Source organism: Larus michahellis, chromosome 18 (genome assembly GCF_964199755.1).
Source record: "Larus michahellis chromosome 18, bLarMic1.1, whole genome shotgun sequence".
In the NCBI taxonomy this organism is placed as follows: domain Eukaryota; kingdom Metazoa; phylum Chordata; class Aves; order Charadriiformes; family Laridae; genus Larus; species Larus michahellis.
The window spans coordinates 687,874-1,192,500 of NC_133913.1; the positions used below are offsets into that span (position 1 = coordinate 687,874).

Here is a 504,627-nt window from a genome sequence, read left to right on the forward strand (position 1 = left end):
TTGCATCAATGTACAGTATATGACGTATATGTACCCGTAGGCACACATTTATGAAGGCATGATCTACGTTTTTTTGCGCGGTTATATATAAAATATACATAATGTATGCACACGCACATATTTAGCAGTACGCATTATTTTACCTTTTCTCATATACGATGTTTGTGTTCGTGTCTTTATATATACCCAGCTGCCCAAACGTATGCAATATAGTACTGGATGTGTGGCTATAAATATATACTCGATAAAGGTGTATATACACGTGTTTGTATACGTACATATAAACATACTTATATGTACGTTCATGCCTATATTTTGATACAGGTAAATGCAATTCGTATAACTCCATAGGCGCGCTTTCGTTTGTGCTAACATATGTGTATTTGTACACGCATTTTCCTTCTACTAATACAGAATTATAGCGATACGTTTCGTAGCATGTGCTGAGATAATCCCCGTATAATACTAAAGGATCCTGGTTAATATTAAGAAACGTCGTCATCCTTTTCAGCAGAATAAATCGGGTGAAAGTAAACATACTTGAGCACGCGCTTTTCTCTGTCCTTCTCGGGTTATTCACAGCTCCAGGGAAGCGCAAACTCCGCGTACACAATTTCTTTGTTTAATATCTCGGCGTCTCAAGGCAGCGGCGTGTCGGCGTGTCCCGCAGCAGCGCCGCGTTTAAACCTGCCTGTAAACCCCCCAAAACCTCTCAAACGGTGAATAAACTCAAAAACACCGTTACCGCAAACAATAATTTGCCTTTTTTTCCTGCCTTTTATTTCTTTTATAAATTTGAAACACTAAACCGCAGTGCGCCGTAAATAATGAACGTTTTAAATAGCGATTTTGTTCGTGTTTAATAACGTATTTATTCAACATTTTAGGCTTGGCCTGGCTCTGGCTTCCAGCAGGTTCCCGGCGCGCTCTCCCCGGGTTTTTCCCCGTTTTTTCCTCGTTTTCCCCAAATATTCCGTCCCCGCGCTTTGCAGGAGGTGCGGGCGGCACCCCGGGGTGCAGCCTGACCCCGCCTGGGCGGGCGGCACTCTCCCGTGACGTCACGCCTGACGCCAGAAACTCCGGGAGGCGGACAGCCAATGGCGCTCGGGCTGAGCGTTCCGAGCGGTGACGTAAGCGGGGGCCGTGGGGCAGACGCAATAAATCCCGCCCCGCGCGACTCCGGTCCCCCCCCCAAAAAAGGATCCCCCAAAAGGAAGAAACGGGGCGATATGGTCAGCGTGAGCGCAGAAACGCGTAGGAAACCGCGCGGCCCCAGCGCGGGCTATAGGTCCCTGTGCTCGCCTATAACGCTCGCCTATAGGGCCCCGCGCTCGCCTATAACGCTCCTCCGGCCCCCGGCATCCCTGCCCTGTGTGAGCAGTGACCGGTCCCCCGGCAGCCGGAGCCCCGGCGGCAGCTCTGTCCGGAGGGACCGGTTACACTTTGCTCTGCCCCATCCGGACCCTGCTCTGAATTAACTCGGCTTTGAGCCAATTCGGGTTTATTTTCTTAATTTTTGGGCCGGAGGGGGGATCCCGGCCCCGAGTCCTGGGGCACCGGCCGGACCCGCCGTTCCTCCCCCGCTAGAAAGCGGCTGGGAATGTTCCTCTGCCTTCCCCGATGGATGCAAAACTCAAAATCTGCTTTTCTTTCCCCCTCTGTTACCAAGAATGAACATTCTCGCCCTGATTTCTGTGTGCCTGTAGGGGCTGGAGAACAGAAGCCCGAGAGAAGGAAACCTCTCGGATGTCCCCCAAAGAAAAGAAAATAATGCAAGAAAAGAAACCAAATCTGACCCGTATCTGAGCGCAACTTCAAAATAAACACGGTGTGTTTACAGGTTTGGGAAGGGATGCTCCTCTTAGAGCTCCCCTCTACGGCACGTTAAGGGTTAATCCCTTTAGTGAGATGCTTCTTTCTTCCATCCTTATTTCCCCACCACCACCACCATATAGGGATCTCTCACCATGTCCCAAACCCGCTCTGGAACGGCTGGAATCCCCCAGACACCTCCAGCTCAGTTAGCACCCCCCTCCCCAGTGAGAAACTGGGCTGAAACTGGGAGAGGTGTCCCCTCCCGCCCCCAATCCCTGTCCTCAGCTCCAGCCCCGAACCCGAGGCGGAAAATGCGGATGGGAAGGGGAGGAGGAGAGTCTCGGGACGAGCTGTAAAACCTTTACACGGCGGCCTCAGCAAAGGGCGAGAAAGGCCCGACATCCTCGTAAAACGCGGGCAAGGAGCCGCTGCGGGGGGGCGCCGGGCCAGGTGAAGGCTCCCGCCCCCTCCCTTTGCCGTTGAACTTGAAATTCAGAAAACCTGGGGCAGAACAGCCCAAAACCTGGGGCAGAACAGCCCAAAATGTGGGGCAGAGCAGCCCAAACCTGGGGCAGAACAACCCAAAAACCTGGGGCAGAGCAGCCCTGGGAGGTCCCGGGTGGGCAGCGGGGTGGGGTGGGGGCTCTGGTATGGGTTTAGTAAGAAAATTGCTTTTAAAACAGCCACTGGAGAGGCACCATCTGCCGGCTGCCCTGTCCTGAGGTCCTCTCCTCTCCCTCCTTTATTTTTCCCCTAACTCAGACGAAAAGGCACCAAAGACCCACCTAGGAGCATAAGGGGGGCAGAAAGAGGCGCAGTGGGGACACCTCTCCGAGCCCTTCCTTCACGCCTCCCCCCCTTCCCCAGCCTTTGACTCCTTTCTTTTGTTCAAGTTCATGCCCACTGCACAAAGTGTCTGAGCTGCTCTTTTTTTTCCCTTCCCTTTCCCCCTTCAAAGGATTTTGTCATTGAACTTGAGCCCACGTTGTAAACATTCTTGGGTCTTACAAGCATTTTGACGGGATGTCATTAACAGGGACCCCAGACTGCTCTGTCGTTCCCTGCTTCTCCTTCAACTGAATCAAAGGTACAGTTTTTACATCCTCACTCCATTTGTTTCCTAATCTGAGTCCAAAAAATAAAATAGAATACAAAAGGGAGCTCTGCCTCTCTCCCTCTCTTTCTTTTTTTAAAATTTCTTTTAAAACGTATTATTTTTTCAAACATAAGACGACGCGATCTCTTTGTGTGTGTGCTGCTGTACATCACCGTGTAATTTTAGACCTGTAAACAAAACAGGAAAACTCCTCATTGTGGTTACATCCAATAAATTTAAAATGAAATTCCTTACTCTAAAGCACTGCCAGGGAAATGGCTTTTCGATGTATTATAGTGTTACACTCTGTACAAAGGCGAAATATAACTAATATTCCACGGGAATCCACATTATCTTTCTCTGCTAGATGACTTAATTGCTTTTTATAAAATTAAAAAAAAAAATAAAAAAATTAAAAAAGATGAAACAGGTTTATTGTTTGCCAGCAGACTCGCCGTTGATGGGTCTCACGCCACTGTGGAAGTGCCACAGGGATGGAATATTCCCTAAACAGCAACTAAAGCCCTCTTTTCGTTGGGTTTTTTTTGCTCTGATCTACAGAAGTAAGCGTCCAAGTGAGAAATATTTCAATTTTCCGAGCTGAAATTTAATACAGTCATGGTTTTCTAATGGGTTTTTGTTCATTCACGCTCAAACCCATTTCAGTCCCACCGCAGAGAACCGTGTGCTGAATGTTAATGGCCACTGTAAGACTGTGAAATACCCGCATTATACATCCGTGTGCGATTTTCTGTCGCAACCAAAAGACGGAGAAAAGGGGGCTCTTTTCAATTCCTTTTCAAGCACCGTTTTGTCTTTATTGTGACGCTAAACACTTATTTTTTTCTTTCTTTTTCGCCCCTTAAAGATCGCTGACGAACGCCCAGAAACGCGAGGCTGCCTATTTGCATTTCCCCGCATCCCGCAGCCTCCGTCGCCCTCTTCGCCATCAATTTGCGTGCAAAAAAGTGCAAGAAAGGGGCGATTCCTCCCGCTCTCGGCCGGGCAGGAGGAAAAACCAGAACCCGGCCGAGAAATGAGGGGGAAAAGCCCGATTTACCCGGTCCCACCGCCGTTCGCTTCTCCTGAGGCTGCACCGGGGCCGCCGGACCCGAGCGGGGCAGCGGCTGCGGCCCCGAGGACGGGCTACGGGAGGAGGAAAAAAAACACTTTTAAAGCACAATTTTACCTAGAGAGAGGCCCTGACTGCACCCGAGCTCACCTTGCAAGTGTCTCCTGTCCCCTTCAGCAATTTGCAGCCCGACAGATTTTTTTGCAGTACCTGTAAGGTTGTTCTTTTCCCTGAACACCCGAGGCTAAAAGAGGTTTGTTTTTTTTTTCATTTGGAGGATACACCCACTTGCTTTTAATTTTTATAAGTAAGTAAGAAAGCCTGTCTGTATGGCCACAGGAAGGGTACTAGCTAATGAAGAAAAATACGTGGAAATTAGCGTGTTGGTTATTATGAGACTACGGGGGTTTTGCCAGAGAAGGGAAAGAAAATCCCGGTGCATAAAGCAACATGGGGAATCGAATTAAACTATCTGTTGTTTTTTTCATGCCACTGATTCCCGTCCATTGTATAGGTATAAGACTAGCAAGGGGGCTTGGGGCCACCTGAGGGACAGGACACTTGGTGTGTGCAATGTCCAGAAGAAACCCAGGTCCCACCGGGGTCACCTTCCAGGGACCATTTATCAGAGTCTTGGTAAGATTTGATTTACTAAAATTCACCTCCAACTCCAACTCGCCCTCGCACATCGCTGAAACCCTCAGGGGCCCACCCTGGGTCTGTGACCCCGAAAGCGGGTCCTGGCAAGAATATCAAAAGCAGAAGGGAATGAGGTGTGGAAATGCCAGGGACAGACCCAAACCCGGACAAAGGGAGCCGATACAGAGCCGACGGCAACGCTAAGCTGCCAAAACCAGAAAGCGAGCGCATGGGCTTTCATATCTCATCCCCACTGAAATGCACTGAAACGCTGGAGAGAGATGGAAACGGGAGGGGTGGAAGCAGAGAGAGGTCTGCGTTTGCACACGTATATTTCAGCAGGACTCAACAATTTATTACTAAAAAAGTAACCTGGACTCACGGCTTCATTTCCTCATCGAAGTCTCAGTTTCACAGGACACTTCAGTGACTGCTTTAAGCAGGTGAATGAGACACAGGAGCTTCATCTGGCTTAAAACCAGGCAGCTTTCGAGCACCTTGTGGGACACGGGGCTTCTAAGGTTGTCCTCGAGCACCGCACGCAGCCGCAAGGGTCACGGTACCCGCGGGTGTAAATAACCAAGGTTGCTGGGACGGTCGTTGCTCAACTGAAGGGCTGTTACTGGATGAGGGAAAGGAGGAAAACCATTCTGGCTTGGAAAATCCCATGAGGAAAAGGCTAGTTGGAAGAAATACCTTCCTGAAAAAAATTGTCTTTATTAAAATGGCTATATGCCTTCATCTTGCCTCCCCCCTCAAATTAATGAAGCGATGTAAAAGAAATTTCCTTTGTTTATCCTAAAATTTATCCTAAAGTTTATCTGAAACATAAATATTACATTGGCCTTCCTGAAAAAAAAAAAAAACAAACCGACAACAAACCGCACCATATTCTTTTCTCACATATTTGAGTTTTAGCAGTTTACCACATGAAACAGGAGAGGCGGGACACGGAACACAACTAAATTATGTTAAATGCCTTTTTTCCTGCACGGTGAAATGCTTGGAATCATGGGGGCTCTGTCAGTGTCGTGAGCTCGGGGGGCAACAGCTTCCAGCTTTTGTCCATGTGCACCGGAAAGCCGGGAGCCGTGTCGAGGCGCGGTTCATCCGTCCCCGCCGAGCACTCGCGGCCCTGAGGGTGAGGGTGAGGGTGAGCGTCTCCTCCTGGGGGGGTTCCGAACCAGCACCTCTCCCCATCGCCCCCTTCAGCCCCTGGGCTGGTGTTGATATAAATCAAACAATTCCCCTCAAGTGCAGCGGCAAAATTGTGCCGTCCCTTGCTTTGGTTACAGCTGAACGGAATCTCCTCGAGTTCAGCGCGGAGGAGACCAGGACCGTCGTTTCGTGCACGTTTGCGAGGCACGAAGCAGAGCCTTTTTACAGCATGAGCCATTGTTTTCTGTCACCTTATTATGGCTTCTCCTATTTGTCCCCCCACAATATCCCTCAGTCGACACTGCTGGAACACCGACCCGATGCTGCAGATCCACTGGGGACAGAGCTGTTGCTTGCTCCCACGGGAACTGAGATTCCTCCTCCGACAGCAGGTTTCTCAGCGTCTTCTCTCCACCCACCCCGTGCAAGCGGTGGCCTATTGAGACAATGTCTTTCAGATGGACAAGAGACTTGTGAGCTGCAATAGCAGAAGTAGCACGTGCTCTTGTGTCCCTTCCTATGTGCACCCAGAAACGGTCCCCGTGGGCCTGTGAGAAGAGGCTGAGCCAGACGGTTGAGAAAGAAATGGGAATTCACGGCTTCACAACTTGTTCTCTTTATCCACCAAGAAATTTTCCCTTGATGGCAGAAGAGGAATTTGGTCATGGGTTTTGGACATCCAGAAATACAGAACAAAGGAAAGTGGGAATAGATTAACTCCGTGGAGGGCTGTGTCTGGTGCAGTCGGGACATGCTGGGACCTACAACACGAGCAGGTAGATGCGGAGTACACAGGCAGCGACTCCAGCATCCTCAGATGTGCTGCGCGGCCCGTGACCTCCTCTTTATGCCCAGGATTTCCACACTGTGACCCTTCCTTGCCCTCCTCTCTCCAACACTAAGTTCCTTATGTTTTTGGGATGCTCGTTTTTTAACCCTGGAGAATGTTTGTTGGCGCCAAATGTTTCCTCACGGCTGAATCTGAAATGCATGGTGGCAAACACGCTGCAGTCCGCTGCGTACTGGCCCTCCAGCCGCGCGAGCGGCTGAGCTGGGCTACCCCTGGGGACCATTTGCTGGGCTAATGCTTCTACCGGTGTCACACAGACACAAAGCGCAGGTCGGTTGTTAACTCAAATGCCTTTACCGTCTCATCATTTCTCGCCTATGATATTCCTCAGGAGTCTGCGTGAGCTCCTGGACGCTGGTGCCGAGAATATCCAAGTTCCCGCTTCAGGGCGCAGCACGCAAACAGTCTGCACGGTTTTGGCTGATTTTTTTTTTTTTTGGAAATCTTTAATACACCTTACTACCTTCACCTATATGTAAAAAAATAGCCATAGAGAGTTTAATCATTAGAAACAATATGTAAACTGATGTGCTTGATTAAATTTAACAATGTGTGTAAAGCCATAAAGGCCGGTGCTGAGCTGGAAGAGACAGGCAGGTGCTTCTTGTTAAAATTCCTCTGCTGAATTACATGGCAGGTTGGGGTGAACTTCCTGTCATTTGAAGGCTCACCCTTTTTGCAACAACCATCCATCTCCCCCAGGATTATAAAATAACGCTTAACATTTCTGTATTTCCTGAGTGTACTTTTGAATAATGACATTTTTCTTCTTTTTAAATAAATCAGCCTATCCCAGATCCCAGATTATTTTCCTGAAAAGGTCTGATCCTTATGTAGAGGGCTCTAAACAATGATTTTGTTCCTGTTTCTCCCTCTGAGAAGTCAAGCACCGGCATTTAGCACTGAGATAGCTTCAGCATATTTTTCCAGAACCAACAGGAGCGATTTTCCCAGCTCCAGCCCGTCACAGCGGCGTGTTTGCCCAGCCCTGGGACCTTCCCTGCCCACCCTGGGACCTTCCCTGCCCAGTCTGGGACCTTGCTCCCCACCGACACTAAAAGAGAAAGTGCTTTTGCGTAGACGGGGAAACAAGCGCCGTGGTGTCGCAGCTCCTCAGACATAAGGTTTTCACAAGCAAAGGAAGGTCAGTGGTATTTTTATGGGAATCCCTGGTTAATGTATGTTGCCGTCTCTGATGAAGACTCTTGTTCTTCTATTCCTACTTTCATGAACTCCCTCACTCCTTAGACCCAAGTGCCCCATAACTTCGGAGGGTTTGCAAAGAAACACAAAGGCTCGTATGCAGCGGCAAACGTGCCCCAGGTACAGAGTCTCCTGAGCAGTCCAAAGAACCGTCATCTGAATAAATGTTGACATAAAAATCACACACCTTGAGCTTTATGGCACCGTACGGCTCCGTCTGCGGTCTGGGCGGGCGGTGCAAGGCAGGGGGTGTCGATGCGCACCCCGCACAGCCCTGCGCAGCCCATTGCGGTGCCAGGGGACGCGTAAGAGGCCCAGGCACTTGTCTTGCTGCCCAGACGGGCCGGGCACGGCTGGAGCCCAGCGGGCTGCTGCCCTCCCCTCCACCGGCGGGCGAGGAGGGGGCTGCTGGGCCCCCCGGGGCTGGGAATCTCAGCTGAGGCTTTTAGAGGAGCCTCAGGGAAATCGGCGTGCATCTTTAACGGGCAGCCAGAGAGATTCTGGTCTCAACCTTATCACTTTGTTCTCATTAACAAATGGGCTTTTCCTCCACAGTGACTCAGCTCAGCCCAAATGAAAAAAAAAAAAAGGACAAAGCTCACTCCTGCAGCCACGCACGGTCCCGGTTCTGAGAGGAAAGGGAGAGTCAGGCGTAACAAGCCCTCCCATGTGCTCTGTTAGTCCCTGAGGCTGGAGAGCTTATGGTACAGGGGGAGAGCACTTTTCCTTACGCTTCTGCGTATTCTGCTTTACGCCTGCAGTCTGCATTTGGCTGCATCGCGAACTGGCACCTGGGAATTGCAGTTCTCCTACCCCATCTGCACGGTGCTTTCCGTGCCCTGGGCCAAGCCCCCATCACCGTAAATCAGCAGAGATAGTATTTTTCAACATAAATCATTGAACCACCCTTAATTTTTTTAACTCTGATTTCCCACTTGCCCTTTTTTTTGTTGCTAAATCTAATGCTGAGCCTATGCCTGAGCCGCCGGCGTTGGGACACCAGCCACCCAGTTTCCTGTCCCTCTCCCAAGTTCCCCATCATCATCAGTCCGTAGAGGATGTGAAATCTGGAATGAGATTCCAGGGCTCAGAGCCTCCATTCCTGCTGATGCAGCTCCATTTATTGCCAGTCCCATGTCCTTTCTTGGAGCGCTTTTGGCAGTCTTTTCCTACATCTGTGCTCAACCATCATTCAGGCACATTCCTCTAAGCCTAGGGTTACACAAACGCATGAAACAATGCGATACGTGTGGAGCAGAACTGGAAACGCACTGAAGGCTTTCGGTATTTGCCACATCCCACCACTGCCGCTACCTTCCTCTGTGCTCCACATCTTAAAATTCCACAGAGAGGTAAAATTAAGGAAATCGCCTCAATAAAATAACTGGAGGTTTTGAATTTGACTGCAGCTATTCTTTATCAAAATACTTCCCAGAATCAAGCCAGTTCTTCCCCTTCCCCACCCAAGTTTTAGAAGAAAAGGGGAACGGTCAGGACTAGGATTTCTCAAAGACAAAAATAAATGTTGGCTTGTCTCTGTTCTCAGCGTGAATTCAAAGCCCAAGACTGAGTACTTTAAATAAAAATCACAAGATTTGGTTTGCATTTGGTTTACGGTTTCTGCTGTAAAGGAATTAATGTATTTCAGAAGACCCAAGAGCCCGGTGGTTGAGGTGCTACCCTGGGACTTGAGAGGTTTGAGTTGTGCTTCTGGCTTTACCATTATCTCTAATTTTATTTCCACCTCTTACAGCCATTGTAAACTACACAGAGATCTCTGTGGGACTTTGCTATATAAGGGCCGATGTCATTTATAGTCTAAGTTGCAAAGAAATCCTCCCAAATCTGCCCAGCATCTAGCTCATCTGCCAGCAGCAGGCCAGAATCACTGAGAAATACAGCAAACCTGTGGGGTCCTGCAGCCCGGCCGACTGCAGACTTGGGAAAAAGGCTGGAGAGACGCTGTGTGAGCAGGAGGCATCTCAGTCACACTGGCTGGAGCACCAAGAATGGCTGCACGATCCACCGGGCCACCGAGAACCTCGAGGACCATGCACCTTGGAGGGCTCCTCTCTCCCTAAAAGTAAATCTCTTTTAGTTGTTACCTTTAACCAGTCTCCGAAATCCAGCTTTCTCAAACCTTTTTCTCTCAGACTTGAAGAGGAAAAGGACGATTTGACGGTGGCTCTTCTTGGCTCACCAGACTGACATGGGGCAAGGTCATGAATGCCTGAGCAGCAGACACAGACCTCAGCAAAACCCCGCAGGAGAACAGGACCGATTTAATAAGTGGAGTTTCTAGACGTAGCCTCTATGAGAAAAGCGCTTTATTCCCACCTCTGCTGCAGGGATTAGGGCAGGAGTGTCTCTGGCTTTGCTCCCTGAGCAGAGCTGCGTCGCTGGTGCTGGGCAGCGCAGAGGGGCTGGGTACGGGTCTGCCAGCCCCAACCTCCAGCTCCCTGGGGGCTTCAGGTGTCCCCTCCTACATCTGGCTACCTCCAAGAATAGCTCTGCATGGAAGGAAGGAGAAATTAATTAGGAATTAGGGATCTCTGCTCAACAGGATCTGTTGGAGTTTTTTTCTCCTTTCTCCCTGTTTGGTCTTAAAAGACAGAAGAACACACCACAATCAGTGGGAGTTACCACTTTTCCTCCTAAATTTTTTTTTTTTTTTACTTTTCCTTTTGCTGCAAATGCCAGTGTGACGAGAAGTGAGATACCGGAATTCTTCAAGGGAGTTAGTGGACACCAGGTTCTCTGCTCTCTCCCCTCCTGCTCTTGCGAATCTCTACCATGCCGGGACATTTCTCACCCTTGTCACTTCACCGTCAAGCCCTCCTCTCAGAGCAGAAGGCTCCAGGCTCCTCTATATGATGGAGCCCCAGGATGATGCGTGGGGCCGAGTCCACCCAAGCCCACCCCAAAGACCCATGCCCCCTCCCAGGCTCTGGCCAGGGGTGCTCGCGTGTGTCTGGCCCTTTTCACCTCTCAGGAAGCGTAATTCAATCCAATGGTGCTTTGGGTATAAATCAGGATCCCTTCCCCGTCAGAGAGCCTGTGTGTGCTGGGACTGACAAAACTCGGGGGGGGAGGACACAACAGTGGGGCAACGATATTGTCGGGAAAGGTGGTCGAGGGGGGGGAGGTTTGGATCTGACCCACAGGGATAAAGATGCTGAGAAATAAGGGGCTGGAGCAGCGACCCCCTCCCCGCCCGGCCAGGGAGCGCCCCCCCCGGCTCCCCCCCGTCGCGGTTCAATTTGCTCCGTGCCAGAGGGGAAATTTATCGCCGCCCGAACAAGAGCACGGTATTTTGGCGACAAACTCTGGTTAAGTGACATTCTCAGACTTTCTCGTCTCAAGTCCCCATCCGGGAAAGGCCGCCGCGACGTTTTACAGTAAATCCCGGTGCTGCGGTTTCCAACGGGCCGGATCGTAAAACCAACCCCCCCGCGGCTCCGCGCAGGGAAAACGCGGAAAGGAAAAACCGGGGGGGACCTTTTCCGTGACAGAAGGCAGGGAGAGGGAAAGGGCTTGGGGGTGATCGGTTGATAAATGAAATAATGCCACCCCCCTGCCCCCGAGGGACGTGGGTGCAGCCCGCCTTGCCGCTGGGTGCCCCGGTCCGGGATTCATGTTGAAGTGGGGTTTGCTATATTAAAGCTGCAATAAAGAATATCTGCTTAATCGTCACCCAGGCTATTGAGTCTTAACTTCGGCATTTCACTGCATCCATGTCCCGGGTAATCCCGGCAAATCCCGGCCCCGGCTCTCGTCCCCCGACCGAGAGGGTCCGACGACAATGCCACATCCCCGCACCGATGGGCAGGGGGACGGCGGGGACCCCGTCCGGGCTCCGCACCCACCTTGTGCGAGTAAAACCACCTGAAAAAAAATATAAAATAAAAGCTTCAGGGAAGCGGTTGAGGGGCTCATCCGGCCAGAAAGGACGGGGAAAGGGCTCTGGGTGCAGCCCCGGCGGGGCCGGGGCCGGAGGGGGGCGAGGGGCCGTTTTCCTGCCGTACGGAGCAGAGTTTTGAGGTGGCTGTCGCAGGGGGAGGGTGGCGGCCACCCCGAGCCTTCTCCCACAGCCGAAACAGCCCGGGGAATCGTTGTTGTGGACGGTTAGAAGCGCCGGTTTTACCCGCTTAAATTTGCTTTTCGAATAAATTAATAAAGGCAGAGAGGAAAAAAAGAAAAAAGTAAGGAAAAAAAAAACCCAAAACACAAAAACCAGCCTAATTTTTTACAACAGTGAAACTCGCAAATTAATCAGATTTAAAATTATTTTGGACATCCGCAACTCCATAATATATAAACCCCGTCGCCAAAAAAACCTTAATCCAAAGCCCCACCTGCCTGTTCGGTCGCAGCCCCCCCAAGCCCGTGTCCCAGCGCTGGCTGCGGGCTGAACCGGGCACCGCCGCCTGGGTCCTTGTCGCTTCTGGCCCTGCCGCCACCGCACGTTTGCAAAAGTTCTGTAAAAGCCTCTCAGTTTTTGTTGTTCCCGTTTTCTTTGGGTAATTTTTTACGTGCACGCACAGCAAATAACGAGGAGGCATTTTTAAAATAAGACCGGAGACATACCATTCTCGCGGGGGTAACGATATCACTAAATGCGAGTTTCAACCTTGAAACTATTTCTGTAAAACTCTTCGTGTCATATTAACAATTTACGCTGTAGAAAACTCACAGCCACTATTATTCTCCCAGAATCAGAAATAAACCTTTCACTCGCCCTAGACGCCAAGTTTTTAGGGTACAAATTATTATTTGGCTCTATTTGCAGTTACACTTCCCCCAGGGTTAATTAAATTATCCGTACCGGTTTCTCTGGGTGTGTAAGTTTTTTCTTTGCTCGCTGCCTGACTGGAGAAAAGGAAAAGCGAATCGGATACACTCAGTTAAATAACAATAGAAAGTTATCACTGAAGATAAGAAGGTTCCTGCAGCTCCAAGTTTCTCAAAGAAAAGCGAAGAGAAAATCACTTTCGCCGATGGTGAGTGAAAAGTAAAGAAGATTTAAATTCTCCTTATGCTGTAATATCTCATGCTGCCACTTTGCGTCATCCTCAGTTTCTGTTTTGCAGAAAGTTGTGATTACAGCTATGGAAAACTAAATATCAAGAAAAAAACCCGTCGTTTCTTCCCTGCACGAAACCACTGCTTATTTGGTAATTTTCCTCGCGCATCTGTTTGGCTTGCAGAGACACTTGCAATCTTGCAGATCTTGGCTGCAAGAAAAGATGTCCCAAACACAGCCCAGGGCAGCGGAGCCGCTTGCGCTGCACACGCAGGGGCTCCCCAGGCAACAGTCCCCTCGTTCTGCCCATCTGAGACGCACCTCATCAGCTCGTAGAAAGCACAAATACATTGCAGCACTCTGATACCTATATTTTACCACTTAGCTTCTAGATTTTTCCTCCTCTGCGGGAAGAAGTTATTCTTTCTGTCCCTCTGTGTTAAATATCGCTTAAGGAGTGTTATTGTTGCTGCTGCTGCTGCTATTGTTGTTATTATTATTATTATAATTTTGTAATTCAAGGTGGTGGTGTTATTTTACTCTTGCAATTTAAGGTGGTGGTATTTTTGTCTTGTTGCACAGTGCTTTCATGCAGCTGCGTGCACAACTACAAACCGATAAATGCAGGGAAGAAAAACCAGGTACCAGCCCAAGTAACTGGGTTTACTCAACGTCTCTGTTGCTTCAGGAGATCGTGGCCATACCCAGAGCAGGGAGGATCTTCCCCATATCTGGACTGATGAGGACTCACAACCAGTACAGCTCTTGCTGGTCATGCCCATCATTAGCGTTCGCTGCCAGTCGCAGGGAGGAGGAGCAGACCCTCACTGTGGGCTCCTTTCAGAGGGTGGGTTTGGAAAAGAAGAACCCCAAACCTCGTAGGAAAGGGGGAATACACGCCACGCCTGGTGGGACAGATGGAGCTTTGCCATGAGCCAGTGCAGCCGTGTCCAGACCCTCGGTCGGAAAACCTGTGGATGTCAATGCCCAGACGGAATGATGCTTCCATATAGATATACGACAATATAAATATACAAATACGCGTACCTAGGGGTATATAGCTGTGCCCATACGTTGAGCCCCGCGTGTTCCTCGGCCCGCCCCGCCGGGGGGCGCGGAGCTCTCCGCGGTGCTGCCGGCCCCGGGTTCAAGCGCGGCCCCGGCGGCGCGGCGGGCTGCAGAGACAGAGCCCGGGGCGTGCTGGGGAGGGGTCCCCGGGCCCGCAGTCCCCCCTGACACCCCGCGGGGGGGTTGCTTCGTGCCTGCCCAGCGGTGCAGCGGGGGTTCCGAGCCGCATCTGGGCCGGGGCGTTGCTGCAGGACGGGTAATAAATGCTGACAGCTTCTGATCATTGCGCAGTGGTTCCCTGTCCCGTGTTGAGACTGCGTATTGTCTGAGCGTTTTCTCGGTAATTAAGTGAAAAGTAACATATATTATATATGTTCTGTCACTGTGGGTATGGAGTTGGACATGATTTGTTTATCATTTTCTCTGTGATCTCTTTCATCAAAGGCACAAGACCCATCTGTTGGGCAGAGCAAAGCTGCTCGACTTTAATCCATAAATGTTACCATTTAAGGGGTGCAACCTTTGACAGAACATAGTACAAGTCTTTGAACAAGACAGTTGTGCAACTGGCATCAAATAACCTAATCGAATCTTTCACTAACCACACACGCTTTCTTTGGGCAAAGGTTTTCTTTGTGCAAATATGATCTTGTCCATTTGCTATGAAATTTATTACCTTCCCAATCATGTGAGTTCCATGCTATCTGCAGACTTAAAAGCTTAAACATCATGGATTCATCCTCTGCATGTCCGCATGTTTCATTAAGGTGCCTCATAAATTCATTCTGACTTTCATTAGTTTGCCTTTGCTTCCGTATTACACTTGTTTCTGTCTTTTCAAAGCATCTCAGTTTGATTGTCCCTTTATGCTCTGCCCCTCTGAGCTGGAGACACGATATTTGTTCTGGTGTGTGTTAAACTGGAGTAATTTCTTCTGGCTGAGCACCTGCCATTCGAGGGGAGCACCCAAAATCTTTTGAAAATGTTGGCCATATGCTTTCTTCTTCCTCCCAAAATGCCTCTGAACAGCTGTGATCCAAACAGGACTGAATTACTAACAACTCTCAAGTCAGCGTTTCATGATCTCCTAGACCCTGCTTCTTCTCTCATCCTGCCTTTTTCGTGCGGATGAGCCAAAGCCGGGCACGGAGGGCAGGACTTGCAGCTGGGTTTCATCGCACTCGTGGAGAGCAGGGTCAGGGTCCAAAGGCCAGAAGCAGAAGGGGAAGCGGGGACGGGTCGGGACTGGTCTGTAATCTACTAATCAGCTGCTCCTGGCAGGGAAAGCAGGAGGCGAGAGCTGTAAGAATGAGGCCCGTACCCTCTGCGAAAGGCTGGAATGCCAGTCTCAGCTTGCCACATGATCTGGGACAGTTTTATCTTGTTATCTCTGTGACACGTATCCACCCAGCGTCAGGGATCTGCCACCACTTTCGGACTCCAAATTCATCCTTTCTGTTCCTTGCAAATAGAAAATCTTTGAAAATGTGTAACATAAATCCACCTAGCTGCAATCTAAGCCCATCGTTTCTTGTCCTGTCCACCATGAAAGTGAAGAACATGACACACTCCAGTCTTGCCCCCGCTTTCACATATTATTTAACCAATGCTCTGAAATTTCTCTTCAGACTCTACTTCTTTAGACTAATAAGTATTCAAACACCTGCCAAGGCTCATTGCATTTATACAGAAGAGGAGAAATGGCTGTGTAACTTGCAGAGATTCACTGCTCAGCACTTGCAAAGGGTTTGAATAGGGAAAAAAAAATTAAAAACCATTGGAATTTCTTTTTTTCCTACTTTGAAATCAGTTTGCAAGTCTCCAGTAGGGTTTGGCCTCACAGAGCTACTGCAGTGCAATAATTTTTATTAATAATGATGGTAAAATTAGATGCATATGGATTATATTGTTATAATATAGCTGGATTATATTGTCATGATTCTCTCTTATTTTTGAAAGAATCATTATAAATGGCTATGAAGGGGGAGTTTAAATTAGAGAGTTGCTCTGGACACTGGATTTATTGCATTGCATAAAACACTCATCAACCTGCTCGATCTGCTTTTTTCCTCTTTATAGCTTTCTGGGTGACGGCTAAGGTGGGACTTTGCCCAGAGTCTGCACTTCGCAGAAAGAAAGTCACTCCTGATGGTTATCACTGCTTTGTAGACTTTAAGGAGTTAACTCCAGACCTTGCTCTGGCTCCATTTCTGGTGAGTGGATTTTATGGGCTCCTTTTAACTCCCAGCACAGATTTGACACTCTGGCCTTTCGTAATAATCCTCTCACTCATGTTGTTTCTTCTGGAAACTTCTCCTGCTCAGCTTGTGCCAAAAAGCTCCACATTCCAGTTCTCCCAGGCTTGAGTCTTGTTTCTCATTCCTGCTTTCTTTCTGTAGTTAACAGTTAGCAAGAGACAGGATGCTCCAAGGACTATTTTAACAAGGTTTTGTTCATTTAGTTTCCAGATATTCTTTCTCTGAGCCACACACCCTCACCAGGATGAAGTGGCCCGGTGGGATGCCCAGTTCCCTTCCAATAGTTGTATATTGGGTTTTCCAAACCTTCTCCCTGGAAGTAATTGGGAAATCTCTGAGGTGTCGAGCAGCCCTCCTCAATGGGTGGTTTCTTTACTCAGAAGAATTTTGACCCCCTTTCCCCTCCCCACCTCCCCCCCGCCCCCAGCCCCTGGACACATTCAAGTGCAAAGTTAAGGCCATGCTTGGAAGTAACTTCACTGAAACCCATGGGACACCTCTCACACTTAGAATACAACACTCTTGAAATACTGGCGTAGCTCTTCACCGCCCTCTTAGGAAAAAGGACATCTGAAGAAAATTATGTTTAATTCATGGCTTCTGCAATGTGGCATCTTGCAAAATGTTACAGTTCCGTGATTCTTATTTTGCAGATGGGGAAAGTGAGACAGAGAAGAGGAGGAGCTGTTGGATCTGTGACCCAATGGTATAGAATAAAACTCGGAATAAACTTTTGCCAGGGTCTTGCTCACCAGCCTGTCTCCACCGGGCAGGTGAAGAGTGTACTTGCTGGTGTGAGAGTGTATTGCGTAAATAAGACAGTGTGTGAGCTGGAAATCAAGTATCTGGAGGAGGTTGAGAGAGGGGCTACGTATAGATCTGCTTGTTTTACCCAACGTACACCTGCATCTTCTGTCTGGGTTTTAAAAAGAAAGAAGATGAAAGAAGATAAATTCAACCCAAGCCTAACAAAAATAAATGGCTGGACAAGCTTATGATTGCATCACCCAGCAAAAAGTTCTGACTGATTCAAAAGAAACTCTGCTTTATATTTAACTCTGCTTTTTCCTTTTCACAGAACTAATTTGTATTAACGAATCCCGCTGTGTAAAGAAACACAGGCTACCCCGAACTCCCACTCCCCGCAAGTTCCCCCATCTGTGTTTTCCATTTTACAGCCTTCCTCCATCACAGTAATTTGAGCTTTTGCTTGGAAGGAGCGGCGAAAGAGGAAAATCCTCCCAAGCATCTCTTTTTAAGCAGCGTTTCTCAGTTCAGCTCCAGCCGGGGATTGCCCTCTCCTGGAGGACAGGAGAAAGTCGCATCCCAGGACCTTGCAATCCTTCCTCCCGGGCTGTAATCCCTGCACCTGCCAGACCCCAGGGACAGTTTGGCTCTCTTGAGGCAGAGTGCCCTGTAATAAGATATTTTCTCCACCAAAGCTTGGGGTAACTGCACCAACCATTGCTGGCTAAGCTGCCAGGAACAGAGGGAAGGTTGAGATGGAGGATGGCAGAGGTCTGTCCCAGCCTGGAAGGCAAAGGGAAGGGTCCAGGGGAATATTTATCCTCTGTTTCAGAGCATGGACAGGTTGTTTCTCACAAAATGTGCACTTACACTTTGGAACTCACTGCTACTGGAGGTTTAGGAACCAGAATTGTAAAAGAGGGTCAAAAAGGGATCCAAGAGTTACTGAGGGACAATCCAACTTTGGCCGTCAATCATGATGGTCCAGGCAGAGCCACCAGGTCAGAAAGTTTCTTGCTCTGCTGCTTGCCCGAAGCTGGGACATTACCCTCCGCAAAGATGTGCTGTGTGCATGTCCCTTTTCCCCTGTATATCTGCTCCTGGGCCCCACTGGAACCTGGGGTTGGTGTTGGAAGTGGGGCTGGATGGTTCTCGGGGCTGATGCTGTGACAGACCTTACTGCACCCAGCAGCACTGAAAATTCTAGGTCTTGCAGCTACTTTCTTGCTAATGCCCAGCCACATTCCCGCTAAGGACAGATACCATGGTGGCTTTTGTTCACCCCCATCACCCACTCGTAGGATGCCAGACAGGCGCATAGCTATGACCACGGCCTACCACAAAACACGTAGGGCGTCCCAGCACCTTATTTTCCACACTTCCTTGGCGTCCTGCTGTAAAAAAACCACCCCAGTGGCAAGCCACCATGTAGGCAGCCTGGGTTACGTGGACACTTCTCTTTCCCGGGCTGTGTCCCCAGCTCTGTCTCTGTCCCCGTTTCCAGCAGCTGCTGCCACACGTCCTGCATGCTACGAGGCAGGAGGTTTCCAAGGTGCTTGGAGACCTCCACGGGGCAGTGATACAGAAATGCAAAGCATAAATCCTTTATGTATTTAAGTCTCATAAAAAGGAAGCCCATGTCTCCTTCAGCTGCTCTCTGGAGCCCCAGAGACTTGGCCTGATATGAAACAGATTTTTTTCTTTTGTAACGTTGCTATTTGGATAAGGGTACCAGCAGGAGAGAAGGTCCATTTCTCTGCCTAATGGTGCTTCAAACACTCTTGTGAAGTTGAATTAACACCACTAAAGGGAAAGATTAAAAGTCACTTTAAAGTGGCTCTGGGGGAAGTTTTCAACCCAATCTATTTGCACCCGTGACACTGTATAAAGACAGAGCTAATGGGAGTGCAGTGAAGTCGTAAAGACAGGCAGCCTTGGTTTTAAATTAACGGGAGCATTATTTACACCTAGGACATGGGATACAGTAAACCCTTTGCATAATCTCTGCTCTTTTCCTCCTCCCACGTACTTAGGCAATATTAGAGTAGTTAATTAAAAAGACAATATAAAACTTAAGAAAGGTTTGATTCCCCTTTTTTCTTTATCGAGCGATTCATTTTTATTAAGGTTGGTTGGTTTCTGTCAAGATAAATACACAATATCAGTGTTTTATTCTCCAAAGAGCCACTGAATGGGATGCTAATAAGATTAAAATGATAATAAATAAGACCAACAGCAGCTTTTATGACCTCGTTTCTGTTGAGCTCCCTTTTGGTTCAGTTTTGCTCAGACTCGAGCCTGAGCTCATCCACCACACAGCTCCAGCCCATCCACCACGTCACAGAGACATGTTTTGGCGCTGCTTTCCCCTTTCCCTACCCGCAGGAGCTCCGCTTAAGTCTGCTGCAACCTCTGAAAACCCCCAGTTGCCTTCAGGAGGCTTCGGACCTCCAACAGAGCTCTGCACCATGCAGGAAGGACTGCAGAGGGAGGAAGGCGAGGGTTGTTGGGGCTCAGGATGGGTCTGCAGACCCTTCTGTGTGAAGACAGCACCACACAAGCACCCCAAAAAACAAGAGTCACTGCTGCAGCTGCTTAACTGGTCCCCAAGGGTGCCCGTGGCCCCTGCGACCCTCTCCTGTGGCCTCTTGGCTGTGGTCCCACTGCGTTCGGCAGGCTCTGGATCAGGCCTGGGGACCTGCTTGGAGCAGCTCTGCTCTGGCCTCCCTGGCCATGAGCTTACGGCTGGGCCAGGCTGGGAAGCGTTGAGCCCCTTAACATTTATTCTTTACATTTCCCCTTCCTCCAGAGGCACTTCAAAAATCAATAAGGGCATAAAAAAGGCATTTTGGAGACAGATTGATGCCTTCTGCTTTCCCTGGAATGCCTCAAAGTGAAGAATAAACACCTAGGCAGAGGGGAAAGCGGGTTTGACAGCCATTTAAATCAATTAGAACACAAATTGCCCCGAATCAGATCACAAACGCACAAAGCCATTTCCTTTTCTGCATTTTGGGTTAGTGTCATCTCGCTGCTACGCATATAGAGGTTTTTTTTAAATATAAATCAGCATAAATGCAGCTTGAAACGCCGGTAATAGCACGGGTAAACTAATTCTCACTTTCTTTCCCAGCGCCGATGTTTTTCTCAGTTGGCTGATTCTCGCTCGTTAATTAGTCGAGCCCGGGGCTCCCTCTAGCGTCGCTCGGGGCCGCTCCCGGGGCCGGGGGCTGCTCTCGCCCTGAACCTTTGCCTTCCCCTCCCGACCACCGGCCCCGAAGAGGGAAAGGAAAAGGCCTTAAGGATGGGCTCAAGCATCGCAGCAAGACCTGGCCTGTGGAGTTTTACTGCAGATCTTTCCGTGCGTGGGTCGCAGGGATGGTACAATGCGGTCCTCATCGCTCTCTTCAAAAAAATGTTGAAATAGGATCAGGGCTTTTCATCCTTGAGGTCATTTAGAACATATTGACATCATCAGAGGGTCTGGAGCTGAGACTCTCGGGGCTGGGGCTTCAGGGAGGTGGGCTGAGGTCCCGTTGAAAGTCATGGATGTTCAAACACTTTCTGATGTGCTCCTTCCTCTTGGCCCAGGGGTCTGAAGGGGGCGCATATTCGAACATGGACTTTAATGCCACGTTGACTAGCCAAAGGGATCTGTTTCCAGCAGTGAATGGTATGTGGTTTTGGTGGGATGTGCAAGCCTTCAGCAGGGGACATCACACCACCCACTTAACCTCATGCCCAGGACAGAGCAGGGGCCCAGCAGCAGACATGCACAAACCTCCATCTGCGGGGTCCATGGGCACAAGACAGATGTCTCTGGACCACTAAATATGTTGCTTTCCTTATTTGGATGGAGATCCCAGCAGAGAAACAAGGTTTCTGTAGTCTATTCTACCCTTGCTGCCCTTAAACAAGTCCTCTTTGCTCCTCTGACTGGTATCCCTGTGGGGAAACTGAGGCGCAGAGCTGCGAGCTACTCCCCAGAGCACTGCAGGATCTCCCAGAGGGAAGACTTTCGCAGTCGTTGTGTTGGACACAGATTTGAGACTCAGACTCGTGCTGTGCCTCTGTGTTACTTCCCTGCCCTCGGGGGAAGCTCTTCCTTTCTTCCCTTCCTGCAAAGATGCTGCTGGGCAGCCATCCCTGCCCCAACAGTGGGATGCTCTTTCTATCGCTCTCCACAGCACCTATCTCCATAAAACCGCCAGCGTCGGGGCCTCTGGGCCTGCCCAGAATGCAAATAGTAATAAATAATGGGACCTTCTGGCTCCAGCCATCCTGCCCCTCCTTTCTCCCCTCCTTTCTCTCCTCCCTCAGCCACGGCGCATCCTTTGGGGGGGTCTGCAGGTATGCAACCATCCGGAAGGAGCCCATAATTCTTGGGGAAGTTGTCCTTTCTCACCCTGATCGAGGCATTCCTCTTTGTTTGGAAGACTTTTCCTGTGATCTCCAGCAGACACACCTCAAGTTTCAATCCCAACCTCGCACTCCTGCTCCTTATTCAAGACCATGACCTGTGACCTTCAAGGTCAGACATCTCTAATCCCAAGAACAACATCTCTCCAGTCAACAGGGGGATCTCTCTCTCTCTCTCTAAATTCCTTGGATCTGGCTACACAAATCCCTCCTCCTCCAAGAAAGGAAAAAAAAATCCCACCACATTAGTAAAAATAATATATGAGGGGTAGAGGCTCTGGGGGTGGGGAAGGGAGAAGAGACCTTAAAAGGCCCCCATCTCCCATGGACGCGAACTAAATAGTTTCAGGATGGTGCCACAACTTGCCTTTGCTCTGTCGGAGGGGAGAGACGCCGAGCTCTGCTGCTGGGATACAGTCTCCTTTTACTCTTGTGACTTGCCTTTTCATTTTGGGGTCTTTTAATTTTATTTTATTTCTTTATCTAAAGAATAATGGGCAGAGTAGTGGGCAGACCCGCACCAGCTCCCAAGCACCAGGAACAATCACAGAGCTGGAGAAGCCTTTTTTTGGCTCTATTTGGGATCCAAATCTTCAGAGGGACTGGAGAAGTGGAGGCTGTGTCACCAAGGGCGTGAAACGCTGACATACACAGAGGAGAACCATAAACCCGAGAGGCGAAGGTCCCCGGACAAGGGCTGGGGGGGCAAAGGGGAGAGGAGGGCTCATATCCATCCAGTTCCAAGGGGAGTTAAGCCATGGATTTGCTCTTGTGCTTTTTCCCTGACTGGATTTCCAGTGCCGCTTTCCCCTTCTTTCCCCTCCTTCTCTCCCCACCAACCTCCTGCTTCGAACCACAAAATGCACAACTAATTAGAAGGAAAACCAGCAAGAACAGCAAAGCAACGCATCTGAGGAGCTTCTCCAACTGCTTCAGGCTGGGATTGGGTTGGGATTTTTCTGTGTGGATGACTGGGCCTACAAGGGAACAGAATGGCCCTTGGGATGTCCCAGGGCCAGGAAACCCTCAGGACAAACCAGTCCCAGCACCTTCCTGCAGATACTGGAGCTACTGCTGGTGGAGGGGCTCTAACCCCCATCATGGGGATTCCAATGACCTTTAAAAAGCCGAAAATCCCCCAGCTGGAATCAGAGTTCAACTCCAGCCGACACGAAAATCCTGCGGTTTAAGGCCAGGTCGTGAATCAGCTCTCCTTGCAAGGTTTGAGTGTTTAAATTCATGCTAAACCCGGAGGGATCTCTTACTGGGAAACACAGCCAGGAGAGAAAGGGATGGAGAGTTGAGTTAAGGCATGAAATGAAACCGTGTCCTGGGAGTCGGGTCGTAAAAAGTTGTTACCTGGTAATTTTCAGGCTCGGGAGATGTAAAGTGACTTTTACAAGGAAGGTTTCTTTAAGAACCGGAGCCATCAGGGCTGTGGCCGGGGGTGTCCCGTGCTCCGCCGGACCGGACCGGAGCGGGACTGGGATCTCGGCCCGTGGTCGGTCGCCTCCAGCACCGGTGGTGGAGCACGAATTTGGGGATGCAGCGGTTTGGGGTTGTTTCTCATGTGATTTGCACCGTGTGGCAAAATTCACTGTGTGTCCCCTGCCCTCGGCACCCGCCGCCCCGTGGCCCCGCACGATCGTAGCCGAGGGGCTTCAGCGTGAAAACCCCAAGGTGAAGTAAATTTTGTAAAACCCGTCGGGGTGGGGAGGGGACAGAGCCCCCCGGCTGAAATCAAGTCGAGAAGCGATTGTCAGGATTTGGCGCGGAGAAAAAGGGAGGAAAGTCCCCACCCCACCCGCCTTCACGGTGTGCATTTAGTGCGGGCCCTTCGGCGGCTTCCCCCGGGCGGGGATAACGCCTGAGCCCTCTCCAGCCATCCCTGCGGACGTACATTTGTCATCCTTCAAGTACTTCCACAAAAAAAAACCTCTCGAGAGGGCCGAGGGTCCTTTCCAAGGGCTGATCACATCCCCTGCCCTCTTCCCATCTTTCCAGTGGAATTCAGCTGCCTTTTCCTTCATGCTTTTCCGACAAACCACGGATTTTTTTGCCTAAAAAAAAAAAATAAATCGCAAATCTTCACCCCTTTTAGCCGACACACCCGAAACCTCAATCCTGAACTTTTCCTTTAAAAGTCCTGCCCCCGTTTATCTGTCCCGTTCCTCCTCCCTAGTTCCCCGACGGCTCCCGGTGATGGGGAGACGGTCACGACCAGGGAGCAAGTACAGGGAGCGGGGCCGGGGCTGCAGCGGGCCCGGCGGTCGGGGGGGGGACAGTCACGGCCGGTCCCCCTCGGGCACACTCTGGTTTTGCCCCCCGACTCCCCGGAAGCACCCACGGGTGACCCCTTGGACCGCAGGATCAATGTGCAAAGCGGGGCTGGACTTTGGGCCCTGGAGGAAGAGGAGGGGGAGAGGCTGAAGGGAAAAGTCCCCCCCGAGGGAGCGCAGTGCAGGATCAGACGCTGGCGGAGAAAGGCCTTTTTTTTATTTTTTTTAAATTAAGAACTTTGTGTAAAGACTCGTTGCCAGGGCAAGTGGGGAACCGGTTGCAATAGAAGACGGGAGGCAAAAAAAGAGCTGAAATGGGGAAAAACACGCCAATTTCACAGCTCCCGGCTGCGGCTCGGAGAAGTGCGGGGCGCGGGTCCTGGTCAGTCCCAGCCGGGGGGGAGCGTCGGGGCTGGAGGCGGCTGGGAGGGGGCAAATACCCGCCGGGGCTCAGAGCCCTCGGAAATGTGTCCCCTCTCCTCCTCCCTCGGGTGTTTTATAGCAGAGGTTTGGTTGCGTTTGGTTTGGGGTCTTTTTTTTTTTTTTTTCTATGTGAAGTTTTGGTTTATACTCATGGTTTCCAAAATCTGTAAAATTCTACTCCTCCTTACTGTTTCCTTTTTTTTTTTTTCATTATTGCCCATTGTTAGCCATTTAAACCAGCGTATTTTTATATTTTTGAGGACGTGTCACCAATACAGAACGAGATGCAACTGCAGAGTATTTCCTACTGGCATAAGCTTGAATAGGTTTCCAATAACAGCCCGTCCCCGCAGGCTCATTTCCAGAAGGGAAGGTGAATTAAAGCGAGGAAACTGGATAAATAGATTCGACCGAAGAACCAAATTTCCCCTTTTTTCCATGCTCTCAGGCCGAGACGGTTTGGAAAAGGTGCATCCAACCATCGGAAACCCGCCGGTGCTGTTGGGGTTTGATTTCTTTTCTTCTTTGCACTGACAGCCCTGCAGAGGATTGTACCACAAACCATCATTTTTCTTAGAGACGGAGTCAGAATTAATTCACGCTGATTGTTAAATTGTCCTGTGCGGCTGGGCATTTAATCCTGCGTATAAATCCTTTCTGAAGAGAGAACAATCGGGCTGGGCGCCGTCCTCCGCGGAAACCCGGCTTTCCTCGGCCATGCCCCCAAGCAACCCCCAAACTGGGGAGACCCCCCCGCAGCCCCGGCTTTGCCACCCCAAGAGGAAGGTCCCCATCCAGCCACCGGCCAAGAACTTGAATTCCTGCGGGAGGGGGTGGGAAAAAGAAGTTGGCTGAGGATGGGGGATATACCCGGGGGGGAGGGGAACTGCTCTGCTTGCTAATCCCCCAACTCTTCCCCACCAGACCCACGCGTGTGCAGCGCCGCAGCCCGCGGGGCGCGGGTTTTCCGCGGGAGCGGCCCGACCCCGTCCCCAGTCTGTCCCCGGGAAGGGCGAGGAGGAGCCGAGAGAGGAAAGAGAGGATCCCCCGACTTTTGGGGTGCTCCAAGTGTCACCTCCCGGCTCTTCCCTCCTTCCGTGGGTCCCGGCGTTACAGCAAGAAACCCCAGCCGGGAGGTCTTTCCTTCCTTAAAAATGCCACGGCCTTGTTGCATTTAATATTTAATATATAATATTTATTATGTAATATCAAATATACAATATTTAATATATAATATTATAATTTTTCCCCTCTCTGCACGCAGCTGGGTGCAGCCTGCAGGTAAGGTGCACTGAGAGGAGGCAAAGGTCTGGAGCCCGGCTTGCAAACGCCGGGTTCGGTGGGGAGAGCTGGGCATCAGCTCTCGGCAGGACTCTTTCTCCTCCCTAGTTTTTTATTTTTGGGGATGGGCTTTCACGCCTTGGCACAGCCACAGGCTCCCGCTTCACCTCCGCAAAGGGCTCTCCCAAAATAATCCCCACTCCAAAAACGGGGAGGCTGGAAATAGAGGTGTGAGCAAACTGTTTGGGGCCGAGCGGGCGGGGAGGGGCGAGAGGAAAAGCCGGCGGTAGCTGCAGGCCTTTATATTAAAAAATACATCCCCCCCATCCCCTACTCTGCAAAGCGGTGAAGTTTCCCATTAAAACTGACACCAGGGGATGGTCTCAGCATCCTCGGCCGCCGCGGATTGGTGGGCTCGCCTGCAGACGCGCTTTCTAACAGATAAGTCAATCGGCAGAGACCTCCCCCCCCTCCCCGCTTATCCCCAAAATATCTTTTTTTGTGAAGCCCCAGCCCTCTCCTTCCCCTGGCAGCGGCGGGCAGCGCCCCGCTCCCCCCGCCGCCTCCCCTCCCTCCCTGCCCCCCATCCTACTGCAAATTGGGGTGGAAGAGAAGTTCCCCCCCCCGCACCTCCTTTGGGGATGGAGATGAGCGGGCAGCAGCCAGGACTGGGGGTCTTGCCCCCTCCCCTTCACCCCGTCTGGGCTGCCTCCCCCCCGGAGAGGCCAGAGGACCCCTGCCCACCCCCGTCCCCCCCTCTGCATGGGCACAGATGAGGAGTCCTGCTTGGGCAGGGAGGTTGGAAAACCCCCTGCCATCCCCCCGGGGGGCTCGGGGGGGGGCCCATGCCGCAGAGCGGCTCCCCGCTTTACCCACCGACCCCGCAGGTTGTGGGGTGCCTCTCCAGTCCGTCCCCCCGTCCCCCCCCCCGCGCTGCGGCGGCCTCTCCCCGGGACTGGGACTCCGCACCGGCGGGGGCAGACGCTGCCGAGGGGGGTTTTGAGGTGCCCGTTGTGCTGGAGCCTGCCCATGGACCAGGGGGGAGTAACAGAGAAGATAAAGTCCTTTTTTCATTTTTCTTTTTTTTTTTTTTTTCTTTTGCGTCAGGAAGCTCCATCTTTAGACAGGTCTAAAGATGCTAAAACAGCACGAGAAGCCGAAGGTGGGTAAAACAAATCAATAAAAATTAAACTCCCCTCCCCTGCTTTATAGCAGAAAAAGGCAAACAAGCAGGAATTAGCGAGGAGCGGGGAAAGCTGCGGTTTGCCGTCAAAACAGAGTGATTTTGTCTAGACAGGGGGAGGGAAGGTGGGTTTTTTTTCCCCTTTGCTAACACAATGGCCCTTTGGTTAAAAATTAATTTACAGCACCCTCGCTCTCAAGCCAGACTAACGTTCAACCAGGAGTCCGTAGGATTAAAGAAAAAACCAACCCAAACCTTAAATAAAATAAAATCAGCCGGAGCTGGGGGAGGTTTGCTCGGCTGTAACAAGTGGTGGAAGGATGCCTCTGCGAAGAAGAGGGGCTGCCGGTATTTATTTATTTCCCTGGTATTTTTAAGGGGGAGGGGAAGCATTTGCTTTTTAAAAAAAAAAAAAAAAGACAGAAAGGAAAGGAAAGGCTCGGACAGGTAAGTGAGGGCTGGATTCGGCCTCGCCAGGAGACTGCAGGGGGAGGCGGTTTTCGTAACGTCTTGGGTTTTTATAATTTCCCACGTGTAGCTTCCTGAGAATACTTTATCCTCCTCATCAGCTGCAGACGTGTGGCTAGAAAACTGCTAGCCAGCTCTCTGGACGGGCGAGCCGACTTGCTTATCTTCCCTCGTCTTTATTTTTTAATGACCGTTTCATGCTCCGTCTTCTAAAAAAACCCTCAAGCTCTCTTCTAAAACAGAGATGGGAGGCAAAACCGCGTTGCTCGTATCCCCCTTCTCCACCCGCCTGTTTCTCTGCCGGGGGTTTTGACTACTTTTCTTTTTTAGTCATTGGTCCGACTCTTCATCATTCGCATCACTTATTTATTCACCTATTTGCCTAAACCCACTAACCTGCGCCACGGACCCGGGAATTAGAAGCGGCCGCGTCGCAGCTCCAGCTCACCGCAGAGAAATCCTGCTTGGCTCAAAGGCTGGGAAAACCTTTGGAATAAATCCACCTCATTTCAGCCTCTCCCAGCGCATACGTAGTTTAAAAAAAAAAAAAAATAATAACAACCCAACCCACGCTTTCTACTTACGTGGCTCTACCATTCGCACGATTTTCTTTTCTCCCTCTTTATTTTTTTCCTTCTTTTCCCCTCTCTGCTGACTCTCCGAGCCCGCCGGTGGGATGGGAAGGAAAGCTTCTTGCTAGACTTGAAACTAAAAGGTCATTTCGACAGGACTGCCAAGTCCACTCGCTGAGGGGACTCAACCTTCTCATGTCGCCATGTGTTTCTCTCCGTCTGCATAAACTTGCGTCCGTCCGCAGCGATGCAGAGCTAGGAAAGCAGTTGTGCCATAATGAGGTACCTTTAAATTTAATTTCCTGTCCCCTCCCCTGCTTTATGGATTTCTAATAACAATGTCGAAAACCAGAGAAGAAACCTATTAAAGTCTCCGGGACAGAGGGCTTATGTAAATAATTGAAGGTAGCCAGGCTTAATTGAATTTCCCAACAAATGGATGGCGTAGGAACAAATGGAGTATTTTGTTCAAGGGACCGCCCGGTGCTGGATAGATTTCTGTTGCTCATTTCCAGAGAATTTTTATCAATATTGTTCCCTTTTTTTTTTTCTTTTTTTCCCAACTGAGAACTCTTGCAAAGATTCAAGTGTAGTTCAAAATACCCCGAAATACAGCAACTGAAAGAATTCCTGAAAAGAAACAAAAACTCTCCTGAAAATCATTAAAGCGAAGATTTTAGAAATGTTTTACTGGCATGCGAATATACGGGGCAAAATATATTCTCGCTCGAGTTCTCGGACCTGTAACGCTCTTGGCAAAGGGAGAGGTTTAATTCTGGAAAGTTAAAGGCGCTCGACCGATCGATTTCTTGTCTGACCATAGGCTTGTCCGAAATATTTTGCTAACTTATTTTATTTAAAGCCTACGTAACTCTTTTGTACGTGCAAAAATTACTTTCTAAGGCTTAACCCCTCCGCCCAAAGCCGCTATTGCTAATTAAAGGAAGCCTCATTTAACTAACTCTGAAACTTTGCCGCATGTCTGGAGACTGATTAATTTTTTTCCAAGCGAAGCAGCTCTCCCTTATCCCCCGGTTTTGGGGGGTCCCGGACCCCGCGGCCGGGCCGGGCTGGGGCTGAGCTCAGCCGGGAGCCCGCAAAGGCACCTCCGCTGTCCCCGGACTCCCCAAATTAAACTCGGCTGCGGGGCGGGGGAAGGTTCTTACGTCCTTGTTCGCTGCCGAGGGGTTTTCTCATTTTGCTTCTCCGCACCTTCCAGGGCTCCATTTCGCCCTGCAAAGAAACAGGGAATTATTATGAGGAGAGTGTGCTGGAGTTCCCGCCGCCTTCTCCTTCTTATTAATTGGAGTTTTGGAATTAACTGGATCAGCGAAGGGAACGTGGAGGGGGCTTTGCCTGGGTTCTGCTTTTAACCTCGGAGCTTTGCAGAGTTTATTTTCCCTTAATTCCTCGGGAATTGGGTGCGGAGGGAAGGGGCGCTGCGGGGACACGCGTGGGTCATTCCTTGGGTTTCCCTGCCCGGCATTAATGACTGTCTAATTGCGGGTTCAGTCCATAAAATCAGGGGCTCCGGCTCTCCCTGAACGCGGGAGGAGCCTTATTTCGAGGGGGGGGAACCCGCATACGGAAAAGCAAATCACCCATCCCACGGAGCCCGGATGGAGGCCGGGACGAGGGGCTTCCACGGGCTCCTGCTTCACCCCACTCGTGGGGTTTTCCTCCCTTATCCCGGAGGAAAACTATTTTTCCCGCAGCAACAAGTAGCCGGGGCGACGCTGCCCCCGGGGCGACGTTCCCCCCACCCCGGTTTTGCTTCTCCCCAGCGAGGGGAACCGCAGGCGGAGCTGCCCCCGGCCGGGCTTGGACGTGGTTTTGGCGGCCCACGGGACTTTCGCCCCCCGGTCCCTCGCCCGGGGCTCCTCCTGCCCTTCGACACCCCGGGGGGGCAAGGACCCCTCCTCTGTGCCTGCCCATCGCTGTCGGGACCCCCCCGGTCACCCCTACTGGGGGCCGTGGCACCCCGAGGCACCCCTCCGCCCCCCCGGGATTACGGGCTCGTAGCGTGGATCACAAGGGCTGTAGGGGGCTGCGGAGAAGTGTATTTGGGGGTTTTGTTGGGGTTTTTTGTTATTGTTGTTTTTAATTTTAATGCGTCTTTCCTTAAGGCAGGAAGTTTAATTCCATTTTTACTCCAAAGCTCTTTTCTCTCTGCTTTACCCTCCTTTCACTAAAAAAAAAAAAAAAAAAAAACAACAAAAAAACCCCAACCAACCAACCAACCAAACAAAACAAACCAGTGAAAATGTTTGTATCCTCCTTGGCAGAGAAAGAAAAGCTGCCCCCCGCCTCAGCTGGCAGCTAGCTCTGCGAGTCCCGGCCGAGCCCGGCTGGCGAGCGCCGCCCCGAGGCCACCGGCCCCGCCGCCGCCGTGAGCGGAGCCGGGGGGACACACCGGGGCCGCCGGCGCTGCCGGTGGCTCCTCCGGGAGCCGGGTGGTTAAATACACCCCCGGCCAGCGCAGGGGCGGCATTTATTATTTATTCCTCTTTTATTGTTGTTATTATTACCAGAACTGTAATGATTCAAGCGTCCACGTAAAAAATACATACATATTTTTTTGCAATGGGTGGTTAAGAAATATCACAGCGCGGGTTTGTGTGCATTGCTGGTATGTCCTTTGGCTTGATGGATAGCTGGAAGAAAGAGAGAAAGAGCCCACGCCGAGCTGTTTCCCCCTCACTCCCAGGCACGGACATGCGGAGGGGGAGGGAAGGAGGAGGGTTTAAGGCCAACTTTTTAATCTTTTTCCTATAAATGCGACAAGCACCTCCCGTTAGTAACATATTCTGCTTGGGAATATCCGCATGACTCCTGAGGAGCGGACACCAAATACTCCCAAAGGCTAAGGCTGATGAATGGGAACTGTGAAAACCAGCTGCTATAACCATATTTTAATAAAAATGCCGCTTTGTGAAGATCTAAGTAAGTCACAAAGAAACCCATAATGAGATCTTGAGATTCAGTGCTATTTCCCTTGGATGATCTGTAATAGATTCTTCTATTATGTAAGAGCGTGTGTGTAATGGATATGTACACATATATACATTTACTGATATATGCTCACGCAAACACTTGAAATCCCTCCCATCCCAGCCTATTAATTATTTTAGCACTTATTCCCCTGACAAGTAGAAGTTATCTTATAGCTGAGACATCCATTTACTGTCTAAGAGCTCTAACTTGTCTTTGACGTCTGAATTTAAAATGTCTTTTAAAACTTTAGCAACAGCCAGAAGGGGGAAAAAAATTCCCATTACCTTAAAATGTTATTCCAGCCCAAGAACTAAACCTAATACATCACCTACTTAGGTTTGGGGTTCTTTTTCTTTTTTCTCTCCCCCCCCCCCCCCTTACTGTTATTTATTTTAAACCTAATCGTGAAATTAAATGGCACATGCAGTTTTGTTTTTCACGCTTATCTTGAGTGCTTTTCTTTATTTATGTTTTCAATCTGCAATTTAGGGGCGGGGGGGATGTTTCATTTCCAAGTTGCAGCGGTGAAAGCTCTGTTAAAATGTATTCCTCCTGCCTGTTTTGTCTGAAAAAGAGCTTTTAGTAAGACGAGTTCAAGTGTGACCGCGACTTTTGTCTTACAAATTGCATTGGCATAAAAAGTAAAGCAGTGGGTCTAGAGGTTTTTTTAATCCTCTTTGTAGGAAATAGAAAAAATTCGACAAATTTTAAAATTGCTATAGGTGCGGTACGTGTAAGTATAGCAGATTGTATGTATGCATGTCTGCAAACACATACCGCATGTATGTACTGGAGGTATGTAATGTGATAGATCCCTCGTGTGTAAATGTAACTGAAGTTTTATGGTAAACCTTAAGTTTTTTCCCTGCGCAGGTTTGATTTAAACTTGAACCTGCCTATATTTGTGCATCAAAAAGGAGAGAAAGAGACAAATGATGCATTGTGAAATAACAGAAAAAATCTCTATTAATTTCAAATTACAGCCTCTACCAAAGATGCGGAATCAGAGGTTTTCCTCCCTCGGTGCACTTAGAGAGCTCTAACCTCGCACAAAATACAAACACAAACAACCCCCCCAAGGCTGTCAATATTCCCCCCCCCCCCCCAAAAAAAAAAAACCACACAACCCCCTTCCTATTCTCTTTCAAATGGGTGTTTGGGTTTTTCGGGGGGCGGCTGTTCTTTGTGGGTTTGTTTGTTTGTTTTCGGATTCCGCCCCGTCTCCCCGCCCGACCTGGTGTAAAGTGTTTGAAGTTCAACAACATGGCTAAGTTTTATTGTATTTCCGGTACGATAGATTTATATACCGTCCCATCCAGGCTTTTCAAGGCTTCTCAAATGAAATGAAGTTAAGTTATAGGCCAGGTTCTGGCTCCTCCGTGCATCTCTTGAACTCGGAGGATTTGTTTCTTCAATGAACTTTTAAACTCCCCTAAACTTGCCCTTTCGGGACGGGGCTGTCTCTGCCTATTGTCTTTCCAGCCTTTATTATTTCTTTTGCTCACCCCTTTTAGTTATTTAATCCACTTGAGGACAAACCCCCAGCTTACAAGGTAAGACATTGACTTTATGTTATATATGTGTAAATATATATATATATATATAAAAGTGTTTTGTGCCTTCCCCCGATGGGCTGGGGATGTAGGCCCCCCCCCTTTTTTTTTCCCTAAATGGGAATTTTGGTGCTTGGTTTTGGGGTGGGGTTTTTTTTGGCAGACTTCCCCCGCGGAAGTTACTCGGGGCTCAGCAAAGCCCCCGGGGCCTGGCCGCCTCCCGGCCCCGCTCCTCGGCTTTAATTCTCCCTTTTGTCACCACCCAGTCATTATTTTATAACACGCTTTTCCAACGCGGGGTGCGCTTTGGAGGGAGGAAAGGCCACAATAAGTTTCTCTGTGTTGCTGTTTACACCTATAAAATAGTCACAATGACGCTTTTTTCTCTTGCTTTAATTGATTTATATGTTCTTGGCTCTTTCTTTCTTTCTTTCTTTCTTCCTTACTTTCTTCCTTACTTTCCTTTCTTTCTTTCTTTACTTTCATTACTTTCTTTCTTTAAATGAATCAGGTTATACTTGCTTTCAGGGGAGGAGAATATGAATTAATTGCTTTTTTTTCCCGGAACTCACTGATTTGACTCTATTCTCTGCGGAAAGTTATCCAAACCCTGGCAGATTTAGATACCAAAAAAAAAAATATCTGGTAATAGAGTTTTAATACGGAGTCTTGATAAATCAGCTTCATATCGGAAACGATCCTTTAAATTAGCTTTCCAGAGGAGGTGGGGGAAGAACTTTAGGAATTTTTGCTCTTTTTTATGGCTGCGATAATCGCTTGTTTCTCAAAGTCAATAGCATTTTACTGTTTCCTCTGGTCTATTTGTAAACTATTTGTAAAGTCCTGCAGGAGGGATCCGCTCCAGACACTGTACATAGGAAATCATTTGAATAGTTATTTCGTGCAATCCGAGGGGTTTTATTTCGACTCTGAAAAGATCCTTTTGTTGCTTTTGTTTCCTAGCAACTGTTTTCTATTATAAAAGTTCAGATTGCAGATGATGTCAAACAAAATGGCCGCCCAGGCGCCTTTCTTGGGAATTTTAGCCTTTGACCCAAGGCTGAACTAGAACTGCTCTGTGAATTAGGTAGTTTCATGTTGTTGGGCTTTTAATTTTAAACACAAGAACATCAAACTACCTGATTTACTCCAGTTATCCTCCTCGCTCTTGTTTGCTGAGGGCTGTTGCCCGGGAAGGATGGGGTGACATCCCTGTATCTCCCCCATCTCCATCCTCTGCATCCCCCCCCGCATCCATCCCTCCATCCCCTGGGCCGGAGAGGCACCGGGCGCGGACCCGCCGGGTCCCTGTCCCCCCCCCCCGCCGCCGCCCCCGCACCGAGCACGGCCGGGCCAGGGGTGATGGTTTCTTTGTTTAAATCCCCGTTTCAGGGTCCTTTTGCGAGACGACGCAGTCACGCCCCGAATCATCAAGAGCTTATTAAAGGTCTAATTAGGGTGAGGCGCCTCTCGGAGGCTAAACCCCCCCCTCCCCAGCGACAGGCAGCCCCGCGATGGCAAACCCCTCCGTGTGCCCACTAAAGTTTGTGTCTCGCAGAAAAATATGTACTTATAAGTACACGCGCAGCTATAAAGAAATAGAACTGTGTCTTATTTCAGTAGCCGTGATCTACACCTCTGTGTAACGGGTAAAACGTGGGGTTAGGGAACACAAAAGAATTCCGTCCAGCTCATGAAATTAATTGTCCCCGTTGATAAAAATAAGTTTACTAAAGGCCCTGCGGCGCGTCTCCGCCGCGCTTCGCGTTCGTCGTTTCGCTGACAATGTTTATAGGGACCGGGATGGCGAGCGGGGCTCTGTGCCTTTCCCTATAGTGGTAAAGATTCCGGACTTAGCCATAAGCGCTGGATATTTAATTCGGTATGTTTAGTCACCGAGAAGCTCCTGCATCTCGTAAGAAACGTGCCCACGCCTTTAAAGACTGATAAATGCCAAGCCGCGGTCTGTACGCACGTAGCCGCACATAGATGCGCGGCTGATGCTCATTATTGGGGCATTGATCTTTAAGTTCATCGAATATACCATCTTTAGGCAAACCTGTGCGAGGACCACGGCTGCGAAGTTCATGAAACAAAAGGGTTCAGGTGGCGTCAGAAATGCCCACAATATTTCACCACGTCCTTCCTCCGTATCTCAGTGTTGCACGTGGGAATACGCTGTTTAAAAAAAAAACAAAAAACACAAACAAAAAAACCCCACACCAACAAAAAAACCCCAACCAACCAACCAAACCGTATATATCGATATATATACTAAAAACTATAAAAATCCGCGTGAGAAAGAGGGAGTGGGAGAGCTCTGCGTGTCAGAGGGTGTGCTTGGATCTGGGATGAAGTCCACCCATTCCACTTTCTGCAAACTGGAAGCCCGTGGAGTTGTGCGTGTGTGTGAGCAGCCAGCTCATGGAAGCGATTTTCCCTGCACTGGTGTTTCAAATACGCATAAAACCAAGTTTCACATGGTCCTGGCCAGGGCTAGAGAAGCCTGGGACTGGATCTCCCTTCGAGGTTTCAAGAATTAAACTTTGATACCATATCCAGGGTCTAAACCACCATCTGCTGCTACTTTTTGTGGCCGAGAGGATTACGTGGATTTCTTTTTCTTTTTCTTTTTCTTTTTCTTTTTTTTTTTTTCTCTACTCGGAGTGGTAAAAGAAAACGAAAACAAACAACCAAAAAACTTGTATGGCTTTTAAACCAGTGCATGCTTTATTCCCGAAACTGGTGATTCTTGTAGGCGTAGTGCCTATCTCGCCTATAAAACAAACAGCCGCTCAAGGGGAGGAGAGGGAAAGTCAAACAGCGTAAAATAACTCAAGAGTTTTCTACCCCACTCACCAGCCCTGTGACTCCTTCCTTAGAAACAACGTGCTACTTGTGTCCTAACTCAAAGCCCTTAAACGGAAAAGGACAATCTGGGAAAGTTAATCATAAACTATTCGGTAATAATGTCCCCATAGGCAACCACTAACCTGCCTTGTAAATGTCTGGGCTTCTGATTTTGATCTCCCTCCTACCCACGTAAATACAGGAAACAAGGGCCAGGGAGGAGAATGGGGGACACAGAGCCGGGAAAGATCAGAATCAGGCCCGGGGGGTCTGTATTGCTGCCTGAAAACGGGAATTGGGACTAATTTCCCAAGGGCTTTGGGAAGGCAGGAGCGGGGAGAGGAGGGTGCGGTGGGCAGGGGGTCCCGCCTGTCCCGCAGGGACCCTTCATTTCTCTTCTTTTCCAAATTAGAAAGATAAGAGCGACCTTACCTGGAGAGGAAGCTGTGTGGGGATGGCTAAAACAACAAGAAAAACAATATCCTCCGCGTAGTTAATTGCCTGGTTTGCGACATGCTGCACATTTCTGCCGTTAATGCAGCAAATTCCCCCCAAGTCGCTCCCCTGCCAGGGTCCAGCCTGTCTGATATTACCCCGACCCGGGATGAGTTTTAATTACGGGCAAAAGTGTTGTGAAAAGAGCTTGTCTGAAAGAAACTCCCTCTTTTTTATTTTGCCAGGGCTCGTGCTCTGGTTTTATGGAAACAATTCCATCGCAAACTTAATTCTTGTACCTGCGCTTGTGTTTTCCCACCCTCTTCCCCTGCCTTGAGTGGGAGCGACAGATTTCTCACCACCACGGGCTGTTACTTCCCTTCCTCCCAGACTAATGCGATTTAGAGGACTTTTTTTTGGGGTGGGGGTGGGGGATCAGTTATGTCGTGGTGACCCCAAAGCAGAGCCGGGGGAACCCGCAGCGGTTGCAGCAGCAGCTCCCGGGGTGTAAAATCCGCGGCAGCCGGAGCAAGGCGGGCGCCCAGCTATTTCATGGGAGCTGAATATTATTTCAAGGATGGAGGCGAGGGGAGCTGGGGGGGGGAATTAGTCTAGTAGCCAGAATGCGGGTTCCCGAACAACAATCAAACTTTATTTTAACTTTCTCCCCTTCCAGCTTCGCTTTTCAGATGCACATACGCTTTTACTTTGCAAGGGATCGAAATGCTTTATTAACTGCTGAGATTACAAACCTCATTTGGAATTGGGGTTTTTAGCCAGAGTATACTTTCTGTCCTTGGAAAATTGCCCACATGTGTAACTTGTTTTTGCTTCTCTTCAGACAAGGAATTCCCCCCCCCTCCCTCCCTCCTTCACCACTTACGGATTTTTAACAGACGGCAGCATTCAAACTGAGAGCTAGCACAGGAAATGGCAAAGGTAGATCCTTCGGCTTTTAGGCTACAGAAACTTATTTAACTTTTTTTTTTTTTTAAAGGTTTTACTCTTCAGGAGGGATTTTTTGTTGCGCTTTCGTGCATTTGGAGGGGTCCGTGACTGAAGTTTCTTTCATAGCCTCTTAGACCTGCCTAAATGTATCATTCATAAATTATGTTTGCTTTACGCTGAGTTTTTATTTCCGTTTCCTGGCTCTTAAAAAAAAAAAAAAAGTTATTCCTTGTTGTTGTTGTGATTATCACTATTATTGTTGTTATTATTATTATAATTTCGGAATGTTTCATATCGCCTAAAATAAACTCTCAGCCTTTTGAAGGTTGGGTTATCTCAGAATCTGGTCTCCAGACTCTCCATAGCCATGAAGTTCACTCTCAGCTTTTATCCTCTCTTAGCTTACCCTTATCGGCTTCCAAACCTAGACTGGAGAAGCGAATACGCCCCAAGTAACGCGCGTTACACCCCGGCGCCGTGTCAGCCTCTTGGTGTAAAGATCCTGGTGAACCCCTCCAGCCCTGCCCTGTCCGGCTCCGCACCCCCAGGTCTCCTCCACCTTCCCCATATCCCTGATAAAGAGGCAAAATCAGCTGGAAGAAGGTGCCAGTTCTAATAAATGGTAACAACCATCTTTAAAAAGTGATTAAATATGTTTCCGGTAAGAAATGGCTCATCCGCTCTTTTTTCTTTCCTATGCCAAAACTTATAAATCAGTAAAAGGTGGCAATTGCACAGACTTAAAATCTGCTTGTTTTGAAAATATTTCATATTTGGTTGTTTTCAGCTTAGAAACGCCAACCCAAAGAGTTGTTTGTTAAGGATGGATTTTGGCAGTTGTGTGTTTCAAACCACTATCTGGAAGTGATTCCTTCTCTCCACAAACAATAAAGAGTATTTATAAACAGTATCTGAGTTCAGAAGCCTCTGGCTTTCCATTGCAAGCTGACAACACTCCGAATTTTTCCTCACAGCCAAATACACTTGGCCCTGATTCTGAAAGCAGGAAAAAGTTTCCACTTCGGACTTTTTTTTTTTTTTTAATAACTATTTCCAGTTCCACTTCCCTTTACCAGCTCACAACAACCACATACCTAAAATTAATCTAGCTTGCGAACCGAGCGAAGCTCACACATCCTGCCTCCCTTCTCCCAAAGATTCATCCTTTTAGACTTTCAGACTCTGCTCCGAGGTCACTTTCTCCTTGACGTTTCCTTCTTCAAGATTTTTTCTGCAAACAGAAGAGCTTTTCGTGTAATTTCTGATGGGCTTTATTTGGGGCTTTAAAATACAAACACCTAGGTGGTGTCCCCCGAAGCAGGCAGCACCGCACGATGCACTCGCTCCAAGCCAGCAGACCTGGGATGAAGCTGTAGTTTGCCTTAAGCCCCTCTCAGAAAAGGCTACAAAGAGATGAGCTATGGGGATATGTATAAAAAATAAACTACTGAACAAACGGAAACCTCCAGAGGAGCAAAAGCAAATGGATTTTGCAGATCTTCTTGTGAGGTTTCCATTCACTGGGGATCTGAAAGCCCTTGGTTTCTGCCTCACAGCCACACTCCTAAGAGTCTTCTTGGTTTAAATTTATATACTACAGAAAATTATATACTCACATGCTGACATAGTTCATCATTATTTATAGGAGGCGCACCAGGATTTTTTTCCAAGAATATATTTATTACAGGTAAGACGTGGCCAATCTATCTAGCAAACAGAGAACAGGTGTTTTGCTTCAATTAACGTTCAATAATTTCATCTATACTTATTCAACATCCTGCTACCAACACGGCTGTTTATCCATCAGTTGTATAAACACATTTCCGTGCGCCAAGCGAGTTTAATCTCCACAACACACTTAAATCAGCCCTTTCCTTTCCCAAGCTCCCATAACATTTGCAGAGTCCCTCCGAACCTCTGGTGAAACAGTCTGATTTTTAGAAATCATTTCTGAAAGGCAATAAAGCCGAGAAATATGACAATGTGAGCAACCAACTCGTATTTCACGTCTGATGACACAGGGTCTTTTCATTTCAAAACTTCCCCAGGAAGTTTAAAAAAAAGTGGGGGGGGGGGAAGAGATATAGAAATGTGAAAAGTTGGAAAAAGCAGGAATTTCCCCCCCTCGTTTCACACAACCCCCCGTTCGCGTGAGATGCGCTGGAGAGAGCAGCGACCCTGCCCCACGCTGCTCACTGGTAGGGGATTTCTCTGCCTTCACCGGTTTAAAGGGGTGAAGTGGAGTTACTTTGGAGCTGACCCCCCCGGAACGGAGAGGAGAGTTTGCAGGTCAGTGGGGAGTACTCACCTGGTGACATTTACCCACGGCTGGCTTTGCAAGGTCTTAGCCCAGAGGCTGGAGAGGGCTCCCCAACCACTCCTCAAACCTCACCTTGGCTGGAGCCTGCAGACTGACTCTGCTTTTCCAGCCCAGGGAGGATTTTGAGCTGGTTGGGGGGTTCTTGCTACCCTGATGGATGCAAAAATCAAAAATAAATCTGACCTCCGCCATTAAGCTCCGGCTCTCCTTGCCCACCATCCCGACCCTCTCGATTTTTTTTAAATGAAAATGGACAGCTTCCTAATAGCGCCTCATTTAGAGGAGCTCTGGTCCTGGACATGGGGAAACGTGTCCCTCCATCAGGCTTTAGGGCAGATGCTCGTGGAAAAGCACCGCTTATAGCAATAAGGGAAAAATCTCAGGCTTTGGGTGGAGGTTTTTAAGCGCATTCATAATCTTCCAGTACCAGTAAAACACCTCTGATAGCAATTTCCCACATCCGTTTTGTGCAGGCACAGACATATGGACACACGCACACACACTCTCATACGGACAGGGAGAAATGCGAAATATATTCTTCCTTCATTTGAGGCGGCTATCAGCACCCCTCAATGTTATTATTAGCCTGTTAATATAGACCTCCATCCCCATACACTTCAGGAAGGGTTCGCGATGATTTATCATTCCTAGAAATATCTTTGCCCTTCACTTTAAATATCCTTCAGTGTTGGGGTGAGAGGGAGAAGGGCGGAGGGGCAATAGATTAAAGGAGGCAAATTGATCCAGACTGTTACAGCTGAAGTCCAGGGAAACACTTTTGCCGTAATCACAGAGCGCACCTTTCCCTTAACCAACATTTACGACGCCGTCGGACCATCTTGCAATAATGGGATTTATCATCATAACTTGGTAAAACTGACCCCGTTACCCCGCATCATTTGTGCTGGGAGCCGCACCGGGCTCCAACCCCGCGTCAATCATTCGGTGCAAGGTAAAAAAAACCCGAAATCGTCGCGTTTTCCAAAAACACGCGGAATATGCAAGCGGGACAGGCGAGGGGGGGTGTGTGTTTGACACGCACACACTCCGTGGGCACATACATGTGAAGTGTGAGGGGGGGCACGGTGACTGAAAACGCGAGGGATTCCTTTTTTGCCCCCTTTCTTTTCCACAGGCAATAAATTCAAGGCTATAAAAATCAAAGAAAGCTAATGTAAGTTTTATTAAACTATTTAACCATCACAAGTTTAAGGCATTCTGTAACAAAGCCGGATCAGTGGCGCACTGTATTTTACTAGCCTTGTAAAGTTAAATGAAGGCTTCTGATTTCAGCGATGTGGGAAACTATTTTAGCCCAAGCAAAGCAACCCTGAGATTATACCGCCAAACATGCGAACATACGTTCATATGCAGGGATATTTTAAATATATATATGTAGAGATGTATATATAAGCGTGAAGTGTAAGGCAGGCTTTGGATGGATACAGGGGTTGCGGCTCGGCAGCTGCCTGGTCAAAGTTGCGATGCCCCGTCCACGCCAGTGACATTTTAAATTTCATATTTACCCACATTATTTTTACCGTGTTAACAATCCATTTTCCCATCCCAGCTGGTTAATTATTCGTAACGCCCTCCCCGCCCCCCCCCGCTATCTAGATCCGTCTTTTTCTTTACAAAAACGCATATATGTGTGGCTCTACGTGTATATGCCTGTAATGCAGGCACACACATGTATGTATATGAAATCACGGCGGGGGGGGGAGTGGTGGTTTGTACTTATTCTCTGATTTTTTGCTATCGTACTCTGGAGCCCGAGTGGCGAAGAATAGCTTTTATCTCTATTCCCCCATGATGGTTATTAAAGGCAAAGCGAGCACATCAGCATCTTTCTTTAAAAAAAAAATGATAAAAAATATCCGCCCCCCCCCCCCCTTTCCGGACCCCCCCCTTAATATTTCGGGAGCAAATCTAGGAAGGGATATTAGCCCCCGCTCTGCCCGTTTGGTGGCTTTTCGAAACTCCTGACGTTTTGCAACATTGCATAAACATAAAACAATCCATCCTTGATATGGAATGCAAGGGCGGATGACAGCGCAGCGCAGCCCCCTCGGCTTCGATTGATTTACGCCGAGACTGACGCTTTATCAGGCACACGAAAAAAGTTTGACCAATCATTTTGCTGGGAGCTCACAACACAGCAGCCCAACTGTACTTTGTTGGCTGGGAAGTTGGAGAAGGGGGTAGAGTACAAATCTAGATCTGTCCTATATATTTTTTTCCCTTCATTGAACCGTGCTTTGTATGATGTCTGAGAATGTCCATTTCTGGGACTCTTAGCAATTATTATGTCGACTCTATTATAAGTCATGAAAGTGAAGACTCGCCTTCAGCTAAATTTTCATCTGGGCAATATACAAGTTCCAGGCAAGCTGGGCACAATGAGCATCTAGAATTCCCCTCCTGTAGTTTTCAGCCAAAACCTCCAGTTTTCAGCGCCTCCTGGACTCCTTTGAATCCACATTCTTCTGGTACCCTTCCTGCCGTCTACCATCCATATATTCAACATCAAAGCGTCCCATCTGATAGCAGGTATCTCCGGAGCTGGCTGGATCCAGTACCCAGAGCAGAGAACCTCCCCGGGCAGGGGTCTGTTAAGGCAGAGCCGCTGCTGGGCCGTCCCGGGGATGTCCATAAACAGGGAACACAGGAGTACAATTTAGAAACTTCTGCTGCAAGGGAAGGGATCGTTTCCAATCAAAGGCCCAGCTTCGAGGACAATAAAGTTTGTGAAGGAAGCGAAGACAAAGACAGGACAGATCAAAGTAAGTTATAAAAGTGAGGAAGTAAACAGTATAAAAGCTGGAGGAGGTGCAATAAAAGGGGACAATGCTGCGTAAAGTTTAAAATCAGGGCTTAAAGAAAAGTCTCAGCTTGCTGATGCCAACCTAAGGGGAGAGGTGGGGAGGGGAGAGGGGTGGCATTGTCTCTGCCGGTAAATAAAAATAAAAATAAAAATGAGCGTCGTCTCTGGGCTTAAACAGAGTCCAGAGCGGACAAAAGCTGGAGCGAGTCATCCTCTTTGCTACAAAGCGCTGGCTCCGGCAGCAGAGACCACTTTAGTAAGCGGGAGTAAATCTGCGCGGGTGCGGGCGGAGGGGAAGGGAAGGGACGGGGGGAGCCCGTGGATGTTGGGGAGAAAGGTGGGGAAAGGGGAGCGGAGGGCGGCGGCGTTGGGGGGGGGGGGGATGGGGAGAAAGAAGGAGAAGAAGGGGGGAAAGAGGAGAAATTGCGGAGGAAAAGTTCACGTGGGGGAAGTAAACAGCAGCGGGGGCTTTTCCGTGCCCGCCGCCCCGGTGCACCGGGCAGATGCGGGGACGGGCTCGCTGCCCTGCTCACCCCCTCTGCGGCTCTCGGCGGCGGTGGCTTTTCTTTCATTCCTCGTATTTGTCTGTTTATTTGTTGTTGGTTTATATTTTTTTAGTTGTGTATTAAACGCAAGGGTTCGGGGTATGAATATTTCAAAATCACGCTCTTTCCCAGTAAAAAAAAAAAAATGAGGGAGGGGGGTGCTTCCAAGTTAATTAGCTTTTATTTGTAATCTCGCCAGATTGGGGAAACAGTTAAACTTCAGCATGTGCTTTTTTTTCGCGAGCTGGCTTGTCTTTTTTCCCCTGAAATATCGAAAAAAAAAATCATTCGCCTTGAAAATACTTAATAATACCATCAATAATGCTATTAATAAGACTATTATTAATAATAATTATAATATTATTATAATAACGCTAATAATAATAACGCGATGGCGTTTGAGTAAGAAAGAGGCAGTATCTTCCCCTCGTACCGATCCGGCTGGTCCCTGGTTTCCATCTGAGAGGAAAAGCGGAGCCAAAGCCCGAGCAAAGGGGGGACTTGTCTTCACCCCACGGTAAATATTTTGCAGTGAAAGCCCAAGTTTTCCAAACTGGCGGAGGAGCAGCCCCCGCCGAGGGTATAACTCCTCGGAGTCTGTGCAGGACGCACTGACACAGTCATTCTTTTTCCCCTTGAATTAACTTCTATTTCCCCCCCTCCCTCGCCGTGGAAGAGCAGCAGAGATTGCCATTGCAACCATACCATCAAAAATACAGTATATTCTCGCCCTTCATGATTTCCTCTCCTCCTTGTGCAGGATGTTATGGTGACATTTTTTTTTTCCTATCATTTAACTTGCACACAGACACACAGGCACACACACACGCACACACACACACAAAAAGAAAGTCCTGTTCTATTGTACTGGGCAGAGGTCCAGAACAAACTGCAACCGTGAGGTGAATGATTTGAGAGAATTAAACATCCAGGTTCTGTGCTCAATGTCCCTGAAATTGAATATATAAAAATCTTGTCCAAGAAAATGTTATTAAGTTATAAGTGCAGGGACCCGCGCTAAGAGGATGCTGTGTGGTTTCTATGGCATGTGGTTACGACGCATATTTTGTTTTAAATAATAGTTTAATTTGGGCTGATGCTGAGAGCTTGCCAGGGCTGGGAGACGGAGCTGTTTTGCAGAAAGTACTCCCACCAATTTCCCTGACTCTTTCAATTTTTGAAAGTATTTCGCAATAATGAATCTCCGCCCTGTGCAGGGCACAGGGATCTGTTAATTTATTTGCTGGATTTTAAAGAAAAGATGTGTCAGAACCTCTTCCCATTCGCTTTCCTGTTCAGGGATTTGTGTATAGTGAATAGATAAAGCAACATTCGCGTTTGAATTATCTTATATTTTAACGATCCAAGATGTGACCAAAAAATAAACCCAAACCGAATAAAAATCTGTTATGAAGCAGAGCCCTCCATCGCCATTAAAGGATGGGTAGCAGGATTAACAGTATCAATTATTAACAGCTTTCTTCCTCTTTAATATTTAATTCTGCATATTAGATCAAGTCAATTACATTAAGGAAATAGCCGTGCAAATTTGTAAGAGGCAGTACTTACAGTGGAAGATTAACCGGATTATTTTTTAAAAATATTCAATATATTTCATTTTACGTAGAGGAAACGTTCTGATGGCGCGCGCGTGTGTGTATGTATGTATTTATAATGGTCCATTTAATTGGTGTAAAGGTTTATGGCTTCAGTCATAATTTCAGAGGAGGCAAAGGAAATAAAATAGAAATACGTGGTCTGTCTATAACCCTTCATTTCACTCCTTCCCGCCTCACAGTTACCCAACGGTCAGCTAATATTTGCACGTGATTAGTAAATGCTCTATTATTTACCCTAAACCCACTTCACCTTTGGGTGCGACCTGCACCACCACCGTGTCTGCGGGGGTGAGTTCTGCGCCCAAAATGTTGTTTTCTCCCCCCTCTTCCCCTCTTCCCCCCTCCTTGAATAAGCTAATTCCTGAAATGTCCTTTTCGCAAAAAAAATTCCCACGTAACTTCTCCCACACGCGAGGGTGACGGGCAGCCTGTTATTTATTTTTGGCTGCATTTGCAGCCCTGCAAATGTCCGTGTCTCTGGGTAACACTGTCCAGATCTCCGGCAGCAGGGTCCAGCCAGCCCCTCAGAGGATGTTTATTGTATCGCGACCGTTTCTTGCCACATACCAAAAAAATAAGCAGGATTTATGAAAGGTTTCTCCAGACCCCCTCTCTCTGCTCTTTTCCTGCGCGACGTGGCTGTGGGAGCAAATCTGGAGACACGTGGGAAAACACGTCTGAAAAATATAGAATATATACAATTTTTTTTTTTCATGGATTTCTTTGTATATATGGTGCGTAACGTGCGTTATGCAAATCTCTAAGTGCATGTGGGTGTTTACCTGGCAGAGATGGACGTGGGGAAAAGTGGGGGGAGCTCTGCCGGGGGCACGTGTGAGCCCAAACACACGTGTGTGCACGGGTACGTGTGTGCACACACACGCGTGTGCAGGGAGACATGTGTGTGCGCACACACACGCGTGTGCGGGGCAACGTGTGCGTGCACAAACGCGTGTGCCGGGGCATGTGTGTGCACAGACACGCGTGTGAGCGCATCTGTGGGTGTAACCCCGTGTCCGCGGGTCCTGGGCCCCCCCACTTAGGGGACACGGGGGTGCCTGTGCATTTCGGGATCGCCCCCCCGCCCCATCTGCGCAGCCTGACGGTCCCGTATGATTTCCGTACGGCCTCTGCTGCCAACGCCTGTGCCGGGGAGCGTTTTTCACCCGGGCGTGCATATGCGTCCGTGTAATCTTAATATTTGATGGCATGATTAAAACCTTCTGAGAAACACTCAAGCTGCATCGTATTGATCTTGCTGCTTTTCTTTCAGCCAACCCAGCTGCCAGCTGGCTTCACGCCCGTTCCTCCAGGAAAAAACGATGCCCTTACACCAAATACCAGACCCTGGAACTAGAGAAGGAGTTTTTATTCAATATGTACCTGACGAGGGACCGTAGACACGAAGTGGCCAGACTCCTCAACCTGAGTGAGAGACAAGTCAAAATCTGGTTTCAGAACCGAAGGATGAAAATGAAGAAAATGAACAAGGAACAGGGCAAAGAATGAAAAAGAAAAAAAAAAAAAAAAAACGACAAAAACCCAGAAAAGCAACATCCCCCCCCATCCCCTTCCCCCCCCAGCTCCCAGCCTCCGCGGCCGCGCACCCCCACTGTAGTGCTGCCAAACACCCCAAACACGAGGGGAAAAACCTCCCCGTGTCCCATCTCCACCTTTGCATGCGAGATGTTGCTTTTTTTTTTTTTTTTAAAAATCTTCTTAGTATTGCCACATAGGAGGCAACTTAGCCAAAACTGCAGCTCCTTTTTGGGGACACATGCTGGGTTTTGTTTCTGTTCTCTTGTTTTCTTTCTCTATTTCCCCCCCCCTTTCTCTTTTCTTCTCCCTGCAGTGGAACATAGACACAGGCTCCTGTCTGAGCAGCAGCTTTCTCTGCTCGCATTTTCTCCATGGAAAGCAAGACGGCAAACACAACTGGCCGCAAACAACCCTGGCCCAAGCCCCCACCAAACCTCGCTGTCTTTCTTTATCCACGTAAGGACAATGATTCTCTATAACATTCACAACACCCCGGCGCACACACACACACACACACGTTGAGGTGGCCAAGGAACCAGACGATTTAATTAAACTACTGCAAGACAGACACATTCGTAAGACTTGCGTTTAATTGCACCCAACAAATCATTTTCAATTCGCCAACTTTATACCGGGGTAGTCGGTTAATGACAGCCCAGCTCCCAACCGGGCTGGGTTTCTTTTCTTTTATTTTTGTCTGTCTTTCTTTCTTTCTTTCTATTTTTTTTTTAGTTTGTTTTATTATGCGGGATTTTTGTTTGAATCGTGCCATGGCAGATATGTGACTTTGACCTGAAAGTTTAGTAGGATCTTTACAGGCAGCCCTCCTCATCTGGTAGTTTTATACTGGGTCACTTGGAAGAGGAGAAAAGACGGGGAGGGAGGCGAGAGAGTGTGTGGGGGGCACTCTCAGAGCCGCATTGTAAATTATTTAGGAGAAAAAGGGGCGGAAGAACCCCTGCCAACTTATTCCTAACTTTTAGAGGAGAGGAAGAAAGGGATTTTCTAGTTAAAAAACTACCTTAGTAGAGCTATAAGGGAGGGGAAGGTTGTGTTCTTAGTGCTAGCATATTTATAATTTATTGTGAATTGACTTTTCCTAAAGCAGTAGGCTGTTGCAGAGATAAAGTGCCAACCCTAGCCTGTGTGTATTTCTTCCCCCTCCCGTTTGCTGAGATGCTTTTAATACTTGAATGTCGGTGGGGTTTTGTTGGGGTGGGGTTTTTGTGGGTGGTTTTGTTGTTTTTTTTTTCGTCTGAAGCGAGCTCCCGGCATGTTTTCCCATTGCCACCCGCTTTCCTCCGGGGCCCGGTGCCACGCCGGGGCCCCGCCGCCTCCCCGGGGAAGGAACCTCGTCCCGCGGGTGGCACCGGGGGATGCGTCGGCTCCGCGCCATCCTCATCCTCATCCCCAAGAAGGGTTTAGAGTAACAAATCTGGACCTTGCTGGTCTCATGTCACGCCGGCCGGAGCTGATTTCTCATCTGACAGATCCGCTGGAGGTTTCTCCAACCCGCCCGGGCGGGACTGGTTTCCGTTTATCTCTGTAAGACTTAACTTTGTTTTGGGAAGGGAGGGGGGGGAACGGGAGGAGGGAGGGGGTCCGGGGGGGTTAGTACCAGTCGATTATATGGTGGGTATTGTAAACTGTGTTTGTGGTTGTGTTTCTGTGACTGTTGAAGCTCGTTTTCTGTTTCTACTGTGGCTTTTTAAGTATGCGAAGAGTTCTGCAGTTGATAGTGGATGGAAAATGTCGAAATAAACCTCTCTCGTTTTCTTCGTGTGCAAATTTGTATATTTAGCTGCCAGGAGGCTTTCTAGGAACAAGGCGAGTGTAAGGTGCCTAGTTTTAATAGGGCGGGGGGGGGGGGAATAGAGAAAAGAAATTTATTTCTGCTGTATATCTGAAGGAGCCAGTGCAGATCTGATTTCAGAAGTGACTAATTTGTGTATCCTCAGCGTCAGGTTTTGTGAGACCACTTTTATCTGTTGAACAGGGATTGCTCTGGGAAGGAGCGATAGGCAGATTTGTGTTTTTGGAAAGTGTTCCTGCCTTGTTTTTTTTTTTTTGCCTCCCCCCTCCCCCCCCCCGCCATGATCCAGAGATAAGAATCAAGTAGCTGCGCCTCGGTGCACTGAAATTTCCACCACTTCAATTCCCCTTGAAAGGGGTTAAAAAAAAAAAAAAAAAAATCTCCTACTCGACAAGAAACCAGATCTTAAGTGTTTAAGACCATTCCTCAGAAAGTTTTGTGCCTTTTTTTTCCTTTTTTTTTAATGCCTAGACTTTCTCATGTAAAACTTTCCATCATGAAGTAGCTCCTTGGGGGTTTCAAAATTTAACTGTTCTGTTGCCGGAGGGAGTTAAATGTAACCAAACTTCACCCTGTGCCAAAGCCCCTAATCTCCTTCCTCGAAACTTAATTAAGAAAAGCTGTTTCGGAGACATTTTGAGCCGAGGAAAAAAAAGTTGGTGGCAGCAGCATCATTTCTCTAAATCTGGATTTATTAAAAATAAATAAATAAATAGTGGGTCGGAAAAGTTGATTTATCTGTGTTTAAGCTGGGCAGTCAAATTTTTCAGTTTTGTTTGATTCTTCTCAAGGATGGATGAATTTCAAATCTGCTTCGTGCTGAATTGGTGTGTTCCTCATCTCTCGAACTGAGTATGGACTTGCCTAAATCCTCATTACTATATTTTTCAGAAGCGTATCCGTGACTTAATTGATGTTTGCAACCCATCGGCCACTAGGATTTAGAAACGTTTTTCACTTTCCTTAGAATTGTGGTAAAGAGCGGATATTTTTAAGACGACGATATAAGGTTCTTTTTAAATAGAATTTAAAATGTTAGTTCATTTTATTAGGAAATATGCTTACTTAAGAAATGTTGGAAAAACTGTCTTCTGTAGCATCAGCCCGGATGTATTTTCCAGAGATGTTTAATGCTCCAGAATAAAAATCGATTTTAGAACAACAGCTCCTATATGTCATTGTGTTATACTGCTTCATCTAAAATTTCAGAAATATTTTTATTGTGTTTTCCTGTGTTCTTCAGTGGCTCGTTAAGTGTATTATAAGAACCAATTTTTGCTTTGTCCAGAGGCAAATGGAGATAATTCCTCTCTGGCGTAGCGAGTGCTTATTTGGTCCCACGCAAACTTGCTGCCTTTCTAAATACTTTTTTATTTTTAAATCGGAGATCTTTAATCTTTGGTTACATTTACCGGTGGCTGCTTGTTTGTTTGCTTGTTTATTTGTTTGTTTTTGAGGGCTTGATCTTTGCTTTCCCGCATCAGCCTTAGGGGACCAGAAGCAAAGGCGCAGAGTGGGCTGGCTTTATTTGACTTTCTTTGGCTTATTCCCCTACCGCCCAAGGAAAACTTTGCTAAAGAAAAATTAGAAACCCAAAACAAACAGTGAGAAACCCCACCCCGCTTTCCCTGCTTGGCATCACCTCGGATTTGACACGCGGTTCCTTTTTCCAAGGGCTCAATGAGCGGCTCCTATAACTCCGTCTCTAAATTCGTTTGACATTTTATTGCTCATGAAGAAATACAAGCGCTTGGAAAGTGTTTCTATCTCTATATTTAAAAAACAAACAAACCCTAAGACCTGCTCAGCCCTGCAGGAAGCAGGTAGTGAGAAATATAACCAAGAATCTCTCTCCACTAATTTTTAACATAATGGGCGCTCTAAAGGGCAATATTTCACTTCTTAAAAAAAATCCTTTCTTTGGGGCAGCTCTGAAAAGAAAACAAAAGAAGAAGAAAGATATTTGAAACTTAGTGAGGGAAGAGAGAGAAAGGGAAGTAACTTGTCATAAAAAAAGGAAAATTCAGTGCAGTGTGCTGCAATAAAAGAATATGACCGCTATAAAACTTTATAGGGTATAAATTTCTGAAGGTTAAGGAACTAAACGGCTGTAAAGCAAACAGTGCAAGAAAACTTTCAGGAACTCCTAAATTACTACAACGACTTGGGAATGTGGGGAAACCCAACGTGTAAATGCTCTTGTTTCTGCTTCAGTTCCATACAAAGTTCCCCCTTTTTTTTCCTTTTTTCTCTTTTTTTTTTGTTTTTTAGGGGTGGGGGTATTTAAGAAATAAGCGTGGGGGGGGGGGGGGGAGAGGGAAGAGGGAGAGAAAAGGTGGGGAGGGACTTCGGCTAATTTATTCTTCTCTTGCAGATGCCGTGAAAATCCAGCGCTCTGGATGATTCCCTTTGTTCTTTTTTTTTTTTTTTTCCCCTTCTCCCCCCCCCCCCTTTTTTTTCTTTTTCCTTTAAAGCAATTCCAGGCTGCCAGAACGCTGAGCCGTGCACACAACAACACACACACACACACAGGGGCACCCCCCCCGCACACACTCGAAGTTCTGGCGAGACGTCTGGGCTTGGGAAGCTCTTTATCGGTTTACAGCTCTGGCCTTCCCCCTCCAGAGCAGAATGACCAATTGTTTAGTCTCGGAATTTGAAACAATAGCGGTTTTCAAAAGCAAACCCATTTTCCCTCTTTTATTGCCGGCTGGATGGTGCGGTTCTCCCCGCGTAAAACTTAAGCGCTGCGGAGCGCGGAGGAAGAGCTCAATTTTTCCCTTTTCTCCCTCTTTTTCTCCTCCGCCTCCCCTCGCTTTTGCCTAGCTTTATTTCCCCAGGTCCGAGCGGGGATACCCCCCCGCTTTTTCTGCCCCCCCCACCCCAAAGGGAATCTCCCCCCTCGCTGCGCAGGCTGCGGCTCCGCGCGGCGCCGCTAGGTGGCGCCCTTGCTCCACGCAAGACGCGCGTCTCCCGCGCGCGGCCGCGGGGCTCCGCGTAACACCTTGACTTCGTTAGCGGCGACAAGCGGGCTGTTGGCTGGCGAGCATGAATAATCCCGAGGCATAAAATATAGGGTTAATTATAGCTATTTTGCCGATTTTATCGCTTACGTCTATTTTTCCCTGCCAGGGTAAATTATGCGAGTTTTGGGGTTTTTTTTTGTTTTTGTTTTTGTTTTTTTTTAAATGTGGAGGCTCTGTGTTGGGATGCGGTGAGAGGTGGGACACGCATCTATTTGAAATGTTCATTTAAAAGGGGAGAAAAAACACAAACCCATCGTTTTTTGTCTTCTGCTGGTTGGGGTGGAGGTGGGAGGACAGCTTAATTATCTCCAAAGCGAAGATTTACGTTTGCAGGGCTGGAGAAGAGAGTGGCTCCAAGATTTCGGGGAGAAAAGCGCACCCAAGCCCAGGATATTTTTCCCTGACTCTTCATCTCAGCCGTCAGGATGATCTGCGCTGTCTCGGCTCTTTATTTTATATGTTTTAGATTCACGACCATCGCGGGAAAAAAAAACCCACAGTATATACTTTTTAGGAGCCGAACCGGTCATTTTTGGTATAGTTGCTCTGTCTTTTGGTAATGCTGCTGCTCTTTGCCCAAAGTCTTCACTTAACATGTTTGGAAATATTTTTAAATGCTACGAAATAGTAAAATAATCCAAAAAGCTCTTAATTTACCACGTTTTGTGATACGTACAAATACGCCACTGACGCAGCGGCAGCAAAAATTTAAACTTTTAACTCCGTTAGTCCGCTTTTGTTTTGGCCTTTGTTTCTTAAAAATTACAAGACAAAAACAGTCTGAATAGTTTCAGTCCTTCAGCTACAAATTCAGCTACAAATAACATAGAAAGCAACGGTAGCAATAATTTCAATATAGGTTTTCTTCCAAATTGTTATAAACAGATATTTTTCTGAATAAATTTTTCTCCCAAGTCCCACCAGAAAATACGCCCGTTCTCCCGTAAGCAACATTCTGGGGGAGAACGTAACAAATTAAACCGACGCTCACGACAGAACGGGATGCGATATGTTGTTTTAAAAAGCAAAGTTTAAGCATCTCAAGACTGTTTAAATGCTATTAAATGACATACAAACGTAAACAGAAATAGATGGGGAAAATAAAGAAATATCTTGCCCTTGTGCGCTCAGTAAAATGCAGAGTAGTGAAAAGTTAAGGTTTACCTAAGAAAGGATTTGGGGTTCTTTTTTTTTTTTTCCTTGTGAATTCCCAATAAATCTTTCCTCCACTGGGTATTTATAAATTATCTTCTCTCTCCCAGACACACACGCACACACACACATCCCCACTTGTTTTTTCTTATAATAGAAACATTTTCCTTTCATCAGGAATCCGAGTACAGTATATGAATGATTTAAGATCAGCCATTGATTTCTGGTGCATTGGTGAGTTACCATCACATCATGACCATAAAATTCTACTGCACTTGATAAAAATGTTAACTTCCAAGAACAACTTCACTCCCGCCTTCCTGGGGTCCATGTACGAACGGGAATTCCTGCTATTTTTTACTTTACAGACTTCAGTAGGTGGAAGCACGCCTGCAAATACACACAGAGGAAGATAGCTGCTTTTCTAAACATACTCGATTCAGATTTTTTTTGGTTTTTTTTGCTTTCTTGAAAATTCTAGCATCGAGCATCCCCACGCCAGGCTGCGAAGCTCTATTTACTTCTGTGCACCATTTCTGGGGTTTTATGTCCAAAGATGAAACCAAACTCTGCTCAATCGACAATAAAAGTGTTGAGAAAAATAAAATGTTAACTTGTCTTTTAGGGGGGAAAAAGTCTTAATTATACCACTGCAAGTACTCCAACAACAATAATTACTTGAAAAGGCTCTTAGACTCGACTGAAATTATCCCTACACAAAATAAAGGAACCGTATTTACTTAAATTATTTCTCTAAGGATGGTTTTAAAGTTTTATTCCGTTGCTATCTTTGCTTTCTTTCTTTCTTTCTCTCTCTCGTTCTCTCTGCCTTTCTCAATTCCCTGCCTATTCCCACTGCCAATTTTAATTCAGGTATTTTTTTTTACCAAAGCCCTGGCAAGACAGACTAACCGAAACACTTCAACTTTTTCCTCTTTTCCATGTTGTGGAGGTTGAAAATCGTCCCTCAGCTCAAGGCAGGCAGGAGCGAAACCGTCTTTAATTCACCTTTCTCGTGTCAAAACCGCGCAGGCGGATGCAATGGGAAGCAGCAGCAATCTACCCAGGGCAAAGGAAAAAGAATGAATAAATAGAGGTTTAAAAGAGTGCCTTTAACTCCTGATGAAGGTTGAAGCATTGGAAAATATAGCTGGCATTGCGAGGGGCTTGGAGGGGCGCCGTGGGTGTTAGGCAGGCTGGGGCAGCGTTTGGGCTGGGAGGGTCTGGTGTCGTTATTAGCTGAAATACGTCGCGGTAATATTTGCTGACTGCGATAAATGAATTTCAAAATCTACCCCCTGTGTGTTTAGATGGTGGAAAATTGCAGCGTTGGCATCTTAGGGGTAAGTTTGCTCCGTTGTTACCAAATGCCAATAAAATAGAAAGCCTCGCTCCTCTCTGCCTGACCCCATCCCCCCTCTTCTCCCCAGTTTTCATTAGAAGTATCATGCAAAAAATAAATAAATAAATAAATAAATAAATATGAAGTTATTGAGGAGGGGGTGAGGTAGGGAACAGCCATCAGTTACTGACCATAAAGGCTCTGTTCTGGATGTGATAAGCGACACAATACTTTTAGTTCGCAATCATCCCCGACCACGTCTTGAACAAGTCCTCGGCGGGGGAGGAGGCAGGGAGGGGGCTGCGGGAGAGACACAAAAAGTCAATGTTATATATGAAAAACTATAATCATTTTAATTCAATATTGACACCTCAACATCTCGCTGTAATGCGGACGGGTCCAATCGAAACCTCTGGTTTATAGCAGTAGAGGAACGAACTCGTAAAATCCTAACGGCTTTTATGTAGTGCGGTATAAACAACAACAACATCCCCGGCTTTATGGCGTTTTATAGTTTGTTAAACAGTTTACAGCCTTTTTTGGGGCTATTACAAATGCAATTCCCTTCATGTGATAGTTAAACCTTTATCAATAATAAGGAAATTGATCATTAAAATGTTAAATATGACTACCTCGTTTGTTTTAAAATATGTTTAGGGTAAGAAGCTGTATGATTTGATAACTTGTATTAAAATACCAATTACATTTATAGGACCTTTTAAAACTGGTAGCAATTAAATCGTGTTCTTTTACAGTTTTCCAAAGCGACCCTGACATTTAAAAAGGCTAAAACTGCCTCGTTAAAATTTTGAAATTAACGACTGCGAGCGCTTCTCTTTAATTTTCCAACACTCCCCAAAAATCAATCTTTTGGGTGGTCTAGGTATGTGATTTGTTGTGAGGCGAGCGATATCTCATTAATGTAGGTAGTTAAACATATTTAATCCGTATATTCACCCCACCTCCTTCTCCCTTCCCCTCTCGCTCCCTCTCTCTCTCTCTCTCTCGCTCCCTCTCCCTCTCTCGCTCCCCCTCGCTTGCTTTTCCTTCTTTATTCTCTCACACTCTTCCTTTCACAATCATGCAGTGCAGAGTCCGTGTGGAGTAAGGAGAAGCCAATAGGATGAGGTTTTGGTAATAGATGCAAATGATCATGAAAAGACACTGCAAAATATGAAACAACTCATTTGCGCTGAAGTAAATCACTGAAAACTGTTTATGAACTGGCATCTCTTCTTGGAAATGTAAAGCGAGAACTCTTTAAGTGGCGATTTTTTTTTTTTTTTAGGGGTGGGGGGGAGGAAAGAATTCAATATCATGCAGGCTTAGAGTTTTGATTATATCCTCCTTTTATATTCCTGGAAATCACAAACTGTCGTTGCTTAGCATCTTAGCGCTTTCTTTTTTTGCTAATAGATTCCTGTGGTCTGGTTTGGTTGGCTTCTTTTTTTTTTTTTTTTTTTTTTTTCCTCCTTTTCTTCCTCCTCCAAACAAATATTCTTATTTAAATTAAAATGAGCTCTTATTTTGTCAACTCACTCTTCTCCAAATACAAAACCGGGGACTCCTTGCGTCCCAATTACTATGACTGTGGGTTCGCTCAGGATCTTGGGGGCAGACCCACGGTGGTGTACGGACCCAGCACGGGGGGCACCTTCCAGCATCCGACCCAAATCCAGGAGTTTTACCACGGAGCATCCTCACTCTCCAGCTCCCCTTACCAACAGAATCCCTGCGCCGTGGCGTGCCATGGGGACCCCGGCAACTTCTATGGCTACGACCCCTTGCAAAGGCAGAGCCTCTTCAGCGCCCAGGAGTCGGACTTGGTGCAGTACACGGACTGCAAGCTCGCTGCCAGCGGCCTTGGAGAGGAGGCGGAGAGCTCGGAGCAGAGCCCTTCTCCGACCCAGCTTTTCCCCTGGATGCGACCGCAAGGTGAGGCGAGATGGAGAGGACAGCGAGGAGGCATTTCCTGAGCCCATAAAGTAGCCCTCTTGCTTTCTTTCTGCCCCTCTTGCTTGCTTGCTTTCTTTCGCTCCCTTTTTCTTCCCCAGTGACTGTATTTTACTGCTTTATGGGGGTAAACTTTTGCACTTGTAAATTGCTTTATAGTTTAATTACCCTGAAGGAGACCTTTTCTTCTGGGGGCTGAGCGAGCCCGGCTTTCTGTGGAAGGAAGCGTCCTTAAAGTTTATGGCACTTTTATAGCCTTAAAAAGCCCCTTCATTTTTGTTTTGCGTTTGATTTGGGATTTCGGTGGTGCTGCTTGTTCTCCCCGGGCTGCAGCTCTGATTTTTTTTTTTCTTGCGGGATCCCAAAGAGCCGGAGTCTGTTGTTGTTGTTGTTGTTGTTGTTGTTGTTGTTGTGGTTCGGGTAATAATAAGTGTGCAAGTGCAGGCTTTAGCTGGGCTGCTCGGAGTGGGCTGGTGGGTGACCCCCCCCCGCCCCGCCACCATCACCCCTTTCCTTTATAACCATCTTCCCTTGTATAATATTCTCCAGGAGCCTTTCCCTCTCCCTCCGCGCTTCCTGCCTTTGCTCCTGCCAGTCCTTTCTTCCTCCCCCTCCCGTGCCTGTGTGCGTGTGAGTGTGTGTGAGTGTGTGTGAGCGGGTGTGAGCCTGTGTGTGCCTATTCCCGAGCCTGGTTTATGTATCTTTCAACCTCCTTCTCTTCTTCCCCTCTTCCACCCAACCTTTGCAATTCCCCAGCAGCCGCTGGACGGAGGAGGGGGAGGCAAACCTACAGCCGCTACCAGACGCTGGAACTGGAGAAGGAATTTCTATTTAATCCCTACCTGACCCGCAAACGGAGGATCGAGGTCTCGCATGCCCTGGGATTGACAGAAAGGCAGGTCAAAATCTGGTTCCAGAACAGGAGGATGAAATGGAAAAAGGAAAACAACAAAGACAAGTTTCCCAGCAGCAAATGCGAGCAGGAAGAACTGGAAAAACAGAAAATGGAAAGAGCCCAGGAGGTGGACGAGGAAGGGGAAGCACAGAAGGCGGACAAGAAATAAAAGGATTTTTAAGGACTGAAAGGCAAGCGCTGCTGGGGTGGAAGAGCCCCTGAGCCCCACGTTAATGGCAGTTAATGTAAGGGAGGGGTGGGAAAAAAACCAACAATGCATAGAAAAGAGAAAGGAAAAAAAAAACCTTTTATTGCTGTAAAACAATATAGCTGTAAGCACCACTTTCCTGATTATCCTTTGATACAATGAACAGTATGCAAAAGTGATCGGGAGGTCTCTCCTGCCTTTTGCCAGTTATTAACTAGTGGTAGTGTAACGCAATAGCTTATGTAAAACATGACTGTGAAATTTTCTCTCTCTCTCTGTCTTTCTCTCTGTCTCTCTCTTCTTTCCTGGGGGGTGGGTTGGTTAACATAGCTTTCAATGCTATAGGAGTTACGTGAAATTACATTTGTGCACTTTTTTTTTTATTTTCCACCTTTTTTGTTGTGGTTTATCTGTATGTATTGGAGGTAGCTATTGAAACAAACATCCCAACAACATGAAACTGCCTATTTATGCTATAGTTATCTCTCTTTTTCTCTCTCTTTCTCTCTTTACTTTCCTTACTTCTTACTTCTGTTCTTTTCTTTGGTTAGGGATTTTCTTTTTTTTTTTTTTTTTTACAATTTTTAAATGTCTCTTCCAAAAAAAGGGAAAAAAAGAAAAAAAAAGACAAGAAAAAAAAGCGGTTTTTCTCTCCTTTAGTTAGCATGCGCACAGTGAAGCAAGTTGTAAAGTGATCTTTAGGTTAACTGTGAAAAAGAATGTATACTGTATACGTGAATTACTTTATTGGGGGAACTAATGATATATTTTGTTGTTCTTTCATCACTTTGTTCTATTGTCTAAACCTGGAAGCGGCGGAAGAAAGTTACAATAAAGTTTACAAGCGAGAATTCCGTGACATCATTCTTTTACTCTGCTCCATTTCCTCCAGGACCACTTTGATAGAAAGGAAATAAAAGTCAATTGTGTCGGAGCTGCAGCCCTGGCCATCAAAGACTTCTTTGCCTGGAGAGATGCTGGCGGGCTGGATCGCTGCTGGGACGGGCTGGGGCCGGGGAGCTGCTGCCTGGGAGCGGCGGGGAAGGGGAGGGGGACGGGGCAACTGCCATGGCTTCTGCTCTTGTTGTTGTTTCTAACAGTTCCTGGGTGGTGACAGGTTGGGAGGCTGTGTGGAAATCCTTCCTGAAGGTAACGTGGCGCTTTTTTTTTCTCCCCTCTTTGCTTTCTCCTTCCTCCTTTCTCCCTCTTCTCGCCCACCCCACTGTCCCCGCAAGACGCAGCCCAGCTCTGGGTCCCCCTCTCCTTTCCTCCCACTCATCTGGGCTGCAAAAAAAATAAATGGTCAGTCGCGCAGCTGAGCTGCTTTCTGCTCCTTCGCCTGTCGAGCTGCCCTGCCATGGCAATAGAGGAGTGCGGGGACGCACACCCATCCCCTTGCAACGTAACCTTGGGAAAGGAGATCTAGCACAAACCCTAGATGCACGTCCACCATTGTCTGAGCTGCTTTTCCTGCCTCTAAGACTTTCTTTCTTTCTAAACCACCACCCCCATCCCCTTAAAAAAAAAATAAAAAATTGAGGCAGATCACATTTTGGAAGGTCTCTCTGCTTCTGCAGCAGAAAGCAAATCAGCCAGCTGGTAAGGTTTTACTTCTAACTGTAATTGAGTCCCGCAGAACCGCTGACACGCTAAACAAGGGATCTGTACACTCTTTATTTTTCGCAACAAGAAAAGCAAATGCCAGCTCAATACGAAGCTCAAAGCCTGTGGCACTGGAATAAATTAGATATAGAGCTGAATGGCATTTGGGGAAAAAAAGAACCCTGAAACTATTAGGTATCAATGAGACATTTGTCTTTTTTTTTTTTTTTGGGGGGGGGGGTTGGCCGGGGGGGGGAGGGAGTCACGGGGGGAGGGGAGGGAATTATGTACAGTCCTGTGAAAAAGTACCTCGGAGCTGGGGAAATGGTGCGAAGGAGGGAATTTTAGACGGGATCAATACAGGGATAAATAGAGCTCCCTTCCTTTTCCTCCAGCAGAGAGAGACCGAGAGGGAGACGCTGGTTTATCAGCAACGTGCTTTTACCCCCCCCCCCTTTCCCCTTTCCCCTTTCTCCCTCGGTCTGAGCTGAAAACTGATTACAGGTTGCTTATCGACTCCAGCACAATTTCACTCTTTCCAGCATAGATCTTGGAGGGGTTTATATCGCATCAATTATTTATCATATTTTATAAATCCAGCAGCACTACAATTTTTTGCCCCCGAGGAGGGAGCGGGCGGCGATTGGCGCCGCCGGAGCCACGTGCCCGCGCGTCACATGGGCCGGGAGGAAAAAGGGCTCCTTTTTGGTGTAAATCTGGACTCTAATTCCGTAATATATCACGGTACCTCGTAAAACCGACACTAAAACGTCCCGACCTACAAATCACCCGGCCAAATTATGAGTTCATTGTATTATGCGAATGCTTTATTTTCTAAATATCAAGCCGCAAGTTCGGTTTTCCCATCCGGAGTCTTTCCCGAGCAAACTTCTTGCGCTTTCGCCTCCAACACCCAGCGAGCGGGGTATGGGGCCGGATCCACGCCTCCCTTCGCCGCCTCCATGCCCGGGCTCTACTCCAGTGGCAGCGCCGTGCACCCCCAGCCCCCCAGCATGTATTCCTCCGGTTACGGCCTGGAGCCCGGCTCCTTCAACATGCACTGTTCCCCTTTTGAGCAAAACCTCTCCATGATGTGCCCGGGAGATGCTTCCAAGCAGAATTGCAGCAAAACGGACCAGAGGGACTCAGATTTGCAAAGCGACAGTAACTTCCGTATCTACCCCTGGATGAGGAGCACAGGTAAGCCCCAGCCTCCCTAAAGAAAGCAGCCCGGGGTGGAGGGGGGGCGTGGGGGGAGTGTAAATTATTCCATGGCGTGCGCGGGGGGTGGCGGAGGGGGAGGGGAGGGGGGAATTGTCCCCAACTCCTTTCATGACGTTTCACTGAAAACGCATCTTCAAAAGAGAGGGGGAGAGAGCGACCCCCCCACACACACACACCCTCCCCGCCATAAAGCCATCCTTTTAGCTTTAAATATTTATTGGTGTTGCTGGGGCTGTGTATGTGCCATGCAAAAGGCAGTTTGTCTTAGAGGGGACAGACAGAGCTGCAGAAATAATGGCCAGCCCCTTCTTCTCCTATATTTACAGGATGGAGATTGTGCTACCCCCATGTAGATATAGATATAGATTCTGAAAGAAACTGTTTATGGGAGGTGCTTGCAAGCTTGGTTTGTTTTCTGTTAGATTGCAAAACCTTCATTTGCCAGCCCCTCACCACAATCTCCCAGACACTGCAATTAAGCGTAGCGTGTTGCCATCAGAAACAGCAACACATCATTCCCGCTGCAATTAAAAGCCCTGCTCTTAAAACGGTGACACTCCGGCCGGAGTCCGGATGGATGGATGGATGGATGGATGGATGGATGGATGGATGGATGGATATAGGGGGGAGAACGTTTTTCTGTGTCACCTCGCAAAAAACAGCACCGCGGAGGGGTGCGGTGTGCTCGGGAAAGGCTCTTTGAGGACGCCAGCGTGGCCCTGCTGGGGGTCCCCGGGACGCTGCGGCGGCGCAGGACAGCGCAGCTCCGCGGAAGGCCGCGCAATGTTCCGCGGGAGCGGGGCGGGGGACGCCCCGCGCCGGGACGCGCTGCCCCCCGCACATGTGTCTCAAACCGGCTGAACGCCGGGCGGCCGCGCTGCCTTCAGTCACCAACGCGCTCCGTCTCAGGGTATTAATGTCAATTAACATTTAATAAATATCCACTTCCCTCGCGCGGGAGCCGTCCCGCCCGCACGGAGCCCACCGGGACCGGGCCGGGCGCTCCGGGGCCGGGCTCCTCCCGCTCGGAGCGGCCCGGCCGGAGTCCGTGTACACGCGTGGTTGTGTTTACACTCGTGTAATCCCGAGAAGGGGGGGGAAAGGCGCTGCTGTCCCGGCTGGGAGCGGAGGGGAAGGCGTGAGCTCATTTTCCAGCCGCCCCGGCTTCGCCTCTGCCGTGCCAGATTGCAACTTGAGAGCATCCCTGCGAGCCAGCCGCCCTCCGCCGCCAAATATTCGGGAAGGGTCTTGTTAGCAGCCCTCGGGGGCGAGGAGAGTGCGGGCCACCCTCCCTGCGAAGCAGAGGAAAAAGAAAGCAGCGAAGCAGCCGATGTGTAGCGGGTTATAAAGGCAGGAGTTACACTCACACTTATTTGGTGGTCAGTTCTTTCCATTACCTGCTCCATAATTCATTCACTTTTACAGTTGATTTATCAAAGACCAAATATTTCTGGCCGTAAACACTTCATCTCTGCTTTTATCTGACTTTAGATTTAAGAAGCTCCCCCCGACCCCTCCCCGGCTCACCCCCTTTTTAGCCTGTGACGCTGCGAGGATCGACATTAGAGAGGGTTTGGGAGCAGGGCAAAAAAAACCTGCGCTCCAAAGCCCCTGGATGCTCTGAGATCTGCTGTGCCTAAAACCAGAGAAAATCGACCTCGGTCGTAAAAGCGGGGTCCCCCTCCCACCCCACCCCCCCGGTGCCTCATGCCCACTGTGCGATCGCGCTTGTGGAATTTCATCAGCGAGCAGAGATAGAGTTGTCATCCCTATTCAGCAGCAGTTTATGGCTCTCCCCTCAGCGGATTTTACAACCCACATTCCACGACCTGCACATTTTTACTTTACAGCTAGCCTGGCTATTTTGCCTTTTTTCCCCCCTCCTTTTAATGACTGGATCTTTTCTTCTTTTAAAAGGAGGGGGGGGTGTTAAAAAAGGCAAGAAGAAGAGGAGTCCAGTGGAATGTGTGGAGGAGAGGCCGAGGGCTGCTGTTCGCCATCCCCACTGCTCTGGGAAAGAATACATTATACTATAGATATACATAGCATTTACATAGAAAATAGAGTCAGGATCACAAACACCATATTGTAGAATTATTTCCAATCAGGCCGCAGGAAATGTCGGGTGGAAGGGAGAATTAGGAGCTGGGCCCTTTCCAAACCCCGTTCGCAGGCAGCTGGAGGGTGGTGGGGAGTTTGGGCTAAGTGTCGAGGCGCTTCTCATCTGCAGACACCCCCACAAGCGCAGACCGGGGGTAGTAGCCCCCCCCGTCAGCCCCAGAAGTCAATTTTGTACCTAGAACATCCCCTGAAATAATTAAGACCATCACACCTTCCAAGCAGGCGCCCTGATGACAGCTTTAAAAGAGGACAAATAGTTGGATTTGTGTAGGTAGCAGATGCCTCTCTCGCTCTGTCTAAACTGGATTTCTGTATTTATTCCCCAACCATCCGAAATTTCTGGTGTCTAAATGAAAACTAAAGCAGGAGCTCAGAGTCTGAGGGGTCCTATGAGGGCAGGAAACTTTCTGAAGTTTGTTGTTCCCTCGGAGACAAGCACAGGCAGCAAAAAAAAAAGAAAAAAAAAAAGCACAGCACGTTTTTCCAAGACGAAGGGAAATTAAAGCTGGGGTGGTTTGGGGGCTGAGAAGAGGGAGGGTGAGGTGGGGAAAGCCTCGAGCAGGATGAGTTGATCTCGCAAATAAAAAGAAGGGCTGTCCCAGGTTGCACAGATCCTCCGAGGACTTTGTCCCCCCGTGGGACTGCAGTGGATGGGTGCTTGGTGCTCGCTAAGCAGCACCCAAAGGAAAAAGGAAGAGAGCAAACCAAGCCAGCAGCCCCAGAACATCTCCCCCAAACCCCCAGCTGATGTAAATCTGTATTTATTTCCCAGGCACCGACAGAAAACGCGGCCGCCAGACCTACACCAGGTACCAGACCCTGGAGCTGGAGAAGGAATTCCACTACAACCGCTACCTGACACGGAGGAGACGCATCGAGATCGCCCACGCCCTGTGTCTCACCGAGAGACAGATCAAAATCTGGTTCCAGAACAGGCGCATGAAGTGGAAAAAAGAAAATAAAACTGCCTGCTCCGGCTCCAACAGCCAGGAAAAACAGGACGCGGAGGACGACGAGGAGGAATGAAAGGGGCGAAGAGGTGGATGCAGGAAACGTGGAAACCCACGCGAGAAGAAAAGGCGGGGGGGAAACACACAGAAAAAGACTATATATTAAAATAGATAAATGATAAGTGCATAAATAATTAAAAACCCTAGGAATGATACATTGTGTTTCCTGACACTGAAAAAAATACTACCTATATTAAAGTCTTTTTTTTTGTACAATAGAATGACTATCTACCTATTAAATGTGGCTTTAGAGTCAGAATAGACACATTTTTCTATGTGAGTCTTCCTATAGTACAAGTAATTTGTAAATCTCCGTTTGTACTTCGCGGTGTACCTTTTGGTATGAAGTAACGTGGTCGTGTTTAGCACCTTTAATTTAGAAAACGTGACCTGAAAGTCTGAATGCAAATTATACTTAGCGTATATAGTCCTGTACATAATATGAATGATTATCACGCCTTCTCCCTGTAACCTCTGTGGTTCTTTTCTCCTTGCTATGCTCTTTTGTCTGTGTATATTTTTACCTGGATTTCTTCCTTGTCCAACACTCTACGAAAAAAAGAAAGGAGAGGAATTAATATTGTGCTACGTAAAATGTTGTATATCAAAGTAGCAAATTATTTAATGGCGACGCGTTGCTTTTTTTTTTTCCCCCATGTCTGTGATTATTATTCTTCGAAATAAAAGAAATCTCCAATAATCTACCAGCGCGTTGGGTTCCTTCCCCTTGTTAAAAATTACACACCGGCTTTTGAAAGTGTTTTTTCGCACGTAAAAATATACTAAAAGATCCTTTTAGATTAATACATGCCCCGGCCCATCATCCTGAACTTCTCTCTCTTTTTTTAGGACAGTCACTCCTTTCAAAATTTTAGTACCTTTTCCATAGATTTGGCGAATATAGTGATACATTAATTGATAGTGGGGGCTCTCGAAATGCGGGCTGCTCTCCTTTCTCTCTCTCCCTCTGTGATTGCGCTGGGGCTATTACCGAAGTAGGTAAGAGCATAAAGGAGGAATGTAAAGAAGCCAGAATCAGCCCAAATAGTCTTTCCGCCCAGTGCTTTAATTCTCTTCTTCTTGCAACTAATTTGCAGAAAACCGATCTATTTTGCCGTGCCTTTAGTATTTTATTTTTTTTTTTTAGAATCTCCCTCCGCCCTTCAATTACTTTACTGCGGACTGGAACTCTTTCATTAGCACCAAATAATGTTTAGCATCAAAGCACGCATAAAATAAATTAAAGCAATTAAACGCAGGGGAAAAAAATCAACAATGCAAAACAAAAGGCAAGTAAATTTAAGCACTTGCGCGGGGGAGCACCCTCCGCCGTCCTCTCCCCCTCCCGCCCCTAACTGTTTATTTACATTTGCCAGGCTGCGCAGTAAAGCCGCGGATTCCTCCCGCGGAGGCTCCACGTAATTTGCTCCACAAATGCGTTGCGCAAGATGTACAGGGGGGAAAAAAAAAAAAACAAGAGGAAAATAATGGAGCCAGCTTTGGAAGGACTTGGTGGTGGCAGCTTCCCACCTTCTCTCCTTCCTTCCTTCCCTCCCTGTCCCTCTGCTTCTTCACCGCCCGCCACCGCAGATGACTTCGAGTCCTCGGCGAAGGCGCTCAGGGCATCCTTCAGCAGGTTTTAGCGAAAATAAGATGCCACGTCAAGCATCTGCGCGCCCACATCTACACCACAGCTTCCCAGTATATGCTGCATATACTAATTATGGGCAGCCCATTATTAAAGGCAGCGGCTCTAATGGCTTTTGCGCACCGAAATTCCCACTTGAAGGCAATGGGAAAAGAGAGGGAAATTGTCCTTTTTCCTTGGTGAAATCCCTTGGTGCAAGCTCTTTGCGGGAGCGCTCTGTGCATAGCGGGGATGGAGGGGGGAAAAAAAGAAAAAAGAAAAAAGCAGCGGTTCCAGAAATTTCGCCCCCTCCCCACTCCTGGACCGCAGTGGCCCGGCTGGTTGACCCCCCCTGGCACGGCCCTTGGCGGCCGGGGGGCAAACAGGAATTGAGGAGAATTCCCGGGAAAAAAGGCAAAGCGAGTCACACCGACGCTTTAATCTGGTAAAGGCAGGGTAGCGCTTTACCGGCGGGGTGACTCACCTTGCAGGAGCATCCCCCCCCCCCCACCCCGCGCTACAGCCGGGGGGAGCCGGGGGGGTCCCGGCGACTCCGTGGGGGTGTTTGGCCGTGGGGACCCCGGCGGGCACCAACCCCGCCGGCTCGGCTCTGCCCGGGGCGTGGGCACCCCGGCCAGCCTTTTATTGCCTTTATTTGCCTCTTTTATTTCCCCCCCGAAATCTGCTAATTGCTCCTTTCAGCGGAAAGGATCTCAATTGCGTTAAAAAAAGAAAGAGACATCCAAAATCCCACCCGAACCCCACTGTTTTACTGTGCCTTTCCCCAGTTAAAAACCAACCCCAACCCCAAGCTCTTTATTCTGGGGGGGCTATTATTGTTCATAGCCTAACGTCTGAGGCAGCGTTCGATTATTTCTTTCCAACACCCCCCACTTGCAACCAAGGAAGGGGGAAAAAAAAATATCTCTGAACCCCTTTTCATATTCTTTTATTTTTGTTTTAAAAAAAGATGGCGGCTAAGAAAAAGACTGCTGTTAAACCGGTCATGAAGAAATGCAATAAATTCCTTGTTGTTTTATGAAAATTTACAACTTTGTGATAGAACTTTATGAGTGGCTGGGTTCTGGGATTGGCCAGAGCCGGTCATGTGGACTGCTAACCGTGAACATGAACTTTTTATTATTTCCCATGTGGTTATATTGCACCATTCTTCTGTCCGCTGCACCTTGGGTCGGATCAGTGTCCTCTATAGGGCTCTCGCCTCTTTACATTTTTTTACTTTTGTGTATAAGCTCGATAGGGCTAAAACAGGGGAGAGGGGCGGGGGGGGGACGCCTATACACACATCCACACGCACACACAGACACCCACCTCCGCGCACACACATAGCAAAAGAGTTATATGGGGTTTTTTTATTATTTTTTTTAATTCCTCTGTTAATTTGCCTGCTGATTTGGAATCTCAGTAGTAATGGAGGGGCAGAGGAGATTCTGGACCGAGTGGAGGCTATCATTTTTCAAAGAGGGAAGTTACTCCATTTTCTATGCAAATGACAGAAATGCAAGAAGCTCTCACAAGTCAGAGAGGCAATCGACGGCTATCAGGTTGGGACAATATTTGTCAGCTAACAGATAAGCAAACGCTGTCTCTCTCTCCCTATATAATTTACTTATACCACAGAAATGGACGTCAAAAGGTAAGGGAATAATATCTGTTTCTCTTCATTAATTTTTTCTTTGAGAAAAATGCATTTGTCAAGCTGCCTTTTCTATTCCAATCCCCATCTCCCTCTCCCCTCTACCCGGGGGGGAGGATAGAAAGAAAAGGGTGGGGTGATGAAGAAGGGAGGCACTGGAAGAAATCAGGGGTGGTGGAAATCTGTTTAAGTGACAATTTCCCCGAAAAAGTGGGGCGTAAAGGAGAGAAAAGGAGAGAAAGGGAGAGAGAAAGAAGAATGGAAAAAAGGTAAAGAAAGAAATTGAGAGAAAGAAGAAAGAAACAGAGAAAGAAAATAGAAAAAATATAAGAAAGGGAGAAAGAAAGAGAGGGAGAAAGAAAGAGATGAAGAAATAAGAAAGGGAAAGAAAAAATAACGGAAAAAGAAGGAAAAAGAAAGCCTGTAATGTCACCTGGAGATAGTAGACTTGGAATGAAGGATTTTGCAGTAGCTCAGTGACGGAGGCTTTTAGATACTGCCTTTAAAAAAATACCAAACCCTTTGTGGGTAGTTGTCGTGTTTTATTTTTTTTCCCCTCGCAGAATCTCCTGCCAGTTTGCCTGTCTTCAGGCGAGCCCAGTAATTTGGCGAAGTTTGTGTGGAAGCCAGTTGGGTTTTGCGTTGCTCTCCAGGGTCATTATTATGTGGGTGGTTTCTTCGGAGAGGGCAGTTCGCGGCAATCCTCGGAAATAAGGTTCTGGAAATTAGTTAAGAAAAAAAAAGAAAAGAAAAGAAAACAAAAAAAAGAAAAGAGAAAAAAAAAGATAATAAGAATGAAGCCAACCCAGAGCGCAGCGCTCTCGTTGTATTTTTTTTTTTCCCCTCGTGAAACTCCCAAATGAAGCTGACGTTGCGATGCAATAAACCTCCTTGTATTTAATTGCGTTCTGCAGTGTTAACGGGGCTTTACGGCTTTCCCGACCGGAATGTCGGCTTGGGTTTCAGCCCCACGGTGTGCCGTGCTTTTCCACACCAGGTTATGTGCAAATCTCCCTCTGCTCTCCCTGTCTGATCCCCTAACGCTTGCCTTCGGGTTTAGGAAAATATTTGTCCGGAGATGCCCGTCATTTTAAATGTGGTTTGTTTTTTTTTTTTATTCCAAGATTTCAAGGCGGGGGGTTTGAAATATAGTACTAATTGCTACTGTTACGAGGTGATTTTTAAATAAGATAATGTAAGAGCCTGTGTATGTGAAGCGAGATTGAGTAAGAAGAGATTCATTACTTAAGCATAAACCATTTTATGACGTGACGATTTATCTCACCTAAACGGACTGTGCCTGAATATTGTGTGGACAAGAGTAAATGATCGCAAGCCGTGGAAATAATAAACAGAAAGTCATTTTTAAAAGCTATTTCTTCACGAACCTGTTATATTTTTCATAAATCACAGGGAAGAAATTAATGCCGGTTCAAACGCCTGTTCTCCCTTTTCCCTAAGTCTCTTCGCGCTCGTTTTTTTTATTATTTTTTTTGCTCTTCGTAAGGAAAAAAAATATTGAAAATTAATTTAATTTAGAAACCTTGCTCCAAAACGCTTTTATGCCGATTCTTCCACATCCTGCGTGGGCAACCACTTGTGGAAACCCCTCACCTCGGTGCGGGCGGGTCTTTTTAACCATTTCAGCCCGGTCCGGCGTGGGATGACCGAGAAACCTCTGTGTACCCCGGTGTGCGTATCTGGGGAGGGGGGTGTCCGCGCTGCTCCCGGCTTGGCTCCCCTCCTGCCACCCTCCCCTGCTTGATTATTTAAGAAAACTAAAATAAAACGGCATAAAGCGGGGGGCAGCCCCCCGCCGCGCCGTCCCCCCGGTGCCGCCGCCGCCGGGCTCGCCCATTCCCCGCCGTCTGCTGCCATCTACCGTCGGCGGCGGCGGCCGGCGGCTCCCGGGGGGCTCCCCGCAGCCGGTGTCCCGGCGGGGGGGGGCATGCCCCGGCTGCCCTCCCCTCTCCCCGGCCCAGGGACACCCCCCCGCCCCCCGGCAGAGCTCGGCCCCGCTTCACCCTTCAGGCCTGGTGCCCTGCTGTGAATTACAAACGGTGGATGTGCTTTTAGCTCTGTTTCTAGCCTTAAAGTGACTCTCTCTCTATACATACAGGATGCGCTGGCACATGTGTGTGCGCTGACATGTGAGCTATGGACACCTTATACGTGCATGTGGCTCTATGTACCCCCACCCTCTCCTGACACGCGTGTGCGCGGCCATGTGTGTACCGATCTCCACATGCATGCACATATAAAACCTCCCATCTCTTTTTCTATACGCACATGGAAGATGAAAGGTGGCTGCTCGATGGCTGAGCGTGAACGCGAGCGGAGATGTTGTAAAATGCGATGCAATAATGACGTACGAGGCGAAGGGGATTTCAGCTAATCATAAAAGGCAGAGGAGCTTTTATTTATTTATTGCTTCGAGTGGTCATTTCGGTGGGGTCTGGAAAAGATATGTCAAGTCGTGTACACAGAATTGAGGTGGTTGCTGGGGAAGGAGCAGGGAGTAAAGGCAGACGACGAATCACTTTTAAGTTACTGTAGGCTTTGAAGGGACAATGCGGGTCTGTTATTTTAAAAGGTTTCTCTCTCTCCCTCCCTCCCTCTTGCTTTCTCCCTCTCGTTTTCTCCTTCTACCACACAGTTTCCTGGCAACTGTTTACGTCTAGACGAGGGACATTTTCTGGAAGAAAGTGAGATGCCCAGGGACTATGTTAAAAAAAAAAGAAAGGAAAAAAAAAAGGAGGAAAAAGAAAAGTTTCTCTCTTTTGACCAGCAACAGCCATGATTAACTTGTTCCATGCTGTAATTCCCAACAGCCCCCAGCATTCGCCTTCCGCCTTACATGATCCGTCTCGCCTTTTCCTCTCCTTCTCCCTGCTTTCCCAATATTATTTGACCAGTAGCACCCCCTTTCCCCGGGCTTGCTTTCGCGGAAATACTTCGGTCTGGATGCTTTTTGACTCCCCCAATGTCCCTCTCCCCCTCTGCCCTTCCCTGCCCCCCCCCTCCCCCCCACTTTTTTTTTGTTAATAATTAGCTGCACTCTTTAATAGAACAATGGTAGATTATTATTGCTTCTTTTCAAAGATCCCATTAGCAAGGTTATTATGCACTGCACGGGAAGTCAGGTAAATTAAACTTAAATTGCTGGAAATTAAGTTTCAGGCGGTTATGCGCGGGGAGAGCGGGTATTTTTTTACACCTTCAGGGATCATTGTTTTAAATACTCCAACCCTGGAGCTCTACATGGCTTTGTCGGGTGTTTTTTTCCGAGGTGATTTCGGGTGTGCATGAGCATTTACAGAGGAGGTTTCTCTGCTGCCAATGGCTTTCTATGTCTGACTCCAGGAACAAGGGTTTTTTTCAAGTGGTTTCGTGGTGTTGGCTTGACTTTATGGCTGCAATAAGTCCCTCGGTAGGGAAACCCCCGCTGTGTTCTCACTTCAGAAGGATCGGGAATTCCAGCTCCACATGAAAAAAAGAGTTTCATTTTTTATTGGAACCAACTGCCCTGAACTTTCTACCAAGTTCTTAGCGGGTTTAGCTTTCACACAAGCAATGCTCTGTTCTGTTTGCTTTTCGAAATATTTGGGTGTTGTTTTAATCCCCTCATCTATCTGCCGAGCTCTGCTTGGTGGGGTTGGCGTTTGCTGGCCAGAAAAGCAAAGCGACAAAAAGCGGGACCTTGCTGGGCAGAGAGCTGAGGTTGTACAGACTGTAAATACTTCTCTTTATCTGTATTTATACCCTGCCAGTTGAGTGATGTCTGTCAGGAGGGGAAAGCCGGCTTCCCTGCACAGTGAAATGCAACTTCCCCGCTTTATTGCTCCTTCTTACCAAACGCTGCGCCTGTTTTTGGGGAGATGGGGCCAAAGACTGAATAAAGACGTGCCCATAGGTGCCGTCAAAGACGGGTCTGACTTAAGGGCTACTGTATAAGCTCGTTTCTGCAACCGTTATTGCTCTGTGTGCGTCTCCCTCCCGGCCGGGCTGGCGCTAGAGGCGTCCAAAGGAAATATATTCGCAAAATCCGTCTCAGATTTACCTTCGGACTTTAGCGGGGAAAGCAGGAGAGCGTCTTGTTAAACAGCTACGCTGATAACCCAACATTTAAATTCCTTTCCCCCCCCCCCTTTTCCTTTTTGTAAAGCTATTGAACTGGGAATAGAAACACCTCTGTGCTAAACATTCAGTTCTCAGATTTAGTGCGGTTTAAGACCTCTGCTCGTATTTACATGTATTATAGGTGGCAAATCAATTAGACCGCGGGCCTGACCCTCCGGAAGATGAAAACTATGGCAGGCATTGGGTTTTTTTCACGTTGGGAACCAAGTTCTTTCTTTTCTTTTTCTCCCCCAAATAGCCATCTATCCTGCTTCTAAGAGGCAAGACATATTATTTTTTTATCTATAGCGCGACTAAGATGTCAGCAATAAGCAATTAGCAAGCGGTCAGCTTCAATTAGTGCATTTTTATTTTCTTTTAAATGTCGACTGTCAAACTACGCAAAAAGCCTGTTTTAGCCACAAAGGTACTAGGATGACCAGTATTTTAATACGGTAAAACTGGGGAGGGGGTGTGTGGATTTTTTCCAAACAATTTCGAGGGTTTTATTTGCAGAGCAATCACGAGAAGTGAGAGAAAATATGAGAGCAAAAGAGCAAACATTTTCAACAGATGTACTCACGCTTTGCATTATCAGGACATCCCATTTCTTAGCCCAAAATTTGCATGCGGAGCTGATCATGCCAGATAATCGCTGATTTTGCAGAGCTACAAATATTGCGTAACTCTCTATCAAACGTACGAGCTGTTCGGCTCCTGCAAAGCAGTTAACTTCAGGCTCCCATACGAGCCTTTTTTTTTTTTCCTTCTTCTCTAGTCATCGTTCCCTTTCAATCTCCTTTTTTTTTTTTCCTTGCATACCAATAAAGCAGATCTACGTAAGTTTGGGTCCATTCCATACACAAAGGGAAACTCTGCAAGAACAAATATAAGAGATATCAGTCAGAGAGGGGGTGGAGGATGGAAAACTACTTCCTTTGCATGTTATTTCCTTGAATTATAAGGATTACGTTTCAGTCGAAATGTTCATTGCAGCCGTGGCATGAAATAATCTTGGCTTTGCTGCTGTAAACATGATGTTTAAAATAAATTAGCTTGTAATAAGATACTAGTTTCGTAGATAGTTAAAGCTCCGTCAGAGAGCGCCGCATTGGCAGCTCTGCAGTCACCATGTAATATATGTAATTCTAGATTTGTAGCACACACATTCACAGATTCAAGTATAGGGGAGTGTGTATTATAAGGCGTGACATTTCATTGCATATAAGACCCGACAGACAGATGGCTACAAATTCGGACAGGAAACAAATCCTTGACAAAACGGGAATGATCGGAGGACAGTACTGGCTTTAATTTAGGTTTGGGTTGTGTTTTTTTTTTTTTCCCTGTGAGACCGCTCTGATTTTCCCATTGGAAAAAAAAAAAAAAAGGAAGGCGGCGATCAGAGATCCAACTCTACCTTGAGCAAACAGGGATCTGAGGCGGGGGGATGCACCAGGTAGAGCAGAGCACATCTCAGGCGAGGAAATCCGGGCAAAACCGAGAGAGGCAAAACCCAGAGCAAAGTGCAGCTTCTAGGGTGGCCGGGAATTGCTTGAGACTTTCCGGCTTATCCTTTCCAGCGTTTTAACTTTGCAAAAACAGGCATTTTTGCAGTGTGGACGGGCTTAAAGTGGGGGGATGCAAAACCGCGGGATCTCTGCGCACCTCCAAGGCAGCAGCCCCACCGCACCGCCACCTTTCCTCTCGTTAAAAAAAATATAATCTCTATCGGTAACAATCAATAAACTCAGCTTATGACCGTAACCCAATCCTTCCTTTTAGCCATAAAAGGTCGGACATAGATTTGGTATTAACAAAAAAACGCAAGAGGGCACAATGCGGTACCGGACTCCGGAGGAGATCGGGATTTAGCAAGGGTTAAAGGAAATACTTCGATTTTCCATTTATCTCCCGAATACGGAGCTTTTGCAGGGGAAAAAAAAAAAAAAAAAAAAGGAAAGGAAAAAGGTGCAATATATGAAAAGCGAAGGTTTGGCTCGTGCGGGCGCAGCTTGCCCGAATAGAGAATGCTAATCTATGGTAATTAGATAAACATGAACTGAAATAAGTTGTCAAAACCGATTTCTTCTCCTATAGCAAACCTAAGTTAATCAACCCGGCGGGATCTCCTCCTCGCAAAGTTCACACACACAGAGAGAAAAAACTTTTTTCCCCTCTTTTTTTTTTTTTTCCCCTCCTCTAACTGTAGCCAAGTACCCAGACATTTCAGGACGACTTGGAAACACCAAGGGTTAAAGTTTTCCGAATGAGAAGAATTAACTTTCTTTTTCCCCCCACGTACAGGGGGTATTTGTATACGTTCTCTGTGTGTAAATACATATAGGCGCGCACACCGCCATCCGCGCAGACGGGCTCTCGCACACCCCCGCGCCGAGCTCCGGGGGGGGGGGGGGGAGGGGGGGACGCGTTTATTTATTTATGAAGCTCCGAGCGCGCCGGGAATGTTTCTTTCGGCAGATATTATATATTTGGTTAAGGGGGTGCATTTCTGTTGTTTAAAAGGGAGGGAAGAGGGGGTGGATGGTTTGTTCTTGGGGTCCCTGGTGCAATCTCAGCTCCTCATGGGTGCTATTTTGCAACCTCAGGCGCCTGCTATTGGTCAGCCCATGATCAGATGGTTGTATTTCCTTGTGTCCCTCGCTGGCACCACGCCATCTCCCTTCAGCTAAAACCCAATCTCCGATATACTACTAATAGCTAAACCACTTGGACTATAAAACACAACAAATCATAAAGCCGGGGAAAGGACGGCGGGCTCCTTCCAATGAGTTCTTATTTTGTCAACTCGACCTTCCCGGTGAGTCTGGCGGCGGGGCAGGAGCCCTTCCTGGGACAGATCCCGCTATATCCCTCGGGCTATGCGGATCCTTTGAGGCACTACCCCACCACCTATGGAGCCACGGGCGTCCAGGAGAAGGGCTATACCTCTTCTCCTTACTACCAGCAAAGCAACGGAGCCTACAGCCGCAGCTCCGCCTGTGACTATGGGGCCGGCGGGTTTTTCAGGGAGAAGGACCCTGCGTGCGGCCCCCCCAGCCTGGACGAGGTGCCCTTCGCCCCCGAGCCGCGCAAGTCGGACTGCGCGCAGAGCAAAACTGTGTTCGGAGAGAGCGAGGAGCAAAAGTGTTCCGCCCCGGTTTACCCCTGGATGCAGCGGATGAACTCTTGCAATAGTGAGTTTACTCTTTTACAGAAATAAATACATCAATCTCCTCCCCCCCTTTCTTATTTGTTACCGCCAGAGAGAGAGAGAGCGAGCGAGCGAGGGAAGCAGGAATAAGGTTCACTTTAGAGCCCAAACTTCCAGCGGGGAAGTTTGGCGACACGAGAGGCTCCAACTTGCTCCTGACACGCACCACAACTTCACGCCGCTAAAGTATTTTCCCCCAGCAACCCCCCAGCTAAAACGTTTGCTCCGTATTTAAACCCCCAGACAGTATTTCTCCATCCCCCCCCCCCTTTTTTTTTTACACATTCCAGTTTGCGTGTCACTCAGCTACAACGATTTGTCTCTGTCTTTCCCCCACACGCACAGGGAGATATCTTTTCTAAATCAGATCTGGATGACTTTACACACGCACGGACCTACCCCCCCCCCAAACACACGCAGCTCCCTCTCTCGCTGGCTGCCCGATCTGGAGTTAAATAATATAAAAGTCTTTAAATATTTGAAAGGAGAGGGCTACATTTTTAATGAAACTCGCACATAATGAAAAGTCTGCCAGGGGAGAATTCCCCCCCACCCCACCCCCACCCGGTGATATATGACTTCTTTAAGTGCTGTTTCCTCGATCAGGAAAAAAAAAGGCAAAAAACAAGAAACAAACCCCCCAAAAAAGAAGGGGGGGAGAAAAATAATAGAGGCTCACCACCCTCCTTCCCATGTTTAGATGCATTTGTTGCCTTTTAAGTTCCAAATTGATGTCCATTAGCGCAGGGACATAAAGTGTTGTGTCCTCTTTAATGCAGAGTTTGGGCAGATCGATTCACTTCATTATTGCTTAAATGCTCAGATCTATTACAGTTGCCGGTAGGGTGGAAAATAGCGAGGGCGGGCGGGGGTGGGGGGGAGCTGAGAACACCTTGCGATTTTTCATCTCGGAATAAGATAGATCTTGCCCTCTCTCCCCAGCCCTGCCTGCAGCCTGGCAACTTCAGCATTAACCCTTCTGCCCGGCTGCCTGCAGCGCGGCTGCGGAGTCTCCGCGGCTGCGGAGCCTCCCTGCGCGCACGGAAGGTCTCACCGCCACGGGGCTTATTTTGGGGGTTGGCCAAAGCTTTTGGAGGGCAGGGGAGCGGGCACACACCCCTCCGCACACAGCCGCGGTGCGGGGCGCAGCATCCCCGCGCATTATCCAGCATCTCCGTGGATCCACTAAACCTCAGGGCTTTCCCTTCTTTTTCCTTTCCTCCTCTTCTTTTCCTTTTCCCCATCCCCCCCTCCCCCCCTCCCCCCCCCGTTTTGTTCCTATCTTGTTCCTATCTTTTTTCCTATTTTTTCCTATCTTTTTGCCTATTTCTTTTGCGGGTGTCACAGGTTCTTCCTTCGGGCCCAGCGGCCGCCGAGGCCGCCAGACCTACACCCGCTACCAGACGCTGGAGCTGGAGAAGGAATTTCACTTCAACCGCTACCTGACCCGGCGCCGGCGGATCGAGATCGCCCATTCCCTCTGCCTGACAGAGCGGCAGATCAAAATTTGGTTCCAGAACCGCAGGATGAAGTGGAAAAAAGAGAATAAATTGCTCAACTCCTCGCAACTGAGCGCGGAGGAGGAGGAGGAGAAAACGGCGGAGTGAAAGTATTATTTAAAACACAAAACAAAACAAACAAAAAAAAAAAACAAAAAAGAAAACTAGGGAGTGAGTGAGTGTGTGTGAGAGCCGAGAGGATGAGGAGGGTGTGGGCTGGCTGCGAGGACAGGGAGAACCTGCACATTGGTGGGACAAGCCCTCTGCAGCAGTGGCAACAGCTAGAAAGTTTGGGCCACCAATGCCATGGACTCGTGTTCCCAGTGATGTCGTGTCCAGAAAAAAAAAAAAAAAGAAAAAAAAATCAGGCTTCTAGTTGCGTTTTTTAATTTTTCTTTCCCCTTCCTAGACCTCCCTGCCCTCCCACTCCACCCCCCGAAATGAAATAATAATAATAAAAAATTGAAGAGATAGAGAAAGAAGGAGAAAAAGAAAGGGAAAGAGAAAAGACAAAAAAAAAAAAAGGACTCCTACCCGTGTTTCTACCCTTGGTGTCACTGTTAGTAATCTGCTAACTCTTGTATTTAATGGAAGTGCTGCAATATATGTCATTTGGGGTGTTTATTGTCTTAATTTTGTAAAAATGTTTCATGCACGGTTGACATAGTTTTTTTTTTTCATTTTTCTTTTTTTTTTCTCCTTTGGTAAATTAATCAAGCCCTGGGGTCTTTGTAATTAGTTTGGTTGGTTTTTTTTTTTTTTAAAAAGGAATATCTACTGAAAGAACGAGTACTACCTAAAGGGATGCAAAAGCAACAACAACGACAAAAAAAAAAAGTTATATTTTATTAATTTTTGTACGTGTTGTGTTTGGAGTTTGTCTTAGGTATGGACATGGAATTCTCTAATAAAAACAAAGTCTTCGATCTCACGCACACCGCCCTGTCATTAGTATTATTATCTTTCCCTTTTCCAGGGAACTTGCCATTCTTAAGGAGCAGAGAGTTGTAAAGAAAGCCTTGCTTCTCTCTGTATGACACTGTCTTCTAATCTGCAAGGACAAGCAACTCCAAGCACACGGAAGTTACAGTGGAGAGATAAATCTGGTTTTCCCTCTTTTTGTCTAATCTTAAATGGAAGACCTTTCACCAATAGTATTTCCTCGCTGACATTCTGCTTTAGTATCGCTCTTTTTTATTGTTACAGTACAAAGAGTTATGACGAAACGCTCTCCATATACATAATAAATCAAGGAAACGGGCAAAAATATGCTCTCATTTATCTACCAAAGATACCTAACATTTGCCTAGCATCTTTCAAACATCTGGTCCCTTACTTCATATACCCAAATCAAAGTGAAGTGTATGGCAAAAATGTCCAGATTTCAAGGGAATTTGCCCTGCGAAACGAGTGGCTTCTCAGCTCCAGGAATACAGCCTCCACTTAAGGCGGGGGGAAAAAAGGTGGCAAAAATCTAAACTAAGCCTGATGACCTCTTTTAAAAGCGTAGATTTTTATTTTCACTTGAAAGTGTTTCCAATGGCTCCTTTGGAGAGGCTGACTTTGCTCGGGATGGGATGGGGAACGTTTCTGCTCCGTACCACAGAGGAATCTCGTGCATGCAAATGGCAAACTTTTCCTGGGTTTGGGGGAATCAAACGAAAGGAAGTGCTTTTTCTGACGGGGATTTAGGACTGGAAGCAAGCGACCAGCCCAGCCTGTTTCGGATACCGTTTTCTGCAGCTGCACAGGGGGAAAACGCGATGTAACAGTATCTCCTGCCTCCCATCCCCTTTCCCCACTACCCTCCAGAAATACCTATGTATGAATGCATTCCCCCATGCCACAAGCTGGTTTAATGTCAGTCACTTTTAAAATCAATTCATGCAGAAGCTTCACAGCTGTAGGACATTTACTATTATTGCCACGCTTTTCATTGCCCGTAATTATTATAATTATATGTCACTTTCAATATGGCGCATAATTTCCAATGAGTTGCAGACAAGCATATGAAATTCCTAAACTGCCTTGGAAAAAAAAAAAAAAAGGAAAAGAAAGAGAGAGAGAAAGAAAAGAAGAAGAAGAAAAAAAGAAAGTAATGCTTAACAAAGCACAGCTCTTTCACAACGTTTTTACCAATTTCAGAGTGCTTTTGCTCCCCAAAATTCCTTGCAGGTTAGCAAATGGAAAGGAAAAACCACGTAGCACAATGCTGTGTTCAAAGAGGACGTGAAACGCTCAGGAGCAAGAATATCCTAAACGTTGTCAACCAGTTCCACCGGCTGAACTTTCCCTCCTTTTCCTTTATTTCCCCCTCGTTTCCCCCACCCTTTTTTTTTTTCTTTTTTTCCTCCAGAATTAAGGTGCGACCGCATCGCTGGCTCCACGCTCAGCGTGCAAGAAACCTCGACTTTTCTGACAATAACCACGCGAAAATAAACCCAAGCAGCCACGCTCCCCCCGCCCTCCCCCTCAACAATTTCCAGCTTCGCTTTGCCTCCCCCCCTTCCAAATATTAAAAGAGAAGACTGCCCGGCCTCGCAGCGACCCGACACCTCATCCCTCGCTGCCTCGCAAACTTCCCCGGCGGTCGTACAAAGGAAGAAATTAAGAGTTTAATAAGGAAAAGGAGCCGGGGTAGAAGACCCACGCGGGGAGCGCGGACACGCGAGCAGGATCCACCCCCCCGCCCCGCTTTTCATCTCCGCCTTGATTTTTAGGAAGGAAAAGGGAAATAAAGGAGCAGGGGGGGATGCGGAGCGGCGTCCGGCGGGGGAGGGTTTGGGGGTGCGGGGGTCCCCGTGTGTGGATCCGTGTCCCCCCCCCGGGCGCGGTGCGTGTCCCCGCGCGGCCGGCAGGTGGCGCGCTCCGCCAAGGTGGGGGGCGAGCGCGCGCCGGCGCGCCCGGGGATTTGGGGCGCCGCGCACCGACTTTGGGCCTAAACGACTCCGCGATCGTCATTATTTGTAACCATAGAGCATGAATTACCTCTTGAGGTCATCAGTGAGAATTTACGACTGGTCAACAAAAGCACGTGATTCCCAAACGCACCCCCACCCTCCCCCCATATTTGGCCGCATACATAGCAAAAACGAAGTACAGTGCATTGCTATAATTCATTAATACATCATAAATCGTCAAGCACAGGGTTATAACGACCACGAGCCACAAATCAAGCCCTCCAAAATAACCCAAATGAGCTCTTACTTTGTAAACTCGTTCTCAGGGCGCTACCCAAATGGCCCCGACTATCAGTTACTAAATTATGGGACCAGCAGTTCCATGAACGGTTCTTACAGAGATTCAAGCACCATGCATTCCAGCTCTTATGGCTACAACTACAATGGGATGGACCTTAGCATCAACCGCTCAGCCTCCTCTAGTCACTTTGGGGCTGTGGGGGAGAGCTCCCGCGGTTTCCCTTCTCCAGCTCAGGAGAGCAGGTTTAGACAGGCGTCCAGCTGCTCCTTATCTTCTCCCGACTCCCTTCCCTGCTCCAACAGCGAGAGCCATGGAGGCAAACCCGCCCCGTCCCCCTCCGACCAAGCTACTTCTGCCAGCACCACCAACACAAATTTCACAGAACTAGACGAGACCAGCGCGTCCTCGGGAGCCGACGAGGGCACTCCAATAAGCAGCAGCATCCCCCGAGCGCAGGCAGAGCCCATCGCAACCTCCACCGCAGCAACAGAAGGGCAGGCACCTCAGATATTCCCTTGGATGAGGAAACTTCACATTAGCCATGGTACAGCTACTTCTTTTTCCGTCGTTGTCGTTGTTGTTGTTTATTTTCGCACACCCCTCTCTTTTTCTCTTGTGTTTTTTCCCCCTATTTTCCCTCCCCACCCCCCCACTCCTCCTTTTTTTTCTCCCCCCCCCTCCTTCCTTTTATTCGGTGGAGGCGCTTTGATCAGAAACGCAGCTATTTATTGCTTTTGTATTTCTTGCTCTGGTCGCTGCTTTAAAGCTGCCTCTGGCGCCTGGAGGGGGGGCGATTTTATTTTAGTTTCGCTATTCTTGCCGCGAAATGTGGGCTTATTTCGAGCTCTTAGCTCTAAGCGGATGGTGGGAGAAGGTAATTTAAAAATCGAGGGAAGGGGGTGTTCCTTGGGGGGGGGGGGAGGAGAGGAAAGGAAAGAATTGACCATTAAAATGGCATTATATGCACAGATGGGTCTCTCAGTCTTTTCCTACTCTTATTTTGCTGGGTGTATTCTTGACAATCTGCTCTTGACAAAACCAAAATTGCGAGGAGATACACGGGGAATAGCGACCCCCCCCCCCCGCCTCCGCCCCGGTTTTCTCTTGGAGAAAAGAAAGCAGCAGTAAAGCAGATGCCCCTGCAAACAGACCCAGAAACACCCAGGCAGAGGCGAAAAAAAGGGGAGATTTCAACATCTCGCTTCTCCAGTTAAATTATGAATATTGAGTTGCGAATGTCGGTTCTGGAGGGGCCAAGGGTGGGGGGTTTTACACGTGTTTGGGGGTGTGCGAGAAAGGGGGGGGGGACAGTTATTTGGGGAATAAGCAGCTTTACTAGATGCCCGAAGAAGGCGAATATTTCACCTCGGTATATTAAAAAAATATAGCCTTAAGGATAAGGAAAAAATCCTAGCAGAAAGCAAAAAACCCAAACCCCGCTGTTGTCCGTGTTATTCAGACATGACTGGACCAGACGGTAAGAGGGCGAGGACAGCGTACACTCGCTACCAGACCCTGGAGTTGGAAAAGGAATTCCACTTCAATAGATATCTCACCCGCAGGAGGAGAATAGAGATCGCTCACGCTCTCTGCCTCTCCGAGCGCCAGATCAAAATCTGGTTCCAGAACAGGAGGATGAAATGGAAGAAGGATAATAAACTGAAAAGCATGAGCTTAGCCTCGGCGGGCAGCGCCTTTCAGCCATAAATTCTAGAGGAGGAATATCGAGGAAAGAAGAGGAGACGAGAAAGAAATACATAAATAAATAAATAAAGCGCCGCAGATCTTAGTTTCGGAGTACTGTACAGTGAGGCACCTTCTTTTCGGCATGTTGTTGATATTCTAAAACAACGCGTATGGTACCGTTATCCCAGGACTGAGTTCATGTCGTGTTCTGCTTTTGTTTTTTTTTTTTAAAAAAACAACCTTTTTTTAATTAAATTTTATTTCCAGATGCTCCTCATGCTCTTGTTGTTCTTATAAATGTATGTGTCCGTGCTCTCTTGATGCTTTCTGGAAAGCTAGCATGTTTTATGTGAGCCCTTTAAATGTTATAACTTATTTATAAATTGAGAACAGATACGATTGTTTGTTTATTTGTTGGGTTTTTTTTCCCCTTTTCTGAGTTTACTGCTTTTGGGTGAGTTCTTCTCTGCCTAAGCTAAAATCGGGGGTTCCTGCACTGCAGTCGCAGAAAAAAAAAAAAAAAAGAATCTAAAAAAAACAAACAAAAATGTAAAAAAAAAGGGAAAAAAGTAAAAAAAAAAAAAAAAAGAAAAAGCTCTTGTATCTTTCTGTCTTAAAATTGTCCAGTCTGTGTTTTAGTTCAAACTTCAGGCCAGGATTTCTAGTCCCAGGCTAATTCCAAGACGTACTCTTAGACGTGGGTAAACTTCACAATTAAAGAAAAAAAATGTATAAAATCGGACCAACAATGGAGTGCTCTAATGTTTGTAAATACTAGAAATATTTCTGATGTGACTAATAGACGGTTTGTAGTGGGCAGAGTGAATGCAATGTTATGTGTAAAAATGGCATCTGTCATGTCTAGCTGCCTGTTAGTACTTTGCCAATAAGCTTTTTGTATTTGTTTGTAGCTTTACTTGAAGTCAAATAAACGTTTCTCCTATTCACAAAGGCTCCCAGTTGCATTTTCTCCACAAGCTCGGGGGTTTTGCAGCACAGGCTGGAGCCGGAGCGGTGCCTGGCTGGGGCTGAGCCTGTGCTGGGGGCTCTCGGCGGAGCTGCAGCCCCTCCCGGGCAGCTCCTTGGGAGCTCAAAACCCACCAAATATTCGCATCAAACCCCCTTCTGGGCACCGCACGGGAATAAACCGCGACCCTCCGCACTGCCCCAAACCGCCGTCTCCCCCCAAAAAAACCAACACAGACACCCCCCCCCACCACCCACACACCCCACTTGATCAGACAAACTGGTTTCAAGTACTTCAAGTTGCAATAACACGGTATAAACGCTTCCCCGGCAGATTTACGTGCATTTCAGGAATTGTCAGATACAGACATACACAACGCACATTTCAAAAGCGTAAAAGCGAGGTATTTATATCCGCGTAGATGTCCACGTAAAACTGTGTTCTATAGAATTACAGATCTGTGTGTTTGTATAGATATATTTATTTTTTATATATATATACAAAACATGTATATATATAACACATTTCTGGCTAAACTGTACTCTCTCCGCGCCCTCTCGTCCTCGGTTTATTGTGCTTTCTGCTTTTACCTCCTACTCTCTGGCTCAACATGTAAATAACAGCTCACAGCCCTGTAACTACTGACACTACAACGAGTCGCTTCGGCTGCAGATAATTTAACATCATCAAAGATGGCAAATGTTGCCATTTCGCTACCTAGGGAATCTAACAAGGCACGACATACTCCGGTTTAAAGTCGCTCGATTTGGCAAAACGCCACTGACATCTCTACAATACAGCTTAGGCTTTTTCTGTTCGTAGCAAGTAAAGTTGGAGCTTAAAACTTACCAAACTTAATCTCCCACTGTTTAGGTACTTCTTAAGTGATTTTGAGAGGGATGTGAAGTGGACTGTCAGATCCCAAACCATTTGCTCGCCTTCCCTTGGTATTTTTTTCTTTTTTTTCTTTCTTTTTTTTTTTTTTTTTACCAATAGCAAACTATACCAAAAGTGGGTATGACATTTAGATGTCAAATGGATAGGGTTTTATCTAGAAGTTAGATCGTAAAAATCGCCCAGACCTCAGACAGATACCCCTCACTGGCTCTCAAAAGTCACGTGAGGTCCATAAAGTTAGTTTTATGGTTTTGGGGAGTTGACAATGTACAATATATTTCACATTCTCTAGAATGTTAAGTGACACTTTAACTGCTTGGTTTGGCTTGTAAGGGGCAGCAATGGGTGAGCACTTTTCCAGATGAGATAAACGTTGCAATTGCAGGGAACATGTTTTGCGGGTCCAGTTTTCAGTCCAGAGAGCCAATAGACTGGAGTCCTGAAAGTAAGTTCTTCTGAAATATTATCTGCTTAAACTATTTTAAAGGGTTGATATGGCTGAAGGCTGAGCGGGGAGGAAAGAGGGTCTGTCTCTCTTTCAGAGCTTTATTTCTCACTTTTAGAAGGTCCTAATTCCTATCCTCCCGAGAGCTGGAATTGCATTACATTTCCATCAACAGCTTCGAGGCCCGCAAGTAAACTTTGTGGAAGCGGGAGAAATAGAAAAATCTCTAAAGATTCATTATCATTGCAAGGCAAACTCCATCCTGTCTTTGCCGGGGGACATGTGTACTTCAGAAAAAGTTTGGTTTTGTCCTTCGCCATGTAAAAAGGCTCTTGCTCGTTTGTTGGAGGCGATTCGGGGTGGTTTATACTGCTCGCAAATAGCCACAAATCTGCCCCATGCCTTTGCATTTCAATTAGCTGTATTCTGTCTGTGCTCTTCAGGTTGTTAACACCTTTTGATTTTAATTGTTTTTACCTGCTTGCCAAGGAAATGTGTGCACTTTTTTTTTTTCTTTTTTTTCCCTTTCGGCCTGTGTAGAGACCGGGGGTTTTGCCCCAGGGATTTTTTTTTTTGTTGCCTTTTTTTTTTCTCTGTTGGGTTTCGGTTTTTTTTCCAATAATACGAACGAGTGTCCTCATATTTCCGTAGTTCGTTTCTACCATATGGAGACACTGAATGACCGCTGTTATGTCTCCAGCCTGTCTTGAAGTGCTACAGAAAAATAATCAGAGGCGCTGCAGTTTGCATACGGACCCTCCAAACCTCATCGAACCCACCGATATCTCCCAGATTTCCTTCTCTCCCTCTAAGGGCTACATCGTTCTGGAAAAGGCAGGCAGCAGCCTTTTTCTCTGGGAAAATAAAGAAGTTTAGCGGGGAAGGGCAGGAGAGCAGAGCCTGCCATGGCTCGGGGGCGAGGGGCTGCGGCCCCCCGTGTCCCCCCGCTCCGCGCTGGGGCGGGCAGGTGGCTGCGGCTCCGCGGTCGCGCAGATAGAGTAAAAGAGGGCAGATAGAGCAAAATAGAAAGGCGCGGGGGGGAAAACCCTTGGCTGTTGCTTTTTTTTTAAAGCCAAGTCGCCACACGTGCAGCCAGAGGTGGGGCGACACTTCGTCCACACCTGAACCAACTCACATCTACCGCCCCCCCACCCCCGCTCCTTAAAAAAATTATATAAAAAAAAAAAGTTCAAAGCGGAGGTACTGGGGGGGGATGGGGTTTTTCTAGAATTTGGAGCAGTCACAAGCTGCTTCCCCCCCCCCCTCCTTTTTACGGTGAGACAACATTTGGTGGACACATGTCCGTCTCTTTTACACAAAGCAGAATGTCCCCCTTTAGCACACTTTGGAGATTGCTTTTCCTTCCTTGGGCTGTTTTTCCTGTCCTACTCCATGTGTCTCCTAATATCTTTGCTATCATCATTTGAACTTCTGGCTTTTCCCCGAGCAGTTAGAGGGTGGCCAGTGCAATCCTGAAAAACCTCTGCTCTGAAAACCTGTAAACACAAACGCAAAAGCTGGAAATTCGAGGAGGGGAAGAGGGGTGCAGGGAGCCTTTCCCACCCAGCAGACTGGTTTTGTGCTGAGCAGCCTCTCCCTGGTCTCTGCGCAGGCTGGAACGCCTGGTTTTCAGTTGGTAATAAAGATATTTTACGGGATGCTGAAGGGCTTCAATGGCATGGTCTTTAATGGTGAATTTATCCGCGCAAACACGCCCGGCTGCAGGCGGTTTGTCCTACACGGGGTTAGAAACGCCGGGGGGAGAGGGGATGTGGGGAGAGGTGAGGGATCGTGCTGGGGTTAGATCAAGTGACGGCCTGCTAATTCTTTACCTTTCTGGTCTGTACTGGTGGCTACAAATAACTTCTACCGATTCAAATGATAACGAGCGATTTAGGCAAGAAAAGTGGCCTCCCTCCCCCTTAATGTATGTTTGAAAATGTGATCATACGTTCAATACCCACAAACACTGTGTTTCAAAAGTATATGAATCTACCCATGTACTCAGCGATCTACCCATCCATCCACCCCTTCCCCATCCATCGTCTGCATCGCTGTCTGCTCCCCACATCCCTGCGCAAAGGTGTTTGTCTTTTCTACCGTCCCAGGCAAACTTTCCTTCCAAATCCACCCCAATCACAGGAGGCACAAGGATTTGTTGGTTTGGGTTTGTTTTGGTTTGGTTTGTTTTTGCTTAAGCGCCACCATTTCTAATGGCTTGGTGTACCCAACACGTTATTCCAAGGGGAAAAGGGCAGACCGGAGTAGCCAGAGCAAGGGGAATTTGCGATGCAGTTGAGCTGCGGGACGTTGCAGCCAGGAGGAGATGCCTGTATGGGTGACCACAGGTAACAGCCCCGTGCCGCCCCCCCTTATTTGAGCATCCTCAGCACAGGGGTGGCACTGGGCCTGTGTCACAGCAAAGGAGCCGGGGACTGGGTTCTGTTGCTAGTGTAATATCATCACCCTTCCCTCTCCTTTCCGTTGCTCATGAGAAACCCTGTCCTCTCTGTCCACGAGAACTGCTTTCTACCTGCAGCGTGTAACAGGATTTTTTTTGAGGTTTTGGGTTTTTTTTTTACAAGCTGGATTTTGTGGGGCTTATTTGTAGGGGGAGTGTTCCTTTTTATTTCTTTTTCTTTTTGTTTTTTCCTTGCTTTCTCCCCTACATGTTGTTAACCTCCAGCTTTCAGTGAAGCATAAGGAGGTACAACTGGCTACCATTTTACAGCCTGGAAAGGGTCACAAGCTTAGCACAGGCTTCCCCCCTCCCCATCCTTTAAAGGAAAAAAAAATCTCCCTGTTGCTGATGAAAAGGAAGTATAAGGAGAGTAAACAGGAAAACGGAGCTCTGACCGTGCAGGTAGGCGGGGATTTTCCTTTGCATTTTTCATCGTTTCTCTCACTTTAATGGCATACATCAGACGTGGGACAATTAGTTCTTCTGTAGCTGTAGAAGACAGAATGAATACGAAATGCTTTAATATCGGGTCTAAGAATATGGAGAATCTCTAGGACGTGATGGCCGCTTAGGAAGGAAAATGTCTCTTTTTTAAACCTGTGGTTGTGCAGACCTTTGTGCCGTGGCTCTGGCTACAAAGCGGGAAACCTTTGATTTAAGGACCCTCCAAAGCTGAGTTCAGGGATGGCCTGGGTAGATGGGGGCTCTTTGCCCGAAGTGTGCAAAGCCCACCAGAGCCCAGAGCAGCCTCCCCATGAGCTCACCTGCCTCCCAGCATCTCTCACTTACTAAAAACGCCTGCAACCAGACCCATTTTTGCCTTTTTTTTTTTTCCCCCGTCCTGTCTCTTTAGGCTCGCCTCATCCCTGGAGGTTTCCTATTTCGTTTAGTAAACGGTATATAAACCTCGCTGGTATTTTGAAGGCGGAGAAACCCAACCCCAAAAGCAGCTATTTCTCACCCAAGGGCCAGCCCAGGCTCTCCAGCCTGGCAGAGCCGAGCTGAGCATCTCTACTAATGACAGCCCCTTCAAGCTGCCTTTTGGGGCATCTCCCCAGGGCCCTGAGCCCGGGCGGGTGGGGGACCCCCATGCCCAGGCTGCTGCTGAAGGGCAAAAAAGATGGAATTTCACCCATCGAATACCTGTTCGGTTCCCAGCAATAAATGGGGAGGGGAAACGCGTTTGTGGGAGACAGAGAGAGGTTTGGGGAGCGCTTCAATGCAAAAGGCAGCTCGGTGTTGCAATGCCGCTGTCAGGCCTTCTTGAGTGTCATGGCTTTATTAATTTTTATTTCTTTTTTAGGATTTTTTTTTAAACGCCTTTGTGCATTTCAGACCTTCTTTGCTCACAGGGTACGGCATAACACGACATAAAATTTCCTTCTGCCCAGGTTTTAAAAACTCAATCAAGAAAGCAAGCAGATCAAACTAAAAACAAAACCAAACCAAAGAAACCCCACCAAAAACAAACTTCGCCAAGGTAACCTAGTTACAGATGTGTATGATGTCTTATTTTATTCAACAAAAAGTGATTAAAATCTGTTAAAGGATTTAATTAAGAGAATTAAATGAAAAGGAAGGGGCACAAATGAGTTGGAAAAAAGCGAAGCTATTCTAAACGATTAAATCGCCATTTTAACAGTATAATGGGGTTTGCATACTGAAAAGAGAAATCAGAGCTCATATCTCATCAATAATTCATAGGCAAGAGGGATCATTCCGAGGTCAGCAGACTTGTACAGCCCCGGCTCCGCTCTCGGAGGGGAGGGTGAGCACCGGATCACAACACCGCCCGGACCCCGGGGGCTGCCGGGTCACCTTTGGGAGGAAAACATAAGCTCCATTTTTGGATTTTTTTGTTTTCCCCCTTTCTTTCATTCTTTCTTTTACTCTTTTTTTTTTTTTTTTTAATTTACCAAGTCCCACTGCCCGGGTGTGTCGGTGAGTGGCAGTAAGACGGGGGAGGGCTGGAGAAGGACTGGATGTGGTTCATATTGCTCCAATACAGACACACACCAACAATGTGGTAATTATGCTTTGAGAAGCCAAAGGGGTCTCCTCTTTTTCTTCCCCCCCCCCCCCCCGCCTTGGTCAGAAAACTGAAGGTGGGGAGGCTGCGGGTCCTTATCTGCCTTGGCGGGGGTGGGGGGGCTGGCGGCAGAGACTAGAAATTGCACTGCTCGGGCTGTAATTCTTGCGTTTCGTTCTATTTAAAGGAAGAATCCGATTATTCACCTATTTATTCGCAATAGTGCTGTAAATTACTCCAGCCTACACGCACAGCCCGTGACCTCCCCAAGAAGGGAAAGCTTTCGAAGGAAACCAGCCCCTTCCCTCCCCCACAGCTGAATTTCAGGCTGAGAAATTGCTCTTTCTTTCCCCCAGCCCCAACCTCTTCCTTTTTTTTTTTTTTATTACACGTCCGACCTGAAGGGAACGAGCTGACGGGATTATTTAAAATCCTCTTGATAAAGGTCTCTCCTCAATTGGGGAACCCGAAAAGGACTTTTATGGGGTTTGGCTCCTCCTCTGGGGGTCTCTTTCCAGTCCTAGAATGGATCTAATAATGAAATTTTCTTTCAGAGCGTGGCTATTTCGGTGTCTGAGCTGATTTTTCCCATTCTTTCCTCTCCTAACGTTAAATAAATGATATTTGGAAGGAGGTTGATAACTTAACTCGAGAGGTGTCCACCCTGCGTAGTTTTTCCGTGTTCTGTTACCCTAAATAGCTTTAAAAAGAAACTATTTTGACAGCGAGCGTTGAAAGAATAAGACTAGTACGAGAGGTTTTTTTCCCCCTTTGATTTATCTCTTTTTAACATGTGTATGTATATACACACGCACATATATATATACCCTTCAAGTCAAAACAAATTACAGCGCTGGGATTTTTTGTTAAAGGACGTTTGTTTGGTGGCAAATCGGGGCTCTGTTTACGCAGGGGGACTTTGCAAAAGCGGGGCTGGTGTTGTGGGGCCGGGCGGGGGGGGAGGCGGAATTTGGGATGGAGAGGGGGGAAGAGGCGACCCCGGGCAGGGGGATCGGGCGCAGCCGCCTCGCCTGTAACGTCCCCAAGCAGCCAGCAGAGCTCGCTTCAGACCAAGTTCACTGCCAGCAGCGACGGGCCGGGCCGGGCCGGGCCGGGCCGGGCTGGGCTGGAGCGGGACCGGCCGCCCCCGTGTCCCCCCCCGGGCGGCCGCGGCCGCTGCCCGTCGCCGAGCTCCGGTGCTCCAAAAATAATCATAGAAACACCTCCCTCTTTATCCTCCCCCCCGAAAAAAGGAAAAATCAAAGCAGGCCAGTTACCGCAGTTCAACAACTCACCTAGGTGAAATCCCAATTAAAAGAGAACTAAAGCAAGGCAGCTGTGGTTTAAGGGATTTCCCCCCTCCCTCTCCTATTCTTTTAAATATAAAATAGGAGGAGCAAAAGGGGGAAAAATTTCAGCTAAAACAGCGATGCGTGATCTAGAGATAAACATCTACTGTTCGTAAAGCTCTGATTTTTTGTTCCCCCTGGGAAAAAAAAATCCAGAAGAAATATCCAAGGTTTTTTTTCTTCCTTTCTTTTTAAAGTAAACTAACTAAAATAGGGGAATCAGCGCCGCATTGGTTTCTAGAGACGTAGACGGTAACTCTGGTCTTGGGGGGCTTGTTAGTACAGCATTATAGCTCGAGGGGTCAAAAAGTTGAGGGTCAAAAGTTTACGCTGTGCGTGACTCAGTCTTGTGTATAACCCTGATAGACTGATGTCAGGGTGGGAAAAAAAAGGGAGAGAGAGAAAAAAAGAAAGCGGGAAGGGGGGGGCGAGGTGGGAGGAAGAGTCTGTGCTCATGGGCAGAGATGGGAGAGGGTGATAGTGAGGTGGGAGCGACCTTCAGCCGCAAAGCGGAGAGCCGGGGGGGCGGCAAAAAAAAGAGGGCTGCAGGATTTGGGGTGGGATGGCGGTAGGAAATAAGGTAGATTGATTTGGGTTTCCCGTGAGGAAACGCCGAGCGACTTCTTAGTATTTTTCTAAGATAACCCCTGAAACGCTATTTGGAGTCGAATTAACAGAATATAGGGGGAAATGCATTTATTAAATCCAATTACGTGGAGGTCCCTCTAGGATATTAACGCGAGCAGTTAAAAAATAATTTTCATTCCAGCGTCAATTTTGTTTGGATAGGGTTTAAATTATACCGAAAGAAAAAAAAAAAAAAAAGGTCTGACACGGTTGCTGAAAATGTGTTCTAACATCTTTACTTGGAAAGGCTTCCAAACCCTTGAGAGGTGCCTTTCTCCCGCCCCCCCGGGCGCCGCAGCTCCAGCGCCAAACAGCCTTCGATACGGACTCGGTGTGAGCGCAAAGACTCATCCAAGAACCCCAAAGAATGACACGAAATAACGCCCGTGATTTACTGTTTGCGTTTCTACCTTAACCGTAGGAAATCTAGAGTAATGATATATAGGCAAAATCGATGGACTGATGGCTTTAAAAAATTCAACATATGTATTTAAAGGCGCTTTTAAGTGCCCGTTTCGTCGCTCGGCCCGGTTGAAGTAACTAATTTTGTTTTGCAGCACGCTTTCCGCCGGAATTTGAATGAAATGTTTTATATTTCTTGCTTGAAATGTGACTCCACTCTGGTCATTGCAACAGTTTAATGAACTGATATAATAAATATTTCCCTTGGCATTTCAAAGTTATTTCTACTCTGCCAGACTTTGAACCCTCCAAACTCTAAATATTATTTGCACTGGGACCGGGGAAGATCTTTTCAATAGCTTCTTAAGCAAACAGTCGTAGCAAGGCAAACTCTTCTGGAAAAAAAAAAAAAAAAAAAGCCCTGCAAATTTGCTTTTTTTTTTTCCCCCCTCGGCTTTTAAATATTTTCAGTGACTAAATACTTATAACAAGGGTCATTTTTCTTGGAAGAGAAAGAGAGAATATTAGAGCCCTGGGAAAGGCATTCTGGAAAATCCATTTGCTTTCCCGATGCGGATATATTCATGGAGTAGGTGAAATTCAAGAGAACGTAAAGCGTTTTGTTTCGCGTGATAAGGCTCGGGTTTAATTAATTGCCATGAATTTGCTTGGTATTTATAAAATATCACTATATAAGGGCTACCGTTTAGTTGTAACTTGGGTGATCCATCTCTTCGCCCTTGTAATTACTATACTTATCTCTCTAGAACAGTCATTTCTACTCCAGGTTTATAGAACAGGTAATGGATAATAAAGGCCATTTGTTTTCGGGATATTAAAACAAGCAGGTATAATTTCACGGCAATAAAAAAAAAAGCCAACCACCTCCCAACTTTCCTTTTATAATATTCACTCCTACATCATAACGTTTAACTTTCAATTTAGGGACGCGAGGCTGCGTGTGTTCGTGTGAAGTGGGTTCATTTGGAGAGATGTACGGAGGGAGAGAGCGAGGGAGGGAGGGGAGGAGAGAGGGAGGAAATTAAAGGTATCATTTTCAAGGATATTTCTAATTTATCTCCCTTGCTCGGCCCGGGGTGAGGGTCTCCGAGTGCCGGCCGGGCGCTGCAAACACAATTCAGGGTGGGTTTTCCTCCTATTTTTTTTCCCCCCAGCCCCGGACAATCAATTGAATGCGCTTTTTAATCCTGATTTTCATTCCGAATGACCTCTTTATCGCGGGGAGAAACGCGGGGTTGGGGCTGGAGATCAATGGAGAATCCCCCTCGCAGGGATGCTCACCCCGTCCCTGCCAGCGCTCCTCGCTCGCCGCCGCACGGGCTTTTAGGTGAAAGTACTATTTATTTTTTTTTTTTTAATTAAAAATGAAAAAGATACACAAGGCTGTCTGGGAAACCGCGCAAGGCTTAAATCTTCATTCCCCTGTTGCAAAACAGGTGTGGGCTAATTTCCACCTCCCCCCGCAGCCACCCTCGGCACGTTCGTCCAGCGCAGAGGGGCCGAGGCGCCGCTCGCTCCTTATTAAAAGTTCTGCCCTAAAAAGGCACCTCGGCCCCTCAGCGCTCCCCGTTTGCTGGGGGCGGAAATCCCAGTTTAATAGACAAACCCGAGAGGTTTGGCGCTTCCGAAAAGGGAAAAAAAAAAAAAATTAAAAAATGCCTATCCTCATTGCTGCCAGAGCGAAATCTCTGGTGGAGGGAGGGGGATATACCCGGGGGGGTTGGGGGGAAAACCCTAAAAATGAAAGCGCGGAGAGGCGCGGAGGGAGCGCGGGGTGAAGCGCGGGTCAGCGCGGCTCTCGGCGGCCGCCGCGCTGCGGACACGCCTCGCTGTTTAACAAAGACTGACAAACTATGAGATTAATACCAAAACTTGCGGGTTTCCCACCCCAAAATGCTCAGAGGGCCTCCTGGCGCTGCCAGCAGCAGTTCCGCTCGCCTTTAAGGACAATAGTGGTTTATACTGGGGGAGAGGGGGAGGGGGCACCCCACCAAAAAAAAAAGAAAAAAAAAAGAAAAAAAAGAAGAAGAAGAGAGAGAGAAATTAGTGTTCTTATCGAGAAATAATCTCAATGAAAAAGCAACACGGGGGAGAGAGAGCAAAACAGCCCAGGCTGGATTGGGGAGGGGGGTGGCGGGATGTGGGGGGGGGAATTTTAGGGGGTTTCTATAGGATTCCGCCTGCAAAAACCTTCCCAAGTTTTGAGGGAGCGTCCTAAACCCCTCGGGAATTGCTCCCAGGAAAGGACCCGCCGTTCGCCGAGGTAGGTACCGCTGCGGCGTAACACCTGGGCGGGGGGCGGCGGGGGGTGGGTGTCTTAGTGCCCCCTCTTTTGGGGCCACCAAAGAGGCGCTCAGCATCAAGAGGGGTTTAACAGCACAACCCCCCCCCCCCGCCCCGCGCTGACAGGTGCCTTGGGGAGGCTTTTGGGGAGGACTGGGGGCTCTCCCGGCCCCCCTTTGTGGGTCAGGGGGGATAGGCCGTGGGACACCCCCCCCCGCCCTCCCAGACTGGGATTGCTTTGAAGTGGAAAAGAGCCCGGGTGAAATCTGCTGTGAGAAACTTCCGCGGCGTGGGGCGGTTTCCCAGCGAAAGGGAGAAAGGTGTGCGGGGAAGGGGGGGGGGCAGCGAGGGGCTGCCTTTAATTTGGGATCAGAGACGGCAAGGGGGGGGGGGGATTTCTTGGAGGTGTGGTGGGGGGAAAAATTCTGGTAAACGCTAGGGGTGCTGGTTTGCTGGCACCAAACCCCTTGTGTCATTGGGAAGGAAAATTAAAACCGATTTATTTATTTTATTATTTTTTTAAAAGGATGTGGGAGGGGGTTAAAAATACGGAATAGGCCTAGTTATTTAGTTATTTCTGTTCAGGCTCCTCTCCTCGGTTTGGAGATGGCTACGGTACCGGCTGGGAGGAAATACAATAAAATAAATCAGGGATTGGGAAGGAAGAATAAAATTTAAGAGGGAAAGAAAAAGAAAAGCGCTCTAATGGGATTGGTTCTATAGAATTATTTTATGGCATCCATCTACACGTTGAACAAGCAGATTTGATTCGGCTTCTTAGTTTTTATGGCAGGTTTTAGAGAGGAAAAGGTAGATTTTAGGGTCGCTGTCTGCTCCCCAGCAAAGTGGAGGTGCGGGGCCGGGGGGTGGGAAACTCCCTGCGCGGGGCCAAAGGCGCCTCCGCTGCGCTCCGCGGCTTTCGCTGGAAACCCGCGTTTTGTTCAGGCGCGTAAAATGGCTCGCGGATTGTCCTAGGTGCATTTGGGCTAATTTCTTAAAATATGGGTTCGTTTATCTGTTTATCTGGGAATGTTACGTTTTATCAGGAAAACCGACTTTCACCTTAAAGTACCTGAAAAATCTCGGGCATCGCGTGTCCGGGGGAACTACGGGACATTCGTTCTTGGCCATAACTAATTTTTTTTTTTTAGGTAAAATGAAGGAGTTTGTGAAATATATTGAAGCTATTTTTCGAGAATTTTAATGTAGGGGAAACAGAGCTTTTCTCTCCTAGCCTCTCTGGTGTGGCATTTAAATGTCATTAATTCGGGAGATACTTGACGAAAAAAACGTTCTGCATTTTGAAATACAAAAAAAAAAAAAAAGAAAGAAAAAGGGGGGGATGCTATACTTTTAATCTCTTGGGCAACTGTAATTTTAAACGAAATCTCAACATGATGCTACCCTCATTAGTTCCGAATGAAGGTTCATTACCTAGACAGTATGAATATTTTATTGCTTTATATCCCTTTTTCGGAAATGAAACGCCTTTGATCTTTTTCTCGGGTTGTAAAAAGAATTGCCTGCCATTAAAAAAAAAACCTGTCGTCCCATCTGCCTTTACATTCTGTATTTCTTTTCATCTGTTTCTTTCCCCCCTTTTTTTTATAATTTACCCGCGCACGCACGTATAAACCCAAACCTTGGTTGACCTCCAAGAACGAAAAATGGATGAAATCTTGGCGCTGCGTATCAGAAAATAATTACGAGTGTTTCAGGATGGAGGGGGACGGAGCTATGGCATTTTGCTTTTAAACTACGATTATTTGGATTCGGGTCTCGTTGTGCGCCTATACTTATATATTCAGTCCAGGAGCTGATTTTTTTTTTTTTTAACACAGCGGTAAATTAATGTATAAGTTACGGAGGAGAAGGTAGAATAGTTGTAGTTTTTCTAATCTGGTATCAGATACTCGGATACTGCTTTCACGAATCATCCTTCCTCTGAAGATTGAATTTTTTGACCATCTTTAGATTAATTCTTGATCTCTCGAATCACAAAACTTTACCCCCCTGCTCCCCCTGCCCAGAAGATAATTATGGCGGTAGGCGAAGATCTCCGACCAAGGAGGATGCATCTGTCTTCTATATGTACCCTGTAGATCCGAATTTGTGTAAAGGAAGTTGGGTCACAAATTCGTATCTAGGGGAATATGTAGTTGACACAAACACTACAGGTCACAAACCCAGAAGGCATTCAAAAAAAAAAAAAAAAAAGCCACCCACACCCCCAGAACACGAAATAAAAGGGTGAAAACAAGGTCTTAACTAGAAAACCGTTTTATAGCTGAAAAGAAATACTTTGGATTTGACCTTAGCTCAACTCCAGCGCTCCCGCGATAAACTTTATCATCACTTCGAGATAAAATCTGAGCTGCGAAGGCGGCGGGGGGGGGGGGCTGGTGGTGGTGTGGTGGATTCAGGGGCGTTATTACCGCGATTTAAGAGCCAGGATCCCACTATTGCTTTAGTTTGTGTAATCTCAGCACTGACACCGAAAAAAAAATATATTCTCGCTTTCTTTCCTGCCGCTTGTGAGGAGCTTATTGCGCGTTTCAGGTTTAAACACGAATTTGAGGAATTAGGGGTGGCTTTTGAAAGGCTGCTGCTTTGCTCTGGCTTTTAAAGCGTCTTTATTACGAGAAGGGCGAGGCGAAGATGCATTAGGACTTGGGCTAATTCGCTTTTGTAATTGTTCATCAAGTCCTCGATTTCTTGCTTGGAGGATGGGGCTCCTTTTTTTTTTTCCATCGGTGCGTGGGAAACCAGTCCATCTCCGAGCACAGCTAAATGTGATTTAGGAGACCGGGTACCCCGAATTAGCTGATGAATTTCTTATCGATCCCCAAGAAGCCCTATTCATCTCTGCCAGGCTCGGGGCGCAATGTCCCTTCCCGTATCACCTTAGCAGGGAATGAGATGCAGCCACCACCCGGAGGGACCGCCATGGATCATGTGCTGAAAAAAAAACCCTGAAAAATCATTTTTACCCTCTATTTCTCTATTTTAATTACATTTTTTTGCTTTTTTGGGGCGGGAGGGAGGAAGAATTTTTATTTTTCCCACCTTCCCTTCCCCCGGGTCCCCCCCTCCCCGAGCCAGGACACACCCCCGAGGGGTGTGGGCAGGGGGGGGCCGCTGCTCGCCCGCGGGGCGCTGCGGAGCCCGGGGCCGGCGGGGCCCGGGGCAGCGGGGCCCGGGGGCGGCCGGAGGGGAGCGGGCGCCCCCGGCCGCCTCCCCGGGGATGCTCGGGGCCCCGGGAGAGCCCGGGCTGGGCAGATTTCCTTATCCGGGGATCGCAGGGCACCTCGCCATTGGCCCGCGCTGTCACATGGACTCCAACTTTGTTCACTTGACAGTAAGTAGGAGGGTTTCACGAAACAGGAAAACGAGTAAAGGGGGGGACAGGAATAAATTTTAGGAGAGATATATATATTATTTTTTTTTTCGTGTGTGCAATTCTAAGAAATTAATGGCCATGAGCTCGTTTTTGATCAACTCCAACTATGTGGACCCCAAGTTCCCACCCTGTGAAGAGTATTCCCACAGCGATTACCTTCCCAATCACTCGCCGGAATATTACAGCAGCCAGAGGCGAGAGAGCACTTTCCAACATGAAGCGATGTACCAGCCGCGGTCAGCCTGCAAGGAGCAGCTCTACTCGTCCTGTCAGAGCTCCGGCCACCAAGCAGCGGTGTTATCCCCCCGGGGTCATGTCCATCCTCCGGCCGGACTGCAGAGCCACCTCTCTGAGCCAAACCATCCCTGCGAGCCGGTCACCCCCAGCCCACCACCCTCCTGCAGCCAAAACTCTCTCAACCAAAGCCCTTCCAATTCCTCTTGCAAAGAGCCGGTAGTTTACCCCTGGATGAAAAAAGTCCATGTAAGCACGGGTAAGTGAACTAAAGTGGCTTTGCTTTATACTAAGTAGCACCTCAAAGTCTTGTAGAAATCTTATTGCACCAGTTGTAAAATAACCATTCGTGGAGATTTACGATCGCCTGTTTGCAGAGCGGTATAATTACATCCTCCATAAATTTTTATTGCTCTGCTTGGCCATGTGCCTTTGAAGTCTCTGTTACCATCCTCCTCCAATTTCTTGCAGGCTACTTTTTTATGGCTGTTGAATCTTCATAAGTTAAGTTTTATGTTTTCGTAATTTGTATTTAAGTGGCGGGTTGAGTAAACTTTTACTATTTTCCCTTCCCCCACACCCTTTTTTTTTTTTAGTGTGATATTTAATAAAAAGGAGAGTCTGTGTTTGCCTGCTTGCATGTGTGTAGGGGGAACTTTAAAGATTTGGGGATAATAGAGCGATGCTCCAGTAGAGGTGTGTATATAAATGTGTATATACACACGTAGAGGGCATGGAAAATGTGTCTGGGGGACCTTATAAAAACGTTTAGACAGGAATACACGTCAAGCAATGAGGATGGAGGTGGAGATTTGGAGATAGGTTCTGGGTGTATTTTTAGAAGGTTCGCGGTGTATTTTTTTGAGTATATCCCCCCACCAAAAAGATGTCTGATGCTTTTTGGGGGGGAGAGGACCCATTAAAGGAACAGCTCAGTAATTCTTCTTCTGCTCTTTTCCCCCCCTCCTTTTTTTTCCCCCCTTTTTTCCTCCTTTTTTCTTTTTCCTCCTTTGTGTTTGTTCAGTAAACCCCAATTGCTCAGGAGGGGAACCGAAACGCTCCCGCACAGCCTACACCAGGCAGCAAGTCCTGGAGCTGGAGAAGGAATTTCACTATAACCGCTATCTCACCCGGCGGCGCAGGGTCGAGATCGCCCACTCCCTCTGCCTCTCCGAGCGCCAGATCAAAATCTGGTTCCAGAACAGGAGGATGAAATGGAAAAAAGATCACAAGTTACCAAATACCAAGATCAGGTCTAATTCCTCCAGCTCCTCCGCCAGCCTGCAGATCCCACAAGGAGGATCTCAAACCCGATCCCATGGACCAGCCACCAGCCTATAACTATTCCTTGGACGGATGGATGGAGTGTGCGTGTTTGTGGGTGTGAATTTGTGTGTGTGTGTGTGTGTGTAGGGAACACATGATAATTTTTTTTTTTTAATGCTCCAAGAAGCGAGGGAAGGAGGGGTGCTTTTTATTTATAGGGGGAACAGAGGGAGACTCAGCTGCAACAAAGCAGAGCTGTGCTGTTGTGCCTCTCTTCCATTAAAAGAAGGCTGTAGATAGTAGTTTTCAGATTTGGCTAAGATGGATCCTTGTTTCATCTTTAATCACGCCAAGCTCTGCCCCATTTGTCATGTTTACTCTCCCGTACAAAGGATGGACCTTATGTCTGCTATTACCTCGACAACCAGCGCTCACTTTAATAAATGAGGCTCAGTTTCTTCAAGACGAACTGGATTTTCTCCCCCCAACCCCTTATTTTTTTTTTCCTCCTCTTTTTTCTCTTCTCGCCTACCAGCCACAAACGGAAAGTTTCTGTCCCGCCATCCCAAAGAAGCGGCGGTTCTAGCACAGCCCTGCGATGGAGAAAAAAATAATAATACCCAAACCCCAAGAAATATAACCAAAATCCCCGCCGGGCACGGACCGTGGGGAGCGGGGGGCTCTCGGACACTGCGCTGGTCGTGCGGGGGTGGGGGAGAGGAGGGGGAGAGGAAGATTAGGTCAAGTGGGTGGTGGACAAAGAAAGCGAGAGGATGGAGGGTGATGTAGGGCCCCCCCTGCCATTTTTTTGGGTCCAGCAGGTTAATTGTGAGTCTGGGGAAGGGGGGTGGGAGGGGAGAGGGGAAAGCCGGGGGGTAGGTTAGAAACTGGGCGATGAACAGCAGCACCTGGATTCACCCCCCAGCCCAGGGTGAGGGGCAGAGGGGGGGGGATGCTCCTCTCCTGATGTCTAGCCCAGTTTTGTACTGAAAATGTGAATTACGGCCGGAGGGGTGAGGGCTCGCCCCTCTTGGGGTGAGCAGGGGGTGAGGAGGGGGGCGGTTCGAGGCTCCCCCCGACCCCCCGCCCGGCCCGGCCCGGCCCGGCCGCCTCCATCCCCTCCCTTTGTCCTTCGTGGTGTCCGTGATTACCTGTAAATAGCAGAAAAAAGGAACAAAAAAAAAAAAAAAAGCGCAATTGGAAATAAATTTTTTCATTGTGAATCTGACCCTGTGTGGTTTTTTTGAGGGGGGGTGTGTTGTCCTTTTGTTCTGGTGAGGGAAAAAAAAACAAACTATTTTAAAGAAATTAATTAAACAGCACGCTTCTTTTTTACAGGGATTTCTGTTGTCAGTGGCACAGCCTCAACTCCCTAATGAAAACAAAAGATGTTTGACTATAGGGTATATCGGCCTTAAGTACTGCTAAGCCTTACATATTATGATTTATTTGTTCTAAGCATATATTAATACGCTCTTCCCAAACTGGTCTCAGACAAAACAGAGGTGGTCATTAGCGCTTCGCTTTGCTGTAAGGAATGGATGCAGCGTTGTATTTCTCTAGAGAGACTTCTCGATTTAAAAAAAAAATAAAATGAAAATTCTCCTTCTCCAAGGTAGTTAATGCATTAATGAGTCTAATTTTTGCACAGATGTTTCTCGGTGTTTGCAGGTTTTCTGTGTATTTTTATATTACAAAGGAGCTGGCTCCTGCGATAGCTCATAGCCTGACAAGCAAATAGATAATCAAGAAGACAAATGGCTTCTTTTGTGAGCCGCAGCTCTTGTATTAATTTTCATTTTCTTTCTCATAGAAAGTATCGAAAATACTGTTCGGGACGAAATAACATTCCAGTTCTAAGTTACAAATAATAATAAAAAAAAAGAGACTATTGTGTGCAGGGGGGTCCGCAGGGGGGGGAAGCCTCCGAACCAGCTGAAGAAAATAATCATTTTCTTGTACTTGCCTCTAAAAAAAAATATAGCTTTTGCTTATTTGTTGAATGTCCACGGAATTCTCCGAGACCCCCCAGCAGGGCCGAAATATTCCCCCGCATTATTCAGAAACAAAGGCAGGGTTTGAAATATTTAAAGCCAGGGTGTGTTTATGTGTTATTCCTTTAGTTGTAGCAAGTCACCGCGCGGCCACCTTGCAAATAAAGCGTCCCCAAAAGTCTCCCTGCCCCCAGCTCAAACAAAGGCCCTTAGATTTTTCTTTCTATTGACATTTTAATACTTTAAAATAATATTAATGTAGTCACATGGTACGGATCTGTTACACGCTCTGATGTAGAGGGAATGGATTTATGGATGTATTTTGGGTTAACTATCGCATTTTTAGAGGTAGCAACTGCAAACATTTAAAGTTTCTTCCCCCCCCCCTTTTTTTTTTTCCCCGGGGAGGGTGGCAAGGGCTGTATTTTATTGTAATGCCTGAGGTTGGGGTGTTTTGTTGTTGTTGTTGCATTTTATTTTACCGTTTCTCTCTTTGATCTGCTGGGTTGTAAAGAGGGTGTTATTTTCAAGATAGTGCTTCTAAGAATGCCAAAAAATCGTTCTTAAAAAAAAAAAAAAAAACAACAAAAAAAAAACCCAAAAAAGCATATGCTTCCAGGAATGCGGGGTCTATAGAAGCAAATCAAAGCTGGAAAGTATGAATAGAATAGAAGGGGGAGAAAAGAAGATTTCTATAGGATCTAAAAGTTCACAGCCATTATAAGCAGACAGAAGCCAAGAAAAATGCGAGAATTATACAGAAAATCATTAATCACTTCTTTTCTTTAAATACTTATCCTTTTCCCATTGTTATTCAACAGCAAATCTCCGCAGACCGTCTGTTGGGAAAAAAGCACCCGGAGTCCTACAAGAATCTTCAGGGGAAATAATAATATTAATAATAAAATCTGGATCGTAAAGGTGAAAGCTTTATTTTTGGGGGAGAAAAACAAAACCAAACCCACCCCCCCCCAAGCCACCCCTTCCCCCAGACCTCTCACTTTGGAAGAAACCACCCAAACCATGAGGGCCGTCTCTGGGGCGTTGGAAAAAGGATGTGGGAGCGAACCAGGTAACAGAGCTGCTCTCTTGGCATGCATTTCTGATCGGTTTATTGCCTCCTTTCACGAGAAAGCTGGGGGAAAGCAAAAGAAAAAAGGAGCTTATTTAAAAAAAAAAAAAGGCAGAAAGAAAAACAACACGTGAATTCTTGTGCGGGGTTTTCCTTCTGTTTTCTTGTTTTATTTTGACCGATGTGAGGGAGGGGAGCGGGCAGAGAAAGTTTGCAGGCGGGTTTCTTGTGGCGAGAAGGTTGTTGGGTTTTTTTGGTGTGTGTCCTCCTCGGTTTGGGGCTGTGCGTGTTTGGGGCTCGGCCCTGCGGGGTTTTGCTGCGGGACCCCGGGCAGGGCGGCGGGGGTCCCCTCGGGTGGGGGTTTGGAGGGTCACCACGCTTGGTTCCTTTTTTGTTACTATTTTTTCTCTTTTTTTAAAAAAAAAAAAAATTAAAATGCTTTTTCCGAGCAAGATCTCCCTGTCCGTGTCACGGGAGGGATTTGCAGTGTCCCAAAGGGGAGAGAGCGCCGGGGGGTGCGGGTGTCCAGGGATGCGGGTGTCCCGGGGGGTGCGGGTGTCCTGGGGCGCGGGTATCCCGGGATGCGGGTGTCCCAGGGTGTGCGGGTGCCCTGGGGAGTGTTTTTGTCCCAGGATGTTGGTGTCCTGGGGGTGCTGGTGCCCTCCGGGAGCGATGCGGGAATACCGTGGCGAAGGAAAGGGCTGAAAATTGGGGGGGAGACAAAACCCAGCGCTGGCAAAGCCCCGCTCGGGGGACAGAGTTCAGGCAGAGGACACGTTTTCTAGGCGATTAGCTGTGTATTCCAGCCGGGGACTGACCTCGCAAACCCCTTGACCTCTCCGGGGCTGGACATTGTGCTCAGCCCCGCAGTTCAGCAAAACTTTGCGTGTGCGGGGTCCCGCCGGGCCCGGCCCTCACCGCGGTCTCGGGCCGTGGAAGGAAAAGCTGGGGGAAGAAAGGAGCGCAGAAGGGACTCAGGAGCGGGTTTATTTCTGTTTTCTCACGTTTTAATCGTTCTGTTTCCGACCCCGGGCCCGACAGTCGCTTTTCCCTCTGATTTCATTTCAAAAGCTCTCGGTGTTTGCTCGTTTGTTTGCTTCTTTGTAAGAAAAAAAAAAAGAGGGAGGGAGGCGCGGGGCGGGGGGAGCGGCAACGCTTTACCTGTGCAGAGCAGACTGTTGGCTTTCCAAAAATAATTTGGGGAAAAACAACCCCAACCCGAAGGAGCGAACCCCCCGAACGGCCCCTTCCCTCGTCCCGCGTCTCATCTCGCCTCTCATTTTCAGAAATTCCTTTGTTTCAGAGAGTCCCCCTCCATCCCCCCCCCCGCCCCGACACCCTCCCCCCGCACCTCCTCCCATTTCGCCCCTGCCCACAGCGCTCTCTAAAGCCTCTCTGTGCCCAGCTGCCTGCGCGGAGCTGTGCGGAGCGGCGCGGAGCGGCGCGGGGAATCCCACCGGGCCGAGAGACGCTCGGGCGGCCTCGCCCCGGGACCCCCGAGCTGGGACCCCCATCCCAGCCCCTCCCCCGCGCCGGGCTGCTGAACCCCTTTGTTTCCTCTTGGTCCCAAAATTGGACAAAAACCGGTTTTTGTGTGAGAAAAATCGCGTAACCCAACAGTACTGAGGTGCAGTTACTAGAGAGAAGTGGTATAGAGGAAGTTAAAATAAATATATATGTGTATATCTATCTATAGATGCGTCGATATGGGGGATGTGGGGGTTCTGCCCTGTATAGGGGGTCCGGGGGGGGGTCGTGCTGCCCCGGTATAGCACTGGGTCGCTTTAAAGGCGGCTCGGCGAGCGGGTTGGGAGTTTCTCAGCCCCGGTGACAGATTTATGATCCGCAATAAGAACGGCGTGTTTAAATCCGTAAATCAATCTCGCTTTCTCACTATATAAACGTTCATTTTATCTTTAGAAAGAAAACGGCTTTGATCACGGCACCTCGGAGGGCGAAGCCGCTGTTTATGGCCGCGTTTCCGACTCTTTGAACTGGGGGCTTTAAAAACCCCACTGAAATGGGTGCTTCTTTTGCATGAAACAAACCCGAAAATGCCAGTGGAGGTGCAGAGGGGGGTGTCTGCCCCGTTTGCTGCCTGGGATGGCTCTGTTCCTTTCTTTTTCTTTTTTTTTTTTTTTAATTTATTTACTCGTCTCCATTCACAGGGACACTCCGTTTTATGACTAAGGAGAGGAAAAAAAAAAAGAAGTGGTTGTGTGAAGCGAAAGTTGCGGCTTCTGAATTGATCTGAAGTTCCCATAAAAGCCCCCCCGAAGTTTCCTCCCTCGTGGAAAAGGGCCCCCCGCCCCCCCCGTCCCCCCAGCGACGGGAGCCCCTTTTAATCGGATTTTTCCCCCGCTTCCTCCTACACCTTGACCAAACGTCTCTCTTCCGACAACCACTTTCACTCGATAAAATCGATTCAGAAATAATCGAGGGCTTTTGAAAACCAAGCGCTTCTCCGCTCGCTCCTTCCTGGCTGGGGAGAGCCCAGACACATACAACCCCCCCCCAGCCCTTTAGCATCGGCTTAAACGAGACAAAAAAAACCCTCTTTTAGTTTGGTTTGGGTTTTTTTTAATTAATTTTTACGTTTAATACGAGCTCCCTCCAGGCGGCGGGGGGAGGGCATTTCGGTTCCCAGTTCAGCCACCCCGGTGTGGGTGTAGGGATGCTGGGAGTGGGGGGAGAGGCTCTGCCCTGGCGTGTGTGTTCCCCCCAGCCGGCACTGGGAGACCCGGGAGCGCCGGGACGCGGTCCTGAGGCTCCCAGGCTTTACGTACTGCCTTTTCCCGGGTGACAATTCCCCCCCCCGTGGACGTGGGGGCCGGCGGGGCCCCCCCTTGTCTGCCCGTGGCAGCGCTGTGCCAGGGCAGCGCCCGCTCGGCGGCTCCGCGGCCTTTCCCAGCGGCTCCTTTGTTGCTGATCCTTTTTTTTTTATTTTTTTTTTTCAGGATCCTTGTACTTGGCAGCCCTCTTCCGAGTCAAAATTTCATTTTTTTTTTTTTTGTAATGCAATAAAGGCTGGCCAAACAATAACAGCAGCGGGGAGAAAAGGCCTGGAAGTGAGGCGAAGGGAGGGCTGAGCTCTTTAAAAACCGGGAGTATAAATATTCTCAGCTGGTTTGGACTCTAAAACAGTTGTGCTATTGTAATAAAAATCTCAGCGTGGAGAGGAAAAAAGGAAAAAAAAGCACGATGTGTCCAAAGTCCAGCAAAGCCAACCTGCAGGAAAGGTCTGGAGAAGGATTTAAATGCTCTCGGCTCCAGGCAGGAGAGGGGATGGGGAAATAAACCGAAAATCGTGCTTTTTAATGGAGAAGTGGATGAGAGGTGGGTGTCCTCTGCACACCCTCAGCCCACGCGGGCACGGCCGTGCCAGGCAGCCGGGCGAGCAGCCCTGGGAGGGGGGAATCTCTGTCCATCCAGACAAGCTTCGTTCAGTTCGAAACTTCTTTAAAAAAATACTGTTCCGGTGGAAGGTCACAGTGGTCCTTTGAGTATGAAACGGAGAGACCCCCTTCCCCCTTCCCCATCACGTGATTCATTAAATAATTAATGCAGAGGTTGCAGAATAGATATGTATTCGTCAGGAAAATCGCAGACATGGTCTCCTTGTGTCTGACGTGAAATTCAACTGTCCTTTAAAAAACAAGCCTATAGCTGAGGAAAAAAAAGAGAGAAAGAGCGAGAGGGAGAGAGAGAAAGAGGGGGAGAGGAGGAGAGAGGGAGAGGGAGAGGGAGAGGAGTCTGCAATAAAACAATTCTCAGGAACCACGAAGCCACGCCGAGGGCTGGATTATTGTAAGTAGCAGGGGCTTCCCAATTCCTAGCGTGTCTATATGTCCATGTAAATTTATTGTTTGTTATTAATGTTATTGTCGTAAAATGTGACAAATAGCCGTCTTCATTTCCTCCCATTTCTCTTCACATGGTGGTATGTGTGTTTATACCCATCGAGGCATTTCATTGATATTTTTAGGAATATTCCTCTCTCTCCCTCTCCCTCTCTCTCCTCGCAACCTTTTTTTTTTCTCTTCCCCCTTTCTTGATTTATTACAATAAACATGTCAGCAGCAGTGCGGCTGCCATTGTGTGTGTGTTTGTGAGAGAGTTGTGTTGTTTATAGTGGTGTCCAAGATAAATCATTTCTCGAGTGAAAATGATGTGCAAGCGATGATATTTTAGAGCGAGGATCTCTCTCTACCCCACTCCCTGGAGTTGATTATTTCAGACGATTTACAGTAATAGATCAGCAGCTAATATGAAAGCTCTGTAGCTGGGGGTCTTAAATTACAGCATCTGTGATTACCAATTAAGGAGAGATTTGTATAAATTTGGTAAACCGGGAACGCCTCATTGGCATATAAACCTAGTAAAAGAGCACGACCTTAATATAAAAATTACAGCTCGGAGTCCTGCGTTGCAGCATCCTTTTATCAACGATAACTCATTTTCTCCCCATTTCCCTCTCCCCATCCCCCGGCAGGACTCCTCGCTGGAGAACAGGCACAGGTTGCTTTAGCAAACCAAGGCAATTTCTGGATGTGCCCTATTTTAAAGCAGACACAGAAATCGGGCTTAAAATGCAAAAATAAACCAAAATCAAATCAGATTGCAGCAGGATGGCTGGAATGTAGCTGCCTCTGAGAGAGGCACGATTCTGGTCCCAGGCAGGAAGGGGAGTTTTCCCATTAAACCCAGAACAATGGGGATCTGCGGGAACTGGGGCGCTGCCGAGGGACCCCAGCAGAGGCGGGTTGTCCCCATAACTGACAACAACAACAGAACGGGGAATAAACTCCTTGCGGGTAATTCCTTGTGCTTTTCTAGCGGGACTCTAACTTTGCGTGGTTTTTCTAAGCGCCCCGATCTGGCTGAGGCTGCGATGGTGATGGATGGAGAGAGAGAGGACAACGTCCTTATGAGGAAAGTTGGAGAAGGTGCTCTAAGGAATGTCTTTCTGTTGAGGAGCCCGGGCCTGTTATTAACCTCTGGAAAAGCAGAGCAAAATAGCACTGAAAATCGGTTTAAACAGTAGCAGAACCTGGCCGGCAGCTGTTACCTTTTTAGTGATTCCTATGTAAAATATCGCTGAGCTGTAATAGGGAAATCTCTTCCAAGCCACTGAGGAAGGGCAGCGAAGATGAAGCTTTTGGGGACGAGGTGTGTGTCCCAAACCGGGGGCACCGCTACCTGCTTTAATGTCAGCGCGGGGAGCGCATCCTCCGCGGAGAACGGGAGGTCAGGAGTCAGGCTCTGCCCGCCCCTCCCGTCTCCAAACTGGACCAAATTGGTCCTAACCGGGAGTGTTGAAAGGGAAGGAGGAAGTGGGAGATCGCGTTTTTAAATATTTTACAAGCTCCAACATGCGAGGAGTCAATAAAACTGACAACAGGAGCAAAGATTAAATGTTCGCACCGGATTCTCGGATGAGAATTCACCGCTTTTCCCCCCTTCCCTTCCCTTTCCTCCCCTCTGCTCGCCAGCCAAGTCTCACACCGCCCGAGCGGGGATATTTAACTCTGTCTGCTAGTGTAAACCTTTATGTAGCAAAATTAGAGCAACTCAGCGACTTTCATTAAATATTAAGGGAGATCCAGGGACGGTGACTGAGCCAGAAATAGAACATCATTCTCTGTCAAGCCCCGTATTAATTTAAGTTGTCGACTTCAAACGGATGCAGACCCCCTCCCCTCTTCCCCCCTCCTTCCCCTTTATTTTATTCGGTGGTATTTTGTTTTATTTTATTGTATTCTCGTTTTTCCTCTCGGCCTGGGATGCTAAGCGTGAGAAATTGGCCCTTGGCGGGGGGCGGCTGCGGGCTCGGTGCGGGGGAGCCATCCCGCAGCCCCCGCCCTGGGCGGCAGCCCTCTTTAAATCAATACCAGGGCTTTATTTATCCCCGGTCCAGACGCCTTTGTGCGAGTGTCGCCCTTTAATAATCAGATGTCAGAAGGCGATGGGGTGGCCGAGGGCTGCAGGGTCGCTCTGACCGAGCCGTCGTGCTGGGGACACTGCCCCGACCCCCGGGCTCTACCTTCCCGGCCCGGGAGGGGACCCCGGACCCGAAATATGGCCCTGGATAAGAGCCCCAGACCCCGATTAAGAGGCTCAGAGCCGGGATAGGAGCTCCACACCCCCATTAGGAGACCCAGAACACGATTAGGATCCCCAGAACAAGGAGGGCACCCCATAACCGGGATAGGACCCCAAAACTCGGGAGGAGAACCTCAAACCTTGGAGGGGACCCCACACCCAGGGTAGGACCCGTGGCAGAGAGGGGCTTGGGTGATGCAAAACTTCCCTCCGTGTAGGATGCGGATTGTGGGGGCACCGTTACCCCCGGAGCACGGCCTCGGTCCGTGTTTCTGCCCCAGATCCTCAGGGCTTTGCTCCCCCCACCCGTGTCGGCTCCATCCTCCCCCCAAAAAAACAAGTTTCTCCCCTCTGCGGTAAACGGTGACTCGAGGGAAAACGGCTGCGTTTCGGCCACAGTTCGGGAAGGAAAGTCTGGAGCAGAAGCCCCTGTCCCGCGCATCCCCCGCGCATCCTCCGCGCAGCCCCGCCGCTCACCACCGCCTCTCCCAGCTCAGCCGCCCAACAGCTCCGCTACTCTCCCAGAGCCGCTAAAAATAACGAGCGAATAGTTCCTTACCACGTTTAAGCTGTATTTCTTTATTAACTCGTCGAAACCGAGTTTTTCGAGAAACCAGCTATTATGCCTTGGAGTTACAAATGGCAGAAATAACGTTCAAGAGGCGGGAGGAGATAATAAGCTATTTCAAGTAGCTCGAGCAAGTGCTATTTCATTAATTTCTGTGCAATAAGCCTTTCTCCTCGCCTGTCATCTCGTCAGAAGTTCCTGGTCTATCAGCGCCACGAATCCGTGTTTATCACATCTCATCCCCAAAGAAATCTCCCTCCCTTCCCCTCTCGGCCAGACGTACCCTATCTTTTCCCAAAGAGGAAGCTATTAACGTTGTAAATATGAGTCAACAGCACCTTAATACATAATTTATTGCAGGCGGTAGGAGAGAGTTATTTAAGATCAAAGCATCGCGGAGGGCGAGAGCTACAAGGCGTGGAGACCAGGGAGCGGCGCAGTAAAGGAGGATAATGCGGAAACCTGTGGCTTAGGCGCGGAGAGGCGCGGAGCGGCGGCGGGGTGGGCAGGACGCGGCAGCAGCTTCCACACCCCCCCCGCTTTTTTTTTGTTGTTTTTCCCTGAAAGGGGGTTCCAGGCGGTGTTTGCCCTGCCCGGCCCCCAGCATCACCCCCAGGCAGTTCCTGCCGCTCCATCGAAGCGGCTCAGGCCGGAGCAAACCCCAGCATCACCCCAAACCCGCCCCGCCGCAGGCCCGCGGAGCCGCAGGGGAGGGCCCGGAGCCGACGCCAATTATGCTGCTTCATTTTCATATTTAAAAAGGGAGGCGAACACGAGTCACAGGCAGACAAGACAAAAGGGAAGAGTTCGGTCGCTTTTCAGTTAAATAGGCAAAAGTTTGTAAACGGTGATGGTTTTCTTTGAAGTTTTCTCCTTTTTTTTTTTTTTGTATTGATGGGGAGGAGAGAGTGGAGGGGGAAGACGAAAGAAATAAAAGGCAACAACCACATTTCAACACTTCCCTGCGCGTAACCATCCCAGTTGAAAAGGAAGGTTATAAATCAGAGGTGATGGTGGAGATTTGACTCTTTATATTTTTTAGTGTAGATATGAGGGGAGGGGTTACGGAGAAATCCTCTCTCGTTGTTATTTCGTCCCCTTTTGATGTCCGACTCAATGAGAAATATATCAGTCTTTTATTGGCAGCGGTATCTAGAGGTCAGGAGAGAAGCCTGAAAAACTTCGGGTCAAATTCTCTCCGAGCATGTTCCGGTGAAATGAATAGGGAACTGCAATCCGCAGCCTCTGGGGCTGGGGGGCGGGGGGACGGGGACACAGGGAGAGGGACCGTCCGGCCCCCCCCGCGCCTCTCTCCCACCGCCCCGGGGGCTCCGGTACCACCGGAGCCTGGAGCCCATCACCTGCCGCCGGGTCCAGCGCTCCAGCCGCTCGCCTCTGCCCGGCTCGGGGTGGATGGGGTGTTTTTTCTTCGGTGTGTGTGGGTTTACCACCCTCCCCCCACCTTTCCCTCCCGGTTTTTGGGAGACGACGCCGCGCCATGGCACGCTTCGCCCTTTCACCAGCATCCAGATCCAAATTTCCTCTCCCCGCGCTGAGGTCAGCTCCAGCAAAGCCAAGCCTAAAAATAACCTCCAGGATCTGGTTTGTTGCTACTGGTACCTCTCCCTCTGCGTGCTTCAGAGCCCAAAATATTCCCTGAAAAAGGGCAAGATTTAATGACAGGGTAGTTACCCGGACTACTGGGAAGGGCGGGGGGGGGGGTGTGAAAGAAAGAAAAAAAGAAAGAAAGAAAGAAAGAAAGAAAGAAAGAAATAAAGAAAGAAAGAAAGAAACAAACAAACAAACAAACAAACCCGATGGGCTTTGCATAACTTTTATTCTCCCCCTTTCTTTCTCTCCCTTTCCTTCTTTCTTTCTTTCCTTCGTTTTTTTCCCCTTTCCCCGGGACGAGACATATGGAATCAATTTTGAATCCTGACATTGAAGGCTGGCCAATTCCTACTGGCTCTAAAAAACAGAATCCATTTGGTTCCCTTCTCTCCAGCACCCCTTGTCACTCAGTATTATAACCGTCTTGCAACATTTTAAGTCTTTATAAAGAGAAACAGCTTTCCAGATAGATACCAAGGATTCAGGAGTGGGGGAGGTTTTTGGGGTCTTTTTTTTTTTTTTTAAAGGGGACCGTGTGCGCAACCCCCCCTCCCGACACCCCCATCTCATCCCCCTCCGCTCGGTATCTCTCCGCAAAGGGGGCCTCATCCTTGCAATACTTTAAGCTGTTTTGGAAGATTTTCTATTTTTCTCCACGTCAAGTCAGTTCCATTTGAATCGAACGAGTCCAAAAAAAAAAATCAAAGCAGCTTTGGGGGAAAAAAATAATCCAAACCGTCCGAGAAAGCTGTCAGCAAGATCCACCGGGGTGCAATAAAGTAGTCTCTTCTCCTTAATTTGCCTGCTCCAGTTGCGAACTCACACCACCCCGATCCGGCTTCGCTCCTTCTTCTTGAAGTCCTGGGTCGGACAGTATCACAGGTAAGAAGTTAAAAAAAATAAATAAAAGAATGATGCAGCTCTGCCTTTCCTACCTTCTCAGCTCCGATGCTGTGAGATATAATTAATTGCTCCGAAAGCTGTGACAGGCTTCTCCCCCGGTCACCGGGAGCTATAGCTGACTTTCTCTTGGTCACAAATTAAGAGTGATGCCTCGGGAGCAGGACCGGGGAGGTTGAAGATGAGCAAAAATAATCTCGCAGGGTCCATAACCGAGACCGGCCGCAAACCGTTTCTTTCCAAGCGCGTGTTTACCCGCAAAGTTTGTCTGGGACACATTTGTTAAAGGTTTAGCACCTCTCTCGTTTGAAAAAGAACTACAAAAGCCCATTGGAAAAGCGGGGTGTTAAACTGAAGAATGTATGTGATGGTGATTTATGGCCCTACAAAGTTTTTTGTTTACTTGAAGCAGACCTTAATTACAAGGGCTTTAAAAAAAAAAAAAAAAAAAAAAGATTTCCCAAGCTCTGCGTATGTCCATCGCGGGTTTTCCCTCCCCAGGTCTGGGTGTAGTGGCCAGATGTGACTAACAAACATCTGGTTAGTTGAGCTGCTTTTCCTTGTAGCCGGGCAGTGCATTTGACCGAAATGGGTAAGACTGAGACTCTTAAACATTTGGCATAAAAGCGGTGGCTACTGGGGGAGTCCGCGCCTGAAAATATCAGGCTTTTAAAAAGGTTCAAGGTTTGTTTGGTTTTGATGGAGGGATGTCCTCGAAAATGGGTCATTTCGCTCAAATGCAGTTTCTGGGGTTGAAAGGGAAACGGCCGGGAGGGCGAGGTTTCGCGTGGGAATATCGGATGCGTTATTTTCTATAGCTTTGTGCTATTCATTTCTGGCTGAAAAAAACAAAAAACAAATCAAAAAAAGACCAACATCCCCCCCCCCTTCATCCTCCCCCGTGGACGCCCGATGTGTATTTTAAGAGCGAGACAGGAAAATCGTTTGTATGGAGGAAAAAACCCTCCGAGAAATCGAATTAAACCTGGAAAGTTTTTCTAAATATATATATATGTGCTCTCTGTTCTCCTTTGGTTCCTTTCCCTTTAGAGCGAGATAATAACTCAGTCCCCGGGACAAGTTGCCAGTTCTAAAAATGTCCTCATACATTGTGAAACTGGAAAAGTTTTGACTCGGTGTCTGATATTTCCCGAGGCGACCTGGTATATTGGCAGAGAGCAGGAGCTCGGATACACAAGCGTCTGGGTTTTTTTTGCTGAAAATTGCTTTGCATTAAATTTCCTCAGCTTCGGAATTATTTTTACTCGCCTCCAGCTAAACTTGAGATTTTTTACCAAGCGCTTGATCTGTTGGCGAATGAAATCTGAGAAGAAACCGCAGGCCCTAAGTGGCCGTAATTTAATTGATTTTATCATAAATCATCAACTTCATGAAGAACCAAAGTTTTCATTGAAGTAAATTGATATTAATGGACACTTTCTGAAATTTAACCGTATAGATCTATACGGCGGTGGTGCTCCCACTTCTGCTCTTTTGGGACAGGAGATTTTGGGGAGGGGAAGGTATTTTCCCACCCTTCTAGTTTTCGTTTCTCCCACCCTCTCTAAAAAAAACGACTTTTTTTTTTTTTTTTTTTCCAGCGTGGGGAATCTGATCCCGGGTGTGGAGGGGGGGGGCTGGTATCTGAGAGCTCGGCTCCTCTTTGTGGCACCGCAGCGGTGGGTAAATCCAGGAGCGCCGAGACGAGTTTTTTTTGGGTGGATGAGCACCGAACAGTTGGGTTTCTTCGGGTTATTCCCCTGCGTGGGTTATTCCCTCTGTCCGGGGGTTTGGTGGGCGTAGGGGTGGGATACCTCTGGCAAAAACACGCGTGTCGCAGCGAGGTGGGTCTTCGCTCGCATCCGTGTTAAAAAGAGAAATAGGATTTAAAAACCCCGCTTGCATCTATGTGTCTTCTGCTGTGTTAAACATTACCGTTCTCAAAGCTTTCCCGCCTAATTAAAAATTAACTAAGAGCCCGGGATGGGTGGGAGCCTTTGATATGGTGATGAGGATGGCAGACCGAATACCCTTACAGTAATAGAGGATTTTAGCAAAATGCAGTGGCTCGGGGGTGTGCCTATGTTTGGGGGTGTTTGCAGAGATGCACTGGGCAGGGAGGATGCAGGACTCAGTGGTATCCGCAAGGTTCCCTACAGACGATAAATATTCAGTGTAAACATCCCAAAAAGAGAGAAATATAATTCCTTGACACCACTTCTTTCTCATTCTCCTAAGACTTCCTCCTCAGAAATTGTTAGTCTTTATGAATTATCAAATGGAAACAGGTAAAATGGAACTCATTTCTTCTCCCAGGTCCCTTCTCCCCCATGCCCAGCTCGTTCTCCAGTGCCAGACGGGTCCCGGATTCAGGCGAGTATCACTGAAAAAAAAAAAATAAAAAATAACCGAATTCCTTCCTTTTCTCACAGAAACGGCCACGGCGTAGCGTGGGTGCCTCATCCTCCCGGGAGGCGAAGGAAGGGGAATGGGAGAAAAGCTTTGAATCCTCATTTTCTCCCCACCCCTCTCTCTCTTTCTTTTTTTTTTTTTTTTTTTTTTTTTGAGGAGTAGGAGGAAGGTGGGGGTTAAAATGGGAAGAAACGAGGAGCCTGGACGTAGGAAGCAGAGGAGCCGCGTCCTCGGTGCCGGGGCCAGCGGCGGCAGCCCGGGGGCGTCTCCGGGGGGCGAAGAGCCCATCCCCAGGGCCTCTGGGCGCTGCCTCGCCGCCGGGGAGGCGGAGAAGCCCCTCTCCGTTTTTCCTGTCCCCCCAAACGGTTATTTTTCCCTCCTTTTCCATCGTCTTTGCTGTTTGGCTGGACGCTGAGGCTTTGGGAGCGGTGGCTGCTGCAGTGGCTTTCCTCGTTAGTGTTTGTTCGCCTCTTGCACTTTCAGGTTAAAAGATAAAAAGGAAAACTTAAAGGGAAAAAAAAAAAAAAGAAAGAAAAAGCAGCCCAGAATGTCCCAAAAGCCAGGGCAGCCCCAGCTGCGGCAGGAGGGAGCGAGGGGCATCGCCTGCCCGGCTGTCCGGGAAGTTTGGGGAATTTGCTGATGGGGGAATTAGTGGGACGGAGCGGGGAGACGGTCATTTACCAGTTCTGTATAAAATGGGCAAAAGGTTGACGTGTCCCAGTCACGTGAGCGCATAATTCAAGCTATTATTTTGGCATTTGGAAGGCGGGGGTGGGGGTGGGGGCGGGGGAGAGAGAAGAAAAGTGGGGATGGTGATTCCCAGTCCGCCTCTGGTGAGCTGCTCCCGAAATAGCTGTGTAGCACGCTGATACCGCAAACTGCCGTCTCCTCTCACCCCCATGGCCCCCCCTCATCCCTACCCCCACCCAGACCCCCCACCCCGCCGCACCTCAGCCCCCGCCGGGGCTTTTGGCGACGGGTGGACCCATGGGAGAGGGGTGCTGCAGGGGTCGGGGGGAACCCATTCCCGGCAGGAGCCTGGGGGTTGTGTGTCCGGCCGGTTTTTGTTTTGCTTTTGGGTTGTTTTTTGTTTTTTTTTTTTGTTTGTTTTTTTTGGGGGGGGGGGGGGGACACGACAATTCCAAAGCACTTCCGCCGATTGATCATTAACCTGGTGAGTTATTGCTCTTCTAAGCAAAGGTCAGGGGGAGAAAAAGGTCTAATCTGTCAAGGCAAAACCCACCGTTCACTCAGTTTCATTTTGATTTCTTATCCGGGCTGGCTTCTGTTTGGGGTTTCAGGAGGTCCTGGACCCTCCATAACTCTCCCCTCCTCCTCGGAGCTCTCCCCTCCCTCGGGCTCTCTGTCTGCGGAGTGGGAAAACCCAAACTTCTTCTCTTCAGACATAAAAATGGGCCATGGGAGGGTGAGCAGCCCCGCGGGAGGATGCGGTGGGTGCTGCGCGGCTCCTTGCCCTGCCCCGGGGGGGCTGAGCCCATCGGGACGAGCAGGGGCCCGGCTGGGTCTGCACTGCCTCTAAGGGAAAAATTGCAAAACAAATAGAGGAAAAAAAGAAAAGTCAAAACAAAGAACACCGGGCGAGGGAAAAAACTCTTTCTATCCCTCCTCTGCCTGTGCTGCGAGGGGATAAATTAAAAACAAAGAAAAACAAACACCACGCCCCCACGCCTTCCTTGCTGGATCCCTTATTTATGCCAGCTTCTTTTCGGTTGTTTGTTTGTTTCTCTTTTCCCCTCCTCCCTCCCGCATCCACTCTAAATAAACGCGGTTTTTTCCTCTCTTTTCTCCACCTCCTCTCTCTCGGGCTGCCCACTTCTCCCCTTCCTCCCCAGGCCCGGCGTGGGAGGAACTTGCCGAGACTGACCCTGCGTTTGCTGAGCTCCCAGCCCAGAAAGGGTGTTTTGTTTCTTCTTCCTCTTCTTCTTCTTCTTCTTCTTCTTCTCCTTCTTCTTCTTCTCCTTCTTCTTCTCCCCCCTTCCCCCCGCCTTTCCTCTTTACAAATCTCCGTGTGTACTTTACAGAGGGAACTGAAAAGCCCCAGTTAACCGGGGAAGGCTGTGATGTAAGTGGAATATTGCCAAAGCTGTGTATTAAAGGGTGCGCGCATGTAATAATAATACTAATAAAAAATACAGCTATAGGCCGCCGACTAGAGAAGGTCACGAAGCATCCGCGGGTGATTTATGGACTCGGGGATGTTGTCACAAGCAGAGTAGGGGTGTGAGGGGAACATTTTTATTTGAGATTAATAACATCAACATACAGAACGGAAACAGGATTATTAAAGCGACTGAATGTTTCCCCAAACGAAAATATTTTTAAATGAGATTGCTTTTTCTTTCTACCCTTCTTTCTCCCTTTCCGAGTCCTTCGTGCCAAAGTTGCGGTGATAAATCTCGGCGTGGCTTTAAAAATGTTTACGGCCCGAAACCGTTAATTCTGACACCAAATCACTGCTGTGTGAATGGTGTCCTCGTACACTATAAAGCATCTCCGTGCTCCTCCCCGCTTCGTGGCGAACCTCCGACCACGTTGGAGAAACACGAAAAAACATATTCTGAATCCTTAAGGCTTTTCTGCCTTTCAGGAAAACGGCCTGGTATTTTCCCTGCTGTTACCCTCTTACTGAACCCAGAGCTAATTAACAGTATGTATTTAATCTCTTAGACGCATTGAACTCTGAAATTACCACCAGAATGTAACCAAAACCCTTCCCGATGTATATGTATTTTTAAAATTGCATTCAGAGTTCACCACCACCGTGGACAAACCGCCCACGGTTCACGCCACCCCGTTTCCATCACTAACGCGAACCCCAGAACGGGCGAAGCGTTTTCCTCGTCGGCGTTGCGGGGGGGGAGGGGGGGATTCCACGGGGGAAGGTGTGAGGAAACGCCGGGGAGACAGGGGATCGCATCAGATTTACAAAAATCAACCTGGTGTCCACCGCCTCCGATGGAAATATTGGGTTATCAATGGATGGAGACTGGGGCAATCCCTGGAAGTGCTGTGGTTACTTGGATGGGAGATAATCTCAGAGGAAATGCCGGGGCTTTTGTTCATTAGAGCCTCTCTTCTCCCCATTTCCACCCAAAGGTTTCTCTCTATGATTAATTCCCGTGTCTAGGCTTTTCTGACCGAAGTTTCATACTTTCCCCCCCTTTTTTTCCCCCTCCCAGTTCTTCTGCTTTCTCAAAGTCCACCGCTGCCTCGTGTTTGCTGGACCAGACATCCGAGAATTGGTGAGTTTTGCTGAATATCCTACCTGGTCCCCTCTCTGTGTGTGTCCGTGTCTCCCCCTGCATCAGGCTTGGAAGCCATTCCTTCTCTAAAGTCACCCAACGTGACTTTTTTTTTTTTTTTCTCCCCCCCTCCACCAACCCCAGAATAAGCACGGCTGCCCTGGATTTCAGCTGAGTATTTTCATTTTGCTACTGGCTTGTCTTTAAACTTTGTGATTTATGGCCCTAACTTTGAGGGAGTGTTTTAAATGGAAGATATTTCCTGTACTCCCTTTGAAGGGAAACCCAGTCAGATTGCAACATTTGCTGCTGATTTCGTGACGAGTGCGAGGGAGTTACATTTTAAAGAAAAATAAGCTGCAACCAAAGCAAAGATGGCAATACACAGGGAGCCTAAAAAAACTACTTACAGGAGCTCAACACAGAAACGTGCAGCGACCTTCTTAACAGGTTTTTTTTTTTTCGGCTGCCAGTTAGGGTTAAAACAAAATTTTGCACTTCAGAGGAGTTACTTGCAGAATCCGAGGTACCTCTGATTGTTTAGGTACTCCAAATAAGTCAGTGGAGATCCATAGTCAGTAATCTATAGAGTACTTCACCTACAGAGAAGTCTTTAAAAGAATAGTCCACGACTGTTTTTCCTCTTTCCTTCCCTGGAATTTCAACGCCGGGGCTCCAAAATAGGAACTAGCTTGTAGCAGGAGATTTATGTTGGAGCAGTTCATAAAAAGTCATATGGGGAGGGGAATAAAAGGCAATGATGGTGTCGCCTGGTCGAAACCCTCACGTCTGGGATCCGAACGCTGCAGGCAGAACAATAGCTGGAAACACCGTAGTCCTTGGGATAAGACTTTATCCATCACCTGGAAAACCTTGGCTGTCCAGCCCAGAGTAAGTCCTCTCAAAAGTCAAATGTTTACTTGGACACCCTTCTTTTTCTTTCCAGAGTTATCAGCCTTAAGGTGCACACACACACACACACACAAAAAAAAAAAAAAAAGGGGGCGATGGAAACCCCCCGACGGGTCGTACCTTCCCAGCGAAGTCCACAGAGCCTTTGTGGTCCCTCTTTTTCTTGCTTTGCTAAACGTAAATTCCCCCCCGTCAGCACTAAACCCAAAGGAGTGAGCGCCAGAATTAAAGGAGGGAAGACAGTCGTGATGTGAAACAAAAGTAGCACTTGGAAAAAAAAAAAAAAAGAAAAGAAAGAAAAAAGTGCAGACACCTAAATTCCTTGCCCTGCCTTCCTCCCACTCGCCAGCCCCTCCTCGTCACGGACTTTCCCCAAAACGCATCTTGGCGAGTTTCTGCTTTGGCAGCCGTGTGGGAGCGGGGAAAGGCATAAATCTCCCGTGGCGACAGCGGCAGCGCCTTGCATAGCAATAACGGCGTTATTAATAATAGCAATAATAATCATCTTTATTGTTCAACACCTCGCTGCCTTGGCCTCCTCCGGGGGCGATTTGGGCCCTGACCCCCCCCTCCCCAAGCCCCTCACTCACTGCCCGGCGGAGGCCGAGGGGCGAGAGGAGCCCCCCAGACATTGGGAAGCACAAACTTAACGCCGAAGTTACGCGGGACTGCGGAGTTACATCAACACAAGAGATTCCTTCCCCCTTCCCCCCCCGCCCGCCCTCGCAAACGCGGGGGCCGGCGGCTCCCACCCCCCACCCCTCCCAGTCCCCCAGAAAAGTGGGCTTCATATGGGGGGGGCTCTGCGCGGAGCCCGAGGCAGCCCCAGGGCCGGGGGAGGAGAAGCATCAGCTATTGAAAGAGCCGCGATTGCCGCCGCGGAAGGGGAGGGGGGAGACTATGACTATGTTGAAACGGTTTATTAGCATAAATTGACACCTAATTGTTAAACACGTGAATCAAAGGCAAGCTTTGCTATCTTTCTGCCTAGGCCTCTGTCCACCACGTCTGCAATTAGCATAATTTTTCACTAGTGACGCTGTTTGGGAGGCTCGTTGGCTTTGCCCGGCAATCCGAAACAAATCTTTATTTTTAAATATCCCCTCCGCTTTATTCCCCCCTCGCCCACCCTCCCGTAGCCTGGATTCTTTTCGTTATTATTTTAATCCCAGCCAAGCATTGCATAGTTAAAAGGGGGGGGGGTGTTGTGTTCAGCTTTTCTTTCTTTCTTTTTTTTTTTCCCTTCTCCTTTCCCTTCTTCCCCTTTGCTGTGGTAAAGCAGAGGCCATTGTTATCAGTGAGCAGCGCGTACCAGTCTATAGGGCAACTAGAATCTCAGGGTTTGTCCATTCAAAGCCCTCAGCTTTTCTGCACATCTTGGAAGCTGGAAAGCATCTTGATTTTTTTTTTTTTTCCCTCTTCCCAAACGGAGACAGAGAGACAATTTGAGCTGCCGTAACCGAAAGCTCCACTGGCTGAGCCCCCTCCCCCTCTGTTTTGGCTTTTTTTTTTATACATATATACATGCATATGCTGGATTTTTTTCCTCTCTCTCGTATATTCCTTTAACGTTTTTAAAGGAAGGGGGTCATTCCTTGCTTATTGATTGCGTGGATGCTGGATGTGAAAATATATTATGTCTGCCTGTGCTTTGCTCGTCAGAGACTAAGGTAAGCCGGACTCAAATAGGCTATCACTTTGTGAATGGCGGAGTATATGTCCCAATGATTTATGACCATATGACTCCAATCTCGGTTCAAGAAGAGTTCACAAGCTTTAAGCTTCCTTCCACGCAGAGACTCTTTTGCAGCCCTCATCCAGGGCCCTTTTTTCCCCCCCTGCTTTACAACTGGGGAGTTCTGGTTGGGGTGAAGCTCGGTTGTGGGGGAGGGAAGAGGGAAATTTTAGGAATGTGTCTCTATTTTCCAGGCATATCCACCGCAAGGCAGTCGCTGGGATTTGAGCTCTTTCTGAGCAGCCGACCTATTGTTAAGGGCATGTTTAGAATATTTATTATTAATAATAATTTAAATTAAAAGCGGGGCTATGCCTGGTTTCGCTGGCTCTGGGAAATATACCTTAGGAGGGGGCGGGGGGAGGGGAAAGGCGCTGCTCTTCTTCATAAACACAGTCAGGTTGTGAATTTAGGATTTCCAACATGGAGGGGATGGCTTTGCAGGAGAATCCCTCTGCCTTACATTTCTTTTATCTTTTTCCCCCGGCCGCCTGATTTTTTTCCCGAGCATCCTCCTCCCCGCAGCCCTTTCCCTCTCGCAACTTCCCCCGATTTTTATTTATTTTTAATTTATTTTTTTTTTAAATGCCTCTAAATCCTCGCACTCAAAAGTTGCAGGAAAAGAGTTTGTGGTTAAATGTTACCGCTCGCAAAGTGAAACTTGGAGCGTGATGAAACACCCAGCGCGGATCCTGCCCGGGTTTAATTGGAACAGGAGATAATCGAATATTTATTATTCTGCCTGAGATTTTTTTTTTTTTTTAAACAATTCCTTGGAGTAAATAATTAGGATTGCGGCCGTCCTCGGCGAAGATAAATGAGCGGCATTTGCGAGGCGCTGAGAGATGAGGTACAAAGCAAATCTTCTGTGGAAGCCACAAGCGAGCGAGCTTTTGGGCGAAGGGGATTGTAAATTTATTTTATGGACATTTAAAAAAAAAATCGTCGCTGTTATTTTTAGCTACTTTCGCTGAGCCTCTCCGCTCTGTTCTGGTTTGGGTTTGTTTTGTGGTTTGTTTTTTTTTTAAGAAACCTATGCCAGACGGGAAGGCCTTGGAGAAATTCCCACCTCTGCCCTCGTAGATATTTTCAGCAAACCTATTCATAATAAAGGCGCTGCTGTTTGTTAATTAATTCACAGCTTCTCGGCTCGGGTAGTGGAGTCTACTTTTTAATAAGACATATTTATCATGGCGAGGAAACCAAATGAAAATAACTCCCAGCAAGGATATCATCCTCTCTGTAGACAATAATACATCTCCGTGGAAGATACAATACAGATTTGGGAATGCATAAAGGATTTAATCAGTGTAAAAAAGCAAAGCAGTCCCTTCGTGGACACGTTGTCTGAGGCTGTGTTAGAAGTGTACGGAGGTTTCATCTGACATGACATAAGAACACAGCAGTCAGGGAAAGGAAAAAAAAGATGTTATTTATTGTCGAGCTGTGGCTTCTGTTAAACCCCGGTACTTAGAAATATCGCATTAGACTTTATCTCCACCGAGTTTATTTTATTTTATTTTAGAGAATGAAAGAGCCCAGATAAAATTAAATATACAATAGATACAATTAAATATACAATGGATATCAATTTCAAAACAAAATGCACAGTGGCTCCTCGCAAACTCTAAGCTGCAGAGAGAAGTCACTGCCTTTTTAAAACACGTTTGCTGCTTGATTGATCCTCACACATCAGACTGTTTTCAGGTCAAGATAGTTTTCATATTTCTAAGTAGAAATAAGTCTGTGTTTATGGTAGAGAAAGTTTATGTTTTGAGAAAAGACAGAGAAAGAAAGAGATAAAGAAAAATAAAAAGGTCAGAGAGAGAAAGAAAAAAGGAAGGTTTCATTTTGTAATTTGAGGTTTTGGATTGGGTTTTTAGACTTTTTGAGCTTGGATTAAGGGAGGGAGGAACGATGAAAAATCAAAGGGTAGAAAGTTAAGAGCAAATGGCCTGGTGACGCGATTGTTTTCCAAGGCAAAAAAAAACAACAGCAATTAAACTGGTTTTGGAATCACATCTTGCCAATGATAGTTCCAGATTCAAGACTGATGAGTACAAAGCAGCGCAGGCAATGAAGGGGTACGTTTTCTAAATACAACCTGTGCTACCAGAGAGAGTAACAAACAGGCCAAAGGAAGCACATTCTTGAATTCATGCCCCTGCTTAAATCTGCTTAAAATATTTGCACTGAATTCCAAAGACATTGTGTAAACAGCAAATCAAGCCAACTGTGTCAGGACACCGTTACCTGGATAAAACACATTGACTATTTGCTGTTTCCAGTTTAAAAACAAATATACCAGACAGAGGCCCTACAATAAACTTAGCAGACTTTTAATTTCTGATGATATGATGTCTTGATGGTTTTCATGTGTGTGACTGGCAGATTTGAATAGGTCAGGGGTAAGAAAGCAAGACTTTCATTACTTTCATGCTTGTAGCTAGCAATTATCCATTCTGGATTCTTATATTTACATTAATGTGTGTGTTATCTGGACATGGATGTGTATACGTGCACACAAACACACATCTACATGCATATATGTATGCATGGATGTGTGTATATATGTATACAGATAAATACAGAAGTAGATGTATACAGAGGAAACCACGTGTACTTACAGAGCATGTGTGTAGTTATACATCCTGGGTGCAATCCTCTAAGGGAAAAAAAAGGTGCAACCAACCAACCAACCAGGAAAACTACCCCCAAAACCAGCTCAACTCTTTTGCACTGTAACATTTGTTGAGCCTCCTTAGGCTGCACACAGGACAAAATCTGCTCAAAGCATCTGTTCGCCCTGTTCTACGGGACCCTATTCATGTCATGGGCCTTTCAGGCCCCAAGATGGATTCATAGGCTGGGTACTATTATTGTGTGTTTTCTCCTAACCTTTCAGGTCAGCTTCCAATAGACAGCTGGAAACGGCCTGTCACGTGGCCTTGGGGTGCCAATGTTCTGCCATAGGGGTGTCAAGACCCTGGTAGCCGGAAAAATCATTTTGGGGAGTCCCAGAGATGCAGAAGACAACGTACTACGACAGCTCCACGCTCTTTGGGGGTTACTCCTATGGGAGTGCCAATGGGTTCGGCTACGAGGGTCCCCAGCAGCCCTTCCAGCCGGCCTCTCACATGGAGAACGACTACCAGCGGTCTGCCTGCTCCCTCCAGTCTCTTGGCAACACAACTCCGCACGCAAAAAATAAAGACCTGAACGGGAGCTGCATGCGTCCAAGTTTGCCCCAGGAGCACCATCCGCCTCCCCCCGTCTCGCCGCCCCCAAACCCTGCCACCAACAGCACCAGTAGCAACAGCAATAACCAGTCGGGGAGCACTAAAACTGCCCCCAGCAAAGCCAACCTCAGTGCAAACGCCAGTCTCACCAAGCAGATTTTCCCCTGGATGAAAGAATCGAGGCAAAACTCCAAACAGAAAAACAGCTCCCCTAGCACAGGTACACTGTTCTGCTTTTGTAACTCTCCGCTTTCCTAAACAGCGAGGTAACGAAGCCACTGGCCAGAGTGGTCTTCTTTGGAGGGAGGGGAGATGGGGAGAGGATCCAGCAACAGTCCAGTGAGGATCCTGATGCTGGGCATGATCCCAAGACTGCCAGCCTCACGCCCTGGCCAGGCTGAGCAAGCCTTGGCCCATCCTGCAGCACTGACTGCGCACACTTGGTTTATTTTAAACATATCCAGAGCACCACAGGGAAATACAGCCAGGCGGTTGTACACAGCCAGTGTCTGGCTGTGTGGATACAGATACATGAAAATGTACACCCATTGCTCAACCTAGCGATGCTAAAGCAGAGCGCTTGTTCTCATCCCACCTCCCTGCCTCCAGACACAGCAGTAAACATGGTGCTCTCTGAGTGTACGTGTGTGTATATAGAGCATATGTGTAAACACATGGATATTCTTGCATGCATACACACATCCCTAATGCCATCAAGAAAAAAAACGGTACGGAAATATCACTGTTCTGACAAATACACTCATATAAACTTTGGGGCAAACACTTCATTCTATGTTAATATAATTTATCTGTTATATCCATGTTCATCTCCCAAAAAGGTAGGTACAAATGTGATTTAGTGTTTAACAACGTACATGCAAATATTTGTGTTACACAAATACAAGACACACTCAAGATGTGTGTGTGTGCGTGCATTCGTACCTCGGCAAACAAAATACCTCCCAACACTGACCCGTGTTAGTATTAATTGGCTTTGCAGTGACTGCCCCCCTGCCAAATATTATTTTCTCAAAATTATCTGTTGGAAATAATCGACTCCTAAATAAATGGCCCTGGAATCCTTTTCTACATGACATGATCAAATTTTCATAAACCAGGGGCAGCTTTGGAGAACAGAACTCTTAATAAATGACATGATTATGGAGTGCAGGCTAATGCAAAGGGGTGAGGGAAGGGGGGGGTCAAACTCTTGTGCCTGCTCCAGGATTTATTAAGAAACGATGCATTCAATTTCTGCATGTAAGTAATTATCTTTTATTTCATTTCACGGCCAGCAGAAACCTGCAGCGGCGAGAAAAGCCCTCCAGGCTCCTCGGCCTCCAAGAGAGCCCGCACAGCCTACACCAGTGCTCAGCTGGTGGAGCTGGAGAAGGAATTCCACTTCAACCGCTACCTGTGCAGGCCCCGCCGTGTGGAGATGGCCAACCTGCTGAACCTCAGCGAGAGGCAGATCAAGATCTGGTTCCAGAACAGGAGGATGAAGTATAAGAAAGATCAGAAGTCGAAAGGCATGGGGTCCTCTTCTGGAGGGCCTTCCCCCACCGGCAGCCCACCTCAGCCCATGCAATCCTCCGCCGGATTTATGAACGCCTTGCACACCATGAGCAGTAACTATGATGCCCCCTCACCGCCTTCCTTCAATAAACCCCACCAAAATGCCTATGCCATGTCAACTAACTACCAAAACCCCATCAAAGGCTGCCCCTCCCAGCAGAAATACGCCAACACGGCCCCCGAGTATGACCCCCACGTCTTACAAGGGAACGGGGTGGCCTACGGGACTCCCAGTATGCAGGGAAGCCCCGTCTATGTTGGAGGTAACTATGTGGATTCTATGCCCACCTCTGGCCCGTCCCTTTATGGCCTCAATCACCTGCCACATCACCAGGCTGCCAACATGGACTACAACGGGCCTCCGCAGATGCCCCCGAGCCAGCACCACGGACCATGCGAGACCCACCCCACCTACACAGACCTTTCCACGCACCACGCTTCTTCTCAGGGCAGAATCCAAGAGGCGCCCAAGCTGACCCACCTGTGATAGAGAGCAGGGACAGGCTCAGGTGAAGCGGATGGGACCTCGCCACAGGGCACGGGAAAGGGGAAGAGGGCAGGATTGGCTTCAGGAACATTTGTGTTGAGCTATTTTATTTCTTTCTTTGATGGGGCAATTTCTACCCATTTGTTGTGCTTGCTATTACTATTTCTGGGTTTTATTAGGCACAATTTCCAACCATTTCAGTATTTACTGCCAAGAGCAGCTTTCTCTCTGAAGAGATATACCTCCTGTGTTTCAACACAAATGCTTCTGAAAAGGGTTTGGGGTAGTTTTGTGGGAATCTAGCAGATTTTTATCAGCAACATCCTTCCAAACCAAGTACCAATCGTCACTGATAATTCTTGGACACTGGAAAGGAGAACAGTCAGACAGCCAATTCCTTACAGTTGGTCTCTCTACATCTACAGAAACATGCACATGTATATACATATGCAATCAAAAGAGATTTGCAAGAAAACTACCCTCCTCTCCAACTCCTTCTCAAGAGGAGCCTCGCACTTTCCTTTCCAGCCTTCAGAAGGCGGCATCCTTTTTCACTGAGTAACTTCCCACCAGCCCCCACATAAACTGCAAATATACACACCTGCCAACACATGGGATTCACGCTCTTCCCCTCCAGCCCCTGTCTCCCCTCTCAAAAATAATAAAAAAAAAATTTAAAAATTAGAATAAGAGAGGTCTAAGAATTGCAAAAATGTTTGGGAAACAAGTTTTTGAAATGCCTAAAACCTCCTCTACCAACAATAACAGCAGTCCAAAGAGAGGAAGAAAGAGTTGACAGGTCTGAATATTTTCCCACCTTCGCCTCTGACGACATGAAGTCTCCATTCGACGACACTGGGGTTTTTTGTTCTGGGGGTATTTTTCTTAGGGTTCAGTAACAGAAAAGCAATCTTAAGACTTAGAAGTCCTATGCTTCTTCCCTCCTATTCTCTTGACCTTACGTGAAAACAGGGTATATTTGAACAAACGGAATGTCCTCCAATCGAAGCAGAAGTGAATGGATCTCTAGTATTTGCTAATGCTTTCTTGTCTGGACATCTTTGTTGCACTTAGAGTTTACATATAATGGGTATAAAAACAACTTTGAAGGGCGTTCGTACAACTCAGTCGAGACGTCCTTCAATAGGTGTGTGTTCTGGTGAACATTCATATATATTTATTGGTTATAGCCAGTTTAAAATATTTTCATTTTTTGTATTATTTATCCCCAATATTATGTATTTATATGAGGAAAAAAGAATCAAATTGTACTTTTTTAGTATTTACTTGTTATAAAGGACATTGTGTTTCCTTGTCATTGTACAACAAGCTTATTTTAGTTATTGTAATTTAGAAAGACCAGTAGTTTTATGTTACCTGCGTACTTATGAATAATGTAATTAGTTCTACTGGAGGCATGAGAGCAGAACCAGACTGTAATTGTATAGTCCTGAATTAGAAGAACTATAGCTAATCCCTCCCTCCCACCTCACCCCTCCTCTTTGGAGATCTTTCTTTGTTCTTATAGTAGTTATTTTATTTCCTTGCTTAAGGGTTGTCTGTTGAACAATTCTTGAATAAACTTTCTGTTATCAATTTTATCTTGTCCTCTCAGTCGGGCTGAAAGGCAAAACATAAATAACGTGTATGTAAAAATAGCGAAGAGAAGGCAGGGAAGGCAGCGCTCGAAATGTTCCGGAGTTCGGACAGGGGGGTTCACGTCTGCGTCCCCTTCTGGGGTGAAACCCCGGGGGTTCGGGCCCGGGGCGGCCGGCCCGGCCCCGCCGCCCCCTCCGCGGCCCTGCGCGGCCCGGCCCGCGCCCGCGGCCACAAAAGGGGGTCACGTGGCGCCGGGGCCGGGCTGCCATTGGGCCGCGAATGAAAACAAAGGAAAAGGATTAATCACAAAAAAAAAAAAGGGGGGGGGGGAGCCCCGGAGTTTCTATGCGGGGTCCTTCCTTGAAAGTGAGGAGAAATTAAATTATTTGTTATAATTAATTATTATAAAAATACGGCACATGTGCACGCACGCACAGACACACATACATGTGCACACGCACGCACACAAACCCCCACACACTTACATCCCCCTCAGACCAACACACGCATCTAAAATTGTTATTAAAAGGCAGAAAAAGCGACCGACAAAGGTTACGTTATCAGTGCCAGCGAAAGGGAGAATAACTCTGTGCCAGCAGCAAAAGCAGATGGGATAATACCGTGAATAATTTGCTTTTTATGCTCTAAAGCCCTAAGAAAACTTATATTAAAGCAGCGAGGGCCCGTAAAAGTTTTATGGCTCTGGAAAGGGGGTGAACTGTTTGTCAGGCTCCAAATGCTCCATTTCTGTGGCTGGTGAAGAGAGGAAGGTCCCCTCCGGAGGAAAAGAGAGGGGGGGTTTGATTGTTGCCGGGAGAAAAGGGTGAAAAGGCTGTAAAAAGTACCGAAAAAAAGGGCTGGGCTGTAGAAATAAGGAGTGTGTGTATCCGTATTTTACACACACAGGTGTGCACAGCCAGGGACGTCCATAGGTGCCTGGATAAACCCACACGTATAAAAAGGTCGAGTGGAGAAAGCTTTACATGAGAAATGATCTCGCGTTTCTTTCTATCTCTGCTCCCTCTTAATAAATGAAGTTCCAGGTTAATAATTATAACCTTCGTGCAATAATAAATAACGGTATAACAGAGAGACAGGGCTTGTTTTTCTCCCCAGGACCGGGGCTGGGTTATGCCCGTCCATGCAGAGAGCAATTTACCATTCGGGGATACTGTAATTTAAAAGCATAAAAGCGTGCAGGGTCTGATTGGGATCGGCTCAAAGAACAAGAGCTTGGGTTGGGCTTGGGTTTGTCGTTGGCTTCTACCCCCCCACCCCCCCTCCTTGAGTATAATTTTCCCAGCCTCGCATCCCGGTCGCCATGTTGCTGGGGTTTGTGTCAGGGATTCCCAGGAGCTAGTTAAAATCGTGGAAAAAAGAAGGCAATTCCGAGGCTCAGAGCGTGACACCTCTCAGTTTGGCGATGGGCTCCCCCTCCTCCAGCTCCTCACAGCCCCACTTTAATTTGCACTAAAGAAGCAGGCCCGGGTTTGTTTTACAATTATTGCATTTCTCTGTCGCTCACTAACTCTGTGAATTTATTCGTATAAGGTGATGCCTTGCCCCTTGAGGAGGGAGATATTTCTTTTCTTGTGCCTCCGTCTGGTGCGTGGGAAAAAATCCCTCTTTCCCCAAGAGGTTTTTTATTTTCTTTCTTTCTTTCTTTCTTTCTTTCTTTCTTTCTTTCTTTCTTTCTTTCTTTCTTTCTTTCTTTCTTTCTTTCCTTCTTTCCTTCTTTCCTTCTTTCCTTCTTTCCTTCTTTCCTTCTTTCCTTCTTTCCTTCCTTCTTTCCTTCTTTCCTTCTTTCTTTCATTTTATTTCCTTGCAACTTTAGTGTTAGCAAAAGCAGCGAGACCAGTTGGAAACGGATGGAAAGAGTTTTCCTTTTGCATCCCAAACTCTTTCACTGTCTCCCAGCTCCCCACCCCGTCCCTCAAAGCGCGGGGAGGAACTGGCAGCCTCGGGACAAAGCCCGAGACCCCCCCAAATGCCACTTTAAACCAAACAAGCAAGAAATGACCGGAAACTCAACTATTAATTTTTATAAAAGTCCTGATCTGCCGAGATTGAGTAGATTTATGCTGATTTCGGTAAGTGTGTTCACATATAGGAAATATTTATGGAAATTCTCCCTTCAATCAAGCTGCGTTTTGTAAATGCTTTTTTATTTTCTTCCCCCCACCTTTTGCTAAACTGCGCTTCGGCCTCGGCTTCAGCTTTAGATTTATTATGTGTTTCTCAGAAACCCTTACCACCCACACAGATGCTTGAACTGACAAAAGTTTCTAGGCTTCTCCCTGCGTGAATGCAGCCCCGCCAGTCCCTCTCTGCTGCAAAATGGGAGAAATGGACCTTGAACAAACAAACTGCAAACCAGCCACATTTCCATTCTACCGCAAGAAGCTTATTTTTTTTCCTCCCCCCAAATTTTTGCTTCCTAGACTTCCTGAATTCAGACCCTTGAATTAAACTTCTTGAATCTTTCTTGGTTTAAGTAACTCTTTAGCAAAAGCCAAATTTGTTCGCCGAGTTAGGCCGAGCTGTCAAAAGTCTTTCGAGAAAAAGATTGATCGTTTCTCTCTTCTTTTTGGTTTGTGTGGACCCGGGCACTTTAAAAGGAAGAAAAAAAATCTTCCTGGGAAATGGCTTTTCGTTTTATTTATTTATTTTGTAAACTCTGGAAGTGGCGCTGTTTATTGGCGGTGGGGGAAAAGGGGGAAAAAAGATGGGAAGGAAGAAACGTGATTTCAAAGATATCCGTGACCTTAAAATATGTTTGGCCTTTAAGGAAAGCACAAAGAATCCATTAAGTCTGGCTTTAGAAGCAGAAGGATTATGCTGTTCCTTTAAAAGTAATTTAACCAGGTAAATCAGGCCGATTTAAATATACTTGACTTGAAAGCTCACTTGATTTCCTAAGTGTTCATACCCAGACCCAGACACAAACCTCCTGACCAAACCCTCCTGCTGGCTCGAACTTCCCAAGCTCTGCAATACATATATATATATATATGATATGCAAATGCATCAGGCACTCCCGGCCTCGGTTGCCAGACCCGAGATCCCGTCTGGCTCGCGGTTTAGGCTGCGTTTCCCTGGCTGCATTTCCTCGGAGGGGGGGAAAGCCCCTTTTCCCACGCCTGGTTTCCCCCCTCCTCGGGGGTACAAACACTCGGGAGCTCAGCGAGGGAGTCTGGAGCCGCACGGCACAGGCAGGGCAGGCAGCGCAGGCAGCAGCTCCCTGGCCGCAGCCCCCGGCCCCGGCAGAGCCGCCCGTCGCCCCGCGGCCGGCCGAGGAGGGATGGCGGCGGAGGGGAGGAGGGGACTTTTCTGGGGATCTTCTCTCGCCTTTTTTAATCAATTAAAGAAAATAATGCTTTCTGTTTGCCACCAGGCCCCGCCTGCCATTGGCCAGGGCTGGCCACGTGACCAGGAATTGGCTGCAATTTCGCCCCAGTCTCGAGTTTAATAGAGCAAGGTCCCCATACGCCTGTATTATCAGCAATATAACAATTATAAAAAGCCCGAGAACCATCATCATCACTGCCATAAAAACTGAGGCCCTCAGATTTCTTTCCCTCTCCCCCTCCTCCTCCCTCTTCCCCCCTCCCACTTTTTAAACCCTGGGCCCTGGAAAAGCCATGAATTTTGAATTTGAGAGGGAGATCGGGTTTATAAATAGCCAGCCTTCGCTCGCAGAGTGCCTGACGTCTCTTCCCGCTGTCCTGGAGACATTTCAAACTTCATCAATCAAGGACTCGACATTAATTCCTCCTCCTTTTGAGCAAACCGTCCTCAGCCTGAATCCTTGTTCCAGCAGCCAGGCAAGACCGAGGAGCCAAAAAAGAGCATCCCATGGCCTGCTCCAGCTCCAGCCCCAGCCTCCGGCACAGCCCGGCCCCTTGGCAGCGGAATTCCCCTGGATGAAGGAGAAGAAATCCTCCAAGAAATCTACCCAGGCTCCATCCTCTTCTTCCTCCTCTTCCCCCCCATCATCTTCCTCGGTGCCGGTCCCTGCCGCAGGATCTCCTGCAGGTTCGTATAATGAGGGGGTGAGGGGGTGTTTGCTGAAATCGGAGAGGATCCGAATAATAAACAATGCCCCCCACTCCCCGACCCCAGAGCAGCCCTACCCCAGCCCCCCCCGCCCCCCAGCAGACTTTGCCCCGCACCTCCCCCGAACGCATGTCACGCAATAAAATACACCGCAGCAATGTACACAGCCGAGGGAGGGGGGGGTGTTCTCCTGCCTTCTCCCCCCGCAAATAAAAGAGCAAATTGATGTAACTCCTGCGAAAGCAAAGAGGGAGAGGGGGCCGGGGGGAGCCGGGCTCTTTATTAGCTCCAGCGGGGGGACCTGGCAGCCGAGCCACAGCTCCATTTGTTTGATTTTCCCTCCCAGCCCTGAGTTATTTTTTTTTTTACAGCCTACAGGAGGGAAAAAAAAAGCCAAAAAACCCGAAGGAAGAGCGGAGGGGGGAAAGAAAGACGGGTGGGTAACGCGGCGGCTGCTCCCAGCAGGATGGGGAAGTGGAAAGAGCGAGAGCTGGACTCTCAGCAGCCAGCACAGTGGGGAGAGCCAGTTCCCCATGGCAAAATAAACTAAATACACCCCCAAATCCCCCCTAATCCCCCAATAAAGTGATAACCTCTCCCTGAGGCTCCTCTTGGCCGGGGAGCTCAGCAGCCCTGGACAGGGACCCTCCTTCCCCCGGGACAAAGTGTTTAAGGCACAATTCAGTGTTTCAGTATTTTAATGGCACCGTTCAGGTAAACGCCGGGCAGGAGAAGGGCGGACACCGGAGCTCATTGGCCAGATAATACAGGAATAATGAAATCAAAGCCCCACAGCGTCCGTCCCCGGACTACCGGCAAAAGAAAAAAAAAAAATAAAAGGAAGGAAAGGGTCGAAATTCCCCTTGTTCGCGAAGATGGCAGAGACGGAAGGTCCCTGAAGGAAGGGGCCAGGGAGAAAAATCCTTTCTCCTCCGTGGGACAAGGAAAGTGATTTCCAAGCCTCTTCCACGGTGGGAAGAGTTTAATAAAACATTTATTTTTTTCCCGTAGCGGCTCCCCCACACACACACTCATGCTCGTTAATGCGGGGCACGGCTCTGCCCTGCCCGCAACAGGGAGGGGACGGATCCGGACCCTCCGCTTGCCCCCGCTCCCTCTCTTTGCAACGTGCGATTTTTTATGTGTTTAAGACATCCAGGGGCTGGCAGACACCAGCGGCTCCAGGAGGCTCCGGACCGCGTACACCAACACGCAGCTGCTGGAGCTGGAGAAGGAATTTCACTTCAACAAATACCTCTGCAGGCCCCGGCGGGTGGAAATCGCGGCTCTGCTCGACCTCACCGAGCGGCAAGTCAAGGTCTGGTTCCAGAACCGCCGGATGAAGCACAAGAGGCAAACCCAGTACAAAGAAACCCCTGACGGGGATCTCGCCTACCCCAACCTGGACGAGGGCAGCGACCCGGCGGAGGAGGCTGAGGAGAGCCCGGCTTTCGGGCCGGCTCCGGAGACCGGCGGGCCCTACCGGAGGGAGAAGCCGGGGAGCGAGGAGCCCGGGAGCCCGCGGTTCGCGGCGGCGGGGGCCAGGGGGGAGCCCGGGGCCGTCGCCGGCCCCTCGGACCGTGCCTACCCCGAGAGCCAGGACTCGCCTTTGTTGCCAGAGCTGAGCATCTTCTCGGCAGAGTCCTGCCTGCAGCTCTCGGAGGGGCTTTCCCCCGGTCTCCAGGGCTCCCTGGAGAGCCCCGTCCACTTCTCCGAGGAAGACTTGGACTTTTTTACAAGCGCACTTTGTACTATAGATTTGCAACATTTAAATTTCCAATAGCCGCCCCCGCTCCCCGCCCGCCTCGCCGTTTCTGGTTTCTGTCCCGTCCCGAGCCACCGCCAGCTCCCCCCAGGCTTCCGCAAGGAGGGGGGGCACCCCAAAAATAAACCCCAGCCATCTCTCATTCAATCACCTCATTCCACCCCCCAAACACTTTCTTTTAAAGCTTCTCACACTGTGGGACCCGCATCACTCTCCCAATATTTATTCTAGGAGGCTCACATGAAAGAACGGCCCGAGTTTTGCTAAATGCAGGTATTTAAGTATAGTTTTAATATTTTTTTCTTATTTATTTTAAAGAAAGCACCCGATAGTTCTCACGCACGTCAGAGATGTCAGCCCCCAAGAGAAAACATTTGTAAATCCTTCAAGCGACTTTCTCAGGAATCAGAACGAGACTTTTAGATTTCTTAATAAAATAAAATAAAAACAGAGGAATTTTCCTTCCTCTTTTTAAGTTTTAGATGTAGACTATTTATTCAAATCCTTTAATAGTAAATGGCAAATTATTTATTGTACATTATTTTCATAGAGTAAATAAATGTCTTTATAAAACCAAGAAACGTGTGTTGCTACATATTTCTTTCGAAAATGTGATATTTTTTGCCTAAATCATTCGCCTTCCTCTTTCCTGCTTTGCAGTAATGATCTCCTCGTGTGCATTGAGAGAGGAGACAAAAGACATTGCTCCCAACTAACATTTCAAGAGGCTTCGGGAGTCAGAAATATTTGCTGTATTCAGTTCTGTTTGCATTGGTTTTTATTTATTTAATTTTTTTACCAAACCAAAGCAGACATTTGTTTCCAATTTTAATGTTTGCGGTTATATTTTTGTAACTGCAAATCCCTCCTGTAAGGAAATCTCCGGATAAAGGGATGGAAACCGACACAAAGGCCGGGCTCGGAGAGGCGCGGGGGCCGCGGCCGCTCCGCGGAGCCCCCGCACATTCCGCGGCCCGTTCCCCGCGGCGATCCCGCCCCCCACCCCCCCGCGCTTCTCCCACAGCCCGGCCTGGCCAGGCGAGCGCCGCTTCTTGCCTTCAGCCCACTCCCCCTTCTCTCGGCTCTTGCAAGCAGAAAACACAGCCGTGCCATAACGCGATTATGGGTGTTGTAAATGCCCCGGAGTACCAAAAAAGAGGCGGAAAGGGAGGATTTTGAGAAAATGCAAAAAATCCACCCTGGGAGGGTGGTGCGTGGCAGCACTTTAGTCAACAAATAAATGCTATAGAGGAAAAAGGGGTAAGAGATCAGCCTGAAAAAGGCCTTTCTTTTTTCCTCTCCTTTTTTCAACAGTACAAACCAGCACACACACACCCACACCCACACCACCCCGAGCCTTATAAATCTGTGATCTCCTTCCACAGCAATTTGTGCTGCTCTGTCCCGGCTCGCGGATCCCTTTACGAAAGCTTTCTGGCAACATGTAATTTTAAATACAAAACTCATATATCAAGGAGGGAGAGTGAGGCGGGGGGGGGGTGGAGAGGCTTATGAATGAAAAGGGGTCAGCGCAGGAATCAATCGCGGTGACACCCAAAATAAATCATATTACGTCTTTGCTAAGTCATTGGTGTTTCCTCAGCCACGGCAGAAATTTGGTAGGCGTTCAAGCGGGGCTTGTGCGAAAGTAACGCGGAAAGGCGAGCTCGGGGGGAGCGTGGGGCAGGAGGCGAGCGGCCGGGAATCATGGGGGGGACCCGCGGCCTTAAAATGGCGCAGGGAGCCGCGGAGAAGAGCGGAGCGGCCATGACAAGCGGCGTTGCCACCAGCCTTATTCTTTAGGGTTAGGGTTATTTTTTATGGTCTGGCCTTCGGGGGGTTTCCTCGGGGGGCTGCCGTCCCCCCCACCCCACCCCACAGGGTCCCGGGCCGTTGTTGCGTCCCTGGGGCTGGCCTGGGAGGAGTCACCCACCCCCTCCCCCAGGAGTCCCCGGGAGAACCGTGGAGTCCGGGAAACTTCCGCGAGGTGGCCCGATATTTTATTTCGGATTGAGAGCATCAGAAGCCAGGCTTGCTTTCTACTTCGGGCTGTGAAAAGAAATAAAATAAAATAAAATAAAGCAAGCCCTCGACAGATGTTTTCGAAATTGCTGCGCGAAGATCTGGATTGTCTCTTCCCGCTGTAACATAGAGGGGGTGATTTTACGGCTACCTTTTTATTCTTAATAATATTGCCAGCCTCTTTCCCTACCAAACGAGCAGACGTTTCAAACCTGCTAGCATCTCACTCCGGGAAAGAGTAGGTTTATATTGAAAATCGAAGTAGATTGCAATTAAAATATGCAAGTGAACATTACTTAACACCTTCCCATAAATAAAAGGAAGCGCCTAGTGCATAGTTTGCGCTGCCTGCAGACGAGTTGCCTTCGCATCCCAGCCTGGGAGTCATCACATGCCTCCCCCATCGCGCTGCCCTCTCTCACCGGTTCCTCTTCGCTCTGGAAGTCCCAGAGCCATTCGGGGGGGAAGAAAACCCAGGCACAGCCCAAGTACCACAGAAGGCTATTCATTATCTTTAAGTTTATTTAATATCTCCAGCTTCTGGAACATACTCAGCGGCAGCGTTGGCACTGCCAGACGTTGTCTATCAAAGCGCCATTTGTTCCAGTGCTTTACATATTTCTCCTCCCGCCTCCTCCCCCTCGCAAGCCTGAATACAGGCTTGTTGGGGGACGGCAGGAGCAGGGAATCAGACGGTCGGGGCTGGCCCACGCCAAGCGCCCCGAGCGCTGCCGGGGAGTCCGTGCTCGCAACGGCGGGACCCTCTCCGGTCCCCAGGGCCGCTCAGCCCTGCCCGGTCCCGGTCCAGATCATGGATCTGCACATCCCCTTTGTCCCTCCAAAGAAGGGAACTTCTTATTCAACTTCAAAAATAGGTGCACATAGATAGATCTCTCCGCAAATCGATCGTGCAGCGGATTTCCACAAACACACACGCCCTTTCCGTGGGGAAGGGAGGAGGGGAAGGGAGAGGCGGAGGGGAGGGGACAAGAGGGACGCCGTCCACTGCAGGGTCACCCTTTGCAGGGAGCTGGGAGGGGGCGGCTTCCCCCCAGCGCCAGGATGGGACAGGAGCGGGGAAGGGGTTTCCACGAACCCCCCAACGTAAACCCTGACACCTTATCAATACAAATCTCTAACAAGGGCCCTGCTGCAGATCATAATGACTTCTCAAAGTTGCTGCAGGTCTAGAAAGCATGCCAGTCACAGCCACAGATCAATTCTACACCCACGGAAAGTGACTTAATAAATGGAACCTCGCCAGTTATTATCCTTGCTAACAGCAGGCCCCTTCTTATTTGTCCTAATTAGCAAGACTGAAATGTCGGAGGAAAGAAGGGGAATATTCAATAAAATCTAAATTATTGAATGACTGTAAGATTTCGCCATTAGTTCAGCCATTCTTTACCTTCTTCAAAATGTCAAACAAATGGGGAATGCATATTTGCAACCCTGCCCTTCTGTTCTGTGCAACTGGAGGGCATATATTAAGCATATTAAGCGTATTCAGCTCTTGATCGTTGTCAAAACACTGCAATTGCCTCACGATTATTAACCTAGAAATATGCAAATGAGATACGCTCGCACGTGTTGTAGGGGTGTTAAAGTAATATTTATCTTGTGCTGATCTAGTCTGGGGATGTGTTTGCTAAAGTGCTACTCGAAGCCCTGAAGATGTTGAACCAACCCATTCGAGCTATGGGAAGGCTCGAGGCGGAAAACCTTCTGTGAAGGAAACGCGGGGGAGAGAGGGAAGAAGGAGCTGAGCCTTTGATGGGTGAGGTGGGAAGAGGTAACTTCTGCTGGGGATTCATCCCAGTCTTCCTCAGCTGCCGGTGCCAGACTCCGGCTTTCCGGGAATATCCTTCCAGGGACCGTTTTCCCAGCTGTGTTGTAGCATTCTTTTCCAGCACTTGACCGCATCCCAGTCCTCTGTGGCCAGAGCTTGAGGAGTGCCCCTAATGCTCCACCACCATCAAAGGAAGGAGCTGGCAGAGGGAACCACCTCCTGCTCGACATCCTGGCACCTCCCGCCTCTATCCCAGCTTTGCCGGATATTTTTTTCCCTCTTTATATACATCGCAGGGGAAAATACAGATTGCCGGGTCCGGGGAAACTAACTTAAGAAACGCTGCAGTTCGCCCACGTGAATCTAGTCCTCATCCCCAGTGGAACACTGTCTAACGCTGGTGGATATTAATAATGCGGACCTATTCATATTAGCAACGTCGATGAAGTTATTAATAAATTCATGCACTTATTAAAGGGCGGGTTTTGGTCGAGTTAGCCCACGCCGGGCCTGCCAGATGCTGGATCTGAACGAAACGCGGAGGGTTTGGGACCCCTCGGGTTCAGTCCCGGCCGTGCATCCCCCTGGAGCTGCCCGAGGCCGGCCCTGAGCCCAGAGCCAACCGGGCCCGGGCGAGGCTCCCTCGGGCTTGCCGAGCTGTCCTGGGGGAAGGCAAGGACGGCCCGGAGCGGGGCTCGGCCGGGATGAGGAGCGCACAGGGTCTGCCTGCTACGAGAGAAAGCACTGCTGCACGCAGGAGCAGCAGATACAGACCTCTCCTCTCGCCCTCACCCAGTAGAAAGGCTTAAATGAACCTCATTAGTGAGACGAGCCGGTTTACAGACACACCCCTGCCCTGGGGACCAGAGAGAAATAGCCGATGCGATTCACAGGGAAACAGGACAGGTTCCCCAGAGCCGTCGGAGGAGGAATTTGATGTTTTGGCGCAGGAGGAGGCGGGATTTGAGCGGTTAGTGCCATCCTGAGAAGGAAAAATATCGAAAGAGGCATTTCTCACCCAAATCTTCCACTCAAAGTATTGTTCAGGAGATCGAGAACACAAAACACGTCCCTTTCCCTGGTTAAGAGGCGCCCATCCCCTCCGGGGGACGCTGACCACCTGTGGACAGTCCCCGTCCAGGGACCCTCACGACATCGTGCTGGAGCTGGTCACGGTGCCGGCCCCCCGCCCGGCGCCCGGCCGGTCCCCGCCGCCGCGCCCGCCCCGCTCCCGAGAGCGGCAGATAAGAACTATTGTATCTTATCTTAATTGTCTCGTATTTATTCTGCAGCTCGGGGATAGCCCGGCGCTTGTAACTCATTAAAAGGATTCCTTCTGCATTTCTTTGGACTCCCAAACTCTGAAGGATTTTTCCATATTCAGTTTTATTTTCCCCTCTTCAGTTTTTAGCCCCAAATATAGCTTAGCAGGCTATGATCTAACCAAGACACATGCCGGGGCTATAAATTTCTCTGACAATTTCTAGGGACGAGTCCTTTTTGGTGATAACGAAGTCCGCAGCCAAACACGCACCCCCAGCGTCAGCAGTGCTTCTTATAAATCACCCCGCCAGGAGCCAAAAGTGACATTTCTTACGCACGACACAAACTTTCTCTGCAGAGAGTTATATTTAACTCCAAAACGAAGTATCTGAAGACTCCGAGCACTCTGGAGCCTTTGGAAATGCTACATTCCTTCTGTGTCGCCTGCACAGAAAACTTCTCGCGTTAAGATTTCTTATAAGACGTGTTTCCACAAACCACCTTCAGAAGGGCCCTATCCCTCATGTCAGGAGAGTTGTTTGAAATCAAACAAACCGTCTCTTAGGGAAGGGAGAAATCTCCCCTGCTCTCCCCGCCGCCAGGCTGCTGCAGCCCCGAGTTTTGTGGAACCGCTTTATGCCGCTAAAAGGGAGAAACTGCTCTCAAGAAAAGGTTTATTTTAATACGATATCTTCATCGGGTTGGAACAAAAGGCGTGGTTTTCCCTAGGGGGTCAAAACCCCCATTTTGTAGTGAGGGGGTGTGGGTGTGCGAGCAGATGAGCTGCCCCGGGATTTGCCTCGGGGTGGATGGAGGGGGAAAAGGGCACGGGATGCCTGTGGTGGGCATCGGAAGTCCCCCGCCACCAAAACCTTATTCTGCTGGTGACCTCCTCATTTCTTATCTGCTCATCAAATAAAGCCTGCGGTTTAGGGGCGGTAGCTCCCGAAGTGCTTTAGGCCAGCATCGGCTCTCGGGGAGCGGGGATGCAGCTCTGCGGAGTCCCGCACACACAGTGCCGGGCAAGGAATCGGGACCAGGAGGTAAAGAAGTGATTTCTTCTGCCTCCCACCGAGCAGCCGACCACGCTCCTGGACAGCAGAGTTTCTTTTTCCAGGAATCAAAGAGCTAAAAATTCCCCGCTCACCTTCTAGCATCATCCATCTCTCGACAATTTGTTTTAATCCTGTTTTGTGAACAACAGCAGCATCCCCAAAACGGCACCGTCTGTGGTTTAGGGGGTAGGAATAATTACTGTCTCCCTCTATACATAAGTGAAAATCAAGTAGTTCATATAGTGAAAGGCTAAGTAACTATTTCGGGGGGATATAGGAGAAAGCTCTGATAATTTGAGAATCTCCACCAACACCTTTTGTTTGACCGCCTTCCCTCTCTCAGCTCCCCATAAAGGAGGTTTTACAGAAATAAACGTGTAAGTGATAGGCTCACCCGGCGATTGCTTGTTAACAATAATGTGGTATTTCTTTCTCCTGCAGGTTATGAAGGTCTGCACCGAAACTGGGTCTCACACCTTCTCCACAAGGGGAATGGAAATCAATAATAATAACAGCAGCAATTTTATATCGGATCCAGGGTGAGGGGCTAAGCAGGAAATTCGGAAAAGCGATTCCTAAGCCGTTCCCAGTGCGCCTGCATGCACGTTGACGCTGCGGTTTTCGAAAATACCGCGCAGTCACCACAAGCCATGCATTTTGGAGAAGACCGTACCACTTTGGGGAGGTCAGCCGGAGGACAGCGTGGGCTGAAGCGCTGCTACCCCGCTCGCCCTGCCCGGGGCCGTCAGCCTGGCAGCTCCGGGGAGGGGCGGCCAGGGGAGCCCCGGGTGTGCCGGCTCCGGGCAGGGGGTGGGAAACCAGCACACCCCGAGACCTGCCCGGTATCCTGCCGCCTGGACTTCCTTTCTGGGGGGAAATCGGCTCCAACACCCCACCTTTCGTGATCTGACAGTTACCTCAACTGAGAGACAAAAAAAGCCTTTGCCAAAGTGACTTCACCTCCGCACATGCCCTCCTCAGCTCTATCTTCACTTTCACACACCCACCTCCCCAATATCTTCACTTTCCCCCAAAAGTGGGGTTGGAGTCCAGGAGCCCGGGGACCTCATTTCATCCCCTGCTCGGGTCGGGATACTTACTGCATTTCATGGCTGAAATTTTGATCCCGTCCTGGCTGATTTTCCCATCTACCAAAGAAACTCCGTGCTTTCACCCAGAGCTGCCTCAGGTCTAAACTTTGGTTTAGCCTTCGCTGGGAGGAGGTGAATAGCAAAACTTTTTCCTCCATAACTCCGCAGCAGTGAACTCTCTCGGAGCTAATTCTGAAACTCCAGAAGACAGCTGTATTTTAATGACATAAAGCATCTCCTTAATGTAACAGTGGAGTGAGATCACAGTGGAAAATTATCAGACAATATGAAACAATTGATTCATGGATGAAATAAACATCTATCCTTTTCTTTTTTCATTTTACACCCATAAATCATCTATTGTAGACATCGTTTAAATATAATACATTAAATTTAAACGCGAGTGCAACATAATATAAAAAGCACTCCTGGAATCAAATTAGAAACCGATTTCTCTTGCAAGTGGAATGACATGAGAGTTGCTTTGAATCTTTATAATCACTTTTGGTTGTTTTATGCAAAAAAGGAGGTAGCGAGTTTCAGAGAACATTTGTAACCTGAAAGATTTTCTTCTTGAATATCTCAGCATCAGCAAAGTCGGCAGAATAAATGAATAAATAGGCACGCAGCTCTGGAAATAGTTTTCTCCTTATTCTTTTTATTGAAGGGCGAGAATTGTAATTGGCTAAAACTCACACTTTCTCTCGGGGGGATCTAAAGGAGAGAGGAAGGTTGGTGTCGTGGCTGTCTGTGTTGCAGTTTCTTAACAAATGTTACCCCAACGTGTTGCATCAGCCAAACCTACCAACTGAAGGCCGTGTTTATGCCTTTCAAAGTGAACTTTTGGCCTGTGGAAAGAAAAAAAAAAAAAAAAAAGAGCCCTCCTGGTTCTTCTTAGAGGCTGAATAACCAGTAAATATCTTGACAAGTAACAAATGACTGTGGGCGTCATATTGTTGGGTGCTCTTGTCTCCCTTCTGCTAACAAGTAAATAAATGTTGCCTACCTATGTTTCCATTCTCTCAGCAGTGGAGTGGCCGGCCTGAAGTCAGTGTCTTTCCACCTACTCATCAGCTGGACCCTGCTAGGGGAAAGCTCCAGTGGCAACAGATTTGGAGAAAGATCAAACCAGGTTTGCCATGGAAAAGAGGAGCTTAAAGTTCCAGCATTGGTTAAAGCCCTTAAAACAGCTGCTGTTTTCAGTAGTAAATGTGTAGATAGGTAGGTGCGTGGGTGAGTGGATGGGTAGGAGGACATGAAGATAGACATACGGATCATTTTTAGTTCCATTCCTCCAACTGCTAAACTGGGCATGGTATTTCTCCAACAAAAGACATTCTGTCTTCCTAACTTTATTTCATGGCCTCATTAGAATATTGATTTAATTATGTTGCTTTTACCCACACTGGCCCTAGACACAAAGCCGGTGTGGCAAAATTAGAACACATGGAGCCTTTTTTTTCTTCGGAGCTTTTATTAGACTCTTCAGCCCAGAAAACGCAAAACATCTTCAAGCCACTTTGTAGGCAAAGTTTCGAAATGAAGAAAAGAGCATCCTTTTGTGCCTGGGGGAAAGAGTAGTCAGACCTCCCTACCTCTTTTCCCTCTGTCTTTCTTTTTCTCAGATGGAGCTAGGATTGGGGAAAACCTTTTTAAGTTGGGGTAAGGGGAAGTTCTGCTGAAACTGGCTACTCGCATAACTTGGGAGCCTTTTTAGCACTTAAAACAGTTGTGTATAATTCTAATTCTTCCCCCAGCCCCTCTTCCCCTCCACCTCCCCGCACCCCACCTCCCTCCTCTCTTTTAAAGTCTTTGAGGAAAGATTTTGACGTATTCGTGTTGTTATCAGATTGATGGGCAGGGTTTGATTGAAACCCCTTTGTCATGCAAATGTCAGGGCCTTGATGGATGAGCTCAGAGATGTGACAAACTTCAGGAGCCCCTCGCTCATTGGGCTGGGGGCGGACCACGTGGCCGCCTCCCCCTGCCCCCACCCCGGCCCCGCCGAAGGCTGAGGGGTTCGAGGGCCAGCGATGCATGGAAGGAAGTTTTACAGCTTTGACATACTATCTAAAGGTTGTAGGGCAGGCGGAATCCCCCCCAAAACAGGCTGACCCTCCTCCATCAGTGGCAGATGGACAATACTAGGATGAACTCCTTCTTAGAGTATGCAATTTGTAACCGTGGGACGGGCGCCTACCACCATTTAGAGCAAAGCTCCCCTTCCTTCCTCTCCTGCTCAGGTAGCCCCGCCAGTGACACTTTTAACGGAGACGGGCGCTTTGGCGTGGGAGGGAGCGCGGCCGCCCATCTCCCCCCGCAGAACCCCGGCTACCACCCTCCCTCCTCCGGGCGCCCCATCCCCTTCGCGGGCGCTGCCCCGGCCGCCGGGTACCCGGCCCAAACCTGCAGCCCCAGCTACGGCCACCACCAGCTCTACCTCGGCCAGCAGGACGCGGATGGCGTGTACTTCCAAGCGGCCGGCTACTCCGCCAACGCGGGATCCAACCTCAGCTCCTTAGCAGAGAGCTACTGCGGGGCCGCTGGGCAGTACCAGCAGCAACACCTTTACGGGCAGGAGCAGCCCGGCTACTTGCCCGGCGTTTACAGTAACCTCTCGCCTTCTTTAAACGAGGACAAAGACCCTGCGTGCCCCTCCGAGCCGTGCCCCCCCGGCGCCAGCGCCACGCAAACCTTCGACTGGATGAAAGTGAAGAGGAACCCCCCCAAGACAGGTGAGTTTGGGGGAGGGCAGAGCTGGGTGAGGATGGTCCCCAGCCGGGGGAGGAGGGAGGCGGGGGGCAGCTCCCCAGCCCTGCAAGGAAAGGTTGCCTTCTCCGGGGTTTGTACGCAAGGTAACTGGGCTCATCTTCCAGGGGAACACAGATTTGTTTTGCTTTGGGGGTCTTTTTTTTTTTTTTTTTTTTTTTTTTTTTTAACACCAGCTCAGCGCTGCGGAAAAGCCAGCTAGAGATTTCCCAGACACGCCTGATGGAGGGTCCCTGAGCTCAGTTTCCCGCAGGCCCAATGCGATTTAAGCCCAGATCGGAATAGGAAATTCTCCAGGCTTCCTGCTTCTTCCACAGTCGTGGCTTCCACTCCCCTATTGTTCAACTTCCTTCTCCACAACCTTCCTTAAATCACAATCTTCCCTCCTCCCCTCATCATCACCTTCGCCCTCCCCTTCCACTCCTTCCCACGCACGTTCAAGTTCCATGGTAGTTTGCAGGGAACTGGGGGGAATGGTTACAAGGGAAAGGGGGGGGGCAGCTCTGCAGAGCCCGGTGAAGTCCGTATTCCTGGGCTGGGAAGACAGGGGTAGCTGAGGATCCGGGAGGGAGCACGAAGCTCCGGGCGGTGGAGGGACCAAATGCCCAGGAGAGGAGAGGAGCGGGGAAAAGCCCCCCCGCCCCGCCACGTCCCAGCAAGGGAATTTCTCTGGTTGCTCCTGCCCTGTTGGTGTTTGCTCCTTAACAGCTAAAGTGTCGGAGTACGGACTGCTGGGCCAGCCCAACACCATCCGCACCAACTTCACCACCAAGCAGCTGACGGAGCTGGAGAAGGAGTTTCACTTTAACAAGTACCTCACCCGGGCCCGGCGGGTGGAGATCGCCGCTACCCTGGAGCTCAACGAAACCCAGGTCAAGATCTGGTTCCAGAACAGGCGGATGAAGCAGAAGAAGAGGGAAAAGGAAGGTCTCGCCCCGGCTGCTGCCTCCAGGTCTGCCAAGGAAGCGAGCGAAGCCTCGGATCAGTCCAACTGCACCTCACCTGAGGCCTCTCCCAGCTCGGTGTCTTCCTGAAACGCGTCCCCGCGGGGACGCAGGGACCAGCCCGGGGCTGCCCTCGAGGGGCAGCTGCTCCCCGCAGACCCCAGCAGACCCACAGGCACGAACACGCACCTCCCACGCACAGCCCCGACCGCACACAGGCGTGGAAGGAAGGCCAGGCTTCCCTCCGAGCAGTCCCCTCGGCTCCGGCCACCTCCACACGTGTGATACCGGTTCTCCCGCTCGCATTTCTCTCTCTTAATTTATAGACCCTCTGTAAAACACTGGACTCCAAAGGAGCAGCCGTGTCCTCGTACATCCTTAGCAATAGGCGTTTGTCTCAGGGACGTTTCTCCCCCTCCCTTCTCCCCCCTCTATAGGAACTGCACTTTCAATTACAGAAACTTTAAAACGAATTTAGTTTTCTCCCGTTTTAAAAATGTGCACAACGACTTTTGCCTGCAAAAATCCTACGTTTGATGTGTTTTTCCTCCCCGCGAGATTGTAAAAAAGTTTTGGGTATTTTTTTATTTCCCTTTTATTTACTGTATGTATATCTTGGAATGAAATCTGAGGCCCCCAAGATGCTAAGAAGCCTCTGCAAAGACACAAACACAAAGCAAAAAAACGCAACTCTTCCGCTACCATTTTGCACTATTACTGCTTTACAGGGTTTTCTACACGCTCTGCGACTGTGGCTGTTACTGATCCTGGGGGAGGGAGGGTTGTGCTATCAGAGGAAACGAGATGAGGCGAAGGCTGACCTCGGAGTACTTTGGGCAACGGTCACTGTCGTAGGAGGTGTGAAGGTGGATGGGAACAAGGCTGCGGGGGGGCCGCAGGGCTTGGCTCCCCCAGGCACTGATGCACTGCCTGCTATTTATTGTACGTCTCGATAGCCTGAAGTCTTGGAGCGAAGTAGCACGGTTCCTTGTACCCCCACCCTTTTAGGCTTATCGGAGTCCGATAAAAACATTATTTAACCATGGCTAAATTGTTTCCCTTCCCCACGAGAAACTTTAGGGTAGGACCAACTGAAAACCACGGCGACTTTTGTGAAAAATTGTTTTAAAGGGAAAAACGTCATCGAGAATAACTAGCGGTTTCTTAATCGGAATCTCCTATTTCCCTTCCACTCCCTTCCCCGTGCTCTGTATCTCGAAATGAAACTACCTCAGTCTAATAAAGTTTACTTTTTCCACACGCAAGTCCTCTCTAATGGAAATGGAAATCTCTCCCGTCCAGGGAAATGCGCGACACAGGGCGGGGGGAGCCTGGGCTCGGTGGGAGGAGGAGGAGGAAGGAAAGGTCTCCGGCTGCTGCCAAAGCTTCCAAACAAAACGCCCGATCCTTCTTCCTGTGGGTACCCTACGAACCCCTCCCACTCCCTCCTTGGCATCGGCAGGATCGGGCCCGGCGCTCGCCTCTGCTTCGGGGGCGTTCAGAGCAAGTCGCCCAGACGGGGCCGGATAGAAACGCGGCGCTCCCCGCGTGGAGTTATTTTACAGTCCAACGAGGCCTGATGAGAACAGAAAATCATCGTCATCCTCAGTGTAAGCATCCCGGCACGGAAGCAGATCTGCATTAATGAAGCAGCAACACGAATTGGAACGGACTTGCAATCCGGGGTGGGGGCAAAGCGAGTTTCTCATTGATACGGAACAGCCCTGTGAGGCTGATCCAACTAAAAACCAAAACGAAGCGTCGCTTTAGTTTTCTCCCTTCAGCTTCCCAAGGCGACCCCTGAAAGGCTGTTTTCCACAGTATAAGTAACATACGAAACCAGTTCGCGGGGGGATGGAGGTCAGGGCCCTGTGCGGGTACCGGAGCGCTGGGCGGGGGCAGAGCCGTGCTGGGGCCGGGCGGGGAGGAAGGAGGCAGCCAGCCCGAGTATAGCTCTGACCTTTTTACCTCGAAACGCCTCTGGGATTTCTAAACAAGTAAACAGAGGGGCTGCCAGGAGAACCTATTGTTCTGGCTTCGTCAAATTTGCGAACCTTTTCGGTGCGGGCGTGAGTGGGGCGAAGAATGAGCAAAGTACCTGCTGGAACCGGGCACCCTGCCCCGCAGCGCCGCTCGGCCCCGGCCCGCTTCATCTGGAGGTCCCTGGGCGACAGGGCATCGCTCTTCCCCGGAGATACAATCTTCCCCCATCTAATACACCTCTCTTGCTCGAAAGAAAAGATTTTTGAGTGGCCAATTAGCTCAGAGATAAGAAAAAAAAAAAAAGAGGGGGGAAAAGGTGAAAAGAGGATTTTGTTACACTAGCAAACACCGAGAGAGAAAAAAAGGCACAGCCAGACAGATTGGCTTTATAACCTGTTGGGTGTGAGTCAGCTTGATTTAACCTATTCGTTGAACCAACGGGATTGAAGGTTTTGTTGAAGCTGTGCGATTTTAGCTGTCTCATCGAAACAGGGCGTTGTGCTTCAGAAAGCCCGTGGGTTTCCACTGAGACGATATTCACCCCCGGTTGTGTCTCCGGGCCCTGCTCTGCCCCCCGGCCGCCGGGTGAGGCGGGCAGCGCCGGGCGGACCGGCCCCGCAAGAGCCGGAGGAGAGCGGAAAGGCCGGGACAAAAAGGAAGGTACTGGTGTGTCAGTGTGTCGGGCACAACAAAGGCTGCCAGCTCCCATTTGAAACTCAAAGGGAGTCTCCGGAAGGGTCCGCAGAGACGGTGCCGATGCGCCCTTACATATGTAACCCCCTCCGGGCTCCCCCCTCACCCGTTCCCTTTGCCCCCCTCGCTGCCCAGCCCTGTTTCTCTAACAACGATCACCGCACACAGCTAATCTCTTTTTCCCCTCCAAGTTTCTCACGCTCCCTTTTGTCTCAAGAGCCCGAAACCCACTGCTGTGAAGCAGGAGCCGGCTGGGAAGGCCACGCCAGGACACCCGCGGCTGGGGGTCCCTCGGCCGGTAGCAGATGCTCCTGTGAGGTGGTGAGGGACACCTGTGTCCGCTCCACAACCGGAGAAGCAGATAAAGAGCGGGCACTGGTACTTCAGTACCCGCACAGGTACCCATGGATCCATACGGGGCATGAACATGTGCTCCTCCCCACAGCCCATCGGCATAGGCTGCACAGAAAGGGGCACGCACTGCAGATGTGCATGCAGCAGTCCCTGTCGAGATATAGCCCTATCGCCATAGTCAGGCTTTATCACAAATTCGAGGTCTACACGCACTTTGTTTTATATAAATGATACACAACGACGTGGCTATTTATAATCCGGTATATTCCCATATCTCTGTGTGTGTGTCTGTCTGTGGGTCCCTGGTATTGCATTTTTCATGAGCAGGAAAATTAGCCAAGTGCCCCTGTACACTCACACACAAAGCCGCTTCTTAATGGAGATTTATTCTTTTAATATCCCAAAGGAAGGGGAAATTCCCAGTTAAAGAAACGTAACTGTGTAAATTATTAATGGCAGTCACCGTGTTGGAGCTGTTGTCCCTCTGCGGGAGGAGGGGATGAGGAAGGGACGCCCAGAGTCCCTCTCCTCTGGCTCTGTTCCCAGAGCAGGGACCCGAGGAGCACACCCAGCGCTCTGGCCTGGTGTGTCAGCTACTCCGGGGCCATCTGTTCCTTTCCCCCCTAGTGTGAAATGTTTCTCCTCTTCCTAAAGCATTTGTTCTCACAATGTGAGGCCCTTTTGATCTCAGAAGAGGACCTCCTATTAAAAAATAATAATAATAATACCCTGAAGACTTCCTTACTTTCAACTCCACTTTGCTGGCTGCTATTAACTCTGCTCCTGGAGCCTCTTTGCACTGAAGGTGTGAAGCGTTCCTGGGGGTCTCTGGGGACAAAACCTCCCCCTCAGTGACTGTACTGTATCTGCATTGGGCTATTGCTGGCCCCTTTGGCCCACAAGGTCTTTGATGCCCTGAAGTGGAGGAGAAGAGGGGAGGACGCCTTCTGTGTTTCTCCAAACTTGTTTCACACAGAAAAATTAGTCAGGGGTCACCCCTTCCCCAGCTCTCAGCAAAACCAGAGCAGGATGAGGGCGAGAGGTTTTCATCACACCGTGAGTGAGCCAACTGCAACAGAATTTGATCCACTTTCTGTGAGTGGCACCAAGGCAGCAAGGTACACATGCACTTGCTTGCACGCTGACATTGCCAAGGGAGTTGATACACACTAAATCAGGTAAACCAGGAGGGATTTTCATGCCTGCTACGTAAAACTCAACATTTTGACACGAACACATTTTTAGGTGTCACTAAAACCCCTGGAGAACTGGCCAAAAGACCTGCAGCTGTGGGAAGCACTGGGTGAGTGCAGCTGCCCTCAGATCTCAACTGGGCAGGAGCTTGCACATCCAATGCCCTTCCCATCCCTGGGACTTCCCCTGCCCCAACGCCCCAGCAGCATGGTCTGGCATGGGAACTGGGCATATATGTGTTTATTTGGATTGTGTATGTTTATAGACAATGTATTTCACTTGTATTTGTATCAAATATATAGTACATTTATTTTTCAGTATCGATGCTGCATAGGTCGCCTGGATTTAAGTCAGGGACCTCCGATCTGCTGTCTCGTGTCCGACCCCAGCTGTAATGTTCCCTGCTCATTACACTGAAAGGGCCACCCCACGGTGCCGTCCCTTTGCTCACCCCGCTGCCCCTCAGCCATTTGCTTCCACCAACACAGATATTTCAGCGCCTATCATCTTCAGGGTTGCTTTAGCCTCTCAGGCAGGTGAAATGAGGTCTGGGGCAAAGGGCTTGAGTAGAAGGAACAATTGCAGAAGTGAGTGTACAAAATGTTTCCTTGCTCTTCAGAGGCCTCACCTATCCTTTCAGTTTACACTGGTCTGACAGCTCCATTTCAACCCCAGCCTTCATATGGACTTGTTCAATATTTACTCAGGCTGATGGGTTTGCTCAGAACTTGCCTCCATCAGCCTTGCTCTGTCGGGTTCCCTTCCCCTCGGGCCCAGGTTCACACAAAGTTCAGCCTGAAATGAATTCACCCAAAGATGGGCCCAGCTTGGCCTGAGGACCAGAGATGGGGTCAAGCCTGGGTCTCTGCATCCCAGCCAGCCCTCACGAAGGCCAGCACTCAGCACTCCCGGCCAGGAGGCTGCTTTGAACAATTATTTGGGGTTAAAAAAGAAAAAGCACCGGGCCAGGGAGGACACACCAAGAAAGGCAGGAGCTGCTTTTCAGTGCAGAGAGCACAGGTCAGCCCTTCCGGGAGGGTGGATAGTTCATGGACGTTTTCTCTGCCCAGGGGGCCTGTGTGACAAGGTACAACCCCGCAAACTCAGTACAATCATAAAAACTGCAGCAGGGGGGGAAAAGGGATATACATATATATAAAATATATATTTATACAAAGTATAAAAAGCACACATATATATTACTTATTATATATTATAGAATCTATATTTTTTAATGTAAAAGTATACCCGACAGCAAGGGATGAAAACCTAAAATGTGCAAAATTAAGACTGATTTGTTTCTGCCTGAAGCCATGACACAGGAGGTGGCTTTAGGTAACAGCAAGCTGAAATCTGCCTCAGCAAAAATACCAAAAGACTCTTCTGAAAGCCTTTTGTCAGAAAAGCAAATAAAAATCCGATGCAAATTAGAAATACTGCAAAGAGGCTTATTGCAACACCCGTACGCGTTCCCATTAAAAAAGGAAAAGAAGACAGAACCACAAGGCAAAACCAAAGTGGCTTCAAAGAAAATAACAACTGGGTCGATATGTAGGGCAGGTCTGTGGCCGAGGTGACTGAGGGAACAAGGGTCAGCTGGGGATGATCGCAGACACCCGACATGTCTCAGAGATACCGTGGGAGCTGAATCTGCCCCTCTCCAGGTTGCTGGGTTTCTGGTAAAGGCGGAGAGACTTTTTTTGGGGCACCCGCTGTCTGTTTGGGGCTTGGCAAAAATCCCGTACGAGTTTCTAGAGGGTTTGGGGTCAGACTTGGAGCTCCTACCTGAGAGCTGAAGGGTCCCAGAGAGGGCAGGGTTTGTCCCCAGAGCCCACGGCAAGAACTTATCTTTGAAGCCTTGCGGAATATTTGCATCCTTCTAACACCTTGGCAGGGCACGTCTGAGAACCAGGGGAATTTGAGGTCTATATTGTGAGTCTACAGCCCTTTCACACAGGATTGCCAAATAACCGTGCATGAGTTATGTCTTAAAATCAGACACGAGGAAGGTGAGCTCCCTTTCAGTGGCCATAAAGCTAATCCCATAAGATTTAACGGATTTGTAAATGGCTATACAATTCTGGGGGTTATCACAGTCCCTGTTGATTAAACAACCTGGTGAGGTGGCAAAACATAAGCGTTTTGGTCGCAGGGGAAAAAAAAAAGGGGGAAGGGTGGGGAATTTGCACCATGATTCTCCTGGTCTTTCCCCCGGGAGTTAGTTCAGTGGAAATATTACCTCGTGGAAACCTTACCTCGATCTTTATTTAATTTCTTCCTTCATTCAGCAATTCTGCCCGAATCATTTTCTTTGCATTTCCCTCCCCCAGCTCAGCAGTGGGTGCTTGGAGTTCCCCGTGTTTTTTGTCCACTTCTTTGCATTCTTTTCGCTGGAGACAGGAAGGCAGGGAGCTACACGTGGGAAGACAGAGAGAAAACAGCGTTACCTGAAAGAAAACATGCCGCTTATTTCAAATAGAGAAGCTGGCACTGCAAAAAGACGGTAAAAGAAACTGTTTCTCGTCTAAAAACAAAGTATCTCCTTTGCTAAGGGTTCAAAGAGTCCCTGTTCGCGCCATGCTAAGAGATCAAAACCAAGAAAACGCCTTTCCCAAAGAATTTCCGTAAATTAGGTGAGAACGTTTTCCTTCAAACAAAAAAAGCGGCTTTTAACCTCGGTTATATTGCTAATATGTCTCGGAGAAAGGAAGGAAATTTTTTATTTTTTTGGTTACTACTACAAAATATTTCTCTGTGTGAGTTACTGTGAAAGTGACACACTCGAAAATATTGGCATTGCTGGGATGAAAAGGAGCAGTACTTGAAATCCTGTTCCAAATTTGAATCCCTTTTGCTCCAACTAGAGTGTTAAATGGCCACGGATTTACCCCGTGTTTCAGCACACCACACAGCGCCGAAACACTGAGCCTAACTCGTTTATTACAGAAAAGGATACGAGAAAAATGCTTTCTTAATGACACTTTAATTGTGTTTCCTACGGAAGGCTTCGAGATAGTTCACATTTAAATGCCGATCGACAGAGTGAAGAAAATATAGTTCCTTCTAGCAGCCGGAGATTTTTTAAGGCTCTCTTATTTCAAAAGCAACTCTGAGTCTTCTTGATAGAAACGCTCCAGCGTGTGCAAACAAAATGTTTTTGGAGCAATACTTCTAGTCCCAGGGCTCAGCCAAAGGACGGGTTAGAGCTACTGTCAGCTTTGCTGCAGTTTGCGGGGAACCCAGCAGAGGAGCCCGGGGGAGCCGGGGTTTCCCTCGGCGCCGGGACTCGCCGCTCCGCCGGGCCCCGCGGACGCGCAGGGACGGGGCGCTTCCCCCGCCAGCCAATAGCTCCTGCGGGCAACCGAAACGGCGAGGGAAGTGGGAAAAAAGTGGAAGTCCTTCCCTTTGCATCACCTTTAGCAGTTTCCAAAGGATAAATCTTTTCCTCGCTAGACTTCCCCCACTGAAGCCGATGGGTTTACTGCCTGCCAATTTTTTTTTCCAGCCACTCTCTCCTTTAATGTATTATCCCCTCTGAGCTGAATGGCATTAGAAATTGTCCTAAATTATTCTTCAATAAAAGATCAAAAGTCTTTTACCTCTAATTTTGTCTGCCATGATTATTTTTGGAGGGGATCTTGTAAAGAAAAAGAAGTTTAGGAGAATCATTCTCTGCTTTCCCTTTGTCTGTTTGCTCTGTGAAGGCGCTCTTCTCTTTATTATTAATGGATTTGGCGAAGCTTTTCCTGCAGTTTGGAGGAATACGCTAGTAAATGAAAGCATCTCGTTGATGGATGAGGAGCTGGGCTTTAAATCAGTCCCTACTGATACAAATTATTTTAATATGCCCCTTTTATGATTTATTTCAAATTTATGAAGTAGTGGGCTATGTTGTAAGACTTGATTATGGAGGCTGGTTGCCTACAAAGTTATAAAGTCTTCTAGGGGAGCTTTTTTTGAATGGCTTATTACAAATTCAGTACATTCACAACTGTGTTGCCAAGGCTGTGTGTATCAAGGAAAAGTAAATCTTTTTTCCCTTGACCCATACCCTGCCTCTCCTCCACGCTGGAGAGGAAATTGATAGTGCCATGAAAATCAGCAGGCATTCTTTGTGCATTTTATATTGTTTCTGCTGCTCCATCAAAAAACCCCACACTAATAATACAATCCAAACAAAAAATTCTTGTTTTCTCTTGATACAATGAGGGGAAGAAGGCAGGGAAATACAGAGATAAGCTGTTGTACTGGGCACACTATTTCCCAGGGGGTGAGGCTCTCACTCTGCTAGGTGCTGTGGAGGGGAGATGCTTTCTGCTTCATGCACCTTACACTCAAAGACATCAGAGGTACGACGGTTGGCTGGGTTGTCTCAGGTGGCTTCTGCCCTTCGCTGTAACTTCTGCAGCTGGGTGGGAAGTGACATTCCTCAGGTATGCTGGATCAAGCCCGTTTAAGTTACGTTAAGACATGGCAGTCAAATTGACCGATTCCCAGTTGCCTGCGAGCAGGAAGGGTGGTCTGAGCGCTCCCCGAGGCCAGTTTGAGTGAGGTCCATTCAACCAGCTGATGAAGGTGGTCTGAGGGCAGCTGGCTGGTGCTGTACAATGCGGACTGAGCCCGAGGGCAGGAATCTGCAGCTCGCAGACAGTGCTAAGCTCAGTAGGGTGATACCTTCTGCAGACTTCCAGCGAGATGCAGATGAGAGTTTTTATTAAGGACCTGAATTTTTGCAATGTCTTTGACTTGCTGTGTTAAGCTTTGTCCAGTCATACATGAAATACACCAAGAGCCCTGTTTTAACTAGCCTGCACTTTTCTGTCATCATCAGCACTGGACATAAATCAATTGCACAGTCTTGGCTATGAAAGGTATGACTGGAACCTCATCTGGCTTGCTTAACTGTCTCTGCGCCAAGGCCTCCGTACCCTGCTGTGCTGCACTGTATTCCAGATGAAGCACATTATATTAACTGTCTTTGGTGGTCATCAACTCTCAGTGAGGAGAAACATTCATGGAAGCACAAGAAGAGGATACATGTCACTAAACTAATGCATTTGACGCATGCAAAGTATCTGCTCAGCATCTGAGTGCCTTTTGGGCTCTGTCTCTGCAAGATCGGAGTATTTCAGGTCAGTATCAGTGTCATTTCAACAGCTTAACAGTCTAAATTTTGTTCCTTCTGAAAACCTTCATACAAGTTTAAAACTCAATTCATAAAATTGGCCTTGTACCAGCTACTTGAACATAAAAACTTAATGCAGGGATCAGAGGTCAACAGCATCAAGTCAAAACTGCTGCTGTTTCTGCCAGTAAATTCAGAGCTGCGTATCGCCCTGTAGTTTCCTCGTTCTCGTTCACTCAATGGCGAGCTTGTGAAAGGTGCCAGTGAGAGGGCCTGGGAGAATGAGCCCTTGTGTGTATTCGTAAGGCGGGGAATGGCAGGGGAAGTTTCACCCTGCAGAGGTTCCTTCCACTCCTGATCTCGAGGAATGGGAATCCCGTGTCAGTAATCCCCAGTCCGTGCTAGACAGTGCCACTTGCAATGGATTTTGCTTATTTGTGTTTTTTTTTTTTTTTTTTTTTTACAGCAAAACTGCACTTCTGCTTGGCCTTAGGTCTGCTGAACTCATTTTATATGACACCAGAGAAAGTTTATTTTCAATATCTACCAGCTCAGTCAAAGTCAATCAGTAGCATAAGCTTTCCTGTTCTCAAGTGTGTACAGCATTGCTAAATTTCTACTTTTTGGCTAAATCTTCTTCTATGGTGTGGCCACATTACTGACTAGAAGAGGGGTGGGGGGGAGCATTCCAAGCACATTTACTCGCTGGCTTATTTAAAACATCAAGAACATGGAGGGTTTTTGTCTGTTCAGTTCCTACAAGACAAACAGACAGAGATGCAAAATTCTCCTGATATTACCGCAAAAGGATTTTAATAAAAAATAACAGCACACACGCAAAGGCTCACAGCAAGATAAAAATTCTCCTTGATCTGCTGATAGGAAGGAAGAGTGCCACAAGAGTGGCAGATCAAAGGGAGAACAAAGGCCAAACCTCTGAATAACAAAAGCAGTTATGTCTCCTCTTCTCCATCAGTCCTCAAAGTTATATCTGCTTCTTATGTTCTTTGGGGCAAAAAATTTCCTACAGCAAATAATTTCCAGAAATTCAGTGTTTCAAGTAGCACAGTAACCCAAGGAACTTAGGGAAAAGGAGGAGGATTGGTTTTCGTAATGTTTCTTGGAGGCTCCACATCTTTCAATTTCTTATCAGTTTTGAAATACAAGGCATGAAGTCCCTAGCACTGCTGGGACCAAAAGGTTATCAGCATGTAAATACCTGAGCTGGAAAGACATGTTTGAGAAAGAACAGATAACATTTTAAACATACTTATAGCCTGCATCCTTTCCAGCTTTTATCCCAATTTCACCTGAACTTTCACAAGTAAAGGTGTGCTTCTAATAACCCAGCAGATAAAAAAAGGGTTTATCTCAGATCAAGAGCAATAGAACCAGCACTGTGACCACCTCTGTTATTTACTTTTTGTTAGAAAGCAACATCCAGCTCTTTTAATGAAGAGCTTTTAAACCTGCATCTGAGAACGTGAAACTACTGGCCAATGGTAACAGGGCAACCTGTGTAACAGGGGTTTTACTGTACCTCTGACAAACAAGGAAATTGAGGCAAAATACATGAATGTGGCTTTCTCTTTCCTGCACAGGGGAAAAATCAGAAAGAAAGTCCAAGATTTTGAGTTCTCAGAAGTAACTACTAGACAACGTCAATTCTTAGAAGACCACAGTTCTTTCTATCTGGAAAGGAAACATGTCAGCTCAGAGACCAAGACTTCCTGTCAAATAGGTAAATGAAAAAGGCCAAAGGATATTTTCATTTGAGGCAGAGAAAGAAACCAGCTCACATGGTATTTTCTCCTTGTGTGGTAAATGCCTTGGTATTTAAAACTGGAGGGGAGGGTCTTGGCTTGTAAAGGAACACAAAAGAGAAAGCTGTACTTCTGATTTAAATGCTGGGTAGGCCTTATAGGATTTTGGAGTACTTTAGGAGACTGGTGGCCTTGCTCTTCAAACTGGTCTCAGATGTCCATAAGATCCATAAGGGCCTCTTGAATTAAGAACTAATCAGCTTACAAATCCAGTGGCAAACCTCTCCTTTGCACTGCTGTCTCTAGCAGCCTCAGAGAGCAAGGGCAGGACTCACTATTAAATGTGGCTGTCTGTAACAACATCACCTTTGTCTGGGCTGGCTTCCCCTTCTAATCACTGGAACTATGGTGAGTAGAGAGAGCAGAGTCCAGGGCACCGTCCGTCTATTTCTAGAGAACGTCACGTCTGGTCAGGCGATTTCACTGACTGTATTGACTAGATCTCTGCTGACTGTAAAGAGTTTCTGGATAACCAACTTAGATAAAGATGGCTACAACCCAGGCAGCAGTCCCCCCTTGGAAACTGGGGCGCCCAACTTCTTGGTGTAAATTGTCATCACCCGATCAACTACAAACTCACAAGGAGAAAGCAGAGTCTTCAGTGGACAACCCAGAAACCATGACTGTATCGAAACTGTTTTAACTTACAGTGGGGCAGTGAGAGGCTATAGAACTATCTCAGATACAGGGAAATGAAAGTGACTTAAATTTACTGTTTCCCCCTCCCCTTCCATCCATACAGAAGTGGAGAAACTGATACCCAGATGAGGCTGATCAAAATCCTTGTACTAAATCATGAGTCAACTGAGCCTGTCAAGATTTGCACGTTTCTTACAAAGGCAGAACAGAGAAGATCTGGGAGATCACATGCTGCTGATGGCATTTAGGACAATACAAAACTGGTCCCCACAGTAAATTCCCTACTTTTTTTGCCCAGTCAGCTTCATAGTACATCTCGTAAATCTCTGTTTAAAAAAGATCACAGGTTAGTGTTTTATCTCTGGTATGTGCTACCCCATGTTTTCCCCACTCACAGCATATTAGCCTCACACAGGTGGGAAGAAAGCAAAATAAACATTATCAAACAAGGGCATCAAATATTTAGTGTAGAGGTTTCTGAGTGCTTCAGGATGAGTGGGACTGTTTAGATATCAGATGTTCTCCTGCCAGGTCAAATGAACCACTGCTGAGTAATGGCTAAGTTCCCCCCGCCACCTTTGGCCATCAGTGCATTATCACCCCTGCCCTTTAACTTTCTGTCCAGGGCAAGAATCACTTTCTTAATCCAGCATCTCGGCCTAAAGCTGTTTCAGCTGAGACAGGAGATTGTTTACAGAAGGTGCTGGCTCCCTCCCCTCCACCTGGTTTCTGTCTGGGCCACACTGTTAGGGATGAGGGCAATACATCATTTATCTTGGCCTCATTTCACAGGCAGGTCCTGCTGTCATTGTGCTGTTGGTGTCTGGAGGTGCAGCATCCTGATAAGCACGCTTTGCTCTCCAGCGGGTGAGTATCCGCCCAGCAGTCAGCAGATGATCTGTGCTTTGCTTGATACCCCCCGGTGTACAGAGTGCTGCAGGACATGGGATCCAGCTGGCAGGGGCTAACAGGAGTTTATGCAAAAGGGTCAAGTGGTTCTTGTGTGCAAGGGACCAATAGATACTAAATGGAGGGGGGATTTATTTTTTTCTTTTTTCTTTTTTTCCCCCACCTATCCTAGGGAAAAGACTAGAGAGAAAGATGGGGAAATTGTTCATGTCTTGAGGCTGATTTAACCCTGCCATAACCCGAATATAAAGCGTCTTTTGCTTCTTCAGGGGCTTAGGGTCTCAAAAGCAAATGAGTAAGTGTATGAGTCGACTTTTCAATATGGGCATTTAAGGTGGTTACTGTTAGAAGCAGTCAAGTAAGAAACACCATCCATATCTGATAATACAGAAAAGGAGGGAGAGAGAAAAGAAATGTTCAGACATAGAATTTTGTAAAGTTTGTAAAACCTCACGCTGAAGTGTATAAACTAACCTCTAACTAATGGCTGTCAGGGAGAAAGCTTCCTTGTGGGTAGGTGATTTGATAATTGCATTTGCAGAGGGTTCTTGTACCTTCCAGTACTGCAGTTGGTGCTGTGTCTCCTGGAGAGAACCTCAAACCAGAAGAAACAATGGTCTGATCCAGTTCCAGTTTTATGACGCTGGAAATCCTGTTCAACTCTTCAGACAAGATGTTCGCTCTCTTCTGTGCTCTGTCATAAGAAAGCCAGGGAACGGACAGTAGTAGAAAAGCTCAATTTAAACTGAAGGTTTGCTCTGTGGGACATTGTCCAGGGTATTGCATGATTTTGCAGCCACATAGTAGAGTGCTGGTATCAGATACATCTCTTTTAGATTATTGGGAGTTCACTGTTTGTTATGGGGCAGGGGCACTACGTACAATTATTCAAAGCCAGTACATGGATTGGAATGGGGTGGAGAGAGTGTGATATTTTTAGCAATAAAACCCACTTACTTACATCTTAGGACTCAGCCCTCTGCTGTCTTTTACTCTCCGACAACATTTTTACCTGTGCAACTCTCATTCACCATTGTGAAAACATAGAACATGCAAGTCACATAGGAAGGGCAAGGCAGCAGAGAACTAGGCTCAATGACTTTAAAATGGTCTATTTTAAATCACACATGCCTGCTTCTCTCATCATATTGATTTCCCTTTTCTCAAAAAGTGCTCTTGGCTGCTGAGAAGCTGGCTGAGACTTTGAAATCTCTGAGTAACTAATATATTGTGTCAGTTTGCAGCATTTCATAGAGACAAAAATGGCAAATCAGGAAAGCAAGCCCAGACTGTTTGCTTAGATTGAAAAAAAGAAGCTGTGTCAGTAGGATGACAAACATGGCCATCTTTCTATCCCCAAAATCCCAGCTCATCTTGTTCATAAAGATGAATGTTATGGTTTCGACCAGCTGTTGGGTCACTTGACAAAGCACTGAACAGTTGGGCACAGTCTATTGGGCTGCAGTTGTATGAAGGAGCAGAGCAGGATTTACTAGGGTTAGGAGAGCTGGAAAGAAGAAGGGCTGGATCAGAGAAGAGTCACTGCTGTGAGGAAGGACTGCTAATACCTGTCAGACTTGGCTGTAGGCTCGGGTGGGGACAGCAGAGAGTTCTGCAGGAAAAGGTCATTGCCATTGTCAGATCCAGGGTTGTGAGATGACTGGAGTGGCCGGGAATGCCTCAGGTTCAGCTGCAGCGAGCATGTGAGACCCACCGGAGAGCAGTCACAACTGAAGGGCTGCACGGTGTTCTCGCACGACCACAGGCAAAGGGCAGAGTATTCTGACAGCTAGAGAGGTGGAGCTTTGTGGAGGTTAAATCTTCTCATTCCTATTTTTAGTGTGAGCTCATTTCTCCAAGTCAAAAACATAATTAAAAAGATTAAAAAAAAAAATTTAGCCATGGGGCTGTTTAGTCCACCTGCTACTCTATCTTTAGTGGCTGCTTATTCCTTCTGCGGCATACCTAAAGAGGGGAAAAGCAACAGGGTGATCATGTATTGGTTTAGGATTTTAAATTGCTGCCTATCATAGTAATAGCTGAATGCTAAGAACAAGCAGCAATAGCAAATTGACCAGCAGATTTCACCAGAGGGACTCATCTCTGCTAACTTTAGATGCTTACAATGTGTATGTTTTCATCCAATCCAGCCATCCAGACTCCTTTTATAGCTGGTGGAAAGTAAGTGGCATTTTGCCTGCACAGTTCAGCTAAACTCTGACTCGGGCAGAGATGAGCTGCAACTTAAAAGTGCCCGCTGCCCTTGAGTTATTATAAAGAAAGCATAAAGCACCAGCTCAGAGGCAGACATCTACCGGATCCATGACAACTTATCTGAAGTATTATTCATATTGCCCCCTGTATGGATGTACCAGTCTGCCTAAGGCAATATTTTAAAAGTTGCTGTAAGGCTTTAAATATTTTCTGATTTTTCATGGATGGAGTTTTGGGTGAAAAAGGAGATTTTCTTTTGGAGTTTGGATGGTTTCCCTTACACCACCAAAGAAAGCTTTTGTAAGGAGGAGCGGTATCTCCTAGAAATGGCCAGCTTCAGAATTTGGGTGAGTGCCTCTGAAAATCTACCCCTTTCCACACTTACACTACAGCATGGTGACAACATTGAGAATTTGTTTTCTGAACACCTGATTTTGCAGACAAGACACAGATAAACAGCAACAGCTCCTCTTAATGAACACAGCAGCATCTCCAGATAAACTGTCACCACTTGTGTCATGTCCAGCTTCAGTATCACCAGAGGAGGAAATGCCTCAAAGCTTGTAAAAACACATTCCCCTCTTCCCTTCCCAAAGTTAGAAATAGTGGAAGTAGTTCTTTATGATGCTTTTTGAACACAGTAGAGATGAAGAGGCTTCTTCCACCTAATCTACCTGTGTATGATTAGAATGCACGGAGTTCTAAATTGTTCCAGTTTCTGGAAGTGTAAGCTGGCCCTAAGATCAGCCAAGAAGTTTACAGTTCCTTGTTTACTATGCTGTGGGGCTCCTGGACATCAGATTATACGTATGGGTGTTATGTTGGAAGTTAACTACTATAAGCAGCTGCAAAGAGAACTGTTATGCCTCGAGTGAGTTAGACATTTTAAAATCAATGCACAGAAGTCTGAGAGCAGTATATGTAAAAATGTGCTTGGATCGCTGCCTCCACACAAGAAAAGACAAGATGGGGTTGAAAATATCATGCATCCTACACCACCTCCTGTTTCACGAGGCTTGGAGCTGCTACTGTCACAGCTGCTGTTTCAGCATACGTCAAAGAGGAAGAAGAATATCTCAAACCTGGTCTCTGGGTGACAAGGTTGTACAGCGCTGCAAAATAGGAAACATTCTGAACTAAACATATTTTTGCTCTTCTGTGCTTGAACATAAGGTCCTGATTCAGGAAAACAGCTCCTAGATGCTATCACAGCACACACTAACAATCAGGAATCTGGAGTCAGAGTCTGTGGCAGTCACAAGGGCTATTGGTGAAAGAATTTGACATTTATAACACTGATACAGATAATATCAAGGGTTTTGGACTACAATCAAGAAAGCCAAGCTAACTATATTTATAATCCTCCTCTGCCTGGGGAGACTGGCAGTCTGATTTTCATTCCTACTAAGGTCCCTTTACATAAATTGCTTTTGCACACACTTTAGAGGCACTTTTTTCCAAGCCAGAGAATTGTAAAGGCAGTTTCATGTAAATGAGAATCAGGCCATCAGTATGAACATTATCCATGTCTGCAAATGTTTGCCAAGCTTCAGTCCCCCTATAACATCTGCTGAGGAGAAAAAATTCGTGAGCCTCAGCAGTTAAGGGTTTGGGGTTTTTTAAAAGCCACATCAAGGTCCTGCTAAGCTTTGTGGTGACTGTTAAGCTTATTGCCAATGAGTGCATTTCTTTGGACAACATCACAAGGAAATGTGAAATGGAGCAGAGATTAAAGCACGGGTGGGTTTTGAAAAATGTAGAAACTGGTTTAATGTAACCAGGTGGAGATTGTCCAGCGCTTGGAGCTTTTCTTTGTTAAACTTCTCAGTCTTCTCACTTCTCTTTGAAAAGAAAGTTTTCCCCATTATTCTCTGTGGTTTACAAGAGGTCAGTGGAGCTGGGCCAGTTTACACGAGTTTGGAATCTAGTTAATTTAAGTGCAGTTTTCTCAGCAATATTGTGACACGCACCTGAGATTCACGCAGTTTTATAGCCTCTGAGGATCTGTGTAAAAGCCATATATGTACGTTTGTTAGTCTTTTGTCTCCTCTTTACACGATTTCCTACTCATTCTGTTTCTTCCTTTTGTCTCTGCTGCATTTATGTTGGTCTGTAGCCAGAGTTCCTGGCTCCTCTATTCATGGCTAAGTTTTGATGCCCAGAAAAACACACTTGAAAGAGGAGGAACGTGCCCCACAGCCATAGTAGGTTTACCACCCATCTAGAATAAAATCTAGGGCCTATTCTAGCAGGATCTTTCACAGGCAGATTGCTCATTCCCTTTGCTCTCCTCCATCCAAATGTCCGTCAGGCTAATCGAGGCCCCTATCAGCAGTTCTTTGACATTCTCTCCCAGTGGGGATTTGGAGAATCAAGGTCATACACTCTGCTGCCAACAGAGTGAGTGCCATTCCCTGGTCATGTAGCATCATTTTTGGTATTTACTTTTACCTGCCCAAGTGCCATGACTGTGTGGAGCCGTGGTGACCATGGGAAGGGACTCTTGGAAGGAGGTATCTAAGGTAGGACTCCACTGAGCTGTGTTTTTGTGACTGTTGTAGGCAAAATTGCCCTGAGACCTGTTCCAATAGCTAGGGCCACTGTCCCTCCTGTTATGTACCTCTGATTGTCTGAGTCTCTGTATCACCCATGGGGGTAGAATCTGTGTTTCAGTTAATTGTGCTCAGATGCCCATGTAAAGCAGGATTAGACTGACAATGTTGTCTTCCTCTGCTGTAAGAGTAGCATTTAGTCTGGAATCCAGTTCCAAAATGAAAGAAAACTCTCTCTCTTCAGATTCCACAGACCTATAATCTAGGATCCTAAAATTCAACCACCACAGATTTTGACAGTACTTTTCTGAGAATCCAAAGGCCTCAGTCATGTTTTGCTCCATACTGCACCCTCGTACACAGACAAATTCGTACATAGCTGATTCCAGGCTTGGCAAGAGGTTGGAGAACGGTCCAGAGCCTTTCTAAGTGTGCGTGGTGTTCGAGTTCAAATGCTGTTCACTTCTGCCCACAGAGATTGCAAGGCTGTCAACAACCTCTCGGCAGGAATCTTGCCTCACTCGGGAGAAAGGGGATGCTGGGTCCTTGGCACAAACAATCCCATGAGCTGTGCAGGAATCAAAGCAACTCAGCTAACGAAAAAGAACACCAGTAAATCTCTGGATGTGTTGAGTGAGACAGCAAAAAGAGGCATTAAATGAAATCAGAAAAATGTCTGTCATGGCAGCTGAGGATGTGTCAGTTAGTCTGCTGGGTGTCTCTGCCCTTTGCAAATTCTCAGTGAGGATGCCTTCTCAGGCTTTGAATTCAGAAATTCCAATGAGGCAATGGGCTAGGATTTTTAACACCTTGAGTCTTTCAAAGATGAAGTCATTTCCCCTCCCCAAATGCACATATTCCTCATCACAGATATTTCTCTGGCAGATTTTTCCCTTTCGGATATACCATCTTTCCAAAGTTGGGAGGGGGAAAAAAAAAGCAAAGAGAAAAAGCAGGAGACATTTCAGAGGTGAAACTGGCCAGCTGGCAGTTGATTTATGAAGTGCTGAAAAGCATCTTCGGAGCTGTCATTTATCTTAAAGCTCTCAGCCTAAATAAACAAAGAGCCCCCCGTCCTAATTATAGTTACAGTAGAAACAACCCCAAAGCCTAATAGCTGGCATCGGAAAACAGCACCCTTCAGGCATCGAGCCCACAGATGCACCCTAGTGGATCAACACTTCCAGCCCTTCCTGGATCCAGCTAACCTGGCCCTTCTCTCCCTCGCCTTCTGAAAGGAAATCAGATCAAAAGCAACAGGGAAACCAAATCAAAAGCAACAGAGCCATCTCAGTCCTGCTGAGGAATTGCAGATCCACAGCATGCTGGCAAGGAAAACTTGCCCCGTCACTAGCATTAGATGCTGCTCAAGCAGCAAAAGTGCTTCCCATGACTTGGTTTTTAATGTTGACTGATGCTGCATCTTTCCTGGGTTTTGCTGCAGTTACCAGCCTAAGGGATCTTAGCCTCCTGTTTCAGCTAAGAAAGGATAATAAGTCTTCTGTAATTGCTGGTTGTCCTGTAGGGTTTGGGTTTTGTTTTAGTTTTCCATCACACTGAAGTCTATACAGATGGAGTAAAAATCCACACTAGAAGGAGCTCTGCCTATTGCCTAGGAATAAACAGGATACGGAAGCATCATGGCTACTGACGACTCAGTGGCAGAAAAACTCCAGCTCTATGGGCCTTGCATCGATCTACAGAGACACATGGAGTGGAAACCACTCTTTCAAAATTCCTTTCGGGACCTGATTTTCCTTTTGCTCTTGTTGTAGCAAGAGTTCACTATAGGAACTGGATTCTCTTCTCGGCTATTACAAATAATCAGAATTCCACTGAAGGAAACAAAATTGCCCCAGCTGTACCAGCTGAAGACATGCCAGCCCAGAAATATGCCATTATAAAAATAAAGTGATAAAAACCCACTAGTGTGTCCACACTCCTCATCCCTCTACTTTCCATACTGCCGTTTTGCTTATATCCCCAGCCACATCGCTAGCACTGAAAAGCCATTTCTCACATGACACTGGTCATAAATAATGTTTACTTAACAACCTTCGTCAGCAAATACCACACTATACAAAGATAAAATGCAATCAGGAGAGAAGTGAAAGACCAGTCCTGGTTTTCTCTGGTAGATTTCAGAAATGATATCAGCATTTTTATGATTTTATAATTGGGAATGTAGGGCCAAGCAAAGTGAGTTGCTCGTAACTACAAGGCAAGCTGACATGGGAACAAAATTCAGATTTGCTGAGTCCCAGCCCAGTGCTCTATCCACTAGCCTGCACTGTCAACACAGCTTCCTGCTAAAGCATTAATACAGCAAATATTAAAAGCACTTGAAAATACAAAATTAGGCCATTTTGTAAGAAACCATCTCTCCCTGAATAGCTTAAGCAAATCCTTTCAATTTGGATAGCTACGGTGACAGAGAACTTGAATACCAGTTGAATCAGAATGAGAATCAGCGTGAAAGGAACAAGGCCAGAAATTATGGGTGATCAGAAAAATTTTGTATCATCAGAATTAGTGCCCAGAAGAGCAGTAATGGAGAGGTATATAAAGCCACTCATGAACTCTTCTCATTAAAAGCACTCTAATTCAAATTAAAGCCAGGCTGGTTCTAATTCCCAACTGTCTGAATCACCTCTGTGCCAATATCTGTAATCCTCCCCTGCCAGGAATGGTCCCCAAAGCACGCTGGCGAGAGCCAACATTGGAGATATTCACAGTAGAGAGGCCAAGAATAGAAGAGGTCATAGATATTATATTTTCTTCCTGGATAAGGAGAAACTGTTTCAGGGGCTTATCCACAACCACAAGGATGCTTACAGGGAGGTCCAACTCCCAGGAGCAAGTGCTGGAGGAAAGGTTTCCTCTCGTCTCTTGTATCAGGGTCACTGTCAACCAGCAGTTCTTGTGGCACTACCAGGAGGGAGTCTAGATTGCCAGCTCTTCTTTTATGGGAACTAAATGCACTATTAAATTAGATTTTTTTTAAGGCAGAAAGGTTGTTCTCACTGGTGGAGGGGGTCAGCCACAGTGCCATTTCATAGCATTGGATAATGGATAAAAATATCCCAAATCACTAGACTGTCATGGTTACAGTACTACTACTGTCTGTATAGTACAAACAGACCTGGGATTCCCTCTGACATACTGGGTAATTAGAGTTACCTTCCATCTTCCTCAAGGGCAGAAAACAACGCATTAGCAAACCTACATTCTGAGTAAAAATATTTGACAGCATCACTTTAACCTCTCAGAGCAGCTGCATATTTCTCTGTTCCTGCTCAGTTTGAACACATTCTTATCCATGTCCCTCAGATCTGCTTTCAGGGAGAGCAAAAGCAGCCTTTTCTCCCTCATATCTTTCTCTACACCCAGCATCCCACCCTGTAATCTCAGTTTCTCCAAACTGCATGAGATTAAACACTTTGGTCTATCAGCATTGCTAAGACCTTCCATACCTTTGATCAATTTATAGCTCTTCTTTGTACCTTCTCCAGAATTTGTAAATCAGATAACTCCTCATATCTAACAGATAAGTGAGTGAGTCCAGATGCACCAGACTCACCAAGAAAGCGTAAGAGATAATGTTAGGGATTCCACATGCATGAAATCTGGATCCTTGTCTAGTAGAAGATACCAGCTTTTTGGGACTTGTTAAGTGTTGTTTTTTAAACACAGCATCCTATATCAGATTATTTTCAACCAGAAGCCACAATTGCATGTCTGATGGAAAAATAAAGGGAAGGGGAGAAGAGAGACAGACTTGAGAATGAGGAATGGGAGGTATTTCATGGAGATAGGATAAATTGATGTTGTCGCTTTTCTGAAAGGGATTTATTGCACAACTTGCTTCAGAATACATGGAGCTTTCTAAGTACTGAGTTGCACCTGCTCGTTGTGGGTGCAAAAATCTGAAGGAAGAGAAGGGAAGGGAAAGGAAGGGAAGGGAAGGGAAGGGAAGGGGAAATAAAATGAAAGAAAGAGAAGACTGAAAGAAAGGCAAAAGAGTTATTCTATTCTGCAAAGTCATTCTGGACTTTTTTGATTGCTTCAGTCTGTTACTGTTTTTGCACTAATTCAGCCTACCTATTACTGCTTACAGGAAGAGAAAGAACTGCACCTCCTCACCCAGAAGAAACAGAAGGAGGGAATTATCCTGGGCTCAATTGAAACTGTAGCCAGCAGAAATTTGTGTCTGTTTTTTCCTCCAGCTGCGAGCCATCTGTAGTTATCCCTAATTTTTTTTTTTATCCGTAATAAATTGATAGCTCCAAGGGGTGAGCACACTGCAAGGCAGAGAAACATATTTCCAGGTTGCCATCAAGAAGTGGTTCAAATGGATCAAATGAGAGAGGAGGAAGGTGGCTACTCCTGACAGCCACCATAACAAGGCATACGGCAATGAGGCAGTGACATGTCATCTCCTGGTAGCAATATGAGCTATGGGGAGGGGGACAGGAAAAGGGATACATTTGAAAGCAGTTTCTGCAAGTCTGGAGCCAGCAGACTCCAGTGAATGTGTGTACATGCAGGGTGTGAAGATGAGGGTGTAGGAGAAACATCTGCCTACTGGAAAGTTTTACGTATTCCTCTAGGCATCTCCTTCCGGCTCCTGAAACAAATGGGATTGAATTAAGCCTAGCCACCTTGGTATGCCAGTGTTCTCACAAACAGCGCTGGTGGCCCGTTTATTGGCTGTTGACACCAACAAGCAGAGCTGGTGGAAATGAAGAATTTGCACCAGTGTGAGCATAAGAATTAATAACGGAGCAATGGATTTGAAAGTAATTGGGTGAAATGTTATCTCAGCTTTTAGCTAGAGAGTAAATTCTGAGTTCCACCGGGCCTGTTGTACTGCCAGTCCAGCACAGCTCTGGGCATTTCTCAAGGCTGGCCGTGCCTGCTGGCTGTGGTGTGAGTCCTCAGGGTCATGGTGGGAGGCTGTCTGAACCTGGGCTCTAAAGTTCGTGGGCAGGGGAAAGCTCCAGATAAGCACGCCTCCAGGTTCTCCTTCACACAGTGCAAAGGGATCGGATACATCAGATGAAGCCGACTGTCCCCTAGCCCAGTCCATCAGCAGATAGTGTAAGGTCAGCTCTTTCTGAGTACGCTGCAGACCTCTGAGTCTGAGTGAAAGCTGGCCTAACAGATGGCTGCGTGGACGGAAAGCATGCGAGTCACATCTGCTCATCCTTCATTTCCCAGAAGAGATGAAGCCGCTTCTGCCTCACCTTATCACCAGATACCTTGTAAATATGGAGAATGCTGAGTCTGCAAGTCCTCCTTTGCATCACACCTCATACTGCCACAGTCCTTTGTGCAGCATGCTGATCCGGCAGCATTTTACATTACGCAGGTGTAAACTGGGCTACTAGAAATCAGGTCCTGCAGCTTTGCTTTGGTACCTGGAAGCAATGATACATAGAGGAATGCAACACTGCTCCAAGGTATGGCCATCCTTGAAAATGGGCACTTTTTTTCAAGGGAATGCCAAGCATTTCTGGATCCGAAACCCCAGCAGCTTTCCTTTAGATCAAATGATTGCTGAGTATTTCCAGGAGGCTGACTCAGTAACTTTGTGAAATCACTAATGCCAAGTGCTCCTGTGTTGACAGGCAGAGGAACAGCAGTTTATGGTCTTCCTTGTTCACCAAAAGAAACCTTATCTCTGATCCTATAGTCACCCTGAACAAATGCAAGGCCTTTCTGGGGGAGATGTGTGTGTTGTGTTAATTGCATATTTTGCAGAGATGAAAGGTCTCAGCATCTCTCAGTAACTTCCTCTGCTTCCTTTTGTTCTCTAGAAGCCTCATTTTTTCCCTCCTAATATTTATTCATGAGGATTTTTGCTTTCAGAAGCTTTAGAGCAGCTGCTCCTGGTCTGATGGAATTCACTCAGCAGCAGAGATGTCTTTTCATCTGTTCAGCGCAGCCAGCTTCACCATCGACAAGCATCTGCTTCTCTGGACAGGACTCCAGCTTCAGCACCATTAATATGCATTTTATGGAGTGCAACAGAACACATGTGCAATCTGCAGGCTAAAGCATCTGCATAGTTTTGCACATATGCACACCTGCATGCAAAGGCCGTGTTGTCAAGCCAAGATCTTGGTCTTCACAAGATGGACAAGGTTTCATGAACTGCAGTGACACATGGATATGGTACACATATAAAAATATCCTAATATCCTTATTCAGACTGTTGACTTTTTTCGGTATATGTTACAAGTGGCCAAGTTTATCTTTGGTGTAACTCCAAAGTTCAGATTTTTAAAGTCATTAGTTTGGTTGTGAGTTGAATTTTGATGACTCAATCCCAGAAAGTGGAAACAGGCTTCAGTTTCATCATGGCAAAGCAAAAAGTGCTTTACTTATAATTTCTTGGCAAAACCCTTTTTTGCAAGAAGGGACAGACTAGAAGGTCTATTGTCATTACAGCATTAGTAGTGCAATAGGAGGAGATTTCACCTTCTGTACTGTTGTGCTCGCTTCAGCACACACCAGTGAATTCATCTATACATTGTGGATGAGCAGCTGATTTTGAACACGCAAAACATCTGGTCTCATGGGCACATCTGGCAGCTGGAGAACAAACCACCTGCTGTGCAAAGTGGCAGCTGCATGTAGGGAACGGGGATGTACAGCTCAAAGTGCATGCACACGTAAACCGGAGGAAGGATTCAGGGTCAGTATGTGCCGTCTAATATCTCATTGTTTTCTGGAGATTTTAAGCACACCTCCTTAGCTCAAGTATGCATCACTGTTGTCATTTCCCCACACATTAGACCTCCTAATTGAAAGCAGCCAAAGTTAGTAAATTCAGAATTAACAAATAAAAAACTTTTCTGAATCCCCTTCACCCTCAGCCTATCATCTTCACTCACACAGAGGAGGTAACAGTATTTCCACTAGAAAAGTGAATTTTGCAATTTCCAGGCACAGGAGAAGGTGGGGGATGAAGCTGGAGTTACATTAGTACCAATAGCCATGAATGCTTGATCTAGTATAACATATGATCTATATGAAACACATCTTTCTTTTGGTATGTCTCCAAATTTCCTGAGACTTCTTTGACTTTATTTCAAGAATCTCAGCTCTGAAAATATAAAGGAAAAAGAGAAAGGGGAAGAGAAAGAGAAAAAGAGAAAATAAAAGAAAGGTAAGACTGAAACATATGGAACAGGCTCTGTTCTGGGGCAGAGTTAATCTCACAGGGATGAGTGAAACTGGTGTAATTGCTTCATTCTCCTCCCACTTTCCCCCATAACTTCAAGAGAGGAACCTCTGGGTGATAACTAGAGTGGGATGACTTTATTAGTTGCACCTTTCAGAAACACAACCCCCTAATGCCTTTGTGATTCAGTTTCCTCACTGGTACAAAAGGAAATAAAACCCGTCCCCCTGCTCACAGAAATTTTGGAGATCCTCAGGTGAGTCACACTGTGGAAGTCTGAATCACTGCTATTTAATTGCTTCATTACTTCATTAGAGGATTTCAGTAGAGTCTGGAGAACCAGGATGGCGGGTCCCCAGATCCCTGCCAGTATGGAGATGTCCCCTAGAGGAATCTAGAGCTCCACATCAACTATTTCCAGAAGGAAATCTGTGGAGCTGCAGGGCTTGCACTGGGGCAATGGCCAGAGCCTCTGCCTCGCCTGCCAGGCCTTCCATCTGGATGTGTCAGAGAGCACTGGGGAGCCACCGAGCCAGAGACAGATGCAGTGAAGAGGGAGCAATGTTTCACTAGTCTGTCAACATGTCATTAGGCTCTCATGAGGGAACATAGAGCAGAGGGGTGTGGGGAAGAGGGGGGAGATGGTGAGGGAGAGAGAAAGAAAGAGAAAGAGGGGCAGAGAAAATGACAGAGTATTGGAGAGATGGAGAGGTTGGTGCCAATGCCATGTAAATCACTGCCAAGGGGAGAGCTCCATCAAACACAAGGCCAGTACTATAAATCAGCCTATAATTAGGTGCAAAGAGAAAGCTTTAACATCCTCATCAAATTGATTAATACATCTCGTGGCTCAGGACAGATGTAGATGGTGTTTATGAACAACTGCAAAGCAGCCAAGGCTGTGTCTGGGGCAGGAGGAAAAGGGGGTGGAGGGAGGAGTAATGGATCTGAAAACAGAAGCTCCCCTTCTTTTCCTCACCACACTCTCCTGGGCAAGGGCTGAGGGTATCCCCTGCCTCTCAGCTCATCCGCCTGCAAGGTTTGTGGAAATGAAGTAGTTAATGTTAGCACAGCATGAGGGCAATGGAAAGCCTTTATTTTAGGGGCTGATCCAAAACCATCAGTGTTAATGAGCATCTTCTCACTGATTTTGGTGCAATTTGGTTTAGATCGTTAATAAGCACGATTACAGGTAGTCTTGGGTGAAGACAATAAAGAGCAAGCTGCTGGCTACAAGAAAGCAGAGAGATGAAGGAACAGAAGATGAGAGGTCTGGAGTCCCCCCATGTTCAACTCAGAAAATCTACCACTGATTAGAACGGATCAAGGGTTCAGTCCAGGTTGCGTGTTCCAGAGGGGAGGTCAACAACAGAAAGTGCAGGAAAGGATGGGAAGGGTGTTCCCAGCACTGAGATCCTGATGTTAGTGGCTGCGAGGCAAACCAAAGCTAGAAATGGAGAGCTCCAAGCCACCCTTGTGGCCGCTTATCCAAGGCTTTCCACAAACCACTTGCAATTTTTCAGTTTCTAGGAGTAAGCCACCCCCACTGAACCCACTGAAGGAATATGGTATTGGCACTTGCCATGTGGTCAGCTTGAAAGTACTCATAAGTTTGGGGCAATGAATATTATGTGAATTCTGTGCCACTATTTTAATTGTTGATGTATTTCAAATCCCTGTCTGTGGATTGTTATGAGCTGCTAATGCTCATATTCATTCATGACTACAAACACAGACAGTCCCTACCCTAAAGTGCTTACAATCAAAGGGTAAGAAAGACAGCAGGTGGATACAGATAGATGGGAGAACCTAAGAAAATGATGAGACAATGTTGGTCAGCAGGGTAAGGCCAGAGTGCCAGGGCAATTGCTACCCAGACGTTGTCAAATGAGTGTGCAGAGTGCACAGGTGAGGTGGTCAAAAGTGCACGATGCGAACAATTTATCACGCAGCTCTGCAATTTAGCTGTTATTCATCACTTCTAGGTGTGTGTGCAGCCCGCTTGCGTGGCCAGGGCATCTGAACATGGGGCAGGAGGAACAGCTCTGTGGAGGGCAAGTTGCAATAGACTCTCTAATCTACAGTTTTTCTACCTGTTTTGTTGCAATAAATCAATGTCGAGCTCTCACAGATTGGTTTTTGTCAGTTTGGCCATAAAACCCTTCATAAAGGACGTCAGCATCACTCCTACCTTTTTAACAAATGGAGAAACTGAGGCACAGAGAAAGAAAGTGACTTATTTGCCCACTGTCATCCAGGAGGTCAGGGACAGAAGCTGGAGTAGATCTCAGTTCTTTGGACCCCCTGCTCAGTGCTCTCCCACTCCCCTTTCCCCCTAGACTACACTGCCTGGCATTCGGAGACTATTCTGGGGTGCTGAGAGAGAGCCCTCAGCTTTCACTCTGGCTTGACAACAGGGAACCCCTAGTCCTGCTGGGGAAGGTTGGTAAAAAGTCTGGGATTTGCAAGTGAGGTGTCTGTACTGGAGTGACAAGATACTTAACCCCTCAGCCCTCAGGAGTTACAGATGTGACGTGGTGTGCGTGTGTCAGCAAATAATTCAGAGGTGAAGGGGTTACAAGAAACACAGCTCCTCCAGATCCCTCCCTTTGAGAAGACATAGGTTGGCTTGATTCCTGTTCCAAAACACCGCTTGCTTTAAGCCCCGCATTGACCTGCAGCGATGGTTTCATAGGTTATATTCAAAAATAATAATAAAAAAATCCTTCCACAGAAACAGCACAAGCCTTATTTACTGCCAAGAAGCACCCAAGAAAGGAGCTCTTTATAAACAGGTTTTAAACACCACTGGTTCCGAGGACCTTTAACCTCTCTGTATTAATCCTCGCAGACAAAGACCTTGCCCGGGTGTCATTATGGGAGGAGGATAAGGCCCCAACAGACATGACTTACAGACTCCAAAAGCCACTCCCTGTGCTCACCAACACACCACAGTCTCCAGAGATCCCAGCAACGGCTGGGGACCCACCCCCAAGGGATGAGCCACCAAATTATCCTCTGCCTGCCTCCAAGAAGGGTTTGAGAAGGAAATACAGTCTTAGCAATTATTCCACCTCATATCACCACCCACAAAACGTTTGAGCAAGCCTACAAAAAGAAGTACTGAAAACACTTGGCTTCTAGGCTTAAGAACTCTTCAGATTAAGAGGAGAGTGTTCCATTTGGAGCTTGCTTGTTCTCTGCTTTTCTGCTGGAATTATATATTCTTAAAACACAGGAAACACTAAAAAAGCAGAATATCCTTTTCAGCTGTGAAATCTCTCTTATCCACTTAGGCTGTCTGCCCACACCAAAGGATAAACATCTAATCCTTAGCTAGAGCAGTCATCCTTGCTGCAGAAAATAAATGCTTCCAAGGAAAAATAAATCAATGAAAATTAACAAAGCTCAGGGTAAAAAATCCATGCCCTGCCAGTGTGATATTTGAGACAACATTTTTTTGCATGATTTAATGTCATATAATTACAGTTATCAGTTCCCATTTTTTAATTGATTCTTTTCCTCCATTTATTAAAGTTTCTTAAGGCTGAACCTACTCTTCTTGTAAAGGCTTTTAATTTAACAAGGACACAGATGGTTTTTCCTCCAGTATTTCCCAGTGTTTGTTATAACAGAGACCACTTTCTAGTGGGAGTTCTTAGGTAGTACTGTGATACCTTCAAATGGCTATACTTCTTTTTTCTTTTAACACATACATGTGCGCTTAATGAAAAACAGCCTGTAAACATTATAGCCTGGTTTCCTCTCATGCTTGGCGAAATATTGAACAACTCCTTACAGTCTGTAGTATTGCATTAGTAAAATAAGAGAATCAGACCTTCAGGTGTCGGGTACACTGTTGGCTGACTGCAGGATCCACTACTGATTGCCATGGCGGTTTTTCTTGAAATTAGGTCTAAATGAGAATTTTAGGATTTAACTCTATGTGCATTCATAAAGGATGTTATAATATTTACTTTTCAGGAATCAGACCTGGTTCTCTCACCTTTACCCTTCTTTTACTTGAGTTACTTTTCATTTCTAATTTTTAAAGTTACACAAGATCTGGGGTTTAGAAACAGTAACTACCTCCTCAAAGCATAGCTTTGAAGTTGCTGTCGAATGAACTCTCCCACAGAGCAGACACTGAAGCTTCATTTCTGTCCCATTCATTGTATCAAATTGGACATTGACGCTTATGATGTTTCCCCAGGTTAACTGATTTTTCAAGTAACAGTTTTCAAACTTCATAATAAACAACAAAAATCATGTGTCTATTCCTCTCTCCCCCAACTTTGACTTCACTACAGAGTTTTCAGTCAAATTGCTCCTCATTTACACCACATGAAGTCAGGCAGGAGAAAGAATATTTGCTTAAAAGAAGAAAGGGGGTGTTTGAATGTGAACCTCAGAAGAGAATTTCCCGTATCCCATCTCCCCGTTCTACAGAGCTCTGAATGCAACTGGTGGTCAGGATCTGTGGTGGCCAGCAGCTCTTCGGCTCGTTGAGCTGACTTAAACAGAACTTCAGTCCATCATCTGAAGGTTGTACCTGCTCTGAGTCCATAGCATAACCAAGCCTGCCAATGCCTTCATGTTCCACTGGTACAATCATCCTTAAAAACCACAAAAGGTGACTAGCAATGTCCTGTTTCCCAAAACACAACCCCAGAGAAATACAGAAGTTTAAACATTCAAAAGGTGAGTGAAAAGATTTCTCTGGTGCTTTGGACAGCAAAGTCCAGTGAGCAAGAGCCCTGCTGTGGACTGTGCCCCAGCTGGAGTGACAGCACAACAGGCAAGCCACTTTGTGTATCCTTCAGCCCTGTCAGGGAGCAGTTATTGATGAGTAAGGGCCATTCTTAAGGTCTCTGCTCCAGCCCTTTCCTCTGCCTCAGGCCCCATTGTGGGCCCAGGCCAGGGAACAGTTCACGAACCCTGATAAGCAAAAAAGAAAAAAAAATCATCTGTTTGTAGTGCAGGGAGAAGCCATTCCCAGTGGTTCTACTGAAAGAATGCAAATGTGCATCATGCACAACAAGCCAGAGACATGACCTCCAAAAGCAAAGTACGTCTCCAGCGATGCAACAGTTCTGGTATCTGTAAATATTTATGCAATCGAAACAGAAGGCTTTATCCTGCAAAATGCTACTAGTCCGCCTTTTCATCTAAACCCCCGCTCCTGAATTCAACAGTATTCAATATATGTGTTAATAACTCAGGCAATGAAACAGATGTGCAGATGATTTCAAGATGGGGAGGAGGTACAGAGCTGCAAGCCCTTCAGAGAGCAAGGTTTGAGTTCAGAAAGAGCAATAATCTGAAAGCAGTAAGATAATAAAGATGAGTGCTAAATTCCAAACTTGTGAAGGAATAATCACACAAATGTGAGCTGGGAAACAAGTGCCAAGAAAGCAGTTTTGCAGGAAAAGATCTTGGACAATCATTAAGCCATAACTGAAAAGGCATCAACAGAATTATGCTGGCCTGCAAAAAAGGGACGTAAGATTTAAGATACACGAAGAAAACTCCTCACTCTTCTCAGCTGTAACAAGGACCTGAGGTGGCCTGGTTTTGGACACCACAAGAGAAGAGTCTAGAGGGAGAATAACAAATAATTTCAGATCTAGAAAGTATGACCTATATCATAGAATCATAGAATCTTCATGGTTGGAAGGGACCCTTGAGATCATCGAGTCCAGCCATACACACACATACACAAAAGACCAAAAGCAGTGGCTGAGTGTAGGGAGCAGACTGAGGGGAGATTTATCAATCTTCAAGCATGTTAATAGCTGCCACAAAAAGGAAGGTAATAAACCATGCTCCATGTTCACTGAGGATTTGACAAGGGGTAATGAGTTTAAACTGCACCAAGGGAGGTTTAGATTAGGCATTAGGGAAAACTTTCTGACAGTAAGGATGGTGCAGCACCAGCATGTACTGCCTGAGGGGGCTGTGGGATCCCCATCACTGGACATTTTTAAATCTCAGAAAAGTTAAAAGTCTGACTGAAGTAACTGTTCCCATGTTTGAACAAGAGATTGGCTGATACAGCTCTATCTTCCCTGTTTCTACAACTGTGGCTTCCAAGTGCCCTTGAAATACATAAATGAAAATGTACATAAGCACAAACAAAGCAACATAAACTACTTGTTGTTAAAGCACACAATACTGAGGCACTGAATTTGCCTGTGAAACTTTCAACAGTCATTTGCGTAATGTTTCTCTCACACCCAGGTAATAAAAGCAGAGCAATTCCTTCAGCAGCTCAGAACCAGGCACCCTCACCCATGTGTTGCTCTCTCCAGTTTTTCCCCTACTACCAAATCTTGTTGGCTTAAACAATAATAAATCAAAGGGAACGGCTGCAGCTCATACAACACAGGCAAAATCACAAGCCTCTAACCTTCACCTTCAAGATTTCCCTACAAGGGTTTCAACATCTGGAGCCCATTCAGCTTGAAGTGATGACAATTTCCAATAAGCGTTAATGGGGGATCCTGCCCAGTCTATACTCTACGACTATAATTCAGTGTGTCTGTCCATCTGTCAGGGTTTATGACAGCCAGAGCTCACACACACAGGAACAAACTACAGCTACAGATTTCTTAATGAGCACATAATGAAGTCAACCTGCTTCATTTTTTTCAGCTCAGCTGATCATTTCCACCGGGCAGACTTCTCTCTGCTCTACCAGCTCTCGGTGCCAGGAGTGTGTCGGGCTGCGGATGAGTTGACGGGGGCAAAAAGCCATAAGCAGGAATCTTGAGAACACAAAGCTCTCGCACTTTTCCACAGGCAGCTCCCAAGCCCATGTAAACTACCAGAATGGCTTGCTGCTTTTGGATCAGACCCATAAGAAGGGCAACTATGCATTACCCTCGGGATGATGAAACACCCCAGAAAGTGCAGGCAGAGCTGGCAATAGCACTTACCAAGCAGTGCTGCTCCTGCTGTTCCTGCATCTTGTGCTGTCTGTGCTGCAATGTCCCTCATCACCTCCACCATCCAGAGCGAAATCTCAGCACGAGAAGGTTGCCGGAGAGCTGACTGTGGCTCCTCTCCCCACAGGCTGTGGGTTGCTGGAGAGCTGGCTGTGGCTCCTCTCCCCTCAGGCTGCGGCCATTTTGTCCCCACACTGCAGGGAGCCTCGCAGGACCTAAGAGGCCTGGCCAAGGCAGGTGCCACAAGAAGGTGGCCTGGGCCTTCCTCTCCAGAGCCAGCATTGTGCCACAGCCCGAGTCACCTCACAGACTGAGGCAGCCGGAGTTTGCCTCACAGTCGGCATCAACACACCACTGGCATTGCCTCACAGCCAGTGTTGCCTCCCTCACAGCCAGTGTTGCCTCCCTCACAGCCAGTGTCACCTCACTGCCGGTGTCACCTCACTGCTGGCGTCGCCTTGGAGCCTTCAGTGCCTCAGAGCCCCAGTCACCTCACAGCCTGTGTCACCTCACAGCCCAAGTCACCTCAGAGCCCATCACCTCACAGCCTGCGTCACCTTAGTCTGTGTCGCCTCACAGTGCAAGTCACCTCACAGACTGAGGCAGCTGGAGTCGCCTCACAGTCTGTGTCACCTCCCTGCTGGCCTCGCCTTGGAGCCTTCATCGCCTCACAGCTGGTATTGCCTCACAGCCTGTGTCGGCTCAGAGTCTGCGTCGCCTCAGAGCCCGAATGGCCTCAGAGCCCCAGTCACCTCACAGTCTGTGTTGCCTTGGTCTGCATCGCCTCACAGCCTGCATCGCCTCACAGCCTCGTTGCTTCCTGGCCTCATCACCTCACAGCCTGAGTCACCTCACAGGCTGAGACAGCTGGAGAATCTCACAGTTGGCGTCACCACACCACTGGCACTGCCTCACAGCCAGCGTTGCCTCACAGATGGTGTTGCCTCATAGCTGGCGTCACCTCACAGCCACTGTCACCTCGCTGCTGGTGTCATCTCACTGCTGGTGTCACCTTGGAGCCTTCATTGCCTCAGAGGCCAAGTCGCCTCACAGCCTGTGTCGCCTCAGAGTCTGCGTCGCCTCGGAGCCCAGATGGCCTCAGGGCCCCACAGCCTGTGTCGCCTCACATCCCAAGTCGCCTGAGAGCCGGCGTTGCCTCACAGCCTCATTGCTTCCCAGCCTCGTCACCTCACAGTCCGTGTCACCTCCCAGACTGCGTCTTCCATCTTCCAGCCCAGCCCCGCTGCCCTCCGCCGCAGTGGTCCTCCCCACGCTCCGTCTCCGACTGCGGACCCAAGCACCACAGCACTGGGGACATGACAGCTTGCTTTCTGCCTAGCAATTACACTTGGAAATAGCCCCACAGAGCATTTTAATAAACAGCCTCGTGACAGGTAATGGTGTTTTCAGTCAGCTTGTGGGAAGAACCTTGCTGTCCTTCAGTGTCCTCCATTTGGGGACCCAAGAGGCCTCAGGAGGGGAAGGTACCGTGGCCTCCCTGCTGTTGTGAGGCTCGGGAAAGCTTGGCGGCAGAGGTGAGAATTTCCACCATGGTAGGAGCCTTCAGCCTTCACCCTTCTTTTTTTGGTAAGTTTTCACACAGGTTTTGCTTGGAGTTTGAATTTGATCCCATTCCTTCAACACATCACCCACGCAGACAGCCCCATCTGTGCCTGTCAAGGGAAAAAAGGGAAAAGTTCACTCTGATCTTGGTGGTTTAGGGTTAAAATAATGGGCACTAAATCTGTTCTGGTTGGGCTTAAAACCATTTAAAAGTGCCTTGGCAGATAGAGAAGCTGTCAAATTATTTGCTTCAAGCAAAAAAAAAAAAAAATAAGAACATACAGTTCACACTGCAACTTTATACTTCATTTCAGTGTAGATAATTTTGCCCTTTTATTAAGTAATATGAAAGGAAACCTGAAAATGAAAAGAAATAAATCCCTCTGGATGAGAGTCCAGGGAAGTTGAGCTTCGTCTTCTGCCGCTGCCCTGAGGGCAGGGGTGGTAAATGCTGTGGGGACCCAGTCTGCGAAGGCTGCTGCCCCCAGCACCCTCAGCCACAGCGGTAGAGGTGGCTGTAACCCGGTGACCAAAAACCAGAGACATCCCCTATTCTTGCAGCGCACACAGCCAGGACTTGTCTTCTCCTTCATGGGCAAAGCAGTCGGCAAGGGCATGGGCATCCCTTTTACTGCTGTTGTGTGTACTCGCCTGCTTTGTGTGGCTCCTACTGCCAGGCTATGCTCCTACAACTTCTCCTGACACCAGCAACAGGCAGAACATGTATCTGACCAAGTCTGACTGTTCCTGTGCTCCCAGAAAGCACTGCTTTCCAACTCAGGGGCCTCTGCGGTGGTGAGGACTCCAGGTGCCCATTTCGGGTATCTCTTGATGGCACAGACAGGGCTGAGATACCTTCAAACTACCTTAAGCTCACAAACCCACAGGGCACCTTACTCTGCTCTTTGATCTCTTTGCTGTGCACCTTGCTGCTACTGATATTTGCAAATCCATTCTACAAGCTCCAGATTTTGCCTGTGAAAGGGCCATTTAAAAGACTAGTTCTGCCTTGGGAAAGACGAGGCTGCAATTCTACTCATATAATGATGAACACTCATTGACAATCTCCATTTATGTGAATACTAAAGTAAGCAAGATCTGAATTAGACTCTGTCTCCCTATGTTTTTTTCTCTATCTCTCTTTGAATATGCTGTTGCCATTCCTACGCTTTCACTTGCTCTCGGATCTCGGTGGATCTATGTAAGCTTTCTATCATTCCTGTTGAATGAATCCTTTTATCCTGATTACAGAGAGGTCTAGAGCATCCTACTGGAATCCCTCTACCCACATAAACAGATATCGAAGGCTGTTCATCAGCCCTAAACCTGTCTGGCAGATGTAACAGAGCAAGGCTTTCTGCTTCTGAATTTAACTTACAGCACCTGAGCTAAGGAGTTCAACGGGAGTTTCTTTCCTGCCCAGTTAAAATGACAAATTGGTACATGAGTGTTTAATGAAAGATGCTGGAAACGTCCATGAAGATCAGAAAAATCACCTCTTGGAATTGACAGGCAGGCCATCTGCATTCCTGCGTTCCTATTAATTCCCTAACAATAAACGACAGGAGAGCCTAGAGGGTTAAAAGCTTAATTCAATCTCCTAGATTCCTTCCAGGGGCCTGTCTGCATATAGAATGAGAAAGGCATTTATAAAACTGTTATTTGCACACTAGATTTTTCATATGGCTCCATGCACCAAGTATCAATCACGCCCCTCTCAGCCATGGTGTCACCATGCATCACACAGCCCTGCAGAGACTAATGATGCGCCTGCCTGTGACATCTGCCACACAGATTGATGACATCACACCCACTGCACACCATGTGACTGTTGCTGCAGCTCACATGGCTAAATTTGACCTGATTCAAGGTTTAATAATATTTCTCCCAAACGCTGATACTGAATTTGCGCCATTTTATTTACTGAATTATAAATGAACATTTTGGGGAGTGTTCATTTTGGAAAAATCACACTCATATTTTGGGGAAGTTCAGAGCCAGGTTAGGATTTGATTTCACTCCTGTCTTCACGCTGATCATTGTTTCAGGGTAATTTCCATCAGTAAAATGGCAGTCCTCTTAGTCACATGTTCTATAATCTCTGTGTGGATCAGGCCTTGATAGAAGCTTAATTAAAACAACAGTCAAGTTCATTCTGTTACATACGAAGCTTTGAGGAAGCCTCAGACACAGATTTTCTTCGCGCTTCAGTGAAGGATGACAGTCTCTCTGTTCTCTTTGCTGCATGTTTATCTGTTCTGCTGAAACTGTAAATTTGCCGGAAGCTGAAATGCCAAAAATGCCTTGTTTTACTCTCCGTTCAGCTCTCCTTTCCCTTGCTGTGTTACAGACAGACACATGCACACATCCCTACCTGTGGGAACACTTAGACGTGGTACTATTTACACTCTAAAGCTCACAACATGGATCGAGCTCCAATTTTTATGACAGAAATTAATTTTCCACTTTCTTCTGTCCTTGCTTATCAATTTTACTTTCCCATAGCTTGGACCAATGGCCATTAAAGTCAGTGTAATCCTTCTGTAGACTCCAATGGGCACTAGAACATGGTCAGAAAATACCCATGAGCTTTTAAAGTTTAGGTGATTGTTCCCCTAATGACACGATGATCTTATGAAGGGAGCTTTTGTCTGTATGTGAAACTTATTCTGCAATAAAGTAAGGTGCAAATAGAAAGCAGAATGCCTCACTGGGATAACTCATGTGTAGACAAGCCCTAACACAGTGGCATTAATTTCTGTGAAGGAGTGTTACAAGCGTTGATCCTGCAGGCTCTTCTTGGATTGGGAAGGGAAGATTCATATTAAAGCATCTTGCCTCCCAGGGCTGGCCTTTAAAAAAGCACTCTCTGGTAGCATTAGGGATAAATACTTAAACCATGGAAAAACCTTTTATCCATCGCTGTATTAGTCAAACTGTCCCTCAAGAGCAGGGAGCTTCAGCCGAAACCTGAGGACTTGGTTACTTGAGGAAAGATGGATGGAAGGAGTCTGCATATTTTAAATATTCATCCAGCTGCAACGTGGTAGAGCTGCTGCTCAGAAGGCTGGTTTGTGCTCTGACTCAGTTTACTGACTGCCGGTTGATTACTGCTGCAATGCGAGAAACAAGAATGTGGCAATTCCTCTGAATGGGGGGTCCTCAATATGCTTCTGCCCTTCTGAAACTATCAATTATCTTTTGCTCTCTGTGTGTGTGTGTGTGTGTTCAGACTGCTTTCATTTCAGGAATCTGAAAAAGTACTGAAAACCCAGAGGAGCGAGCTCTTATCTCTAATGAAAGTTGCATGAGAGCAAGGATGGCCAGTCTGTAGCTTTTGAGCTACACACAGCTTTTCAGCACTTTAAGTGCTGCTCCTAAGCTGACTTTCAGTGTGACCCAGGAATTGCGCAGTAATGTTCCCACAGTTCACAGGAAGCTGTTAAGGCTGACACTGCTGCATTGCCTGGTTTACAGTGAGCACTGGAACACCTTTTATATCAGCCCTTCCACCTCAACCCTGTGTAATGGACAGGTTTACATGTATTGTCAGATCCTGCAATGAGGGAAAACTTTTTGCTGAAATCAGAGTGCTGTGTAATAGGTTTTTACCAAGTACTGGTCCTGAGTACTGGTGGAAAGATTTTCTCTCTCTCTCTGCTGGTATAAACAAATCTTTGACTCCTGTTGTAAGGAAGGATTTCTGACAGCTTTCCCTTTCTAATAACGTGAGATTTACACAACTAGATAACACTGCCAGGTGGTCACCATCGTCACTTCTCTCCAAGCCTACTCACACAGACTACAGTGGACCGGCTTCTGCAGCCAACATTCCCCTGAGGGAGCATCATGACTACCTTCCTAATCAACAAACTTCAACTCCCTGGCCCAAATGATCGGCTACCCATTCTCAGCTGCTGTAGCATTAAGTCTCCTGCAAAGCTCAGACTCACCATAGCAAGTTTTCTCAGCTGCTCTGCCACTGCAGCTCACTCACTGAAGATTTAGAGAAAGTTGTGCTGCTCTTTCTCAAGCTAGTTGAGGTAATGTACAGCTGTGTATTTTAAAGAAAGCCTGGGAGGTAGCCATTAGCCTGAGGGCTGCCTCCCCAGATTCACAGTCCCTTTTCTTAAAGTGCAAACTCAGACAGTTTCTAAGCTGTGATTGACATATGGGAATATAGAAATCAGCTTCATAAAGGCCCGTGCTAGCTAACACTTCCCACTGGTGAGGAAGATGGATGATATCCTGTAGCGTTAACATGTGGAAAGTGCTAATATTTCATCTGATTGTTCAGTCTGTAGGAAGGTGAGACACAGGCCCAGAGCTTCCCACTCATGGACATCTTGAATAAAGCTTTTCTTAAATTATTTCCATTGGAACTAATTCTCCTGCCCTTTTGTCAGTGGGCCATCCATCTCTCGTTGCAGCTCTGCACACTTACCAAAACGTCTGGGACACAGAATACAAAGTATTCAGAGGAAAAATAGTGTTTCTAGGGCTGGAACCAGGCTGAGAACAGTTTAGGAAGTCTCTGATGGAATACTGTGTTAGAGTTGTTTACGCAGGTAGGAACATGGCAATGGATGATGCTTGACAAAAGAGATTTTTCTCCAGATACCAATAGAATTACAGCAGGCATTAATTTAATCAAAGCGTATATTGTACCTGACCACCAGCTGGACTACTTAGTGTGGAGTGATGCTGGTTTACACCAGCAAAAGGCCTATGCTACTGAATGCCACATGCATCCACCTTTCCTGAAAAGACAAAGGAGAGTAATTCTTGTCCCACGAAATCTTGCCTTGAAAGGTCTGATTTCTCAGGGCATCTTCCATCCTAAACCAAGTTTCAGCTGTATACTAACTATTATCGACCTCTAGGACTTTGCCCTGAGTTAATAAGAAGACATGAGGTCAAATACAAAAAATAGACTTCAAGAGGGAGGATGAAAAGAGAGGCAATATTGGCTCACAGGCTCTGTAGGGCAAAAATGTTGGCTTGGAATCAGATGCATGATTATATAGAGGGAGAAAGGAGAAAAATATGAAAGGAGAGAAGTGATATTGGAAAATAAGGATGATGTGAAAGCAAAGGAAGGGCAAGTTTTTGTAAATTCTGGGTGAGAAGAAAAGCCAGGCAACTAAGACTAATTCTTGAGGGAATGAAGATACAGAAAAAACTATGCCAGAGACAGCTAACTGGTATTGGCAGAACTGGAATGAACACCACAGGCTGGCAAGAGGCTCAGGATACTGTTTGGATCAAACAGGTGGGACACACACCTTTCTCTGCACAGCTCTGGGACTGCAGACATGGCTCCCAGTATCTTTGGTGTTTTAGCACTGTTGGTCTCACGCAGCTCCAGGAAGGGTCTGTTTCTGACCCTGAACATCCGCTGCCTTTCCACTACCAGCCTTCTCCCACAGCCATTCCAATTCATCTCAACCCTGATTTCCACCACAGCTGTCATTGCAGGACTTGGGCTCCCCCTGACTCCTCGGAGGCTGCCAAGCACATGGAATTGTGCTGAACTCTGCAGCAAAGCTTCTGCTCTGCTTTTTGTGATGTGGACAAATGTTTGCTAGAGATTGGCGACCGGAACAGCTGTCTTTTGGAGCCAGCACAGTTTAAGAACAACACCTCTGCTAGGCCTTCTCTAGGCCACACAGACCTTATTTGATGCTTTGTGAGATTTATTCACTGACCTTTCCAGGTACAAAACGAGGAAGGTGGCAGTAGGAGGGGAAGAAAAGGGGAAATCAGCTCTGAAGCGGTTAATTTTACTGGCTCCAAAATTGATAAGCAGTGGTACGTCAGCCTGAAATGAACTTGCCTTGTTCAGTGGGGTTCTAAGACAGCGGAACTCAATCAGCAACGGGCCACATGGTTCAAAGCCGCAATTCATCCCACCGCGCCTCTGAAAAATGGGAGGTGACAGTTCATTTTGCCAGTGACAGTCTGTCGGTCTCGCTCACTGCTTCTCCCGTCGATTGCACTGCTGAGGTGAAGTGTGAGCTCTGAGACACCCTTGCTTTGTATTCCACTCAGCTGAACAGGACAATCCGAGGATCAAAGGTGGAAAAAACCTCCCCTAGCCCAACCCTATCCAATTCTATTTCTCTCTCCTTACTTTCAAAAGGCCTTTGCAAGCCAGATATCAATAGCCCAGGAAAGCCCTATTCCTCTTGTTGGTTTCATCTCACTCTTTTGGGTTAACATTCGTCCCAAGCATGTATGTCTCTTACCATCATCACCTAGGTGTGCACAGAGCAATCCACATGACAGACTCACACCCGCTGCTCTGAAGTGCTAAATCTGCTGCACAGGACTAGACAGGATAATATTTCAGGTGACAGGGTTCTCTGAGACGCACAGGATCCTGGCAGAGTTTCCATTCTCTGTCCATGCACAGTGTGGAGGCAGACGAAGCAAAAAAGATAATAGAGATGACAGGCAGTGAGATTTCTGCTCCTGAGCTTTGTCTTTAGCAATCGATTAGTTCCTCTCAGAGAGCACTTGCGTGAATGTACTCAGCAAATTCCCTCCTGAGCACAGTGATGGCACTTGAAAAGACTGGCACAGCACGGCGTAGTGAGAGTAAAGGAATGAAGAATTGGCTGGTACCTGCTGCCGGTGTGAGGGAAGCATGAACCAGTGGTTAGGACACTTGCTCACATGCTGAAAATCTTGAATGCTTTCAAAACATTCTCTCAGCCAAAGACTCAAAGGCACAGTTTCAAGGAATCTGTGCATGCCACATTAGCTGCCCAGTCAAATATGGGTTTGACTACATGTGAAAGTTGATCTGAAATTAAAGGCTATAAAGCTACAGCGGAATGGCAATTTTGGATGAACTCTGAATGAACAAGTCCTTTAACTCTTCTTTTCCAGTATCTGTCAAACTTGCTAGTGCTGAGCTGCTCTGTGGCTCTGATAGCATTCAGGGACTGGCCCTGAATGTATGTGGCTCCTACTAGAGAGAAGCTTTTAACTTCTCTTCACTGCAAATGCACAAATACACAGGAGAGAGAGCAGTAATTGCTATTTGACTTCCAAAGTCATCTGTGCAAACTGTTGACTCAGAAAATGGAGATCTCCAGTACTATTACAAACTGGGCTTAAATTATTCTTGGCTTAACTTAATAAGAGAGGAGAAGCCAGTAATTAAAGCTTATTAAAAACCGTGCGTTGCTAAAAGAGTCTGGCACGTGCAGCTGCTTTTACCTTTGAAGATGGGAACTATTCAGTTCTTATGCATCTTAGAAGGAGATAAACTGAGGCTTGCAATGCCAGACAGATATATAGCCAGAAAAAGGATAAAGAAAAGCATAAAGCTGAGAACTATTGAAAATACTCAACATATGGCACAGTCACTAAATATCCAGCTTCTGTATATGTAAGAAATAGCCAGAAATTCTGTGTCTCATAGAGTATAACTCTGCCCAGACCCTATAAACGCTTAGCACATGCTCTTCTTGTAAATCTTCAGTATATTCAGCAAAAGTCCCCAGGTACATTCCCACAAAGCTCCTCTGCAGTGTGTTTCATAAGAAACACTCCTGCCCTACCGAGGAGTTGTCCGACTCCCAGCCAGCATGGAGGTACGCTGTTCTGCTGTATTGCACTTGGCATGTAGGCACTGCGGAGACAGGCACATTACAATGCAATGCCTGTGTATCCAGATGGAGAAGGAATGAGAGACCTGATAGATGTGGAGTGGAGGGGACTAAGCTATGCCTCCAACCTTCCACCTGCACAGGCTGCCAGAGTGGGATAGGGAGCAGAAATGAGAAAAGATGGTGGGCAGCTGAAACAACCTGAACAGGCTTTTGCAAAGCCCAGCGGAGTGAAGGTTGGGCCGCGCTGGACCCCAGGTGGAATTGCTCTGTCACTGCTTAAAAATTAAGGTGAGATGGCAGGCACGCAAGAGGACTGGCAATAGGCAGTGCCATCCTGAAGATAACAGGTTGTCTGTCAATGTGAGGAGCTTATGTACATGTTGGACCACAGAGCTCCCACTAACGGAGAAATTAAACCTGTCTCCACACAGCAGTCCCAGTGCTCTGATTACATTTACAGAGGTTGTGACCTGCATCCTGTCACCATGGAAACCTCTCCTGCTGCTGATGTACAGTCAGGTTGTTTCTGTGGGTGGCTGATATTTAAAGGTAGAGGCTATGGCGCTGTAATATCGAAAGCCAGGACACCAAGTTTACGAGCAGCCGAGTGGCAAAATTCATTTCACTCCCTTTGACACCTTGTAATCTCGACTGGCAATTCCAGGAGATGCTGAGAAGGTGGTAGAGAAAGAAGAGGAGACAAGAAGAAGAGAAGAAGAGAAGAAGAAAAGGGGAAGGGGGCGGGGGGGGGGGAGGCGAGGGGGAGAAAGAGAATTCACTCATCTTTATCAAGCAATTATTCTGCATAGGGAAGGGAATTTGAGTATTAAACTCATTACGAAACACAGCAATTTTCTGAATCCATCAAAATAGTCTTCCCCTTCCATTCCCACCTTCCAAAACAGGCTCTACATCCAGCCCACGTCTCTCCCATGCCAAACATACTCTTAGTCCTAGTCTGCCTTGATGCGAAATGATCTTTTAATTTTCTTCTATGTCTCTCTCTTCTATATATTTGGAACTGAGTGTACCCTTGGTATAATTCCCTGGCATTCTATGAAATCAGGGATGTTGCTCTGGAGATGGGTGGGGTCCTTGGTCCCCGACTGTTAGACAAACCAGACTTCCTCCAGCGCTGGGCTCTGTATCTCAGCAGTTCCATCTTCTCGTTAGCTAACTTGCCGTGTGTGCAGTGCACACGGATGTAAGTGGAAACTGCAGCATGCTGCTGTACAAGGGGAGTCCCCAGTGGCACTGTTACAAATACCAGCACAGAGAAAGAGCACGAGCTGGAGGACTCTGGGGCCAGGACTGATGCTCAGCACGGAGATGGCTGACAGTGTAGCTGACTACGATGTCAGCTTCTCACGCAGGCGACAGACACTACCTGACAGGCAACTACTTAGCTTCCAATTTTCTCTGGTATAAAACTATTCTGTTAAGCAATGGAAGGCAGTGCAATGAAGGTAAATAAAACTGACACAGGACCCAGGCGCTGCTCTCTCTCTGCTCCTCTCGCAGACGTGATTCTCTGATCGTTTGGTGGAAGACAGAGGAGAGCTGGGAGCTGGGGACTAGCTGATGGAGGCAGGATGAAAGGAGATAAACTACAGGAGAAAAGCACTTGTGGTGATATGGCTGGGAACCAGAGCAGTGCCCACAGAATGGGAAGTTTGTAGCTAAAACATTTTTTTGGATCTGAGATGAGCTTGCTTCAGTTCCGTATTCTTCCATAATTCTCTGTGTGATCTCAGGTGGATCAGTTAAAGAGAACTTCCTCTCCCTGGACATTAGTTTCTGCAAGTCCAGTTTGCAGGTAGTTACCCAGGCCCCCTCCACAGTGAGAACTGGAGATGTATGTTTTAACATATATGTTACAAAGAAAAGAACCATCATGATTACGACTGAATTGGCATGAGGGAGTGTCACGGATTTGCCTAACGAGAAGGTGTGACAAAATAGGAACTGTGTCAAGGAGAGTTGAAACAAGGAGGACAGATTCTAGAGCTAGAAGCAAGAAACAGAGTGACACGTAACGGTTACTTTGTGGTGTGAGGAGTCAGGGATGCTTCCAGGGAGATGGACAGGATGGGGACCAGTGCATCTAGCTGAATTTTCCACTAGGCTCTCATTCCTGCACCCCTTAAGGTCCTACCTCTTTGTTTGCCTCGTCTCCTGCCTTATGCATCGACTGTAAGCTCTCTGGGGCATCTCTTAGCCCCGCTTGCCTATCCCAGCAGAAATCTGCACTATGAAAGGATTCAACAAAGCTATCATGGCACAAAGAATAAGAGTTTGCATACCAGCTCAGGAGCCCCTGGAGTCCAGCTCAGTGTAAGAAATCCATTGTTTAGGCACCACAAGAGTGATTACTGTGAGTGCTGTAGACAGAGGATGCAGAGCCATGACTAAGAGATCAGTTGGTTCAGGAGGAGGTGAGAAAGAAAAGGCATCAGCTGGAATCCCAGATCAGCTTGCTCTGCGTTGGATATCTGACCTTTGTAATGCTTTGATTTGAAATTGTAAACCCTTGTAATCCTGGTGGATTACATCTCCATACCCTTTAATATGTGCATCCCTCAAAGCCATGCAAATGCAGAGTGAGAGAGAATGGGGCAGCACAGCAGCACCACAGACATCCCTACCGATGAAGGGCACTTCTCCACTGCCCTCTCTTTCACCTTGAATAATCTCCATTTGCTCTGGGGTAGAAGCAGAGAAACAGAGAGTGGAGGTTAAAAGCAGGGAGTTGCAGAAGTTTAGAGAAGTGCAGTACAAAGTAGCAGATAATTACATCAGAGGAGATAAGAGAGTAGAGAAGGAAAGAGATTTTCAGACTAGTGGGATAATCGGGCACTTAGCTGGCTAAAGATCTGTACTGTGAATAACCACTCCAAAAGGCACACACTATTGTTTATATTAATCAGTGACTCAAAAGAAAGGCCAAACTTTTCACACAAGTTACCACTGTCCCTTTTCAAGCTGTAACAGAGGCAGCAGAGAGGCAGTTACTGCTGCCTGGGTCTGTTTGGGAGTGGTAATGGGATGAAAGAGAGGAAGACCTGCTGTAGGAGTGATGCACTGAAGCTGTATTTAGAAGACGCAAGTTTGATTCCAAGCTCTTCTATAGACTTTGACCAAATCACCAGAGTAGGCTGGATCCAGATAATGAGCTGTAACATTCATCTAGGTTGTCCTACTGCAGTAGGGAGTGATGCTTCTCTGGTCCAGTTGCTATACTCTGCTGTGGGGAACTTGGTTAACATTACTGAAGTCTGCTGTGTAATTTCACCTGAGAACATTCAGCAGGAAGCAGGTCAGATCTGCGGGACTGCCAGGTCCTTCATGGCTGGAACCATAGCCCAGCATGGATGTTTATCAAAGCAGGGAGTGGTAAGAGCTGTGGGTAAGAATGTCAGAAACGTGCTCCTTACCTAGCAACGCAGGAGACCATCCACACTTGAGATGGCAGCAAGCTCTGAGCGCACTTTGCTGATGATCCTGTTCCAGATCTCAGCCATTGTCTCAGAGATGCCCTGTTCAATACACACCCCCGGAGTGCTTGTGCTGTGCCTGCATAGCATCCAGAGAGGCTATGCTTGCTGTTTCCATATGCAGTCAAGCACTGATGGCCTCTATAGCCAGTGGAAGAAAGGAGCAGCTCCGGAGGATAGTTCAGATTCCAGGTGGAGTGAGACTATGGAAGTGTCACCCTCTGTTTCTCCATTGCCGGTGGACAGAGCCCGGTGTGACACGGCTCCTAGTGCAGATGCTTCTGTTGTCTGCCTTTTCCTTAGGTGGGAAGCACTAATTAGGGAAACTGTGCTATTTTCTTTTTAAAGTACCATTTCTGATGTTTTCAGTTAGACAATTCATAAGCTTGGAGTTAATCACATACTTAAGTGTTTCACTGGAAGCAGGCCAGAGCACCCAGCACTTTGCAGAATTGCACCCTTAGGGGATACCCATTGCAGTAGAAATTGCTAGAAGAGGACTCCGGTTTTAAACTTGAAAATTAATTGAGCTACTGGGAAGGGCATTGGATTGAAACTCAGAGGATATGGGCTCTGCTCCTCATCCTTTCACTGGCCCGAGGTGTTGTCCAGGCAAGACACTTCCTTTCCTTCAGCCTTGGTTTCCTCTTTCATGAAATGGGGATTGCATTTTTGTACTCTGAGGGTTCTCAAGTCTGCGCATGAAGACTGTAAGAGCTAGACATTAGTGCCGTTACTTCAAAGATGTCTCTAGGGCTTCACCTTGAGAGCAGCTCTGTGATGTTTGAATTCATCCCTCACATATGAGTGTTTAAAGCATCTGGCAGAAGGGGGCAACATAATAACAGCTGCACAAACGTTTGGGGTATTTTTCAAGCCGAATTCTTTTGCATCTGCAAGTTTTATCCTTTAATTTCATAATGAATGAACTGTAGCAACACTTTGCATTTATAAACTGTAGCATCATTCATTGGAAGATCTCAAAGCAGTTTACAAACATTCATTGATTGCTTGACAAGCATGAAACGGGAGGGTAACTGTTTTACAAAATGACAGGAATGAAACAATAAGCTCTTGAATTTAGGGAATGCTTCTGCCTTCCAGTTCTTTTAGCAGATAAGATCGCCGACTAACGGTAGTCATTTTTGTGTTTAATTAATAATGTAATGCATCCAATATCCAAGCTCGCAGATAATGGGCTTGTAACACAGCCTAACATGCCTCCCATATCATTAAGTTTAACTGTCACACTAAATACCAGATTGTCATGCAGCCTTGTCAGTTTTTCTTTCTTTCTTTCTCATGAGTATGGAACAAGAGCAGCTGTGGGGAAGGAGAAGCCGAAGAGCTGAGATGATGCAGTGTGGCAGTAAAAAACCCTTGAGGGACAAAAATCATGGCTTATTCGCCATCACAGCTTTGAAGGAACAGTGAGGCAGTGAAGGCTTGCAGCCAGCCCCTGGTGTTGCGTCCATCACATTGCAGGGCTGCCTCCAAGACTGTCTGGATTTCTTTTCGCTATTTTTTAAATGCAAAAAAGAATGAGGTTTGGGTTGTTTTTTTTTTCCCCCAAGGAAAATGTTTGTTTTCTAAAGATATTTTTTTTTCCTTCTTCAACAATGAAATACCCTCAATTACCTGGAATGGAACACACTTCAACTCGTAAATATTATTACATAGCATATTACATTGGATATAATCCCAGCACTCCATGTAATCATTTACATGGGCCCTGCACTCCCCTTTCCACCCCTTGGCTGTTTCTCTGGGATGTGCCATGGCCCCTGAGGACATACTCTCTTTGACAAGCCAGGCTGAGCACCACAGGGAAGGCAGCCTGACTGAGAATTCTGTTCACAGAGCCTGAAGCACCCAAATTCCTACTTCCGTGCAGCAGAACAACCATAGTCCCCAAGCAATATACTTCAGATGAATATTTTGGTCTTAAGTCAAACTAGTTTGATTTTTAAATTTGTACCAAAATAATCAGTTTCTTCAGGAAATTATTTTTGACCAAATCTATTGCTGTGCCGCTTGTGGTGCTGTGCTTCCGTTCCTCAGGCCTCTGGCTCTCATTTTTCTTCATGAAGATTTATAGTAATTTCTCCCATATCACTGATTTCTTCATAAGAGAAAAGATCACTTCAGGGACCTACCTCTGTCTCCAACTACCCTGTTTAACACCTCCAAATATTCCTATTTATGAACTAACATCTGGGTCAGTCTACCCAGCATAGTTTGAAAGCCATTAAGACAGATGCCTGCATTTCATTAAGCAAGATTTGATAAGGTGGGTAGGGTTACAGGGCAAGATTACTATGGGAATTCAGTGAGTTTAAACCTTCACTCCAGTTAATAAAATCAAACAATACATCATAAAAGTGTCTGGAAATTGGCTCAATAATTGAAATAGAGCTGTGTGATGGATGGAGATTTATGGATGTTAATGCAGAAGCAGGGCTACATTAGAACATCATATCTGAGTTTCTTCTGAATCCAGACCCTTGAGTCCAAATCTGTCTTTTGTGCTGGTTTTAGGTAGGAGATTCTTCTCCTAAATGAAGAAAACCTCACAGAATGGCTGGTCCAATTTTAATCTGAAATGTCACTGAACTGTCCGTGACATCTCAGGACCATCGAGTGTAACGTTTATGTAGATGTCTCTGAACTGTCTTTAAACTGAGCTGTGGCAGCCTGGATCTCAGTGCAGGTGAGCCAACTCCGTAATGCCAGTTTGGCAGATTGTACCAAAGCCAGTACTACATTTCTGTCCGTATTCCTGCTCACGGGAGTCTGACATGCTGCCATCACCGCCTTCCACAGCAGTGTGGACATGCTGTGTTATTATTATACTGAATAATAAATTCAGCCATTAGCCACCCAACATTTTTTCGTCTCTCATCTTCACCCTGAACTGAAATATTCAAGGAGATCTCGTGTCATGTCCTTTGTGTCCACCAAGACTCTTCTCCAGGACTGATCTCTCCTTCCACGATCCACTGCTTCTCAGGTCACGTGGACTTTTGTCCTAAATCTTTGCTCTCTCAGGAGCAGACAGGGAGCTCTCCCTCCTCTAGAGAACTATGGATCCTCCCTCAACTCCATCCTCCTCCCTCAGCCTTGATGGCAGCCCTTGGTCCTAGTTGTTTATAGGAAGTGTCCCCTCTGCAGCCTTAATGAAGTGTGTGGCAGCCCTCCTCATTAAGACTCAGTGTTGTCAATAAAAGAGTCATTAAAGTAGTTTGATGAGGATTGGGAGAAAGAGAAGAGGTGCTACAACACATCTACAGGGCAGAGGGCAGCCCCATCACACATTGTAACCAAACAGCAAGGGATCAATATCACCTTTGCTTTAAACTGAAGCCCATTCGTCAGCCTGAGGAACAGCAGCCTCCGCAGGAGCTCAGCTCACTGCTCATTTCTGGCTTCCTATCTATCTTTCTAATCCTTCCCTTTACAGTGTGATCTTCTCTTCCGGATGCGGGGCAGTTTTTGCCAGAGGCCATAGAAATGCCGACTCAGAGCTGTGTCCTGCTTAGGATCCCAGTGGTTTTATCCATTCCCCACGTCTCGCTTCAGGATCACAAGTTTTCAGAGACCATGCTGCTGGGAGATGCCTCCTCCGTGTTGCCACCTCATGGACCACCTCCACCCCACTGATCACTGTGGGTACTCCCAGAGACAGACCTCAACTCCTTAGGGGAGATGTAGGAGTGGACGGAGCAGTGAAGTCCATGAGAGGTTGGTTGTGCCATATGAAAAGGAAATGTCTGCCCAGTCTTCACAGGTTCATGTCCATAGGATTACAGTGAGGGGCCATGTGGTGAACACAGATGAATCTGGATTCCGGATCAAGGCCTTGCCTTGAACTTGAGCTTGACGTACAGTCAAGTGTTGCACAGAAAGAATGAAGCAGGGGAGGAATCCTGGGCCTCTCTACTCCCACGTTAAGATTCTGAGCTTCCTGCCACTCTCTCAGCTAACAACTGCTCTGGCTCTGCCTTTCCATTTCCGGGGCGCTGGGCACAAAGCGCTGCAGCTGACAATGGCGGTGGGGACCTTGCTAACCCGAACACCAGCCCAGGCACCAACACTCTTCTTTATTTTCCCAGGGTCTTCTCTTGAGATACTTCATCTAGACTTCTGTACTTCATCTTGTACGGTCAGACTATAAACTCTTTCAGGGGTTTATGTGTGTTACTGGAGGAACATTTTAGTGGGGTCCTACTGTAACTAATGTGCCGGCGTGATGAAAAACAGTTACTATACATTCACAGATCCTCTAATAAATACACCTCAACACACCTGCTTGCTTCTGAGAAGCCTTCACAGCAGAAAAAATCCAGCATGTCTGGAAGGTAAATGAATCCAGAGGCTGGCAGTCTAAGCCAGGAGCAAGGTCCAGTCATTTAGTTTTGCTTTGGGACCAGATCTGTTTACCGTAACTAAGAGCTGCTGACATATTTTTGTTTCTCTTTGGCTTCAGAAACTGATGAACAGTAACCCACAAACCCTTGTGAAGCAGAGGCGCAGAATCAAATTATGAAGATAACAGAAGACCACTTTGCTTTAAAAAATGAAAGAGGCTTTATAAGGATTGTAACCACCCTCTAACTGAATGACTTAGTCACACTAAAAGACACATGAGCTGTTGGACAATGAAAATGACATGAGCATGTAAACTCTGGGATTACAGCAGAGCATTAGCATGGCATAGCTGATTAGTAAACCAGGAGACATTATTCAAGCAGTCAGGTGCATTACCAGATTGGAAAGTTGCCTTTTTTCTGAGTTGTTGGTCACTGTCAAAGGCAGCAAATGAGACCCAGTGGCCCAACAATTTGCCCTGGAATGGCAGGAGCTGCGATACAGAAATGGATGGAGCAGCATCTGCTCTGCAAAAGCAAGAATTAGAGGCTGCTCTGAATTGGCAGGAGCTACAGTACCGGGAAGAGAGGACAAAAGGGCAAGTCAGTGCACTATCCAAGGATATCAAGCAAGATGAATAAAGGGGCTGGAAATGTACTTTCAGTGCTGCAGCACCAGACTAGGTGAACAAATAACCTGATCCGGTTTAATGAAGCCTGTGATCCTCCACCTCCTTTGTGGAATGGGTGTCCCAGGGTCAGCGTGTGCCCGCACGAGCATGCACACATCCTTATCTTATCTAATTACTAGAAGTTTCAGATTAATTTCAGTGCAGCTGCTTGAAAGGGCTGTTATCAGCCAGGGCTTTGTGGTTTAACCTTGTTACCCTTTTGTTGTTAACCTTTCCGAATAGCAGTGCGGATGTGCTGGCGGAGCAGGGAGGGGGCAGAGGGGAACTGGGGAGTCTGCAGCCCCCCCGGTTTTGTGCGTTCGGGCTGTGTGACAGGACATCTGGCTGCTTACCTCCGTTGACAGGCGCTGGTACCCAGCCACACAGAACAGCCCGTAACAGGGACACGTCTCCTGCCAACCTCTCCAGATCCTTTGATATTTCCGACAGCGCAGTAAAGGACTCTGACGCTCACATTTTACCTTGCATCGCTCAGCTCCTCTAAGGCTGCCCGGCTTTGTTTCCATAGCTACACCCAATCGCATCTGGCTTCCTGTGAAATTGGATTTCAAAGCAAGACAAGCCTTCAAAGGAATTTGTCCATTTAACAGAATATCATTAGGAGAGAGCCTGTCTGCTGAACTTGGGACCTAAAATGATTAAGGTGGGGCTTTTATCATGTAGGGAGGCAGCTTTACATCTATAGCCCCTAAAGCTTGATGCTACATAAGAATGATGCAGTGGAATTTGCCAGTCACAGACTCCCCCATCTCCTTCCCAGCTGACCACTAAACTAAATTTGTAACCTGTTCACACATTCAAAAATGAAAGTGGCAAGGAAAATGGCAAGGAAAAAAAAGGTCATTTGCCTGGGAATTGCAAAGTAAGGACTGGATCCTGTACACTTAACCTCTGGGAAATCTTAAACTGGTCTTTGGAATCATTGATGAGCTTCAGATAAAGAGTCTGCCTGGCTCCATCTGCAGCTGCGTAAGGTGGAGTGGAAGGTTCGGCTTGGTGCTAAGGCTTCAGGTAATAGCACCTATGTCTCCACGGCAGCTGAGGCTCTAGGCCTCGGTATTCCTCAGTAAAATGGATTTAATAATAACAACAGATGCTGCACATTCAACCTGGTCTTAACAAAACCTTCCTGTAGGGCCTGAGGGGATCATTTGAGGTGCTGGGTGCTGTCGTGGCCAGGACCATGGGATGGGCATGTGGGCCAAGAGCAGCCAGGGTGCAACTGTGCCAGCCTCCACATGTGATACTGTCTTCTACGCTCTATGATAGCCTTAAGATCTGTAGCAAAAGACCAAAAATCCAAGCTACAATACATCTGAGAAGCTGAGTAGAAAGGATCTAGAGCTTTACTGATGCTGTGAACGCTGCAACGGCAGGAAATTTGTTGGGTGAAATCCCCATGTGTTCCCAAGCAGTGATCACACCCAAGGCAGCAAAGGAAGGCAAAACCACACAAAGCACCTGCAAAACAAGTCACTGCCAGTTTGCTGTGAGGAAAAATTTATTCCAGACCCTAAATATGTTAAATTGGTTTAACTCTTGGGCAAGACTCACTGACCAGGTATCTTCTAGTTTACTCTTTACAATACTATGTTTTCAGACTATTATGTGAGCTACAGAAATGCAGAGAACGCGCGAGATGACCCTTTTCTCTGCAGTTGCATGAGCATTTCTTCCTCTGAGATTTGCATTGATCAGGTTTTATTGATCTTTCTGGCATATCTGAAGGCAGTTTCTTCCATCTAAGGGACCTAATTCATTCCTTTATAAACTCATTTTTAAAGTTAGTCAGTCTCAGCAAGCAGCTGCTTTTTATTTGTAGTCTGTAATGAACTGAGTAGGATTTCTACACAGAAGTGTTTAAATATTTATCCCTAAACACCTCTAGGTGAGAACACGTACACAGATCCATCTACCATACACATCCACCTACATGCGCTGCCATTTCTTGCATACAATCAGAACACTCAAATGTGTCAGGAGCCGTAGGCAGCAGAGATTCACATTTTGCTCCCAAAGGAGACTCAGTTTTCTAAATCCTGACTCATGAAAACATTAGCAGATGTGATGGGGAAGACTACTGCAATGTAGACGCTTTTTTGCTAAGCAGTCTCCTGTGTGAGGCCCTCTGAACTGCAGCAACATTTCCTGTGCTTTAAGACCTTTGCATCTGCTGAAGAGCTAATTCTTGCACATATTGTCCTAAAATCACCGCCGCAGCGGTGTTGTCAGTGTGGGTGAGCGCCCACAACTGAGCACAAGGCAAAGGGGGAAGGAGAGAAGAGGAGTGAACTTACTCAGAGTAGGAAACCCACGAGGTCTGGATTGGTAATGGCAGACGGGGATTCTCTCTCCAGGTTGTTCTGAAATTACATGTGCGTGCAGAGCACAGCCAAGTGACAAATCAGAAGTGGTGGTGTGTTTCTTTTCCCAGATCCGGAGAGCAATTGAGCCTCCCTAAGCAGGAGAGAAAACACACTGTCTTCTCTTCCTTGTGACTAAACCCCAAATGGCAGCTGCCACTTCAGCATTACCACGCGGAGAGACGTTACACAGAAAAGAGTGGAACGTTACTTCTCTGGTAAATCAGCTGCATACGCTAAACATGTTCATGGTCACGGTATCATCACTTCTCCTTTAAAGCCATCCCTTCCTGACAAGTGTTAGTTCTGTGTGAGTTATTGAGGTGGTGTGCCCATGCATAAAAGTGCTTATTTCAACTAAAAAGTCCCAAAAGAACTTTGCAGCTGCTCTGTGTGGCTGTGGGTGTTCCTCTTTCACTCCACTGTCTCCAGTGGAGACAATGCACTAGAATTGCAGGCACACACCCAAACCCCAAAAACGCAAAGCACTGTGCTTCATCTCATACCTGTTCTTTACCTGATTTGTACTGATCAACTAAAAGCATAACAGAGTCTTTCCCTTGTTTCACCCACATGTCTCAGAAAGTGGGTCACAAAGCATATTAGCAGCTGACAGCATGTGGAGGAGTATCTCGCTCCTCGATTTCCATCATTCTGAGTATAGCTCTTATATCACATATGTGAGATAAGCCTGAAACATACAGATTGAGTGAACGAAGCAAGAAGCTCAGGGCAAATCTGGAAGCTGCTCCAGGTTTCCTTTATCCAAGCCACCCAGCAGCTAAACCTTTATTCCACCCAGGTGATGCATCCAGAGAATCTGATTCTGCAATGATTTGGAAATACACTCAGCCTCACGACGTGGCACTGTCCCACTGAAGCCAGCAGCACTGTACTGGAGCATTTGTGTATTTTTGGAGGCTGGGACCCCAATGCATGCTGCTTTTTTTTTCTTTTCCCCTACAGATCTTGCTTTGCCAGCTTGTGATAATTGCTGTGGCAGGCTGGCTTGTCCAGAGCAGGAGGATAGCAAAGCAGTGAGAGAAGCAGTTTTCGGGGGCCGCCTTGGAGAGTTCAACGTGGCTCTGCCTATCGCATTATGACAAAACTTAGTGCCCAGCCCTGGCTCTCCACTCTCAGGAGTTGTGCCCCACTGAAAGTAGCGGGCACTAACTTTCATGGAGTGATGTAGTTTTGCATTTGCTATCAACACAGACGTATTGCATCCTTTTTGTGCCATCTCCAACATTTGCTATGTTGGGAAAACATAATTAAAGAACACATGCCAGGTATAAAATACTAGAAAAGTAAAATTGGCAACCATGTTCGGAATAACCTTTTCTATGAGCTATAATAATAAATATTTTTTTGATACCAGGATATTGCAAAGTAAGGACTGGATCCCATAGACTTAACCTATGGGAAATCTTTAACTGGTCTTTGGAATCATTGATGAGCTTCCGATAAAGGCTCCGGATAAAGACTCCCATAAAGTCTTTGTATTTGTCAAGCCTAAAATTTGGGACTGCAAGAATGAAAAATAATAGTGGTATCCTCACAGTCAGCTTGTGCTAATTCATTTATATAGAAGAGCGGAGCAGATGCAGGGCTGTGGGTTAATCTAATGCAATGCCATTTTTGTTTTGTAGAGCGCAGTTTGCATTTATTGCCTGTCATAAAGCAAGTTAAAGTGCGCAACCCTGTTATTTCTCTGGGCAAGACATAGAAATATGAACGGCTATTACAATCTAGCCCCCTTCCTACACAGGATGCAGGAAGAGGGGAAGTTTTGTTGCAGAACAGCCAAGCACCATTCTCTTCCCCTGCACATTAAAGGAAGGAGCCTGCCTTTGCCTGGAATAACTCCAATCCCCACCTCCTGTAGCACTAGGAAGCGGCACAGGAGGTTAAATCAATGGCTCGTGGCTCTGCTCTGCCAGCAGGTGCCCTGAATTGTGTGATAATGAAGGAGATGCATGCCTAAGTGCCACCAGATTAAAACGCTAATGCAGAAGCATAGGTTCAGCTGTGCTGTTGCTGGGGTCGGGCACTTCTACAGCCTGTTGGCTGGAGCTCTGGCTCTCCAGAGCTTGGAGGTGCTTGGTGGCCAGGGGAGCTGGGCATCCTGGCTGCTGGTGAGGAGGTAGGTTGGTCTGGCCGGGTCTGTACCGGGAGGAAGCATCTGAGCAGAGCCTCAGAGTGGTTCCTCCTACCTTTTTTTTGGGTGTCCCCGCCCCCCCTCCTTCCTTTCTCTCTCTGTCCCTGCCCCTGCGGGACAGGAGCAGCAGCAGCAAGTTTGACTCCTGTGGAAAGGAGATGGCAGGTATCATGATCCCAGAGGAGATTCAGAGGCTCCTGGAAGGTAACCACATGTTCCTCTTTGCTCCCCTTGTGCTTAATGGGGGAAGTCTGCTGTGGTTGCAAGGGAAGAAGCTGAAAAGCTTTTTATACCTCACTGTGCTGAGCCGGAGAGGGGAGTGGAAGGACTGTGGGAGCTATTTCTTCAGGGCTGGTGGTTTTGGGATCCTCAGGTTATGTATGCCTTTCTTGTCCCTAACCCCAGCGAGAGCGTAGGGGATGTAGCTGCCTGTCCTGGTGTTTTTGGGGCTGTCCTCATGTTGCTCAGGAGCTGGCAGGTGGGTCCATGCCTGTGCTATGGGTGGGAGAAGCTCTCTGGTGGCCCCAGAGCCTGTGTAAGGGGAAGAGAGTGTAGGCAAGATTGAGGGGTGTCTTCTGGCACGGTCAAAAGATGTTTCCACTGAGTGCTTTTGGTTAAGGAATTGAGGCAGCCCTGGTGAGCATCACTAGGGTGAGACAAGGGCACAGATGCAAAGGGTAGAAGAAGCTTGTGTGCTGCAGTGAGCCCTCTCAGCAGGCTTTTGTTGTGGTTGTGTAGTGGTGTCTCCTGGCTCTAGATGTTGTGCAAGTGTTGTATGTCACACTGGGGATGCCATGAGCAAGCTCAGTGGGGGTGCAACCTCAGGAAAGCTTCAACCCTGTTGAAAAAGGGGGTACAGCTGAGAGCAGTGCTGGCTTCCAGTCCCACTTCTGCTTGATAATTTGAATGTGACCTCCTGAGGTCTCAGCTTCTGAGCGAATGAGCTGTGCTGAGAGCTGGCAGCATTTACTTCTGTGTGTAAGATGGCAGGTGGGAGGCTTATGAAGCTGTTCTTCATGGATTTCTTCACAAACTTGAACTGCAACACCTGCAGTCATTGACGAGGTGGGTCAGCCAAGCGGAAGCCATGCTAAACTCTTCTATTGAGAGATGCTTCACAAACACCAGCAAGTTCTGTATGGCCCTTTGCAGCCACTGCTGACCCTACGGTGTGGTAACAAAGGCTTGGTGGGAGCGGTGGTGTGCAGAGGTGACCACGTTACAACCTGCCCATAAATAAAACTGCAGCAGCCGTGTCAGCCTGGTGCCGAACAACACGCGCACGTGTTACTGACACATCCTGCCATCACGGATGGGGGTGGGTTGGGGGGAAGGAGTCGTTAGCATCTCATGTTTGGGGCTGGCCCCGCTGCTGCAAGGCTCGGTGACCTTTCGTTTCCTGCTGCGACGGCTCCTGGCAGCACCGAGTGCTTGCCCCGTCCTGTCCCCTCTGAGACGTGGGATAACTTCCAGTCCTGGGATCTGTCAGTCCGAGAGAAGGAGTGTGCAGGCTCCAAGCCCATCAAAGCTCACTTCCAAATGCTTTGTGTCTTCCCCCAGATGTAGGTGTAAATTTTCTCCTCTGCTTTTTAATCATGGGGGCTTCAGTGAAGTTCACCCTTTCACATTTTTGATGTGCAGCACTTTATTGTTCAGTGCTGACACTTTTGTAAACAACTCATTTCTGCACCTGCCACCTTCCTTTAACTTAGATTATTTTCTTGTTAGCTGACTGTTTTTAATTGAAGGCTTCAGATCTCCTTCTAAAGCACAGCCTTTGTTTGCTGACAAGTGTAGCAGGCTATGAATGGAGATTAATTGCATGTCACATACCTCTGTATCAAACTTGCTGTGTCTTAACAATCTATATGGTTTTGAGGCCTTCCAGTGGCTGAGGAGGCTTCTAGCTACGCAGGCTGGAAATGAAGGAGCTTAACCTATTAGAGTGTTTGCAAACTGCATTACTGTAAGCATTACTGTATTTAAAATAAAAATTACAAATAGAGGAGGAAACATGTACTGATGTACAGGCAATAAGATCTGCTTCCTTACATGAAAGCCTGGTCCGTAGTGCAGCGCTGTTTAAGTGATGCCCAGAAGTCAATGGCTTGTGAGTAACGGTTGTGTTATCGCAGAAGACATCTCTGAGGTTGCAGCGGTTGAAAGCCGACACAATATGGCTATTCTCTCTACATTGTGATCCTGCAACACTTATGCTTTTTATTTTCTGTTAATGAGTAGATGTGGTTGCAACAACTATATTTCTTTAAATTCTACCTTGCAAATCAGCAATCCAAGTTTCATTAACTCCATGTTGTCAGTTAATGGTGCAGTTTCACTTTTGGCTCAGACAGGTCCCTGTTAAAACTACTTTTGCTTAAAGGTATTTCATGTCTGTTTAGCACAAACTTCTTCTGCAGGCTGAAACAGTGGTTCTAAAAAGTGTGATATATCTCTGACAAACCCGGCGTGTCTGCTTTCGTGTGGAGAGGCAAAGGCAGCCTGGTTATCTTCCCCTCGCCTGCCTTGCTCCAGCTGCCTCATTTCAGGCAGTGGGGCTGGAAAGCCAGTTTCTTGCTGGAGTTTGGGCAGCAGGAGGGGGGGGGCGCAGGTGCTGCAGTGGGAGGCTGAGACTGCACCTGCACAGCCTAACAAAGCTGTTAGCTGCTAATTGCAAGGCAGGCAGCCTCGACGCTGTTTTAAAAATAAACAATAAAATGCTCTGTTTTGTGAGGGCTAATAAGCCACAGCCAGCATTGACGTAGCACCATGAGTAGCTCTGGAATTTAAGTATTAGGGAATTCTGGATTGAGACTTGGAAGCTGAAAATCTGGGAAGCTGTTCTCAGTTCCCCCATTGTCCCTTGCGTAGTGGAGAATGTCCCATTTGGCCCATTGCGGGAGGATGGATGAAGATTGCTTCAGATCTCAAGGTTTTCCCTGACTCAGCCCCACAAAGGCAGGAAGGCTCATCTGAAAAATGTTGTTTCACAATTAAACCATCCTTTCTTGAGCTTGCAGAAAAGTCAAGAAATACTGTGTGTGATAGTTCACGGCTTTCATTTTGACAAGTGGGACAGGAGATGATACAACAGGCCTTCCAAATCCCTGTCTGCCTTGGGACATGTCCTGGGAATATTAATGCAGCCTTAGGGAAGCTCAAGGTACCTGCACCCTGTGTTGATAGGTGTCCTAAACTTTTTTTAAACTAATTTTTCCCAGCCAGCTGGGGTGATAAACTGCAGGAGGGATTGTGTGAAGCATCAAAGAAGTATTGGAGCGGGGTGGTTGGCTCAGCATTATCTTGCATGGCTAAAACATCGTGATTCTGCGGGGCTGGTTCCCCTGCACATGGAGGGCAGGATTTCTGCTGGCAGCCTTCTGATGGCAGAGGAGTAGACATGAGCAAAAAAAAAAAAAGTGAGTGTGTGTGCATGGGGAGAATACGCATGGCATCTTAATACCTTTCAGCTCTGCTCATTGAGTGCTGATTAACTCCTAGAATTTAGTGCTGCCATTAAAAGGTTATTTACTACCTGGACTTCAGTGGCTGTGACATAATTCTCATGATGCTGTGCATCTCCTGCAGGATTAATGTGGATAACTGCAATTGCCTCTAGAAACTCCCCTGAAACACTTGATGAAATCTCAACTATTTTTTTTCCCCCTCTTACCTTTTTAGCTGCAGGAAATGAAAAGGAGAGTCCTGTAAACTTTCAGAGTGGATCGCAGAGAGCAATCTATAAACATCAAGAATATAATGTTACCGACAAGCAGTAAAACTAACATTAGGGTGATTTACTCTAGAGCTGCTTACATATTGCTCTTCCTGATCCACTTTGAGAGTTTATGGTTAGGCTTTCTTTTTCATTTCCTGGCGCTATAAACATAGTGGCTGGCTCTGAAAGGGGCTCTGCCTGGTTTGCAGAAGTGACCCCAGTTCTACTATAACTTATCCAGCAGCTGATCTGTGCTGACATCCCAGTAAGTAAATACCGTATTAGAGCTAATCGCATACTCATGGAGCTAATCTGCGCTTAAAAATGACAGAGGGATCCAGCTGATATTTGCACAAGTTCTGGGAGCAGTTTGTTTTTCTTGCTGCTTCTTTCACTGTGGAAATACAGCCTGTACATGGTTTCTCTTGCTGACCCATTTCTACTCTGCTGTTTTTATGCTGGTTTGTATATAATAAATTGTCCCCTTAGCGTCATCTGTTCTTAAGCAGTAAGCTCCTCGGAGCAAGATATATCCTTTGTGCTTAGATATATGTACTTGGGTACTTTCTGTGTAATTCGTAAGTGGTGTAAGCCTCAGCATTGTTAGGCTTGTCGTAAGCTGGTACTGTATCTTAGATGTACAATTAAAACTGCATAGAGATGTGCTCAAAATGAAACTGAGCTTAAGGACTGCAGGATTGGCCTGGGACTTAAAAAGCTTCACTCAGCTGCTCTGGCGAAGCCTTTGTGTTAGCCCAGGCAGGCCACCGAGGCCTAAATTACTAGCAGTGAATTGTTATTAATAGGCATTTTGGCCGGACACCTCTGTGCTCCTGGAGCTCCCAAAACCGCCGCTGGATGTAAGTGTGGGTTTGAGAGCGATGCTGTGAATTAGCGTTACTGCCCATCTGCTGGCATACGGCAACTGTTCATCCCCGCACCAGAGGGGCTGTGCTCGGACGCTTAGCTATCTCCGCTGTGTTCAGGCTTCAGCTCGGTGTCTTGGCGATGAAGTGGCTGCAGGTACGAGGCATGGCTGGCTCAGACCTGGTTCTTGTGGGTCAGGAGCACTCCTGGTAGGAGGAAAGGCAGGGAGATAGAGAAAGGAGCTAGTGGGGACCTGGAGGAGGCTGTGTTTGCCTGAAATGTGCTTATTAGTGAGTGCTCCCATGGAAACTGGTGCTTTCAGCTGAACAAATCCAGAAAGGAGAACTGGAGTGTTATGGAGACAAGTGCACCTGGATTCATTCCTCCTTCCCAGGCTGCTGTGGGCAGAGTTGGGTCTCCCTCGTCCTGCCCTTCTGTCCCTTTGAAGAGGAGGTAGGAAGAGGGCTCTGTTCCTGGGGGATGCCCAAGCACCAGCTTTGTTCCCCTCTGTGTCCCTCCTTAAGCCCTTCAATTTAAAAATCTCCTTTCCCCCTCCTCCCCCCTAAGCTCTAAGCCTTTCTTGAGTGTGTCTTGAGCAGACAACAGAAAGAAATGAGGGCTCGTGACTAACAGAAAAAGGTATTAATTTCTCTTGTGGCATTTTGATCTTGAGATGTGCTTGCAGGTGGAGGAGCTGTTTTTAAGGAGCTGTGCAGGTTCCTGGGGTGTGCTAAACAGTGCTGGCTGTTGTACTGGCAGCTGAAGCATAAGGAGCTGAAAGTCTTGCAAGCAAGATATTAAACTGCCATTAGTGTCACAGTATGGGGTGTGAGTTAAAGGTTGGAGAGGCCTGTGGATGCACACCACCATAGCTTTGAAGCCAATCTTTTCTGTGCTAGGGGCAACTAGCAGTAATGCTGCTGAAGTACAAGGGTGATATTCTCCTATCCAGAGCAGGTGTGATTGGAACTGTTCTGGTTTCAATGAGATTTTGTTTTTGAGGTTTCTGTAAAGAACATAAATATTTATGCAAATAGAAAACGCTTAATCCTTTTCTATTCCAGTTCAGGTTAAATTTTGGTGTGTAGATGTCATTTCCAGGTGCGAGAGAACCATATTTACTTTTGTTTAGCTGTCTCTGAGCAAGCACAGGGTGTAGTATTTCAGCGATAACCTTGCGGGAGAACCCATGTGGTGATACAAGTGCACAACCGACCTGTTGTTCAGGGCTTGTCCTCTGCGGAGGTCTCCCTTGTGAAAACCACAGGTCAGGGTTTTCTTCAAGTGCCAATGGATATCTTGCACTGGTGTTTTCAAAGAGCTTTGGATCCTCCTCTGAACAGGATAACTGCTTCTGTGTCCTTACTTAATGCTGAAAGCCTTTCACAGCAGCAGATTTTTAGGGTTTGGGGCAGCAGAGAGCCAGGTGGAGTTGTACTTTAGTCCAATAGACTTATTGATGTTTCACCTCCCTCTTCCTTTTTTCTACTTGGTGGTTTCTTTGCAGTTGTGTATTTGCCTTGTACCATTGCAGCTAGAGAGCAGCTCTGTAATCGCGTGCGATATTTAGACCACCTTCTATCCGCAATCAGTTCAATGTCCTAACTTTTCCAAATGAAGTTTTCAGACTTGTGTCTCTAGATCAGACTGCTTGGTGTGGTGCTTCCCAGTGCACAGCCAGGTTTGGGTTTCTTGGCCAAGAACAGGTTAGGTTTTAATCTGTAATTCTCTTGTTTTCCCCAGATGTTGAATTTTACCTGGCGGATGGACTGCAGAATGAAAACTTGACTGCTAAAGCAAGGGAGCAGAGGGATGCAATTCTCTTTGGCTTCCAGCAAGTCAAAGCCAGGTTTGTGTTGTCTGTGTCACTTTATAATGAAAGTGCTTCAGAAAAGTGTGATGCCTTGGGGTACCGCGTTTGACTAGCTGGACCATGCTTTGGAAGTTAATGGGCGTTTGGGGATTGGTATAATGTGAGAGTACACACACACTGGTTTGTACGCTCAACTAGGTATATAGTTGTCTGCAAAGCTGTTATTATCTCTGTTTGGAATTTGGTTTGGTTTTTTTAAGGTAAAAAAAAATAAATAGTATGCCTTGGACTGTGTCTGTACAGCTTTTTGTATGTGGGTCTCTGATCCTGTCCTGTTCTTCCTTCTCCCTTGTGCTACAGAGGGTTTTGGGGGGGGGGGGGGGGGGAAAGGCCATCACTGATATTTGAGCACGTGGGTAAATCAATACAGTGAGCAAAGATTCATGCTGCCAAAAGCATCTATTTCACGAGTGGCTTCTGAACTCAAATATGCATCGCCTGGACTTTGATGCAATGAAGAGGAGGACTTCTTGAGTTAAGACTTGGGTCCAAACTGGATTCCAAAATTTCATGTCCTTGTGACTGTTCAAGTCCCGTGTGAGAACATGAGCTGCATCACTGAGATAAGCGAGTGAAGCAAACAAGGGTTGTTCTGTTGTGCTATATGAGGGAAAATCAAGGAATGTAAGCCTACAGCAACTTCTTTTCTGTTTAAATAAAACTTTCAGCCTAAGCTGCATTATATTTTTTGCTAGAAATGTGATCCAGAGCTTGCTGTTAATGCTCTAGTTATAAGATATGAGTTGTGTCACTCGAAGTGAAGACCTGACAATAAAACTCAGGGTGGCTGACTGATCTAAGCATCCAGTTTAAATAAAACTGCTGTCGAGTCCCTGAGAAGAGGAGAATTTTATCCTTCGGAAGGGCACAGCCAGACTCTATTCCCTGCAGTCCCACTGAAGAACTTTGCAAGATGCCCTGCTGTATCTTAATCGATCTTTCCTGCTGGCTAATTAAGCATCGGTTTTACTCAGCAACACGGGACTGTGTAATTATCAGCCTGGGTTGCCCTGAATAATTGAAACAAGCTGAACGCAGAAGATGGAAGCCTTTGGAAAATGGGGCTGTAGCATATCTAATGGAAGAATGGTGTGTGTGTGTGGCAGCGTCCTGTAATACTGCGGAAGAAAGGGCTTGATTCCATGTTTGTAACAGATTGGAGTGCTTTCTCTGAAAAATTCCTGCTTGTTGGCGGGTATTGATCTTGGATGGAAGGAGTTAAGTAAGCAGAATTCTGAATGTGAAGTATTTGGACATCAAGACAAGCTTTTTTCATCTGTCTCAGGAGCATGCAACTTTAAAAGTGACAACTCTTTATTTTCATATAACACAACTCTAGGTTTGTTTTTAATGAATTAAAAATAGCATAGAACTTGGTAGATGTGTGAGGCACTTGGCAAACTTGGAAATACTGGGTTCTTCTGCCTTCCTGAAGTCAGCGGTCTGTCTCTGCGTGCTGTTAGAGTTGTGAAGGGTGCTTGAGCAGCGGGGAAAGATGCTGCTATGACCATCATCCTGTGGACCTCCGGCTTCCCAGAGGTCGTGTGTGGTTTTGGTGACTTGCTCAAGAAGGAGGAGCCTTTCAGGTCCTGGGGCAAACACCGATGCTGTAATGCAGCACTCAGCCTTGGCTCTTAGCTCTTTCTCAGCCTAAGACTACAATTTGGGATAAAGCTTTTAGAACAAAGTCATCTCAAAAAAGCAGGAGATTCGGTGACGCAGCCTTTGAATCAGGAAGAGAGGCGATGTGCAGGTTCCTCCTGGATGCTCAGGTCCAGCTGTGGGCCTCAGTCCTGTTGCTTATTGAAATAAACTGCAGGTACTTCTGGAGGGGAAAGTGAGACTCTTGAGCAAAGACTACGGGGCACTGCTGATTTCCTGCTTGTGTTTTATTGCTCGGTGGCATTTGAAAGGGTGAGAAGAACAGAGTATACAGATGTCCTTGTTCTGACCCGAGCCATTAACGCAATGATTTGTGGTGGGAGATTACTGTAACGATGACTGTGTCTTTTTATTTGAAAAGATCTAAGCAGGTCTTGCTCATGGGGATGAGGCGCAGGGGTTTGTCTCTTCGGGGAGCTTCCTGTGGCTGCTGCGGCGGGCGTTCAGGAAATCATCAGCTGTCGTCTTCAGGAAGCGCCTGCCTTCCCCGAGCAGCCCCGCTCCCCGCCTTCCACCTCCGCGGGGCCAAAAACAACATGGCGTGTAGGGTTTCATTATTTGGGTTCATAATGGACATAAGTAAACTGCTCAACTACTGGGGAGAGACACAAGTGTCTCTGAAAGGGAAGAGCTTCATCTAGTATGATTATCCTGAGCCAGCCTCAATAACTGTTCCTGTAACTTGGCCGTCAGGTCTTTATATCGCTGCTCTCCCCGTGGCCTCATAACATTCCCCCACCAGGAGGTTCGCTGATGACTATAATGTGAACAAGTGGTTGGGCTTTATGTCTCCATGTGCTACCTGTGAGGATATATTGTTCCCGTCTCGCCGCAAGAAGTGCGGTAGGCAGGGAGGGGATTGTGTTTGCAGGTTATAATTTTTTCCAAGGCAATCCTGGGGTATTTTTGCTTGAGGAGCTGTGTCAGAGGTGGTGCAGGCGGTGGCTGTGGGGAGGCTGTCACCATACGGCTGAGTTATGAGTCCCTGTACCGTTTTACTTTCAGAACTCATTTGGTTATTTAAAGTGCACTGTTGTGTTGAAACACTTCTCTCCTTTCTTTTGTTTTTTTTTTTCCCCCTCCCTACTAACTCAGATCCTATTCCACTTTCTAATATCTTAAATGTAAATCCTGGCCTGGCAATTTTTTTCCTAATCATCTCTTTGGTTTTGTTTATAATCTCTTTTTTTCAATTTCTTTCCCTGATTGCTTTGCATGACATCCAGGAAAACAAGCCACAGAACACAACCAGAGGTTTGGTCCCCAGGAAGCATCTGTGTGAAGGATGAGGGTCTTGCAGCCTGTTACCTGTGTCCTGACTGTAGGCTGAGGACTCTGCTCTAGTCCTGAACAGAGAAACAAAGTGTTTGAAATGGATAAAAATGACTTAAAAAGCAGCTTTGCTTTGGGGAGGATGTGGTGCTGGGGCAGAGTTTTACTTGTCTTCCAGAAGCCCCAAAGGTTGTCAGTTGCTTCTGTTTTAGGTCTGTTGGTGCCAATGTTTTGTTTCAAGTTGTTCCTTGGGAATGTGGCTGCTGTTTCTTGTGTCCTAACAAAGGCGGCTGCAGAGCTAGCAGCAGATGTCCGACACCTGGGATGAATCGGATACATGACTCCGCTCAGGAACACAAGCCCATTCTTGTCCTTTGCCAGGAGCAGTAACCAAAAAAAAAGTCGTCTTGCTGTTAAATGACCTCACCTCAGCATTTCGACATTTCTAGAGCAGTTACAATGGCAGGGGGTGAGGTGGGGAGAATGGGATTTATTTAAAAATATGGAGATAAATAGTTCTTCCACCTCCTTGGAGTCAGCTAGTCATTTAAACTCCCTGTTGGAAGGCAAGTTTGCATTGATGGAAACAAATTCTTAGTATTTTTTTTTTCCCTGAGGCGAAATGTAATAGTACTAAAAGGAGAGCAAGGCAGACCTGTTGTATATCAAAGCAGAAATGAAGAGAAAGGGGCTTAATTAATGTTGAGCTTCTCGCGTACACCCACTAGGAAATCCAAAATAGACACTGAAACTCTACCTTTAATTTGCTCCGCTGTGACTGAAACACCAGTGTGAACCTGAGGCCCAATCCTGCTACTCGTAACTACTACACAGGACCATTTTTTTGACATTCCTTCCAGCAGCAGGAGCTCCAGGGTAGACCAGGCTTTCCATCTCTGACTAGCAAGCCCCAAAACCTCATTTTACTGCCTCGTTGTCTAATTCTTCTTAAAATTTATGGCAATATTCCCAACTCTGCTACTGTGCAATTGGTGAGGAAAAGTCTGCACGTGGTCTTTTAACTCTACAATGAAACTTCTTGCATATCAGGCGTCTCCAGGCGATGTCCTGTCCTGCTAAAGAGCTTGCAGGAGCCATGGTCTTTCCTGGAGCTCTGCGGGTGCTGTGCTGCCACGCTGGTACCTGTGTGCGGTGTCACAAATGCAGGAGCATGTTATCTTCGGAAAGATAAATACAGCTTCTGAGCTTGGAAACTGCTCTCCTTGGTGCAGAGATGCAGGATACAGAGGGGCTCTGAGATGCTCCCAAACCATGGGTATGTGTTTCCATGCTCCGTTTCGATCTGAGCTGCAGAAATATTTGGGTTTTGGGGAGCAAACTTAGGTAACGCCTTCACCTAGTTCCTGCCGAGTGCTTTGACACATCTGGCCCTGGCAGCGTTACTCTTGATAAGAAATCCTGCACTTGCTGCTGGAGCGGAAACGAGATGGTTTGACCCCAAATGGAAGTGTCAGGGTAAAGGCAACACAGCAACTGCCTCTGCTTTGGGCATCCTTGAGGCTGTGCTACAAATCTCAGTAAGCTGTTGTCACATGTGGTTCATGCAGGCTGTCACAAACCAATAAGCTACTGGTTTTATAGGTGTAGCTACTTCAACACCAGGGGAACTCTGCCTAATTATTGGGCTGAACTTGATGTTTTCTCTGGCAAGGTATTAAAGTAAGATTGTAAAACATTCACTAATGGAAATATACCTAAAATTCTGTCTAAACCAGCCTGTTTGGCCTGTTTTAATAAACTTCTAACTGTATTAACTACATCTATTACTTCAATTTTCAACCTTATTTTAAAGTTTTAAGATTGAAATTAAAGAAAATGCAATTTCAGGGTAATTTTGCTTCATTAGTGTAAACGCACTGCCTGTAATTCCTACCAATATTAAACTCATTATGCTGAATAATGTGTGATACCAAGATAAAAAGGAATTTAAGAATGTGACCTGATGGGCAGATAATTGAGCTCAGCACATTAATGCCGGGGCTGGACTATAGCCCTGCCACACTGTCCTTAATTAGGCGAAGTGCTGTTCTCCTCCTTCATGTTCTTCAGAGAGCTGAAATTTATTTGCTCAGCAAGGAAATGATCTTGCTGAGCAGGATTTCATTCACACTTACTTTGGCCATTAAATACAGATTTGTTCTGCAAAAAATAAAAGCAAGTCCCTGTCACTTCAAAAGTACTTAGCACTCTTTGGACTTTTCTAGCCTAAAAATGAGCTCCTCAAGTTGCGTATTTCTTTTTTTAATCTTGGAGCAGGGGAGCTGTGGTCCTGCGCAGGGTGGGGGGAGCACTGGCCTGGGGAGACGTGAGCGTGCGCTGCACCAGCTGGTGTTAATGGAGATCTAAAGCCTCTCACCACCCTGCACCAGTACATCTGCGCCTGGGTGTGTGTGAGCACAGGCATTCCTTTAGTTTTCAACAGCCAAGTTGAATACCGACCGTGGTGATTATTTCTTTTTAAAGTCTGGTAATGTTTCTGTTAGGATGTTCCCAATTTATTCTGTAATCTCGGTAGGGGATTTTTTCCCCCCCCTTCCCCCTCTCCTTTTGGGGACTGCTGAGGAAGGAATTCTCCTGTGCTAAGATACGGCGTGGCAGGGGCACAAATTCAATTCTGCTGTTGTTATATTCTACCTGCTTTTATACCTGGGGTGAATGTGGCCATTCACTCTGCCAGTAATGCAGCTTGGTGCCTTCTGGGTTAGACTCCTTTCAGTAATTTGCATCATTTTCCATTCCAGCTGATAAAATTACCCCTGTTTCCCCATCCATTTCCTTGTGAATGCATTGTTAATCTGAAACCTGAGGACTGTAAATGATTGAAATTGTGTAACCAGAGTCTTTGCGTAGCTGCTGCTGCTGCTTCTCTAACATTTAACCGAGAAATGCATTTGAAGTGGTTTGTAACCGACTCTGCTAATGGTGAGCTCCCCAATCCCATTTTCATCTTTTTTTTTTTTGCTTGAAATCTTGTACAGCATTGATTTTTTTCAAAATTTTTTTTGCAAACATTAAAACCCAACAAATACTGTGCACCAAACAAATTAGGCTGTCTTGAAATATCTAATTTAATAACATCTGTGGTGATATTAGTGTTCTTAATTGGACAGGAAAATACAGGAAATTTGATTGAAACCTGACTTTATTTTATGGTTCCTGCTGAAATTGAGTCTGAGAGGAAAGTGGGGTTTAGACTTCTGTAGACTTTACAGCTGCAGAGAGACCATTATAACCATCAAGTTTGACCCCCTGCATAATACAGACCGTAAGATTTCAGACAGCAATTTTTGCTTCTAGCCCCAAATGGGTCTGGTTTGACTCTGTCAGCTCTGGGATTTGCTGGAAGCAGCAGATGCTGGTCAGCAAACTCAAGTTGTGGATGGGAGGAATGGGTGTGTTAATCATGTGTTTTACTGGATTTCTGTGCGTTGGTGGGATTTCTGACGACACCCCGCCCCGTGCAAAGAGGAGTAGGGGCCTGGGGTTGATCTACTGCTTGAGTTTTGTGTAAAGGTTGTAAATGTAGGAACAAAACCAAATTATCTTGGTGCTCCAAGAAAATAGGAGTCCTGTGCTCCTACCAAAGGGCAAATCTAGACCTAGTGTGGCAGGAATAATACTGACACAGGGGGAATTTCATCCTTGCGTATTCCAGGGCTTAATCTGCCCTTCTTTCTGGATCAAAAAGGGGTATTCTGGGTTTCCCTAGTTTAAATGCTGCTGCTGAGGTGATAGGAGTGTTCAGGTAACTTCTTTGCTAGTAGTCCTGCATCTGCAAGGAATGGACTCCTGCTTGGGCGTACCTGGCAGCATCACGGTGACTGATTTTTCAGTAAAAGCTATGAAAAGCAAACTCTACTCCCTTGAAGGTGAATCCATCATACAGCACAGCTAGGAAGGGTAGGATCTGGCGAACTCCTAAGTGCCTAACTAATGCTCTTGGGGTTGCTTCCAATCTTGCTTCTGCTACAAACCGGTGCAAGGATGAGATCTGTCATCAAGGTTCTGGTGTGTCCTGGAAGCATCCTTCACTTCTGAAGACCAAGCCCTGACTCTGTGGGAGGCAGCAGGAGGCTCTGATCCTTACAGACCAGGCACGGAGAAACATTAGTTCTGGCTCAAGACTGTAAGGACAGTGGGTTCCTGTTGGAAAGGAGGCTTTCTGGCAAACCTGCCTGCTCTGTGACTCAATTTCCCTTTCCAATGTGACAACAGCATTTTCTTCTACTCTTCCTCATGGTAGTTCACTCTCTGAGGTTTGCTTACACAGTTGAGTTGCAACTTTGATTGGGTCCAGTTGGAGACACTGCTACTAGGAGGCTGATGGATTAGAACTGTGATCTGTATGTTTTTCAGGAGCAAAGAACATAAACATTTCCAGAAAAGCAAGCTCAACTGATGTTTGCTTGTTGAGTGTGTAACCTCAAAGGCTACATGATCATGAGAAACAGTTTGTGTTTTGAACAGAACAAATCTGTGGCTTCTTCCTGTCTAGCCCAAAATATGCACCGATGAGGTGAGAGAGGTGGGTGGTTCCTTGCGAACCAGGCAGGGGAAATGCTGATGGGATGTCTTTTGTTAAAGTATTGGCAGCGCAACACTCGTCCTTTGGCTTTGTAATGGAAATCAGATATTTCTGGGTTAGTTCCTCACTTTACATGTTGCATCAAAATTCTCAATAGATTCCTTTGTGAGGTTGTTTGGATGAAGCTAGTTAATGATTTGACACGAGTTCTTCCCCATCTCCCTCCACTTTCTTAAGGTCCGATGTAGACCGGACCTTCCCATTAGGCTGAAACTCCGCTATGCTTTGCCTTAGCTGGTTCTCTTCTTGGGGGATTACACCCGCAGCTGGTGGATAGGAGCGTTTTAAATTAAGTGCTTAAAAGGCATGACCAGATGTATCACCTATTGCCAAACTTTCTAGTTAAAGTGAGTAAGAAGCTCTTAACTCTTGGTGTTTGTGAGATCTAAAAATTCTTTATTAAAGATGAAAATGTCAAACTGATCCCAAGGCAAATAACCTCCAAAATAAAGATGCAGTTGAATGAGGATTAAGCCTATAGTTTCTAACTTATACTGTCTGGCTCAAGGGGGGATGTGTATGGAGCAATTACAATTGGTTTTTTTAATTATTTGCTGGGAGAAATGATTGGGCTATAACTTTCAGGGTAAACCTCCTGCAAAGCTAAAGAACAAGATGTTGTGTAACTGCCTGGTACCCCGAGATCGGGTGCATTAAAGGCGTAATGTACTTGTCAGTTAGTGCTGTCTTAATTGGGAACAAAAATCGGAATTGGCCTCAAGCTCTGTACTTTGGAGAATGGCCCAAGACGATAAACCTGCTTCTCCCAGCTGAGTTCCTCCTCCTCTGCTGCACAGAAACGTGAGTTATTCTGAATCTGTAAGCATGCATGTGACAGGGCTATAGATACATTTGAACTAGTCTTATTTGCTACTCAGGTTGTTGCAGCAAAAATGGGCATTTTGCCCAAGTAATTGCATTTCTCGGGTAATGCAGGAACAAAAAAATATTCTGGCCACCTCTGAAATTGTGAAAATATAATAACTTGCTTATTAACTAAGGCTGAGGTTACCTGCAGGAAGGGGTAGAGGAAACACTGATGCTGAAATTCATCCTCCCCCCGCCCCCTTCGACATGTACAAAACACCAGGGGGAAAGAAAGAAAACCTCTAAGCGAACATACTGAAAATACTGTGGCATCGTATGCGGGTGCCTTTTAAGCTCTCAAGATAAGTAATTTATTCAAGATTTTCATACAGTCAGTGGCAGATGAAGGAATTAGATCATTACTCTTTCATCTTCCATAAGAACAAGACCATCTTCCCCCCACTCCCGATTAGATTTTTAAACTAACTTCCATTCTCTGCTTAAGCCTTTCCAGAGTGAAAATGATCAAAGCATGAGATTAAAGACACATCCTGATCTGATGAGATTAGAATTTTTGACTGTTTCCTTATGCTTAAAAAAAAAAAAAAAAGCAAAGCATCTTTTTGGTATTTCCCCCCCCTTAAATTTGATCAGAGTGAAGCTAACATGAGCTTGCTGGTCCAGTAGGAAATGGAACTCAATTTTACATTTTTTTAAACCATTTTACTGTATTAAAAATGACAGAGGTTAGAAACAAAGCTCTTATACTTTTATTGAACTGGAATTAGAAGTGACAGAAAATCATTTTGGTCCTAGTGCAGTAAATGTTATCACTAAAACATGTTCAGGGGAGATTAGGACAGTCTCTCAAGCACAAGAGACAAAAGTTCACAAAACAAGAAGTCATTTTACTGTCCTGTCTCACAGTCCTTGTCCGTTCAGGAGACAAAAGTATTTCAGCTCTCGGGGATGCGGGGCCTGGGGGCTGGAGGAGATGCAGGTACCTCTTGCAGAGCAGAGGCTCAGCCCAGGAAGGTTTCTCAAAGCAAATGTTGCATAATGTTTGAATTCTCAAAGCGAATGTTGAGTAACTATTGATGATTGGAAGCAAAAGGATGGAGCTGCTGCAGGGGTTCCCCTGACCTTGGGCAGGTCGTGTCACTTCTCTGGGCTTGAGAGATAAGGCGGAGCTGCCAAAGGATGGCTAGGAAAGAGCTTGTTGTAAAAATGGGGGACCACTGCCAGGAGCATCCCAAGGCCCAGAGGAATTTGCAGCCCTTTCTCACTACAAAGCACTGTGGTGTGGCTCTTTCAATATCATACAGCTGTTATTTATCACTGAACCCATTCTCCCAGGAAAGTTTCTTCTGTCTGTGCACATTTTTTATTTTTTTTATGTCCAAAGCAAACAAGTCAAATAAATATTGTGCCCTTAATCAGAATTCTGTTGTTGTTTTCTAATTAATCTGTGTCAGTAGCTTGAATGTTTGTGTTAAATCATTTTCTTCATGAAAGCTTTTAATGAGGAAACAAATTGATTTGATTTTTACATACTGGATTCTTGCCACTAATGCCTATAGACCACCCCTTTGTTACACGTCTTGCCGTGAATGGGTCACTTTGTGGTTTATCCCCCAGTCCTCGATCTGTTTCCAAAACATGTCAGTGCTGTTCCCTTATTAAAATAACTCTGATGTCAACCCAAGATGCACTCAAAGCGTGAGAAATTAAGAAATTGTGAAGGATTTTGTCTGGCATGGCCAGAATTGGGCAGTGTGTGTACTGCCCTCTGCGCTGCTGCGAGGGAAGGGGTGAGATGAGGCAAAGAAAAGAGTCACAGAGTAGAATCATATAATACCTTGGGTTGGAAGGGACCTTTACAGGCCTTTAATTAAGGCTGCAAAGCAAAAGGTCACGTAAACCATTGCTTTTGGTGTGAGAGACCTGTTCTAATGGAAGGAAGTTGGGAGCCTTTGGAACTGCTGAAGAGGAGGAGAAGTGGAGGAGGTTCCCTGGGTAGCAGAGGATGTCGCAGGGGCCAGTTGCATCTGTAGGACTTGCAATTCCTCTTGAAGCTTCTTGTACAAAACGTGCGTGGTGACCATTTGCTGAGTTCCTGGCGGCACTTCTGGCATAGTTCTCCCATCTGTCACTTATTAATCAGGCTGGGACAAATCATTAAGAAAATAATGTATGCTTATATCTGTCTTTTTCTTTTTGGTCTTTTAGGTACCACTTGGAATTTCTGCCCGGAGGTGAGTACGAGCCAGGGGAAGGAGGGGTGAGTTCTCATTGCTATGAGCTCAGGGAGCTGGGAAGGGCTGGATGTGTGTGGTGACTTCTATGCAAGGTCAACAGGGATCAGAGCTTAAACTGAATGTAAGCGTGTGGCAGTTCTTAGGGGCAGAAAGGGGCAAAGCTGTAGAGAGGGCGATAGCAGGAGTTGGGGTTAGTATCCTTTCTGAACAACAGAAGTCTTTCTCCTTCCCCTTGAGAGCAAGTGATACAAAACTGCAGTGCTGACATAAATGTATTGTCTTGGACAAGCGCAGGAAATTTTTTCTGCAAAACTTGTGTCTCCAGAAAAGGCTTAATAAAGTTCAGAAAGGGCTGTACATTCCCATGGACCGTTGACTTGGGAGCGAAGACTGTTGGGTGACCTTCAGGGAGTTTCCTCTGGTCCCGTTGCTTCATGTTAACCCAAATTTGAAATTGAATCAACCTCCAGGTGTAGACAAATGGTCAGGCTGTAAATTTTTCAGGACCGTGACCATCTCTTGTTATGTCTGTTAACAAGCTGGGAGACTCTGATTGTGACTTTGATCTTCATTTCCGCAATAATGCGGGTGATGATTTAAACTTTCCAGGGTGCCTGCAGGTCACAAGCCGTGTCAGTGGGTACTTCTGTATATTCGGGGCAATTGATGGATATGTGTTTGCTCGGAGCTGACCTAGAGTTCCTTTGACTCTATCGGATCAGTGGAGCTCAGCTCCGATTCCTGATTTGGGGCAATGGGTACAGCCACGGTGTGTGGTTTGGTGGGTTCGTCCCTCTTCCTTAAATAATGGTTGTGATACGCGAGCACAGACAGAAGGATCTGCCAATGTTCAAACAAGATGGGAGCTGGGGCTGTAATAAAAATCCTTGCGAGCGTTCCAACTCAGCTAATCCTTCATTTACTCCAGGAATAAATTCCAGTATGTTACCTCCTCGGTCAGGGCCCACTTCCAGCACATCCTGTCTGTCTGGCAGCACAGAAATGTCAGAAATGCAGCAGCGTTGCAATTCCCACTAGAACAGTGTTATCACATTTTAATATGAGCCTCGGTGCAGCCTCGGTGCTTCTAATTGCTTTCAAACCATTGTTTTCATGCGTTTGGTTGATGAACCCAGCATCTGGCATCATTTGAGAAAGTACAACAGACAGCTGTGTTCAAAATTAAAAAAAAAAAAAGAGTGAGAGAGGATTAGAACACATAAAAGGGCTCAAAATTAGATTTTTTTTTTTAATTTTGAAAGTTCATACAATGTAAAGGGTGGAGGAGGGATGCTTTTGTTCTTTTGAAATATTCCTTATTCTTTTATAGAGTTGGAAGCCTAAGTCATATTAGGAAGACTGCGTTGTAGAATTGTGTATAGACTTGCAAATGAAGTGCCTAGCTCATTTAAATGCCTGCTAGGAATTACTGTACAAGTATTTGGATCTTCAGGTATATAGGTATCTCTAAATGTGTCCCTATGTCACCTTGGGAATTAATATTATTGGGGAAAAAATGTACTAAGGAAACAGGGCAACCTGGGAGTGAAAACATGGGCGCGGACATCACCTCGAGAGCCTCAGCTCCGGTTTGTGATGCCTTGCCGGGGGAAGGAACGGTGGCGATGAGAACTTGGTGCATGTTGAATGGAAAAGAGCCCGAGAACAACAATGTGGGGCTTGGTTTTAAATAAAAAAAAAATAAAATAAAAATCTCATGTGCCTAGACACATAAGAGGACTGCAAAAAACAGGTATAAATTATCTGCCTAGCTGCACTGCCACTGCATTTAAATAACAGGCTGATGTGGCAAAGGAAAAGACTTCTTCTAAGAAGCTTTGGGATTTTCTTTGTAATATCTAGTAACCAGCTTCTCTAAAGGGCTTTAAGCACAACTTGTGACCACATCTGGTAAAGGCAACTGAGCTCCTTGAACTCAGAGCTGTGCTGAAATCCCTCTGAAGACTAAAACCTCGGTGATTCCAGCTATCCCAACCTGTTGGTTTCTGGTATTGGCTGAAATGAATAGAATTGGTCTTGACATCTCCCAGCAGGCAGAGACGTATATGAAATGGACTGTTGGTCTGGTCTTGAGCATGAGTTGGGCGGATCAGTGCAGTGTCAGGAAGACGTAACTGAACAGAGCACACGACGCAGGATGAATTGCTGTGCCCAAGTCATAGGCACCAGGTGATGTTGTTGGCCATAGTGTGTAGCTGCAAAGTATTTCTGCCTTGTTCCGTAGGCGCTCTGTGAACAGAGCCCCAGGGTGACTTGTATTTCCTTTTGGAGGAGGGCTGTCTGCCTATGTAAAGCATTTTATACACTTAATATATTTTATGCATGCATGCCTTTGCTGTCTTGCAGCAACCTCCCCTTTGTGGAAAGGGAGCTAAGGAAAGTTGGCAAAGAAAATCTGGAGAGGAGCTGGGTCAGCCGGAGCCCTCCCCCAAGTTCCTTTCTGCTGTTTCCGTCTCTTCTCACAATTCAGTGCAGGGGAAATGTTCTGCAACAGCTTTGGTTTGGAAGAAACGCGTGGTCTGGGGGAGCAGCGAGAGGCCGTTCTGGGGTACTGCAAGGGAATCCAGCATGAAATGGGAGGACAGGGAGACTGGAGGGAAGAGAAGAGTATTTGGGAAGAGAATGGAGGGACAGGGAGCAATGCAAAAGGAGGGATTAAAGGAGAAAAAGGTGTGTGGGGGGCTAAATGAGAGCTGTGGGTCAGGCTGCAAGTTTGTCTTTGCTGGGTGGGACTTTGCCCTAAATTACTGTCACTGATGTGTTTCAGCTTCTCCATTCCCAAACCCAAAAGACATGCAATGATGGGCAAGTGTGAAAAGACAATATGGCCACTGGTAGAAGTGAGTTAGATTAAATCAGTGATGTCCATACAGTATTTAGAGATACTCAGGAGTACGAGTTGCTCTATAACGCTCTGCCTGAAGACACAGACCTCTGGAGATGGAGAAAATGTGGCTCTGCCCCTCCAGCCGAGGGCTCCGGCCTGGGGCTGGCAAAGGATTGTCCCTCCAAATCCTCCTGTGGGTACCTGGGTCTTTCTGCTGGGTGGGTGAACCCTTAGCACAGCATTGCACAGAACTCAGCTTCCACCTGCTCGTTCACGCTAAAGAAACTTCACAGTGGATGCAGTTGTAGGCAATGACTTTTTATTTTGTTTTGAAGAAAATCCCAAATAGATGAATAAAACCAGATTTATTTTCATTGGGCTTATGACAACACTTTTGTCTTTTCATCAAAAGTTCATCCTAAATGGTCTTCTCTGAAGTGCTGCATGTATATTGCTGAATAGTAGTGTTTCTTAAAACATTTGTAAGTAACCAAAACATGTGAGAGCGAGGATTGTTCTTCCCATTTATGAAATTTAGGAAAACTGAGGCTCAAGAAATGTGCTTAAGGTACCAGAGCATCTGCAGGCGTGTCCAGGAACTGGGTCCAGTTTTACTGCTTCTCCCGGTTCTGTGCCTTAACCCCAGAAAATGTAAGTAGGAGGAAAAAACATAACTATATGGAAGGGAGGTGGGGTAAGGGACAATCCAGGATAAAACATGACTTAAAAATTGGGAGCCTTCATGTTCTGTAAAAGGATTAAGTAAGTAACAGTGTGGAAAGTCTTAGTAGGCCACTTATCTCATAGTATATACTATTTAGACGAAGCATGTATCGTTTTACGTCTATCGGCCCTACTTTGGCTCGGGTGTGACTTCATGGGTCGCTGGTTCTTCCCGGGGTTGGATGTCGTAGCAGTGCACGAGGTATGTACATACCCAGGGCACGCATGTAGCTTTCTTTCATTAACTGGCGTTACACAAAGGCCTCAAGTGTTAGATCTATGAAGTAGCTTTTCTATATAAAGCCTCAAAACTCTTGAATTGAACTGAAGCGGAGCTGGATGGGAGACGGAACTGTGCATTTCCCCAAACCGCTGCTCCCTGGTATTGCATACTTGGTTCGTGTAGTTATGACAAGTACAAGTAGCAAATCATTAAAGCAGCAAAAACACCATCTTTACTGTAAAGATCCCCTTTGAAGCTGAGGCAGAGTGTTCCTGAATTAATGGAGTGCATAGTGATTTTCCTAAGTTTTATTTATAAAAAACCCTCTTTGCGTTCATGCCAAGAGTCTCCAGCTCAGTGGTAAGCAGGGTTCATACACAGAAACCTAGTCTAGATTTATGATGTGTTTGAAAACGCAAGGGAAAAAATATCGAATTGACAATATTTGTAACATATTGTTAAAATATCTATTCTATCGCCATGCGTGGAATTCCCCTGCTTTATAAACATGAGTGCCAGCTACAACCCTTGAAATGTCATAACACACAGAGACAAAAAGAAAACAAAAAAACTTTTGTTAGAATGCCGTCTAAAGTCCAAGATGTGTTTGGGTGGTATGTGGAACAGAGAGTTAATTAATGAAAAATAAAATACACACACAGGCATATGTTCTTTAACTTAAAAAAAAGAAAAGCTTTAGTATCAACACTTCTGACGGGTCCCTTTATCAGCGCTGAAGCTTTGCTTCCTGCAGCTCTGAGCGTGCAGCTCCCTGCCTCTGTATATATATTATACTCTGGGCAAACTAATCTGTGTAGAGACAGTATTTTTTTGCATTAAAATCCCTCCTGTTTCATAGTTTTGCAAACTCTGAGCAGCTGCACAGCTTTGCTTTTACATGGACTTATAAATTATTCTGCTACCTAAGGTATTGTGCACAAATTTTGGAGGCAAGTAATGATTATAGGAGAAAAGAGAACGCTCTGCTTGGAAAATTGTCCTAGGTAGGAGGAAGGCGTCTGTGCTCTGGGAACTGCTGTATGGGGGTGTGTCTGCATTTTTATTTACATATACGAGTAGAAAAATCAAGGGGTCTGTGTAACTTGGAAACTGTTGCTATTGCATTTTGAATGTTCAAACCAGAAACCAAGCCACCACCCCTTATCATGAAGTTTTAAAACCCTGAAAAAAACCCACCTGGGAGTCCAACAGAGCACGGAGCACCCTTCAGCTGGAGGGACAAGAAAACTCTGGGCAGAGCCCTTGAGTGTGACATCCCACCTTGCCCCAGGTCTCTGGACCCAGGCTGCTCCAGTGAGCACCTTGAGTGGGGGTCTGTAGTGGTCAGAAATAGGGTTAGTTGGTGGCGAGTGCACAGAAATTAAGGGGGAGATGTTTACCCTTGATAGACATTCATATTGCTGTAGCGCAAGGGAATACAAAAGGCCATTTCTGCATTTCTCGAAAGCGTTAGTCACTTTTTTTCTTTCTGGGTGTGTTCAATGCATGAAGTGAGGGGAGGAGAAGGGAAAAGCCTCCAAACAAGAACATGTCATTTGATTTTATTTTTTTAAATACTTGGGTTTACTGTTATCAGTCTTTAGTTGGAGCCAGCAAATGAAGAACTTGTAGAATTTATAATAGGATTGAAAGACTAGGTAACAGCAACTAGCGGTTTGGCTGGGTTATTCTGCTGTTAATGTCAAAACTTTCATGACCTTTATTGAGAAGAATTAGGTTAATGAGGAGGGCTTTTGAACTCTTTTTAAACCAGCCCATTGATTTAAAACTTCTTACAAACTTGAGGGAAGCTTCCTGGTTTGGATTACCAGGTGCTGCTTGCCGATCTCTACTTCATTAATCAAAGCGGTGGAGTTACCAAGTCACCCATAGTCCTTTGAAACCCATCCCAATTTGTAACACCTTGGGCAGAACTTGCCCTCTTGGCTCACATTCAGCAGCATCCCGTGCTTCCCTCCCTGGGGGGGTCAAAGCCCACCAGACTCTTAAGAATAAAGCAATGCACCATAAAGAGGAAGGTATAAAAATGTCAGTAAAGATGCTAAATATACAGCAGTTTGGGGAGCCCCTGTAAGTTAAATATTAACAAGTTCTATTGCTCTCGCTTTGGTCAGTTAATAAAATACTCTAATTATTAGATTGTCTAAATTGCCTGATATGCAGCTTTGGAGATAGAGAGCCTTCTCAAATGAACCCTCTGTGTTTTCTGAACTTGTTTGCGTAATAGGAATGTGCTGCAGCTTTCTTTTTATAAAGAAATCTCAAGGGTTATTGTAATGTGCTTAGATGAACACGCTGCCCAAGCGTTGCTCCGTGCTCATGCAGAACAGAAGGACGTTCAAGAAATTGCCCCGCTGGGGATAGAGCACGAGAGCATTCATATATACCATCATCTGAGCTTTCTTGCAGTGGGTAATAGACCCTCCTGCTCCACGAAAATGGGGAAAAAGGATGTAAATTCTCTGTCCATTAAGATGTTTTGGAGCCCTTAGGGAAAGGAGTGCCCTGTCTTATACCTTTGAGCCTTGCTGGAAGTGGGGGCGTTGGTCCCCTCTGCATCCATAGCCCTCGCTCAGCGGGAGGGGGGCTGGGTCCCGATTCCTGAGTCTTCCAAGCCTTCAGCTGGTTCTAATCTGGAGTTTTGAGTAGCTCTCCCCACAGTGACTTTGGTTTGTAGAGCAGTAACCCCATCCAAGTCACCTACAGTAGTAATTCTGCCCTTTAGTCAGGCTCCATCCTGAAACACCACTGTAAGATCATCCTTTGCATTATCGTAAATGCCTAATGGGCATCTCCTCCAGTCCCTAGAGAGCCCATCGCTCTGCCGTACGCTCCTGTCTTTGCATTCGCTTGCTGTACTTATTTTTTCTTAACAGTGAAAATTGCTGCAGATACGGGCAAGACAGCCTCCTTGTGTCTTGTCATTGGAATATGCTCGCTAAACTCCAGCTCCCTCGTGGGTTAGTTCTGTTTATTCCTTGTGCGCTTGGAAGGGTTTTGGCTAAGAAAATACGTTGAACCTCCTGACACTACAACGGACGTTACTCAAAACTATTTGGCCTGTAGTCCCCTCTTCAGTACTGATGATGTTGACATCTTTTTTTAGATCCCAAACTGTATTTGCAGAACTATTTGTTAACTATTGCACTGCACAAGCGCAGGGTCTGGCTTGGCAGACCTTGTTTTCCATGTTCCTAGCAGAGCTGGTACCTCAGAGGATGAACCAAAGCACAGATTTGTGATCCTCCTCTGCCTCAGTATCCCCATCCTTTAAATGAAGACCTTCTCTCTTCAAAGAGGAATAATTTATCAGCAGACAGAAATACAAACTGTTGGTAGCTTTAGGCTGGGTTTTTTTGCTCACATTGGATGGGCTTTGTATTTTACTGACGTGTTACCGGGTCACAAAAGAAAGAATAAATCTTGTTTACTTGTTTACATCCCGTGGGAATCTTCTGCTGTGCTGGGTTTCAGGCTTGTTCCTAAGCAAGGCTGAAGTGTGCTGTGCTTCCCCTGTCAGGCAGCTGTTCTGTGTAGCTGCTGCCCACTTGAGAGGCGGAATATGCAGTGCCTTTGCTGAAAGGGTGCCAAGGATTGCGAGAGAGGAGCTGGAGGGGAGGAAGTTGGAGGGGGAGGGAGGGGGAGAGCAAACAGACAGTGAGAACTGGAGAGGAGAGCTCAGCTGGGGAATGACACAAGGGGCTGGCAAGAGATTAGAAAATAGAGTGATGGGAGAGATGCAGTGTGAGCTCAGCAGCTTCTTCTTGTCCTCATGGGTTCAGGGGGGGATATTTGGGCCCCCCAACCTCATCAGCTATTAGGATTCATGAGAATGCGCTTTGTTGTCTTACAGAGCAACCCTGCCAAAGTTCTCTTTCGGGCAAGGCTTCCAAGTTGCAAATCTCATGTGTCATTTGTGGGGTGGCTTTTTTGGGGGGTGTGTAGGAGTTGGGTTTTCTATTGTTGTAGCTTGCTTTTTTTCTTTTCGGAAATAAACCCGTAATCAGTTGCGGGAAGGCTTCGGTTTGGGTATCTGCATGTCAGATTAAAGACCTATGAATTAATAACTTCCAGGTTATCTTCTGTTTTATATAATCATGAAGTTCCTTTGCCATGTGACAGAGAGAGAAAATAATTTAACCCCAGCCTGCCCTGAGCTTCTCAACATCCTTTGGGTTTATTCTCTCCCAGCTGAGAGTTGCAAAACTTGAATTCCTTTCAGTGTAATAAACTACTTGGACCCGTTGTAAGCCTTTGATTCCTCCCGCCCCGCCGACAATGAGACTAGGTTTTGCACCCCGGAAAGCTTTAGGAAGTCTACCGTGATGGATTTCCTTTTTTTTTTTTTTATGAATCCCGGGCAGTTTGTTGCCTTTCCCAGCCCGGCGGCGGGCGCAGCGGGGCCGCGCTGATGCCGCGCATCCGCGGCTGATGCTGCGCGCTGCAGCCCGACCTGCTGGGCACAGGGGCTCACTGCAGCGAACTCGCCTCCGCGACACAGCTTCCCACTTTCGGCTTGGGTTTTTAACATAAGTGGCGTTTTTAGTGGGCTATTAATTTGCTTTACTGCATGTAATTAGCCAAAAAAACTGGATACTGAGCGAACAAAATTAGGCTTGGACTGGATTCACTTGTCAGCCAGCCAAGACCTGTTTGGGTCGATGTTTCTAAAACAATGATAAATCGGCTCCTCCTGTGCGCGAGGAGGTCCCTCTCTTTGCTTTTGACCCTGTTGCCATGAGGTAGACCTGTCCCGCTGATAAAACACAGCGTACGCAGAGACGGGTCCTGCTCTCACCATGGCCTTGTTTACCCCGTGAGCCAGGGACAAAGTTATTTTCCTTCTGTGTGTGATCTCCGCATCCAAGAAAATATTTATTAAGGGGGATAAACACTTTGAGATCTGTATATAAAGAGATTTCTCTCGTAGTTTGTTAATAATACTGCTGCTGGTAGTACAGCCAGGAAAGAGAGGGCGGACATATATGCCTATTGCAGTGATGCGCAATAGAAAAAATTGGGTTTTCAGGCAAATGTCATGTTACCCAGGCACTGGTACTATAAGGAAGTCAATAGCACCCATGAAGAAGGTGTGGAAAATCTGCATCCACCAAAACCTGAGCTATTCGCATATTAATCACAGAGGCTAACCACACAGATCCAAATGGGTGCTTAGGAGCCGATGAAGTCTTTAAGGCATTCAAAAAAGAAACATCATACATTTTCTAGCACATAAGTGTGTTTAAAAAGGTATATAATTTATAATAGGGATGTTGACGGAGCTTTAACTACATTACAAAAGCTAAACTATAATATATTTACATGTGAGCAGTACTTACTGTGTGGGTGCGTCTCTGTTGATGTGTTTCCATGTGATTCTCCATAATTTCAGCAAGTGATTGTAGTAAGGGATATTAAACCATGGTATTGATAATACTTTTACAGCTCTGCTTTGGGAAATGCATTACTGCTAAATTAGTCCCTGAAAATCTAGAGATATTAACACTGTTGAGCATGAAGGCAGATGGGATTTGGATCAGAGACCTTTATTTGTAGTATGATACTAAGGAGTCATTACTTTAAAGCAGGAACTTCGTTTCCTTGAATATTAACTCGAGTTGGGGATTTTACTTCCGCTTTGGCATGAACGAGCTTATCATAAAAGCGTAAATGGAACTCGCTTGGTATTGATTTTTCTTATGCTCTAAAAAGATGCTTAATGAAACTCTAGGTACCTAGATAAAGACCTTCACTGAATGCAAAGTAAGCTTAATTGCAGTTCCCTTAACAAGCTGCTGGAGATGAATTTTTTTCCACTACAAAGCCCTTTCACCTATCTAGATTGTTTCTCTTCCTGTGTCTGCCAGGATGCATTAATTCAGGTATTTTTTCTTTTTTTTTTTTTCTTCCCCCCACCATGAGAGGTAAACTGCAGCTTAAGGAAAGGAAAACTTCTTTGCCAGTAAATATGTGGAGAAAAAAATTTCAGTCTTGGGGAACTTGATTTCTGAGGTCTCAGTAAGAGGTTTTAGCCTTCAGAGAGAGTAACTGTCCTCTCCTGCTTCTGCAGGAGGGGGGAGGTGGGCAGGGAGGCATGTTCTGACCCCGCCACAACAGAATTACAGCAAAACCAGAACCTGAACGGAGGTTTTTCTAACATTAGTCTGAAGACCTGACATCTGCCAGATCCTGCGACTGTGCCAGAGCAGAGGTTGGATTCGTATTTTTTCCTTCCAGCACCACAAGCCCCAGAGCACGTAGGAAGGTCCGATTATTCCCTTCCTTGCAGAGACTTGAGGCTGCGGAGGAAGAAGCAACAGTGTGTTCCCTGATGGTGGAGACTCTTTCTCCTGTAGCTCCTGCTTGTGCTGCTCTCTCGGAGCCCTCTTAATGCTTAATTGGCTTCTTTTCATTCTCCTCTTGGTCAATTTTTACCCCTCCGATGCAGGGGGTCTGCTGGAGGCTGCGTCTGTGCCTGCTGCCGGGTCTGTGTGGTGGCTGCGGGTCCTGCAGGGATCTGCTGTGACTGACGCGACCTGACCGACGCCGCTCTCCAAAGGGCCTGCGCTCGGAACTGCCACCCCCTCTTCTGGGGACACCCCTGTCACCAGAGACGCAATCTGTCCTCTCTGTAATTTGCTTAGGGTCGATACATATAAGGCGTGATATCTGTGTTAATTACGCAGAATGCCTTCAAGCCCCTCTCTCCGCTGCTGTGCGAGAAACTGTTTCTGCAGAAAATGTCAGACAGCTAAAAGATGGCATAATTTCATTTTTTTTTTTATCATGAAGTAAGGAAGCCGGGTATTTAGCACACTCGGGGGCAGCCAAATAGTGCCAGGGGAGCCCCTGGCTGAGGTATAAGCCCAAGAAACCTCTTGCTTTTCCCCTTAGAGTCAATCTTGCTTTTGTTCACGCTCCAAAGAGTGTAAGTTGGGGAATTTTGCTGAGGATTTGAGTAGGAAGATAGAGCAGCTTTGCGTCAGGTGCAGACTAATTATTTGCTGGGGTTCTGTGCTATTTGGTTTTTATTCCCTGCGTTTTCATTAAAAGCTAATGAGTTTTTTCTTCATTCAGAACAATAGCTTGGCCCCTGACAAGTTGTTGGTTATTTTTTCTGCTTGGACTCAACTAGCTGTTGCTGCTCCATAAACTTTATGGAGAAGTGGATTAAAGCACACGAAGTTCTCGTAATGCAAATCCAAATGGAAAGGAAATAGGATTTGGTTTAAGTAGCTATGTGTGCAGAGTTTTTGTTGATCTTTTTTTTGTTACTGAAACTGTAAGTGGTGTTGGAAAATATTCCTAATATTAAACCAAACAAAATGCCTTTGTTTGTGTTGATTTGTGTTGCAGCAGCTCATGCAATTTGGAGCCCCGCTGTGTTTGGCGTGATACATGTATGTACACGCTGCAGCCTGGCTATATTTGGGTTATGGTATCTTGTATGAACACGTGAAACCCCCGTTTCCACTCCTGCGTGGGGACAGCAAGAAAAAAAGCGTGTTTGCAGTGACAGCCCCCCCCATATGGGAATTATCCTGTCAAAACAGGGACCTGTGGCTTGATTCTTCACCGTGGCTGACGTGCGTAACAGCTTCTCCTGCCGTTAAGCCGTTAAAGGTGACTTATTCCTGCAAGTAACTTTCCTGATTGGGCCCTTGTTCTTGTTCCGAATGGTTTAGTGCAGCCACGCAGCAGTGCATGAGCCGTGCCTCTGCCGCACTGCCTCCTGCGCCTCAGACACCGGGAACAGTCTGCTCGTTATCGCAATAATCCTGCACCTGTATCTCGTTATAGGGGACCACCTGTTACCTCCGTGTTCGCTTGAAAAGCTGGGTTTGATGCGGTGCGGTTTGGGTGGAAGAAAATTGTTCTTTTTAAGGGGCTGAACGGGCTGATGGAAACTGTCTTTCAATGCTGGCATCCTCGCACGGCTGCGGGTAGTTGAGCCTGCAACACTGTGGCGCGGAGGAAGGCTCCTCCTCGTCAGAACGAACGCTGTCTTTTTTCCTACGACACTGAGCTGTTGCTCTTTGGTAGCAGCTTTTTAGAGCGTTTTTATTTGAGGATCTCAAAATGCTACAGTAAAAACAGGGAAGAAACATCCCCTTGTCACACACAACCGAGCAAAGCTCTGAAATGACTTCTCCAAGGTCAGGCGGTCAGTGGTGCTCGCGGATGCACTCCACTTCCCGGAGTCTGCCCAGCCGAGCGGGGCATTTCAGTCTCTGCTTTTTAACCCCTAATTGTGTGAGTTTTTTATTTCTTGTGGAGGTGCATGCGTGAAATTTCAGTCTGTTGTAGCATAGAGGAAGGTGCTTCGCTTACTCTTCATGCCTGAGAAGTTGTCCGTGGATGGCAGACAACTGTGGTACCACCTCTGCAGGTGCCTGATCCCTTTTGAGCCAGGGACCTGCAGCTTTCTTCTTGGCGTGAGAGGTTGGCAAGGCTGATGCTGAATGATGCACCTCCCAAAAGGAGAAAAGTTATTTTTCTGAATTTCCTTGTTCTCCAGAATCTACTGTTCTGCACTGCGTGTTAGGATGGCTGCTGGAAGCAAGTGAGCGTAGAGCTGGAAAAAGATTTGATTAGATGAGAGCTCGGGCAGAAATTTTTTGCTGTGTGGGGGGTGAGCCCCTGGCCCAAGTTGCCCAGAGAAGCTGTGGCTGCCCCATCCCTGGAGGGGTTCAAGGCCAGGCTGGACGGGGCTTGGAGCAACCTGGGCTGGTGGGAGGTGTCCCTGCCCAGGGCAGGGGGTGGCACTGGGTGGCCTTTAAGGTCCCTTCACACCCAAACCATTCTGTGGTTACTTCTTGGGCTCTTTCCTGTTAGGAAAGTTGTGGTGGGCTGCCAGGGACCCCTCTGTTCTGTCGCTGACCCCCCATTGGCCTTTGGTAAATCTCAAAGTCAAATCTTCAATCGGTTTTTCAAGGCCTTTGAGCTTATAACATCAGCAAGACTGTCATGGTGTCTGGCACCCAGTGGGGTTTGTTTTTTTAAGAAGCTGGTCTGTGGAAGGACAATCTTGTGCTTGTTACATTCTTCACAGCCAGATTGTTCCTTTTGGTGAAGAATTGAAGTTTTCTTGAAAATGTGCCCTTGAATGCAGGAGCCCAGGGTCTCCGAGAGCTTCATGCTCGGAGCAAGCAAGGGGAGGCTGCAACCTGGGATGTGGAAAATAAAACACATCTAAAATACTCTGTCACGTCTTTCTGCAGCTGGAGACTTGGCGGCGTCTCCACTGTGTTTCTTGGTGGGAGGAAGAGCGTTGTAACCTGCGTCCCAGGCCTTGGTACCCTTTCATCAGCGCTTGATTTAAACTGTGGGGCACAGTTCCTCTGTTTGCTGAGATAAAACTTGTTTTTAGTGTTTGAACGCAATTAACATCAGCTGAAAACTCACCTTTCTTGCTGTTTGTTGTGTGTTGAATGAGTAAGCAGCTGTCTTTACCTCTGTTATCAGCAGTTTGGGCTGTGTGTATTCAGGAAACACAAGGCAGAAGCTTGAAAGACCACTTTTCCCCTTTGTTTAGGGCGAGTAGTATTTTCTTCTACAGGTAGGCTAGATGTGCTCCATTTATATTAAAATTTGATATTAACATCTGTAACTGCAGTATCTAAGTGCCTTCTGCATAAAATCCAATACCAGCAGCAAATTCCCTCGCAAAATGCCTGCTTACAGAAAAATTCCGTGCAACATCAAGTCTGGGGAGGTAGTAGCTCCTGCTTCCACACGCAGACACGTCGCTTTGTTAATTTGTATGTGACTGCCTGTCACAGGAAGTCCATCTTTTTTTCCCTACCACTCTTCAATTAAGGATCTCAAAGCTTTTTTCCTACATTAGAGGAAGATTCTTCATTCTAGTGAAGCAGGTAGCGTAGTCCTCCACTTTACAGATGGCTGATTGATGCAGAGGTCATGTGCTGAGGGCAAGAACAAGGAATTGGACATAGCTCTGGTAGTTTGGCCTCAAGACGGGTATTTCCAGCCTCCTCCTTGTATGTCCTCCAGGTGTGAAGTCTGTACATACCCAGCATGAGTGTTCTTGCAGCAGGAACGTGCTGCCTTGGCCCTAAATGACGAATCTGGTTTAAATCCACAAAAGTGGTTTTAGGTTTTGTATAGAACTCCAGTGAAAGGTGGGAACCAGGAGAAGAGACGTATCATGCTGTAGGCAATAAGATTTGGGTTTAGCAATGATTCCCTTTCACTAAAATCGGTCTCTCCTTCTCTTTCTAGGAGAGGATCAGCATGATGCTGGCTATGGACAGGACAGTTCTGATGAAAATCAGAGCTGGAGTTTGGCCCCTTCCATGACATCTGATGCTTCGCTGCCATCAGACTTCCAGGATGATGGTAAGTCACTGATGTTTTCTGAAGTCCTTGAGTGAAGAAGATGGAAAGATAAGTGCAATCTAGTATGACTTCCCTGTTGTCATCCATCCATCTCGTAATGTTGGAAGTGTTTGGGGTTTTTTTGTTGTTCGTTAACTGGTACCTGTTTTATCAGTGACTATAAAATGTTATGACAATTGCAAATTTAGTATTGCTAAGTTAAATGTATTTCTTGATTATCTTGGTGTGAACTGGATTGACAACAGTGATGGAGAAGAACAGAATTTGACCTGGTGGATACTGTTTTCCGAAGCTAATGTGTGATTTCTGGGTGCATTTCTTCTTGGGTGCTCAGCCTCACACTTCAAAGGTGCTGAGTCTTCCCAAACCTTGTTTCCCCCCACCCTCTGAAGATTAGACCTCTTTAGAGTGCTTTGCTTTGGAGAGCCTTTTTTTTGGGACCTTCTAGTGCTTGGGAATTTGGGGGTTATTCTTGCAAGCGTAGAAGCCCTCCCAGGCGAGCAGTGGATGGGAGCTGGCATCCAAGGCCAAGGGCACTTTCCAAAGCATTAAATATCGGACGAGGGTTTTCTGGGCAAAGAGTTTCTGTGATGCTCGTGTCTGCGTGAGTGGTGGTTTAGGAGTGATGGATTTGTGATAAGCTATTGAAATGGAAGCCTCCAGAGCTGAGATTGTTCTGATCTTCTCAGGGGTTATCTCTGGGCCCTAGTGAAGGCTTGACTGCTTTGGCCTCAGATTCTCAATCTCCCGCTTCCCACAGATCATGTTTCCTCCTCCTCTTTCCCTTCCCTTGCACTTTTCCCCTACGCTTTCTTACCCCCCACCCTGGCCTTGTCCTTCCTCTTTCATTTTTCTCTGCTTCCGTCCCTCCTCTTCTCCACCTTTCCCTGCTCAATGTACTCTTTCATGTCTACTCCCACTCTCGTTAGTGAATCGCTAGTCATCAGTCAAGAATACGAAGAAACAAGGGTTTATTTGGGATGAGGCCATAAGTGCTGATGGGCACCAGAGTTAGCTTCTCCGCGCAGTGCGGAACGCCAGGCCTGTCTGCTGCATGTGTTGATTCATGCTATAAAATAAATGGCTTCGTTTAGACTGATTAGAGACAAGGTTGGTCTGATAGCTGGTAATTGCAGCATGAAAAGAGGTGTGGAGTTCGGGATTGGTTGTTTTAAATAATCTGTGTGCTCAGATATGATGCACTTATGCCGAGTGCGGATGGAGAACGTGTGACAAGGATAATGGATGTTGGCCTAAATGGGACTTGAAAGGGTGCTGAAGACCTCAAGCTTGGCCTCGTCAGGCGAGCAACGTCTTTATGAAGTCTAGAGTTTCTCCTGGCGTGTTTATTAAGCTTGTCTAAGGAGATATTTGCTTTGCTAACTTTGAGTGGTGGTTTTTGGCAGCTCCGAGGGGCAGAGTTTGACATAACACTTGCAAGGTATGCAAACACTTGGCACCACTGGAAGTTTTCAGACACAGATGAAATGCCAGGCTCGATGGAAGGATGCCCAAATGGGTGAATGGCGAGGAGATTGATAACATAGAAAAATTACATACTACAAAAAGGAGGGGCGTGGGGAAAGCTGGCATCGAAAGCAGTTACATTAAAATGAGGTGTTAGTTCTTGGAAACTGGTCAGAATGCTGGATAACAGCAAATCGTGGGCTTGACGCGGTGTGTGTTCGTTCTGGATGAAAGTTGAGCAATTTTGGCTGATTAGATGCAGGCTGTTGGTAGCCTGAAACAATGACGTTAAAGGGAGAAAAGGCTGAACACAGGTTTTTGGAACCTTTTCTCTGCCCTGCCATGGTTCGTAGGGGCATCATCAGAATGAATTTTTCTAGATATCTGCCAGGGGGATGGCTGTGGATCGGGGCTGTGATTTCCTCTGGGTTTTTGAATTTCTGTGATGACTTACTGACAGATTGTTTTGGTTACTTGGGGGATTATTTTTTTTGCTTGCTTGTTTTCTTTGCTTAATTTTTTCACTGTAGAAGATGAAGGCACAATGGTTTTTTTAATAGAAGGGACAATGATTTTTTCTTTTTTAATTAATTTAAAAATTAGTTTAAATTGGTACTTCTAAGTGGATTAAGCTGAAGGGCGTGTCAAACAGCCTCAGTTTCTGAATGACAACATCCTTGCAGGAAAAGTAGAAAGTTTTAAGATTGCATGAGCTGATTTTCGTCTTTTTGGTTTGCCTTGGCTTCTCCGAGTGGGAACTGTTCACTTTTACTGTGCCCCTTTTTGCTTCCACGCTCTCCTACCCGTTTAGCCGGCAAGGTCCCTGGAGCCTGGGCCACCACAGGCCTTCGGGGTGCTGCTGTCACACAGCCGGGTGACCCAGAGCTGCTCCTTTCGGGCAGCACAGGTGATGCGTGGGGGTGAGCCAGCCAGCCAGCTGTGGCCAAGAAGAATGAATTGGCAGGTCGTGGGAACATCCTTGTCATTCCTGTGGCTTTTTTCCATCCCTTCTTAGCCCTGTTCTGCAACAACAAGAGGTCATGTCCTGAGGCACAAGCCCACAGCACTGTTAGAATTCCTGAATTTCCCAACTTTATTAAGTCAAGGTTTCAATGGAAGCGGGTCTCTTGCTGGGACAATGCTCGCTTCTCTCTATCCTCACTATGAAAAATGGGGGAGTTTGATCCACTGCTGTTCATTTTCAACAGGCTTTTCCTTGCTCGCTCTGAACTTCTCGTGGGAATCGCAGAGAACGTTCCAAGTTGTCTCTGGAGGGAGCAAGAGGGACTGAGCGAGTTGGGGATTACTTTACTCAATGAGGCATGGCCCAGCTCTATAGGATCGTCCCTAATGAGTGATTAAGAAGCTAATGTTTGTACAGTGCTGGGAGGCTGGGAAGCGCTGTGGAAGTGCTAAGTACTGTTATAATGATAAGTATTTCTTAGGAGACACTTCCCATGTAATGTACTCCGCTCAGACCACTTGAAGACTTTTCAAAGATGTTTTGTCTTTTAAACTGGTGGATCACTTAATTTGCCAGCGTTCGTTCGTTTGGTTTTACTGAAGCGTGAGGTGGATACCACAGAGTCCTGAGGGGTGGGAGTTGCGCGTCTTTTATGTTAGCACCTCTAGATATTGCTTTAGCAGTTGGGGTTCCCCGCGGCTCCTTAGCGGGGTTTCTGCGATGGTTGTGGGGTGTCTGGAGGGATGCAGAGCTGGGATCCCGGTGATTCGCTCGGCGGGATGCGGAGCCGGGATCACATGGAGCTGAGGGGTGAGGGCCACTGTGCCTTCTGCCACTGCGCCTGGCTGCCGGCTCTATGGCCGTGGCACAACAACAAAAGCAACAATATATTTTCTTCTGTGTTACACAGGTAGCTGTTAGCGCGTGGAAGGGAGCATAACTGAGAGTGACAGGGAGGTACTTGATGGGTTCTGTTAGGCATGGTCTCCGGCGTGAGAAATCTTGCCTCTGGCTTCCAAGATTTTTTCTGTCATGTCAGCAGAGAACTTCGGCCGAGCATCCTTACAACTCATTTGGTACTGTGTGTTGGGGTTTTTTTAGATACGCAAGTTCAGAGTATCTTAAAACCAAATCCTTTAGCAAAAATGCCCTTTGCTTTATAAAAATGTGCTAAAAATGGCTTTTGTCTTAAAAGGTGGGGAGGGTGGTAGATGGGATGGTACTTCACTGTGCCCCAGGGGGATGGGATGAGGATGGGGGAAACAGACACAAAGGCAACGTGATGCTAAAGGTTTTGAGGGGGTTAGAAACTGTAAAGAGGTGGCACGTCTTTAATACATCTCCAGGTACTTCTTGAACCCATTTGCATCCTGGAGAAGGCCCTGTTTGCTCATGTTTGGCTGTCTAGAACATAGAAATGGGTAGGGAAACAAATAAGTACCAAAGTGAGTTTTGTACATAACTCTTCAGAACCCAGATTCTGGCATGCCAGGGTGCAAATCCAGGGTAGAAGCCTCTAAACTTCTTTCAGACGTTTCTTGCTCGGACCGTGGCAGCCTCCAGCCTCTGCGTGTGACCCGTGGTGTTCCTGTCTCCCAGGGCGTCCCCTGGTCCCTCATGGTGGTGTTTTGGAGCAGTGAATCCTCCCTCCCTGAAGTCCGTACTGTTGTGAACCACGCGTGCCTCCCTGCTTGTAGTTAGTCCTCGCGTCTCCCACTACAGCTCCTGCTTCTATTTCCCCAGTGCTTCCTACACACTTCTAAACTCTAAGGAATCTCTTCCTAAATATGGAATTAATTGCTTTAATGCAGCCTGCAGGGGTGTTCTCAGTGGTACCTGGGGGTGCGGGTGGGTGCAGCCTGGCTCGGGTGAAGGAGGGGGCGCGTCGTACGGGGGTACAGTGGTACAGGGTGGGCAGTGGGTGCTGCGCAGTGTGGGAGGGGGTGACCTGGGTGTGTGGGGTTGAGCGCACCTCAGAGGTGTCGGTGTCAGGGTGGGTGTTGGGGGGGGTGGTGGTGGTCAGTGGGTGCACAGCGCTCTGGAATGGGTGCGGGAGGGGGGTGTGCAGTGCCGTGCAGGGGGGGGTGCCCGGTGCTGTGCGAAGGGGTGCGCAGGGGGGGTTGCCCAGTGCCGTGCAATGGGTGCAGGGGGGGTGTGCCCGGTGCCGTGGGGGTTCGCGGCGTGGGTGGGGTTTCGCCCGGTGCTGTGTGGGGGGTGCGGGGGGTGCCCGGGGGGGGGGGGGGGGGGGGCAGTCACAGCGGGGGCGGGCGGGGTGCGGCGGCGGCAGCGGAGTTCTGCAGCGCCCCCTTGTGGCGCCGGGCGGCGCCGCTCCCGCGGGGCTGCGCAATCGAGACCCGCGCGGGCGGCGGCTGCTTTCTCGTTACTTTTAAATAAAAAACGCAACCAACAAACAAACCAACCCCAAAAGAACCCCAACCAACCAACCCCCACCCCCCGCTCCAGCCGCCAACGCAGGTGTTTCTGGGAGTTCCTTCTCCCGCCGCGGGAGCCCTGTCGGAGCCGGGTGGGCTCCCGTGAAGCCCTTGTGTCGGTGGCGGGACAGCAGGTCTCTGCTTTTCCAAACCAAAAGTGGAAATTGTGGTTTTCTCCCCCAATGACAGCCTGATGTCTGCCGCACCAGGAAGCACAGCGGTGGTGGGGCGCCAGGTGACCGATGGAGGGGGGGGGTCGTGTGGCTTGGGGCGCTCAGCCTGCGCTGTGGTCCAAACGCTGCCAAATTTCAGGTGTAATAACCAAATGCATGAAATAAAATGCAGACTAAGAGCCTGCTTCAGAAACGCTGCGTATCTGCGAGTTTGATGGTCTGTATAGATCAAATCCTGAATGCCCGCAGATAAGTGGAAACGCCTCTTACGCCGGAGTTGAAAGCTTTATATTTTTCTTTTCAAATACCATTAGAAGCAATTATCTCTGCCTCCCTGATGTCCAGAAATGTCTTTTGTTGCTTTTGACCAGGTTATTATAAACTTGCTGTTGACGTACAAAACAGTGTAGGAGCCGTTCGGGGAGGGGGTTTGTGAGGGGTGCGAGGGGGTTTTTCCTGGCTCATTTTCTTCCTCAATCTCGAGAATCATCCAAACAACCCGAGGGAGCGAGAGGTTAAAGCACAGATCGGTTATTTCTCCTCACCACGGCTTGGGGCAGGTTTGACCAGTTCAACCTGAGTTTTGCCAAGGGGAGGAGAGCAGCCACAAATCCATGCATAAGAAAACAACATGTTTTCAAAAAAAATATCTACTTATACTGCTTGACAGTTTGTAAAGAAATCAGACTCCCTTAAAGCTACAGAGCTCATGGGCTTTGATTTATCGTTTTCTGAATGGAAATGCACCATAACATTAGCGCTTTCAAGCCCGGTGTGATAATGTCTCTGGCATTGTGCAAATAAGTTCCTGGAACGGTACTCTGGCTGGTCAAAAGGTTTGGCTATATTTTATACAGACCAACTCGCCTCACCTCTATATTAAGGATTATTTGTTCGGGGTGGAGAGGAGGAGGGTGGGTTGCTTGCAGGCTGCCAGAAATTGATGCATAAATTATATCGGAGAGCTCAGACCTGTGTGGAGAACAAGCAGCAGCGAGAGTAATGCTACCAAGATTTTCAGCTTTCATTTAAAACAAAGAAATGAAAAAAACCCACCAAAACCAAACCCAACCCAAAGTGGCTTCATGTTCTTGTTTGGGGTTTTACAGCTGCAGCAAATTGTAGCGCGAGTGATAGCAGCAGAAATCCTATCAGGCTTGTGGCCATCGCTTCCATCAGCTGGCCACGTCGAGCTGTGGATGCTGGTCCCGAGGGCACCCGACCGAGCCCGCAGCTTTGTGGGTGCATGTTTTGAGTTCAAAGTCATTTTTCCTCAAGTGGAGATGTTTAGAAGTTGGTGTGAGAGGCTGTTCTTGTGCTAAGGGCATCTGTGGAAGGGTGGGAGATGGGAAGTGCCTTCTGTCTTGTCTAATCTCCCTCCTAATCTTCCCCTGCACCCCGTAAAAGCATTTTCTTCTTTATGAAGTGTTGAAATAACACACCGAGGGGAGGACTGGAACGCAAATCCCTGTTGCTTCTCAGCCCTGTGCGGGGCTGGCAGCCTGGATCTCTTCGGAGGGACCCGCATTTTTGGGACATAATCCTGACAAAAACCAGATCGGGCTCCCAAATCTTTTAGTCTAGCCTATCCCTTAAGCTGCCACATCTAAATGGAATGTGATTTCATGGTGGTTATTTGCAATTGAGGACCATCAACCTCAGGATTCAAGTGCTGGCTTTAAAAGCATGAGTTGTTTTTACACAAAATAATGTGTTTGTGATTTGGTCCCTGGGTGTTGGATGCCTTGGGTTGTGGTTTGGAAAGGGGTTTCTGCCCAACTGCTGGGATGTTTGTTTGTTTTCTTTTTTTTTGTTTAAGCTGATGTTGTCAAGTAATTCCTTGATCGCAAGAGCTCTTAAGAAAAACGGAAACGTTATGAAACGTGTGGTGTAAAATCTCAGCAGTTCGGTGGGTCTGTGGGGCCTCAGACAGGAGTTATAATGGAAATCGCTTAGAAGTCAGTGAAACGCCGATAACTTATTAATGCGGCTTTTCTAAAGCAAAAATCCTGCCGCCTTTGCTGTTTGCCGACAGGGAAAAAGCATAATTAAAGTTTCTTTGTATTGCTTCATAAGTGCAGGATCAGATGAACAGATTTATTTTCCGTACCTAGAGGACAGTCTTTAACGACAAGGTGTTATGTGGATTTTTTTTTTTCTTTTAGTAAGCGGCTTAACAGCAGTGCGCTTCTGTGAATACAGGGCGTGTTGGCTTATGAACACAGCTTAAAATTAATTGTGGGGGAGGATGCCCTCGGCCCGTAGATGGTTTCAGCGGCTGGGGGGGGCTCGGAGCCGGCGCTGTCGAGTGCGTGGTCCCGGGTGATGTGGCAGCTGTCAGGAGCCGGGATAGAGCTACCTCTCATGGCGAATCGCATGTTCCTCATGTCAAACACACGTGAATTATCAATGCGCAAGTTACTGTTGTGCTGGGGGCTGGGTAACTTACGCACCCGCCTCCTAAAGGCCTTTTTATTCATGAGTATGTAAATCCAAGGCGTAAACACTTTGTGTGTCTAGATTCTCCCCAGCAGAGGGATCGATATGCAGGAAATGTAAGTTAACGAAGTGTCAGGGCAGAACTTCATCACAGTGTCTCTTCTGCCCTTTTTCGAAAGAAAGTGACTCCAGTTTCCTAAATTACCAGGCACCAGTGTCTCTCGTTACTGACCTGCTTGGCGGGTGGGATGCCGAGGTGCGGTGGTTGGGCAGCGTGGCAGAGCTGTCGGTTCTGGGTCAGCCCTGTGGCCATGCAGAAGCAGCCTTGGGATGCCCAGAGCCCCTGGTCGGCACCAAGGGCCTCACCATGACTTGGGAAATGGTGTTTCGCCCTTGCAGAAGTGCCAGGCATTGAGTTCGTTGGCACCAGTAATAATGGGCTTACAGCAAATCTAGAATTGTCATTCTTTCACCAAATACATGAGTAGTACGACAAAATATTGGGTGGGTTCTGCACACATACTTCATCAGGAACAGGGGTAAGAGATGCTCTAGATCAGGCACTTGAAATGTACTGGGGAAGTGCATTCCACTGGTTGTGGAATCTCCTTCTCTGGAGATATTCAAAACCCATTGGAAGGATGCGTGCCTCTTCAGCCTGCTCTAGGTGACCTTGCTTTGCCGGGGGGTTGGACTAGGTGATCTCCAGAGGTCCCTTCCATCCCTGACCATTCTGTGATTATAGCAAAGATTTGGGTTTCATGTTTTTTGGTATTAGAATATTGAGCGTAATGAGGTTGTTAGCAAGGGAAGTGAAGGACATTCTTCCTCTGCTTGAATGACTTGTCTGCAGCCAGGGTAAACTGCTCTTCGTTCCTCTGTGGGACATGTTTGTGTGACAACTTGAGGACAAAAAGGCGAACGAGACACGTGCTTTCCCTGTGTTCCTGGTACCTGCACACGCAGAGCCTTGAGGGAGAAGCGAGGTACGGTGCGAATAAAGACAGCCTCGTCCCCCAGACGCGTTCAGAGCAGTGTCTGCTCACCTGGGTGGAACTGCTGGTGGGAATGACGGTGGCCGTGCCCGTATCTCGCAGGATCAATCATGAAACACTAACAAGTCCTGAAATACAAAATTCCCAGCTGAGAGACATGGTCTGGACAGCAATAAAAGCCCCTGCTATATATACATTAACACATACTAAACTACTACTGACTTCATTCCGACTTAAGCATGTGCTTAGACGTGTGGTTCAGTGTGAGCCACAGGGAATACATTAAATTATTACTCACGTTATGTAGTGCTGAAAATCACTATGTGCAAAAATAAAGCTACTGTCCTGAAGAATTTAATTTGAAGACTGGTTATAATAAATTCTGAAGTGAAATGTGTTAAAGGACAACTGGAGGGAAGAAAAGGCCTCTTTTCTTTTTCTTTTCATTTCTTTCATTTCTCCTTTAAATATAAGGAGTCAAGTACAACTTTATTCAGCAAGCTTCTCCCCGGAGCTGTTGTACTCACCGGTGGGTTTACTCAAGCAAAGAGGCCACGTTGGATGTTCTGTCATTGTCATTTTGCACGAAGGCATTGTGTGTGTGTGCGCGCACGTGTGTATTTTAAACAGTAGCTTTGTTTAAGGCTTACGGTGATGAACTACATCTTAAAGCAAGTTAAACTTTTATTGTTTAACCCTGGGAGAGATGTGGCAGTTGAAAGAGATTGGGTGTCTGGATTGATTTTTGGTCAGCAGTGAAGGCTGGCTGCGGACGCGTTACCTGTGTGCGGCGGGGGCAGCGCTGGTGGGGCATTGAGCAAACACTGGGACTTCTTCGTCTAATCCAGTGTCACGGGAAGAGCAGCCGAAACAATCGGCATCATCCTTCACCCTGATAATGCTTTCTCACCAACTAATAGCTCCTTGTTCATCAAGGAAACGAATGTGCGCGGAGGTGACATGCTCTTCACCCACCGCTCTTTGTTCTAGGGTCCTCCAGACTGATTGTATCAGCTCCAGCACTGACAAATATCCCCCCAAACTTTAACACTATGTAAAATTGAGTTATGGGGTTTTAAGGTTAGACTCCTCTGGCTGAAGGTTGATTGTCTCCGAGAGATAAAGGAATCAGTACTCAACAATAACAAAATCTTTGCCATAGGATAATGCCTGTTATTGAGCTCACAGCTCTCTTTATTTGGTTACAAAGCTTCACCCCTATTTTTTTTCCCTGCACTCATAGGTTGAAGTGGGAGCTGCTGTTTGAAATTGGTGAATTGCTGCCGTTCCTCTATCCACCCTCACCCTGTGCTTGAACAAACGCTCTGGCAGATAGATCAATTCCTTCAAACGTCCCATCACCCAGGGCTGTGTCTCGGCAGCTGCAGTTTTTAACTGAGTTGCCCTCGCAATGGCACCTTCCCAGCAGCGACGCAGTGCGAAGATGCTGCTGGCGCTTGAGTAGCTTTTGGAGGAAGAAGCTGTGAATTTTTGCTTGGACAAACCCAAAGAGCTTACTGTGTAAATCAAAGAATAGCAAGAGGAGAGCGTTAGCCTGGTTTTACTGTAATATTCATCGGTTGGAGTAGAGGAAATAATTCCCATTGAGCTGGGGCCGATGTGGAGTGTGAGTGGCTCGACCCGGGTCCGTTACAGAGCCGGTGGTGTAGGTGGAGCCCCAAACACCTTGTTCAGATTCTCTGGCCAAAGAACTATTTTGCATTTAGTAATGGGCCTTGGCCATCTGCTGTACATGAAAATGATCCAGCATCACTCTGCAGAGGATCAAAGCATTAACAAAAATGATGGAATTTGGGGGAAGAAATCGGAAGTTTATTTTAACTTTAAACTGATGGTATGTGGGGCAAAGCCATTCAGTGCTCAGACACTTTTATGTTGAGGGCAACAAGAGCCTGCCAAAAGAGATACCTAGGAGGGGCTGTGCTAGCGGTGGGCGAAGAAGTCACAAAACCCAAGGGAGGACAAAATTTAGTGGAGTGAAGCTCCCTGTACTCTCTGAACTCCTTCCAAATCCTGGAAGCGCTCTGCCTTTCCTGATAAACACCTGATGCATGAGGTGTGGGGAGAGGACATGCATGATAGGGATGAACTTCCCTTGAAGATTTGTAGCAGGCAGGCAGTTGGTGTCAATCTTTGGAAATATATATAGAGTGGTGCTCTCCACCCCCCGTAACTTGTGTTTCTGCTTTACCCGCTTTTAATTACCTAAAAAGATGGAACTCTGCTGTCCCCCAAAGGCGGTGGGCATCTGCAGGAGAGGCCTTTGGCTCAGTGGAGCTTTCAGGTCTACCCTGATTTCTGCTTCCTTAAACTTCGTTCATATCCTTATGCTTCAAAGCAGAGCGGATTGTTCCAGAGAGCTGTGGACTACAGGATGAGTTCAGAGATCCCCTGACCTTGGAGGGAAACGGTTTCCATCCTGTTCCTGTGCGCCCCCATCCTGTGGTCAGTGTATTAGGTGTGAGTTGCCAAGATTTTGGGCCAGATCCAGTGCTGGGGTTTAGCCTGTGTTGATGTTGCATCATTGCTGGAAGAAGCCTGTTATCCCGACTCGCCTCCTCTCACTCCGTGGTAGAGGTCCCTCACCCCTGGGTACCGTGCAACCAATTGGGTTTTGACATCCTCAATAACATTGCAAATTGTTATTTTCTCCTCTTTTACTCCATAACATTCCCTGGTGCTGGATGTGCTCTGGATTACATTTTTTTGTTACCCTGGTTTATTCTGTAGTAGGATGAATCTCATTTTATTATTCTATCCATATTCCTAACCTCTCTGTGTCCCCTACTATTATTTCCTCTGCTTTCACTTGATATTTGCATTACCACCTAATTTAGTATCTTCCTGCTCATTGAATTAATGGACTGTTTACTTGCCTTAGATAAAACGGGGACTAATACCCTGCAGTACCCCAACACAGACGCTTCTCCCCCACGTGACAGAAAGCCATTTATCACCAGCTTTTGTCTGTGGCCCTTGGGCCAATTTTCAGTCTGTGACGATTGCTTCTATCCAAGCCGAGGTAAATTAATTTTTTCAGTGAGATTTGCTGTGGCACCACATCAAACGCTCAGTAAAGTCTCTAGATATATTGCATCTTCCACATTACCCTTCATCTGCTAATTTTGTAGCTTGATCAGAAAGGCTGACCGTATGTGCCTAAGGTCATTCGCTCTTTACAAAACCCAAAGGTTGCTTGTTGCTAAGAAGGCAATTGTAGCTTAGCTTACAAAGTAATTTAGTCCCTTTTTGATTTTTTTTTTTTTAAATCTGTTCTGTTATTTTATGAGGGTAACATTAGATTTGCCAGAGCCTTTTCCAGCTTCACCTTGGTATTGTATTTTTACACTTTGGTGCTACCTTTGTTTATTGCCCTTTCCGTATTTTTTGCCCTTTGCTATGGTTAGAAGGGAAGGCCAGTGGTTTGGTAAGTTTGGGAACTTTGTTATTGTAATTCCTGTAAGACTGCATGCAAAGGGAGACTGCTGGGAAGGAAAGCACAACCTTAGAAGTACAAAACAATAAATGGGTACATTTGTCTACCCTTTTCCATGCTCACACCCCTGTTCTCGCTCTGGTCTAGGAAGCGCATGGCTACCTGAGTAATCTCTGTAGCCATCAAGGAGCAGAACATGACTTTGGCTCCCTTGAGTTGTAATGGCATCTCCCAAGTAAGTGAGAAATCTGCACTGTTAACTTTTAGCTACGATTGTCACCTAGTGGGTGTCAGGGTGGTGATGCTGCTCTTGGGATGGGTTTCCACTTTGCTTTCTGCCAAGGTTGGTTTGAAGTTGCTTTATTTTCATCTGTAGGTGGAAATTCCACATCTGCTTCGAGTGTCTCCCTAGATCTGCTAGCTCTACTGGACCAGATCCATCAGCTTTGATTATTTTGTTGGGGGAAAAAAAATGCATTTATTTTGAATCAAGGAAAAATTCTGTAACCCTCATCTTCCCCCAGCCTAGGAGAAATCTAGCTGTGAAAAAAAACCCCCAAACACAAGCTTTTCTTTTCAAATGCAGTTGGAATAAGTTGATCAGAAATACTTCAATTTTATATTTAAGGTCTTGCAAAGCCATTCTTAATTTGTTTAAGAAAAAAAACCCCAACGAACAGAAAAGCAAAGCAAGAAGACTGAAAAACACACAAACTTTTATGATGGAAAACTAACCAGCCCCACCAAAGGGAAGTAAGGCCAGACAATATCAGTATTTGAATATTCTCTTTTCCTCTGTTCTTTGATATGCAAACTTGCTGCTGATCAAAGAACTCTGGGAGGAGGAGGACAATAGTGCGGATTGTGGTGACTTTGGGTTTTGGTTCCTCGATTTGATCCCATGATGGCTGGGGTAGGCTTGGGACCGATGAGCACCGCTTTCCTCCCCTCCCCCTTGGTCTTCCCGTTCACGCCCTGAAGTCACGGCTCAGCAGGGGAGCTGGGCTGTCTGAGCCAGGGGCACCCGCACAAGCCCCGAGGTTGCAGAAACTGCCATAAAATGGCTATAGCTCTGCTGTCTACAAAGCCCCCATCCCTCTTGGGTACCCCAGTATGCTAAATCTGTGGGTTCAGGCTTGGGGCAGGTGGTAGGATTTGCTCCTTTAATCTTCAGTGTCTATTTATTACAGTGGAGCTCCAGGGCATCTGAGCATGGCCTTTCTCGCCAAGAGACCATAACAAATGGATGCACTACCTCTTTGACACACAACCGAGGTTTGCGCACCACCTATCTGCACGATTCGGTGCTGGCTCTTTCTGTCTCTGCTTCTTCTTTTGTTGTGGTGCTTATAAAACTAGGAGGGAGCAGGAAGGGCTTTGAATGCAAAGAGCAGCTCCGGTTGACCGTCCCCACCTGCCCCTTCGCTTCCTGGCCAGTCCCTGGGGACATTTTTCATAGGGGGGGATGCTCACCTTGTGGATGAGAAAAAGCTCTGCCCCAGGCCATGGGACCATGACTTAGGGTAACCCTTTTCCCTTTGTTTACTCTTAGGTATTGAACCCTTTCGCAATTGCTAATTATTTTTCAATTGCCCAAGACAAATGAGAAGGTTAGGGAGGTGCCATTTCTCAGTGACCCTGCCTGTCAATTGCTGTGACGCTTTATTAATGTTGGGGCTGGTTTTGTTAGATTTTTCTTGTTGGTTTTAAAGAATAAGAGGGAAATATCTGGAACTGCAGAGGTAATTTAAGCCTTTCTCTGTCTCTGAACGCCACCAGAAATTAGCAGACTAATGACACCGGTGGGGAGTTCCATCTTCTCATTGCAACTTAATTTTATTTTAAAGGGAAAAAGTGTCCTCAGAGAAGGTGAGGATCCACAGTAAACCTTAACCTTATACGAGAAGATACAACAGTCTTGTCCTAGTCTTTTGGAAGATGATTTAATTCTTGTTGCAGTGACATTCTGTGGTACGACCCCGGTATCAAAGCGGTTTTGTACCAAGTTATGGCTCTGAAGAGTTTGCAGTTTGGACAGGCAAACAGACGAGGTAAAGGATGACGAGGGGGGTGATGCGAGAGCAGAGTGAAGGGATTTGACTCCAACACCAGGTGTTAGAGGTTAATGTCAGACTAGGATCAACCCAGCACCCTCCAAATTTCCGTTGTAGTTTGCGAGGGTGAGTTTGGGGATGAAAAGCCAGCAGTGTGATGTGCACGTGAGTCCTGGCTTTGCCACACTGACTCTATTCAAGCTGAAAATAACATTTAGCTGAAAACGTTGATTCTTAGTGGTTGAGTGACCTTGGCTCGCAGGGGAGTTGTCCTCGCTTGGATTCGGAGGAACAGGGGACTGCGGGGGCCACCCAGACCCCAAGCCTTTGTGCTGATGTTCTCAATGCCATCGCCTTGCTCTGGAGTCAGAGGGAACGTTGGCTTCCATCTCCATGTCAGAATTCCAGCTCCCTGGTAGCGTGAAGCTTTTAATCCACGTATGCAAACAGCCTGGGCTTTCCTGGAGGGGGGGACTGCGCTGTGGGGTGTCACTCTGGGGGGATCCGAGGCTGCTCCCCGTGCTCGTCATGGGTGAAGGGTACAGGCTGTGCGTGCTTCCATGGGAGCCAGTTCTTGGCAGCTTTTGCGGGGCCGAGTCTCATGGTTCCCTATTGAATGGGGGAGCTTGAAAAAAATCCGACAAAACAACAAAAAAAACAACAAACCCTGCGCCTTTCAACATGAGATGTATTTTGCAGCCTGTCTCCAGGCAGCTCGCAACCCAAAGGGCATCACCGAATGCGCCAGCAACAAAATAGCAACTGGGGGGAGGGAACAGGAGGACAGAGGAAGATGGAAAACCTCCTATACAATAATTAGAATAAAATTGGGGTATCAAGAATACAGGGGTCAGCTTCTGTTCACACCAATATGGCTTTCACCTTGTAGAGAAAGGCCTGCACCAGGTAATTAGGTCAAGTCAATGATTATATATCTTTAAGTGAAGTGGAAGGGACTGTAATTGTGATGAAATTTGTTTGAAGAGGGAAAGCATGGGGAATTTTGTTTAAAGGTAACGAGTTCAAAGGGTAAATGAAGTTCAAGGTTCAGTTCCTGTTCACTCCTAACAAAAAAAAAAAAAGGAGAAAACAACACCCACGCACACCAAGCAGCCAATATTTCTATCAGATGAGTTGCTTTATCTTTTGGAGAAGGGAATGGGATCATATCCCTGTAGGAAAACTGGAATTAAACCAGTGACAGCTCTTTAATGGGGCTTTCTTTCTTTAGGAGCCAACAGAAGGGTAAACCTTGTGTAATGGGTTTTTTTCCTAGTTGGTTTATTCTTCCCTTCGGAGCGCGCTGCCACATGCAGCCACCTTGCATGCAAATCGGTGACATCCCGGGAAGGGCCTTTCCTGTGATATGCAGATACCCGCTCTGTTCATGGGAACTTTTCAGGGGAGGGGAAGGCAGCTGGGCCATGAACGGTGGGGAAAACTGCCCACCTTGGGGGATTTAGTAAGATTTCAGCTTCCCATAAATGTTTTTAGGTGGAAAAAAATTGTGTTCCTATTCATGCTTCTGAAACGGTCTGTTTTCCTCCCAGTAGATACATGACTTCTCTCGATGGTAGTGGGTGTTCTGGTTGGATGGAGGGCAGGAGCGACCTTCCCTGGAGCCCGGCTGGGAAGCGCTTGGGCGCTCTTGGGTCTGGCAGAAAAGGGTGTAAGAAAAAATAGTCGATGGCTGCCCTTGCAAGTGGTTGGTCTAAAATTGGTGTAGAAAGATGGGCTAATAGTTACAAGTCAGGATCTCTGGCCTCTTCCTTGCAGCGTGCTTATGTGATTTTGGAAATGGTTTTGACTGTGGCACCGAATATGATCTGTAAACCACCAGTGCATCGGTCCTGGGGGTCTGGAAGCCTCTTCTACCTGTGGCCACAGCTGGGCACGTTTGGGCCCAAAGAGTTTTGCAACCGATGCTTGGAGGTGGCTCTGCAGGAGGATTCGTCAGTGCTTGTTGTCCCCTTTTCTCTGTGGAAACAAAGAGGGCTTGTTAGTGGTGGTAATGACCGTGCTGGTTTTCCTTGCATGAGTCTGGAGCCTTGCTGCTTTTTTTCCCCTCATTTTGGGACAGGAGGCTCACTCTGGGCACAAGAGAGTGTTGTTTGACCTCATCTTGAAGCTAAACCGCAGAAGTTTAGGGCTTCCCTCGCTTGAAGGGGAAAAGTACCCCAGGAAGCCCCTAAACTGGATAGAGATGGGGGGCAGCCCCCAGACACCTCGCGTGGTCAGGAAAGCTGGCTGTGAACTTGGTCTGGCGCTCGCACAGCCTGGCCGTACGTGAGTGCCTGGCGCTGGGGACGCGCCACGGAGGAGGACACGGTGACACGGGTCCTGCCCCATCCTTGCTGGGAGACCACGAGACCAACGGAGCCGGGACTGGGAAGGGGTGGCTGGGGAAGGGCAGAGCCTCACCTCTGCTGAACCCCGGCTGCAAATATTTCCACCCTGGCCAAATTTAGCAGAAGTTCAAGGAACAACATTGCAACAATATTAATGACCCTGAAGGGCATGAAAAGTTCAGAGTTCGCCTTCTGTTTACACCACTGATGCTTTTCTCTCTTTTCCTATTGCACCCGTCCAATCTTACGTTTAAATTGGGTGTCACTGGTCGCTGTTAGGATCTGTTTTGTGACATTTCAATCTGTTTTAGGTTTGTGGGTTGTTTTTTTTTTTCTGGAAAAATATACAGCGGTTTTGTGTGGATAATGGAGGGCGAAGGGTGGGAGCGCAAGGGTGTCGGGTCCGTGGGGGAGCAGGGTGCTCTCGCCAGCAGTTCAAGGTTCACTCTTTGTTCGCGTGTAATAAAAAGTCTTCAGTTATCAGGTATTTAAACCCAAATCAGCAGTTCCATATCCGTAACCTGAGCTTAAGCGTTCCTCCGTCTAATGGCCGCGCGGCTGTCGTTTGCAGCGAGTTGGGTGACACTCGATTTGTACTCGGTGACGGGAACAGATGGGTCTTCATTGTGAGAGCCCGCCTGTATGCAAATGTGAACGGAGTTTCACCCGCGCCCGCGCCTGACCTGGCCACGCAGCGGCATTTCCCCGGCGCGCTCAGCCGGGGGGGGCGGCCAAGGGCGATAAAAAATGGCACTGGGATAGTACCAGCGGCAGGTCAAGTTTACCATCCGTCTTTTCAGCGGGGAACCGAGATGGCAACGCGGTTATTTAGTTTCAGTGTTGATGTTGGTTGCAATAAACTCCATCATTTCACCTGTTTATGAACCCAACCTCGCCCCGGTTTCTCGGCAAAAAGGCAAACGAGGGCGGGCGATCGGCTCCTTCTTTCTGCCGGGATGAGGAAGGGTCCTGCTCTCTGATGGGGTTTCTTTTATTTTTTTCCTCTTTTATTTGATCCTGCAGTCCGCATCGTTACATTTTTCCTTCCCTCCCCTTTGTATTTTGAGGTTTTGTTTATTTCTTCAGAAGAAACAGAAACCCGTCTGTGCCGAAATGGGCTTTTTTATTATTTAAAAATTGAGAAAAATGATAATTGATGCCGGAATAAACAAGCAGCATTTTAGGCGTCGGTTAACAGTTTTGCATGTACATAGGCGGGATACAATATATAATAAATCTTACCATTTAAATGTGCAACCCTTCATTAGAGTGAAAATATGAACAGCTGTAATCGCACATTTACGCCGGCGACAGAGAAAAATCTGGTTACAGTTGTAATTTTTCATGCTGATGAAGAACTGGGAGCAGGTTCGAACACTGATTCTGTAACTGGGTGGAATTTTATTCCTCCATCCCCTCTTTCCCCCCCCCTCACCTCCCTCTCCCCCCCCGCCGCCTCTCCCCAGCCACAGCCAGTAGTGTAGCAAATTAGCGTCTTTTGCTCACAGCAATGCTCCGTTTTTATATTATTCTCCAGCTCATCAGAAAAGTAGATTTCTCATGCCAATTGTAGAGCCCTCTTGGCTGCCGGCTCCTGCGGGACTGACCCCCCAAACCGTGGGTAGGATGAATGGTTACCCGGCCCCAGGACATCTGTTCTTCGAGGGATGCTGTGAGCCGGAGCCTGGAACTGATATAAAAGAAACACTCGCTACAAATAGAGTAAAAGCTTCTTGCTGCAGTAAATCTTATTTCTTGCAACTTGGCTTCCAGCAAGCGACCGGCACGTCTTGGGAGAGGAAGGGGGGCTGAGAGGGCAAATGCTTTTTTTTATTATTATTATTTTATTTTATTTTTATTTTTTAATGGTGGAAATGTCTGTTTTGCAGAACCGGAGCCTGGAATGCAGTAGCTGTAACCATTGCAAAGCATCTCGAAATCTTCCTGTCTTGTTTTTCTAGTTTATTGTTCTTTCTGTGTAAAAAAAAGAAAAAAACCAAACCAAAACAAAAAACCAACAAAAACCAACCAACCAAAAAAACCCCCCCAAAAAAACCCCGACCACCAAAATGGAACTCTCATATATTTTTAGGCAGTTGAGCCTCTGCTCAAATCATCATGAATAGAAATGAATGGCCAGAATTCGAGCTGGTATTTGTCCAGTCGGCACTTGTCATAACTGACAGGGATGATGAAAATAAGGCACTTTGTACATATCGAGAAATTGAGGGCTTCTGAAATGGTTTTATTCCCTCGTTTTTAGTCATTGAAAAGTGGGTAGATCATTAATTTCCTGTCCTGGAATAAGGAACTGCTTTGAACATGGGGAAGGTTTCATACATACATTTGTAACACAAACATACACTGCTGCTCTCGGACGGATGATTGCCGTTTGACCTAATATTCTTACCTTAATACGCCAAGGTCTTTATTAAACCATTACTTAGGCATCACTTGTATGGACTGCGGGTCACGGGCAAAACTCGCAGCGAAGTCAGAATAATTACTAAATAAAACTGAATAAAGACTTGAGGATTTGGCCCATTCTTTGTGACCTTGAAATTGCTCTCCAAGGAAATTCTGGCAGGTAAAGAGAATTGGATTTATATTCTGATGTATGAAATTCTGGTCGTCTCACTTCAACAGAAAACTGACTGTAGGTTTGTTCAAATTTATGGGACTAACTAAAGAATTTGTAAATGATTTTTTTTCATTATTTTCTGGAGGAAGAAAAGCTAAGGGTGACTATTAGAAAATTATTGGTCAACCAAAAGCATAATTTTTACCATTGAAAGCAGCTTAGAAGAGACTGGTTTAAAAGCGGTGGGGAGGGAAGGAAAACTTTATTTCAAGCAAGTTGATCTTATTAATTACACTTAACAGTTTTCTGGTTATTTGCCAGGCTAAAGGAGCTTTTTTATAAGTCAGGCCATTTTATTTGAAAAATATAAAATCTTGGGAAGCTGGAAGCTGCTGCTGGATGCGAGAGTGCCTACGTGCTTATTACAGACGAGTGCCCTTTGGCAAATAACTGCAGTGCTCGGCCGAAGTGCAGCAGCTTCTCGTTACTGTCGAGGACTCCAGCACCCCTTAAAGTGTGACTGTTTCTCATTAAAGGAGTTACAGAAACAATCTGGCTAATTTTCCCTAAAAGGCTGCAGCGTGTTTCCAGAACGCTCAAATTTTATTATTTCAGCCTCATCCTGCCGGTCCCTCTCGCTGGAGGGGCTCGGTGGGACCCAGCCCCCCAGCACCAACTTTTAGTATCTGCCCATCCTGGGGGTTTAATCCAGCCCCCCCCGGGGAAAAGCGGCACCCGCTCCTGTCCCCTGGCTTTCTCCCCTTTTCCCCCCCATCTCCCCTCTTTTTCCTGCCTGCCACATTCCCCCCAAAAATCCCACCCAGGTGAGCTAATAATCAAAGGAAAAACCAAATTATTTGACTCTTTTCTGCTGTGCTGCCACATGAAACCTTTTCTCTCTGGCATTTTGGGTGCCCTACGTTTTTAAAATTCTTGAATGATATTCCATCTTTTTCTTTTTTTCTTTTTCCTCCTAGTATTTCCTAAATGCAGCGAAAGGCAGTTATGGGGGAGTTTTGTGTGTAGATTTAGGTAGTGCTGATGCTCGGGGGAAGCATCTCCCTTCTGGCCAGTGTCGTACCGCGGCTCAGGGCAGCGCTGGCCCCTTGGGGTCCCGGTGGGTCTCTGGACCCTGTACAGACCCCGGCGGTGGCCAGAGAAGGGGGTCCAGGAGCCGGAGAAGGGGTCCAGGAGCCATCTCGTGGCCACGGTGCCGAGCCGCAGCCACCCTGCTTCGCTCCGAAGGTGGGACCTCAAGGAGAGGCGAGAAAAGGGGGGAAACCGCGTTCCAGTATAAATCAAACCGATCAGTCACTGGGAATCTGGAGAAAGTGGCACAGGATATAAATAGAGGCTATAACTGCGGTGACAAGCAGGGCTGCAGTTGTAAATACTCATTATCTTTCTTAATATGACACCGTGTGGATTGGGAGAGCTCAGGAAATTACAAAGAGGGGGGGAATTAAAACCAGGAGAAGGGAATCTAGTGGTTTTAAACCTAAAATCTTTTCTGTAAAACAACAAAAGGACACCCCCCACACCCATTTATATATATTATTAATATATATTAACTTAGCACCCTGTCTCCTCCCCAAAGCTGAGTGAAAGCCCCAAAGACATCTGTTTGCATACATTGTGTGTCAGGCAACATCAGATCTGAATAGAATTTATCTAAATTTTATATGCATGGCTTGATGTAAATTGAAATAAATTGTACAGCATACCCTGCGTTGGACATATTGGTTTTTCCTTCGCTGCTTGAACTTTTAACCTCGGGGTTTGAGCCGGTCACACGCTGACCCGTCTGAACTCTGCTGGTAGAGCCAAGTCTGGAGGGATGACCTTGCAGCCATGGCAACCCCCAAAGATAGTCCAGGCCTTCTCCATCCTTCCCTGGCCCTTAAAAACTGCCAAGAAATTGGTTATATCTTGGGCATCTCCGTGCAAAGATGCAAAAAGTTGGGTTTGTGCCTCCCCCACTGCCGAAAAGCTTTTCCACGTCAGCCCCTTGTGCGAGGACCACGAGGAAGAGGATGGGTGCTGGGTACCACGGTGTGGGTGGGTAGGATGGGCCCTGCCTCTGTCCCTGGCTTTGGTGGGGAACTGCTGCAGAGCCATTTCCCTCCTCTCCATTGTGACTCAGTTTCCCCACGAGTCTCATAGCAATAATCTTTTGGGGCATTTTTAGTATTTTTTAAAAGGTTTGGGCTTCCCAGGAGATGAATGTTAGGTACTTATTTGTTATGCATCGGCACATAACGTGGTGGTGGTTATTGCTGCTCTACCCAGCCCAAGCGAAAGTACAAATTCCTTAAAAGTTAGATGGAGACAGGGCTGAGAGCTGATTTTGGGGCTCTGGGCTGCCCCGTCGAGGGGGAGAAGGGCTGATGAGCAGCGGGTCCAATGGCTGGTAGCTCAGGATTGTGGTGGATTTTGGAGACGGGCACTTAATTGCAGTTTTTTGTGCTGAGGAAAGGATGCATTTCCCTTCCCGAGCTTTCGCACGAGTGGCCGACAGAAAGCCACGCTGCGGTGGGGAAGGTGGTTGGTGCCCTTCCCGATGGCGGCTGCTTCCGCTTTGAGCCCGGCAGAGCACAACAACGGCCCTTGGGAAGGGGCAACATGTGTCCACGCATGTTCTGTGGGCAGGAATAATTTCCACCCCTGTCATATACTCAAGTTGGAATCATGCACTTGTGCCCTATGCAGTTTGTTATTGTAGGTGTATTTATTATATTAAGTTTGTGTATAACGGTCGCTGTTTTGCTTTGCGGCTCATCCTCCCTGGATGACCATTTGGTCAATTCACTTCTGTGCCGTGACTTTTCCTTGCACTTTGTAGGAAAGGGGAAAAGTTTCTGTAATTCTGAGTGATGCCCAGCGCTACGAGGCCAAATCCAGGTGAAGAACATCCGCCTCAGTAGCACCAGCAAGTCTTCAAACTGGAAAGAGGTCTCGTACAGGTAACGATGGTTTGGGAAGGTCAATTCACTGGAGTCAGGCAGCAAGAATGGGCTTTCTGCCATCCCTGCTCCATAGATGTCTCAGCTGGAGCTGGGACTGGTTTTGGTATGGAAATCCAAGGAATATCACTGGTTTTGTATTGCTGACAAAATGGATGTTACTGGAAGGAGAGTCTCTCCACGTCCAATTGTTTCCCTTTGCCTTTCTGGTGCACCCCCAGTCTCCCTGTGTCCCAGAAGACATCTTCATTCAGCTTTTTTGGACTTGAGAAACGCCAGCATTTGCTGTTGAAGTTGTTTTGAAAATAACAATGTGGTTTCTCCCTCTCTGAGCTCCAGAACAGAAAATGATTTGTCATCGGTACCACACATAAGCATATGCTTAATTGCTTTCCTGAGTTTAGGTGTCTAAAGGGCCTGACTGCAACTTCCAAAGACCTTGGAACAGCTGTGAAAATACTCGCTTGCTCTGAACAATGCGAATACAAATACTGGCGGCGTTACCTACTCGGCCAAAGGCCTTGGGGGTAATGTCGATGCTCATCCCAGCAGCATGGTTGCCTCAGCAGAACCGGGCTTGCGAGAGCTGTGCTTTTGTGGTTGCGGTGATGCCTTTGCAGACCTGGACCTGTTCTCCACCCTGCCCCAACCCCAGGGAGATTCCAGGGAATGGGACCTGTGTCCCTGCACATCCCTTGGGATGGAGGAAATGGAACCAAGAGGTTCTGGAGGTACCAGAATGGGAATTAAGGAGTAGAGCGTCTATTTTTACCTTTTATGTGATTCTGCTTGACCTGCAAGAGAATCTTTTTGGGTCTTCCCTCTGCATCACATTTGTTCATCTGTGGAGACGGTGCCCTAAAGTTTTAAAGCTTCACAGCGTCCAAAATACTCCGGGAACCTTGGCTGGAAAGCGCTACGGTGATGTGGGCCTTTATTTACTTCTGGTCCCCACCTGGGCCATATTGCGATGTTCCAGTGATGTGTGGTGTCTTCCAGACAACAGAACTTACCGATAATTTATTTAATAGATGCAGTGTTAAAAAAAAATTCCTTCTTGCAGCTAACTGAGAGCGAGCCGTATTTCATCATTACAGAGCAATAAGCAGGCTATAGATCCCTGTTTATGGCCTATTTTATCAGTATGACTTCATTGTCTTATTTTTAAAAATTGTTGTTATAACCCTATTATAAGTTAATAGATATAGGGCTGTAACCATAATGTAAAACAACTTTTGCAAATCAGCTGCAATGTGTGTGACTGAGCCCTGTTTAATGCAGGGAGCGCAGGAAGGGGCTGCGGGTCCTTCGCTGCTGCCTGTCGCCCCGTGGGGCTGGTAGAGTCCCTGCTTGTACCTCTGCAAAAGCAGAATATAGAAGAAACTTTGCATAAAATGAACGGAAAACCCTAAAAGCTCCACAATATTCTCGCCCCTTCTATCTGTTATAAAGAAAATCTTTCCCATTGGCATGCAGGAAAGCATGAACGCGCTCAGTAAGGCACAGGCTGTTTGTATTGGAAGGACGTCAAGGTTTCTGTAAGCAAAGCGGGATGTGGGAAAATCAGTAGCATCATTTTCTGTGTGCACGGTGCTCTCAGCTGCATGAGCTTGTCACCAGGAGGAAGCCAGAACCCCACGATGTTTGTTTTGTCCTCTGCCTTTACGGCCGGAGATGCGCTAGCGATAGCTGAGAGGAAAGCAGCAGACGTGGAACCAGCCCAGCAGTTAATGTTATAGCTCCACGTTGGTAAAATCTGGGTTTTAAAGTTATTTGCTTTGCCCGATGTATTTTTAATGCACCGAAATGTCACAATAAGGGCATAACTATGCCAGGAAGCTATTGTAAAGCGGAGTGAGATGTGGATTGTAAAGTGCCAGGGCTGCGTTTTGCGAAAACTCCCTTTGTAGGTGCTTCAAACCAAGAAAAGCCTTTCCTGCGTTCAGCTCAGCCGGACCCGCGTCTGAGTGTGCTCTTAGCAGGGAGTGGGGCTGCTGGGAACGGGCGAGGTCCTACGTGATGCTCTTCTGACAAGTATCAGACCACTTCATACTCTTTCTCCTGTGCCTCTGGTTTCTTAAAAGAGAGCCTGAGAGGGGAAAATAAGTTGCCTGAGATGAAAGAGATTTAACAGCAAAATTTAGAGGAACACCTGGAGTCCTGACTCCATCTCTCTGCTCAGCTCCTGGAGCTCATTCTCTGGAGCTTCCTTCATTCCCCTAGCTATCACTCATTTCGTTAAAGCCCTATGAAAACCTCATGTGATTTTTTCATCCTTTTGGTCTTCTTTTTGTTCTTTAGTGGCCATTTTTCTACATCTTAACCTTATTCTGAGTGGGAGGGTTAATTGTTTGGCCAGTGCTGGAGGATGAGGCATTTCTGAAGCTGCTGTGGATACAGGCAACCACGTGGCACAAAATCTCCAACTTTCGGACTTTTCCCAAGGTTTTTGGCAATGTGACAATGCTGGGGCAGAATCCTTACAGGACAGAGCATTGCCTGGTGAGCCAGGTGGGCATTCATGCTGACCTCTCCACTTGACAGCTGGTGCCAGTGGGGAATTGCACATTTTTGCTTGCATACACTAATTTTTGGAATTCCGTCATCTGTGCCGCGATGGATGGGGGTTTTTTTGGCTGTGACCATGCAGGAGCCAGTGCTATGTATACCGTGTTGCTGCTTTCGCTCTCGTGGTGTTGCTGGTAGACTGGGTAGGAATTATCTCCATTCTGCAGAGGCAGCAGAGGACTAGGAATTGAATCAGAGCAACTTAAGTTATTGTTAAATTAAAGCCTTAAACACCTTGTAGTCCCTAACGCATTGCATGCCCAGGCCAGTGGGCTATGTCACCCGCCCTTGATTTTGTGTGTGTATTTTTCCTGTGTGTACCAGATAGACCCCACTAGAGCACGGTCCTGCACATCATTTCTGGCATATTTGGTTTTCTGACGTTTGGTTTTCAGCATTTGCTGGAAAGATGTGCCGTCGCGTTGTGCGCCTTTGCTTCCGTCCCTCTGCTCTGCAGCTGCTGTTTGAGCGGGTGAGAGGCAAGTGTAGGTTGTGGCAAACAGTTTCTACTTTTGTAAACTAGAGTATAAAATTGCACACGGTCACCAGGGATGTCAAAATCAGGGTGAGAGGTGTCTCACCCTGCGCCCTGATTTTCATTACTCTCCTTCGTTGCATTACCCTTCTTTTATGATTGCTCCTGATGTCGGATTTTGACCTGATTAGTTTCCATCGGTTTCCTCAGCTGTAGCCCAGAAGAAATGTCCTCTTCTTTCGCTGGTGTTTAGCAGAGCACCAGTAAGATTTTGCACATTAATACCAACGTGTGACCAAGTGGGTTTTGTGGGGCACAGCTGAGCATCCTCCCGGGTCCTGCTATCTCGTGGGACTTGTCTCTAGGAAGGAAAAGTATTTGCTCAGAACACCCACCTCAGCACCGTTTCCTCTACCAAATTCCTGACGTTACTGCTTCTCTTTGGGCCAACTCCCTCCCCTCCCCCTTTCCTTTCAGATACCGTTAAAACTTGGAATTGTTTATAAAAATTGGCAATTCCCATCCATGGGATTCAAAGCTCTGGACCCTTGTATGTTCTTAGGTGGGATGAGGGGTAGGGAGGAAGAGAGAAACGAGGAGAAAAAGAAGGGACTATGATCTTCTTGACCTATTGAGATCCAAGTTCAAACGTTTCTGGGGTTTTTAATCGAATAGGGTGGGTTTGCCTCTGACGGGGAGTTGGTCCTGCTAAAAACCCAGCCAAGTGGAGCTGGGTTGGGAGCGTCTGGTTTAGGACGAACCTTGAGGTGATGTGGGAAAAACCCAGTGATTCTTCTCGACTCGTTTAGAAGAGCGTGTGGTCCCTGTGAGCTGCTCGTTTTGGGGCAGGCTGGGTGAGGTTGAGAGGAGGAGGCCGGAGGTGGACTCCATCTCTAAAATACAAGAGTCTTTTATTAAGGCTGACGGGAGGCAGATCTCTCATGGCCTCGCGTATTTTCAGCCAGATATTCCATCCTCAAAGGACGGGAGGTTTGGGGTTTGCTCAGCAAGCTGAAATACAGCAGTTTTACTCCGGAGTACGCCCCCAATTGTCGCTCAGCTCTTTCTTCCCAGCAGGGTCCGAGTAAAACCCCTCACTCTTTAACTGGGTAGTTCAGAGGCCACAGAGGGAGAAATTTGGGTAGTGGGGCTTCTGAGTCTTGAAAAGAAAGCTTTGCGTGCCAGTGGGCTGCGCAGCGCGTCTCGGTCAAAACATGCTCCTTCTGGCAGGGCACGGGTAGGACGTGAATTAGGTTTCTGTCCTCATTGTTAGTGTGGGAATGGGGGGAGCTGGGTGGGGGTAGGGACTCGGAGCTCTGCATCATTTTCTGTGCTGTTTGCAAACCCCTCTGAATAGTGAAAAACAATGCGATTAATTTTCTCTAGCGCAATCATGCATAGATTTAATAAGCATCCAAAGGTAGGATCCATCTGTAAAGTACGCACTGCATGCTAAATTACTTCTCTTCTGCAATTTTTTTTCTTTCCAAACCTTAATTAATTGAAGAAAAAAAAATTGTTTATTAAAGTGGGAACAGGCTAGGCTCTGTCTCTGCATCTCTGGTTCAAAAGTTCATACAATTCCCTGAAGGCTCATCTGTGTGTGTGTGTGTGTTTGCAATCGGGTGTGCGCGCACATCTCTCTCACTCCCAGATTTGCTCGCTGCTAAGAGACAGATGCCCAGAAAGGTGCTGTACTTTAAACAAAGGTTACTTTTTTTTTTTCTTTTTTCCCCTTGGAAGAATCCGAACTTGGTAGCGCCCTTCCTCCTCTCCCACCCCTGCTTGTCCTTTATCCCTTTTGGCTTGGGAAGGTAAAGACGCTTCCAGCGCATGGCTTAAAACAGCATAAGCGAATAAACAGGGGTAAGGGATGGAGGACGGGAAGTCGATTCCACAGGTGGATCCACGGTAGGAAGCGCCTGGGTGTGCGTGAGAGCGAGTAGCACGCAAACACGGCCCTGTGAAAGGAGAGGGGTTTGGGCGTGCAGGGCAGCCGTGGGGAAAACATCCAGCAGTGAGTAGAGCTGGGCCAGGTGAGGACAGCGGGGACAACGTGTGTATTGCCAAACCGCAATCCCCTCCTGTCTTCCTTCAATGATGCCCTCTCCTTGAATCCCTGCCTGCCTCCCTGTCTCCAGCAGGCTCCTTATGTGCAGCTCCCAGCCCCGGCACGCCGTGTCCTCCATAGACGCTGTCTCTGGTTGTGGCCTGGGGTTCTGCTGGCTCAGCTCCCCTTGCCCCCCCTGGGCTGGCTGTGTCTATTCATCCTAGAATCACAGAATGGTTTGGGTGGAAAGGGACCTCAAAGGCCACCCGGTGCCACCCCCTGCCCTGGGCAGGGACACCTCCCACCAGCCCAGGTTACTCAAGCCCCGTCCAGCCTGGCCTTGAACCCCTCCAGGGATGGGTCAGCCACAGCTTCTCTGGGCAACCTGGGCCAGGGGCTCACCGCCCCCACAGCAAAGAATTTCTGCCTCACATCTCATCTCAATCTCCCTCTTTCAGTTTAAACCCGCTCCCCCTCATCCCCTCCCTGCTCCAGAGTCCCTCCCCAGCTTTCCTGGAGCCCCTTTAGGGACTGGAAGGGTCTCTAAGGTCTCCCCAGAACCTTCTCGTCTCCAGGCTACCTCAGTTTGCCGTTTTTCCCCATCATCTTTTTCTTCTTGTCCCTTTGAAGTGGTGTGCCATCACAGGCTGGGAAACTTGGTCTGAGCTGGTTCGCTCCCACCTGCTAAGAGCAGGAGGGTGTTCCGCCATTTAAGTGCAAAGTCCCCTCCTGAGATGCAGCTCAGTGGAGTACACCCATCCAAACACCCGTGTCTGCTGCGACGCGGTGGGGTGGGCTCTGTGCAGCTGGTAGTAGGAGGTGGGTACTGCCGTGGTCCCCTCGATCCCCTTCTTCTCAGGACACGGAGTATTTGTCCCTCTGCACTTGACCACACACGGAGCATGCTGGGGTTACCGGGTTTGAGATGGGTGGAGCTGGGGAGGTGAGTCTCAGCGCTGGAGGAGGTGATGGCTTGCAAAGACCTTGGAGAACATGAAGGCTGGGAGGGGAAACACCAAAAGATTATGCAGTGGGTCGACAGGAAGGAGGAGATGGGCTCTCAGCACCTCTGTGTCATGATGGTGGGACTGGTGTAGGGGCAAGGTGGGACCCGTCACCTTTCTGGGTCAGAGCCTGCGCGTGCGCCCGTCAGCTCCCGCGAGCAGAGGAGGAGACGGGGTGGTCGTGGACCTCCCCCGGCATGGCAATGGCTGCCTCAGCTTTGCCATCTACAACAAGGGAGTAAGTGCCCTTCCCAGCAGAGTGGAGGCTCCCTCAGCTTCCCAGAAAGACCTGTGACAGTTTCAGATGAAGGCACTAAAGTGCACCGTATATTTTAGATTGTAAACAGAAAGCAAAGACCCTTTTTGTTTTTTAATAGCTATATCCAGTGATGTGGGTGAAGTGGCACAAACACTTTATCCGATGCTGTTAAATTTATGCTCGGTCAGATGAGATTTTTCAGGTTTTGATTTCCACATCCGATCTGTTAAAGTTCTATTTATTGCGGGAGTCCTTTAATTTGAAATAATGGCATGATTTTTATTTTATTATTTTCATGTTGACAGTTGGCCGAGGACTCCGAACCACAACCCACAGATGGCAAGTATAGTGTTGTCCTGGATTATACAAGTCCTCCAAAATAAAAATTGCAGCTGGATTTTATAAGCCACCTGGATGAGTGATTTGAGAGTGGAGGAATGGACTATTTCACTTTTCCAATAAATTTAAAAGAATTTGTAAAATAATTGCCACTTGGGTAGCAGAATTTAGCTGTACATATGTCTGTGCTCAGTAGCATCTTTATAACCATTCACTTGAAATCCCATTGAAACTGGTGCTGAGTTCCGAAAATCCCGCACTCGCTGCAATCCCAAGCATTCAGAAAACCGTGAGATTTTTTTTTTTTTTTAATGGTCTTTCCTCCCTTGGATTCAAGTTTCCTGCTCTTTCCCACAAACAAGGGGACAAGGAATTTGGGAGGAGTGTGAACTGAAAGTCGAGAATCTCCTGCGATTGTATTACTCCAGTTGTTGGGATTCCTGGAATATTCCAAATACAACATCTTCCAAAAATTAGCAAATGCTGCTCGTCCTGTCTGTAAAGGTCACGCATCCAGCAGCGGGAGAAACGCAGTGGTTTTCCCTTGGAAACCTCTAGCAAAATCTTTACAGGTCTGAAGAATGAGGTGTGGGATGGACTAGGATGGGGGAAGAGAAGGAAGTTGGGTGTTTTGAGGGTTTTTTTTGAAATTAGAGATAGGAATGATGACACCGCAGGGTCTGAATATGGTGGGCACCAGCCCAGAGGACACTTGGTGCATCTCCAGAATATACCCAGGACCTGACACGGCATCGCCAGCCACATGCCCGCTCGTGGCCCACCCTGCCAGTCTCACCCCAAATAACTTTTTAATTTTAAAGAAATCCTCATTCCATATCTCCTGTCCCCCGCACCCGGGGGAGGGGTTGTCCCGAGCCCCCCCTGCACACCCCGCGTACTGTCCCCGTCCCCTCCCACCCCAGCCTGCGGGGACCCACCTCCCTCCGCCACCCCCGAGCCCGTGGCGCTGGCAACTGCTGGGGAGGGAAAAAAAGGGGTGGTGGGAGAAGGGGGGGGGGAAAAATGTTGAGGCCGGTGGCTGTAATCATCCTAGTTGCTGTCTATTTCCTCAGACTAATAGCAGAGCGATCGGAGTCGGGGAGTTCAACCAGAGGTTATCTTTCCCAGGTACCATCTCGCCCAACGAGAATTTGATTTTTTTCTATAGGACTTTACTCCATTAGATTAATGAAATTTCAATGAGAGCCTGGCGCCCCCTGAAGCTTTGTTAACAAAACAAATGGGGATTCTGTAGGTGTGACAGCTTGCGAGGAGAGTTACGAGAAGGTGAATACATCCTCGCAATCCACTCAGCCTGCAACACATTGATCTCTATTTAAAGCACCAATCGGATTTTTGTTAATTATAAATGATTGATCTGTAGTTTTCCCCACTCCCATCGCCACCCGCCCTTCTCGTCTTACATGTGCTTTCCCCCCTCCCCAAGCCCCCAGCACACTTGTAACTTCTTTGCATGCTGCATGTGGAGCTTTTTTGTTTCAGAGACAGCCCTGGAAGGCAAATTGCGGCGGCACCCAATGGCAGTGCTCTGTCTTTACTGTTGCTGTCAGCACTTTCATTGCAAACCCCATGTTTTTCATGGTTTATCAGCTGAACGTTAAAATTAACTCTGCGCCGGGCGTATTTTACAGGTTTAACAAAAATAAAAAGGAAAAAAGGAACAAGAAAAAAGCAAGCCCTTTGAAACAAACTAAGGTGCAGTAATTAAAAAAGGGAAAATACATTTGGCTTCTACTAGGTTCTGAGTTTAAATCTGTAGGAGCCGGGAAATTGAACTGCCATTCTTAAATCACCATTTTAAACCTGGGGTTTTATAGGGGTCACAGCGGCGCATGATCCTACGCGTGGTGCAGAGCCCGGCTGGAGACGAGGGTCCAGCCACCTCTGATTTCGTCCCCGGAGCTGATGGGCAAAGTCTCCTTTGGCTCCGGTTTTATTCCGGTAAAGTTGCTCCAGATTTGAGCACTTCTGAAATATATTTATCTGACTGCTAATGCTTTTGAAAAGCTGTGGGGTTCTTGGCTTGCCCCAGGGCTGCCCAGTCTGACGCTCACCAGTGGCCCAAGAGGACCAGGTGCTGCGTGGTCCTTCAGGGCTGCTCTGGTGCCTCCCTGTGGACCTAAAGAAACTTCTGTAGCTTTGTAAATCAAGCTCTTCTCTTGAGGAGGTGGTTCCATTTCCAAGGCACTACAAGCGTAGGATATTTTTCATCTCTAAATCTGTTTATTATTTTTATTTTTGCTGTGGCTTGCTGAAGCTGTCTTGATTTGGTTGCTGGGAGTGAGGAGGAGGATGGTTGTCGTTCACGTTCTCTTTTCTCTGATGGTTTCATTGCGGATGGGGCCCGATGTGTGGAAGGGCCCTTGGAGGGTACCACCACATGGGTGAGGACCTACACTGTGCCCAAGTCCTTGTGCTCCCCACCCCCAGTAGGGTCAGTTTGGCGAGTTGTGGGGTTTGTTTGATTCTTCTCAACTGCTTTAAAAAAAAAAAAAAAAAGAAAATCAAAGACCAAAAAGAGGGGAGGTGGTGCTGCTGTGGCCTTTATTCTGGAGAATCCATGCAAAATTCCAAACTCCTGTTGCCTTTCCTCATCCCCTCCCAAAACTTGGCCATGCTCAGCGTGTGCGGAGCTCGACCAAACCCGCTGCCCCAAACGGCGACTTGCACAACTCTGCTTTGCAGAAGACAGACGAAAAATGAATAACTTGGATTAACGCAGCAACATTTACCATAAGAGCGATCTGGGTGGTGGAAGGTGCTATTAAAGATGTCCCCCATGAGATACCTAGTGGGGGAGAGTCCAAATTAAATGGGCTGGGTGTATTACTTAATGCTCAGAGAACAACTTGAAGCAAGTGTACTGGATTGTGCTTCTTCCCCCTTTTTCTCGCTGCCCCGCGCAGACCCTGGTTGGGTTTCCAGACCAGGGGCTTCTCCAGGAGGAGCAGGGATGGTCCAACTTTGGCTCCAAATTTCCATGGCTGGGTGACGTGTTCCAGCTTTAAGGAAAGACACACAAAGTGTTTGACATTTATTTCTGTAATTAGGAACTAAATTCTGCCTCTGCTGCTGATGATAAAAAGGTGTTTAATAGCCTGCGCTCCTTCGCAAGGCAGCAGAGGAGCTTTTCAAAGGACTCCAGAAATTGGAGGAAAAAAAAAGTATGTTCTGCAAAAATGTTATGTAGCTACCTCGGATGTTTTGGTATCGAGCTCTAATCAGCACCAATGTGGGAAAACAGATGATTGTGCTGAATTACCGAATATCTGGGAATTCAAATATTAAAAAAAAAGTTGATTTTAAAAGATATTTAATTCTTTTCCTGTTGTCTTTCTGAATAGCCTAACTAATGATTTTCATTAGTGGGACTGTAATTTATGTGGTCCCAGTGGGCTCTACCAAGGTTAAATAATTTAAAGAAATAAAACCCTTATCTGATGTAATATAGCTAATGAAGTATATTAGATACTTTGCGCCAGTGCCGTGTGAAATAGATCTCTGAAGCAAAACAGCAGCCTTGCGTGAGGACACAAATCTCAACATAAATATCCAAATGCAGCAAGATGCTGCAAATTTTTAAAGATACGCCATAAAATGAGATTAACGCAGGGAAGCAGCCCCCATTCTCCTGAATTACAAAGGGATATCATGGGATTGCAAGCGACATTCACATAAATAAAAAATCAATTCTTAATGATGAGGCAGGCTTGTTTTAGCGCATTACCCAGGTTAAATGGGAGCGCACAGAAACAGCGAGTCCTATAAGACTAGTGGAATCATTGTATATTAATATGATTTAGAGAGCTGCATACCTCGACGGAATAATTGTTATTATATCTATACAGCCAGATGGCACTTGGTGTAAACAGCCATCGAGCACCTCCGACGCCGGGGCTGTCAGTGGATCTTTCAGGTGTTCTCTCTGCGTCCCCTTCACTCGTCTCAGCACTGCAATCTGCATTTCTGCTTGCAAAAAAGGCTTGAAGTCTGCTAAGCAGGCGCATTTTTCAGACTTATCCTCATCTTAGTCCTCCCTCTCTTTTTTTTGTTGTTTGTTTTTAATTGAAACAATTTTTTTAATTAAAAAAAAAATAAAATCTCTGCTACAAATGCTTCCTTGAAAAACTTACAGAGCATGAATTTTGCCTCTGCCGGGTCGCACAGTGAATAAAGACAGAGAATTCACTGCTGCCTGGTTTTGTTTTACACATTTGTGATGACAGATGTTTTCAAAGTCCTTTCAGCTGAAGAGCTTTGGACTTTTTTCCTTCCTTCCTTCCTTCCTTCACAAAAATGCAAGAGGTGAACATTCAAAAACTTAGATTAGCTTAAAAAAATGAACGCTAAGAAAATCAAGACTTAAAATTGCCAGTAAATTCAGTAATGCTGGATTTAAGCTAGCCAGGTTAGATTTTGCATTGCACGGCTTTTGTTTTAAGGTATTCTAATATTTTTTTTTTCCTCTGGGCTTTTAAAACATGCAGTGCTTTAGGGACAGGGATCGCAAAAGGGTTATTTTCTTTCTCTTTATCCTTTGCCTCCTATCGGCCCCTTTCTGGCTTTTTTCTGTGCCCCAGCAGATTTCATTCTGGTGTCTGAAAGCACCAGCTCGAATCTCCTGCGCTTCCCCATGTTGGGTGGCTGAAATATTGCCCATCCATTACTCTCCGAGTACTTCGTACCTTGCGCATAGTCTACTACAGGCATAATTCATGTAAATTCAAATTGCTGAGTTCTTCAGGTCTGTGTTCATCCGAATGCGTAACTCTCTGCTGTTCCTTCTACAGCTGAAATACTTATATTTATTACAACTGTCCTCGGGACACCTGTGGCAGGGAATGGGGTCTCCCATGTGGAAAGGACATATGTGCTCCATACACGGAGACGGCGTATTTTATTTTTATCGAGGGTTGGGCTGTAAGGAGCCACTTCCCCGATAGTTTATCTGTAGATCAATAGAGGATCTCGACTGAAATACAGCGAACTCGCGCTGCCCAGAGCCTCTCCGGATGAAAGCGCTTCCATCTGCGCTCTTTGTTCAGATCCCCTTTTTGCCTGGATTTTGTAGATATTCTGTGAAATAGCCAGGGCTTGGAGAGAGGGCTCTGGCGAGAGAATCGCAGGAAGAGGATGGGAGATAGAGACTGATGTTTTCTGTCGATACGGCGGCGTTGGGAAAGCGCCGGCGTGGTTGTGACCCTGGTCAGCCGCGCGGGGCTATTGTTCCCGTGATGGAAGGGACTGTCAGGAGTGAAATATGGGCAGCGTGGCTGGCTTTCCTGTTTGAGGGAAACAGGAAAAAAAACAACCCGCAGCCCAGAAGAAAAGCGAAGCCCCGTTTTTTTAGTATTATTTACATCTTTGCTTACTTGTACATCATTTTTCCCCTGCACGTCTGAGAAGCTTTTTATTGAATCCCATCCTTCAGCTGAAGGGGAGAAGAAAAACCCCGTTGCTGAGGAAGGGACGTCGTCGTTCCTTCTCCTTTCTTTAGAGAAGGGAACAGTTCTTAGGGATCTCTTAAAGAGGTTTGTGCGTGCTCTGCAACGAGCTCTTAACTTCAGACTAATTCATTCCCTCCTCCCAGTATTTCTCTTCATTAGATGAACAGATCCTCAGCTGTTGTAAATTGTCATAACTTCATTATGGGGTTTGGGCAATTTACACCAGCTGAAAATCTGCCTGGGAGAGTTCTGCCCGGAGGGAGAAGGCACAATTCCGTGCATGGCACTTTGACCCTGGCATTACAAATGTCCTGGATGCCTGTGATATGTTACCCTATTTGCCTCATATATTACCGAACTTCAGCAGGAGGACGTGACGAAAGGCTTTCGGTCTTCATTTTGAATTTCCCAGTATTTTCCCTTTTGTTTCATTATCACTGGAGGACGTTTTGTCTCTTATCCTCGCGTTTGGAGATGAGGAGTTTGCAGTAAAGTGATTTTTAGGATGACAGTTAGAGGAGGACAAGGAGGGTTGTGATTCCCACTGCCCTGGGCTGGGAGTGAAGGGACACACGGAGCAGCCAGCCTGGCCAAGGACATAGAGCCAAAGCAAACTGCTCCCTGATTTAGTGGCTCTTAACATTAGAGTATTTCATCCTCAGTAACTTTCCCCTTCTTCAAAGGCTCGTCTGGGTTGATTTTTTTAATTGCACGTTGTAAGTGTTTAATAAGGCATCGGTCCTCCAACACGGAGCTCTTTGACGCATCCTCGCCAACGCGGCTGGTCCTCGGCAGAGCATCCAAGTCCTGTGGCCTCCATTGCGGCAAAATATTTAAGCATATGCTTAAAACAGCCTTTACTTAACAAATTAAGTCAGCGGGGCTTAACCATGTGTGTAAGTACTTTTTGAATGGGGATTGTCTTTTTAAAGAGTCGGAGCCTCCATCTATTAAAGGCACGTCTGCACGCTCCCGTACTGTTTTAACGATGCGTTAAGACATACGACCCGCTCACGTGGAGGCGCTGGTACCAGAATACTTCCAGAGGAAGTAAACAAGTTGTACCAACATAAACCAGATCCATTCTGGTCTAACTAGACTCACTTTAGAAGTATGTACTAATATAATTATTGTAATCCAGTTCAGATAAATCACAGCAGGGGTTACAGCGTGCAAAAATCCATTTCTGGACCAAAGTTTTTTTTTTCCGGGACGGGGTTCACTGATAGATTGGATGCGTGTGAAATCCCGTATCTGTTCGAAATCCTGCAAAGACCCTGCTCTGTCCTCAGCGAAGGAAAAACCGAGCAGCTCCACCAGCAGCGCGCAGCCCTGCTGTCACACTGGGGCTCGACGGAGGAAAATGTAGTTAAAGAAGAAGCAGGGTTTCTTTTTTAAAGCTTCCAAAGGCGAGATAGAGCAATCATTTAAACAGTTGTCTTTTTTTTTTTTTCCTTTCTTTTTTTTTTTTTTTCCTAAACCCTTTAGTCCAAAATCCTGAAATAGTTTTGTTTGGTTTTAAGTCTCTCCAAAGCATTTGTGCGATTCAGCCGCTCCAAGCTGGTTGACTCTTTACACGCGCCTCCCCCCCTTTCGCTCTGATTATACCTCTCCATGTGCTCAAGGGGAGGAAACTACTGTTAATTTCAATGAAATTAACTTACATTGTTGTTTTGCTGCTCAGTAATAATTTTTACGGGGTGCCCCAGGGGCACCTCTGTTCCCTGTTATAAGATGTCACAATCTCTGGGACACAGTATTGCTGTTCAGCTTGACTTCTCATTTCTGTTGCCTGGAGCTGTGCTGCTCTCAGGAAACCGTATCGTATAAATCGAGGCATCTCTGGGCATTGTATACACATATATAATTTATCTATTTTTTTTTAATATTTTATGTATACTTTTAAAAGCTGCGTGCTGCTATTGTGTTTTTCTCACCTCCAATTATTTTTGGAGGTGCCCAAGGGCCAAATTTAGACTGGTTTTCCACTGTAGCCAGGCTGAAGCGAGCCGGGTTGCACCAGTCCCGCCGAGCAGAGAATTCGCCCCAGAATAGCAGTATAGCTCCGTAACGGCACGGGTTATTTTCCGGAGGAACTTGGCAGCGTGACACGGCGGCATTGGGCGAGGGAGGGAGAGGATGCTTTGGTGGCGGTGGCAGTGGACAGGACCTATAAGAGGATCTGAGCGCAGCGTCTGGCTTAGCAACGGATTCTGCATGTGCAAATTATCTTTATGTCTCTGTCCCCACCTGCAAAATGAGGTTCATTATCTTCTGTTTAAAATATAATCTCCTCTGAATATAGACAGCCTTTTTCACCGTGTACATAAAACACCCGGCGTGATAGGGCCCTGATCTCTGCGGGGACCTCTACTTCCGTCCTGATATTATTTATATATGGGAGTTTTTATAAGACATTTGAAGGACTCTGGAGATTAACCGTCCTTTTGTGCGATACCTGATATTGCATTTTCTGTCATGCCGCACGTTGACAGTCCCCGAGTCCTCGGCAAGCGAGGGCCGTGTCAGCAGCGAGGCAAACCTGCCCAGGGCTGCTCTGCGGCTCCTGTGTGGGGAGGTGGAATAAATTCTCCAAGACAATTTTAACCAAGAGGGCGGGAGTGAAAGGCTGCATCGCACGACCCAGGTCTAGCCCTTGCTAATTGGGCGAGCACCCGGTCCCGGCACCCCCATCTCAGTGGGTGCAGCCCCCCTGGAATGGGTGCTCTTAAATCAGTGCGGAACACGGGCTTCTCTGGGTGCTCTTAAACGACGGGCTTTTGTGTGCAGAAGGTACAAAACTATGCGGGGGGAGACTTGGTTGGTTTCAAACCGGTTTGGTATTATCAGATGGCAGAGTTTCCACGCGAGGTTAACTCTCCCTGTTAGCTGATACTGTGCCCCTGCCTGGTTGGAATCTGCGGTGCCTCGTGTCACGCTTGCGGTTAATAATTTGCCTTGGAAAGCTTCTGGGTATTTGTGTTGCACTTTATTGTGCCTTTCAGAAATCCTTGTCGGGGGGAAAAAAAAAGACAACTTAGATGAATCTTCGGTAATGTTTTCGAAAAGACGATCATTGCCTTTGCTTCATCGATAAAACGATGCGAGGGGGATAATTCCTGCGTTTTTTGGGTGGTTCCTAGGACTCTGGAGGTGACTGGGGCGTAGCGAGGGCTGCGGAGCTGATGCCTGTTCAGCTCGCTCTATAAAAGGTCATGCAGCTCGCTCTGTATAAACATATTGCAAATATTTAGTTAAAGTGGGAATGCTTGTAAAGAAGCAACTGGATGTTTTTCGTTTCTCTTGTCCCACAGTGTGTGTGTGTGTATCTGCTCTCTGCATATGAGGCTGTAAAAATTTGACAGGCTCGTCTTCTTGTAGGGAAATAGTTGATGTAATGGCTGAGAGTCAGTCACCTATCCTAACCAGGCTCAGAAATTGTTAATTCAGGAGCCAGACAGATGTATCTGGTCCAGGGAGATGTGTTTATCGAGCATATGTTTAGCTTCATGTGCTTATTCTGCAAAGGATGCTGAAATACCTTTTTTTTTCCCCTCTTCCAAACAGAAAAAGTTACAGAAGTGTTTTGTGTTTTGGCCTCGGTGCAGCATTGCTGGTTCTGGGTTGCAGAAGATAACGCGGTGCTTGTCCCATCATTGAGGATGGGTGCTACGGTGAGCTTGTGAGACCCAGGTTCTCAAAATCAACAAAAAATCCCTGTTCCCCAAGCTAATGCAATCCCAGCGGGGGAAACGCGTGCCGGGATGTTTCAAAAGCTGCAGTATCAAAGCGGCGACTGGACCTTGCTGGAACCGGCGCCCTGTTAAGAGCAAGGGCAGTTCTTTCCTTAAACTGGGGCCCGTTTTTGTGTCCTCACCTGTTTTTGCCAAAGTTGTTTTGTGGACTGCGCCAGCTCTACATGATTAAAGAGATTTAATTGATAAGTGATTGTAGCGGTAGGTGAGTCAGCCAGAGTTGGGGACCTCTTCCCCATCAACTCCCATGCGACGGCCAGGGGGACAGTTCTTCCATCTCTTTTTTTTTCCCCAATATATTACACACTTACAGGCGCTTTACGAACGCCTCTCTTTTTATTTTAGTGTATTTCTATTCATACCACCCGTACCCCGTGTGACGGTCGGGGAGCAGAGGCTCAGTGACGTGCCCAGGGCTGCTGGGGACTCGGTGGCAGAGCAGATGTTGGAGCCCAGTCACCCCAGTTCCAGTCTGGTGCTGGCCCCAGCAGACCGTGCTTCCTATCCATCGGGTTTGAGCTGCTCATGCAAGGCCACGCTGAATTCCAGCTCCTGATGGATCGCTTTCTTCCCAGCAACACAAACCGCACACTTAGGCAGAGCATGGGTGACTGGTTTTGTGGAAACTTTCTAGAGCTGGAGTAACTCTAAAGCAAGCTGTAAATATATTCTGGGTAATGTTTAAAGATGCCCGGGTGGCACTGTTAAATATTAATCCAGCTGTATTTCTTTGTTTCGGCAGTTTATACCAACAGGGAGGGCTGGAAGCCACAGGTGTGCTGTGCTGAGGCAGGTGAAAAATGAGGCCCCGAGCTGCGGTGACATTCCTGTCCCTGTCCGGGGGTGACTCCGTGGCCTGGGCCCTGCCTTTGCTTCTGCTCGTTGCCCTGCAGGTATTTTATACCTGGGGAGATCAAACCAGGAGGAATGTTTACCACACCCTTTGCTTCCTGCCAGAAGTTTGCAGCTTTAATTTTTGCTTTTATCTGGGTTTTCCGAGGGGGGTGAAGTTCATCGCTCATCCCACCTGCCTGCGGGTTCCTGCTTTTGCTCTGACTTTTTTAACCCGTTGGCCAGTTTCACCCAAATTTAACAGAAGTTGTTTTAAAGGATTTAATCTCTTACAATTTCTATGAAATTCTGTGTCTGACAGAGAAGAGGGAATGAGTAAGTGCCTTGGCTTGGTGCAGGGACTGTGGCCATCAGCCCTGCGTCTTGTAGGACTCCAGGGTGGCCAGACCCCACGTCCCAGCCCTGGGGACAGCTTTGGGCTGCAGTCCCATCCACAGGCATCCATCCACCCAGGTCCTGTCCATGGGCATCCATCCACCCCAGGTCCCATCCATGGCATCCATCCACCCAGGTCCCATCCGTGGGCATCCATCCACCCAGGTCCCATCCGTGGGCATCCGCCCACCCCAGGTCCCATCCATGGGCATCCGCCCACCCCAGGGCTGCTCAGCAGGCACTTGGGTCTTGTGCGTTGTGTGTGCTCGAGCTGCTGGGGCAGCCCTCTGCAGTAAACAACTCTATAAAAATAGTCTCTCTAGCAAAAACGTCGAGGTTTTGTTTTCAAATGGAAAACGAAAAAGTTCTGGTTGGGGAATTGGTAGGACAGAGAGAGATTATCTCAGGTTGTAGTCCTTGACCCAGACTTGCTTGTTGTATGAGTTTTGGGGGTTTTTTTTGTTTTTTTTTTTAAACTCCAGAACTTTTTAATTAAAATAAAACTTTACAAACACGAAAAGCTGCCACTTCCCTTTGCAATACAACTCACTGCTACTTTTTAAAAAAAAAAAAGTAAAGCGGATCTTTCCAGCAAATAGTTCATAGCATGGATTAATCTTGGCATTAAAAGCAGGAGAGGTAAATGGCCAGATGTTTCATTTCCAAACAGGTCACAGTGCAAGAGCAGTAAACTTCTTCATGTGCGATGTCCCGCGGTCTGCGAGCGCGCGGCCTCGCTGCCAGCCTGCGACAGCTGCATCGATCCAATTCGGAGCCGTTACTGTCTGCTGGATCAATGATCAGCAACGTAAAAAGTCACTTAGTGCCCATGACACAGGCTGTAGCGTTAGGACCTATCGTGTCAAGGAGCCTGGTTTTATTAACTCTGTAATTACCTGTTAAGCCAAATCGGCCAATTTTATTGCACATTTTCTCCTACCTGGGCGGGGACCTTTGCCTCCCTATTAGAGCCCTGGGCATCCCCTCATTTTTCTCCGCTTCCTCTGGGGTCCTGTGTGTTATTCACCATTGCTCAGGCTGGGAGTGTGATGAGCCGAGCGCTTCCCTACCTGCCCAGCAGCGGAGCTGCCCACCCAGCCCAGCCCAGCGCCCGCGGCCCTTTCGGGAAGCAGGTTTCCCTGGGATGCAGCCCAGCATGGGGGACGCCTTTCCCTCAGACCGACCCCTGAGGATGAGCTTCGAGCAAAGTCAGGTGATGGGAGAAGAGGGAGTTTTGTAGGAGGCTGCTTACAGGGTCTTCTCCATGCTCTTCACCTTGAGGACAGATTAGGAACATTTTCCATGGCACAATATTGGCACATGTTGGTGTCTCTTTGGCTTCCAAGTCTGGTTATAATTATTTACTTATTTACACATTCCTTTTAACTTTTTCTTTTCTTCTACTCCTGAGGAAGAGGAGGCTGGGGAGGGGGTCTGAGGGCAATGGGCTGCTCTGCCCCCCTTGAATGCCTTTGCAGGTTCTTGGGAAGTCGAGCCCCAGCACGGCTGTGTGCAGGACGGGGATAACAGCCCCTCGCGCTCTGGGGGACGTTAATGACTGCAAAGTGCTCAGGCGGCTCCAGCAGCGCTCTGGGCAGTAATGGAGACCGGGGAAATACACGGGAGAGAGTCGTGGGATTGGTTAGCTCACTAATCCTTGCTATTAACGGTCCCAGTGGAGCCGTACCTTGGGGTCTAGGGGGGACAGATGGGGGTGTCCACTGGCGTAGCCTTGGAAACTACAGTTCTCGGGGACGGCAGGTTGTTGAGTAAAAGGGACTGTTTAAGAAATCCATCCAGGGGAATTCACTAGCTTATTATCAAGTATAGCATCTAGAAAATCAGATATTTTTATCGCTAATCTGTGCTTTGGGCATTTGAGAGGACAGAGGAGCTGCAGGCCTGCTGTCATTTATGGATGAGCTAATTCTTGCTGTGCTGAAATTAGATGTTAAAGTAGTCCCGGCTTATACCCAGCATGCACGCAGAATTCCTGTTACGGAGCCAGCTGTGCAGATAGAAAATCTGGGAGCCCAGAATTAAATTTCTCGTTCAGACCCAAGAGATTGGACCAAGATCGTGTGAACGGCCTTCTCCACGAAGGGCAGCCTGCATGATGCTGGCTTTAAGCGTTTGATCTTTCCCTGGTGCTCTGGGCTGGCCAAAAAAAAAAGAAAAAGAGAGCTCTGGTGATGCTGAGAAAACCTTGTTAGGTGTTCAGTCCAGTTACTGAGCCAGGAGCTTCACCCTCTGGGGCTGTGCTAGTGCGGGAGGAGGATGGAGGCACCAGGAAGGTGCTTGGGGAGGTGGCGAACTGATCCTGGAGCCACGTGGACTCCGACGTGCCCACAGCCCCGGTCACTGTGGGATTGGAGAAGGCTTGATCTGCCCCTCTGCTCCTCAGTCTCCTCTTTTGATAGCATCTACCGGTACCTTTTTTCTTGTTCTGCTCATGCCCTCTCATGGCAGCTCTTCCTTTGGCCATGGGAGATTGGACCGTGCTTGTGGAAATACTCAAGGCTGCTTGATTCAAGAGTAACCACGGCATTAGGTGGAAGTGTTTATAGAATCATAGAACAGTTTGGGTGGGAAGGGACCTTTAAAGGCCATCTAGTTCCACCCCCTGCCATGGGCAGGGACATCTCCAACCAGACCAGGCTGCTCAGAGCCCCGTCCAACCTGGCCTTGAACCCCTCCAGGGATGGGGCATCTCCCACCCCTCTGGACAACCTGGGCCAGGGTTTTTCACCACCCTCATATCTAGTCTTGATCCCAGCTTTGTCACTAGTGTCACTGGCTGGTTGTACAGGAGCCAGGGGCTTTAGCAGAGATCGCTCTCAACTTGCATTGTATGATCTGAGATGTAAAAAGAAGCAGGTGAGAAATCATGGGGACAAAGCTGTCCCTTGGAGAGCTGGGGAAGAAAGGCACGTGTAAACCTCCGCTGCTGGGGAGGTGGCTTCTCATCACCGCTGCCAAGTCCGTCAAGTAGAGCTCATTGCTCATAAAACTCCACAAAGTTACTTGGGGACTCTCCTCGCTGACCGTGGCCCCACCAACATGCCAGAGGGACTCGGTCTTGGGGGCTGACCAGGGAGCGGGGGGGCCCGTGCACCCACAGACCCTTCCCGAGCGAGGAGGGGCTACAGCCGGCGCGGAGCAAACTGGCTGTGGAATAACCCCCTCCCTGCCCACCCTCGAGTGTTTACTCTGAGCATGTTTTAGTGCTGCTGGGGTCATTGCCACTGACCCAGGGACTAGTCTATCTAGCGCTAATGTCAAGAGACTGACATCCATAAAAAATTAACAAACTCCCGTTTACCTACAGACTGCTCCTTGTCTCGGAGGCAGGATGGGAAGAAGACAAGAGCAACAGAGGCAAAAGTGCCAGTATGACGTCCAGGGCCAAAACCAGGGTGTGCACTCCCCAGGAAAGATGAAAACTTCCAAAGATTGTTTAAAGAGCCCCCACCTTAATGATGGGATTATTTTTTTTTTTTAATCAGCTATGTCTGGAGAGAAATCTGGAAATTAGGGAGAAATGCGGTCAAGACCCGAGGAAGGGCAGGTTTGTGCGGCGAAGCCCTGTGCCGCGCTCCTGGCTGCAGGAGCGGGTGGGCTCCCACCTGCCGGGAGCCCCTCGGGCATCTGCAGGATCTGTCCCCCACACTGCTTTCCACGGGACGTGGTTCCTGCCTCCAAGAGCTGAGCCTTGGTGGGAAGCCCCACCTCGGGGACAGCCCGGGCTCACCACGTCCCTGGGCCTCATTTTGCCTTTTGGGGTCTCTCGTCCCCTCTCTCCCCCTTGCCCGGCGCTGCTGAAGGTCACTGCCGGTTTGCACTCAGGCTCATTTTTAGGATTTGTAACCCCATAACCTCACCTGAGTGCTACGGGACCCCAAGGGCTCACCCCACACGATGTGAACCCCCCCCCAAACAGCCACCCTCCTCGGGCTGGGACCCCGGGTGCTGCCAGGCAAGCAGCAGCTTCCGTGGGAGCAGGAACACGCCCTTAATTTCTTGCCTCCTGCTACAGTGACCATTACCCTGTGCCGAGCTCCCACGCTGGGTGTTCCCAGCCCTCCCTGCCCTTCCCCTGGCTTTAATGGGTCTCCTCCTGGAGGCTGGAGACTTGGGGGGGGGGGAAGGTTTCAGCAGGGCTGGGTTTGTAGAGTGCTCTCAATGGTCTGTAACGTGCAAGCAAATCTCAGCTATAATGTAAAGCGTAATAAGCAGTTTGCAGGCTATGAATCTGCAATTAAAACAGTTATAGTTAATTTAAATAGTAGAAAATGAGGTTGATTTAATGCTTATTGATTTGGTAATGGGCACCGGCTGCATGTGACCAACTGACTCTGGGTCATAGCGGCTCTCATAAAACCCTCGCGCTCCTCTTCACAGGTTATTTCTCCCCGCCTCGCCGGCCCCTTCTCACCCACGTATCCCCCCTCCCCAAAATGAAATACATCCCATCGTTAGGCACCGTGACCCTAACGTCGTTTAGAGCTGGCTGGTAGCCATAAGAGGGTTCCCCTGACCCCCAGGACTTTCCATCCACCCCCCCCAGCAATAACAGGAGTTGATACTGGTGGAAAGTCCTTCCTTGCATATCAATGGTGGCCAGAGCGCGCGGGTCGTCTAGCCAACAGCAATGCTAAAAATGACCGTGTTCAACATTAAGGCAGTGTGTTTTTAATTAAAATTGATTTTGGACTAAGTCCCTAACTAGTGTTTCTAATGGCTGCCATCTTTTTCCCCCCTGATTGCAAAAACTTGAAGTTTAAAAATAAAGGAGGAGGAGGGAGCGATGGGCTGTTGGGAAAGGGGGGGAAGGAGGGAGGTCGAGCTGAGCGGAGCAGCTGCCTTGGATTTCAAGTGTCAGAGCCTCGTCGGGACAGAAAAGCTCTGCTTTCGTACCTCAGCCCCGCTTACTGCCCTTCCGAAAGGTTTTACATCCCTGAAGCGCCAGGTTCTCGGCGAGCGGATGAGATTTGTTTAACTGCGCGAGCTGGAGTATCAAACGCACAGATCTAATGTTACACTGTTATTTCCCTTTTTATTAATTAATTTTTGTCAGAGTCTTTATCGGGATTCTTTTAATTATCAACCCTTGGTACAACGTTAATCCTGTGAATACATTGAAGTTAATTCTCGGGTTATTATGTGTTTTAGCCTGCGGGAACCGAAGCTCAGTTGTAATTTGTTAATGAAAATCGGGATTTCTCTAAGGTGCCTGTGGGTGTTGGATCCTCACTCCCAGGTAATTTGGAGTTGGATTCTGCACCTTCATCGTAAAACACGATTCTAGTCCTGCTAAAATAAACAAACGGGAGGTTTTCTGGCCCTCTCAGGTGTTCTCAGCCCGCGGAGGAGGGAACGCCACCCCCCGGCATTGTAAGGACGGCTTTGTGGGTACTGGCAACCAGTGGCGGCGTTTGTTTTTAAATGTTACTCATCTAAATGAAGCAGAAAACCAGGAATTTCACAAGTGTGGCCAAACGTATCTGATTGTCAATCCATGTTCTTTGGGCTATCCAGGGTTTCCTGGGGAAACCCCCAAACTACGGGACGGGGCAGCAAAGAGCTGTTGAAGCAAAGGCGGCCTTGTTTTGCCCTTTTCCTCCTTGATTTTAAGCCAGTTTTAAATGGCAGAGGGGTCGTTGAACGCCACTGTTTTGTGCCCGTCAACTCTCACCTTGGGGTTGAGGATTTCTCCGCAGTTCAGTGCCGCTGCAAGTATTTAGCTAATGGCTAGAACGTGCCTAAACCCACTCAGAGGCTGGTGCTGGGACCCTGCCCGCTCCTGGGATCGAGCATCCCTCTGGTCGTGCTCCGGAGATCTTCAGCCCCTAATTCACTATTAAGAAGATTCCCTGAAGAATCGAGGCACGCTGTTGTTTCCATCAAAGTGGAAACGCACTCTTCCACGGTACAGCCCCCACCCAGCTGATTATTTCCCTCAAATCCCTCACGGCTGTAGTTTACCCATAATCGCTGCAATCGGGCAACTCGCCGTTCTCAGCTTGTCCCTTAAGTGATACCAGCGGCATCTTATTGTCCCCGTAGTGGTGTCGGCTCTGCCAACTGCTGAACGGGGACCCGGGGCAAGATGAGATAGATAAACCCTCCTGGGGTAAGGGAGGGAATAAAGGGCTGGATTATTTTCTTAAGTAAAGTAAATTCAGAGTATAATTTAGTTTAAGTCGCTGCGGATTTGTGCGGGTTCAAGTCAGTCTAAACTTGCTCCTAACACTCAGTTCCTTTTGCTCAAACTAAATCCTCCGCCTGGGCAGAAAGAGTTAATTTTTGAGCTTGTGCAGAGGGAGAAGGGGGAAATATGCCATGCTGCAAACTTGGATAAAGCAGAAAAGATGCAGATGGGTCGGTCTTGCAGGAGGCATTCTGGAGACAGGCCAGCTGCATTTTCCACATGCCGCAGGAGTTAGTCTTCGGACAGATGGGACTCTGGGGTCACCCAAGAAAACTCCAGTGAAAAGGTTACCTTGTAGGAGCATTAGACACACTTCTCGCCGGAGCGCAGGGGTCAGGCACACTCTACTGTACAGCCACCGTGCTAGAGAAAACAAACAGCCCGCAGCCTGCAAAATGTCAGGGACTGTGGGAAGCAACTTTAAAAAAATAATTAAATGCCCCTGTAAGGCTTTCGTGGACATAGAGCAGGCTGGAGGGACCCGGAGTTTCTCTCTGCCTCCTGTTAAGAGGAGTTATAACGCTCCCTGTGTTCTTGGTCTTCTCGGAACGAGCTGCAGCGGGGAAGGTCGCCTGGGGAAATGGGGCTCAGATTGCACTTTGCCATTCGATTTTTCTCCTGGCATGGGGAAAACAGGCTGAGCGCTGGCCTTTTGGATGCAGGCTCCTTTCTGGGCTTAGATCTCGAGAAAAGAGCAAGTCCGGAGACTTCGCCCCCGAGGTGCTGCCTCTGCCCCGGCTGGGCTGGTTCCAGCGGCGGGGTTTGGGAAAGTGGCAGTGGGGACTCGGGCTTCGGCACCCGGTGCCAGCTCTCGGGAAGTCAAACAGATGTTTCCTCATTTAGCTCCGCATCATCCGTCCGTCATCCCAAGAGGGAAATTAAAATGGGCTCGGGACAGGCACGGCTCTGTCTGCTGCAGCCACTGAAATGGGAGATGAAAAGCTTTATTTTCCTTCCCCCCCCATGTTGTGGGCTTGGCATCTGTATTTATTTACTCGTTTTATTTTTAGATGGAATGAATCATCTCTTCGGGGCAGGGGGCAGAATATCGCTCTCCCTCTCCACACTGCCCCCTCCATCTCAAAGCATACTTTGTTGGTTTGTATTAATTTTGCCGGCAGAATTCAGCGTCTTTTTAAGCTACTGGTTTAGGCAGAGCAAATGGGTATAATAGCAGTGTATTTGTAGCAACTTATGAGTTTTATTGTTTTCCATCTGGTAGTCTTGGAGCACTTAATAGATGTTCCTGGTGATAATTTGATGGAGGAGAATTAATTATTATCCTCACTTTTCAGTTGGGGAAACTGAGGCAGCTGTAGGCACTAGCGGTTTACTCTCAGTCTCGCAGCAAGATGGCAGAAAAATGAAGATATTGCTGAAATTCTGGTTCTGTTGAGACAAAATGCCTCTGGATATCTACAGAGCCCTGATTGCACCTAAATCTCCTGGTCCAAATCTCATTACAGTCAGTAGAAAAAACTCTCGTCGTCTGCAGACTTTAGGCTCAGGCCTCGTTTATGAGGTTAAAAACCAGCAAGACTCTCGTTTCCCTAACCTTTGTGCTGCTTAATTTTGCTCTGGATTAATAGGTTGTTCTGGTCTATTAGCAGCAGGGCTCGTTCGCTCTTGCCTCATTTTGCTTGGAATAATAAGACCAAAAAATTATGCCTCGGCAGAAGAGAGGGGGGCAAATAAACGGAGTCGGGATTTCGCATCCTCTGATAAAAAAGCACGGAGCAGCACGGCTGTTCCCAGGCGGTACTGGGAGGGATGTTTAGTGTTTGTTTGGGTTATTAAAAAAATAAAACAGCTTTGGGAAACACAAAGAGAGGCGAGATTTGCCTCTTCCCTTTTGTTGCGGGGCGCGGGGATGGGAATGCGGAGCTCCGTACCCTCTGTTCCCGGGGCTGCCGTGGCGTGTCATGGTTTTCTCAGGCCTGGGGAGAATGCTTGGGGTTTTGGGGGCTCTTTGTGAAAGGCGAGCTGTCGCCTTCCTTCCCCGAATGAATTCCCCCTCGCCTTAGGGCCCATAACCCAGCGGGCAGGGTCATGGCTGGTTTAGATGGTGCTCGCTCGCTCTCTCTCTCCCTGCGAACCAGCGGAGTGATGTCTGCGTTTCAGGAAAAGAATGTGTGTTAAAAGGACTAATGGTCCGACTGTCCATCAGGCCGGGCAGCCCTCGAGGTCATCTGGCGGTCAAAACCAAATCATTCCAGCCTGTTCCCGATGCTGATGGCTGGCCGCGTGGAGTTCACTGCCTCGCGTCGCTTTGGTACCCCGCGAGAGCGAGCGGGGTTGGTTTTAATTAGTATTTTTAGGAGGACACGGGGAGAGCAATGTTTTCTCCTTAGCAACTGTATTTGCATAGAGGCTTGTCTTTGCGGGCTGGGCTGCGAGGGTCTGAGGCACATGCAGTGTTCATCTTTGCTTGAGAAAGAAAGAAAGAAAATTAACTCTCCCCGGACTCCGCGCCGATGAATAGACAGTGGGACGGATTCTGACCTCGGGGCCAGTGCGAACGCAGGGGGAGTTTGGGAAGGCTCGGGCTCATTGCGTGAAGGGAGCGTTTGCTGGGGAGAAAGTATTTATATGGGACGAGAAAAGGGAACCTTTGCCGCGAAGAAAGTATTTATGTGGGAAGAGAGACTTTGCTCTGCTCTGCCCTGGGTAAACATGAACGAAAATGCTTCGTTGTGGGATGGGGAAGAAATTCTGATGCTAGATTTGGGAAAGAAGATGGATTTGGGGGCTGCTTGGTGTGTAATTGGGCTGGCAAAAATTTTGCTTTCTGTCTTCTGGGTGGTGCTGGCGTGGGGTTTTCTGCGTGGCCTTCGTTGCCCTCTGCCGACAGCGGCCGAGGGGCGGCCGAGCCTCGACGGATGCAGGTGGCGGAGCCAGAGCCGTCGGCAGCCAGGATGCAGGGCTCATCCTGGGGGGTGGAGATGCTTGAAACCATCCCAGCACCGGCGTCCAAATTTTGCAAATGGCAGCAATTTCTGCAGCAGCCCAAACTCCTGCAGCCAGACTGTTTAGTACATTTAAAATCCTGGCTCTTGTTAAAAATGTTTATATTTGAAAATCACCCCTAATAAAGTCCAGTTTAAATTAACAAAACTGCAGAGAGAGACATTTCATCTTCTCCCGACTCCAATTTCAAGTTCTCAGGCTGAATTATTTTCCCCTGGATGGGGAAGAGAGTCAGACCTGAGGGGCTCGTTACGCTTCTTGCGCTACTTCATCAAAATCAGACAAAGCGCATCGCCGCCCAGCCCCTGCCGATACCTCCCACCGCGGGCCTGCCCGGACAGTCCCAGTGCTTGAAACTGGATGATGCAAAGGGCCGTTCCTGCCAGTACGTGCAGGATCGGGTCCATCCTGGGTCTGGCCAGTGGAAAAGGCGTTAACTGGAGGAACTGGAAGATGCCCAAAAATGAAAGCTAAAGATAATGCTGGAGTTCCGACAGTGTCTCTTCCAAGCACCTCACAAGGTTTTCCTCTTGGGATCAAAACCTCCCTTTCCTGCTCAGTTCTAAATCAGACCATTCTTTTTCTCTATTCTTAAATATTTCCTTAAAAAACCCCTCCTGCCTCTCCACCTTATCTTTATGGCATTGCTGCTTTATTCCCTACATTGTTCCCTAGATAAGACCGCGTGCCAGAGGTTGGGAGCATTTTCCGTCCTTTAGCCCGTCTTTTTAAGTCCGCTAATTGCACAGGGACACCCTTTGGCAGCAAAGGCATTGGGTAAACTGGGAGTTCATCGCTGTATTCAATTGATTCTTTAAAATTTATGCTTAATTACAAAATGGATTAGAATATAGCACGACCTCTTCTTGTAAAAGGCATTGCATTAGTTATGATTAAAATTGAATGACTGACTACACTGGAATTACATAGAAGAAAGTCCCAGAGTGGTAATGGTAATGCTTGGTCTCCTCTGGTGCCTTATGTGTATCCCTGTGGTACCTTGTGGACTCTTTAAATGTCCTTCCAAAGCACTGTGTAAATGGAAATTTTCCATAAAATTCTGTGAATTTGGTAATTCCTGTGTCCCCATGCTCCATGACAAGTGCAGAGTCCAAAGCCAAAGGGAGGTCTCCAGATCTGCTCCAGGGCCTCAGACTCGCATCCATCGGGGTGACCACGGTTACCTGCTCTTCTCCTGGGTGTGACGTTTTAACCATAAGACATTCCCCGCTTCCTGTTCCACTTCGTAAATGAGCTGTAATGGTTGTGCCCCACCTCATGTTTTTAATATCAGCCCTCTCTCGTCTCATGGTGCCGCAAGACGGGCCACTGGAAGTGCACGTGGACTGAAAAGGGCAGGTTGTCTAAATACTCAGGGTTATTGTCCTCTGTGGAAGTGTTGGTTTCCAACTTTGTTTTAAACCATGGCTGCCAGGCCATTGCTTAAACAATGGCAAGATCCTCAGGCAGTCTTGTAGCTTCAGAAGTTGGGACTCCGAAGGTAGCGAGAGCCACATGTGCCGAGCTGGCGATGCTGCGCATCCTCTGCAGGTGCCTGGGGAACTTCTCGGGGACGGTGTGAGACGCTGATCCGAAGACCTGCTCTGAAGCTGTCCCTGTTGGGGAGGATAGGGAGGAACAGGCCAGTCCCGGGTCTCGCTCTCAGCCAGGTCGAAGAATTGCCATGTTTTCTGGACAAGGCTCTTCACCAGCACCAGAGGTTGAGTTCTGGTGGTGAGGATGCAGCTTTCTTCAACAGCGCAGCCTTTTGGGCATCCCCTTCATCAGGGCATGCCCTGGCAGGTCACAGAGAGTGGTGCGGTGGCAGGAAGATGGGATGCCACCATTTTAATTTGATCCATAGCTAGTGAGGGAGACCTTTCCTGGGATACCTGGTTGTAAGGTTACTTTGCAGCTTGGTTTCAGACGGCGTTCTGCCGTCTCGGTCATGTGCAAGTGCCAGAACATCCTGTTGTCCCATCAGCAATTTTCTGATCTTCTAGTCTTGATATTTAAAATGATGTTGACTGTCAAATAGCTAACCCTTGCTGTCTATTCAAGGCTGCACTTTGTCTTCAAGAGTCTCCAACATTTTATTGGGACCATGCTATTTTGGGAAGGGCAGAGAAATGTTGGGCACCTAAAAGATGCTTAATCAGCTCTTTGCCAAAACGTTGTTGAAAACATTTGTTTGGACCATACCGTTAACGACACAGTGGAAGATATGAAGCTTATGGGCTCCATCACGGTGAGCTGCGTAGTACTGCAAGCAGATATATTTTCTTGTGGTTTAAAATGAGATTAATAGTTAAGATTGCTGGTTTCTGTTTGAGCTCTGCTGGTGAGTTCGAGACAAGAAGGGAACATGTTTTGCCTTGGTTTGCTCATTGATTAAACTGGATGACGGCATTCAACGTTCCCCTTCCTACTCTCCCTTTTCCCAGGAATAACTTGTTAACGTTTTCTGGCAGGAGCTGCTAAATGTAAGGAAAAATTCCTGACTAAAGAGCCTCTGCTGTGGAAATCCAGCTTGTCTCTGAAGACTCACCCAACTTCTCCTGGCCCTTCCTCTAAAAATAGGAGTATATTTGTTATATTAACGCACTGCTGCATTAATATAATAGGATACTTAGTTCTGTCATTCCTAGTTTTCCTTCATCTTCTCAGTCCTTGTACCACAGCTGAACGATTACTTTTTCCAAGGTCTAATACAGCAATTTTGGGATTGTTGGATCAGACTTGTGAAGAGACCCAACTTCTCTCCCCTGAATTTCTCGTCTCTTCTCCTCCCCCGTCAGCCTGCTTCTCGTCACTCGTCTGCTCGCTGCTCCTCTCTGCTCATCCCTTCGGTTCAGGCTCGGGAGTAGTCGTCGGAGCAATTGGTTCTTGGTCTCAACTGAGTAATTTTGAGCAAATGACTTTGCCTCGCTTTCTCTATCTGTGGAACGGGATTAATGCCATTAAGCCTTCTCCCATAAAGAACCTCGAAACCTCTGCATAAAAGCCCCGTACAAGAGCAAACACTGTGTAATCCCTGGGTTGCCGCTTTGGCTGCTCTAACAGATTTGCAGCGGGAACCCATTTTTCTCGAAAACATCAACCTGTCATTCTTTGCCCATTTGGCAAATCCTGGAAGTTGTCCTGCTCCAAAGAAACACAACTGGGTTTGCTTAAAAACATCGCCTCTTGCCACCCATTTCAGGATGAGAATACGTAATGAGCTTCCAGCGAGTCTTCAATCTTGCCCTCCCTTGTCAGCCGCAGGTTCCACTAATTAAAAAAATGAGTGAAGTTGCTTTCCAGATAATGGAGGTGGCTCTGTTATTCTTCCTTTAACACTTGTTCTTCTCATCACATGGTGGTTATTATACGTGTGGTATATCTTTCCCCTCTGTCAGTCCATTTACCTGTCTCTTCGTGTCTTCGGTGACAGATATATGTTGTCAAGTATGTCCTCGTGCTCCCTCCAGTTTCCAGTCTGACGTCCACTAGTCTATTCAATTAGGCTGAATTGGGAGTATAATTTACTGACCCCTCTCTCTCCTTAGCAGGTAAACTAGAAAATCATATACATGCATCTCCCGCACTCGCTGACCTTGGAAGGCAAATTTAAGAGGATTTATTGTTGTCAGCTGCAGGCAAATATTGAAAACGTTACATTTTGTCTGAAGGGGGATGCCGTGATGTTTGCGCGTGTGCATTGTTTAATAACATTTCACTTAACTCACTATGATTAATTCAATTGATATTAATTACATTGCAATATAGGAGCAGAGACCGTAATACTTTTTCATATGGGTTTCCACCGATGAATCATTTTACATGTGGCGTTTGCTAATGGGCCCTTTTTAAAAACATTAACCAATAGTTACAAGAGGAGGAAATCTGATCTGCGGCAGAGCCGGTGCCGGCTCCCTGTGCCTCAGCAACCTGCTGGCACGCGCAGGCTCCGCTTTTAATTTTTTAGGCAACGATTGTCCAAATCTTCAGATCCATCACTTTATTCGAATGGTATAAAAACCCGGCAGACCTAATTTCCTTTCTTTGACTCTCTTTATTAGGGTATTGGTTATATCTCGTGTCCCCGCAGACTGATATTTTATTAGCTGTTAACAATGATCTGATAGAGGGAAAGAAGTTAACGTTTCGAGATGTTATTTATTTTTGTGTGTTTGTTCCTGGGCGAGGGTTGTTCTCCCCCCTCCTCTCCCCGCTTTGGACATTTCCAGCTGAGAAGCGTCGTCGGGAAATGTCGCCACTGCCACCTGCTTGCGGAGCAGGGACTGACACGCACCCGCCGGGGCTCTGCGGGGTGCGGGAGGGTGCGGGAGGATGTGGGACGCAGGATATGGGGTGCGGGATGCAGGAGGTTGTGGGGTGTGGGATGCAGGGGGATGCGGGATGATGCAGGACATGGGGTGCGGGATGGTGGGGGGTGTGGGATGATGCGGGATGTGGGGTGTGGGATGCAGGATGGGGGGTGCGAGATGTTGTGGGATGTTGTGGGATGTGGGAGGATGTGGGATGATGTAGGATGCTGTGGGATGCAGGAGCACCCACGGGGCTGGGGCGGGCTCTCCGTGGAAACCCCACCCGGCGTCTTAGCTGGGGCGAGACGATATTTTTTATTTTTAACTGACATTTAAAAACTCCGCCAGGATGCAGATTTATAAATACCTGCCCAATTATAATGTTAATTTTATTCCTCGCTTCCCCAAGCCCACCTACTATTCCCCTACTATCACAGCAGACTATAATTTTTTATTATTAGTTAGATACTCAGCATCGGGCCATGGTTTGAGATATACATCCACATCCATACATCATCTCGCTCCCAGATAGCTCGTTTCTTGTTCATATTGACGTCAATGGGAATTTTGCCATTGACTTAAATGGGAGCAGGATCAAGCCTGAAATGATTCAGTGACGGGATGACAAAACAGTGAGGTGTGGGGAAGGAGAGACCGTAAACACAGCCGTGAGATGACACGGTTACTTGGCAATGGCCCATGCACAGCGCGCTTGAACTTTTTTAAAATTTATGGTACCATTGTATAAAATAAATGACTCATCATATAAAAGAAAATAGTCTCAAGGGATTCGCTTCTTGTGGGCTTCGCAGCAAAAGTAGGTTTTTAAGAATAATGATGAATGAACGGGTTTTAGTCTTAAAAAAAAAAAGGGGGAAGGAAGGAAGGAATGTGAAAATACAGATTTTTGCGGGGCTGGAGATGGAAGCCCTCCCCAGAAATGCCTCTCACTTCGGTTATTTATAATGCGACGGTTTTCCCAGTTAACAGTTTAAATGAAGGGGCCGTTTCTTAAATGCTTTATTCATATTATACAGCGATTACCAGCTATAGCCATATTCCTTAATAACCTGTTATAAAGCATGTTATAAAATCCATTAGTGATGATGCTAGGAAAAGCTGTTAGGAAGCATAATGCACGGTAATCAGGGCTGTGCAAAAGTGACAAAAATGTTTGTCGTTTCATGCCGGGGTTTATATAAGAGCTAAATAATTTATTTTGTGATCAAGGCATTTTGGGTTGATTTTTTTTGTTTCATGGAGTGTTTTCAAAATGTCCCTTTTTAACATGAAAAATAAACCCATTTCAGCTGCTTAAATATTCTGGGTTTGATTAAAATAAACACTTTTTTTCCCCCCTCCCCCTCTCTCTCTCACATACAATCATTTGAGAATAAATACATAAATAAAAGGAACTTTTCCCCCCACTTTAAAATTTTTGCATAAGGGGATTTTTGAGTGAGATCTTCCTGTGCAAAATTGAGTCGTTTTTCACAGAGCTGAGAGGTACCTGTGCTTCAGGTTCTCGGTGTGCTTGGGAGATATTAGCAGCAGACGGATTTAAATGGTCTGCGGGTGTATTTAATGCCTGGCTTTGCGGCATGGACACCCCCTTTGCTGTTTAATTTAAATACCTCCCTAATGTGTCCCCAGCAGCATTTACTGGTTTATGGGGAAGCGGTGGGGGTGACAGAAGGAAGCAGCACCCGCTCCTCCGCGCTAACGAAATCCTCCGGCTCCGGGGTTTGTTAGGAATTCAGTGCTAAAAATGATACCAAGGATCGACCTGGAGCAAAAGGGGGGTCCTGGGGGAGCTGCAGCCCGTGTCCTTTTCGCGGTGGGATGGAGGGGTGACCCCGCCACGGCGAAAAAGGGGGGGTTGGATCCTGGGACGGGGCTGTGAGCGGGGCCGGATTTGGGGCTGAGGGTGTTGGTGGGGATTCGAGACAAGTCTGAATCCCCCCATTGGCAGGGTTTCTCTGGGGTTACGTGGGAGCTGTACTCTGCCAAAACGGGGCGGGCAAATATTCTGAATTTCAGCACATATTACGCGGGAGAGAGAATGAACCATCTAAGGGCTGCTGTGCAGAAAATACAAGAACAAGATGCAGGATTAAAAATAGCGCTTGCAGAAGAGGCGTCCGTCTAAACCAGCACATTTTAGGGTTGTTTTAACATCCCTTCTCTTACGTTTTCTTCTCTCCTCTTCAGCTGGATTGCCGCTGCCGAAGCAGCTCTTCCAGCCCGGCTTGGCCTCTGGATTTTGGGATGCTTGTGGGAAGGAGGGGACGGGTATTATCTGTCGAAAACGGGCTCCAGATTCGCTCTCTGAAAAACAGCGCGTTTGTCCGGGGGATTGTGTGAAGCGAACGCCCCGGCGTTCACCCACTCCATTTCACAGCCTGCAGATGCAGATTAGGTTTTATTGTGTGTGCAAATTTGAGGGTCACTCGGAAGCACCGCTTAAAATAATACCCGTGGCAAATTAGGGTATTAGTAGGATTCGTTAGGGCAAGCGAGAGTTTGGAGCTAGGACTGGAGAGCAGAGGAGCTCCGGGCACGCAGAGAGCGCGTGTGTGTGTGTGTGTGTGCGCAACGCTGGTGAAGTAAATGGCAGTACTCTGGATCTGGTCCCGTTTTTATATGAAAAAAAAACAGAAAAAAAGGGTTTCAACCCTCTGAACAACAGTTGGACGGGGCTACGGGAGGTGCTGGGTACCAGGTTCTCTGGGGTAATGATGTGCGTAGGACCGAGGGCAGCCATAAGGCCTTTTACGTGAGAGCATAAAGGTGCTCTATTGTACTTGGAAATCAAGTCCAGGATTTTAAGGAGCTTTTTTTTTGGTGGAGATCAGAACAGCTAAACTAATTACTGCAAAGTAATATCATGCAAAGAAAGTAGCAGTGGCTTAAATTGTCTTCCCCCCATGCCAACAAACCTCAAATCTGTGTAGTTCTTCCTCCTGTTATCAAATGAAAAGCTTTTTAGTCTTCCCTCGTTGCTCCCTTCAGTGGGGTACGCGACATCCCACTGTAAAATAAGCCCTGTCCTCCCCCCCGGGCTTTGGGGAGCGAAGGTGAGGGGAGTTCTGTGTTTTCACTGTTTTGCCTTGCGTATGGCAAGTGAGACCTTTGCTTCCTCCAGTCCCAATAAACCCCAGTAAACGTCTGTTAACTCCGGGGACCCCGCTCTCTTTCGGTGCCCAGCGTTACAGTAAAACGCCCTTATCTTCAGGTTTTCCCGGTGCAGCATATGGTTGGGGGGTGTTGGAAATGACGCTGTGCATTCTGCGCTGTTGGTTTACAGCTGTGGCTGCGAGCGTCGCCTCTTTGCTGCCAGAGGGACCGGCCGCAGGGGACGGCTCTGCTGGGCCACGGGGACAAGGAGAATTAAATCTCAGCCTAAATTTCCCCAGGTTGAGATGGAGTTGCCTTTGGGGGGGTGAGCGCTCCCCTCTGTTATCCCCCCCTCTCATCTCCCAGCCCTTCTCCCATGTCTCATCCCCGCGCACCCGTCCCCATCCCAAGGTGTCCTCCTCGCTTTGGGAGCATTGGCACATCCCGGAGACACGGAGATGGTCCCAGCGCCTCGGCTTGTCTGCTGCCAGAGAAACAAAGAAACTGCAGCTAGCACAGTTATTTAAAAGGAGCTGTAATATGTTACTGTTATGGGTCATTGCGGGGTTTTTTTATACTGATATTACCATTATTATCCTCTCCAGCCATAAAAATTGATTGGTGAGATGAGCAGTCTGCGATACTCTCCGATTCTGGCTGTGGGACTAAATCTCTCCATGCAGGTGGAGCAGAGGAGGGATGGAGAGAGGATCCACGAGGATCCCCTCCACATACGTATACGGTGCCCACATCCATACGCCACGGGGCAGCACCAGGCCGGCTGCTGGTGTGGGACCCGCCGCCGAGGCTTCTCCCAGGGGAAGCTCTTGCGAAGGGCACCGGGAACGCCACCTGGGTGCTGGGAAGATGCTTTTTGGGAATTCGAGTCAGGTTACCTGGTGCATACCCCCATTTTCCGTGGGTCAGGACGGTGTAAGCACAAGAAACAGAGGCTGCAAGTGGATTTTGGGAGGCAGACGGGAGGGTGACTGCGAGCAGAGCTAACCACACATCAATGTCTTAAAATACGGAATAAACAGTGGCATGCAGCAATGCTCAGAGAGTTGGGCTTTTCTTTTTCTTTTAACCACACAATTCCAGTTGCTTTTTCAAGATGACAGCGGTGTTATTTTGTAAAAAAATAAAGGGATACTAAAGGTAAAGAGAAGCAAACTGCCTTAAGCAAGCTCAAAAGACACACACGGAGCTGGCAAAAGAGCGCGGGCGTCCTGGCTCATAATCCGTTGGACCAGAGCTGATCCCAAAGCGGTGATAAAAGCCCGGACTCCTGCCTGCAGCCCTCGTGCGCTGCCGGCTCAACCCCAGTGGCATCGTACCATGTCTGGAAACGCTATTCTGGCCTGTTCTCCAATTACTCCGGTGGAGTTAAGCCAGTTTACGCCAGCTGATGAGCTGCCCTCCTGTGTGTGTATAATTATTCATAGAATGAGATCCAGGAAAGTTTAGATTAAGGCCATGGGTACATGAATGGGTCAACATGAGGCATTTCAGCCTGTCCTGCTTTTTGAAAGCTGTATCCACATAATGCAAGCCCTTGAAAGCAATTTAACCCCAATAGTGACAAATTTAAACCCTTGAGGAATTAGGGCTGAATTTGTCAATGTTTTTCCAGTGCTTGCTTTTCAATGCGCAGCCGGCTCATTTCTCACACCGCCGGGCGCACAGCTGCCGTGCTGCAATTTCCCTCCAGGTTTGTGCCTTGAGCTTCACGTGGCTGTGGATGGAGTAAAAAGGGGACGATGGGCACAGGCCGGTCCTTGGGTGTGGAGGGGAGACCTCAGAGTGAGTGCTAATGCCATCTGGATTCTCCCTTGTCTGGATGCTCCCTTGTCTGGATGTTCCCCAGATGTGGAGGAGAAAAGCAGAGCATCCTGGCGGATGCTCCTGCCCAGACCTCCTCCCAAGGGGAGACCAAGCGGTGGTAGAGCAGCCCAGGGTCTTGTGCCACCAAAACCCAGCATAGACCCGATTGATGCGACCTCAACCTCATTGGGCTTTTGTTTGCTTCTCTGCAAGATAAAGAAGAGCACATTCCTCCTCCGGCCGCGTGATTTAACCGACAGCTTGCTCCTGCAGCAGCCCTGGGCTGGTCCCAGTTCAGCAAACACTGGAGCCTCCTTGGCTTCAACGTGCTGGGGAACACGTGCGACATGAAGGGCTCGGTTCCCACTGCGGGAGATTAAATCTGGGGTTTGGTGACTCTCCAGCTCAAGTGCTCTGCTGGTGTCTGGTCCCAGGGCTTGGCTGGGATAAATCCCTCTTGATGGTGTTGATCCATACAGATTTTTTCCTGCGTCTTCGCCGTGCCCGGTTTTCTTTCTTTCTTAAACTAATATTCTGCAGTCCTATAACAGAGGGTGTCACCCACGCAAAAATCTTTCCTGACTTTCCTTGCAGTGACCAGAACTCAGTAACAGCCTTAAAAATAAAGGGCAATTTTACCCATCCAAACCTGGGCTTGAATCTTACAATTGCAAATTCCACGGAGCCGTGAAGGTGTTGAGGGCCACAAATTAATTATTTTCAGGATTGGCTTTTAATTTTTTTAACCTGTCATATTAGCCAAAATGGTATCGGAATATATAGGGATCGTGCTTCAAACTGGAGGCATGTGTCACGGGGAAACATGCAAAACCTGCTTATTATGTAACGAGGTTTGCACTGATTTGAAAAATATCCCGTGCCAAAACCTTCACACGTTCCCCTGCTTTACAAAAATAAATAAAATAAACGGGGAAAACCTCAGGGAAAAATTTCTGACAGTCCCTGAGTGCTGCAGGGAGACGCCAGCTAGTTAGGAAATATTGCGGTGTCAGTCTGATTTCATTTATACAATTTATTTTATTGAGAAATATTGGCTAAAATAAATTTCCAAAACAAATGTTATGACTTTCCATCCTCGGCAAGCGAGGTGCCTGGATTTCTCATCAGCTGAGCCTGTAGATCCCGCCGAAAGTGCAATGGATTTGCAGGCAGCGCGGCAGCGGCTGACGGGGAACAAGGAGAAAGGGATTTGAAAGCGTTAAAATAACATTGGGTCAGTTCTTTCAGGACGGTGCGGTGTCTGATCACAGGGTTATTATTAATATCACCACCAAGGGCCATCGTGTCGAGTGCTGAGATGGAAAGTGCCGCCGGCACTGACGCAGGGGGATGCCAGAGATAAATTTCCATTTAGAGGAATCGCTTTGTTTTTCCGTCCTTTTTGCAGCCCAGGTCCATGTGCGGGGCACGGACACCAGCGGCCGGTGCCACCCCGGGACCAGGGGCCACGGTGGCTCCTGCTGCCCCGACACGCAGCCACCAGCCCCTGGGCTTGTCACCTTCCCCCGGGTGTTTGCAGGAGCCTTTGGGACTTTCCGGGCTCCGGCATGGGGCAACCCAGCTTTTTGGGTTGTATCCTGCTGGAAACTGCGCATCAGCTGCCTTTGCTGGGTCTTCCCTCGCCCTGGGAAGTGCTCTGCTCCCTCGGTCCTTAGGGCTTGTGGAGGGTCCCACTATGAGGGGGTTGAGCATACGCTCATTAAATTAAAAAAAAAATAATAAAATTTGAGCCTTACTTGTTTTGAATCACACGCAAAAAAAATCTGGTCTGGGAAACTGCTTGGGATGCTTTCTGATTTTTATTTTTTTCCTGTCTTCCTAAAATTCTCCGTGCCTTCGCTTTGTTTTGCTTAGTTAGTGGCGATATTGGAAATCAGGTTTCGTTGAAATCAGAAACACAAAGAATTTTCATCCCATTGTAGATATCGAGGTCTTTGGAAAAAGGGCCACGTCCCCTCATGGACACTTGTGATCCGGGCGGGGGGTACGGTATTAATACTGTTAATATTTGGCCTCTAAAACTTGTTTCATATTTAATAAAAAACCCCACTACATATCACTATCACAGCATTCCTTTTTACAGGCAGAACCGTACGGGCTCTGAAGGAAACACTTAATTACGTGCTTAACTCTGTGCGTGAAATTAGGTGGGAATTTGCCAGTACTTTAAATTTCTCAGTGCATCAGGGCTTAAAAGCAGGTGGAGGCTGCGCTGCCGCTCCGACGCAGTGGTATGTTACTGCTCCAGACACCCCGAACACCCAGGAACCGGTGCCCGTGGGTGCGGTGGGGCAGTCCCGGGGGATGGCGGGCGCTGGTGTCGGTCAGGATATGGCCCAAATAATTGAGCAGCGTTTGGGGCAGGGGTACGTGCCAGGGTCCGTCGGAGGCTGATCCGTGGTGGTGAATTTACCCGGTGTAAAATGAGCGGTGGGAGGATAAAACCCCTTTTTTCCCAGAGTAAATCATGGTGCGGTGGAAGACGGAGCCCCTGTTGCATGAGTCAAACCTAGAGAAATGTGGAGACGTAAAATAATTAAAAAAAAAAAAAGGAAGAAAAAGATTTAAAGTATGCAAACCATACTGAAAACTTGATTAATTAATTACAACCAGTGGACTAAATTCTGCTCTCAATTAACACGTGCAGCCCCATTGAAATTAATGGGGTTGCACATGTGCGCGGGCAGAAATTGGTGCGATAGGTTTATTACCAGTAAATGGCAATTAATAATGCTTCTCCTTTTATATTTTCTATTATAGCCTATTAATATTTCCAGTCCTCGGAATCGCACCGCTACCACGACAGCAGTTATGAATTAGGAGCTGGGGGAACCCCCTTATTTTTTTTTTTCCCTGGAAGAAGTTTCTGTTACCAAAAGTTTGCCTAGTGTTATTTTTATAGCCGAGTGAGAGAGAATTTACAGGGAGCTGAAATCATTGAAGCTAATTAGCTGAATGGCCCTATTATTTATCCAGGGACACGTAGTACAATAATTGCTATTGCAGGTTTGAAGCATCTCAGGGATATTAATTCCAGAGCTTTCATGTCATCTCAGTACAGTAAAACTTCCTAATGGCACCCTGAAGGTGCATAATCTCATTTTAAAACTACTTTTTCTTCTTTTTTTCTGAGGGAACTGGCAGAATCTCCTTCCATAAAAGCTGAAAAAGGGGAAGAACTCATAATATTTTCCTCATAAGAAAGCAGTTATATTTTCTTATTATTTTTTCCACTCTCTGACCTTTCTTGCTTCCCGATGATGGGTCTGCCAGAGCACTTCATCAAAACTTTCCCTGAACTTTGATCTTCTGCTGCCCGCGGCACAGCAGTGACGGTCGTTCCGGCAGCACCCTGGGGACCGGGGGGGCGCGGGGGCTCGTGTCCCTCCTGGGGGTCCTTCAAAAAGCGGAGAAAGGGTGAACAGAGGCCTGATGTCCTCGTGGAAAGGACCTGGGTTAGTCCCGTGGAGTGGAAGATGTTGGGCTTTACCTTCTCCCATGGGGCAGCCCAGGAGCTCTTGGAGGTCACCCAAGGCAAGGATGGTGCGAGGAACTCTTCTGCCCCCTTCTCCTGTCCCGGCACGTCATTAACAGCCACTTTTCGCTGACGATGCAGAGGGACAAAGTTTTCAGGGTGAGCTCTGTGTTTTGTGTGGTTGAAGGTGTTTCACGCTGCCCAGGGGAGCACAGAACTCGGCGTGTCCCCATCACTGCAGGTCCCGCCTGACCACCTTAACCGTGTGACAGCCGGTGCCTCAGCACAGCCACCAAGTTCAAGGCAGCCCCAACCCAGAAACACTCGCAGTCCGGGCATTCAAGGTGAGTTCAGATGGGAGAGAGCAGTGAAGTCCCCGCAGTGCCACCATCAGTTGTGTGACATGCACAAAGCCACGTCTCCCAGGCTCCTGTCCCCACATGGGTTCTCCCAACTAAGCTCCGTCCCACCTGAGTTCGCATCGTTGTATCTGGCAAGTGCTTTTCACCCAGTTGGGCTGAAATAAAGCATCCACCAGAGAGGAAAGTCAAGATGAAGCCCAAGCTTCTCCATTCCTGTAGTTGATAGATGGCTCAGATTCGGCCCCCCTCACTTCGGGCCATCAGACAGCAGCCTGGGTGAAGACCTCAAGACCTTGGGGCGGAGTGAAGCGTCCCCATGGAGTGATTTGCATCTGGCCAGAGGAGGAGGAGGCATTTTTGCTAACGGAGACATCTCACCTGGGTATCAAATGTTAAACGGGGTGGGTCCAGGCTTTAGGGAGCACAGGGCTGGCCCTCCACAGCAACGGCGTAAGGAGCAGTGAGGATGGATCCTGCACCAAAGTCCTTCCTGGAGCCTGGTCAGACTCTTCCAAAGATGTTTATCCACAAAGAGAATGGGTCGTGGTAGCCGTTTCGGAGTGAGGTACCTCAGAGCATCTCCACAGCCCTTGCAAGGACGGGATGCAGGTACCCGGGGGATGCTCGGGGCGCTGTGCCCACGGCGTGGGGCTGACACCGGGCTGGAATAGGTGGCTTTCGCCAGCCAGGGTGTGTGATAGGAACCTTGATGGGCCTTTAATTAGAACCATGTGAATGGCGCTGCTTTCACTTTAATTTAGCTTGATGTAAATGACACTCGTGGGCCAGATGAACCAAAGTCACTGGAGCTACACCAATTTACACCAGCTGAGGATTTGGCAGTAAAAAGGGGGGATGAAGGTGATTCCCTGTACTTTGTTTTAACCCAACAATCTTTACAGCCATCCATTAAGGCGCTCCACCAGGCATTTCTCCTTCTGCAGAAGAGGTTTCAGCGGAAGAAATAAAGCTGTGAAGATTCAGTTTTCACTTTGTTTCTCGTAAAGACAGTCAGACTCCAACATAAACAACAATTTACACCCAGCATTTATTCTGGAAATTACAGTATCGTGCAGCTAACGCACACAGATAAATAATGTTTTATGGGATTCTGTGGAGTCCTTTCAGGGTAGCGGATGTTTAGTAGAATTAGAAGACTTAGAAAACGGAGAGCTCCGGCTCTAGCTGTTAATCCTGGAAAATACAAACGCAGAGCAGGCTCCCACAATTAAAAAGATAAAAATAAATTCCTCCGTGTTTACAGTCTTTCTTTGAAAAACATCTTTATTAAACATTCAAGGGGGCAAGCCCTCAAACCTTCCAAGACAGAGAGAGTTTTGCGTTCGTCATGTTTCCAGCTCATGGTGGGAAAAACTGGTCAGAGTTCCTTGGTCCTCTGAAAAAAAGGTATTTATTTAACGACCCCCGTCTTGTCTGAGCTGTCCCGGCACAGGCTGACCCCACACACCGTGGGTAACCTTTCCAGGCACCACCGTGGCAGAAGCTTTATTGCTTTGTGTAAAATATCATGAAAAAATGGCTGGATGTAAAAAACCTGTCATTTTTGCAGTGGAGTCGATGCCAAAGGGAGTCAGTACGGGAAAATTCAGCATAAAACCCCTTGAGGTGTCGTTGGAGCGAAGGAGAAGTGTGGTGTCTCCGGCAGGAGCTCTCTGGAGGAGCTCCCGGAGCATCTCCTGCTGCTCCCCAGGCCCAAGGGCAGCTGAGGCACATCTGATGCCTGGATGTAAGCGGCCTTAAAATGCCGTATCCTCTTGTGAGACACAGACGGTCCTCAGGTCCTTAAAATTAATTTCATCCTTGAAAAACTGGCTGGATTGCCTGTGGTGGCAGCTCTGCTCTGGCCAGGGCTCATGGAGGTTTGGTGTCCCCATGGCCGTGCAGCCGTTCGGGCAGGAGCCGAGATGCAGGGCTGAGCTGGAGCATCCTGCGTTGGGGCTCCAGCGGAGGGGTGTCATCAGCTCATTTCCTCCTACAGGACTTTCACCATTTCAGCCAGGATACCTCCAAAACACACCGTTCGTAAAATCAAAGGTTGGGGTCCAGTGTGATAAAGCAGTCCAGAGCATCCATTCCCCGGGCAGGATGAAGCAACATTTCATGAACTGTTTGAACAAGAGTCCACTGGTCCTAATTAATGTCAGCCTGTCACTATTATTATTATTAGTTAGGGGGTTTTAACTGCTTCGCCCAGAATTTCTTCTTTGAAGCACGGTGTGTCCCACCCGATTGCAGCTCTGTAGTAGAGCATCGCCTCCTGGCCACAAATATCGCAGGGGTCAAAAGCGCCGTCGTCTTGTCAAGCTTCTCCTGCTGGTGGGGTGGTGGAGGCTGAACGTGTCCGTATGCTGCTCGGGCTGCCGTTCCTGTTTAGTTTGTTGCTGGCTGCAGAAATGCGGTGTTTAGGGTAGGGGTTGGTGGACCCCGGACCCGCCTCCGCTGCAGTTTGGTGCGTGACCCTGTGCGAGTCCCTGCCTGCTCCCGGCTGGTTGCTCCACCAGCGCGTGGAGGGATGGCTGCACGGGTTTTTTGGCTTTATGGCATTGTCTGTCACAAGAAGGTGGATACGGCAGCAGGCTAGGATGGAAAATTAATACTTGGCATTTAAAAAATAGGCAATTAGTCCGTGGAATTCGGACTCAAGCTTTTGCGGCCTGAGCTCTTCATAAGAGTGGGAAAGCACCACCCCAGGAAGGACTGTGTTCGGCTGAGGGTGGGTGAGCTCCAGTGGTGTCCGAATAAGCCGTTCCTCCTGCAGAAATGTCCCTTCTGTCCAGAGTTGGTCATTGCAAGCCAGAAAGTACCTAGTGGGAGGATACGAGTTGCCTGCCCAAATCTTCAAACAAGTAGAAAAACTAAGTCAGAAAGGTGACCGTTTCCCCACCTGATCAAGGGAATGTTAATTGCAGGCCCAAAGGTGGCTTTTCCAGTAGAGAGCTGTGGGGTCTCAGGTCTTCAAACTAGAAGTGTCTCCCTCTGTTTCTTTGCCCAACAATACAGCAAACCCCGATCTCACGTGAGGTCCTTGCGTGCCATTGCAATATAAAATGAAGACCGTGGAAATGTGGGATGTGCCAGCTCACATCAGACCCGTGGCCCACCTTGACCAGTAGCCAGTGCCTACAAGTGACCAGCACCAGCTGCTTTGGAGAGTCACAAGAAAAGCCCATAATGGACAGTGATGGAATAACTTGCCTATATTTAGAAATTCCCTTCTGACCCTTACTGCTTTACGACTTGAAGCATAAAGGTTTATAGTCCTTAACTTTTATCTTGCCTAATGAAGCTGCAGATGTTCGTGCTATTTGTGTAAATATCTAACCCATATCAGCGCAGGTAAACAAGAGGGTACATTAATCCTTGCCACAACGCCTGTGATTTAGATACACTAATGGGGGGGTGCCCAGATCCGTGGTTGGGTTTGATTTTTGGCCCCGTCAGAGCTGCTGGTGGGTCCTCCTGGTCCTGCTTCCATCCCATGGACATCTCATGGGGGACTTCATAAACCCGCCTATGAGACAGATGTGACTTTCTTTCCTTTTTGCTTGCAGATCCCATTTTCGTTTCACCCTCACCCTCTCCTTTCCCCTCTGTTGTTGGTTAAAATGAACCTCCAGAGGACGGGAACTGGCCCGGCGCGTCCCAGCTGTGAGAGACGGAGCGAGAGGCATTTACAACCTGACAGCGAGATAAAGATAAAGATGAATCTGAAGCCGCGGTGGCTGTTAGCGAGGGGAGGAGGAAACGTTTATGGCCCCATCTGCCGGCGTTTCAATAGGATGGGACCAGCTTTATGGCAGGAGCCTCCAGTGCCACTTCCTTCCATTTGGGGATGAGGATCTGATTTCAAGCTGTTCCCGGTGGTCCCCGCTGTTTGCCCTGGGGCAGGAAGGAAGGAAGGGAGGGGATGGCGATGCCAAAGGGACTCAGTGGGGTCTGTGGGCACAGGTCGCACCCACGGTCTCAAATTCAGGGCGCGCGGTGGTCGAGGTGATGGAGCCAGCCTGGAAAACGGGGCTCCGGGGGTATTTGTGTGGGAGCCGGGGAGCAGCAAGCAGCACGGCCACCTGCCCTGCGAGCCTCTCCACCGCTCTCCCTTTCCCAGTCACCTGGTTTTATCAATGATCAATGATATCCCAGTGACCTGTGATATCTCCAATGATCTATGATATTCCCAATGATCAAAGATATCCTCAATGATCTACGATATCCCCAATGATCTACGATATCCCCAACACAAACAGCGTCGCACCTCGCATGGAACCGTTGCTTTTTTAGACCTGGAGGATCCAAAGCTGTTCCTGCTCCTGGGGCAGCTCCTGCAAGAGAGTCTAAACCAGGCCAGGTGAGGATCAGCGCCATTCTGGTTTCTCTAATAATAGGGACAAATTACAGTCATTTCCCTGTTAGGACAGAGCGCCTTACATCGAAGATTATCAAGCACTTTACAGTAGAGGTTAACTGGTGTTATCCCTGTTTTGCAGCTGGAGAAAATTGATAGTTAGAGAGGTAAAATGATGTTTTCAGGGTCAGTGGAGAGCCGGGAGCGGCGTCCTGCCAGGTTTGCTGCCCTTCGCTGGGAGCCGGCAGCAGGCGCCGAGCCCTCGTGCAGGGGCATTTACCACTTGGGTGCTGAATTGGGTCTGATTTTAAATGCCCCCCCAGAATGTGTGGGCTTTGCCTGTATTTTCTGCAAAATCTTGCCAAGAAGAAGCCGTACGCGTTTCCCCGAGCAGGTGATCTCTCCCCTCTCCTTCGTGCTGGCTCGGTGCTCAGCTCCGGGACTCCACAACAGCTTCCACAAATATTTGCTCCATAATATGACAAGGTGCCAAAAGAGACCCAGAGCAGCAAGAAAATCTCCAGGAAAAACAATTATATCACACCTGCGATTTTTTTTTTTTTTCTCCAGTAACCATAGCAATAATCTTTTGGTATCTCGGGGTTACGAGGCAGCTTTCGAAAGCCTTGGAAATTGCAAACGGGCAAATCCTGCCAGGTGCTGAGCAGGGCCTGGGAGGGGAGGGCGGTTGAGCATCTTGCAGGAGCAGAGCCCTGGATGGTTTTAAACCACGTCACCTCCCACCTCGCGGCCTCGGCAAACTCTTTATGCGTGTGAGCCTGCGTGCGAGCGCGCAGCCCTCCCTTGAAGTGGTTAACTCAGCTGTGAAGCCTTCTATCAGCCGTAATAGCTTCAAGGTGGGGAATAAAAAATGGAGAGTGTTTAAATTGTTAATGGGTTTCATGTTCTTGTCACTGTTGAGGGTTTGTTCCCTTTTATAAACTCATAGTTTTTGGTTGACATTGCTTTTATGTGAGCCATCAGCCAGTTGGTGATGGTGTTCCTGTGTTAGACCATTACTGCCGGATTGTATTTGCAGTAAAGAAAGAGAATGGAGGCCGTAAATCTACAGCCAGAGATTTAGGGCTCTGTTTCCCTGCAGTTTAGGTCCATGTGCTCGGGAAGTCCATTCTCCTCCGGCAGAATTACACCCCTCCGAAGGCTCCTGCTCGGGCGCTGATGGACGGCCACTGCCACCGGAGGGGCCGAGCCCAGAGGGTGGCAGGGGATGGGGAGGCAGACGCCGGGCAGGAGAGAGGTTTTATTCTGCACCTTTTCAGCCTCTAACTTTTGGAAGAGATGAGGGAAGCATAGAAGAGAATATTTGCTCCGGGCAGGGCAGATCCTGCTCTTGCTCAGGACAGGGTCTGGTGTGCATTAACCCCTCTGGCTCCGCGCGGGGGCTGCACTAGGGCTGGGGGTTCGTTGGCTCCCGCAGCAAAGGGGCAGAGGGGTTCTCTGCACATACGGATGGCCCTGGCACAAGTGCTGGCCCCTGGAATGTCCCTGTGATGCCACCGAGGGTGACTGACAGCAGTGGGGCAGGAAAACCTGCCACCGCAGTGAATCACATCCCTGTGGCCCTCATGGCTTTTTTCCCACCAGGACTCCAGCGGCGGACATTTTGCCCCAGGAATTGTCCTGACGGTAAACTGTGCCTTTGCTGAGACTTCCCAGAAAACCTGGAACAGGGACCCAAGTGCTTCCGAGTTCTGGTCTTGGCTTTGCCCACTGATTTATTGTAAACTGCATAAAGTACAAAGTGAAGGTGATGAATAGGTGGTGGGTTGTTAGGAGAACTAATTGCCTGCATGGGGCCAAATTCTCCTGGCCACTGGCACATTAGCCCAGGGTTTACCCCAGCGGAAACAGAACCTGAGCCAGCTGAGAGCTGGGCACGGAGCACTCGCAGGCACGGAGGGGTGCAGGAGGCGACGGAGCGAGTGTGTGCGATGCCTTTGCCCCGTTTTCCTGGGGAGCAGAGCCGGTGGTTGGATGCAGAGTGGTGCCTAACCCCCCCTCTCCAGCACATCTGGGTTTGCCTCCCCTCCCCGTGTCAGCCGTGACACTGGCGTGCATGATTTAATTGCACACAGCCGCTGAACCCGTGTTCGCCCATTAAGGGCGTCAGATGATCTCTTCATGAGCTGTCAGTCCAAATTGAGCCTAAAGTCTGGGGCTTAAAAGATCTAATTTTCATAATTACCCGGGACCGCTCCTGCCTGCCTCTGTCCCTCTCCGCCGCTTGCCACCCATCCACAGGGAAAGCCGCGCCGAAGGGCACGTTCCTGGGGGACTCGTGGCTGCCTCTGCTCCGAGAGCTGTGGAGTTCATCCCAGGGTCAGGCACGGATCCTGCGCAGGGAGCTTGGGCTTCTCTTTGGCCTCTCGGGCCGGTGCAGGTGTGGTTTTGGGGGGGCGAGGCCAGCAGCATCACTCGGTCCTCTTTTTGGAGAGAGCAGGCGTGGGAACACACAACTCCAGCCTGGACGGGCTCTTTCCCTGTACTGGGAAGGAAAACTGCCAGCTCTAAGCATTGCAAAAGCCCAAGCCAGCCTTCCCCACCTTTCCCCTTCCCCTTCCCCTTCCCCTTCCTCTTCCTCTTCTTCCCCCAAAATAAAACATCATGATTTTTTGGCTCTCAGAGCATGTGCTGCCTGGGAGGAGGGTTCGGGCGGCTGGAGACATGTCTGCACTCTGGTACTCGGCACCGGCGCACCCCTCACTGCCCTCCGGGTCGAGATGGTGCTGCCCATAACTCTGACGCGTCGTAACTGCGGGGTCTGGCTTTGTTGTCCGTTTTTTGCGTTTTAAAGCTTTTCCTTCCTCTGCAAGGAAAACGGAGCTGTGTTGTGTATTCACGGGGCTCCAGGAGCACAGGGCTCTAAAGGCAACATTTGCAATGCTCCCCATGAAAGCGCACAACTGGCGAGGAGCCGTTCGTGCAGCGGGGAGCGGTGAGGTCCCCCCCAGCCCCCTGACTGCTAGCTGCCGCTCAGGCTGGTCGGAGGGGGAGCTTTCGGAGTCTCTCCCTCTCCCCAGGAAGAGATTTTACCCTCTGACACTGGGGTCTGGGGGTGCTGCACCCCTCGCAGCTCCACCGGCCTCACATAGGCTGAACCATTTGACTCCGGTGCAAATATTGACCATCTCTGTGGGGCTGGCTCTGCCCCAAAGAGCCCCCAGGTGCACGTCCCACCTGCGTGGGGCCGCACCGTGTCTGGGACTGGTTCCTCCCTGCCCGAGTTACTGGTTTCAGTTCCTCGTACCAGCCCAGGACAAGGTGTTCCTCGCTCCGGGGTGCAGGCGGCGGGGTCCCGCAGGCAAACCAGGGTGCTGATTTCCTGCTCTTGCTGCCCTATGTGCGTACATATGTGTGTATGCGCATATATATACCCATATGCATATATGCATATATATATTGTCATAAGTGAAGGTTGAGCACATTACTCAAACCTCAGCTTTTCCCTGAAGTCCGTTGTTTACAGAGACAATGCCTGTCCCTAGGGCTTGCTCCCATAAAACCGTATTATCATATATTCCAGGGCATAAACTTCAGGCGTCAGCCCTGGCACGCTGCTCCTGAGCGCAGGCAGCCTTGGTTTGTCTTCCATTTCCCTCCGGTTTGATTCTTGATGCTGCAGTTTTTATTTTGGTTGGGGTATTTGATCTGCAGGTTGATACACTTCTTATTCTTCTAATAAGACGGGAAATCCTGGGAGGCCGTTAATGGGCCCTGAATACCTTTAGCTGGAGCCCATTAAAGGTTTTAATGCCGCACAGGCAACACAGTCACCAAACCTGCCTTCCCAAACCGTCCGCTTTGCTCCTGGCCATGCCAATGTGACTTGGGGACAGGAACGACGCTGGGACCTTGGTGGAGCTGCTCCGGGTGCCACTTGCCGCCAGGCTGGGCTTTGCTGCCGTCTGGCACCGCTGAGAGCCAGAAATCAAGAACCTGCCCCGTTCCCCAGCCTCCGCCTTCATCTTCTCAACATCGGTTGTGTAGTGAGGCCGTTTCCATCCTCCCTTCTCGCATCCCTGCCACCAGCGCAGGGCCGGCTCGCTGCGCTCCCTTGGTGCTGCTGACCAGATTTCCTCGATGCCCCTGCGGTTTCTGAGCATTTATTTATTTTTTTTGTATTACTGGACTCTCTCCGCCTCTGTAGCGATACCTCAAGCCATGCAGAAATCGCTCTGCGTGGCCTGCCAGCCTCTTGCCTTTCTCTAGGAGGCTCATCCAGCATTATAGTATAGTAACAGCAAAAAAGGCACCTCCTTTTACTCCCCCTACCCTGTTTCATTCTTTTTTTCCCCCTTTTTCTTTTCTTAATTCACTGTCTAGTGAGTTTCTGATTGACTCAAAGACCAATTAAAGTAAAATTTAATGGGAGAATAGATTAACTCCCTGAGGTTCCCCTGCCATCCATCACATTTTTATAGCAGGAGCTGTGAAGAAGCTCATAACTTCATGCTGTGAATGTGATAATAAAGAGGGCACGGAGAGGATTCCGATTTACTGCCGGGCTGATGTGCACCGGGATGGGATTTACTGCCCCAATCCCGTCCTCCTTTTATTTGGAGGGAGGTCACCGGATCTACACCTAGCACCGGCCCAGGGAGCTGGAAGATGGGATGGCGGGTTGGATCCTGCACCTGCACGGCTGAGGAACCGTCTCTGCCCTCGCGTTCTCGGTCTCAGTCACGGTTCTGATACGCCAGTGAGGTTGGAAGCGAGGGGTGGCGCTGGGGGACACTGCAGCTCCCTGCCTGTGCTGCTGCCCCGTGGGTCCCCGGGAGCCGGGGGACACGTGTGCGAGGCTGTCCCTTGCCATCGAGCGGTGGCGGGGGGCTGGTGGCAGGCAGAAGGGACGTGCCCAAGGCCAGGCAGGACATCGGTAGCGCTCCCAACATGGGGACTTTGTGGGACTCCGCTCCTCGTCTGCGGCTGCGAGGGGATGTGTTTTTCTTAGCTGAGGGTCAGAAGAAATGTGAGGGTTGGAAAGAAGTGTGTTTCCTCTGGGATGGATTATAAAGGGGTTGCGGGGGGAGGAGGAGGGGGGAGAGACAGGAAAAGATGCATCTCCCCTGGTGGGTTCCAGTGAAAAGGTTTGTGTGTGCAACAGCAATGAACTGAAGAAGAGAGAGAATTTATCTGGAAATAATAGAAACTATTTGTTGGATTTTCTAGGCTGAAGATCTGGAGTTAATCATTATTCCGCGAAACCCTGAATGATGTTTCTTGCAGCTTTCCTACATAGATAGTGTTCCGGTGGGAGTGCTCCTAACGGTATTTTGTCAGGCACTATCAGCAGTATTGAGCCAACCTGAGCACCCGATTATTAATCCTTTTCTCCCAGTGACATGACGGCAATCGATGTCTGAACAAGCTATTGAAACTGCAGCAATCAACTGGACTCCAGTTAATCCAATGGGATCCTGACTTGGGGCCTGGCAGAAAGGGGGTGTTTTAGGAAAAGCTGAGTTTGGGCTGAGCTGCGCCTGCTTGGCCGAGGTGCTGAGCCTTCCTATAGACGCCGGTGGATATAGGGGCAGGAACCAGAGGTTTTAAGGTGTAGCACCATGTATTTCATCTGCATTAATGTTATTAATTCATTACAGGCATTAGCGCATCTTATTGCTTCTTATTGAGGAATAATAACGGATTTTTGCATGATTTTTTACATGCGAAGCATGCCACTACATGCACAGACATGAAAACACGTGTGCGCGCATGCGTGTGCCGGGGGCTGTTCCTGGTGTGAGGTTTATATGCGGGAAGATGCTCTTCCCCCTCCTGTGGGGACACGGGTGGCCGTGGGGGGGGCAGTGCCATCTGCTGGTAAATCCGCTGCGTTTCCACATGGGGATTTCGGACTCGGCGAGTGTTTTTCCATGGGCTGGCGTGTGGCGTGGGGGTCTTTTCCCATCCCCGTGCATCCTCCCGCAACCCAGCCAGAGCCCCGCAGGGTCTGCGGCCCCTGTGGGTGGCACTCCAGAGGCAGAAGCTCCTCAGGAAAACAGAAATAGAGGAAGAAATGAAGCAAAAGCCTTTACCGTCCCTTCCACTCTTGCTGGCTGCCAGGGAGGGGAGCGCGTCCTGGCTGGGCGATGCCCATCGGTCCCCAGGGGTCCCCTGTTCAGGTCACCTCCACGACCCTGCTGAGAGCACAGCAAAGGGTTTGTGGCAGGAATTTGGGACTCAAGCGGGTGAATGTCACTGCTTGGCCTCGTGCATGGGCTCGGTCCTTGAGTGGACCCGTGGGAGGGCAGAAACTGGGGGAAACCCCATTTCTTTATGCAGTGGCTGGGCTGTAGCCATTGCGTCCCACCTACGGCATGAAAAAACGGGCTGAGAGGTGTGAGCCCTGCTCAGGTGAACGATGCGGCAGAGTCATCAGGGAGGCAAAGGCACAGGGAGAGCCCTTGGTTTCGTGATTGGGAGCCTCTGCACCAGCTTGGCCACACAGAATCACCACGATGTTAAAAACTGGCTCGCCGCAGGCCCGTGCCCTGTCCTGCGATGTGAGGGTGGGAGAGCGGGGCTGGGAGAGCGGCTGGGTCTTACCCCATGGTGCCGATAGATACTGGGTGTGCAGAGCGATGGGGAATGCCTCCGAGACCCATGGCGGTTGACTCCAGAGCAGCTGCAGCGCTGTCCTGCCACCACCGACGGGGCTTGACGGGTGCGCCCAAAGCTCCTGGCCACGCTGGAGCCAGCTCCGATGGTCGGTGACTGCCCGTGGTTCCCCACCGGTGCCCACCCTCGTGCGGCGCTGAGCCCACCGAGCCCGGCCGACACGTACCCCATCGCCAGCATCGTCCCCTGCCAGGTGGGACAGCCCGTTTTGGGCAGCGCAAGGGCGGCCGCTGTGGGCTGTCAGCCCCGGCGAATGCTTACTAATAAGGTTGGCCATTAAGGTGGGTGAGTGATGGATGGGCTGTGTTGCCGTGCCCCAGCCCGGCGTGTGCTGAGACACTCCCTGACCAGCAGCTGTTGTACTGGCTGCCTTGTTAAGGGTCTCTCTCGGTGACATCAGCTATACATCAACCTGGCTGATGCCTTTGATTATTTGGACAGCTCTTGGCATGATGAATCGTTGGGATTGATCTGCCTTTTCTTCACGTTCGCTCCTTGCCCTGTCTCTCCCAACTCTCTCCGCTCCTCAACCACAAATCCTTTAAAGGTTAGCGCCTTCCAGGGTGTCCCGCTTAAACAACTCCAGCGTCTAAATCACGGCACTGAGGAATCTATATGCCCTGGTATAATTTCTCAGAGAGAGAGAGACTGAGGTGGGATGGCAGGGAAGGGCAGCTACCTCTGAGCTGGCCCTGGGGCGAGGTGACAGCAAGGGGGACGGCTCCGTCACCGCATTGCCACCTTGGTGATCCACCTTACGTGACTGCTTCAAAAAGGGGCAAGAAATGAGCATGTCTCAACTAAACCTGGTGCTTATTGCAGCCCAGGGAGGCTAAAGCACAAAATGCTTTCTGGGAACCTTTCCCCTCCTCCCTGCTTAGCGGTAATTATCCCTTGCAGCTTTCGGTAATGGCTATGTGTCTGTTCATGGCTTGTCAGGATGCTGCGATGGTGGGTCTGACGATGGTGTGCATGTGGTTAGTGTCCTGCATCTCCCCGTGACATCCTCTCATGGTTGTGGTCCAGGTCGCAGTGAGGAGCAGCATCACCTGGCAGCCTGCGAACCCTCCCGCCCAGGGACTCGCCAGGATTTGCCTCCTAATGCAATTCGCCATGTTGTCAGGAAGACACTATCCCTGTGACCCTGTCAGCGGTGGAAATAGAGCCTGGCAGGGTCTCTTAAATGTCCCTCCGATGGATGAGTCCCACAGTGCATTTTGGACAGTCCTCTAAGAAAGGAACTGCCGGTACCAGAGGAATCAGAGATGCTGATGGGCATTTTCGACTCCATTCTACAAGCTTTTGGCCTTGTTTTTTGTTGAAAACTCTTATCCATCCCTGGGCTTTATTCCAGCTATGTTCTGCAGGTCCATCCTGTAGCAGACAGCTTCCAGGGCCTATTTTGCTCATTCAACTGAGTTTTTCCTGCGTGCGAGTGCCCTGGCGAGCTCTCGTACCCTGCCCCAGCTGCTGAAGCCGGACCAAAACACTGCGGGTGCTGCCCAAATGCATCACAGAGTCTCCAGCATCCAAGGCTGGAGGAATCTATGACCCTCCACCACAGGTTCCCAGTAGACGGTGTTGCTCCTGGGGTCACATCCCTGCGGTTCTGGCGGTCCTGTGGCCAACGTTGAATGTTTTATAACATGCAAGGGAGGGAGGGTGGTGAGTCCCTGGCCCAGGGTGCCCAGAGAAGCTGTGGCTGCCCCATCCCTGGAGGGGTTCAAGGCCAGGTTGGACGGGGCTTGGAGCAACCTGGGCTGGTGGGAGGTGTCCCTGCCCGGGGCAGGGGGTGGCGCTGGGTGGGCTTTAAGATCCCTTCCAACCCAAACCGTTCTGTGATTCTCTAAGCTGTAGTACCCCCTAGCTGGGAGCACCTTTGGCTGCAGGCTCTGTCTGGGAGGTGCTGGGTACCAGCATCCTCTGCAGGACACGGGACAGGGCTGGGAGGGCTTGTGGAGCAGAGCCCAGGGGCCTCCTCACCGGTGCATCTCCCCTGCCCATTGCTCCAGGGCCCGGGGCTTCCAGGGCCCGGGGCTTCCAGAGCCCGGGGCTGCACGGAGGATGGTTCTTTACCTGCTCTTGCTCCTCGGTGCTGGGAAGCAGCTCCCTGGGCACGCCGTGGCCTGAGTGGCAGTCAGCAGGGGCTGTCTCTCCACATTGCTTTGAACTCTTATCTGTGGCGTCTCCTGATTTTCGCTGGAGCAGACGGTTGAGCCCCATGCGGGTCCTGATAACCTTTCCCTTGTTCATTAAGGGCCCACTTAGTGCTCTGTGGGACTGAAGCGAGACAGTCTGGAAGAGAGAAGCGGCACAGGGCTTTTAGCCCGGGTAATGCAAAACTTCATCAATAATCTTGCAAACGCAAACCCAGAACTTAAATACAACCCTGGCGCTCCCCAAACTACCCCCAGAGAAAGAAAAACCTGCAAGGTGAAGACACAGTGTCTCCTTGTGAGCTGTTGTGCTTGGGGAGGATGAGTTTGCCCGGCTGCGTCTGTAGCAGCATCGTATGTGTATGGACAGATTAACTCTTTGGAGCAAGGACCGTGTGCTGGGGGTGGATGAGATGGTCTTTCCTCAATCCTGACTGCTGCTGATGTTTTGGGTGTGCTGGTGGCAACGGCACGCTACGGAAAGCCAGCAGAGAGCTGCCGGGGCTGCAGCCGGGACAGGGCTTGCACGAGGGTGTTGGTGAAGCAAGAGCCAAATTATTTGGTTCAGCAGTGGGAAGCAGATCTGCCTCCCCTGGCTCGAGCACGCGTGCTTGGACCGGGGCTCCCTCTGCCCTCTTGGTGTCTCTGGAGGTGGTTGAGATCTGTGTGAGTCCCAACACACCCACCCCGGGGCTGGGGAGGGCCAGGACCAGCCTCTCCCGCTCTCGAGTGACTTGTTCTGATTTTCAGCCCAAAGGGAGTTGAGCCAGAGGCAGAGGGGAAGGAAAGACCCCTTAAAAATTGTCGAGGTAATGGAAACAACCTTAAACTATCATATTTCAAGCATAACGCCATAATAAAAGTAACAGGATAATGATTTTTTTCAGTCCAGATATTAGAGGCCCAGATATTGATTGGTTGTTTCCCTTGTCGTTCTCGCCTCTGATGGAACTGCATTTTTTGACAGAGAGTGCAATAAAATGTACAGTTTCCAATTTGAGAGCCCTATAAATGTCATCTCTACATGCACGGTTACAAATTCTTCATGATGTTCCGCTCCCTCCCCTCAACGCCAAGAGGGTCCTCGGGGGTGGAGGAACACACACCGTCTCCCTTCCTGGAGGAGAAAGTTTGCGTCGAACCCGTCCCAGCTCCGCTACGTGCCGTAAAGATGAAAAGATGCTTCATTCCCGTGGGAGAGCTCTCTTGGGGTTAGAAGGACCGAGGTTACAGAGTTAATATATCTTGCAGTTTTCAGATTTATAGATTCTGGGGCAAATTATCAAGCTTGCCACAGCCCTTGGTTGTGCGGAGTTGAGCTGTCAGGAGCTTCCAGTTTCACTCCTCTGGGCAGAATCTTATTTTTAATGTTTTTCCTATGAGAATTTGGGCAAAGGTCTGAAGAAAAGCCGAAAATTTACAGGGATGTCAAGGGAGAAATGCAGGGTGGTGGCGTATGAAGTTACATGAATAACATGGTGGCGCATGAAGTTATGTGAGCCCTTTTTGCTCTGTGCCCATATTTTTGGGGGGGGTCAGTCTGTTTAATGCCTCGATCTTTTGCCCTGTCTGGGTTTCCTCCTTGGTTTAGAAAGCCGGGATTTTCAAAGGAGGCTAAAAAAGTGAGCGCTCACGTCATAAGAGATAAGGTATCTCCTGTGGAGATAAGCCCTTGGCATAGATATGTTTCAGGGGGATGCAGCCAAAGCCCTCCTGCATTTTAGGGTCAGCAGAAACGCTGGTGTAAAGGCTCCGTGTGCCCCGGAGATGGAGAGAAGCGGGAGCGATGCTGCCCCGGTGGCTCAGGCAGGGTAAGGGGCGGTTGGAGGCAGGTCCTGGTGGGGAAGGACTGACCCACGCTGCCGCATTCCCCCCCAGAGTCTGTTATTTGCCTTTTTTAATTTTATTTTTAAATCCCTGAAGAAATTCAGGGCTGGAAAAAGGGGTTGGTTGCAGGTGCCTCAAGTCAAGTAACCGAAAGCAGGGAAAGGCGGAGCGGCCTGATGAATGCGCTGTTCCTCCACTGCAAAAATAACAATAATCAGTTTTATATAAATCTCTTTTCCACAAAGAGACCTGAAACCACTGGCAGCATCCCCAAGGTGCAGGGGGTACCCTGGTATGGGTAATGAGGGCAGTCACCTTCCATGAGATACGCTCGCGCTGTGACCTTCCGTTAGGTTTAATGCAACCTTTTTATTTATTTCCAATAACTCTCCAATCAGTCAGCACTCTGCCAGGTTTCCTCTAACCTCAGATCACAGTCTCATAACCGGTTTTGGGGCTTTTATTGGTCTCCGAGGTAGCCAGAGCCATTAAGCTCAGTGTTTTGATTTGATGAGAGACGTTTCAAGGGTCTCAGTGTCTCTCTCACCTTTGCCTAAACATTTCAGCCCTGTCTCTATGCCGGGAATTGGGATTGCAGAGCCCAGCCCCGCTGTTCCTCAGCTCCCCCTCTGCCAGGCAGCAACTTTAAGGCTTCGTATTAAAGGGGTGCAGAACTGGCGCCGGAAATTTGCCGTTTTCTCCCCATTTTCATAGAGCATGTTACATGTGGTTCGTGTCAAATCCCTAATCGGAGCCTTTACCCAGTGGGGTGGTGGAGGTTGGGTGAAGGTCTGAATGTCACCCCTGGGTCCTGAGCCCCCGAGCCAGCCTGGATTTGTAGCCAAGGACACATCTGATTAACCACATTTGGTGCTTTTTATAATAAACTCCTGATCTATAGCGTCCTGGATTTATCACTTGGTGGGTATCTGAGATGTAATAAGCAGTAGCTTCTTTTTTGGACCTGGCATTCTTTATACAGCCCTGTCACTTTCTTATATTTCCAGAGGTGGGATACAGCCAACCTGATCAATACTTTATTTTACCTCCTTTTACCAATAATTTTTTTAATCATAGTGTGTTTCTCTCATCCCCCACCTTTGGATAAATAATGACAGCGAAGCAGTGCCGCGTTCAGCACTTTTTAGAAAAGTCTGCAGAGGAAAAGCGATGAAGTCAGGAAAGGGGAAGGGCAGGAGCTGTGCTGGGCCGTCCGCGTGCCTCGGCATCCCCACGGCGAGCAGAAATGGTGGGGTGAAGGTACAGGTACCCCAAAAGCTGCAGCAAAATGTCCGTTACTGACCTGCCCAGGGTTGCTGGAGCCCCCGAGCTCCAGCGGGACGGGGCTGGGGGCAAGCTGCCACCCCTGCCAGCCGTCCCGCGTCCCTTGGGCTGGGCTGAGGATGGGTTGAAGGGACACGGGGCCAGGGGAGGCTGGGAGAGGTCAGGCTTGGCCAGTCTAACCTGTAGGACACCAGACTGGGAGCTGGGAGAGCCCTGTTTTACCCCCAGGTCTTGTTTTAGTACCTCTTTGACTGTGCCCGTGGATATTTCCTCACCCGTCCCCTCCTCTCCAGGCTTTTCAGGATGAAAAGCTCCAGGGTTGGGATGAAAGTCTCTAAAAACTATTTTTCCCGGTGATATAAGAGCCCCCCCAGTCTTCCAGCATCTTGGTGCTCCTGAGCATCACCCGCAGCAGCAGGAGCACCCCCAGGACCGGGGGCTCCCCAGGGTGCTGGGGTGTCCGCTTAGGGGGGGATCAGCACAGTCCCTCTTTGGGGAGGGCAGACCGGGCACGGGGGGTCCCCCTTTGCCCCGAGCGGGGTCCAGCCCTGCTGCTGTCGCTGCTGTCGCCGGGCCGGGCCGGGGCTGGACCACGGGGCTCCCGGCTCCTGCCTTCAATCCTGGGCTTCTGCTGCTGCCTTGTGGCGAAGCCCCGGAACGACACGGTCCTTCCCCGCCTCCCTCCGCCCCCAGCCCCTTCCTCCCCCAGCCCTGCCCGGCCCCCGGAGACCCCCCGTGCCCCGAGCATCCCCTGGGTGCCGGGTCCGGGGTGGAGGTGGCTGCACCCCCTGCCCCCCGGCTGGGCTCCCCCCGCCCCGCGGTGGCAGGAGGGAGGTGCTTCACCCCGTCCATCCCCGCACTGACCTTTGCCGGGGCCTGTATAAGTCAAAGTGGGATTTCTGTCTGGGAGCCCTTCCCGGAGACCGTAAATATGCCAGAGGAGCTGATGGAAGCACTTGATTTCAGCCGTATGTGTTTTTAAAGACCCGAAATGTAACCCTGATGTCAAGATGGGAATTCACGGGATATTTATGGTGTAAAGCTTTTTTTTCCTCCCTTCCTTTTCTCCCTAATTTTAAGTGCCGTTGCTGCTTGGGATTAAACGTGGGCTTCGGTCTCTATCTGACACCCCCAGCGGTACCCACACCCCCTTCTCCCTAAAACTGGGAGGTTTGCCCTGGGCAACGCGTGTCCTTCCCCTGCAGAGAGCCCGTCGTGGTGACCAGTGGGGACAAGGAGAAGGGGTGGCCGGGTAGGAGGAGCCCCACCAGGGTCCAGGGTCCTGCCCGGAGCCGAGTGGAGGGGAAGGATTTCTTCACATGTCTCAGCAACGCTAATCCTGTTTATACATGGCCGGGTGATGCTTCACCCCCCCGGTGTGACACCGTTGATTCATATTCGGCTCCAGAACCGCCCTCAGCCTCAGATCTGTTCCCCTGCTCGTGTCTGGAGGAATCAGAGGATGGGAACGGTGGGGCCCAGCATCCCCTGGGAGATGGCCCTACAGGGGGCAATGGCGCTGGTGGCTCCCAGGTGCCCCATGTCAGCACTGGGCTCTTTTCCACGGGGAGACGAGGGAGCCCAGCGCAGCCGGGAGGGATGGGGAGCGGGTGACCTCCCACCGCCCCGCTCCGCTTCCTCGCTCTGGGGCTGCAGGGTGAAAGCTGAAAGTTGAAGAGTACAAAACCATCAACCCCTGGCTCTCAGCTTGTGATGGGAAATGAAAATATTTGGATAAGCCGCGATACGGAGCTGCCGCTATTTACAAACCTTGATCCTGCGGCCTGCACATCAAAAGGCCTTCTTTTATAAAGCACGCTCTGCTCTCCTGGCTCCGTTTTCAGGCTGTCAAGGGCATTATTTGATGTTCCTCTTTTGTTTGTTTACATTAATTAAGATGGGCAAATCCATCACTGTGACTTTCTCCCTCCGCGGCGGCGGGGCGAAGGCGGCGGGGGCACACGCCTGCTGCAGGTGTTCGGCGGGTTCTGTTGGGCGGGTGATAAAACACACATTTGTTCTCCAGGTCGTGTGGACAGACTGACACTTTCCCGATAAAAGCCCACCCCATCCCACCGCCCCCCAACCCCGACACCCACCCCGCCCCACGGTGACAAATGATTTTCTTATCTGGAACAAGGAAAAGCAGTGGCCAAGTTTCATCTCCGCTTCCCGCCCGGATGCTGGGGGCAGCGTGGTGATGCTGCCGCACTGGGCTCTGCCCGGCAGGCCGGGGGGGCTGGAGGTTTAAGGGGGGCACGTAACCGGCTGGGCACGGAGCCCTGGCCCTCTTCCCCGGCTCTGTGCGCCATCACTGATGCAACGTGTGAGAAACACTAATTTTCCTCCCTTTTTTTGCCCCACTGCTGAGAATTGCCCCAGGTTCGGTGCCACCAGTATCCCCATGTGCCGAGCCCCACTGTGCCAAGCAGGGCTTGGCACGTCCCCACCGTGGGGCTGTGCCCTGGGGACCGTTTCATGATTGAAAGTGCCCAAAATAGGAAAATAAGTGAAGCCCAAGGCCGGCCCCAGCTCCTGCTCTTGGCGTGGTCTTGTAAGGGAAAAGCTGGGCAGGGCTGACGGTCCTGCTGGTCCCTGGGTGCTCCCAGCCCTCCTGCCTCCACCCGGGTGGTGTTTTGGGGGGTCTCTTGGATCCCCCCAGACTGGCGGGACTGGGGCTGCCCCAGCAGGGGCTGTGTGGAGGGGATGGAGGATGGAACAGGGCTCACCGTGGCACAGAATGGCAGCACCATGGCTGAGCCGGACCGGGTCAAGCAAAGCGGCACATAAATTTCAGTCAAATTAGTTGACAGACGAGAGTCGGCGTGGTCTAATGAATTTTGCATGGGGACAACTATCTCTTTCCAGCGATTTCCCTCGTGTCCTGCCCAAAGTTGTGTGAAGGGGGGTGGAGGCCGCGCAGGGCTGCTGCATCCCCCGCTCCCCGGCGCGGCGATGCCCAGCTCCCGCAGCATCAAACACCCCGGCCCTTCCCGGGCCCGATGCACGACCGTCGCCATCCAGCGCTCCCTAAAAATCTGCCCCACCTGTATCATTTCCCAGCTGTCTCCCTTTAATACACATCCCTAACTATTTATTAAATACGCCAGTTTTCTAGAAGTGGGTTCGCAAAGATGGACCACGCTGATATTTGAATTTTAGGCAGGGGATTCTGGAGCTCAGTCTTTCCAAGAGGAAGCAGCTTGCTCTTTTTTGCTGGTTTTTTTTTTTTTCCTTGTGAAGGAGGTAACTGGCACTTCATTTATCTGTGGGTTTGTTATGACTCTGGGTTAACAGATCCCACACTTAGCAAACTCTCACTCTACACTAATGGAAGATACTTTAATCTAATTGCCCCGTATCACCCAACACCGGAGCCTAGAGCATCCTCCTCCCACGGCAGCGCAGGCAGAGCGTTATTCCTGTGCCGGAGCGAGCCGTGGCTCGGGGGAAACCTTCCCCTTTTCCCAATTCCCGCATGGCTCCGTGCCCGGCCAAACCGGGACAGCGGGAGGTGGGAGGCTGGGAGGCCTCACGGACACCAGATTTACTCGTGTCAGCGTCGCCTCGGGGTGCCAGACCCCGGAAAGAGCTGGGGAGCGGGAAATGCAAAGCCGGGGGGGTTAAACCAGAGCGGTCGGGAGGTGGAAGTTGCTGGAATAACAGCGGCGGGTTGGGAAAAATGAGGTGTGAAATCCCGGGTTACGCTCGCTGCGGTGAGCCCCGTCTCTTTGCTCCTCGGCTTGGGGAGGGTGAAGGAAGGTGATGCTCCGTCTTTGCATCCCATCGTGGGGCCTGGGGGGCTCCAGCTCAGCCGGGGGATGGAGCCGGTGCCGAGGGGCCGTGGGATGCTCCCCCCGGGAAGCCAAGCCAGGGTGCTGAGCCACCCCGAGCACGGCGGGGTTTGTCACAAGGCCATCATGGAATGAGTTCGGTGGGGTGTATTTTAAAAATCCAAAGATATTTTCTTGAAAAATGAAGCTTTAAAAGAATTGTTAAGACTCAAAACCCCAAAAATACAAAAGCCCGAAACTTTTTCCTTGCCCAAGTCTTAAGCAAATCCCTGCAGAGTCCCAGGAGTTCTGAAAGCTCCTCAACCAGACTGAACACCACACAGGGAGAATATTTCCTTTAATTTGATCCTCTGCAGCAGCTCAGTTCACAGTCTCATGCAGGGCCAAAATCTGAAAGGCTGAGAAAAGCAATGTCCTGTTTTTTTCAAAATTTAGAAGAGGGAGACCAGGTTTGGGAGGATGAGATCTGCCAGCAGGAAGGATGTGGTAACCAGGAACCTTAAACTCCATCCCATCGCTACTGATAATACTTCCTTTGTTAAACAAATCAGCTTTAAATTAAATAGGATTTAATTTTTTTTCCCCCTCATATATCCATCAAGTTAAATGTAAATTTATTTTACCCAATATAATTCAAAACATTGCTTTTGTGTATTTTTATTTGAATTTCAGTCTCAGGCCATATAGTGTTTAACATCAGCTGTGAATAAAAGTTAATAATCGCTTCCTAAAAACCGCATCTTTCACCATTTTGTGACATAATACAAAATTTAAGTACCCAAATAAATGTTTGTTAAGCTACATAACGACCGAAATATTTTTGCGTAGAAATAGCGTGTTCTGCTGGTTAGCGAAGAGAAATGTTAAGTTTACCGTAAAAGTGAACTTTATCAACACGTTTTAATGATTACCAGCTTTCCTTAAGAAAGTGAATAAAAAGTACAAATGCAAAACAACATTAAAATGGATGATTTCAATCAAGACGTCCTGCTCGATGATTTAAATCATCATGAAAATTGACGATTTAAATCAATTTGAGTTAAATCAAGCCGCCCAGGGCTCGGGTTCCTGTGTCCCCGCTGGGACCGCCGCCACCCAGAAAGCTTCTTTCATCACTTGGGCTCCTGCCCGCAGGAGCCCGAGGCTCTAAAAGGAAACATCTTTGTCCCAGACCAGCGCAAAGCGGGATCCTCTAATGAGCTCCAGACGCTCCCCTCGCTCCGGCTCCTCCCAGAGTTGCACCAGGAGCCATGAAGTTGAGTTCAGTCTTGGGAATGGGAATGGGGACTCGGGGGCAGGGGTTATTCCCATCACCTGCCTCCGGCCACGCACCCCAGGCACTCTTTGTGCTCAACAGGGAGAAAGCGTCCGTTTCTCCCTCCTGATTACAGAAGAGAGCGGAGGGAATTAGCCGAGAGGTCTCCAGATGGATCCCAGGCCGGGCTTAGGGGTGGGAATTCTGCCCGGCTCCCAAAGCCCCGCTCACTCACTGAGATGAGGAGACGCTCGGAAATTTCTCAAGCTTTTTCAATTTTGCAGAGTTTACATCTTATTAAAAAAAAAATAGATCCTAACCAAACCCTCAGACAAAAAGCCAGAGCATCTGGTCAAAAGCTCTTTCTCAGGGAGGGGTTCCTCAGTCCCGGCGGTCCCAGCCCCAGGTCCTGGGATGCTGCGGAGGGAACGTGGTCGCGTCGGGCTCCCGCTCCACGTATCCCATGTCCTGCATCAGGCCCCTGTTCCTGGTCCCGCTTCTCATCTACACGTGTGTTTAATTGTGGCTGTGGACAGACAAGATACTAAAAACCAGTGTAAGGCACTTAGGACCGAACAAAAGCATGTGGTACAAAGCCTTCTGTCAGTAGAGATTGCCTCGGCGGAGGCAAGTTTGTGCAGAAATAATCCTGAGGTTAAGTGTGGTCTGAAATTCGTTTGGCGGCTCTGGAGATCCTCCCTCCCGTCTGCTGGTGGCTCCCGAAGGCGTCCCTGTCCCCATCTCCTCTCGGTTGCTCTCCCATCGTGCGAAGCCCTCGGTGCTTCCTTGCTAGGGGGGTCCTGCCCTGCTCAGCGTGGGGGTGATGCATCAGAAAAGGCAGCAGGTTTTGGGGAAAAAAAGGACCCCTCCAGACCTGCATGGAAAAGGGAGCAGGACAGCACCGTGTCCCAAGGGGCTGGGGGGACCCCGAGGTGTCGGGTCCAGCAGAAGGAGCCGTCAAATGCCGTCAAACTGCATTTCAGTGAGGGTTTGCCGGTGGTTTTGTTTTTTTCTAAACAATATATCTGTATCCAGATTGGCAGCTGCTCTAGCACATTCATTTTGTAGAAAGGCATCCCTAAATGGGAAGAGAATAATTTATACTGACATAAAGCACCTTTATTTGGATATAACTATCTACATTAAGGAGGTTGGATTGCTCTCACCGTATCAGTATGGTGTAGTTGAAGCTCTATTACTCGTATATAAGCTATTCCTGGCTCTGCTCCTGATTTATTTGACTAGCAGAGCTAGGCTGGGTGTGTCTAGATTCATGTTGTGTTGATATCAGAAAATCAACATTTCTTTCGTAATCCAAGGTATGTGATGTAAATCAAGAGGGCTCCGGGGAAGGCAGGGGCATTTTATCAGTGTAAAATGAGAGGAGAAGTGAGCCCAAGGGGAGGATTTACCAGAGAACGTGCTTTTATCATTTTACGACCTGTTGATTTTACTTTTCTAACAATTACTCAGAAGTGGGAAGCAAGGAAAAAATAGACCTGAGCCGAGATGAAAGGGAAGTGGGAGAACCAGGCTACTCGTTTGGAATGGAAGAGTTTAATAACTACGGGAAGGGCGGCTTCCTCCCACTCGCTGCCTCCAGCCCCGGCAAGGACCTTGCTTATCATTGCAGGAGTCGCACAGATGAGACAGTGATTTCCAGTATCGAACTGGGCGCTTTAGACCATGCCAGGGAACTCGGGGATTTGGTTTGCCTTTGGTTTAATCGGACACAGCCCTAACCCGCAGCCATCGCACCTGTTAGCAAGTGGTGTTTGCGTGGGGGGGTGTCCGTGGGGCCACCACAGTGCTCCCCATGACCGAGGGATGTCACTGGCGTGGTCTGGCAGTGCAGTATGGAATCATAGAACTGTTTAGGTTGGAAATGACCTTTAAGATCATCAAGGCCACCCATTAACCCAATGTTGCCAAGTCATCACTACCCCATGTCCCTCAGCGCCACGTCTGCCCGGCTTTTAGATCCCTCCAGGGATGGTGACTCCACCACTGCCCTGGGCAGCCTGTTCCAGTGCTCGACAACCCTTTAGGTGAAGGAAGTTTTCCTTATGTCCAGTCTAAACCCGACTGGCGGTGCCGGAGAGGTTTTGCCAAGGAACCGACCGCCAAGGTGCCTCGACCGGCTTTTGAGATGAGACAAACCAGTGGGTAAATTGCAAATAGCAGTGAGGACTAATTACCTGCAAAATTTGTTTTTAAAGAGTGATGCTGGGTTTGAATGATGGAATAATGATCCCACTTAGGGCTTCGGTGCGGTTTTAGGCTTGGGAAGACTGCACAAATAGCAGCTAATGATGCTCTCAGCGTCAGCAGCCAGGTAAAGGTGGGCTGCCTGCTTTCTAGAGAAATGTTGCCAAGAGCTTGGATAAATATACCTAAAATAAGCTGATTTAGTTCCCCAAGACGTCTTGTTAGCTTCCTAGCTCGCCATGGATATGAAAGCCAGACTAAAACCAGCCAGCGAGGTTCAGCTCACCAAGGTGCCCCTCGGTGGTGTCCCCGTCCCATCCCAGCTGGGCAGGACGGGGCAGGCTCAGGGGGGTTCGAGTTGTTCTGCTGCCCGGTCTGGGTGTGCAGACCCCAAGCAGTGACTCAGAACTTGATTGCCGTCAGACATCCCGCCTGTCCCTGCTGGCTGCCTGCTCCTGCCTCCAGAGCCTTTTTTTCTGCCCCACTCTTACCCCAGGTGTCTCCTAAAATCTTCCTGCCAGGAGGCACTTGGGGGTGCTGGTTGATGAGAAGCTCCACACGCCCCGGCAACGTGTGCTGGCAGCCCAGAAAGCCAACAACATGCAGGGCTGAATCCCCAGCAGCGTGGGCAGCAGGGCGAGGGGGGGATTCTGCCCCTCTGCTCCTGCTCATTGCGGGAGACCCCCCTGCAGTGCTGCCTCCAGCGCTGGGGCACCAACAGCAGAAGGACATGGAGCTGTTTGAGCGGGGCCAGAGGAGGCCCCGGAGATGCTGGGAGGGCTGGAGCCCCTCTGCTGTGGGGACAGGCTGAGAGAGCTGGGGGGGTTCAGCCTGGGGAAGAGAAGGCTCCGGGGAGACCTTGGAGCCCCTTCCAGTCCCTAAAGGGGCTCCAGGAAAGCTGGGGAGGGACTCTGGAGCAGGGAGGGGAGCCATGGGACGAGGGGGAACAGCTTTAAACTAAAAGAAGGAAGATTCAGACTAGATCTAAGGAAGAAATTTCTTACACTGAGGGCGGTGAGCCCCTGGCCCAGGTTGCCCAGAGAAGCTGTGGCTGCCCCATCCCTGGAGGGGTTCAAGGCCAGGTTGGACGGGGCTTGGAGCAACCTGGTCTAGTTGCAGGGGGTGGAACTAGATGGTCTTTAAGGTCCCTTCCAACCCAAACCATTCTATGATCTCTTTACTGGACTTGCACCGGTTTTGGTTTGCATGAGGCCAGGAAGGACGAGCACAGCGAGTTTGGGCTGTGGATGTGGTCGTGCCCCTCCTGCCCCCCTCCAGGTGGGTGCTGGCTACCAGCATCCCTCCTACCCCCTCTCCCGGTCATTTTATACACAAATTGAGGTCTCGAGGGAAAGTTGTTCTTCATGTGAAACACAGCTCTACAGTTACAGGAGAGAAACCAAGTAACAGTGAAAACCCTCAGGGAAATCATTTAATATTTCCAGCCTTCTCACATGGGTTCTTGACACTCGGGTCTGCGGAGGGGAAAAACTGATTTATGCGGTCAGTCGTTAGACAATGTGGAGGTGAGGTCAGGCGCGGGCATTCCTCATCTCTTCCCCGGCGCTCAGAGATCCCTTGGGCAAGGTGGAATCAAAGCATTTCAAATGGTAGAGGTCATGAGAGTGACACTGTAAGAGGTAAAAGAGCACAGCCTCCTGCCTCCTACAGAATGGCTGACACCTATATATCTTCATATTGCCATTGTTTCCGCTTGAAAAATTGCATGTCGTTTGTTTTACTTTTTCCTAACCCTCCTCTCTCCTTAAATCCTCTCGATTTTCCACGGTGATCTATAGGAATCGTTTGTGTCAAGGCTGACGATTATGCAGTACAGAATTTTTATAGGAATAAGAGGCCGAAGCCGCAAGATGGACTTTAGCCAACAGGTGTCTGGTCTTTTCACAGCCTTGCCAAGAGCCTGTAAATTAAAATCACATTTGCCCTTTGGGAATTTTCCTGCACTGATTTGTGGCTGCGGCAAGGGGTGAGCGGCTCTTGGGCATGGTGTCAGGATGCTGGATGACGGAGCCCAGTGGGGAGGGACAGCTGGATGCCGAAACATGGTGCGGTTTGGGGAGAAAGACCAAGAGGGATTTCTCGAGTTGGACCCAACCCACTGTGCTCACATCTCTGATGTCCTATGACAGTGCGGGGTGTAGATGATGATGCTCCAGAGAAAATTCAAGATGGTGAAATATTTCCAGTGGGAAACTCCTTGGTACGAAATTCCCTTCTGTTGGGAATTAGAAGAATTGGATGTTGCAGATCCCTTGGATCTCTGTATTGGCCCTGTTAGCTCCACAAGTGGGTGTTTAATGAAGCCGGAGAACGGCTGAGCAGCCTTCCTTCTGGCAGAAGGAGCAAACGTTGCTCAGCTGCACCCTGCATCCATAACCTTCACTCCGGGAGCAGCGGGGGGGGAGAGGGTTCCAGCTTGAGCACACAGCGGCAGGGCTGCATCTCCTGCTCCGAGGTCCTCACAATGCCATGTCCCATTCCCACTCTTCCAGTGCTGTGCTTTCATCTAACCCTGGAGGAGAGGAGAAGCATCTCTAAAGGCCTGAACACGCAACGAGGGGACGTATGTGGCACCATTCATAGCAGGGACTATCTCTTTGCTCGTACAGCTGCGGTGGGGTCCTGGCTCAAGGGACACCCATCCCTGGAGGGGTTCAAGGTCAGGTTGGACAGGGCTTTGAGCAACCTGGGCTGGTGGGAGGTGTCCCCGCCCATGGCCGGAGGGGGGGAACTGGATGATCTTTAAGGTCCCTTCCAGCCCAAACCATTCTGTGATTCTATGACAAGGCGGAGCAGGTCTCATTTGTGTGCTGTGGGAAAGGCACGTTCTTGTTCAAGTCCTCGTTGGCAGCCCTGCAATAACGAACCCACCAGCACAGTTAATGGATCAGATCTGTGGCTCCTGGTAAAGCCAGTGGTGGTTTTCTGCAAAGATCTCAGGGTTGAGACAGTCATTAATAACTGGATGGTGGTGCCTGTTATTGCATCCTTACGGCTCCCATCCCCAAAACGCCCCCGGGACCCCCCCTGAGACCTGCTACGGGGTGAAGGGGGACGGGGAAAGACAGTCCCACGCAGGGACCAGCCAGCCCCGCCGTCCTCCCCGCACCGGGGGGGATTTCGATAAGGCTTCAGCTGTCAGGCTTAGGTTTCCAAGGTGGTGGTGGAACATCAGTGAGAAGCAAATATTTGGCCAAGTGTACCCTGAGGTAAGGCTGGTGTCCGGTGTAAGCGCACAGCGTGCCCATATGTTATTACTTATCCATCAGCCTCTTTGAGTAACGATGTACAGGGCCAGGGCGAGGGTTGGCTTTTGTCAAAGCATATATTTCAGCAGCGTTTAAATAAACTCATCGAGCTGCACGTCTCGTGAACTTTCCTATTCCATCTGTCTGCGCCGAGCCACCCATGGAAGGAAATGGATGAGGCCTTCAAACCTTCGCCAGTCCCCGGAAAATGAGCCAGTCCAGTTAACAATAAATGGTGGCCGGTTGGAGCACACATGAGCGGTCTAGTGAAGAAGAAAAGAAAGTTGAGCTTAATGAAGTCCCCGCGCCTGTGTCCCTGCGCGTGGACAGGAAAGGACGGGTGGTTTATAACTGTTTATTGGAGTTAATGGTAATAAATTCCTCACTTGTGATGCATTAACTTTAATGTTTTCATTACGTGATGATTTAGGTTTTCCCTTTTCACATTGTAAATCATGTTGTCCCGGTAGCACAGCAGGTCGAATGTCTGACATAATGTTATGTTTGGGGGAGAGAAATAACAGGGGAATGAGTTACACAGATTATATATTTATATATTTCATACATTACGCGTTTTTTTTTTTTAGAGGACTTTAAAAAATTGCGTCCTGGGGCAGCCTGTGGAAGCCGGGGGACAGGGGACGGGTGGACAGACAGACCCATCTGAGCAGGGATTTGCGAGACGCGGCTGCGAAGGGCCGGTTTCCATAGCAACTCCCCAAATCCACTTGGTGCTGAAGGGGTTTTTTCCCCTCCCTCTTTGCTGAGCGTGAGCCCTTGGCTAATGAGCTGTGCAAATAGATATTGAGATTTAGTGTTTTTTATTTTGCAATTATAGACTTAGTGATTTGGAAGGAAACTTTTGGGCCAAAGGCTCTGCCTCCTCTTTGAATTTTCTTTTCTTTTTTTCTTCTTCCCTTGGCAAAGTTGGTTTAACTTCAAACTTGCTGTTAAATTTTCCAGACAGAATGAAAAATAAAAACTGCCAATAAAAGTTGAAGGCTTTTTTCCACCCTCTGGGGCTAAATCCCAGTCCAGTCTACTGTCAACTGTTTGCCATTGACTGTCTCTTCTCTTGTTTGCTTATCGATCATAAAAACCACAGTCATGGACTCCTCTGAAAAAACAACAATGAATCCAACACTAACCCGGCGCCTAACAAAGCTCCATCTGTACGGCCCCTACTTGTTTGTGTTTCCTCATTAATTGTGGCCCAACGAGGACATTAGGGGCAACACAGTTAATCAGGCACCCTTCAACCCCAGGTGAGAACTGCGGTTCTCTTGAGCCACTTCCATGGATTTTGTGTTCGCTCCTGACTGTCAGCACTTGTCAAAAGCCTCCACCGTTGCCTGGGACCAGTTAATCTTGGCTCCTGTTTTCAATACTGGTCTGTACTGGCTGCTACGAGAGAGTGTTTAGCAATTCCCTGCCTGTCCCGGGGGGAGCTCTGGGTTTAGCTGCAGTTTTTGGATGGGCTCTTTGGGTTGGGACGAGTCCGAAGGCTCCTGAGCCTGAGGACAATGTATCCCGAAGATGAACACAGGGATATTTCGGTTGATAATTTCCCCTGGGTGATTTGTTGCCATTGATTTTTAACTGCCTCCTGCGTGCTGACTAGCCTTCAATCTAGGTGGTTATCCTGGGGTGGATGCCTACACCCTGAATTTTGCTTACTAGCCTCTTCTGAAAAGTCAAGCTGAAGCCTGAATAAATCTTCTCTGCCGTGCCTTGCCTTTTCTTCATCTACTTTCTTATTTTCCTGCTCAAAAAAATGCAATGAAATTAGCCTGGCACAAGACCTATTTCATGTGATCCATGTTGACAATTGTTTAGTTCCCCATTTTCTTTGAAACAGTTACTCATTTCGTTCCCGCCGTTATAAATGATCCCCGGCCGTTTCCAAGGTGTTGAAAGGTTCGGTGACATTCCTGAGGCACAGAGAGAAGCGCGTCCGAGGGACATCGAGGGGCTGGGAGCCACTGAGGAGGTGGGCTGGGACCTGGAGCAGGGGGATGGAGGAGGCAGGGACCATCAGGGGACCACGCTGATGGATGGTGGCTTGCTTCCCACAACAGCCTTTCTTCTCCTGCTCCATTTGGTCGGGACATCACTCCGTGCCTGTTGCCGGCTGCTTTGCGGGGCTGCAGCACCCACGTGGCACCACAAAAGTCCTGCCCGGCTGTGCCCGATGCATCCAGCCTTCATCAGCCGGAGCATGGAGCCATGGGGCCACACTCGCTCCCGTCCTCCCCCAGGGACTGGGCTGTGGGGTAGACCTGGCTGGTAACTGCGATTAAGGGTACCCGGGAAGAGGGTTTGGGGGGATCTGTACCTGTGTGGATCCTGATGTGAGAATGCAGAGATGCTTTCAAGATCTTCTTGATCTTGGAAAAAGGTAAGGGTTTAAATACGGGTTTCAGGATGATCTCATCAATGCTGATCAATATCTAAAGGGTGGGTGTCAGGAGGATGGGGCCAGGCTCTTCTCAGTGGTGCCCGGGGACAGGACAAGGGGTAACGGGCACAAACTGGAAGACAGGAAGTTCCATCTCAACACGAGGAGGAACTTCTTTGCTGTGAGGGTGGCAGAGCCCTGGCACGGGCTGCCCAGAGAGGTGGGGGAGTCTCCGTCTCTGGAGACATTCCGACCCTGCCTGGACGCGTTCCTGTGCCACCTGCTCTGGGTGACCCTGCCCTGGCAGGGGGGTGGACTGGGTGATCCCAAATGTCCCTTCCAGCCTCCACCATTCTGTGAGTCTGTGGAGCATTATTCTCCCATCAGAGACTGATAGGAGCATGGCTTACAAACAGCTCCTTGTTTTTGCACATATGAAGCTTGTGTTTGAATAGACCCACAGATGTCACTCGACAGTGGCCACCAGTGCCATCAGCCCCAGCAGCCACGTCCTGGACCCCTTTGCTGTGTCAGACCTTGGTGGCGGTCAAGATTTCCAAAAGCTTTCAGCATTTCCCGAGTCCGTCTCGCTCTGAAGGCGGCGGGAGGGGTTGTTTGTCTCTTTCTGATTGTTTTTCTTCTCATTAGCTTCAACGGAGAAAGAGTGCAGCCACCACGGAGGGCTTTGGGAAATCACAGCCAGTTGTGCTCTGCTTTGAAATGTAGTTGGGTGTTCCCTGCGAAGTCCCCGGGAGCAGAATCTGCTCTTGGCACATTTGAGCCTGGTGAATAAGCTGGAGGATGGGGAATTAGCTGGAACCATCGTGCCTCCGTGCTCCATCCCTTTGAACAGTCGGTTGATGTGACAGCGTGGGCACCGACGTGGCCCCCGGGCATGTTTGGCTGCAGCTACTGTGACATTTTGTGCAGCTGGTGTGCATGACTCAGAGACCAAAGGGGTGAGAGCTGAAATACAGAGGTCCTTGAGGACATGGCGAGGACGGGGTTGGAACGGTCACGGCGCTCGGCAGCCAAACTCCTAGAAATTTTGCCCAAAAGATGCCATTTGGTCAGCGAAGCCAAAGGCCCGGTGTGTGACCTGGGTCCACCCCTGGGCCAGCCTGGTGTAGGAGTGAAGGCTCTGGGGCTGAGAGCGTCCTTCGGCAGCACCCGGGGGATGCAAATCATGGCGAAGGTTGAGGTGCGATAAGGAGGGGAAGGGAATCAGCCGGTGTCTGCTCCTGCGCCCGTGGGTGTGGGTCTCTGGCCCCACATTTCTCCCACTCCTGAAATGCTCTGTATCCTCTGCAGAAAAGTGGTCTCCAGGATTATGGCGCAGAGCTATTCCCCGTGCTGCCAATGCGCGGCTCGTCTGTGGGAGGCTCCAGATGGAGCGATGTGTCCCATGGATGGGGAAATTCATCTGCGGGAAAATCCCTGGGGATGAGCAGCTCCCTCGGGAGCCAGGTCTGAGGCTGCAGAGGACGGAGGTGGCCACCAGGGGTTTGGGGTGCTGGTGGCACTGGGCAGCGCGGCCGGTACCAGCTGTCTGCTGGCCTGGGGGAGATGGCAGGGTGGAAAGGACCGCCGAGACCACCCAAACACAGCCGCAGCCCTGCCGTGCCACGCCAGGAGCGACCGGAGAGGGGCCGTGTGTCTGGGAGAGCCCAGATGTGTCTCTCTCGGATGAATTTAAGGCCTTTTCTTTCTCTGTTTTTATAAATGGTGAATGGCCATTAGTGGTTGGAACAGATCGCCAGGCGACGGGTTGGCTTTTCCATCCCTTGGAGCCCCAGAAGAGGTGGGGAGCTGTGGTTTACCTGCCAGCTGTGTGGTCCTGGGGCAGAGGCGTCTGGTCTCTGACAGGAACATCCAAGCAATCAAACCCTCTGCCCTTAGAGACCGGAGAGTTTTCTGGGGCTGGGCTCCCACCTAACCTCTCTGCATCATCTGGGTGTCCATTAAGATGGTTTAAAGAAAAAAAAAAACCCAGGGACTGTCTTTGTGGGTTAATTTAGCTATTTGCTGCCAGCAAAAGCCATCTGGATTGTTGTTAGGGGCAGGCTGGGGACATGGGGAGGGACGGGGACACCCCACGTAGCCCCAGCCCCGTCTGCAGCCAGGCAGAGCCCCGAGCGCTGCGTCGCCTGCGCTCACCCACTTCGCACAGATTTAATCTTCCCGGCTCTGCATTAGTGCGGCTGCATTAGAGAGGCTGCGTGCAACGCGCAGGTCGCAGCTGCCGTCTTCATGTCATAATCTGTAAAACTTAAAATTTCCAGAGCCCCATGCAATCGAATCAGCCCTCGCAACCCCTCCTTAATTGTATTAGTTTGTCTGAGCAGCCACCGAGTATTTAAGAAGGAGGGAGTCTCCCTTCACTCTGATTTTCCTGCTGGGAAACTGAGGCACAGTGTCCCTTGCAGAGCAGGAGAGATTTGGGCTCCTGATGGTGTTTTGGAGGTGATGCCAACCCGGCAGGTCCTGGCATCTAGGGCCACAAATAAGCTGAAACATGGGATCTGTTTACGTGGAAAATTGATCTCAAACAGGACAAAGTGCACCTGAGAAGGCAGTAGCTCTCCCAGGGCCAAGAAATGATGGGCAAAGAGAGAAGATGCGGAGCTGGAAGAGGCTGTTGCTGGCTCCCATCGCATCCCTGCTGCTTCCCCGCTTCAGCTGCTCTTTGCGGTGTCTGAAAGGTCCTTGTATCCCCCAAATCTCTCTTGGCAACCGAGGAAAGAGCAGAAAGTGCATCCCGAGGAGGACCAGGATGGCCGGACACGTCCCTGCCTTGGCTCAAGCGACGGCAGCATCCGGCACGCCGGCGATTTCCACAGCCGGTTTTCTTGGGGGAACGGGGGCAGAGGGAAGCCCCATGCTGATAATGTACTGAAAGTAAATGAAATTAAATAAGCGAAGCAGCACTCGCAGCTCCTGCCTTCCCCCCTGGGTAATTCAATTCGAGCGCTCGCGCTGATGGGATCTCGCCAGGGCTGCCTCCGTCACCCCGCTGGGGCCTGGATTCTTAACGTCTAAATAAAAGTTTCAGTCAAGCATTTTTTATGCTCCTGCCAGCGGGATCAGCGAGCTGGCGTTGGGCACATTAATGTAATATTCATACTCGCAGGGTCTCCCTGTGCATCCGGCAGCACCGTCCCATTTTCATAATTATAAATGTCCCATAAAATGACATTTAGATTTGCATTAGCAAAAGAGGTCGGGGCTTGGATTTGAGAAGACAATGTGCCTTTTTACAAGTCAGATGCTGGGCGTTGCTAGAGAAAAGCCTGGGCGCGTCTATGCCAGGCAGGTGCTGGAGAGAAATGAGATTTCTCTGTGCGGGAAGGGGCTGTCCGTGTCCTCCAGGCGTTGCAGAGGGACAATCCCACAGCGTCCCAGGCTTCCCCTAATCTGAATCGTCTCGGACAGCTTTGTACAAGCCAGAGATTCGGTCTTTGAAGGCTCCGGTTTCCAGCCAACAGAGGAGACAGACGTAGGGGAGCCTTTCACCAACCCAAACCTCGCGTGTCTTTGTGTTCACCCCGAGACACATTTGCGGAGGATTTATAGCGAGCCCAGAGTTTGCAAACTATAAAACACAAAACCAAAAATAGGCCGTGAGTGAGGGAGGTGACGGCGGGGTGGACTGGGCCAAGCGCTGGGTGTTCGCGAGACGCACCAAGAAAACAAGAGGAGCTTTTGTGACCTGGGATTCTGGGAGGTTGTCCATACTGAAACGGCTGCCGAGGCTGGGCACTGGGGAGGTGATTAGTGGCATTTAGTTAGTCATTTTGTTTTGTGCTTAGTACAAGTTATGATGGCAGGAGATGAGCGGGAGAGGAGGGGGAGACCTTCTCAGCAGCAAGCCGTGGCTTGGGGGCATCCTGGCCCCGCTGGCTTTGGGGATGAGATGTGGCCGTCACCTCGTGCAGTGCACACCAGAGCCCCTCGGTGGCCGCAGGGTCCGGCCGCCAGCCCAGGTGAGGTGCCGTGGTCTGAGTTAGACCAGATATTGGACAAAGGGATCATGTTTTCCAAGTCCGTAAACCTGACCAGATCCTGGCTGCTGCCAAAGGCTTGCGGGGACCCAGAGAGCCTTGGCTGGGGGGGAAAAAGGCTGAGCATCAGCCCCCGGCGCAGCACCAGCCTCACCCCATCGAGGACGGGTCTCTGCCGCCGTGTGCATCGTGGTCCTGGTTTCCTTGAGGATTTCTAGGTGCCTGCAGCCAGGATTGGGAATAGCTGGTGAGATCGTGGCGGACCGTGATTTTCACCTCCAGCTGCTGCTCTGCCTTCCTGATCCTCTTCTGCAGGGAAAGGGGCTGGAAACGTGCTGAGGGGTTGTGTGAACGGGAGATCCCAAGGCTTTGCTTTGCTTTACTCTGTAGGGTTGGAAGAAACCCCACCAAGGCCTGTTCAAGACACGGGGAACATTTTGAAGCAAGGATACCTGGAGAAGAGGTCCCGAGGTAAGGCCTGACAAGTACATCATAAGATGAGGTTTGGGGATGTCACCTCAGAATTACCAAGAACACAAGTTCTCAGATGAAGAACAAAGAGGAAAATACATCTTTTCTGCGGATCTGTCTGTAGGCACATGCAGAACCTTTCAGGCTTTTCTTAGGCATCATACACACGGGGAGGGCACAGCCTTTATTTATTCTCTTTTGCAGATCATCAGACTGCACAAAGATTAAAACCCAGCAATTGAATTAAGCACAGCCCGGTCCTCTAAGGCAAGATGTGCCCTTCTAACGAGCAATACCTAATGAGGATAAAACCCCAGTGAAGACAAGGTAGTTCGTAGCATCACACACATTAGCAAGTTGAGATAAGGACTGTGAGTCAGCCTCAGGTTTATCTTGATTTTACTGACTCTTGTGAAAGCTACAAATTATTTCCTCATCACTCAGATTTTATCTTGATTTATTTACTGTATGACAGGTGGTATGAGGCAAGAACAGCCTTTTTTCCTCATGGCCATCAGCTGAGCCGTGTAACTGGCCGGGTGCATGTTTTAGCTTGCTCCAACTACAAAGAAAAAGACATTTGCTTAAACCTCAATTATGGAGGTTTAACCCAAAGCTGTGTTCCCTCCCCGTTAGCAGGATTAAGAGTCACAGCAGCTCAGCCCAGCCTGGCCTGGAGAGCTGGGGAAGGTTTGCAGGGGCTGCAGCCTGGTGGGACAGGCTGCCTCTGCCTTACTCAGTTGAGCTCTTCTGTCTAAATTTGCTTGCCTGAATTTTGTGCCAGAAATCTGCAGGGTTTTTTTGGGAAAAAATTCTTCTTTCCCCTAAATACTCATCTGAAGCATACAGCAAAAGGACAGAAATGGATATTTTCTTACTCTTTTGCTGTCCTTTTCTTTCCAGAGCACAGCTTTTTTGGGTCGGAGTGGCAGAAGCGGTGGTGCGTCCTCAACAGAAGGACCTTTTACTACTACGCCAATGAGAAAAGTAAGTGGTGAGAGACCTGCCTCCGGTCCCCAGCCTGTGGGTGGTGGCCAAGGGCATGGAGGGGCTGGAAAAGGGAAGGGGAGAGCCCTGGCTGAAGGGCGGGCTAACAGCTGACAAGAGAAAAGGTTGTAATTCCCTATCGAGGCATAACATATAGGATCTAGAAAGGTAGATCTCAGGTTGTTTGGTTTTTTTCCTTCCCCCAAAACATCTTTATAAGTATGGAACAAGAGAAGAGAGACACAGGAACCGAGCTGTGTGTAAATAAAATGATGTACCACGTTTTCCATTAGCCATCAGCTGGGCTTCAACCCCCTAAGTGACTGTATATAATCCCTGTGTCAGTGTATATAAATATTTTGCAGTCATGCTCCATCAGGTACATATAAACAGACAGCTAATATCTCCAACAGAGTTTGGCGTGATTAGATATATGGCCTTACCCTGTTCCACCCGTCCAGAAACACGGCATGGAAATGCCTTACAAAACGCACACGTACATCCTTGGTTTACATGGACCCAGCTGCAGCTCAGGCAGGATTAAACTCCAGTGGGTCGTGGGGATGAAGCTGGGTCTCTTTCCTTCTTCCTCATCCCTTGTCTGAGGATCTCAAGCACTTTTTATTTCCAAACAAGCTTCCCAACTCCTCTCGCCCTGGCAGGGTACGCGCAGGGCTGTGAGCTGCTGGCAGAGGGAGGTGTTGAAGCCAAGGTCTGATATTGGGTTGCTTTTGTGAAGGTCGAGCAGTTGTCAGCTTCCAAAAGGTCTCCAGAAGACAAGAGAGTAAAGGAAACCTGTTATTGATGGCCTGAAATCCTTATATAGGGATTGACCTCACCCCTGGAAGCTTCTTCAGGACCTGCAAATCAAAAAAAAAAAAAAAAAAAAAAAGGTTCAGAGCAACTGCCTGAATCATGTTCCCACACTTCTTCAAGAAGCTGCATAAGGCAATAGTGAGCTGGGGTAAATACGGACGCTCGGATGACTGCAGTGAAGTTCCTTCTCTCCACCCTGGCTGACACCGACCGTTGTGTGCATCGGCAAGAGCCGTAGGCCAATTCTCAAAGGTCCCACTAAGCATTTCTTCCTGCACGCCAGCCCGTTAATGCCTTACCAGCAGAATAATCATTGGCATCATATTTCCCCAAGTACACGCTGGTCTCTGCTTCATTACAACCAGCTCATCTCATCCAACCTCCTGACCCCGGCAACCTCTCGCTGGCTGTTCGCAGTCTCTAGAGGCTTAAAAGGGCATCCTCTTTACTGTGTCTTTATGAAGATTTTACAATATTCCCTTCGGAATTCCTGGGGGTGGACATGCTTAGACTGAAGGGGTTTTTTCTGGCCATTTCCCATTGATGCGTGGTGTACCTCGGCTTCCAAACATCTGCAACCACCCAGCAGCACTGCAGGCTTGAGAAAAAGGTGCAAACTCCAGATTTAGCTTTTTTCTCTCCTTCCAGGCAAACAACCTAAGGGCAACTTCTCCATTGAGAACTACAGTGCCCGGCTGGCTTTCCATCTGCGCAAAGACTCTCGAAAAAAATGCTGTTTCGAGTTAACCTGCCCTGGCAAACGCACCTACGAGGTAGGAACCGGGGGAAGAAATGGACCCTCGGTGCTGGTTTGAGCACTGGGCACAAAAGCACACGCTCCCAGGTCTGGGGCACAGGCTGCAGGGTGAATCTCCAACCCCCCCGGTAAAATAAACCCAGCTGCAGAAGGTGTCGATGCTTCTCCGTCTTGGCGGGTCACCCCATTGTGGAGCTTCCCATGGCACAAGAGTGACCCCGGGCTCTCTTTGCACTTGTGGGGCACGAGGGTTAAGGGAGAACATGGGGTAGAAGCAGTAGAGGATTGGCTTTGGAAAGGCTTTTTAAGTAAGCAATTCAGAGCCGGGTTAAATTTAAATCTGCAATTTGAGCATCCAGTGGGGGCCTAAAAACTGGTGTAATGAAAAACCTGGCCCAATCCACAAAGTGTGATGGGAGCCTTCCCGAGCCTCAGGGAGGCTTTGGATGTAGAGTCCTGGTTCAGAGTCAGTACAGTATATTCGTGGGGATTGTGGTTTTCATCTGAATTATTTTAATGAATTAGGCTTGACAGCCTTCCTCTGGGATAGTCTAGCTTAGTTCCGCTTCTGCTTCCCTGTTTGGAATGGGGAGATGAAGAAGTGAAACATCTTTCCCAAAGTCACAGGGCAGAGAATGGCAGATCCAGGATCTCCGTCCCCCATTCTAGCTGCAAATCTTTTTCCTTCTCCTGCACACAAGAACCAGGGCAGTAACAGTGAACCTCTCTCCAGTTCACAGCCCCGAGCCCAGCAGAGGCTGAAGACTGGGTGGATCAGATCCAGTTCCTCCTGAAGGGTGAGTCTGGCGGCTTGGCCCGTTTGTTTGGGCAGATGCTGGCAGCATCTTCCCACCCGGCGTGGGCTGTTCTCTCCAGCAGCGCGTGGGCTGGTGCTCATTGCCGGGACCTTCCTGGGGTCCCAGCAGCCCCTCTTAGCAAAAAGGAAGGTTCTGGGGCTTTGTTCTTTTGAGCAGGTGGTTAAAAAGAAGTGGGTTTTGGAGCCCACAGGCATTTGGCTGCTTTTAGAGGACCAAGTTGCGATCTGTCAAAGGCTGCAAGTGTCACCAAGTGGGACAAGAAAAGGGTGGGAATCGCCTCTCACTGCTGGGGCTGCGGCTCTGCGGTTCTGTCCTTGGCAGATGAAGGACGGGGTTTGGCTCCACTGGAGTTGCTCCAGTTTGAGACCAGCAATACTGAGACAAGAATCCAGCCCTGTGTGTGGAAACCCTCTGGGAACCACAGGCAGCTGCCAGGAATGGGGTCAGGCTCGCTTCCTTGAGGCGTTTGTTGAATTTGGCTTTGTTCTCTGGCATTTACCATCCTTTCTTGGCCCTTTCCTTTGTTTTAGCCTATTCTCAGCTTCCATCTCATTTTCTTTACACCAGTTGCTCGTGGGCCAAGCAAGGGGACAGTTCACTCCTTGCAAGGTCCATAGGGAGCACAAAGTACAGCGGCACAGGCTTGGTTACTGGATTCCAACTCACAGAAAGTGAGTGGTTTGCTCTTTCTCACCACGCTCTTGGTCTCTTCTGCCAGACCTGAGCTCCCTCACCATCCCATTTGATGAAGGGGACGAAGAGGAGCTCTACAATGACGTGGAGAGTTCTGACTCGGTGAACACGACATCCCACAATACCACCCTGAATCAGGATGAGCCCAACGTTGAAATGGAAGAGGATGACATCTACGAGGTTTTGCCAGGTACGCAACCAAAATCCGAGCCATCCCTTAGCCATAGCCCTGCAAACATGGCAGGAGGCCTTGGCCGCCCGACGTGTTGATGGGAATGAACATCTAGGACCTTGCCGAGTTTAGTGGACCCATAACTCAAAGGGTTTTGGACCACAAATGGACCACAAGAGAAAACGCTTTCTGCTCTGGTGAGGTGGAGGGTTTATAAGTTCAGGTAAGGCAGCTTTTAGAGGTTGTGTTCTGCTCAGCTCGGGTAATATTAAGTTTGGTGAGAGTGGAATCTCTGGGCAGTGTTACCTGGAAAATCAGACTTTAGATGATGAAAATGCTCCCTTCTGGGCATGCAGTCATGGCTGTAACACAATTACTGGCCTTCCAAGAGATGATAAAATAACTGCATTAAAGACTAGCGCTTGTTCGCTAAGAGTCAGGGCAGCAGCTGCCGGTTAAAGGAGCCAGCAGCCATCTTCCTGGCACAGAACCAAACGGCCTGCGAGGGTGACACGGTCTGCAACATTTCTTACCATTAATAGCAGAAATCATGGTGTGACATGCCCCAGGGCTTGGTCAACGGGTCACCTGAGCCTTATTCCAACCCGTGTGCTGTTCTGCCTCTGCGCTGAGGTTGGGACCGCCCAGCTCTGCTCCGCGTCCCCGGGAGCAGGGTCCCTTGCTGTCTGCATTCAGAGATGCAAAATAGGTCCTTGTTTCTCCTTATTTATTTCAGAACTTTATATTCGTAGTGATTAAAAAAGAAAGGAAAAAAAATGAAATGCACCAGGAAGTTTTGTGATGCCCGAGATCTTTGTCTTGTTATTGCTGCCAAAGGAAATCTCAGTGGTCTGCGAGTGGCATCCAGACAGCTGCCGGGAGCGGAGTCGGGGCTCCGGGGCTGCCCACGCAAACCCGCAGCCTCTCTCCATCTCTCCTCTTCCCTTCCTCTGTTTACATCCTCGGCTTTTTGGGCAGCAGCTTTCTCTTCCTCTGGGCGTACCCACAGCCATCCCTGCGCTCAGCAGGAGCCCCCGCGCGGGGCGGGCGTCCCCGGGCTGCTGCGTGAAGTGCTGACGGTCTGTCAGGACAGGGGCTTCCAGCATCCCTGGCTGCTTCGGCAGCTGGGTCCGACTCCTCGCTGCCTTGGGGCTGCCAGCACCGACTGCAGAGCAGAGATTAGACGCGAGGTTTATTCCACACGCGGCTAATGGTGATCCTGCTGGGAGCTTGGCCAGTGTTGACTTAAGGACAGCCCCCTCTGTTGCCCCTGCATCGGGGTTCAGGGTGTCCCGAAAGAGCTGGAGCCGATCCTGCCGGCCAGGTTCACCCTTGGTTCCCATGGCTGTTGCTCTCCTGCTCCCACACACGGGTCAGTGCCTGGATGCTGGAGCTGTGGAACATCGTGGTGGAGGAGGGAACATCCCAGCCAAACCTTTCCTTTAATTACGGGCTTTTACTGGGCTCTGTGTCCTGTCCATCCTCTTCTTAAAAGCTTGCTAAGAGGTTCCTGAGGCAGCCCGAAGGCTTGTGTCTCATGCTGCTGGCCAAGCCCAAAGCCTGCAAGCGGCAGGGTCGAAGCCCGTTGCTTTAGCGAGGCTGTTGCAGTATCTTTTGGTCCTGGTGTGCGGACGTCCCGGGGGCTGCTGTCCCTGGGCTTCGGCCAAGCCCAGGGGCGGGCAGGAGTTGTGGGGCAGCTGCCTCTGTCACATCGCTCCGCTCTGCAGCCACGGAGCGTCCTGCCCAGCACTAGAACGGCACCGAGACATGGGGACACGGCTGGGACACCGTGCAGGGCAGTGCCGCTGGGACACAAAGCCACAGCTCTCCCATCTGAGCAAGTTTCTCCCCCCACAGTAGAGCCAGTTCCCCGCCAGGTTGAAGGTAGGTGCTGGGGGCACGTTGCTGTAGAGGCAGATGCCCAGCGTGCGAGTGGTGAGAAACCAGTCGCGGGGCTCAGGGACAGGCAGGAGACGTCGGCTCTGCCCCGAGCTCATCCCTCCCCGGCCCTTCACACCCCTGGGACCCGCAGCAAGCACAGGGAATGTCCCCGTCAGAGCTGGGGTCTCCTCTGGTCCCAGCTGCCTGCCTCGTGTCCTGGGTGAAAACAGAGAGAGAAAGAGGGAGAGGGAAAAAAAAGAAAGGGGGGGAGATGAAGAGATAATTTCCTCAGCAAGTCATCGTCGTTAATGAAGTTTTACAAAAACAGATACAACCAAGGAAAAATAAAATTTCACAGGTGATAAATTTTTCCAATTTCCCTGGCAGAATTCGATAGGATTGTTAAATTAAGAGTGAAGGTGTCTGTTAGGAAGCAACGAGCAGTGATGGGTAATTTTATAGAGTGGAAAATTGAATCAAATTGCTACATTAAAACACAGCTCCTCTGAGAATGTGCCCAACGCCCAGGCTGCTCTGGTGCAGCGGTGGGGTGCACGGCCCGCCTGCTCCCCGGCCATGCCCGGGGCTGGGGGCTGCCATGGGGCTCTGGACCCCCAGCGTGGGCGCCCGGGGCTGCCCATGGAGATGTAAAGGCATTTTCTTGAGGGTGGTGTGGACGAGGTCAAGATGCTCCGCACAGGGGATAGGACGAGGGGCAACGGTTTTAAACTGAAAGAGGGGAGATTGAGATGAGATCTGAGGAAGGAATTCTTTGCTGTGAGGGGGGTGAGCCCCTGGCCCAGGTTGCCCAGAGAAGCTGTGGCTGCCCCATCCCTGGAGGGGTTCAAGGCCAGGTTAGACGGGGCTTGGAGCAACCTGGGCTGGTGGGAGGTGTCCCTGCCCAGGGCAGGGGGTGGCACTGGGTGGCCTTTGAGGTCCCTTCCCACCCAAACCATTCCATGATTCCATGACCCCAGGAGATGCATTTTTCAGCATTTCTCTCTGATTCATCACTGCAAAATCCAGATATTAGCTGAGATCGAACACCCAGGCCCAGGGAAGGCAGAACATCGCTTCCAGACTTGACTCAGAAAAGCACCTGGATGCAACTGGCTGCGGTGTGGAGGGGGGCTCCTCCTGCCCCCACGGGCCCTGTTCATTAATTGCACAGCTCAAAATCCGTGAGGACAGTGCACGGGGCCAGCGCACCACAGCACTAGCCGCGGTGCAGGCAGGGCTCAGCAGCACCCCAGGATTTGTGCCTTCATCCCCCCCTTCCCCAGGCTCCTGCAGGGAGCGAGTGGCTGCCCCCACCATGGCGGTGCAGAAGATGGGGTGCAGGAGGGCGAGTGGATCTGGCTGCTGTTGGCCGAGGGGAAACCACGCCAGCCAGCTGCCTCCCCACCACGTTTTCCTGAGAAAAATCCCCTGCGAGTTTCCTCCCTTCCTTCGGCAGAGGCTCCGTCCATCGCAGCCCGTCAGGGTGGAGGGGCTCGCTGTGGGGACCGGGTCTTCCTCCGAGCTCCTTTTGCAGTAGGTGCAGAGTGAGTGGTCAGCAGGGCAGGGGCTTTCTAAAGACAGGGAAACTGAGGCACGGAGGACTGAGATACATGAGAGACCCTTGTCCAAGCCGTGGAGCTGTCAGCTGCCCAGCTGGTGTCTCAGGTGGGCGACGCAAACAGGGCAGGGGGCTGTGGCTTTGATTTCTGGTTAGAACATGCCCCATTCCATCAAATATGGAATAAAATGGCCCAAGGTGGGAGAGGGAGGGGGCACTGCTCTGGAAAGCCTCCCCAGCCCCGCGTGGCTCCTGGAGAGCGAGGACTGGGGGGAGCAGCAGCTCTATGGGGCGAGGGGCTGGGACCCACAGAGCTGCTGGAGCTCGTTAGGAGCTGTAACTGTGATTCCCCATTAGCTGTGGGGACCAACTCTGCCATCTGAGGGGAGCTCCCAGGGAAGTGGGGAGGAAGCAGGGCAGATACGTCTCCCCAGGGCTGACCCAGCCCCTCGTCCCGGCAGTGCCAGCCCCTTCCCTGGGCAGGATTCCCACAGCTTCGCCCATCCTGGAAACCCAGCATTTCCTCCCCGGCACGTGTTTTCCTGCGCCGGTGCTGGAGGAGGCTTCTGCGGAGTGTGTGCGCGTGCTGGGAAGTGCCAGAAGGGCTCTGGGAAGAGGTTTCCTGAGGACAGCGCGGCTCAGGGATGGATGCGATCCCTGCAGGATGCGGACGCGAGCCGGAGGGGTGTGCACAGCACGCATGGCAGGACGGGGGTGGCTGTGGGGAGCCCCTGGGCGCAGGCGTCACCCCCAGCGGTGGGGGAACGTTGCTGCCCCGCTTTGGAGGGTGGCTCCGGGGTTTCCGTGGTGCGCGGGAGGTGGTTTCACTGCCCTCCATCTCACGCCGAGGTGGGATTAGGGGATGTGGTGCCATTGGTTAAAGTATAAAGGAATTCCCATGCGAGGGTTTGGGGCGTGTGCATGGGAACGATGGGGGGAGAGCGCTGGTACGGATACATTTATGTTCTCTTTTACAAATGCAAAGAGCAGGCAAAAGCCACTTTCAATAATTTATTTTAAAATCAATGCTAATGAGGTTCTGTCTCGTCGGTGGCCGAGTTTTACAATAAAGTCTGATTTATTTAGAAAAGATCTTTGGTGCCGCTTCCCGTCTAATGGGGGAGCAGTTGCTGTGACCCTCCAACTCGGGATGCAATTTGTAATTGGCAGCGGAGGTCTGACCTGGTTTGCATCGATCCGCGCTGGGTGGGAGCGAGGGCCGGGGCCGCGTCCTCGGAAAATGCCGAGCAGGAGCAGCAGCACCTCCCTGCCCTGCGATCCGGTGCCCTGGGATCAGCAGAAGAGCCGGGCTCGGCTCCGCTTGGCTCTGCGTAAAGGCGACAGCAAAGCCATGCCCCCTGAGGTGCAGCGGGGACACCTCTTCTGCCCCGGGCTCAGCCGAGCCAGGGCTGCCCCACACCCCACATCAACCCAGAGGTGCAGACGACCAATGTGCTTTCTGAAATGTTTCAGAGTTGGTTTTTATTTGTATTATTTGATGAGGTTGCCTCCAGTCTTTATGGCTGGGGAAGGAAGCCTGGTCTGCGGTGGCAGCTAATGGGGGTGCTGTGCCCCCGCCTCGCCTCAGCACCCCGAGCAGCTCAGGCTGGATGGGTTGTACCTGTCCAGGTGCTAAATAATCTTATTTAAACTTATTTGTGTGTAAATCCTTGCTCCCATCAGTCTCGAGCCATTTTCGCAGGGCTTCCCCGTGACTTCCAATCCTTAACCTTTTCCACGGTGTCATTTCTTACTATTTTCTTCCACCCTCCTTCCCCACCCCCGGTAGCCGCCTGCCCTCCACTGCCTGGGGTCCCCTTTCTCCCCCTTCATTTCTGCTTCTGTCCCCCATCCTTCCGCGCATTTCAGTTCTGGCGTTTCTCCTCGGCATCGCGTTTTCTCTGGGCTGTGAGTCCTGCACAGGAAGCGCCTCTCCTATAGGGCACTCGGCAAAGTGCTGCCTAAATTTATGGGGCTATAATAAGTGATTTGTTTTTACCAGTGTTAACAACAATTCATATTTTTATGCAACACGTTTTAAAATATTATCTGTGACTTCCTCCCTTCCACTCTTCACAATTAAGCCGGGAATTTATTATTCTGACAGTCGGATGCTCTCGCAGCCCTCTGCCTGCCCGGGGGGTTGGTGCAGCGGTAACGCTCAGCCCTTCCCCTGACGTCTCCGCTCTGTTTCCCCCCCCAGATGAGGAGCTGGAGCCCCCCTTCCCAGAGGACAGCGAGGATGCCGGGAGCAGACAGAGAAGTGGTAAGAGCCCACCCTGCTTTGGCCATCGCAAAGGACCGTGGTGACTGGGGGGTCCGAGCCTGGCTGCCTTCAAGCATCCTGAGGTGTGGGTGGTGATGGAGGGGTGGTGGAACATGGGAGAGGTGCCAAGAGCAGACCGATGGGTGACCAAGGAGACTGCAGCAGGTGAAGTTCAGATAACTCGGATTTGGGGACCTCTCCCCACCTTCTCCACGCTGTGGGCATGGGGGATGCCTCTCCTTTTCGGACAGGCACCTCGTGTGGGTGCCCTTTGTGACCTCTCCATGGAGGAGAGCATCCATCCCCTCTCCTGCCTGGTGAGATCTCTGCGCTGAAGGGTATCCCATGGAGGCACTCCTGTCCCTGTCCCTCACCCCATCCTGGACCGTGGAGGGGGAGCCAGCCCTCCTGGTGCATCCCAAGGGGCCGGGGAGAGGAGCTGGGGCAGAAACAACCTGGAGAGAGGGCAGGAAGCGAGTCATGGCCAGAGGAAGCCGCCGCAGGGAGGGATCTCGGCGCGGGAAGCCGGAAGGACGCGCACCACCACCCCAGGAACCAGCACCGCCCGCCCGGAGCCAGCGGCCCGAGAGCCTGCTGTGGTGGCCAGGGCCCCCACCCCTGCTTTTTCCTTAAGAACCTGCACCGTGGGACGGGAGCGGAAGATCTGTTTCCTCCCCAGTCCCACCTGCTTGCTTTTCCATCCCCGCTTCCGCCCCGGCGCAGGAAAGCAGCGCTTGTGTCCCAGCAGCCGGGGCTGGACCAGCCAGAGGCTTCCTGCCGCCCCACTCCTCCTCGCCGCATGGGAAAACACCTTCTCCTGGCAAAGCCTGGCTTCGGAGAGCTTCCCGCGCCATCCTCCCGCTGCAGGGCTCAGAGGGGACGGTTTTGCCCCGGTGATGGAGCCGGGGACTCACACCAGGCGTCCCGCTTGTTGGGTGGTGGAGACCAGAGGGTTCGGCACTGGGTGCTGTGGGTGGTGGGTGACTAAACACTTGTCCTCTCCTGAACCCACGAGCGCCCCAAGAATTGCTCTGCCAGTTTATCCCTCCCAGGGTCCAAGAGCCCCTGTGCCCAACTTTCCCAAGTAACAAGTGATAGGACAAGAGGAAACAGCTTCAAATGGCACCAGGGGAGCTTTAAATTGGATATTAGGAGCAAATTCTTTCACAAAAAGGGTTGGCGAGCACTGGAACGGGCTGCCTGGGGCAGTGGTGGAGTCACCATCCCTGGAGGGATTTAAAAGCCGGGCAGACGTGGCGCTGAGGGACATGGGGTAGTGATGACTTGGCAGCGTTGGGCTGATGGTCAGACTCGATTTTAAAGGTCTTTTCCATCCTAAACAATTCTGTGATTCCTGGCATTTATGGAAAGCCTGATCCAACAGTTCCCTTCCCCCCCTCGGACGTTCCCTGGGCAGTGGTCCCCAGCCCAGGCGGGTGCTCAGGCCTCTTTCTACAAAATCTGGGTAGCGCAGACAGGGCTGAGCCCCAGCTGTTCGCAGAGGCCGGAGCACGTCGGCATTTCTCCGCTCCTCCTGGTTTTGCAGAGCTTGTTTCCCACCCCCCAGCACTTTGACTTATTCGGCCACTGGAGCGTGTGGCAGCTGCAGCCGGTACCAGCACCCCGAGCTCGGAAAAAAACGACATTCCCGCTCTTTATAAACCGTGCCGAGGTCCTAAAGCAAGGCTGCACATTTATCCGTGGAGATGCCTCAGCGTGGGGTAAGGAGAGCAGAAGGTGATGGGACATGCATGCGCACACACACGTTTTTCTTTGCCTTTCACCACTGTCCCGGCATTTCCCCATCCAAAGGAGCGGGGGGCAGGAAAGCAGCTCCCCCCGTGGGTTTTCCAGCCCGAGGTGGGGGTCAGCGGGGAGCAGAGCGGGGCTCCATGGCAGGCTGGTGCCAGAGGTGACGATGAACCCGCGCCCCGAGGCCGCCCCGAGGATTTTGGCTCTCGCCTGTCACAGCCCTGCCAGCCCTTTAAACACCCTGCTCATACTCATTAGCATCTGCCCGGCGGTCGTAATTGTTGTTAATCGTTGTAACTGGTTTAGTTATTAGCATTGTCATGATTGCTTTAAGTCCTGCGTCTGTTTTTTTTACGCTAAATAATATATTAGGCTCTTGCCTCTGGAAAGCTGGGCTGCGTTTCAAGAGGGAAAGGTTATCGCGGCGCCGGGATCCCCAGCCCTCGTTGCCTTTTGCCTTATAATTTCTGTCCAACTGGACCAAGGGCGAGAAAGAGATGCCGGGAGTCCTTGAGCAGAGGCTGGGCTGCGGGGAGGGAGGGAAGGGGCTATTTCTTAATTATATCACACGGCCAAAGTGCCAGATGAGCATTTGGCTAATGGAAAACTATCGTTTCTCATTTCGAAGAACCACGAGGGTGCCACGGCGCTGGAGCAGCCCAGCAACCCCAGCTGAGAGCTGCAGGCTGCTCCTGCCGAGACACCCCTTTGCTCCGCTCAGGGCTGTTTCATCCCTGCCCCCTGCGCCGGGCGGGCGGCGGGGCTGCTGCCGCAGCGCCGGCTTAGCCATCGCATACAAACAGAGCAAAATTCCTCCACTTAGAAAATAATAATAAAAAAAAGCCTCGCAGCACTGCCTCCTTTGTCACGGTCCCTGCGCTTGGCGTGGCAGGAGGTTTCATGCAGCGTGAGCGCGGCAGCAAGGACCCCTGAGCTGCAGACGGTTGTCATTAGGTTTCAGCATCAACAGGCTTCCAAAGCAAAGGGGTTGGGGCGGATCGTGCCTCTCCCACAGCCCCTGCTTGGGGCTGCTCGGGCTGCAGAAGAAAACGATGCGGTTGTCACGTTTGGCTGGTTTTTCTTAATGACCCCAAGGCCCATAAACACGGGAGCAGGCTCTCATCCCACTTACATCAGTGTAGATCAGCCGCGCGGAAATCACGGCTCTGCCCTGAATGCGGATTTCAAAGTCTGGATGGGGCGTTGGGGCTTTTTAAACAAAACATCTTCTCAGCAAAAGCGAGCAGAATTGGTGCAGGGCGATGCAGGAGCCCTGGGCTGGTTTGTCTGGATCCCACCCCCATCCTACCCAGCCGGGAGCCGGCAGGTCGGGAGCATCGCAGGCATTCACCGTCCCACATGGACACTGCGGAGTGAAGTTGTCCCTTGCCTGGCCTTCTCTTTAAGTGCAAAAATAGAAACCAGGATCCCTTTTCTGCAAACGGCCTTAATTTTAACAAGATATTTTCAGTAGCTGGCACAAACATCCTTGTTGCTTTTGAAGCTGCGGCTGGGAGTGAAGCGTGGAGCCCGACCACGCTTTCATCATGACGCATCTTCCTCATCCGATGCAATTAATTGTGACCTTCTGAAGGCAGGCTTGGAGGTGGGGGTGAGACCTGCCATCCCAGCAGCTGACATAGCCGGGAAAAAATACATAAACTTTTGGGACCACAAACCTTTCTGTGGGCTGGAAACTTTTCTCCCTTTGTACTTGCAGAGTATCGTGTCCAGGCTCACGCGTGCGGCTTCTGCAAAGTCTCTGTTCTTCTTCTGCACGGCTTCTCTTCTCCCCGCTCCTTGGCCAGGTGGCCAAGTGTCTCCGAGGTCCTCTCCTTCCTTTGAGAAGCAGGAAAGAGCAGATGTGGGATAGGGAGGCACCTCCCAAGCGTTCCTGGTAAATGAGGGGCAACTGGGACAAGGCTGGTTCCAGTTCCCTGCGTGGAGCAGACACCCGGGTCCCCATCCCCAGGGGCTCTGGGGGAAAATGGCCACTTCTGACTCTGGAAACATCTCGTAGGAAGATGTCTTTTCTATCTCAACCCAAACCCCCTTTCGCTCCCAATACTCTCGTGACGCAGAGCAGAACTCTGAAGAGGTGCAGAGGCTGATGCGGGGATCACGATGTTCAAATCTCAGCCACTTCATGGTGATGCTCCATAGCGTTACCGGTATTGTCGATACCCCCAGAGCAGCTCTTCCCCAGCCTTGTCTCCAAGGGGACACCAATAGGTCGGTACCAAGCACCGTCCCCCAGTACCGGGTTATCCTCCCCATCGGGGTGTTGTCCTCACACCCTCCCGTAATGACCTTTTGTGTTAATTACACAATCCAGTGGCTCCTACCAAAGCTATGGCTGGCCTCATCCTCCGGCTCGGCGCCCGCACGTCCCGATATTTCCTCTGCCTCCAGTTCATAACCTCTGGTTCCTGCACTTAGCACAAGCTTAAATAACTCAGTAGCTCCTACTCCTTCTATTCCCTTCACAATCTTTTCCTCGCCCCTGTGTGCTCCCCCTTTAATACTTTCCAAAGGATGCAGACCTACTTTTTTTTTTTTTTCCCAGCCTTTCTATTTAAGTTCCCCAAGTCCCTGAGTCATTCCAGCTGCTCCCCGCTGTGCCATTATCCATCTCTGTAATGTCCTTTTTCATATTTAGGTGATCAAATCTGGGCACAGCACTCCAGATGCACCCTTATCGCTCGGTCCCTTATACCATATTAGAAACATTTCCTCCGACATGTGCTCACTATTCTCTATTTATGCTTTCTGGGCTGGGTTCAGCTGCGTGGCACAGATCGCTGGTACAGCCCCGGCGCTCCGCTCCCCCCCCCCCCGCAGGATGTGGTTTTACTGGGTTTAATTATCCATGGGGGTCGCATCATGGAGATGTCCGTGTCGTGACATCTGGATTCACCCCCGCCTTGGTGCCGTGCCATCAGAGCAGCCTCCTGCCTGAAGCCTTTGGTCCAGGAGCGTGTTTGAACTGTCATCTTGTGTGCTTGAAAACTGGGAGTCTGGAGGGTTTGGGGGTGTTTTTCTGATGCTGTGAAGGATCTGTTGGACGTGCTGGGACAAGTCGCGTCCCCAGTCCACAAACTGGGCAGAGCAGCATCTCCTCCGGTCGTGGGGCTCTGCAAGACCTTGGCATCAGGCTCGGCTGGTCCCATCGCACGGCAGGGACCCACCTTCAGTGGTGGCTCTGGTGTCTGGGCCAGTTTCTGGGGTGGGAAATGCCATGCTGGGATGGCAAAGATGGAAACGTTTCCTTCTGGAAACGCTGCTGCGACATTTTCCAGGAAACCCATGCACACGTTTAGCCCAGGGCAGTGCCCAGCCTTGGCACGCTTTGCCAAGTCTCATCAGCCCAAACCCACGGCTTTCAGCAAACAGATCATTTGCTTCTTCCAAAAAAAAAAAAAAGGGAAAAAAAAGAGTTTGCTGGCTCATGTTCCGTTCCCTTCCCTTTCTGCAGCAGACACCGATCCCGGCATCGAGCGAAGGCTCTGCCTTCCCAAACTCACAACTCCATGGGAAGACCGAGACCCAAGCTCTGGGGCTGTATCATGCTACCGAAGGTTTGGGACCTTCTCTGAGCCCCCAGGAGCAGGGGGTGACGGCAGACATTGCTCCCTGCTCTCTTCCCATCCCCGTTCCTACTCCGGGCACTCCAGCCGAGCGGTCAGTGCGGTGCCCTGCTCCATCTGCTGCAATCCCTGGCTTGGCTGCTTTAATTAATAAATAAATGTGGCTATCGCCTTCCCTGGCAGCATCCTCCCCGAGGCCCTGTGCAAACACCCACGTTAATCAATCGTATTCCTCTTCCACGGCCCCTGGCGTGGCTGTCACCGTGCTGGGGACACTGCCCAGTAGAGCTGGCACCGGTGCCACGTGTCCCCTCTTGACCGGGTTACGGATGTCGACCTTGGGGACAGCTTGGTTTGAGCCTGAGGAGGAGATGAGGGACTTGGGAGAGAGGGAAAAGCGTCTTCGTTTCCCTTTGTGGTTTGTAGTAAACAGCTTTAATTCAGCATCTTCTGAAACTGCAGCCGTTATCCCTGTGTTTATGCGCGTTTACTGATAGATACTGCACTTCGTTATTGACCAGCCCCTTTTTTCTTGCAGTACCTCTTCGACCTCTGCCTTTTAATTGCAACGCAGAATTAAGAACCCTTAACATTTCCTTCCTTTCCCCAACAAATACCACCCCACAGCCCCAATATTTCCCTGTATAATTCCCTGTCACCTTGACCTCTCTGGGTGTTTTGGTTTTTTTTGTCCCCAGGAGGTCCCCGGCGAGATTATGCCAATTATTACCAAGGGATGTGGGACTGCAGCAGCGAGCATCCCGACGAGCTCTCCTTCCACCGCGGGGACCTCATCTACATCCTAAGCAAGGTAAGAGCATCGCTGGCAGCCCCACCTTCGTCAGCACGGGGCTGGGGCTCAATTGCAAGGTCAAAAGTGGGTGAAACTGGTAAAAATCAAGGTCCAAAGTGGAGTGAAATTAGCAATTTAATGGAGGGGGGAGCGGGATGCCGGGGTCCGGTTCCCGCACGTACGTGCAGGAACCGGACCCCGGCATCCCGCTTCCCCCTCCGTGACTGCCCCGTTAACGCCACCCCTGCTTCACGTGGCATTTCAAGTGCCCCAAAGCAAGATTCTTTTATTTTTATATATATACATTTATTTTTTTTTCCACGGTGATGGAGTCTGTACGTGCTGTTGCTCGGGTATTACAGGGGTAATTGAGTTGCTCAGCCGGGTGTGACCAGGGCTCCCTTCGGCAAGCGCACGCAGGTGAATAAATTAAGTCTTCGCATTAAGCGGGTCTTGGGGATGGTGGGGGGCAAGAGCAGAGCCACCCACGCCTGTGACCCTCTCCTTACCCTGCTTGTCCCGCAGGGCTCCATCCTGGCTCCCAGCTGGTCCCCGCCGGACCGTGGTGGCCAGCGATGGGCTGGGGCGGTTGCGTTTTATGGGTGACGTTTTGCAGTGCGATTTGTGCCCTGACCTGGCAAGGAAACAGCAATGAAGTTGTGAGTGTGGGGGGGTGCGTTTTATGGGTGATGTTTTGCAATGCATTTTGCGCCCCAATCTGGCATGGGAACAGTGAGGAACTTTGGCGGGGGGGGTTGTGTTTTATGGGTGATGCTTTGCAACGCAATTTGTGCCCCGATCTGGTGCGGGAACAGTGATGAACTTTGGGGGGGGGGGGGTGGTGTTCTGCGGCACACACTTTGCACCCCGAGGAGAGCAAAGAACCTGGGGGGCTTGGATGGCGCGGATGGTGTTCCGCAGTGCACTTTGCGCCCCAATCTGGCGCAGCAAAAGGGATGAATTTGGTGGTTGCGCCCCCTCCGCCCTCGGTGGGCGCCCACCCAGGGAAGGTCAAGTGGCCCTGACGTGGGGACGGGCGGCACGTGCGGTGGTGGCTCAGCTGGGGGAGGGCGGACCTTTGGCGATGAAGAGCATCTCCGAGTCTCCGGCTTGTTAAGACCAAGGCCACATTTTAGAGCCGAGAAACAGAATCCGATTGAGTTCAGCATCCTGGTGGTAGCCCCAGGGTGGACACGGGCAATCGGACACCGCAGCAACGGGTGGGAGAGCCGCGGTGGCAGTGTCCAATGTCTCCTGGAAGCTTTGTCGGTCCATCAGAGCCCTCGAGGCCGGACCCGACGGACACGTCCACACAGCAGCAGGGCCAGCACAGCCGCTCAGCCCAGCGGGCTTCGAGCTGGGCACGGCCAGTGCTGCGGTGGCCCCGAGCCCGGTGTGGGCACGTCCAGCCTCTCCAGGGGCTGGCAGCCAGCGTGGCACCGACGTTTTTATCTGGTGTATTTGAAGCCGGGTCCTGCGCCTCTTTGCGGCGGCAGCTGCACCCCTGGCAGCAGCGAGAGCAGCTCCGCGCCTGGGCTTCACCCCCCCTTTCTGGGGGGCTGAGAATTCCCCATCTGAGGATCTCAAAGCACTTTACGGTGGCATTTAGTGACCCGCTGCCCCCCCAGGATGGGACTGACGTGCTCCGGGCACTGAACCCACAGCCCTAGCTCGTCACCTCATTTATCCAGGGGAGTGACATCAGGAGCAACCCACGGCCGTCCCTGGGGCCGATGTTCCCATCGGTCCATCCCACTGATGGCCAAGTGGGTTGCGTGTCCCCCCCCAACACCAGCTCCGGGCCACAGCTTGGAGTCACGGCAGGGTTTTCGCTCTCTTCAGTGGCTCCAGATTGCGACTCTTGTGCTGGCTCCCTCACACGTAACCGATCGGTCCTGAGAGCTTTTCCCCCGTAAATTACTTTGCGCGACGGATGCTCGCGGCCGCCACAGAACGGAGGCGGCGCGGGGCTGGGGAGGGGGGGTAAAGGAGGGAGACGGCGAAGGAAAGAGGGAGGGGGAAAGGTGTTTGAAAAGCCTGTTCACTCAGCTGCATTTTAATTTCCTTTTCAATCTTGTCCCAATTAATTTCGCAGAATTAATCTCACAGAAGCAAACTCGGCAGCACCGAGGCTGCCGTTTCAGCGGTGCGGTCGCTCTGTCTGAACATGAAATAGTGGCTAATATAAAAATCCATCTGGTGTGTTTGAAACACACGCCGGCTGCTGCTCGGGTCCTGTCTGACATTTCCAGCATCAACAGCGGGGAAAAGTGATTTGGGGGTTAGTGGACATCAGTGGCCGGCGGGGGGGCACTTGGCAGCCCCGGGGCTGAGGGCACCGGGAGGGTGAGGGATGCTGTGGTGGGGGGGCGATGCTCGGTCCTGCCCGGGGCAAGGGCAGCGTCGTCACCCACCACATCCCTCCTTGGAGCGGTCCCTCTGGTGCCGTGTCCCCGCAGATCCGACCCCGTGCCCGGGCGCCCGTGGCGGCACCAAGGGGGGCTTCAGTGGGGGTCCAGGGAATGCCACTGTCAAGGGCTTTTCTCATCATCCCCCCAGACCCGGGCAGGAGGCTCCTTGTTGCACCCCCCAGCACCACCAGCGCTTTGTTGGGCCCCGGTGCCGCAGGGGTAATGGAGCCAGGGGGTGTCATGGGTGGAGCCGACCAGCTGCAGAGCCCGAACCCCACCTTGTCACCCCGCTCTGCAGGGACCCCCGAACACCGCTACCCAGCTCGGTGCTGCCCGGCCGGGCTGATACACGGGAAAATTAATTTGGGGAGGGGGAAGCAGTAATTCCAGCAAAACCCCGGCACGGCGTCCCTTTCCCCGGCACTGGTCCCTTGTCCCCTGGCTGAGTGATTTGTACGTTATGATAATTATTTGAATGCAGCGAGACTTCCTATTTTAAGTGGGCTTAGTTGGATGTGACAAGCAGGCCATAAAACCGGATAAGTTAATTCTCTCAATTGCTTCCAATGAAAGCAGGGGGGGAAAGGGCGGGGGGGCATATTCCCATACCCCGGACCCCAAGTGAAAGGCGTGTGGTGACATCTAGTGGCATTTTGCCTGGATTCGGGGCCATCTCGCTCGTGGGGAGAGGCCACGGGGGTGGCCACAGCCCCCCCGCAACGTGCCGAACCTCCTGGGTGACGGAGCCAAGGTGTAACGAGCCCGGTCGGGGCTCAGCGCGCAGCAGCATCCCGGGGCGCTGGACTCAGCCCCGCGGGGTCTCCGGTGGGGTGGGCTGCCGAGACGGGCTCCTTCGACTCCCATTAATAACCCCTCCGGGAGGCTCCCAAGTTGGGAGGGATGGGATGGGACGGCGGGGTCAGCTGGAAGGCAACGGTCACCCACCGGTCAAATTCAAGCGAGGGCCATCCTTCCCCCGCCGGCCCCCTCGCCCCCCCGTCGGGAACCAATCGTCCAGAACAGGCCCCTGGCAGCCTCATTCCTCCCAGGTAATTTTTATAAATGAGGGGACACCCATCGCAGGCGAGGACAAAAGGGTGGGCGAGCGCCGGGGAGGCAGCGCCGACGATGCCCAGCGTCCGCGCGGCCCCCGTGCTGCATCCCAAATATTTCCCCATCCGTGGGGGCTCACCGTACATCCCCAATGCTGCATCCCAAATATTTCCCCGGCCATGGGGGCTCACCTGTACATCCCCAATGCCACATCCCAAATTTTGCCCCATATATGGGGGCTCCACCTGCACGTCCCCGATTCTGCATCCCAAATATTTCCCCATCCATGGGGGCTCACATATACATCCCCGATGCTGTATCCCAAATTATTACCCATCCATGGGGACTCACACGTACATCCCTGATGCTGCATCCCAAATTTTGCCCCATCCCTGGGGACTCACATGTACATCCCCGATGCTGCATCCCAAATTTTGCCCTAAACCCACTGCTTCCACCCCACACTGACCACCGTGCCTGCTCCGAGCCTGCCATGCTGCCCTCGCGGGGGGTGACCCCGGTCCCCAAGCGGCAGCGGTGGCCGTGGCAGGGACACGTAGTGGCCCCTTCCCCACGGTCGTGGGACCCCAATGCCAGCCCTGGGGGTCTCAGGGGGATGCTGACACGTTGCCCCCTGGCCTGTGAACTTCTCCCGGGCTGGCACAAGGTTACACTGGGGTCTTTAAGGTTCAAGGCGTACTCTGAGCATTTATTTTGCACAGAAATTTATAATAAATGCTGTTAAAGACTTTGGCTTTGACAGAGGTAATAATAAATTCACTGTTAAAGACAGTAGTTTAATTCCTTATACCCTCCAATACCGCACAGAATAAACTATATTCATCACCGAGTAATTTTTTACCACATAAATCTTTAAAACTAACCGTTGTAGGCTGTTGAGGCTGAAATATTGTGAATTTATTAGATATGCCCATGTACTATTGGATTCAGAGGTTTCCATTCGAATATATTACAGGGGAAATTTGTGTCTTTAAGTGTGACAATCCTTCCATTTTCCAAAGCCAGCGTTATAACCAGCAGCTCCTCCAGAGTCAACTCTGCCTTTATTAGACAGAGATTTAGTAACGAGCCCCTCGCTAATCTGCCGGGGAGGTGGGGGGGTGACATTTGCTGCGACGCCCTGTTTCAAATGGGTGGCAAAAAAAAAAAAAACAGGGATAGAGAAAAAAAAAAAAAGCTTTTTGTTTCCAGCCTTAACAAATGCCCGACGATTTCCCGGCTTGTTTCGTAAATGGAAGTGGAAATTTCACTGGGGGGTTGCGACAACGGGAAATATTAAAGCGGAGCCTCGTCGTTAAACCCATCCCTCCCCGGCCATAACTTTCATGGGCTGACGTCGTTTTATGGATCTACATATTTATACATAGACATGTGCGGTGCGGGGGGGGACGCCAGTCGGTTTGGTTTGGGGAGGTGGTTAATGGGCGATAGAGGGACCGAGAGGAGACCTGAGGGCGAACCCCCAGTTGCAGAATAAATCAGGAAGGTTTTAAATCCGGCAGGGATTTTTCCGAGAGGTGAGAGGCAGCCCCTCTGCCACCCTCACAACTCGGGATTTTTGTTTGTCCGAGCCTGTTGAGCCCCCGCGTTTCGAGCAGGCGTCCTTGTTTCCTTTGCTAATGTAAAATACCAGCAGACAGTGGAAATCTTTGTTCGTTAGAGAGAGACGGAGATAATTATAAAACCATCTCCCGGTTCATGAGGCGCGGGTAACATTTAAACCAATTGATGTGGTAACATTTAAAGCAGTTATATTGCAAAATGTCACGTACGGTCTAGTTTCATTAGAGACGAGTTAATAGATGGATGGAATTGAAACTCCCAGGCCTGGGCATAAAATAAGAAGTTTCCCTTTGCCATAACTCAGTCTCTCCGGCCGCCGCTGTGCCCTTCCCCAGCCCGAAGCCCCAAAGGTCGAAAACTTCCAGCGCTTCGTCCTCTCCACAGCAAAGTCACAAATCAAGAGTTAAATATGAGAATCACGGACAACACAGAAATCCCGCGGCGGGGGAGAGGGGTGTTCGGAGGAGCCAGGTTCGGAGGATAACGGTAACGCACACAGTTAATGCTCAGCATCCCCCGTTTGTGCTCTCCTCCACCCGAGGATGCTCGAAGCCACCGGTGTTTCGCGCTCGCTTATGCACCGTCTTGCCTTTCCTCCCTTTTTTTTTCCTTTTTTTTTTTTTTTTTGCCTTTTCCAAGCTGCTCCATCTGTAAATGAACAAACATCTTGATTTTATAGCCTTTTGCTTTGTAACGCGGAGGGGAGGAGGGGGGGGAAGTAGTGGAATGCCTAAGTAAGACTTTAATTCCAAATTCATTTACGCTATAGCGATGAAGTTGTCACAAACCATAATGCAGTATTTAATTAAAATAACAGAAGTGTATCTAGATATGTCCTGGGGTAGCTATCACCAAATTATAGCCTGCGCTGCCCGGATTGTATTTATGAAGCGGCGGTGGCTAAGGTACAGCTGAGCGGGTGCGAAAGAGGAAACGTTTAAAGCGTCGTTCTCGCTAAGGCTGCGCCTCTCTCCCTCCTCTCCTCCCCGCTGTGCTTCCCCGCTCGTTCCGGACCCTCGGCGTCACCTCGGCTGCGTGGGGGCCCTGGGGGTCCCGGCTCTGGCTCCTGCTCCTGGCCTGGGCTGTCTGGGGGATGCCAGAGGTTACAGAAAGGGGCTGGAGGCGGCCGGGGCTGGGAGCAGGGTCTGGGGCAGGGGGGGGCACCCGCTCCCAGAGACCCCCTGTCCCGCCTCGGGTCCCTCTCCCAGCCCAGCAGCAGCGGGTGCACCCACCCCCGGGGGTCCCTGGCCCCCTGCCCGCAGCCCTGGCAGCACTCCCCGGGGGGAGGATGGGTGATTTGGGGTCATCACTTAATTAGGAGCGTGAATCCTAACGCAGGAACCAAGCTGCCACTTTGTGCCCAAGCCGCGGTTGGGCTTTGCGGTGATGCGGGTGTGAAGAAAACGTGTGTTTTTCCAAGTTCCCGGTGAGGTCACGGAGCCGTCGCCTTCGCCGCATCCCCTCCGCCGGTCCCCATCCCTCCTCACGACACAGCCACCCCCTGGGCTGTCCCCTCGTCCCCCTCTGCCTCCCCCGGTCCCGGAACCCAGGCGAAGAGTTATGAATGAAGGGGAAATAATTGCGGTGACCTTTGCAGGGAAGCGGCCCTGGGGGTTACTGTATAAAGCTATTTTGATAATACCCATCACATAATGGGCCCTGGCTGCTCCCACCCGCACGCTCCCGCTCCCCTCTCGGGGACGGATGGCTCCTCGCACACGCGTGTGCACACACACACGGACACAATTATTTCGAGCCCTCTTCACAGGTCACAGGCGGGGTTTAACTCCGATGGCTGCTAATTTTCATCAGGCGTGAGCGCGTTCGGGACTTTAAAGGCGAAAATAATTGGCTGCAGAACAAATTTAGGAAATGGAGTGTGCGATAAAGCAAATAAAAAACTCTCCCGGCTTTCCCCCCCCCGCCGCCTCCCTTTTCCTGGTGGCGGGGAGGAGGGGGAGAAGGCAGGGATAGGTGGGAAGGGAACGGGCCTGGGCTTATTTTACCTCCCTTGCAACTTTGCCGTTAAAGTTGCACCTACAGCTAGGAAGTTTGTCCGTGAAAAATGGTCATTTTGTTTCCCCTGCTCAAAGCACGTTATTAAAATGCTAATTTAAAAGAAAAAGGAGTTAAATATCTAGCAATGGTGCAGTCTAATTGCAGCCATAATGAGCTCTCTAAATGTGAGTGCCCCTGACACACAGAGAGCATAAACAGCCAGCAAACACATCATTAGTGCTCACGTTCATTTATTCTGCCGACCTGGCGATGACCCCGCGGAGGGTCGGGAAGGAGCAGGTGGATCCGGCTGCGCCGGCCCCCGGGGATGCGGGAGCCCGGCCGGGAGCGGCTGCCATGGCAACGCCGGGGATGCAGCGCCGACCGGCCACCGACCGCGCACCCCCGCACCCCGCACGCACCCCCCCGCACCCCGCTCACCCCCGCACCCCGCACACACCCCCCCGCACCCCGGCATCCCGCACACACCCCCGCGCACCCCGCTCACCCCCGCACCCCGCACACACCCCCCCGCACCCCGGCATCCCGCACACACCCCCCCGCACCCCTGAACCCCCGCACCCCGCACACACCCCCCCGCACCCCGGCATCCCGCACACACACCCCCGCACCCCGCTCACCCCCGCACCCCGCACACACCCCCCCGCACCCCCACACCCCTCACACACACCCCCGCACCCCGCTCACCCCTGAACCCCCATCCCGCACACATCCCCCCGCACTCCGCACACACACCCCCGCACCCCCGCATCCGGCACGCATCCCCCCGCACCCCACCCTGCACACACACTCCCGCATCCTGCTCACCCCTGAACCCCCATCCTGCACACATCCCCCCGCACCCCACTCAACACACACACCCCCGCACCCCCGCATCCCGCACACACACCCCCAGACCCTGCAACCCCCTGGACCCCCCACACACACCCTGCACCTTGTAAACCCCCCCCAGACCCCGTGCACTCCCTGGATCCTGCACCCCGCCCCAGACCCCCTGCACCCCCCACAGCCCCTGCACCCCATGCACCCCCGGACCCTGCGCATCCACTGGACCCTGCAGCCCCCTCGTGGACCCCCTGCACCTGCAGCAACCCGCACATCTCCTGCACCTCACACACACCCCCTGCGCACCCCTCCTGGACCCCGTGCACCCCCTGGACCCCACACATGGCTCTGGGGTGGTTTGGAGGTGGCAGCACCCAGCAGCCTGGGGAGGGAGCGGGGGCCTCCCCATGGAGATAGGGTCACAGAATGGTTTGGGTGGGAATGGGCCTCTAAAGCCCAACCAGTGGCACCCCCTGCCCTGGGCAGGGACACCTCCCACCAGCCCAGATTGCTCCAAGCCCCGTCCAACCTGGCCTTGAACCCCTCCAGGGATGGGGCAGCCACAGCTTCTCTGGGCAACCTGGGCCAGGGGCTCACCCCCCGCAGTGTAAAACATTTCTTCCTTAGATCTAGTCTAAATCTCCCCTCCTTTAGTTTAAAGCCGTTATCCCTTGTCCCACCGCTACAGGTCCTACTAAAAAGCCTGTCCCCATCTTTCCTATAGCCCCCTTTAAGTACTGAAAGGCTACATCGGGGGATCAGTCTTGGTGCGATGGGGAAACTGAGGCAGGGAGCGGTGATGCACCTGAGCTGGAGCATCTCGGCTGTAGGTCTCATTGTGCCGGGGTGGGGGGACCCAGGAGTGTGAGACCCAGCCACCCCCACCCCGGGCTGCCGCTGCTTCGGGGTGTCCCCCCTCGCCCCAGCATCCGCGCCCGTTTTGCGTGTGAATCTGGGAGCAGGATGGGGCCCTCTGGAGAGAGGAACAGCAGCAGCCGCACGCAAAAGTGAGCGGCCGAGGAAGGAGATTAATAAAAGCGATTCTTTGGAAATGATTTTTGCTCCATTCCAGCCTGTTTGCTTCTAAACAGCCTCGCTAATCGCCTCCCAGCAACAGCACAATAACTTCCCTCTGATTTCCACAAACCCCCCCTTTCTTTTTTTTCCCTCTCGCTTGTCCGAGGGGCACAGGAACACCATCCCTGGGAAATATTTTAAAATAAAAAATATCCCAGCCGACACCCCCGTCCCTCACCCTCCCCTCCCTGCACCCCCCCTTTCTCCCGTGCACTCTCGATGAACCTGTGATATTGTAGCAATGGCCCTTGAAGTGCAGTGGGGAGGTGATTTAGGAGAATATTAAAGGCAATGTGGAGATTCGAAGGCGCCTCTCTCAGGGAGATCTGGAGAAATACGCAGCACAGATGGGCTGAGCAGATTAAACATTTCCGTCACATTGTTTTCAAATTGTGTTTGCGGTGCCTGAGGGTTGGTACTGCGGTCAGAGCGCGCCGGAGCTGCGCAAAGCTCGGGAGCCGCGCGCTTTATGGAATAAATATTAATACGGCAGTTTCACATGGGCTCCCAATCCCATCAGCGCCACCGATCGGATGCTGCCACCGCTATTGTCTCCCGGCCCGTCCCCGGCGGCTGGCGGGGCTCCAGCTGCACCTTCTGCCCGCTCCCGCGCTGCCGCCGTCTGTCTGTCCCGGCTGTGTGTCCCCCCCGCTGTGCCGTGTCCCCGCTGGCTGCGGTGTCCTGGCGAGGAGCCGGCCGGCCTCGGGGTGCCCAAGGGACATTTGTCCCTCCTGCCCTGGCCATCCCAGGGCGGGTCGTGCCAGCGCCGTGGCGTGTGTCTCACCGGGAGCCTGGGTCCCTGGCGCTGCCCTGCTCGGCCGCTTGGCCGGTGCGTTGTTTTTAACGGGAAACGACTCATGGGCTAAATCCTGAACGCCTTCGGTCAGGCTGGTGTCCCCAGTGAGAGTCATCTCCAGGAGGACCTGAGCCGTTGTCCTTGCCAAAACTGCCCAGGTGCCCCCCCCTGCTTGGGGGGGTCAGTTCTGCCTGGCCTTTCCCAGCTGGGGACCATCACCTTCCTCTCCCTCCACCTCCCCTATGTCTGTTGGCTTCTTCCCTCTGGGCTGGGTCATGGAGAGCCTGGTGGGATGGGACACATGGATCCCAGTGGGATGGGACACGGTGGCCACCCCGGGCGATGCCGGGGCAGGTGCTGCAGATGGGACAAGGGGCAGGAGCAGCAATGTCCCAGCCCCAGCCGTGTGTCCTCAGCTCCTCGCGACAGCTGAGAATTGAATCACTGGAAGCAAGTGGGAATCATTTACTTTTATAGGGATTTACCCTACAAAAGAGCAGCGGGGGGCTGGGGGCAGGCAGTGGCAGGCCACCATCGGAAGCGAAGGGCGAGCATCACCCAAGTGAACTCCTCGCTGCGCCAGGCTGTGTGACGTGCCAAGGAAACGGCGTTCCCCGCCGCATCCCTCAGCTGCTGCCGGCTCCGAATCCCCCAAGGACAGGTAGCCCCTCAATTTCAGAGCTCGCCGCAGCTCCGAGCCGGTTTTCGAGGTAAATAGATGTATAGCTGACCCGGTATAAAACTCCCCGGTGTCAGCCGACCCCTCGCACGCCCGCCATACCTCATCTATGAATTAGATTCCTCCATTTTCCTAACAATAATGTATGACACACAAGCACTAATAATGGGGCCGAGCAATCATAAACCGATAAGTCCCTGACTGATTGGCTTTTCCTTCGGCATCCATCAAAGCGTCATTGATCTTCTGTGCGAAGGGGGGTGATTAATGGCCTTCCCCAAGCCCGACGGGGTTGTTTACGAGGGCTGGCGAGGGAGCACGGTGGCAAGGAGAGCTTGGGAACACCGGTGGGGAGTAAATATCATCCCTGCGGCGCTTGGTGGAGGACAACAGCCTGCGCGAGGGGCAGGCGGGATGTTGGATGGGATAATTTGAGCTTGGTGGAGCCGGGGAAGTGCTACAGGAGAGATGTGGCTGCACATTTAGGGTCCCACCAGGCGGTCATCCATCTGAGGCCATGCAGGGGACAGTTGGCCACGTTCCCGTCACTGCCTCTGTGACCTCGGGCTTGGGCTGTGGGACGTTCCCCCTGATGGGGACAGGGGGAATCTGGAGCTGGGTCATTCGGGGGCTCCGCTTTCCCCCTCCTCGGAAGAGCATCGTCTCTCCCAGGCGATGCTGGAGGAGCCGTGATGCAAGGCAGGGAGGGAAACCGCTTTGTGGTTGTCGTCATCTTGTTTCTTTTCCCCCTTTTCCCTTCTCCCTCCTCGATGGAGATCAGCAGCATAAAAGCTTTTTACAGCCCGTGCACCAACCCGCCATAAAAGCCCCGACTGCGGGCGATTATCTGAACGAGCGTCTGCTTCGGGCTTCCTCGGCACCGGGGATCTGGGGAGTGAAACACAGAGAAGCGCTTTGAGGGGTTTTCTTTGAGGGGTTTTCTTCCATCTGGGAGAAAATCGCAGCGTTCCAAGAGCGGAGCGAGGCCATCGCGAGGATGGCTGGGGAGGGGGGATGGCCGCCGGGGTGTTGGGGTGACCCCTAAATCCAGTTCCCTGTTAGACGCCAGCCTGGAAAGGTCGCTGGGTTCCCAGTTTGCTCAGTCCTTGCCTTCCTGGGGACGGGGCAGGGCGACGGCTTTGCTCCGTGTCCTGGCTGACGCTCGGTGCCGGCTCCCAGAGGCTCCCGGTGTGGCATCATCACCCATGGGTGCTGCCTCCGCACCCATCACGCGGCGCCCCATGGAGGTGAGGCCGGCGGGGGCCGGGGGGGGCCGAGCATCCCGTTCCCCTCTCCCGACGCCGCCGTACCCGTGCGCTCGGGGCTCGCTGGAGCCATTACTGTCCCCATTAGTGGGTTTGCAGTCCCTTCTGTGAAGTCTCAGCTAAATTACTCCCCCCCGCCCCCCCAACCCAGTCCAGGCAGGTACTGAGCGCAGAGGCCTCATTAGCGTGTAATTAGGTAGATTCCAGCAAAACCATCCTCAGACTCCCTCCTTCTCCTCCCCCCCCAAAGCCGGTACCAGGCAGCAGCGCGTTAGCGAGATGTAAATGAGCTCCTCCAGACGAGAGCAGAGTTCACCCTGCACTGGGCTCTGCCTTGCTGTGCCAGTGCACTCCTCGTTTTAATAGTTTAATAAAAATTAGCATAATTAACGAACATCTGTATGATCCAGAGTGGTGCAATTTGGCACTTGGAAACGAGGACTTAAACATTATTGCTGGGAGTTTAATGTTGTTTTAATTCTTTTTGGCACTGCGCAGTGAAATAAAGGCTCGGTGCCGCGCGTTCTCGGCTGGCTCTCATTTGCATTTTTCCTCCCTTTGATTATGAGCAATCGCAGACTACCCGGCAATTCATCAAAGCAGAAATTATTTTAAAATACCTCACAGCGTTCAGGCTATGGTAGAGCTGGGGGGGGGCGAGCGGATGGGGGCTCCCCATCACGCCTGGGGTGCGCCCCGGCCCCTCTGCCCACGGCTCTCCAGCAGATACACCCCAATTCCTTCCTTCTGGTTTTGCAGCGGGATTTTTCCCCCCTGGCTGGTGGGGACGGTGGGGCGGGGAGAGTTTAGCCCCCATCCCTCCCCGCTCCTTCCTTTCCGGCAGCATCGCAGGGGCCTGACTCGGTGCTGGTGCACTTTGCTGGGGGTGGGTCCCCCGGGAGCATTGGCATCCCACCCCGGAGAGTGGGGGGACTCCTGGGACCCTTTCCCGGCTCCATCTGCAGAGCTGGGAGCGCAGGAACAGCATCTGGCCCCTCTCCCGAGCAAAGCCCTTTCCCTCTTGGGAAGCAGGGATGAGCTTGGGGACCCATTAAACGCCCCAGACAGGCCGGGGGGGTCATGGGACGGGACGTGCTGCTGTGCACATTGCTTTGAACACCTCCTTTAAAAAAAGAATAAAAATCTCCTATTTTGATTTTTGATGGCAAACTTCTTCGGCCTGCTATGTGCTAACCCCTCCTCTCGCACACGGCGTGGGGGGAGGTTTCCTCTATTATGATTTGCCTCCAATATGTGCTGTCAGGGGGAAATCACAGGTAAATCTGGGGAGAGGACGTGTTCCCCAGGCATGATCCGCCTGGAGGGGCTTCACAGAGCTCCAGGCTGGGGCCCAGGATGTCCCGAGGGCTGCCATCTGTAACTAAAATACCCCAAAATATCAGGTGGGAATTCAGTGCTGAGGTTTGGAGCGAGCCCGAAGCCATGCCCCGCAGGATGAAGGAGGAGAGCTGGGACTGGGGTATTATCTGCCAGGAACCGCAGGAAGGGACTTGGGCTGTGTCCCCTGTCCCCTGCCTGAGCCCAGGGCTCTCCCTCTGTGTCCCCCAGGAGTACAACATGTACGGCTGGTGGGTCGGAGAACTCAACAACGTGGTCGGGATTGTCCCGAAGGATTACCTGGTGGCAGCCTACGACCTGGAGGAGCGATGAGGACCGCAGCACCCCAGGTGAGAGGTGGCACCGCGGGGACGCACCTGCTGGGGATGGGGGGTGGAGGTGGCTCCCTTCCTGGGGTCCCCCAGCATCTCCGGGGTGCCGAGCCTCAGGGACTGTCTTTGGCTCCATCTCCTGGTCTCTGTTTCACTTGGGAGCAGGCGAGAGCAGGAACCACAGTCGTGGTTCAGGGACAATGCCACCCTGCCCGGTGTCCCTCCCCAGATTTCAAATCCTTCAAGCTCCATGGGCGAACCGTGCCAAAACCCCCGCAGCCACCTCCGTCGGACCCGGAGAGCTGTGTGTGGGCAGCTCTGACACCACCACTGATGCCCAGCAGTGGTTTTCTCCCAACCAAAGCCCATTATGGAGGCGTGTGGCAGACAGGGAAACTGAGGCACAGGCCAGGGCTGGGAAAGCAGAGCGGGTCTGCAGCCGAGCTAGAGGCAGAGTCCTGGCACCTGCCTGGGGCAGCGGGACCTCCCCGTTCACCTGGAGATCTCCCACCCTCCTTGTCCCCTCTGTGCCCGCGAGTCACCGACGTGTGCGGCTGCGTCAGTCCCAGCCTGCGTCTCGGTGTCGCCTTCCCCACCATCACCCGTGTCTCCCCCTTCCCCAAATCCAGGTGCTTCTCCCTCCCTGGCCATGCTGAGATACCGGTGACACCATCCCCAGCACCAGCCTCCCCTGCCTGCGGGCACCCAGTGCACGAAGAGACTCACGTCCCATCACCGGCCACGCGCGGTGTCCCGGAGCTCTGCCCCGTGGTGCCTGCTGCAACGCCGTCGGGGCATGGCGGGGGTGCGGGGGGCTGACAGCCCACAATAAAGCCATTTTCCTCTCCACTTTGGGCTGCTCCAGGCTTCACTGTGGGTCTGGAGCCGGAGCTGGGTGCGGGCAGTGGCCCCTCGCCCCCAGCCCCAGCTCCGAGCATCCCTGGAGCCCTCTGGTCCAGGCCCATCCCAGCCCAGGACTGAGGATTAACCCAGAGCATCCTCCTCCTCCTCCTCCTCCTCCTCCCGCACTTGGCTGAAGGGCCACTAGATGGTGGTAAGTACCTGCTGACTGCAGCCTTCCCGGGGAGGGTGCCCAAACCCCCTGGGCCACAGCAGCCCCCCGGCACCCATTGCTGGGGCGCTCAGTGCCAAAACAGGAGCATCGTCCGTGGGGTGAGCCCAGGCATCGGCCGAACAGCTGGACTTAAGCACAGCTGGGCAGATGTTTGGAAGCCAGGTGGGACCAGGGGGACCCTGTGGGACCCCAGAGGCACACACGGGGCTGCGGGGATGCAGCCGGACTCATCCCCGTGCCTCGCCAGGCACCTGCACACGGACTCGCTCGCACCCACCTCCCTGCCAGGCACTCCTTTGATGCAGAGGTTGGCTTTGGGGTGTCCAGAGCTCAGCTTGGCAGGGCACAGGCTTGGCTCAAATCCCTCCGGTGTTCCCAAGCTGCTCTTCCAGCCCCAGCTCTCCGCACCCTGAGCAGGCAAGGGAGCCCGGAGCAGGAGGGATCTGTGTGCCCAGGGAGAGAAACGCTCCCTCTGCTCTGCCCCCCATCTCCATTTCCCCATCCACGAGCATCTTGGAAGGAACATTTTGAGGGCAGATGCAGGGACAGAATTCATCTCACCAGCATAATTTTTGGGACCTCATTGGGATCCTGGCAGGGCAGAACCGCTGCTTTTGCCCAGGCAGATGCTCTTGTGCAAAAAGGACCAGGGATTGGGACAGACTGGATGCATCTGCCCCAGCCCTACGTATAGGAAGCGTCTGTTTGCACCGCGTTACCACTCCCGATGCTCGAGCATCAGGAGGCCTGATCCTGCCCCAGCCTCACCCAGGACGCCTGGGCTGAGACCTTCACGCTCCGCCTGGGGAGAGGGGACGGGAGAGGGAGGGGGGTGCAGGATGCTTTGGCCAAGCAGGGGCTGCTCCAGCCCCAGGGCCACGCAGGAGCCCCCCCGTTGCGGGGTGCTGCGTCGGGGGGGATGGCGGGGGGGAAGCACCACGGTTTGTTTGCAGAGACTTGAGAGCCAGCCTTCCCCAGGGAGGGTGAGGATGGTGAGGATGCGCTGTCTGGAGAGCCTGGCCCGCTTCCAAGCGGCGAGGCTGTTTTTCTGGCAGGCGGTGGGGAGGAGAGAGACGTGCCAGGCTGCGAGGGCGCAGGGACGGGGAGGGGAGGGCCAAGCCATCCTCCCCTGCTCCAGCTGGGAAAGGTTACCTTGAGCGGCTCCATGTGCCCCCCCGCCACGTCCCTGACCCCACACAGGTGACGGGGGTTGCGGCTCCGTGCCCAGAGCTGACTCACCGGCTGCCGTCACCCCCGGGGTGGCAGATATGAGGGGCTGAGCCAGCCCCATGCGTGGCAGAGGGGACTGTCACCCCCCCCAGCCCCTGCAGCAAAGCAGCCCTGCATGGTGCCACCAGGGCAGGACCCCCCCCACCCCAGGGGCTCTCTGCATCCCCCGGGGTGGGGCGGCAACGCTCAGCTCCCCAGGAGCAGGGCTGCTCCCCCCAGCATGGCCAGGGCCGCCTCTGAGTCACTGTTTTCCCGACAGCTTTGCAAAGCTGATCAACACCACTAAAAATAATCTCTGCCTGGCTCAGAAACGTGGCCGCAGCCCCGAGGGGGAAGGATGGGCACCGCAGCGCCCTGCCAGGAGGGGGATGCAGCCCTCGCTCCAGCATCCCCATGGGCTGCCCTTTCCAAATCCGCCTTCAGAGGGAAGCCCCGGGGCCGGCTGGCTCCTGGCGAGGCGTCAGGCAAAGGAGGTGGCCGTGCCAGGCCAAGTTGGCGGCGACAACCCTGCTGGGGGACCGCGGGGAGCCCGGGGGGGGCAGGACACGGCCCCGGCCGAGGGCACGTTGCCTGCGTGAGGCTGCGCCCAGGCAAAGGCCAGGCGTGGGCGAGGGCGCGCGTGGGCGCGGGAGCGGGTCCGTGGGCACAGCTGGCCTCACAGCTGCGCCATTTGGAGCCGCACACTCATGAATACACATGAATATGCATGAGGGGGGGCAGCCAATGGCAGCGGCGCTCCGGCGCACCAGCAGCTGCCAGCCTTCACAATGAACTTCTCCTGACATTTTGGATGCGCCTCGTCGGGTTTCCAGCCCTCCCTGGTCTGTCCTGGCCCCCCACGTGGGGCAGAGGCCCCCCCACAGCCGAGCCCAGCACTGCAAAACTCACTTCGGGGCCAAGGTGGGACCCCTCAGCCCTGCACGTCCCCTGCCACCACCCCGGTGCTGTCCCCAGCATCCCACGCTGGCCCCAGGGACCTCTCTACTGCCCAGGGCAGGGTCACCCCGCCGGTTTCAGCGGCTCCAGCCCCGTGTCTCGGCGCAATAACCCCCTCTTTTCCCCCAAAGCCATCTATCCGCAATTAGCTCAGCCTCGGCTCGGCTCCCTCCGCCCACGCAGCGAGGACACACGTTGCCAGCAACCAGTAAGTCTCTTCTACTTCATTTTTATTTCCAGTCAGAGCACGTCGGCTCTGCCTTCACCAGTGCCCAGGGTGGGACGAAAAGGTGCAGGAGAGCACAGGGAGAGGCATCAGGAGTAACCAGAGCCCCAGCGCTGCCGGGCACCCGCTCCGAGGCAGCTACGTGCTCCTTCTTTCTGAGCAAACCAGATCCCAGCTGTGAGACCCCCATTCCCCCTGTGCTTGGCAAGCGGCATGTGTGGAAGGAGCAACGCCTCAACAGGGCAGGGGAGGCAAACTGCCCCCTCTCTGCCTCCCCACTGACTCGTTCCCCTGCCCCACGCTCCCGGGGAGAAGCCCAGCTGCAGGCAACCTGTGGGGCGAGCTGTGCCAGGAGGCCCCAGGTGTGGATACGGCCTCTGCAACCCACATGTGGGCTCCGGCTCCGCGCAGCTGAGACCACCCTCCCCCAGAGCTGCACAGGGAGAATTACCGGGGAAATGCAGCCTCCCGCTGCCTGCAGTGTGGAGGGGAACACGGGGGACTAAAGAGACCTGCTGGGCCATCCCAGCCCCTGCTCCCAGCCTGCAGCTCCACCAAGGGAAGCCTTCCTCCATCGTGCTGGATGTAAGCCAGCATATCCCGCCCTGCCCCGGGCCAGGGACATGCCAAAAACACAGGCCCTTGCTGGCACTGCAACCTAAGTAAGCCCCGCTACTGCTCCAGTCAGCAAGCAAAGGCCATGGGAACAACAAACACAGGTTTCACTAACCACTAGATCTCCTCTCCAAAGAGAAGAGCGATACGAACACACTGCCTGGGACATCAAGGACAGTCGAGAGTCAGCAGGGGGAGAGCACGTGAGCCCGGGACAAGGCCGTGTTCCCAGCACAGCCCCAGTCCCGCCAGCCTGGACATCCCTGCGGCTCAGCAGCGGTCTCTCTTCCAGCAAGGGCTGCAGGTCCCGGGGAAGGCAGGCGAGGTCGCTACAGCCGTTTACTGCACCTCCCGCCGTCCGCCCAAGGGCTCAGCTGGCTCATCCGGACTGTCCGAGTGGGTGTCATCCATGCCGAAGTCGCTCCAGTACGGGAAGGTCTCCAGGCGGCTCGGACCCTGCGGGCTTCCCAGGCCGGCACAGCTGGAAAGAGAGAACAGGTCAGAGCAGAGAAGGGATCTGGGGAAGATGCAGGGCCCGAGGTGCCCGTGTGTCTCCACGTCAACCACTGCCTCCTCGGCGCAACCCCTCCTGCGCAGCGGAGGCTGCTTCCCCTCTGCACAGCCCCAGCACAGCCCTCGGCTGCCTCAGCCACCGCAGCAGCCGCTCACCCTCGCACACAAGCCCACAGCAGGAAAGGCGGGGGAGACAGCCACCAGCGAGAGGCAGACGGCACTGGCAGCCGGGAGGGACGCGCGGAGCCGCACTGCCTGGGTACCTACCCATTAGCCTGGGCTGCCGCGCTCCCCTCAGACCCCTTCCTTAAACCAGAAGGGGCTCTATTTAAAAACAGGTCTCTTGCTGGAGTCCAGACACCTCTTTCTTCCTGCTATTTGAAAACCAAGATGAAGAAACACGGGCACTGGGTGGTGCAGAAGGCCAGACACGGCCTCCCGCTGAGCGGAAAAACACCTCATTTGAGGGGCAGGGGGACCCAGAGCACCTCTGCCAGGCACAGCCAGGGACCCCACGCCTGCCGCAGTCTCAAACACGCAGGTGATGTCTGTGCTCGTTCAGCTTCCTGCAGGGAGCAGCAGCAGTGGCAAATTGAGGATGTCCTCCTCTCCCACCAGGTCAGCTGCCTCCCCAGGTGCAGAAAACCCTTGACTGGCTGCAGGGGAGCCAGCCCCCCCACAGGGAGATGCCTGATTAATTCCCCGGCATGCAGCAAGCACTCTGAAGCTCTGATGGGCATGAGGAATCGCACAACCCAGTCATGCTGCGAGGACGAAGGCAAGATGCACAGAAAGCCTGAGCTTTGAAAGCCTCCAAAGGCTCCTTGCTCCCCAGAGATTAAGGGAGGAAAGCAGCCCAAGACCTTTGTAAATCTCAGCTTAAGTTCTTCTGAGAGACTCAAGCTCTTTTCTGCTAAGCCCTGGCCGCAGCCAGGACAAGTCACCCCCGGGGGCAGCCTGAAGGGCAGCACAGGAGACTGCTGGTGACAGCCCGCGATGTCCAGCTCCAATAGGCTGAGCCCCAGGAATCCTGCCCATTCGGTGCGCAGGGCAGGGGAACACACGCTCAACTTCATTCCCTCAAACGACCGCTGCAAGGATGGGACAGGGAAATTCAAGAACATCCAGGGGTCTCTAGAAAGCCCGGCAGCTCCTGTTTCACAGCAGAGGCTGTTCACTACTGGTGAAAGGCCCTTGCAGAGGCACCAACCATTTCAAATCAGGCTGTGGCCAGCCCCACAGCTGCAAGCACTGCCAAGGAGAGGTGCAGACAGCCAGTCACCAGCTGGCTCAGAGCACTGCCGGTAGCCAGCCCTGCTCCAGCCAGCCCAGAGCAGCTCCAGGCACAGCAGAGATGCTGGGGGCTGCCCCACTGTCAGCGCCCCTGGGGCCAGTCCTTCCCTGCCTGCGTTACCTGCCGTGCAGGTCTTCTCCGGGCAGCAGCACGGGACGGCTCTCTTCCTCCTGCACCCAGCCGCAGTTGGACATGGCGTAGTGCAGGATGGCTTCTGTCACTGTCTGCGAGCCCTGGCCTTGCACGCACGCCTCTATCTCGGGTACCGAGAGCTGGCTCTGCAGGAAAAGGTGCAGCCGGCTGTCGGAGAGGAGGACCACGTTCTGCACAACCCTGTGCACAGAGAGAAGAGGGCGAGTGAGGAGGGAGCACAGAGCATGCTGAGCCCTGCCCCACACCATCAGGGCGACCATCGACAGCTCTGCTGCCACCTCACAGCCAGCATCCTCTAAGCAAGACCGGAGCAGCGTGTCCTCTCCCTCCAGCCAGCCCTCACAAACGCTCTACTCACTTCTCCAGGAACTGCTGCAGCCCCTGTCTCCGCTTCTCGATGAACTCATCTGTGCTGCCCACGAAGAAGGTGGATTTCCCGGGCAGCTCTGGGACAGGCCTGCAGGCACAGAGCAGAGGCAGCGGCTCAGGGTCAGATCAGAGCAAGGAGACACAGGGGCACCGTGGCAGCAGCAGCCAGGACCCTTTTTCGTGCAGAGCCGGATCCCAGGAGCTCAGGTATCCTGTGTTAGTGTCTGGGGTTTCTATCCACACCTGTTCAGAGAGGATTTGGGATCTCCAGGGCAATGGGAAACAGTGTTTGGCTGTGGGCGAGGGAAAGGAGGGAGCACAAGGCATGCTTACACCAAGCCAGCATTCTTCTGGAGCTGCCTCCTCAGCCACACGAATTCACGGTACCGACGCCGCACACATGAGGTCTTGGCAGTAAAGGCCTTGCTGTTGGTCTGCAAAAAAAAAAAAAAAAAAGCCACCACGGAAATAATCCACGTGATTGAGGGGCAGCAAAGCAGAGGAGGGCAGGACCTCGCCCTCACAGACCCCTGAGCTCAGTGACTAAGGGATCCCCTCGAGGCGCCGGGTTTTGGGCAGTGCTGGGGGAGCTGACAGTGCCTTAAAGGCCTGAGCAGGCTCCAGGGGAGAAGCTGGGTCTCAGATCCACATGGAGAAAGCACAAAGAGTGGGACGAGTGTTCCCCCTTCATCCCTCCTTCCATCCCTGCTCAGCACAGCCAGGCACGGCCGGACAACTCCTCTCATGAGCCTCACGTATGGCACGACCGAGCTCTTCAGCTCATCCCTCTCCCTCAGCCCCGACTCACGTGGAGGAAGATTTTATAATCCACATAGGAGTTCCAGGAGCCTTCGTTCTGCACCCGGGGGTCCTGAACACGCACCGTGGTCAGCTCCTACGGCACAAACACCACCTGAGCGCGGGGAGGCACCGCTCGCTGCCCCCACCAGCATCACCCCCTCGGCTCTGCCCCACGGTCCCTGCCCAGCCTGCGGCGCCCCCCGCCCCTCCACACCACGCTCAGCCGAGACCAACCACCTCCGGCACTGCCCAACCCCAGGCAGAAACAGACCAAACCCATGTCAGAAAGGGTCTTACTTCCTCTCGGGCCTCCAACATCCTAGAGCCAGAGCCCAGCGGGAAACATCTGTACAGAAAAAAAAGGATTTAGTAAGACAAGATCAACACGTCAGGGTCTCTCACGTACTCTGCATCCCCCCAGGCACCTCACACCTCTCTCCCAGCCAGCAGGCTCCTCTCCTGCCCCACATCCACACTCGGCTGCCCTCCCCGATCCTCTCCCCTGAGTCACCATGAAATAAAGAGGGTGAATTCAAATCCAGCAGCCCACAGGGGAGAGAGCAACCAGCATTAATCTCCATGTGCTCCTGAGGCAACGTGGCCCGCCGGGCTCTTGCTAGGGTGTGCTGGGGAATGCACCGTGACCAGAGCCGGAGCCTGCGGCACCTCCCTCCTTCACGGCTCGTCTTCAGGTCACCCCTGCCCACAGAGAGCCACTGGGATCCTGCAGCCTTCTGGGACGGCACTCAGAAACCCCTGGATCACAGACAGAGGTGGGCAGGGCTCCCAGCTCAGACGGGCTGTAACCTCCCGAGGATGGGAAGGGGTAGCCCTGCCTGCCCTCCTCTCCCACAGCACGTCCCTGCTCCCGGGCAGATCTGAGGAGAGCCGGACATAGCTCCAAGAGGACTCTTCTCCCCAGTATAACTCCTGTTAGCCAGGAACAGCCTCCTCGCTGCACAGCACTGAGACCCCAGCTCCCCAGTTTGCTCCTGCAGAGCCAGAACTGCCAACGCGGGAGGGAGACAGGGTGGAAGAGCTCGTCCCAGTCCCCGCATGGGCAGGTTTGCACTGAAATTCCAGGGGAGCCAGTTCAGCTGGGGAGGAGAAAACCCTGTTTTTAATCACAGTTTCCTTCTACAGGTTTCCGTCTCCCCCAGTGCCTGCCCAACACGAGCTCCGCTGGGTTGTCCGAGCAGGGGAAGCTGCCAGCCCCCGCTGGCACCCCGCTGCCCCTCCCCAGAGGAAACCTGCTCTTTTCTTGCGTAGACCAGACCCGTTCCCCAGCTGCCACCTCAGCAAGTCTCACATTAGCACCAGACGCAGATGTGCCCTTTCTTTCTGGCTCTTTCACAAGCCACCTGAATAAGCAGTGAACTCGGTACCCGATTTCCCCACCCAGCTGGGTTTCGTATCTGTGACCGTCCTCCCTCCCTAACCCCCCCATCCCCCTCTCCCAGCGGGAGCTGGGGGGCTCACAAGTGTTGATGAGGCCCTTGGGGAGCTGCAGAGGTGCCCGGTGCCCCCCAGCTTTCCCAGCTCAGCTGTGCCCTGAGCTGCTCGCACACTCCCGTCGCACCAAGCCTCTTCCTCCGCCACATCCCTCTGGCGCTCCCAGGTCCTGCTGGACCGTGTCAGCTAATTTGCTGCACCATTACGTGCTCCTGCAGTAATTCCTGTTCTGCAACAACACCATGAACACAGTGCCAGGGCTTGCAGGAAGCGGGGGGACAGCGAGATAACCCCCCACACCCAATAAATGCATAGTCCAGCCACTGAAACCCCTCAGAGTGCCCCCCGCAGACGCCCTGTGCAGACACAGCCCGGGAGTACTCATTAGGGGGAGCTGGAAGACCAGGCGCATCCTGTGTCCTGGTTTCACCTCCTCTGCAGGATTGTTTGCAAGAGGTTTTGGAGCCCCTGGGATGAACCGGCAGCACAGGACTCCGCCTGTCACAGCCCAGGCTCCCGAGGGACACGTCCGCCGGATCGCAGAGGCGAAGCAACCCTTCACCTGTTCCCCATTCCTGGAGTCTTGCCTTTTAGGCCACGAGAGCTGCCAAGTGTCAGGCAGCGCTGGAAACCCAGCCTTTATTTATACGCTCAGATGTGAAGCAAAGCTCTTCTGAAGACAGAGCTAATTTTAGCTGGGACAAGGGGAGGGGTTGAGCCACAAACCACGCTTTAAAAAAATCTGGCTCCACCGGTTTGCAGGTACTTTCTGCAAGACTTCAGCCATCCGATTCCACCCGGAGAGCACAGAAATTGTTAATAACAGCGGAGAAGAGTTTCGGCATAGACAGCAAGAGACCTGGGCCCGCCGCAAGGTGTCTCCGAGTAATTGAACTCTCGCTGGTGTTGGGTCAGGCTGCTGCTGTTTCCAATTTGAGCTGTAAGGGGGAGGGCGAGGGGAACCTACCGAAAAAAAACCCCCACGCTTCAGCGCACATGATTCTTCCCCTGGGGAAGGAGGGGAGAGAAGGAGCCAAATGTGACATGAGTCACTTTCCTCAGCACAGTAATGGGGGAGCTCCGATCCTCCCCCGTGCTGGGGGCTCCCAGCCAGAACCAGTTCAGCGGCAGAACTTGACCATTATGTTCCCCGGCCTCCCCAGGGGATGCTGCCGCCCTCCCGTTGCTTTTAAAGCTCCTTGCTCTGCATAACAGCCCTGCCTAGATTAAAAATGCAGGAGGGAGAAGAGAGAGACTCAGAAATTGCCTAATGGAAAAGCGGAGGGTTGCCAGGAAGAGGAATTTAATTTCCCAGCTACTGAAAGGGTGCTCCGAAGAGCAGAGAGACCCAGGAGGGGGAGACGGCTCTCTGCAGTCAGCAAAGAGGCGAACGGGCTGCAGGAAAAAACCCCTGAGATCAGAGAGTCCAGGAGCTCACGTCCTTTACCTACGCTTTCATCCAGAGTTGTACCAAGAAACTCATAATCTTATTTACGCTTTATTTGGAGTTAATTGATCTTAACTTGATAAACCAACTTAAACCCAATGGAGAAGGCAGCTCTGAGTTAGCTTTAAACAGTTAAACAAAAGCCCTGAAAGAGGATTTGGTGTAAAGCCTCAGTTTAAGGGGCCCTGGGATACGTGGTTTGGGGTTTGGTTTAATCTTCCTCCAATTTGCATTTCATTGTTTCCAGGGCTCGCGCTTTCAATGTCTTCTAGCTAGAAAGACGCGAGAGGTGGAAGCCGCACAGAAACGCCCCACATCCACGCTCCTGGAGCCTCAGGACTTTCTCCTGCCCAGGATACAGCCGTCGGGGTCTTTTAAGGAGCCACAGACATGGTCCGACTCCGGGTGGATTGCCTCCCCAGCCCTCTACTCACGCTGCTGACAGAGAAAGCGTTAGTTTTTATCTCTTGCTTGCTATCTTCTACCTTCCGTGCTGATTCAGACACATCCTTGGCAGCGGTCTCTACCCCCCCGTACCAGCAGGACCTCTGCCGAATGTCTTCCCTAACCAGCACACCCCAGTGATGGCTTAGTCCAGCTCAGAGCTCCCCCCCCGGCTCCATTCCGGCCGAGGTTTCACGTCCATCCGCCCAGACACAGCACGGCTCTGGGCGACTCCCACCCGCAAAAGAACCCCCGGCTTTTGAGGAAAGCCTCGCAGAGGAGCTCCACGGCAGGAAAAAAGGGAACGAGTCCCGTTTGTTTCTCCTTTTGCCTGTCGGGCTTGGGCAGAGCCGTCCACAGCCGGCACCGGGGAGGAGCTGCTGAAGGAAAAGCATTTTCCGGCCCCCCCAACTCAGAGAGATGTCCCAGAGCCAGACCCCCTCAGCCCACGCTGCCCAGCGGCGGGGCTGTCCCCAGCCGGACCAGCGCCGCAGCACGTCAGGCCCGGACACTCACCGCGACCAGGGGCTGGGCCCGGCCCCCACAGCGCTCGGGGTGCGCCGGTCCCCGCGGCCTCGGCCCAGCCCCACCGGGAAAGGCCACAGCGGGGGGTGAGGCCGGGACGCGCCGGGCCGGGCCCTGCCCTACCGCCGCCCGGGGCGGGACAAGGGCCCCCCGCCCGCGGGGACCAGACAATCCCATCCCCGGCCCCCACCCCAGGCCCCCTCACCTCCTCTCGCAGGCCGCGGCCCCTTTAAGCGGCGCGGCGGCGCGGCGGCCTTATAGCGAGGGCGGTGCCTCCCCTTCCGGCGCGGGGCATGCTGGGAGTTGCAGTCCGACTCTCCCCTCCCTCAAGGCGGCGAGGCGCGGTACGGGCCCTGCGACAGCGGGCGGCCTCCCCGAGAGGTTCGGCCCCGCCGCGCCGCGATCCCCGCCGGGGCGGCGGACAGGCTGCGGCGGGGCGAGCGGCGGAGCGGGGCGGAAGATAGAGGCAGGACTACAACTCCCAGCACACCTCGCGGCGGAGGACTACGCCTCCCAGCGTGCTCCGCGGCGGGCGGGCGGGTGCGGGTCGCGGCGCAGGCGCAGTGGTGCGCGGCGGGCAGTGGGGCTGGCCGGGCTCTTTTGTTCGAGGGAGGCGGACGGAGCGCGGCCAGGCCCGCGGCGCCACCCGACCCGCCCCGCAGGCCCCTTCCCCTCGGCGACCGTTGGCGGGGCTGTGCAAGGTGAGCGGGAGGGGGGCGCGGGGGCGCGATGGTGGGGAGGGACTGGGCGTTACTGGGTGTTACTGGGTGAGGCGGGGGGGGTGCGCGGGAGGTGGCGTGTAGGGCGGTGAGGTGGCGGTTGTGTGTGGGGGCGGGATGTTGGGGGCGTTGGGGTTAATGGAGGGGTGTTTGGGGTGGGGGGGGGTCGTGGGGGGTGGGTGCCGACAGAGGGGGGTGTCAGTGGGGGGCTGCTGGGAAAAGGGATGTTATCGGAGAGGGGGTGTTGGGGGTGCTGGGGGGTGCTGGGAGAGAGGGTATTCGTGGAGAGGGGGGCTTGGAGGTGCTAGGAGAGGGGCTGTTAGTGGAGGGGGGTGCTGAGGGCCCTAGGAGGGGCTGTTAGTGGAGGGGGGTGCTGGGAGAGGGCGTGTTAGTGGAGTTTGGGGCTTGGGGGTGCTGGGAAAGGGGTTACTAGTGAAGGGGGAGTTGGGGGTGCGAGGGGAGTGGGTGTTAGTGGGGGGTGTGTCGGGGCGCTGGGAGAAGCGTTAGGGTTCTCCCTAACCCTTCCTAGGGTTCCCCCCTGAGAAGGGGGTTTGGGGGTGTTGGCAGGGCTGTGGCCCTCAAAGGGGCTGCAGCGGGAGTAAACCGGGACCTGGAGCGAGGAGGGGCTGGGTGGGGGACAAAGGTGGATCCAGAGGGTCTCTGGGGGAGAGGAAGAGCTGGGGGAGAAGGAGGGGGTGCCGTCGGATAGAGGAGAAAGATGTGTCTTGGGGGGCTGGCGCCTGAGGAGGGAACAAGGGGCTGCTGCAGGGGGTCTGGGGAAATGGGGGGGGTGGGTGGGGGGCTGCAGGCTCTGGCGGGAGGCCGGAGCAGGGTCCCTGCTCGGGGGAGGAGGTGGCATTTGGGTAGGGTGGCGGTTTAAGAACCGCTGCTGGAGCCCCTGGGGTGAGGAGAAGAGGAGGGAGGGAAAGGCTCTGGCTGCTCTGAGAGCGGGGAGGGGACCAGTGTCAACTTTTGGCGGGGAGAATGAGCGGGAAGCTGCTCAGCGGGCTGTGGGAGGGCAGCCAGGCCGGGGGGAGGAGAGCTGTTGGGGACTGAACTGGGGGGACACGGGGCCTTGGGGCTGAGGGAGAGCTCTGCTGTGGAGACCTCGGCGTGGGGCTGGCAGGAGGTGGAAAAGAGGGTTGTGGCTGGCAGGCTGGGAGCAGGGATGTGCTGGGGAAGGGGAGGGGGGAGATGCAGCGGGACCCGGTTTTGGGTCGAGTCCCTGCTCTTCCCCAGTGGGGGGTGGGTGTCGGGGCAGCCCCCCCGGCACGGCTGGCTTTCTCCGGCTCCTTTGCTGAGGCAGGAGGTTTGGGAGCTGGGGGAGTCATGCCACACTTGGAATGGGAGTTGTAAAGTGTTTGGGGGAAGAGCAGGACTCCTGGAAAGGGAAGGCGATGGAGCCACAATGGGATTTGTGTCTCCGGACAAGGAGGTGGCAAAGCTTTGCTGAGAAGTGGCAGATGCTGAGATGTGGGGCTGGCCAAGAGGGTGGCAGCAGGGTTTGGCTCAGGATTGTGCTGGGAAGCTGACCCGCTCCCCTGCGGTGTGGAGGAGGTGGCAGGGACGGGAAAGCGGCCTGCGTTTGGGTGAGGGGGTGAGCGTGAGCATCCCAGAGACGGGGCGGTGCTCGTGGCATTGGGGGTGATCCGTTTGGAAGCGACAAGCACATCTGTTGTCCATATAAAACTGAGAGATCAAAGTATAAAAGGGCTTTCTGGCTGAATAGTTACAGGCTCTATCTGTGAAAGATTTTATTAACCCTTAAAAACAAAAAAAATTCCCTTGCGCGTTTGAGAGAGGAAGGTGTTTGCGATGGGTATGTTTGTAATCAACGGTCCCCGTTGGGTTTGCAACCCAGGCACGGTTTCCTATTAGTGCTTGAGGTGCTGGTAGTGAAAATGATGAGAAACAGATGTGGCTGCTCTAACCCCGCTGCCCAGCGCCGGGGAAATGCAAAAATAACCAGGTGAAGGGCCTGCGAGTGCCGGTGGCTCTTGGGCACAGGGCTGCTGGGGGTAACGTCCCCAGGTGCGGTCCCTCTGTCCCTGGGCATGGAGGCTGGCAGGGGATGGTGCTGGAGGGCCTGGGGCTGCTCGTGAGGAGGGAGGCAGTGCGGTGTCGGGGACACTGGAGAGCTGGGAATCCTCCAGCACTTGGGACAATATTTATACAAAAGGGGGAAGAGCAACGCGAATCCCCGCTCTGATTTCGTGAGCGTTTATCTGATCTTGAGGAGTTCAGAAGTTGTATCTGCCGTCACATAACAAAATTCTTGTCTGTGCGATGGGATTTCTGACCTCTTTTTTCAGCAGGGAGGTAACGTTCCTACTGTTGCATGTGTGTTTCTCTTAAATCCAGAGGTGCATTCTCTCATGGATTGTGAATTTAACTGGAAATGGTGTGGCTGAGCTTGAAGGCTATGGCTTTTCTTTAGTTTGGTCTCCGCTCAAAGGCCTGAGCTTTCACTCAAACTTTCCAGAAACGTTTTCTGCTGTTTTCAGGTTCTGGAGAGTGGAAGACTTAACATGCTTGTTCCCACTTCAAAAGAAAGATGCCTGCTGCCTTTCCCTGGCGCATGTGGAATAAACTTGGCGTGCTCCTAAGTCTCTAAAGAGAGGAGTGATCCCAGCCAAGTTTGAGAAAGGCAGGAGGAGGAAATGTTTTAAGTCTAAAACTCATTAAAGCTGAGCTGAACTGTTAATCCTATAAGATGCAGCTAATGGAACTAGTCTGTACTCAAATTAAACCTCTGGGTCTCCACATTTTTTTCTTCTTAGGCTGGTCTTCTTTTCCTTTGTTAAACTTTCTACTGAAAAGATCAGTGCCAGGCGCGGGAAGGGTGTTAGGTAGAGCTTCACCAGATTCCGAAGAAAGCGTCCCAGCCAGTGGGGCTGAGTGTATTTGTACTTGTCTGGTGGTGGTTTCACTACCTGGATGCTCTTCTCCAGGAGATCTCATGACACCAGCACGTGTTTCGCTCTGATCTGCGATGACATGCCTTCAACACTGGCTCTTGCTCCTCCGTCTGCTCCTCCTGCCCCAGTAACGCAGGCTTTTGTACGTACCTTCGTGCTGGGTCTCTTTCTTCATGGCCTTTTACCGGAGTTTGAATTCTTTTCAAGTGGCTTAGGTGTGTCCTGGATCCTTTTCCTCTTAGCTGCAGACCAAGAAGTTATTCTTTCGCTCTCTCTCTGTTCTACCTTCCTCTTCGCAAAGGATTTCGGCTTTGCCTTGAGTGTTAGGTAAGAAGCAGCAAATGAAAATGGAAATATTTGGCATAGGCCCATCCTGAATTTGTCTTGAAATCATATTTTTCGGTATAAGCCAACTTTTTTCACACATTAATTATATAAAACTGAAGCTGAATTTTAGGAAGCATACTACTGATGAGATCTCTCTCAGGCAGGAGTAATCTAGCTCCAAATTCTATACGCATGAGCCTGCTTGTGTAAACGTCTGCTCTCCCCAAAAATGCCCAGGCGGAATGAAATGGCTTCGTTCTGCACCTCCTTGCACAGAAACTCGGTGCGAGTGAAATGTGTTTGTTTGAAAGCTCTGGAGTCGAGGGAGCAGAGCACAGGGTAAGTCTTCCCTGCGCTGCCTTTCCAAATAGACGGGTATTGTTCAACCTCTCCCCCTTCCTCCAGAAACCAGCCGTGCTTTGGGTGGCTGTGGTTTGTTTTCAATAACTAAAATTGGAGGGTTTGGATGTTCCCGGTCACAGAAGGCTGAAATCTTTGTCGAGCGCTCTGTGTTCCATGGAGGCATTCCTTACGAGGAGGAAGAGGGTGTGGGGAGCAGCTCAGATGCTTTGCAGATAAAGCCACACACTGAGTTCGTGTGTCGTCCCCCCCGAGGAAGGGGGGGAGCTGAAGTTCCTTTCTCACGCTGGAGCTGCGTTTTTGACTGCAGTGCAGCGAGAGGCCTGTGCAGCAGCTTGTCTCTGCTGCTGGCTGGAACGCTAAAACCTGCACCGTCTCTCGCAGCAGACACTGGGAGCTATGGCTTGGCCATAGCTGCCCGGAGCACCTTTCTGGCTCGCAGGCTCTGGTGGCAAAAGCAGATGTTGTCCCCGCCGCGGGGGTGAGTGCCGAGGGGACGGCTCGGCAGCGGGGCGCCGGCCCCGTGCCTGCGTGGGAGCAGACATCTTGAGAACCCACGGGGCAGAGGGGGTCCGTGCAAGGGGGGACACTGGTAATCTGGTGTAAATGCCTCTGGCAGAAGCAGGGGAACATCTGCTGAAAGGAACAGGCCCCGGGTGACCGGGGACTTCAGAGAGGTTGCTGCCTGCCCTGCGCTCGAGGTACGGTTGCTGCAGCCCTTTGCACTGGGATATTTGTCCCTCCCCTTGGCAAGCTCTTTCTCAAAGTGCTCCTGGCCTTGGATTTGCATCTTCTCTGCCCGGTGCTCACCACAATAAAATGACGGATCCGCAGTGTTGCATTGCTTTGCTGCCTCTCTCTGTTTCCTTTTCCACACCTACACACCACCTCTGGTTTTAGCAACTCACCTTGGCCAGCCTCTACCGTTAGACGCTTGGATCCAGTTGCCGTCTTACGAAGCCGCTGGAGTGGCCCAGCAATCCGTCTGAGCACCCTTAGATGCCTTAAAAACCAGTCCATCTCCAAGCAATAACCACAGCGCATCCGACTAACGTCCTTTTTGGCTGCAGCTGAACAGAAGTCCCTGCTGAGAGAGGGGAAGATCTCGCCTCTCCAGGCTGTCTCGGAGTTTACTTGCTGATTGTAGTCGGAGCTGCGACAGCACCTTCTTGAGAATCTCCTCTGCCGTGGCGTGCTCAGCTCTGGTCCCCTTCTCTGTCAGCCATGTGGTGCTGGAGGAGGAGGATGGAGGGGAGGAAGGCCATCCTGCGCGGGAGGAAGGAACTGCCTGAAGAATTCCAGAGTGAAACACGATCTCTCGGCTTCCTGCTGCAGCGCTGGCTCCTGCTCGGGGATTAGATGCTGGCGGTGGGTCGGAGGCTTTACATTGTTGTATTGCACACCAGCTGAGGCAGCGCCAGGCAGCCCGGCCTCCTCCCCGCCGAGTCCGCAGGCCACCGGGAGCCTCGCTGCTTTGGGTTTGCCTCCGTCCGGCGTCTGATTAAAGATGCTGACAGTGTATCTCAGCCCAGGAGTTGAGGAGGGAGAAGCCTCTCTCGTCCATGTTCTTGTACAGCTCCGTTTTAGTGGGCTGTTTCCAGGTGGTTGGGTTTTTTTCCCCCCTATTGAATAGGGCAATAAAACCTCGTCCTTGGGGGGCTGGGTGTCCTCTGGCATTGAATAAAGGTTCTATGGGGCGATATCCCCACCACCACCTCAGCTGCTGGTCTGTAGAGGGCAAGGAAATTCTCACTTCATTTAACACTTAGAGGGGGCTTAGTTTTCACCTTCGGCGGATGCTGGAGCTCTGCAACCAACGCACAGCACGAGCAGAACAAGCTCTTGCCTTGTCCCTGTCTGCTCTGCAGCCCCTTCAGGTGCCGACCCCTCTTCGGAGCCCACCAGTCAAGAGAAAGGCAGGGGAGATGTCTGTGCTAAACATGAGCAGAAGGAGGAAAGGGCTTGTGATGCAAAGCCTGGGCTCTGCGACCCCCTGACTTGCCCAGTGACCACTAAACACCCGAGACGGTAGCCAGTTTGGCTGGCTTTTATTGCCAGTCCTCTGCCTGGCTGGCGAGTAGCCCCAGCTCTGGGTGCTATGGTGGGGGGGAAGGCGTTCGTTCTTCCTTCTGCCCCAACATTGCCATCAAAGGAGGGGGCTGTGGTCAGCTCACGGCTGGTGCCTGCAGGGGTGGGGTGTAAAGGGAAGATGTCCGTCTGCCAGCAAGCGCGGCTGGAGGCTGAACGCCCTGCGGAGCGAGAGCCCGGGCGCTGGCACAGCTTCTGCGCCAAGGTCGGGTTGAAAGCAGCAGCGCAATGGCAGGGTCCAAAGTATAAAAAACGTTGGTCCAGCGCCTGCCAAGTGGGGGAGTGCTGCTTTCTTCCTCCGCGTTCTTCCACGCTCCTCCTCGCTGCCCTCAAGCCCCATCTGAGAGATAGCAGCAGAGACGGCGTGGTCTGGAGCCTGCTGGCTCGGCTCTGCTCCCTCCCGTCCTCTCTGCTGTGGCTTCTGCTGGTCAGAACTGGCCGTACGTCTTTTGAGCTTTGTGGGGCTTGGTTTTAAGCTTTCTCCTTTGAAGGATACTCTTAACAGCAGCTGCTCAGCTCAGCAGCATCTTGCGCACAAGGGAGCCTGTCCAGCTGTACCCCGAGAGCTGAGGCTGTTGCTGAGCTCGGACATCTCCTTCAGCCAGCGTAAATCTGCAGGATCTTTGTTTTGCCGTATAAACCAGCCCCGGTTTGCATAGATTTTCCCATATGAAATTTATTCTAGAAGATTTGTGATAACCCGAGTGCCAAAACGAAAAGTTTCCAGGCAGGTAATGTTTGACCTGCTCACCAGTCATTTTGCTTGGCAGAAGATCCACGTTTTACTGGAATAAAAAAGAAGTGTTCCTCAGCGTTTGGGCTGTGAAAGCTCCTCGGGCAATTCTTCATCAGGGTGGGGTTTGGGGAGGCTGAGGTACGGAGTTGGTTTCAGGCAGTCTGGGTCCCGTTGCCAGCTTTGCCAGCGGCTCTCCGTGCTGGCGTGGCTGCCTATCGGAGATAACAGATGGGGAGACTCAGAACCTCCTGACCCTTTGGTTGATCTAAATCACTGCAACTTGTTCGGCGCGCTGGGCTGGCTGCGCGGACTTCTTTGGAGCAGAGGCTGGTGATGAGGTCGGGGTACTCGAAGGCTCTGTATTTTTCTTGAACCTAAAGAAAAAGCCCTTCCCACGTGAGCAGATCATAGAAACACAGAATGGTTTGAGTTGGAAGGGACCGTTAAAGACCATCTAGTTCCACCCCCTGCCGTGAGCAGGGACACCTCCCACCAGACCAGGTCGCTCAGAGCCCCGTCCAACCTGGCCTGGAACGTTTCCAGGGATGGGTTCAAGTTATGTCAGGGGAGGTTTAGATTGGGTATTAGGAAACATTTTTTCGCTGAAAGGGTTATTAAACGTTGGAATAGGCTGCCCAGGGAGGTGGTGGATTCACCATCCCTGGGGGTGTTTAAAAAAAGGGTAGATGGGGCACTTAGGGACATGGTTTAGAAGTGGCTTTTGTCAGGGTAGGTTAAAGGTTGGACTTGATGATCTTAAAGGTCCCTTCCAACCTCAGCAATTCTATGATTTCTATGGGGCATCTCCCACCTCTCTGGGCAACCTGGGCCAGGGTCTGCCCACCCTCAGTGTAAAAAATTTCTTCCTTAGATCTAGTCTGAGTCTTCCTTCTTTCAGTTTAAAACTGTCTCCCCTCGTCCCATGGCTCCCCTCCCTGCTCCAGAGTCCCTCCCCAGCTTTCCTGGAGCCCCTTTAGGGACTGGAAGGGGCTGGAAGGTCTCCCTGGAGCCTTCTCTTCTCCAGGCTGAACCCCCCCAGCTCTCTCAGCCTGTCCCCACAGCAGAGGGGCTCCAGCCTTCAGATGGTTTTTGTGGCCTCCTCTGTCCCCTGGCGGGGCTGTGTGGTGGCTCATGGTCTCAGCTACAGAACTGGGACCTGTCGGTTTAACTGGTACCAGCCAAGAAGCGGCTGGAGAGCGTTTGCAAGGACCAGGGGTGTTTTTAGCAGAACCACTTGCCCCACAGAGGGCAGGGACGAGGCGCACGGCTATCCCCCCCAGCAGCGGGGGGAGACTCTGACCCGGGATCTGCCCGGCTGTGGTGATTTTATGGTCCAAGCTGGGTTTCAGCAGGGAAGCGGGGCCTCTCTGTGGTTTTTGGCTCTCTGAGGTGTTTCGTTTCAGCCTGGGGGAAGCACCCGGCGTGTTGGCAGGGCTGCTCCTCCTCCGCGGTCCCCACCCCGCGCCAGTGGAAGGCAGAGCTGCGCCGAGGGCCGCACGTCACGCGTTACCTGTGTGCTGCGGCGTCTGCGGCAGGTAGCCTTGGGCTGTGTCGGGCCAGGGAGTTCTCCTAGCTCTGCATCGCTTCTCACGCTTCCCAGCAAGCACTGGATATATATGCAGGAATTTTTGACTGTCTAAACAGCTCTGGAAGATACGGGGGGGAAAAAACGTTTTCTCGGTTGGTGAATTAGATAAATATCCCAGAGTGCACATCCATAAACCAGCAAAGAAATGAATATTGGGAGCTCGGTATCAGGGACTGTGACTTGTATTTAACTTGGATTAACTATTTATTACCTTTTAGTTAATATCAGCGGCATGGTATCTTCTCCCCACTGCTGTACAGCTCTGCAAATGCTTTCTGCCGCTCAAGGCGGGGTTGGGCTAAGCAAAGGGCAGGTCAGCGAGGTGAGGAAGGAGCAGGTTGAGGGGGGACACGTGGGACTCGACAGAGGAAGGACAAGGTGTGGAGCAGCTGACGTGGGATGCCGCTTCATTTCTAGAGGTCAGTGGGCAGCAATGGGAGCAGCAAGGTCAAGACACGGTGTACTGAGAGCGGGGACAAAGTATGGGTGGAGTCAGGTGGGGTTTTGATGGAGTAGGTGAAATAAGGTGCTGGGGAGACAAAAAGGCCAAAGCTGGGTGTCAGAATGGTGTCGTGTAAGTGCAGCAGCTCCTGCTGGAGATTCCTGTTGCCCTTTCCAGCTCCAGGACCAGCCCAGCCCAGCTCTTGGTGTGTTACCTACTTTGTAGGCGCCCGTTTTCTCCAAAGCAGCGTTCCTGTGCTGTGCTTTGCCTCTTGCGTACCCAGTATGTTTGCTGCCTGGCAAAGGCAAACCCGACCTTGACACAAACATGTGGTTCTCTCTCCTCTTTTAGCAGCGTCGCCCGTAAGCTGAAAAACTGGCCAGCACAATGGGAAAAAAACAGAACAAGAAGAAAGTAGAAGAGGTCCTAGAGGAAGAGGAGGAGGAGTATGTGGTGGAGAAGGTCCTGGATCGGCGAGTGGTAAAGGGCAAAGTGGAATACCTGCTGAAGTGGAAAGGCTTCTCGGAGTAAGTGCCTGCCTTCTCTTCTGCCTTTGGCTCCCGAAGGCTCCGGGCGGGTGGCTCGGTCTCCCTGCGCCTCTCTCCTTGTCTGTAAAAGGAAGCTAACAGGCCAAGGGCAGCCGTGGTGATAAAAACGGCGGTGCTAAATGCCTCGAGCTCTAATCAGGGCGACGAGAGCACAGCCTGGGTGAGAAAGTCCCGTTTCTGTCTCGCAAACAGGCTGCGCAGCGCCGTGGTGGGGCTTCCCCCTCTTAAACCTTGTGTGAAACAGGCAGCCAGATAAAATGAATTGCGTTTCTCTCCCAAAAAGGGAAATAACTGCCCTGCCCTCTGGTATCCCAGCCTGGATCGGGGCAGGGTCCTGTTTCATGGGATGAGGACATCCTCATCCAGACTGCTGCTTCTCTCGGCATCTCCGTGTGACCTGGTGCCCAGGACTTTTCTTGGCAGGGAAAGCTGCAGCGAGCTGCCCGTATGTAAAACTAAGCTGTTGTCTTTGATTGCAGTGAAGATAACACATGGGAGCCAGAGGAGAACCTCGACTGCCCAGACCTCATTGCAGAGTTCCTTCAGTCCCAGAAAACCGCACATGAGAGCGAGAAGTCCGAGGGAAGCAAGCGCAAAGCGGAGTCTGACACGGAGGATAAAGGGGAAGAGAGCAAACCAAAGAAGAAGAAGGAGGAGGTGAGGCGGGGGGGGTGGTTTCAGTGCTCACCTCCGTACCCCTGTGTTTGGCACGGTGTCTAGCAGCTGGAGCAGCCACGCTCCAAACCCGCAGTCAAACTCTTCTCCTGCACGGAGGGGAAATGATTTCACTTCAACGAGACACCGCTGAAGTGCTTTTGAAAAGCTGTAGCTTTCGGAAGGAGGCACGAGGTGTCGTCTAAGCCAGGCCTCTGAGCGAATCCAGAGCCAGCCCTAGCACTAAAGGGAAAGGCCAGATCTTGAACCAAAAGGGTAGAGAGCCCCAGCTTCTCTGGAAGAACCACACAAGGGGTGAAACCAGAGGCAGGAGTTACCTGTTGCCCCTTGAAGAGAGAGAACAGGGTGGAGCAGAGAGCCTCCTGCTCAGGGGGCTCATGTTTGCTTGGGAAAAGGGGCAGTAAAAAGGCTCTGCCGTCTGGTTTTCATCCCAGGAGCTACGAGTCTTGGCCAGCACGAGAGTTTGACCAGCAGAGCCTTGGAAATCGGATCCTCTGCTTGCTGCATGAGCAGGGCACTCTGCTGGGCTGCCCCGGGGCCTGGCAGAGAGAGGTCACCTCTGTGCAGTGGGTTTACACCTGGGTGGTCGTCACAGTTCCCCACTGGCCTTGGTCTGAGCACTAGAGCCCTTCTGAACAGCCACCAGTGTGTCCTGGTGACCAGAAACAGGGTTGTGGCTGTCACCCTGCGATGCTTCAAGTGGAAACTTGTCTCTTTTCAGTCGGAGAAACCGCGAGGCTTTGCCCGAGGATTTGAGCCAGAGCGAATCATTGGTGCCACGGATTCCAGCGGGGAGCTCATGTTCCTGATGAAGTGGTGAGTGTGTCTTTGTGTCTGTCACTTCTTCGCTTATTCTATGCCAGAGAGGGAAGGACCTGCGCCTGGGGAGTCCCTGCTACCTGGCATGAAATCTCTCGCGATGGCACTGCTGCCTGAGGTGACCCTCTGCGCTGAGGCTAACGTGGATGTGAAACGAGCAGGTAGGGCCCTCGGGATTGTGTGGCTCTTAAGATGTCCCCCGGCAGCAGGCGTGAGCTTGGGGAGAGAGAGGGGCATGGCGTCATGGTGTGCGGGCTGCAGTTTCGGAAGGCTGCACCCAGAGGAGAGCCTTGACCATGACCACGTCCCCTTCGGCCGTAGTGACACAGGGCTTGTCGCTGGCGCAGGTGGGAGCCACACCAGTCCGGCGTAGGTGTGGGAGCCGTTTGCTTTTGCACCGTCTCAGGAGTACGGAGTGGCTGAGGGCAGGGCCGCAGCTTTGATTTGGCTTCTCTTCCCCATCCCCGAGAACACCGAGCTGAACTGACGCCTGAATTTTTCCTGGGCTCACGTGCTGCTTCTCCCCGCTCCAGAGCCACTCGGGAAGGGATCGCTCAGATCCCCTGAGCAGCTCGGGGACTCTGTTTACCTACTGCTTCTTGATTTTTAATCCGGTCTCCACTTCTTCCATCTCCCCTCCGCAGCCCCCTAACTTGCACCTCTGCTCTGGCCTGTAGGAAGAACTCTGACGAGGCCGACCTGGTCCCTGCCAAGGAAGCCAACATCAAGTGCCCCCAGGTGGTCATCTCGTTCTATGAGGAGAGGTTGACATGGCATTCCTACCCCTCAGAGGACGATGACAAGAAAGAGGACAAGAACTAACCCCTGGCACCCGCCCTGGCCAGCCTTTGTATAAAGATCTGAACTGTGGGTTTGAGCAAGAGGGAGAGAACGCAGCTCTGCTCGGTTGGGAGCGTAGAGATGGCTGAAGAAGATGCCCTTTGAAGAGACCAGTATGGTTTCTGTGCCCTGCAGCTGTTCAACTGCTTTCTGCAGCTTCATGCTGTGTACAGATTCAAACCAGCCCGGCTCAGTCTTGGGGGGGTGGGAAGGGAAGGGGGAAGGGAAGGGAAGGGAAGGACAGGGAAGGGCAGGGGGGATACCGGGGGGGTTTGGGAGGGAGGAATTGGGGTGTTTGTTTCAAGGCTGACTATTTTGCAGCTTGTGGTGGAGGAAGCAAAGCCCCTTCCATGAAGGACTCTCGCTGGTATGGGTGGGCTGGGGAGGGGGAGTGCAGATGGATACTGCTTGTTCTTCAAAGACCATCTCAGCAACCCACAGCCTTCTTCCCAATAGTGTTAACTCTGCATTTTTACGGCGTAGCATGTGTGTAGGTTTTTTGGTTTTTTGTTTTTTTTTTTTTGTTTTTTTTTTTTCTTTTGCTATTTACTGGTGTATCGGTTTGAGGGGCTGGGGGGAGGGATGTGGGGAAATTGGTCTCTTGTTTAATCGGGGAGGGAGGGAGATGAGGTCTGGTGACAACGTTTCAGATCATTTCCAGATCTTTTTTAGAACCTGAATTCAGAAAAGAAAAAAAAAAGGGGGGGGGGGGTGGGGGGAGAAAAAAAAAAAGCACCCAATATTGATGACAGAACACAGGACAGTGACGTGAGACTGAAACTGTGAATGTCCAAAGCTTTGGAGCCAAGATCCTCAAAACCCTGCGAGCAATTTTTGGGGGGGGGGGGCGGGGGGGGATGAGGGGAGACTTGTGAAAATGCAAACTTGTGATTCGTATTGTCCAGAACTGCCAGTTACTGACACATGCATTGTATGTGGGAGGGTGGGGTGCGGGGGGGGAATGGATTTTAACCCTTTAAAAGCCTTTCTACCCTTCTTTCCGTTACAAGGTGCTATTTCTCAAAATTGGGCGGGGAAAGAGGCTTGACTACTTGTTCCTTTTCTCCCCCGAATTCGACTGTCCAGCCAGCAGCATTGGGAGCCCTTTAGTTGTGGGAGGGAGAGGAAACCAACAGCAGCACAAGAAAAAAAAAAAAAATCAATTCCGTATTCTCCCATAAGAAGTGATTGTTTGTAGGAGGCCAGACCTTGGTGCTGGAGCCGGATGTGTGACCCTGAACCTTCTGAGGGGGTTTTTTTTCAAATCAGATTTATTACGAATACTGAACTATTTAATGTCTGGAGTCATGAGCCCCACCAGACTCCTGGCACCTCCTTGTAGGGTGGTATGTATCTAGACTTGCATTGTACAAACCTTTTTTTAAAAGCATGTGTTTAGGTTTCTGTGAAAACGTTGTTTAAATGTAAAGTACGTGTTTGGATTTTAACTTCATACCAAGCTCTGTCAGTTTTTGTCTCAATAAAATTTTAGATTTATAATCCTGATTTTTTTCTTCTCTACCAGCTCTTTGTGCGGGAGGTGAGTGACGAGGTGTAGCGCAGGTGACGGAGGGCAGTTAGCCTGCGGCCGTGGGTCCCTCTCCGCGAGGGGAGCTCTGGCGCAGCCCCGCTTAGCCGGCGGCTCCCATCTGGGTGTCGACAGCGGCAGGAGCTTTGGAGCAGCTGACAGCAGGTTCTGATTTGTGTTGACTTCCATCTGGAGAAGAGCAGTGTCCTAGAGGTTAGTGTCTAGAGGCCCGAGTCGAGTCTCGCCCCTGGAGACAAGAGGAGGAGCTGTGATTCGGGACCTCCGTTGATGCGGCAAGATGCTGCTTGAGCCGGGAGCGAGCGCCGCGTGTGTTCCTAGCCGGGATCCGGCACCGGCAGTGGGGTAAGTGACCTTTTCTTCAGTTCTCATCCCAACATCGAGCAGACTCTGTCACTTTGCATTTACGGCTGGGTTTTTAAAGCCCTGGCAGTGGTTCTGTTCAGTATATTCATTAATGACTCGGACGAGGGGACAGAGTGTATCCTCAGCAAGTTCGCTGATGGTACCAAACTGGGAGGGGTGGCCGACACTCCGGAGGGCCGTGCTGCCATCCAGCGTGACCTGGACGGGCCGGAGAGCCGGGCAGAGAAGAACCTCATGAGGTTCAACAAAAGCAAGTGCAAGGTCCTGCACCTGGGGAGGAGGAATGCTAAGCACCAGTACAGGTTAGGGGTGGACCTGCTGGGAAGTAGTTCTGAGGAGAAGGATCTGGGGGTCCTGGTAGACAGCAAATTATCCATGAGCCAACAATGTGCCCTTGTTGCCAAAAAGGCCAATGGAATCCTGGGCTGCATAGGGAAGAGTGTGGCCAGTAGGTCGAAGGAGGTCATTCTCCCCCTCTACTCTGCACTGGTGAGGCCACAACTGGAGTACTGTGTCCAGTTTTGGGCTCCCCAGTTCAAGAGGGACAGGGAACTGCTGGAGCGGGTCCCGCGTAGGGCAACTAAGATGATTGAGGGACTGGAGCATCTCCCTTCTGAGGAAAGGCTGAGAGAGCTGGGACTCTTCAGCCTGGAGAAGAGAAGGCCGAGGGGAGACCTTATTATGGCATACGAGTATCTGAAGGGTGCGTTGGAGGAGGATGGTGCCAGACTCTTTTCAATGGTTCCCAGTGACAGGACGAGGGGCAATGGGCACAAGCTGGAACATAGGAAGTTCCGTTCAAATACACGGAAAAACTTCTTTACAATGAGGGTGACAGAGCCCTGGGACAGGCTGCCCAGGGAGGGTGTGGAGTCCCCTTCTCTGGAGATTTTCAAGCCCCGCCTGGACGCAGCCCTGAGTGACGTGCTCTGGGCGATCCTGCTTTGGCAGGGGAGTGGGACTGGATGATCTCTAGAGGTCCCTTCCAGCTCTGAAGATTCTGTGATTCTGGTGACCATTTGGCTGAAGATGGAGATGGCTTTGCTTGAGTCTCGGTGCGGACTTGCTGAAGGCCTTAAGCTTTGTGCTTGGAGAAGAGTAGACCCGTCCTCTGCTCAGCAGTAGCACGGACGGCGGAGTGGGCTGAAGCCAAGGGAGGAGGAGTGTGGTTCCAGCACAGAGGTTTCTGGGTGTTTGCAGGGTGCAGGATGGAGCAGGGAGAGGCCGGCAGGTTCTGGGTGGTGTTTGGGGCTGAACGGGGGCTCTGCCAGCCCCTCGCTGGCACTCGGAGCTGCAAAACTACGCAGCCAGTTGAAATCCGGGTTATTCGCAACAGCACAGGCTGTACCCAGTGGGACGGCGAAATGTCTGCCCTGCCCCAGCAGCCAGCACGAGCAGCAATTAAACCTGTATTAATTGCTAGAGATGGAAGGGGTATCGTCCACTTAATTGAACGTAAGAAGGCTGCGGTTCCCCGGGGAGGCTCCCGGGCGATCGATGGATCGCAGCAGGTAGCTGGAAGATGCGCGTTGCTCCGTCCCGGAGATGGGACTGCGGACGCACCGGGTCCAGGGGGCTCCTGGTGAGCTGCAGGCAGGATTTTGGGTACCGGTTGTCTCTGTCTGTGGCGCTGTGTAAGCAGGATGGGTCACCTCGTGCTCGGGACATCTGTGGGCGATGATGGTGAGGTGGTCCTCGCCCAGGCTTAGTGGTCCAGGGCTGGCAGAAGCCGGGCAGGGAAGGGCAGAGGCATCTCCTCCACCGCGGAGACCGGCAGAAACCACGCCGAGGGCTCGGGCGGCAGCCGGACACCAGTTAAAAGTGCCGCTGAGCCGTGGCTCTGGCCGGGATCAGAGGGAGGAGGCCCCGCTGGTGGCTAAGTGCTTCCTGCTACGGCGAATGAAAGGTCTGCACTTCACCTGATTAGGGGCTGGCAGGCAGCCGGCGCCGCTGACGGCGCATGGCGTGACACACGGGTGACAGCGGCGGAGGAGAGGAGCTGCCGAAGCGCCCGTCTCGCCCGCCCCCTCCTCGCTGCCCGCAGGAGGCCGGTGCTCGGCCGCCCGGCGCGGGCTCTGACGGGCAGGGAGCCAGAGGGGAACGGATTTTGTCAGGCTCGTTCTCAGCTTGGGCTTTGCTGCGCTGAAGCCGCGGTGGAGGCTGGGGGCCGGCGCTTTGCTCACCTGTAGCCTCTGGATGGGGAGATGGGGGTTTGCTGGGGGGTTCGTGCGGGAGTGGGGAGATGGGTGAGTGCGGGAGCGGAGCCGGGAAGTGAAAGGTCCCGTTCTGCGGGGGGGAGGCAGCACAGGGGGATCAGAACCCAGGGAGAGCAGAGAGTCCTCCCCTGCTGTGTCCCTGCTCCGCTCGGGGAGGGGACAGTGACCACGGGGAGGGCTGAAACCTTCTCACAGCATCACCGGGGCGGGGGAATCCGTGCGGGGTTTTTTGCAAGCCGGTGTTATGGTCTAAAACAGCCCCTGAAGGAATATCTGAAATAAATACCCTAGAGCCCAGGAAGAGAGACAGGAAGCACCTCGGAGTGTGTGTTTTAATGCTTCACGTTCCCCTTGGCTGAGCTGTGGCCTGGCCTGGGCTCAACTCCGGCAGACGGAGCAGATGAACTCTAACAGTCCCGTACAGAGAGGTTTAATCCGCAGGAAAATGACGTTTGTCCCATGGGAATGCCAGGGGAAGACCCTCAGGGAGCAGAGCGGGGCCGGCAGCGCGCTTTTGGGTGGTTCTTCTGGTCGTGTCCGGCCACGGGAGGTGTCCAAGGCCGGCGGACACAAGGCTTTGGTGCTCCCAAAGCGGCGTCTCAGCCAGGCGGCCTGGCTTTTGTGGCTCAGATTATTTAATACTCGATGTAGGGGTGCGGGAACTGCTATGGAATAATGCTGCCAGATGAGAAAAGGCAGCGCCAAGGCGGCGGTGGGCATTAAAGCCTTAGAGAAAGGCGTCTATAACTAAAAGACATGGAGCCGATGGGGGCTGAGCCACAGGGACGGCATCGCAAAGTACTTCTTTGAAGTGCAGCGGGCCGGGACCAGCCCAGTCTCTTGCTGGTGCGTGAGCGGTTCCCAGGAGCAGTTTTTCCGTCCCCAGTTCATTCATCCGAGCGCTTGTGATGTTTTTCTGCGGGGCCTGGGCTCCTGCCCGCCCTGTTCGGAGGCGTCAGAGCAGCCTGTCCCCGTCCCCGGGGTCTGCGCGGCCGGGCTCCCTGCGCTCAATCCCCCACACAAAAGAGCAGCAAAGTCAGGGGCTGCCCTTGAGCCCGGCTGGACGCAACGCGAGCTCCGCTGAGCCCTGCCCCGGGGAAACGGGGCTGCAAACCAGGGGCTGGAGCCAGCCCCGGCCTAGCAGCTGCCCGCTGGCTCGTAGCCAGCCCTTCAGAGCCACCAGCCCACACAGGGATGGCCACGGTGCAGCCAAAAGCTGAGCCAAGGGGTCCGCAATGTCCCTCGTCGGCTCCGCTGCTCCGAACGCTGGTCCCTCCAGGCAGTGGGACGAAGGGCTGTGTCTCCTCGCTCCCGCAGGGAGAGGACGGGCAGGAGCCGGCCTGCAGAGCCCCAGATAAATGCACTCAGGATTGAATAAACTTTGGCTCCGTACCCAGCGCTCCAGCCGAAACCTGCGGGGAAGGTGGGGCCGGTGGAACAGCGGCAGCTGCGAGAGGGACGGGAGGTTTCGAGCTGCGCCGATGCCGGTCGCTCGCCCAGGACCCGGAGGGGAAGCGGCAAGGAGGGGCCCGGGGCTGTGCCGGGGTGGCTCTGCCCCACACGGGTGGCCCCGGCGGCTTTGGCCGAGGGAGTCGCAACTTGTTCCACATTTAACCAGAAACACACTTTTCCTCGGCTTTGTTGAGAAGATGCTGTTGGGAAGTAAGGAAAAACCCAAGCAGCTGAGCCAGAGCTGGCTGTTCCCCGCAACCGCGGAGCCTTTTATTCCCTTCCCGGGCTGTTACCTGCCGGGACAGCGGCAACTCCCTCCCCAGACCGTGGCTGGAGGCAAACCCGACCTGCTCCAAGCTCCGCACCACAGAGGAGAACTGGGAGCTGCTGTGGGTGAGAAGGACCCACGGGAAAAGGCTGTTGCATTTCCCTGATGTTCTTACTCTTTTACAAAAACAAAACAAAAAAATAAATCCATGAAACAAATGCTTGTACAGTGAATAAGCCATTTTATTTTTGTCCTGTGCTCACACAATCTCTCTTCTTTCCCTGACAGGTCACAGATCATTAAAATAAAAGTTTCTAAGAGGAAAATAATTTAAAACATACGCGCAGGGCTCCCTTCCAACCTCCCCACACCCACATCTCCACCACTTGTGCTTCGTCTCATGCGTAAGTAAAGCCGTTGGATCTCAGGCAGATGGGATGCGAGACCCCCACTGGGTCTCGGCGCGTCTGTCTCACGCTGTCCAGTGCCACAGCGAACGCTCCGAACCCCCCGCGCTGCGCTCCGAGATCCAACTACTTTCCCTGGAGCTTGGAGAAACGCGCCCACGGCCGCACATCTCCCCCGGGGGGGGCGTGCCGGGGGCTGCTCCAGGCCTCCCTCCTGCATTCCCAGGTTTCCTTCCCTTGAGTTACCACCCCGAGTCTTCCCTCCGACGTGCCGCCCTCACCCCGTATCACATGCACAGGACTGGCTAGGAAAAGCCTTTTTTTTTTGTTTTTTTTTTTTTGTTTTTTTAAGCTTTTTCAGTTGCTGGTAAAGTCAGTACACTCCCAGCTGTGCTATATTGTAAATACAGCTTCTAGGATGGTCTCCGTGGCGGAGACCGACAGTGATCAAGGCACTACCCCCACCCCCCTCCTGAAAACAAAGGAAGTCAGACCAACACCTAGGGACAGAAGAGAATCCTATAATGTGATCACACGGTTACACTGAATCTTTATGGCAAAGAGAACATTTAGCAGCTTTGAACGGTTGGGCTTCTCCCTTTTACTCAACACAAGCACTCTAGACCCTATAGGGAAAAAACCAGGGCGGAAGCCCTAAAAAAATCAAAGCGCGGTTAAGAAACAGGAATCCTAACAGCTGTCTAATTTCTAGAAGTGACAAGCCCACGGCCTGGGGTGGGAACCCTCTGCTCCCCTTGTGCTGTACGCTGACTGGGCGGGGGGAACGACCACCCTCCTCCTCCCCTTCCTCCCCAGGCAGTTCCGCAGGCAGGCGGTGGGAGAAGCCGGCGGTTGCATGCAGGCTGCTGCGTGTGCCGGCTCAGCGGCGCTGGCCCGGCGGCAGTGACATGCTCTGAGTGTGGTGGGGGACCGCGTATCACACCGCTTCTCTTAACCCTCTCCAGCTCCAGACACCCCTCCCCAAAATCCTAAAGCTCTACGTGCCCCCCCAAGGCATCACAGCTCCTCCAGACGTACAGTAACGGTTCTCCCGCGAGCCCCCCCCCCCCCCCAAGACTGGAAAGGGTTAATGGAAGTCACACCACTTGTGTTTCCATGTGTGCACTGGTCTGCTCTAGGAAGGGATGTCGGTTAATCTGGAATTAAGTCAGATTGAATCACACACACCGATGTCAAAACTGGTTCAGGAAAAGGAGAAAAAAAAAAAAAAAGGGGGAAAAAAAAAAAAGAAAAAAAAACCAACTACCTGAAATCACAGAACTTTGGAAGTTCAGAAAAATGTCTCTCCTATAACTTGTTTTAAGTTCATTTGCTTAAATCTCTTTTCTTATTTAAAGCCAGTTCCTAACAGTAGTTTTTCCACCTCTGCCAATCTCAGGGCCGGCGATGCCGGCTCGGTTCCTGCGCTCAAAGGATTCCAGGTTGTGGAAGGCGCCGGGCTGGGCAGTGCGGGGTCCGCTCCTCCCCGTCCCTCCCCGCAGGGAGCCCTCAAACCTCAGCCTGCAGGTCCCGCAGTCTCTCCCGCACACCGACCGGCAGCAGTCACGTTTTGTTTTGTTTTGTTTTTTTTGAGACGATATATCGGATAAGAAGGCATGAAAGTTCCTCTAAAGTACTTCCAGGCTCAGCCCTTCTCCAGTTCTCACTTGAGCGAGTGTCCCACTCCTCCCGCGGTGCCGTCCCTTCACTTCCTCCGGTCCTTCTGTTTGCGCTCCTGCCGCCGGCCCTGCTGGTCGGCCACGGCGCGGGGTATCAAAATGACGCTGCCGTCGCTGGCGTACTGCAGGGCGTACTGGCTGGGGGAGTAGGGCTGGCCGTTCTCGTCCCGCAGGCGGCCGAACACTTCTTGGTAAAGGTTCTGCACCTTTTGCTTCATCTGGCGGATGGATTTGAGGAATTCCACCTTCTCCCTGAGCAGTTTGGACTTGTCCCGTTGCAAGTCCTCGACGTCCCGTTCCAAGTTGAGGATGGTGTCCAGTTTCCTCTTGCGGCAGTTCTGGGCAGCCATCTTGTTCTTGCCGCGCCTCCTGATGTCGCGGATCAGGCTCAGCTGCGCCTCGCTCAGCTGGTACTTGGAGAGGAGCTCGTTGAACTCCTCCACAGGCAGGTTGATGATCTTGTCGTTGGTGAAAGGGATCTTCATGGCTCTGGCTCGGTGCTCGTCCCTGCTCATCTGCTTATCCAGGAACTCGGACGGCTTCTCCTTGCTGCTCTTCTTCCCCGCGCTGGGCAGTTTGGGCTCCTCGGGATCCAGGGCCCCCGGAGCCATGTTGTAGGTGTGGTTGTGGCCAACGTGCTCCAGGTAAGGCAAGTAATGGAGCTGCGACGGGTCCTGGTAGCTCATGCGGCAGAACTTGCTGTACTCTGGCTGGTATCCAACCGCCCCTTCCGCTTCTTCAAAGTCCACGTTTTCAGAGTCTGAGCTGTAGCCGACAGCTCCTTCCTCAGAAAACGAGGAGGAGGAAGAGGACGAGGAGGAAGAAGAGGAGGAGGACGAGGCTTCTGAGCTGCTCAGAGAAGCAGGACTGTGGCCGGAATCCAGAGAAAGACCTGAGTCGGAATCAAACTCCTCTTCCAGCTGCGAGGCCTGCACCGGGTTGAAACCTTCTTCAATCGCCAAGTCCATCAAGCTGATCTCATCAAGCATGGCTTCGTCTAGAAGACCGCCCAGCGGGTCCGGCAGCTCGGGGCCAGCCGTCTCGTTGACTGTGCTGTTCAACTGCGGAGGGAAGAAGATGCCGCTCAAGTTGGTGGAGCTGAAGGTGGTGTTGAGGCCGGTGGAGTTGTCCGGCGCCAGCTGGAGCAGGGCCGAGCTGCCAGCCATGGAGGGGCTTTCGATTTCGGAGCTGAAGAGGGAGAAGTCCTGCGAGCAGCTCCCCAGGGAGGCCTGATGCAGGCTGACATTCTGATTGATGGGAGTGTTGGGGGCCAGGCTGTAGTTCGAAGTCAGCAGGTCTCCGCTCGTGCCGTTGTACAGGGTTTCTGCGGTTGTGTTGTTCACTTCCATAGCCTGGGAAGAGACGCGAAACAGCTCGGTAAATGAGCCGCGCTCAGGCCCTGCCTTCGCTCCTGGTGTGTGCCAAAAAGAGTACGGACAATGTTTCTAGATCCCACGGCAGGAGCTCTCCCCAGCGGCCCGGCATCGTCTGCCAGCCGCAGGAGGGACGCGACAGCAGCAGCAACCACACACGGTGTCACCGCACAGGCTGGGAAAAAACCAAAGCGGCTGCGACCGACCCCAAACCACGATTGTCTGGGAATCGGGTGCTCGGGACAGCCATCGAACCTAAATTCAGGAGAGCCTGGAGGGGCAAACGCCTTCCCACAGCCCCCGCTCCAGCTCACCTGCATTTCCATGATAGACATGAGGTCCTGCCACTGCTGCTCCAGATCGAAGGGCGACTCGGTCTCGGTGAGGAGAGGGGACAGCAGGCTGGTCTGGATGCCCGCGGACCTGCTCTCGCCGGGCACGGCTTCGCTCAGGGTGGAGACATCCGCAGCTGGGAACTAACCACGTGAGGCAGAGTCAGTCCCCGGCTGAGGGAGCCAGCAATCCCCAATGCCCTTCCACCTCCGCGCGGGCAATCGCTTCTCCTTTGTTCAAAGCAAACTGGTTGCAGTTATTCCTCCACAGTTCACTATGAACTAATTAGAAGCAAAGCCAGAAGTCTTTAATTAATTGTGACCACCCCCCGCCCCCCCCCCCCCACTGCTAGTTTCGCAGGCACGATGCCTGGAGCCTCCTTAAGCAGCCTAACCCAATTTACTGCCGGTTCTGCGGTCTGGGTTAGGGGTACGAGAGGCACGGAAAGCCCGGCGAGCGAGCGAAGGAGAGCCGCCACCTCCGGATCTGCTGAGGGGCAGAAGCCGTCGCCCCATGCACTCACCTCCGAATTCTCCCCGAAAGGGAAGGTGGCCTCCAGCAGCCTAAGGCACTCCTCCAGGGACAGGGCTGTCTGATCCTCCGCACCAGGCACCTGATGTGAAACACAAGCAATCGTAGCCCCGGGATTAGGGAGGAGGTGATGAGAAATGAGCTCTTTACAGCAGGGCTTTATTACAGCGCATCCAAAAAGAGCCAGAGGCCCCACCCAGTGCTTCGCAGACTCCATCCTCCCGCTCCAGAGAGCCTCGGAGCAGCCCCCTGAGCGCAGCGGGGAAAGGGAACGTGCTGCTTCTGCTCACCTACTGCCAGCGCAAGGACTCGGCTACAGGCTGGAGGGGACTCTGCGCCTGCCCACGCCACCGCCTCTGCCAGACAACCAAAAGGCGCAGCGAGAACCAGCCGCCCTCGTCCCAGCGTCCTGCCGAGGGTGACACGGCCATTACCCTGCCCGCCTGGCTGCGGCTGCCCGGCCCGGCAGGCAGCCTGCCTTGCTCTTTTCCACCATCAAATCCTCTCGTCCACCCCAGGCAAACCCTCATCCTGCGGCTCAGCACATCCCCAACGAAAGGCACACGCGGTGCCGCTCGCCCCGACAGACGGACGGAGGGCCCTTCGCCTCGGCGGGGGCACGGACGCCCGAAACGCTGCATCCCCGCAGGCACAGACCCCAGCCCAGCCGGCCCAGGGGTGTTACCTGCGCAGGGAAACTCTCCCCGGTCTCTCCATCAACTAGTAGGTTTCTATCCAAGATCTCATTCCCTCCGCTCCTCCAGCTGTCCCCGCGCTCCCTCCCATCGCTCAGCTCTTTGTCCACTTCGCTCTCTTTCTGACGGTGGCTGTAGTCAAAAATCTCTCGCCCAGCGCCGAGATCAATATCCTGTCTCCACAGGATGTCAATCAAATCGATGTCCTGAAAGACAGACCAGATTTCCTTCAGCCCTGGGCAGGGTCCCCACCCGAGGGACATCCCCCCCCCAGCCTCCGCCGGGGCTGACCCGCAGCCCACCCGCCGGGCACCTCCGCCCGCCTTCCCTCGGCGCCCCGGGGGGGCTCTGCCTCCCGAGAGCGGCTCTGCATGGCGGGAGGTGAGCCCGGCCCTCGGCTCCCCGTCGCCCATGGCCGCCCGCCCACCGCCGGCAGAGGCGGCTGGGGCCACCGGGCCCCGCGTCGCGGCGGTGGCTGCGCCGTGCCCGCCTTGCATCAGCCCGTGGTGCCATCCCGGCCATTTGCATAAGGGGTGGGGTGCGCCGGTAGGAAAATCCCCGCATTTCCACCCACCTGATGCAACTTCAGCCGCCGCCGCCGCCGTCCCCGGGCTGCCCCTCGCCGTCCCCGGGCTGTCCCTCGCCCCACGGCTGACCGCAGCGCCCCCGCCGCCCTCCCCCGGCCATCCAGCCTGCCCTGCGCCCCGGCCGCCGCCGGCCTCCGCCCCGCCGCGCCTCCCCCACCTCCCGCCCCGCCGGCAGCATCCCCGCGGCAGCGGGGAGCGGCCGCCCCCTTCCCCCCGCCTCCCCCGGCAGCGACCCCCGGTACCTTTCTCATGTCCCCAGCTGCCGCCCGGGCCGCGGCGCACGCCGATCATGGTCCCCGGAGGGGCGGGATGGTCGGGGCGCGGCGCCGCGCACGCATCGCCGGTCGGGGCGGCGGCTGGGGGAGCCGCGCTCCGCTCCGCCCCACCGGCCACAGGTGCCCGCGGCCCCGGGCTGCGGCGGCAGGAGCCCCCCTTCGCCTCGCCCCCCACCCCCGGCTCCGTTGGGCCGGGCTCGGCTGGGCTCGGCTCCCGCCGCCCTGCCCGGGCCGGGCTGCGGCGCGCCCCGCCCGCCCCTCCCCCGCCGGTACCGTGGCTGCGGCGGCGCCAAGCCCCGCCCCCGCCCCGCCCCGCCGGGATGCGGCGCCGCCGGGCCACGCCCCCCGCCCGGCCAATGGGCCGCCAAACCCCGCCCCCGCGCCCGGGCGGCGGCGCGGCTCCGCCAATCCGCGCCGGCGAGGGGTGGGGAGGGACAACGCCCCGGCCAATCCTCGGCGACGGGGGGGCGACGCCTCGGCCAATGGGAAGCGGCGCAGCGGCCGCGCGGCGCCCACCGGGCCGCTCCCCCGCCCTGGCGCAGCGCGGACGCCCCCCCCCGCCCCGGGCCCGGCCTCGCCCTGCGCCGCACCGGGGGGGGGGGGGGGGGGGGGGAGCGGCCCGGAGCACCCCCAGGAGGGCGGACATGCCAGGGTGACCTTGGCTTCCCCCTCCCCCGGGAGACCCCGACCGCCTCCCCCGGTAGGGCCGGGCCTGGAGGGGACTCTCCCCACCCCCCCGTAGGACCTCCTCGATGCTCCTCGCACCCCCCCGCGGTCCCTCACAACGGGCACCGGGGGCGGGCGGTAACCACGGGCGCTGGGGAGGCGAGGCCAAGTGTAAGGAGATCTCCCCCCGCCCCCGTCCCCAGCCGGGGGGCAGCGGGAGGGGGCACCGGGCTGAGCACCAGCAGCTCATCACATGTCTGGCGGCCGCGTATTTTTATCCTGCTGTTGTGGAGACGGCACCGGGCAGCGGATGCCTCCCGCCGTCCCCACCCCCAATGCTGCAGGGAAAAGTCCCAGGGATTAAACCCAGGATAGCGAGGAACGGATTTCAGAAAAAAAATAGAAATTAAAGATTTTTTTAAAAATTGAATCCCCCATTTTGGCTGATTCCTGCTGCAGTCCCCCCCTTCCCCCCTCCCAAACCCCACACCGCACCCAAGGGCGAGCTCCAGCTCCTGAAATTATTAATAACAGCCATATTCCCCGAGCAAGGTTGCGCCTGGCCTGCGGGGAATTGCAATATTTTAAGTGCCGGGGAAAGTCATGGAAAAATTTAAACCCCGGCCCTAAAGCCATCTGCATATTGTCACCATCATCATCCTCCACCTCAGGAAGGGGGGAGGGGGGGCCGGATCGAGCCCTGCAGGTGCCTTTCCAGAGGCAGCCGCACTGAATTCCCATGGGAAGGGCTGGGCGGCTGCTCAGCGTCTCCCGTGGGGAGCCAAGATTCCAGACAAAGACAGCAAAAAAATACAAAAAAAAAAAAAAAAAAACCCCAAAAAATGCTTTGAAATAAGACTCGGGGCTTTGAAGCGTTACAGCGGCAGCGAGCGCGGCTGGGGGCCCTGGGGGGGGACGAGCGGGCGGCGTGACGGGGTGGCGGCGTGATGATGTGACAGCGTGACGCGGGCGCGCGAGGCGGGCCGGCGGACGGGAGTTCCTGGCGCCCTGCACACCTCGCAGGTGCAGTAACACCCTCCCCTCCCCTGCAAGCCAGGCATTTGGGGGAAAAAGAGAGAGAAAGTAGAGACCTGAGGAAGAGGACGGGTGCCTGAGACCCAGGGCGGGGACGGTGCAGAGCCTGAGCCCCCCACCCTGCCCCGGAGGAGCACGATTCCCTCCCGGCATCGCCTGGGGGTTTCGCTTCAGCAATTCCAGCCCGAGCTGGATGGGTTTGCAACAACATCGAACGCAGGACTGGGGTTTTAAAGACAGAAATAACGAGGCTGCTGGGAAAGAGCGGTGTCAGCGGCCTCTCGCCTCCCAAATCCGCAGCATTTCTCTCGAAAACCCGACCCCGGTTTCTCCACACCGCGCTTGAAAGGCTCCCCACACCCGACACCCTCAGCCAAGACGACCAGGGAGGGAGAGCGGAGTCTTCCACGGGCTGCGCGTGACCTTGTACGCGGCATTTCATCAAATTCTTCCCCGTTCCCAAGGCAGGGAATCACCCCTCTCATTTATCAGGGAAAAAGCTGAATGCGTGAACAGTTGTGCGTTCTGTGACCCTCTGACCGACGCTCCGCTCGTTGACACCTCCAAGGTCGCTGGTTGCAAACCCAGAGTGGGATTTTCATTCTGTCCCGCAGCCCCAGCACCACCAGAGCTGGGAGATTCCCCCGGGAAGGGGAAAAGCTGCTGGCAGGTACAGCCGAGGCACCATCCACGGCAGCATCCCGCTCCTCCTCCGTCAATACCAGACCCCAAACAACCGTCACCTTTGTCTCTCGGGCACGCAGGCCTTCACACCGCTTTGCTCATGCCATTCCCTGCCTGCTGCTGCTCTGACACCACAAAAGCCCCCTGGCACCCGCGACAGCTGCCTGCCACGCTGACCACCCCTCGCCGCAGGGGACAGGGGTGACAGCAGTCGAGCTGGGCTCTCCCCATGCCCAGCCGCCTCCGAGATACAATTTACGAGACACAAGAGCGACGCTGGAAAGGACCCGACGCTGCAAATCAGCACTAACATCCCCCACGCGGCAGCCAGGGAGACGCTGAACATGCCGTGACAAAGAGAGCGGTGCCAAAAAGGAAAAAGAGCAGCAGCTCCCGGGGCCCGGCATTGCATCACAGCCTCCGAAAGGTTGCACTCAGACAGAAAAAAAAAAAGAAAAAACAAAACAAAAAAAACCACCCGCTTTCCAGTTCACCTCTCCCCACCCGTCTGTGATGAAAACCAAGCAACAAACACCGCCACTGGATGAACTCCAGAGCCAAGTAACCCAACCACCCGCTCGACACCTGGGCTGAGGCTGTTACCCAATGCCCCTGTTTATTTCCCAGCCTGGTTTTATGGGTTTCACAACACAAAGCTATGCACACAGGTTGAGACGATGACCCCAACCCTTTCCCTCTCCTTTCACTATTACTTTCAGAGCAAGAATAAAACAAACAAAAAGGAAAAACCCACGGCACGCATACCCCCCTCCTTTTGTATTACGCCACTCCCAAGTGTGGACCCACTTTTCCCAGGCGCTAAACACCCACAACGTACAAAGTACCGCTCACTCGGATGGGTACCAGAGCGCACGAGCCCCCCCCAAGGGCTACCCTTCCCCCCCGCCACAGGCGAAAGAAGGTCCTGCCTACCTCTTTGGTCAGGTCTCCATTCACCGGGGCAGCCACCGCTCCCAAATCTTCCAGTTCTTCCCCAAAACCCTGCTCTGCTCCACTCTCCCTCACCCCGTTGTCGGGACTGTTGCCATCCTGCAGGCCGCTGCCGTTCTCTAGGGCGATGCCGGCGCTGGGCTGGCTGCCGGACACGGAGCCTTCGGGGTCTCTGTGCACCAACCAGGCATTGACTTCAGTGGTGGGCACCTGAAACCTGTCCAGGGCCCTCACCTGGTTGAGCAGCCTGCGAGCGGTGAAGTAATAGTCCAGGTCTACGCTTTTTGGGTGGATGCCATATCCATCCAAGGTGTTACGCAGGTTGTGAAACTGTGTCTGGGTGTAAGCAGAGCTCTGGCCAAGAATGATCTCCCGCAGAGGAGGGAGCTGCGAGTTCAGGTAGGTGTCCACGTCCACGCGAACGCCGATCAAGCTGAGCAGAATGGTGAACTGGATGAGGCCTTCAGTGAAGTATTTCTTCAGAGAAAGCATTTCTGGCAGAGGAGAAAAGAAAACAGGTGGAGGGTTTGGGAACTAAAAAAAAACAAAAAACAAAACACCAAAACCCAGCGTCAGATGAATTCTCCACACAACAGGTTGGTTGGGTTTGTCTTTCCTCTGCCCCACTTTTAAACAAACAAAATAAAGCAACGACTTCAGCATTCGAATTATCACTAAACAGGATAAAAGTTCAAAGAAGATTCAAGACTTTGGGTTCAGGACGACTTTGTTTTTCTTTTCAAATTCTGGAACTCACCGGTCAGCCAGCAGAGTGTAATTAAAGATTTAAATCTCGAGAAGCAACAAACCCTCCCCAGATGACAGCCTCCACCCTCTCTCGCCCCTTCCTCTTCTTCGCAACTGTTTGGGAACACAGACCATGCAGCTACATCAAAATCCACGTGACTTACTGTCCAAAAACTCCACATACAGCGACTTCCTCTCGCCCCCCCAATGCCCCACACTCCGGGACGGGGTCCGCTCCCTCCGACAGCCGCCTGCTCTTTTCTTCCCCTCTTCTGCTCCGCGAAGCTTCCTGAAGGAGCCTTTTACCACTCAAAGGTCCCGATGTTGGGAAGGTCCAAAGACTCCTCCGCTCTCCGGCTGCAATTTCATCAGCGGCTGAAACGCAACCCGAGAGGGCAGGCGATAACGCACCGAACAGACACCACCCTAAACATTGCACATGGACCTACTACACCGGCGGGTCCCCCACGCGCGGGGCCCGGGGAAGCCGAGCCAATTTCACTCCAGAACGATGATTTTCTTGACACGGGGCGGGGGGCACAGACACACACACACACACACCCCCCCCGGCGGAGGTTACCTCTGGTGACAATACTGCCCGTGCTTCCCCTCCCGGAGCTATTCTTAGGCCGGTGCGTCAACTTCCCCTCTCTCTGAAGGAATCCAGCCCCGACTCCCTTTCACTCCTCAACCCGCTTTCCAGCAGCTCTCGGGGCGGGGGTGGGGCAAAACACCCCCGACCACCCCCCGCGCTGGTGGGGGCTCCGGGGCTCGCCCCACCCGGCCCGGCGGGGCGGCTCCCGGGAGGAGCCGCCAAGGCCCCGGCTCTGCCCGTTCTCCCCTCCCGGGATCCCAGCGCTGCCAAGCGTGGGGGCCGGTGGGACACACCCCCCCCCTGCAGGGCCCTTTAAGCCCCCCCGGGGCCCTTTAAGACCCCCCCCGCGCCTCGTGACCCGCCCCCCCGCGCGCGGCCTCGCCGTCCCCTCAGCGCCGGCCCCTCATGGCCGCCCGCCCCGCGCCCCTCAGCGTCGCCCAGCCCCGGCCCGGCCCGCGCCCCCCGCACCCCTCGCCGCAGTCCCGGCTCCTCCGCCCGCCGCTACCCGCTCGCCGCCGCCGCCGCCGCTCGCTCCCGGCCCCGCCGCCGCCGCCGCCGGCCCCGCTCCCGCTCCCCGCCCTGGCCCAACCACCTCCCCCCTCCCGCCTCACGCGGCGTCGCCGCCAATCAGCGCCCGCCATGGGGAGGCGGGAGGGAGCGGCGGGCCAATGGCAAGCGGCGGTCAGGCGTTGCGCCCGCCCCCGCCGCCGCCCGGATGGGCAGGCCGAGCGGCCAATCGGCGCGCCCACAGCGCCGCAGGCCGCTGTGCTTGGCCCGGCGGTCGGGCGCTAGGCCAATGGGAGCGGAGAAGCGAGGTTAGGCGACCCGCCCCCAGCGGCGTTTGAGTGACAACGCCTCGGCCCAATGGAACGCGAAGTCTCCGTCGAGCAACAGCGGCAGTGGCCAATGAGACGACGCGCAGGAGCCAGCCGCCCGGTCTGGGCGCTTGACTGCCAGCGGCGCGCACCAATCCCCGCGGCGCGGAAACACCGCCCCCCCCTCGCCCCGCAGCTGTTGCCATGGCACCGGGCGCCCCCGGCCCCGGCGCAGGGCGAGGCCTGGGGCCGCCATGGCAGAGCGTCCTTCGCCCCGCCACCGACAGGGGGGCCCTCGTGTCCCCGGGGTCCCCAATCCCGACACCTCCCGCGGGCAGAGGGAGCTCTGGGCCTGCTCCGGGCCCACACCCCAGCTCCCAGGCCCACACCCCAGCTCCCGGGCCCACACAGGACATGGCGCCTCGGCCTTGCTGGCTCCCCCGGAGTGGCCCAGGAGCCTCCTCTGCGCTGCCACAGGCCCCGGGGCCGATAACACTGTCTAAACACGGCCCTGCCCTGCGCTCACCCGCGGCCCTCGCAGGTCCCCGGCGCAGCGCAGGCGCGAAGCCACTTGCAGATGGAAGGAGTGAGTCAAAGCCGAACCTGGAGCTTCGCCTCGGGCCCCCAGTGAGTCAGTGGCGGGGCTGGGAGCGCAGCCAGGGCATCGCCTGCAAACCCTATGGTTTACTTTCTTCATTGCTCCAGCCCTTTGCTAATTAAAAGTCTTTAATTTCACGCTCCAGCAGCTGCCCAGTCGGCATACCCCTGCTCATTACGCCCAGGTCTGGTTTTGGGTTGAGAAAAGCAAGCTCTCCTGGTCCGCATCTCCTCGCCTGTGGCAATGGGAGCTGCTGGAGGTGCAAATGGCTGTCGGAGAGAGGAAACTCCCTGCCCCGACCTGGGTTGGCCAAGAGCCGCAGGGAAGGGGGCAGCCCCGGGGGAACGCCGCGACTCTGGGGTGCTAGGGCTTGGAGCAGGATGGGGCTCCCCACCACACAGAGCCACCACACTGCAGCTCACGAGCCAGGTGCTGCCTGTGTGTCTGGCCGTCACTTGTTGGCCTAAAACAGTCGCACTGTCCATGGGTCATCCCATGAGTGCCGCGGCTCATCATGGGGGAACCCACCGGCCAGTTTGAGTTTGACTGAGCAACCAAGGTCTCGATGTTAGATGCCTTTTGAGACAGTAACTACCCAGCGGAGGTGAGGGAAAGGCTGCAACTCACCCCAACCACCTCCCCAGGTGCTCGAGGACCCACGCCAGCACCATCAGCACATGAAGCCAGTGGCTCTGAAGCCACTCGACAAAAAGCGCCGGGATCTTCTGTTAGAGCTGCAGGAGCAGAGGCAGAAAGGTGCTGTGAAACAGCCGGCATCAGGCCCCTGTCCCATCCTCACCTCTCTGGGATAATCAACCACCAGATCACCCACGGGAACTCCATGAAGTATTTAAATAACTAAGCACGGAGCGGGGTCGGTGTTAAAACTGTCACCTGTGAGCAGGTTATTTAATACCTTCCCTCATCGATTGGCGCCGGCTTCCTGCCCAAATCAATGCCAGCGCCCACGGGGCGAGGGGCAGCCGGCAGTGGAGGCAGGCAGGTAGGAGGTAAGGGCAGCACCACCCCTGCCTGCTATTCCTGCAACGCTGCAGCTGCCTGGAGCGGCGGCAGCTGCCAAAACCAGACACCCTCTTCCCTGCCCCAGAAACTTGCCGGGACAAACAGGATGCCAGAGACAATAGTTCATCCGAAAAAAAACAGTGGAAAACGAGTGCGGGCTCTGACACCTCGCAGCAGGGTGAGGTTTCCCAGCTGGGGGTGTCTGCCCAGGGCAGCAGCGGGAGCAGAGCCCCCTTTTTTTATGGCAAGGACCATGCTCAACAGCACGGCTGAGAGACGGGGGACAGGCTGTGCATCCCCCTAAACCCAGAGAGCCCCAATGCTGCGAGCAGGGATGCTGCAGATCATCCAGGGAGACAGGCAAGGCAAGGAGAGGGGCTGGAGCAGCCAGGGGAAGGTGGCGAGGAGCTTGGAAGCACTTGGATCCAAACGATTCTGGGTCACGGGCTCACTCTGCCCCGGCTGCTCCGTCTCGCTAATCTCCTCCTGGAAAACAAGCCACGAAACACCCACAAAAGCCGGGGTGCGGCCACAGCCCACGTCGTGCCACAACCAGCAATTTGCTGAGGCAACGGTGGCGGCCCCGGGGGGCAGAGGGGCTCGGCCCCATTGCCAGAGCCCAGCGGGACCGAGAGCCACCGCTCGGCACGTTGCTCGCCGGGTGGGAAATCTGGGGGTCCTGCCCACCCCGATGGCCACCGACGGTTTGCTGCGGGGCTGCCGTGCTTGAGAGCTTTATTCGGGCACCATCTCCCCGTCCCCCCCCTGCACCTCATGGGGAAAAGGGTCTATGGGAGTGTCCTAAAACCCTCCCACCATGGTCAGCCTCCCACCGGCAACCCGAGCTGCGTTATTTTTAGTGTCCCCCCAGGACTATTTGGAGGGCTGGCAGGCGTCCCTGGCCCTGCAGCCTGCCCAGCTCCCAGGCAAAAGCCTTTCAGTGCTTCGTGCCCGTCAGGGGGGCACAGACACCCCCTTCCCCAGTGCTCCCACAGGAAAACTGTGCCCCCCCCGCTTCCTTTTTGACCGTGGGAACAGCTGGGGACAGCCCGGGGGGAGCAGTGTCCCTCTGGTGGGGTGGCTCTGGGCATGGTGTGTCCCTCTGGCCCTCGCCCCAGGGCTGTGGCCGGGGTTCCCCCGTGGGCTGAGCCCCCACCGTGGGGAAAATCTCCAGCCCCAGAGGTAAAAGCAAACAAGGGTGATTTGGGTGCAACCAGTGAGTCACCGGCAAACGCCACCTGGAGAGGCCAGTTGACAGGAGCGGGGGCACTGGGGGCTGTGCCCCATGGCCAGGATCCCCCGTGATGGCAGCCGGGGGGGATACTGCCCCCCCAGCAGAACCCACAGCAGGGATGCGCTTGCACCCACCAGCTGCCAGGACCCTCCACCCCAATTTGGTGACCCCAAATTAAAGGCAGCAGAGGTTCGGTGAGGGGTGACCCCTCCCTGTCCACTGCTGAGCCCCCCGCCCGCTCCCCCGGGACTTCCCTGAACCCCCCAATTCGGGGTGCGGGGGGGTCCCAGCCTCCATCCCACCCCACTACCCCCCCCCAGGTGGGTTCTTTCCCAAAGGAGGTGCCAGGGTGCGGGGAGGGGGGCACCAGGGGAGCAGCCCCCCACGGCCACACGTGTGTGTCCCCCCCATTTCCCCACTACGTCCACACACGGCAGCACACTGGGGTGCGGGACCTCTGGCGGGGGGACCCCCTCCTTTACCTCCCCTACTGCGGGGGGGGATGCGGGGACCGGGGCGGAGCGGGCCGGGTTGGGGCGGGCACGGCAGCGCGGGGGGGCCCGCGGCGGCGGAGCCATGGAGCCCGCGGGGCCGGTACGGGACCGGGGCTCCGCACCCCCATCGGGAACTTCGTGCGACCGGGGGTGGGGGGCGAGGGGAGCGGGGAGATAAGGGGGAAAAACGGGGAAAAGCGGGGAGAAAGGTGGGGGAACGGGAAAAAAACGGGAGGAAAAACATGGGGGGGGGGACACGGGGAGGAAAAAACGCAGGGGAAAAATAGAAGAGGGGCAACATCGGAGGGGGGGACGGGGGGGCGATGGGGATAAATGGTGGGGACCGGGGGGAAAGGGTGGGCAACGGGAGGGGAAAGGTCTCTTGGTGGGAGGAGGGGGACAGGGGGAGTGGGGAACCAAGGGGGAGAAATGGGGACATGGAATTCGGGGGGGGGGAATGGGGAGAAACGGGGGTGCAGGGCAGGGAGCAGGGGGGCAGTGGGGGCAGGACGGGGGATCAAAGGGGGTCCCAAAATCCAGACCTTGGGGGGACCCCAAGGGAGAGAATCCAGGGTAGGATCTCCCCAGGGTGGGCTGGGGGTGGCTGAGCCCCCCGGCCCCTCTCCCCCAGGAGCCCTCCCTGTACACCGTGAAGGCCCTGCTCATCCTGGACAGCCTCGGCCAACGTCTCCTGGCCAAGGTGAAGCCCGCCCCCTGCCCCCCCCCCGTGCCTCAGTTTCCCCAGCAGGTGCTGCCCAGGTCTCCCAGCCCCCCTGGCTCAGGCATCTCCCCTCTGCCAGGCTGCAGGGGCTTGGGGGGCCCCAGCAGGGGCTTTGGGGGTCCCAGCACCCACCCCCCCGGTGCAGGACCCCTGCTACCCACCCTGCCGTCACCGTCCCCCCTGCCTGTCCCTGCAGTACTACGATGGCACCTTCCCCACGGCCAAGGAGCAGGCGGCCTTCGAGAGGAGCATCTTCAGCAAGACCTACCGGGCAGGCGGTGAGGGGGGGGATTCCGCTCAGGAGCTTCTGCAGTCGGGAGCTGGGGGGGGACACACGGTTGCAAAAGGTTTAATGCTGGGGGGGCACCAGGCTGGAAGCAGTGTCGCCTCGGCACAGTCCTGGGGGACACCAGCACCATCCCGTGTCCCCAGGGGAGGTCGCCTGTCTGGAAGGACTCACCGTGGTCTACAGGAGCAGCGCCGACCTCTTCTTCTACGTGGTGGGGGGCTGCCAGGAGAATGAGGTAGGGTGGGGGGGAGCGGGGCAGCCCTGGGGACCCCCCGTGGCCCCACTGACACCCCCCTTCTCCCACAGCTGATGCTGTCGACCGTGCTCGCCTGCCTCCTCGACACCCTCGGCCACCTCCTGCAGTGAGTCCCCAGACCCCTGTGCCTCGGGTGGGGAAACTGAGGCAGGGCATGGGGCAGCAGCTCGTCCCAGGTGGCCCCCCATGAGCTGACACGAAACCCCTGTCTCCTAACACCCCGGTGGCTGCTTTGGGATGGCACGGGTCCCCGGGCCCGTAACTGTGACTGGGTGCAGTGACATCTCCCACCCGCTTGCAGGAAGGAGGTGGAGAAGCGCTTGCTGCTGGACAACATGGAGGGGACATTCCTGGTGGTGGATGAGATCGTGGACAGAGGGTGAGCTCCTGCTGGGGGGGATGGAGGGGGAGAAGCAGCCCCCCGTTGCAGGGACAGGGGGTGGCATCGTCCCCCTGGGTGCTGGGAAGGGGCTGTCCCTGTCTCAGGGTGCCGAGGGGGAGCTGGGCACCCCGGTTTGCCACCATGGCAGCAGCTCTTCCTCCAGCCTTTGTCAGGGCATCCCAGAGCTTTGCACAGGGAGGGAAGCTGAGCCCCGGGGCGGTGGCGGCGATGCCCGGCGGGGTGCAGCCAGGATCGGGAGGGAGCCCTGCCAGGGGGATCCCTGTGGGATGGTGCCAGCACCGCGCTGCTCCGCAGGGTGATCCTGGAGAGCGACCCCCAGCAAGTGATCCAGCGGCTGAGCCTGCGGGTGAGTCCGGCCATCCCATCCCATGGCCTTCCTCCACCCTCCTCTGCCTTCCCCCACCCTCCTCAGCCTCTCTCCCCCCCGCCAGGGCCCGGAGCCGGCAGCGTATGGCTTCGTCCTCTTCGACTATCTGGCAGGCGGCTCGGAGCAGGGGGACACGAGGGACGCTGGCGGCCGCAAATAGGCAGCGCCGAGGAGGTGCAGACACTTCCCTGTGCCGGGGGTCCGGCTGGGATGGGCAGGGATGGGATTGGGGTCGGGGTCCAGCCAGGATGGGTAGGGACTGGGGTCAGGGTCTGGCTGGGATGGGCAGGGATTGGGGTCGGGGTCCAGCAGGGATAGGGGTTGGGATCCGGCTGCTGCCAGGAAGCTCCCGACTGCAGCAGCCTCGTGGGTGATGGGCACCGAGGGGGTGCTCCCCACGTCAGGGCACCCAGTGGGTCCCCTTGACCCCCCCTCCTAAATCTGCCAGCCCCCTTCCCTCCCCCAGGGTGGTAACAACCCTCTGTCTGAGCAGAGCGTGTCCCAGGTAAGCACTTCGTTAGCCTCGCGAATGAGGGGGTGGGCTGCCCGGTTTTACCCATCAGGATGGAAATGGGACACACCTGGGTCCCGCTCCTGTTGTCACCCCAGCACGGGGTCCCACGGGCCGGTAAGGGCACCCCGAGCTCAGCCTGACCCCGTCCCCGTCGTCTCTCACAGGTCCTGCAGCCCACCAGGGCGCACAGCGAACCATCCCCGCTGGCGTGACGGCGCCGGGGTCTCCCCTCGGAGGGACTGGCTGGAAAGGGGGGACCCCAGCACCAGGGGACAGTGGGCAGGGGGACACACGGACCTTCCCCGGCATCCCCCCGCTCCCACCCCAGCCTACGTCCCCCAGACACCCCCTCCCTGGCCGTGCCGCCTCCAGAAGCCCTTCAGCAGGTCTCTTATCCTCCCCCAGCGTTAATAATATTGGGGGAAAAATTAAGCGCTAATGAGGGAGGACTGGTTCACCGTTCCCGCTTGCTCCTGCCTGGAGCCGGCTACAAATAAAGTTTTCCTCCCCGGTTTGGCATCCTCTCTCCATCAGCCATGTCAGGTGGTGGGTCCCCGTGGGCACGTCGCCCGTCAAGGTCAGGCACTGGGGGCTCAGCTGGGGCCACCGCTGAGTTTTGCTCTTTGAAGCGTTTCCTTTGGAGGTAAAAAGGTGAGATTTATGGGTTTTTCTGTTCAATCCCACTCTAGGGGTTCATCATTTCAAGCCACCACAGGTCAATGGGGTCTGGCACAGGGTGGCCCAGGGCTGGCTGGAGGCTGCAGGACCCCACAGTCGTGGTGTGGGTCTGGTTAAAGAGAGGAGCCCCCCACCCTCTCCCTGCCATGGCGGGTGGGGATGGGGGCAGCACCCAAATGCTGCCCACCGGTAGGTGCCGTGCGTGGGGCAGCCACAGTGCTTGCACCCACAGCCAAGCGCAGTCTGCTCTGCCACTGTCACGCTGCACCAGCCTAAGGACACCCCCCCTGCCTTGGCCTCCCCCCACTTCCTGGGAACCCCCCGCCCTGAGGACCCTCCCGAGCCTGGGGACCACCCCCCCCCCCCGACCCCACCAAGAAACCGCCACCGCTTCTTGCGCGACGCTCCCTAACGCCGCGGCCGCAGCGCGGCTCTTGCTCGCCGCTCCCTGGCGGGGGCCCGGCCCACTTTGCATAACCCAGCCGCGCGCGGGAACGCCCCTTATATGGTGCGTGACACCGCCCCTTCCCGTCTTAGCCCCGCCCCTCCACGGATGCCCCGCCCCTCCCGGCCTGTCCATTCACTATCCTGCAGCGCCCCCTGCCGGCGGCCGGGGGGAACGGCCGGGAGCCCCCGCCTTGAGAGCCCCCGGCCCAGGACCACCACCCAACCCCCCTCCCGGGACCCCCCCGGGTCTGGGACACCCCTAGACCGTCACCCAGACCCTTCCCATCATCTTCCCCCCACCCCCGGGATTCCCCAAATCCCAGGGATCCTCCCCTTGAACACCCCCAACCCCAGCGGCCCCCCCCCCATCACAGGGACTCCTCGCCCTTCGGGACACCCCCCCGCCCCCCCATCCTAGGGACGCCCCTGCTGTGGGACACTCACCCCCCACCCTTGTGACCCCCTCCACCCCCCCGGTTTCCCCCCCACATACACACCCCGCCCCCTCCCGGGGTCACCCCGCAGCCACGTGGACTCCAAAGGTTCGTGTCACCCCCCCCCCAAAACACGAGGGACACCCCAAAGTCTTCCCCACATCCGCCCCCGACCCCCTCCCACCCCAGCCCAGCTGCAGGGGCGCTCCCGAGCCGGGGGGGCTGCGGGGGGTGGCTGCACCCCGAGCGGACGTTGATGGATGGTGTTTGTGTCCCCCCCCGGGACCCCCCCGGAGGGACGGGCAGGGACAGCAGCTGGCAGAGCTGCCCGCGTCCTCCGGGGGGGCCCAGGCAGATGTCCCCGCATCCGGGACACACACAGCCCCCCCCCGGCACCCTTCTGTGCACCCCCCACCCAGCCACACCCCCAGCCCCGGGTCCCTTGTGTCCCCACGTCCCCCCCCCCGTGTCCCCGAGCAGGGAGGGTCCCAGCCGAACACTCCCACCCCACCATGTCCCCCCCAGGAGCTCACCGCCCCCCCCGTCCTGGATCTGCCCCCCGCAGTGGGCAACAAAGGCCAGCGCTTGGTGGGTCCCCCTCACACCCAAAAACTGGGGGGGGCCATGGGGGGCTGGCAGGCGGTGGTTTCCCACCCTGGGGACCCCCCGCCCCAGGGTCCCCCCCCCACCAGCGGCACCCCAAGACCGGGGACCCCGGCCTGGGCTGGATGGGGCACCCCAAAAACCACCCCGAGGCCCCGTCTGCTCCCCGGGGGTGCCCGGGCTGGCGGGGGGGGGGGGGTTGCCCCATCATGGCGGGGCTGTGTGTCCCCCAGCTGCTCCTTGGGGAGGGGACACCGGGTCCCCCTCTCCCTCCCCATGGCGGAGAGCCCCAGCGTGGGAGCGGAGAACAAAGAGGAGGAGGAGGAGGAGCGCGAAGGCCCCGCGGTCCCCGGCCATGACAGCTGGTGCCCCCCAAGTGACACGGGGACAAAGGCGCCGTAGCAGGCGACGGGCCCGGGGACAAAGGGGCTTCGGTCCCCGGGGACCGCGGGGCTGGGGGGGGGGGGGGGGGGGGCGGGGGGGCGAGATGTCACTCACGGGGGACGGGGCGCACCGGGACTGAGCGGAGCAGGGCGCTTCCCCGGGAGAGACGGGGACGGGGGCCACCAGCCCCACATCCCCGCTGGCCGGACCCACAGCACGGTCACCCCCGCCGGCCAGGCCACCCCCAAACCCACGCTGGCCCCCACAGCCACGAGACATTCCCCCCCCCCCCCCCCCCCCAAATCCTGGCAGCCTGCGTCTGTGCCACCCGGCACCCCGAAGCCCCCCCAGCCTGGCTCCATGTCACCCCCAGAGCCACATCACCCCTCCGACCCCATGTCACCCCCAGAGACATGCCCCCCCCCCCGAAGCCATATCACCCCCAAGGCCATATCACCCCCAAACGATGTCACCCCCCCCCCCCCCAATCCCATGTCACCCCCAATCCTACGCCACCCCCAACCCCACGTCACCCTGCACTCGGGTCACCTCCGTCCCCCTTGCTCCATCCCCCCCCCCCCCCCCAAGCTGGGACCCCGACTCCACGGGGGAGATGATGGGGGTGACCGGGGTGGGGGGGTGCCACGGTGGCGGGCCGGGAAGGGGATTCATTAGCCGGGGGGGGGATGGTTCCAGCGGCCGCCTTGATTGATGGCCCGGCCTCCATCTTGTCAGGCGGGTTTTGTCTCCCGGCCGGGGGGGGAGGGAAGAGAAAGGGAGGGAGGAGGAAGAAAAGCCCCCGGGGCCGGGGAGGGGGGGGCAGGGGTTGGGGTGTCGGGGGAGGGGGCCCCTCTCGCCTTTCCCCGGGCTGTCCCGGTGATGGATGGCCCGGCCCCGCCGCAGCAATCCCCACCTCGGGGCGGGGGGCACGGGGCCAGGGACCCCCGTCCTCTGTCCTCGGGGACCGGCCACCCCCCTCCCTGGCCGCGCGGGGGGGGTTTGGCCACACAATAAGCCCCCATCCCTCCAAAACCCCTGACTGAGCCCCCCCCAACTCATCACACCCGCGGGCGCTGCTGGCCGGGGGTGGGGGGGGGACGCACACACGGCCCCTCCTCCGGCCCGGGGCGCCCCCAGAGATGAACCCCGAGGATTTTCCCCTCCCCGGTGCCCCGACTCTGCCCTTCGCTCCGTTCCTCCCACCCCCGCCGTGGATCCGCGGGAGCCCCCGAGACCCCCGAGCTGGCTCCGGGGGGCCGCGGAGCAGCGCTACCCCCCCCCGCCCCCCCCGGCCGATCCATCCCTCCCCGGTGCGCGGGGGCCGCTGTCCCCCCCCCCCGGCCCCATTGTTGTAACGGGGGATTTAGAGCCCGATGAGCAGCTGCAGCCTCTGCCCCAGGGAGAACATGGGCAGAGCCCGGGGGGGGGGGGCCGGGGGGGGCAGCCCCAGCCCCTCTCTGCCCTCCCCACCCCTGGAGACCCTGGGGACGGCTCCTGCCCCCTAAAAATTGGCTGAGAGGGGGGTGGAGGGGGTGAGGAGGGGTGAGAGCACCCTGCGCAGGGAAGGATAGAGGGATGGGGGGGATGCAGGAAAGGATGCAGGGGTGGAGGGAGGCAGGGATGGAAGGATGCAGGGATGGAGGGAGGCACAAAGGGATACGGGGATGGATGGAGGGATGAAGGGATGCAGGAAAAGATGCAGGGATAGATGGAGGGACAGATGCAGGGATGGAGGGATGCAGGAAAGGATGTGGGGAGAGATGGAGGGAGGGATGGAGGGAAAGATGGAAGGAGAGGGACAGAGGGATGCAGGGATGGATGGAGGGATGCAGGAAAGGATGCGGGGATGGAGGGAGGGATGGAAGGATGCAGGGATGGAGGGAGGCACAAAGGGATACAGGGATGGATGGAGGGATGAAGGGATGCAGGGAGGGATGGAGGGAGGGATGAAGGGATGCAGGAAAAGATGCAGGGATGGATGGAGGCACAAAGCGATGCAGGGATGGATGGAGGGAGGCAGGAAAGGATGCGGGGATGGAGGGAGGGAGGGATGAAGGGATGCAGGGATGGCGGGAGGGATGCAGGAAAAGATACAGGGATAGATGGAGGCACAAAGGGATGCGGGGGTGGATCGAGGGATGAAGGGATGCAGGGAGGGATGCACGGGACAGGCAAGGGCACGGGGCCGGCTGGCACGGGGACAGCCATGGGGATGGCTGGGGACAGCATGGGGGGCGCCGGGGGGGGTTGGTCGCGCAGCCCCCCAGATGGCAGGGCTGGGGGGCTGCCCCCGCGCCGGCTCTCTGCTGCGCTTCCCAGCTAATTGAGCGAAATGGCTGTCAGCGATGTAATTAAAGGGGAGCGGGAGCGCTCGGGCAGGCCTCAAACAGATGGAAGGCCCCTTAATTGGTAATTAAATTCCTCCCTGGCAGGTGAGACGGAGCAGCAGCCGGGGCCCCCCCAGCCGCGGAGGGGGAGGCAGAGCCGGTCCCCAGCACCAGCGGAGCCGGGGGGGGGGTGACACAGCCACGGGGCCGGGGTCCCCGTCCCCATCCCTGCCTCGTCCCTTTGTCTGCGGTTTCTGGAGCAAACCCAGCCCCCAGCCCCCCGGGGCCACCGTCCCCCCTCCCGCAGCCCCCCTGGTGCCAGTCACCCAGTGTGTGTGGGGGGGGGGGACAGCCGGGGAGGGGACAAGGACCTGCAGGGGACCCCAACATTTTGGGGGGCTCTTTGCCTGGGACTGCGTGTCCCGGCCATCCACACCCCGCTGCGACGTCCCCTCCACCCACAGCACCCCCCGTCCCCATCCCGAGGGACACAGACACCGGGGGTGACGGCAGCGGGGTGCGGGGGGGGGGGGGCTGGGAACCCCGATGAGCGCCCGCTGCCCCCGGACCCCCCCGCCAGCCGGGCAGGGGGGTGTGTGTGTGTTTTTTTCTGTCATTATCTCCCGTAATGTCGCGGATAATGGGAATGGCGATTGGCGGCGCCGGCCAATATTTCATGGGCGATGGGATGGCGGGGACCGGGCCCCCCAGACAGCAATATTAATAATGGCCCCCGCGCCGTCGTCCTAACGAAGCCCCTAATGCGGAGGGCCGCCCCGGGCGGTGGGGGGGCACCGCTGTCTGTGTGTCCCCCCCCCACCGCCGGCTCATTTAATTCCCCATTAAAGCCCCCGCGGTGCTGCCGGCCCCCCGCCAGCCGTGACCTCCGGCGGGGGCACTGGCCTCTGCCCCGGCTGGGCCACTGTGACCCGTGGGGCTGGCCAGGGGGGGGGGGCCAGCGGGGTCAGGGGCCGGGGGCCCAGCGGCAGCCCCACGGCAGGGGGACGTTAGTTCCAGCAGGGATGGCAGATAAAGGGGGCTTTATGGCTGGGGATCCCCCCCCCCCCGTGCCGGATGCCTTCTCCACCACTCGCTATGGTGACGATGGTGATGGCGACCCTGCGCCTGTGCTGGTTCCCCCCCAAACCCGGCAGGATGGGGACCTCCCCAGCCCCCCAGCACCCACCGGCCGCGGGGGGGGACCCTCCACGGTTCCCAGCTCCATCCCCAGGCAGCGAGGAGTTACGGACACCGTTTAATTTGCCCGTTAATCACCGTTAGCGGGGTAATGAGGGGCTCCCCCAAGCCGGGCTGTCTCTCCGCGACCTTCACCCACGTCACCAGCGTGGCGGTGACACAGCGGGGGCCGCACGCCACCGAGCGCGGCTGCCACGACCCGGCGGGGGGACGGGAGCGGGGGGTGCAAGAGCTGGGGCATCGCCTGGGGATCTGCCCCCCCATGGCCCCGCAGCCGGTGGGGACAGGGATGGGGACAGGATCCCCCCCCAGCCCCAGGTCTTGCTCAGGTGCCGACTGGTACAGGATTCCCCATGGCGGGCAGCATCGCCGCGAGCCAATGGGACAGGAGCCCCCCCGGCCCCACAGCTGGATGCTATAGGGCCGGGACCCCCCCCCACCTCTGGGGGTGGAGGCCCCTGTGCCCCATGGCCACCCCCGGAGGGGACAGACAGTCCACCGGGCCCCAGCAGCAATGGGACCCTCCTGCCCCACGGCGGGACCCCCCTGCCCCCCGGCGCACCCAGCCCTTGGGGGGGGGGCGGACCCATAGCAGAGCCAAACCAATGAGCAACTGCAAGGTAGCAGGGGGCGGGACCAAAGAGACCCCAGCAACCAATGGCCTGTCTGGGGGGGTGTGGCCAATGCATGACGTGTGGTGGGTGTGGCAGGCCCCGCCCTGGAGATGCTGGGGGGGGCTCCGGCTTTGTCCAGCCCCAGTATGTCCCAGTACAGCCCAGTAGGGCCGGGCTCTGCCCTCCCGCCGGCTGATGGGAATGGATGGGGGGCGGGGGGTGATTAATGGGGGCCATCGCTCACTGTCCGGCGGGGGCGGGGGGCCTCCCCCCCCACGCGGCGATAACGAGCGGCAGGAATAATGAGCGGTGTCACTCCACTTTTCATCGTGATGGAAAGTCATTACAGGCGTCACTGGCGGCGACAACCGGCCATGAATCAACTGCTCTGCTATGAAATTAAAATCGAATAGCCCACACCCCCCCTTCCCCCCGCCGCCCCATTGAGGCCCCCCCCAGGCAAGGGCTGGCAGCCCTGGGGCATGGCTCTGTCTGCCGGTGGGGACAGCCCCCCCAGCAGGGCCACCCCAAGGACAGGGACGCATCCCTGGTGTCACCCTAGGGCCCCCACCCCCGGGCCCGACCCAGAGCAGGGGATCTGGGGGCTCCTCTCCCCGCCGTGAAGTCCAGATGGACGGGTGGGAGAAGGGCTTTGGATTTATTCGGCAATATCCACCCCGCAGGGAGGCCACGGCCACATGACCGGCACCCCCGAGCTGGGAAGGTGTGGGGGGGGTGGCAGGTCTGGGGCGCAGGACCCCTCCTTGGGTGCCTGTGCCGGGGGGGCTCACAGGGAGACACCCATGAGGTTCACCGGCCGCCCGCTGTAGCGCTTGGAGACATCGGCCTCGATCTGCAAGACAGAGATGGGGAGTTGGGGGGTGCGGGGGGCAAAGTGGGGGGCCCTGCAGCATCCCAGCGGGATCCACCTCCCTCCCTCACCAGCTTCTGGAGCTCCTTGGTCTTCTCCAGCAGCCGGTCGAGCTTGGGCTCCAAGGCGCCCTGCTCTGCCAGGGCCTCCTGCCGCTTCTGGCTCATCGCCTCCTTCTTGGCCAGCAGCAGCTCCGCCTGCTTCAGCTTCTGCCGCAGCAGCTCGCTCACGCGGTCCACGTACCTGCGTGGGGACAGGCAGGACTCCCGTCACCCCAACGCCCACCCAGGTGCCATCCCCACCCCGGGACACCTCCATCTCCCGCTCCAGATCCGCCCCACGGTCTCCCCCCCCAGCCCCCAGCCCCTGTCTTTCCCTGCCCTGCGGGAGGACCTGGGGGAGGCGAGGATCATGAAGAGGTGCTGCATGCTGCGGGTGCAGAGCTGGCCCAGCAGAGCCCGCGTGGTGGCCAGGAGGGAGCCCACGTGGGCGCTGGTCTGGCCCTGCAGCACGGCGGGGGCCAGCTGGAACTGGCTGACGGCCACGACGTCGGCCTCCTCCTCCATCTCCACCAGGCGCTGGGACAGGAACAGCTCCAGCTGCGGGGACAGGGCAGGGGGACGCTCGAGCACTGCCACCCTTGCGGTAGGAGGACGGTGGAGCTGCCCCTTACCGGGCTCCAGCCCCGGCTGCCGCGTCCCACTCACCTCCATGAGCTCGTCGATGAACTGGCTCCGGGTCTCGGTGTTTTCCAGGAGCGTCAGGGCGTCGGAGCCGCAGGCAACGCCCTCGGGCACTGGGGGACGAGCCGGGGGTGAGCGGGGCAGGGAAGCAGCAGGGGAGGGTTGTCCACAGCTCGGACAGTCTGGCCATACCCCACCCCACCGCCTGTCCCACAGCATCACCCCACGGCACTGCTTAGTGGAGTCCCCAGTAGGCCTTCACGCCCAGCCAGGGTGCTCGGGGTCACCGCGGGCAGGGGAGGGGGGGTAAATGCAGGGGGGACACTGTCTGCCACCCGTTGGGACACCCTGCATCCCTTCCCAGCCGTGCTCACCCTCGGTGCCGGCCTCTAGCACCGTGATCTGCACCTCCTCGCTTTCACCGTCTCCCCAGTCAATGCTGTCATCCTGCTGCAGAAGAAAGGGTGCCCCGTGAGACAGCGGGGGGACGGGGCCAGGGCACCCCCAGGTCCCCAGCTCCGGCCCTGGAGCAGGGCCAGACCCCCAGAGCACACAGCCAGGGGTCACGCACCTGGGGACTGGGCTCTAGCGTGATCCCCCAGTCGATCTCATCGCTCGGGGCTCCCCCATGGGCAGCAGCACCATCATCCCCCCTGGTTGGCTCCAGCGTGAAGTCTCCCCAGTCGATCTGTGGGGAGAAGGACAATAACAGACCCCCTGAGACCAACAGCCTAACCCTAACCGACGCGCGGCAGAGCCGGCTGGGGCTCTGCCCAGCACCACAGCTCGGCCCCGGCTGGCCGGGACATACCGTGTCCTCCTTCGGCTGCTCCGGCACCTCCTCCACCTCCGGCCGCTCCACCCGCAGGGGCTGGAGCCCCGTCCTCCACTCGTAGACGGTGGTGTTGCCCTTCTTCCCCACGTGCCGCAGCATGGGCACCACCAGCTCCTCAGAGCTGGCAGCACCACGGGGACATCGGTGCCAGGCGCAGGGCGGGGACCCCCCAGCACCCCCGACCCCACCAGAGTCCCCCTGGGAGAGCCCCAGCCTGTGGACAGCCAGGAACCCCCCCGCCAGCCCAACCCACACGTGGTGACAGGAGATGTGGGGGTCTGTCTCTGTGCCCCCATGCCCACCTCTCGCACACGAACTCCACGCAGGCCTGGTACAGCTCGATGGCCTCGGAGAGCGCGCTGGCTCCTGCCCCGATCTCGCACAGCAGCGACGGCAGGTCCTTCACCAAGGCCAGCAGCTCCTGGCGCACGTTGTCACCCTGGGGACAGAGCAGGGACGTGTCAGGGCAGGGAGGCTGGCACCCAAAGCACCCCCGGGGTGGCTTCACCCTCTGCCTGCAGAGCTAGAGGTGGGCAGGAAGGGGACGGAGGGCTGTGGGGTCACTCTACACCCCCCCAGCTCCCCCCACAGGTAAGGTGGCACCGTGGGGACACCATATGGGACACGTGGCCCCAGCTTGAGCCCTGCTGAGGCCAATCGAAGGCATTTGGGGGCTGCTTTGGGGAGGGAGGTGGCACAGCAGGACGCCCCCCGCAGCGGGGCCGGCCGCGGGGACTCACGGTGATGCCGTACTGCTTGCAGGAGGCGAAGAATCGCTCCCGCAGCTCGGCCGCCCCCAGCTGACACTCCTCCTCGCGGCGGGCCAGGTCCTGCTGCGCCTGCTGGCACCGGCTGATCTGCTTCCTCAGCGAGGGGATCTCGTAGCTGATGCTGCGCACCAGGAGGCTGGCGAGCTCGGCTGCAGGGGGGGCAAGGGGGGTGCTGAGAGGCTCCGTCGGCCCCCCGCGGGGCCCTCAGGGTGCCCCAGGCCACCCCAGCTGGTGTCCCAGCCGCACAAGAGCCAGCTCAGCCTGGGGACCTCACCCCGATGGGACTTGGCACCCCATCACATCCTGCGCCTTTCCCTGCCCACCCCCCATCCTCATCCCAATTTGGAGACAAAAAGCCACCCACTGACACCCCCCAGGGGCTCTCCGGAGCCTGCCCGCAGCCAGAGCTGCCTTACCCAGGTAGGTGTTCTCCTTCTCGTAGAGGGACACGATCTCCTGCCAGTCCTGGGGAGGAGGAAGCAGAGGGTGAGGGAGGCTGCGAATACGCCGGACGAAGCCGGCTCCGTGTCCCCAGGCCCCTGCTCACCTTCATGCGCTGGGACGAGTAGCGTCCAAAGAGGTTCTTGGTGGAAGCCTCAGTGCCCTTGAGGATCTCCACGATCCGCAGGCAGTGGAAGTAGTGCAGGTCTGTGTCGGAGGGAGGGATGCGGTCACCGGGATGTCTGCCGGGTGGCACCCCTCTCCCAGCTCAGCCCAGGGAGCGCAGGTCTCAGAAGGGGCCACGCCACTGACCCCCCATCTCCTCCTCGGGAGGCTGCTGGGAACAGGCTCCCAGTGTGACGCCCACCCTGGTGCTCCAGCTCTCCTGGGCCACCCCGACCCCAAGCTCCACTCACAGGCCCCCGCAAGCAGCTGCTTTATCTCCTCGTTCTCCGGCATGTCTTGGATGGCCGCGTTGATCTTCTCGCGGATGGCCAGCACCTGGCTCTGCCATTTCAGGTTGCAGTGTCTCCTGTCCACCAGCCAGTCTGCCAGGCGGGTGGGAAACGGGGGGTCAGCTGGGAGGGGGTCACCCCCACGGGCTGCCCTATGGTACCAGGGGGAGGCAGACCGGCTCCCCATACGTCCCGTCCCCACCTTGCAGAGGGGCCAAACACTGGGATAAAGTCCCGGCTCCTTCCCCAGGTCTGGGAAGGGCTGGAGGGAAAAGGGGGGTCGAAGCGGGGGGGTGTCACCCCACTGCTATCTGAGCTGGGACGACCCGCCATGGCACCGCGGGGGGCGACGCTGGGGCCGTGAGCTGCCCCGCGGCGGGGCGACAAACCCTCCCGGGGAAGAAGGACACGAGTGACCGGTGCCACCTCGCCCCCACCCGCCGGGGGGTCCTGGCACGGCCCCCCCCGAAGCCCCTGCCCATCCTGGGGGCTCCCGCGCGGAGAGGGGTGCCGTACCCAGGAGTTTGCCGGTCTGGATGTCGATGGGCACGTTCTGGTAGTCCTGGGGAGAGACCTGCGGGGAGGCGAGGGGCGGCGGGACGCGTCGGGGCCTGGCAGAGACCAGCCGGGGCCTGGGGGTCCTCCCCGATCCAGCGCCCGGGCCCGGCCTGGCCCCGCTGCCCCGGGGCTGGTCCCCTGCCCCTCTCCCGTAGGCCCGGGCCCGGCCTGTACCCCCCGGCCCCGGCCCGGGCCCCCCACCTGCATGCCGCCCGCCGCCGCTCCGCTTCCGCTTTCCCCCCGCCCCGCGCCCCGCCCCGCCTCAGCCAATCCCCGGGCACGGCCGCCGCGACTCAGCCAATCAAAACGCGCTCTGTCCAACGGGCCCCGCCCTCCTACCAATCAGAAGGGAGCCGCGTCGCCACAGCGCCACGTGCCGGCGTCCCGGTTGGCTGGGGGGCGGCGGGGGGCGGAGGCGCCGGTGGCCAATCGGGCTGGGGGGGCGGGGCGGGGGGGCGGGGCGCCGCGCACGCGTGCGCAGTGGGGCGGGTGCCCCGCGGCACCGGGGGTGACCCCGCACCGAGCCGGGACCCTCCAACAGCCCCAGCCGCCCCCGAGGGGATCCCGGGTCTCTCTGGGATCCCTGGCAGGCCCCGGAGCAGATCCCAGATCCCTCGGGGATCCGCAGCTGCCCCTGAGGGAATCCCAGATCCATCAGGGATCCCCAGTTGCCCCCAAACGGCATCCCAGATCCCTCGGGGATCCACAGCTGCCCCTGAGGGGATCCCAGGTTCCCTCGGGGATCCCCAAGGCGGGCTCAGAGCAGATCCCAGATCCCTCAGGGATCACCAGATGCCCCCCGGAGCAGATCCCAGGTCCCTTTGGGACCGCTGGGTGCCCCAGCACAGAGCCAGGATCCCTTGGGGATCCCCAGCCTGCCCTGAGGGGATCCTGGGTCCCTCAGAGATCCCTGGCAGGCCCCTGGAGCAGATCCCTTGGGGATCCTTGGCGGCTCCTAGAGCAGACCCTAGATCCCTTGGGGATCCCCATTTGCCCCAAGAGGGGATCGCAGATCTCTTGGAGATCCCCACATGCCCCCGGAGCAGATCCCAGATCTCTCAGGGATCACCAGATGCCCCCGGAGCAGATCCCAGATCCTCGGGGACCGCTGGGTGCCCCAGCACAGAGCCAGGATTCCCCTGGGATCCCCAGCCGGATCTCTGGGGATCCCCAGAGCTGATCCCAGATCACTGGGGGATCCCCAGCTGCCCTCAGAGCAGATCCCAGATCCCTCGGGGCCCACTGGGTGCTCGAGCACAGAGCCAGGATTCCCAGGGACCTGCCTGCCGGGAGCAGCTGCCCCAGGATGCCCAGGGGGAGCTGGGGATCCCTGTGTGGACCTGGGGATCCTGGGACCTGGGGGAGCAGCTCCCTCCAGCCCCCCGGGGCCGTCATCGCACCCGGGGGGACCCACGGGTCCTGGCATGTCCCCACAAGCCATGTCCTCATGTGGGGGCGAGATGGCGGCTCTCCTCCCCCCTCAACGGCATCACCCCCTCCCCAGCGCCGATGGCAGCATGGGGACACGCCGGCGATGCCTGCAGGGCAGAGGCAGCCGGCGGCGGGGAGAAGCGGGAGGCAGGAACCGGTCTGGCAGCCACGGGGTTTCGGCTAATCCTGCCTCCGAGAGCCAGAGCCATCTTCCCGCCGGCCGCCCTTAACTCCTGGCTGCCCGAAACACGTGCCATGTGCCACCCCGGCACCCGCCGGCGACCTGCCCTCGAGGCCAGTGGGGTGGCAAACCGGGCCCGGTGCCACGGTGGGTGCCGGCACCTGTCGGAGCTGGCGTCCGCCGTCGGGGCTCGGCCCTGGGTTCCCCCGTCATGAATATTCAGCCGTGCCCTGGCCCGGCCCCGCTGTTTGCTCAGGCAGGAGGGGTTTGGTCGTGGGTTCACCTTGACGGGGAGCAAACGGGGCAGCGGCAGGTAGACGGCACCTGCCTGGGCATCCCCAGCACCCCCCGGGCTGGGCAGCCGCAGCGGAGGCGTAGGAGGTGCAGGTACACGGACACGGGGTGCCCGCGGTGGGGAGTGGGACGTGGAAACCCCCCGCTGCCTGCCCTGGGGGCATGGCATGGCACTGCCGCGGTTCGGCGACGGGCATCGCCTCCGGGCTCTGGCATGAGGAGGGGGCATGGTGTCGTGGGGGGACACTGCAAACCATCCCAGGGGCCACCAGCCGCCTTCCCTGGGGTGGCAGCCCCGCTCTCGGTGTCCTTGTCCCCCTGCCCTGGCACCCGAAAGCGATGCCGGAGGCACTTCCCTGGGTGGTGGGGTCGGTCATGGCAAAGCGCCGCAGGGACACGGAGCCATGCTGGCTCCCGGGATGGGGCTGGGGTGCTGGGAGTGCCCCCCCTGCCCGCTGCCGGGGATGCGTTCGGCTCCTCCGCTCGGAAGCCGCCTTCCCCGTCCCTGCCCTGCAGCCACGCTCCGCATCGCAGCCTTCCTGGATTGCCGGAGCCTTCCTGGATTGCCGGAGCCCCACCAGTGCTCCCGCCTGTCCCTGCAGGCAGGGCTGGGCAGGAGCAAAACCCCGACCCTGGGGTGCAGCGGTTGGTGACCCCCCCCGGCAGGAACCCCCCGAAATCTCCCTGGCTCCCACCTGCTTCCCAGTTCCTGTTCCTGTTTGCTCACCGGGCTCCCTCCCTGCCCCGCTACACATGGCTGCTATGGCAGCTCCCGGAGGTGCCAGCAGCCTTTCCCCCGCGCTCAGCAGTGCCTGAGTCACCAGAGCATCCCCCCCCCAGCACCTGGACCCCCCAGTTCCACCAGTGCCCACCACGAGCATCCCAGCAGAGACAGTGGGAGAGTGCCAGAGCCACCTTTGGCAAACACGGGGGTCCCCGCCGGTGCTGCCAGACCCACAGCCTGTGTCCTTTGTCCATCCCCGCCACCTGTAACAGGGCTGGGGGGCTGAGGGACCCCCCGAGAGGGAGTACGACCCCCACCTCCATTTCAGGGGCCGGCGGCGATGGCCGAGAGCCATGGCTGGTGGAAGCTGACCTTCCTGCGGAAGCGCCGGTCGGTGCCCACGGTGCTGTACGAGAGCCCCGATAGCCACGCGGCCACCGGCGGCGAGAGCCAGGAGGGGCCGGGCGAGGAGGGTCCACCCGGCTTCACCGCCCGCCTGGAGAAGATCGTGGACAAGAACACCAAGGGCAAGCACGTCAAGGTCTCCAACTCGGGACGCTTCAAGGAGAAGAAGAAAGTGCGGGCGACGCTGGCCGACAACCCCAACCTCTGCGCCGCCAGCGAGAGGGAGGAGAAATGACCCAGGTGGTTGTCACCCGCTGGCCACCGCCACCACTGGCTGCCCAGGATGGCTCCATCCCCGCCAGGGACGCCGGACCACCGGGCTTCGGAAGGAGAAAGGACTCGGACTGGAGTTTGTTTAAGGGAGAAACAAGGACCCTGTTTAATCGCAGCCCCCCGGGCTGGCGGCAGCCCGGGGGCAGAGGGCGAAGCGGGGAGCGGAGCCAGGCGCAGCCCGTCCCTCCCAGCTCCCCGCGGGCAGGGGGAGCCCCCCGCAGCTGACTGGTTCCCACTGGGATGAGGACTGCCCCCAGCTCGGCTGCTTGCCGTGGACCACTGCACGTTCACCCAGCTCTGCCCCAAGCACGACGGCCCTGATCCCGACCCCCTCCTGCCCGTCACTCCCGCGGGGGCGATTCCGGAGGACCCCCCGCTTGTCTCCCAAGGGGCTGCGTGGCCGTGGGCAGAGCCACCGACGCCGTGTCCTTGCCAGCAGTCACCCCAAAAACAGGGGACATGATGCTTCCCTGCCCCGAGGGAACGACCCCATAGCGAAGTCACCCCCACGGGGACGGTGCAGGGCTCCAGGCTCCCTGGGAGGAGCCAGATTCCCGCTGGGATCCGGGAATCACTCCCTGCTCCTGGAAGGGGAAAGCCGACCCTGGAGCACGGTGACAGAGCCGACCCTGGGGACAGCCGGCCTGGCAGCCCCGCGGTTTGTTCAGGTTGTTGGAAGCTGAGCCTTTCGTCAGCTCTCGTGCCTGCTGATAATTAACTGCTGTTAATAAACCAGGTCTGGAAGCAATGGCAGCTCAGTGGCGGGGTGGGGGCAGAGCCCAGCGGACCCCCCCGTCCCCTTTGGGACCCCGGTGGGGAGCGGTGCCGGCCGCCCCGAGGCAGGGAATCCCCCGGAGAAGGGGGGACGCGCGGGGGTGGCCGTCCCCAGCGCTGCCGTGCCGAGCAGGGTGCGGCCGTGCCTCAAGTCAACAGGAGCAACCACTTCCCAGCTACGACAAAAGCCGGAGGGTGCCAAGCGCCAGCGTCCAACCCCCCCCCGCCTCCCCGTTCCCTGGCACAAACCTTGGCCAGGGCCCCCCGCCCTCGGCTCTGTTTGCTCTGCCCGCGCCCGCCGGCTCACAGGCTGCTCTTTGTCCCGGGCTGGCAGCGCCGGAGGGATCCTGGCCCGCGGGGGAGGGAGGGAGTGGCGAGGAGAGGAGCTGCCGCACGCAGCGGGTGCCCATGGGCTCACTTACGCCCATCACGGTGGCATCTGGGCTCCCGCCATGCTCCTGAGGCCGGGACGGGTGGGAGACCCAGCTGTGCTGCCACCCCCAGCCAAGCCCCCAGCCCCTTCCTGGGACACCAAGCTGCCACCTCGCGCTGTCCCCTCGAGGTGACACCGTCCCCTCCTGTCCCACCACGGCGGCTCTCACCAAGGGGTGAGGGACTGAGGCCACCGAGCGAGTCTGCGAGAGTGGCACAAGGTGTGTGACACCCCCCGCGCCCACCTAACCCGACTCCCCCCATCCTGGGGCCGAACCCCTCACCGTCCCCTCGCGCTGCCACCCTCCGCAGGGCTCTGCCCGGCACGGCACAGCCGGGAACCCGCCGGGGGACACGCAGCCGTGACAAAGCCCTGGGGGACAATCCTGCCCCGAGAGCCAGCGACCGGCTGAGCAAACACGGAGCCGGGGAGGGCGAAGGTTATCGGATACTGGTTTCACTGGGAGGCGGCCCAGGGCAGCGAGGGCTCTGCCAGCTCCCGGGATCCCCGGCTGCACCCAGCTCCGTCTGCCAGAGAGCGCGGCCCGGCCCCCCCGCGGGTAAATATTAACCCAGACCCACTGCACGGCTCCACAACGATCGGGATTTATTTTTTCCAAGCTCAGACATGCAGCTGTGGGGGGAGGACAGGGAGTGGCGCCAGCCCAATTCCCCCCCGAACAGGCAAGCTGAGGGTCGGGGTCCCACAGCCCCGGGGAGACGGGGTGCGCCGGTAGCGACACACACAGCCAGCCACCAACACCGCTGACACGGTGGCGACGTTAAAACTGCAATTAAATAAGTTATTGCACAGACTGGTGACGTTGAAGCCACAATTATTGCACGTTGCACGGTTCTAGCTAAAACACCAGGTACGAGCGGTGGCAGCAGCAGGGCACGGGCAGGGGCTTCGCTGGGGTCTTTCTTGGTCCCTCCACAACCATTAACGTGATTAATTAACCACCAGCGGCACTGGGGTGGTCTCTGGGACCCACCCATCCCCCAGGGAGAGGCGAAGGGAGACGAGGGTCTCTGGGGCTGGAGCAGAGTCCCCGCCAGCGCCCCCAGAGCGTCTCCCAGGGCAGGGCAGAGCGAGGCCAGCCCCGTTCCCCAGGGCAGGACGGGAGATAGGTTTGGCACAGGTGACATTCCCGATCGGGCGAACGCATCCGGAGACGCCGGCAGCCTCACGGGGCGAAACGCTCGAAGACCCATTCGCCCTCTCCCCGGTGCGTCATGTCTCCCAGGGGGGCCGAGCCGTCCCGCAGGCGTCGGAAGACAATGCGGTCGTGCAGGCGGTTGGTTTGGCCCTGCCAGAACTCCATGACGTCTGGCTGCAGGATGTAGCCCCCCCTGGCAGAGAAACACGGGGTTTTAGGAGTCCCCTCACCCGTGGGCAGCGCCCTGCCTGCAGCCCCCAGGACTCACCAGTACGCCGGCTTCGGCACCGTCGTCTCCCGGTACCGCTCCTCCAGCTCTGCGTTCTTCTTCCTTAAATACTGCGGGGAAGGGGAAAGCGGTGAACGTGATGGCGGCCGGGGCAGCCCTGGTTCTCCCAGCCCCACCGGGCGCTGCCGTGGGGGACGGGACGGCCGCTCACCTCCCTGTTGGGAATGACGGTGCTCTGCCGGCTGACGACGGCCCCGATCTGGCTGCTCTTGGGGCGGGAGTGGAAGTACCGCTCCGATTCCTCCTCCGGCAGCCGCTTCACCGAGCCCTCGATCCGTACCTGTGCCGGGCACCCGCAGCTGGGCTCTGGCCAACAGGCGCCAAAGCGGCTGCGTCGGCTCCTCATCGAGGAACTGCCCTGTCCGCCCCCACAAAAAACATGGGCACCCCCATCCCGTCTCATCCCCTGGACCCATCGGAGGGTGATCCCCACCCAAGTGTGTGAGCCCCAACATCCCACCCCGAGGCGGGGAGCACCCACTGCCTGACACCGTGCCAAGGGCCCGACCGTGCCCCCCTGGCCCCCCCACACCCCCGGGGGACCATGACTCACCTGCCGGTTCAGGGGCTCCCAATAAAAGACCAGTGAAGCGAAGGGGTTGGCGTCCTGGGCGGAGAGAGGAGAGAGCTGTCAGCAAACCAGCATCGCTCCCAGCTTTGAAAATGAGAGCCTCAGCCCCGGTGCAGAGGGGCTGGGAAGCCGCCCACCCTCCAGGGACCCCCCCAGCACCCCCAGAGCCCCCCCAGCCCTCACCAGCTCCTTCCCCTTACGGCTCTCGTGGTTGGTGAAGAAGCGGAAGCCATCCTGCCCGAAGCCCTTCAGCAGCACCATGCGGGCCGAGGGCTTCCCGTCCCTGCGGCGGGAGAGGGGAGGCGATGACAGGTCTCCCCCCCGCGACCAGGGGACCCCCACCCCCCATGGCCCCCCCCGGCCTCACCTGGTGCAGGTGGCCAAGCACATGGCGTTCGCCTCCCCGATGTCTGGGCAGCCCACGGCCTCCTGGAACCAGGCCCCGAACTGCTGGATGGGGTCGCGGGAGGCCAGGTGCTGCTCCTCGAAGGCCTGGGGACATGGGGACACTGTAAGGAAGGGGGGGGGGGGCACACTCGCCTTTGGGGACACAGCCAGCACTAGACGGGGCAGGGGGTCACGCCAGACTCAAGGGCACGGCCAGCACAGGGGACAGGGTGACCCCCAGCCCCGGGGGTGCAAGGTGGGGGGGACCCCAGGGCTTGGGGATACAGCCAGCAGGAAAGGGGGGGGGGGTGTCACCCCAGATCTTGGGGACAGCTTTGGGGGGGTTACCCCAATTCCAGGAGCACAAGTACCGTGAAGGGGGGGCCACCCTGGTTCCAGGGGTCACTACCAGCGTGTGGGGGTTGTGTCACCTCAGGCCCTAGGGACAGCCTGGGGCCTTGAGGGGGGGGTGTCACCCCGGTTCCAGGGTCACTATCAGCACAGAGGGGGAGCATTGGACCCTGGGGACAGCCTCAGGGGGTCAACCCGGGCTGTGGGGACAACACTGGGGGGTCACCCCAATTCCAGTGGGACAACTAGCATGGGGGGGGGGGGGAGGGTCACCCCCGGCCTTGGGGACACCCTGGGGGGGGTTACCTGGGTTCTAGGGTCACTACCAGCATGGTGGGTGGATGTGCCCCAGGCCTTGCGGACATCCTGGGAGGGTCACCCCAATTCCAGGGGCACAAGTGGCAGGAGTGGGGGCCACCCTGGTTCCAGGGTCACTACCAGCATGGGGGGACAGTGTCCCTCGGGCCTTGGGGACAGCCTGGGGGGGTCACCCCAGTTCCAGGGGCAAAACCAGCATAAGAGGGGGCCACCCTCGTTCCAGTGTCACTACCAGAAGGGGGGGGACAGCGTCCCTCGGGCCTTGGGGACAGCCTGGGGGGGGTCACCCTAGTCCCAGGGTCACTACCCGCAGGGCGGAGGCGTCACCCCGGGCCTTGGGGACATCCCGGGGGTCACCCCGTCCCCAGTACGTGCCCGCGCTCGCCCCCAGAAGCCGCCCCGTCCTCCCCGGCCCCACCTCCGCGTCCCCCCGGTAGCTCTTCCGCAGCGGCCCCAGGTCCATCGCGGCGGCGGCCGACGGGAGCCGAACGGGGCCAAACCGCGCCGCCCCACCCTCCGCGGCCCCGCCATGGCCCCGCCCCGGGGCGGATCCCGACCACGCCCCCTCCCCTCACCCGGGCAGCCAATAGGAAGCGGCGAATCGCGCCCGCCGCGGGGAGGGGGCGCGAGCGCCGCCAGCCAATTGGAGGGGGTGGCGGGGGCGGGGCGCGGGGACCCGGAAGTGGTGCCGAGGCTGTAAACAGGCACATGGAGGGGCCCTTAAAGGTACAGCGTCCCCGGGGGCGGGGACAGGGACGGGGCGGGGGGACACTGGGGGCGGGGGGTTGAGGGGAGGGGGGGGACACCGCGGGGACGGGGGACAGGGGCTGGTGGGACACTGGGGTGAGACCGGGGGGGACACGGAGAGGGCAGGGGTTTGGGGACACTGGGGACAGGGGAGGTGGGGACGGGATATTTGGGGCTGGGGGAAACTATGGGGATGGTGACAAGGGACAGGGGCTGGGAGACGGGCGGGACAGGGGTTTGGGGACATTGGGGACAGGGAAGGTGGGGGGCAAGACACTGGGGTGGGGGACGCTGGGGACAGGGGCGTGGGGGGGACAGGAGCTGAGGGACAGGGACTTGGGGACAGGGCCAGCCAGGCGGGCGGTGGGCAGGGGAGCTGCCAGGGGGGCCGGAGGGGACACGGGGGACAGGCAGGGCCCTGGGGACCGGGGGGAAATAGGGACAGGGAGGGGACACGGCTGGGAGGAAGGGCGGGGGGTGCCAGGGGGCCACCCCGTGTCCCCCCGCCAGGTCCCCTCCGAGCAGGAGGGGGTTCCCGCGGCCCTGGCGAGGCGCCTGGGGGCCGGTGCGCCCTGACGCTGGCACCCATGGCCGAACCCCGGGATGAGGACGAGCACACAGGGGGCCAGGACCCCACCACCCCGCTGTCCCCCACACCCAGCCCCGGCCCCGGCAGGTATGGGACAGGGACACAGCGCCAGTGCTGGTGTCCCCAAACGGTGGAGGGTGCTGTCGCCGCCCGGGGGTGCCAACACTGGCCATGTTTCCTTCCCCAGGGCTATCCTGCATGCTGAGGACATCACGGCCAGGAAGAGACCCCGGCTGTCCCCAAGGGCCAGCCCCGGCCACCCGCGGGGAACTGAGAGCCCCTGGGCGGCGGGGGGTGGCGGGGGGTGGCGGGGGCCGCGGGCGGGCAGGGTGACGGGGCTGTACGCCCAGCTGCTGCGGGAGCTGGAGGCGGAGGTGGGCGAGCTGCAGCGGGCACTGGCAGCCCGGGACGAAGCCGTCCTGCACCGCGACCGCCGCATCCGGCAGCTGGAGCTGGAAAACCGGCAGCTCCGGAGCCACGTCCGCAGCCTGGAGGAGGAGAACGACCTGCTCTCCTCCGGGGATGGCCACGGGGGACCCTTGGCCACCGCTGCCACCGCCACCAGGATGCCGCTGGCCTCAGGCACCGGCTGCATCGGTAACTCCGGCTGCGTGGGTGTCCCCGCCGTGGGCTGGGAAGGGCACCCGGTTTGTGCGTGGCACTGGGACAGCTGAGGGGACAGGCTGGCAGGGCTGTGGGGGACAGAGGGGACCTGCCCGGTCTCCCCCTGCCTGGGGACAGGGTCTGTCCTGTGGCTGAGCCCCCCTCCATGTCCCCACAGGCGTCAGTGACAGCAACGTCCAGTTCCTCAAGGCGCTGGTGGAGCTGCTGGAGGGTGACGCCGCCGCGCAGGTGGGTCCCCGTCCCCACGGGGTGGGGGTCTGGGGACAGCTCTGCCCCGTGTCCCCAGCCCACGCAGCTCCTCATCCCACGGAGGCTGGGGACCAGCCTGGCCCCGGCCCCCCAGCAGCGCTGGGGCGAGCGGGACCCCCCCATGCCCAGCCAACCCTGCTCTGTCCCTGCAGGTTGGGGGGCTCCGGCCCTTCTCTGCCCCCAGCCCCGGGGAGCAGGGCTGTGCCCTGGCCAACGTCCCGCGGAGCCCCCCGGCCTGGCGGCTGCGGGCAGGGCTGCCCGGTGGCTTCCCCCCCTGCCTGGGCAGCGAGGAGGGGGCCGGCAGCCCAGCTTCGCTCACCGACACCACCTGCCTCTGGGAGGAGAGCCGGGGGGACGCGCTGCCCGATGGCACCCCGCTCTGGGCATCCCCCATCGAGGTGCGTGGGTGTCAGCTGGGGCTCTGGGGGTCCCACCAGAGACCTGGGGTCCCACCAAAGATCCTTGGATGCCACCAGAGACCTGGGGTCCCACCAAGGACTTGGGGTCCCACCAGAGACGTGGGGTGCTACCAAGGCTCCTGGGGTGCCACCAGCAACCTGAGGTCCCACCAACACTCCTGGTGTCCCATCAGGGCTTCTGGGATCCCACCAGAGACCTGGGGCCCCACCAAAGCTTCTGGGGTCCCACCAAGGCTCCAGGGGTCCCACCAGGGACTTGGGGTCCCACCAAGGCTTCTGGGGTGCCACCAAGGCTCCAGGGGTCCCACCAGGGACTTGGGGTCCCACCAAGGCTTCTGGGGTGCCACCAGTTACAGTGCTGTGGTTGAAGCAGAAGGGACAAAGGGGTTCCCCCAGGGCACAGGAGAGGTGGCCCAGATGGTCCCCAGGGGTGGGGGTGCCCGGGGGATGGCGCGGGGAGGTCCCCAGGCTCCATCCAGAACCCAGACGAGAGCTCTCCCCCTCGCCGCAGGAGAACGGGAGGCCCAAACTGGAGCTGGTCCCCAACTCGGGGGTCTACATCACCCACCCGCAGCTGGACGACCTCGCGCAGGTCCCCACCGACAAGCCCAAGCTCATGACCCGGCGCCTGCTCGGTTACTTCTTCTCGCGGGAGACGCTGGCCCGGTCCTCAGCCACGGGGCAGCGCATCGCCCACAACAACACCACCATGGAGCGGCCCCTCCGCCTGCCCGTGGCCGTGGTCAACGCCATCAAAGGTAGGGGACAGCGGCAGGAGTCGGGGGGGGGGGGGGGGAGTGCCTTGTCGCCTTCCGGTGCCGCATCAGCCGCGGTGCCCCCCCTGAACGGTGTCGGGTGCCCCTCTGCCCCGCAGAGTACGTCACCAAGATGTGCGGCCGCGGCTGCAACTTCAACGCCGTCATCAACAGCAAGTGCGGCACGTCCCGGCGGGCCGTCAGGAAGATGGTCGTGAAGATGGAGTGAGCTGAGACCCACGGGATGGCCACGGCCCAAGGGCCACGTGGGGGGGACGAGCCCGGAGCCCTCCGGTGCCGCAGACGGGGAGAGGGGACAGGGAGGGACATGCCGGGGACAGTGGGATCGCACCCTCGTGCTTCCAGAGCGTCTGTGGCTGGAGCCGTCTGGCTCGTCCCCATGGTGGGACACCCCATGGCCACGCGTCCCACTCCCTCCAGCAGCGGGGAGCGGGTGCTGGCAGGGACAAGGGCTGGCCGGAGCAGGGAGACGCCGGTGCCGCGGTCGGCATGGCGGTGCCGGGGTCCCCGGCGCAGGAGACGGAGCCAGCGGCCATCCCCATCGGCAGAGCTGCTCCCGCGCTCGGCAGCAGCTCCACGCGCCCAGCCACGGCCCAGGGCTGGTTTCCTGTAAAATAAGTTCCGTTTCCAGCGATATTTGGGATTCCTGTAAATAAACCCCGGGTTCTCTCTGCCCGAGGCCGGCAGCTCACCTCCCCGCAGCCACGCCGAGCCTTTCGCCTTCGGCTCTCGCTGCTCGTCCCGCTGCAGCCGGCACAGCCCCGGTGACACCGGTGCCAGCCCGGCACCACGGCTCGCACCGGCCCAGCCCGGGAGAGAAAGGACCCTCGGCAGCACACGCGGCACTGGATTTGCCTCTGGCAACTAAATTTATTTAGCAAGGAAAGCTCCCGGCTGACTCCACGCCGGCCAACCGGTTACAGTTAATAAAGTATAACAGATCTGTCACGTAATCCAGAAAACAACCTCGGGCAGTTACAACTAAAAAATAAAGTGGATTTGTTTAATTTAAAAGCTCAAAAATAACAAGCCATATGTTTGTTTCTTTTTTTTAAACATGTAGTAAACACAAAAGCAATATAATCTATGATACAATGTACACTATACACAGTGGGGATGGCGGGCAGCACACGGGGGAGGAAAGGGGGCTGAAGTCCCAAAATTCGAAAGGAAATGCCACGTCGCTGGGAAACAGAAGAGCGGGGAGAAAGAAATCATCGGAGAGAAAAAACCAACACAACAACTCCTCAGTATCGGAGAAGAGACGTTAGGAGAAAAGGCGGGGGGGGCGAGAAGATGGGCAGCATCTTAAAGGAAAATTAAATAAAGGTTAAAAAAAGCGCTCACAATACACAGTGTTTGCAATCGGGAGCGGGGAGCGTAAGGCAACGATCTCCATAGAAAAAAGGGACCTTCCAAAGGGGGTTATATAGATATTTATAGCTATTTATAGACTTTAAATATAAAGTAGGAATGTGCTGTGGAGCCTCTCCCGGCCCGCCTGTGCCGGAGCGTGCAGTCCCCTCCGTGCCCGGCTCCTGTGTGGCCGCGACACGTTTTTAGCGGGCTCTGGGCCACCGCCGGGCCACCGCCGGGTCACCCCGTGGGATCCACGGGGAAGATGGGTCCCTCGCACCCTTCAGAACGGGCGGCTTCTGCCAGGGGGCCCAGGTGGTGGCAGAGGAAGGACAGGAGGACGTCCCCGAGGGCTCCTCTCCGCGGGTGGCCGTGGCCGGGGACGCTGGAGAGCTGTGGCGTCGCAGGCCGGTGGCCTCGCAGGGTCTGTCCGCAGAGGCGGGGAGCTGTGGGGCAGCTCCCGGCCCTACAAGTTCTTGGTGACCAGGTGGGTTTTATAGTGCTTTGTCAGGTGGTCGCTCCGCATGAAGCGTTTCTGGCACTGGGCGCACTCGAAGCGCTTGTCACCTGCGGGGGAAGAGCAGCGGCGGTCAGGGGGTGGCAGCCAGTGTGTCACCACCCCGGCAGCACCGTCACCGACCCGCTTTTGTCCCTCTATTCCCCTAAACCAGCCACGGTCAGGACAGCGGGGACCTCTCAGGGTGGCAGTGACGCCTGCTCTCCTTTGCTGCCGCGCCACCCCAGCCCCTTCCCATGACACCGCTGTCACCACCGTCACCTGGAGAGCCCAAAGGCAGCAGAACCCTCCCCTCCCCGCGTTCTCCAGTCCCTCCCAGTAACTCAAATCGCAAGGACAACTTGCGGTGGCCCAAAATCATCCCAGTCCTCCGCTCGGCCTCAACCCCCTTGGCTCTCGCAAGGTTCAGGACCCCGGGACGGGCTGGGGGGCGATTCGGGGGCTGCCCTGGGAGGGAGGGGACGGCGCCGGGGCGCAGAGCCGTGCCCCGCGGGGGCCGCAGACCTGTGTGGGTGCGAGCGTGCCGCTGCAGCTCGTCGCTGCGTGTGAAGCGCTTCCCGCAGAAGACCCAGTTGCAGACGAAAGGGCGCTCGCCCGTGTGCAAGCGCACGTGAGCCCGCAGCAGCGAGGTCTTGCGGAAGGTCTTGCCGCACTCGGGGATGTGGCAGATGTGCTTCTTCTTCCCTGGGTCCCCCGGCCTGCCGAGGAAAGGCGCAGTTAGCCTCGGAGGCAGGTGACGGTCCCGCAGAGCTGCCCCTCTCCCCCTCCGTGCCCACCTTTTCTCCCCATCCTTGCAGTTGGGGCAGGTACACGCCATCCGCCGCCTCTTCTCCCCGGGCTGAATCTCTCCAGACAACGCTTGCTCCATCTGGAGCTGGATCTGGGTCGGGCTCAGGCCGCTGATGGTCAGGTTGTTGCCGGAGACGTTCTGCACAGTCAGCTGCTGCTGGCCTGGGGAGGGAAAAGGGGGTGTCAGACTCTGCCCCTCCGCTCCCGGGGGCCCACGCTGCGCCCGCGCACCGGTGCTCAACGCGTCTGTCCATGCTCCTCACGCGGGTCCTGCTGACACCCTCCGGAGGCGGCCGCCGGAGGAAAGACCCCCCCCCGCGTGTGGGACGGGACTCCCCGGGCCTCGACGCCCCCAGCCCCACATGCAGCACTGCCATGGACCCCCCTTGCCCCGCCACGTGCTGGTCCCCAAGCGGGGCCGGTAAGTCCCTTTTTTCTGAATATACTGTGCGGTTTTTCAAAGTTTTCGGTTTGACCCTTCGGGGTGGGGAAATGACCAAAGAGGAAACAAAAAAGAAACTTTGAAAAAACGTGCAATATATTGACCAAAAAAACGGGACTTACCCCAGACCCTAAGGGCCGCTCCACGCTCGGGCGCTCACGGAGGCGGCAGCCTGGGCCTTGCAGAGCACCCGGCAGCTGTGACGGGGGCTGGAAAGAAGAAGACGGGGTCAGCGTCAGCAAGCGGGATCGCTGCTCTCGGGGCAGCGGGGAAGGAGGAGGAGGAGGAGTGGGATCTGACGGCGGAGTGAAGAAGGGGTGACCGCAGAGAGGGAGGACGGGACCAGGGGGCGAAGGCAGAGCAAAGGCACCACCACATCCCCTGGGAGGGAAAGCGCGAAGCTGAGGGTCGGGGCAGCCCTTTGGCAGCACTGTGAGACGCGCGGCCGCTCAGGAGGCAGCATGTCCTGGCTGAACCCCCGGCTGAGACACGACTCCACTCATTTCATACACGGCAGCAGCCAGCATGTCCTACCGGTCCCCTTTCGCAGCCAGGGCTGCAGCCAGGTCCCTGCCAGCCTTGCGGCGCGTTGCGGGCAGCAGCGCAGACAGCAGCAACATCTGCCTGTGGCATCTCCCCGATGCTCACGGCTGGCCCCACATTTACACGCGAAGCAGCAATTAAAATCCCCCTTAAAAGCAACCCCAGCGAGGACAGCTGCCCGCTGCGGAGCACGAAACCACGCTGGCCCGTGTTTTATGCTGACATGGTTTAGTCAAGCAAGAAAGAACAGCTTCCAACTGCAAAACTGAGCTGGGACTCCTGCCGGTTCTTGCTGAGAGAGAAACCACCGCACGGCAGCAGGTCTTTCTGGATCAGAAAGCAGATAAACTTCCCTCAGACACAGCTTCCTCCCCTCGGCTCCCTGGTGGCAGCCCACACCGCTGGGACTGGGCTGGGGAAGCTCTGCTGGGCAGGACAGGACAGAGCGGCTGCTGGGACGTGTCTCTCCTGGCAGTGGGGAGATGAGCAGGCGACGCGGGATCAGGCACGCGCCGGGGCTGTCTGCGGCTCGCAGTCCCCTCCAGCCACTGGCCAGGGCCATGGCTGGCTATTTTTAGCTTAAGGAAGACACTTGTCCCACGGAGGCGAGGGGCTGGGTTCACTCTCAGGGAACGGTGATCCCTCGCTAGAGCTTGGAGGAGCCAAAGCCCATGTGCGTGAGCGCAAATCTCTTGGTTCAGCTACTGGAAACCCAAACCAGCCGCCTTTACATCCAGCAGCTGCGAGGGGGGATGTCCCAGCCCCGGGACCAGGACCTGGCAGTGCGATCTGTGGTAGGGGCCGCTGGTCCAGACGCGCAGCCGGAGGGAAAGGCCCGGTGCACCGTGTCTCTCTGCCTGGCTGGGTCCCAGCTCGCCCAAAGACACGCGTCTCAGCCCAAAGGTCTGGGCACAGCTCAGCCTTCCCCCCGCGCGCGGCTCAGGAGCAAACAGAGCCTCAGCCCCTGCGCTCAGACATGTCCTGCAGCTCGGCACGACCGCAGAGCCTGACCCTGCAGGCGGCTGTCTCCGCTAACCACCCTCCCTGACACAGCTCATCAGGACAGGCTTGGAAACACCCAGCAGAACCACCAAAGAGACACCCTACGAAACACCCGGGGCCTCCTGGAGCGGTGGGAGCTAGAGAAGCTGATGACATTTAACAGTCAGCAACATTCAGCTTCAGGGTACGCGGGATCTGTTTACAAAGCCTGCTGCAGCTTGGGGGGGCTTTCTGTCCTCCGGATCAAGGAGCTGCCTACATCCTGCCGTCCCCCCTGCCCCGCCGCAGAGCAGTGCGCAGCCCACCTCCAGTGTTGGTGATGGTGACAGGCACGCCCTGGACTTGCACGCCGTTGATGTTGATGGTCTGCATGGCCTGTGCCGCAGCCGCCAGCTGAGCCGCATTCAAGCTGATGATGCCTCCGGCGGGGGCAATCTTTGGCAGAGTGCGTTCCTTGCGCGTGGCTGGTTTCTTGCTGCTGCCCCCCGTGCCGGAGCTGCGGGACACGGGGCTGCTGCAAGAGGTTCCAGATGGAGCCACCGTCATGGCTGGGGCTTCCTGGAGCAGCACCGTCTGCAGCTCACCCGACGGCGTTTTGAAGTACACCTGATGGGAGGAGAGAGGAGGAATGAGACCAGACAATGTCACGGGGCAGACCCCTCTCCACCGCCACCCTCCACGCACAACCCAGAAATCTGGGCCTGTGATGAGCCAAAGTGCAGGAGACGTTGCCCGAGCATCTGACGACCCTTTGTGGGTCTCCTGAAGAAGGTCCTGGCCTTGCACGGCAGCAAAGGGCTGATCTAGCCTTGCAGCCTGGTTTCTAAAGGCAACACTAACGACAGTCCTGCAGGCTGGAGCCCCGCTCCCCCACCTCCCTCCATCTCCCAAGAGCTTCTGAGCAGGCTGGCTCATCCAAACCCCAGCTGGTGGCACAGCAGAGGTTTCAAGGACACTGTGCTCCTACAAGTCCTGTAAAAGCAGGGAGCCAGCAAGAGAAACTTAATAAAGCCCTGCAGAGGGAACACTGCGCTCCCAACCCTTCTTAGACATCAGAGAATCCACACAAGCGACGCCTAAACTGGATGCCAAGCTGGCATGCAGTTGTGAGCCGGGCGGCTCACAAAACCCTTCTGGTTTCTAAGGCTTGGGTGGGGGCTCAGAGGAGACACAGGGCAGAGGGGCCTTGGAGGAGGACACAGGAGGCGGTACCTGGGTAGGAGTGGGTTCCGTTGTCTGGATCTGGAAGTTCTGGGAGGATTTTTGGGGGACGGTGGGGAGCGTGGCAGAGGCAGCCTGGACCACACGCAGGGCCTGCTGCGGGATCTGCACCACCTGCGACTCCTGCTTGGGCTGCACCACCTGGACCTGCTGCACCACGGCCGGCTGGCCGGAGCCCGGGCTCTGCACGATGAGCAGGTTGTTGCCCGCCTGGATGATGTTCTCCGCCGTGGTCTCTATTAACACCGTCTCCACCTGCTCGGCCACGGCCACGGCAGCAGGCTGGGAGGGAGACATGGCTTTCTTTCGAGTCTTTTTGCTGGGCTTTGAGGGACTCTCTGCAAGGATCTGAGCCTGCGTGCCTGACTCAGCGGTGTTCACCAGGTTGTTCACGGGCAGGGTAAGAGTCACGTTGCTGCCACCAGCTAACTTGACCACGTTGCTCGTGCCCTGTGCTGGCGAAGCTCCACCCTTCTGTGCCGGAGCTGGTTTGATGGGCACGGGCTTGTGAGAGGAAGAGGAAGGGGTGAGGATCGCTTGATTTGTGCCTGGAATAATCTGGATCTGGTTGGTGAGGTTGGGCTGGACCTGGATGGTCTGTCCCCCTGCGGCCTGGATCTGGGGCACTGCCTGGTACTGGATGTTGGTGGACGAGCGGGTGCCCTTGTTGATGACAGTTGGGTTCTGGATGGCAAAAACCAGCTGCCCCCCGGTGTAGGAGGTGCCGACCTGAGAGCCCTGGATCTGGAAGAGATTCCCTTTTGATGACAGGATCCCAAAGCTGTTCTTTCCGGAGCCCAGCGGGAGCGGAGCAGGTTTGATGGGGACAAGTTTGCGAGGCGTTGGCTGAGGAGGGGCAGGAGGAGTCACGGCGGCTTCCACTGCAGGGGGACCGATTTTGCTACATGTCGCTGCGAGGAGGGCAAGAGGAGACGGCTGGGAGTCCTGGGGAGCCAGGAGGGAGCCAGGTAAGTTAGAGACAGGGGCTTGTGCCAAACATCTGGAGACCGATTCAGCGAAGGAAAGGGTACACACTATCGAAAGCAATCCCGTCCATGCCAATGAGACAGCCCTTATTAAGGGAACTGCTAAATTACCCATACCACATGTGCCTTAGCTCACCCCAGCCACACTACTTTTAGCCATCAGGATGGTGAAAGCCTTTTAATCATGTGCCTATGTTCTTACAACGCCTATAAAGCTGCAAATACCCTGCACGTCTGCTGGACTTACACCCAGTACACACACCCTGGAGTGTTCCATGCAGTTTTAATTCCGAGACCCCCTTGCGATATCAGCTGCTAACACAACCCAAGAGATCCTTAAGGAAAACACAGTGTGGGAAGGAGAAACAACGCTCCGGAAGAGTTGGCGTCGGAGCTGGGAACAAGGCCAGAGCGCGGCTCCCCAGCCTGTCCTGCAACCAGCTCTCCTCCTGACGTGGCAATGCTGGCTATGGCAGAGACAGGAGGGGCTGAATGACGTAGCTTTTGCTGTCCTGCACCCCAGGACACATCCCTCCACCCCAGCGGGGAGGTAGGAGCCCACCGATCCCCCGTACTCACCTGGCCAGTGGAGGCGGCCGGCTGCAGGTATTCACTGGGGCTGACGGCAGCAGTCGCAGCCATGCTGTCTCTCAATCTGCGAGGAGGAAGCAGAGAGACGAAGGAGTAAGACCAGCAGGAAAAGTCGAGACCACAGCTCCCCAGTGTGCCCAGCCCAACGCCCCGATGCCGGGGGGACTCTCCCAGCGTCTCCCTGCATCACCCAAAATGTCACACCTCACCTACACGCCTTCAGTGGGGGATTACAAAGGGGCTAGAGGAATCTCATCACCCTCTCCTCACACCTTCCTTTGCCTGTCACCAAAGGAAAACGCCAATTACGGTGGGCAACCAGCTGCTGCTCTCATTCATTTGCCTGCATCCCAGCATAGCCTTGTCCTGAAGCCATGGCCCCCCCAGGCTGAGACACCACCGCTGCCCTCCGGAGACCCCGGCAGAGGCAGGCATGCCCCCCGGCAGAGGCAGGCATGCCCAGCAAGCCGACGGCCTCCCGCTTCCCAGGTCATGCCATCTCCCTGCCACTTGTTTTTCTGACTTTGGAAATCTCAAAGGACAGAATTTTGGTACGGAATCGTGTTTTTCGAGGCTGGAAAAACATTGTTTCAATTATTTTGGTATGTCATGGGTGCTGAGTGTTTGTAAGTCGTTACGTAATTAAAAGGTCACTTCGGGGAATAAAAAAAGCTGCCAGCGCTGGCTGGCAGCGGGACCTCGGGAAGCTGAGAAAAGCTGTTGGGGAGCGGGGAGGAGAGAGAACAGCAAGCGGCACATGGAGGAGAGGAGGCGCCTGCAGGAGCCAGGGCCGCAGACCCTACAGCTTCCCTGGGATCCTCACACCGGGGAGAGGAGAAAGGCGAAGTTACGGCGGAGGAGCCAGTTGCTCAAGGGCCTCGGCACAGGTGGGCAGGGAGGGCGCAGGGCAAGTGGCTGCGGCTCCTCTGACGGCGCGGTGGGAGCATGGGACAAGGCAGGCAATGGCACGGGGAACCCGAGGGGCAGCTGCGAGGATGGGGGCGATTCATTGCCCCCCGTGGCTTCACAACCTCCAACAATCATCACTTCTGCTGCCCCAAATGCCGCAGAGCAGGAACCCCGAGGCTGAGGCTCTTCTTGCCACTGGGACAGCAACGACAGTTTCTTTTTAAAGGTTTAATAGGGCAAAGCCAGGGAAAGAGACTCCTAAATCCACGCAATTTGCTAAACCTTTTGTTCTGGACTAGAAAGACATTTCATCCTCGACAGTTCCTTTGGCAAATTCCCCAGTCACCCCCATCCAGCAGTCGCTGTATGGCTCAATAGCCTGATAATATTTGCCTGGACAAAGTGCCAGGGAAAACTTGTCTGAGCTCGAACACTTTATTACCGCTGCTGACAATGTCCTGACTTCAAATGGGGAATTATGGCCGTCTGAGGAATACGGATGCTTGGGGTTTACTCAGGGCGTCTCTGAAATGCAGCCCCGGCACGGATGAGGCGATGGGAAGCTAGTGCTGTGGTATTTAGAGATGCTTGGACGGCAGGAGCGATGGGAAGCACTGGCATAGGATAAGTAACATGATGAAGATAGGAAGCCCCAGATGGCTTATAACACACCGTCCCAGCCAAAAATTAACTGTTGTCTAAGCACTGTGAGTGGCTTTTTGCTGCTCACTGGGACCGGGCAAGAAGAGCACCCCAGGACCGCGGCAGAGCGCTGGTCTCTGGCTCCCGGCAGGCAATGGGAAGAGCTGGCCCAGGCAGAGGTTCTATTTAACGACCTCGCGCCCCTGCCTGGGAAGCTGCGGGAGATCCAGGGTTGGACAAGGGGACAATGCGGATGGGGAAAACTAGGTGTGGGTTTTGTTTCAAAGGGAGCAAACTCCAAGCTCCGCAGCCCAGCGTGGCAAAGGCTCAGCAGCATCTATCGCAGCGGAGGCGAGAGGCGTCAGCACAGGCTGGCTGAGGGCGACAGGGCCAGCACCCAACCTCAGAATGGGCAAACCTGACCTTCCTTGACGCATCATCCGCTGCCAGCACGTGGCTGCGGGAGCCCCAGCCAAAAGGCACACATCTGCCTTGGGAAAATAAAGGAGTTCTTTTGCTTTGACACTCTCCGCTAGCAGGGACAGCGCAGGCGCTGCACACATGGCTGTCCAACACGAGGGCCGGTCATCGCATCTGAGAATCATAGGATTGTCTAAGGTTGGAAGGGACCTTTAAGATCATCAAGCCCAAGCTTAAGGCTGGGAGAAAAGTCCTGTAGGTAATTGAGATGCAGCCAACGCTCGCATAAAACCAGAGGTGGGCACCCTCAGCTCCCCCTGCACCCCTCGGCTGTCCTGCGCAACACAGACCGAGACAGACGTCTCCTCCCTGGGAACGCGGAGCCTTTCGCCAAAGAGAAAGCTGCTAAGAAACTGAACGATCGGGCCCCCAGCCAAGTCACCAAGGAGCCGGCTTCCCAAAGGCAGGCAGCTCGCCCCTCGCCAGCACAGGCTCCACGGCTCCTCTCGAGGCACCGCGGAGGCTCTTTCACAGCCCTGCTGCGACCGTGCGCATAAATCCTCGGGAAGAGTCAGGTCAGAGTCCCAGGCCCCTGGGACGGCATCGCATGGAAATTACTCGCCCCGTTCCTTAGCGAAGGGCATCCATTCCCTTGAAGCCACTGGCTGCTGCTCGCTGTGGCAACCTCCCGGAGACGAAAGCATCAGACGCTCGCACCCAGCAAGCTGGCCTGCGATAAAAGGACGCTTTCTTCCCAGAAAGCCGGGAGCTTGTACGGCTGCCCGAGTTCAACGGCTGCACCCTCCCTTTCAGCAGAATTAGGGCACTGCTGAGGATTAACAGCCCTGACTACAAACAAGAGCGATGCTGAGCTGGCCAGAAAGAGAGACACATACCAGGAGCGATCCCATTAGCCCGAACAAATAAATAAGGATAATGACTGGGGGAGAAGCCCAGTGTCGCCGCAGTTGCGGTGTAATCCCTCCACGAGTTTCTCACTTGTACAATTTACGTCCGAGTCCAGAAGTGACAGTTTCACATCCTGAGGGTGTAACGTGGTATAAACCTACTCACAGAGTGGTGAAACCAAGCGGGTACCAAAGCACACGGCTTCACTCTCCGGGTGTTTGCCCAGAACAGAACTGGGAGTGGGACTGTCACTGCCTGCGGGGAACGTTTCTGTATCTATCCTGGGGGATACAGGCCCTTTTGAGAAGCAGGAGCTCCCTCCAGCACCCTCTCACAGACATGCACCATGAAACCATCGCCTGCTGCGTGTTACGCACTTATTCACACCCCACGAAGAATTTGCTGAGCAGTTCAGGTCCAGTTTGCCCTTCTGAAAACCCCCAGCCAAGCCTCAAGTGGAAGAGGACTCTCCCTTAAGGCAATTAAAGAGCATTTATTCATAAAATTAATTTTTCTCTGGCCACTTCCTCTTCCTCCGCTTGGCACAAGTGCAGTTTTGTATGGAAACCATCTCCCTGCAGACTGGAAACAACGGCCTCCTCACCCCTTCCCTGCCTTCACCCCTGTAAAAGGGCAAAGCAACCAAAACCGCAGTGATTTCTGGCTCAAGAAGAGTTTCCTTTGTTGCGTTCCTCAAACGAGCACAACCAGGACTCATTCCGTCCCCAGGACACACGGACCAAGTGCCTTGTGTCCCAGCCAACTGCCCAGATACCCTGAGGTCTGCCTGACGGCGCTTCGAGGAGCTCTCGGAGCCCGCCGTGAGCTCATGGCACTTGGAAAAAAAAGTCCCCGGGACTGTAGCGATGGAGCTGTAGGAAGAGAAAACTTACCAACCGCGCCAGCCCATGAGACCCCATGTCCAGCCGGAGGAAACGCCCGCTAGCAGCCAGCTGGACCGCTCACACCAGCACGATTGGTAGGTTTGCTCAGAGGCGGCTCCTTTGCTTCTCACAAGAATTTATTTACTTTGGAAACTGGGCCATTATCTTCAATATTCTACAAGAGATATAAAGGGGAGAGATGGGTTTTTTTCACTCCTAACCAGGACAAGCTCTCCTCCGCAGGATCTACGGCTTCCAGCTCGGCAGAGCAGCCCGGCACAGAGGCAAACGCAGCCCAGACGGCACCTGCCAGTCCTCACAGCCACAACCAGCGCCCCGTCCTGCAGCTCGAGCAGCGGTGGGCACTTCTACCCAGCTACAAAACTCCCTCCTGGGGGGGGGTCTGGAGAAGTTTTGTGTATTTTAGACCACGATTTCAAGCCTTATCACCACAATATCCTTGTTACCTTCCACAGCCCCCCTCTGAGAGACAAAATACCATACCAACTTACAGATGGGGCACAGGTATTCCAGTAGCAGGGGAGTCTCTGCTCCCCAAAACACCCTTCCCATCTGCCTGATGGATCTTTTGGGGGGGACGTGGGGTGAACGTGATCCTAACTTTACGCATTTGGTTTAAACCAATTGACACATCTGATCCAAGTTACCACAGTTTTAATTAGCACCTTGAGCGTGAAGGTGAATCAGAGTCCCCTAAAATCCACAAAAGACCTTGGCAACAGCAAAAAAGTGCTCAGGATTATGAAGCCAAGCACAGTCATAGGGGAAAGAAAACACACCGATGGTAACAGCCCCATTTGTTTGTCAGGGCAATAAGTGAGTATTCAAAGCCGGGTACAAAGCAGCTGAAACACCTGCATATTTACATATTAACAGCAGGAAATCAAGCAACGTTTTAGAATAAACTGGCTAGGATTTCTGTTGTTGTTCTTTTAATTCCTGGCCCGACTCGGACACGCCTGTGACAACACAGCCACTTGCCAACATCAGAGTTTGTTTTCTCCTTCCCTGATGCTGGGGGGAAATTCCCTGGTGCTTTGGCTGTGTTTGAGGAGGAGGAAAAGCAGCTAAAATAAAGCGAGCCAGGCCAGACCGCGCTGCCGAGGATGCACAGGCACTATGCGGAAGGACCCGGGGAGGAGGGAGCAGCTCCTCACTCCACACATCCAAGCAAGGAAAGGTTTTGAGGTGCAGGGAGCAAGCGGATCGCGAGGCACCCCCAGAGTGACGAGAGGCCCCAGTGGAAACTTCCAGCAGCATCAATTTGTTGCTCCCTGCGCGGCTGAGATCCCCTCGGGATCAGGGATGACGGGCCTCAGTCCTCACCTCCCTGCTGCCCCCCAGCCCTGGGACGGCTCCCCCAGCCCAGCTCTGCCCTGCAGCCCCCAGTGCCCGAGAGGAACGAGCCCGAATCCCCCTCCAACATCCCAGGGGCCAGAACGGGGGGGGGGGGGGGGGGGGCTGAAAATACCCTTCCCCGTACAGCCCCCCCTTGACACACAGCAGCACCCCACCTACTGCGCACCACTCCAGCTGCCCCCCAGCCCCTCGCACCCCGCCCCCAGACCTTAGGGGACCCCCACCACAGCTGGGCAACGCGCCCCTCCTCGCCCCCCACGCGTGGGGGTTCCCAGGCCCGACCACCCCCCCCCGCGCCCGCTCCCCGACGACACGGGCACCCCGGACACGGGCACCCCCGGCCCCCCGCAGCAGCCCGGGCACCCCCGGTAGGGTCGCCCCTCCCGGACACACCTCCGCCCCCCCGCGCCGGGCACCCCTTGGAGCGCGGGGCGGCCGTGGCGGACCCCAACCGCCGCCGGGCACCCCCGGCACCCCGCCGCCACGTACCGGGGCACCCCCCGCACACGGCCCGGACCCCCCCCAGCGGCGGGGCCGCCCCTCCCGCCGGCGGCGGCGGTCCCCGGGGAGGCGGGCCGAGATGGCGGGCCCGCCCCCGACCGGGCCTCGGCCCCGGAAGCGCCGCCCGCCCGCCCGGAGCTCGGGGAGGGCGGGCCGGGAAGGCCGCACGCCCCTTCCGGGCCTGGCGCCACTGTCGCTGCCGCCCCCCGCGCCGCCGCCCCCCGCTCCAGCGCGCCCGCCCCCGCCGAGGGCCCGCACACACCGGCCGGAACGGCGGCGGCGGCTCCGACCCCCTCACGGCGCCATCTTCCTCCTCCGGGGCCTCCTGGGCACCGCCCTGTATAGCCCGCCCCCTCGGCAGCGGCTTCACCAATCGTCACCCGGCTTGTCAGCGCTCTGGCCAACAGACGGCGAGGTACCTTACCGCTGGCCAATCAGCCGCCGCTTGCCGCTTGATGGGCAGCTCCGCCGAGCAATAGGACCCGTGATGGAGTGACAGCTCACCCAATGAACGCGGGCCTCCGGGGTGACGGACGGAAGAGGAGACCCAATGGGAGGGCAGAGCTCTGATTGACAGTGCGGTTGGCTAATGGGAGCAAGCCCAGCCTGTCGTGATCCGCTGGTTGATTGACAAGTCTTCGAGGCGGAGGAGGCGGACTTCCTCGTGGGCGGGAGCCACCAAAAATCCGCCTCCCGGTTGGTCGCGACCATTTTGATTGACAGTCAGAGAAGACAATGGGAGACGCCAGGCGGCCCAGCTCCGCTTGTGATTGGCCGCGTGCCCCGGGAGGGGTGGGGCGTGTGGAACGTTGAAGCCCGGTGACGGCGGCGGGGTTCCCGCGGGGATGGGAAGTTTCGGGGATCTCCGTGGGGGCTCGGACGCTCCTGGGACCCCGTGGGGCCGGGGGTGTCTCCGGTGTTGCAGCCCCCCCACACCAAGCCCGGGGGGCGGTGGCGGGGCCTCCCGCGGCTGAGCCGAGGCCGGGCCTCACCCCCCCGGCGGAAACCGAGGCACCGGGGGAGGCCCGTCACCGTCCGCTCGGGGGACAGCACAGGCGGCAGCCCTGGACCCCCACCCGCCCGGCCCGGCCCGGCCCAGTCCCCCGGGGAGCGGGGGGGGAAGCCAGTGGGGGAGAAAACCGGGGGGGACACCCCAAGCCTGGTGGCAGCCGGGACCCCCGCTCCCGAGGGACCCCGTACCCCAGGGGTGGCGTTACCGGGGGGCTTGGGGTGCTCAGAGGGGGGTCAGGGGCCACAGTGCCCTCGCAGGGGTTGGGGTGATGCAGGGGGGGTGTCGGGGTGCTTGGAGGGCATTTGGGTCCCCGTTCCCCTCGCAGGGGTTGGGGTGCTCCATCTCCCTCCGGGGATCAGGGTGCTCAGAGGGGGTCGGGGTCCCCAGTCCCCTTGCAGGGGTTGGGGTGCTTGGGGAGGGGGTGTGATGTCAGGGTGTTTGGAGGGTTTTGGGGTGCCCAGTCCCCTTGCAGGGATCAGGGTGCTCAGAGGGGGGTCAGGGTGCTCGGGGGGGGCGGGAATCAGGGTGCTCCATCTCCCTGCAGGGATCAGGGTGCTCAGAGGGGGTCAGGGTCCCCAGGGCCCTCGCAGGTGTCGGGGGGTGCTTGGGGAGGGCGTCAGGCTGCTTGGAGGGCATTTGGGTCCCCGTTCCTCTCGCAGCGGTCGGGGTGCTCCATCTCCCTGCAGGGATCAGGGTGCTCAGAGAGGGGTCAGGGTCCCCAGGGCCCTCGCAGGTGTCGAGGTGCTCAGGGTGGTGGTGGGGGGTGTCAGGGTGCTTGGAGGGCATTTGGGCTCCCCGTCCCCTCGCAGCAGTTGTGGTGTTCGGGGGGGGGGCGGTTTCGGGGTGCTCCATCTCCCTCCAGGGATCAGGGTGCTCAGAGGGGGTCGGGGAACCCGGGGACCTCGCAGGGGTCGGGGTGCTTGGAGGGCATTTGGGTCCCCGTTCCCCTCACAGCGGTCGGGGTGCTCCATCTCCCTCCAGGGATCAGGGTGCTCAGAGAGGGGTCAGGGTCCCCAGTCCCCTCACAAGCATTGGGGTGTTGGGGGGATCAGGGTGCTTGGGGGGGTGTTGGGCTGCCCTGTCCCCTCGGAGAGGTGGGGGTGCCCAGCAGCCGTGACCCACACGTCCCCACCCTGAGCTCCCCACGCTCCCAGCCCCGGAACCACCCACCCACCGCAGCCCCGCAGCCGAGGGGGCCACCAGCCACCCCGTGCCTGGCTGGGGGGTCCCCGGTGGCTCCCGACCCCCCCAGCCCGTGCCAGGCCTGCCAGCCCCGGGGTGCCCAGCTGGCTCCAGCCCCCACGGGACCAGCACCTCCCACTGGAGCCAAATAATTGCTCGGTGCTTTGTTGTGCAGTGTCTATGGCCGCGGGGCCTTCATTTGTGGGAACTTGCTGTGGCGAGTGCCTCCCTTTTAATTACCTCCCCTCCTCATGCTCCTGCTTACTCACCGCCTGGCACCGGCGCCTCCGACCCCCGCCTCAGCCCCTGGCCCCCTCCCTTCGTCACCCTGTCCCCGCATGGGGGTCCCGGGGGTACATTTTGGGGTGCCAGTGCCGGGTTCGCATGGGCAGAGCAGCCCCGACACCTGGGTCCTCTTCCCGCCGTGGGGCGAAGGCAGGCAGGGGCCCGGCAGGTGGAAGGGGAGGGTTGGTGCTGGGTGCCCGGCGGGGTCCCCTGGGTGGGGGCCGCCCACGGCCACCCTGGGGACCCGGCTCCAGCCAAGCTCGTAAACGCTGCAAGAGGCACCGCAGCCACCGACGCCGTGCAGGCGTCGTCCTCCGCGTGCTGGGGACACGGGGACGTGCACGTGTGGGACGCAGCTGCGCCTGCCCCATACCCCATTTCTGACCGCGCACCCCGGGAGCGGGACCCCCACCGCCCAGCGCTGCAGGGGGACACCCTGGGGTCCCCATCCGGCATCGCCGGCCTCTGTGGAGGGGGACCCCGGTGTGGGGGTCCCCGCAGGCTCAGCCCGGAGCAGGCGGCACCCCGGCCGTGCCAAGGCGAGGGAGGGGAGCGGGGACGGCCCTGTGGGGGGACCCCGGGCGGTTGGCAGGAGGCAGCGGAGCCCAAGGGCCACCGGCTGGCCTGGCGCCCGCGCAGCCTCGGCTCCGCTCCCGGCACTCCCGCCCCGGCTGCCGGGACAAGTCCCAGCTTGCCACTCCCTGCCTCAGTTTCCCCAGGCGGGCAGTGACGCCGGCTTTCGGCTGTGAGCCTGGCGCGGACGCGAGCGCGGGCACGATCACTGTCATCGTCCCTGGGAAAGGGCCGTCCCCATGGCACTGACCATCCCAGCTCTGTGCGGCGAGGCTGGGACAGGGACATGGGCTTGAGCAGCGAGGATCGTGTGGGGACAAGGGTCTGCGCAGTGAAACAGGGGACAGCGACACACCAGTTGGCACAGCAAGGCTGGGCTGGGGACACGGGGACACAGAGACAAGGGTCTGTACAGCGAGGTAGGGGACAGGGACTCAGGTTGGCACAGCAAGGCTGTGATGGGGACATGGGGGCACAGGGACACGCACAGGGACACAGGTCCATGCAGTGAGGTTGGGATGGGTGCAGGCGTACGCAGAAAAGCAGAGAACAGGGACATACAGGTTGGCATAGCAAGGCTGGGGTGGGGACACAGGGACACGGGGACACAGGGACATGGGGACACTGTCCCCCGCAGGGAGGCAGGGACCCCTGCAGAGCCAGGCTGCACCGGCAGGACCCGGAGGTCCCAGAGGACCCAGAGCTGCGACACGGGGTGAGGACACACCGTCCCCCGCAGCCCCTGTCCCCACAGTCCCCGTCCCCGAGCCCTCTGCCACCCACCGCTTGCCCCGTGCCAGCTGGCTGTGCCCCGCGCGGGCAGCGTGCCCGAGCCCACGCTCAATTACAGCAATTACGGCACCTCCTCAGCCGCCAGCCCGGCCCCGCGCCCCGCCGAGGCCCTTCACCCCTCCTAATGGTTTCTTCGGAGAATTAGAAAGTGGTTTTAAGGGAGGCTCTTCACGGGGCGCAGCGAGCGAGGGGGGACGGTGCCGTCACCACTGCCTGGGGGCCTGGCGTCCGCCCGGCGCTGCTTCCCGTCCCTGCAGTCCCACCGGGAGCAGAGTGGCTCCTGCCCCGGCCCCTGGCTCCCCTGAGACCCGTGGGGCCACCAGGGATGGGGACGGGCTGGCACGGGGCCCCGCAGGCTGGGGGGTGTCCGGGTTCCCCCCTGGCAGCCCCAACCCCAAGGGGTTCCCAGCACGGCCCCGTGCCAGGGGAAGGTGGTGGTGGCACGGCCGGGTGGTCCCCGTCCCTGGTGCACTTGTTTGGTCCTGTCCCCTGCTGCAGCCACCTGTCCCCATCCCTGGCACAGCCACATGTCCCTGTCCCCAGTGTGACCGTGTGTCCCCAACCCTGGTGCAGCCACCTGTTCCCAGTGCCACTGTGTGTCCCCATCCCCGCTGCAGCTGCGTGTCCCATTCCCAATGCAGCCGCATGTCCTATTCCCAGTGCAGCTGCGTGTCCCATCCCTCATGCAGCCACATGTCCCTGCCCCCAATGCAGCCATGTGTCCCCATCCCTGGTGCATCTGCATATCCCATTCCCAATGCAGCCGCGTGTCCCCATCCCTGGTGCAGCCGCGTGCCCCTGTCCCCAGTCCAACCACACGTCCCTGTTCCCAGTGCCACCGTGTGTCCCCATCCCCAATGCAGCCGCATTTCTCTGTCCCCAGTACAGCCCAGCGTCCCATTTCCAGTGCAGCCGCGTGTCCCTGTCCCTGGTGCAGCCATGTGTCCCTTTTCCCAGTACCTCTGTGTGTCCCCATCCCTGCTGCACCTGCACATCCCACTCCCAATGCAGACGCGTGTCCCCATCCCTGGTGCAGCTGCATGTCCTATTCCCAGCACAGCCATATGTCCCCACTGCATCTGCACATCCCATTCCCAATGCAGACGCATGTCCCCATCCCTGGTACAGTCACGTGTCCCCATCCCCAGTGCAACCATGCATCCCTGTTCCCAGTGCCACCATGTGTCCCCATCCCTGGTGCAGCCACATGTCCCCATTCCCAACGCAACCGCATTTCTCCATCCCCAGTACGGCCCGGCGTCCCATTCCCAATGCAGCCACGTGTCCCCGTCCCCGGCGCAGCCCGGTGTCCCATCCTCAGTGCAGCTGCGTGTCCCTGTCCCCGCTGCATCCGCATGTCCCCATCCCCGGTGTCCAACGCCAGGCGCTCCCCGCCACCCTGCCAGCCAGGTGACTGACAGCCGGGCCGGTCGAGCGCGCGGATAGGCAGGAGAGATTACGTGAGACTAATTAAAAAAACCTATTTCATAAACTCCACCGAGCCGCCAAGCTCCCTTCGCCGCCACGGTCGCAGAGGTCGAATCCCGACAGTCATTCCTGCTTCCCCGGTGAGAAACGCTCCCTCGGGGCACGCCGCCACCTGGCACGCACCGCGGGCAGGGGAAACCCGTCGCGATAATCCCGGTAGATATCTCTGCCAGGCAGGCGGGTGCCCTGCCTTCGGCTTGTCCCCGGGGACCAAAGCGGGTAGCCCCGTGCCAGTCGTCGTGCCCCCCGGGGACGCAGCGGTAGCTGCGTCCCCGGGGGGGCACGACGGCTGGCACAGGGCTGCAGCGTTGTCCCCATGATGGCACGATTTGGGGACAGGATTGTGCCCACCCCGGTTTATTTTAGTGGGCTGCGGGGCGGGGGGGGCAATGGGGGCTTTGCTGGGGGTGATGGAGGTCCCAGCACTGTCACCCACGCCATACTAGGCACCGGTCCCCTGAGTGTATAGAAATGTCACACGCACGCACGTCCCCCCCCCCCGCCCCGGGGGCTGTGAGCACCCAGGGCCACCCTAGTCCCCGGCATCGTCCCCACGGTGCCAGCCCCGGCAGACTCACGGTCCCCCGTCCCCCCCCGTCTCCTGCCAGCACCCGCAGGGGGTTCAGCGTCAGCCCAGCGTCACCCCCCCCCCGGGGGCTGTCTGTCTGGGCGCGGGGCACCCCCAAAACCTCGGGGGAGGATCCAGGCGCTTCATCTCTCCTCGTCTGAAGCCCCGCGGCCGCTCCCCCCGGGGCCTTCCCCCTGGGTTGGGGCAACCCAGACGGCGCAGCCCCGTGGCACCCACTTCAGAATCCCCCCCCCGGGCACCCCCGCCGGGCACCCAGCCTCCGCGGAGCTCAGCACCCGCACGCGTGGGTGGGTGGGTGCGCGCGTACAGGGACGTGCACACACGCAGGGACCTGGCGCAGCGCGGGCTGGGGGCTCCTGCCCTGCACACAGGAGAACACGCATGGACACGACACCCCCTGCACACACACGCGTGGCAGCAGCACGGCACACACATGCACCCACACGCGCGCGCTCCCGGCCCCGCTCCCCCCAACAGACACCAATTTGTTTTATGGCAGGGGAGGAAATTGCCGTCCGTTCCCCCGAGCCGGGAGGCGTTGGCAGTGCTCTGCCCCGGGGCCGGGAGGGGCCTCGCCGTCCCTCTGTCCCCCAACACCCTCCTGGGGCCCGGGGGGACATCTCTCCTCCTCCGCTCCCTCCGTCCCCCTGGCCCTGGGGGGACCAGGAGCTGCGTCTCCTCCTCCATCCCTCTGTCCATCCATCCCTCTGTCCATCCGTCCCTCTGTCCCTCCATCCCTCCTTCCCCCCACCCCTATTGCCCCCTGAGGACAGGGGTGTCCCCAGCCCCCACAGCGGTGTCCCCCCCCCAGCCCGGCACTGCCCGTGCCAGCCCCTTTCATCCCCCCATCATCCATCGGGGCGCAGCGAGGGCCATGGCCGTGTCCCCCCCACGGCAGGGCCAGCCCGTGCCCAGCTCTGGAGGCAGCAGTGGGGTGAGAGCTGGGGGTGCGGGGGGAGGCTGCTGCCTCGTGCCCACCCACGCACCAGGGGCCTGGCTGCAGTTTTGGGGAGCACCCCCCCCTCCTGCCGCCGTCCCAGCTCCCTGTGGAACCCAGGACCCCCCCTTTGCCCCTTGGTCCCCCTGCAAGCGGCTGGAGCGGCTCCTGCTGCCTGAGCACTCGGGAGGGATTGGAGACATTTGCCTCTCGCCTTGTAATTTATGCAAATGGGCTCTGTAATTAGCTGTAATTTCAAGGCACGGCTCGAGGTTTCAGACGCTCCATGACGAGGAGATGCCCCCCTGGAATCCTCCGGCATCGGCGCAATTTCCTTCCCATGTGTGGTCCCAGCTGAGGCTCTGGCTCTGCTTGAGGCACCTCCAGGAGCCCCTGAACCCCCAAGGCTCCTGGTCCCCACGGTCCCCCCAGTCCCGACGGTCCCCACGGTCCCCATGGCCCCATGCCACTGTCCTGTCCAGCCGCGGGCCCTCAGCCCCCTGCTGCCCCCGGCGGCTCCTTCCCCCCAGCCCAGGAGCACGGGTTTGGAATGGGTTCCAGAGGATCCCAGGGGGGACCTTGATCCCGGTGACTGGCAGCGTGAGTAGGTTGGGGTGTCCCCAGGTCCCCGTCCTTGTCCCCAGAGGAGGCACACAGTGTCCCACATCCTCTCGCCCCGCTGTGGCCCAGGGCTGGCGGGGAGAGGGGACACACCAAGAAACGGTGGGAGAGGAGCCACAGCAGCCGGCACCCGGGACCCCCGGGCAGGGACCCATCTCCCTCCCACACCACCAGTTCCTGAAGCACTGGGGAGACTGGGCTGGGGCTGGAACAAGATGATCTTTAAGGTCCCTTCCAACCCAAACCATTCCGTGATTCTATGGGACCCTGGAGCGAAGGGATGCAGGACAAGTCATGTCCCCACCATGTGCACGACGCACGGGGAAAGGCACATCCTTCCCGGCGGCTGAGGGGCAGCTGGGGACCAGGGAATGTCCAGGCCAGTGTCCCCACCATGGGGTCCCTGCTCCCCGTGGTGGCACAGGTGGGATGGGGACTGGGATCTGGCTGGGGATCCTGTGCCCAGAGCTGTAGATGCAAAGCCTGCAAACTGCTCCCTGCCCCGGAGAGCTGCTGGTGGCCACGATACGGCGCCTGGGCAGCAGCTGGGGAGCCAGGGGCCAGTGCCCCAGACCCAACAGCTCTCAGGAGGCCCTGAGCTGGAGCATCCCCCTTCCCCACAGCCACAGGAATGGCCCCTGGCATCTCCTGGGTGGGTGCAGGGGAGGAGAGGTGGCGAGACCCTGGGGCTGGGGTCCCCCCAGATCCCCCATGTGTCCCACAGAGCACACTTGAACACCAGAGCACACGTTCACCACAATCTATGGTGGCTCCCCACCAGCAGCAGCTTGCCCTGCCACCTGCCCTGTCCCTGCCCGTCACGGGGTCCCCAGCCCGGGGTCCCCATCCTGGAGTCCCCATTCCAGTGCCCAGCCGAGCCATGGGGCCACGCTCACCCCACAGGCAGCCGTGTTTCAGTGGCGGCGGAGCCATCCCTGGGATGATGAAAACCAGGAGAGTTTTCCCCAGGGCGAAGGAGTTCCCCGCGCCCTCCGCCCGGCTGGGTGCTTGGCAAAGCGCGCCGGGGAGATGCGGGCTCCTACGCACCGGCACACCGTGGTCCCGGTGCTGCCAGCCCAGGTTCCCGGCCCTGGTGAGGCACCAGCACCTATTTCCATGGGCTTTGGAGCGGGATGGGCTTCCCTCAGGGCCATGAGGGTCCCCACAGGGCTGTGGCCACCAGCAGCCAGCCCCGGGGATTTTGGCTGTGGAAATGGGGACACGACGCCCCGGTGATGAAGTGGTTTCTCTGGCCGTGGCGTTGCCACCTGGCAGCTCCTGGGGCTTCTCCCTCCCGGCAGCGCTGGCAGCCCCGCTGGCAGGGCACGGGAGTGGGGAGGGTCGGACACCTCCCGCCCAAGCAGGAATGGGCTCAGCCGGGACCTCCCGGACCCTTTTGGGGTGCCCCGAATCCATCTGGGTCACGCTGGGTCCCGCCATCAGCATCCCGCTCCCTCCTCTGTGGGTCCAGCTCTGGCCCCAGAACTTGTCCCCTGCACCCGTCGCCGTCGCATTTACCCCGTGGTGCGGGGCCGAGCCACAACGGAGGGGAGACACTGAGCCCCACACCTGGACAGGTGACATCCCCGGGGGCAGGAGGAGGCGGCCACCTCCCGGTGCCACCCCCGGGCGGGGGGACGGCCGGCTGGGCTGAGCCCGGGGGTCCCCGGGGGGGTGTTTGGCGGGAGGGCGGCAGGAGGAGGGCGGCCACGGGCGCGGGAGGGAGGCGGTTGTTTCTTTCTTCTTTAATTACCCCCCTGTTTGCGGTGTCTGCTGCGAACTTCCCGTCCCCTCCCTCCGCTTTCATGCGCCGGATCCTGGGACCGGGACCAGGCTCCTGTCAAGCGGCGGGGCTGGGGCTCTGCCTCCAAGGGTTAAAATCACCTGGGCCGGGGAGGGAGGAGCTGGGACGGTGGGGAGGAGGGAAGAGCCGGGAGCCGGGCTGGGACCCAGCCATTCCTGCTCGCCCGGCCCAGTGGGTGCCCCGTCCCTGGGGAGCCGCGCGGGTCCCTCGGGGTCCCCTCGGGAGCCAGCGCCCACGCCACGCCGATGAGGACGGAGCCGCCGGGAGCTCGCTGCCGCTAGACCCGTACGTACCCCCCCGGCGCCCGCCCGCCTCCATCGCCCCGACGGCCGGCGCGGCGGGAGGGTGGGCGACGGCGGCGACCGACGGCGGGGACCCCCGGGCCGGATGACGGTGCCGCGGCCGCCCCGGCCGGCGGCTGGGAACGTGCTGCTGGCGACTCCGCCGGCCCGGCCCGGCCCAGCCCCGGCAAGTCTTTGCTTGCCGCCCCGCCGCGTCCACTGGCCACCGAGCCCCGAGGCTCCCGGCCCCTTCGCCTCCCGCGACGCCCTGCCCTCGCCCCCCACTCACAGAGCGAAGCCCCCTCCCACGGGGCCGGGTCCCCCCCCCACCGCCGCCCCGCAGGGACCCTGCGCCGGTGCCAAGCCCTGGTGCGAAGCGGCTGAGCCCCCCCGCGCCGTCCCCGGCCCTGTCCCCGTGTCCCCCCTCCCGCCAACAAAGCCCCGGGGAGTTTCGCTCCGGCCGCGGGGAGCGTTGCTGTGGGCTGGGCGGTGCGGCGAGCGCGGCGAGACGGCAGCATCGCCCCGAACCCGCGGCATCGCCCCGAACCCACGGCATCACCCCCAAAACCCGCGGCATCACCCCCGAACTCATGGCATCGCCCCCCAACCCGCGGCATCACCCCAAACCCGCAGCATCACCCCAAAAGCACGGCCCCGACCACGTCCCCGACCCACCCGTCGGGGCTCCGCGGGGCCGGCCGGGGCCGAGGGCTGCGGGCAGCGCTCGCCCAGCCCCGCCGCGGGGCGAGGCACCGGCTGGGGCTGGGAGACGGGCAGAGCCGCCTCTGCCCAGCCGGGACCGTGACTCACGGGGACGCATCACCCGCCGCTGCCTCAGTTTCCCTGCGGTAAAATGGCCAACGCGTCGCCGAGCCCCGCCAGGGAGGGGAGGGGGGGGAACGGACGCTGAGGGCCCCTGGGGATTTTTGTCGTCATTCCCGGATGGAAAAAAACACCTCGGGAGTCTCCACGCGTGGCTGGGGCAGCCGGGCAGGGCTAGCGACGGGGGGTCCCCCCCAGCTCCCCCAGCCCAGCGCTGGTCCCCATTCCCTGGCTTCGGAGCAGGACGGGGTGTAGCCGCGGTGGAGGTGGTGGGACCCGGCTGTGGGTCTCGCTGCCAATGGTGGGGTCGTGGCGGGGGGGGCTCGGTCCCAGTGGAACCCCCGAGCCGAGAGGGACGTTTGGGAGAGGGGTGCACAGGGACAGCCGTGGCCATCGCTGCCTGGATCTCGCCGTGGTTTGGCCGTGACAGGTCTGCGTCGGGTGGGACCTGCCTGGGTCCCCACTGAGGGTCCCAACTCCTCCCGTGGGGGTTGGGGGGCTGGAGGACATCCCTGCCAGGTCCTCTCCGTCCCCGGATCTCGGAGGGGAGGGGCGCTGTGCAGTGCAGACTGCCACTGTGTAACCCCACAAAGGGCCATCACTGTGTCAGTTTGTGGTTGTGGCCCCAATCTGGCACCCACGGGGAGCAGGGGGCTGGGGGTCTTGGGACCCCGCTGGGGACCAACGCTGGGTGGGAGTCATGACCCCCCCTCAGTGCCAGCTGTCACCTACCCCACTGGTGTCCCCAGGAGGCAGGGACAGTCCCCAGGAGCTGTCCTCTTTAATTGGTGCCAAACCCCCACCAGGATTGGGGTGGGCAGAGCTGAGCCCCCCCTGGGGAGCAGCACCCCGAAACCTGCTCGGGCTGCCAGCCCTGGGCGGCTCGTCCCACCCACAGCCGCCCCAGCACCGGCTCGAGGCCGAGCCCCCACGGGTGTCAGTATCGCAGGTGGAGGTGGGTCTCGTCGGGCTGATTTTGGGTCCCCCCAGCTCCCGCCCCACACCTTGGGGTCCCACTGCCCTCCCCAGCGCTGCCTGGCAGGGGAAAACGGTGTCCCCATACAGGTGGGGGTCTTCAGTGCTGGGGACCCCCTCCCTGCCCTGGACTCATAGTGCTGGGGATCGGGGGGCTCTGGGGGTCCAGCCCCTTTGCGCGGGGGATTCCCCACTCCAAAAGCTTTGGTGTCCCCCTGGTGCTCCCTGGGGGTCTGTCCCTGCCCTGTGCCGGGGGGTGGCAGGGAGCCAGGGGGGACAGCGTGGGGGTGGCTGGGAGCAGGCGCCAGTGGCGGGAGGGGACAGTGGGGGTCTGCGGGGAGGGTGGTCTCAGCCGCCCCCCACCACGGCGCCGGTGGGAAGTCGGGGGGCGGGAGCCAGTGGTAGCAGGTGGATTTCGACACCGGGGTGGGGCCCGTCCCCAGTGGGGTTTGCACAGCTCCCGGTGAGTCACGGCCGCCGTGCTGTGGAGGCAGCGGGTGCCTGGGGGTCCGGGGGTGCAGCAGGTGCCCCGGGGGTCTGGGGCCGCGGGCGAAGGCACTGGCTTCAAAGGGCTGCCGGTGGCTCGGCCCTGGGGCTCCACTGCCTCCCCGCAGCCAGCTCCGCTCCCCCATCCTGCTGCAGCCACCCTGGGGGTGCACCTTCCCCCCCGCCCCCCCCGGCTGCGTTTTGGCCCCCCGGCAGCCGGGGTGCTCCGTGCCGGGCTGGGGGCTTGGGGCAGGAGTAGAGATGGGGGCGATGGTTTCCCAGCTCAGCTGGCGTGGAGGAGAACTGGGGTGGCCTCGTGGGTGCCGTGTCCCCCCCGTGGTTAGGGCAAAGGCTTGGGGACGCCGCTCTTGGGGACTCCAGCTGTCTTGGAGGGACACGGTCGGGGGGGTGATGAGGCAGATGCTGGCAGCTTCCTTAGATTTTGGAATTGGGCACTGACCCCTTTGGGCCACCGGCACCAGAGCTGTGCTGGGGGCCGGCACAGGGTCCACAGGGGCATGGGGATGGGTGCCAAGGGGTGACCCCCTCGTGGCACCACCGTCCTGGTGTCACAGCGGGCTGCGGAGCAGAGAAACCCCCTCGGTGGGATGGGGGTGTCCCCCAAATTGTGGGTGATGGGGTGATGGGCACTAGGGACGCTGTCGCCTGTGGCACGTCGGGACGGGAATCGGTGCTGGAGCTGTGCCAGTGCCAAACCCCTCCCTGTGCCGGTGTGCCCCCCCTCTTCTGACACCTCTTCTCTTCCCCCCTCCCCGCCCGTCCCTCTTGGCCCTGCAGGTCTGTCTGCGCCTCCGCCCCGCTCGGCCATGCTCACAGCGGTCTGCGGCTCCCTGGGGACCCAGCCCTCCGACGCTCCCCGCGCCTCCCCGACCCCCCTGGACCTCCAGCCGCTGCAGCCCTTCCAGCCCCACGGCAGCACCGCAGCGGGGCCCACTGACTTCGCCTCCCCTCTGCCCCCCCCGGAGCTGCCGCTGGCGGGTCCCGACGCCGCTGCCGCCTTCGCCGCCCCCGGCACCTACGAGCCCCATGGCCCCCCGCGGTTAGAGCTGCCCACCGACGGCCCCGCCGCCTCCGGAGCCTACACCAAGCTGCTGCCGGCCGCCCCGGACATGGCGCATCCCTATGAGCCCTGGTTTCGGCCCCCCCATCCTGGCCCCCCTGGCGAGGAGGGAGGCGTCAACTGGTGGGATCTCCACGCCGGAGCCAGCTGGATGGAGCTGCCCCCCGGGCAGGGAGGGGGGCTGCAGGTGCCCGGACACCCCGGGCTGCCACCGACCCTGGGGGGGTACGGTGGAGGGGAGCACCAGCTCTGCACCCCCCCTGCCCACTTGCTGCCCCCCCCTACCCAGCACCTCCTGGGACCGGAGGGGGCGAAGGCGCTGGAGGGACCCCCTGAGCCCCGGGGGCCGGAGGTGGAGGGCGGCGGGCGGCCCAAGGGTGCCCGTCGGGCTGTGCCGCGGGGTGGGGGGCAAGCGGCGTGTCGCTGCCCCAACTGCCAGGAGGCGGAAAGGGGGGGTCCCTGCCCCGAGGGGGTGAAACGCAAGCACCTACACAACTGCCACATCCCCGGCTGCGGGAAAGCCTACGCCAAGACCTCCCACCTGAAAGCCCACCTGCGCTGGCACAGCGGCGACCGGCCCTTCGTCTGCAACTGGCTCTTCTGCGGCAAACGCTTCACCCGCTCCGACGAGCTGCAGCGGCACCTCCAGACCCACACCGGCGCCAAGAAATTCGCCTGCCCCGTCTGCGGCCGCGTCTTCATGCGCAGCGACCACCTGGGCAAACACATGAAGACGCACGATGGGGGCAAGGACGGGGGAGAACCCGAGGTCAAGGGCAGCGGGGACCCATCGGCCGGCAAGGGAGGCAAGAGGGAGCCCGAGGGGGGTAACGCCGCCCCCACAAACTGAGCCGCTGAGCACCGGCGGGGGGGACATGGATGGAGGTGGGGAGAGGGCCGGGGGGACCTTTCGGGGCCGGTCTCCGAAGGGTGTTGGGGTGGGGTGGGGGGCGCAGGGCTGGCACCTTGTGCTCGAAGCGGTGGCGAAGGTGGGGGGGGGGACACGCCGGTGGCACAGCCCCGGTGCCGGTTGGGGAGCGCCGGAGCCGGAGCTGCCCCGCGGCGGTTTCACTTGTCCCGCTCCCGCTCTCCCGCCCCGGTTTCCCCCCCTCCCCGTCCTCCCCCGGCTTCCCAAATCTTTTTTTTCGGGAGGCTGCTGGCAGGCGGCGGGGCTGTTTGGGAGGAACATCAATGGGAGCCGAAGGAGCAGGCGCTGCCCGGGCACGTCCAGCCCCACAGGGGAGGAAGGAGAAGGAGAAAGGGAGAGAGGAGAAACCCGGGAGCCTTCTCTCGGGGAGGGCAGCCGCAGCCCCCCGGCCCCCTCCTCGTGGTTCCCCCCAAACTCTTGGCGTCCCGGGCTCGGCCCCCCCGTGCCAGCCCCGCTCTTTCACCAGCCATGAGGTTTTGGCACCCCGAGGGGTTGCCAGTGGGCTCGGGGTGTGCCCAAGGCCCCCTGCCCCACCTGGGGATGCTGGGCTGGCGGGGGTCCCGCATCCCATGGAGCCCCGCTTTGGCTGGGGGCTTGGGGGTTTGAAGCCCTTTTTTTTTGTCCCAAATCATGGTTAAAATGGGGAAAAAAAAAAAAAAGTCCTGCTTGAATGTGAGCCGTGGGGGGCCGTGGGGCCGGCGGCGGGCGCGTGGCGGGGCGGCGGGCGGTTGCCCAAGCGCACACCTGCAGCTTTCCCACACCCACTGCCGCGGCCCCGGGCGGGAAGCGCACACCGGGCGGCCGCGGCCCCGGGAGAGCCGGGACGGCCGCATTCCTCCGGCCTGGCATGGCCACGCTGCCCGCCGCCCCGCGACCCCCACCTCCCTCCCCGGCACCTCGTGGCCGTCCCTCCCCAGGGACCCCATCACTGCGGGGGATCCCCCCCAGAGATGCTGCCTGTCCCCTGGGAATCCCATTGCCGTCCCTCCCTGGGGACCCCCTTGGGGACTGCAGCCATCCCCCTGCGTGTGCTACAGGCCCCTTGGGGACCCCATATCTCCAGGGGACCCCCGCTGTCCCCCTGTGCATGCTGCCTGTCCCCCTGTGGCCCTGTAGCCGTCCCTCCCCGGGATCCAATATCTCCAGGGGACCTCTGCCTGTCCCCCCATGCATGCTGCCTGTCCCCCCGGGGACCCCATAGCTGTCCCTTCCTGGGTCCCTGTATCTCCCGGGGACACCCTGGGGCATTCCCCCCCCAGGGACCCTGTATCTTTCCTCCCCTGGGACCGTCTCCCTTTCCCCAGGGGACCCCGTGTCTGTCCTTTACCCCTGGTTGACAGTCCATGGAACTCATTTTTTGGACCTTTTGGGTCTTATCCCCCCGATTTTGGCAGAACCCCTTGGACACAGAAGGACATGCTGAAACCGGGACCTGGGGGGGGGGTCTTGGGGGGCAGTGCTGGGGCTGGGTGGGATGGGGCTTGCAGGCTGCTCGGGGCACCTGGGCCTCCCCCGGCTCTGCCCCACAGCCGGCACCAGTTCACACCAGTTGGGAATCCAGGGAGGGGGGAGATTTGGGAGGGGCCGATCTCCCAGCATGGCCCCAGCCTGGGGGCTCTGGGGGGGCCGTGTCGGGGGCTGTGGGGGCTGCCCGGGCTCGGAGCACCCTGAGGTCTGGGGGGGAAGGGGTGGAGGTGAAGTCAAGTGGGGTCCGTGCCCAGAGGGCGCCCCAAGGCCTTCGGTTTTGATTGTTTTATTATTATTATTAATTATTAATTATTATTATTATTAATTATTATTATTTTATTAAGGTGAAGCCAGGCTTTGCTGCTCGGGCAGAGTGGACGTCTCGGGCCAAAGCTGTGGCCGTGGGCCTTGTGGATGGGGAAGGGGGGGTAGAACCCCTCACAGGGTCCCATCCCTGTCCCTGTCCCTGTCCCTGTCCCTATCCCCATCGGCGCGCGAGGGGCTGATGGCAGCCCCACTGTGCTGTGGGGCTGGGGATGAGCCATGGGGCTGGGGAAACCCAGAACGAGGTGAAGTCTCACTGGGAGGGTCCGCAGGGACGCGTCCCCAGCCCCGGCACGGTCACGACCATCCCGCTGCTGGATTCGGGTGACCTGGGCTGCCCGCAGCTCTCGAAGGATGTCCCCGACTCCGGCATTTGCCTTTTCCAGCACAAAATTCCCTCTTGGTGTCCCCCCGGCCAAGATTTCATCTCCTGAGGGGACCCCGGAGGGGCTTGGGACCCTCCCTGGGGTGCCGCAGCATCGTGCTGGTGGCCCATTGGATTTTGGTAGCCAAGCCCGGCTCTTGGCAGTGGCCAGAGGCTCTGGCGTGTCGGGAGACCCCCATGCCGCAGCAGCCAGGGCAGGTTTAGGGGGGGCTGCCCTGGGAGCACCCCAAGGGTGGGCTGGGGAGGGAACCGCCAAGCAGGGGGTCCCACGGCGATGCCGGGGCTCGGGGCTCAGCCTCGCCGAGCTGCTCAGAGCCGGGGGGCTGCGAGGAGGGGCCCCGGGTGTGCTCTGCCCCCGCACCCCCCCACCCCCCCTCCCACCCCGGGGCCCTGCCTGCCGCGATGGGGCAATGAAGGCTGTAAAACCGGGTGGGGAAGGACGGAGGCCGACTCCCACCCGCCAAAACCAGTCCAGCCTGCTGCGGCGTGGGGATCCCGGCCCCGCGCCCCGAACCGCCGCGTCTCCCACCCCCGAGCCGCCTCCCCGGGGCAGGGAGGGACCGGCCCAGACGGGGGCCCCGGGCGGCCCCCATGGAGCCCCGGGCGAGGGGGGCGGCTGAGGGGGTGAAGGGGAGCAGTGTGGCCTGAGGGGTGCTGCGGCCGGGGGGCGAGGGGTGCCCCCCGCCTGACGAGGGGAGCGTTTGTGCTGCGAAGAGGCTGCGGGGCTGTGGGTTTGGGTTTTGTACTGGAATAAACGCCGCGTGTTTTCCACGCTCCGGCTCTCCGGCTCCGTCACTGCTCAGGGACCCGGGCGTCCGGCACCCCGACCCTCACCCTGCTGCTCGGGATGGGGATGCAGGAGGGTGCTGGCTGGGTGGGGGCTGAGCCGGGTGAACCCCCCCCCCCGCAGTGGGCTGCACCCCTCCGGCCCGGCCCCGCAGGCCGGGACGCGCCGGGCAGGCGCCCAGGGTCCCCCCCGGGGGCAGGGCGCTGCCCGGCAGGTCTGCCCGCATACCGCGGGGCGGGCGTGCCGCGCTGGGCGCTGCCCACGCGGGTGCTGCCCACGGGGGTGCTGCCCATGGGGGACACTACCCACCCGGGGTGCGCTACCCGCCCGGGGTGCTGCCCACAGAGGATGCTACCCGCAGGGGGTACTACCCGCGGGGATGCTGCCCACGGGGGGGTGCCAACCACGGGGGTGCTGCCTATGGGGGGACACTACCCACCCGGGGTGCTGCCCACGGGCGGTGTTGCCCATGGTGGGTACTACCCATCCGAGATGCTGCCCATGGGGGGTGCCACCCACAGGGGTGCTGCCCACGGGGGATGCTCCCCGCAGGGGGTACTACCCACCCGTGGTGCTGCCCATGGGGATGCTGCCCATGGGAGAAACTACCCACCCGGGGTGCTGCATACGGGGGTGCCGCGCACGGGGGGGTACTACCCACCCGAGATGCTGCCCCCAGGGGAGTGCTATCCACCCGGGGTGTTGCCCACGGACGGTGCTGCCCGTGGTGGTGCTGCCCACAGGGCAGCTGCCCACAGCTGATACCCGGGGTGTTGCCCACGGGGGATGCTACCCGCAGGGGGTACTACCTACCCGGGGTACTGCCCACGAAGGGTGCCACCCACGGGGATGCTGCCTACGGGGGACACTACCCACCCGGCGTTCTGCCCACGGAGGGGTACTACCCACCCGGGGTGCTGCCCACGGGGGGTTCTGCCCACGGGGGGGTGCTACCAACGGCGATGCTGCCCGCGGTGGGTACTACCCACCCGAGATGGTGCCCACGGAGGGTGGTACCCACTCGGTGTGCTGCCCTCAGGGATGCTGCCCACGGGGGGCTCTGCCCCACGGGAACCCCCCCCAGCTCACACCCGTGTCCCCCGTCCCTGCCCCACGGGGGACGAACCGGGACCCCCGTCTCCGGGTCTGGTGTCCCGTCCGCCCCGCGGGGCTGCCGGTGCCGGTTCCCGCCCGCTGCCGCCGTGCGGCCTCCGGCCACGGGGCGCCGCCGTCGCCCGGACGGGACGGGGGAGGCGGGACCGGGCGGCGGCAGTGCAGGAGCGGCGGCAGGTCCGTGGGCCAGTGGGGTCCCGGGAACCGGGGCTATGCGGGCGGGGGTCCCGTCGCGGTCGGTGCAGGGGGTCTCGGGAATCGGGACTGTGCGGGCGGGGGTCTCCGGTCGGTGCAGAGCTGCGGGGTCCCGGGGCAGAAGGTGCCCCCCAGGCCACGCCGGGATGGGGTCCCTCATGTCCCCCCCGGTGCAAAGACGACGTCAAACCGCCCCCCCACCGCCCCGATCCCCGTGTCCTCACATCTACCAGCCCCAAAGCGACCCTGGGGACACATCCAGGACAGAGACAAGGGGGTGACGTCCCCGTTGGTGCCCCATCCCCTCCGCCCGGTTTAGGATGGCAGGGTGGGATCCCGCGCCCTCATCCTGCGACTGCTTCGTGGCGCTACCGCCACACACTGCGACACCCGCCGTCATCTTTGGCAAGAACGCCGACCGGCCGCGCCATGAGGTCCAGGAGATCATCTACGTCCCCGCCGCCATCCACCAACCCGGGGACAAAGTCCAGGTGAGACCATGCTGGGGCCAGGTTGGCTACAGGGGATGGTGCACTGAGTGTGCCAGGTCTCAGCCCCGCTCTGCGTCCCCCCTCCCTACAGTGCACCTACCTGGAGATCGAGCAAGCAGAGAGGACCCATGCGGTGGTGCTGAGCTGTCCCGCCTGGCTGTGGGGTGCCGAGATGGGTGCCAACGAGCACGGCGTCTGCGTGGGCAATGAGGGCGTCTGGACCCGTGAGCCCGTGGGGGAGGACGAGGCGCTGCTGGGGATGGACCTGGTGAGGTGAGGACCGTGGCGTGTTCCCCCCATAGCCCTGGCTGCCCCACGCCGTCCCCCACCGCCAGCCGACGGGGTGCTGCCGGTGCGGCAGGCTGGGTTTGGAGCGGGGCAGCTCTGCCCGGGAGGCTCTGGAGGTGATCACGGCGCTGCTGGAGCGCTACGGTCAGGGCGGGAGCTGCAAGGAGGAGCCGGTGTCCTTCGTCTACCACAACACCTTCCTGCTGGCTGACCGCACCGAGGCCTGGGTGCTGGAGACGGCTGGCCGGTACTGGGCAGCCCAGCAGATCCGAGGTGAGCGGGCACTGGTTATACTGGGCAGATGGGGAGTCCTGTCTCCCCCTCTAAGCCTGACCCCACCTCCGGCTTTCGCAGAGGGCAGCCGCAACATCTCCAACCAGCTCAGCATCGGGAGGGAGATCACGGCCGAGCATGCGGGGCTGCGGCAGCGAGCCCGCAGCCAGGGCTGGTGGAGCGGAGATGGCGAGTTCAGCTTCGCTGAGGTCTTCTCCCTGCCGCACCAGCCCGCCCGCATGGAGGCTGCCAAGGCCCGCTACCGCGCCGGCAAGGAGCTGCTGCGGCAGCACGCAGGTGGGGACAGGGACAGGGGAGGGGGACGGCCACCCATGGCTCATCCCGGCGTCTCCACGCTCCCCGTGGCCACAGCAGCCATGGCTGCGGCTGATCTCTGCCTTGCCCGCCAGGTCACATTACAGCGGAGACGTTCATGGCCATCCTGCGGGACAAGGACAGTGGGATCTGCGTGGACTCGGAGGGCTTCCGCACGGCAGGCAGCATGGTGTCCGTGCTGCCCCAGGACCCTGCCTTGCCCTGCGTCCACTTCTTCACGGCCACCCCTGATCCCTCCAGGTGAGGACAGGGGACAGCAATGCCATGGGAGCGTCCCCAGGGAGCAGCATCTGTCCTCGCGCTGGCTGGTCCCAGCACCCTGGCGCTCCTCTCCGGCAGGTCCGTCTTCAAGCCCTTCGTCTTCGTGGCCAACATCAAGCCCGTGCCACAGGTGAGGTCTCCCACCTTCCGTGACGACCCCGCCAAGCAGATCCCACGGTTCCAGAGCACGGTTGATCGGCGGCACGAGCTCTACCGCCGGCATCAGGCGGCGCTGGAGCTGATGGAGAGGGACCAGGTACCACAGACCCTTCCCCAGCTGCCGCTGCCCCGGGACCCTCACTCTCCCTGGTGATGTGGGAGGCCGTGGAATTCCCTGAGGGCACCCGGTCTCAGCTCTCCTCCCTCCCTCACCCCGCCAGGAGTGGGGCCAGAAGCTCCTGCAGACGCTGCGGGACCTGGAGAAGCAGGGTCTGGAGGGGATGAACGCGCTGCTGGGGGGGTTGGTGGCCCACCCCCAAGAGGAGCTGGCTGACCTGTTCTTCGACTGTGTGGAGGCAGAGATGAAGTTTTACACATAAACCCTGTGCAGGTGGGTGGGCTTGCCCCTCGCCCCGACCCAGCATTGTTCCTGGATAGCGGATGAGAAAACCTTCCCAGTGTCGGGGCCTGGCTCCTCACCTCCTCCCACCACGGATCTGCCGCTGACAGCACGGTGGGGAACAGCTCAACCGGCATCTCCAGCTCTGCCTGGAGGTGCGGAGCCTCCAGCCCCCTAACTTGCCCCGGAGGAATTGGCACTTTTGAGAGGTGGCCGTGGCCTCAAACGCGAGGGCAGGGGGAAGAAGAGGGATGTGGAGTGGGATTTGCAGTCCTGCCTGCCACTCGGTATGTCTTTTCCCACCGTCAGGCAGAGCTGCCTGTGCTTGGCCCCTCCGGGGCTGCTGCAGGGCTGGTGGCGCCGTGGCAGCAGGCACATCGGTGTAGGAATAAAGAGGCTTTAATTGCAACTGCGCGGTGCCGTCCTGGCGTGGGGTATTGCGGGTAACTGCCTATTTCTTGCTCCTTTGGTGTGAGTTTCCTCCAGAGGCTTGGTCCGTGGCTGGCTCCTGCCGGGAGCTCGCTGGGGCTGCAGGCAGGCGTGCTGCCTGCCAGGTCCTGGCAGGGGTGGCAGCTGTGTCCCCAGTTTCGCCTGGGGAGGGGACTGAGACCGCCTGGGGCCTGGGGCTGCTCTGCCCCTGCCTGGGCTCAGCGCTGCAGCAGGCAGCAGCAGACGCCGACGCTCCCGCAGATCCTCCAGCTCTTCCAGACGGGTCTGGTGTTCCTTCAGGGACTCCCTCCGCCTCTGCTGCGAGCGCCCAGCCAGCTCCTCCTGCAGATCCGCAAAGAAATCTGCCAGGGAAAAGAATTACAGGAGAGCTGGCACGGCCAGCTGGGCTCCCTGCCACTCCTTGGGGACAGAGGGACTGGCCTGCTTAAGCCCCAAGCACGCGACATGTCCTGCTTCAGTCCGGGCACCTTTGCCTGCAGTGAAAGGGCCGCTCGGCTCAGAGAGCAACTTGTCAACTTCGTCCTCGCTGCTGGAAGAGCCGCCTTCCTCCTCTTCCTCACACACACCGCCATGGATGGGCTGGGCGTCCAGCTGCAGGAGATGGGGCAGGGCTCCCACCACCAGCTCTCTGCAAGCACCGAAGGAAGAGCAGATGTACCCCCGCCAGGCAGCATTGCCTCGGGGCTGGGAGCGGGTTGGGGTGGCACCAAACCCCGCCAGCACCGCTCCACACAGCCACCCCACAGCCCGGCCTGGGCGGAGATTCAGATTTCTGGGGTTTGGGTGGGGGGCTCAGGCTGTATTGGATATTTGGGGGGGGCTGTACAATGCTGAGGGGCTCGTGTGGTTTGGGGGATTTGCTCTCCCCCTCCGCTCCCCCCCGCAGGCTCCCCCAGCCCACCTGTAGCCGTGCTGGTGGGTGCATTCGTTTCCCGTTAAGTCGAGGAGACGGAGGCTGCGGGGCAGCTCGTCTGCAGAGATCAAAGGGAAGGCAGAAAGGTGCTGAGATGGGACCTGAGGCCCCCCCCCTCCACCAAACCCCACACCCTCTGTCTCCCGCAGCTCTTCACCCACTCCCGAGGCGACAGCTCCACCGTGGGAAGCAGTCTCGCACCTCATGACTGGGGAAACTGAGGCAGGGAGGGCAGGAATGTGTATTATACACACTCCCGTGTGAGAACTGAGGGTTTTCCCCTTCCCAGGCCCTCACCATTCCCTTTCTTACTCCTGTCTGCAAGCAGAGGGCCTGGTGCCACAATAGGAATGCTACAGAGGAAGACAGAGAGATAATTATCCCTCTGTCCTTTCCTCTTCTGCCAAAAATCACCCACAGGAGGAGCTGGCTGAAAGAAGGGCTGTCAGGGCTGGAGCAGCTTTGCTGCAGGTTGAAGTCCCCAGGTCTGATCGGAGCCGCTTGAAATGTTCTGCCAAAGCAGGACACAAGGTGGAAGCAGACACCTGGAGTCTGTCAGCAGCAGGGACGCCTCAAACCTGGCCACAGGGTTCCTCTGGTGTCACGCTGGGACAGGCAGGCCAGCCCCAGAGTGGCTCTGCTGGGGCTCTAGCTGGGACCTGGGGGCCAGAAGCCCTGGCAAAGCCCAGACCAAGGGTCTGCCAGCGTTTCTCCAGTACCTGAGGGACCTCTCGGGCACACCCAGGCCACATCGGACCTGTTCTTGCTCCCTACCTGGGTCCAGCGTCTGGATCTGGTTGTGGGACAAGTCCAGGACACGCAGGTGTCGCAGGAGCTGTAGGTTCTCCACTCTGCGGATGCGGTTGCCAGCCAGGGAGAGGAACCTGCAGAGCACAGGGAGGGCAGTGGCACGAGGCTGGGGGGGCACCATGGCCCCCAGGGTCCGAACCAGCCCGATAATCAAGCTGTCAGGGGCTGCAACTTGAACCCTGCTGGCTCTGCCGAGGGAAGAAGGGAGCCCTGCTCTCCTCTGAGCACAGAAAGCGATCTCCCTGTGGGCAGGAGCTGCCCGTACCGCAGGTTGGGAAAGCAGACCAGATTCTCGATCTTCTCAATTTGGTTCTGAAAAAAAGAAAAAAGCAAAATGTTTTTCCATTGCATGAAAAATCAGACTTCGGGAGCCCCAGTATCACTCAAGCCTCACACAGGCAACGTAATGTCCCACCCACTGCCGCGGGAGCTTTACGGAGCAGGTATGGGGAGCCCAGGAGTTTGGGAGAACCGAAAGGCTGATAGCAGACCGTCGCTCAAATTGTGTTGGTGGCACTGGCATCGGAGGGGAGCACTGCCAGCTCCTCTGGCCATGCGGGGAAGCAAAATTCTGGAGCACAACTGGGGGTGTTTGTGTCCCCCCCAAGGAGGCCTTTCCCCGCAGGACCAGGGCTGATCACCGCTGCCCCCGCAGTGCCTTACCTGCTGCAGATAGAGGCTGTGAATCTCCCTCAGGCTCTGGAGCCTCCCGATAGTGCAGATGTTTTCCCGATCCAAGCGGATGGTCGAGGGGGACAGCAGCTCTGTGGATCTAGAGGAAGGGGGTTGCTCGGGGTGTCCTTTGTGCCCAGAGACCCTCCCTGCCAGCCTGAGTGGTGAAGGTGGGGTCCGTGCGGATCCTCACCGGCTCTCTGGGCGCGGGGGCTCCACCAGGTGAGGCAGGTTCCTCGTGGCGATGAGGCTGTTGGTGAGCGTCACCCCTGGGGACGTCTGCTCACGGGCTGTGGGAAACACAGACTGATGGGGCCCAGGCCAGCAGGGTCCAGCCCACCTCTACCCCTCCAGGCTGACACATGAGCAGGGCCCATGATGGCTCACTCACCCCCAAGCAGGGTCTCCCCCTGCCCAGCCATGGCAGGAAGGTGGTCTGGGTCCTCGTCCCTTCCTCGGGCCTTTGGGTGGCTGTGTTGGGGGGGCTGGCCTGGCCCCACCGCTCTCTGCAAGGGGAAGGGTCCTGAGGCAATGGGGGGCAGGAACCGGTGGGCTAAGGCGGGCGGTGAGGACAGGACTGCCGGGCTGGGGGTGATCAGCGCTGGGACTGCCAGATGAGGCAGAGAGACCCCAGGACCTGGGGGGACCATGGGACCAGACCCCCCACGGGATTGGGGCACAGAGAGCCCTGGGCTGAGGCGGGGGGGGGGTGGGTCACTGGGACCAGGCCCCCCTGGTTGAGGGGCACAGAGACCCCCGGGCTGGAGGTGGTCACCGGGAGCAGGCCCCCCGGACTGGGGACACAGAGACCCCCGGGCAGGGCCGGGCCGGGCCGCGGCGGGGGCGCAGGCCGCAGCGTGCCCGTTGCTAGGAGACGGGCGGCCCCGGAAGGGGTGGGGCGGGGCGCGCCCCTCCGCGCCCGCGCGCCGCCGGTCGTCCACCTTCCCACAAGCCTTTGCGCCTCCGCGGCAAACATGGCGGCGCTCAGCAGCGGCGGCGCGCCATGGCGGCGGGGTGAGGGGCTCCTCACCGGGGCTGGGTGTCTCCATGGGGCTCGGGCAGGGGAGGGAGGGCGTGCGTGCGGCCCGGCCTGTCCTTACCTCGGCCCTCCTCCCCGCTCCCGGCTCCTCTCACGCTCCCCGCCGGGGGAACCCGGGGCCTGGCGCCGGCCCTGAGCGCTGCCCGTCTGCCCCCTCTCCCCAGGCTGGCTGCCCGCCCTGCAGTTCGTCCGCCGCGGCTCCAAGGCGGTCACCCGGCACTGGAAGGCCATGCATTTCCAGCGGCAGAAGCTGATGGCCGTGACCGAGTACCTGGCCCCGCGGCCGGCCGTCCCGCCGCGCTGCCTGACCCCCAGGAAGGAGAGGGTCGAGGAGGAGGTAATTTTCTGGCCTGTGGCCGTTGTGGGTGCGCGGCTGTGGGGCCTCGGTGCGCAAGGAGACCGAGTGGCTTTGCACGCCCCGTCTGTGTGGTTTGCCTTGGCGATTTGACACGGGGGTCTGCAGCCCCCACTGGGTGCAGTACGGGGCTTTGGGACAGCCCTGCCCCAGGGTGAGCCTGGCTGGACACCGGTATGGAGGCTTCTGGGGTGATTACTGCTCCTTTTCATCATGCTGTCAGTGGCTGGGAGATGCCCCAGCTGGTAACCCACGTGCTGGAAGCCAGGTGAGTCCCAATCCGTGGCAGCATCTCATGATCCATGGCGGCATCTCATGGCAGTAGGTCCTTTTGCAGGGTCAGAGTTGGGGGAGGCAGCAGCCATTGCCCCTTCCCTGTGGCCCATCGCTGCTCACTCCCTTCAGGACAACGGCTATGCCCGGCTGTTGCGGCGGCAGGTGGAGGAGGTGTTCCGGGACAATCGGATGATTGCTGTCTGTCAGTACAACTCCATGCCCGACGAGGACGTGGTGCTGATGAGGCATTACCTCCGAAAGCACAACATTGAGGTCAAGTTCGTCCTGAACGAGGTAGGGGCAGAGCTGCCGGGGCAGATCCCGGTGTGGCTGGGGCGGGGGAAGGTGGGTGAGAGCTGGGATGACCCTGTGGCACGTGCTGGGGTGAAAAGCTGCATTTTGAGAGCTGTCTCCCCTAGATCGTCAGACCCGTGCTGTCACAGTCCAAGTACAAGAATCTCCTCCCTCTCTTTGTGGCGCGCAATATCCTGCTGGTGAGCCCGGAATTGAAGGCAAAGGAGATGCTGCGGGTGCTGAAGGGAGTGCCGCAGATCAACCTCCTGGGTGAGAGCCTTTCCTGTGTCCCCGTGTGCTGGCGCTGGGCTTAGGGCTCCCCTCCAGTGCTGGGGAGAGGTGGAGGGTCCATGCTAACAGACCTGCGCTTGTGGGATCGCTGTCATGTCCCCTAAAATGAGGGATAGATGGCGAGGAGCAAGAGTCCTGCCTGCAGGAGCAAGCCTTTCCTTATGCGCTTGTGGAAGATGACAGGGCTCTGGCTCTGGCACCCCATCTCCTGTCCTCAGCTCTGCTCCTCTCTTCCAGGCGCCTGCATCGACAACACCATCCTGAGCAAGCAGGGAGTGGAGAACTTGGCCAAGCTGCCCTCGCTGGAGGTCAGCCAGGGGCAGACAGTGGGTGCCCTGGCCGTCCTGCCCTCCCAGACGTCCTCCCTGCTCCAGCGCGGCTCTGCATACCTCACGGCTCTCCTGGATGAGCACATCCGTCAGCTGCAGGCCAGGGAGACGGGGAGCCCGTCCGAGCCCGCCCCTGCCCAGAGCTCGGGAGCTCACTGACGCTGAGCCCTGGGAGTCAGCTCCTTCACCGGCTGCAGTCGGGGGGGGTCAGGGACTGAAGATTTGTCCCCAGGTGGGCAGCCAGCGGCGGGACTGGGTCTCCTGTGGCACCACTGTCCCGATCAGGGAGCCCTGGCCCTTCTCTTTGCTCCCCGCTACCAGCACTGATGGCACCTGGGAACGTCCTGGCTGTGATTCGGGTGCTGTGGGGCTGCGGTTGGAGGGTCTCGGGCATCGGACGGAGGAGGCAAGAGTGCGGCGGGGACCCCCCGTGGTGCTGGCGGGGGGAACCCCTGGCACTCTGCGCACCCCTGCCTGCTGGAACCGGGGGAGCATGCTGTAACGCTGACCGAGCCGTGTCCGCGGGGTTGCCATCCTGTCCATTAAAGCGTGGTGGTGGAGATGCTGGAGGACTCGTCTTCAATTTGTGGGGGTGTTTGGCAGGATTCCTGCCCCTCGATGTGTGGGGAGATGCTGGGAGCTCCTCAGGGGCTCTCCTGGAGCAGGGCCGTGCTGGGGGGGGCGAGGGAAATACTGGGGGAGGGAGGATAAAGCAAAGCTTGGGGGGGGGTGAACCCCGGGACCCCCGTGGGGTGGTGGGAACCCCACTCTGCCTGGGCAGAGCTGGTGGGTCGGCCTCAGGCTTGGTGGGGGGGAAGCAGGTGCAGCCGGGATGAGACCCCCCCACACCCCCCTTCGTTACAGGAGAGGATGGATCCCCCCCACCCTGCTTCGTTACCCCGATCCCGGGGCAGGGGGGTCCGGGTCTGTCCGCGTTCGGGACGCGGGTGGGTCCGGCTCGGGGCGTCGGGGGGGGATGTCCCGATGGCCCCTCCTGGGCGCTGTCGGCTCCGGTCCTCCACGGTGCAGGGGGCAGAGCCGAGCGGCTCCGGGCCGCCGCCGCCTCCGCCTCCTTCCGTGTTCCGGTTCCTGCAGCCGCCGGGCAGGATGCCACCGGCCCCGGCCGCCCGCCCGCCGCCCGCCCAGGTGAGCACCGGGGGCCCGGCCCGGGTTGGGGGGGCTCCGGCTCCGCGCCCACCCCGCCACGGCTCCGCCGCCCCCCGCAGCCCGATCCGTCCCCCGCTGCTCCGGGGGGTGACACCTGCGCGGGGACACCGGGATCGGCTTTGGCACCCCCCCGCCCCGCGCCTCGGCGGGGGCTGCAGGCGGAGGGGGCGGCTGGGGACCCCCGGGGGGCGCCGGTCCGGCCCCGCTGCCGGGAGGGGGGGTCAGTCCTGCAGCACCCAGGGGGTGCTCCCTTCGCTGCCAAGCTGGGCAGGGCTGGGGGGGGGTCAGGGCTGCGGTGGGAGCGCCCCGGTCCCTTCGCCTCGGAGCAGGGGTGCGCGGTGCCGCAGTTATCGGTGCCGGGGCTTGACCATCCTGCCGGCGACATCACCGTCCCCATCCCTACAGCGGCGTCCGGGACACCCGGGTCCCCCGGCAGGTGCCGGCGAGGGCGGGGGGGGGGGGGGCAGGGGAGGGGGAACTTTCCTGTGCCTCAGTTTCCCCTCCTGTTCTTGAGAAGGGCGAAGGGAACACTCAGCCGGGGGGAGCGTGGCAGGGTCGGGGTTTTTTGGGGGTCGTGTCCCAGCTCGGGGGCGCGGGGATGGACCCGGGGCTGATCCCGGTCTCTGTCCCCTGGGTCGCCCTCCCGGCTGCGCCTGCCGCGGGGTTGCCGTGTGGCACTGAGTCCATGGGGCAACGGGAGCCGGGCGGCAGGGCCGGACTCTGGACCCGCCAGGTGGAGGTGAGATAAGGCTGGATGGGTTGATGGCTCCGTCTCGCACAGAAGCTTCTGGGTCCCGGCCGCAGTCACATGCCGGGCTCTCGGGGGGCAGCAGGGTCCCCCCCACCCCATGTCCCCTCCAGGGAAGGGATGAGGGTGTCTGTCAGGGCAGGAAACGCGCGGGCAGGGTGGGTGATCCCTCCCTGACGTGGCCTCCCCTCCTCGCAGTGGCTCCCACCGCCCGGGCTGTGACGGCCGAGCTCGGACCCCCAGCCCCGCAGCGCAGACAGGAGGGGGGGCTTGGCCCAGCCCCCTCTGCTCGCCAGCCATGGGCAGCCACGAGAAGGACCCGTCCTCTCCGAAAAGGGCCCTGTCGCGTTCCAACAGCACCGTGTCTTCCAAGCACAGCAGCATTCAGCAGGTCGGGGGGGGCTCTGGGCTGGGGGAAGGGGGGCTCAGCGGGATCCCAGTGGTGCACCCAAGCTGGACTGGGGGTGCCATGGGGCCTCGGGGGGCTGCGCCCCACTTTAAGAAGGGGGATACGGGGATACAGAGATGCTCCATCCCCTGGGAGGTACCGAGTGTCCCTGCCTGGGGACAAGGTGGGGAGCACCCCGGCTGCCCCCGGTGCCGAGGGACCCCCGTGCTGACCCCCATCCCTGCAGGGCTCGGAGAGCTGGGAGGTGGTGGAGGAGCCGCGCGCACGGGGCAGCCCGGGCCAGCAGCCGCAGCGGCACGAGGGCTACCTGCTCAAGAAGAGGAAATGGCCCCTGAAGGGCTGGCACAAGGTAACGGGGCAGAGCTGGCACCGGGAGCCGTCCCCCGGCCACACGGGCGCCATCCCTGGGGCAATTTGGGCCCCTGGATAAAGGGGCTGCGGGGACCAGTCTCTGCTCCCCAAAACAACCGTCCCTCTCTGTCCCCAGAGGTACTTTGTGCTGGAAAACGGCATCCTGAAATATGCCACCACGCGCCAGGACGTGAGTGTGGGGCTGAGCTGCGTCCGTGGGGCTGGGCTGCATCCGTGCAGCTTCCCCAAGGGCTCGGGGTGGGGGAAACCCCATGGCCCCCATGAGGAAGGGGGTCTTCCTCCTGACGGGGGTCCCTGGGCTCCCCCAGGTCCTCAAGGGCAAACTGCACGGAGCCATCGACATCCGTCAGTCCGTCATGTCCATCAACAAGAAGGCGCAGCGGGTCGACCTGGACACAGAGGAGAACATTTACCACCTCAAGGTGCTGGCGGGGGCTGGAGCCGGGGCTGGGGGCATCGGGTGTCCCCCACCCGGGTCTCCCCCCTGACTCCATCCAACTTGCCCCTGTCCCGCAGATCAAGTCCCCGGAGCTCTTTGCCAGCTGGGTGAGCAGCCTCTGCTCCCATCACCAGGGCGAGGGGCCCGAGCCCGGCCCCCGGGGGTGTCCCACGGGGCGGACCCCCACCAACGCGCAGGTGGGTGACACCTCGGGGTGGAGACGTGAGGCGGCACCCGGGTGATGGGCTCCCGACGGCAGCCCCGGCCGTGCCCCTTCTCCCCTGCTGCAGGGCCCGTGGACGCGGATCCTGCCCTCGGGCAGTGCCCCTGCCCTCTCCACCCTCGCCAGCTCCCGCGACAAGGTGAACGCCTGGCTGAAGGACAGTGAGGGGCTGGAGCGCTGCTCGGCCGGTGAGCGGGGCTGGAGGGGACGCACGGGGTCGGGGTCGGGCAGGGGGGGATGCCCCGTCCCCCATCCCTGACTCCGTGCCTGTGGCAGAGCTGTCGGAGTGCCAGGCGAAGCTGCAGGAGCTGACGGGCATGTTGCAGAGCCTGGAGGCCCTGCACCGCATCCCCTCGGCCCCCCTCATCTCCGGCAGCCAGGTGAGCGTCGGGCGCGGGGCTGAGCATCGCCCAGCGTGGAAACCCCCCTCTTCCCAGGGACGGTCCAGCTCCAGCCCCCCCTCCTTTCCCTCGCAGCCCTCGGCTACCGCGGAGAGGCCCAAGAAAGGCAGGAGGAGCACCAAGATCTGGTGCACCCAGAGCTTCGCCAAGGATGACACCATCGGTCGGGTGAGGGGGAGCGGGAGTCCCACAGAGCTCTGGAGCCATCACTGGGGGATGGAGCCCCCCAGGGCCCTGCTGACCCCCACGTGTGTCCCCCTCCAAGGTGGGCCGCCTGCACGGCTCCGTCCCCAACCTCTCGCGCTACCTGGAGCCGTCCCAGAGCCAGCTGCCCTTCAGCCTCCCCCCCGAGTACAGCCAGCTGCAGCGGAGCTTCTGGGTCCTGGCCCAGAAAGGTGGGATGGGAGGGGGATGCTGAGCCCTGCCGGGGGTCCCGGCGGTGGCGGGGCGGGTGTGGGATGCCGTGCCGCAGCCTGACCCCCCGCCCGTGTCTGCCGACAGTGCATGGCTCGCTCAGCAGCGTGGTGGCCGCGCTGATGGCCGAGAGGGCCCGTCTGGAGGAGATGCGGCAAGCGCTGGATCGCCGGCGCTCGGCCCCGCGCCCGGGGCGGGTCGGCAACACCGGGGTGAGGGATCTCGGGGGGGCTGGGCAGGGCTGCCCCCGGCTTTGGGTCCCGGCAGAGCCCGAGGGTTGTGGCTGCTGGGGTGCCGTTGGGTGCAGTGAGTTGGCAGGGTCTCAGCCTGGTGCTGGGTGCCGTTGGGTGCAGTGAGTTGGCAGGGTCTCAGCCTGGTGCTGGGTGCCTGGGCAGCAGCAGGGTGAATCCCCCCGCTCTGTCACCCCCACGCTGGCTGGAGGGGACAGGCTGGGGGGGGGGGGCCCGGCTCAGACTCCCCCTGCCTCCGCAGGCCGCCTTGCGCCGCTTCCACTCCCTCTCCGTCTCCTCCGACACCACCCTGGATTCCTTCGCCTCGCTGCATCCTGACGAGGTCGGGGGGGGGGCCGGCATGGGGTGGGGGGTGCGGGTGACACCCCCAGGGTGGCGGGCTGAGGCGGTGGCTGTCCCCGCAGCCAGACGCGTTGCCGGCCAAGGGCCGGGAGCAGCAGCTCTCCAACCGCAGCATCGTCTCGCTGGCCGACTCGCACACCGAGTTCTTCGACGCCTGCGAGGTCTTCCTCTCCGCCAGCTCCTCGGAGAATGAGGTGGGGGGGTCTTCAGGGGGCAGGGGCGGGCCGGGGGGGAGCAAGGATCTAATGGCATGGGGGGTCTCTGCAGACCCCCCCCCTGCTGTGGGTATGTTGTGGGTTCAACTCTCCCTTCTCTCTCCCCCGTCCCCTCCCCGTTAGCCGGCCCGGGAGCCACCCCCCCAGCTCCCCACGCCCCCCCTGCTCCCCACGCCCCCCCCAGCCCCTGCAGCCCCCCGCAGCTCCCCCATTCCGGGTGCTCGGGGTGTCCGCAGTCTCTGAGCCGGGCGGTGGGGGCCGGGTGCTGCCGGTGCCCCCCCTGCCCCCGCTCCCCACTCCTGCAGTCCCACTGGTACCCACCACCCCCTCCCCGTCCTGCCCCCCCCCGCCCCAACCCATCCCAAGTACCCGACTCTCGTCCCATCCTCCCGGGGGGGCCCTGCCCGGTACAGCCCCTCCTTCCCCCCCCCGGTGGGGTAACCCCTAGACTCCCCACCCCCCACCCCGCCCTGACCCCCCCCGAAGCCGCCGACGGTCCCCTGCGCCTCCCCAGCCCTCGGACGACGAGTCGTGCATCAGCGAGGCCACCACCAGCGCCTGCGAGGACACGGCCGAGCCGGGGGGGCCGGGCCGCCCCCCGACAGGTACGGCGAGGGGAACACCGGGGGGGGGGGGGCACGAAAGGGGGAAGGGGGAGGTGCGGCTTGGCCCCACCGCCCGGTGCCCGGCAGGAGCGGAGGGTCCGGGGCTGCCCGTGGAACCGGCGCCGCTGGAGCTGCCGGGGCCGGACCCGCGGCGGCGGAGCTGCCTGCCCGCCCCCCCGGCGCCCCCGGGGGACGTGAGCCTGTGGGGGCTGCTGCGGAGCAGCGTGGGCAAGGACCTGTCGCGGGTGGCGCTGCCCGTGCACCTCAACGAGCCGCTCAACACGCTGCAGCGGCTCTGCGAGGAGCTGGAGTACAGCGCGCTGCTGGACCGCGCCAGCCGCGCCCGCGACCCCCGCCAGCGACTGGTGAGGGGGGGGGCCGGGGTGGGGGGGGGGGGGTGGGGGGGGGGTCAGGGACAACGGGAGGGCTCGGGGGTCAAGGGGGTTCGGGGGACTTCGGGGGCACGGGGGACTTTGGGGGCAGAGGGGACACAGAGGGACGTGGGGGACTTGGAGAGTTGGAGTATTCGGGGGGGTTCAGGGGTCGGGGGAGCCGGGGGGACAAGGGGGCTCAGCGTGGTCGAGGGCCCGGGGGACACAGAGGGTTACAAAGGATTTGGGGAGTTCGAGGTTTTAGGGGCTCAGGGGACAAAGGGGCTCAGGGGACCGGAGGGACTTCGGGGGCACGGGGTGGTCAGGTGCTTGGGAGACAGAGGGATACAAAGGATTTGGGGAGTTTGCGGATTTAGGGGGCTTGGGGGCAGGGGGAGCTTGGGGGACAAGGGGGCTCAGGGGACATGAGGGACTTCAGGGGCATGGAGTGGTCGAGGGCACAGGGGACATGGGGGACACGGGGCCTTGGGAGACTTTGGGGACAGGGAGGGCACAGGGTGGCCAACACGGGGCTCAGGGGCACGGGTAGCTCAGGGGACACAGAGGGTACTTGGGGGGACATGGAGGGACTTGGGGAGTTCGAAGATTGGGGGTGTCAAGGGACGCGGGGGACTTGAGGCTAAGGGGGGACACCAGAGGTCGGGGGACATGGGGGACATGGGGAACACGCATAATGGGCGTGGCCGAGGGAAAACACACCCCCCCTCCCCGGGGGGAGGGCTCGGTAGGCACCCTGCCCGCGGTGCGGTGGCAGCGGTGCGGTGGCAGCGGTGCGGTGGCTGCGGTGACAGGTCTACGTGGCCGCCTTCGCCGTGTCCGCCTACGCCTCCACCTACTACCGGGCGGGCAGCAAACCCTTCAACCCGGTGCTGGGCGAGACCTACGAGTGCGTGCGGCCCGACCGCGGCTTCCGCTTCATCAGCGAGCAGGTGGGGACGGGGACGAGGACAGGGAGCGGGGACAGAGCCGGACGGGGCGGTGGCATGTCCCCCTTCTTCCTCCCTCCAGGTGTGCCACCACCCGCCTATCTCCGCCTGCCACGCCGAGTCTGACAACTTCATCTTCTGGCAAGGTGCGTGCTGAGGAGGGTGGGGGGACAGATAAGGGGGCCGGGGGGGGGGGGTTAACCTCCTCCTGTCCCCCCCCTCCCAGACATGAGGTGGAAGAACAAATTTTGGGGCAAGTCCCTGGAGATCGTCCCCGTGGGCACAGTCAACGTCCAGCTGCCCAGGTGAGCCCCCGGCAGGTCCGTGTGTGTCGTCGTCTGTCCCCCCCCCCCGCCCCCCGCGGCGCCGCCCTGCCCGCGCTCGCCAGCCCACGCTGAGGCGGTGCCCGCAGGACCGGGGACCACTTCGAGTGGAACAAGGTGACGACCTGCATCCACAACGTCCTCAGCGGCCCCCGCTGGATCGAGCACTACGGGGAGGTGCTGATCCGCAACACCCGCGACGCCTCCTACCACTGCAAGATCACCTTCTGCAAGGTGTGCCCTGCCACGCCCTGCCACACCCAGCACACCCCGCCCTGCCATACCCTGCCCCACCTCCACCTATCGCAGCCCCTTCCCTGCCCCCTGCCCCGCCTTGGCCCCGCCCTTCTGTCCCCGCGCTCCGCCCACCCCATGGCCCCACCCTTCCTCGTGCCCCTGACCCCGCCCCTTTGACTGACCCCGCCCCTTCATTCATCTAAAGGGTAGTGTTGCCCCGCCCCTTGCCTCGCCCCACCCTTCCCAGTAGCCCCGCCCTTTTCCCAGTGGTCCCTCCCCCAAGTGTCCCACCCTTTCCCAGTGGCTCCTCCCCTCAGCGCCCCACGCTTTCCTAAATAGCCCTGCCCCTCACTCAGGACCCCGCCCTTTCCCAGTAGCCCCGCCCCTCAGGGCCCCGCCCTTTGCCAGTGGTCCCACCCTTTCCCACTGACCCCACCCTTTCCCAGTAGCCCCTCCCCCAGGACCCCCCCTCTTTCCCAGTAGCCCCGCCCCTCAGGGCCCCACCCTTCCCCAGTGACCACACCCTCTCCCACCGGCCCCCCCCCTCCGGCCCCCCCCGCCCAGCCCTGCTGTGGCCGCAGGCGCGGTACTGGGGCGCGGGGGCCAACGAGGTGCAGGGGGCCGTGCTGAGCCGCAGCGGGACGGTGGTGGAGCGTCTGGCCGGCAAGTGGCACGAGGGGCTGCACCGTGGGCCCCCCCCGGGCCAGTGCATCTGGAGAGCCAGTAAGGACCTGGGTGGGGGGGGCCATGTCCTGGGGGGGGGATACCCCACCCTGGGGGCGCCACCGGGGGTGGGGGGGGGGTCTCAGCGCTGTGCAATCCCCGGCAGACCCCATGCCCCGCGACCACGAGAGGAATTACGGCTTCACCCAGTTCGCCCTGGAGCTGAACGAGCTCACGCCCGAGCTGCGGCGCGTCCTGCCCTCCACCGACACCCGCCTGCGCCCCGACCAGCGGTGAGCAGCACCACGGTGTCTGGGGGGGGGGGGGGCGAGGGGAGGGGAGCTGAGGCCGCCCAGCTCGTTACAGCGATGTCCACCCCCCCGCCGCCCCCAGGTACCTGGAGGAAGGCAACGTGCCGGCGGCCGAGACGCAGAAGCGGCAGATCGAGCAGCTGCAGCGCGACCGGCGCCGGGTCATGGAGGAGAACAACATCACCCACCAGGCTCGCTTCTTCAGGTCCGGGGAGAGGGGGGGCTTGAATACAGGGCCCAGGGGCACCACCAGGGATGCAGGGAGACGCCCTGGGGGTCTTGATGGCTCCCCAGCTGTGACACCCACCCCCCCCATCCCCATCCCCAGGCGGCTGACGGACGCCAACGGCAAGGAGTCGTGGGTGACCAACAACACCTACTGGAAGCTGCGCCTGGACCCCGGCTTCGCCCACCTGGACAGTGCTGTTCTCTGGTAGCGACTCCCCCCCGTGGGGTGCTGAGGCCCCCCCCAGCTCATCACAGCAGTGGTGGATGGCAGTGGGGCTGGTCCCCCCAGCCCTGGCGGTGCAATGCCCCCCCCCAAGCCGTTTTGCCGGTGTTTAAGGAAAACTGTGATACAAAAGCGGGGGGCACAGGCAGTGCCTCTCCCCCACCCCCCCGACCTGGGGCAGAGCCCTGGGGGCACAGGACGCCTGGGTTCCTGGCTCACTATGGGGAGGCACCGGGGGTCCCGGGGTGCCCGCGGGCGGGCAGACCCCCCCAGCCCCCCAAGCTGTGCGCGGGGGCTGCTCTAATAAAGGCTGCAAAGAGCTGGGGTGTGCAGAAATCTTCCTTCCCACCCCGGCCCGGGGAGGGGGGGCTCAGGTGCTCAGGACCCCACTCCCGGCCCAGGATGCCTGGGTCCCCCCAGTGAAGAGGGGGGGCACAAGTCCCTTCACACGCCCCCCCCTGCCCTCCACCAGTGCCTCAGTTTCCCTCCCACATGCCCGCAGAGGAGAGCAAAGAGCCGTGCCCCACAGCGTCCCCTTTATTGCGAGATATGCTGCTGCCCCCGGCCCCACGCTGGGCACGCAGGGGGGGCTCAATAAATACTTCAGCATTAACCAACCCCCCCCACACTCTATAAACCACTGACAACAAAAAAACCCCACCACCTCCACCCCCCCCCAGCCCGTCCCCTCCCTGCTCGCCCCCACGGCCCCACTGGGGTGGCACCGGGGGCTGATTGTCTGGCTGCAGCCCCCCCCACCTCCGCTCAAGTCTTCCCAGGATTTGGGTGTTAAATAGGGCGGGGGCGGGGGGGGGCGGCACACAGGACCCCTTGCACCCAGCTCCCGTGGCTTTGGGGTGCCCGGGGCGGGGGGGTGTGTGTGTCTGAGCCCCCCCAGCACGGCTCAGTTGCCGTAGAAGCCGTAGTAGCCGCTGTCGGTGCCCGGGTCCTTGTCGTAGAGGTCGCCGTTGCGTGTGTGGGGGGAGCTCTCGGCGCTGGAGGGGTACGGGGACACCCGCCGCCGCTTGCACTCGTACAGCCCCGAGTCCGAGGAGTCGCCCGAGGTGGCGGCGGGGGGCTCGGGGGGGGGCCAGCCCTCCGCCTCCTTCCCCTTCTCCTCCCGGGGCTCCCGGTACCAGCCCAGAGCCCCCCCGGGGCTTCCCTTGGGGCCATATTGCCCGGGGCTCCAGCCCCCCGCCGCCCCGAACCCCCCCGGCCCCTCGGGGGGGTAGTAGGGCAGGGGGGGGTGGGAGGCAGGCGTCAGGGCGAAGGGCTTCACCCCGTAGGGCATCAGCTTGCCCCCCCCGTACCCCCCCTCGTAGCTGCCGTACTCCAGCCCCCCGACGGCGGGCGGCTGCTGGGGGGTGAAGTACCAGCGTGGGGGGTCCTTGGGGGGCAGGGGCAGCGGGGCCCCCCGCTCCCCCCCGCCGAAGAAGCGGCCGGGGGGCAGCGGGTACTGCTCGGGCAGGAAGGGCTGGAAGCGGGGAGCGGGCAGGAGCTGCTGGCAGCCGGGACCCTCCGGCGGAGAGGGGGTGAGGCGCTCGCCCTCCGAGGCCGCGTACATCCTGGGGGGGGGGACGACAGGGCAGCAGTGGGGGGGAATGCCCTCCTGCCGGCCTGGAGGCAGGGGGGCACCAGCGGGAGGGTGGGGGGGACACTCACGAGTCAAAGTTATCCCGAAATCCTTTGGCAAAGGGGTTGTGGTCGATCTTCAGCTGGGTGATCTGGGGGGAGGGACACGGAGCTGGGGGGGGGGCTTCGGATGTTCTCCCCACCCCTCGAGCAGCCCCCCCGTCCTCAAGCAGCCCCCACCCCACCACAGTCCCCTGCCTGTCCTGGGACGCCCACCCCAGCACCCGCGGGGGGGCTCAGCCACAACCTCGGGGGGGGGGTCAGGCTGTGCTGGGGGGGCGGAATAGGGTGATTGGTGATGGGATGCTGGGGGCGGGGGGAGCATTGCAGGGTGCTGAGGGGGTACTGGGGGGGCTACTGGGATGCTGGAGGGATTCAGGGGGAGGTACCGGGATGCTGAGGGGATGTCGGGGGGGGGGGTACCAGGGGTTGTGGAGATTCTGTGGACAGGGGTGTTGGCAGCTGGGGGGGGGGGGGCTGGGGGGATGCCACTGGGGTTTCCCTGATGCTGGGGGCCTTAGAGGGTGCTGGGGGGGGTCACCAGGGGCTGCTCGGGGGGGTATTGGGGTTGCTGTGATGCTGGGGCGATACCGGGGTGTATCAGTGGTTTCTGTGGCCCTGGGGGGATGCCGGGGGGATCGCTGGGGTTCCTCTGCTGCTGGGGGGGGGCTGGTTGGGGGGGGTACCCCCATGCTAGGGACCGGGGCTGGGGGGGGGGTGTGTGTGTGTGTCTCGTACTCACGTCGGCGTTCTGGTAGGCTGTGACGGCGATGAACTGGGTCTCGGGGAAGACGAAGGTGTGGGTGTGCGGGGAGGGGTACGCCTCCTCGCCCTCCCCCTCCTTCACCTCCGTCACATGCAGCCGGGGCTGGTACTTGTGCAGCGACTGCAGCACGATCATCTGGGGGAGGCGGGGGGGAGCAGCGTGCGGTCAAGGGGTGGCCACGGAGGAACCCGGCCTGGCCCGGCGTGCCGGTGGGAGCCATACCTGGCCGACGTTGTTGGATGCGCCCTTGTTGTTGGTGAGCTTCAGCTTCCCGAAGGAGACCTCCTGCCGCATCCAGTGGGCGCCCGTGTTGGGCGAGTCGGGGTGCAGGTAGAGGCGGTTCCCTGGGGAAAGACGGAGAGGGGGGGGCAGCTTGGATGGGGTTACCACCCCGCCCAGCACTGCCAGGAGGAGGAGGAGGAAGGGGATGATGGGGGGGGGGGGCATACCTGGCATGTTGCCCTCGGCTTTCCCGCACTGCACCCACTTGCCGCCCTGGTAGCGCCAGTGATGCTGGTCCACCAGCACCACGTCCACGCAGACGCTGTAGTGGGCCACGGGGTTGAGCCCCGAGAGGTTGAAGCTGAGGAACGGGAACATGCGCCTGGGGAGGGGACAGAGGCACAGGCACTGTCACCACCCAGCTCCCCCCCCACCCCCCGGCTCAACCCCTGCCTCGAGGGGCCGCGGGGTGAGGTGGGGGGGGAGGTTGGTTCTGCCTCCCAGAGCAGTCATGGGGAAACTGAGGCAGCGTGATGCCCGGCCCCCTCATGCCCGGCTGGGTGCCCGTGAGGAGCTGACTGACCCCAGCAGCTGGGGGATGCTCTCGGGGCCGATCCCCCCCCCACACCGGCATCTTCCTCCCCCTCCCCAAGCACCTTCCGGATCGGAAACCAACACCGCTGCTATTTCAGGCTGGGCGCCAGCCTGCGCCAAGGGCAGGAAGGGGACGGGACGGGACGGCCGGGGGTGACACTGCGGCCCCAGGGCTGCAGCTGTGGCACCCCCCCACCATGGGGCTGCACCCTGCTGTCCCCCCGCACCCACGGGGGACCCCAAATCCCAGCCCTGGGGTGGGAGATCTGACACCTTCCCCTCCAAGTTCGGTCCCTCCTTTTCCATCACGGGCCCCAGCAGCCCCAGTTGCCAGCCTGGGTTTGCAGCAGGGGTCGGGGGCGCTGGTTTAGCCCCCCCCCCCGCATGGCAGAGCTCAGCTCTTCAACCGCGTCACTTTGGCGTCCGCTGGAGTTTTGGCTTTTGGTGGCCGGAGCTGGAAACCAGCCCCAGCACCGGCCCCCCTGTTAGTGTCACCTGCCTTAACAAGCCATCGCCGGTGGGGAGCAGGACAGAGCCCCCCCTGCCAGACCGACATGGGGGGCACGGAGGGCCCTCAGCCCTCCCGCCAGCTTTGCCTGGGTGCGATACACACGGGGTGATGGGGAAATTCATCCTCCCCCCGCCGGGGGAAGAGGACTGGGGGGGCTGCAGCCCCACATGCCCCCGGCCCCCTCCCTCTCTCCTCCCCTCTTCCTCCCTCGGGCTGTGCCGCTTCCCGTCTGCCAGTACCTGGTGGGTGAGGGTGGGGGGCGGCTGGTGGCGAGGGGGGGCTGGTTTCACACCCCCCCCCCCATTTCCTCGAAGCGCTGGCGTTTCTCATAAAGCGGGTGCCAGGGATTCTCCGAAAGGCCCTATAAAGCCTTGCCTGGCCGAGGGGTCCCGTGTGGGGCTGGGTGGGGGGGCTTCCACCTCCCCCTGTGCCAGGAGGGAGCCCAGGTGATCGGGGAGGGTGGGCTGCTCCCGGGAGCCGACCTCAGCCCAGCATCATCCCTGCAGGAGTCAGGGACGGAGCCAGCCGTGAGATTCACCCCTGGCAGGGGGGTGGTGGTGTTGGGGGGGTTATTTTGCCTGCCCTGGCAGCTCCTGCCCCCGCCCCAGCGCACCAGGGCTTCCCACCAGCCCCAAGGCAGAGACCTGTGAGCTCACGACAGGGATGGCACGAGGCACCGAGGGGGCTGCTGCACCCGGGAGCCCAGCCGAGCCCCCCTCCCCGTGTCACCGTCCTGCCCCCGCGCACCAGCCGGGGGGGGACAAAACATGGGTGAGGAGTAAAGCGAGGGGCTGGGGCCCGGAGCGCACGCAGCCCCGGGTGCCGGGGCAGGACGGTGGGGGCTCGGCCGCGGCCCCGGCAGGAAGCACGGCTCGGGCAGTGCCACGGCACCCGGGGAGCGGCATGCAAAGAGCGGTGGAAAGAGCACGCACAGCCTGCGCCGGGCGCCGCTGACTCAAAATTGCCCTTGCAAGAGGTTGGGGCGGGGGGGGGGGGGGGGGGCGGGGAAGAAAAAGAAGAAAAAGAAATAGAAAAAGAAAGAAAGCAGCGCTCGTGGCCAGGAGCTGCGCACGTGCTTCCCGAGGCCGGGACGGACGGTGGCCCCGAGCATCCCGGGTACCCTGAGGGTCCCGCTGAGCCCTCGCAGGCCCTGTCTCGCCACTTGTGTGTCGAAAACGGGCGGCCCCCGGGGCTCAGCTCTCCCCCGGAGACGCAGCCGTGGCGGGGGACGGTGGTTCCTGCCACCGATAAAAATTGCGGCCACATCAAAGGGCGGCAGCGAGGGGCTGCGCTGCCTGCGAGCCCCCGCCGAGCTCTGGCAGGGCGCTCCCTCGCCGTGCCGCTGCCGCGCTCCGGCTGCCAAAGCCCTCGCCACCACCAGCACCGGCTCCCGGCACACCAGTGAGCCGGGGCGATGGCTGTCCCCGCGGCGAGCAGCCAGGCCGGGTGTTGCACCAGCGCCGAGCTCGCTGCGAGGAGCGGGGAGGAAGAAAACAGCCTTTTTCTTTTTTTTTTTTTTTTTTTTGCTTTGGTTTTTTTTGGGGGTTTTGTTTTTTTTCTTTTTTGCACCTTGCTTGCTCCGACACCGCCAGTTCCCCGGCTCCCAGAGCCTCGCGCTGCCGGCGGAGCGGAGAGAGAGAGAGAGAGAGAGTTAGAGCTCAAACGCTGCGGCGATGCAAACCGCAGGGCTCGGCCGGGGCACGGGAGGGTGGGGGTAAGACCCGAAACGGTACGTGCCTCGCGTTTATTTTTAAATCCCCCAACGCTCGAGCTCCCGGGGCCGCCGCTCGGGCAAGGACTCGCTTCCCCTGGGTATGGCCGCTGCGGTTTGGGAGGTGCCGTGGTGGGGTACAGGGTGTCCCGGCCAGCTCACCCCCCCACACACACCCCCTGCACCCCAAAAGCCGCCGGGCACCTCTAGTTTCTCTCCCTTCGCACGTTGCTGGGGCTGTAGAAGGGGCTCACGGCTCCCAGGCTGCCCCGAGGCTTGTCCCCACATGAACCCCTCGACGCGGGGAGGGGACAGGGCGTGTGGCCATGGGGACACGGGGAGCTGGGGGCACATCAGCACATCCAGGGGACATGAGTGTCAAGAGGACGTTAGGTGACACGGGACATTGGGGTCATGGGGACACAGGGAGCAGGGACAGGGGGTGCAGGATGAACCCAGGCTGAAGGGGAATCTGGGGGCCAGCTGTCTGCAAACCTGCCCGGGGTGGGGAGCGCAAAACCCTCCCGGCCAGCGGTGCCCCCCCTGCCCAGCCCTGCCTGCACCCCCGGCAGCGCAGGGGGGGGCTGCCGGCTTCCTGAGCCGCCTCCTCACTCGATGGCAGCCCAGCGCACCCCAGCCCCAGCGGCCGCAAGAACCACGGCCGCGCGTGGGAGCCCGGCGCAGCCCCCAGCATGCAGGTGGAGCCTGGCGCAGCTGTATGGCACGGCTGCACCGCATGGCACGGTGACATGGCACAGCTGCATGGCACAGCACGGTGACATGGCACGGCTGCATGGCATGGCACGGCACCATGGCATGGCTGCATGGCACGGCGACATGGCATGGCTGCATGGCATGGTGACATGGCATGGCACGGCTGCATGGCACAGCTGCATGGCATGGTGACATGGCACGGCTGCTCAGCATGGCAATGTGACATGGCATGGCTGCTCGGCACGGCACGGTGACATGGCACGGTTGCCTGGCACGGTGACATGGCATGGCTGCTTGGCGCGGCATGGTGACACAGCACGGCTGTGTGGCATGGCGCGGTGACATGGCACAGCTGCTCGGCATGGCACGGTGACATGGCACAGCACAGTGTCATGGCACGGTGACATGGCGCAGCGCAGCACAGCGACACAGCGCGACTGCACAGCAATGTGTGGCACGGTGCTGCGTGGCTGCATTGCACAGCGGCGTGGTTGCACGGCTGCTCGGCGTGGCACGGTGACTTGGCTGCATGGCAATGCACGGCTGCATGGCCCTGCGACACAGTGTGGCATAGGTGCGTGGCACCGCTACACGTCCGCACGGCACAGCGCGGCTGCACCACTGCTTCCAGCCCCGCCATGCCCCCCCGGCCCAGCCTGCAGGGAACGGTGGCTGCCAGCCCAGGCAAACCATCCCCGAGTCCCCCCCAAAAAGACGAAGCCAGGCCTCGTGTTCCCCCAAATGCACGGCCGCCCCCTGCACCCCTCAGACCGAAGCCAACCCTCGCGTTTGCCAAATGCAAACCCAGCTCTTGTGTCCCCAAAGCTTTCCTGCCCCCCTCCAACGGCGACGCCAGCCCCTGCGGCCCCGCCAAGGGCAAAGCCATCCCCGGCGTCCTCTCCAAAGGCAATGCCATTGTGTCCCCAAATACGAAGCCAGCCCCTCTGCCCCCCAGAAAGGTGAAGCCAGCCCCAGCTTCGCAGCACGCGCAGGAATTCCCCGGGCCCTTGGCAGCCGGGGCGATGGCGAGTCCTTGGGGGTTTCCGCAGAAATCCTGACCCGGCTGAACCCCGAGAGTCGCGGGAGGCGGAGGAGGGATGGGGACCTGCGTGGGAAACCAGCAGGAAATTCTTTTTGCTGGGGATGAGTGGGTAAGGGATGGTGTGGGACGGCGTGGGGCAGCAGGGAGGGCGCCAGCGGGGGTGAATCCCAGCGCCCGACTGGGTTTGTCCCAGTGCTGCCATCTCCCACCTGGCCTCAGCCCCCCTCTGCAGGGACACGGGGGGCTGCGCAGCACAGCGAGACGTGGCACCCGTGCCACCAGCGGGACAGGACATGTCCCCTGCCCTACCCCAGAGCCCCCCAGCCCGGTGGGTGCTTGCTTTGGGGCACATGTCCCCCTCCAGCCCCCGGCTCTGGGGTTTTTCCTGTGTCTCAGCAGTGCTGCAGCCCGGCCCTGCAGACAGATTTCTGCAACAAACCAGCTCGGGGTCGGGGGAAGCGGATGTTTTGTGGCTCTGAGCTTGACGTCTCCTTGGGTTGGGTTTGCTGTGAGCCCCTCCCGGCACAGAGCACAGCCCCCCCCCGGACCCCGGCCCCTCTGTGGAGCCACTGCAGGGGACGGACTGGGGAAAAGAGCCCCAAAATCGCCTGGTTTCAGACTGGGAGCCGGCGGCAGAGCCCAGACGTGAAACTGTGCAAAGAGGACGGGATCAATCTCGAGCGGCACCCCGATTTCCAGACCCTCAGCACCAGATCCTGAGCCGCCCTGACGCAGCAGGGACGGGCACTGCCCCAGAACTGGCCACGGCGGCTGGGGAAGGAGAGGAGAAAAGCAACGGGGAGAATTCCAGCGGGTTCCTGTCGGACCTGAACGATGGCGGGCGAGAAACAACCAGTTGTGGGGCCCAACGCCTCTGCCACCCCCTCAGCCCATGCTGGGGACACGTCACCCCATCCGTGACGGTGCCTGTTTGCTGCCGAGCATCCCCGAGCCCGGCGGGGGGAGCAGGCCCAGGAACGGCTGTGGCAAACCAAGCGGCCCTAACGCGTTTAGACTTCCAACACATTAAGCAGGTTGGGCTCAGCATCGAAGTGACACCGTCTGTCTCGGCCGAGGGAGGGAAGGGGAGAGGGCAGGGAGCATCGCTGCCGGCAGCCCCAGCGCTGGGCAGAAAGAGCCCCCCTGGGCGGGGGGATGGCAGCGGGGGGGGGGTGTCTCTGCCAGCTGCCCCACACATAGCCCCGTCACCCCCTCACCATGGATTTTCAGGAGCCACGGCAGTCCCTGAGCCCGATCCAGAGTGGGCTGAACGCCATGCCCAGCCCCACCATGTTCACACTCCCCTCCTCGGCCCTCCCAGAGACCTCGGGCAAGACCTCCCGGACTGCAGCCGGGGGTCCGGCTCCCACCCCCTCCCCACATCACCCCGGTGTGGGGCCGAAGGACGGGCTCAAGGTGGGCACCAGCATTTCAGACTCCCCTTGTTCCAAGTCGGGGCGACTCCATGGCCCCCCAGGACCTTTATCACACCCAGCCCCCTCCAGACCAGGGGGCGTTGGCAGAGGTGGGGTGGACTTTAGCCCCCCACGTATCCCCCAACCCTGCCCCAGCCCCAGGAGCCCGCAGCCTGTGAACAGCCCGGGCGGGCGGCAGCATGGGGAGGACAGCAGGTGCCCAGCCGCAGTGTCACCAACGGCTGTTTCGGCAGCCAGGACGCTGCCGAAATGCTCCCCCTTCCCTGGGCACCCGGGGGGCACCCGGCCTCTGCCTGCCCCACAGAGCAGGGCGGGGGATTTCCATCCCGGAGGGAGGACAGCAAGCAGAGGGGGTGTCACCCACCCACCCGGGTTGCTCCTGGGGTGGCCGTGGCTGCTGGCCCCCTCCCGGGCCCCAGCAGGCACCCCCCTCTCACTACTTGTTGCAGCACCGAGCTCTGGATCCGGCCACGGGCCGAGGCCGGATAAACGCTGCCTCCAGCCCCCCCCCCGCAACATCTCTGTGAGCTTCCTGGCACAACAAACCCTGCTCGGACACGGGAGGTCCGGATCCCTCCTCTCCCACCCTGACACGGGTGGGGACACCCCCCAGACCCTCTTCTCCTTCCAACAAGCCTCAACGCACCTAAAAAACCAAGAGCTGGGGGGTCTGGTCTGCTTCGCTCCCCGACTTTTTTCCTTGCACACACAGGTGGACGTTGCCCCCAAAACCGCCAGGATGGGGATCCCCCCTTGCACAAACCCACCCCCCTTGCTGATGGGGACCCCCAGTCCCACACAAACACCCGCCCCCACGCATCTCCAGCCCTTTGGGAGGACGAGGCGGGGACCTCCAGCCCCTCACTGTACCGGCCACCCCCTGCCCACCCCGCAGCGTCCCCCCCGGCCTGTCCCGCACCCCTCTCTGCCAGCGTGCCCACCCCAGCACCCCCAGTGCCCCCTGCCCTGCCCGTATCTCTGCCTACACCGGACCCCCACCCGCTGCTCCCCGATGCCCACGCGGGTCCCGGTGCCCTGCCGGTCCCCTGCGCCGCTCCCCCCGCTCCCCCCCGGTGCCCCGGCTCACCTGCCCTGCTTGGTGATGATCATCTCGGTCTGGTGCTTGTGGAACTTGGCCCAGAGCGGGTAGTTGTTGAGCATCACCTGCACTTTACCGGCCGCCCGGTACCCGGGCAGGGCGCAGAGCGGCCCGGCGCGGGGGCACAGCGGGGCGGCGCCGGGGGGGTAAGCGCCCTCCGCACCCGCGTACAGCTCCGCGCCCGCGTAACCCTCCACCGCGTAACCCTCCACCGGGGCGGCGGCGGGAGGCGGCGGGGCCCGGTAAGGCGGGCACGGTCCCAGGAACCGGCCGCCGAAGCCGCCGGGAGTACCGTAAGGCAGCGAGGGGGCTCCCGGCTCCGGTCCCCCCCCATCACCGTAGTAGACGGCGGCGGCGTCCCGGGGGCCCGGCGGCTCCTTGGCGAAGCTGGCGGTGCCGCTGAGCATGGGGGCGGCGGGGCGGGGGGCTCCGGTGCCCGGCTCCAGCGCGCCCATGGACGGGGGCGGGGGGCACCGGCCCCGCTCAGCCGCTCATGGGGGCCCCGCCGGCGGCCCCGGGACCCGGAGCCGGGCGCGTTTCAACGGTGGCCGCTTCGCCGGGCTCCCGCCGCCCCCTCCATGCCCGGCAGCCCCGGGGAGGGGGCGAGCCGGGGCGGCTCGGGGAAAGCCAAGGGGGAGGGAGGGCAAAAAAAACAAACCCGAAAAAAAAAACCACCTCCAAACACGCGGAAAGCCCCCAAAAGTGCCGTCGGGGGATGGGGGGGTTGTAGATCGTCGGCGGCGATGGGGGGGAACGGGAGGCCGCCCTGCCCCGCTGCTGCCGGTGCCCTCACACGCTCCACCTGCCCATCCCCGTGGCCCCGCGCCTCTTATCCAAAGAAGCGGCTCCGCGCCGGGAGCTCCGCCTCCTCCCCCCTCCCCGACCTCCCCCCCCCCGCGGAGGCGGCCCCCACCGGGGCGGGGGAGCGGGGCCGGGGCGGGCCGGGGGCGGGGAGCGCCACACGCGGGTCCCGGACACGCGGGGAGCGCCGGTCGGGAGGGGACGGGGGACACGGGGGACACGGAGCGTCGGAGGGGGCGGGGGACACGGCGGGGACGTGGGGCACTGGGGGAGTGGGGAGGTGGGAGGGGGTTGGGGGACGTGGGAGGAGCCGGGGCCGTGGGACACTGGCAGGGGTGGGGACACGAGAGGGGACAGGGACGCTGTGGGGGGGGACACGGGGACAGAGCATGGATTGACCAGGGGGACAGTGCAGGGTCCACAATCCCGCCCGTATTTTGGGGCTCTGGGGTGACACAAGGCACTGGGGGACGGTTAACGCCCTGTCCCCCCTCCTCCCAGGATCCTTAATTAATCCATAATTAGCCCACTTGCCCGAGGGTGCCGGTTGGGCCCTGTGTGGGGGTGCTTCCCCCCCTGTGGAGGCCGGGGCAGCCCCCAGACTCTGTGTGAGTGCTAGGTGCCCGATATTTTGGGTCCCCCCTGCACACCCTGGTGTCGCGACAGACACGGGAGGTGGCTCGAGCTGGGGGTCACCTGGGAACCGGGGCTGGGGTCCCGTCCCCCTGCTTCTGCTGAGTTTGGGGTGCTGCAGGCTCCCCGGGGAGCTCGGACAAGTCGTGCCCACCCTCCGTGCCCGCTCCCGTGCCCACCCTGAGGCCAGGCCTTCCTGGCACCTGCCCTTGACCCTGCTGCGCTGGGGGAAGTCCCCGTGTCCCCTGGAGCCATCACGAAGGCATTTTACTCCGGAGGGGCCGCTTCCCTTGGCAGCTCCCCAAGCTCAGCGCCCGTCAATACTTTCCATTCCCAGTGGGGCAGCGCCACGGGAGGCTGGGGGACGGCTGGGTGCCACCCCGTGCCTGTCGCTCCCACACACCGCACGAAAGGACGAGTGACACTGCCACCGGCCCGTGTGTCCTCCCCTTCCTGGGGTCCCGCCTCACCCCCTGGGTGCAGGGATGTACCCAGCTTTCCCCACGCCTGTGGGACCCCTCTGGGGCTGGGGGTGTGTGTGGGGAGGGGGGAGAAAGGGGCACATGTGGGTCTCTACCAAACCCATATCTAAATCCCCTGGGATGTGCGACACTGGGGTTGCAGGTGACGATGCTGCTCGGGGGAGGCGGCGGGAGCGGATGGGGACAGGGACGGGGACGGGGACGGGGACGGGGATGGGGACGGGGACGGGGACAGCTCTGCTTCCCCCACGGAGGGGTCCGGCTGCGGAGCAGGAGGAAATGGGGAGTTAAGGATGCGCAGGGCAGGGGCCGCGGCCAGGCCATGGGGGGCGGATGGAGGGGACCCCCACGTCCCCGCGGTGAGTCACCTCCGGAGGAGCGGTGGTCGCAGGGGGTTGTGTATTGGCCCATCAGACACAGCTTAGCAGCCATTCGGGCCGGCTTTTCACCGGCGTCATTGTTCAGAGGGGTCCCCGGCTCCAATCTCTATGCAAAGCCCCCCCCCCCCCCGCTGAACCCCCCCTCTGCCTTTCCGGCTCCCTGCCAGCTCCTCCCGGCCCCTAATCCCCTGGGAGTTGTGGGGGGGGGGGCGCGGAGAGAGGGCTGTTGTTGGGGCATGAGGCAGAGGTGGGGGTGTGTGGGGGGAATTTTGCAGTGGGGGCTGCCCCCAGTTGCTCACCCCTGGCCTGGTGTGTGCACACACACACACACGCACACAAGTGTACACACCTCCCTGGCACCGCCGCTGCCCCCCGTGTGTGACATCTGCGTCCAGGGCAAAGCACGGCGGCTGCCCCCCCCCCGCCCTGGGCACCCCCGGGCTGCCAGGGCACTGCCACCCCCTCCCAACCCATTGGGCAGGAATCCCCCCGCCCCGTTCCCAAGTGAGAAAAAGAAGGAAAACAAGGAAATTTCCAGAAAATTTTTCTAGGAGGAAAAATAAAGGCCGGAGGGGGGGTTATGAATGGGGAGGGGGGGGACCAGCTCATTAACGAGGTGGGGGGGAAGCAAGTGCTGCAGCACATGTGCTCCCTGACGTCACGACGTGCTAATTCATTCCTGTTATACCATCGCCGGCGAGGATAAATTCACAGGCACACACCCCCCCCCGCTGCGAGATCAGCCCTCGCGGCCCCCCAGATGGGTGTCGGGCTCACGAGCATCCCCCGCTGCGCCCGCGGCCGGGGACCTGCCACCGCCACCCCACGTCCCCCCTCGCCCCGGGGGTCCCAGTCCCGCGCGGTGCCGCCAGCGGGGTCAGGCGGGGCGGGGGAAGGAGCGTGGCTCTGTCCCCAGGGTGTCACGTCCTTGAATCTTCCCTCCTCGCTGCAGTAAAGTGACACCGGGGACGCTGCCCTCCCTGGGAGACACGGCAGGACTCCTGGGGCCGCGGTTGTCACCAGTGTCCCTGCGCAGGGAGGACTTGCTCGGGGCCGGGAGGGAGAGGAGAGCTGGAAGCCGTGTCCTGGCTGTCACCTTGAACAGCCTCGTCTGCCGGTGACGGGGACGCTCCGGGGCATCCTCAGCCCGGGATTCCGGCTTGGTCCCCTCCGATGCGGTGTTCCTTGGGATGGGACAGTCTCTGCGCCAAGCGGCCTGGTCCAAACCTCCCTGCAGCCAGTGGAGCCGACTGGGCATCCTCACCCCCATCCTCCTGGAGGGCAGGAGCCCTGGCACCTCCTCGGGGCCAAATTCCCCCCCTCGTCAAGCCCCGTGCCTCAGTTTCCCCTCTGCAGGTGGCTGATGCAACATAGCACTTTGCACATCCCAGCGTCCTCGCGAGCATGGGGCCGAGGGTGGCAGCGCCTGCCCCCCGTGCCCGGTCCCTCCCGGCCGCCCGTTTGGTTTCCGGCACTCACCGACACGCCGTTGCCCTCGGCCGGGCCGGGGAGGAAGCGGCTCAGGCTGCAGGATACGCCCCGCGGGCCCGGGCCATGCTCGCCGCCTCGCAGGCCACATCCCTCCCAAAGCAGCCGCAGCGCCGAGCCCCAGCCCACCCCCGGCGGGATTTCCAGTCTCCCCAGAGCCCAGCCCTGGTTTGAGCCCAGCCCCGGCAGCGCCCCATGCCTCGGTTTCTCCTCCCGCAGCTGCAGCGTCGAACAGCCTCATCCCTGGGGTCTCCAGCGCCGGCACGGGATGGGGGTGGGAGGCTTTGCGGGGGGATTATCCCAGACACCCCCTGCTCCATGTCACCTCTGTGGCACCTCTCCATCCCTCATCTCCTGGACATCAACCCGGCCGATCCCGGGACCAAATCTTTGGTGGAAGCACCGGGCAGGAACCGGCCCCCATCAGCGTGCAAGCCCATGCCCTGCTGTCCCCAAGCAAGCCCCACTGTCCCCACGCCCCTCCCCAGCCCAGACCCCCGGCAGGTGCTGGGTGCTGCTGTGGGGATTTGTTTTTCCGGCAGGAATTTGTCTGCTGAGGAGCGAGTGGAAACTTGGGGGTTATTTTCTTACTAAATGGCATTGTTCCTGTTTTCATTATTAAAACGAGCGCGAAGGCACCGGGCACCCACCGGGGCTAAATTTGGTCTCAGGGAAAAACAAAAATCCTCCCCCCACCCCGGAGGAATTTGCATCTCGCTGCTGCTCGAAGGCAGCGCGTTGCTGAGAAGTTCATGGAGGCATGAATGCAAACCGCAGCGCGGCCGGGCCGGGCCGGCCACCTGCCACCCGCCCGGGGGACACCCAGCGCAGCCCGGCCCGGGGCCCCATCCTGCGCCCGCCGCCATCCAGCCCCGGGTGCTTCGACGTCCAGGGGCCGAAGGGTGCGGGGTGTGATGGAGCCTCATCCCTGGTCCGCCTGTGCCGTACCCTGGAGTGGAGCGATGCTGCTGAGCCTGCAGAGCCCCCTCCTGCACCCCCAGGCCGGCCATCCCACAGTCCCCAGGCGCCCTGCGTCCCCCCCAAAAAGCGTAGCCAGGTCCCACGCCACCAGCAGTGTCCTGTGAGTCAGAGCGGGCAGGGGAAACTGAGTCACGGGCAGTGACGACCAGGGGACAAGGCAGAGCCGGTGGCCAGTTTGGGGGGCTCGGCCCCCCCCCCCAGCAGGCCCTGGCCCCCGTCCTCCCCACACCACCACTCCCCGCCCTGCACCCCAGCACTGTCACCCTCCTCCTTCCTGCCCCAAACCACGCTCCACCCCGGCCCTTCGGCAGCCCCGCTTTGAGGGGGAAGCCCCACGGGGGGTTTCAGGGGGAAAGGAGGGGAGTTGGGGGGGGGGCCACGGGGCTTCCCCTTAGCACCCTCAAACCATCTTCCCATCTGGTGGGATGAACCCCGAGCGGGGCTGGGGGGATGCTCCGCGCCTGGAAGGGGAGCACCCATGGGTGCTGAGGATGGGTGCGCCGCCGGCGCCAGGCCTGGGCCAACCGGGGGGTGACATGCCGGTGGCAGCTCCGGGGGGGGGGTGTCAGCGGCCGGGGGGGGGCCGAGCAGACGGCTCCTTAATCTCGGGGAAGGAAGCGGCTCTGGTTACGGAGCTGCCCTCGGTGTAAAAGGAGAGCGACAGGAAGAAAAGTCATTAACATCGTTCCAGCCGCTGCCATCCAAAACCCTCCTGGTGCTCGGCGCCCCGCGCCCCCCGCGCCCCCGCCGCCACCGCGCTCCCCGGGGGGGGGGGGCCCGGCTTGGAGTGGCACCGGGGGGCCGGCCGCGGGACACCCCCGCCCGCCGCGATGTCCCGTCCCGGAGTCACGGGCGCGCTGCGGGACCGATCCTGCCCGCTGGCCCCGGGAGACTGAACAGTGGTTTGGCTCTGCTCCCCCCTCCTCTTCCTCCTCCTCCTCCTCCTCCTCGCCCCGGCCGTGGGAGCCGGCGTGGGAGGTGGCAGCGTGCAGCTTCCCACCGCCTCCCTGTCCCAGCGCCACCGTGTCCGGGGTGTCACCGTCCCCGCGGTGTCACCGTCCCCGCGGTGTCACCATGTCCAGGATGCCACCGTTCCCCCGGGACGCCGGGGAGCATCGATGAGCGTGGGGCTCTGTGGGTGTGCGAGGGGGCCGGGGTGTGTGCGCGGGTGTGCGAGAGGGCTGGGGGGGTACGAGGTTGTGTAAAGGCCTGATGTGTGCGTGGGGGGGTGCCAGAAGGCTGAGGGTTGTGTAAAGGGGCTGGTGTGTGCGTACGGGTGTGCAAGGACCTGGGGGTGTGTGCGCAAAGGGGGCATGTGTGTGCACGGGTGTGCAAGAGGGCGGGGGGGGGTGTGCAAGGCTGTGTAAGGGGGCTGATGTGTGCGTGGAGGGGTGTGAGAGGACCTGGGGGGGTGTGCAAGGGGCCACGAGCGTGTGTGTGAGGGGGCCGGTGTGTGTGCGAGCGTGCAAGGGAGCCTGTGCATGCACGGGTGTGCAAGAGGGCTGGGGGGGGTGGGTGGGGGGGCTGCAAGGATGCGTAGGGGGGCTGGTGTGGGTGTGCGAGGGGCCAGTGTGTGCGTGCGGGGGGGCGGGTGTGCACAGGGGCTGCTGCGGGTGTGCGAGGGTGCCGGTGTGAGCCTGCCCCCCTGTGCACAGGACGCGGGGGGGGGGGGGGGCGGGGGGGGTCCGCCAGGCGTGCAGGGTCCCCCCCCCACCCCCCCCCCGCCAGCGCCCGCCGGGCTGGGGGGAGTCGGTTTCACCCCCCGCCGCCGCCGCCGCTCGCCGGCCCCTAGCCCCCCCCCAACTCCCCGCCCCGTCCCCCCCCGTCCCCCCCCCCCGCGTACGAAGCGATTTGCTTCAGCGGGAGGCAGATCCTCGGTGAAAAGCCGCGGCTCCCTGGGGAGCGCCGGGGGGGGCGCAGCCCCTGTCCGCCCGGCTTAGCGTGACGGGGGCGTGCGGGGCTCGGGCCCCCCGGCCCTTCCCCTTCGTCAGCGGGAGGCGAAGGCCGAGGAGTGATGGGGGGAGGACACGGCGCGGGGTGGGGGGGGGGTTGGGGGTGAGGGGGGCGAGACACGGGCTACAGCTTCTGACAACACGCGACCCCGGCGGGCACAGGGGTGTGCGGGATCGCCCCCCGCCCCCCCCCCCCCCCCCCGCCACCGCCACCGCCCCCCCCGCACACCCCTCCCGAGAGCCCCCGTGCGGGGATGCGGCCGCGGCCGCGGGAGGGGACCCGTGGGCTCGGTGACACGGGTGACGTGGGGACATGGGAGGGGGGAGGTGTGCGTGGACCCCTCTGGGATGGGGCTGAGGATGCTCCAGCCCGGCAGAAGAGGTGGCGATGTCTCATCCTGCCCCACGGGGGGGCGGTGGGGGGGGGCGGTCCTGCCCCTCCGGGTCCCACCCTGTCCCGCAGGGTCCCAGCTGGGTCTCCAGGTCCTGCCCCATGGGATCCTATCCTGCCCCACAGGGTTCAGTCCTGCCCTGCGGGGTCCCATCTTCTCCCATCGGGTCTGATCCTGCCCCATAGAGTCTAGTCCTGCTTTCCAGGGGCTCAGCCTGACCCATAGGAAACAATCCTGCCCTACAGGGTCTGATCTTGCCCCACAGGTTGCCATCCAGTCCCTCAGGGTCCTGTCCTGCGGTGCAGGGTCTCATCCTGCCCCTTTAGGTCCCATTCCACCCCTCGGGGTCCTGTCCTGCCGTGTCGGGTCTCATCCTGCCTCCTCCGGTCCCATCCTGCCCTGCGGAGTCCAATCCTGCCCTGCAGGGTCCCTCCGTGTCACATAGGGACCGACCCTGACCCCTTGGGTCCCATCCCGTCCCATCGGGTCCCGTGCAGTGCTGCAGGGTCCGACGTGGCTCTGCAGGGTCCGATCCTGCCCCGGGGGGCGGCAGGGGCTGGGGGAGGCGTCTGGAGGCAGGACGGCAGCGGGGACGGACACTCGGTGTGTGCCAAATGCAGGAGCCGGGAGTTAAAAATACCCGTGGGGGCCCTGCCGACGGAAGTGGAGGTGTCGGCACCGGCTGCTTGGGGACGGGGGGGCCATGCTCGAGTGTCCCGGCCCCCGCTGGGGACCCTCCCACCCAGCACCGGGACCCCGGCAAAGTGGGTGGCAGCACCGGCTCATGGGTTCCACCAGACAGACCCGGGGCACCCCGAAACACCGCGCAGGAGGAGTGTCACCGGCACCCATCCGGCGGCAGGGACACCCAGCCCGGCGTGGCATGCACCCACCGCGGCGGCACGGTGAGGGGCCCTTGGGAAAAATGCAAAGTGACAAATGACGCCCCGCGCGTGTTAATTGATGTGACGCGGGGCTGACACCGCGCTCGCACCCGGGGCCGGCGCGCGGGAAGAGAAAAGGGAAAAAAAAAAATAATAATAAAAAACCAAAATCCAATCAAATGTTAAAAATAGGTCAGGGGGAAGGACCCAGAGCCGGTTCCATTTCAGCCGCCGGTTAAAAGGAGCTGCCCGCGGGCCCAGCCGGCACGGGGTGAGCCTGAGCGGTGGCGGGGGGGCGAAAATGAGGGAGGGCTGGGATGGAGGTGGAAGGGGACAGGCTGTGCTGTGGGTCCCCAGCCCCAAAAGCCCAAAGCCCGGCACCCCCGAAGCGCCAGGGCTCAGCATCACACCGGGGTGGCTCCCGCTAGCGCAAGCGGGGCCAGATTTGTCCCCAAAACGCTGCTTTCCCAGCCCCGAGCTGCCCCACGTGCGCTGAAGGGCTTTTGGGGGACCCCGAGGTTTCCCGTGGAGGGGTTTCACGGCGGGATTGTGGCGGGGAGCGCTGGGGCCGTGCTCCCCGTGAGGGTGGCCCGGTGCCCGGGGTGGCCTCGTGCTGGCGGTGGCCGTGGCTGCCATCCCGGCGGGTCACGGGGAGTTCAGGCTGCCGGCGCGGGTGTCGATGGCCCCCGGGCACCCGCTTGGTACTGGATTTTGGGCCACCGGCCAGAGCGGGGCCACCAGCAGTTCATGGCCGTCACGGCTCCACGTGTCCCTGTGGCTGCAGCGAGAGCCAGGACCTGCAGCGAGAGCCGAGGCGCAGCTCCCCGGGGGCACGTCTGCCAAGGGGCCACCACCATGGCTGGCTACCACCATGCCGCCCCCAAGAGCCACACAGTGAGCAGGGGACATATTTTCTGTCCCTCCCTCCATGGCATTCCCAACATTCCCTGCATCACAGAGCATCACCCCTGCATCCCACCCCTGCATCCCACCTCGTCGGCAGCCAGGGACAGGGGGTGCCAGGGCACAGGGTGACTTGGGGGGGGGCTTGTCTTCCAATAGACCCCCCTCCCTTGGATGCTCGATCCGGGTGACCCCGAGTTTAACCCCACTTACGGCGCCGGCAGACGCGGCCCCGGACGCAGATGGGTTGTGACAGCCGAGAAGTCCCCCCCGGCGGGCGCTGGCGAGGCGCTGGCCATGGCGGGGGGGGGACAGCGAGGCCCATGTCACGGCGTGTTGGGTCCGTCACCTCCCTGCAGCGAGATGGCGGGTCCCGCGCGCGAGGCCGGGGCCGGGCCGGCAGCCTGTGGGTCCCCGGGGGGCCCGGTGGCACTTGTCTCGCCGCGGCATCCGTGATGGCGCTGGGCACATGGCAGCCGAGGCTGTGCGTCCCCCCGCCCCCCGCTGTCATTTGAGGCCGCGGACCCCCTGATGGTTGGGAATGGAGGGGGGGTGACGGCAGATGGACGCTAAAAAGCTGATCCCATCACGGGCATGAGGAAGGACGCTGGGGTGGCTTGGCCAGGAGGGGACATGCCGCATCCTCCCTGGGGCAGCAGGGTCAGCACATCCCGGTTGTGAAGCGCAGGGGGTCCCCGGGGACCACGGGAGCCACCACTGCTCCCCTCAGGGCTGCGGGGAGCTGGGGCCGGGGGGGGGCAAGGCACGTGCGAAAACCTTCTGTCTGTGCAGGGAGAGCATCTGCGAAAGGTCAGGCAGCTGCGGCGCACGTGGGGAAGGGACCAGCGGTGCCGCAGCCCGAGCTGGCAGGGGACCAACAGGCAGCTGCTGCCTGCAGGGCAGGAGAGCCGGGCACCCGGGGCAACGCTGGGACCCCAAGGTGACGCAGGGACCAGGCACCCAGGGGTGACGTGGGCACCCAGGGTGACGCTGGCACTGGGTGCCAGCCTGGATGCAGGCTCCCAGGGGTGACGTGGGCACCCAGGGTGACACTGGCACCAGGTATCCAGCCTGGATGCGGGGACCCAGGGGTGTAGCAGGGACCAGCAGGGTGACATGAGCACCCTGGGATGACGTGGGCACCCTGGGGCCACGCGCGCACCGGGCACCCCTGGGAAGGGGCTGAGCTGAGAAGCCAAAGCGCAGCAGCCGTGGCTCCTTTGCAGAAGGCGTGGGCCAAGAGAGCTGACCCTGCGGCCACCACTGCAGCCGCCGGCCATGCCACCTTCACCAGCGGAGCCAAAGGGCTTCTCCCCGGGGGTGTGGGCAAAGCCCCCCGTGTGGGCCGGGGTCCCTTCCCCTGGCCGGGCAGCCCCTCCATTTCTTATAAACGCCTCTGGCGATGCTCCCCCGTGACACGGCAGCTCTGGGGCTTGTGGTTAAACCCCAGGGCTCTGGCTTTGACTCACACCGGATCCGCGGCAGAGAGGGGCCTTTCGGCGCCCACGGCTGGAAAGAAACGCTCACCCGGGCAGGAGCGCCGCGCGCTTCCTCGCAGCGCCGTTTCCTATAAACCCCGACGGAGAGAAGCCGGGGCCGAGCCGTCGCGGCGGCCCCCGAGCCGAGACCAGGGGTCCCCTGGAGCCGCGGGGATCCCTCCAGCCCAGTTTTGGCGGGGGGGAAGGGGCTTATCTTATGGTCCCCATGAGTGTACGGAGCCCTTCAGCGGGCAAAGTCGGAAGGAGCGAGAAACACCCAGGGCAAGATATCCGCACAACCCTTACTAGACATCAGAGAATCCCCTCCACAGCACGTGAAGCTGGGGACACCAGGTCGGGCTGTCACTGCCTGGAGCTGGCCCTGAACACCCGGCAATGGGGCAAGAGCATCCCTGGTCCCCGTCCGCCCCCCTTCTGTGAGCAAAGACCCAGCTGCAGGAGAAAGCGGGACCCGAGCAGCGAGAATTGTTTCATTTTTCCCCTAAATGAGAGAAACGCCGAGAAAAGAGAGAAAAAAAAAAACAAAACAAAAAAACCCCGAGAGCCCGCTGGAAAAAGAAACCTTTCAACCGGCCCAAAATAAGAGGGTTTTTTTACCAGGGGAAAAAAAAAAAAAAAAAAAAAAAAAGAAAAAATTGCTGCATAGGAAACGGCGAGGTGTGACACGCTGCGAGGCCGGGGACATCAGGGGACACAGGCACAGAGCCACATGTGTCCCACCATGGGCGGGGGGGGGGGCACGGCCCCGGGGTGGGGAGGGGGCTCCCGGCACGTGGGTGGCTCTGGGTGACAGTCCCCTGTGCGGGGGCTGTGACGCCCCTGGCATTTTGGGGGGACGATGCTCCCGCCACCCCATGGGACAGGCTGGAGGAGACGAACCCCAGCCCCGCCACCGCCGGAACCCCCCCCACAGCTCTCGCGACTGAGCTGAGACCCGCTTGTCCCTTGCCACCGTGGCCGGCACAGCCAAGCCACAGCAGGGACCCGGTGGGTCCAGCCGGACGCCTGACCCCCAACTTGAGCCCCGACGAGGGTCCTCCCGCCCCCCGCTGCCAGCAGGACCCCCGGGCACAGCCGCTGCCTTGTCCCGGTGCCCAGGCGCTGCTGCCGGGAGCGGGGTGCGATGCTCCCGGTCACCCCGTCCCCTGCCCCGAGCCGTGGGGACAGCAGCGCCACGTGCCCCCCCCCCAGCACCCTTGTGGCAGGGCAGCTGCAGGGGCTGCCCGGGGTGGTTTTGGGGACCGGGATGTGGCACATATGGGTGGCATCGCGGCACCCTGAGCTCTGCAAGGTGGTCGGGCACCCAAGGGTGCAGCGTCCCCCCCGCCCCGGGAGCACCCGGTTGAGCCCCGGGCGGGCGAAGCCCTGTCACCCCGCGGGGGGAGACCAAAACCACAGCCCAGCGCTGCGGTTGGCAGCTCCCTCCTGCGAGGTGCCGAGGAGGCGACGGCACCGGGGGTGGGGGGGGGGTCGGAGGAAACGGGGCCGCACCCCCCTCGGGCAGCCCCGCTCGGTGGAGCCGCGGGGGGTGGGCGAGGGGAAACTGAGGCACGGAGCTGGCAGGGGGGCGCGGGAGGCAGCGGCGGGGACCGGTCCCTCTTGCAGTGGGGCTGTCGCAGGGTTTCCCCACACGGAGCGGGGATGAGGCGGGGGGGTCCCCACGGGTGAAGCGGGGGGGGTGTGTGGGGTGATGTGCCCGTGGGACGTGGCTCGGCCCTGCCGCCACAGGCACAGCACGGCCACCGGGCACCGAGCCCCGCGGTCCCTGTGAGCACGGGCACCCTGGGGCCACCGCCAGCCCTTCGTGTGTCGTCCCCCCCCCAGCGCCACGCAAGGGCGGAGGAGTGGGGCAGCCCCCAGGCAGCGGCTTCGGAGGCGAACGCCCCAAATTCGGGGTGCCAGGACCCCCCAAGCTCACATGAGCATCACGCGCTCGGGGTGGGGACGCACGGGACACATCTCCCCCCGGTGACACACGTCCCGGAGCCGTCTGGCTCCTCCTGCACAGCCCGGGAGCTGGAGAAGGGCTGGTGTTTTTTGGGGGGGCCGGGGGTCCCCGTGCCCCCGGGGGGAGCCCAGCGGCCTCCTGACTCAGCGGCAGCCGCCCCCGGAGGAAAGCGGTGCTGAGTCGGCGGCGGGATGAGTAACGGCACCCGCCGTTTGACATTTATCACGTGATTTCAAAAAAAAGGAGAGAGGAGCCAGGGGGTAAAAGTGGGTGGCGGGAGAGGGTGGGGGGCCGGGCACCCCCTGCCCGCCGCCGGGCTCCCTCCGCTGTCCCCGTCCCAGTGCATTTCCAGTCCAAACTGGTGGACGGGGGGGAGAAGGAGCCCGGCCGCCCTTGACGCCGCCGTCGGTGTGGATCAGGCCTTGTCCTCGGGTGGGTTCAACACCCCCCCACCCCCCCACCCCCAGTTTTTTCTTTTTGGGACCCTCCCCTGCAGCGTCACATCCCCGCGGGTGTCCCCCCGGCTCAGCCCCCCTCGCTGCCCGGCACCCCGCAGCTGCCGGTGCCCATCTCGGGGGGGGTCAGATCCTGCTCAGCCCTGGGCAGGGGCTGCTGTACCTCCCCCCCCCCGCCCCCCCCACCCCGCCTGATGCAGAGATCAGTTTGTGATAACGCCCGAGGCTGCCGCTGCCTCTCGGGCGGCGCGGTGCCTATCTCCTTCACACCATCGCCCCGCAGCCTGCCCTGCCGCAGCGGCTGGGAACCGGCTCCGCGCCCTGCTCGGGGAGACGGGGACGGAGCCCCCTCCGCCTCCCGCAGCCACCCCCTCCCCGGGACAGGGAGGCCAGAGAACGGGCCACAACTCATCACGTGGATGTGCCCAGCCAGAGCCAGGGCAGGCAAAGGCTGGGATTTCTCAGGAGCAGCAGAGTTTAAGGGTGTTGCGGCGCTGAGGCCATGCACCCGCGCCCCCACTGGCTGCAAAACCAGCCCCACGGGGCCCCCCCGACCCTCGGCCCGCGGGCAGGGCGGCTGTAGGCCCTACAATAACAGGGAGGAGGAGGGTCTCGGCGGTGCCGCCGGGGTGGTGGTACCCACGGTGGGGGGGACGGGGCTTCCCCGTGCACAGGGCAGACCCTTCCCCTCGGTGAACCGGGAGCGCCCTCACCCTGGCCATCGCCCCCCCCGGACCCTGAGTCCTGCGGGGTGGGGTGTCCCCCCCCGCAGCCGGTTTGCTGGCGCCGTTAGGAGGGAGAAGCGTCAGCCCTTAACGAGGCCGACGCTCGGCAGGCGACGGAGGCGTGAAGCCCGGCAGCCCTCCCCGACCTCCCCCCGCCACCGGGGGATGCTCCGTGGCCATCACCCCGGCGTCATGCCCAGGGGCACCCCCTCCCTCCGCGCTCCCTCCCGGGCTGCCTCGCTCGGCGTGTCACTTACCCAGCAGCTGGCGGGCCCTTCGCTTCCTCTGTGGTCCTCGGGGCCACACGCTCTCCCCTCCGGTGCCTCGCTCGCCCGTGGGCCCCCCCGGGGTTTGGCGAGACCCCCCTGCCCCCCTCACCCGAATAACGGGGAAGGGCAGCGCTGCTCCACGCCGGGGTCCCACGTGGGGCTGGGGGTCCCCATGGCCGTTTTGTCCCCTCGGTGTCACCCTGGGGACGCTCAGCATCACCAGGGCGAGCAGCTCGGGGCCGTGCCATCGTGCCACGAGCGCTGAGGATGAGCTGAGCCCAGCAGGCGTGATGGCACCATCGCACCCACAGTCCCCCACCCCGTGCCCACCCCACAGCCCCCCAGGCCTGGGACGAGCCCGAGGGGGATGTCCCCATCTGCCAGGGGACCCCAAAAGCACCGGCCCAGCTGCATGTCAGTGCTGGCATCACGGGCCCCAGGTTTGGCCGTGCCACCGCCGTCACCCCTGGGGCTGGTGACAGTTTTTGTTTTGCTTTTGATTGTCCCATTTCTTGTCACCCGCCAGGCCGGTAAACCCGAAACGCGCCACCGTGCCGGGAACGGGGCGGCGGGTGCAGGTTACCCGCCACGGGCACCCCGAACCCTGTCACCCCCGCGGCCGCCCTGCCGAGCCCCGGCGACATGAGTTGGCTCTGCCGGGGCTGGATGCACCGACACGGGGCTTGTCCCCTGCCCTGTCCCCAGACCCGGGGGGCACCCGCAGCCTGGCCCCCCCCCCCTTCCCTCCCAGGGGACCCAAAGAGAAGACACAGCTTTGGCCCCCCCCATGGCGTTTTGGGCACTGGAAGGGTTTTATTGGAGTGGGTGGCGTTGCAGAGAGTGCGGGTCCCTCTGCCCGGGGGTCCCGGTGCAGTGAGGGGGGGGCGGGCCGCACCCAGCCGAGCCCCTGGGAGTGCATGGGGGGTGCGCGCCGTGGCACTGGGGGAGGGACATGCAGCGTGGAGCGGCTCGGCGGGGGGGGACAGTGCTGTGGACCCCCCCTCTCCCGGCGGCTTTGAGGTAGATTGAACGTGGGGGGGACGGGGACAGGGTGGGGGGCTCGGGGTGAGCAGCCACCTGCAGCCCCGGGCTAAAGCAGGGGGTCCCGGTGGCAGGGGGCTGCTGGGGGGCTGCGCTGTCCCCACGGCGGGGGCGGGGGGCAACAGTGTCGGGGTGAGCCCCCGGGCCGCGGAGCTCAGTGCAGTGCTGGGGGGGCGGGGGGGTTCCATGCTGCGCCTTGGGGTTCATTTCTCAGCAGCATCGTTGTGGGGAGGGGGGAGAAATAGGGACGGGGGGGTCGCTTTTAATGTAAAAGTGTGGAAAGATGCTTGAACCGGTGGCATGAGGTGAGGGGGACTGAGAACAAGCAGCTGCCCCCCCCACGCTCCCCCCAAACCCATCACTGACCCAAGAAGCCGGGGAAGAGGCAGCCCCTTCCCTTCACCTGCTTCCTGGGGGCCGGATCCAGGACCGGCCCCTCGAATCCTCCCTGAGATCAAGCAGCGACACCCGAGGGCGCAGGTGACACCCGAGGGCGCAGACGGGTCCCCTCCAGCCACCACCCGGGATGGCGTTATCCTGGTGCCCCGATCACAGCATCCGAACCCAGCGCGGATGCAGGGATGGGGCGAGGGGGGGAGCGGAGGAGCCCACTTACGGGGGGGCTGGGGGGGCTCCGGGGCGTGACGGGGGGGCTCAGTCTTTTCTGTAGCTACTGAAGACTTGGAGGTATTTCGGGAGCCGTGTCGCTCCTCGTGTGTTTTCATGCAGCATCCAAAGACCGTGGGGGGGCCCGGGAGGTGGGGGGGAAGGCTCAGATCTTGCTGTTCTCCAGGTGGGAGTCGATGTGTTTCACCAGGGCATCGTCCGGGTAGCCGATGGGGAAGGCCAGCTGGCACAGCGGGCAGCTCCGCACCTCCGAGTCCACCGTCTCCAGCAGCAGCTGCGGGGGCACAGGGCGGTGGGTTCGGGGGGCGGGGGGCACATCCCTCCCCTTTCCTCCTCCCCGGCACCCTCCCACCACCGGGTACAGGCTGGGATGCTGCGCAGCTGGATAGACATGGGGAAACTGAGGCACACCGGGGGGTGACCGCCCTGCCCGCGTGGTGGTGGTGGTGGGGGGGTTCCCTTGCATCTCCCTCCACCCAAACCCACCGCAACACATTCCCTGGTCAGGGCGGGGTGGGGGGGTGGGGGCGTCCCGCTTACGTTAATGGAGGGCCAGGACTGAGCGTGCTCTGCCCGGGCGTAGGCAGCGGCCGTCCGGTGCACGGCGTCGGCGTCGGGGACGGGGAAGCCGGCGCAGAAGGATGCGCAACGGATGGCCCCCGCCTCCGGGCTGGGGGGACTGGGGAGCGCCCACTCCTCTTCGTCCGACGATTGCTTCTCGAAGCGCAGGTGCTCCTCGAAGGGCTCGCGGGCACTGAGGGGGGCCCCCGCGCCCCCCAGGTACACCTCGCCGTAGGGCCGGTGCTTGGGGAGCGTCGAGGCTTCGGGCTGGAGCCAGAGCGAGCGGCTCTGCTGGTACAGGGCCACGTTGCTCACCTCCGAGTAGCTGCGGCGCCCCTGGAAGCCGGCTTTGATGTGGCGGCTGGAAGGTTTGGCGTAGCCCAACTCCATCCTCTCGCCGGGCAGCCGGTGCGGTGACGCCGAGGCCGGCGAGGAGCACGGCGGCGGAACCGGCGACCGGCGCTGTTGGGCGGGCGACTGGCTGGCTGGGGGCACGGGGGACCGGCGCTGCTGGGCAGGGGACTGGCACGGAGCGGGGGCTGGCGAGCGGCGCTGCTGGGCCGGCGACTGGCTGGGGGGTCCCGGCGAGCGGCGCTGCAGAGCTGGCGACTGGCACTGGGGGGCTGGCGAACGCCCCGGCGGGACGGGCGAGGGGCACTGCGGGGCGGGCGAGCGGCGCTGCTGGGCTGGGGAATGGCACTGGGACAGCGGGGAGTGGCGCTGGCCTGCAAAGCGAGACAGGGCAGGGTCGGGGGGGGCACAGAAAATACCCCCCCGCCCCCGTCAGCTCGGCGGCACAGAAAATACCCCCCGTCACCCGTGTGCGTCCCGGATGGATGGGGGGATGCGGGTGTGAGGACCCCTGGAGGGAGGGATGCTCCGGGGGAAGGATGCTCCCAGGGAGGGATGCTCAGGTGGAGGGATGCTCCCAGGGATGGGTGCTCCCGGGGATGGGTGCTCCCCAGGGACAGATGCTCTGTGGGATGGGTGCTCCCCAGGGACAGATGCTCCATGGGATGTGTGCTCCATGGGATGGGTGCTCCCCAGGGATGGATGCTCCATGGGATTGTGCTCCATGGGATGGGTGCTTCCCAGGGATGGATGCTCCATGGGATGGGTGATCCATGGGATGGGTGCTTCCAAGGGACGGATGCTCCATGGGATGGGTGATCCATGGGATGGGTGCTTCCCAGGGACGGATGCTCCATGGGATGGACACAGGCAGGAGCTCATCACCAGCCGGAGGACGATAGCAGGACACCAGCGTGGTGTCAGGACATGGTGTCAGGACACCATTTTTTTGCACCCCAGCCCCCTCCAGCCACAGGGTGCCAGCTCCCCCCGCCCCCAGCCCCCCCTTACCGCCGTTGAGGCTCTTCTCCTGCAGCAGGGCGCGGAGGATCTGGCTCTGCAGGGAGCTGAGGTTCCTCAGGCGGCACAGCTCCTCCGTCAGCTCCGTGTAGGCCAGCGCCAGGTTCACCCTGCGGCGGGGACGAAGTGTCACCGAGGGCAAAACATCCCTGGTCCCCTGGCTGAGAGCCCGCCCCCCCCCGCCATGGGGCACTGTGGGGCGCGCCCCAAACTAATCCAAATTCAGGTTTTTAACTCAAAAGGGAAAAGTTGTGGCTGTGCGCCGCCCGGCATCGCACCCGCGGCCGCCCCGTGCACCGGGAGCAGCCGGGAGAGGGAGGGAGGTGGGTGCCACAGTCCCCCCCTCCATCTCTCGGTGGCCCTGACAAAGTCATCGATTCTTCCCCAATTTCAGTGTCACTTTTCAAAACCATGTTCTCCGCGGTGATGTGAAGGGAGAAGCCGTCTCCCGCGGGCCCCGGGGGGGCTGGGGGCTCGGCGCCGCGCACCGAGAGTTCAACTGAGCCGTTGTGACACCCCCGGGGACCCGGGAGACGCCGCTTGTAACAGCAGCCGACAGGTCTGGCCCTGCCTGCCCCCCGTCAGCTCATGGCGGGTGGGGGGGGAGGAAAAGAAAAGAAGGAAAAAGAAAAGAAAAAAGAAAAGAAGAAAGAAGAAAAAAGAAAATAAAAGAGAGAAGAAAGAAAAGGAGAAAAGAAGAAAGAAAAAAGAAAAGAAAAGAAAAGAAAAGAAAAGAAAAGAAAAGAAAAGAAAAGAAAAGAAAAGAAAAGAAAAGAAAAGAAAAGAAAAGAAAAGAAAAGAAAAGAAAAGAAAAGAAAAGAAAAGAAAAGAAAAGAAAAGAAGAAAATACAGAGAAAAAGAAGAAAAGAAAAGAAAAGAAAAGAAAAGAAAAGAAAAGAAAAGAAAAGAAAAGAAAAGAAAAGAAAAGAAAAGAAAAGAAAAGAAAAGAAAAGAAAAGAAAAGAAAAGAAAAGAAAAGAAAAGAAAAGAGAAAGAAGAAAATACAGAGAAAAAGAAGAAAATAGAAGAAAAGGAGAACAGAAAGACGAAAAAGAAAAGAAGAAGAAAAAAGAAGAAAAAGAGGAAAATGGAAAGAAGAAGGAAAATGAAAATAGAGAAGAAAAAAGAAGAGATGAAAAAAGAAAAGAACAAGAACAAAATAGAGATAAAAAGAAAAAAAAGAAGAAAAAAGAAGAAAAAAGAAGAAAATAGAGATAAAAAGAAAAGAAGAAAAAAGAAGACAGAGAAAAAGTAAAGAAAGTGAAAAAGAAAGAGAAAAAGATGTTTCCCCAGGCGGGTCGCCATGTCACGTCCCCAGAGTCCCCGAGCACCCGGGGACATCCCCGGACACAGCTGCCCCCACCCCTTGCAGCCCTGCAGGCTCCCGCCTCTCCTGCCTCAGTTTCCCCTCTGTGCCCCATCGTGGGGACCCGGCCCCGAGGCTGTGCCCGCTCCCCAAAGCTGGGGGGGGTGTCCAGGCTCCCCCCAGCCCTGCTGCTGGATTTCGGCCGCTCTCGTGGCGGGGGGGGGTCACCCCAGCACCCCCAAAGTTGCGCTGAGGCGCAGGGAGGAAGCACCAAAACCGCAGCTCTGGGGCGGAGGAGGGAGCGGTGCCGGGGGGGGGACGGACAAGCAGCCCCCGGCCCCCACCCAGGGCACCCTGCTGGCACCCGGGGGGGGGACACGGACCTGCCCCAGAGGTCCCTCCTGCAGCCGGGGGGGTTCTGCAAGGCTTTTTGTGAGGTTTGGTGCTGGCAGAGGAGGCAAACGCTGCGGGGGGCGGGGGGGGGTGTCTTGGTGCCACCCGCCCTCCCAAAAAGGCTCCGTTTCAGGGCAAACTGTGGGGTTTTGATCCGCAACTGCAGATAAGGCGTGAGAACAAAACAGCCGCCGAAAACCCGGCCGCCCACGTCCGATGCCGTGGGAGCGCGTGGGTCCCCGTGGGTCCCCATGGCCCGGGCGGGACGGCCGGCATCGGCCCCCTCCTTGTCCCCAGCCAGGGACACACTGAGGGACACAGCAGGGCTGGGACCCCCCCGGCCAGGACCACCCAAGCGAGGGGCTGGGGACACCAGATCTATCCCCTGGGCTGCTGGCGAGGCCGCGCCATCCCCCCCCCAGCCCCCGCCAACAAACGATACCCCTACGCCCCCCCCCGGCACCGTGTGGTCCCCAGAAACCCCCAGAAACACACACACGAGGGCATCTTCCCGCCACCAGCACCGGGGTTTGGCCCCCACCCTCGGTGGGAAAGTTAATCGGCGATGGCGGGTGCCGGGCAGGGTGCAGCCCCCCCCGGGGGGGGAGGAAGGGGGTGACCCCGCGCGAGTCACACCTGGGAAACGAGAAGCCGTCGAAGACTGAAATAAAAGCAGGAACCGCAGGCGAAGCAGCCATCGCCGCCGGGCTGGGGGGAGCCAGGGCTGGGGGGGCCGGGCATGACCCCAGCAGCAGCTCGGCCCCCCCCCGCTTTGCCGCAGGATTGGGGTGGGGGGAGCAGGGGACGAGGGTGTCCCGGCGCAGCGTCGTTGGTGTTGATCCCAGCGGCAGCCCCGGCACGGGCACCCATGGGTGCAAGATTCATCAAAACCCACAAAATCTCACCAAAACGGTGTCAGCAGCAGGGCAGCGAGACGGCACGGGGCTGGCGGGGGGGGGTGGGGGGTGCTCCAACCTGCCTGCACCCAACCCAACCCAACCCCCCCCCCCGGCTTTTGGCACCGTCACCGCTGGGTGCTGGTGGTGACATCCTGGGGACGGATCTTGGGAAGCATCCCCCGGCCCCGCAGCTTTCCAGCACCCTCCACCCCCCCCCAGGTTCGTCCCCCCCCCGAGGGCTTTCCTTGTGATTTGGTTCCCAACTTTTCCCCGGCCCCCTCCCAAGGAAGCACAAGCAGGAACGGCTGCGACCTCAGAAAGAACAAAAAAAGGACAAAACCAAGAAAAGAAACTAAAAAAAAAAAAAAAAAAGGGGGGGGGGGCGGGAAAGGGGCAGAGGGACCCCCCACCCCGCTCACGCCGCGGTGGCACGGTGACTAATTCGGCAAAAGCCAGCCAGAAAAGTCACCCGGAGATGGAAAGCGCCGATAATGCACCTTTCACACCAAAATAAGTGGTGGAAGAGGAGCGGGTTACAAAAAAGAGCCGTATTTACAAGAAAAGAGCGGGGAGGGAAAGGCTGGGCGCGGGGAGGGGGGGAAGGTGCCCCCCCCCAGCTCGGGGAGAGGGGCATGGAGCCAGCCCTGCCTCAGTTTCCCCTCCCCAACCTGGGGAAGTGGGGCTTGGAAACAAGGTGGTTTTGGGAAATGTTAATACATCTATTTGGAGTTTTATTTCCCGGTGGGGGCTGGATATTGCGGGCAGGGGTACGGGGTGGGGGGGGGGGGCCGCCGCAGGAGGGGCGGCACAGCGGGGGCGAGCTCGGCTCTCCCGGCCACGACAGGGACGAACTTCGTGAAAAATAAAGCGGATTAAGGGGGAAGAAGCGTGGGGAGGGTTATCGAGGGACACCCCCCCTCCGGGATGTGTGTCGGAGAGACGGGGTGGCAGCCGCCCCCGGCGATGCCAGCGCGGATGCGGCCGGCCCCCCCCGGCCCCGCACGCTGATTTACGCCGGGGAGACAAGAAACGGCAAAAGCATCCGACACCTCGGGAAAAAGCAGGGGGAGAACTCCCCCCCCCCCCCGACACCCCCCCGACACCCCAGCACCTTCTCCGAGTCCCCGCGCGTCACCTTTTATCTGTCCACAGCTCGCAAGGGGCTGGCGGCCCCCCCACAGCCCGACATGCCCCCAGGAGCCGTGACGCCAGCCCCGCGCGTCCTGCCCCATGTCACATCGCGGGGACACGGACACACACGACACACGGGGGTGCGAAGTCCCGGCCGCGGCGGGGACACGGGCGTGAGGCTGAAGCGGGGAGGACAGCGGGGTAACGAGGCCGTGGGCTAATTAAACAGGTTTTGGGGGGGGGTCTCAGAGCTGCTCTGCACACCCCCATGCCGGGGGCGGCCCCGGGGAGGGGGACGCGGGGCACAGCCGTGCCACCTGCCCCAGGTCTCCTCAGCCCTCCTCGGATTTGGCGTGTTTTGCCCCAAAGCCGGGGTGCTCCAGGCCCCCCTTCCCAGCGCCACCCAGCACCCGGGGGGGTTGCCCTGACGGAGCCCCCCGAGCTCACGGCTGCAGCGAGGGGGAAGCCGGGAAGGGGTGAAGGGCCGGAGGAGGGATTCCCGATGGCTCCGCATCAGTTACACCATCCCAGAAAGCAACACTCCGGCGGGGGTCGGTGCAGGGCCGGAGAAGGGGCAGCCAAGGGATCCCAGAAGCCCGGACGCGCTCCTGGTGCTGCCCGGTGCAGCCAAGCCGCCATCCCGCAGCCTGGCACGGATGCACGGCCCGGCTGGGTGCCGCAGGGTGCTGCACGGCACGGTTGGGTGCCGTAGGGTGCTGCACGGCAGCCACACGCCGTCAGTGCCCTCTGGAGGCAGCGGCCCCCCGCGCCGAGCCGGCACCGCGCAGCCCGTAGGGTGCCGGATGCCGGACTGCGGCCACCCCACGCCTGGAGCCCAACTCCTGGGGTGCGCAGAGCGATTTCGGGGTGCAGGATCCCACCTGCCCGCAGCGCTTCAGCGGGGGGAAGCCCCCGAGGTCCTGTCCCCCCAGGACATGAAGGCCAGTGGTGTCCCTGCAGAGCCCCCCCCGCACACTCCCTGCCAGGCTGGGGACCCACCCTGGCCCCGGCAGACCCCGAGGCCTGGACGGACAGACCCACGGCACTGAGCCCGACGGGACGAGCATCCCCTCCGAGGCCTCGTCCCACCCCACTGGAGGACCTGGGGGGGAAGCGGAGCCCCCCGGATGGTGGCTGGGGGTGGGGGGGGGCAGCTTCGCTCCTGCCCAGGCACCGGCGGCAGAAAGGAACCGGGAGCCGCCAGCGCGGTGCCATCCTGCATCCCGGCCATCTGCCTCCATCACGAGACGGCTCACGCCGGGGGAAAAGGGGTCGGTGCAAAACCAGGCAAAGATGGAGCTTGGCATCCCCCAGCCCCTGTCCCCCCCGCCTCGGAGACCCACAGGGAGCCAAGCCTTGGGCCCCCCCCACCGCAGCCCAGCCCTCGCCCCAGTCCACCCCCGGCACTTACTGGTCGTCGCCCACCTTCTTCACCCAGGCCATGTCCCGCTCCGACTGGTCCTGGGGGGAGCAGAACATCCCATCAGCGCCCGGACCCCCACCCAGCGGGGATGGATGGATGGGTGGATGGGTGGGTGGGGGTCCTGCGGGGCCGGCCCCTACCCCGTACCTGCTCCCGGGCGTCCTGCAGGTGCTTCAGCTCCGCCTGCAGCCGCTCGCACTCGGCCTTGAGGTGCTCCTCGCGGTGCTGGGCGCGCTGGGTCTCCTGCCGCGCCGCCTCCAGCTCGGCCTCCAGCCGCCCCGCTGCCTCCAGCCCCCGGCTCTGCCAGCCCCCGGCGCGCTCCAGCACTGCGGGCACGGCACGGCACGGCTCAGCCCCCCGCCCCGGCACCCAGCCCCGGGGGGGGGTGTGCCGTGGGGCAGGGGGTGGGGGGCAGCTCACCGTGGGTCAGGCCGGGGTTGGGGTGCAGGGCGAGGAAAGGCACCTCCTGGGGGGGCAGCGGGGCGCCCAGCCCCGGGAAGGTGCTGCCATCGCGCTGCCGCAGCTGCTGCTCCAGGCTCCGGATGCGGCTCAGGTGCGTCTCCACCAGCGCCCGCTGACCAGGGAATTGGGGGGGGGGGGGGGAGGGCTGAGACCCCCCGCCCCGGCAGCACAACCCCCGCCCCGGGGTTCTTCTGACCCCCCCGGCAGATCCGGTGCTGGGGACACCCGTGGAGCTGGTGGCTGTCCTGGCAGGGTGATGGGATCTGTCCCCAGTACGTGGCCCCCCAAGATGGGGGGGGGCACAGCAGGGGTGACCCCCCTGGGGGGGCAGGGGATGGGGCGGTGGAAGCCGGGAATGCCCGGTCGACCCGGGACGGGGACACGCTGGAAGCGTCCCTCGGTGAGGTGGGAAGACAGGGACAAAGCCGAGCCACCTGCGTCACCGCAGCCCCCGACACGGCCACAAAGGGGGCGAGCAGCCACGGCCCCCCCATCCCCGCATCCCCACCGAGCCCCGGCGGTGGCACCGGCAGCCCCGTGGGACGGAGGAGCCATCTGCTCGGCTGCTGTCGCAGCGTAGGGAAGGGGACCGTGATGTCCCCAGGCACCGGGTCCCCGCCAGCAGCACCCGCCGGCACCCACCATCTCGCCCAGCTCCGTCTCCAGGTCCGCCTTCTCCACGCACAGCTTCTCGTAGGCCTGGATCATCTCCTCCAGCTGCTCCTCGCGCTCTTTGCTCTTCTGCAGCTGCCGGGGAGGCGGGAGGGTGGGGGGACGGCTCAGGGACCACCACACCCCCCCGCCGCCGTGTCCCCCAGTCCCACCAGCACCGCTCACCTCGTGCTGGAACTGGTTGAGCTGCTGCTGCAGCGACGCCTTCTCGCTCTTGAGCAGCGACGTCTCCTTGGCCTCGTAGAGGGAGAAGATGTGCTCCTCCCCGAACTCGCCGATGAGGGGGTACTGCGGCCGCGGGGCAGAGGGGTCAGCGGGGACCCCCGGCCCCGGGACACCCCCCCCCCCGCCCCCGCCGGCCGTCCTGGCCCCTCACCTTGACCTCGTACATCTTGAGCCGGCGCTTGAGCGTGGAGTTCTCCCTCTCCAGCCCCGTCAGCCGGTTCTTGATGTCGTCGTAGGCGGTGATGAGGGCGAAGTGGGAGGCCGAGCACATCTCGCCCGAGAGGTCGGTGTTGGGGCTGTCCAGCCAGTCCTCGTCCGGCCCCAGCGCCTCCTGCGTCAGGATGCTGATGTCGTCCTCGAACATGGAGTCCATGTCCTGCCTGGGGGGGGACGGACAGACGGATGGATGGACAGAAGACAGACAGGGGCTGGTGACCCCGGGGCAGGCATGAACCCAGCCGGGGGCAGCCCGAAGCCCCTGCTGCAGGCGCTGGGCTGGGGGGGGCACGGGGTGCAGGATCCAACCCGGGGCAGAGGGGGCCGTGGATCAGCCCCCCCAAGCCCATCCTGGGGACAGAGCGGGGTCTGCGGGAGCCTGGCGTGTCCCAATGGGCGATGGAGGAAGGACAGTCCCCTGGGACCGCCACCACCAGCAGCGGCTCCAACCCCGCGGTGTCCCCCGGGGCGGCGGGGGGACATCGGCCAGGTGATGGCCTCCGCCCCCACGGAGGCAAGGGGGGAGACAGGGGTCCCGGCAGCCCCCACAGCAGGGGCCATCACCGCAGAGAGCATCCCCGGGGGGAACTCGGTGACTTTCCCCACGTCCCCACGGGAGCCAGCGCCAGAAATAGCGTCCGGTGCCGCTGCCTCCCGCCCCGCGCCGCACGCGAGCTGCTTCCCGCCCTCCCACGCTGCCGCCGCGGCACGCAGCCACCGCCGTGCCCTATATACCGCTGATGCCGCTCACCCCCGGGGGGCTACCTGCCTCACGGCACGGCCCCCGAGCTGCCCCATGGCAGGGCCTGATCCTGCCCGGCTCCCTCTGCCGTAGGATTTGTCCCCGGTCGAGGCTCCCGAAAGCTGCTGCCATCGGCTCCTGGGCCCTTTGGCACAGCCGTCCCGGTGGGGACAAGGCACCTGGAGCCGGTGAGGTGGCCATGACTGCGGCGCTGAGCCCCGGCACCCGTACGCCGTGCTCTGGGGGCACCAGGATGTCCCCCCATCCCATGCGGGGATGCCGTGGGCACCGGGGCGGCCACCAGCCGCGCGCAGCCCCGCCGGCTCGGGCAGACACCCGGCAGCCGCCGCACAAATAATTCATAGCACAAAGCCAGGAGAGGGAGGCGATTTCTGCAGGGTGACGGGGGGGAAGGGACGGCCCGTCCCCCCCAGGCCACCGCCAGAGCCTGGGGCCAGCCCAGCCTGCCGACACCCCCAGCCCCCCCGCCTGCTCCCGCAGCCCCAGCTCGGCCGGGGCCGGGCAGTCGCAGCCGCCCATTTCACGGCCTCTGCTGGGACAAGGAGCACGAAACGCAGACAAAGCCCCCCAGCACCGTGACCCCTCCTCTGCCTCCCCACCTTGAGGGCCTTAAATGCCCCCCCCTGCCCGGGGCAGCGATGGAGGAGGCACTTGGGACCCACCTCTGCTCAGGCAGGGAGGGCACAGTCAGCATCCTCCCAGGGGAAACTGAGGCACCTCCATGAGCTGAGACAACACTCCCCCAGACTCTGGTGACCCCCTCGAAGCAAGACCCCAGGAGTCCTGGGGCCGGTGGGTGCCCAGACCCCTGGCCGGGACCAGCCTGGGGGTCCTGGGGCCACCATATGGGGTGGAGGGGGCACCCCCGGAGCTGAGCGGGGACGGGACCCTCTCCCACCCCAACACCGAGGGCCTGACAGCAGCTCTGCACCCACAGCCGGGCCCCAAGTCCCCTGGCCCTGCTGCTCCCCAAACCGTGCCTCAGTTTCCCCGTCTGTATCACACAGTGACACCTGCCTTGCGGCGGGCCCCGGGCGCGGGGCGAGGCGGTGCGGGCTGGGCAGGGCTGCGGCGCGGGCACGCGCGTCTCAGGCGTCGGCAGCGCGGGCAGGGAGTCGCGGTGGGCAGGAGCTCGGGAGATCAGCCACCAGAGGGTCGGCAGGAGATGGCAGCGCCGTCATTAGGCTCCAGGGGCAACGGCGGAGTTCCCCACGGCACCGCACCAGCTACGCTCCCTCCACGCTCCAGGCAGTCGGCCCCTCCTCGAGGCCTACAAATGCCTTGAAAGAGAGCAAAAATGGGGCTGCGGCTCCCCGGCACCGGGACGCTGCGGGAGGGCTCAGCGGGCCAGCGGCGGCTCAGTGCCCCCGTGGGGATGGGGATGGGAACGGGCCGTGCCGGGCAGCGGATGCCACCGGGCGACCAGCACCCAGCTGGCATCTGGGGACAGGCACCACGCAGCCCCCCCGGTCCCGCTTGGGGGGGTCTGGGAGGACGCGCACGGTGGGACCGAGCTCCAGCCACGCACCCCCTGTCCCCGGCCTCGGGGGGCTGCCACCGGTACAAGCCCCCTCCTCATTGCTGTGACCTCCCTGGGCGCTCTCCCCGCTGCTGGGGAGGGGGTCGGGGGGCTGCAGGGGGGCTGGGCTGGGGGTGGCCGGGACACCGTGCCGCTGCTGCGGCCCCGGGTGAAGGCGGGGGGGCTGCAACGGGAGCCGGCAGCGAGCGAGCCCCCCGACCCCGGCAGCGGGGCCTGGGCGGGGGTCGCGGGCAGCGGCGGGCGGGGCGGGGAGGGGGGGACCCGGCCTGCGTCGGCCCCGGCGCCTCCGGTAACTGCCCCCCCCCCCCCCCCGAGAGCCCCCGGCCCGGCCCGGCGCCGCCCGCCCCCCCTGCGCCCAGCCCGGTGCCGCACCGCGCCGGGGGTCGCCGGGCAGGGACCGGGGCCGGGGTCGGAGCCGCAGGAGGGGCCCGGGGCGGAGCCGGGGATGGAGGCAGGGACGGGGATGGAGCCGCGGGGGGGGGATGATGGGGATGGCGATGGGGACGCGATGGGGCCGGAGGAGGCCGGCAGCCGCCGGGGGCCGGGGCGGCGGGGGCCCGGGTGGGGCGGGGACGGCCCGGTTTCCCCCCCCAGCGGCCCCGGCCCAGGCCCCGCACTCACCGGCGATGCGCTGCGATGCGCTGCGCTGCGGCGGCGCCCGCCGGGATGCGGTTCCTTCCCCGCCCCGCTCGGTCCCGCTCCCGGTGTCGCCGCTCCCGGTGCCGGCCGCCCCCGCCGCAGCCCCGACCGCCGTTTCTTCCGCTCCGGAGACACCGAGAAACCACGTGGGCACCGTGCGGCCGCCGGCCCCTCCCCACGCCACGCGCCGGGGCCGCCCCCGGGGCTGCCCCCCCCCTCCCCCGGGGCTGCCCCCCCCACCCCCCCTCCGGTATCGTCCCGGGGACCCGCCGTGCCCCGGGGGGGGGGGGCACACGACACGGTGTCCCGGACCCCCGCCCTGCTGCAGCCCCCCCCGCCCCGGAGCCGCCACCCCCCGCCCTGCCCTGGGGGGGGACGACACACACCGGTCCCCAGCCCCCCCCTGCGGCCGGTGTCCCCCCCCCTACCCACAGCGGGGCTGACCCCGGGGCCGGGGGGGGGCAATGGCAGAGCAGCGCTGCAGCCACAGGCCGCTGGGGGCTGGGCTCGCCTCCCACCCCCCACCCCGGAACATTTTATTCCCTGAATTGTTCTCTCGGAGCCGCTTCCATTATGGAATTACATTTTTTTTCCCTGTGCTGCGCAGGGTTATTAATAGCTGCTCTCCTTTCGCCGGCACCGCCGCTGCTGGGGGCTCCACTGGCGAGTCCCGTGCTCTGGGGGGACAGAGCCCTGCAGCCCCCCCTGGGGTGCGGGGGGGCACCGCTGCCACCCTGGCTCCTGCAGACCCCGAGGCCTGGACGGACAGACCCACGGCACTGAGCCCGACGGGACGAGCATCCCCTCCGAGGCCTCGTCCCACCCCACTGGAGGACCTGGGGGGGAAGCGGAGCCCCCGGGATGGTGGCTGGGGGTGGGGGGGGGCAGCTTTGCTCCTGCCCAGGCACCGGCGGCAGAAAGGAACCGGGAGCCGCCAGCGCGGTGCCATCCTGCATCCCGGCCATCTGCCTCCATCACGAGACGGCTCACGCCGGGGGAAAAGGGGTCGGTGCAAAACCAGGCAAAGATGGAGCTTGGTTTCCCCCAGCCCCTGTCCCCCCCACCCTCGGAGACCCACAGGGAGCCAAGCCTCGGGCCCAGCGAAGCTCCCATGGGGGCCCCCGTCCCAGACCCCCCTTCCCGGCGCTATGTTTAGCGCAGCCGTAGCATCGCTTGGATGGAGCCTGGGCTGCGCCGGGAGTGATTCAGCGCACGGAGCCTCGGCACAGGAGCCGGAGTGGCGCCAATGGCAGCGCGGCCGGAGACCCCCGTCCCGTCCCCAGTCGGCATCGGTGGGTACGGCCGGTGGGATGTCACACCACCCGCTGATCCCCAGGGCTGGAGCGGGAGCCGGGTGCCACGCTGGGGGGTTCGGAGCTGGAAACACAACACGAGGCCCAGGAGGTTTTGTGAGGCCGATGGCGGGTGGGCACCGGCAGCTCCGAGGCTTCGGTGAGCAAAGCGCGGCCATCTCCATCTGAATTTCTGCCAGGGAATCATCACGTCACCTTCATTGCCCAGCCTGGAGGAGTCAACAGCTCTTGGAGGCTTGCGGGGGGGTCTCAGGGCTGGGCTGAAAGGCAGGAGAGGACCCCTGACCCCCAGGGAATCCAAGGGGGTCCGGCAGGAGCTGGGGGGGGCCGGGATCTGCCGCAAACAAGGCCCCGGAAAAATCACGAGTGCCAGCTCCGGCTTTTGCTCATGCTGGCAGATTGCTGCAAAGCGCTTTGAAGTGCAAATTAAGGTTTTTCCATCAGGTTGGAAGTTAATTTTGACGCACAGAAAACAGCACGGCCCCAGCCTCGTGCGACGTTGGCAGGCGTCGGGCTGGGGCCGGGCAGCAGCGGGTGGGGGGACACAGCCTGACTCCCCCCCCCCGACGGGCCGCACGCTGGGGACGGGGCACAGAGACTCACCGTGCATCAAGGAAAAGCCTCGCAGCCGCCCCGGGATCGGTCGCGGAGGGGAGGAAGGCAGAGGGAGACTTTGGAGGCAAGAGGAGCCATCCAAGCTCCCGCCATCGTCACCCACCTGAGCCCGGCGCCAGGATTTGGGGTCCCCATCGCACCCCAGCAGCCAACGCACCGTGCAGGACCGGGGGTACGGGCACAGCCGGATCCAGCCCGGCCACGCCGCAGGATGCTCTGCTCTTCCCGGGGATGCTGCTCTTCTCCATCGCTTTCTCCAGCAGCCGCCCCGGTGCCGCGGGGGAGCGCGGGGGGGATCCCCCTCTGCCGCCTTTTCGCCTCCCCCAAATCGTTGCTGCCAAGTTTTAAGCCGAGAGCAGCGTCAGGGAAGGTCCCCCCGGCCGGGAGGTCCCTCGCCCACCCTCGCTGCTGCCTCCGGGGCACCAGGGACCGGCCTTGTCCTGCGAAGGGAAGGTCACCCGATGGCACGGAGGGGCTCGCGGCACCCCCGTCCGCTTGGGGTGCGGTGGTTGAGAGATGAAATGCCCAGAGCGATGGGAACGGCTCTAAAGCCGGTTTACAGCCAGCTTTCACAGTAATTATTGCAAAACCAGGTAAAATCCCTGCTTCCGTCCGTGCACGGGACCTCACCGGGCAGAGCCACGGCAAGGGCTTTGGCGCTCACCCCGCCAGGATTCGCCCTCCCCTCCCGGCTTCACCAGCAGCGGAGGCAACGCCAGCACCTGCCTCCCTGCCCCAGCGCTCTGCCGGCTTCTCAGCTGCTTCAAAACCCTGCTCAAACCCACGTTTTTCCGTCCCCCCCCCCCCAATATTACATGTGTCTCCGCTGCCTGCCCGGCAGGAATGATGGAGAGCCGGGGGAGGACAGGGGAAGATCCAGGGAAGAGCAAGCTCTCCCGAGCCCCTGCACGAACAGCCCGTGGTACCTGGAGGCT

At 54.1% G+C, this 504,627-nt stretch overlaps 26 protein-coding genes and 2 long non-coding RNA genes across 62 annotated transcripts; 18 read left to right on the top strand and 10 right to left on the bottom strand.

Annotated features, from left to right (window-relative positions):
• Positions 1–40,914: 40,914 nt before the first annotated feature.
• On the top strand, positions 40,915–46,783 carry HOXB9 (homeobox B9). The gene is made up of 2 exons (XM_074561802.1): positions 40,915–41,437; positions 44,916–46,783. Exons 1-2 carry the CDS (start codon positions 40,930–40,932, stop codon positions 45,149–45,151), a joined length of 744 nt encoding a protein of 247 aa, XP_074417903.1. The 5' UTR covers positions 40,915–40,929; the 3' UTR covers positions 45,152–46,783.
• A 4,203-nt stretch (positions 46,784–50,986) lies between these two features.
• On the bottom strand, positions 50,987–55,438 carry LOC141732572 (uncharacterized). Its single transcript, XR_012584134.1, has 4 exons — positions 55,310–55,438; positions 52,706–52,814; positions 52,085–52,231; positions 50,987–51,562 (listed from the first exon to the last, which is right to left on the bottom strand). It is a non-coding gene; the product is annotated as an uncharacterized LOC141732572 (long non-coding RNA).
• Positions 53,474–56,469, top strand: HOXB8 (homeobox B8). The gene is made up of 2 exons (XM_074561742.1): positions 53,474–54,449; positions 55,227–56,469. Exons 1-2 carry the CDS (start codon positions 54,029–54,031, stop codon positions 55,529–55,531), a joined length of 726 nt encoding a protein of 241 aa, XP_074417843.1. The 5' UTR covers positions 53,474–54,028; the 3' UTR covers positions 55,532–56,469.
• Positions 56,467–62,230, top strand: HOXB7 (homeobox B7). 5 transcript variants are annotated; one of them, XM_074561748.1, is made up of 3 exons: positions 56,467–56,719; positions 57,773–58,372; positions 61,290–62,230. In XM_074561748.1, exons 2-3 carry the CDS (start codon positions 57,973–57,975, stop codon positions 61,541–61,543), a joined length of 654 nt encoding a protein of 217 aa, XP_074417849.1. In that variant the 5' UTR covers positions 56,467–56,719; positions 57,773–57,972; the 3' UTR covers positions 61,544–62,230. The 5 variants fall into 5 exon arrangements, with proteins under 5 accessions (XP_074417849.1, XP_074417850.1, XP_074417847.1 ...); XM_074561749.1 differs by having other exon boundaries at positions 56,514–56,719; positions 58,019–58,372; XM_074561746.1 differs by having other exon boundaries at positions 56,526–56,719; positions 58,090–58,372.
• Positions 62,231–64,207: 1,977 nt separating this feature from the next.
• Positions 64,208–75,643, top strand: HOXB6 (homeobox B6). Of its 2 annotated transcripts, none has more exons than XM_074561744.1 (3): positions 64,208–64,811; positions 71,961–72,127; positions 73,492–75,643. In XM_074561744.1, the coding sequence occupies exons 1-3, from the start codon at positions 64,798–64,800 to the stop codon at positions 73,749–73,751; spliced, it is 441 nt and encodes a 146-aa protein (XP_074417845.1). In that variant the 5' UTR covers positions 64,208–64,797; the 3' UTR covers positions 73,752–75,643. The 2 variants fall into 2 exon arrangements, with proteins under 2 accessions (XP_074417845.1, XP_074417844.1); XM_074561743.1 differs by having other exon boundaries at positions 64,210–64,811; positions 71,540–72,127.
• Positions 75,644–76,507: 864 nt separating this feature from the next.
• HOXB5 (homeobox B5) lies at positions 76,508–79,267 on the top strand. The gene is made up of 2 exons (XM_074561909.1): positions 76,508–77,388; positions 78,304–79,267. The coding sequence occupies exons 1-2, from the start codon at positions 76,839–76,841 to the stop codon at positions 78,549–78,551; spliced, it is 798 nt and encodes a 265-aa protein (XP_074418010.1). The 5' UTR covers positions 76,508–76,838; the 3' UTR covers positions 78,552–79,267.
• Positions 79,268–80,240: 973 nt separating this feature from the next.
• HOXB4 (homeobox B4) lies at positions 80,241–96,134 on the top strand. 3 transcript variants are annotated; one of them, XM_074561740.1, is made up of 3 exons: positions 80,241–80,839; positions 93,478–93,904; positions 94,670–96,134. In XM_074561740.1, exons 2-3 carry the CDS (start codon positions 93,484–93,486, stop codon positions 94,984–94,986), a joined length of 738 nt encoding a protein of 245 aa, XP_074417841.1. In that variant the 5' UTR covers positions 80,241–80,839; positions 93,478–93,483; the 3' UTR covers positions 94,987–96,134. The 3 variants fall into 3 exon arrangements, with proteins under 3 accessions (XP_074417841.1, XP_074417842.1, XP_074417840.1); XM_074561741.1 differs by lacking the exon at positions 80,241–80,839 and adding an exon at positions 89,929–89,991; XM_074561739.1 differs by lacking the exon at positions 80,241–80,839 and adding an exon at positions 93,116–93,369.
• A 9,978-nt stretch (positions 96,135–106,112) lies between these two features.
• HOXB3 (homeobox B3) lies at positions 106,113–122,377 on the top strand. 5 transcript variants are annotated; one of them, XM_074562181.1, is made up of 5 exons: positions 106,113–107,140; positions 112,771–112,833; positions 112,978–115,415; positions 118,386–118,939; positions 120,015–122,377. In XM_074562181.1, exons 4-5 carry the CDS (start codon positions 118,504–118,506, stop codon positions 120,779–120,781), a joined length of 1,203 nt encoding a protein of 400 aa, XP_074418282.1. In that variant the 5' UTR covers positions 106,113–107,140; positions 112,771–112,833; positions 112,978–115,415; positions 118,386–118,503; the 3' UTR covers positions 120,782–122,377. The 5 variants fall into 5 exon arrangements, with proteins under 5 accessions (XP_074418282.1, XP_074418279.1, XP_074418280.1 ...); XM_074562178.1 differs by lacking the exon at positions 112,978–115,415 and having other exon boundaries at positions 109,475–112,833; XM_074562179.1 differs by lacking the exon at positions 112,978–115,415.
• Positions 122,378–125,023: 2,646 nt separating this feature from the next.
• Positions 125,024–127,980, bottom strand: LOC141732857 (uncharacterized). Its single transcript, XR_012584173.1, has 2 exons — positions 127,030–127,980; positions 125,024–126,409 (listed from the first exon to the last, which is right to left on the bottom strand). It is a non-coding gene; the product is annotated as an uncharacterized LOC141732857 (long non-coding RNA).
• HOXB2 (homeobox B2) lies at positions 126,022–128,226 on the top strand. The gene is made up of 2 exons (XM_074562298.1): positions 126,022–126,415; positions 127,588–128,226. The coding sequence occupies exons 1-2, from the start codon at positions 126,022–126,024 to the stop codon at positions 128,217–128,219; spliced, it is 1,026 nt and encodes a 341-aa protein (XP_074418399.1). The 3' UTR covers positions 128,220–128,226.
• Positions 128,227–137,555: 9,329 nt separating this feature from the next.
• HOXB1 (homeobox B1) lies at positions 137,556–139,224 on the top strand. The gene is made up of 2 exons (XM_074562108.1): positions 137,556–138,156; positions 138,899–139,224. Exons 1-2 carry the CDS (start codon positions 137,556–137,558, stop codon positions 139,222–139,224), a joined length of 927 nt encoding a protein of 308 aa, XP_074418209.1.
• A 53,889-nt stretch (positions 139,225–193,113) lies between these two features.
• Positions 193,114–349,530, top strand: SKAP1 (src kinase associated phosphoprotein 1). Its single transcript, XM_074562154.1, has 13 exons — positions 193,114–193,219; positions 199,344–199,449; positions 210,050–210,075; positions 224,136–224,252; positions 319,142–319,222; positions 320,126–320,209; positions 321,674–321,798; positions 322,516–322,579; positions 323,319–323,483; positions 329,108–329,170; positions 335,208–335,320; positions 348,581–348,699; positions 349,311–349,530. Exons 1-12 carry the CDS (start codon positions 193,174–193,176, stop codon positions 348,680–348,682), a joined length of 1,092 nt encoding a protein of 363 aa, XP_074418255.1. The 5' UTR covers positions 193,114–193,173; the 3' UTR covers positions 348,683–348,699; positions 349,311–349,530.
• Positions 349,531–352,119: 2,589 nt separating this feature from the next.
• SNX11 (sorting nexin 11) lies at positions 352,120–360,047 on the bottom strand. 2 transcript variants are annotated; one of them, XM_074562548.1, is made up of 7 exons: positions 359,967–360,047; positions 356,191–356,239; positions 355,901–355,987; positions 355,426–355,526; positions 355,082–355,180; positions 354,691–354,903; positions 352,120–353,244 (listed from the first exon to the last, which is right to left on the bottom strand). In XM_074562548.1, exons 2-7 carry the CDS (start codon positions 356,209–356,211, stop codon positions 353,103–353,105), a joined length of 663 nt encoding a protein of 220 aa, XP_074418649.1. In that variant the 5' UTR covers positions 356,212–356,239; positions 359,967–360,047; the 3' UTR covers positions 352,120–353,102. The 2 variants fall into 2 exon arrangements, with proteins under 2 accessions (XP_074418649.1, XP_074418650.1); XM_074562549.1 differs by lacking the exon at positions 359,967–360,047 and adding an exon at positions 359,753–359,942.
• Positions 360,048–360,310: 263 nt separating this feature from the next.
• On the top strand, positions 360,311–373,326 carry CBX1 (chromobox 1). 2 transcript variants are annotated; one of them, XM_074562550.1, is made up of 5 exons: positions 360,311–360,462; positions 369,291–369,466; positions 369,967–370,144; positions 370,884–370,978; positions 371,659–373,326. In XM_074562550.1, exons 2-5 carry the CDS (start codon positions 369,327–369,329, stop codon positions 371,801–371,803), a joined length of 558 nt encoding a protein of 185 aa, XP_074418651.1. In that variant the 5' UTR covers positions 360,311–360,462; positions 369,291–369,326; the 3' UTR covers positions 371,804–373,326. The 2 variants fall into 2 exon arrangements, with proteins under 2 accessions (XP_074418651.1, XP_074418653.1); XM_074562552.1 differs by having other exon boundaries at positions 360,334–360,462; positions 369,294–369,466.
• A 4,564-nt stretch (positions 373,327–377,890) lies between these two features.
• NFE2L1 (NFE2 like bZIP transcription factor 1) lies at positions 377,891–388,814 on the bottom strand. Of its 7 annotated transcripts, none has more exons than XM_074562542.1 (7): positions 388,696–388,814; positions 387,797–388,007; positions 386,868–387,379; positions 382,678–382,893; positions 381,985–382,074; positions 381,443–381,604; positions 377,891–381,107 (listed from the first exon to the last, which is right to left on the bottom strand). In XM_074562542.1, exons 3-7 carry the CDS (start codon positions 387,375–387,377, stop codon positions 379,782–379,784), a joined length of 2,304 nt encoding a protein of 767 aa, XP_074418643.1. In that variant the 5' UTR covers positions 387,378–387,379; positions 387,797–388,007; positions 388,696–388,814; the 3' UTR covers positions 377,891–379,781. The 7 variants fall into 7 exon arrangements, with proteins under 7 accessions (XP_074418643.1, XP_074418642.1, XP_074418645.1 ...); XM_074562541.1 differs by having other exon boundaries at positions 386,868–387,419; XM_074562544.1 differs by having other exon boundaries at positions 387,797–387,989; positions 388,696–388,764.
• Positions 388,815–392,436: 3,622 nt separating this feature from the next.
• Positions 392,437–395,497, top strand: COPZ2 (COPI coat complex subunit zeta 2). 2 transcript variants are annotated; one of them, XR_012584152.1, is made up of 10 exons: positions 392,437–392,491; positions 393,023–393,091; positions 393,309–393,390; positions 393,545–393,636; positions 393,708–393,763; positions 393,959–394,036; positions 394,355–394,406; positions 394,492–394,601; positions 394,894–394,932; positions 395,106–395,455. XR_012584152.1 is itself a non-coding variant. In XM_074561985.1 (9 exons), the coding sequence occupies exons 1-8, from the start codon at positions 392,474–392,476 to the stop codon at positions 394,585–394,587; spliced, it is 543 nt and encodes a 180-aa protein (XP_074418086.1). In that variant the 5' UTR covers positions 392,437–392,473; the 3' UTR covers positions 394,588–394,601; positions 395,106–395,497. The 2 variants fall into 2 exon arrangements, 1 of the variants encoding a protein (XP_074418086.1); XM_074561985.1 differs by lacking the exon at positions 394,894–394,932 and having other exon boundaries at positions 395,106–395,497.
• A 6,770-nt stretch (positions 395,498–402,267) lies between these two features.
• CDK5RAP3 (CDK5 regulatory subunit associated protein 3) lies at positions 402,268–406,496 on the bottom strand. 3 transcript variants are annotated; one of them, XM_074562117.1, is made up of 14 exons: positions 406,440–406,496; positions 406,197–406,254; positions 405,642–405,773; positions 405,332–405,432; positions 405,201–405,249; positions 404,755–404,933; positions 404,317–404,453; positions 403,991–404,135; positions 403,751–403,867; positions 403,554–403,626; positions 403,204–403,292; positions 402,890–403,095; positions 402,568–402,739; positions 402,268–402,478 (listed from the first exon to the last, which is right to left on the bottom strand). In XM_074562117.1, the coding sequence occupies exons 1-14, from the start codon at positions 406,443–406,445 to the stop codon at positions 402,413–402,415; spliced, it is 1,530 nt and encodes a 509-aa protein (XP_074418218.1). In that variant the 5' UTR covers positions 406,446–406,496; the 3' UTR covers positions 402,268–402,412. The 3 variants fall into 3 exon arrangements, with proteins under 3 accessions (XP_074418218.1, XP_074418217.1, XP_074418219.1); XM_074562116.1 differs by having other exon boundaries at positions 403,554–403,629; XM_074562118.1 differs by having other exon boundaries at positions 403,554–403,629; positions 406,197–406,291; positions 406,440–406,474.
• Positions 406,497–408,158: 1,662 nt separating this feature from the next.
• On the top strand, positions 408,159–410,270 carry PRR15L (proline rich 15 like). Its single transcript, XM_074562294.1, has 2 exons — positions 408,159–408,237; positions 409,197–410,270. The coding sequence occupies exon 2, from the start codon at positions 409,209–409,211 to the stop codon at positions 409,506–409,508; it is 300 nt and encodes a 99-aa protein (XP_074418395.1). The 5' UTR covers positions 408,159–408,237; positions 409,197–409,208; the 3' UTR covers positions 409,509–410,270.
• A 1,072-nt stretch (positions 410,271–411,342) lies between these two features.
• Positions 411,343–414,364, bottom strand: PNPO (pyridoxamine 5'-phosphate oxidase). Of its 2 annotated transcripts, XM_074562268.1 has the most exons (7): positions 414,247–414,364; positions 413,140–413,264; positions 412,956–413,055; positions 412,755–412,808; positions 412,353–412,481; positions 412,181–412,251; positions 411,343–412,105 (listed from the first exon to the last, which is right to left on the bottom strand). In XM_074562268.1, exons 1-7 carry the CDS (start codon positions 414,289–414,291, stop codon positions 411,940–411,942), a joined length of 690 nt encoding a protein of 229 aa, XP_074418369.1. In that variant the 5' UTR covers positions 414,292–414,364; the 3' UTR covers positions 411,343–411,939. The 2 variants fall into 2 exon arrangements, with proteins under 2 accessions (XP_074418369.1, XP_074418368.1); XM_074562267.1 differs by lacking the exon at positions 412,956–413,055 and having other exon boundaries at positions 412,353–412,507; positions 414,247–414,362.
• A 141-nt stretch (positions 414,365–414,505) lies between these two features.
• On the top strand, positions 414,506–418,265 carry LOC141732716 (uncharacterized). Its single transcript, XM_074562027.1, has 7 exons — positions 414,506–414,554; positions 415,086–415,251; positions 415,352–415,761; positions 415,946–416,016; positions 416,190–416,435; positions 416,968–417,214; positions 417,331–418,265. Exons 2-7 carry the CDS (start codon positions 415,163–415,165, stop codon positions 417,438–417,440), a joined length of 1,173 nt encoding a protein of 390 aa, XP_074418128.1. The 5' UTR covers positions 414,506–414,554; positions 415,086–415,162; the 3' UTR covers positions 417,441–418,265.
• SP2 (Sp2 transcription factor) lies at positions 418,077–430,704 on the bottom strand. Of its 4 annotated transcripts, XM_074562024.1 has the most exons (8): positions 430,587–430,704; positions 428,453–428,618; positions 424,668–424,743; positions 423,094–424,047; positions 422,187–422,487; positions 419,882–420,056; positions 419,610–419,803; positions 418,077–419,155 (listed from the first exon to the last, which is right to left on the bottom strand). In XM_074562024.1, the coding sequence occupies exons 3-8, from the start codon at positions 424,728–424,730 to the stop codon at positions 419,055–419,057; spliced, it is 1,788 nt and encodes a 595-aa protein (XP_074418125.1). In that variant the 5' UTR covers positions 424,731–424,743; positions 428,453–428,618; positions 430,587–430,704; the 3' UTR covers positions 418,077–419,054. The 4 variants fall into 4 exon arrangements, with proteins under 4 accessions (XP_074418125.1, XP_074418124.1, XP_074418126.1 ...); XM_074562023.1 differs by lacking the exon at positions 428,453–428,618 and having other exon boundaries at positions 430,587–430,697; XM_074562025.1 differs by lacking the exons at positions 428,453–428,618; positions 430,587–430,704 and adding an exon at positions 430,313–430,391.
• A 9,158-nt stretch (positions 430,705–439,862) lies between these two features.
• On the top strand, positions 439,863–444,102 carry SP6 (Sp6 transcription factor). Its single transcript, XM_074562161.1, has 2 exons — positions 439,863–439,892; positions 442,970–444,102. Exon 2 carries the CDS (start codon positions 442,999–443,001, stop codon positions 444,100–444,102), a length of 1,104 nt encoding a protein of 367 aa, XP_074418262.1. The 5' UTR covers positions 439,863–439,892; positions 442,970–442,998.
• Positions 444,103–448,386: 4,284 nt separating this feature from the next.
• SCRN2 (secernin 2) lies at positions 448,387–451,072 on the top strand. 4 transcript variants are annotated; one of them, XM_074562157.1, is made up of 9 exons: positions 448,387–448,433; positions 448,771–448,942; positions 449,034–449,215; positions 449,304–449,503; positions 449,585–449,800; positions 449,914–450,079; positions 450,179–450,356; positions 450,481–450,650; positions 450,770–451,072. In XM_074562157.1, the coding sequence occupies exons 2-8, from the start codon at positions 448,772–448,774 to the stop codon at positions 450,637–450,639; spliced, it is 1,272 nt and encodes a 423-aa protein (XP_074418258.1). In that variant the 5' UTR covers positions 448,387–448,433; position 448,771; the 3' UTR covers positions 450,640–450,650; positions 450,770–451,072. The 4 variants fall into 4 exon arrangements, with proteins under 4 accessions (XP_074418258.1, XP_074418259.1, XP_074418257.1 ...); XM_074562158.1 differs by having other exon boundaries at positions 448,862–448,942; XM_074562156.1 differs by having other exon boundaries at positions 450,481–451,072.
• Positions 451,042–454,384, bottom strand: LRRC46 (leucine rich repeat containing 46). Its single transcript, XM_074562160.1, has 8 exons — positions 453,896–454,384; positions 453,698–453,794; positions 453,496–453,604; positions 453,098–453,144; positions 452,797–452,906; positions 452,011–452,080; positions 451,577–451,737; positions 451,042–451,450 (listed from the first exon to the last, which is right to left on the bottom strand). The coding sequence occupies exons 1-8, from the start codon at positions 454,152–454,154 to the stop codon at positions 451,059–451,061; spliced, it is 1,245 nt and encodes a 414-aa protein (XP_074418261.1). The 5' UTR covers positions 454,155–454,384; the 3' UTR covers positions 451,042–451,058.
• A 46-nt stretch (positions 454,385–454,430) lies between these two features.
• On the top strand, positions 454,431–456,648 carry MRPL10 (mitochondrial ribosomal protein L10). Its single transcript, XM_074561736.1, has 5 exons — positions 454,431–454,518; positions 454,708–454,880; positions 455,304–455,468; positions 455,594–455,738; positions 455,997–456,648. Exons 1-5 carry the CDS (start codon positions 454,479–454,481, stop codon positions 456,245–456,247), a joined length of 774 nt encoding a protein of 257 aa, XP_074417837.1. The 5' UTR covers positions 454,431–454,478; the 3' UTR covers positions 456,248–456,648.
• A 531-nt stretch (positions 456,649–457,179) lies between these two features.
• On the top strand, positions 457,180–465,299 carry OSBPL7 (oxysterol binding protein like 7). Of its 3 annotated transcripts, none has more exons than XM_074561716.1 (23): positions 457,180–457,234; positions 458,202–458,394; positions 458,639–458,761; positions 458,900–458,953; positions 459,093–459,206; positions 459,301–459,420; positions 459,514–459,634; positions 459,723–459,826; positions 459,923–460,015; positions 460,113–460,242; positions 460,349–460,473; positions 460,754–460,834; positions 460,917–461,048; positions 461,584–461,674; positions 461,762–462,039; positions 462,858–462,995; positions 463,075–463,138; positions 463,219–463,297; positions 463,405–463,549; positions 464,134–464,275; positions 464,382–464,508; positions 464,609–464,731; positions 464,855–465,299. In XM_074561716.1, the coding sequence occupies exons 2-23, from the start codon at positions 458,302–458,304 to the stop codon at positions 464,961–464,963; spliced, it is 2,586 nt and encodes an 861-aa protein (XP_074417817.1). In that variant the 5' UTR covers positions 457,180–457,234; positions 458,202–458,301; the 3' UTR covers positions 464,964–465,299. The 3 variants fall into 3 exon arrangements, with proteins under 3 accessions (XP_074417817.1, XP_074417820.1, XP_074417819.1); XM_074561718.1 differs by lacking the exon at positions 457,180–457,234 and adding an exon at positions 457,889–457,994; XM_074561719.1 differs by lacking the exon at positions 462,858–462,995 and having other exon boundaries at positions 464,855–465,298.
• A 446-nt stretch (positions 465,300–465,745) lies between these two features.
• Positions 465,746–475,565, bottom strand: TBX21 (T-box transcription factor 21). Its single transcript, XM_074561995.1, has 6 exons — positions 474,693–475,565; positions 467,825–467,979; positions 467,598–467,719; positions 467,352–467,510; positions 466,640–466,701; positions 465,746–466,542 (listed from the first exon to the last, which is right to left on the bottom strand). Exons 1-6 carry the CDS (start codon positions 475,157–475,159, stop codon positions 465,882–465,884), a joined length of 1,626 nt encoding a protein of 541 aa, XP_074418096.1. The 5' UTR covers positions 475,160–475,565; the 3' UTR covers positions 465,746–465,881.
• A 13,728-nt stretch (positions 475,566–489,293) lies between these two features.
• TBKBP1 (TBK1 binding protein 1) lies at positions 489,294–501,885 on the bottom strand. Of its 4 annotated transcripts, none has more exons than XM_074561970.1 (11): positions 501,747–501,885; positions 500,599–500,865; positions 498,758–498,982; positions 498,547–498,669; positions 498,352–498,450; positions 497,668–497,821; positions 497,395–497,573; positions 497,236–497,285; positions 492,088–492,206; positions 490,705–491,450; positions 489,294–490,438 (listed from the first exon to the last, which is right to left on the bottom strand). In XM_074561970.1, exons 3-11 carry the CDS (start codon positions 498,977–498,979, stop codon positions 490,310–490,312), a joined length of 1,821 nt encoding a protein of 606 aa, XP_074418071.1. In that variant the 5' UTR covers positions 498,980–498,982; positions 500,599–500,865; positions 501,747–501,885; the 3' UTR covers positions 489,294–490,309. The 4 variants fall into 4 exon arrangements, with proteins under 4 accessions (XP_074418071.1, XP_074418072.1, XP_074418068.1 ...); XM_074561971.1 differs by having other exon boundaries at positions 497,668–497,713; positions 498,352–498,456; XM_074561967.1 differs by having other exon boundaries at positions 498,352–498,456.
• Between the last annotated feature and the right edge of the window lie 2,742 nt (positions 501,886–504,627).

Coding starts and splice junctions, on each gene's coding strand:
- HOXB9 (XM_074561802.1), top strand. CDS start 40,930: ATGTCCATTTCTGGGACTCTTAGCAATTATTATGTCGACTCTATTATA. Junction 41,438..44,915: donor CAAAGACAGGACAGATCAAA/GTAAGTTATAAA, acceptor CTTTTCTTTCAG/CCAACCCAGCTGCCAGCTGG.
- HOXB8 (XM_074561742.1), top strand. CDS start 54,029: ATGAGCTCTTATTTTGTCAACTCACTCTTCTCCAAATACAAAACCGGG. Junction 54,450..55,226: donor CCCCTGGATGCGACCGCAAG/GTGAGGCGAGAT, acceptor ATTCCCCAGCAG/CCGCTGGACGGAGGAGGGGG.
- HOXB7 (XM_074561748.1), top strand. CDS start 57,973: ATGAGTTCATTGTATTATGCGAATGCTTTATTTTCTAAATATCAAGCC. Junction 58,373..61,289: donor CCCCTGGATGAGGAGCACAG/GTAAGCCCCAGC, acceptor TTTATTTCCCAG/GCACCGACAGAAAACGCGGC.
- HOXB6 (XM_074561743.1), top strand. CDS start 71,719: ATGAGTTCTTATTTTGTCAACTCGACCTTCCCGGTGAGTCTGGCGGCG. Junction 72,128..73,491: donor GCGGATGAACTCTTGCAATA/GTGAGTTTACTC, acceptor CGGGTGTCACAG/GTTCTTCCTTCGGGCCCAGC.
- HOXB5 (XM_074561909.1), top strand. CDS start 76,839: ATGAGCTCTTACTTTGTAAACTCGTTCTCAGGGCGCTACCCAAATGGC. Junction 77,389..78,303: donor GAAACTTCACATTAGCCATG/GTACAGCTACTT, acceptor CGTGTTATTCAG/ACATGACTGGACCAGACGGT.
- HOXB4 (XM_074561739.1), top strand. CDS start 93,256: ATGCTCGGGGCCCCGGGAGAGCCCGGGCTGGGCAGATTTCCTTATCCG. Junction 93,370..93,477: donor CCAACTTTGTTCACTTGACA/GTAAGTAGGAGG, acceptor TGCAATTCTAAG/AAATTAATGGCCATGAGCTC. Junction 93,905..94,669: donor AAAAGTCCATGTAAGCACGG/GTAAGTGAACTA, acceptor GTGTTTGTTCAG/TAAACCCCAATTGCTCAGGA.
- HOXB3 (XM_074562178.1), top strand. CDS start 118,504: ATGCAGAAGACAACGTACTACGACAGCTCCACGCTCTTTGGGGGTTAC. Junction 118,940..120,014: donor AAACAGCTCCCCTAGCACAG/GTACACTGTTCT, acceptor TTTCACGGCCAG/CAGAAACCTGCAGCGGCGAG.
- HOXB2 (XM_074562298.1), top strand. CDS start 126,022: ATGAATTTTGAATTTGAGAGGGAGATCGGGTTTATAAATAGCCAGCCT. Junction 126,416..127,587: donor TGCCGCAGGATCTCCTGCAG/GTTCGTATAATG, acceptor TATGTGTTTAAG/ACATCCAGGGGCTGGCAGAC.
- HOXB1 (XM_074562108.1), top strand. CDS start 137,556: ATGGACAATACTAGGATGAACTCCTTCTTAGAGTATGCAATTTGTAAC. Junction 138,157..138,898: donor GAGGAACCCCCCCAAGACAG/GTGAGTTTGGGG, acceptor GCTCCTTAACAG/CTAAAGTGTCGGAGTACGGA.
- SKAP1 (XM_074562154.1), top strand. CDS start 193,174: ATGGCAGGTATCATGATCCCAGAGGAGATTCAGAGGCTCCTGGAAG. Junction 224,253..319,141: donor ATCAGACTTCCAGGATGATG/GTAAGTCACTGA, acceptor TTTACTCTGTAG/GGTTGGAAGAAACCCCACCA. Junction 319,223..320,125: donor CCTGGAGAAGAGGTCCCGAG/GTAAGGCCTGAC, acceptor TTTTCTTTCCAG/AGCACAGCTTTTTTGGGTCG.
- SNX11 (XM_074562548.1), bottom strand. CDS start 356,211: ATGTTGGAGGCCCGAGAGGAA. Junction 355,988..356,190: donor TGTTGGAGGCCCGAGAGGAA/GTAAGACCCTTT, acceptor TTTGTGCCGTAG/GAGCTGACCACGGTGCGTGT. Junction 353,245..354,690: donor GGAGAAGACCTGCACGGCAG/GTAACGCAGGCA, acceptor CTCTCTTTCCAG/CTGTGCCGGCCTGGGAAGCC.
- CBX1 (XM_074562550.1), top strand. CDS start 369,327: ATGGGAAAAAAACAGAACAAGAAGAAAGTAGAAGAGGTCCTAGAGGAA. Junction 369,467..369,966: donor AAGTGGAAAGGCTTCTCGGA/GTAAGTGCCTGC, acceptor CTTTGATTGCAG/TGAAGATAACACATGGGAGC. Junction 370,979..371,658: donor CTCATGTTCCTGATGAAGTG/GTGAGTGTGTCT, acceptor TCTGGCCTGTAG/GAAGAACTCTGACGAGGCCG.
- NFE2L1 (XM_074562541.1), bottom strand. Junction 382,075..382,677: donor GGGAGAGTTTCCCTGCGCAG/GTAACACCCCTG, acceptor GTTTCACATCAG/GTGCCTGGTGCGGAGGATCA. Junction 381,605..381,984: donor CTTTCGGGGAGAATTCGGAG/GTGAGTGCATGG, acceptor TCACGTGGTTAG/TTCCCAGCTGCGGATGTCTC.
- COPZ2 (XM_074561985.1), top strand. Junction 393,391..393,544: donor CAAGACCTACCGGGCAGGCG/GTGAGGGGGGGG, acceptor CCGTGTCCCCAG/GGGAGGTCGCCTGTCTGGAA. Junction 393,764..393,958: donor ACCCTCGGCCACCTCCTGCA/GTGAGTCCCCAG, acceptor ACCCGCTTGCAG/GAAGGAGGTGGAGAAGCGCT.
- CDK5RAP3 (XM_074562116.1), bottom strand. Junction 405,433..405,641: donor GCAGCTGCTTGCGGGGGCCT/GTGAGTGGAGCT, acceptor CCTCCGACACAG/ACCTGCACTACTTCCACTGC. Junction 405,250..405,331: donor ACTCGTCCCAGCGCATGAAG/GTGAGCAGGGGC, acceptor CCTCCTCCCCAG/GACTGGCAGGAGATCGTGTC.
- PRR15L (XM_074562294.1), top strand. CDS start 409,209: ATGGCCGAGAGCCATGGCTGGTGGAAGCTGACCTTCCTGCGGAAGCGC.
- PNPO (XM_074562268.1), bottom strand. CDS start 414,291: ATGGACCTGGGGCCGCTGCGGAAGAGCTACCGGGGGGACGCGGAG. Junction 412,252..412,352: donor CCGTCATTCCCAACAGGGAG/GTGAGCGGCCGT, acceptor CCTTCCCCGCAG/TATTTAAGGAAGAAGAACGC. Junction 412,106..412,180: donor GTGCCGAAGCCGGCGTACTG/GTGAGTCCTGGG, acceptor TTTCTCTGCCAG/GGGGGGCTACATCCTGCAGC.
- LOC141732716 (XM_074562027.1), top strand. CDS start 415,163: ATGGCCGAACCCCGGGATGAGGACGAGCACACAGGGGGCCAGGACCCC. Junction 415,762..415,945: donor CTCAGGCACCGGCTGCATCG/GTAACTCCGGCT, acceptor ATGTCCCCACAG/GCGTCAGTGACAGCAACGTC. Junction 416,017..416,189: donor AGGGTGACGCCGCCGCGCAG/GTGGGTCCCCGT, acceptor CTGTCCCTGCAG/GTTGGGGGGCTCCGGCCCTT.
- SP2 (XM_074562024.1), bottom strand. CDS start 424,730: ATGGCTGCGACTGCTGCCGTCAGCCCCAGTGAATACCTGCAGCCGGCC. Junction 424,048..424,667: donor CGGCCGCCTCCACTGGCCAG/GTGAGTACGGGG, acceptor CTGGCTCCCCAG/GACTCCCAGCCGTCTCCTCT. Junction 419,804..419,881: donor TGCAAGGATGGGGAGAAAAG/GTGGGCACGGAG, acceptor TTTCCTCGGCAG/GCCGGGGGACCCAGGGAAGA.
- SP6 (XM_074562161.1), top strand. CDS start 442,999: ATGCTCACAGCGGTCTGCGGCTCCCTGGGGACCCAGCCCTCCGACGCT.
- SCRN2 (XM_074562156.1), top strand. CDS start 448,772: ATGGCAGGGTGGGATCCCGCGCCCTCATCCTGCGACTGCTTCGTGGCG. Junction 449,801..449,913: donor GCTGCTGCGGCAGCACGCAG/GTGGGGACAGGG, acceptor CTTGCCCGCCAG/GTCACATTACAGCGGAGACG. Junction 450,080..450,178: donor GCCACCCCTGATCCCTCCAG/GTGAGGACAGGG, acceptor CCTCTCCGGCAG/GTCCGTCTTCAAGCCCTTCG.
- LRRC46 (XM_074562160.1), bottom strand. CDS start 454,154: ATGGTCCCCCCAGGTCCTGGGGTCTCTCTGCCTCATCTGGCAGTCCCA. Junction 452,907..453,097: donor GTCTGCTTTCCCAACCTGCG/GTACGGGCAGCT, acceptor TGTGCTCTGCAG/GTTCCTCTCCCTGGCTGGCA. Junction 451,738..452,010: donor ACCCACCAGCACGGCTACAG/GTGGGCTGGGGG, acceptor CGGTGCTTGCAG/AGAGCTGGTGGTGGGAGCCC.
- MRPL10 (XM_074561736.1), top strand. CDS start 454,479: ATGGCGGCGCTCAGCAGCGGCGGCGCGCCATGGCGGCGGG. Junction 454,881..455,303: donor AGGAGAGGGTCGAGGAGGAG/GTAATTTTCTGG, acceptor CACTCCCTTCAG/GACAACGGCTATGCCCGGCT. Junction 455,469..455,593: donor TCAAGTTCGTCCTGAACGAG/GTAGGGGCAGAG, acceptor TGTCTCCCCTAG/ATCGTCAGACCCGTGCTGTC.
- OSBPL7 (XM_074561716.1), top strand. CDS start 458,302: ATGGGCAGCCACGAGAAGGACCCGTCCTCTCCGAAAAGGGCCCTGTCG. Junction 458,762..458,899: donor CCCTGAAGGGCTGGCACAAG/GTAACGGGGCAG, acceptor CTCTGTCCCCAG/AGGTACTTTGTGCTGGAAAA. Junction 460,243..460,348: donor CTGGGTCCTGGCCCAGAAAG/GTGGGATGGGAG, acceptor GTCTGCCGACAG/TGCATGGCTCGCTCAGCAGC.
- TBX21 (XM_074561995.1), bottom strand. CDS start 475,159: ATGGGCGCGCTGGAGCCGGGCACCGGAGCCCCCCGCCCCGCCGCCCCC. Junction 467,720..467,824: donor AGCCGAGGGCAACATGCCAG/GTATGCCCCCCC, acceptor GTCTTTCCCCAG/GGAACCGCCTCTACCTGCAC. Junction 466,702..467,351: donor CAGCCTACCAGAACGCCGAC/GTGAGTACGAGA, acceptor CCCTCCCCCCAG/ATCACCCAGCTGAAGATCGA.
- TBKBP1 (XM_074561967.1), bottom strand. CDS start 498,979: ATGGACTCCATGTTCGAGGACGACATCAGCATCCTGACGCAGGAGGCG. Junction 497,574..497,667: donor CAACCCCGGCCTGACCCACG/GTGAGCTGCCCC, acceptor CCGTGCCCGCAG/TGCTGGAGCGCGCCGGGGGC. Junction 490,439..490,704: donor AGTCCTGGCCCTCCATTAAC/GTAAGCGGGACG, acceptor GTGCCCCCGCAG/CTGCTGCTGGAGACGGTGGA.